Source organism: Artibeus jamaicensis, unplaced genomic scaffold (assembly GCF_021234435.1).
Source record: "Artibeus jamaicensis isolate MK-2021 breed Jamaican fruit bat unplaced genomic scaffold, CSHL_Jam_final contig_468, whole genome shotgun sequence".
NCBI lineage: Eukaryota > Metazoa > Chordata > Mammalia > Chiroptera > Phyllostomidae > Artibeus > Artibeus jamaicensis.
In genome coordinates, this window is record NW_026521846.1 from 227,309 (window position 1) to 709,046 (window position 481,738).

At 41.1% G+C, this 481,738-nt stretch overlaps 3 protein-coding genes, 1 non-coding gene and 1 pseudogene across 8 annotated transcripts; 2 read left to right on the forward strand and 3 right to left on the reverse strand.

Moving 5' to 3' along the window:
* Nucleotides 1-43,692: 43,692 nt before the first annotated feature.
* Nucleotides 43,693-44,365, forward strand: LOC119065797 (ankyrin repeat domain-containing protein 29-like). Its single transcript, XM_053667368.1, is given in 2 exon segments — nt 43,693-44,208; nt 44,210-44,365. Coding segments are annotated over 2 exon segments (672 nt in total).
* Nucleotides 44,366-70,081: 25,716 nt separating this feature from the next.
* On the reverse strand, nt 70,082-71,496 carry LOC119065792 (lupus La protein homolog; annotated as a pseudogene).
* A 27,844-nt stretch (nt 71,497-99,340) lies between these two features.
* WDFY4 (WDFY family member 4) lies at nt 99,341-461,913 on the forward strand. 5 transcript variants are annotated; one of them, XM_053667357.1, is made up of 62 exons: nt 99,341-99,472; nt 121,599-121,849; nt 140,729-140,843; nt 141,918-142,024; nt 144,088-144,222; nt 146,992-147,181; nt 149,721-149,910; nt 151,748-151,905; nt 153,446-153,898; nt 156,203-156,307; nt 158,044-158,234; nt 179,290-179,870; nt 203,133-203,226; nt 221,669-221,883; nt 223,124-223,218; nt 224,127-224,364; nt 224,774-224,850; nt 225,587-225,808; nt 226,458-226,636; nt 231,823-232,057; nt 233,208-233,353; nt 234,382-234,493; nt 235,170-235,360; nt 241,465-241,617; nt 246,873-246,946; nt 248,996-249,157; nt 249,484-249,575; nt 251,330-251,429; nt 253,394-253,599; nt 254,425-254,594; nt 257,536-257,661; nt 264,932-265,096; nt 267,826-268,029; nt 268,702-268,816; nt 270,235-270,398; nt 273,198-273,436; nt 275,256-275,377; nt 276,830-277,015; nt 278,809-278,945; nt 319,724-319,801; nt 325,578-325,784; nt 327,122-327,173; nt 330,175-330,341; nt 343,004-343,152; nt 350,473-350,593; nt 352,792-352,877; nt 354,712-354,774; nt 394,458-394,500; nt 395,608-395,727; nt 397,634-397,751; nt 398,583-398,692; nt 416,015-416,168; nt 418,731-418,822; nt 440,061-440,273; nt 443,037-443,184; nt 444,227-444,411; nt 444,653-444,811; nt 448,431-448,610; nt 450,584-450,766; nt 453,068-453,152; nt 455,643-455,754; nt 456,516-461,913. In XM_053667357.1, the coding sequence occupies exons 2-62, from the start codon at nt 121,616-121,618 to the stop codon at nt 456,580-456,582; spliced, it is 9,570 nt and encodes a 3,189-aa protein (XP_053523332.1). In that variant the 5' UTR covers nt 99,341-99,472; nt 121,599-121,615; the 3' UTR covers nt 456,583-461,913. The 5 variants fall into 5 exon arrangements, with proteins under 5 accessions (XP_053523332.1, XP_053523334.1, XP_037023842.2 ...); XM_053667359.1 differs by having other exon boundaries at nt 444,248-444,411; XM_037167947.2 differs by having other exon boundaries at nt 231,826-232,057.
* LOC119065798 (U6 spliceosomal RNA) lies at nt 317,492-317,598 on the reverse strand. Its single transcript, XR_005085652.2, has one exon. It is a non-coding gene; the product is annotated as a U6 spliceosomal RNA (small nuclear RNA).
* Nucleotides 365,566-366,333, reverse strand: LRRC18 (leucine rich repeat containing 18). The gene has a single exon (XM_037167950.2). It carries the CDS (start codon nt 366,331-366,333, stop codon nt 365,566-365,568), a length of 768 nt encoding a protein of 255 aa, XP_037023845.1.
* Nucleotides 461,914-481,738: the final 19,825 nt, after the last annotated feature.

Sequence of the window (481,738 nt, forward strand, 5' to 3'; positions counted from 1 at the left end):
TGGTGCACGTGAAAGATACCTGCCAAAGGGTATCAGTGCCTTTGATTGCCAGGAGAAAATGGTGACACTAAAAAGTATGAGTTATTGCAAGATTATTTAATAGCTTATTCAAGCTGACAGTTATTAAATATTATAGAAAACAAATAGCTTTAATTGCAGCTGATAATTGGGAATGATACCAAATAAAAGAAAGAAAGTAAGCTCACCAGAATAAAAAGGTGTGAAAGTGAAAAATGGACATTTTAAATTTGTGTAATGTCAACCTTTGGCTGATGAGAAATTTTACATTTTTCAATGTATGCTAATTTGCTTCCAGTTTGGAGTAAGCTAATTTTTTTTATCCTCACCTGAGGACATGCTCATTGATTTTAAGCAGTGGGGTAGGGAGGAAGAGAAACATTGATGTGAGAGAGAAACATCCATCAGTTGCCTCTCACAAATTCCTTGACAGGCGACTGAATCTAGCCACGTGCCCTGACCAGGAATTGAACCTGGTACCTTTTGGTTTATGGGACAATACTCCAACTAACTAAGCTACACTGGCCCTGGTGGGGTATGCTAATTTTTAACAAAACAAACAAAACACTAATTAAAACAAAAAAACACTATGAAATAATTTTGATATGAAACTAACATAGAGAGCTTCTAAGACTCGCTACATTACACTGGCCATTTGGTCTGACATTCACTCAATCAGCAACACATATTGAATGCCTCCTTTCTACCAGCTGATATTTCACACATCAGAAATTTCTCAGATGTTATAATAATCATCATTGTACTTATCCTTACTGAAAGATGGGAAGAAATCCAGAGAATTTCATTTGCACAAGATCAATGAGCTAATAAATAGTGGACTAAGGATTTGAACCTTATCTTTCCAATTCTAAAAACCATTTACTTTTTCTTTTATTGTGCTTTCTGTTATTTATTTTATTTTTTAATACTTTGGGTTTTGTTATATATAACAAAAACCATACCACACATTTTTTTAAAATGTGTGGTATGGTCTTATAGGCATTGTAAAAGAAGACTGTGCAGGCTACAGAGGGTACAGTGAAGGCACAGAGAAGGAAGTAGTTCTACCTGGGACAGGGTTAGTGGAGAGAATCAGATTTGAGAAAGCCTTTATAGAAGAGATAGTGTTTGAGTCAAGTTTTTTTTTTTGAGCCAGGTTTTGTAAATTAATTGGTTCTCCTAGCAGAAGGAGGTAAAAGAAAAGAGCAGGAAGCATGAACACACAGTTAAAGAAAGCATAGGCTTATGCTTTAAGGAGGAGCAGGAGCAGTTAGGAGATTGGAGCAGTAGTCATTAGATTAAAAAAATGGAGGAATGTTTTATGATATGCTAAGAAATTCACACTTTATTCTGTAGGCAATAAAGAACTCTTGAGAAGAGTATTAATATCAGATTTGCTTTTTAGAAATATAACTCTGACAGCACTGTAGGTTAAATTTTTGAAAAAGCAGACTAGAGGCATGAAGCAGGGCATATGAACTAAGATTCATAACAGTAGGAATGAAGAAGAAGGGGTATATATGAAAAATATTAAGTAGGCAAAACTGATAGGATTTGGTTGCTGATTAGAAGTGGGATTGGTGAAAAAGAGTCATCAGTAGCACCCAGTTTTCTGGTTGGGGTAGTGGGGTGAATGGAGAGTCTGTTTACTGTGTCAGAAAATAGAGGAAGTGGCTGAGCTTTGCCAGAGTTGAGAAGATAGATTACTAGTAGTTTGGATTTGGAAGTGGTACAAGTAAAGATGTTGAGTGGACAGTTGGAGAAGCACATCAAGCTGGAGCTTGATAAAAATGTTCTGGCCAAAGAGATTTGAAAGTCAACAGCACATAGGTAACAGTCTAGCCCACTGAAGTAGACAAGCTTTGCTTCAGGAAAGGTTATACTGTATAGTGAGAAGATATTAGAGGACAGATCCGAGAAATGTCAGCTGCTTTGCCATCCATCTGTGATTCCTTCTTCCTCCTTTTCTCTGCTTGCTATTCCACCACTAGTTTTGTGATACCACCTAAGATCATCTGGAGCTACCTTTGTCATTTTTGTGTTTACTTCCTCATAAATTACAGTACCATGAAAGGTAGAATTAATTTAAAAACAGTCACTGTGGTTGTGCCTCTTTCCACTAATATTAAGCTGAAAACCACAAAAGGATTAGAACTTGTTATTTTTTAAATTTATTTTAATTGTTGTTCAAGTACAGTTTTCTGTTAATTGCTTTTCTAATCAGACTGTTAGCTTCTTGTAAGTAGAGATATCTTGTTTATCTTTTTATTGCCTCTATGTCTATCATATTACTTTCCATATAGATACTTTTATCAGACTTAAATTAGTTGAATACAATATTGAGACAATAATTTTAAACTTGATCTATTTAAAGGACATTCAAAAAAGGCTTATGAAGAGAAATATGATATTTGTCAGAATTCTCAATCAGTTTTCTATTACTTCTGCATGGAAAAATCTTGGACTCAGCAGTTTGGTTTGAAAAATGATTGGCCTATACTCGTGGCTGCTGCTTCTATTGGTAATCTTATACTTATAGATTCAGCACTTCCTTCATTCTTAGTTGCAGGGAATGTGGTGTTGATGGTGGTTATCAGCCAAACTGTCTTCATTATTAGAGTGTTGAGTTTCTTGTTCACCCTGATTCTTAGCTTCTTATTGTAGCTCTTCTTAGTTTTTGCAGGAGAGAATTCTCCTACCCCAAGGTAGGGAAATAAGACTGGTTATTCTTTGTTATTTACTAGCAAGTATGACTCATTTTATCTTCCTGAATTCACTATATTATTTTTCTGAGATTTTCTTTGGAAAATAATAAAGCCTTTGATAACTGCATATGTTATTTTGTTTGATTATTTTTCTTTTACACAGAATCTCTATAATACCATAATATTTTCACTCAATAACTGATTCTGTTTAATAGAATTTTGCTTTTGGAATAGAAATAATGATGTATATTTAAATATTCAGTGTACAACACTATATATATTGATTTCTAAGAGACTGGAATAGCTAGATAGATCAATTAACAAAATATTAGAGTTTGAGAACAAACAGGAATGTCAGAGATGTTTTAATCTGCTGGTTTTTAACTAAAGACTACTGCCTCTATCATTTAGGTACCATATCCCAGGAAGGCAAGATGTGTGTGTTTTTAAAAAGTTGGAAGAGTAGGGGAAGATGGCGTCGGAGTAAGAGGGAGCGGATTCTAGCTCCTGCACTCGTGGGTGAAAATCCTGGCAGATCTATAGAAAAGCAGCGCACCAATCCATCAGTTATCCAGCATTTGTGAAATTGAAAGAACAGAGACTCTGTTGGACGCTGAAACACCAGAAAGCGGCAGGTCAGTGGGGCTTTGGGGACCAGTTTAAAGACAAAGCAGCGGCGGGGGCTGGCGCCCCAGGCCAGGTGGCCCCGGTGCTGCATCTACGGCCGGGGTCCAGAACCATCGGTCTGAGACCAACACCAGAGAGGTCTACCACAGGAGCTTGGGCACCCAGCGGCTCCAGTGGCCACCAGCGTGGGCCAGCAGTTCCCCCTGCTTCCTGTATAAGCAAAACTGGACAACACCGGGCAGAGACCTGTCTGCTTGCCGGCTTGCATTTTTGGGGAGAGGTACAAAGACACAGGGCCCGGTTCAACTGCAGACTCTGTGATTGCAAGCCTGGGAGAATCCAGAGACGCATTAGCCTCACGGGTTTGGTTGGGGACTGAGCGGGAATGAGAGACAGGCTGTCCGGAAAGTTTTGTTTTGTTTTTTTTTTATTGAAAGTGGACTGAGGTGTTCTCCTGCCAAGGCAGATTGGCTTGCTTCCTATCCGGCCTTGCAGCGAGCCAGGGGGAAAGTGGAGGTATTTGGGGACTAGCCACACGAATGGGAAGCGCCCTGCCGGTTACTCCGGGTCCCAGAAGGTCTGTTGGAAGCGGAGGCCTCTGAGCCACCACCAGGGGACTGGGAAGCCCGCTGCCGGTTACGCGAGTCCCAGAAGGACGAGCTCGCGGGCGCAGAGAGTTCAGAGAGGCGCCGCAGGACAAAGACGCTCCCTGACGGTTTCCTGCTCGCACGCGTAGCCGGACTCTGGCGCGCACTGGCGCAGAGATCTTTGAGTCGGGGCTACTGGACCTAGAAGCCCCAGACGGTTTTCCACGCGAGCGGGGTTGCAGAGAACTCTAGGCTGACGCCACTAGGACCGGGAAGTGCTTGGGCGGGCGCAGACCGGGAAGCACTGGTGGCACAGTCCCCGACTGCCCCGGGAGTGTGCCCGGCAAGTGCGCAGGCGACCACACCCCAATCCGGTAGACTGGTTGGTGCGTGCGGCGGGTATGCAGGCGCCCACACCCCAAGCTGGTAGCCCGGCTGGTGCGCGCACTTGCGCCGGCATCCCAGCACACAGGGAGATCCTGCTACAACGAGAAAAACCAGTCTGGACAGTTTGAAACCAACAAGGGAAGGGTTTCTCTGTTGTTGTTGTTATTGTTTATTTGGGGTTTTTTTTGCTGTTTACTTGTTTGTGTTTTGGGTTTTTTTAAATTTTTTATGTTTTTTTTCCTTTTTTTAGTAACTTTTTTGTGCATTAGTTTAGTAACCTTATATATTTTTTAAATTTTATCACTGCTTTATCTTTCTATACTTTGTTCCTCTCCTTTCTTTTTCCCTGTTTTAGTCCTTCTCCCTTTCCTCTTAAACTCATTGCTTTCGCCTCCCCTCTCCTGCCTTTTCGTTTGATTGTATGTTGCTTCGTTTCCTTTTACCCGCAAGAGACACCAACAACTAGGAACTGTGAAAGGACCAGAATGGGACCCGAAGAGGGGGCATCTCAACAGTAGAGACAGAGAAACAAACTTCACCTTTCCTATAGCAGAGAAGCCACGAGGAGATGCATTTTTTTTCATTATTTTCACCTCTTTTATATTTTAATAATATCTCTGTATTCCTCCTTTTTCTGTAGAGGCTTCTTAGTCTCGAGTAGGTATATTGTATTATTAGACAGGCTCCCCCTGTCCTTTCCTCCACAGTGCTTTGCTAACCCTCTAAACTACACGCCACTTGTTTTCCTTTAGCACACTACCTAAAGCACTATACCCCCTACTCAGACAGACCACATAGAGATTGTTATACGAGTGTTGCTCTAATATTAGTGTAAATAATAGCTGATCTATTCAACAGTAAATAGTTCACAACACATCTCCCGGATCTTAACCCATTGTACAGGTCCCTGAACTCTATCACTGTAGTGGATACCTCTATTGGCTCACACACCACGCCTATTCACCATTTCTTATACTCACCTTACCTCAAAATCTGACCATCTAAAACCTCACTGCTTTGTGGTTACAACTAACAAGACTTCCCTCCCCAACAAGAGGCTTATCTTTTGTTCATCATCTCCTAAAAGTGTCAAGTTTGGCTGAAGAATACGGTTAATACAATATACAGTCTAAAGATCACCGATCTCCTCTCTACCAGCTGTGACTGTAAATATCATAAAAAACTCTTATGCTGTCATAAACCATTTTGCCTCCTCCTACAACTGATTACACATACACAATAAAAGGAGTAGGTGGAAACGGAGAACATCAAGATACCTGAAGGAGCCTGCACCACTGAAATTCACAGGTATTATACCACAGAAGTTCACAGCATAAACCCAGGGAGTCAGAACAGATCAATTTTAGAAGCTGAGGCCAACAAGAAGAGTCGCACAAACAATGGGAAGACAAAGAAACAATCCCCAAATAAAAGAAAAAGCAGAGGCTTCAGAAAGAATGTTAGATGAAATAGAAGCTAATCAACTAACAGATAGTGAATTCAAAGCACTGGTAGTCACGAAATTCAAAGAGCTCACGATGAGCTACCAAAAACTACAGGGGGAGCTACAATGACCTCACCACAAACTATATCAACATGAAAAAGGAAATAGAAACTATCAGCAAGGGACAGGAGGAAATGAAAAATACAATCTCTGAATTGAAGAACACAGTAGATAGTTTCAAAAGTAGGATAGAAGAGGCGGAGGATAGGATTAGTGAGCTTGAGGACAAAGTAGAAAGCATCTCACAGAAAGAGCAGGAAAATGAAAAGAAACTTAGAAAGAATGAAGAGGGATTAAGAGAAATACAAGACAATATGAAACGTAATAATATCCGAATAATAGGGATACCAGAAGGAGAAGAAGAAGAACAAGGAATAGAAAACATATTTGAAAGAGTAATGAGAGAAAATTTCCCTAATTTGATGACAGAAAAAGTCACACAAATCCAGGAATCACAGAGAGTCCCAATCAAGAGGAACCCAAGGAGGCCCACTCCAAGACACATCATCATCAAAATGGCAAAATTCCAAGACAAACAGAGAATCTTAAAGGCAGCAAGGGAGAAAAAAGAAGTAACATACAAGGGAGCCCCAATAAGGCTAGCTACTGACTTCTCAATGGAAACACTCCAAGCAAGAAGAGAATGGCAACAAATATTCCAAGTAATGAGAACCAGAGGCCTACAACCAAGGCTACTTTACCCAGCAAGGCTATCAATCAAGATAGAAGGCCAAATAAAGAGCTTCCAAGACAAAAGAAGTCTAAAAGAATATGTCTCCACCAAACCAGTCCTACAAGAAATACTAAAAGGACTACTTTAAGGAAAGGAAGGAAAAGTGAGAGACAGAGAAGAACACAGGTACAAAAATGGCAATGAATAAGTACCTATCAATAATAACTTTAAACATAAATGGATTAAATGGTCCAATTAAAAGACACAGAATAGCTGAATGAATAAGAAAGCATGACCCTCACATATGTTGCCTACAAGAGACCCACCTCAGGACAAAGGACCATCACAGACTAAAAGTGAAAGGCTGGAAACAAGTTTTCCAAGCAAACGGACAAGAGAAAAAAGCTGGGGTAGCAATTCTCATATCAGACAAAAGAGACTTCAAAAAGAGGACAATAAAGAGAGACCCAGAAGGTCACTTCATAATACTCAAGGGAAGAATCCACCAAGAAGACATTAACATCATAAATATATATGCACCCAACATAGGAGCACCAAAATATATCAAGAAAATCTTAGAGGACTTCAAGAATGATATTGACAGCAACACAATTATAGTAGGGGATTTTAACACCCCACTATAAAAAATGGACAGATCTTCCAAGCAAAATATCAATAAAGATATTGTGTCATTAAACAACACCCTAGAGGAAATGGACTTAACTGACATATATAGAGCCCTTCATCCCAAAGAAGCTAAATACACATTCTTTTCAAATGCACATGGAACATTCTCAAAAATCGACCACATGATAGGTCACAAAATGAGCCTCAACAAAATCAAGAAAATTGAAATCATACCAAGCATTTTCTCTGACCACAAGGGACTGAAATTGGAAACAAACCCTAGAGGAAAAAACCCAAAGCACCCCAAATCATGGAGTCTGAATGGTATGCTACTAAACAATGAATGGGTCAAGAATGAAATTAGGGAAGAAATCAAAACTTTTCTGGAAACAAATGAAAATGATCTCACAACAACCCAAAACTTATGGGACACAGCGAAGGCAGTCCTGAGAGGGAAGTTTATAGCAATACAGGCCTACCTAAGAAGACAGAAACATTTCAAACAAACAACCTTACTCTACGCCTGCAAGAACTCGAGGAACAACAACAAAGACAGCCCAGAGCAAGTAGAAGGAAGGAAATAACCAAGATCAGAGCAGAACTAAATGACATAGAGACCAAAAGCACAATCCTCAGGATTAATGAATCCAGGAGTTGGTTCTTTGAGAAGATAAACAAAATAGACAAGCCTTTAAGTAGGCTCATCAAGAAAAGAAGGGAACAGACACAAATAAACACAATCAGAAATGAAAGAGGAGAGATTACAACTGATACCACAGAAATAGAAGAGGATAAAATGTAAGAAATTACTATGAAGAACTGTATGCCAAGAAATTTGAGAACCTAGGGGAAATGGACACATTTCTAGAAAAATATAATCTCCCAAAACTCAATGGAAAAGAAGTAGAACACCTGAATAGACCAATAACAGCAAAAGAAATTGAAGCAGTAATCAAAACACTCCCATCACACAAAAGCCCCGGACCAGATGAGTTCACAGGAGAATTCTACAAAGCATTTAAGGAAGAGCTAACCCCCATTCTTCACAGACTATTCCAAAAAATCCAGAAGGATGGAAAATTCCCAAACTCCTTTTATGAAGCCAGCATCATCCTAATCTCAAAACCAGATAGAGATACAACAAAGAAAGAAAACTTCAGGCCAATATCACTGATGAACATAGATGCTAAAATCCTCAACAAAATATTGGCAAATCGCATCCAACAATATATCCAAAAGATTATACACCACGACCAAGTGGGATTCATCCCAGGGATGCAAGGATGGTTCAACATTCGCAAATCAGTAAATGTAATACATCACATAAACAAAAGCAAAGACAAAAATCACATGATCATATCAATAGACGCGGAAAAAGCTTTTGATAAGGTCCAGCACCCATTTATGATAAAAACACTCAGCAAAGTGAGAATAGAGGGAGCATTCCTCAACATAATAAAGGCCATATATGAGAGACCTATAGCCAATATCATACTCAATGGGCAAAAACTAAAAGCTTTTCCACTAAGATCAGGAACAAGACAAGGTTGTCCACTTTCACCACTTCTATTCAATATAGTATTGGAAGTTTTGGCCACAGCAATCAGGCAGGAAAAGGAAATAAAAGGCATCCAAATAGGAAAGGAGGAAACAAAACTGTCACTGTTTGCAGATGACATGATAGTGTACATGGAAAATCCTATAGACTCTACCCAAAAAACTGCTCGAACTCATTAATGAATTTGGCAAAACAGCAGGATACAAAGTCAATATCCAGAAATCAAAGGCATTTTTATATACGAACAATGAATCAGCAGAAGCAGAAATCAAGAAAAAACATCCCCTTTGATATAGCAAAAAGAAAAATAAAATATCTAGGAATAAACCTAACCAAAGAGGTAAAACACCTGCATGCAGAAAACTACACAGCACTGAAGAAAGAAATCAAGGAAGACACAAACAAATGGAAACATATACCTTGTTCATGGATTGGAAGAATTAACATCATCAAAATGTCCATACTACCCAAAGCAATATACAGATTCAATGCAATACCTATTAAAGCACCAATGGCATATTTCACAGACATAGAACAAACACTTCAAAAATTTATATGGAACCATAAATGAGCCCGAATAGCAGCTGCTCTTTTGAGAAATAAGAAAAAAGTAGGGGGGATCACAATACCTGATATCAAACTGTATTACAAGGCCACTGTAATCAAAACAGCCTGGTACTGGCATAAAAACAGGCACATAGACCAATGGAACAGAACAGAGAGGCCAGAAATCAACCCAACTCCCTACGGTCAATTAATATTTGACAAAGGGGGCAGTAACATCAAATGGAGTAAAGATAGTCTCTTCAACAAATGGTGTTGGGAGAACTGGACAGCTACGTGCAAAAAAATGAAACTTGAGCACCAACTTAACACCATACACCAAAATAAATTCAAGGTGGGTAAAAGACTTAAATATAAGCTCTGACACCATTAAAGTCCTAGAGGAGAACATTGGCAAGAAAATCTCAGATATTCCACGCAGCAACATTTTTACCAATATGTCCCCTAGAGCAAGGGATATACAGGAAAGAATAAACAAATGGGACCTCATCAAAATAAAAGCTTCTGCATGGCCAAAGAAAACAGTATTAAATTAGCAAGACAACCAACTGTATGGGAAAACATATTTGCCAATGATACCTCAGACAAAGGTATTATCTCCAAAATATACAAAGAACTTACAAGACTCCACTCTAGGAAGACATCAAACCCAATTAAAAAATGGGAAAAGGACTTGAACAGACACTTCTCCAAAGAGGACATACAGAATATCCAGAGACACATGAAGAGATGCTCAATATCGTTAGCTATCAGAGAGATGCAAATTAAAACCACAATGAGATACCACTTTACACCAGTCAGGATGGCTATCATAAACAAAGCAATAAACAACAAATGTTGGAGAGGTTGTGGGGAAAAGGGGTCCTTAGTTCACTGTTTGTGGGATTGCAGACTGGTACAACCATTATGGAGAACAGTATGGAATTTTCTCAGAAAAATAAAAATCGACCTGCCTTTTGACCCAGCAATTCCACTGCTAGGATTATATCCCAAGAATCCTAAAACATCAATTTCAAAGAACCTATGCACCACAATGTTCATAGCAGCACAATTTACAATAGCCAAGAGCTGGAAGCAACCTAAGTGCCCATCAGTAAATGAATGGATCAAAAAATTGTGGTGCATATACACAATGGAATTCTATGCAGCAGAGAGAAAGAAGGAGCTACTACCCTTTGCAACAACATGGATGGAACTGGAAAGCATTATGCTGAGTGAAATAGGCCAGGCATTGAAGGACAAATACCATGTGATCTCACCTTTGACAGGAAGCTAAACAACAAAATAAACAAGCAAGCAGAATAAAAACAAAGACACTAAAATAGAGAACAAGTGGGCAGCGACCAGAGGGGGAGAGGGAAGGGAATTTAAGGGGAAAAATGAGGAGGGATTTTGAAGAACAAGTATGAAAGACACAGTGATGAGGTCTGTGGGGAGGGGGGGATGGGAGGGAGATGAGGAGACGGGGGGAGGGGCGTTGGGATGGGAGAAATTGACAAAAGAAAACTTTACTTGAAAAATAACTCAATAAATTAAAAAAAAGTTGTAGGTAATTATTAAATCCTCTTCTTTTTTAAATGGGCAATCATTAATCAAATTAAATTAATTTAGTGTATAAACAGGAAAGTAGGCCCAGTTGATGACAGAGTTAGCCAGGCATTAGGACATCCTGACTCCCTATTTGGTGTTTTTTCTGTAACACCACCTAGTGTCTTTCATTAGGTTAAAAGCATTTTAAGGCATGCCATAATCTGTCTTAAAAACAGAAATGCAGTTTTATTCTGGTATATACTCACTGAAATGAATTAATGATCAATTTGTATTAAATATGATTGAGAAGAAGGAACTTTCAATGAAGAATGAAGAATTTTCTCGGGGGACTTCCGCCAACATGAAGGCATAGGTGGAAGCATTGTGCCTCCTCGAACAACCAAGTTTAAAAACAACAAAGTTTTAGTGACAAAAATGCAGCCAAACCACAGAAAATTGAACTATACAGAAGTCCGACAACAACAAACCCTTCAGCCAAACCAGTAAGAGGGGCAGAGCCAGCAGCAGAGCAGGGTTGGGCAGGAAAGATCCACCAGACAGACCCAGGCTGGCGACCCAGGCATGCTGGCAGCCATAGGCGGATCCCAGGTGTGGCGTATTGGACAGACCCACTGAGGACGCAAGGCAGTATACTCACTGAGGGCTGACCACGGTCACACATTCACGTGCAGATAAACCGGTGAAGGAGCGAGTGGTGAGACAGACCGTACAGGGCTCAGTGGTGAGAAGCAGCAGAGGGGACCACCATTGCCCATCTCTGACCCTGCCCCTACATACAATGTCACAAAACAGTGACCTGGGGGGACCCCGCCCTGGTGAACACCTAAGGCTCTGCTCCTCATACATAACAAGCATGAACAGATCAAAACATGGCTCAAGGACAACTCAGAGCCCCAGAGCTGATAAATCTAAGCGACGAAGAAATAGCCAAACTTTCAGATGCACAGTTCGAAACACTGGTGATCAAAATGCTCACAGAACTGGTTGATTTTAGTCACAAACTAGAGGAACATATGAAGGCTAAACTAATTGAAATGAAGGGAAATGCACAGGAAACCAATAGTAATGGAAAGGAAACTGGAATTCAAATCAAAGGAGTGGACCAGAAGGAGGAAAAAGACCAAACAGAAAAGGTTGAAGAAACAAGAATTCAAAAAAAAATGAGGAGAGGCTTAGGAACCTTCAGGACATCCTTAAACGTTCCAACATCCAAATTATAGGGGTACCAGAAGGGGAAGAGGAACAGCCACGAGTGGAAACCTTATTTCAACAAATAATAAAGGAGAACTGCCCCAATCTGGCAAAGGAAATAGACTTCCAGGAAATTCAGGAAGCTCAGAGAGTCCCAAAGAAGTTGGACCCAAGAAGGAACATACCAAGGCACATCATCATTATATTAGCCAAGATTAAAATGAAGGAGAGAATCCTAGAAGCAGCAAGAGATAAGGGGACAGTCACCTACAAAGGAGTTCCCATCAGACTGTCAGTGGATTTCTCAAAAGAGACCTTACAGGCAAGAAGGGGCTGGAAACAAGTATTCCAAGTCATGAAATCCAAAGACCTACATCCAAGATTGATCTATCCAGCAAAGCTTTCATTTAGAATGGAAGGGCAGATAAAGTGCTCCTTAGATAAGTTCAAGTTCGAGTTCATCATCACCAAGCCCTTATTATATAAAATGTTAAAGGGACTTATCTAAGAAAAAGAAGATAAAAAAGATGAACAGCGAAAGGACTGCAAACACAGTTATTAACAACCACACCTAAAACAAAAACAAACTAAGAGGACAGCTAGATCAGGAGCAGAACCATAGAAATGAAGATCACATGGAGGGTTAGCAACAGGGGAGTGAGAGAAGGATAAGGGGGGAGAAGGTACAGAAAATAAGTAGCATAGATGGTAGGTAGAAAATAGATAGGGGGGAGGGCAAGATTAGTATGGGAAATATAGAATCTAAAGAACTTGAGACATGTGGTCAAAAACTAAAGGGGGGAGAGGTGGGGGAGGGGTGTGCATGGGGAGGGAAATGAAGGGGGAATAGAACAACTGTAATGGAATAATCAATAAAATATATTTAAAAATAAAAAAAGAATTTTCTCACAGGTACCCAATAAATACTTTAAGTATATTTTATTGATTATGCTATTATAGTTTTCCCATTTTTCTTTCTTTTATCCCCCCTCCACCCTGCAGAGCCCCCTCTTTCCAGCATTGTCCCCCACTTAGTTCATGTCCATGGTTGTACATATAAGTTCTCCACCTTCTCTATTTCCTATACTATTCTTAACCTCCCCCTGTCAATTATGCTTCTTATTCCCTGTACCTTTTCCCCCATTCTCCTCTCCCCTTCCCCAGTGATAAGCCTTCATGTGATCTCCATTTCTGTGATACTGTTCCTTTTCTAGTTGTTTGCTTAATTTTTGTTTTTGTTTTTCAGGTTCAGTTGTTGATATTGTGAGTTTGTTGTCATTTTACTGTTTGTATTTTTGATCATCTTTTTTTAGATAAGTCATTTTAATATTTCATATAACAAGGGCTTGCTCAGCATGGATGGAACTGAAAAGCATTATGCTGAGTGAAATAAGCCAGGCACTGAAAGACAAATACCATGTGATCTCACCTTTAATACGAACCTAAATAACAAAACAAACAAGCAAGCAAAGTATAACCATAGACACTGAAATAGAGAACAGGCTGACAGGGACCAGAGGGGAGAGGGATGGGAATTTCAGGGGAAAAGGGGGAGGTTTTACAGGAACAAGTATGAAGGACACATGGACAAAAACTAAGGGAGCTGGAAATGGGAGGGAGATGGGGAGCACTGGGTGGGTGGGCTGGGATGGGAGTAAAAGACAGAAAACTGTTTCAGGAATCTTAAAATATAATCCCAGTAGTGGAATTGCCGCATCAAAAGACAATTTCATTTTTAGTTTTCTGAGGAAATACCATACTGTTTTCCATAGTGGCTCCCCCAGTTTGCATTCCCACCAACAATGCACTAGGGTTCCCTTTTCTCCATATCCTCTCCAACATTTGTTTTCTGATTTGTTTCTGATGGCCATTCTGACCATTGTGAAGTGGTATCTCATTGTGAATTTAATTTTCATGTCTCTGATGGCTAGTGATGCTGAACATTCTTTTGTATGTCTCTAGGCTGTCTGTATGTCCTCTTTGGAGAAGTGTCTGTTCAAGTCCTTTGCCCATTTTTTAACTGGGTTGTCTTCCTAGAGTGGAGTCATGTGAGTTCTTTGTATATTTTGGAGATCAAACCCTAGTCTGAGATTTCATTGGCAAATATGTTTTCCCATATACTTAGTTCTCTTTTTGTTTTATTTTTCATTTTATTTTTTTGCATATCATGCATTTTGTTTATTGCTTACCACCATTAGACTGTGAGCAAAAAATGCTGTACATAGTGTTATTGCTATAGCTTTAACATAGAAATGCACGATACATATTTGTTGAATGAATAAATTTCAAAGTTTTCTTTTAATTAATTTTATTTAGTTATTTTTCAAGCACAGTTTTTTGTCTATTTTTCCCATCACAGCCTCCCCTGCCCCTTGCTCCCCACCTCCCTCCCATTTCCACCCCCCTTAGTTCTGGTCCCTGTGTCCTTCCTATTTGTTCCTCCAAATCCCTCCCCCTTTTTCCCCTTAGCTTCCCTTCCTCCTCCCCTCTGGTCACTATCCCCTTGTTCTCTATTTCAGTGTCTTTGTTTTTTTTTTTCCCTGCTTGCTTGTTTGTTTTGTTGTTTAGCTTCCTGTTAAAGGTGAGATCATATGGTATTTGTCTTTCAGCACCTGGCCTATTTCACTCAGCATAATGCTTTCCAGTTCCATCCATGTTGTTGCAAAAGGTAGTAGCTCCTTCTTTCTCTCTGCAGCATAGAATTCCATTGTGTATATGCACCACAATTTTTTGATCCATTCATTTACTGATGGGCACCTAGGTTGCTTCCAACTCTTGGCTATTGTAAATTGTGCTGCTATGAACATTGTGGTGCATAGGTTCTTTGAAATTGATGTTTTAGGATTCTTAGGATATAATCCCAGCAGTGGAATTGCTGGGTCAAAAGGCAGGTCGATTTTTATTTTTCTGAGAAAATTCCATACTGTGTTCCATAATGGTTGTACCAGTCTGCAATCCCACCAGCAGTGAACTAAGGACCCCTTTTCCCCACAACCTCTCCAACATTTGTTGTTTGTTGCTTTGTTTATGATAGCCATCCTGACTGGTGTAAAGTGGTATCTCATTGTGGTTTTAATTTGCATCTCTCTGATAGCTAACAATATTGAGCATCTCTTCATGTGTCTCTGAATGTTCTGTATGTCCTCCTTGGAGAAGTGTTTGTTCAAGTCCTTTTCCCATTTTTTAATTGGGTTGGGTGTCTTCTTAGAGTGAAGTTGTGTAAGTTCTTTGTATATTTTGGAGATTAAACCTTTGTCTGAGGTATCATTGGCAAATATGTTTTCCCATACAGTTGGTTGTCTTGCTAATTTAATACTGTTTTCTTTGGCCATGCAGAAGCTTTTTATTTTGATGAGGTCCCATTTGTTTATTCTTTCCTTTACATTCCTTGATCTAGGGGACATATCAGTAAAGAAGTTGCTGCATGAAATATCTGAGATTTTCTTGCCAATGTTCTCCTCTAGGACTTTAATGGTGTTATGGCTTACATTTAAGTCTTTTATCCACCTTGAATTTATTTTGGTGTATGGTGTAAGTCTGTGCTCAAGTTTCATTTTTTTGCATGTAGCTGTCCAGTTCTCCCAACACCATTTGTTGAAGAGGCTATCTTTACTCCATTTGATGTTACTGCCCCCTTTGTCAAATATTAATTGACCATAGAGACTTGGGTTTATTTCTGGGCTTCTGTTCTGTTCCATTGGTCTATGTGCCTGTTTTTGTGCCAGTACCAGGCTGTTTTGATTACAGTGGCCTTGTAATACAGTTTGATATCAGGTATTGTGATCCCCCCTACTTTTTTCTTATTTCTCAAAACAGCAGCTGCTATTTGGGCTCATTTATGGTTCCATATAAATTTTCGAAGTGTTTGTTCTATGTCTGTGAAATATGCCATTGGTACTTTAATAGGTATTGCATTGAATCTGTATATTGCTTTGGGTAGTATGGACATTTTGACGATGTTAATTCTTCCAATCCATGAGCAAGGTATATGTTTCCATTTGTTTGTGTCTTCCTTGATTTTGTTCTTCAGGGCTGTGTAGTTTTCTGCATACAGGTTTTTTACCTCCTTAGTTAGGTTTATTCCCAGATATTTTATTTTTCTTTTTGCTATATCAAATGGGATTTTTTTGCTTTATTTCTGCTTCTGCTGATTCACTGTTGGGATACAAAAATGCCTTTGATTTCTGGATATTGACTTTGTAACCAGCTGTTTTGCCAAACTCATTAATTAGTTTGAGCAGTTTTTTGGGTAGAGTCTATAGGATTTTCCATGTACACTATCATGTCATCTGCAAACAGTGACAGTTTTGCTTCCTCCTTTCCTATTTGGATGTCTTTTATTTACTTTTCTTGCCTGATCGCTGTGGCTGAAACTTCCAATACTATATTGAATAGAAGTGGTGAAAGTGGACATCCTTGTCTTGTTCCTGATCTTAGTGGAAAAGCGTTTAGTTTTTGCCCATTGAGTATGATATTGGCTGTAGGTCTCTCATATATGGCCTTTATTAGTTTGAGAAATGCTCCCTGTATTCCCACTTTGCTGAGTGTTTTTATCATAAATGGGTGTTGTACCTTATTGAAAGCTTTTTCCGCATCTATTGATATGATCATGTGATTTTTGTCTTTGCTTTTGTTTATGTGATGTATTACATTTACTGATTTGCGAATATTGAACCATCCTTGCATCCCTGGGATGAATCCCAGTTGATCATGATCTATGACCTTTTAGATATATTGTTGGATGCGATTTGCAAATGTTTTGTTGAGGATTTTAGCATCTATGTTCGTCAGCGATATTGGCCTGAAGTTTTCTTTCTTCCTTCTGTCTCTATCTGGTTTTGGAATTAAGATGATGCTGGCTTCATAAAAAGAATTTGGGAGTTTTCCATCCTTCTGGATTATTTGGAATAGTCTGTGGAGAATAGGGGTTAGCTCTTCCTTAAATTCTTTGTAGAATTCTCCTGTGAAACCGTCTGGTCCGGGGCTTTTGTGTGATGGGAGTGTTTTGATTACTGCTTCAATTTCTTTTGTTGTTATTGGTGTATTTAGATTTTCTGCTTCTTTTTCACAGAGTTTTGGAAGATTGTATTTTTCTAGAAATGTGTCCATTTCCCCTAGGTTTTCAAATTTCTTGGCATACAGTTCTTCATAGTAATTTCTTACAATCTCTTCTATTTCTGTGGTATCAGTTGTAATCTCTCCTTTTTCATTTCTGATTGTGTTTATTTGTGTCCTCTCTCTTCTTTTCTTGATGAGCCTACTTAAAGGCTTGTCTATTTTGTTTATCTTCTCAAAGAACCAACTCCTGGATTCATTGATCCTTAAAATTGTGCTTTTAGTTTCTATGTCATTTAATTCTGCTCTGATCTTGGTTATTTCCTTCCTTCTGCTTGCTCTGGGCTGTCTTTGTTGTTGTTCCTCGAGTTCTTGCAGGCGTAGGGTTAGGTTGTTTGTTTGAAATGTTTCTATTTTCTTTAGGTAGGCCTGTATTGCTATAAACTTCCCTCTCAGGACTGCCTTCGCTGTGTCCCATAAGTTTTGGGTTGTTGTGAGATCATTTTCATTTGTTTCCAGAAACGTTTTGATTTCTTCCCTAATTTTATTCTTTTCTCATTCGTTGTTTAATAGCATACCATTCAGTCTCCATGTTTTTGGGTGCTTTGGGTTTTTTTGTTTGGGGTCGGTTTGTAATTTCAGTCCCTTGTGGTCAGAGAAGATGCTTGGTGTGATTTCAATTTTCTTGAATTTTTTGAGGCTCGTTTTGTGTCCTATCATTGAAAATGTTCCATGTGCGTTTGAAAAGAATGTGTATTTAGCTTCTTTGGGATGAAGGGCTCTACATATATCAGTTAAGTCCATTTCATCTAGGGTGTTGTTTAATGCCACAATATCTTTGTTGATAATTTGTTTGGAAGATCTGTCCATTTTTGATAGTGGGGTGTTAAAATCCCCTACTGTAATTGTGTTGCTGTCAATATGAAGTCCTCTAAGATTTTCTTGATATATTTGGGTGCTCCTATGTTTGGTGCATATATATTTACAATGTTAATGTCTTCTTGGTGGATTCTTCCCTTGAGTATAATGAAGTGACCTTCTGAGTCTCTCTTTATAGCCTTTTTCTTGAAGTCTATTTTGTCTGATATGAGAATTGCTACCCCAGCTTTTTTTTCTTGTCCGTATGCTTGGAAAACTTGTTTCCAGCCTTTCCCTTTTAGTCTGTGATGGGCTTTTGTCCTGAGGTGGGTCTCTTGTAGGCAGCATATGTGTGGGTCATGCTTTCTTATCCATTGAGCTATTCTGTGTCTTTTGATTGGAGCATTTAATCCATTTACGTTTAAGGTTATTATTGATAGGTACTTATTCATTGCCATTTTTGTACCTGTGTTCCTCTCTGTCTCCCTCTTATCCTTCCTTTGCTTAAAGCAGTCCTTTTAGTATTTCTTGTAGCGCTGGTTTGGTGGAGGCATATTCTTTTAGACTTCTTTTGTCTTGGAAGTTCTTTATTTGGCCATCTATCTTGATTGAGAGCCTTGGTGGGTGAAGTAGCCTTGGTTGTAGGCCCCTGGTTCTCATTTCTTGAAATATTTCTTGCCATTCTCTTCTTGCTTGGAGCGTTTCCATTGAGAAGTCAGTAGCTAACCTTATTGGGGCTCCCTTGTATGTTACTTCTTTTTTCTCCCTTGCTGCCTTTAAGATTCTCTGTTTGTCTTGGAATTTTGCCATTTTGATGATGATGTGTCTTGAAGTGGGCCTGCTTCGTCTTGATTGGGACTTTGTGTGATTCCTTGATTTGTGTGACTTTTTCTCTCATCAAATTAGGAAAATTTTCTCTCATTACTCTTTCAAATATGTTTTCTATTCCTTGTTCTTCTTCTTCTCCTTCTGGTATCCCTATTATTCGGATATTATTACGTTTCATATTGTCTTGCATTTCTCTTAATCCCTCTTCATTCTTTCTGAGCCTCTTTTCATTTTTTTGCTCTTTCTGTGAGATGCTTTCTACCTTGTCCTTCAACTCACTGATCCTATCCTCCGCTTCATCTATCCTACTTTGGAAACTTTCTACTGTGTACTTCAATTCGGAAATTGTGTTCTTCATTTCCTCTTGTCTCTTGCTGATAGTTTCCATTTCCGTTTTGATGTTGCTGTAGTTTGCAGAGAGATCATTATAGTTCCCCTGTAGTTTCTGGTAGTTCACTGTGAGCTCTTTGAACTTCGTAATAACCAGTGCTTTGAATTCACTGTCTGATATTTGATCAGCCTCTATTTCATCTAACATTCTTTCTGAAGTTTCTGCTTTTTCTTTCATTTGGGGATTGTTTCTTTGTCTTCCCATTGTTTGAGACTCTTCTTGTTAGTCTCTGCTTCTAAAATTGATCTGTTCTGAAACCCTGGTTTTATGGTGTAAACTTCTGTGGTATGATCCTTGTGAAGTTCAGTGGTGCAGACTCCTTGAAGTTTCTTGATGTTCTTCGTCTCCACCTACACTCACGCTGGTCCTCGCACTGGTCCCTGCCTTGGACACCTACCACTGCTGAATGTCCCAGCTCTAGTAGCCGCCTCCTCAAGCACCCAGGCCTGTTACTGCGGCAGCAGCACAGAGGCTGGGAATGTCCTGGCTCCCGTATCTGGCTCTCTCTGCCACCCAGGGCCGTCACAGGGGTTTGGAGTGTCCCATTTTCCGTACCTGACTCCCCGGAGTCTAGTCCTATCTCTATGGCAGTGGCACAGAGGCTTAGAATGTCCCAACCCCCGTACCTGATTCCCCAGTGTCCAGTCCCATCGCTATGGCAGCAGCACAGGGGCTGAGAACGTCCCAGTTCCCGTAGAGGGCTCCTCTGCCACCCAGGGCTGTCTCAGGGGTTTGGAGTGTCCAGGCTTCAGTACCTGACTCCCTGGCGTCCAGTCCCGTGGCTATGGCAGCAGCACAGGATCTGAGAACTTCCCAGCTCCCGCAGCTGGCTCCTCAGGGCCCAGGCCTGTCTATATTGGCAGCGTCACAGGGGCCTTTGGTGTCCCAGCCCCTGCAACTGACCCTTCTGTTGCCCAGGCCGGTAGCTATGGCATCGGCACAAGGGCCGAGATAGTCCCCGCTCCGGTTCCTGACTCCTCTGTCTCCCAGGACCGTCACAGGGGCTTGGAGTGTTCGGCTCCCGTACCTGACTCCCCGGCTCCCAGGCCTGTTGCTCTGGCGGCAGCACAGGGGCCGCGTGAGACCCAGCTCCAGTAGCTGACTCTGCCGCCGTCTGGTGTTTCAGCATCGGTTACAATCTCTGGTCTTTTAATTTCATAAATGCTGGGTAACCGATGGTTTATTGTGCTGTTTCTCTATAGATCTGCCAGGATTTTCACCCATGAGTACAGGAGCTAATATCAGCTTCATCTTACTTCATCGCCATCTTCCCAGCATCCCCTCTTTTTTAAATTATCTTGCGGGAAAACCCACCCACACCAACCCTCCACTATACACCAGCCAGGGCCCCTCTTTTTGTTTTAATACTGTTTTCTTTAGCCATGCAGAAGCTTTTACTTTGATGAGGTTCCATTTGTTTATTCTTTCCTTTATGTCCCTTGCTCTAGAGGACGTCTTGGTGAAAATATTGGTGCCTGGAACATCTGAGATTTTCCTGCCTATGTTTTCCTCAAGGACTTTTATGGTGTCACAGCTCATATTTAAGTTTTTTATCCATTGTGAATTTATTTTTGTTTATGGTGTAAATTGTTGATCGAGTTTTACTTTTGTTTTTTGCATATAGCTGTGTAGATCTCCCAACACCATTTGTTGAAGATGCTATTTTAATCCATTTCATGCTGCCCCCTTTGTCAAATATTAATCAACCACAGAGACTTGGGTTTATTTCTGGACTTTCTATTCTATTCCACAGGTCTAAACTGTGTCTCTTCTTATGCCAGTATCAGGCTGTTTTGATTACAGTGGCCTTTTAATACTGTTTGATACCAGGTATTGTGATCCCTCCTACTTTGTTCTTTCTTAAAATTTCTGTAGCTATTAGGGGTCATTTATATTTTGATATAATTTTTGAAGTGTTTGTTCTATATCTGTAAAATATATCATTGGTATTTTAATAGGAATTGCATTTAATCTATAAACTACTTTGGGTAGTATGGATATTTTGATGATGTTAATTCTTGCAACCCATGAGCATGGTACATGCTTCCATTTGTTTGTGTCTTCCTTGATTTCATTCTTCAGGGCTGTGTAATTTTCTATACAAAAGAAATCTTTTGAGTAGATTTTCTGAGTACAAATCTTTTACATTCTTGGTTAAGTTTGTTCCTAGATACTATATTTTTCCTGTTGCTATGTCAAATGGAATTTTTTCTTTTTTCTGTTTCTGATATTTCATTATTGGTATACAAAAATGCCTTTGATTTCCCAACATTGACTTTATATCCCACTGTTTTGCTGAATTTACTCATTAAATTGAATAGTTTTTTTGGTGGAATCTGTAGAATGTTCTATGTACACTATCATGCCATCTGCAAACAATGACAGTTTTACTTCCTCCTTTCCAATTTGGATGCTTTTTATTTTTTCTTCTTGCTTGAATGCTGTGGCTCGTACTTCCAATACTACATTTAATAGGAGTGGTAAAAACAGACATCCTTATCTTGTTTCTGATCTTATTTCTTCCCTCTATTCTTTACCTAGCAATTTTTACTCATGAAATAAAATAAAGGTACAACATTTCCTAAAGTATATGATTGTCAAACTACTAAGATGTACACCTAAAACTAATGCAAAATATTGACTGTCAAAAATAAATATACTGTATTTTTCAGTCCATAAGACACACCTAGGCTTTAGAGGAGAAAAATAGAAAAAAAATTAAAGCAAAAAAATTGGTAAAATATTTAATAACCTAAAAATAACATAATAGTTCACCAATGTAAGTGTAAACAGAACTCAACAACAGCATTAACAACCATTATTACTCCCAAATTTGGGGAGGAAAAGTTCATCTTATAGTTCAAAAAATATGGTAAGTAGTTACAGAATAGCCATAGGGATGTAAAGCACAGTATAGGAAATAAGGTAGTCAAGAACTTAATATGTATGATTCATGACCCCAAAAAAGTGTGGGGGGATTTCCTGAGAGAGTGAGGGGCCCTAGGTGGATTGGGACAAAAGGGGAAAATTAGAACAACTGTAATAGTATAATCAATAAAGTATAATTAAAAAATAAATGTACCTTCTATTAAAGAAGAAATACAGCATTACAGTGCCTTTCTTTGGATATCATTTCTTGCATCTATTAACATCTGCTTTTATTTAGTATCTCAAAAACTATAGATGTCTATAGAGAATCCCAATACTATAGTCTGAACAAGATACTGGGATTAATGAATCATAATAATCTCTTTTTACTATTTATGCATTACAAATAGTTTAGAGCATCTATCTATTATGCGAAATTAGTTCTTTATTTCTTATCTTTGTTTTTATTTTCTAATATATTCTTCCCATCGATATCTTTTTTCTTTCATTCTTTTTCTATTTTTCTTAGTGTTTCTTTTTCTTCTTTTCTCATCTTTCTTTTCTCTGATTCTTCTTGGCTTCTCTTCCTATTCTATTGTTCAAGGACATGTTTACTTTTCCTATCCTGTTTTCTTATCTCTCTTCTTAATTTCTTTCTTTTTCTTATGTTCTTTATTTATACCATGTTCATTTTAATTTTTATGCCTTTTCATTCATGAAGTGTTTACTTTCATTATTGTAGCTGAGTAAATATTTAATATGCTAAAAAGCTTTTTGAGATATAATTCACATTTCATACAGTCCACTCATTTAAAGTGTTTAATTCAGTGGCTTTTAGTGTACCCACAGAGTTGTGCACCCATCATCACAATTAATTTTAGGACATGTTCATTTCTCCAAAAAGAAACTGTACCATTCAGCCATCACCTCTAAATCCCCACAAGTCTCCCAGCCCCAAGCAACCAGTGATCTACTTTCTGTCTCTATAGATTTGTCTATTGTGAACATTTCATATAAATGAAATTATACAATATGTGGACCTTTTTTAATTAAAAAAAGAAAAAACACAACCCCAGCATTCTTGCCCTGGGCATCAGTCCCAAACTAAATATGTGGTCTTTTTTGATTTGCTTCTTTCACTCAGCAGGCTCATCAATGTTGTAGCATGTTTTAGCATTCTTTTTTTCCTGTCTTTCACTCTCATCTGTTTTAACATTCTTTTATGTTGCAGAATAATATTCCATTATATGAATATACCACATTTTATTTATGCATTCATCAGTGCATGTACATTAGGGTTTTTTTCTACTTTTTGATTATACTATGACTAGTGCTGCTACAAACATTTATGTATGTTTTTGCATGAACGTGTTTTTATTTTTCTTGTACATATGTACTGGGGATTGAAATTGCTTGATTATATGGTAACCTCATGTTTAACCATTTGAGAAAATGCCAGATTGTTTTCCAAAATGGCTTCCCCATTGTACATTTCCACTGACAGGATAAGTGTTCCAATTCCTCCACCTCCTTACCAACACATTATATTACTTTCTGTCTTCTTAATTATACCCATCTTAATGGTTCTGAGGTAGAATCTCATTGTGTTTTTAACTAGCATTTTTATGACTGTCATATTAAGCATTTTTAAATTTCCATCTCAAAAAATCCTAAAAATATTTTCCAAGGGCCATAGTCACTGAAAAATTATAACTTTTTAATGTCTCACCTGGGAAGATTAGGGACTATAAATTAAGGAAATTCTTTGTATTATTATTTTCATATTCTTAGCCTTGTATCTAAATCCTAAAGTGAGAAATAAAGCAGATTTATACTAAGGCATAAGAATAAAATCTGACAATAAAGAATACCTATTTTTCCCTACTTATAGATTATCCCTTTTATATCTTTCTCCCTCATTTCTTATTACTTTTTAGGCAAGTAATAAATACTTATTTGAGGGGGAAAGATTATGTTGTGAGCTCTAGATTCAACATTGGAGTGGAAAATATTAGAAAAAAAATATGCCTACCCTTGTTTCTCAAGAAGAGCCACATGTATTTACTCATCAAAGTTCAGTGTGTTTGTCCAGCTCAGCACTTCACCTACTTTCTATTCCATCACAGAATTTATTCCACCAAATTTAATAGATCTTATTAACCCTTTTGTGGCTGTGTGAATCAAACCTAGAGTTTCATAATTTGTTGACTTAGCTTCCAGGTTTCCTTCATAGTACCTAAAGGAAGGAAGACATAAATCCTTTGGAAAAGGTGACTGCTAGTAGATGCAATTAATATATATTGTTGCTATAATAGTATTTAAATGTAAACCAAGTTTTTGTCCTATTTAACTCAAATCTTTCTAAATCGAGTCCTGTGTGATGGGCTCTTTTGAAAAAAAAAAGCAGTTTAATCAGCCATACTACCTAAAGAGGGCTTATTTCAAGATTATCTCTCAGTAAATTGGATTTTCATGATACAAAGAAAAACTAAGTCATCACATCACTGAATCACAGAAGTATAGAATCAAAGGATCTAGGAGACCAAATAACTAGTCCACTTGTTTTATAGATAAGGGAATTCTGAAAAGGTTGAGTACCTTTTTGAAGGCCACTTGATTCATGACAAATAGAAAGATGGATGGAAAAAAAAGAAAATATAAAGGGAAGAGAGACATTGACATTTTTTGTGTGTCAGGTACTTTTCATACATCATCTTGTTTAATTCTCTTTAAAAGACACAGTCATTAGTGACAGCTACATATTTTTATTCCCAATTTGTGGAACAGGACATTGAGATTTAGAGAAATAAAGAAATTATTGAAGGTCATAAATGTAAACTTTCAAAAAATTAAATCAAAAATCTTAGAAATCACATTTCATACAGTCCACTCATTTTATCAGAGTCCTATATATATATATCAGAGCCAGTATTTAAATCTGACTCAAAGCCCAGATTTCTGTAGCACCATTTTCTCACATTAGTTTGAGCACATATATTAATGTATCTACCAAACATGAGCTGAGTGGACAGAAATAAGTTGTCATTACCAAGAATATTACAATATAGCATTTAAAATTATTTTTCATTTTAATATTTACATTAATATTCCATTTTAAAGGTTAACCTATCATGATATTGTATTTATTTATTAATTAACAGTCATTTACTAGGGAGCGGCACAGTGGTGGTGTAGACCTAGGATTTCGTATTAAACTATCTGGCTTTGTATCTTGCTTCTGTGTTTTACTAGCTATATAATCTTTGCCAAACAATCTAGGCCTTCTGAGAGTCTGTGTCCTCTTCTTTTTGTTTAAAAAAATCTTTGATTTAATTTTTCAGAGAGAGGGGAAAGGAGGGATAAAGACAGGGAGAGAAACATCAATGTGTGGTTGCCTCTCACACCCCTCCCTCTAGTGGGGACCTGGTCCATAATCCAGGCATGTACCCTGACTGGGAATCGACCCTTTGGTTCCCAGGCAGGAACTCAATCCACTGAGCCACACCAACCAGGGTTGTGTCCTCTTCTTTAAAATGGTAATTATTATTTTTTCTCCTGCTAGCCTCCTTGAGAAGTTTAAAAGTGCAAATCCCTGTAAAGTATTTACAAGAACCACTGGCACATAGTAAACATTCAATAAAAGAAGGCTTACACAATACTGGATGTCAAAAGGTGTGGTAGTGACAGATATATCTTTGCTCTCATTAAGTTTCTGCTTCATTAGACTTTAAAAGGATACTGACTTATGAAAACTGATGCATTTTTTTAGAAGCAGGAACATACCTCTTTTATCATTTATTTTAGTTGGAGCACATCCCCCTAGTGCTCCCCACCTCTCTCCCATTTCCATCCCCGTTAGTTTTTGTCCATGTGTCCTTCATACTTGTTCCTGTAAACCCTTCCCCTTTTCCCCTGAAATTCCCATCCCTCTCCCCTCTGGTCCCTGTCAGCCTGTTCTCTATTTCAGTGTCTATGGTTATATTTTGCTTGCTTGTTTGTTGTATTGTTTAGGTTCCTGTTAAAGGTGAGATCATATGGTATTTGCCTTCCAATGCCTGGCTTATTTCACTCAGCATAATGCTTTCCATTTCCATGTTGTTGCAAAGGGTAGGAGCTCCTTTCTTTTTGCTGCATAGAATTCCATTGTGTAAATGTACCAGTAGTTTCTAGATCCATTTATATACTGATGGGCACCTAGGTTGCTTCCAGCACTTGGCTATTGTACATTGTGCTGCTATGAAGATTGGGGTGCATAGGTTTTTTTGGATTGGTGTTTCAGGGTTCTTAAGATATAATCCTAGCAGTGGAATTGCTGGGTCAAAAGGCAGATGAATTTTTAGCTTTCTGAGAAAATTCCACACTGTTTTCCATAGTGGTTGTACCAGTCTGCAATTCCACAAACAGTGAACTAGGGTCCCCTTTTCTCCACAGCCTCTCCAACACTTGTTGTTTGTTGAGGAACACACCTCTTGATTTATGTTGATTAGTAAGAGCACGTAGAGGACTTCCGCCAAGATGGAGACGTAGGTGGAGGAACCACCTTGCCTCTGTGCACAACCAAATCTAAGAACAACTATTTTTAACAACAATCACAACCAAGCCACAAGGAAAATCGACAATACAGAGTCCAAAGACAACTAAATGCTCAGCTAAACCGGTAAGAGAAGCGAAACCAGCAGCGGAGCAGGTTAACAAGAAAAAATTCCCGGGTGGTGCGCGGTGCGAAAGCAGCCAAAAGAGCTGCTCAGGAGCTAGCTACGGGAAGAGGCTCGGCAGGCTGTCTCGATCGGTCGCGCATCTGCGTGTGGAGAAACCAGTGAGAAGGGAAGCCTGCGTGGGGCAGCAGGCTCGCACAATTCCGATCAGATAAATAAGCCTGGGGCCAGTGGTGTGACTGGACGGGCTGGGCTAGCGGAGAGGACCACCATTGCTCCCTCTCTGACCATGCCCCCACACACAGCGTCACAAACCAGCAACCTGGGTCGCCCCGTCCTGGGAACAACTAAGGCTTCACTCCGCTTACTTAACAGCACAAATAGACCAAAAATGGCTCTAGGACAACTCAGAGCCCCAGAACCGATAGATCTAAGCGATGAAGAAATAGCCAGTCTTTCAGATGCACAGTTCAAAACACTGGTTATCAGGATCCTTACAGAACTGGTTGATTTTAGTCACAAATTAGAGAAACATATGGAAGCTAAACTAATTGAAATGAATGGTAATACAAAGGAAACCAATAGTAATGGAAAGAAAATTGGGACTCAAATCAAGGGAGTGGACCACAAGGAAGAAAAAAATGATCAAACAGAAAAGAATGAAGAAATAAGAATTCAGAAAAATGAGGAGAAGCTTAGGAACCTCCAGGACATCTTTAAACGTTCCAACATCCAAATTATAGGGATACCAGAAGGGGGAAAGGCACAGCCACCAGTGGAAAACTTATTTGAACAAATAATAAAGGAAAATTTCCCCAATCTGGCAAAGGAAATAGACTTCCAGGAAATCCAGGAAGCTCAGAGAGTCCCAAAGAAGTTGGACCCAAGAAGAAACACACCAAGGCACATCATCATTACATTAGCCAAGATTAAAATGAAGGAGAGAATCCTAGAAGCAGCAAGAGATAAGGGGACAGTCACCTACAAAGGAGTTCCCATCAGACTGTCAGTGGACTTCTCAAAAGAGACCTTACAGGCAAGAAGGGGCTGGAAAGAGGTATTCCAAGTCATGAAAACCAAAGACCTACAACCAAGATTGCTCTACCCAGCAAAGTTTTCATTTAGAATGGAAGGACAGATAAAGTGCTTCTCAGATAAGACCAAATTCGAGGAGTTCATCATCACCAAGCCCTTATTATATGAAATGTTAAAGGGACTTACCTAAGAAAAAGAAGATAAAAAAGATGAACAGTGAAAGGACAGCAAACTCACAGTTAGTAACAACCACACCTAAAACAAAAGCAAACTAAGAGGACAGCTAGATCAGGGGCAGAACCATAGAAATGAAGATCTCATGGAGGGTTAGCAACAGGGGAGTGGGAGGAGGAGAAGGAGGGAGAAGGTACAGAAAATAAGTAGCATAGACAGTAGACAGAAAATAGATAGGGGGAGGGTAAGAATAGTAGGGGAAATACAGAATCTAAAGAATTTGAGACACGTGTTCACGAACTAAAGGGGGAAATGGTGGGGGAGGGGTATGCAGGGTGGAGGGGAATGGAGGGGGGGAATAGAGCAAATGTAATGGCATAATCAGTTAAAAAAACATTAAAAAAAAGTAAGAGCACATAGAGTAGAAATCCAAGATGGCTGCATAGTAGCTAGAAGCTCTGTCTACATGTTCCCAGAAACCTGGACTGGTCCTGCAGCTAAACCACAGAGAAATCAACTTAAAAATCTAACAGAGTGGGTGAGAGCATGTGGGAGTGAGTGTATACACAGATGAGTGAGCAGGGCATGTGTGTGAGTGGGCAGGAGCCTGCCTGCCTGCCTGCAGGGCACTTGGGAGCAGGAGGCCAGATGTCTCTTAGTGGAACAGCTGCCATTGACACTGCCCAACCTGGCATTTCTGGCTGTTCAAAATTGGGGTGGAAGCCATTTTGAGGAATTTAAAATATCCTTCCTGGGAAGAAGCTGCTGGAGTGCCTGCACAGTGGCCCCAGCAAGGTCATACTGCTGGATACTGCTGCCAGGATTTAGGATACAGTGACTATGGTACATACTGAGGAAGGAGCTGTTGTCTCCTTTCCTCTGTATGTCTCCCTGGTCTTTGGTGCCATGGGAACATGAACAGGAAATAATCTGACAGAGGAAGCTGCCATTTGGCTCAGGAGCTACAGGTTCTGGGGGTGGGGAGAGATGGCTAGGGAGGTGCTGGCTGCAGAAACAGCATGGCAGGAGCAGTCCTGGCCAAGGCTGAGACTTACTGGAGGGAGCGGTAAGAGCACTCCACCACTGCCCCATGTTATAGTATTGCTGCAGGGTTCTTCCCAATGCCATCTGGGAGAGAGCCAGAGAGAAACTTTATGTAAAACAATTGGAGGCTCTGGCAGGCTCCATGGGTATCCCTGACCAAGAGAGACTTTGTGTTCTTTGGGGAGGATGAGCATGAGTAGAACAGGTCCCCAGGGCTTGGTGCTGCTGTGAGAGGGCCACACAGAAACTCTTTTCAAAGAGGAGCTGAGGCATGACTTGAGACTCTGAAAGGACCCTGTTCTTTCATACAGTTTCCAGGAGCTGAACACCTGAGATTTACAGCAGCCAGGCAAGTCCTCTCACAGGCAGGCATGCCCAACAGCCACCCACAGGTTCACAGGCTCTGAAGATCAGTGAGGCCAGACTCAGGAGTATCCCGCTGGGTGCATATCTGCAGGAGAAAGAAAGAAAAGCTCTGAAAGGGCTCTTCATATCAGACACTGTGAGCTACACTTTTCCTCAGACTTTGATTTGCTGAAGCCATCAGAACAGAGAGATTAGAGACAGGCAAAACAAAGGGATGGGGATAGTTTCAGGACCCTGCCCAGCCTCTGTGCCTAGACAGAGCTGCTTTCTGTGCCAGGCTAAAAAGAGCTGTCCCTTTTACACAGATTGGCTCCTCACAGGAAACAGACAACTATTTCACCACAAACCATACAATATTGGAAAGAATCAGACAGAACAAGTCGTGTGGCAAGGGAGTGAGAAAACTCTCCCACCGTCTTCCCAGAAAGCTGAACAGCACCTCCTGGGGGTGACCCAGAGTTCACACCCTCCTGATCACACTAGAGACCCTGTCTGGAGACAGGTGGATAAGGTACTGGCAGTACCCTTGAGTCATTAAAGGAACCACTAGTGAGCCCTTGGAAGATGGAAAGCTGGCAGGTCAGAACAGTGGGGACTCGCCAAATCTGAAGGAGACAGCCAAAGACTATGGATCACTTGTAGTTTGAACAGGCTGCCTAAGGGCTAGACTAGGACACCACCTGACATTACCAGAGTGGGACCCATCCAGAAAGAGAAGACAGTGGTAAACACTGAATTTTACAGAGGTGAATTCCACCATGAACTTCTGCATTATTTGTGTAGTTCTGCATAATCTTTTAACATTTATTTCTTTTCCTTCAAGTTTGTGTGTATTATCTCACTAGTTTTTTAAAATTTTAGTTTATTTCAAATCTCATATTTCTTCCTCACTTCTCTAACTCCATTCTACCTTCTTTCTTCCTCTTGTTATGTTTTAAATTTTATTTTTTCTCTTACTATGACTTGTTTCTATTCCACACTGTTACTATTTCTCCCCCTCTAGCCTCTCAAAATCATTTTTGGTTAAAGTCATCTTACATTATTTTCTTGTTCTTAAAATATCCTTATTCTCTCTCCACCTTTATCAATATTCAATCACTGATTGTTGATACAATGGCTGTTGTTGCATTTCTTCAATTTTATACCTGGATGTTCACTATTTTTGTATTTCAAATCCGAAATTTTATCATTTCTCTCTTCTACTTCATTTTGCCTTTTCTTCTTCTTTCTTTTTCATTTAAAATTTTACTTTTTACCTGGCTTATCCTAGTTTGCATTTCTGACTTTTAGTTTTTCTTCTTCCTCTATCCTCTCAAAATTACTTTTCTTTCCTCTAATCATCTCATAAACTATTTTTTTCTTTCTTGTTTATTTCTCATTTCTAGTCCACCAGTATTAATCTTTGCTCATTTGTTGTTGATATTACTGTGGTGGACATTTTTCTACAATCGGTTCCTAATTTTACACTATTGTTAAAAAATCTATTTAAAACCTTGTACTATTGGTTTCACATTTTTTACTCCATTTTGCCTCCCTTTTTAAAAATTACAATTTAGACTTCTGGCCATAATGGTGGCATAGGTAGACACACTTTGCCTCTTCCCACAACCAAAAGAAGGACAACAACAAATTTGAAAACAAAAAACAACCAGAACTGACATAAAATTTAATTGTATGGAAGTCTGACAACCAAGGAGTTAAAAGAAACATTCATCTAGACCAGTAGGAGGGGCAGAGACGAGTAGCTGAGCAGAGAGTATTTGAGGCAAGGCAGTGACTGGAGGACTGCGGTGAGCAAGGTGGTGGCTGGCAGACCCAGTGAGGCAGAGGACTGTGGACTGGGAAGTCCAACATTCACTTGCAGATAAACCAGGAAAACAACTGGGAAGTGAGACAGATCACACAACTCATAGTTTCAGTACAGGGAAATAAAGCCTCAAAACTCTGCTTGAATATACCTGTGGGGGTTGAGGTAGCAGGAGAAGAAACTCACAGCCTTATGGGAGAGTTTGTTAGAGAGGCCCACAGGGTCCTAGAATTTACACAAACCCACCCACATGGGAATCAGCACCAGAAGGGCCCAATTTGCTTGTGGGAAGTGGGGGAAAGTGATTGAAAGCTGGCAGAAAGCAGAGCAAGTGCCATTGTTCCTTCTCCAACCCCTTCCCCACATACAGTGTCACAATGCAGTGATGTGGGTGACCCGGCCCTGGTGAATAACTAAGGCTCTACCCCTCACTACATAACAGGCGCATCAAGATTAAAAAAATAGCCCAAATGAAAAAACAGATCAAAGCTCCAGAAAAAATTCAACTAAGCAACAAAGAGATAGTCAACCTATCAGGTGTACAGTTGAAAACACTAGTAATCAGGATGCTCACAGAATTGGTTGAATATAGTCACAAATTATATTTTTTAAAAATGAAGGTGATACTAAGTGAAATAAAGAAAAATGTACAGGGAACTAACAGTGATGGGGAAAAAATGGGACTCAAATCAATGGTTTGGACCAGAAGGGAGAGAGAAACATTCAACCAGAAAAGAATGAAAAAACAAAAATTCAAAAATGTGAGGAGAGGCTTAGGAACCTCCAGGACATCTTTAAATGTTCTAATATCTGAATCAAAGGAGTGCCAGAAGGAGAAGAGAAAGAGCAATAAATAAAAAACTTATTTAAAAAAATAATGAAGGAGAACTTTCCCAATGTGGCAAAGAAAATAGACTTCCACGAAGTTCAGGAAGCTCAGAGAGTCCCAAAGAATTTGGACCCAAGGAAGCACACACCAAGGCACATTATAATTACATTACCTACGATTAAAGATAAGGAAAGAATCTTAAAAGCAACAAGAGAAAAGGACATAGTTACCTACAAAGGAGTTCCCATCAGACTGTCAGCTGATTTCTAAAAAGAAACCTTGCAGGCAATAAGGGGCTGGAAAGAAGTATTCTAAGTCATGGAAGGCAAGGACCTACATCCAAGATTGCTCTATCCAGCAAAACTTTCCTTTAGAATGAAGGGCAGATAAAGCGCTTCTCAGATAAGGTTAAATTCAAGGAGTTCATCATCACCAAGCCCTTATTATAGGAAATGTTAAAAGGACTTATCTAATAAAAAGAAGATAAAAAATATGAACGGTAAAATGACAACACTGTTATTAACAACCACACCTAAAACAAAAACAAACTAAATAAACAACTAGAACAGGAACAGAATCACAGAAATGGAGATCATGTGGAGGGTTTTCAGTGGGGAAGTAGGAGTGGGAGAGAGGGGGAAAAGGTACAGAGAATAAGTATCATAAGTAGTGAGTAGAAAATAGACAAGAGGAGGTTAAGAATAGTGTAGGAAATATAGAAGCCAAAGAACTTATATGTATGGCCCATGGACATGAATAAAGGTGGGGAGGGAATTGTGTATGGGAGGGGTGTGCAGGGCAGAAGGGCATAAAGGGTGGAAAATGGTACAAATGTAATAGCATAATCAATAAAATATATTAAAATATTATAATTTAAATTCTCTTTCTTTCTTTCCTTCTTTCTTTCTCTCTTTCTATTCCCTAATCTTATTATTTCTACTCCAACCCTATCAGACTCATTTTTCTTTTGGTTAATCATCTCATATTCATTTTTCTTTCTTACATTAGTTTTAATCTCTTTATACCTTTACTAATATTTTCTGTTGATAGTGAGGTTGTGGATGGGCTTATTACTGAAAGTGGCAGTTTTGTTTCCTGAGTTGTTGTTTTTTTGTTCTGGCCACACCTTTACAACAACATACAAGACATGGTGGGTGCTGTGACTTAGCCAGCCAGAAGGAAGAACCCAGCAAATATGACCCAACAACAACCAAAACCCAATTACAAGAGAGCCCGCACAAAAGGCATAAAGGGAATCACAAGAGCACCCACCTCAGGAGACCAAGGAGACTACACCTCTGAGTCCCACAAGACTCTTACCACAAAGGTCACACAATGAAAAGAAGCCATCAAAGCAGATTAGTCTAATGTGCAGGATAGAATGAGAAAAGTCACCTAAAATGGGGAAACAAAGAACCCCCAAATGAAAGGAAAGGATGATTTCTGGAAAGAGTGGTAAATGAAATTCAGGCAAGCAATCTATCAGACATTGATTTTAAAATAATGTTTATAAGGATGTTCAAGAAGCTCAGTGAATTCTACAAGGAACTTACTGGGAACTACATTAGCATAAAAAAGGACATGCAAACTATGAATAAGAGCCAGGAGAAAATGAAGAATACAATATCTGAAGTGAGGAACACAATAGAAGGAATTAAAAGCAGGCTACATGAAACAGAAAATTGAATCAGAGAGATGGAGGGCAAGGTAGAAAAGAACTCCCCAAAAGAACAAGAAAGTGAAAAAAGACTCAAAAACAAAAAAAGAAGGTTTAAGGGAGCTGCAGGATAACATGAAACATTCATATTCATATCATAATGAGTTATGATATCATTCACTCATTATGATATAAATGAATTTTATATGAATTCACTCATATGAATTCATTTATGAATGAATCATGAAAATTCATTCATAAACACAATATTCATATCATAAGGATAGGAAAAGGAGAAGAAAAATAACAAGGAATAGAAAATCAATTTGAAAAAGTAATAACAGAAAAAACACTAACTTGATGAGGGAAGAAGTCACACAAGACCATGAAGCACAGAGGGTCCCAATCAAGAGGAACCCAAAGAGGTCCACTCCAAGACACATCATAATTCAAAGGGTAAAATTTGAAGACAAAGAGAGAATCTTACATGCAGCAAGGGAGAAAGAGGGAGTAAAATACCAGGGAGCCCCGATAAGACCAGAAGCTGACTTCTCAACAGAAACATTACACACCAGAAGGGAATGGGAAGAAATATTCAAAGTAATGAAAATTAAAGGCTTGCAAACAAGACTACCCTACCCAGCAAGGCTCCCCATTAAAATGGAAGAGGAAATAAGGAGTTTCCCAAATAAAACATGGATCAAAGAACCCACCTCCACCAAACCAGCACTGCAGGATATGCTAAGGGGACTGTTTAAGAAGAGGAAGAAAAAGAGTGAATTGGGGGAGGACAAAGGGACAAAGGGAAAAATGGCACTAGTAAGTACCTATCAATAATAACCTTAAATGTAAATTGATTAAATGCACCAATAAAAAGACATAGAGTAGCAGAATTGATAAGAAAACATGATGTGCACATATGCTGCTTACAAATAGCCCACTTCTGAACAAAAGATCTACACAGACTGAAAGTGATTGATTAGAAAAAAGTATTCCAAGTAAATGGACAGAAAAATGGAGACTACTGTAATTGAACAACAATTTTTAAAAAATAAAATAAGAAAATATTCTAAAGATGAGTTTTACTATATGTATTTTTGCAAATGTTTTTTCCTGCCTGTGGCTTGCCTTTTTATTTTTATTCTTACATATAATTTTTACATCTGCATTCTTTTATTGCCATGGAGGACAACTTTGAAGCAGAAATGGCTACATGTATCATTTACCTAAACTAGAGGGTAATAATTATTCAGTTCAGAGATACAATCTTTCAAATAATATTTTAAGGTTAGTACACACCAACAATCCAGAGATGAAATCCTCTACACAGATTGATTTATTTTTATAACACTGTTTTTCAGAGAGCAAAAGGTTTTAATTTTGATGAAGGGAAATTTAACTTTTTCTTTTATATTTCATGTCTCTGTATCCTACTTAAGAAATCTTTGCCAGAACCAATGTGACAAAGATTTTCTCCTTTGCTTACATTAGATATTTTAAGGTGTTGTCCTTATAATTAGGTCTATGATCTCTTTCTAGTTAGTTATATATATGATGTGAGATAATGGTCAAGGTTCATTTTTCTGCATTTGAATATCCAGTTTGTTGGGCAGAACATCTTTTTGAAATTACACTGTATTGGCATTTGTGTTGAAGGTAAATGAACTATATAAGTGTGGGTCTATTTCTCAATTCTGTATTCTGCTTCATTGAACTATATGTCTGTCTTTAAGACAATACCACAATGTGTTGATTACAGTAGCTTTATAATGTCTTGAAATCAAGTAGTATAAATTCTTCAAATTTCATTTTTGCAAAATTGTTTTGGCTATTCTAGTTTTTCCTTTTTTATTTTAATAACAGATTTATTTATTTATTTATTTATTCACCTATTTATTTATTTATTTATTTATTTATTTATTTAGTTGGTTAGTTATTATTCAAGTATAGTTTTTTTGTATATTTCTCCCATCCCAGCGCCCCCCCCGTGCTCCCCACCTCCCTCCCATTTCCTCCCCTCCTAGTCTTCATCCCTGTGTCTTTCATACTTGTTCCTCCAAATCCCTCCCTTTTCCCCCATTAAATTCCCTTCCCTCTCCCCTCTGTCACTGTCCCCTTGTTCTCTATTTCAGTGTCTTTGTTTTTATTCTGCTTGCTTGTATTGTTGTTTAGCTTCCTGTTAAAGGTGAGATCATATGGTATTTGTCTTTCAACACCTGGCCTATTTCACTCAACATAATGCTTTCCAGTTCCATCCATGCTGTTGCAAAGGGTAGTAGCTCCTTCTTTCTTTCTGCTGCATAGAATTCCATTGTGTTTATGTACCACAGTTTTTTGATCCATTCATTTACTGATGGGCACCTAGGTTGCTTCCAGCTCTTGGCTATTGTAAATTGTGCTGCTATGAAACTTGTGCATAGGTTCTTTGATATTGGTGTTTTAGGATTCTTAGGATATAATCCTAGCAGTGGAATTGCTGGGTCAAAGGGCAGGTCCATTTTTAGTTTTCTGCGAAAATTCCATACTGTGTTCCATAATGGTTGTACCAGTCTGCAATCCCACCAACAGTGAACTAAGGATCCCTTTTCTCCACAACTTCTCCAACATTTGTTGTTTGTTGCTTTGTTTATGATAGCCATCCTGACTGGTGTAAAGTGGTATCTCATTGTGGTTTTAATTTGCATCTCTCTGATAGCTAATGATATTGAGCATCTCTTCATGTGTCTCTGGATATTCTGTATGTCCTCCTTGGAAAAGTGTTTGTTCAAGTCCTTTTCCCATTTTTTAATTGGGTTGGGTGTCTTCTTAGAGTGGAGTCCTGTAAGTTCTTTGTATATTTTGGAGATTAAACCTTTGTCTGAGGTATCATTGGCAAATATGTTTTCCCATACAGTTGGTTGTCTTTTTAATTTAATACTGTTTTCTTTAGCCACGCAGAAGCTTTTTATTTTGATGAGATCCCATTTGTTTATTATTTCCTTTACATTCCTTGCTCTAGGGGACGTATCGGTAAAAATGTTGCTGCGTGGAATATCTGAGATTTTCTTGCCAATGTTCTCCTCTAGGACTTTAATGGTGTCACGGCTTATATTTAAGTCTTTTAGCCACCTTGAATTTATTTTGGTGTATGGTGTAAGTTTGTGCTCAAGTTGCATTTTTTGGCACATAGCTGTCCAGTTCTCCCAACACCATTTGTTGAAGAGGCTATCTTTACTCCATTTTATGTTACTGCCCCCTTTGTCGAATATTAATTGACTGTAGAGAGTTGGGTTGATTTCTGGGCTCTGTTCTATTCCATTGGTCTATGTGCCTGTTTTTATGCCAGTACCAGGCTGTTTTGATTACAGTGGCCTTGTAATACAGTTTGATATCAGGTATTGTGATCCCCCCTACTTTGTTCTTCTTTCTCAGAAGTGTAGCTGCTATTAGGGGTAATTTATGGTTCTATATAAATTTTTGAAGTGTTTGTTCTATGTCTGTGAAATATGCCATTAGGTACTTTAATAGGTATTGCATTAAATCTGTATATTGCTTTGGGTAGTATGGACATTTTGATGATGTTAATTCTTCCAATTCATGAACAAGGTATATGTTTCCATTTGTTTGTGTCTTCCCTGATTTCTTTCTTCAGTGCTGTGTAGTTTTCTGCATACAGGTCTTTTACCTCCTTGGTTAGGTTTATTCCCAGATATTTTATTTTTCTTTTTGTTACATCGAATGGGATTTTTTCCTTGATTTCTACTTCTGCTGATTTATTGTTAGTATACAAAAATGCCTTTGATTTCTGGATATTGACTTTGTATCCTGCTGTTTTGCCAAATTCGTTAATTAGTTTGAGCAGTTTTTTTGGTAGAGTCTATAGGATTTCCATGTACACTATCATGTCATCTGCAAACAGTGACAGTTTTGTTTCCTCCTTTCCTATTTAGATGCCTTTTATTTCCTTTTCCTGCCTGATCGCTGTGGCCAAAACTTCCAATACTATATTGAATAGCAGTGGTGAAAGTGGATATCCTTGTCTTGTTCCTGATCTTAGTGGGAAAGTTTTTAGTTTTTTCCCATTGAGTATGATATTGGCTGTAGGTCTCTCATATATGGCCTTTATTATTTTGAGAAATGCTCCCTGTATTCCCACTTTGCTGAGTGTTTTTATCATAAATGGGTGTTGTACCTTATTGAAAGCTTTTTCCGCATCTATTGATATGATCATGTGATTTTTGTCTTTGCTTTTGTTTATGTGATGGATTACATTTACTGATTTGCAAATGTTGAACCATCCTTGCATCCCTCGGATGAATCCCACTTGCTCATGATGTATAATCTTATGGATATATTGTTGGATGCAATTTGCCAATATTTTGTTGAGGATTTTAGTGTCTATGTTCATCAGTGATATTGGCCTGAAGTTTTCTTTCTTTGTTGTATCTCTATCTGGTTTTGGGATTAGGATGATGCTGGCTTCATAAAAGGAGTTTGGGAGTTTTCCATCCTTTTGGATTTTTTGAAATAGTCTGTAAAGAAAAGGGATTAGCTCTTCCTTAAATGCTTTGTAGAATTCTCCTGTGAAACCATCTGGTCCAGGGCTTTTGTGTGATTGGAGTTTTTTGATTAGTGCTTCAATTTCTTTTGCTGTTATTGGTCTATTCAGGTGTTCTATTTCTTTTTCATTGAGTTTTGGGAGATTATATTTTTATAGAAATGTGTCCATTTCCCCTAGGTTTTCAAATTTCTTGGCATACTGTTTTTCATAGTAATTTCTTACAATCCCTTCTATTTCTGTGGTCTCAGTTGTAATCTCTCCTCTTTCATTTCTGATCATGTTTATTTGAGTCCTCTCTCTTTTTTTCTTGATGAGCCTACTTGAAGGCTTGTCTATTTTGTTTATCTTTTCAAAGAACCAACTCCTGAATTCATTGATCCTTAAGATTGTGCTTTTAGTCTCTGTCATTTAGTTCTACTCTGATCTTGGTTATTTCCTTCCTTCTACTTGCTCTGGGCTGTCTTTGTTGTTGTTTCTCAAGTTCTTGTAGGCATGGGGTTAGGTTGTTTGTTTGAAATGTTTCTATCTTCTTTAGGTAGGCCTGTATTGCTATAAACTTCCCTCTCAGGACTGCCTTCACTATGTCCCATAAGTTTTGGGTTGTTGTGAGTTTGTTTTCATTTGTTTCCAGAAACGTTTTGATTTCTTCCCTAATTTCATTCTTGAGCCATTTGTTGTTTAATAGCATACTATTCAGTCTTCATGATTTTGGGTGCTTTGGGTTTTTTCCTTTGTGGTTGGTTTCCAACTTGAGTCCCTTGTGGTCAGAGAAAATGCTTGGTATGATTTCAATTTTCTTGAATTTTTTGAGGCTCGTTTTATGTCCTATCATGTGGTCTATTTTTGAAAATGTTTCATGTGCATTTGAAAAGAATGTGTATTTAGCTTCTTTGGGATGAAGGGCTCTATATATATCAGTTAGATCCATTTCATCGAGGGTGTTGTTTAATACCACAATGTCTTTGTTGATATTTTGTTTGGAAAATCTGTCCATTTTTGATAGTGGGGTGTTAAAATCCCCTACTATAATTGTGTTGCTGTCAATATCTTTTTTGAAGTCCTCTAAGATTTTCTTGATATATTTGGGTGCTCCTATGTTTGGTGCATATATATTTACAATGTTAATGTCTTCTTGGTGGATTCTTCCCTTGAGTATTATGAAGTGACCTTCTGGGTCACTCTTTATGGCTCTTTTTTTGAAGTCTATTTTGTCTGATATGAGAATTGCTACCCCAGCTTTTTTTTCTTGTCTGTATGCTTGGAAAATTTGTTTCCTGCCTTTCACTTTTAGTCTGTGATGGTCTTTTGTCCTGAGGTGGGCCTCTTGTAGGCAGCATATGTGTGGGTCATGCTTTCTTATCCATGCAGCTATTCTGTATCTTTTCATTGGAACATTTAATCCATTTACATTTAAGGTTATTATTGATAGGTACTTATTCATTGCCATTTTTGTACCTCTGTTCCTCTCTGTCTCCCTCTTATCCTTCCTTTGCTTAAAGCAGTCCTTTTAGTATTTCTTGTAGCACTGGTTTGGTGGAGGCATATTCTTTTAGACTTCTTTTATCTTGGAAGCTCTTTATTTGGCCTTTTATCTTGATTGAGAGCCTTGCTGGGTGAAGTAGCCTTGGTTGTAGGCCTCTGGTTCTCATTACTTGGAATATTTCTTGCCATTCTCTTCTTGCTTGGAGTGTTTCCATTGAGAAGTCAGTAGGTAGCCTTATTGGGGCTCCCTTGTATGTTACTTCTTTTTTCTCCCTTGCTGCCTTTAAGATTCTCTCTTTGTCTAGGAATTTTGCCATTTTGATGATGATGTGTCTTGAAGTGGCCCTCCTTGGGTTCCTCTTGGTTGGGACTCTGTGTGATTCCTGGATTTGTGTGACTTTTTCTGTCATCAAATTAGGGAAATTTTCTCTCATTACTCTTTCAAATATGTTTTCTATCCCTGTTCTTCTTCTTCTCCTTCTGGTATTCCTATTATTTGGATATTATTACGTTTCATATTGTCTTGCATTTCTCTTAATCCCTCTTCATTCTTTCTGAGTCTCTTTTCCCTTTCCTGTTCTTTCTGTGAGATGCTTTCTACTTTGTCCTCCAACTCACTAATCTGATCTTCTGTCTCATCTACCCTATTTTTAATGCTTTCTACTGTGTTTTTCAATTTAGATATTGTATTCTTCATTTTCTCTTGTCCCTTGCTAATAATTTCCATTTCCTTTTTCACGTTGATATAGTTCGTGGTGAGATCATTATAGCTCCCCTGTAGTTTCTGGTAGCTCATTGTGAGGTCTTTGAACTTCCTGATAACCAGTGCTTTGAATTCAGTATCTGATAGTTGACTTGCCTCTATTTCATCTAACATTTTTTTCTGAGGGTTCCTCCTTTCCTTTCATTTGGGGATTGTTTCTTTTTCTTCCCATTGTTTTTGAGACTCTTCTTGTTAGTCTCAGCTTCTTAGATTAATCTATTTTGACACCCTGGGTTTATGGTGTGAACTTTTGTGGTGGAATGCCTGTGAATTTCAGTGGTGCAGTCTCTTTTGGTTATCTTGTCGTTCTCTGCTTCCACCTACTCAAATATGCAGCAACTTTTGTCTTCTCTCCTACAGCAAAGTGCAATTTGTCTCTCTGACTCTAGTATTGGGAGGCCTCTTGTATGGGTCCAGCTCTGGTCTTTTCATATTTTTAAGTTGATTGTGACTCTTCTGGTTCCGCCGTGACCGTCGAGGTTTCTGGTCCCTTATTTTCATGTATGCTTGGCAACTGCTGGCTTGCTGGCTTCTCCTCCTCTGATTGGACAGTTTTCTCTCCCTTTTGCACTAGGAACTGGTATCTGCTTTGTCCTACTCCATCACCATCTTGAAAGCCTCTAGTTTTTCTTTATTTGCATTTCCATATACAATTTCAAATCAACTTCTCAATTTCCACACACATGCACACACACACATACACTCACACACACACACAAACTCCTGGAACTTTTGATTGTGATTGCATTGAAGTTATAGATCAATTTGGAGACAGTTGCCATCTTAATAGTACTGAGTCTTCTGATCTATGAATACCTTATATCTCTGTATTTATTTAGGTCTTCTTTAAGTTTTCTTAGCAATATTTAGTAGTTTTCCATGACTAGGTCACACAGATTGTTTTTTGAATTTATGCCTTGGTGTTCCAATTTTTTGATACTAGAATAAATGATCTTTTTTAAATTTAAATTTTCTTTTTTATTTTATTTTTTATATATTTTTAAATTTTATTTAGTTATTTAAAAAATAACTAAATATTTTAGTTATTTTATTTAAATATTTCAAGTACAGTTTTTTGTCTATTTATCCCATTTAAGCCCCTCCTGCTCCATGCCCCCTATCTCCCTCCCATTTCCTCCCCCCCAGTCCTCATCCCTGTGTCTTTCGTACTTGTTCCTCCAAATCCCTCCCTTTTCCCCCTTAAATTCCCTTCCCTCTCTCCTCTGGTCACTGTCCCCTTGTTCTCTATTTCAGTGTCTTTGTTTTTATTCTGCTTGCTTGTTTGTTTTGTTGTTTAGCTTCTCGTTAAAGGTGAGATCATATGGTATTTGTCTTTCAACACCTGGCCTATTTCACTCAGCATAATGCTTTCCAGTTCCATCCATGTTGTTGCAAAGGGTAGTAGCTCCTTCTTTCTCTCTGCTGCATAGAATTCCATTGTGTATATGTACCACAATTTTTTGATCCATTCATTTACTGATGGGCACCTAGGTTGCTTCCAGCTCATGGGTATTGTAAATTTTCAATTGTTTTTTGCTGCAATATGCCAGTACAATCACTTTCTGGATCTTACAACCTTGATACACTCATTTACTAGTTCTAGTTGCTTTTTAAAATAAATTTCTTAAGATTTGTACCTAGAAAATCATGTCATTTGTGAATAAAGAGTGTTTTAATTCTTTCCAGTTTCAATGTGTCCTTTCTCCCTTTCTTGCTTTACTTTACTCGCTAGGACTTCCAGTGCAATGGTGTAAAGAAATAGTGAAAACAGACATCTTTCCATCATTTTCATCTTAGACAGAAAGCAGTCAGTCTTTCACCATTAAGTTTAATCTTAGCTGTAGGTTTTTTAACAGATGCCCTGTTCAGGTTGAGGAGGTTCTCTTTCTTATTCCTAGTTTGCCAAGAGTTTTTGCTGTGACTTATTGTTGTATTTATGTTAAGTGCTTTTTTGTATCCATTAAAATGATTATACCTAAGTTTCCTTTTAAGTCTTTTAACATGGTGAGTTGAATTAATCTATTTCCAAATACTCAGCCATTTTGTATTCTTGGGATAAACTCCATATGTTATTTATTATCCTGTTTCTATGTTCATGAGAGCTGTTATTTGTTATTTTGTTATACTATCTTTCTATTCCTATAAGCCGTGAGTGATTTTATATCTGGTAATACCTTATAGAAATTGTTGGGACATATACCCTCCTTTTTCTGAAAATTTCTGTGTAGAATTTGTATCATGTCTTTCTTGAATCCTTGCAAGAATTAACTGGCAAATCTATCTGGGTCTTGAGTTTCCTTTGTGGGAATTTTTAAAAACTACAAGTTAAAATTACTTAATCAATATAAGACTATTCTTCTTCTATTTGTTTTTGAGTAAGTTTGGTTAGTGTCTTTCAATGAATTATCTTTCACTTAATTTTTCAAATTTATGGGAATTATTTGTAATATATCTGTATCGTGTTTTTTAAAATGTTGACACTATTACAGTAGTGTCAACAGTACAGGGAGTGGGAGTGATGTCCTCCTTGCCTGCCTCCATTCTTCCCCCACCACCTTCCCTCCTGCTGTCACCACACTGTTGTTCATGTCCATGAGTATATGGTCTTCAGCAAATGCCTTCACATTTTTTGATCTGGTCCTTGCCTCCCCTCTCCCCTCTGACAGCTGTCTGTCCATTCCACACATCCATGCCTCTGTTTTTGTAAGGCCTATAGTGACATCTCTGTTTTCATTTCTGAAGTTTCTGACTTGCAGTATCCTCTATCTTTTAAAAAAATTATTAACAGATTTATTAATTACATTGCTCTTTTCAAAGGAAACAAGTTTGGATTTCATTGATTTTTCTCTGATGGTTTTCTGTTCACAATGTCATTTATTTCTCCTGTTATTTTATTTTTAAATCCTAATTTGAGGATATGTTTATTGATTTTAGAATGACAGAAAAAGAGAGAAGAAAGGAGGAAGAGAGGGAAACAGTAGGGGAGAGAGAGAGAAATATTGATGTGAGAGAGAAACATTGACCAGCTGCCTCCTGGATGAACCTTGACCAGGGATAAAACCTACAACCTAGGTATGTGACCTGACTGGGAGGACACTTCAACAAACTGAGCCACCTGGCTCTGGTTCTTTCTTCTTTTTTAATGGATTTGGTGCTATAAATTTCCCTGTACATACTGCTTTAGCTTCATTCTCCAAATTTGATATGTTGTATTTTTCATTTTTTTAAGTCAAAAATATTTTCAAATTCCCCTTGTGATTTCTTTGACTGATAGATTATGTAGAAGTATGCTATTTGGTCTGAGGCCCCAGCTGGAATTGTGCAGGTCCTGCTTGGGCAGCTGCAGATATGTGCAGGATGTCCTCAAAGAAGGAAACTTCATTTGCCAAGGGCACATTCTGGGTAGTGAGGAGAGCAAACCTGGTTCTGCTCAGGCTGTTGTTGAACAGCAGTTGGGTAGATGGGGACTGCAGGAACAGTTATGGCATCATACTACTCATGGTCACCTCCTATGCCGGTCACATAGGTGGTGTGATAGAACTCATTCTCCAAGGAGTGGATATCAATCTCCAGTCATGTAAAACTGCCTTGTTCTTTGCTGCCCAGCAAGGCTATAATGTTGCCATGAGATTTCTCTTTGAATTTGGAGCATCTACAGAAGTTAGGACCAAAGGTAGGTGTGCTGCCCTATTGATAAGTCAGTATGGGCACATACAGGTAGTTGGTACCTTGCTGAAGCATGGAGCCAGCATCCATGAGCAGATTTATGATGGAGCCACTGCACTGTTCCTGACTGTTCAGGGTGGTAACTTGGGTGTTACTCAATTATTGTTGTTCTCAGGAGTAAAAGTCAACCAGCCAAGGTGGGGAAAAAACAGTGCTGCTCTGGATTTTGCCTCTGATGGGCCACAGCAAGGTGGTAAGGGTGATGCTGTCTGCATGGAGCAACATCATGATGCTGCCCAATACAATGGTAAACAGTATCACCGAAAGCAGCCATCAAAGTGACCCAGGGAGGTGAGTGGAGACCCACATGTAAGAGCTTTAAACATAAGTCTCTTAGAAGAAAACATAGGAGCAAATAGTCATAATCTTGGGTTGTGACACTAAAAGCACAAGCACCACCAATAAAACATACACAAATTTGATTTAATAAAATTTTAAAACTTTTGTATACTATCTTAATAGGTCACAATAACAAATAGAAAAGACAACCTCTAGAATAGGAGAAAATATTTACAAATCATTTATGTAATAAGAATCTAATATCCAGAATTTATAAAGAAATTTTACAACTTACCAACAAAAAGACAAATAATCCAATTCATAAATGAGCAAAGAACTGAAACAGAACTTCTCCAAAGAAGTTATAAAAATGGCTCACAGGTATATTTGCCCAACATGTAAATCAAAATCACAAAGAGACACCATTTCACACCTGCTCAGATGACTATAATTTTAAAAAATGAAAGTAACTTTTGGCAACCATGGGAAAATTGAAGTCCTCATAAATTGCTTATAGGCAATGTTCTGCCTAAAAAATGGTGCAAGCACTATGGAAAAGAATTTGGAGTTTCCTCAAAATGTGTAACATAGAATTACTGGATAATCTGTGTCTTATTTCAGCCTCTATATAACAAAGTACCCTAGGCTGGGTGGCTTACAAACACAGAAACTTCTTTCTTTTTAAAATTTTTTTAAATTTAATTATTGTTCATGTACAGTTTTCTGTCTTTTACTCCCATTCCAGCCCACCCCCCCAGTGCTCCCCACCTCCCTCCCATTTCTGCCCCCTTTAGTTATTGTCCACATGTCCTTTATACTAGTTCCTGTAAATCCTTCCCCCCTTTCTCACAGTTCTGGAGGATAGGGAGTCTAGGAGATCAAAGCTTTGACAGGTTCTGTGTCTGGTGAGAACTTATTTTCTGATTCATAGGAGACTGTCTTCTTGCTGTCTCCATTCATGGCAGAAGGAACAAGGGAACTGTCTGGGGTCTCTTATTTAAGGTACTAATCCCATTCATGAGGACTCTACCCTCAAGACCTAATTATCTCCAAAAGGCCATGCCTCTAAATACCATCACACTGGGGATTAGATGTCAACATATTAATTATTTGGGGAAACAAATATTCAGTCTATGGCACCCAACAATTCCACTTCTAGGTATATACTCAAGTTACATAAAACATATATGTCCACACAAAAACTTTACACAAGTGTTCATAGCAGCACTATTCATAATAGCCAAGAGGTACAAACAATCCAAACATCCATCACTTGATGTATAGATAAACAAATGTTTCCTTATAATGAGATATTATTCAGCCATAACTAGGAATAAAATATTGATACATGGTGCAACATGGATGAATCTCCAAAATATTATGGTATGTGAAAGGAGCCAGACATAAAGGTTATACACAGTGTATTATTCCATTTACATATGCAGAATAGGTAAACTCATACAGACAGAAAGAAAATTAGTGGTTGCTAGGGGCTGGGGAGAGGGCAAAATGGGGAATGACTGCTTAATGGGACAGGATTTCCTTTTGAAGTGAGAAAATGTTCTAGAGAGTAGTGAGGGTTTCACGTTGTGAATGTACTAAATGCCACTGAATTGCATACTTTAAAATGGTGAATATTCTATGAATGTTGCCACAATAAATAAGAAAGGCTTGCTGATGTACAGAATGTGGGATGAGAGTGTGAAAGGGAATCTTCTGAGGTTTTTTTTTTTTGAAGTTATGGACTGCGGGGGCCTTGAGCACTCACTGTTTCAGTCTCCATAGCATCCTTTCTCTCTCTCTCTCTCTTTTTTTTTTTTGTCCAGGCATGCTTATTCTCACTCCAGGGCCTTTTTATCTGCTCTTCCATGTGACTGAAATAAGCTTCCTCCAAATCTTGGCCCAACTGCTGCCCTCTCCATTCATGTCTCAGCCATGCCAACACCTTCTCACTCTTCCATAAGACTGATTGGCTCCCCCTCATCTCCTTGGGGTCACAAACCTATGGGCACTCACTATCATGCCAACCAGTTCAGAGCTTCAGAACACTGATCACATCTCATATTTTATTGATTTGATCACTTGCTTATTGTCTTTATCCCTTTAGCTCAAATGTTTACTTGACTTATTTACACCACATCCCTGATATTGAGCATATGGTGTGCTCTCAGTAAAGACTTGTTGAACAAATAAATGAATGAAACTCACCTGGAAAAGTCAGGAAAAAAAATCCAGTCTTGTTTAAGTGATTCAAGTAAAGCAAAGATAGCAGCAGTTATTATCTGTCTATAGGGGGAAGTGATGTGATTATATATATATATATATAATCTCCTAAATTTTAGACTTGGAAATTTATTATGGTGCGATAATCTCATCCATTAACCTGCTACCCACCAGGGCCATACATCAAAGGGAGCTGTCAGTTTTCCTCTTAAAATTCACTGAAGCCTCCCACCTTCATGCCCCACTCCAGGATGGCATCACAACCTCAGGGCCCACAGATACTACTTGCCATGACCTAAATGTGTCCAGGTGTTGACAACCTGCAAAGTGACATTCACATTAAGCCACCATTTCTATTCCCTTCATCTGCTCACACAGCACTCTATTTTTCTTGTAAAAATCTTCTTGCTCCAATACTTGGATGTCCGCTAAGAAGAAACTCACTCATAAACTTAACCTGTGGCTACAGTCACCACTCACTGTCTGCTGTGTTGACTCTTCTCTGTTCTGGTTCCCCCTGGTGTCCATAAGTCAACTGTGTAAGCTCCATGAGGGCCATAAGTTAGGTGCCTGGCCTGTCATGAGATCTCTGGATGCTTCTCAAATTTTTATTTCTGAATTTTATGTATGCAGAGGTGGCTCACCCCCACTGGTTGTTGAAGAGCAAATGATTAAATATAACAAGTATAATCTCCTTCCCCTTTGGCAGATACTCAGTTGTTCAGTACCGCTTGCAGTAAAAATGACCATGAAACCAGTTCAAGTCAGCAAGACTTGGTTGGAAGAGGTCACTGAGAGAGAGGGTGTGAATGCCTACTGACTATCAAGCTGGACATGAGGTCATGCACATAGGCTGTTACTCAGCCTTCTTTGTTCTAGCCAGGTCATCAACTAATTAGACAAGGCCCACCACATTAAGGAGGACAATCTGCTTTGGTCAGATGTTAATATCATCCAGGAACACCCTCACAGACAGACCCAGAACAATACATCACCAAATATCTGGGCACCTTGTGGCCCATTCAAGTTACCATACAAGATGAACCATCCCAGAAATGAAGGGCACCTACTGCACAAGGCATACAACACAATGCTAACTAGGATTTCTGTGTGTAAGTTGGTTAAGAGCACCTTGGTTTGCATCTAGCCTCTCTTGTGTTCTAGTGAAATATTTTTGGTAAAACTATTTAGCTTCTCTCAGCCTTCACTATAAAATGCAGGTAATGGAAGGAACCTACATCATAGGGCTGTTTGGTGCATTAAATAACATAATACGTGGGAAGTTCATAGCACAGTCCTAGACACGTTTAAGTGTTCAATTATAGTTGTTATTATCATTATTATTATATTATGCATTGTGATGTCATGCATTGTGCCAGTTATCAGTGTATTTTCCCTCAGCTCCAAAGTCAGTCTTCAACACTTGCTCCTCCATAATAAACAGGACTTCATAAACATTTCTCATTCATTCTGAGCACGATGCTGAGCTTTTTCAGTAGAGGGTGCTGAAGGCACTATAGGAGAAGACTTCTCACTCTTCTGCCTGCCTCACCATGGATCAGCGCAGCAGATATGAGGAGCAGCCTGGGTACCATGGGTCAAGTGATGGAATTCTCAGACTCTCGGGGAAGCTTTGGGACCCAGGGAAGTTTTCTCTGCCCTCAGGAAGAGTCAGTTCAACTCTTCCTAAGCTGATTTTAGGTGATGGTGCCCCTAGTGGTGAGTGATCCAACTGCAGTGGAGGGAGCTAAACTGGTTCAGAAACCCAAGCAAGCAAGCCCTGGTCCCATCAATGCCCACATCCCTGTTGCTGTTAAATAAAATACCATTGAGTCCTTTATCTTGGCAGAGAATCTCCAGATTTTCAAAGAAAGGCCAGCACAGGTGAACTTTCCAGACTCAGTCCTTGGCTGGGAAGGAAAAGGTGTGAGTTTTGAAAAATGGCTCCCCAGGGTTAGGCTTAGGCACCCCACTTATTTAAAGTACTCCGGTTACCTTAGGGGGAGAAGCAGGGGATCAGTCTCTTAGGCTCTGAGGTCATTATTCTGGCTGTTTCTCACTTGCTTTGTGAACTTGGGCAAAGCCCTCTCTAGCCTTGGCCTTCGCTGTGATAAAAAAAAAATTCTAGGGTAGTGAGGCAGGCCAATAAGATCAAGCAAGCAAAGCCCAAAGACCTTGGCACAGTGCCTGGCAAATAGTAGGTCCTTGATATATGGTAATAATAAACATTTTTTTGTTTGTTTTCTACGAAGCAACCATTTTGCATTCTCTGGGCTCCTGGGGGATTCACCACACCCTCACTGGAGATAATGGGGTAATGAGGTTGTGATTGAGGCTCCCCTCCCACAGGGGTGTGTCCCAGGCCAGACCAACTGTATGCCTAACCATGTTTTTTACCAGGTGACTATTACTGAGAGTCTCCCTTTCTGGCCTTCCAGAGCTGCCTTGATTTCATACCATGTTCTAGTTTTTCAGGCTCCTGTGGATTCTGAGAATACCTGGTAGATACCCATTAGCTTTCCAGTTTATTCCCTTTTGTCCAAATTAGCCAAAACCGGCTTCTGTGGCTTATGAGAAAAGATACCAGACACCTGACAAATGGGAAAAAGGGGGCTATGGATTCACTAATGCAGGGAGAGGGTACACTCTGAGCTGTTCTCAATCCTTCTGAAAGAAGGACTGAATGCTGGTGGTGTCAGGGATGGCTTTGGGGGCAGGATGGCAAATCTTTAAAGTAGACTTGTTCATGCCATTCCAGCCAAATTGGACTCCTTGCAATTTGGCACACTCAGTGGGCATCTCCCAACCCAGGGCCTTTGCACTTACTGTTCCTTTTGCCTGAAATGCTCTTCCTTCAAAACCCCCCACAGCCTACTCTTATTCCTGTTTGCTCAAATGCCAGCTTTTCAGTGGGGCCTCTCTCAATCACCCTACATCAAAATACAAACCCCACCCATCAGGGCCCATCCTATCTCCCTTGCCTAGTTTATTTTTCTCCAGAATCTTCCAACATATTACATCATTTACTTATATATTTTGTTCTCTACCTCCTAAGCTCCACAGGCCAGGGTTTTTTGTCTGTGTTGTTCACTTCAGTATCCTTAGCATGCACAGTAACCTGGCACATAATAGGTTCTCGATACATATTTGTTGACCTGAATTGCATTCTGGGTGCATTCAGTCAGAAACTTGAAGAAACAAGGTTTGGGCTCCCACAGAGCCCATTGCCCGCACAGCCCTGGAGATCCTGGCTAACAGCTTCACCCCACTGGAGATAGACCCCTGGAAGACTCCACTCTCCCAATGACCTGCATGTGGTGAGGAGAGGTGGGCCAATTAAGGCCTGGCATCTCCTATAAGGACAGTCTTGTAAGACTCTCAGCAATAAATTAATAATAATCCTAATAATGAATGGTAAAAGCTGCAGCTGTAGCAACCTTTCGTGAATGCTGGCCTTTTTAACCCTGGGACTGCGTTTAGACTTTACATTCAATAGCTCACTTCAGTCTCACACCATTCCCATGAGGTAATCATATCATACCTTGAGAAAACCGAGTTTCAGAGAATGTGCCCCACCATCTCCTGGCACTTTTTTGAGCCTGGCACAAAGCAGACATTGAATAAATAATGATGCTGTCCTTCCCTGCCCCACATAAGGGTGGGTGGGGCACTGACGTTGGGCAGAAAGGTGAGGGGTTTTGTTGGGGGGTTCACGTGCTGCAGGTGCAAGAGTGAGGGTGTGCATCTGGCCAGCGGGACTTTCTCGCGGAAAACCTGGCACCGGGGGCAGCGAGTTTCTTAGGGAAGGGGGCCGCATTCGTTATGGGTGCCGACGTCACTCAGCGCCCGCCCCCGCCCCCAGGCCGCTACTCTGGAGTCCCAGCACCAGGAAGCTGCAGTGCGGGACTCCTCCCGTGGCGTGCCCAGCCACGGATTGAGGCTCCGAGGGTTAAGAGTCTGAGGGCAGCCCCAATCCCCGGCCCAGCCCCCCGCATCACTGCCGACTTCCTGTCTTGTGCCAGGAAGGGACAGAGGTGGAGATCTGGCAGAGGCTGCTCAGAACAGCCTAGGATGAGGTGGTGAGGTGAGGAAGGGGGGCTTAGTGAGGGTACAGAGGTTGGGAGGGCGCAACCTCTGTGGGGGACAGTAGTAGCTGCCCCCACCTCAGAAAAGCGCCTCAAAGGTGGGGTCGCCACTGGCAGAAGGGGGCGGCCACCTTGGTTGTCGTGCTTACCTGGATGAGTGACTGCAGTGGGACTGGAGGCTGGTGGTTCAGGGCAGGGGCTTCAGGTGTGGGGGAGGGGCTCTGGATTTTTTTTTCTGCTATGTGCGTGGGCATATGCAGCGTGAGGGCTCTCCAGCAGTGGGGCACTCCTGCATGTGTCTGAGTAGGGCCCCTCTCGTGGAGGAGCTGGTGGGTAGGTCTCACTAAGATGAAACAAGGATGGGTTGGGGGGTTGATGGGCCTGCAGCAGGAAGACCATGCTTCAGGAAAGGAGAAGATAAGCCTTTGGGAAAATAAAGCCTCCCAGTCACATCCCTATGCCCCACTTCCCAATTCTTAGTCCTTGAAGGCATTCTCAGGAGTTAGGAGCCTCCCTCTCTGAGAGTCTGGACATTTGTGGGCATGTGCTCCAGGATGAGAGTCAGACAGGGTTCAGCTGCCCTTCTGTCCTTCTCTCCCTGGGGTGGGCATGGAGCCCAGTCTACCTTTAGAGTTAATAGCCCTTGACTTCCTGCAGAGACAGAATCTATAGCAATGGGTGCCAGGGAAGCATTTAGATGCCTGGATTGTAGGTTTTATGTATGTACATGCCTGTGTGGGTGAGGACATGTGGCTGTGACTGTGTATCTGAGAATGCCTGTGCTTCTGTCTGGAGCCATCTCAGTGTTATCTCCATGTATCATGTGTACATGTATCTGTATGTCTATGTGTTTATCTGTAGTTTTGAGTGTGATGTGTATCTGAGTGATCCAAGAATATGTATGGCCAGCGAGGCTGTGACTGTGTGTGTGTGGTGTGTGTTGCTCTCCTCATGTCACCCACATCTCTCACCTGGGACCCCATTGCTGCTGAGCTGGCATCACTGGTGTACCTTCAGTCCTCAGCCTACAGACCTAGGGGCTGGCCTGATTCCTGTGGCTCTCTGTGTGTCTGTGGTGTCGGCACGGAACACCAAGAAGTCCTTCTCCACTTGCTGGTAGACAGCCATGAAGGATAACCCTTCTCAGAGACTATGGGTGTGTGTCTGTGTGTATGTATGTGTGTGGCATGCCCCATGTTGTTTCAAGAAGCAGTTCCAGAGCTGGTTGCACATTCTGGCCTTTCTGAATAAGGAAATATACAAGATACATGGGATCCCTCAGAAGGGCCCAGAACTTTTCAGTTCAGTCCTAAAAGAGACCCCCATGGAGACCTGAAGAAAACTGTCTAGTGGAGACTCTTTTTCCAACAAAACCTATAGACACACACATTCTGATGACTATTTCAGGGGAGGATATGTTCAGACTCTTCCCTAAAGTGTTCAGGGCAAAAACCTGTAGTCTTTTTGTTCACTGTTTAACCAAATCTAGATGTAATATATGTTCCCCAGTTGTTTTCATCTGGAATGGCTCTACGGTTAAGGAAATGGTTGGCTGGTTCCACTGAAAGTGGGCTGCAGGCAGAAGAGCATGTCAGCAAGGCATCTGGGGAGGGCAGCTCTTCTTGCTTCTGGACGAGCTCCAATTGTGACCCTGGTCCCAGCTTTGCCACCAGCTCCTTTGGTGACTTGGACAAGTTCTTTCCCTCTCAAGGACTTAGTTTGCACATCTGGAGAAGGAAGCATTGTCCAGTGCTCTTGGAAGTCCCATCATATCAGTCTTGTTTGGGTTATTGGCCAGACTAGGGGGAACACTTTGTTCCTGGTAGCCAGTGGTCAGGTCTGTATCTTGTCTCCCTTCAGGAGCTGGGTTTTTCTGCTTGGCTCCAGGCCCAGATCATCTTTTGATCAGAGGGCATCCTTTTGGTTCCTGAGGGTGGCAGGGGCAGAACCTTGTAAGTTTAAACCAAGGGCCTCAAGCTCCCATTGACCCCAGATCTACAATTAGAAGGCAGAACTTAACAGTCACAAGTTTGTGGCCATTTCTAACTTCTGCATTTCTTGGGGCACATTGTTGTAGTAATCAAAGCTCCCATTTATTGGGGGCTACTCTGTGCCCTACCCTGTGTACACAGTAACTTTATGAGGTTGTCCCCATCTTGTAGATAAGGAATTTGGCTCAGAGAGGAAGAGTGAGTTGCTTAAGGGCACACAGCAAGAAGGGGCAAAGTTGGGTACATAACCCTCTGGTCTCTTTGACAAAAGAGGCACAATCTTCCCCCATATATCACAAACATGCCCATTCACATCTGCATAACACCGTAATTTTGACACATGTGGGTGGTATAATTTCCATTGTACAAATTAGCATACTTGCTCAGAGAGAATAAGTGATGTTTCAATGGTACAGATGACTAAAGAGGAACAGGTTCTAATCTTGTGTCTGTGAACCCCCCCTGTTCAGCATGGATACCCATAAGGCCATGGAAGCAATTTTCTCCCAAAGCAGACCTCTTTCTTCTTTTTTTTTGGGGGGGGGGGAGTATGTCCCTGATATCAAAGAGCCAGTCTCTAGTGGAATGCATAAAAATTTGGGAGTCAAGTCAGATGTTCCTTCTCCTCATGTCTGGGTTCAGAGGAGTTTACCCATATTTGTCACTGCCTCGCCCAGAGACACCTTCTATTCTTTTTTCTGCAAGAGGTGGCTTAACAATCCAAACAGGTCTTCAAGCTTTGCCTCAGCCACTAAAGTTGCAAAGGCAAGCGTGGAGGCTCTTTCTAGTGACCCAGCCATTGTGACTCAGCACCATGAAGCAGAGCAAGAATGAGCTCCTGGATCAGCCAGAACTGGGTCTAAATGCTGGTACATTTATTTACTAAGGGGCATCTGTGTGCCAGAGGCTGGGCTGGGCTCTGTGGATGTAGCTGTGAATAAAATAGGCCCTGCCTTCTTGGGACTGACATTCCAGTACATTAGACAGACCCTGTAGCACAGGAATCCCAAACCAAGGAGCTGCTTAAGTTTTTGTAATTAAAAAAAAAAAAAAAACCACCCGGTGGACTAGCCAATGTGGATATGCTGTTTATTACTCACATGCAGGGGAGTGCACTGATAGTGGCAGGTGTGTAAGAGACCTCACCGCCTCCAGTCTGAGGCTTGTTATAAGGGGTCTCAGGCAAAGAAGACACATGTCCCATGCATGACTCTCAACTTTGTTACCTCAGTGTGTAAAAGCTTCAAGAACAGTCACAGGACAAGAAGCCACTCCCAAAAGGAGGTAAGGAGGGAGTTACAATCCATTCCCAAAACAATACACATTCCTTCTGGCCAGTGGCCACCTGACCAGCACTCACTCGTGATAGGGGAAGGGCCATGTCCACTGACCCCAGAACCCAAAAGACAGTCTGAGTATAACTAAAAAGATAATTACAGGCTGTGCAGCAATGTCACTAGAGACACTTTGTGTCACAAGAACACATAACAGAAAAGTAACCACCTGCAGTCACGTATCTTAAACATATCTCATGTCTAAGAAGATATGTAAAGGATGACTATGCCTTTTAGGTAAAATTATGAGGTGGGAAGAGACAGAGGAAAACCATTCCTGGCAGAGGGAACCACATAAGTAAACACTTTATGGCCAGAGGAAACATCATGAACTTGAGGAATGGGAGCACTCGGAAGGAAGTTAAGGGGGTTCCAAGAGGAAGGAGAAAAGTGTTGGATGCAGTTGGGGAAGAGCACCTGGTGCTATTTTTAAAGCAAGGGGGAAGGAGTGGGAAGGACTTAAGGAATATAGAAAGAAGATGGAGGAGCTGGTATTGATTGCTTATAAATTTCACAATCCTATCTGGTTTTCAGTTTATTCATCATGGGGATGAATATTACTCAGTTGTCAGGATAAACAATGTGAAAACATGCACCGTGTTAGCCTGAGCTTCTCCAGAACAGGCATGTTATTTTTCTGTCTCTCCAGTGCCACCAAGAGAAAGCTGGAGGCAGGGTGTCCTCAGCATGATTTCCTCTAGTTAAATCCAGCCAGCTCAATCCTGGTTCGTTCCTGGCTTGCTTCACCCTCCCTTGCTTTTCCTTCTCCACCTCCACCACTTAATTTTGTCTTCTTTTTAATTACATTTATTTGGATGACATTTGTTGATAGGATCATATAAGTTTCAGGTGTACATTTCTATGATCTTTAATATCATAGAAATGATATTATCATAGGCCTGTAATATACATAATCTGTATACTGCATTGTGTGCCCACCACCCAAAGTCAAATTATCTTCCATCACCATGTATTTGGCCCCCTTTTCCTTTTATTACCTCCACTCCCTTCCCTATGGCAACCAGCATACTATTGTCTGTGTCTATGAGTTTCAGTTTTGTATCCTGCATATGAGTGAAATCGTATGGTTCTTAGCTTTTTCTGACTGACTTATTTCACTTAGTGTAATATTCTCAAGGTCTATCCATGTCACAAATGGTGATATTTCTTCTTTTCTTATAGCCGAGTAATATCCCATTGTATATATGTACCACATCTTCTTTATCCAGTTCTCTCTTGAAGGACACTTTTTTAAAATTAAATACTTTTGAATTTTATTATTGTTCAAGTACAGTTTTCTGCCTTTCCCCCCACCCCTCCCAACCACCCCATCTACCCCCACCTGCCTCCCCTGTTTCCACCCTGCCTTGTTTTTGTCTATGTGTCCTTTATGTTTTTGTCCATATGTCCAAAGGTTCCTTGTGAACCCTTCACCCTTTCCCCCCATTATCCCCTCCCCCTCTCCCTTTTCCCCTCTCCCCTGGTGACTGTCAGTTTGTTCTTAATTTCAATGTCTTTGGTTACATATATATATATTTTTTAAATATTTTATTGATTATGCCATTACAGTTCTATTTTCCCCCTTCATTCCCCTCCACCCTGCACACCCCTCCCCCATCCCCCCTTTAGTTTATGACCACATGTCTCAAGTTCTTTAGATTCTATATTTCCCTTACTATTCTTGCCCTCCCCCTATCTATTTTCTACCTACCGTCTATGCTACTTATTTTCTGTACCTTCTCCCCCCTTCTCCTTCTCCCCCTCCCCTGTTGCTAACCCTCCATGTGATCTTCATTTCTATGGTTCTGCTCCTGATCTAGCTGTCCTCTTAATTTGCTTTGGCTTTAGGTGTGGTTCTTAATAACTGTGAGTTCGCTGTCCTTTCACTGTTCGTATTTTTATCTTCTTTTTCTTAGGTAAGTCCCTTTAACATTTCATATAATAAGGGCTTGGTGATGATGAACTCCTTGAATTTGATCTTATCTGAGAAGCACTTTATCTGCCTTTCTATTCTAAATGAAAGCTTTGCTGGATAGATCAATCTTGGTTGTAGGTCTTTGCCTTTCATGACTTGGAATACTTCTTTCCAGCCCCTTCTTGCCTGTAAGGTCTCTTTTGAGAAATCCACTGACAGTCTGATGGGAACTCCTTTGTAGGTGACTGTCCCCTTATCTCTTGCTGCTTCTAGGATTCTCTCCTTCATTTTAATCTTGGCTAATGTAATGATGATGTGCCTTTGTGTGTTCCTTCTTGGGTCCAACTTCTTTGGGACTCTCTGAGCTTCCTGGATTTCCTGGAAGTCTCTTTCCTTTGCCAGATTGGGGAAGTTCTCCTTTGTTATTTGTTCAAATAAGTTTTCCACTGGTGGCTGTTCCTCTTCCCCTTCTGGTACCCCTATAATTTGGATGTTGGAACGTTTAAGGATGTCCCGAAGGTTCCTAAGCCTCTCCTCATTTTTTTGAATTCTTGTTTCTTCATCCTTTTCTGTTTGGTCTTTTTCCTCCTTCTGGTCCACTCCTTTGATTTTAGTCCCAGTTTCCTTTTCATTACTATATGGTTTCCTGCGCATTTCCCTTCATTTCAATTAGTTTAGCCTTCATATGTTCCTCTAATTTGTGACTAAAATCAACCAGTTCTGTGAGCATCCTGATCACCAGTGTTTTGAACTGTGCATCTGAAAATTTGGCTATTTCTTCATTGCTTAGATTTATCGGCTCTGGGGCTCTGAGTTGTTCTTGAGCCATGTTTTGATCTGTTTGTGCCTGTTAGGTATGAGGAGCAGAGCCTTAGTTGTTCACCAGGGTAGGGCCCCCCAGGACGCTGGTTTGTGATGCTGTATGTGGGGGCAGGAACCCTCTGCTGCTTCCTGGTGGTGGGGCCTGCGCAGTCTGTCTCACTGCTCCCTCCTTCACTGGTTTATCGGTTTGGCTGAAGGGTTCATTGTTGTCAGACTTCCGTGTAATTCAATTTTCTGTGGTTTGACTGTGTTTTTGTTGCTAAAACTTTGTTGTTTCTAAACTTGGTTGTGCGAGAAGGCACAGTGCTTCCACCTATGCCTCCATCTTGGCGGAAGTCCCTCTTTGGTTATATTTTGCTTGCTTGTTTTGTTGATTAGGTTCAACTTATAGGTGAGGTCATATAGTAGTTGTATTTCACTGCCTGCCTTACTTAGCATAGTGCTTTCCAGTTCCATCCATTCTGTCACAAAAGGTGGGAGCTCCTGCTTTTTTTCTGCTGCATAGAGTTCCATTGTGTAAATGTACCATTTTTAATTTTAATTGTTGTTCAAGTACAGTATTCTGTCTTTTACTGCCTCCCAGCCCACCCACCTAGGCCTCTCCCCTCACTCCCATTTCCACCTCCTTAAGTTTTTGTCCATGTATCTTTTATACTTGTTCCTGTATACCCTTCCCCTTTTCCACTGAAATTCTCTCCCATCTCCCCTCTGGACACTGTCAGCCTGTTCTGTATTTCAGTGTCTTTGGTTATATTTTGCTTGTTTGATTGTTTTGTTGTTTAGGTTCTTGTTAAAGGTGAGATCATGTGGTATTTGTCTTTTACCACCTAGCTTATTTTGCTTAGCATAATGATTTCCAGTTCCATCCATGCTGTTGCAAAGGGTAGAAGTTCCTTCTTTCTTTCTGCTGCATAGAATTCCATTGTGTAAGTGTACCATTGTTTTTGGATCCATTCATTTGCTGACGGGCACCTAGGTTGCTTCCAGTTCTTGGATATTGTAAATTGTGCTGCTATGAACATTGGGGTGCATAGGTTCTTTGAAATTGATATTTTAGGGTTCCTAGGATATAATCCTAGCAGTGGAATTGCTGGGTCAAAAGGCAGGTCGACTTTTATTTTTCTGAGAAAATTCCATACTGTTTTCCACAATGGTTGTACCAGTCTGCAATCCCACCAACAGTGCACTAGGGTTCACTTTTCTCTACAACCTCCCCAATACTTGTTGTTTGTTGCTTTGTTTCTGATAGCCATTCTGACTGGTGTAAAGTGGTATCTCACTGTGGTTTTAATTTGAATCTCTCTGAAAGTTATCCATACTGAAAATCTTTTCATGTATCTCTGGTTCCTCTATATGTCCTCTTCGGAGAAGTGTCTGTGCAAGTCCTTTGCTCGTTTTTTAACTGGGCTGTTTGTCTTTTTAGAGTGGAGTCTAGTGAATTCTTTATATATTTTGGAGATCAAACTCTTGTGTGAGGTAAAACTGGCAAATATGTTTTCCCATACAGTTTGTTCTCTTTTCATTTTAATGCTGTTTTCTTTAGATGTAAAGTAGCTTTTAATTTTCCCATTTGTTTATTCTTTCCTTTATGTCTCTTGCTCTAGGGGACATATTGGTGAAAATACTGCTGCATGAAATATCTGAGATTTTCTTGCCTATGTTCTCTCTAGGACTTTAATGGTGTCATGAAAAATATTTAAATCTTTTATCCACTTTGAATTTATTTTTGTGTATGGTGTAAGTTGGTGCTCAAGTTTCACTTTTTTGCATGTAGCTGTTCAGCTCTCCCAACACCATTTGTTCAAGAGGCTATTTTTAGTACATTTAATGCTGCTGCCCTCTTTGTGAAAAATTAATTGAATGTAGAGACTTGGGTTTATTTCTAGGCTCTCTGTTATGTTCCATTGGTCTGTCTGTTTTTATGCCAGTACCAGGCTGTTTTAATTACAGTGGCCTTGTAATAAAGTTTGGTATCAGGTATTGTGGTCCCTCCTACTTTGCTTTTCTTTCTCAAATTTTCAGCAGATATAGAGGGTTGTTTATGGGTCCATATAATTTTTTATTGTATTTATTTATCTTTAGAGGGAAAAGGAAGGAGATGGGGAGAGAAATATCAATGTATGATTGCCTCTCGTGTGTCCCCTGCTGGTAACTGGCCTGCAATACCGGCATGTGCCCTGACTGGGAATTGAACCGTGATACTCTGTTTCACATGCCCGTGCTCAATCCACTGAGCTACACCAGCCAGGCTGGTTCCATATAAATTTTTTAAATGTTTGTTCTATATCTGTGAAATGTGACATTGGCACTTTAATAGGTATTGCACTGAATCTGTAAATTGCTTTGGATACTATGGACATTTTGATGATGTTAATTCTTCCAATCCATGAACACAATATATTTTCCATTTGTTTGTGTCTTCCCTGATTTCTTTCTTTGGTATTGTGTAGTTTTCTAAGTGCAGGTCATTAAACTCCTTGGTTAGGTTTATTTCTATGTACTTTATTATTTTTTTTGCTATATCGAATAGGATTTTTTTCTTGATTTCTGCTTCTGCTGATTTATTGTTAGCATACAAAAATGCCTTTGATTTCTGGATATTTACTGTAAGCTGCTGTTTTGCCAAATTCATTTATTAGGTTGAGCAGTTTTTGGGTAGAGTCTGTAGGATTTTCCATGTGCACTGTCATGTCATCTGCAAACAATGACAGTTTTGTTTCCTCTTTTTCAATTTGGATGCCTTTTATTTCCTTTTCTTGTCAAATTGCTGGGCTTTCACTTCCAATACTATGTTGAATAGAAGTGGTGAAAGTGGGGGCAGGACCAAGACAAGGACCACCTTGTCTTGTTCCTGATCTTAGTGGGAAAGTTTTTAGTTTTTGCCCATTGAGTATAATGTTGGCTGTAGGTCTCTCATATATGGCCTTTTTTATGTTGAGGAACGCTCCCTCTACTCTCACTTTGCTGAGTGTTTTTATTATAAATGGGTGTTGTACCTTATCAAATGCTTTTTCCACATCTATTGATATGATCATGTGATTTTTGTCTTTCATTTTATGTGATATGTGTTTATGTTATATGATTTCATTTATGTTTATTGATATGTGAATATTGCACCATCCTTGCATCCCTGGGATGAATCCCACTTGGTCATTGTGTATGATCTTTGTAATGTATTGTTGGATGCAGTTTGCCAATATTTTGTTGAGGATTTTAGTGTCTATGTTCATCAGTGATATTAGCCTTAAGTTTTCTTTCATTGTTGTGTCTTTATCTGGTTTGGGGATTAGGATGATGCTGGATTCATGAAAAGACTTTGAGAGTCTACCATCTCGTTGAATTTTTTGACATAGTCTGGAAGGATAGGAGTTAGCTCTTCCTGAAATGCTTTGTAGAATTCTCCTGTGAAACCGTCTGGTCCGGGCCTTTTGTGTTTTGGGAGTTTTTTGATTACTGCTTCAATTTCATCTGCTGTTATTGGTCTATTCAGGCTTTCTGCTTCTTCTTTGTTGAGTTTTGGAAGATTTTATTTTTCTAAAAACTTGTCCATTTCACCTAGGTTTTCAAATTTCTTGGCATACAGTTCTTCATAGTAATTTCTTACAATCCTTTGTATTTCTGTGGTGTAAATTGTAATCTCTCCTCTTTCATATTTGATAGTGTTTATTTGGGTCCTCTCACTTTTTTTCTTGATGAGCCTGCTTCAAGGCTTCTCGATTTTGTTTTTCTTTCCAAAAAGCCAGCTCCTGGATTCATTGATCCTTAGAATTGTGCTTTTAGTCTCTGTGTCATTTAATTCTACTTTGATTTTGGTTATTTCTTCCTTCTACTTTCTCTGGGCTGTCTTTGTTGTTGTTCCCCCAGTTCTTGTAAGCATATGGTTAGGTTGTTTGTTTGAACTGTTTGTGGAGAAAAGGGAACCCTAGTTCACTCTTGGTGGGAATGCAGATTGGTGCAGCCACTGTTAAAAACAGTATGAAATTTCCTTAGAAAACTGAAAATGGATCTGCCTTGTGACCCAGCAATTCCACTGCTAGGATTATATCCTAAGAACCCTAAAAAGAACAGCAATCCAAAAGAACCTATGCACCCCCATGTTCATAGCAGCACAATTTACAATAGCCAAGAGGTGGAAGCCACCTAGGTGCCCAGCAGTAAATGAATGGATCCAAAAACTATGGTACATTTTCACAATGGAATTTTATGAAGCAGAAAGAAAGAAAGAGCTCCTACCCTTTGCAACAGCATGGATGGAAATGGATATTATTATTCTGAGTGAAATAAGCCAGGCAGTGAAAGCCAAACACGATATCATCTTCTCTCTAAGTGGAACCTAAAGAACAAAACAAACAAGGAAGCAAAATATAACCAAAGACACTGTAATAGAGAACAGGACAGTGACCAGAGAAGGGGAGAGAATTTCAGGTGAAAAAGGGGAAGGATTTACAGTAAGTAGTATAAAGGACACATGGACAACAACTAAGGGGGGTGGAAATGGGAAGGAGGTTTGAAGCACTGGGGGGGGGTGTGCTGGGATGGGAGTAAAAACTACTTGAACAACAATTAAATAAAAAAAGAATTATTTCTTTGTCATTAATTTTTGACAGTTTAATACAATGTTCCTTAGAGAAGAACTCTTCAAACTGATGTAATGAGGTTTCCTGTTTGCTTCTTGGATTTGAGCTTCTAATTATTTCCATAGGTTAGGGAAATTCTCATCCACTGTTTGTTTGAATAAGTTCTGTGTTCCTTTCTGTCCCTCTTCTTCTGGTGTGCCTGTTATTTTTATATTGTTCTTTTTGATGGAGTCGGATAGTTCTCGTAGAGTTTTTTCATTTCTTTTTATACTCAAGCATCTCCTTCCTTCTGGTCATTTCTAGATTTCTAGCTTTAGTATCATTAATCCTTTTCTCATTTTGGTCAGCTCTATTTCCTATGCCTGCTAATTTATTCTTGATCTCTATTTTATTGAATTATTGATATCCAGAATTTCTGTTTGATCCTTTTTTAAAGTTTCAATTTCTGGTAAACTACTCATTTAGTTTGTTGACTTGCTTTCTGATCATGTTAAATTGCCTGCGTATTTTCTCTCATCTTATTGAGTGTTTTCAGAAATATAATCTTGAATTCTCTGTAATTTATATCACATATTTTCCATGTTTTTACGTTTGTTTTCTGGATATTTTTAATTTTCTTTCTTAGCTGCCTCGCTACCTTGGTTACTTATGATATTTGATGGTTTGCTTCTCTGTCTAGGCATCTATGTATGAGTGGCACTTCTCTAGCACATTAATACAAAGAGGTCTTTCCTCTTATCTTCCAGTAGGTGGCACCAAATATCAAGCTTTTTAGCTCTGTGAAATCCTAGCGTTGTCTTTGGTAGCCAAAGTGTCATCAGTGTAGGTGTGATGTGTGGAAGTGGGGTGGGCTAGGGGAAGGAATTGGCAGCTTGTTTATTGTTTTGCCCACCTGGTAATGACAACCTCGGATATCGTTGGGATGCCCCCTGCGCCCTGACCCCAGGACTGATCACAGTGTGCAGAGTTTGCTCAGGGAAAAAAGTGATTCGGTGGTACCTGTTCTTTCATTTGCAAATAATATGCTCTGCAACCCAACACCAAGGGCAAAGGGAGGCAAGCTCTGGGAGACCACAGGGTGGCAGGGCTCCATGGCTTTGTTTCTCTTCCTGGAAAGCTGACTGCTGGACAACTGCAGCTGCACCCTTGTGCTGTGTCCTTCCCAGGTCTCTGGGCTTGTCTCAGCCTTCTTCCCTTCTCCCTCACCCTTTTGCTTTCACTGCCCACCTTTGGAAGTTTCACTGTGCAGATCACTCAGGTGTGTTTGTGTGTTGAACAGGGAATTCTTTGTTGAGTTATAGCTGTTCAAATCATTGAAGCTTAGTGGGGAGGGATGCCACCATTCCTCTGATGTCACTCTCCTCCACTGCTTAATTTTATTTTGGTTCCCATGGAGAGTAGTAGGGACTGGCTTTCTGTTGCCTTGATGGCTGCCATTAAAGAAGCCAGCCATGTGACTCTGTGTGGATAAGGGAAGAAAAGTGACTGCCTTGTTTTCCTGCCTCCAGCTGGGCCTGGTAGACCTCTTAAATGGATGGTAGAAAGCTGGGACTTGCTGGAAGGAGGGCAGGCCCAAGGAAGGAGGCAGGGAGATAAAATGAGTTCTAGAGAGGAAGCTACTTTAACTCTGCCCACCAGGGCTGGTGGAATGGCTGTCATGGGAGCCATCATCACAAAGGCTGAGCTAGGCTTGTTTGGGGAGCTAACTCTTCCATCCCCTGAGTGGAAGGCAGTGGGATGGTGAAGTGGGAAGGACATGGTAAGAAAGTTGGAGGAAGATGAGAGAAACAACCGAGGTTACTACTGGGACCCCAAGGTGGTTCTTCTTTAACCCAGTGGTTTTTAATGAGGGTTCTTAATTTTGCCCCCTCACCCCCAAGGTAGGGTTGCTGAATAACATACAAGTTACACAACTAAATTTGAATCAGATAATTTAGTAAAAATATATATAGCTAAACTTGGCATCCCTTCCCTAGGGGACATTTGGCAATGTCTAGAGACATTTTTGGTTGTCACAACTGTGATTGCGGCTAGAATCTAGTAGGAAGAGGCCAGGGATGCCACCCAGCTTCCTACAATGCACAGGATGGCCCCACCACAAAGAAGTATCCAGCACATAATGGCAATGCTGTTGAGGTTGAGAAGCCTTTTTGCTGGGCATTGTCTCAAGTTCTCCTCAAGCATCTCCTCCTTCACTCTCAGGACAGCTCAAGAGGGAGAATACTTGTCTTCTTCACTTGATCGATGAGGAACCAGAGGCACAGAGACATTTAGCAGCTCACTTTAAGGTCACACAGGCAGTCCATGTGGAAGCCAGGAAGAAATCCTACTTTGTCAGGATCTGAAGGGTAGTTTCATGACCCTGATACATAGAGGGCAGTGGTAGGAAGCTATGAACTTCTGAACACTCCCTAGAAATGGTTTGGGGTCAGTTGTGTGTAAGGGAAGGAGATGAGGCAGGAAAATTCCATTAGTTGTAGCTTATGCAGGGTTGTGAATGACAGGCTGCAGTGCTTGCTTCATTATATAGTGGGAGCTATGGAGGATTTATGAGCAAGGAAGGTCTTAATTGGGGTCATACTTCAGGAAGTTTCTGCTGATAGTAAGGGCCAGGGTAGCCCCTTTCTGTCAGTTCTTAGAAGAAAACTTTCCTCCTTCTTTTCTTCCTTTCTTCTTTCCTTTTCCTCTTCTTTTCTCCCCTCCTCTTATCCTCTCTCTTCCTTCCCCTTTTCCCTCCTTCCCTCCATTTCTTCCTTCTTTTCTTCCACAAATATTTATTGATCATCTAGTATGTACTGGCACTGTTCTAGGAACTTTGGATTGAGAAATGAGCCAAGCAGCATCACTGCTCATCTCCTCTAATGAAGCATACAGTCTGGTTGGGACAGATAGATAAGCAATAAATACAGGGGTGGGGAAAAGTAGGTTTACAATTGTGAGTACACAAAAACACAGAGTTTATTCTTATATTATTATTGTTTTATTTATTTGCTTTGTGATTATAAACCTACTTTTGCCTGACCTAATATATATTAGCAGTGAAAAGTGCTATGAGTAAAAGAAAGCTGGAATGGACTGGAGAGTTGTGGAAAGGGCTCTCCAGAGGACGGTCAGAGATGGTCTCTGTGGTTGGGTGACATTTGAGCAGAGACCTGAAGGAAAGGAGGGAGCCATGCAGATGACTGTAGGAAGGGTGTTACTGACAGAGGGAACAGCATATGCAAAGGCCTTGATTGGGAACAGTCAATAGCAAGCAGGCCAGTGATACTGGAGAGAAGTAAACAAGAATAGAGGAGGAGGAGATACAGTCAGAGAACGAACAGGAGGCTGATCATCCCTTGGAAGCTTTGGCTTTTACTCTGAGTGACATGGGAGCCATGAAGGGGTTTTGAGCAAGAGGGGAACATGCAGTCACCTGTGTTGTAGATTGCTCAGGCTACAAAGCAAGCAATAAATGTAGGTGACAAATGGGGGGTGGTAGACAATCATTATGCAAGAGAAGAAACTTCTATATTGTTCTTTGAGCTTTTAATTCTTGGGCTGGAAATCACAGCTCTCCTGCTTTACTCCCCTGCTGGGACGAGTAGGGTTTCCAGAAATGCTTTCAGAATGAATCCAGACATTCTGGATGGGATACTTTGGGGCTCTCCGATGCTGACTGGGTTGACTCAAACAGTTTCTGTGTATCAAGCTTTCGGGGTTAAGACAGTAGCCTTATCTGTTAGTGCATTGTGATGCTTTTTCAGGTCTGTGACAGTGCAGCTTCCAGGAGCTTCTGATACTGATGGCTTGGACTTTAGCCCCTGGCTCGATGTGATGGGGGTAGCAGCAAGGGCCCTGACTTTCCCGCTTAGTTCTGTTTCTTGTGCAGTCTAGCTGGGTCTTCTCTGCAATAACCTCATAAGGGGCTTTGGGAGAGGGTGGTAGCATTTGTTGCTAGTTGGCAGGTACAAAGGGCACTTTTTTTTTTATTACCATGGGAAGCTAGGACACCTGAGTCCTTGTCCCAGCTCTGCTTCTAACTACCTGTGGCCTCCTAGTAGGTCCCCTCTCCTGGTCTTGTTCTCTTGCTTTCTAAGTGGATGAGACTGGATGAGACTTGTCCACAAGCTCCAGGATTCTGGAACCTTGAATCATCTAATTTGACTGACATCACTTTCTGAGAGGCAAGTCTCCCTGATATTTTATGTCTTCTGAATTTGCCAAGTCTCTATTTAAGACTTACTAAAACTCAATAGCTGATAAGACTTTTTTGGAGTCTTTACATCAGGAAACCAAGGGCTTGACTAAAGCCGTTTTAATAGGATAAACATTTAAAAAAAAAAACCCAGCATTTACTGAGCATTTTGTATGGATAACCTCATTTAATTATTCCAAAGCCCCCTGAGGTGGATAATTGAAGCACAGAGATGGCAAGTAAATTTCCCAAGGCATGGAGATTGTCAGTGGTATGGCTTGGAGGTCTGGCTCCTGCTTTACATTACCTGCAGCCCAAATCAGTGACCCACAGGTGGTTATGAGCTATGCTGAGAGTATGGAGTTTGGGAACAAGCCAACCTTTGGAACTGGACAGTCCTGAGTTCTGGCTGTGGCCCTGCCATTTAGTAGCTGCATGAATCTTTTTGGCTTCAGTTTCCTTGTGTATCTAATAGTGGGGGCATCACCTACCATGCAGCAGTGCTATTATGCCATCCCTGCCAGCCAGGCATTCTACAGTATTTATGGGTGAGCCAGGCACTTGTGCTTGGCTCATTGAATTAGGAGCCAGATAGACTCATTTCCATAAGAACATTTTGCTGCCCTTTCTGGTCTCATCTGAAGTTGCTGGTGCTTAGTGTGGGATCTCATTATCTCTGGGCAAACCCTGGGCTGTGGGTATCCTGGCCACAGGAGCAGTGCTGTAACCTGGGAAGGGGTATATATGGGCTCCAAAGGAGAGCTGAGTCTCGACAGTCTGTATGGCCACCTGACACGGACACTGGCCTGCAGTGTCCATGGCATTATGGATGAGATATGAGACAAATTCACATGGACTACCAAGTCCTGTGGAGGAAAAGGGAGGTACGGCCACTCTCTCAACAGGAGAGTGCCCTGACCCTTGTCTTGACAGGCTTTTATTGGGTTCAATTTGCACAGGAATAAAGCTCATCAATCACTGTCAGGCAGAAATGATTAAACAATAGATAACATTCAAAGAACTCTGTGGGCCTATTTTGAGTTAGGATCAGATAGCTAAAGGGCTATAAAATTTGGGGGAAACAAACTTGCTGCTTGCTTGGACCCTTATCATTGAGGGTATTAGCAAAGTAGGTTTCATAGGATTTTATGCATTCTTTCTTAGGCCTGATTGCCCTAGGGAACCCACCCTTTCCAGCACAGGGTGGCACCCACCTCCAGCCTTGTTTCAGGCTTAAGTCAGGCAGGGGAAGTAAGGCAGCCAAGAGATTAGGAGACTTTTGCAGACAGAATGAGGACTCAGGCTATGTCAAAGACAAGGGGCGAGGGTCCATCACCCCCATTTTCTGTAGCCCCCCAAGTCCTTCCCTGGGGCTCCCCATGATCATGCCTGTCTTAGGTCATACCTCCCTTGAGGAATATTACCCATCATTGGCTAACTGATCAATCATTGGGGGCCAGGCAGGGTGAAGTAAAAAGGAGCAGAGACAGTGTCCCTGACAGGGAGATGAGTTTTGTCTCCTCAGTGGCTTATGGTCGCTCACTCATCCTTAGCCATGTGGGGGTTACAGCTCCTGAAACCAGGAAGGGCAGTTCCTAACAGCCACCCATAGGTGGACAGCTGGATCCTTCCTCTAGAAAGGCCTTTACTCATTGGCCTTTTGGGATACTCCCTCAGCCTAAGACTTCAGAAACCCTGCTGGCCCTGCCACTTCACTTGTAGGAGCCCCTGAATGAAGAAGCTAAGAGTGGCTGAGCTATAGTGGAAAGCAGTGCAGTTTTCTTTGTTTTGGTAGTACAAGAAGATAGGAGATGAATAACTTTTTGTGCCCGTTCTTTGCAAAATCTTAAAAGAACTCACAGTATTGTTTATAAAGGAGAGCAACAGGTCCTTTTGTAGTAAGGCCCCATTTAAAAGTCAGATAACTGAAGTCCTAAGAGTTCAAGAGACTTGGTGATACTTGGGGTACTGAAGGAATTCTTTTAAAATTATTATTATTTAGTAAATTATGGTTAATTAGTAAGTTAGAATTATAGCAACTGCCATTTATGAAACACTGCTCTAAGTGCTTTATTTTATCTTTTTTTATTGTTGTATCATATGGAAATTGTATTTTCAGTTTTTGAGGAACTGTTATACTATTTTCCACAGCAATTGAACACCACCAACAGTGCACAATGGTTCCAATTCCTCCATGTCATCACCAACAATTGTTATTTTCTGTTTTCTTTTTTTAAAATATATTTTACTGATTATGCTATTACAGTTGTCCCAATTCCCCCACTTTACTCCCCTCTGCCCTGTACACACCCTCCCACCCACATTCACCACCACCCCTGTTAGTTCATGTCTATGGGTCGTACGCATAAATTCTTTGGCTTCTATATTTCATATACTACTCAACCTACCCCTGTCTATTTTCCACCTACCATTTATGCTCCTTATTCCCTGTATCCTTTCTCCCATTCTTCCCTCTTCTCTCCCCACTGATAACATTCCATGTGATCTCCATTTCTGTGATTCTGTTCCTGTTCTAGTTGTTTGCTTAATTTTGTTTTGTTTTTAGGTTTGGTTGTTAATAGCTGTGAGTTTATGGTCATTTTACTGTTCATAGTTTTTATCTTCTTTTTCTTAGGTAAGTCCCTTTAACATTTCATATAGTATGGGCTTGGTGATGATTAACTCCTTGAACTTGGCCTTATCTGGGAAGCACTTTATCTGCTCTTACATTCTAAATGATAACTTTGCTGGATAGAGTATTCTTGGATGTAGATCCTTGCCTTTCATGACTTGGAATACTTCTTTCCATTCCCTTCTTGCCTACAAGGATCCTTTTCAGAAATGAGCTGTGAGTCTTATGGGGACTCCTTTGTAGGTACCTGTGTCCTTTCCTCTTGCTGCTTTTAAGATTCTCTCCTTAATTTTTAATCTTGGGTAATGTAATTATGATATGCCTAGGTGTGTGCTTCCTTGGGTCCAATTTCTTTAAGACTCTCTGAGCTTGCTGGACTTCCTAGAAGTCTATTTCCTTTGCCAGATTGGGGAGGTTCTCCATTATTTTTTCAAATAACTTTTCAATTTCTTGTTCTTCTTATCCTTCTGGCACCCTTATAATGCTGATGTTAGAAGGTTTAAAGTTGTCATGGAGGTTCCTAAGCTTCTCTCCGTATTTTTGAATTCTTGTTTCTTAATTCTGTTCTGGTTGAATGTTTTTTTTTTTTTTCCTTTTGGTCCAAACTGTTGATTTGAGTCCTGGTTTCCTTCCCTTCACTGTTGGTTCCCTGTATATTTTTCTTTATTTCACTTTTCATAGCCTTTACTTCTTCCTCTATTTTGCAACCATATGCAGCCATTTCTGTAAGCATCCTGATTACTAGTGTTTTGAACTGTGTACCTGATAGGTTGGCTATCTGTTTGTTGCTTAGTTGTATTTTTTCTGGAGCTTTGATCTGTTCTTTCATTTGGCTATTTTTTTGGGGGGGGGGTCTGGGCATGTCTGTTATGTAATAAGGGGCACAGCTTTAGGTATTCGCTAGGGTGGGGCAACCCACTTCGAGTGTCGTGGTGCTGTACATGCGGGAGGGGTCCCAGAGGGAACAATCCCACTCGTTCAGCTCTCTGCCAGCTTTCAGCCACTTCCCCTACCACCCACAAGCAAAGTGGGCCCTTCTGGTGCTGATTCCCAAAGTGGGTGGTTTTGTGTATGTTCTAGGTCCCTGTGGATCTCTCCAACAAAACTTTTCTTTGAGGCTGGGAGTTTCTCCTGCCACCTCAGCCCCCACAGGTTTTTTTCAATTAGAAGTTTTGAGGCCTTATGTCCCTGTACTGGAACCCAGGGTTGCACTTTCTGTCTCACTCCTTAGTTGTTCCTCCCAGTTTATGTGCAAGCAAAAGTGGGACTGCCTGGTCCACTAGCTGCTGCCTCGCTGTGAGTCCTCTTCACCTGGCTGCCCTCCTCCACCCCTCTTAACAGTCTGGATGAATGTTTCTTCTTTAACTTCTTAGTTGTCAGACTTCCATACAGTTTGATTTTCTGTCAGCTCTGGTTGTTTTTTTGTTTTTAAATTTATTGGTGTCTTTCTTTTGGTTGCGTGAGGAGGCACAGTGTGTCTATGTATGCCTCTACTTAATTTCATTTAATCCACCAAGCAGTCTTCTTATAGTGTAGGTACAAACAGCAACTCCTCTTTACTGATGAAGAAATTGAAGCTCAGAGAAGTGAAGAAACTGGATCAAGGTCACACAACTAAGAAGCAGCAGGACAGGATATTTTAGCAAGCTCCATCCATTTCCTTCTGTTTTTTTTTTTTGCTCTTTTTATATAGTATATTTTATTAGTTTGTACTAATACATTCTGATATTACAAAGGCAATTTAATACAAGAATCTTTCTTTTGATATTGAATTATCTGAAATAGCATAGAACTGTACATCAAAATATCCTCATTTCGATAACAAAAAAAAGAGAAAAGCTAAACAACAAAATTTTTTTCTTTTTACAGGTGGACTTTGAAGTGGACCTAATTCGGTTTTCTTTTTAAAAGACTCCAAAGACAAAACCAACTGAAAACATAATTAAAATGAATTAAAAGTTTTTTTTACTAAACTACTAGTCTCCAGCACCATTTTCCATTTTCTGCTGTTTTAATACAGGTTTTTATTTGTCTGTTTCTCTTGCTCTTTTTCCTGGTCCAGCTGGACTACTTGTATCACATTCCTCATCACTACCAAATTTAGTTTTCTTGCCCTGAAACTGTATTTTTCCTTCAGCAGATCCAGTCTGGGCAGCTTTATTTCCCTTTCCTTTTCCTTTTAATCTGCAACCTTTGGACTTCCATTTGTTAAGGGATTCTTGTTGATCTATGATTTTCTTCAGTGCTTCTTTTCCCACATCTCCATCTAGTACTTCCCATGTCACTACTTTCTTCCTTAGTTGTAGGTTACCATTATTTGCATCTTTGGCCTTATCCAGTGCTTCCTTGGCTTTTTCTTTAAACAAAATTATTCCTACTTTTGCTCCTCTGATAAAGTCTATCCATTTTATTTCACCATGATTTGGGAAGAGGGTGTGCAATTCTTCTTTACAGGTCTGATCATCTAGGTCCCCCGAAAATTTCAGCAAGCAGCCAATCTTTTCTTCCACAGATTTGATTTTAGCATTTTCTGCTAACTTTTGTTTTTCTTTTTGCTTGTTTAGCTCATAATTTTGCTTCCACTTTATTTTGCTATCTTTCTTCATTTTTTTGCAAAGTAATCTTCCTTGAAAAGTATTAGTAGATCTGTGTCTTTGTACTTTTGTCCAGCAGTCTCTGAAAACTTTTTAGCAGAATCAATGCTGTCAAACACAGCAAATATTGATCCCTGAAATGCTTTGTGCAATGTTCTTCTCAACTGAATATTTAGTACTTGACCTTTGTTTTCTAACCATTTTTTAATGTCATCAAGGGTTGAATCAGTAGGGGAGCCTTTAGTGTAAACAAATCTGTTTTTTACATCATTTTTATGCTCATCAGTCACTTCTGGGAGGGGTTTGTTTGGAGATCTTCTGATTTTGGTTTTATTTTCACTTATCTCCATGAGTTCTGCCTTTGGTTTTCTCAATGATTTTACTATTACATTAAAGTCTGTTGTTAGACAGTTTCACCTATTGAATTTTATCATTATTTCCAAGGGTACCCAGCCTTCCTCCAATTTGATTTGTTCCTTTAAAATGTTTTCCCATGGTAGGCCCTGGCTGGTGTAGCTCAGTGGATTGAGTGTGGGCCTGCAAACCATATGATCAAGGTTCAATTCCCAGTCAGGGCACATGCCTGGGTTGCAGGCCAGGTCCCAGCAGGGGACACACAAGAGGCAACCATACATTGATATTTCTCTCCCTCTCTCTTTTCCCTTCCCCTCTAAAAGATAAATAAATAAAATCTTAATTCTTTTTCCCATGGCAAATTGAAGTCACCAAATAACACTCGATGTGATGACAGATTTTGCCACCAGAGCAGCCATTTTTTCATCACCATTTTTGGCCATTGTGGCTATCTTTCAGGTCCCAGTCCAGCACACCCAGACCACGGGATCATTAAGCAAGCTCTATCCATTTCAAGTTGGATAATAACTTGCTCATAAAACCAGCTAGAACAATAAATAAATATATTCACATAAAATGAAAAGGAAAAGACACTAAAAATATATTTTTTGGTTTAAGGGTTTGGGGAGTTTGAAGTGAGTCCAGCTTCAGGTACCGCTATTTCCATGGGTCTCGATGATGTCAGTAGGACTCCAGACTCTCTCCCCCTGCTTGTGCTGCCTTTCTCAATATTAGCTTTATGTTCTGCCTCTCTGTGGGAAGGTAGAATATTGCCCAGCAGCTCTCAGGGCACAATCTACCAGCTTGGCATCACAACAGAAAGAGAGCTTCCCCTTTCCATGGTTCTAATAAAAATCTTGGGATTAGGTCTCATTGGATCAACCTGGGTCATGTGCTACTTTTGTGCCAATCACTATGGGCTGGAGTGCTCCAACTGTTCTAGCCTGAGGGGGCAAAGTGTGGAGTCAGCTCTGAGAGCAAGGGAGGGGACCCAGAAGAGAGTCGGGATGAAAAGACCAGACAGCAAGGTGGAAACCAGCAGACAAAGCACAAATGTCTACCTCAAAAGGAGGGTGCCTGCCTTTGGAGCTCAGCCTCTGCCAGTGGATGTATCCACTCTTGTGCTCTGTGTCTGGCTGTGATCCCAGGTGCTACCTGGGAACTTACTATGTGCCAGGTGTCTGCTGGATCAGAGATTTCTACCCGGGGGTGTACAAAGCCCTGAAATTATGCAAACACTTTATACTTGCTGTGTGGAGAGGGTATCCCCTGCTATCATCTGTACCTCTAAGTGTTTCAGAACCACCTTAAGATGCCAGGATACACAGGTCAGTACAGTTTAGTGCTGTGATCAGAAATGAAATGGTACCTCCTAATTTCTAAGCCAGTGAGCCCTATAATGGTAATAACTACTAATAATAACCATAACCAGCATTTATTTGGCACCTACTATGTTCCATACCTGCACTGGTTCATGCTGTGAGTGGTTTAAGCAACCATAAAGGAATTTCATTTCTTTCCTACAGTTGCCCAGATGCCCAAAGTCTGGGCAACCTTCCAGAGAATCTAGGTATGTTGGAGAGTGTGTGCTCCTTCCTTGTGCATGAGGCATGTGGGTCTGTGGAAGTGGGGCATGATGCCAGGGGAGCTGCCATATACAGTAGACAGCACACCTTGGAGAGAGCTGGCTGGTCTCCAGGATGTGGCCTGGGAATGTGAAACAGAGACTGTTTTATCTGGAAGTTAGGGGCAGTGGGGGGATTGTCTTCATGGCCTCATGATCTGCAGCAGTGACTATGTGTGGGAATGTTTGCCAGAAGGACCAAGGTGCCCCCAGGTGAATGCTCCAGAATTAGGCACTGGAGAACTCCCTTGTCAAGGGGTATCTGAGGCACCTGTGCAGGGCAGTGATGGGAGGCCCATTTATGGGAACCCCATTCTCAGCCCCAGATGGAAGTGTGTGGGTGGGAGGGGTGTGGCAAGTGTGTCTTGGCACTTAGTGAGAGAGTCCCGAGAGCCATTTACCAGTTGTCGGGAGCTGACCAACAGCCGTCCCTTGACACAGTTGGGACGGATGAGATGCATCTGCACAGCAGAGGCAACTGTGGCTGGGTTTCCTGTCTATCTCTCCCTTGCATGTTTGTCTTTGCAATTAATAGGTGGTGGGATTTTTAGACACCTGTATTTCAGGTCCAATGATCCACATAATTCCAATGAAGTTGTACAGAATAATTTCTTGGCCAGAGAATGAAGTCCTCCCTAATGAAGTAGCCCCTGAATATCTGAAAGTTGATGGAGTAACAGCCCCTCCCCTACCTTAGACAGGATTATAGATTAATTAGAAGTAGACAGGCAAAGAAACAGGAGAAGCTGGTTAGCTACTACAAACTAAGCACATAGAAACAATTACCAAGGAGTTAGAGTCCATATTACATAAAGAAACATTTTAGACAGAAAGATAGATAGCTAAGTTAGACATCACAAAGGCCTTATAATGAATATCCTAACCTCTGCTCGGTCTAGCACACCCTTTTGCCCCATGTCGAATTCTAAGAACTTTAATAAACAATAAGACATTCAAACTCTGTATATAGAGGTATTTCAAATTGTCTGATTAATGGTTCTCCTGGTCAAAACAACTTTTGTTTAACATAACTGAAACTATGGAAATTCTTGTACTTTTCCTGGTTACCTCTGCATTGGTTTGTTCTGCTTAACTGATAATGCCATGCACCTGTTCCTTTAATGTTATATAACAATCTCTATGAAAATAAAGCTTAATCAAACTCTTAGAGTTCAGTCAGACCCACAGAGGCTTGCTGTTCTCCAGCATCCAATCGGGTGTCTGACTCTTCATTCGTTGCCTGCGCCATCCATCCTTCGGGGACCCTGAACCCTGCCGAGGCTGGACCCCGGCAACCAGTGATTGCTGGCCACCCACTGTCCTTCAGACTTCTCTCTGCAAAGTACCCAAAGTCTCTGGCCGGCCACGACTGGCTGAGGATATGGAGGTGCCTATCTGGAAGAAGGCCCTTAGCTTGTTTGCTGAAAGGTCTGTATCCCTGCTAACATTCTCCATTAGTGGCCGAGTAAGGAAAGGACATATATATTTTTTTATTTTTAGAGCACTTTCAGGTTCATAGTAAAAATAGAGTGGTAAGTACAGAGATTTCTCATATACTGTATTTCCACATGCACAGCCTCTTCCACCATCAATACCCTGCACCAAAATGGGTCATTTATTAAAATGATAAACCTACACTGACACACCATTATCACTCAAAGTCCACGGTTACATTTGGGTTCACTCTCAGTGGTGTCCATTCTATGGGTTTTGACAAACACGTAATGACATGCCTCTACCACTGTAATATCATACAGAATAGTTTCACTGCCCTAAGAGCCTCCGTGCTCTGCCTGTTCATCTCTGCTGCCAACCCAACTGCTGCCAACCACCTATCTTGCTGTCTCCATAGTTTTGACTTTTCCAGAGTGTCACATACTTGGAAGCACACAGTATGTAGGCTTTTCAGATTGGCTTCTTTCACTTTGTAATAAGAATTTCAGGTTGGATGGTTTCTTTATGATCGTGATTTTTGGAGGGAAACTGATGTGTGACAGAGGGAGCTAGGAGGGGACAGATGTTTGGGAGAGGTGGCAGAAAGATGGTGAAAGATGATGGCAGGGGGCAGAGGTGAAGCTGGAAGTTACTGCTGGATCCTGGCTCTGGGAGCAGAGAATTGGCCATGACTGGGATGCTGGGCTACACTGGGCTAAGAAAGCAGGTCCACTAGCCACCTGACTGCTAAGTGAAAATCTCAAAGGACAGAAGTGCCTATATATTTTTAAAAAATATTTTATTCATTTATTTTTAGAGAGAGGAGAAGGGAGAGAGAAAGAGAGAGAAACATCCGTGTGTGGTGGCCTCTCAAGTGCCCTCTACTGGGGACCTAGCCCACAATCCAGGCATGTGCCCTGACTGGGAATCAAACTGGTGACCCTTTGGTTTGCAGGCCAACACCCAATCCACTGAGCTACACCAACCAGGGTCCCATGTATTTTTTAATAGATATAGTTTTGTATTTTTGTGTTTATTGTGGGCCCCCAAAGCATGGGGCCCCCTTCCTTATGGACATGTAGCATTTTCTGTGAGTGGTCACATGGGTACTTCGGTGCTCATTTCAATGGTAATGTATTATCAGGGTCTTTCCTTCTTCTGCTAAGGGACTGGCTGTCTCAGGACTTGAAGGCTGCCTTGCCTATTTCAGTCTTCCCCCACAAGACATAGCACATAGGTGCTGGGGCTCAGGGGCTTTGGGGAACAAGATGGGTAGGTTTCTCTAACGGTCCACTGGGTGCTGAGCCCTGTGGTCACTTGTGGTAAAGTAAATCACAGCCTTCCTGCTGAGTGACTCTGGGCTTGCTGGTCCTGGCCCAGAGATCTACAGCTGTAGTAATGCTGGGGACTCAGTACCACTCTGGTGGTACCAGAAATAGCAAAACCTCAACTAATGTTTCTCTATACCAGCTGGAACTAGTATTACTTTCTTTAAAAAGTTTTTTATCTCTTCAACATTTGGAGTGCTATGAAGATGGCACTCCAAATTCTTCCCTTCTGCATGTGCCTATGCCCCTCCTCCCACGAGGTGGACATGACGCTGTGACAGCTCTGCACATATCCCCTAAGAAGGCTGGAAGCTTCACTTTATCTCTCTGGAAGTTAGCTGCCATACTGTTAAAGGATTACGCTAGTCTGAGGAGTGATGAGAGGTTAAGTGGGGTAAGAGGCACCAGGATCCCAGGCACCAGTCATGTGAGTAAAGCCCCATGAATCTTCCAGTCCCTGCTGGGCCTGGAGGTAGCAGTGGGAAGCCTCTACCACACATTTTGTGGAGCTGAGAAACTGCCTAGCCTAGCTCTGCCTGCTTATTGTACCATAGAACCATGAGAAACAATAAAAAGTTGTTATTTTAAGCCACTCTATTTTGTTATACAGCAGTAGATATCCATAATGCTCTAAAAAAACATGGAAAAAATATGATGGTCAAATGTTTGATTGAGTACCTACTGTTTGCCAGGTTCCCTGCTTGGGGCTGACACTACAGAAATAAAACAAGAAAAGGCCCTTGACTCAAGAGCTCACAGTTGGAAGGAGGCAACTCTAACAGAGTGATTTGCCTAGTGGATGAGCAGCAAGGAAAGTGGAAGGTAATGTAGGGAGCAGGGGGGAGCGAGACTGTGTTCCAGAAAGGCAGGAACATGGCAAGGTATGTCCCTTGGTTCCACTGCACATAAACCACCAGTTTGTGACATTTCTGTCCAGGAGTTCATGTGGATGGATTTTGCCATAAATGCAATAAAGATGCTGGTTACCGATGATGACAAAGACTTACCATGTGCCAGGTGCTGAGAATCATCTTATTGTTTTGTTTACAACCACCCAAGAAGAAGAATATTGTATGGTCCCATTAAATTGATGAGAAATCTGAGGATTAAGGACCTGAAGAGACTTGCTTAAGGTGAGGCAGTTAATAAGGGAGAGAGGCAGGACTCTGAGGATGTCTGAACCTAGAGCAGGAGCTTGCAGCCATGATGCTGCTCACCTGCTTTTTAAGTTAACATTATAAACCAAGCACTTCCTTATTTTAACATTTTAACAATGTTAAAAATGACTTCTGAAATGGCATAGTAATAACTATGTAATTTTTCATTTTAAAGTTTCCTAAAATTTAACACTTTAACACTTCCCCATTCTGTTATCTAAAAAAAGGATTTGGGGCAGATATATATAGATGTAGATACAGATCTACATATCTATCTATCTATCTATATCTATACCTATACCTATACCTATACCTATACCTATACCTATACCTATACCTATCTATCTATATATCTCCTTTTACGAATATTGAGTTATTTTCTTTTTTCTTTCTTTAAAAATTTTTTTGAGGCTTAAAGACTGAGACTTATAGCCAAGATGGAGATGTAGGTAGATACATTGTGCCTCCTCACACAACCAAAAACAGGACAACAAATTTAAAAACAAAAAACCAGAACTGCCAAAAAATCGAACTGTTTGGAATTCTGACAACCAAGGAGTTAAAGAAGAAACATTCATCCAAACTGGTAGGAGGGTTGGAGATGGGCAGCTGGGGTGGAGAGGACTCATCACAAGGTGGTGGCTGGAGGACTGGGTGAGGTGGCGGCTGGTGGATCAGGCAGTCCCACATTTGAGTGCAGATAAACTGGGAGGAACAAATAGGGAATGAGACAGACCACGCAACCCAGGGTTCCAGTGCTGGGAAATAAAGCCTCAAAACTTCTGACTGAAAAACCTGTGGGGGTTGAGGTGCCAGGAGAAACCCCCAGCCTCACAGGAGAGTGTGTTGGATAGAAACAACCCCCCCCACAGGCTCCTAGAACATACACAAATACACCCACTCAAGAGTCAGCACCAGAAGGGTCCAATTTGCTTGTGAGTAGCAGAGGAAGTGACTGAAAAGTGGCAGAGAGCACAGCAAGCAGCATTGTTACCTCTCAGACCCCTCCCCCACATATAGGGCCACAACCCAGCCATGTGGGGTGCATTGCCATGGTGAATACCTAAGGCCCTGCCCTTTACTACATAACAGGTGTACCCAGACAAAAAAAAATGGCCCAAATGAAAGAACAGATCAAAGCTCCAGAAAAAATACAACTAAGCAATGAAAAGATAGGCAACCTATCAGGTGCACAGTTCAAAACACTGGTAATCAGGATGCTCACAGAAATGGTTGAATATGGCCACAAAATAGAGGAAAGAATGAAGACTATGAAAAGTGAATTAAAGAAAAATGCCCAGGCAACTAATAGTGATGGGAAGGAAACTGGGACTCAAATCAACAGTTTAGATCAGAAAGAAGAAATAAAAATTCAACCAGAACACAATGAAGAAACAAGAATTCAAAATTATGAAGAGAGGCTTTGGAACCTGTGGGGCAACTTTGAATGTCCTAACATCTGAGTATAGGGGTGCCAGAAGGAGAAGAAGAAGAAATTGAAAATTTATTTGAAAAATAATGGAGAACTTCCCCAATCTGGCAAAGGAAATAGACTTCCAGGAAGACCAGAAAGCTCAGAGTCCTAAAGAAGTTGAACCCAAGGAGGAACACACCAAGGTATATCATAATTATATTACCCAAGATTAAAGATTAAGGAGAGAATCTTAAAAGCAGCATGAGAAAAGGACACAGTTACCTACAAAGGAGTCCCCATAAGACTAACAGCTCATTTCTGAAAAGGAACCTTACAGGCAAGAAGGGACTGGAAAGTATTCCAAGTCATGAAAGGCAAGGATCTACATCCAAGAATACTTTATCCAGCAAAGTTATCATTTAGAATGCAAGGGCTGATAAAGTGCTTCCCAGATAAGGCCAAGTTCAAGCAGTTCATCATCACCCAGAGCTTATTATATGAAATGTTAGAGACTTATCTAAGAAAAAGAAGATAAAAACTATGAACAGTGAAATGACAGCAAACTTAGAACTGTAAACAACCGAACCTAAATAAACAAAACCAAGCTACGTAAACAACCAGAACAGGAATAGAATCACAGTAATGGAGATCACATGGAGGGTTATCAGCAGGGGAGGGGATGGGGAGAGGGAGAATGGGGGAAAAGGAACAGAGAACAAGAAGCATAAATAATAGGTAGAAAATAGACTGGGAGAGGTTCAGAATAGTATCAGAAATGTAGAAGTCGAATAATTTATATACAACCCATGGACCTGAACTAAGGTGGTAGCAGAGGGCGGGTGGGAGGGGGTGATGAGCAGAGGGGAATAAAGGGGAAAATGGGACAACTGCAATAGCATAATCAATAAAATATAAAAATGTTTTTTAATTACAGTTGACATTTAGTACTCTTATATTACTTTCAGGTATAGTATAGTGGTTAGACATTTATATAATGTATGAAGTGATCACCCTGATAAACCTAGTACCAACTTGGTACCATATATAGTTATTGCAATGTTATTGACATTTCCTATACTTCACATCCCTGTGACTATTTTGAAGCTACCACTCTGTGCTTTCTATTCCCTTAACACTTTTCACCCATCTTCTGGCTCATTTTCTTAGGATAGATTCAAAGAAGGGTAAATGAGTACTTTAAATTTAGGTTTACTACAAGAAATGTCTGGAGCAAAAAGGCAATCAACTTCTGTGGGTGAAAGTCACATCCACTGACAGTTAGAGCAATTATTCTCACATTTCATAGTTCTCTGGATGCAGAGAGATACTTCTGTAAAGGAGCCAGCCATACTGAGTTATAGTGAAACTGCCAGTACATTTTCCCTCAAAACTTGAAGTGAACCTGTGGCTGAGGTTTTAGGATTCATATGTGCTGGGCTGGTACCTCAGCGGATTGAGCAGAAAGCAGAAGTGGTCTCACCTCCCTGACCCCTCCCCTTACTTTAGAGTCAGGCTGGCCCCTGCATTGGCTCCTGTGCTGACAATTCCCAGGGTAAGCCTGAGAGTGGGTGACCATGTTTTGTTTGAGCAATAGTTCTGTTGGTAATTGGTGGTAGGGATGGGGGCATCTCTCTTAAGGAGCAAGTATTGCTATGGGCATGTAACCGTGATATGGTCTTGAGTCTCACAACTGCCACCATGAGGCTGTGGGGAGGAATCAGCAGCACCCCTTCTAGACTTGTGTGAGAAGGCTCAGAGGAGTGACCTGTGCCATGGGCCATGCTGTTTCCCAGCTTTTGCTTTTGCTTCCTTGATGATGAGTCCTAATTATCCACCTGATGAGTCTAACAGCCCCATTTCTCTCCATTTTCTCCAAATTCATTATGTGATGTGATGATAAATACAACCTGCCTCTGAAACAATGGTGTGCTGGTAAGTGACAACAACTGGCTTTCAAAAGTGCTTCTATCCTTCCCCCTTGCCTTGCTCCCTCCCACCTTCCATCTACCTAAGTTTGTTACAAATTTTTGTTACTGACATAAGTTATGTGTAGCATGTGATTTACAAATAATAACATACAACTCTCTGCTGTAAATTCTAAGTAGCCAGTTGATTCTTACAGAATGTTTTCTCACCTTTAGCCACATTCTTGAATCCGGAGCCAACCTATAGTCTCAATTTAAGTCTGACAAATGGAGTTGCATCTCAACCCACAATACTTTACCCAATAATTTCTAGTCATTACATCTAATATGTAATCTACTGTTAAAGTGTTTCTTATCCTCATACAGATGACATTCTTTTAACTGAAACCATTTTCAGTTTTCACACCATGGATGTCAGAACTACACTCAGTTTTTAGTAGTGTGAGTAACTTTGTTGAACTGGATTATCATTTTCAAATTGGAGAAATATTTCCTCAATTTTTTTGTGCTAGTCAAAATTTATTGGCTGCAAACACAGCACAGCTAAAATATAATCTATATTATAAACAGTTTCTCCAGCACTTCTTAAGTCCTTTTGTAGCTTTTTCCATTTTCTTAGGTGTAATAAATTCTCCCACCAGCTTGCAGTCACCAGATGCAGAGCTGGAAGATGTGCAGTAGCATGTCATTACATAGTGTTTTCACCACACAGACACAGGAGGTCTTTGTAACCTCAAGAACACAAGGGTAAATGCAACAAAATAATGAGTTATTTTTGAGCACTTATTACTTTGTTTTAATATAGTTTACTTAGTAATAAACTAATTTAATTTTAAAGTTTTAATGATGCAGAAGTACTATTCTTTTTCTGGGTCAATCATGTTTCTGGGTTCTACAGTGAATATTATCTTTGAGACCACAGTATTGTCAATGCCATTTATTAGTTTTCTAGTTTTTGTAGTTAACACATTGAAAAGCAAGTAAGAGACTTTTAGTTTGCTAACAAAAATATTTTAAACCACAATGACATGAGAACACTAATATAAAGAACAAAAACAGGGGGAGGAAAGAGGGAGGGAGAATAACTACACTACTATCCTTTTATAGTAGCAAATATTACCTTAATTTAGTACATATTTGAATGAATATACTATTTAAAGCCATAAAGCAGTTACTGAAAGGAAGTATAAAAATATCTTGAACAAAGTAGGAAAGGCAATATTTACAAAAATAAAATATAATTACAAATCAGGGAGTATGGGAGAGACAGAGGAAAATAATGTAAGCAATAACTATGTTTATTTTTCATTCTGAATGTCTAAGGGTACTATTTCAAATTAATCCTAAAATAGAAGTATAAAAGTACAGCTTTAATTGTAACCAGCAGGAGATCTAAAAATAATCACCCTTAGTGATTATTTGGCCAAAAAATAAATGACCATGGCCAAAAGGGAAGCTACTTTTTATGTTCTGATACACTAAAATTTACTTCCATGTGCAGGTATAATTTTATAAGTTAAAAAATAAAAACTGTTAAAAAGCAACTGCTTTCTGCAGCCCAGACCCCATATACTTTGCAGTAATCCCTTTACAGTATGTGCTTTTAACCACATGTGCAAACATTCTAAAAGGCCTAAAGTCACATTTAATTTCCATTTCCAGCTCCCATGGCTCTCCGCCTTCCCTCTCTCAGCCAGGGGAATGTTGCATCCGCCCGTCACGAGAAACAGAGGTTCGGAGACTTTCAGAATTTTCAAGATGTTACTTTATTGGCCAAGTTTTACCTGCTCAGGGGCAAGCTCTCTGAGTGTCCGAGGACACTATGCTCAGGAGAGCTGCAGATGAGAGCCGCGCCCCGGCGCTTACAGCTATGTCCTTATATAGGGGTATGCAAGCGAGCTTTAAACAGAAGCAGATGTGGCTGTTAGCTAGTGACTAGCTCTAAACAGCTGATTGCCATTGGCTTATTAGGGAAATTCAAAAGGCTCTTTGTGTAGTTGGTGGTTAGCCCTTTTAGGAAGTAAAAATTTCCCTGCTCTGGTCAGCCTAACTTTAGTTCCTGGTTAGCCTAACTTTATCCGGGGCTCGTTCGGGATTGTCCCTTTTCAACATCTGTTTTGGACCTCAACAGGGAATTCTTTTTTTTTTCTTTTTTTAAAAATTTACTTAGTTATTTTTCAACTACACTTCTTTGTCTGTTTCTCCCATCCCAGCCCCACCGCCCCGTGCTCCCCATCTCCCTCCCATTTCCACCCCCCCTTAGTTCTTGTCCCTGTGTCCTTCATATTTGTTCCTCCAAATCCCTCCCCTTTTTCCCCTGAAATTCCCTTCCCTCTCCCCTCTGGTCACTGTCCCCTTGTTCTCTATTTCAGTGTCTTTGTTTTTATTCTGCTTGCTTGTTTGTTTTGTTGTTTAGCTTCCTGTTAAAGGTGAGATCATATGGTATTTATCTTTTGACACCTGGCCTATTTCACTCAGCATAATGCTTTCCAGTTCCATCCATGCTGTTGCAAAGGGTAGTAGCTCCTTCTTTTCCTCTGCTGCATAGAATTCCATTGTGTATATGTACCACAGTTTTTTTGATCCATTCATTTACTGTGGGCACCTAGGTTGCTTCCAACTCTTGGCTATTGTAAATTGTGCTGCTATGAACATTGTGGTGCATAGGTTCTTTGAAATTGATGTTTTAGGATTCTTAGGATATAATCCTAGCAGTGGAATTGCTGGGTCAAAATGCAGGTCAATTTTTATTTTTCTGAGAAAATTCCATACTGTTCTCCACAATGGTTGTACCAGTCTGCAATCCCACCAACAGTGAACTAAGAACCCCTTTTCCCCACAACTTCTCCAACATTTGTTGTTTGTTGCTTTGTTTCTGATAGCCATTCTGACTGGTGTAAAGTGGTATCTCATTGTGGTTTTAATTTGCATCTCTCTGATAGCTAATGATACTGAGCATCTGTTCATGTGTCTCTGGATATTCTGTATGTCCTCCTTGGAGAAGTGTCTGTTCAAGTCCTTTTCCCATTTTTTTAAATTGGGTTAGATGTCTTCTTAGAGTGGAGTCATGTAAGTCCTTTGTATATTTTGGAGATTAAACCTTTGTCTGAGGTATCATTGGCAAATATGTTTTCCCATACAGTTGGTTGTCTTTTTAACTTAATACTGTTTTCTTTAGCCATGCAGAAGCTTTTTATTTTGATGAGATCCATTTGTTTATTCTTTCCTTTATACTCCTTGCTCTAGGGGACATATCTGTAAAAAAGTTGCTGCGTGTAATATCTGATATTTTCTTGCCAATGTTCTCCTCTAGGACTTTAATGGTGTCACGGCTTATATTTAAGTCTTTTATCCACCTTGAATTTATTTTGGTGTATGGTGTAAGTTTGTGCTCAAGTATCATTTTTTTGAACATAGCTGTCCAGTTCTCCCAACACCATTTGTCGAAGAGGCTGTTTTTATCCCATTTTATGTTACTGCGCACTTTGTTGAATATTAATTGACTGTAGAGAGTTGGTTCGATTTCTGGGCTCTCTGTTCTGTTCCATTGGTCTATGTGCCTGTTTTTACGCCAGTACCAGGCTGTTTTGATTACAGTGGCCTTGTAATACAGTTTGATATCAGGTATTGTGATCCCTCCTACTTTGTTCTTCTTTCTCAGAAGTATAGCTGCTATTAGGGATCATTTATGGTTCTATATAAATTTTTGAAGTGTTTGTTCTATGTCTGTGAAATATGCCATTAGGTACTTTAATAGGTATTGCATTGAATCTGTATATTGCTTTGGGTAGTGTGGACATTTTGATGATGTTAATTCTTCCAATCCATGAACAAGGTATATGTTTCCATTTGTTTGTGTCTTCCCTGATTTCTTTCTTCAGTACTGTGTAGTTTTCTGCATACAGGTGTTTTACCTCCTTGGTTAGGTTTATTCCCAGATATTTTATTTTTCTTTTTGCTATATCGAATGGGATATTTTCCTTGATTTCTGCTTCTGCTGAGTCATTGTTGGTATACAAAAATGCCTTTCATTTCTGGATATTGACTTTGTATCCTGCTGTTTTGCCAAATTCATTAATTAGTTCGAGCACTTTTTTGGTAGAGTCTATAGGATTTTCTATGTACACTATCATATCATCTGCAAACAGTGACAGTTTTGTTTCTTCCTTTCTTATTTGGCTGCCTTTTATTTTCTTTTCTTGCTTGATCGTTGTAGCCAGAACTTCCAAAAACTATATTGAATAGCAGTGGTGAAAGTGGACATCCTTGTCTTGTTCCTGATCTTAGTGGAAAAGCTTTTAATTTTTGCCCATTGGGTATGATATTGGCTGTAGGTCTCTCATATATGGCCTTTATTATATTGAGGAATGCTCCCTCTATTCCCACTTTGCTGAGTGTTTTTATCATAAATGGGTGTTATACCTTATCAAAAGCTTTTTCCGTGTCTATTGATATGGTCATGTGGTTTTTGTCTTTGCTTTTATTTATGTGATATATTACATTTACCGATTTGCGAATATTGAACCATCCCTGCATCCCTGGTGTAAATCACACTTGGTATGGTGTATGATTATTTGGATATATTGTTGGATGCAATTTGCCAATATTTTCTTGAGAATTTTAGTGTCTATGTTCATCAGTGATATTGGCCTGAAGTTTTCTTTCTTTGTTTTGTCTCTATCTGGTTTTGGAATTAGGATGATGCTGGCTTCATAAAAATTGGGAGTTTTCCATCCTTCTGAATTTTTTTGGAATAGTCTATGAAGAATAGGGGTTAAGTCTTCGTTAAATGCTTTGTAGAATTTACCCATGAAACCATCTGGTCCGGGGCTTTTGTGTGATGGGAGTTTTTTGATTAATGCTTCAATTTCTTTTTCTGTTATTGGTGTGTTCAGATTTTCTGTTTCTTTTTCATTGAGTTTTGGGAGATTATATATTTTTAGAAATGTGTCCATTTCCTCTAGGTTTTCAAATTTCTTGGCATACAGTTCTTCATAGTAATTTCTTACTATTTCTGTGGTATCCCTTCTATTTCTGTGGTATCATTTGTAATCTCTCCTTTTTCATTTCTGATTGCATTTATTTGTGTCCTCTCTCTTCTTTTCTTGATGAGCCTACTTAAAGGCTTGTTTATTTTTGTTTATCTTTTCAAAGAACCAACTCCTGAATTCATTGATCCTTAAAATTGTGCTTTTAGTCTCTATGTTATTTAGTTCTGCTCTGATCTTGGTTATTTCCTTTCTTCTACTTGCTCTGGGCTGTCTTTGTTGTTGTTTCTCAAGTTCTTGCAGGCATAGGGTTAGGTTGTTTGTTTGAAATGTTTCTATCTTTCTTAGGTAGGCCTGTATTGCTATAAACTTCCCTCTCAGGACTGCCTTCACTATGTCCCATAAGTTTTGGGTTGTTGTGAGTTTGTTTTCATTTGTTTCCAGAAACTTTTTGATTTCTTCCCTAATTTCATTCTTGAGCCATTTGTTGTTTAATAGCATACTATTCAGTCTTCATGAATTTGGGTGCTTTGGGTTTTTTCCTTTGTGGTTGGTTTCCAATTTGAGTCCCTTGTGGTCAGAGAAAATGCTTGGTATGATTTCAATTTTCTTGAATTTTTTGAGGCTCATTTTATGTCCTATCATGTGGTCTACTTTTGAAAATGTTCCATGTGCATTTGAAAAGAATGTGTATTTAGCTTCTTTGGGATGAAGGGCTCTATATATATCAGTTAAGTCCATTTCATCTAGGGTGTTGTTTAATGCCACAATATCTTTGTTGATAATTTGTTTGGAAGATCTGTCCATTTTTGATAGTGCGGTGTTCCAATCCCCTACTGTAATTGTGTTGCTGTCAATATCTTTCTTGAATTCCTCTGAGATTTTCTTGATATATTTGGGTGCTCCTATGTGTGGTGCATATATATTTATGACGTTAATGTCTTCTTGGTGGATTCTTCCCTTGAGTATAATGAAGTTGCCTTCTGGGTCTCTCTTTATGGCTCTTTTTTGGAAGTCTATTTTGTCTAATATGAGAATTGCTACTCCAGCTTTTTTTTCTTGTCCGTTTTCTTGGTAAATTTGTTTCCTTCCTTTCACTTTTAGTCTGTGATGGTCTTTTGTCCTGAGGTGGGTCTCTTGTAGGCAGCATATGTGTGGGTCATGCTTTCTTATCCATTCAGCTCTTCTGTGTCTTTTGATTGGAGCATTTAGTCCATTTACATTTAAGGTTATTATTGATAGGTACTTATTCATTGCCATTTTTGTACCTGTGTTCCTCTCTGTCTGTCTCTTTTCCTTCCTTTCCGTAAAGCAGTCCTTTTAGTATTTCTTGTGGGACTGGTTTAGTGGTGGCATGTTCTTTTAAACTTCTTTTGTCTTGGAAGCTCTTTATTTGGCCTTCTATCTTGATTGAGAGCCTTGCTGGGTGAAGTAGCCTTGGTTGTAGTCCTCTGTTTCTCTTTACTTGGAATATTTCTTGCCATTCTCTTCTTGCTTGGAGTGTTTCCATTGAGAAGTCAGTAGCTAACCTTCTTGGGGCTCCCTTGTATGTTACTTCTTTCTTCTCTCTTGCTGCCTTTAAGATTCTCTTTTTGTCTTGGAATTTTGCCATTTTGATGATGATGTGTCTTGAGGTGGGCCTCCTTGGGTTCCTCTTGATTGGGACTTTGTGTGATTCCTGGATTTGTGAGACTTTTTCTCTCATCAAATTAGGGAAATTTTCTCTCATTACTCTTTCAAATGTGTTTTCTATCCCTTGTTCTTCTTCTTCTCCTTCTGGTATTCCTACTATTCGGATATTATTACATTTCATATTGTCTTGTATTGCTCTTAATCCCTCTTCATTTTTTGTGAGTTTCTTTTCATTTTCCTGCTCTTTCTCTGAGATGCTTTCTACTTTGTCCTCCAACTCGCTGGTCCAATATTCCACCTCCTCAATTCTACTTTTGAAACTTTCTACTGTGTTCTTCAATTTGGAAATTGTATTGTTCATTTCCTCTTGTCCCTTGCTGATAGTTTCTATTTCCTTTTTCATGTTGATATAGTTTGCAGTGAGATCATTGTAGCTCCCTTGTAGTTTCTGGTAGCTCATTGTGAGCTCTTTGAACTTTGTGATACCAGTGCTTTGAATTCACTATCTGATAGTTGATTAGCCTCTGTTTCATCTAACATTCTGAAGTTTCTGCTTTTTCTTTCATTTGGGGATTGTTTCTTTGTCTTCCCATTGTTTGTGAGACTCTTCTTTTTAGCCTTAGCTTCTAAAATTGATCTGTTCTGACTCCCTGGGTTTATGTTGTGAACCTCTGTGTTATAATACCTGTGAATTTCAGTGGTGCAATTTCCTTCAGGTATTTTGATGTTCTCCATTTCCACCTCCTCCTTTTATCGTGTATGTTTAATCAGTTGTAGGGGGAGGCAAAATGGTTTATGACAGCAGAAGAGTTTTTTATGATATTTACAGTCACAGCCAGTAGAGAGGAGATAGGCAATCTTTAGGTTATATATAGTGTTAACTGTATTCTTCAGCCCAACTTGCCACTTTTATGAAAGGATGGACAAAAGATAAGCCTCTTGTTGGGGAGGGAAGGCTTGTTAGTTGGAGCTAGAAAGCAGTGAGGTTGCAGAGGGTCAGATTTTTAGGTAAGGCGAGAGTAAGGAATAGTAAATAGGTGTAGTGTGTGAGCAAATAGAGTTAATCACTACAGTAATAGAATTCAGGGACCTGTACAATGGGCTAAGATCCGGGAGATGTGTTGTGAAGTATTTACTGTTGTATAGACCAGCTATTATTTACACTAATATTAGAGCAGCACTCATATAACAGATTCTATGTGGTCTGTCTGAGTAGGGGGTATAGAGCTTTAGGTAGTGTGCTAAAGGAAAACAAGTTGTGTGGAGTATAGAGGATTAGCAAAGCATTGTGGAGGAAGGACAGGGGGAGCCTGTCTAATAATACAATATATCTACTCAAGACTGAGAAGCCTATACAGAAAGAGGAGGAATACAGAGATACTATTAAAATATAAAGGAAGTGAGTATAAAGAAAAAATATGCAACACCTCATGGCTTCTCTGCTATAGGAAAGTGAAATTTGTCTCTCTGTCTCTACTGTTGAGATGCCCCCTCTTTGGGTCCTATTCTGGTCCTTTCACAGTTCCTAGTTGTTTGTGTCTCTTCTGGGTAAAAGAATACGAAGCAACAAACAAACAAAAAGGCAGGAGAAGGAGGGCAAAAGCAATGAGTTTAAGAGGAAAGGAAGAAGGACTAAAACGGAAAAAGAAAGGAGAGGAACAAAGTATAGAAAGATAAAGCAGTAATAAAATTAAAATATATATATATATAAGATTACTAAACGAACAGATAAAAAACTTATTTAAGAAAAGGGGAAAAAACCCAACCAACCAACCAACAAAACAAACAAACAAACAAAAATAACAACAACAACAACAGAGAAACCCTTCCTTTGTTGGTTTCAAACTGTCCAGACTGGTTTTTCTGGTTGCAGCAGGATCTGTCTGTGGGCTGGGATGGTGGTGCAAGTGCGTGCACCAGCCAGGCTACCAGATTGGGGTGTGGGCGCCTGCACACTCGCCAAGCTGCTTGGGTCCCATGGGTTCTGGTAGGGTCCTTCCCAGTCCTGTGGCGGGAGTCAACCACTTCTGCACCTGTGTACACCGGCCAGGTGAATCCGGCAAGGCTCTTCCCAGTCCTGTGTCAGGCTCAGAGGCTTCTGTGTCTGTGTGCACCTGCCAAGCTGTCTGGGATCCAAGAAACCAGCAAGGTGCCTCCCAGCGCTGTGGCAAGGACCCAGAAGACTCCATGCCTGGATGTACCCACCAGGCCATCTGGGACCCAGAAACTGGCAAGGTGCTTCCCAGTCCTGTGGTGGGGCCCCAGATGCCTCTGCTTTCCCCCTGGCTCACTGCAAGGCCAGGTGGGAAGCAAGCCAAGCTGCCCTGGCAGGGGAACACCTCAGTCCACTTTAAAAGAAAAACAAAACTCTCCAGACACCAGACAGCCTGCGTCTCAGTCCAGCCCAGTCCCCAGCCAGACCAGTGAGGCCAATGCGTCTCTCAATTCTCTCAGGCTTGCGACCACAGAGTCTTCAGTTGAACAGGGCCCTGTGTCTTTGTAACCCTCTCTGATAATGCAAGTAGGCAAGCAGACAGGTCTCTGCCCGGTGTTGTCCAGTTTTGCTTATACAGGGAGAAGGGGAGCTGCTGGCCTACACTGGTGGCCAGTGGGGCGGCTGGGTGCCCAGGCTCCTGTGGCAGACATCTCTGGTGTTGGTCTCAGACTGATGGCTCTGGATCCTGGCCATAGAGGCTGCACTGGGGCCACCTGGCCGGGGCGCCGGCCCCTGCTGCCGCTTTGTCTTTACTCCGATCCCCGAGACTCCACTGACCTGCTGCTTTCTGGCATTTCAGTGCCCATCACAATCTCTGTTCTTTTAATTTCACAAATGCTGGATAACCAATGGATTAGTGCACTGCTTCTCTATAGATCTGCCAGGATTTTCACTCACGAGTACAGGAGTTAGAATCTGCTCCATCCTACTCCATCACCATCTTCCCCTCTCTCCAGCCAGGGGAATTCTGCAGTTACAGTGAGAGTGGTCATATTTCATGCTTGTTTACACCACCAACAATGTTCATTGCACTCTGCTATATGGTACTGTTAATTGATGGTTGTTGGCATCAATTCAATGGCAACAGGAATCTCCAGTTTGTAGTGCAGTGAAGAAGAAAACTTTTTAAAATGCAAATAGCTAAGGTGCGATACAGTGTGGCACTGCTGTGGAGCATCTCAGTAATATCACAGCTCAATTATGAAGCAGGACAGCACAGCGGTGAGGTAGCCCTGGGGCCAGGCCTCCCTCTGGCTGGTTGGGTGGCAGACATCTTCTGTGTTTCAGCTCCATTTGGGGAAACAGAGTCTTCAGTCTTTGGTGGAAAGGGAAAGTGTACTCTTTGAGTCACTGGAGAGCTACTTTATATGGAAAGATGTCCCCACCCCAGGTCCCTGATTAGTCTGTGCTCGTGTGAATGAGGACTCCACATTCTCAAAGTTTGATTTGTCCAAAAACTACTGTCCTGATTGGTCATGGAAGATGGAGATATACCTGTGCGGCTCCAATTGGACGGGAAAGCCTCAGTCCTCTTGGTTGAAATATGAAGCTGGAAACCTCTTTTTAAGGTGTGGTTCAGCTGACAGGAACACAATGCAGGCAGGCAATGCAGGAAGCAGGCTTGTTCAGGCTTCTCCCTGAAGTACAGGTTGTGTAACTGGCCTGTTTGGAAACTGCTGCTAGGTTCTGTTGTTTAAATTTGAGACAGTTAGCCACCAGGAGCCCTTTTCTGTAAGTATTTTCTTTCTCAGAGTCCACAGTACATTCTTATTATTTAATCCTCATTATCCTAAATTTATCTATATGGAAAGGAAGGCTCAGGGTGGCTAGATGACATCCTCAGGGTGCTACAGTGTAGTGGCTTAACGTGGCAGGTCCTGTTCTCTGTAGCAAAAGGTTAAGATAGCTAAACCAATACTGGCCAGAGCATTATCCTCCCCAGGAAATGTACAGCTCCCCCAAGTCAGTGCTTAAGGCTCCCATTGTAGAGATCCTCATGTCTCATACCCTTTTCAAAGAAGAAGGAGAGTCTGCAGCCTGCAGATGGGGACTTTCCTTCCTAGTAGCTCAGGGGCAGAACAGGGTGGGAAGGTATCACCTTGTCTGTTCCTGGAGGTCCCTCAAACTTCAGAAAGTCACTGGTGTGCTTCCAAGCAGGGCTGTGATGAGAAAAGGAAGGCACTCTGACCTGCCAGCTTTAATTCTCATTAAAACAAAATTCCTGTGAAATGTGCCCAAGATGACCCTTTTCCTTCTGCTATCCCTGCCCTCCCAGACCTGCTCCCCACCCCTCACCCTCCAGCAAGATGTGGCTGGTCCTCTAGCTGTTCTTCCTTTGTCAGGCCTCGTGGAGGCTGGAAATAGTGCTCTCAGGAGGCAAGATGGCAATATCCCACAGCCTTTTCTCTGATTACATGGGCTCAGTGCTTCTGTGGGAACCAAGGCGGCCCTGTTGCTGTTGCTGTTCAGAGCTAACATTGATCTCTGGCATTATCTCTTTTGGCAGGGCATGTCCAGGAACCATGGCTGAGTGGAGCCCCACAGGGGCCATGGGTCAGATGCCAAGGTAGGTAGCGAAGTGTGGAGCCCCACCTACTTCCCTTGTAACCAAAAACTGACATCTGGAGGGAGTTGTGCAAAAGCAGAGTTGTCCCCAGGATGGCTGAGGAGGAGCCTGAACCTGTGAATGACCTTGAACAAGGAAAAAGGTGTTTTCCTTCCTTTACAGCATCTCAGTACATCTTGGCAGGAGTTGAGAGGGAGGCTCCTCCACTGAGAGGCAGTTAACCTTGGCCAAGCTCATACATGCATGCAAGAGCGAAAGTTAGGCCGCTCTGCTCTTTCTACTCTGTCACCCTACCTGTTTGTGCTGTTCCCATGGGAGGTCTACTAAACCTCTTAGGTCTTTGAACCCACCAACCCCAGGCTCCCTTACAAATTTGTATATGTAATTGAGGTTATTTCTTGATATTCTATATTTTTCCATTGTTTTGTTTATCTATGTGAACATTGTTTTCATGATGAAAAATATGGAATATATTTTAATTTCTAGTAAAAGTAGCTTTCTGTTTTTACTCTTATTTTTAACTGTTTTATCATGGCAGAATTTGAACATGTATAAAGTAAACATAATGACATAATGAACCCATGTACCCATGGTCCAGCCTTCAACCTTAATCAACATCTTGCCGTTTTTGTTTTATTTATACCTCCACCCATCCCCTACTTAATTATTTTTATAGATTTTTAATGTAAAGTATTATATATATCTAAATGTACAAATCTTAACTGCATGATTTAAAAAAATTGTTTCACCTGTGTAACCCATACTTCTGTCAAGACATAAAATACATCACCTCATAAAATTCCTTTGTGCCCCTTTCCACTCACTACACTACCTCCTTCCCAGAGCCAGCCACTGTTTCATTTTTTCCAGTATAGATTGATTTTTTGTGTAAATGGAATCACAGAATGCATTTTTTGTGTGCAGCTTCTCTCAGTAATGTCTATGCAATTTATTCATGTTGAAATATGTATCAATAGTTAGATATTTTTATTGCTGAGTAGAATTCCACTGTGTGTATATATACCATGATTTGTTTATTCATTATCCAGTTAATGAAATTTGGTTTGTTTCTGTTTTTCAGCTGTCATGAATAAAGTTGTTATGAATATTCATGTATAATCTTTATGTGAACATGTGTTTTCATTTATCTCGGGTAAGGTCATGGGAGTGGAATTGCTGGGGCACATGATATGTGTATGCTTAACTTTATCAGAAGCTGCTAAACTGTTTTCAAAAGTAGTTCTATCACTGCACATTCTTAACAGCAATGTAGGAACATTCCAGTGGCTTTACATCCTCACTATTGGGCATCAATAATCTTTAAGATTTTAGCTATTCTAGTGGGTGTGCTGAGGTATCTCAAAGGGTTTTAATTTGTCTTTACCTGATAATTAACAATATCAAGCACATTTTTATGTACTTTTTGGCCATTTGTATATATGTGTATATATGTGTATGTATATATACACACATATATATAAATGGTCAAAAGGTGGTCAATAATGTGTGCGTGTGCATATTTTGTTTTCTGGTATCTAAGTCCCTTTCTTATTGGGTTGCTTATCTTTCAATTAGTGATTTATTGGTGATCTTTACATGTTCTAAATACTTCCTTGTTTATATATACACTTCATACTATTTTTTGACTTGTTTTTTAAATTTTCTAATAGTGTCTTTTAGGAAAATCATAAGAAGCTTTTAAATTTTGATAAAGTTTATTTTATCAATTTTTTAAATGGTTATTGCTTTCTGGGTTCTGTCCAAGAAACCTTTTCTTACTTTCCAGTTGCCTAGATATTCTCCTATGTTTTCTCCCAGGGCCACTATAGCTTTAGCTTTTTCATTTTGATCTGAAAAACATGTGGATTTTTTTGTATATGGTGTGAGGTAGGTAGAAATTGGGATTGATTTATTTTCATCATGGATGTCTGTGTTGTTCCAATGCCATATGTTTCCCATGAATCTTTTTTCAAAACAATTCCTCACCTGCCTTATTGCAAGGCCTGCTACATATTGATATCCTCACTTTGTTTCCATGAGGTCTTCCCCAAAGTTGAGAACCTAATTTCTGCCAATGCCACAGCGGTGGTGTCAGGGCATAAAAGCACTCAGAATTAAAGCTTTCTCTTCAGGTTAAAAAAAAAATTGCTGTGTACACAACCTTCCTTCTTGATCCCAATTGGTATTAAAAATATATTTTAGACTTCTGGCCAACATGGAGGCATAAGTAGACACATTGTACCTCCTTGCACAACCAAAAGAAGAACAACAACAAATTTAAAAACAAACAAACAAAAAAACCAATCAGAACTGACAGAAAATCAAACTGTATGGAAGTCTGACAACCTAAGAGTTAAAGAAGAACTATTCATCCAGACTGGTAGGAGGGGCAGCTGGGTGGAGAGGACTGGGTGGTCCCACATTCGAATGCAGGTAAACTAGAAGGAACAGCTGCGGAGCGAGATAGACTGCATAACCCAGGGTTACAGTACAGGGAAATAAAGCCTCTAATCCTCTGACTGAAAACACTTGTGAGGGTTGAGGAGGCAGCTGGAGAAACTCCCAGCCTCACAGGAGAGTGTGTTGGAGAGAAACAACCCCCCTCCCAGGCTCCTAGAACATACACAAATCCACCCACTGGAGAATCAGCACCAGAATGGCCCAATTTGATTAGGGTAGCAGAGGAAGTGACTGAAAGCCAGCAGAAAGCTGAACAAGCAGGATTGTTCCTTCTCAGACCCCTCCCCATGTACAGTACCACAACACTCAAAGTGGGTTGCCTCACCCTGGCGAATACCTAAGGCTCCGCCCTAGATAACAGGAGTGCCCAGACCAAAATAATTAAAATAAAATAAAATAAAATAAAATAAAATAAAATAAAATAAAATAAAATAAAATAAAATGCCAAATGAAAGAACAGATCAAAGCTCCAGAAAAAATATAACTAAGTGACAAAGAGATAGCCAAACTATCAGATGCAAAGTTCAAAACACTGGTATGCTCAGACAGTTGGTTGAATATAGTCGCAAAATAGAAGAAAAAGTGAAGGCTATGAAAAGGGAAATAAAGGAAAATGTATAGGAAGCCAACAGTGATGAGAAGGAAACCAGGACTCAAATCAATGGTTTGGAGCAGAAGGAAGAAAGAAACATTCAACCAGAACAGAATTAAGAAACAAGAATTCAAAAAAAATGAGGAGAGGTTCAGGAACCTCCAGAACATCTTTAAGCATTTTTACATCTGAATCATAAGGGTGCCAGAAGGAGAAGAGGAAGAGCAAGAAATTGAAAACTTATTTGAAACTATAATGAAAAAGAAATTCCCCAATCTGGCAAAGGAAAGAGACTTCCAGGAAGTCCAGGAAGCTCAGAGAGTCCCAAAGAAGTTGGACCCAAGGAAGCACATGCCGAAGCACATTAAAATTACATTAGCCAAGATTCAAATGAAGGAGAGAATCTTAAAAGCAGCAAGAGATAAGGAGACAGTTACCTACAAAGGAGTTCCCATCAGACTGTCAGCTCATTTCTAAAACAGGAAACTGGCAGGCAAGAAGGAGCTGGAAAGAAGTAGTCGAAGTCTTGAAAGGCAAGGATCTACATCCAAGATTGCTCTATCCAGCAAAGCTATCATTTAGAATGAAAGGGAATATGAAGTGCTTCTTAGATAAGGTCAAGTTAAAGGAGTTCATCATCACCAAGCCCTTATTATATGAAATGTTAAAGTGACTTATCTAAGTAAAAGAAGATAAAAAATATGAACAGTAAAATGACAACAAACTCACAACTATCAGCAACCAAACCTAAGAAAATAAAAACGAACTAAGCAAACAACTAGAACAGGAACAGAATCACAGAAATGGAGAAAATATGGAGGGTTATCAGTGGGGAAGTGGGAGGGGGAGAAAGGGGGAAAAGGTACAGGGAATAAAAAGCATAAATGGTAGGTAGAAAAGAGACATGGGGAGGTTAAGAATAGTATAGGAAAAGTAAAAGCCAAATAAATTATATGTACAACCTGGGGACATGAACTAAAGGGGGGGAATGTGGGTGGGGGGGTATGTGCAGGGTGGAGGGAAATAAAAGGGGAAAAATGGGACAACTGGAATAGCATAATCAATAAAATATATTTAAAATGCATTGTAATAATGAAATGGGAAAGTTTTTATAATGAAGTCAGTGAATAAAAATCCCAACAGATTATGAAGCAAAATTTATGTCATGATTCAAAATTGTTAAAAAGATAAGATCAAAAAATACTTTGGTAAACATAGAAAAAAGAATGAAATTCTATTTTCGCATAGCTATTGTTTAGCTGTTAGGATATTAATAATTTTCATTTTCTTTAAAGATTTTACTTATTTTTTTTTTAGATAGAGGGAAAGGGAGGGAGAAAGAGAGGGAGAGAAACATCAATGTGTAGTTGCCTCTCACATGCCTCCTACCCGGGACTCATCCTGTAACCCAGGCATGTGCCCTGACTGGGAATTGAATCCATGACTCTCTGGTTTGCAGACCAACACTCAATCCACTGAGCCACACCAGCCAGGACTGATTTCCATTTTATTACTTATATTTTTTGAATCATATACAAAATTAAAATGGTTTATTTTAAATGTAAGGAGAGTATTATTAACTTTTTAATATATTGTCTTTTGTATAGATCATAAGCTCTCTAAAAAGAATACGGCAGAGACTGACAGCCTACCCACAATGCATTCTCTCCTAATTACAGATCAAGGTGGCACATGGCTGGACTGTACTTCCCTTCTTTCCTTGACATTAGATATGTCTATGCAGTTACAATGAAATGTGAATCAAAGTGCTGTATGTATGCCACTTACCAGCTGGGCTTTTATGAGTGAAGGTCTATCTTATACACTTTCTTTACCCTTTTGCTGATTGGATGTGGATAACAAATAGACTCTAAGGGACAAAGGACTTTGTGTTCCTAAATGACTATATGAGTGAGAACTACCTACCCACCTTGAACAACTCTTGTAGGAAATAACCCAGACAATTTGCCTTATTCATTTCTGTTTCTCTAGGGTCTACCTGGAATCTGGCACAGAAGAGATGCTCAGTGTGGGTTTGTTCAATAGAACTGAACCATGACTTTTTCTGATACCTTTTTCACACAGCTATAAATAAAACGTGTCCTTAATTTATCACAATTTTATTATTACTCAGAGTTAATAAAATGCTATTTCAAGTAAAATGAGGCAAGCTTGCAACAGTGTGCTTCCATTCATTCCTTCATCTTTGGTGCAATCATTGTCATAGATATTTTATCTACATATGGTATGAACTCCAATTTTTTTAATTTAAATAGTCATAGGCTTCTTAAAGAAATTAAAATAAGGAAAAGTATATAGTTTGTTCATATTTAGTATACATTTGCCATTAATAGTGGTTTTCTTTTCCTTCTGTAGATCCAAGTTTCTATCTGAAGTCTTTTCCCTTCAACCACAAAAACTTTCTTTAGAATATCCTGTAGTACAAGTCTTCTGGAGATTAATGGTTTCAGCTGTCATTATCTGGAAATAACTTTTTTACATCTTTATTCTTTTCAAGGGTATCATTGGTTAAAGTGTTATGGGTTGACAGTTTTTGTTTTTTCTTTTAGCATGTTAGAGATATCTTTCCAGTGTCTTATGACTTTCATTGTTTCTGATAAACCATTTACCTGAGGTTATGTTCCTGTTGACTACTTTTAAGATTATTTTTTTTATTTTTGATGTCCATGAATTTAACTATGATGTACCCAGATGTGATTTTCCTTCCATTTTGTTCTCCTTGGGGTTTACTAAGCTTATTGTATCTGCAATTTGCTGTTTTTCAGCAAACTTTAGGAATTTAACATTATTTCTTCAAACACTTTTTCCTGCTCTTTTCTTTCTCTTTTACCTCTCCGTGACACCTGTTACACACAGAGCATACTATTTGGTATTGTTACAAATGCAGCTGAGTGCATGTTTATTTTCATTCTGTTTTTCAGATTGAATAATTCCTATTTATTGGTCTTCAACCTTCGCTGATGGGATTTTTGTGTTTGTTTTTGTTTTTGAGATCAACAATCTGCTATCAGCCCACCAGGAAAATTTTCATTGCAGATATACTTTTCAGTTCTAGAATTTACATTCTAATCTTTAAAATTTTTTTTTCAATTACATTTTACATCTAATATTTTTTTGTATTGGTTTCAGGTGCATAGCATAGTGCTTAGACAATCATATACTTTACAAAATGTTCCCCTTGACATTTCCAGTACCCACCTGGAACCATACATAGTTATCAATATTACAATATTATTGACTATATTTTCCATGCTGTACTCTACATCCCCATGACTGTTCTCCAACAACCAATTTGTACTTAATAGGGATTATCTCCCCAACCCCTTCCCACACTTAAATCTTCTTATATTTTCCATTTATTTGCTGAAATTTATCACCTTTTAATTATTATAAATATTTTTAAGTATTTGAAAAATTTCTAATAGCTGTTTTAAAATCTTTGGGGGATATGTAAAGTTATAGAATCCCCACAGCAGTTCTTCTACTTGAAAGGTTTCAGATCAATAATTACTGCTCCTCGGGAGTCTTCTGCCCACAGCCTGCAGAAAACGAGCATAGCCTTTAAATAAGTTACTGCCTACCCTCAAGATGTGATATAATGAATGGAAATGGATGTAAATAAAATTTCATGATCTCAAAAAAAAAAAAAAAAATCTTTGTGTGATGATTCCAACATTTGGTTCATCTTGGAATCTGTTCCAGTTGATAGTTATTTTCCTTCTTATAGATTACATTTACTGTTTCTTTGTATTTCTAATTTTGGTTATAAGCTGGACAGTGTGGATGTTACATGGGACGAATGCTGCATTATGCTTTCTTTCTTTAAAGAGTGATGATTTTTGTTCTGATTGGCAGTTAAAATTATGGAATTTTTTTTGGTTCTGTCAGGCTTGCTTTTATTCTTTGTTAGGGCTAGTCTATTTAAATTTGGAACTTGTTCCTAGTTTCTGGCTTTTGATGTAGAGTATTGTTCTACAACTGCCAAGAAAATTAACATTTTTTCCTATAATGGTACACAGTATAGCACAGTGGATCTTGGAACTGGTATAACCATGAGTTTTAATTTGTTGCTTTAAATGTACTGGAGGCCATTCTGGCTTGACAAGGTCATACTTGTGCTGCTGCACACACTTACTGCATGTCTCAGGACGTTCTGCAGTGCCCTATTGTGCTGTGCACACTTCCACCTTCCATTCTCACTTCCTTTTGACCCAAGGACAGTGGAATGAGAAATGAAAACCTGAGCAGAAATATTGGAACCTTTGCCCATGGAGTCAGCATGAGCATATGGCCCAGGTCCTCAATCAGACAGGTCTGATTTTTGGCCACTGTTTACTGGCAAGTTTGCATTGGTAAGAGTTGAAGTTTCATTACAAATGGTGTTTTCATCTTTAAACAAATCTCAACTTTTTTGTACCCCATAACAGGTGATGTTGCCTTTCATTAATAGTTAACCAAAAGTGGTCAGTTGGTTATAGGTAGAAACAGGTGAGGAGCTAGCTTTAAGGGTTAGGCAATCATTCCAACAACTTCTCATGTTCATGTAACACAGGGAGGTGTTGTGTTTGAATAGACATGCTGGCTGGTTTTACCTGAATGATGTTATGAATAGATGATAGAAATGATTCAAACTAATAAACCCAAAGGAAGAAGAATATTGATACTGAGATTCAGAGAACTTCATCCTATTATTTAAACTTTTTTTTTTCATCTTGATCAGTTGTACAAGTTAGGTCTGAGGATGGAGAAAAGGATGTAAGTGTAAAGCTCTCTCTGGCCTGGTAGAAAGGAGGCCCATGCAGTGTCCATGGAGCATCTTTAGACATACCTCTAATTAAATTCACATAAATACCACCATCATTGTCATTTTACTGGAGGTTCAGAGAAGATAGGTGGGGCTGAGGAAGAGGAGAAGTCCAGCCTGATAACACTGAGCTAAAGTCTTTGCCCGCCATTCACAAGCTTTTCCTCTGTCCTTGCCCTCAGCACTGCCTGACCACTGAGCTATACTACCCTCTCTGCAGGGCCTGAGTCACCCACAAGAACTCTGGCAGTTTTGTTGATGGCTGGGGAGTGGGCAGAATCAGTCATTTGCAGAATCCCCACTTCTCCTTTCTTCAGGAAATGAGCAGAGGCCTAGCTTGAGTGACTCATAGTGAAACGCCATTGAAGGCTGACGATGCCGGGCCGGGTCCTCTTCCCTCAAGCCTGGGGGGTTCTGACTGGATGTGGGGGCACCAATGCCATCTGATGTGTTCAGGTCCTGACTGACACACCTCTGGGTAGGTTACCTTGCTCTTGGCGACACCAGGCTAACATAGAGGTGGGCATAGGGTTCCTATCTGTCAGGGTGGGGCCTACTGGCTGCCTCCTGGAAAGCTAAGCATGGGAACACATGTGGCCACCAGTGCCTGATCTGGGTTTGTAAATGTGGGAAAGGAGGTAAGCTGAGGAGCAGGAATTTTTTGCAGGATGGGCAATACTTGAGGTCAGGGCCACTCTGATGCCTGGGTCTGCTGGGGTGTCTGTCACTGCTGGGTGTTGCCGGGACAGGCCAGGCTCTAGCACCAATGCTCACCCTCTGACTCCAGGTCAGGTCTTTCCTCATGATTCTGCTAAGGAAGAAGGCCTGCCATGCTTAGGGAGGTGGTACCAACTATCCAGGGGTGGAGAGGTGGGCTGACTGTGAAACTCCCTTGCCCAGCCCCTAAGTAGGCCTCTGAAGGCTGATGAGCTGTAGGGCTCACTTCTGACTGGTCACCAAGAGAACTGGCTCTGTCCTGGCACTGCGGTAACTCCTGGGAGTCTGGTAAGTAGGTGCTGGTTTGGGCCTCCGTTTCCTCATCTGAATTACCACATTAAACCTTAGAAATGCCAACATTTTCTAAATGAGCAGGACTTGCTCTTTTCCCCTCCCCTGAAATCTTACCTTTGAGAACACTGAACCAATCCTTTGTCCCAACCTCTCTGAAGTGATGAGCAGATAATCTGGTTAATAAGAATTTTCTGTGTTATTACCCTTTCCATGGAGCATTTTAATTTTAATATGATTTTCTATGTAATCATTCATTTCACTGTTCAACAAATATTTATCAAAAACCACCTCCTTCCAGGCACTGTTAAAGACCATAGGGTCAATGATGGGCTGATGGTGCTTGGTGCCATGGGCTATAGTGGGATGGAAAGCAGGAGGTGGGGAGTGGGGGTCAGGAGGTTGAGAATGTATGTGCCTGATGAGTGGAAACTGGAAGTAAGGGAGGGCCTGAGTCCTGTGGGTTTATGAAAAGAGATCTCTGGCAGGGAGATGCAGAAGGCCCCGGTACAGAAGTGGAGGCCTGGTGGAGGTCGGCATAGCAGAGGGGTGTGTGGCATGCAGTGACCAGCTAGAGAGTGGTCAGCTGGGGTCAGGTCAGGAAGGGCCTTCCTCTCCAGTGGGAGAATTTTGGTTGTATTCCCCATGATTTGGGAAGCTTTTGAATGTTGACTAGATGGAAAAGTATATAGGGTATAAGGAATAAACATGTCATGGACCCTGCGTGCTGCCACCTTAGTGTGTTTTTAGGGATTATCAGCACCTTTGACATACTCCCTTGCTTGTCCCTCTCCCTCTCTTGTCACAGAAAACTGTGATCCTAAATGTAGGGCTTATTGTTCCCTTGATTTTCTTTGTAGACTTACCTCATACATTTAAATTGCTAAATATATGTTACTTCGTCTTATATGTTTTTGAACTTTGTTAATTGGAATTACATATTCTTTTAAGACTTAATTTGCTCAAAATTATGTTTCTGAATTTCTTCATATTGTTGCATAAGCCTCTAATTCATGGATGTTTACAGCTGTATAGTATTCTGTTATATAGTAATATATATCTGCATACTTCTCCAAGTTACTGCTGATGGGAACTTGGAATGTTTCTAGGTTTTTATTTTCCTATTATAAGCTGCTAGGCGCTGTAGCACTTGTATGTGCTGCTAGGACTCTCCTTGCACATTTATCCTAGGGCATGTGTGCAAGAATTACCTAGGGTACATGTGCTAGAAGTGCAATTGGTGGGTCATATATATATCTTCAACCTGACTGGATAATACCAGCATATCTTTCCCCCCACCCATCAGCAATGTGTAAAAGTTTTTGATGCTCCACAGCTTCACCAACATTTGACATTAAAGTTTTAATTTTTGCCAATCCAGTGAAAATGAAAAACTATCAAATAATGTTTAAATTTGCATTTCCTCAATTACTAAGGTTGAACATCTTTGATATGTTTATTGGTCATTCGGTGTTCCTTTTTTTTTTTTGGTTCAATTTTTTTCCCATTTCTTTATGAGGTCATCTGTCTTTTATTCTGTTGACTTACTGTAACTCAGTACATATTTGGTACTAATGCTTTATCATTTATGTATGTTGTAAATATTTTTTTCTTGTTTGTGCCCTGTATCCTTACATTCTTTGTGATTTCTATTAATGAGCAAGTATCTTAATTCTAAATGAGTTTATTTATCCACATGTTCCTTTATGATATATACTTAGGCATTGTCTAAGAAATTCTTCACTATAAAGTTACAAAACTATTCTCTTACATTATTTTTAAAATTTAGAATTAATTTTGATTTCCACATTTAAGTCTTTATTCTCACCTGGAAATAATTTTTCTGTGTGGTGTGATAAGGGGGGACATTTTATTTTATTCTGATTTTCCTATGTGGATACTCATGAGCCATTCTTTACCCAGTCATCTACAACAGTTCTGTTGTAAATCAGGTTGTTGTGTATATTTCAGTTTGTTTTTCTAAGCTGTCAATTTGTTTGACAATAACCCTTTGCCAATACTACATAATATTAAGTATAGGCTTATAATAAATTTTGATATCTGGGAAAAGTCTCCTCTTTTTTTTTTCTTTCTTCCATTCTTCTTCACATTCTTGGTATATTCTTCCTTCATATGAATTTTAGGAGCAGCTTTTCAGGTTCAACAAGAAAGCTATGTTCAGATTTGATTGGAAATATAATTTGGAAAGAGGTGATATCTTTGTGAAAATGACTCCTCCAATTTATGAAAAAGGTTTTTCTCCACACTTATTTAGGTCTTCTTCAGCTGTCATTAAAATACATTTTTTACTTTTTGATTTATATTTACATTTTAGAAAAGAATCACTCTAGTTTCTCAATGAGTAGCAAAGAAAGAAGCAAGGCTATCAGTCAAGAGGCTGTTGTAATAATCCAGGCTAGAGGAAATGGTGGCTTGCCCAAAAGTGATAGTAATAGAAATAATGACATGTGGCTAGAGTGGTGAGATTCTAGATACTTTCTGATAATCAGATTTGATCATATTTTAAAGATTTAATTAATTTATTTTTAGAGAGAGGGGAAGGAAAGGAGAAAGGGAGAGAAACATCAATGTGTGGTTGCATCCCAAGTGCACCCTACTGGGGACCTGGCCTGCAAGCCAGGCATGTGCCCTGACTGGAAATCAAACCAGTGACCCTTTGGTTCATAGGCCAGCACTCAATTTGCTGAGCCACACTAGTCAGGGCAGATTTGATGATGTTTTAAATATAGGTGGTGGGAGAGAAAAGTTGAAGATGACTCTAGAGCAACAGAGAGAATTGAGTTGTCATTCACTGAGTTGGGTCAAGGTGAAGAAGCATATATACAAGGTGGTGGTTATTACAGAATATAGGTTTAACACGCAAAGGTGGTGATATGTATTAGACATTAAGAGAGAAGTGAAATCTTGGTTCCTCATGCCCCCAAGGGACCTTCATGGTAGAAAAGAAAGTCAGCTTGGCCACTGGGGAGGGAGACATTTTGTGCAGGAGGGAGAGGAGGAAGATGGACTCTTCAGAGTTCTTTGAGTCACACTACAGAGTTGCTATCCATTTTATTTACAACTAGACCCTTGCATTTATCTCCCTCCAAGTGCTGCAAACCATCAAAATGTTCCTGCATTTTGCCTTTGAAATGATGTCTCCAGACAATGTTCCTAAATCCTTGGCTAATAGTCCCATTTGAAGAATCCACATACCTTGTGAAAGCTTAAGTTTCAAAGTCTCGATGTGGGCTACTCAGATAGTAGCCTGTAGCCCAACCTGAAATGTAAACAGCCTGAACTAAGATGTGCTGTGAGTATAAAACATACATCTGATTTCAAAGATATTACAAACAATGAAAATAAATGTGAAACATCTCATTAATAGTTAAAGAACACTGATTGTATATCAAAAAGATAGTATTTGTGATACTGGGTTAAATGAAATATTTAAAAATGTATATAAATAATCAGGTTCAATTAATGTAGCCTATTTATTATGTGGCTACCAGAAAATTTAAAATTACACATGTGGCTTGAATCTGTGGCTGGCTTTATATTTCTGTTGAGCAGCACCTGTCAAAGAAAGATGTCTTGTATTATGGCCAGAGGCTTTTGTGGGGAACATGGTTCAAGAAGGATGGGAAGGTAGAGAAGTGAAAGGCCTCATGTCTCAAATAATTTCAAGGAGAAAGAAAGCATGGAGGGCAAAAAGAGTGGATTTAGTCCCTACAATAAACCAGGCACTGGGTAGGGTATCGCTATTTACATACTCATTTAATCTACTCAATGAGATCAGTTTCATCACTCCCATTTTACAGGTGATATTGTGGAGTCTCAGAGAGGTAGGGTCCTTAATCCCTCAGACAGTAAGTGTCTGAGCTGAAGTTTCAACCAATTCCACTTGATGTTAAAGCCTATGCCCTTTGCAATTGGCAACACTTCTACTAACAACTTGAGGAACTACTTCTGAATATCAATAGTCAATGTTTGGCACTAATGCAAATACTGCTCTTTTGGTCCAATTATTAATCTTCCTTTTAAGAATTCATCTTCACAGATGATTCACAGGAAACTAAATAATTGAGTGGGTGTCCTTTCCCCAGCATCGCCCATAAGAGCAATGGAGACACCCTCAACATCCAGTTATTAGGGAGTAAGTCAATTATGTCAGACAGACCAAGAGATGCTTTATGATGATTAAATCTGATAATTTAAGGAAAAGGACAACATAGAATATGTTTATCATATGGTGATGGGTGATTCATCCAATAAAATTGTTTATATATCAATTATAAATAAAGTATGCTTGGATGTAAAAGTAGTATGCAAGAAAGGAAGGATACTTTTTTGATTTTTGTGTTTTCAATGTAATAATAAATTTTCCCAAGTAGTGCTCCAACATCAGATTTTCAAATGACATGCACATATAAGATACATACAAAGATGAATAAAGATATGTACATGTGAAAAATTGAGTTATATACTTAGTCAAAGCATACTGGGAGTTACTATAGGGCTTTCCCCTACATTAGGCCCTACATCTGGGCCTCTTGAGTGTGGACCAGATCAAGGAGAACGTGGCCTCGTGCGCAGAAGGCAGTTGGATGGGAGACGCATGTAAAACATTTGTCTCTGTCTTGATAGTGAGGATCCTGCAGGAACGGGAGGAGCACAGCAACGAAGAGGGAGCAGCAGCCCTAAAGGGGGAGGAGTAAGCCACTAGGCGCTCCTCTCTTCCGCAGGAGCCAGTCTCCCACCCAGGTGCAGGGAATCCAGCGCATGCGCAGCAGTTGCATGGGGGGGGTGCAGCTGCTGGCTGAGAAATGCTGGGGTCAGGAAAGAGCCGGGAGCGTCAGGATGAGGAAATGTCTAGGTATTCCGAAGACACACACACACACACACACACACACACACACACACACACACACCCAGGGCACTACTCCTCAACCAGAAAAAAAACACCAAGTTTTAGTTTATCTTAGTTTTTGCTCTCATGCACCGGTCTCAGGAAACATTTCATCTATAAATGACATGTGTCGTGGTGACTGAAATGGGGCCATAGGTTTGTCTTGGGACAAGAGAACAGAGGCGCAGTTACCCTACAGTCATTCTACTACTTCCTTTTTCAAAAAGGGGTCCCCCTTGCATTACCCACATAAAATACCACCTTTAGTGCAAGAAATACTATTTCCTCACACAATTTAATGTGTCAGCATAGGTCATTTTTGACGTGTTTAATGTTATCATACGTCACCCCCCACACCTTATTAAATAGTAATAGCACTTTACAATTGATCAAAAGTTGGAACTGAGGAAATATAGGAATGAGAAAGAAAAAGCATATTCATGAATAATAATGTGAAGAAAGTGATGATTGCTGCAGTTATAGGGCAGTTACTGGAGAAAAATGGTAAATTTAGGAATTACAAAATACGCACTTTTACTCTGCCTGACTCCACAGACCGTGTCCAAGCACAGGTAACTTGAACTCCCAGGCTCCCCTCTTCACCCGCACATGGGGATGATCAGAACCCTGTGCATCCTGGTGTAATTACTAAGATCAAGTGTGCATGCAGCTTCGAAAACTGCAAAGTGCTGTCACATGCTGGTAGTGGCTGCTTTCTAATCACAGATGGGGCCAGCGGTGGTGGGAATTTGGGAGCTGGAGAGATGAGTGTGACCTTCTTGGTTGGGACATCAAGGAAGCTGTGTCCAGGAGGTAGCCTGGAGCTGTATTTTGAAGGCAGCAGTATTTGGACATGTGAAGCCAAAGGAGGGCATCTCAGGAAGAAGAGTCACCTGAGTAAGAGCAAAGGGTCAGAGGATAGATAAGTGAACAGTTCATTTGGCCAGACACCACTGGGGGTGCAGTAGGAGATTAGGAGAGGAAGAGGGGCACATATCATTCAGGGCCAAACATGTAGGAATGTTCCTTGAGAACATGGGTAGCTTTTGAAGACATTTTAGCGAGGGAGTGACAAATATAGTGGGGTGGGAGGCAGTGTAGACTGGAGGCAGAGAGGCCTGCATAGCAAGGCTGGGAGAGAGATGGAGAAGCAGTGGGGGTGGTACCTGTCATATCCCCACAGAAGGCAGGCACCTAGAAAACATGCTTCACTCACTTGTGTAGTGTGCTGAGGCTCCTCGCCTCCTTTTGAGTTTCCTTGGGTGCCATTTCCCATCTCCCAGGCATGTAGAGAAATTAGGTCTGGGTTAAAAATATTCCTGACACATCAAGAGTTTTGCCAGGATTCATTCTGGTTAAACAAATATCTAGGTCTCAGGGGAAAAGCTTGAAGGCTCTGAACTTGAGTCATAATTTGAACAGTAGACCTTCACTTGTGGACAGACCCTTAAGGAGCCTGATGTTACAGGTGGGAACTGAGTCACAGAGAGGCAGAGATTCAGCTCAGGGGCTAATGGACCTGCCTCCCACTGTTTCCTTGCTCTGCACTTTTGTGAAAAACACCATGTGCAAAGTTGCATCTGAAAGTGTCTCTTTTCTCATTAAACCCAAAAGCAGATTTTCTGGATCTAGTTCTGCCTGGCATAGGAGAGGAATGCAAGAAGACTGTTTCTTTTTATGTGTGATGCAGGTGGTTTGTGCTCTCACTTTGGTAGGCTTTCTTTGGTCTGTGAGAATTAAGAGTTAATTCTTTGATTTAGTAATTAATTCCATGGGAATTAGGAGATGCTTGATTCCTTAAAAGCCAGAAATATATTCTTCTAGATACAATATAAAGTTTAGTGATTTTTGTGTATATATTCTGACCAAATTATACTTGAAATTTAATAAGGTAAATAGGACAACTGTGTCAACTAACCAATGCCGTAAATCATTTTTTCATTTCTCATATCCTAACAAGTGGCCTGAGAAGTGTAAAGGATGCTGCAAAGTTCCCAGTGGTTTCAGCTCTCTTGGGATTGGAGGATGAGGAGCCCTGGAGGATGAGTGACTAATGCTGGGTATGCTGCTGGTGTCAGCCCAGGGGTGACTGGTCAGCTGGTGTCTACTTTGTGCCCAGACTAACAAACCCTTGGCTTGGTAGCCCTCAGGTATCAGCTATTCCCCTGAGGCCATAGGGTCTTGTTCTATTACTACTTGTTTGTGTTGTAAATGAGGGCCAGAAAGCAGGCAGGGCTCTTCACCTCCTACTGCCAGGAGTTAGCAATAAGTTTGTAAGACCAACCAGGGCCCCCTGCAGTGCTTCCTGGGGTTTTTTTCTTACCACATGTATCAAACCAAGCAAGAGTTGTGAAGGGGGTATGGAGCTTTGGAGTCAGAATAGTCTGGGTTTGACCTTGTTTCTGAGGCTTATAGCAGTTTGATTTCAGATAACTTTTTTTCTCTGAATCTAAGTTTCATTGAGTCTTGCTTTTTCATCTGTATAATGGGAACAGTGATGCCTGCTGCATAAGTTTTCTAAGATTAGAAAACATTGATGGCTCTGCTAATAGATTCTCATTTAGTTATGGCCATTGTTTTTTCTTAATTTTTTGATTACAGTTTGCATTATTACAATATTATTTTGCACTAATTTCAGGTGTATAGCATAGTAGACAATCACATACTTTACAAAGTGGTTGTGGCCATTCTTACACAAGCAGCATTTCCTTACTGGAGAATGAGCCATGCATTGGCTCCCACACTGGAGAGGTCGCAGTTACTGGAACTGGGTTTCCTGTTACCTGTGTTGTCACAAGCCCATGTCCTAATGTTGATGGTTATAGCACAGTTGCAGCTGAGCTTCAAGGATCTGCCCAGGGGAACTGCTCCCCGAACATTTTTGGCAATGTGGAAGTTGCTACACATTCTGAGATATAAAACTGGCTCTGTTCTGCAGACCATTGTGAGTTCCTACATTCTGTTAGTGTTGCAAAAACCACAGAGGTGTGTGCCAGCCAGGAGTGCATGGATGGGAATCAGAAAATGGAAGTGTTGAGGGTTATGGGAGGTGCCGCTCAATCTACCTGGTTCCTGACAATTGCAGTTCCCATCTTAGTCTTCAGGGGAATTCCTGAACTTCTGGAAAAAAACCTGAGCTGTCTCCTTCTCTCTTGAGTCATTTCAGGCAGGGTGTGAGGCACTGGGCTCTACTGTTGTCTGCCTGCAAGTGCTCAGCCCTTGGCTGATGCAGGAGGTGGGGACACTTCTAACTGGGGTGGGTTTGGGGCAACACCAAGGTAATTTCTGGCCAAGCCATGGTTCTTGTCCTGGAGCCATGCATTGGAGCACCTTTGACACTGATCATGCCTCTGCCTTTCCAGACCCCATCTGCGGGGCTGCTGTCTTCCTGATTGCCCTTACCATACTGTCCCCTGCATATGCTCTTGTTCTTGTCCTGGAGCATAGCTCCTAAGAACAGCACTCCTACTTGGTGCTTGCAGTACTGCTAGATAAAAAGTAGACAAGACATTTCTAATTCCCAATGTCCTCTCCAAGACATCTCTTTGGGTGGTGGTCCTCAAAGCATGGCCCCTGGTAGTTCAGGGGTTGGCAGTCTCTCACATGTGGCCCCTGATAGTTCCCCAAGGTGTGTCCCCAGGCAGTCTTCAAGGTGTGTTCACTGGTTGTTCTCAGGGCATGATTTCTTATCGTTCCCAAGATGTGGTCCTTGGTGGTCATCAAGGTGTGGCCTTTGCACTAGATGCTTTGGAACCACCTAGAAACTTGTTAGATACAAATTCTTGGATCTCAACTTCTGGCCAAGATGGAGGTGTAGGTAGACACACTGTGCCTCCTTGCACAAAATAAAGACAACAACAATTTAGAAACAAAATAACAACCAGAAATGACAGAAAATTAAACTGTATGGAAGTCTGACAACCAAGGAGTTAAAATAGACACATTCATCCAGATCGGTATGAAGGGCAGAGTTGTGTCTCAGTAAAAAATGCAGTGACACTGGGCATGGAAGGCAGCAGCTGACAAACCCTGGGCACACAAGATGGCAGTGGGAAAACCCTGGGCCTGCAGGTGGTGGCTGGAAGACCCTAGGCTTAGGGTGGCAACGGGCAAACCCAGCGAGGTGGCAATTGGGAAGTGGGGCACGGGAGGTGGCTGGCTGGCCAGGCAGTTTCACATTTGTGCACAGATAAACCCAGAGAAACTGGGGAGGAAGACAAGCTGCACAAACTAGGATCCCAGCACGGGGAAGTAAAGCCTCAAAACTCCGATTGAAAACACCTGTGGAGGCTGAGGTGCTGAGAGAGATGCCCAGCCTCACAGAAGAGTTTGTTGGAGAGACCCACAGGGTCCTAGAATGTACACAAGCCCACCCACATGGGAATCAGCACCAGAAAGGCCCAGTTTGCTCAGGGGAAGTGGCTAAAGGGACTGAAATCTGACAGAGAGTGGAGCAAGTGCCATTTTATCTCTTGAACCCCTTCCCCAAATACAGCATCACAACCCATTGACTGGGTTGCCCCACCCTGGTGCATACCTAAGGCTCCACCCCTTAATGTAACAGGTACAACAAGACAAAAATAATGGCTAAAATGGAAGAACAGATCAAATACAACTCAGTGATGAAGAGACAGCCAACCTATCAGATGTGTAGTTCAAAGCATTGGTAATCAGGATATTCACAGAACTGGTTGATTTTGGTCAAAAGTTAGATGAAAAAAATGAAGGCTATGTTAAGTGAAATAAAGAAAAATGCACAGGGAAACAATAGTGATGGGAAGGAAACTGGGACTAAAATCAATGCAGTGGACCAGAAGGAAGAAACAACCAAATAGAAAAGAATGAAGAAACAAGAATTCAAAATAATGAGGAGAGGCTTAGGAACCTCCAGGATATCTTTAAATATTCCAACATCTGAATTACAGGGGTACCAGAAGGGGAAGCGGAAGAGCAACAAGTGAAAAAGTTATTTGAACAAATAATAAAGAAGAACTTCCCCAGTCTGGCAAAGGAAATAGACTTCCAGGAAATCCAGGAAGCTCAGAGAGTCCCAAAGAAGTTGGATCCAAGGAGGAACACACCAAGGCACATCATAATTACATTAGCCAAGATTAAAATGAAGGAGAGAATCCCAGAAGCAGCAAGAGATAAAAAGACAGTTACCTACAAAGGAGTTCCCATCAGACTGTCAGTAGTTTTCTCAAAAGAGACCTTGCAGGCAAAAAGGAGCTGGAAAGAAGTATTCCAAGTCATGAAAGGCAAGGACCTGTATCCAAGATTGCTTTATCCAGCAAAGCTATCATTTAGAATGGAAGGGCAGATAAAGCGCTTCTCGGATAAGGTCAAGTTAAAGGAGTTCATCATCACCAAGCCCTTATTACATGAAATATTAAAGGGATTTATCTAAGAAAAAGAAGATAAAAACTTGTATAGTAAAATAACAACAAACTCACAATTATTAACAACCACACCTAAAACAAAAACAGAAACAAACTAAGCAAATAACTAAAACAGGAACAGAATCACAGAAATGGAGATTACATGGAGGGTTATCAACAGGGGAATGGGAAGAGAAGGGGGGGAAGATACAAAGAATAAGTAGCATTGATGGTAGATAGAAAATAGGCAGAGGGAAGGCAAGAATAATATGGGAAATGTAGAAGCTAAAGAACTTATGACCCACGGACATGAACTAAAGGGGGGAAAGGTGGGTGGGAGGGGGTGTGCAGGGTGGAGGGGAATGAAGGGAGGGAAATGGGACAATTGTAATAGCATAATCAATAAAATATATTAAAAAAAATTTTTGGACCTTACCCTAGACCTACTGAGTCAGAAATTGTGAGGGTGGGTTACAGAAACATGGGTTTTAATAATCTTTTTAGGCAAAGCTGATATACGTCAAAGCGTCAAGACAACTGCCTTAGAAATTTCTTCTCTTAGAGGGCAGGTTGTAGGATGAAGGTCTTGACAGTTGGCCTTCCAGCACCAAATGAAGGGTGGCTGCCATGCCAGGCAAGGCCTGTCAAAGCAAATTCTGACTATTTTGACCTCCTGTCAACTCCTCACAAAGCCCTGAAGCTCAGAGCAGAGTATGAACTCAGTAGATGTTATTATTTTTATTACTTTACTATAGTCATCAAACTGTTGGAATTACATCCTCTTCTTTAAATCTACATTATCTATGTACTTGTTGTGGAAAAATAAACATTACATAAAATTTTTCATTTTAAGTGCACAATTTAGTGGCATTAAATATATTCAAATTGCTGTGCCCCCATCTATTTCCAGAATTCTTTTTATCTTGCAGAACTGCAACTCTGTTCCCATTAAACACTAACTCCTTATTCTTCCATCCCTCAGACTCTTGGCAATCACCAATCAACTTTCTGTCTGGATGAATTTGGCTATTCTAGGTATCTCATAGAAGTGCAATAATACATTATCTGTCCTTGTGTAACTGGCTTATTTTACTTAGCATAACATCCTCAAGTTTCATCCAAGTCGTAGCATGTGTCAGAATTTAATTCCTTTTTAAGGCTAGATAATGTTCCATTGTATGGACAGATCATATTTTGTTTATCCATTTATCTGTTGATGAAAATTTTGCTTCCACCTTCTTGCCATTGTAAATAATCTGTTGGTCTTCTTTTAATTCTTTTGGTTATCATTTTACTGTTTGTAATAGACTCACCTTGTCCATTAGTTCAGCCAATTTGACAACATCATTATTTATAAATATTGTTTTTTTAATTGGCTGGAAAAGTGAACTTGAACTTAGGGAGCAGTCCCCACACTTTACCAACACAAAGGTTGAGAATAGGAAGGCCATTGAGTGAGCCCCTAGAGTGCCTTAAGTTCACAGGAGCTTTGATTCTCTCCCTAACTTGTGACATTCCTAGGAAGATGGAGGTGCAGATAAGGAGGATCATGTGAGTTTTAGAGTCGGACACACATAATTTACATTGTGGTCATTTTGGAAAGATTAAACCTCTCTGAACCTTGCTTTCAGCACCTGTAAAATACTGTTGCTGTTTGCTTCCTTGTGGAGTGTTGTTCTGAAGATGAAGTGAGATGATGCAGACATAAGGATGCAGAGTCACAATAAAGTATATGCTCATCAGGTAGAGTTATTACCGTAGTTCACTGTGTAGTTGTATCACCTTTATACTGACTAAAAACAGGTGTAAGCACTAAAACTTCTGCCTCTAGCTTTTCTATTGACACGCTTTCAACCTCAGAATGCTTGTTTTTTTATGTAGAAAAAGTCCCTTTCATCCTTTTATGGCCACACTGCTATCCCCAATCCCTGGCAACCATTGATCTATTTTTTGTCCCTTCAATTTTGCCTTTTCCAGAACATCAAATAAACAGATTAAGAGAACAGTAGCCATTGAAACTGGCTCCTGTCACTTTCCCTAAGGACTCTGAAATTCATCCAGGTTACTGTGTGGGTCAGTAGACTCCTTTCTGCAAAGAAGTGTTCCATTCACCACGGAGGGACATTTGGGTTATTTCCAGGTTTGGACTGCTACGAATAGACCTAATATGAACAATCATTTATATGTTTTGTAGGAAGCTTTTATTTCTCTAAGTTAAATAACATGTAGGAGCAGAATTGCTGGATATATGTATAATTTTCTCAGAAAGTGCCCAGGTGTCTTCCCAAGTGGCTGTACCACTGGCATTTCCACCAGCCAGGTTAAGAGCTGTAGTTGCTCTGCATCCTTGCCAGCACTTCCTGGGTTTTGTTTGTTTTTAAAGATATTCTAATAGGTATGCCCTGGTATCTTGGTGTGGATTTAACTAGCAATTCCCTAATGAGAATGTTGCTGTCCCCTCGGTATTTCTGATTAACTACAATGAGCTTTGGAGTAAGAGATGTAAACAAAGCTTCCTTGTTACTACAACTTCTGTTTTTTCACCTGATTCCTTTTCAATTTACTTTCAACTTGTAAACTCTCCTGTTAATAGGAAATGGTAGGGAAGAGGGAAGGGAGGCCTAGCCCCACCCTGCACAAATTTTTGGAACGAGAGTGCTGTGTTGTTTTTTTTCTGATAGCTTTTGGTAAAGGCCAGGTCCTTGCTGACACAGGGGCAAGAGTGTTTGGATCTGCTGATGTGAAGTGAGGAACTGGCTTTAGAATGGAAAGGGAAACAGAGGAAGTTGCTGTTCTGTTCTATATCATCTGGTTTAGAGGCTTCCCCAGCCCTGGGGTCTGGGAACCATGGCTGGTGACTTAGATGGCAAACAGGTCTGCCTCTGCACCAGGGCATTCAGTCCAGAAAGGGGAACAGCCACTCAGACTGACAAGAAAGTGGGGGTGGGGGGTGACTTTCATCTTGGCTTTTATCACAGCAATTCCTCAGCAGCTCTAAGCTCCACAAAAAGTCAGGGGTGAAACTTTCAGGGATGAAAAGTCAGGGATGAAAGTCAGGGATTCTGTCAATCAGAATGTTGGCTTAGCAGTACAAACATCAGCAACTCAACCTTTTCTCAGGCTCCAGACATCACCCTCCAGTGTGGCAGCTGCAAGCAGGATGCCCTGGGTGCTTTGAAACATTCTGAAGCAGAGCTATGTAGATGATACAAATCTGTACTGGGGTTGGGTGTGGGTGTGGATGTGGGATGGAGGCCAGAGCAAAGATGGGCTGTGACACCAGAGGGCTGGGGCTCACATGGCCACTCCTAGCTCTGGTGCCACTGAGGTCATAGGAAACCCCCTGTGGGTCAGACATATCTGGTTCTTTGTGCACAATGCCCCTCAGCACACAGAACCCACAGGCTCTCAGCCCACTGAGGCATCTCCAGCCATTCTGCCCTGACTCACTGTCATGCATCTTTCCCAATGTCAATGCATAGAGGCCAGAGGGTAGAGCTGAGCTAACCAGGGCTGTTTTGATGAGGGGAAATCTAATTTCAGAGAGGGGAAGTAACTTGGTTAAGGTATCGAAATGGCCAAGCTGGGCATGGATTCTGTCCTCTGACTACCACCCCAGCCCACGCCTCCCCTCTGCTACAAGGCTATGTGAGTAGGCAGGTTCCTCTGTGGCTGTCTCTTGTTGCCTTATGCAGGCTGCAGGAAAGCAGGGTTGCTAGTTTGCCTTGAGCTAGACCCCAACTCAGAAATAGCTTGCTGGCAGAGAGGAGGGCTTTGTCTTTTTCTGGTAAGCTGGAACCCCTTGCAGCAGCCTTCAGTTCTCAGTCCTGCCAAAACCACCTTCCCCTCTACCTCTCCTCTAGACTTTCACTTCTCCAAGAAAGCTTTCTGGGTGGTAAGCCTTTCCTTGGTCTGTGTTACCTGGTCAAGCAGGTCTCAGGCCCCTCTCTCCACCTTGGCAAGTGAGCCCTTATTGGAGCTCAGCCTCTAGTGTATGATTTAGGTGATGCTCTGAGGCAGCAGAAGCCAAGACAGATTGTGGAGGACTCTCTTTGGCCACTGGTTGGCAATAGGACCCTGTGTAGGTAATTTCTCTGCTCCTAACCTCAGTACCATCTGTGGATGAAGGCCAATAGCTTTGATGTGGCTGGATGGTAGGACAGTTAATTGAAGCTGCACATGTAAATGTCTGGACCAAGGAGGCACTGATAAATGCCCATCCCTCAATCCTAAAAATGGCATGTGCCAGGCATTGACTCCATTGGCTTGGTACCCTCTGAGGGTTCTATTATTGTCCTGTTTACAAATGAGGACACTGAGTCAGGGATGAGTTTCATCTCTTGGTCTTATGATCAGAGCCCATTAGATTTGGCCCAAAACTTCAGCTCATGGCCACTACACTGTGTATTAAAATAGAATCCACAGAAGTCTAGGCTAGGATGTGGCTTTTAAATTTTTGATATTTTGTTCATTATGCATTTTTGGCATTAATTTTGATTTTTGAAAATATTGCATTCCAATGCTATTTAACTTGTCTACTGAGACTTTTAGTGACCCCTGCTTAAATCTTGGGCCTGAGGTGAGTGCCCCACTTGCCTCACCTTAATTCCAGCCATGCTCTAGACTCCCAAGTAACCCTCCCCCAACACATCCCTTTTTAGTGTGGATGAGAAGGCGCTGCAGTCACAGAGGGCACGGTTGACAATGAAGTGAGTTAGAATGATTTCTTCTTGCTGTTCTTCACACAACCATGAGAGGCTACTCCTTGTTGTCTTCCTTTTTACAAATAAAACCCAAGCAGGCCAAGGGTGATAGGGAGAGCACAGGAGGGGGACACAGCTTGACATTGGAATCATACCATTTCTCCATGGGATTTCACAGATTCTCCACTTGTTAGAAATGCTTGTTTCTCAAAAAATTTCTGGCTATTCAATCTTTTCACTCTAGTAAACAAGCCTTCTTAACTTTAGAAGAACTTAGGCTGATTCTGTTATTTCCCCTGGGTACCCAGCAGTGGTCCCCAGGACTGTATTTTCACATTCTGACCTAATGCTGAACTTGTCCTCTGACTTGCTTATCCTAAAAATGTGACATGTTGGTGAGGCCTGGGACATGGTTCATTGAATGAATTGTTCAGGAGCACCTGCAGGTATGGTCACAAAATGATATTTATATGATAAGATACAATACTTAGTGACACTCTAACAGCCATCTGTGAGTGGGGATGCCCAGCCTGACCGGGTTGGCTCTGCGGCGGATAACAGGGGTGGTGGTTTGATTGGGACATAGTGACTTTCAGAGTCCACAGGAAACTCAAGTACAAAACATCGAATGAGAAAAAAGGGCTTATTTGGAAGAGGGGTTTGGGCAGAGAGAGAGATTTGGGTGCCATCAGCATACAGTTTTTTTGTTTACTTATTTAATGACATTTTTAAATATATTTTTTATTTTATTGATTATTCCATTACATTTGTTCTTTTCCCCCCTTCATTCCCCTCCACCCTGCACACCCCCCACCATACTCTCCCTTTAGTTCATGAACACGTGTCTCAAGTTCTTTAGATTCTATATTTCCTATACTATTCTTACCCTCCCCCCTATCTATTTTCTATCTACTGTCTATGCTACTTATTTTCTGTACCTTCTCCCCCCTTCTCCTTCTCCCACTCCCCTGTTGCTAACCCTCCATGTGATCTTCATTTCTATGGTTCTGCTCCTGATCTAGCTGTCCTCTTAGTTTGTTTTTGTTTTAGGTGTGGTTGTTACTAACTGTGAGTTTGCTGTCCTTTCACTGTTCATCTTTTTTATCTTCTTTTTCTTAGATAAGTCCCTTTAACATTTCATATAATAAAGGCTTGGTGATGATGAACTCCTTGAATTTGATCTTATCTGAGAAGCACTTTATCTGTCCTTCCATTCTAAATGAAAACTTTGCTGGATAGAGCAATCTTGGATGTAGGTCTTTGGATTTCATGACTTGGAATACTTCTTTCCAGCCCCTTCTTGCCTGTAAGGTCTCTTTTGAGAAATCCACTGACAGGCTGATGGGAACTCCTTTGTAGGTGACTGTCCCCTTAGCTCTTGCTGCTTCTAGGATTCTCTCCTTCATTTTAATCTTGGCTAATGTAATTATGATGTGCCTTGGTGTGTTCCTCCTTGGGTCCAACTTCTTTGGGACTCTCTGAGCTTCCTGAATTTCCTGGAAGTCTGTTTCCCCTGCCAGAATGGGGAAGTTCTCCTGTATTATTTGTTCAAATAAGGTTTCCCCTCGTGACTATTCCTCTTCCCCTTCTGGTACCCCTATAATTCGGATGTTGGAGCGTTTAAAGATGTCCTGGAGGTTCCTTAGCCTCTCCTCATTGTTTCGAATTCTTCTTTTTTAATATTTTTCTGTTTGGTCATCTTTTCCTTCCTTCTGTTCTGCTCCCTTGATTTGAGTCCAAGTTTCCTTTCCATTACTATTGGTTTCCTGTGCATTTCCAATCATTTCAATTAGTTTCGCCTTCATATGTTTGTCTAATTTGTGGGTATAATCAACCAGTTCTGTGAGCATCCTGATCACCAGTGTTTTGAACTGTGCATCGGAGAGTTTGGCTATTTCTTCACTGCTTAGATTTATTGGCTCTGGGGCTCTGAGTTGTTCTTGAACCATGTTTTGATCTGTTCATGCCTGCTATGTATGAGGCAAGGAGCCTTAGATGTTCACCAGGGCGGGGCCCCCCAGGACGTTGGTTTATGATGCTGTATGTGGGGGCGGGGTCAGAGAGGGAGCAATGGCGGTCCTCTGCACTCGCCTGGTCCACCTCACTGCTTGCCCCCGCCTGTTTATCTGAGTGCAAATGTGGGAGCCCGCTGCCCTGTGCCGGGGCCTGTGCAGTCTGTCTCAATGCACATCTCTTCACTGGTTCATCTGTGAGCAAATGCCTGAACTCAGGCAGCCAGCCCTCAGCCAGCTGCGCCACACCTTCCCATAGCTACCCCACACCTGGGATCCTCGCCCTCGGCTGCTTGCATGCCACCAGGTTTGGGGGATTGTTTTTGCCCGACCACTCCACTGCTGGCTTAGCCCCTCTCACCAGTTTAGCTGAGCATTTCATTGTTTTCGGACTCCGCATTGTTTGATTTTCTATGGTTTGGTTGCGTTTATTGTTGTTAAAACTTTGTTGTTTTTAGATTTGGTTGTGCAAGGAAGCAAAGTGTTTCTACCTATGCCTCCATCTTGGTGGAAGTCTTATTTAATGACATTTCATTGAGCATCTACACTGTGTCAACTGCTGACATAGGCACAATGGTTTTCCTTCACAGAGCTAATATTTAGTGCATATGTGGTTCCCAGAGGCAATTAAAAGCATGGGGAGGAGCTGAGATCTCCTAAAGGTCCCCAGGACTGTATTTTCACATTCTGACCTGATGCTGAACTTGTCCTCTTACCGCTTATCCTAAAAATGTGGCATGTTGGGGAGGCCTTGGACATGGTTCATTGAATAAATTGGTCAGTCAAAGAGGATCTGACTTAGAAAGCCACTGCTGGGCCTCCCGAAGGAGGCAGAGCTGCAGACAGACGGAAGTATGCTCAGCTCCTCACATTGTAACAAAACATGAGTAAGAAACAACAAAGATACATTTATTTTTTTACCTACCAGATCAGCTAGGTTTAAAAAATGGTAACTAAGGATATGTAAACTCTTGTACACTGACCCGGGCACCAGCCTGCAGTGCCCGTGGGGTCATGGATGAGACATGAGACAAATTCACATGGACTACTGAGTCCTGTGGAGGAAAAGGGCCAGCACTGCTACTCCCTCAAGGGGAGAGCTCGTTGACCCTTGCCTAGACAGGTTTTTATTGGGTTCAATTAGCACAGGAATACAGGTAAAATTCATTAATCATTCTTAGGCAGTAAGGATCAAACAATAGATAACATACAAAGAACTACAAGGGCCTATTCTGAGTCAGGTTCTATTAGCTAAAGGGCTACAAAACTTTGGAAAACAAACTCATTTCCTGCTTGGGCCTTTATCATTTAACTAAGAGCATTCTTAACAAAGCAGGCTTCACAGGATTTTACATATTCTTTCTCAGGCCTGATCACCCGGGGAGCCCACCCTTTCCAGTACAGGGTTGCACCACCCTCTGTTATTGTTTCAAGCTTAAGTCAGGCAGAGGAGGCAAGATAGCCAAGGAATTAGGAGAAATGAGGACTCAGGCTTCGTTAAAACCGAGGGGCCTAGGTCCACCATCCTCTTTCTCCATAGCTCCCAAGTCCTTTCCTGGGGCCTCCACATGATCATGCCATGCCTGTCTTAGGTCATTCCCTCCTTCGGGAATCTTACCCATCATTGGCTAACTGATCAAGCACTGGGGGCCAGTTATGAAAAAAGGAGCAAAAGTGGTGCTCCTGCCAGGGAGATAAGCTTTGTCTTTTTAGTGGCTTATGGTCCAAAGGTCATTCACTCAGCCTTAGCCATGGAGGGGATACAGCTCCTGAAACCAGGCAGGGCATTTCCCAACAGTACACTCTTGGTAGGATTGTACACTGATAGGGTGTTTGGAGAAACTGTTTAGAAATGTGTCAAGAGCCTGGAAAATTTACCTGCCTTTAGGTCCAGCTATTTTCCTTCAGAAATTTAGAAATGTTTTATAATCTGTTATTTAATCATGAATATGTGGCCAGCCATAACACAAAGCCTATTGTTATAGTGTTGCCGATAGTCACAAATAATTGGAAACCACTTGAATGTGTAAGTATAGGAGGTTAGTTAAATTAATGGTCAATATGACTCTACAGCCATCACACAGCCATTAAAAATGAAGATCTTTAGCAACATGGAAAATATTCATGATAATGATTTTGTGACAAAAAGAAAATTTTGAACTAATTTATTAAAAATGGATTGAGAGAAGAATTTGCGATTTTAAAAACCAACATAGGAATAGTTTCTAGAATAAACTCCTGCAAAGCAACAAAAGTAAGATAGGCAAGAAAAAATAAGTAGAGGTTATGAACAGTCAGTTTGCAAAAGAGGCAATCTGAAAGGCTAATAGTCATATACAGATGCTCAGACTCATTATTAGCTTAGAGAAATGCAAATTAAAATGACAAGGAATCACTTTACTCCAGTCAGATTGGCAAACATTAGAAATTGGGTGGTGGGAAGCAAGGGTATGGATGAGATGGTAGAGGAGCTGTCATGTGCTCCATGGTTGGAGTATGGTCTGCTGCCAGGTTTCTGGAGGCATCTTAGCTCCTGATACACCATTGAATTGAACAGGTATATACCATTGTTCAGCATTTCTGCTCCTGTGTTCCTACCTAGAACCAGAAACATGCAGCACCTGAGGAGACCTGCATGGGAGTTTCAGGACAGGATCAAGAGCAGTACAGGATGTTGTTGGGAACTAGCCATCATCACTACAGAGTGAACAAGTCAAATAGCACCTGATGCCTGGCCACTTTGTATTAGGAGACAACAGTTAGAAGAAATGAAGTCAACAAAGAGCTGCACAGTTAGGTCTGAAGACATAATTCTGAGTGAAAAACTGAGCTGTAGAAAAGATGCAGAAGGTCAGTCAGGCACCTTCCAATGCAGGCATTCAGAAATCTCATATTTGGGTCATGTTTTATAGAAACCCATGCTATCAAGTAGGTGCAGTGGGCAGGGGGGTGGAGAAGGGAATGGGAGTGACAATGGAGGTCCAAGAATACATGAATAAACTGACAAAGCCAGAAAGGAGACTGGCCTAGGTCAGAGAAGAGACTATGCTGAGACTGAGGAACATGAGGCACCCCACCATCTGCCCCTAAGGGTGAGTCCCCAAAAGGAAACAAATAAGCTCCCACCAATCTCCAGCAAACCAACCAAAAAAAGAAAAAATATAAATAAAAAGTTTGCCTTAATAATATTGTTAGTGTGTTTTTATTAAACTGTGTATTCATAGATGGAAACAGGAATATCAGCAGTCATTTCTCTGGGTACAGGCAAGCTTGATGTTCTTCCTGACACCTTCCCACTTTTCAATACTGTACTTACATGGCTTTTGTAAAAATAAAATGATTTCTGAAAATGGAGTTTGAGAAATCAGTTTGAGTAATAAGTATATATGATAGAAGAAAAGCCAGGGATGCATGGAATTTTGCATATAAAGAGTGAGAAAGTTTCAAGGAGGGGGTGGTTAGTCCAGTCATGTGATCCTTAGTTAATTCCCATTCCAGCCTGCAAGGGGGGTGTGCGTGTGTGTGTGTATGTGTGTGTGTGTGTGTGTTTGTGCTAAAAATAAAGCAGGGTGCACCCCCTCCATTGCTGCAGCCCAGAGCAAAACACTGTTAAACCCACTGCATGTGTCCATCTGCCTGGTTGCTATCTTGTGGTTAGTGATCGTTGTTTGCTGGCCAGATTCCAGGATGGATTGCTACCTCGTGACACTATGGTTGGGGTAGAGGGCTTCTTTCAGAGAACCTGGACAGTCTGGTCCCTACTTGGAGCTTCTCGAACTCTTGACAAATAAACGTTAAAGAAACATTTCTTGTGCTGAGTCAGTCATGACCCACCTAAATATTATGAAAATTAAAAAGTCAAGGGCAAAGATAGAGGTACCTTCTCAGGTTTACCTATCTGGCAAATCAGTCTTTGGCTATTTTAATCACATACGTTTTTGTCCTTATGCCTACTGACCCGAGGCCGCCAGCTTGCACAAACTGCACTGATTGAACTAATAGAGAAGGGTTTCCAAGTTAGCGTGGAGGTTTAGGAAGTCATTTTGAGGACAAAGTCCTCTAAAAAATATTGAGTGTGAATCAAATAATGCTGAGAATGAAAAACCTATATCTTTAGACTTGTGGGGTAGAAGAAAGTTATAATGGAATATACAGAATTACTTGCTTTTACAAATATTGGTAAGATGATTTCCACATGTCTCTCCTATTAAGTCTTTTAAAAGAGGTATAGCACCAGGAAATAAGAAAATGGGCTTTGCTGTTAAAGATTTGCATTTCAGCTGGACATGTAGCCGTTCCTATAGCTTTGGCCCAGTTGGTTTGCTAACCATGTAGAGAAATTCAGAATACATGTCTCTCTCATAAAAGTCTGTGTTAAAAGCCCAGCACATGTTAAATTGTCAATATCTGTGAGCAACTGTAAATCTGAATCTCTTTTTTTACAAAGTCTTCCTATTTTAGTTGGTTTCAGATTCTTACAGGAACCATCTTCAGTAGGAACTGGACTGAGTGCATACAGTACCTTGCCCTACAACCAGATTCATCAGAAAGTTCTGTGAAAGGACTTTTCATTTTTTTTTTGTTCTGAATTTAGAGCTGCTTTGCTAAGGCATGGAGGCAGAAGATGTTTCAAAGTCTGAAGACAGAGCTAAGGATCCAGGTTCCAAAAATGAAGGCCAGCCTGATGTTGTTCAGCCTGACTTCCCACATGGAGAGCAGTTCCAGGGCCTCACAACTCTCTGGGAGAAGGTAGAAAAGAAGTTTCTGGAATATCAGCAGTTGGATCATAGGAGCCCAGATGAGCGTCAGAGGAGCCTGTTGAGTCTTCTCCCGCTGTTCCTAAAGGTTAGTATTCTTATTTTTATAGTTGTATCATACAGTGCTCTGGAGATACTTCTGGAATGATTGGAAGCTGGAGTTGGTTGGTTTTAATATCATTACAAGTGGTCTGTGATTGCTTAGAGAATGTTGTATTATTTAATAAAGATGACATGCAAAACTATTCTTCAGGATGAGGAAGGGCTAGGAATGAATGAACTATTGAGTGTGGGGTAATACTGTCTCTTTAGTTTAAAAAGATATATAGTTTGACCATAGTCTTAGCTTAAAAGACAGGGAAGAGACCAACTTCTTTGGGAGCTAGGAAAGGAGTATGTGTCTTGAGACATGAGGCACTGGGATGACTGGCAATCTCAAACTCTGCTCATGTAAACACCAGGGCCTGGGGGAGCCAGAACATCAAATTGTGCCAGTAGTGCAAACTGAGGTATAATCTGTGGGGAACATTAAAGCAGTGCTCCCTTCCCTGATCACAGGCACCTGGGAGAAGTCTAGCCTGTCTACTGGGCCAACAATCTGGCTACTGGCAGCTGGTGAAAGCATAGGTACAAGTGATTTTCCTTGTTGTCTTGGAACTAAGCTCCTGACAGTAAGGTCTGCTTAAGAGATGAATATATCAAAAGCCAGTTCGAAACATATCTTTTTATGAGGACTTAGTTTTTGTTTGACTATTAATTTTGAGTTATTATTCCAAAAACATACCTACAATCAAAGAACAGATCATAGGAAATACTTTTCACATTGAAAATAGTCTAAGATAGATGGAAGCTTAGGCAGTTTTTTTACTGGGAAACCCCTTTGTTAACGTTTCATCTAACTTACTAACCAGAGATATTTATGGACTTTCAAAGATGACTCAGAACCTTCTTGGGATCATATTTATAAGAGGCATTAAATACTTAGGCATGTTTTTCTGTAAAAAATGCCAAATAACTTATTGCTCATTAAGTCATTATTTTCCTTCATGATTTGGACTTGTATACCCCATTCATTCCATTGCACAGACTGGATAACTGGAACATAGGGAATATACTGGAAAAGAAGAACTAGGCTAGGAGACATGGTTCAGGTTTTTTATTTCTAGCCTCCTCCCCTGACAGTCCCAGTATTTGGGAGCTAGCTCAGTCTCATGCTGTTCTCAGATCAACTTTGTGCTTCCCAAAGGAAAGATGTGAGCTGCCTCCCACCCTGACTGAAATTCACGGGGAATATTTATGGGTCCATCTGCTATTTTGTATCTTTCCCACTAACCTGGGAGGCCTGGCTCTGATGAAAGTATTCTGCATCTGAGAGCCAGGGCTCTATACTTCACCTCTTTCCAGAGTGTTGATCTGAGAATTTATTCACTTGTATAAAAATTTATTAAGCTTTTTACTCTGTTCTAGGGCCTGGGTCTATAAGAGTGAAGAAGACAAAGGTTTTACCCTTATAGCAGTTCAGTCCAAAAGCAAAGAATATTGAATAGCATCCAGAATGCATTTTTTTTGGCTTATAGGGGGTAAAAATGAAGCCAGGGGTTACTGGCCATTTTTTCAAAATGAAAATCTTTCACTTGAAAATCAGATTTCCAGTTTCTTGAAAATTTTGATAGCTATAATGCCAGCAGTTGTATGGATATGTTTAGAGGCACCCCTTTCAGACAGAAAATGGTCTTAGTCTTTTATTTTACCCCAGTCCCCTACCCCCTAATATCTTTTACCCCATGTACCTTACTCATTTATGTTATTTGACCCTATAGGCATCTGAGCTTGCAATCCCATGGGTATCATGTGGTTCATATTACAAGTGGACTTTGATACTGATTCCTGTGTCCCAGGCCTTGTACTAGTGATTGAGGCATTAATGGTCCATGTGTGGGCTTTCAAGTTGATGTCAGCAGGGCTTAAGCCCTGGATCCATTGTTTATTAGCTGGGTGTCCTTGAGCAAATTACTAAGTATTACTGAACTTCAGTTTCTCATCTGTAAAGTATAATCAATAACACTTTGCTGGGAGACTGTGAGGGCGAGATAAGATGATGATTGTGAAATCCAGGGTACATGGAAAGCAGACAGTGTCCCTATAACCTTCCCACTAGCTTCCAGAATACTAACCACAAGCATGCAGTTTAAGATCCTGTCACCATGATTCCCCAAACTACTGATACAACCTATGTTTTGGGTCCCTGAAGTCCACCTCTGATGAACCCTGGGGAAGCAGAATATTACAGGCTTTTAATCATTTGTTAAAATCTACATTTTATTAAGTCCTACATGTCTACAAACATATTATTTCTATGTTTCTGTTCTGACTAATAAAACCCTTCCCTTAGGCTTCTTCATTAAAAGTCGCTGGTGGGAAGAAACATGAAGAAGGTTGAAGGTTTTTTTTTCACATGTAGGGAAGATAAAATCTGAATAATAGATGAAGACTGAAAATATTCATTAAAATATAGGTCTTTGTCTAAGAAATCAAGCTTGTAACCACTCTGTTCTGGATTTTATAACCAGAAAACAGTGTTCTTCAAGGTCAAATATAAAGAACTCCCTTGGAAATATCAAGACTAAAAAGTTATATCATGTCCTGTAGAATATGGCCATTAACACCAAACCCTTATTCATGTATTGGTTGTCATGGAAACCATGGCCCAGTTGGGCTGGGAGACTTCTGAGCACATTTGAGTCCTGGAATGCTTTGTTTGGTAGCTCTCAATTCTCTATACCTGGCTTTTTGCTTTTGGGGCCCAAAGAAAATTAAGATAATCTGAAATATTCTTTATTCTAAGACGAGAGATTTTGAATTGTGGCACCTACTTAGAAAGAGTTATGTCCCTGGGTAGTGGAGTGTTGTATAACTGGGCCAGACTCTATCAGTTAGACCCAGCATGGAAAGGGTGGCCCATGTGTAGTTAGAACTTTAGCAAAGGTTGACGACAGTGTGTACCCCATCACAGTCAGTCTTGAGATTTGATAATTGATGTTGTCTTGCATAGCAGATTCACTCAGAAGGGCTTCTTTGGCATCTTCTCCACAGAAAACTTCCTCTTTGGCTTTCTCTCATATCTGATTCCTGCAAATCACAGCAGAGGGCACATTCTCTCCTCACCCTTGTCATTGTTTATGAATACATCTGCATTAACTGCTGGGCCAGTCCAAAGAAGAGCATGGTTGGTTCCATATGAAATTCTAGCTCCATTGTCTCGCCTCCACAGTTAAAGCACAACTGTAGGGTGTCAAAGAGTGAACCTACTCAGCATTTTGTTTGCTGTCTTGGTAATAAAGAATTGCCTAATGGAGTCTCTGGGCATTGGAGCCACAGTAGGGAGCTGCCCCTAGAGGATGAGTCAGAAACAAAGTTCTCATTCAGAACTGCAGATTCTCTTCCTCCACTAGGCTCCATCACTCCTCTTCTCCCCTTCATAGGTCAAAGAGGAGCAATCTTAGCCAGAACAAGTGGTTACTTTCACTGCTGGTAGAGTGTGATACTCACCAAGCTCTAACTAAAACAGGCATTTTGCTTAGTGTTTACTAATCCTTACAGTTACTCTGTGAAGTGAGGGCTATTTTTATCCCAGTTTTATAAATGAAGAAAGGGAGGTTTAGAGATGAAAACATGGCCAAAGTTACCAAGTTGTTAGTGGAAAGCAGAACTTAACCTGGGCAGTCTGCCTGGGCCTCTGTCATTAACCACTAGGCTCACTCAGACAGTGCTGGAGTCCATAGAACACAGCAAATCTGATTTTGGTTCCTACTCTATGATTCACCGGACAATGGCTTTGACTGACTAGCACCAACATTCCCTTTGTGTATAAATAGATACTACTTCTGGATAGCTGATTCCAAAAGGTTTTAGACATAGAGGAGGTTTCATTGCATCACATAGGAAGCAGCAGAGAGCCAATAACTTCTCCCTGTGCAGAAGAGCAGTGCTTTTAGGAAGGATTCAATTGACGGTTACAGTTCCTGCCAAGCACCTTGGGCTATATTCTTCCTAGAATTTCTAATTCTTTTTTAAAAAAATTATCTTATACTTGTTCAAGTACAGTTGTCTGCATTTTCCCCTAACTCACCGCTGCCACCCCAGCTGTCTCCACCTCCCTCCCCTGATTTCACATCCCGTTTGTTTTGTCCATGTGTCCTTTATACTAGTTCCTCAAAGCCTTTCCCCCCATTATCCCCTCCCATCTTCCCTCTGGTTCTTACTTTTCAGTGTCTCTGGTTATATTTTGCTTGCTTTTTTCTTTGTCGATTATATTCCAGTTAAAGGTGAGATCATATGGTATTTGTCTCTCACTGCCTGGCTTATTTCACTTAGCACAATGCTCTCCAGTTTTACCCATGCTGTCCCAAAGGACAGAAGCTCCTGCTTTCTTTCTGCTGCATAGTATTCCATTGAGTAAATGTACCATAGTTTTTTGATCCATTCATTTACTGATAGGCACCTAGATTGCTTCCAGCATTTGCCTATTGTACATTGTGCTGCTATAAATATTGGAGTGTGTAGGTTCTTTTGGATTGGTGTTTCAGGGTTCTTAGGATATAATCCTAGCAGTGGAATTACGGGGTCAAAAGGCAGTTCCATTTTTAGTTTTCTGAGGAAATTCCATACTGTTTTCTATAGTGGTTGCACCAGTCTGCAATTCCACCAAAAGTACACTAGGGTTCCCTTTTCTCCATGATGCTCCAACAGTTGTTTGTTGCTTTCTTTATGATGGCCATTCTCACTGGTGTGAAGTGGTATCTCATTGTGGTTTTAATTTGCATCTCTCTGATGCAAATCTGATGCATCTTGCATCTGATGCAAGATGTTCAGTATGGCTGTTCAGAGACAGCCATACAGTCTCTGAACACCCATACTGTTCAGCCATACTGAACATCTTTTCATATGTCTCTGGACCCTCTGTATGTCCCCTTTAGAGAAGTGTCTGTTCAAGTCCTTTGCCCATTTTTTAATTGGGTTGCTTGTCTTAGAGTGGAGTCGTGTGAGTTTTTTACATATTTTGGAGATCAAATCCTTATCTGAGGTATCATTGGCAAATGTGTTTTCCCACATGGTTGGTTTTCTTTTTATTTTAATGTTCTTTTCTTTAGCTGTGCAGCTTTTTATTTTAATGAGATCCCATTTGTTTATTTTTTCCTTTATGGCCCTTGCTCTGGGACATATCAGTGAAAATATTGCTGTGTAGAATATGTGAGATTTTCCTGCTTATGTTTTCCTCTAGGACTTCAATGGTGTCACAACTTATTTTTAAATCTTTTATCCACCTTGAATTTATTTTTGTGTATGGTTTAAGTTGGTGATCAGGTTTCATTTTTTGCATGTAGCTGTCCAGCTCTTCCAACACCATTTGTTGAAGAGGCTATTTTTGCTCCATTCAATGCTGCTGCCCCCTTTTTCAAAAATTAATTTACCACAGAGACTTGGGTTTATTTCTGGGCTTTCCATTCTCTTCCATTTGTCCATGTGTCTCTTCTTATGCACTACCAGGTTGTTTTGATGACAGTAACCTTGTGATACAGTTTGATATCAGGTATTGTGATCCCTTCTACTTTGCTCTTCTTCCCCACAATTACTGCAGGTATTAGGGTCGTTTATGGTTCCATATAAATTTCTGAAATGTTTGTTCTATGTCTGTGATATATGCCATTGGTACTTTAATAGGGATTGCATTGAATCTATAAATTAATTTGGGCAGTATGGACATTTTGATGATGTTAATTCTCCTGATCTGTGAACACAGTATATGTTTCCATTTGTTTGTATCTTCCTTAATTTCTCTCTTTGGTGTTGTGTAGTTTTCTCAATACAGGTCTTTTACCTGCTCAGTTAGGTTTATTTCTAAGTATTTTATTTTTTTTGTTGCTACATGAAATGGGATTTTTTTTCCTGATTTCTGTTTCTGAAGTTTCTTTGTTGGCAAAAAAAATGCCTTTGATTTCTGGATATTGACTTTGTATCCCACTGTTTTGCCAAATTTATTTATTAAGTTGAGCAGTTTTTTTGTGGAATCTATAGGATTTTTTATGTACACTGTCATGTCATCTGCAAACAATGCCAGTTTTGTTTCCTCTTTTCCAATTTGGACGGCTTTTATTTCTTTTTGTTTTTGTAGTTGTTGTTTTCAATTGCTGTGGCTAGAACTTCCAATACTATGCTGAATAGAAGTAGTGAAAGTGGACAACATTGTCTTGTTCCTGATCTTAGTGGAAAAGCTTTTAGTTTTTGCCCATTGAGTATGATGTTGGCTGTAGGTCTCTCATATATGGCCTTTATTATGTTGTGGAATGCTCTCTCTATTCCCACTTTGCTGAGTGTTTTGATCATGAATGGGTGCTGTATCAAAGGCTTTTCCACATCTATTGATATGATCATGTGATTTTTGTCTTTGCTTTTGTTTATGTGATGTATTACATTTACTGATTTGCAAATATTAAACCATCCTTGCATCCCTGGGATGAATCCCACTTGGTCATGGTGTATGATCTTTTTCATGTATTGTTGGATGCAGTTTGCCAATATTTTGTTGAGGATATTAGTGTCTATGTTCATCAATGATGTAGACCTAATGTTTTCTTTCTTTGTTGTGCCTTTATCTGTTTTGGAATTAGGATGATGCTGGATTCATAAAAAGAGTTTGGGAGTTTTCCATGTTCTTGAAATTTTTGGAATAGTCTATGAAGGATAGGGGTTAGCTTTCCCTTAAATGCTTTGTGGAATTCTCTTGTGAAACTGTCTGGTCAAGGGCGTTTGTGTGTTGGGAGATTTATTATTACTGCCTCAATAACATCAGCTGTTATTGTTCTATTCAGGCCAATAAGAATTGCTTCTTCTTCACTGAGTTTTGGAAGATTATATTTTTCTAGAAATTTGTCAATTTCTCTTAGGTTTTCATGTTTCTTACCATATAGTTCTTTGTAGTAATCTTGTAATCCTTTGCATTTCTGTGGTATCAGTTGTAATTTCTCATTTCATTTCTGATTGTGTTTATTTGGGTTCTGTCTCTTTTTCTTGATGAGTTTGCTTAACAGCTTGTCAATTTTGTTATCTTTTCAAAGAACCAGCTCCTGGATTCACTGATACTTTGAATTGTGCTTTTAGTCTTTATGTCATTAAATTCTGCTCTGATCTTGGTTATTTCCCTCCTTCTACATGCTCTGGGCTGTCTTTGCTGTTCTTTGAGTTCTTGTAGGTGTATGGATAGGTTGTTCATTTGAAATGTTTCTATGGTTTTAGGTAAGCTTGTATTTTTATGAACTTCCCACTCAGGACTGCCTTTGCAGTGCTCATAAATTTTGGGTTGTTGTGAGCTCATTTTCATTTGTTTCCAGAAACTTTTTGATTCCTTCCTTGATCTCATTCTTGACCCATTCATTGTTTAATAGCATGGTAATCAATTTCCATGAGTTTGAGTGTTTTTGAGTTTTTTCTTTGAGGTTGGTTTCTAGTTTCAGTCTTTTGTGGTCAGAGAAAATGCTTGATATGATTTCAATTTTCTTGAATTTGTTGAGGCATGTTTGGTGACTATCATGTGGTCTATCTTTGAAAATGTTCCATGTGCATTTGAAAAGAATGTGTATTTTCTTTCCTTGGGAGGAAAGGCTCTATATATATATCAGTTAAGTTCATTTGACCCAGGACATTGTTCAATGTCACACTATTTTTGTTGGTCTTTTGTTCAGATCTATCCATTTTTGATGGTAGGGTGCTTAAATCCACTACTATAATTGCATTGCTGTCAATATCTTTTCTGAAGTCCTCCAAGATTTTCTTTATGTGTTTGGGTGCTCCTGTGTTGGATAGATATATATTTACAATGTTTATTTCTTCTTAATGGATTCTTCCTTTGAGTATTATGAAGTGATCTCCGGATCTCTCTTTATGGCCCTACTTTTGAAGTCTATTTTGTCTGATATGAGTATTGCTATGCTGGCTCTTTTTTACCTGTTTGCTTGGAATATTTGTTTCTAGCCCTTAACTTTAAGTCTGTATAGGTCTTTTGTTCTGAGGTGGGTCTCTTGTAGGCAGCACATGTGTGGGTCATGCTTTCTTATCCATTCGGCTACTCCATGTCTCTTCATTGGAGCACTCAATATGTGTATGTTTAAGGTAATTATTGATAGGTACTTATTCATTGCCATTTTTTTCATACCTGTGTTTCTCTCTTTCTCACTACCCCCCCTTTCTTAAAGCAGTCCCAAAGAATGTCTTACAGAGCTGCTTTGGTGGAGGTGCATTGTTTTAGACTCCTTTTGTCTGGTAAACTCCTTATTTGACCTTCCATTTTAACTGAGAGCCTTGCTGGGTAGAGTAATCTTGGTTTCAGGCTTCTGGCTTTCATTACTTGGAATGTTTCCTGCCATTCTCTTCAGGCTTTAAGAGTTTCCATTGAGAAGTCAGCTGCCAATCTTATCAGGGCTCCCTTGTATATTGCTTCCTATTTCTCCCTTGCTGCCTTTAAGATTCTTTCTTTGTCCTGGAATTTTTCCATTGTAATTTTGATATATCTTGAAGTGGGCCTCTTTGGGGTCCTCTTAATTGGGACTGTCTGTGATTCTTGGATTCATGTGACTTTTTCTGTCATCAAATTAAGGATGTTTTTCATCATTACTTTTTCAAACAGGTTTTTTATCTCTCCTTCTTCTTCTTCTTCTTCTTCTTCTTCTTCTTCTTCTTCTTCTTCTTCTTCTTCTTCTTCTTCTTCTTTTCCTATTATACAGATATTATCCCATATCATGTTGTCCTGAAGTTCCCTTAACACCTCTTCCTTCTTTCTGAGTCTTTCTTCCTTTTTCTTGCCATATCTGGGTGTTTTTTTTTAACCTGGTCCTCCAGCTTGCTAATTTGATCCTCTGCTTTATCAAGACTGTTTTTGATTCCTTCCACTGTGTTCTTCAGTTGAGAAATTGTATTCTGTGGGGGCAACTTTGCCAGCAAGTCCTCCTGTCTGCCACGGATGAAAATGAAACTACCAAGACATGATCTGCTTGGGGAGGAGAGGTGCTCAATCTCTCAGAGGAGAAAGACCCAGGACCTCTTCTTCAATGGCTTTTATTAGGTTGTAATACACAGGAATACAGGTAAAGCTCATCAATCAATGTCAGGAGGGAAGGATAAAACAGTAGATAACATTTCAAAGAAATCTGAGGGCTTAGTCTGAGTCAGTGTCTGTCAGGTAAGGGGGTTGCAAAAACTTTGGGAGACATACTCATTTCCTGCTTGGATCCTTATCATATGAATGAAAACACTCTCAGCAAAGCAGGTTCACAGGACTTTGTGAACTCTTTCTTATGCCCAATCACTCCAGAACCTGCTCTAGCCAGCAAAGGGCTGCACTGCCTTCCCAGTCATAGGTTTTTAGGCTCAAGTGGATTAGAGCCAGGAAGCACTTCTCCCAGACAGAAATGGGGACTCAGGCTATGTCAGAATAGCTGGGGGGGTGAGAGTCTATCACACCCTCTTTTCTGCAGCCTCCCGGGTCCTTCCTTAAGGGCCTCCCAAGTAATTGTGTTTGGCTTAGGTTGCCCCACCTCTGAGGGGTCTTACCTGTCTTTGACTAACCAACCAAGTGTTGGGGGCAGGGGATGAAGCAGAAGCAGCGCTGCTGCCAGAGATAAGCTTTGTCTCCTTAGTGGCTCACAGTCCAAAGGTTGCTCACTCAGCCTTAGCCATGGGGGGCAGTTACAACTCCTGAAACCAGGCAGAGCAGTTCTCAACAGTATTCTTCATTTCCTCTTGGCCCTTGTTGATAGTTTCTATTTCCTTTTTCGTGTTGATATAATTTGCAGTGAGTTCATCGTATTTTCCCTGTATTTTTAAAAGATTTTATTTATTTATCTTTAGAGGGGAAGGGAAGGAGAGAGGGAGAGAAATATCAATGTATGGTTGCCTCTCGTGTGTCCCCTGCTGGGAACTGGCCTGCAACCCAGGCATATGCCCTGATTGGGAATCGAACTGAGATCTTCTGGTTTGCAGGCCCATGCTCAATCCACTGAGCTATACCAGCCAGGCTTCCCTGTATTTTTGGTAATTCTCTGTGAGCTCATTGTGCTTCCTGAAAACCATTGCTTTGTTCTCAATATATGATAGTTGAGTTGCCTCTATTTCATTTAGCATTCTTTCTGAGGCTTCCTCCTTTCCTTTCATTTGGAGATTGTTTCTTTGTCTTCTCACTTTTTGTGAGACTCTTCTTGTTAGCCTCTGCTTATTAAATTGATCTGTTCTGACTTCCTTTTTCTGTGGTGTGAACCTCTATAGTAGGATACCTTTGAGATTCAGTGGTGCAGTCATTGTGATCTCCTGAACCTACAGCTCATGGGCTGTTGTTTATGTTGGTTCTCTGGATGTCTTTGTGTTTTGATTGTTGTTTGGTCTTTCTTTGGTGGGCCTTTCCCTCCAGCTGGTTAAATGAGGATCACTCCACCCACTATGTCTTGTATGGTGTTGTGCAGGTGTGGACAGGTTCTGTTGAAGCTGCTTCTTCTCTCTGTCCAAGGTTTTGAGGCTTCTCTCTCTTTTATTTAATTGTTTGATCTAAATAATTTCTACATTTAGTTGCAGTTCCAGATTGGTCCTGAGTGGAGGTTAGTGTGGCTTTCACTGTCTCCTCCACATTCTTCCTTTCCCATCTGCCGGTGGTTCCTTTGTTGGTGGGTTCCTCTTCCAGCATGTGTATTGGTGTTCACAGCTCCTACCTCCTCTTTTATGTGATCAGTTGGAGGCTGAAGGCAAAATGGATTAAGACAACAGGAGTGTATTCTATGGTATTTAAAGTACCAACCCATAGAGAAGAGATAGGAGATCCTTTGGATAAGTATAGTGTTAACTGTGATTTTTCATCCAACTAGCCACTTTTTAGAAAGGGTGGAAAAGAGATAAGACTTTTGTTAGAGGGGAGAAGGACTGTGAATTGAGTCCAGAAAACAGAGAGTTTGTGGGAGGTCAGATTATGAGATGTAGTGGGAGTAAAGGATAAAAAATAGGAGTACTGTATGAGAGAATAGAGTTAACTACAACAATAATAAAGTTCTGGAAGATAGTGAAATGGGCTAATACGTGGCTGTGGGGGTGCTGTGTAGTATTTTCTATCATATGGAACAATTATTATTTACAATAATACTAGAACAACAATCATATGACAGAAACTATGTGATCTGACTAACAAGAATAGTAAGTAATGATCTAGACTACTGTGATATTGGGACACAAGTGAAATTAAAGAAAGAATTAAAATACACAGTGAAAGGGAAAAACCAGAAAAACCAGTCAGACAATGCAATTAAACAAACAAATAAAATGAAGAAACTTAAACAGAAAGAAGAGAAATAAAAATACTAATAAAATAAAAGAAGTAAAAATAATGAAAATGATAATAATAACAATACAAATAAACAATAGCATGAAAGTTCTCTGTAATAGCAAAGTAAAATTTGTCTGAGTTTCTCAGTTCTTGGGATTAGCATTGTGACCTCTCTTTGAATCTGACTCTGGACCTTTCATAGCTCCATTTTTTTATTGTCTCGTTTGGGGAAAAAAAAGAAAAAAAAACAAAACAAAAAAAGCAAAAAGCTTCCTGCTGACTTTAAACCCACCAAGTGAGTTCTGCTCATTTTCCTGTCTGTAGTATGCTGAGGTGTGTTGGGCTTTGCTTTTCTCCCTTCCTTTGGTTTTGGGAGTATGGGCACCCAGTCTGGGCCATAATCTTCACAGTTGCACAGCCTCCATTTCAGTTCCTCCACTCACTGCCAGGCCCCTACTGCACATTTGAGCCAGCCTAGTACCTTGCTTTCTACCAGTCATGCTTTCCTTGAGATGCACTATTTAGGGAAAACTCACTCACCACCTTCTCCCTTTTTGCTGTCCTAGGTGCTAGGCACTCTCAAAGTCTCTTCAGGGTAGTTCAGCTTCCCCACTGAGTTAATTCTTTCTGAGGTCTGCTATCTCCCTGAGCCCTGCTGCTCTCCTCTGCCAGGGGTGAGCCTCCTCCTTCCTCTTAGCAAGCCAGCCAGGGGTGCAGCAGCAGGGGCACAGCCACCAGGGTACCAAGGCCATAGCCTTGTCCATGGGGTTGGGCATGATGCTGAGGCTGTGGTGGCGGGGGGCAGAGGCATCTACTGCCTAGGTGCAGGGGTATGGGCACAGCCATTTGTGGGGTGGCAGGGGTGGTGGTGGGGTCCTGGCTGCTGAGGAGGTGGGGGGCTGGGGTATGGCCACTAGGGGACAGTTCCCTAAACAGCTACCAAGAGCCTTTTTGAACAAAAATCCTCCTGTTCAAGCCTGCCACTCCTAACAAAAGTCCAGCCTCTCACACAGCCCAACCATCCAACCAGACTGGAGACTATCTGGGTCAGGGTCTGACATAGCCCAACTCTTCTTCCTTCTCCCGGCATCACCTGGCTCCCCCATTTCTCTGATAATGACCCAGCCAGTGTCCACAGTCTCAGTGGGTGAACACCACCCCTGTTAATCTTCCACTTCATGTTTATTCCCCCCAGCAACTTCAAGTCTCCAGGCCCATCCTGGTGCCACTCTATCCTCCCTGCTTGGTAAGGGAGGGGACTGTTTATTTAGCTCTGGAGCAAGAATCCTGCAGCAGGTGCAGCCGGTGCCAGGCCTGGGGCTGCAGAAGCCCTGGTTCCTGCTCTGGTCCCCGGGACCTTACTATCCCAAAGCAACCTCCTTATTGTCCATTTTTCAACGTCCTCTACAATTTTTGACTTCCAACCTTCATATAGGCTGGGCTACCATGGGCTGTTCACTTTGTTCCTCAGAAGATTGGCTGGATGTTCCACCTGTCCAAAAGGGGAAGTAGGGTCTGCTCTCATCTACCTTGTCACCATTGGATGACACTATTGTTCATGTCTGTTATTTCTAGAACTTTTCCTATTATAGGATTTCACACCCAGGTTGGAAGGTGTTCCTCTAGCAAGCATGGGCAGATCCTGCTAGCTTTCAGTTGAGTTTGCTTTGAGGCAAAAGGAACCACATGAGGTCCTCATGTTGCATAAATATTGCATGATAGTAGACATGGGGGAAGTTAGAGCCATTGAGGATTATTCTTAGAATATATGCTTTGAGAGAAAACAGGCAGTGAGATAGGGAATCCACAGCAATTAGTGTAAAATTTCTCACTGTCTGGGATGGACAGAGGGTGGGACAACTTGGAATAAAAAAAGGAGACCTATAGATGTGGTAGGTTAGAGAGGCTATAAATGAGTTCACACTGCTGCCTTTGAGAGGTAGCATCTACGTTCCCTTCCTTTGAATCTGAGTGGGTTTGTTATGGTGTGGCTATTGGAATAAGGCAGTAGTGACATTTCCATGCACAGGTCTCCAAAAATGTGAAGCTTCTTCCTGTCTGTTGGAACATTCACTCCCAACACCCTGCTGCCATGTTGTGAGGGAGACCAAGCAGTCCTACGTAAAAGCCTATGTGGAGGGGAACCAAAGCCCCTGATCTTGCAGCTGCCAGTGTTGCTGACAGCTAGCACTGACTTACCAGCCATGTGCGTGCACTATCTTGGAAGTGGATCTCTTAGCCTCCGTTAGCTACCCCAGCTGAGGAAAGCAGAGAAATCTCTGCCTGATGACCTCTGCCCAAATTGCAGATCCATGAAAAAAATGATTGCTGTTATTTTAAAACACTCAGTTTTGGGGTAGTTTGTTTTATAGTAACAGATAACTAGAGCAGTGAATAACATGGGGAGAAATTTATTAATTTCTTAGTGTGGAAGGATTGCAATCAACACTCGGTTGTACTTAGAAGTGAGTGTTTGTGAGTATGCATGTGTGCATGTATAATATGTGCATGTATGTGCACTCACGTGCATGTACACAGGCATGCAATTTAGGCTAAGTGACTGGCCAGTGGTGCAGACTTTATGCCATGAAGTGTAGTTAGTCATTGTTGTAAAAACCATGCAGGGGCCCTGGCTGGTGTGGCTCAGTGTATTGAGCACCAGATTGAGAAGTAAAGGGTCACCAGTTTGATTCCCAGTCAGTGCACATTCCTGAGTTGCAGGCCCAGTCCCCAGTAGAGGATGCTTGAGAGGCAACCACACATTGAAGTTTCTCTCCTTCTCTTTCTCCCTTCTGTCCACTCTCTCTAAAAAATAAATAAATAAAATATTTTAAAAAACGTGCAGAAACCCAACTGACAAGGGATGAGACATAAATAATATTAAGTATATTAACAAAAGTAACCAATGATTATTTCCAAGTGTGGTGTCCAGAGAAGATGGTGAGAGTCAACACCCTTTCTTGTCCATCCTTGACTCTGTCTTGTCAGAGTGGAGCTGCAACATGATTTATTCCCATTTTGGGGAAAAGACATTTTTGTTGTGCTAACAAAAATTTTGATGCATCACTTTTTTATTTACAAAGGAGAGATTCAACAGTGTCACACTAGCAGGGGAAATTCATATAAAGTCTCAAAAGTGTTTTGAGTTCACTTAAAGACCAAACCACCAAACTCTGCAGTAATGAAGAAGTAGTAATATTGCTGTCATACTTGGAAACCAACTAGGTTCTCTGTCATTCAAAAGGGAGGGTTTTCTCCCATCTCCTCAAGAGCTTTTGTCATTGCTTATTTTCCACTGGAGAGCACAGTAGCATTTTCTTTTTCTCTCTTCCATGTGAGGAGAGAGCCACAAGGCATGTTGGTGCAGTTTAGATAATGTGAGTAAATAAAAGTTTTTAAAAATATTGAGCAATATTCCAGCATGCAAGTCCCAGTTTGGAAAAAAATTAGGTCCTTTTGGAAGATGCCTTAACTCTTTGGGGTCTCCATGGTATCATTCCATAAATGATTGCCTCTGTGTATCAAACAGCACCCCAGTGGCCTGAAAGAGTTAACACAGCTTCCAGAAGTGCCCACTGAGGTCCCAGGAAGGAGTGTGAGCCATGGGAGGATCTGGCTGAGTGTACAATTACTGTTCAACTCACAGTGGCCCAATTTGCTTTATTGTAGAGTGCATCCTGGAGTCCCACTGCTCAAAGACGATCTAGATGCTTCTGAGTTGATTGCCTGCAAATTGGTCTTTGAGGGATTTGCCAGTGCAGTGAGGGGGCATAGAATTTGTTAGGAAGACTTCATAGCAGAGTTCTCATTCCTGGGGAGGGAAATAATCTTACCACACAAGTTACCAGCCAAAGGATTGACTTTTTCTTCCCAGAGATTAAAGTTTCCGAGTGATAGCTGGTTTCCAGGTGGTTGCCATAAATTTCCTAGACATGTGCATGCTACTTAGGTATGCATGAGGTAATGCAACTTCCCACTCTGTGGCTTAACTGATGCTCTGGACTTATCCTCTGGCTCAGCTTCAGTTTCTGTAAAGGAGGAATAATAATACCAGTTGTTGTGAGGATTAGGGGGAAAAATGCATGTAAGTGTTTGGCCCAGTGTTTAGCTCAAGACCAGTACAAAATACACTTGGTCATTGTTCTGCATTTTGGGACTTTCATAATCATGTGTTCACCTATGAAATATTTGTTGAAGGTCTACAATGTGCAATAGTGTTTAAAATTTATCTAGCTGTTTTTTGTAGTTTTAGCAAAGTTCTGACGCTCTACTTTCTTACATACAAAGGAAAGGTACAACTTGATTTATAGGACAGAAAATAAAAACAATTTTCAGAAAAAAAAGTTTTTTTCAAAACAAAATAAATACCCAGTTACTCCCCACCCATGTAAAGTAAATCATATATTTCAGGTAAACTAAAGTTACCTATGCATGCATTCTACAGCTCATTCACCCTCTACCCTCCTCCACTGGTAACTCTTGTCTGTTGAATTATCAGGAATATGTATACATGCACAAACATACATAGTTCTACAGGTTTTCATAGGCTCATGTTGTAATATACTTATGCAACTTGCTATTTTCACTCAACATTTTATTTATGGGTTTAACCAAAGCTCTATTTCCTTTTCAGTTCTATTGGTATCCTTATATAAATATGCTGCAAATTATTTACTCATGGTCCTACTGATGAACATTAAGTTTTTCCCATTTTTCACAATCACAGATAATGCTGCAGACTTATTTCTTATGCACATCACCATGTGCATGTATGCCAGCCTTTCCTTAGGGAACCTAGTAGTGGAATTTTTGGGCTGTAGCACATGTCCCCCTTTAGCATTCTTGGATTGGTTAAATGCTCTTCAAAGAAGTTCTTCCAAATGATGCTCCACCAGTAGAGGACATGCATCAGACTGCATGGGGGTTGTGCAGCCCTGCACTGATGCGGACTCTGGCTTGTGGGGTGTGCCACATTGTGGATAAGACAGGAGACATTCACATGGACCACCAAGTCCTGTGGAGGAAAAGGGCGAGCCTGGCTTTTCTCTAAAGGGAGAAAAAGCCTCAGCCTCTGCCATAACAGGCCTTTATTGGGTTTCTGCTCACATCACTTGATGGTCCTCCTTTCCTGTGCACAGGTTCGCTTTAGGAGGTTACCTTCTACAGAAAACAAAGGAGCTGATGCTATTAATCACATCACAGAAGGATATTAGCAAATGAAAAGGGAAAAGTGGTTGAATCGGTTACACTTCATACTGGGGACTTATAGCATGGATTTTAGGAAGTTATAGTAAGCACTTGCTATCTCAACTCTGGGTGAGGAAGTTTTAGCAAAAGCAAATCTCAAGGTGGCCTAAGCACATTGCAGGCCTGATTTCCCATGGGAGAACCTATCCCTGGGTGTGAGTCCTGTGCTTCTCCAAGTGGGAGCTGGGCCCACACCACGCAGAATGGTCTCCTACACCTCTCATTCACTCACATGTTGTCAGGATTTTCATTATTACCAAGTTGAAAGGTATAAAATATTTCATTGTGGTTTTAATTTGCATTTTCCTTATTATCAGTAATTTTATATTTATTTTATCTGTTATTAGTTACTTGTTTCATTTGCCTGTTTTTTAAAAATCAAGTTCTTTGTCTTTATCTTATTAATTTATAGCAGTCTTGATATAATTCCTTTGCCAGTTATATGCATTGCAAATATTTTCTACCAATCTGTGGCCTGCATCTTCATTTTGTATACAGCATCTTTAATATAAAAAAGATTTTTAAAGTTTTTTTTTATTTTTTTAGCAAATATAGTATCTGTAGCAAGGAAATACACTGAAATGATTTCTCTTCACAATTTGATGCCTTTCTTACCTTCTCTAGAAGAAGGATCTCAGTCAGATCTTTCAGATCCCTTTTCAAGGGAAAAGACTCAGATGAAAAGCAAAATTAGGAACAGTATTATTACAGAAACCAGGGAAAATTCTGAGAAGAGGAGAATTGGTAAGATATAGCAATTGATGGGGTAAGGAAAGTGAGGGAGAGGGAGACCTAGCAAATCACTCTTGGAATTTCCCACAAGGGCAACTGGGTGCTTGGCAAGGCTGTCACGGGTGGGCACAGGTAACCAGGTTCTTGGAGATTGGGACAAAGAATTGAACCAAACACCCAGAGTTTATAGCAGAGAACATGGGAGCAGGCCAGCTCCAAGCAGAGATTGACCTCATGGGCTGGAGGGACTCTATTCTTATAGGGCGGATCCTTCCTGGCTAGTTTTGGCAGGATTTTACTATGCATGTACAAGTAGTTGTATTACTTTAGAGCTACTGCATATGTGATCTCCCATCATTTTCCCTGATTGGCTGCCAGAGAAGGAGGTCCCCCTAGTACTAGGTTCACCTTTACCGTTGCCAGAGAATTATAGCTCTTCATGTCAGAGATTGGTGAAAAGGAAAGGAATTATTTATTCAAGTTATACAGACTTAAGAGTAATGATTTGCTGTCTTTGTCAAAATCCCAAAGTCCCTTAAAACATCCACAAACACGCACAGTCCTTCCTTCCCCACTTTGCCTGGTATGGGGTACTGTATCTCAGGAAAAGAAATAGAAAGCTGCATGGTGATTCTTTGCTAAAGTCATGTGGCAGTTCTCTGCTAAAGCTGCATGATTCTTCTTCTCATGGCTGTGGTGGTGGGGGAGGTCCCTCACTCTGGCCAGAGCTGCGTGGTTCTCCCTCACCAAGGCTGTGGAGGTCTCTATTCTGCCAAAAATGTGTGGTTCTCTCTTCAATGGCTGCTGTGTCTGGGTTTATATCCCCCCACCCACCTTCCTCTGCAGCCCTATTTCCAACTCCCCCCACAATTGGCTACACTTGCCAGCACTCTCATATCCTTCCAGCTTTACTGGGCTGCCATAGTGAGTCTGGGCAGGTATGGCCCTGTGGAGTGGAGCCAATCATCTCCAAGCTCTCATGCAGGCGCTGTAACCAGGGGGAGTTGCCTCCCAGTTACATCTTGGGTGGAAGTCACTCCCTTCTCCCTGGCTCAAAGCTTGGCCACAGCTATTTAACATATCTATGAAACTAGTTAAAGGTTATAGATATGTTAAATGACCATTCTAGAGGTTATCTGCAAAGCTGTTGCTATGCAAAAGAACTCAAAGGCCCTGCTTCATGTATCCCACCCCCCAGCTCAGACTTGTGGGGGTAAAGACATCCCATATTTTTAATATTTCCTGGACACCCTGAGTTCTGGACCCCATTATAAATCTTTCTTTTGGGGGTTCCCAGGATGCACCCCCCTACAAGGCCATTTGCTGAGATAAGATGCAACAGGTTTAGAGGAAGGCAATGGATTCAGTGATGTGTGTTTGATGTTTCAAGAGCACGCGTTCAGGGGAGATGTCCAGGGCCCAGCTGGCTATGGGTTTGGAGCTCATTGGAATTCAACAGGCATAAGGTTAGGGATACAGTAGAAGCCCATGGGTAGGTAATGTAGTGGTCTTTGGACACCAGAGAAAGTGAGTTGAACCATTGGTTTGGGTTGACAAGGAAACAGGGAGGTGACTCTCTGGCTTTGCTTTGTAGCTGTGACATGTCTGACCAAATCCTGTTGTTTGCATCAGGCCTGGGAACACTCCGTGGGAATCATCTGCTTTCCCAGTCTCCAAAAGCTGGCTGAAGAGGTTTCCAACCAGCTAGCCCAAGAAATACAGAAGGTGCTTGTTGGAAAGCCTGCAGGTAAGAGAAGAGAGGTCCTGGAGAAAACTTATGGAAGAACAAAACAGCTCTGAAGACTCCTCTGAGGCCTCCTGCTCTGTCCCTCTTTCCTTTCTAGTGGAGTTAGAATAGTGCTTTCCAAACAGACCAGTGAGCCCAGTTCTGCCACTGAGTACCTTAGGAACAAAGGGAAAGGCTAGCAGAGCAGCACAGAAAGGGGACTTAGGGAACTCTGCCGCTCCTGGGAGGGACAGGAAGACAGACAGACAGACAGACACACACACCCACACACACCCACACACACCCACACACACCCAGGGGTTCTGAGGGGAAGTGCTGGGATAAAACATGCAATTGAATATTTAATGAAGAGCTTGATGCAGAAAAGACACAGAAGTCAAAGCATATTTTTAAAAATATTTTATTTATTTATCTTTAGAGGGGAAGGGAAGGAGAGAGGGAGAGAAACATCAATGTATGGTTGCCTTTCGTGCGTCCCCCGCTGGGAACTGGCCTGCAGGGAACTGGTCTGCAACCCAGGCATGTGCCCTGACTGAGAATCGAACCGCAATTGGTTCGCAGGCTCGCGCGCTCAATCCACTGAGCTACACCAGCCAGGGCCTCAAAGTATATTTTTTGTTGTGGGGTCCCTGACTTGCATCCTGCCACTCAGGGAGCTGGACTCTGGTGGCTGGACTATGGAGGAAATTCCAGGGGAAAGGAATAGTGTGAGCATAGTATAAATTGCAGGAGTCCCAGTAATATAAAGGGCTGCCTGATTCAGAAAGTGAGGGGAAGACTATGGATTATGGGAAGTTTATCACTGAGGAACTTGCTCATCATTTGGCAATAAGGAGCCATGGTTGTTGAACAGGGATGATTGCATGCTAACAATTGTCCTTCAAGGAGATTAATCTGGCTGTGTATGCAAGTTTGGTGTAGATTCAGGTGGCCTTTTGGGGAAGGCAGGAGTGCCTTAAAGGTGCTAAGGTGCATCTCCCATTAAAAGGAGCCCAAGTGGACAGGAAACTGGGTGAACAAGTCACTGTATCATTCTAGTGGTGACACTTTTTCCTCTTCTTGTGTTGTCATCAGAGCAAGCACGGGCAGCAGCTGGGCAGTTGCTGAGGTGGAAGGGGGATACGGATCAGGATGGCTACCTGCTGCTCAAGTCAGTGTTTGTGCTCACAGGGACAGACTCGGTAAGTGCCAGAACCCACTGGCCCAGCCCTGGCATTCCTCACCCACATGTACAGGGAAGTCTCAGCACAGGGCAGTGGTATGTCTCAAGAGTCTTTCTTTCCATGAAACTGATTTCTTGCTTCTCCTTTCTTATTTACCCTTTGTTATAGAACATGGACTTCTGCAATTCTGAAATTTGCGTTTGAATACTGTCTTTCAGTTGACAAACTGTGTAACCTCAAGCAAATGGTGTTACCTCTCTGTGACCCTGTTGTGTTGCTAATTTTAGAATTTAGGGTGATAACGCTTCACTTCTAGGGTTGCTGTGAAGATTGAAATGGCTGATGTTCCTGTGTGTCAGGGCAGGGCTGGGTGTGTCCCAGTTACTGTGCTCCTTAATCCTCCCAAACCATAGGAGTCGGATTATGGTGACGTCACATTAGTGGTGAGCAATCAAGTTTACCCATGTTGTGTAACTGCAGTATGTCTGACTCATTTAGGGCCCATGCTCTGAGTTGCTTCTCTTTTTTTGCCTCCTATCAAACTCAGACGGTAGGAGCCACAACTGTAGTCACCTGTTCATGTATGCTAGTCCAGAGACAATGCACAATGGAGGCCTCTCCCTCTTTTCTTCCTTCCTGCACCCCATCTGGCTCTAGTCATATCCTCTCACTGTGAAGAGAGGACCTGGTGCTTTCTTCTGAGTGGTTTGCTAATGTGTGTTGTCCTCTCACACAGAAGCAGTCCTGGCTTCTGTGGCCATCAGCAGAAATGGCCAGAGAGTCCATGCAGGGTGGTCCCAGAGACTCATTCATCCATCATCTATAGGGAGTGCCCACTGTGATAGATCTAGCACAGAGCAGTCTAATGGCAACACAGACATCAGATGAGACTTTGGAAATAGTAAGTGGGGGTGGGTAAAGTAGAGCTGCAGATGTCAGTCAGAGGGAGGGCCACCTGGCTCTTCCTCTGTGTAAACTGCCCAGAGCACTGTCAGGTGGAGCAGCCTGAAGCACAGAGCAGGGCTCTTCTGCTCCTAGGAAAGGACCGTTTACAGTCTGAGTAGTAAAACACTAACCTAAAGACTGGTCTTCCACTGTGAGCAGCTAAACCCAAAGGCAGTGAGAAAGGTAAGCAGCTGGCTTTCAGTGGAGCCAGTGTAGCAGGGGGGACAAGGAGAGCTACCCCAAGCAGGGTCACTGTAGAGCCAGGTGTCAAGGAAAGGGGTGGACAGCACTGGCATTAGGAGCTTTTAGGGGCAAGGTAGACCCAGTGTACCTCGTGATATTCCTGGCCTGGCCTGGACTGTGCATTTTTCCTTTTTGTTTTTTCTAGTTTAACCACCATGTCTGTCAGATTAGTCAATCAGGTGGAGATTGTGTGGACAATATATTTTAGATGAACCCCATATATGTTTGCATATTGCACATACACATATGCATACACACACAAAGAGGGTTGCCATAATAATCCTGGTGGAGCTATAGGCAGAGTCCATGGAAGAGAGGCCCCCCGGGAGCTCTGCACTCAGGTGGGTCACTTCTCCAGCAGCCTGTCTTCTCTCCTCTGTCTCATAGCTTTAGTTAGTGGTCTTCACCTATAGGTCACAGTGGGGTTTTAGATCTGAATGAGGGGATGGGAAGGATGCTGATCAGATTCTTAATTCAGTTGTTTGCACTTGTTATCAACTATCCCTTTCTGACTGAGTTCCCAGTGCCCTAATCAGGAGGTAACCTACCAAGTCAGTGGTGTGGTTTTCTAAGGAAGCCCTTGTTTTTTGCTTTGCATCACTCTCTCCTTCTTTCCCTCTCTCCCTGCTTTCCTCCCTATCATCTATCTATCTTATAAAAGACATAACATTTGTTGAACACGCAGCATACACTTTATCTAAGCTAAAACTGCACAGTCACCCTGGGTAGGTCCTATGACTATCTCCATTCTTACTGGAGACTGTGTTGCCCAGAGACAGCAATGACTTACACATGTTCCAGCTACAATGGCTGCATACACCAACAGCATGGCTCTGAACTAGGGTGGCCAGTTCTGCCCTTTGGGTCACTTTGCCTCTGCTCTTCCTTTGCAGGAGACGCTGGGCAGAGTTGCTGAATCTGGGCTCCCAGCCCTGCTTCTGCAGTGTCTCTACCTATTTTTTGTCTTTCCTATGGAAAAGGATGAGTTTTTTGAGAATGACCTTCAAGTTCAGAGGGTGTTTGTGCAGGTGAGTGAGAGGAGGGGTAAAACTCTGGGCCAAAGCTGCACTCTGCTTCTCAGAGGTACTCTTATCTTTCTTGGCCCTAGTTCTGGAGCTTCTCTGTTTTCCGAAATATCCCAGCTCACCCCTCTGTTCCCGTGTACTGCAAATACCAGGAAGCCTGTGTGTTGGGAAAATTGATTTTCTTCTTCTATCTCACTGTATCTCTCTATCAATACTCTGCTTGTTTTTATTTTCCCAGAAAGATAAGCTCCTTCTTCTCCACTTGGCCCCACCAGTTCCTTCTCTAGTCTGTGTTGCCAGGCCCTGCTGGCCCTGCCCAGCATTGGGAATCTTCCATCTATGTCCACTTTCCCTCTGAGAACAAGCATCTAACTCCACTTGCATAATTGTAGCCCCTATTTTCTAAGTACTTGCTGTATACCTTGCTCCATGACCTCTCCTCTGTCACCTCCAAGAGTCCTGTCTTCCATCTTGGGGCATGTATAGTACTGTGTTCCTGATTCTATGCAAACTAAGGTACAATGAGTAAACATGAGCTCAGGGGCTGGGTGGAGCCCCAGCAATCTGGCTTCAAGCTTGCTCATTCAGGCTTTTAACCATCTGACTACTGAGCACTACATTTGGTTTCCTCTTGTCATTTCCCATCTCTCCTATCCTCTCTGACTGCCATTAGCAATTTTTAACATAACTCCTTACTCCTTCACCTGCCCCTCACTGACATGTTCCACTTTCCCATCTTCTGGGAGGCTGAGGTTTACAGAAAACCCTTCTGCTTCTCTGATCTTTGAGGGTGAGGGAGGGTGAAGAGGGCTGTGTGTCTTACTCATGTCTATATGTCCAGGGCCTGGGCAGTGTCTCACACAAGCAGGTACTTGGGACCATTTGGAAATTTTCAAGTGCAGCTGTCTGTTGGACATCTGCATGTAGATTAACATCCATTTTAGACTAATTCTCAAGCCAGAGGCATCATTACCAGAGAGTATCAAACAAGTTCTGTTGGATTTTCACTTGTGGTGGGTTATCCCCTAAACTGTATTTGTTGGAAATTTAGGCTTCATTTACCTGTATATAATCATATTCCAAATGGTGGCCAGGACACAGTGCTGGGCATGTAAACAAATATTTATCCTGTGTTTGTTACATGTTCTTCAGGGAGTGAGTGCAGCTCTGTCTTTACCATTTTTCTCAAGGATGGACAGAGTGCAAACCACAGTGATTGAACTCATCTGTGTTCACCAGGATTTTCCTTATTTAATTCCACAAAAAACATGAAGCTCCTCCTGGGTATGGCTGTATGCCAGACTGATGGTTCCTTCAGTGATCACAGTCCTCTTTCTCATATACATGACAGAAAGAAGATGTTATTAACAACCACATCTAAAACAAAAGCAAACTAAGTGGACAGCTAGATCAGGAGCAGAAACATAGAAACAGAGATCACCTGGAGGGTTAGCAACAGGGGAGTGAGAGAAGGATAAGGGCGGAGAAGGTACAGAAAATAAGTAGCATAGATGGTAGGTAGAAAATAGACAGGGGGGAGGACAAGAATAGTATGGGAAATATAGAATCTAAAGAACTTGTGACACATAGACATGAACTAAAGGGGGAGAATGGGGGGAGTGGGTGTGCAGGGTGGAAGGAAATGAAGGGGGGAAATGGGACAACTATAATGGCATAATCAATAAAACATATTAAAAAAAGAAAAAAGATGTGGAAGCCAAGTGGGGGAAATAGTCACATAAATAAATCAGCATGTCCAGTTTTCAAGTGCTCTGAAAGAGAAGTAAAATGTGTGCTGGGAAGTGAGGAGAGGGGACCTGCTTTATAGTAGAGCTTAAAAGAGGCTGTTTTGAGGAGATGGCATTGAACCAGAGCTGAAGGTTGGGGTAGAGCTGTGATGGGGAAGAGCAGGGCCAGGAGCAGAAACAGTCATCTGAGCCAAGGGGTGTGGGCCACATCCACATACAGGAACCTGTAGCCAGTCCCAGGGCTGTCCAGTTGGGACTCTTTTGTGGTGCTGGAGGTTCAGGTTCAGGTGGAAGGAGCTTTCCATATTTTCCAAACTGGAAAATATGCAAAGTTAAACCATCAAGAGCCAAAGAGAAAGGAGGCAGGGCAAGTCCCTGAAGAGCTCTGTGTACTGTTATTCACCCCAAGTGGATAGACTGTGTCTGAAGTCCACAGGGAGACTGAATTGGCAGAAATGAGGACCTCAGTTAGGAGGTTACAGGGCAGCATGCATGATCTTATTGAGAAGTAGAGGTTGAATGCTGACCAGGGATTCAGGAATACATCTTGCTTTTTAAATAGCACTGAGTCCTGTTAATTCAATGCTTAACAGTTGATGGAATTATCCTGGCATTTCTATAAAAAAGACACCCAAGTTAAATATTTCTGTTATTCTGACTTGGAAGGGATAACTACTGCTTTTACAGGGGTTATGAGTTCAGACAGCCAAAACCCTTTAGCCTTTTTTAGGTGGAACTTTTGACCATGCTGATCTGGGGCAGAGGTTGGCAACATACAACTCCATCTTTTGTGCTGACACATGCCCATCAGTGTTCTTGAAAGTTAGGGAAAAAGTCTATCGCAGGAAGGAGGCTTCCTAATTAGAGTCTTCTTGGCTTTTCCTTCCTTCCTTCCTTCCTTCCTTCCTTCCTTCCTTCCTTCCTTCCTTCCTTCCTTCCTTCCTTCCTTCCTTCCTCCCTTCCTTCCTTCTTCCCTCCCTCCCTCCCTCCCCCTTCCTCCCTTCTCTCTCTCTCTCTCTTTCAGATGTTGCTCAACATTTGCAGTGAGTCTCAGGGGCTGGAGGGACTTCTCTCAGGGAATGAGCTCCAGTCTTTAGTGATTGCCACAACCTGTCTTCGGGAGCACAGCTGCAGCTTTTGGAAGGAGCCCACCTTCTGTGTGCTGAGGGCAATCTCCAAGGCCCAGAACCTTAGCATCATCCAATACCTGCAGGGTAAGTCCTCAGGGGACCAGAGGTGGGCTCTGGGCCCACTTTCCACAACAAGACCCTGTTATGCTCTTGCAGAGTCAAGATAGATTTCTGGGACAAAAAAAGACATGAACAAACAAGGTTTTTATCAAGGCCTGGTTATGTCCAATAGATAACCATATGTTGCTTGATTCCATTCATGAAAGTGCTTGTATTGTTCATTTTGATGCTCCATTGAAGGAGAAAGGGAAAGGGGAACTCATTTACTGCCTGCATACTGTTAAACAGAAACTGTGCTGGACCCATTTCTATGTCCTTTCATTTGTTTCTTTGAGATAGATATTAAAGATTATTACCATTTTGCAGTGGGAAACAGATTAGTGTTTGCTGAAGAATTTGCCAAGTTTCCCCAGCTTTCCAAGAAGAGAATAAAATTTAAACTTGGAGGTGCCTGATCCCAGTGCCTTAGGTTCTGCTCTGGTCAGGACATATAGGGGTTAAGATCATCAGTTCTGAGGCAGCTCTGCCTTATAGTTGAGTGGCCGTGGACACTTAACTGACTGGGTGTCCCAATTATTTTGTCTATAAAATGGGGACAAGAATCCTGCTGATCTCAATTGGGCTATTGTGAGGCTTTGGTGAATTGACATATTTGAAGTGCTTAGGCAGTGCTTGGCACAGGGTGGATTCCCCACAGCTGTCAACATCGCAGCATCAATACCTGGTGGGGTCAAGGCAAGGTGCTAAGGGCACCAACTCCACTGGCAGGACCAGGGGCTCCTTCAGCCTCTCTTGCCTCTTCCCAAGAACACAGATCACACTGGGTGCCATGGCTCACACAGTCTTGGGAAACTGTTTGGGCCTCCTCTCAGCAACTGGGCTATCATGGGGCCATAAGGGAGACTGCAAAGCTGACTCAAGGGGGGCATTCTGACAGAGGTTCAGTACAGCTGACTGCCTTACCCACTCTGTGGCATTTCCTTAGCCTCATAGCTAAAGTACCTCTTGGGAGCACAGCCGTCCATCCCTTGGGCTGACCTCAAGGTATGGAGTCTTTTTGGAATTAAGTCAGAGGTTCCAGTGTGAGCTGCTGGTCTACAAACAGTGGCCCTGTGATCTGTTTTCTTTCTATAGCAGAGGGAATCAGCTGGTGAGAGCTGGGAACTCTCAATGAGCCCTCCCTCTTTTTTTTTTAAATCCTTACCTGAGAAGATTTTTTCATTGCTTTTGTAGAGAGAAAGGAAGGGAGTGGGGGAAGAGAGGAAGAAAAACATTAATGTGAGAATGATACATGGATTGGTTGCCTCTTGAATGCTCCCAGACTGGAGATCAAACCCACAGCCTAGGCATGTGCCCTGATAAGGAATTGAACCCACAACCTTCCATTTTATGGGACAATACTCCAAGCAATTGAGCCATGCTGCCACGGTGACCAGCCCACCCTGTTGTTGCAGTGGAGCCCAGATGAAGTAGAAGCACCAGTTGAGGGATTTACATTCCTGGAGAAGCCAGGGCCCAGTGTTAGTAGTCTAGGGCTGACTGGGCCCGAGGCATTTTATAGCTCGGATCCCCTCCAACCCCTACCACTGCTTACAGGCTAGAGTTGTAGACCCCTAAGAAAAAACTGCTTGCATTAGTGGTAAAAGGCCCTCATTGCGTCATTATTCTCAACTGGAAATGAAAACTTACATCTCTGAACACTGTGTCCTCTTAGAGAAATGAGTAGTTTTTGTGGGCATATGGGTTGAGGAGAAGGTTAGAAAGTAAGGGGCTGGACTGGAAGTCACCTGCCAAGCCCTGAACTCTAGGGCTGTCCTGTCTGGCATGTAGACTCCACTCATCTCAGCCTCACCATTGAGGGACTGGGCATAGTTATCTCAGGTTCCAAGCAGGCATGTTTCCTGACTTCCTCAGTACTTGGAAGAGACTTCCCAATGAAAGAGCCCTTAAAATGGCCATCAGTCAAAATGCAATTCTAATGACATTTCTCTTCTGACTCAGATTTCCTCTGGCTTCTCACAGCTCTGGGGGACCACCATTGCCAGTTCTCACATGAGTGGGACCTTTCCCCCACCTTCCTGTGTTCCACAGAAGGGCTCCAGACCCCTGATTCTTTAGTAGCTGAGACATTATCTTTTTACTGCCTCACCTTCCCACATCCATATATTCTCTACACTCTTCATCAAGCTAATTTCTGCTCATCTCCAGTGCTGTTTCCTTAAGGCCTTCCACAGTGCTTGGGTCTTAGGTCATGCATCTTGTTACTTGGTGAACTGAGAAGCTCCACATGCTGGGAATTAGGAAGAGAGGTCTGAGGGCTTTCTTCTTCCTGGTTCTTCTGCTCCCCATCTGAACCTGGAGAACAGGGCTTTCAGGATAGCACTTCCCAAGGGGGAGTTGTCTTTTTTTTTTCCCCAGCCAGTGCTCAATTCACTGAGCCACAACAGCCAGGGCAAGGGAGTAGTCTTCTTGATCCAAGTTTAAAGGGGGTGGGGTGGGAGGGAATGATTGTGGTAGAAAAGCTATTGCTTCTGAGCAAACAGTGGTGTCTTTTTCCTCTCAGCAATGGATTGTGTCAAGATCTCCCTCCAAAACCTCTCAAGGCTTACAGACTCTCTCCTTGCTCCAGAGTTGGGAGAGGCTATGAGCCTCATCTTGGGCTTTGTGAAAGACTCCTACTCTGTCTCCTCGGCTCTGCTCATGGAGTTTGAGAATGCGGAGGGCTACCCTCTGCTACTCAAAGTGTTACTCCGGTAAGTGGATATGTTTGGTAGGGAGGAAACCTCCAAACCTCGGTACTCCTCAGAATCATTTGGAGTGCTTTAAAGAAACACACATATGGAGGCTTCTCAGAGTGTCTTCTGAAATACAATCTCTGTATATAGACCATGGACAGAGAGACTTTTATTGAAAAGGTCATTCAACGTGCATTGGGCTTGGGAGCCAGAGCCACTCCCTTAGAAAACAAATGGGTGGTTGTGATACTAATTTTACTAAGTCCCTTTGGTGGTAGGCACCACTTTCATGCCTGGCAGCCTGGCAGACACCTGTCAGAACCTACATTACTGTGCTGGAGGGCTTTCTGGGACTGCTGTAATGGACTCTGCCTGTATGCTTGAGGGCTGGAAGTGCAAAGAAATCAACAAACTAGAGGGGCAGTCCTCAACCAATGATTGGTAGAAGCTGATGGAGAAATACCCAGAAAGTTGCCTCTTGTGGGTGGGGGAAGGGTGAACTCTACCTGCCTCCCAGAGTCCCCAAGGATTAAGCTCCAGTTGCCTGATGAGGCATGTACTTGATAATGCTCTAAACTGGCTCCTTTCCCTTCTCTGTTGCACAGAGCATCTCCCCTACTTGTATTTTCAGATCAACTCAAAAATAAACTACTGTCTCTCCCTCAAATTTTTGACCCATGGGAACCCAAATGTAGACACTCTGTAGCTGGGTCAGGTCTGATTCTTCCAACTTGTTCTATTCTGATTAGCCATGTCATCCTCAGGTTGGGTCCAGGGATTGGATAAGCCAAAAGATGGAAATCAAAGAAATGTCTGTATTTTCCAAACTCTTCCATTGATCTTAGGGAAGCTACTTTAGGGCAAGGCCGTGCATATTTCCTTGGGCTTTGCTCTGAATAGGAGAAGCCCCTTTCCCTGTGGGATTCAGCCTATAATGTGCTTCATGGACTTCACTTCGAGCTAGGGTTCTAGTCTAGAGGGGTGACTTAGGTGAGGGGGTAAAGATGTGATTAAATGACAATCCTGAGGGCCTTCCTCTGAAAAGACATAACAATAAATGTCCCTATGGTGATACTGCATTTTACATTAGTCTGAACTATGACTAACTGGCTATTGCTAATGTGAAGGTCTATGGCATAGCAGTTCTTGAATGTTTTTTTTTTGTTGTTGTTAAATGGGTGGTTGGTTTTCCCCAGACTTCTTGTGGGAGTCAGGAGAGGGAAATGAGCCTGTTCAGGGGAATGTCAGGAAGGATCCACTGCAGCTCATTGGTTTTCCTTTCTGCCTTAACTGAAGTCACACTGCAAACACTTTTACTCTTGACATGACAGAGCTGGAATAAGACTTGAGAGATCCTTTTCCACAAGAAGAGCAGCATAGCCCACCTACACATAAGTAGCTAAAAAATAGAAACAATACTCAACTTTGAAATAAACATAAGGAAGTCTAATAAAGTGGGATTATTTCCCATGATGTTTTATTTTGTTGTTGTTATTGTTACTATTGCTCTTTGGAAATGTTGAATCTCTGATTTTGGAGGTACTCCTTCCCAAAGCACATGCCTTTTGGGAGGTCCAGCCATGGAAAATAGCCTCTTCATGAGCAGATGCTATTGCTCTTCCCAGGTTTCTCTGTATTCTGACTGCACATTTAGATCTAAGGCTGACCTTTGCAAACACAGTGACCTTTACCCAGGGCACTTCCATTGACTTTTACTGCTAACTCAGTGGAGACCTTTGGGGTCTTTCCCAGCACCTCAGTCTTTATTGCCTCTGTACCCCAGTGAGGGGCACCATGAACAAATGTGTCTGCTTTGTCTAAGAATCCAGGGAACTGGCCTCATCTGTCTCTGCAGGTATGATGCACTGACCCAGAGCGAAGTGGATCCCCACCTGGATGAGCTCCTCAGGCTGGTGGTGTGGCTGACGACCTGTGGGAGGTCAGAGCTGAAGGTGTTTGACAGTGTCACTTACCCTCAGTTGGAAGGCTTCAAGTTCCATAACGAGGCTTCTGGTGGGTCATCCTTTGTCTCCTGGGGGCCAGGCAGTAGTTAGTGCTCTGCCCTGACAAGGGTACACAGGTTTTTCCCCAATTATTTGTAAAGAAATAAACGCTTGTCACCCGTTAGTGATACGTTAGGGTCCAATTCTATCATGCCTTTAGGGAGATTGCTTATGGATTTAAAATCTCTCCTTCATACATTTTTCTAGGTGTTTTGGGTGGGAATTAGAGTAAATGTTTGCTTAATAAAGGTGAAGACTCTCAAAGAATGGAGGGAGCCTCTGTTTACCACCATCATCTCTGGTATGATGTACCCTGTGACATTTGCTTATATAATGAGGAGATGACCCTGAAACATTCCCCAAGGCTTTGAGTCAGTGCCTCCTCAGTTCTTTGTGATACTGATTGAATTATTGATGGACTCAATCAACATGCACTGGTGCATTGGGCAACAACCACTCTGCCCCATGCTGGGGTACCAGATGTATGCTCTCTGAATATTCTCTGAAGAGACTATCTCGCATACACTGAACCATAATCTACTCTGTAAAATAATGTGCATAACCTCACTGGTAAAAGCATCAGGCACAGTAGCTATACCAGGCAAGTGGGCCAGCTGTCTGTGTCAGTCAAGAAGCCCTGCACAAAATATGAGGTTTCAAGGCCAAGTGTGGGTTGTCCAGGTAGAAAGGAAGAATACGTTTAAGGACAGAAAGTACAGCCTGAGGAAATAAGTGGTGACTGAAAACATCTGGATGAGTCTGGGGAAATGGGCACAGAGACCTGAGCAGACCAGAATGCAGAGGCTTCAGAGCTTGGGGGTCAGTCTAGGAAGAGCCATTGAATGGTCTCTAGCAGTCTTACAAGGAAGTGCCTGGATCAGAGAGAATTTCCAGAAACATCTCAGGTGTCTGAAACAGAGAGGGTTGGAGGCAAATTTTCACATGAAGTGTCTCCTGGGCAAGAAAGGATGAGATATCCTGGAAGCTGGAGAGAAAGGAAGGAGGGGTATGAACTTGGCTCAGTAATCTTTAAAATAATTTTATTTTAATTGATTGAAACCAATCCTTCAGCCCAATGCTACCCAATGAACATATGATGGGTCATATTACCTAATTTAAATGTTCTAGAAGCCATATTTTTAAAAAGTAGCTTAAATTATTTTTCATAATAATTCTATTTAACCCAATATACTATTGAATACCTAAACTATCATTATCTCAACATGTGATCATTACAAATAATTGTTAATAATTTTTTGGCATTATTTTCTTTGTGCTACATCTTGGAAATCCAGTGTGCATTTTTATACTCCTGAAACATCTCAGTTCAGAGTGACATTTCAAGGGCTCAATTAGCCACCACATCTTGGACAATGCAGTTCTGGTCTTACATTCTGGGCAGCTGGATTTCTGAATTTCTGATAGATGTTTACCTATAGAAGCCAGAAAATGGAGACTTTAAATGATATTTCTGGATGACAATGCAATCATTATTTCTAGACATAAGCAGGAAAAATGACTTGTAGGATTATTTCTTCTTACATTTTCAGGGGCAATCATTAAGAATCTTCAGGCCTTCCAAGTCCTGCAAAATGTTTTCCACAAAGCTAGAGACTCCATCCTCTGCACACAAATCCTGTTGGCCATCAGGACCATGTGGGACTGGAATGCTCGAAACTTCTTTCTGCTGGAGTGGACCCTTCAGCCCATCTCACAGTTTGTAGAGATCATATTCCTGAAGCCAGCCCAAGTACAGGTGCAGTTCTTCCAGCTGGTGGAGGCCCTGGTGTTTGAGTTGCATTATGTGCCCCACGAGATCCTGGGGAAGGTGCAGCGCTTGATCAAGGAGAGCCCTGAGCCACTCTGCACCCTTGTGGCCCTGCAGAGTGTCCTCAGGATAGCTGGTGCAGACCCACTCTTCACAGACATTTTCAGGGACTCAGGACTCCTGGGCCTGCTGCTAGCCCAGCTACGGAAGCAGGCCAAGATCCTAAGGAAGTCAGGTGCGCTTAAGCCTCAGAGGTGGGAGGGGGAACAGGGTGGGACCCTTTTTTAGCTGAACCTGTTCTGCCAGCCTACCCTGCCACTCATCAACATAACAGAGAAAGTGAGCATACCCATGTCACTCTGTCCTCAGGGAAGTTATCCCTAGGGCATATGACTTCACAGAGCAGCAGCCTCCCCATTTTCTATAACTGGCCAGATCTTTCCCATGGAGAGATGAGGGGCATAGATATAATTTTAAAGACTCATGGAGCTAACTCAGGCCAGTGAATTCTTAGGTTTCAGTCAGTTTCTGCCATGAGTATTGTCTGAGTATGTAAATGGGGCAACAGCAGGGGCGAAACAGGTCTTCAGTAATACAAAGGGGAATGGGAGCTCAAAGAAGCTGGGGATCTTGGTGGTGCATCTGTCTGGGTAATCTGGGATATGGCTGTCTTGCTCACTTGATGTTGTCATGTTGTCCAGGGGTCTCTCATTTGGAGCAGGGATCATTGCCATCAGCTTGTTACCTCTGAATTTTGGCTACACTGTTGTGTAGCCTGCTGGGCCATACACATATGGCTCCCTGTTATTATCCCTTTACCCCTGCCTCAGCCCCTGCACTATCAACATCAACAGTCTCTGCACTCCCCCATGGGACTTCAGGGTCCCTTTGTCCAGTGGGAGTACACTCAGGAGTGCTGGCCTGGGTTCTCTCACTGCCTGACCACACCCATAAACATACCCTGCTGGGGCCACTCTTTGTGGTAGTCTGAAACTCCAACTCCACCAACTTTCAAATAGGATCAGAGCATAAAAAATCCTTTCGGTTCCTCTGGCTTTCCATAAATTTGCCTACACCTGACCCTCTGGGACTTCAGTCTGGAGGAACACCAGGACAAGACTCAGTTTGTAACTTTTTGGCCTCTTCTCCTTCTCCTACTATACTGGCTGGGAGGGAGCTTGGGCTCTCTGGCCATTGGCCCCTTTTATATTCTGCTCAGTATCAAGCTAAAGCCGTCAGTCTGTCTGCATCCTGGACCTCTGTATGTGAAGAAGCCAAAAGGGTGAGCATGGGCACTGAGGCCAGATAGCCCTGGGCTGAATCCTGGCTGTGCTGCTCACGAGCTGAGTTATCCCAAGCAATTTGCTTCACTTTCATGAGCCTTTTTTTCTCTGTAAAATGGAGATATATAGATAGTGAAAATTCAATGAGGAAATATCCAAAAAGTATCCATTGTTGTGCTTGGTGCATAATAAGTGCTTGAGAATGTTAATCATCTTATCCCCATATACCCTGAGCTACATGAGATAAACAAATGAGGAGAAGCTCTCACACCCCTGTTGTAGTCCAGGAAGGACCTCTGTCTCCCTGGGAGTGACAGGGTTTAGGATTAGTTGCTCCCATCTTGGCATGGATGGGCCCGAAGCCAGGTCTTAAAGAGTCCCTTTTATGTGCTTCTGTCTATTGTTCTTTGCCTAGTCTTTTTGTTTAATGTTTGTGTGTTATCTTAGCTGTGTATTGCTTTTCAGCAGCCTGACATTGAATTTACTTTTAAACCCAGTCGAAGACCTATTACCATTCCCAAGAGAATTGGAGCTTTTTTTGTGTGTGTGAACTGATGCATCTGATCTTCGTGCCTCTAGTCTTATGTGTTTCTTGCTGTTTCTTGGGTATGTTGTCTTCTGATTAATTAACTCTACCTTTACTCACTCATTCTTTCATTCCCCCCAAATTTACTGAACTTCCCTCTTGTGTCAGGCAGTTTCTGGCACCAGGAATTCAATGGTGAACACATAGACTTGGTCTTCCCTCATGGATCTAATGGTGACACCTATCTACTCCATAATCTCTCAAGCATCTCATGCCTATGGTGTGAGCTGGCAGTCCCTTTCCCAGCATGAATGCCAAACTAGAAAAGTGTCCAAAGGAAAGTCAAGAAGGCAGGGCCTCAGGGATTGTGTACAAGAGTGATTCTCCAAGTGTGGCCCTCAGACCTGACTGTTGGCATCAAATGGGAACTTGTTAGAAATGCAATTATAGGGACTCCACCCAAGACCTCCTAAGACAGAAACACGGGGGAAGGGGACCAGCTTCTGGATTTTAACAATGAGCCCTCTGGGAGGTTTTAATGTGGTTCAGTTGGAGAACCACTGCTCTAAGGGGTAGTAGAGTTACATCTTATAAATTGGGATGCACACTCTTTTATCATGGAAGCATTATATTCACATTTCCTTAAGAGGACAGAAAACTAAGGGAATCAGAGATGTGAGATCATACAATGTGCATTTAAAATGTTTTTATTGCTTCTTAAATGTGGCAGGAAACAAAGAGTCCTCTCTTGGCATTCAGGATCCAGAAAGAGAATTGACCTGTGTGATGCTGAAAACTGTAGTCGCGCTTCTGAAAGGCTCAGTTCGGAACGCGGGTAAAGATGCACCAAATTTGCTTATCATTGCTTGGGAAAACATGAACTGTTTTAAGTGATTTACGTCAATGATCAAAAGTTATATACAAGGAATGACCAGCACAAATGTGTGGTTAATAACTATTTTCTGCTTTATGTTCAATGTTTATGAGTAAATTTGTAGACACCTTGGTTGACACCTCTTACTTTTAAAGCTGATAAATAAGTTTATGAATCAAAAATATATCCTAAATTTGAGATCAAAGAGTATCCCCCACCTCATGCTTTCATGTAAAATCTGTTAATATCTTGCTGCACTGACTGTTTGCTTTAAAAAGAATTCTAATTGTTGATTAGGATTTTTTTAAAGGATACAGTCAGTGCAGCAAGATAACAAACTAGCAAGCAAAATAGAACCAGAGACACTGAAATAAAGAACAAACTGACAGTAACCAGAGGGGAGTGGGTTACAAGGGAAAAAAAGGGAAGGATCATCAAGGAACATATATACAGAACAAATGGACAAAGCCAAAGGGGGATAGGATCGAGGGTGGGAGGTGGAGATGGATGGGGTGGCAGGGAGTGGTAGTGGTAAAATGGAGACAACTATACTTGAACAAAAATTTAAAAAGCCAAATTGTAAAATAGAGGCAAAAAAAGCTTTTACTTTTTAAGAGAGTTAATTTGATGTGCTTCCAGCCTATGATGGACTTAGTAGTTTCATCCATCCAAAAATTTTTTTAGCTTCCTAAGATTATGAACCTTCTATATTGTTTTTTTAAAATATGTGCACAGAATATGCATACAAATATATTATACTATGAAGCAGTGTATTGACAAAGTGACAGAAGTGGGTTTGGTGATTTGGGGTGTCTTTATCTGAAGCCCTCATAGATCACCTATGCCAAATATGAATGACAATTTCCTATGACAGAGGGTCTCTAATGTTAAATTATAAAAAATTCCCTGGTGGTGCTGGTTAAAGTACATATTTCTAGGCTCCCTCCCAGAGATTTAATTAGCAGCAGGCCAACATAGAGCTCAGGAATCTACTTTTAAAAAGGCAATTTCCATGCAGGGAGCACCTGGCCACCCCTGCCTGTGGAGTTGACCAGTCAAATCCATATCATGCCATTTGAATGATCTAGATACTTCCTACTTTTCATTCCACATGATCACTCCAAATATTGATCCTGGGGAGGAAATTCTTAGAATTACTTTTAAACAAAAGCACACTACCCACCAAATTTCTTTAATCTCCCTCCTTTCCAAGAAAATACCAAAGAATTAAATATGTTCTTAACTTCAATTTTAGTTTGCTTTCACTGAGAAATTTGGCAAAAGAGAGAGAGAGAGAGAGAGAGAGAGAGACAGAGAGAGAGACAGAGAGAGAGAAAGAGAGAATTGCCTTTGCCTTGGATTAGGGAATTATGCAGAAATAAACAGCATAGGTATATGTAGTTAAAGTTTGTATTACTTAGGTTTCTAAATTAAAAAAAAAAAAAGTTTTTTTCCCAGAACAGAATTCTCACTGGAGAAAAAGTTTTTCCTTTTAATTCTCTACTGTACAGTTTCTCTTTTTTTCTTCTCATTTTAACAGTGTGTATAGAACTTGAAAAAAATTATAATGGCCAAAAGAGACACATAAAAGTGTAGCAAAACAAATTTGGATATTGTAAGGAAAAGCTTTCTTATAATTGGCACTGATGTGCAGAAGCTTCTATCACTCTAGCCTATACTATCTGTCTGGTCTGCAGTTGTCCTGAAAGACCATGGCATGGTGCCTTTCATCAAGATCTTCCTGGATGACGAATGGTACCGGGGAGCCTCACTCAGCATCTTGGAACAGCTCTCAGTCATCAATGCTGAGGAATACATGAGCATCATTGTGGGTGCTTTGTGTTCATCCACTCAAGGAGAACTGCATCTGAAACTGGATCTCCTAAAGGTGATGTCAAGTCCTCTTTGTGCTGGGTTTGTCCATGGATACATAGCAGGTGATCAACATTGGCTTATGCCAATGTTGATCATTCATTCATTTGGTTGCTGTATTATACAGATAAGGGGTAGTACCAGTTGCAATAACAAATAAACCCCACATCTTCAGTAGCCTGACACAGAAGTTTCTTTCTTGTGTACAGTCCAATCAATGATTGGGGAAGGGTGTCCCCCAGGGATAGCTGTCACCTGGGCATCTAATCCAGCCAAAAGGCAGAGGAATGGAAAACATGGAGAGTTACATAATGCATCTTTGTTCAGACTTACAACTGGCATATGGTAGCTTTTGTGCAATTTTCTTCGGGTACAACTTTGAACAGAACTTATGTTGGACATGAGTGACAGGCCATGTAGTCCTCGGCTGGACAGCTATTTCCCAGTGACCCTGTAAATCATAGAAGAGGAACCTTTAGTCATTTGTGCCCAAGCAGCTGCCTCATTCACTGGGCCAGCATTCAGTGAGCACCTAGCAATTACCAGGTCTGATGCATAGTGCCTGTGACATCCACTGGGTGACACACAGCCCTCACCATCTGGGAGCTGCTGGTCGTGGTGTGCAAAGGTGCACAGAGAACATTTGAGATAGGCAAAGGCGAAAAAGGGTAAAGTGAGCAGTGGGTGTCAACTTTAGGCAGCAAAGATGAGTAAATTTTTTAATTAAATTATCTTAAAACAGTTAAAGGTAGTAAGTGTCACTGTCATCATCTTTTCTGCTTATTAGGATTAATTTTGTTGCTGTTCCTGCTCTTTAATTCCTTTTGTCTTTCTGGGTTCATGCCTTAAAGTATATCTTCTTCCTTTGGTTATATGCTGTTTAAAAGAAGAACAGATGTAAATTCAGATATCCCCCAGGTAACTGAGCTCAGGACCCCTCATGAATATGTGCAACACAGTTCCATGTAAAACACATGCTCTGGTGTCAGTAACATACCACAATGGAGAACTAAAAAAATACAAAGTTGCTCTGACTTCCAAAATTAAACCATCAACCTTAATGATCAATGACCATTTACAAAAGCAGTTAGAGTATAGTGTTTGGTTTATTTTAACTACTTTATCTCTCTATAGTGCCCATATCAGACACTGAAGTAGCTGTGTTACTGTTATCATGTAGTCTAAGCCTGCAGGTGGTAGGCATGGCCAAAGCATCTTGAGAGGTGCATCTGAAAGTGACATTATGCCCATGACTATCATGGATTTCACAGATGACAAGAACCAAAAGAGTAATTTAATTACAGGGCCAAAAAAATCATTGATGGTGATTTATATGGACAAAAAAGAAAAGTTAATAGAATTTGAAAGACAGTGGAGTCTCATGATTATGTGAAGTGAAGGAACTGAAGGGAGCAATAATGGAGAGAGTAAAGGAGAGAAATATCAAGAATTAGTGACAATTTACAGCTGGGAAGGACCTTAGCTTCATTTGGTCCAGTCTTACTATTCCAGTAGAGACATGTCTAAGAGCTTCTGTTACTAAATGGTGAAGTTGAGTTTGAACCTAAGACTAGTGACTTAAAATCTAGTGGTCTTTCCTCTTCACCATGCTGTTTGCTGCATTTTTCTATTATATCCATGTTCTGCTTGATTTGCATGCCCCTTATTGTGATAAGGACCAGGGAAGGCATGGGCCAAAGTGGTCAGGACTTTGGTTCTCTACTGGGTGAATAATTGGAATCTCCATTTGTTTCTGATATGGAAAGTCAAACAGACCTACACAGAAGAATGTTACAGTTTTACTTTGCTTGGAAAGTATGAGTGTTCCTGTGTTCATTGTGGAAAAGAGCTCTTCTTTTTTCATGGAAAAGTTCATCTTATTTACTCTGTAGCTCATAGGCACCTTATTGGAGTGCTGGCCCTTGGGTAATAGTATGAATTTCTAAAATTAGCAATGTAAAGCCATTATGGTGTTTTACAGATTCAATATTATTTCAGAATCACACTATCAAGAGAGCACATCAAGGATAAATACTGTGTAAGCTTATTCAACAAAGTCAAACCCTGGGCTCAATGTGCTGTCTTTTCCCTGTGCAGTCAGGAGGGCACCTAGAGGTGCTATTGCTCTCCCAGGACCAGCGCTGTCAACATATTGCTGTTCCAGTGCGTGATGGGGAGGAATGGGACCCAAAAGTCTTTTCCAGATTTGGCCACCACTGAATCATATGAGCACCTATCCAACATTTGGTGAAATTTGATGTGGGATTTCTATTTCTTCTCAGTCATCTTGGGAACCCCTTGGACCTTTAGAAAAAAATATGTAAACTTAGCTCTTTCTGGCTGGACTTCCTTTTTAGAAGTTGTAAGTAGATGCTGCCTGGGGCACTATGCCTGCAAAATGTGTCAGATTTAGAATGAGGGGGAAATTATGAAGTAGGGGGAACTCAAAGGCAGTTTTCCCTGCCACCTATAAAGGTTTGCCATCTCTGAAGTGCATTCACATCATGGCGTCATCCTCACCTCCCTTGCCTGAGGCAGCAGAATCAGCCAGAAACACCCAATTTAAGGCAGTTGTTTCCAAATCCCAGTGACACCTTCATACCAATACAGAAGCACATGTGACTTCACCACCTAATTCTGGCAAATGATAACTGAGTTGAAGAGGAATGTAAGCAAATGAATTTCCTCTCCATAGCAGGTGGGGACATGATTGGGTTATACACAAATTCAGATTGATTCGCTAATATACATTAGCTATTCAACTCTCAGCTTAATCATATTACCTCACCAGTCTTCCAGCATGACACATGGAAAATTATGAGGAATAACAAATAATAGAATGTGAAATAAATCCCGTTAGTTCTAACATAGTTAGCGCTTTGCAGCAGACATCCATTTTATAGGTTCAGGCTGGAGGAATACTAACTCAGAGACGATGACATGGTAACTGAGTTAAAGAGAAGAAAATGGGCTTAATGCTGACCTTTCTTGAAATGTGTCAACCCTAGCCTGATTACTTTGACTTTAGCTGATTAAATTTACTCCCTTCCACAGACTCACCAGCCTTGGTGATGCATTATCATGCAGAGTTGAATGACAGTAATGGAGACCCTTCTCCTAGGCCCCCAGTTCCTGACAAATTTTCCTGAAGTAGCACAGTATTTATTCTCCCTTATGATAGAAATGTTTCTTTTTAGTTGCTATGAAATTAAGCCCTTGTAATTGGATTTTGAACTCTTTAGTTTATGACTGCAAATATGAAATTAACCCCATCCCCAGAAATAATAGAGCAGTCTAAGTTCTAATGAGATTACCCCCATTTTAGATAATTACTCTGAATTTAATAAATCAAACAAAGCAATAATTAAGGACAGTCATCCCTTTCTCCCCCCCCCCAACAGGAGGAAAAAAGAGCCATCTAGAAATTACAGGGAACAGACATTCTGAGAGACAGAGGTCATAAGGAGAACTGGTATTGGATTGCTTCTCTTTAAAAAATATCTGTTCTAAATACTCTTTGCTTTTTTGTTACTATAGAATATTTGTAACTGCTTTATTGAATTTATTGAGGTTGCAGGTGTACAAGTTTATAATACATTATCTTTATATTGTATTGTGTGTTCACTACACCACCTCATGTCTCTTTCCATCTTGAATGATGGAGTTCTTTTGAGCAATAGCTGGTGTCAAATTAGACAAAAGTGGAAGGTGGTTTCTTGAGGGAAGAGGGAATTTTAGTGGCCATCTGTGTTAAAATGATTGTCAATAGTCTGATTATTTTGTTTTTAAATCATTTCCTCTTTCTGCTATTTGTTTTGTTGTATGATAAACAGAAGAGTTTCATTCATTCCATTTTTTTCACTAACTTTCTAAGGTTTAGGAGCCATTGAAATTTCTCATATAAATTTGGATGACTTAATATCCTAGAGCATATAAAGTGCTTCTCAGATAAGATCAAGTTCAAGGAGTTCATCATCACCAAGCCATTATTATATGAAATGTTAAAGGGACTTACCTAAAAAAGAGAAGATAAAAAATACAAACAGTGAAAGGACAGCAAACTCACAGTTATTAACAACCACACCTAAAACAAAAGCAAACTAAGAGGACAGCTAGATCAGGAGCGAACCATAGAAATGAAGATCACATGAAGGGTTAGCAACAGAGGAGTGGGAGGAGGAGAAGGGGGGAGAAGGTACAGAAAATAAGTAGCATAGACAGTAGATAGAAAATAGGGGGAGGGAAAGAATAGTATGGGAAATATAGAATCTAAAGAACGTGAGTCACGTGGTCAAACTAAAGGGGGGAATAGTGGGGGAGGGGTGTGCAGGGTGGAGGGGAATAAAGAGGTGAGTCTGTAATGGCATAATCAATAAAATATATTTAAAAAATAAAATTTGAAAAAAAAAAGAAAAAATGTCCCAGAGCATAAGATTTCCCAATGTCTTTATGATTGATTTATTTTTCAGGGCAGGAGTCATGTGACCAGGAACAAGAAGGTCAGGTCTAGACCATGCAATGCATGCTGTAACACACACCAGTGTTTAGTGGCTAAACTTTAGTCTTTTCTCTGGGTTTCAGGGGCAGGAAGAAAGCACCACCACACACACTTCAAGGCCGGAGTGTGTTTCCAATTCAGACAAAGAAATCATATTGTCAGGAGTGAGTTTTTCATACAAGGCAGGCACAGACACAGCATATTCCTCTGTGGTGTCTCCTGACCTTAGAGTCCCCAGGGTTAGTGGTAGGGGTAGGCAGCTTTGGCGATGCTTCTACAGAGAGAGAGGATTTGCCCAGTCTAGACAGCTCAGTGTTGCTATGCCAAGCTTTCACATTCACTGAACATCACTAGTCTAGAGAACCTGCTCTAACAATTTATGTGCTTCCCCTTAAGGACATGACTACAAATATCAACCTTTCCTTGTTTTGAGCCAAATTTAGAAGTAGTTAGGTCAAAATGATGGGGGTGGGGGTGGGGTAAATCCTGTGCTTGATTCCTCCAATGACCCTGTCAAAATTACAAATAACTGATAGAACAATCAGCCTGGGCATCCATCTGAAGACTGGCTGTACAGAAGTTCTATAAGTACAGATATACAGAAGAAAACATGTAATGCCTGGTGGGAGGGGGGGAGTCCACAAATGGGCTGGCTCCAGTCATGTGTGACAATTGAGGATCAGGAGGAATATCTCAGCTACAGCTGTCCTCCTGAGGAGTAAGAGATGCCAGATCCATATCAGGCTCACCAGTGCTGGGAAGAGAAGACCCTACAACACCTATAAAAATCAGTGGGGATTCCATTAGTCTGGGTGAAATGAAAGGCTGCTGGAAACCTAGGCATCCTCTTAAAGGGCTCACACACAGACTCACTCTTTTGAAATCACTCACCCTGGGTTGGCTGAAGGGACAGCAGCTCAGAGGTTGCCAGAGATATACAGGGAGAAACTGAGATACATGACTTCAGAGCGAGGGCTGGAGGGACAGTAGCCATTGTTCTTGTATTGAGCTTTTTTCCAACCCATCTGGCAGACGAGCACCATCTTTCCTGTGTTGAGCCCTTCTACTGCATTGCCAAATCTGAATCTGCAGTAGCCTGTGAACACCACTCACCCCACCCCAATGACCCCCTGAGGACCCACCTCAACCAGCTCCCATACTGCCAGATGCTCTTTCAGCAGCAGGAATATGATCTAGGCTTAGCTATGATCTTTCTTAGAAACTCTCAAAGGTCTATAGACAGGCAGTAGCTGGCCTCACTGTACTCTATGCCTTTGCTAAGTGGCCCCAGACTTGTCACTGGAGCCAAGTCTGAACCTTCATTGACCTAATGGACATTTTCCTTACTCTGGTGACTCCATGAGACCCTGACTCACCAAATTTGCATATAGTTTGAGGCTTTTTCAGGGGTTGAGGCTTATGGGCAGCTGGCAGGTGATGGCAGGCCTTGGGATGCTCTGTGCCTTTTGCTGAGTGTTCCCAGGCTAGGTACTGGTGGCAAATAGCCTTAGTTCACAATGTGAAATCTTCCCCAGACATCTAGGCCCACAACAAGCAGTTTCCAAGCATAAATTACTGTTACCAGTAGCCTTGGGCCCGTCACAGGCAGTAGCTGACTTGGGCCTGCATCAGAGCCCCTCCAAAAAGGACCAAGAACCAACATACCCAGTGGTCACTTCAGACCAAAACAAGCACAACAAGATTAGATCTTCAAGTGACTTAGCAAATACCAAAGCCCTCTTGGGCAAATCCCACTTCATAGTGGTTAGCCCAGTACAGCAGCCTATATACTGTGATCGAGGCCAGCACTCACAGCCACTCAGCCTGAAAGTCAATTCCACCCACTGATGTGACAATAGTAATTAAGGCTCAACTACAACAGGAGGGCACACACCACCCATAGAAGGGAAACTACTGGACCACACAGGTTAAATAATCAGTGAAAGTGTAGCACTGGGTCCACAGGTCACCTGCTACATAAGCCACCTGGTGAAGACTGGAAGATGTAGCAGACCTACCTAATGCATAGAGAAGAAAATACATGGAGGCAGCCAAAATGAGCAAAGAAACATCTCAAATGAAAGAACACAAGAAAACTACAGAAAAAAAATGTAGGCAAGCAATCTACCAGGTACAGAGTTCAAAAATAGTAATTACAAGGATGCTCAAGAAACTTGGTGAGAACTTCAACAAAAAGATACTAAAAATAAAAATGGAACATAGAAACAATGAAAAAGAACCAGTCAGAAATGAAGAATACAATAACTGAAATGTAGAATACACTAGAAGGAATCAATAGCAGATGAGATGAAGCAGAGGATCCAATCAACAACTTGACAGACCAGGTAGCAGACAATACTTAATTGGAACAGCAAAAAGAAAAAAAGACTAAAAAGTGAGAGTAGTTTAAAGGACCTCTGAGAAAACATCAACATTGCATCATAGGGGTACCAGAGGGAGAAGAGAGAACAAAGGATTAAAAACCTGTTTGAAGAAATAATGACTGAAAACTTCCCTAACCTGGTGAAGGAAATAGACATACAAGTCCATGAAGGCAGAACCCTAAACAAGATGAACCCAAAGAAGCTCACCCCAAGACACATCATAACTGAAAGGATAGAGGTTAGAGACAAAGAGAACATCTTTTTTAAAGTGTATTTTATTGACTGTTATTATAGTTGCCCCAACTTTTTCTCCCCTTTCTCCTCACTCTACCCTGCACCCCCTCACCCTCCATCATACCCCCCCACCCATGGGTTGTACATATAAGTTCTTTGGATTCTCCATTTCCTATACTATTTTTAACCTACCCATGTCTATTTTATGCCTATTAATTATGCTTCTTATTCCCTGTACATTTCCTCCCCTTTCTCTCCCGCCCCCCCCCCCCATTGATAACCCTTCATGTGATGTTTGTTTCTGTGAATCTGTTCCTATTCTTCTTGTTTGCTTAGTTTGTTTTTGATTTTTAGGGTAAGTTGTTGATAGTTTTGAATTGTCATTTTATTGTTCATAGATTCTGATCTTCTATTTCTTAGATAAGTCCCTTTAACATTTCATGTAATAAGAATTTGGTGATGATGAATTCCTTTAACTTTACTTTATTTTGGAAACGCTTTATCTGCCCTTCCATTCTAAATGATAGCTTTGCTAGATAGAGTAATCTTGGATGTAGGCCCTTGCCTTTCATGACTTTGGATACTTCTTTTTAGCCCCTTCTTGCCTGTAAGGTTTCCTTTGAGAAATGAGCTGTTAGTCTTATGGGAACTCCTTTGTAGGTAACTGTCTCCTTCCCTCTTGCTGCTTTTAAGATTCTCTCTTTATATTTAATCTCGGTTAATGTAGTTATGATGTGCCTAGGTGTGTTCCTCCTTGGGTCCAATTTCTTTGGGGCTCTCTGAGCTTCCTGGAATTCCTGGAAGTCTATTTCCTTTGCCAGATTAGGAAAGTTTTCCTTCATTATTGTTTTAAATAAGTTTTCAATTTCTTGTTCTTCCCCTTCTTTTTCTGGCAAACCATGATTTTGATGCTGGAGTGCTTAAAGTTGTCTCAGAGGTTCCTAAGCCTCTCCTCATTTTTAAAAATTCCTATTTCTTCATTCTGTTCTGGTTGGGTATTTATTTCTTCCTTTTGTTCAAAATTGTTGATTTGAGTCCTGATTTTCTTCCTTTCACTGTTGGTTCCTTGTATAGTTTGCTTTATCTCACTTTGTGTAGCCTTCATTTCTTTCTCCATTTTGCAATTGAGCTCAATGAATTTTGTGAGCATCCTGATTACCAGTGTTTTGAACTCTGTGTCAGATATGTTGTCTATCTCCTCATCACTTAGCTCTTTTTCTGGAGTTTTGATCTCTTCTTTTATTTGGACCATATTTCTTTGTTTCAGAGCATCTATTAAGTTGTGAGAGGGGAGGAGCCTTAGGTATTGGCCAGGGCAGGGCAACCCTCTTTGCTGCATTGTGGTGCTGACTGTGAGGGAGGGGTCAGAGAGGGAACAATGCTTCTGGTGTGCTCTTCTCTAGCCCCACTTTTCAACTATCCTGTGAGACTGGGAGTTTCTCATAACTTCACAACCCACATAGTATTTTACCACTAGAGATTTTGAGTCTTTGGTTTCCTGGTGAGCCAGCCCCTCCTCACTTGCATGGACCACTGCCCTTTCCATTGGTTCTTTCCTCCTGCCTAGCTACCTGTCTCTGCCCCCTCCTACTGGTCTGGATGAATGTGTATTTAACTGCTTGATTATCAGAGTTTTGTGCAGTTTACTATTCTGGCAGTTATGGTTGTTTATTGTTTTTAAATTGGTTGTTATCCTTCATTTGGTTGTGTGAGGAAGTGAAGCATTTCTACCGATGCCTCCATCTTGTTTGGAACTCCAGATGACATTCCAAAGAGAGCATCTTAAAAGCAGCAAGAGAAAATTACCTACACGGGAGCTGTCATAATACTGTCAGCTGATTTCTTAACAGAAACTTTTGAGGCCAGAAGAGATTGCCACAAAATACTCAAAGTTATGAAAACCAAGGACCTACGACCAAGACTACTTGACCTGCACTGCTATAATTTAAAATTGAAGGAGGAATAATGAGCTCCCAAGAGTAGAAAAAGCTAAAGGAGCTTGTCTTTCCTAAACCAGTGTCCCAAGAAATGTTAAATGGGCTTCTTAGCAGAATAAAAAAATAACATAAATATGAATAATAAAATGGTGATAGCTGTATTCCCACTAAGTAAGCACTTTAAATGCAAATGGATGTAAATGTTCTAATTAAAGACATAGAGTAGCCAAATGGTTAAGAAAATGAGATCAATACAACTGCTGTCTAAAAGAAACCCACTTCAGATTGAAAGACACAAACTGAAAATAAAGGGTTGGAAAAATATTTTAGTAAATGGAAACAAAAAAGAAGCTGGGTGACAAAACTTATATCAGGCACAATAGACTTTAGAACAAAGGCCATAATAGGAGACAAAGGACATTTCATAATGATGGAGGGATCAGTCCAACAAGAGAATCTTACCCTTGTAAACAATTATGCACCCAGCATAGAAGCACCTACATATATAAAGCAAATTTTGATGGACATGGGGGAGACAGGCAGTAATAAAGTCATAGCAGAGGATTTTAACACTTCATTAATATCAATTGATAGATTTTCCAGATAGAAAATCAACAAGGAAACAATGGCCTTAAATGACACTCTGGTTAGATAAATTAAATTGATATTTTTAAAGCATTTCATCCCAAAGCAGCAGAATATACATTTTTTTAAGTTACATGTGGAACATTTTCTAGGCTAGATAACATATTAGGACAGAAAACAAGTCTCTATATAAGTAAGAAGATTGAAATAAAATCAAGCATTTTCTCCAGCCACAATGATATTAAACCAGAAATCATTCACAAGAAAAGAAACTGAAAAACACACAAGCACATGGAGTCTTAAGTAACATGCTGCTAAACAATGGAGGAGTTAACAGTAAGATTAAGGAAGAAATGAAAACATATCTCAACATAAATGAAAATGAAAGCACGACTATTCCAAATCAGTGGGCCCCAGCAAAAGCAGTCCTAAGAGGGACATTTATAGTAATACATGTCTACCAAAAAACCCCCCAAAAACCTCAAACAATCTCACAGAATACATTTTCTTGTAGTTTCTTATGTCACCAGCATTTGGAGAGCTAAGCTAGATACATGTTGAGCACATTGCCTGATTTAGTAATACCCAGATTTATCAAAGAAGATGACTCCTTCGCTCTTGCAGTTTCATGAAATTGATCTAATTTAGCACTCTAAGTTGCCATATATTGTGTATTTTAATGGCCATGTGTAACTGCTTTTTTTCTAGGTTTCTTTTTCCATCTAAAACTCATTGTTGCCATTGCATTTGGGGGTATTTTCCTTTCTCTTTCTTTGCAGATAAAAATTTCACATTTCACCTAAAGTTTATATTCAATATTATTTTGTGTATGTTTTATGTGTTCAGCATAGTGATTATACAATGATATACTTTACAAAGCATTCCCCCAATATTTCCAGGATCCACCTGGTACCATACATGTATGTTACAGTAATACTTACTATATTCCCTACTTTACATCTCATGACTATTTTTTAACTACTAATGTGTACTTTTTTGCAGTGAGATCAAGAAATTCTCTTTAATGAAGGTTGGATGTGAAAAGGGGGGTCAGAGAAGGTATTCCTGGAAAGAGGGTGAAGTGGAACAGAAATGAATGTGTACTTCTTAATCCCTTCACATTTTGCCTGTTTCCCAACACCTCTCCACTCTGCCTACCATCAGTCTGTTCTCTGTCTATGAGTGTGTTTCTATTTTGTTTGTTCACTTATTTGGCTCTTTAGATTCCACATATAAGTAAAATAACATGATGTTTGTCTTTGATTGACTTATTTTACTTAGCTTCTACCTTCTATGTTCATCCGTGTTGTCACAAATGTTAAGATTTCATTTTTATATTGTCAATTAATATTCCATGTATATATGTACCACAACACAAGTGTTTTATCCACTTGTCTGTTGATCAGTACTTGTCTTGCTTCCATATGTTGGTTATTATAAATAACACTAATGAACATAGGAGTGCATATATCCTTTCTGATTAGGGTTTTTGATTTCTTTAGATACACACCCAGAATGGAATCACTGGGTCATAAGGCAGTTTTATTTTTAATTTTTGAGGCATCTCCATACTGTTTTTCACAGTGGCTGCACTAATCTGCATTGTCAGCAACAGTGCATGAGGGTTCCCCTTTGTTTAGAACCTTGACAACACTTGTTGTTCATTGATTTATTGATGATAGCCATTCTAATTTTTTTAATCCTCACCTGAGGATGTTCACTAATCTTATTTTTTTTAAAAGTTTAAATTTATTGTATCGACTATGCAATTAAAGTCATTCCTATTTTCCCTCTTTGCCACCCTCTGCCTAGTACTCCCATTACCTCCAGCAACCCCCCTTTAGTTCATGTCCATGGGTCATACATAAGTTCTTTGGCTTCTCCATTTTCTGTAATATTCTTAACACCCCCCCATCTGTTTTTTACCTACCAACTATGGTTCTTATTCCCTGTACATTTTCCCCATCCTCCCCCTTCCCTCTCTCAACTGGTAATCTTCCAGTATGATCTCCATATCTATGATTCTGTTTCTATTCTGGTTGTTTCTGTAGTTTTGTTTTTGTTGGTGTGGCCCAGTGGATTGAGCACCAGCCTGGAAGCCAAAGAGTCATGGGTTCAATTTCTAGTCAAGGCACAAGCCTGAGTTGCGGGCCAGGTCCCTGGTTGCGGATGTGTGAGAGGGAATCATACATTGACATCTCAACCTCTCTTTCTCCTTCCCTTCCCCTCTGTAAAATTAAATAAATAAAATATTTAAAAAAAGAAACCATGAATACTTCTTGCCAGTCCCTTCTTGCCTACAAAGTATCTTTTTAGAAATCAGCTGACAATCTTATGGGAATTCGTTCGTAGGTAACTCTCTGTTTTTCTCTTCCTTCTTTTAAGATTCTCTCTTTGCCTTTAATCTTTGGCATCTTAATTCGGATGTATCTTGGTATGGTCCACTTTGGATTCAACTTGTTTGGGACTCTCTGTGTTTCCTGGACTTGTATGTCTACTTTCTTCACCAAATTAGGGAAGTTTTCTTTCATTATTTTGTTTCCAATAAGTGTTCAATTTCTTGCTCTTACTCTTCTGGCATTCCTATAATTTGGATGTTGGTGTGTTTGGATATGTCCCAGAGGCACTTTATAGTATCCTCATTTTTCTACATTCTTTCTTTCTTCTTGCTGTTCTGGTTGAATGCTTATTTCTTCCTTATGCTCTATATCATGAATTTGAATACTGGCTTCATTCCCTCCATTGTTGGTTCCCTGTAGATTTTTCTTTATTTCACTTAGTGCAGCCTTCATTTCTTCCTGAGTCTTTTTTATTTTGTTGCAATGATTTCTTTAGTCATATTGATCATCAGTGTTTTGATCTCTGCATCTGATGGGTTGATTATTTCTGTTTCATTTAGTTCTTTGCCTGGGGTTTTGTTCTGTTATTTCATTTGGGTCATATTTCTTTGTCTTCTGAATTTGGCAGCCTCCATGTATTTGCTTCTGTGTATTAGGTAAAGCTGCTTTGATTCCCTGTCTTAGGAGCATGGCCTATTGTAGAAAAAGCACCTTTAAACTGTGTGGGGTGGAGCCTTAGGTAATTGCCAGGGCAGGGCAACCAGCCTTACCACTTTTTGGTTCTCTGTGGGGGTAAGGTTCTCAGAGTGGACAGTATCACTGCCTGGCTTCTGGAGGTTTGCCCAGCGCTCACCTTGTGTAACTGGTGCCCTTTCATCTGTTGCCCTGGTGCTGAAGCCTAGAGGTTTTGAGTCTGCATACGTTTTAAGTCCATGTGATCCCCTTAAGCAGCATCTTCTGAAAATCTGGAAGTTTCTTCCACTGTCCCAACCCCCACTGATTTTTACAGCCAGAAGTTATGGGGATTTATCTTCCTGGTGTTGGAATCCTGGGCTGCATAGTTGGGTCTGTGGCTGAGATTACTCACTCCCAAGGTATTCCTCCCAATTTTTATCCACCACACATGGACACGGGACTGCCCATTTTGCTGCTGCTGCCTCTCTGCACCACACCACATCTCTGCACCTCTCCATCCATCTCTTCATCTCTGCCCCTCGTACCCATCTGAATGAATGTGGCTTCTCTAAATCCTTGGTTGTCACACTTCCATACAGCTAACTTTCTGATGGTTCTAGGTGTTATTTGTTTTGAGGTCTAGTTGTAATTCTTTCTGTAGTCATGCAAGGAGGAGAAGCATGTTTACCTATGACTCCATCTTGACTGAGGATGGTAGCCATTATGACATGTGAGAAGTAATATCTCATTGTGGTTTTAATTTGCATTTCTTTGATGATTAGTGGCATTGGATATCTTTTCATATATCCATTGGCCATTTTCATGTCCTCTTTGGAGAACTGTTTGTGAAGGTCCTCTGCCCATTTTTAATTGGATTGCTTGTATTTTTGGTATTGGTTGTATGAGTACTTTATAAATATTGAATATTAACCCCTTATTGAATATATCATTGGTGAATATCTCCTCTCAATGGGTAGATTGTCTTTCCATTTTATCAATAATTTCGTTTGCTGTGCAAAAAATTTTTAGTTTGATGTAGTTCCACTTGTTTACTTATTTCTTTTGTTACCCTTGCCCAAGGTGATATCAGACAAAATATTGCTAAGGGCAATGTCAAAGTTTTTACATCTTAAGTTTTCTTCTAGGAGTTTTATAAGTCTTACAGTAAGTCTTTAATCTATTTTGAGTTTATTCTTATATATAATGTAAATAAGTACTCTAGTTTTCATTATTTGCATGTATGCATCTTTGCAATTTTCCTAATACCATATACTGAATAGACTGTCTTTTCTCATTGTATGTTCTTGCCTCCTTTGTCATATATTACAATAACTGACCATATAACTGTAGGTTATTTCTGGCTCCCTATTCTGTTTCATTGATCTGTGTGTCTGTTTTTATACCAGTATTATACAATTTTTGATTACTATGGACTTGTAGTATAGTTTGATAATAGGTAGTATACCTTCAACTTTGTTCTTTCTCAAGATTGCTGAGTCTCTTTGGTGTCTTTTGTGGTTCCATATAAATTTTGGGATTACAAAAAATGCTATTGGTATTTCAACAGGAATTGCCTTGAATCTATAGATGGCTTTGGTGAGTATGGGCATTTTAGTGAAGTTAGTTCCTATTCATGAGGACAGTAAATGCTTCCATTTTTTGGTATCTTCTTTAATTTCTTTATTCAGTATCATAATTTTCTCAGTATAGGTCTTTACCTTCTTGGATAAATTCATTCCCAGTTTTTTTTTTAAGTAATTGTAACTGGGATAGTTTTATTAGTTTTTTCCTGATAATTCATTATTGATGTATAGAAATAAATAGGAAGGACACAGGGACTAGAACTAAGGGGGGTAGAAATGGAAGGGAGGTGGGGAGCACAGGGCGGGGTGGCTGGGATGGGAGAAATAGACAAAAAACTGTACTTGAAAAATAACTAAATATAATTTAAAAAATGAAATGCAACTGATTTCGGAATATTTGTTTTGTAACCTGCTACTTTAATGAATTCATTTATCAGTTCCATTTTTTGTGTGAAATCTATAGGCTTCTCTGTCTATAGTATCATGTCATCTGCAAGAAAGGACAGTTTTACTTCTTTCTTTTTAATTTGTCTGATTACTGTGGCTAGACTTTTTGTACTATGTTCAATAAAAGTGGTAAAGTTTGACATCCCTGTTTTTTCCTGATCTTAAGGGAAATGCTTTTAGCTTTTTCCCAATGAGTATGATGTTGGTTGTGGGATTGTCATATATGGTGTTAATTATGTTGTGGTATGTTTTCTCTATTCCCACTCTGCTGAGATAATTTATCATAAATAGGTGCTAGATTGTGTCAAATGTTTTTCTCTGTATTTATTGATATCATCATATGATTTTTGTACCTCATTTGTTTATGTGGTATATCACATTAATTGATTTGTGAGTATTGTATCAACCTTGCATCCCAGGAATAAATATCACTTAATCATGGAGTACGATCTTTTTAAAGTATTGCTGAATCCAGATTGCTAATATTTTGCTGAGGATTTTAGCAACTACATTCATCAGGGATATTGGCCTATAATTTTATTTCTTTGGAGTGTCTTTATCTGGTTTCTGAATTAGGATAACACTGGCCTTGTAAAATAAACTTAGGAGTTTTCCCTCCTCTTCAATTTTTTGGAATCGTTTGAGCAGATGGGTGTTAATTCTTCCCTGAATGTTTAGTGAAATGTACCTATGAATCTATCCAGTCCAGGACTTTTGTTTATTGAATGTATTTTGATTACTGCTTCTATTTCATTGATTTTAATCAGTCTGTTTATTTTTCTCTTACTTCTCGATTGAGTCTTGGAGGATTATATGTTTCTAGGAATTTATCCATTTCAGATTGTGCAGAAAAAGTCCAGCCATTGTTATTATAATAAGAACAGTTTGCACGATATTGACTTAACCTGGTGCCAAGTAGAGTGGACTAAAATGTGCATGGATGAACAATGAGAACTTCACTGCACTAGTCAGTGGGGTTGGCTGACTAGTTGAGTTAGCATGTCTACTGTGTAACCATCGCAAAAAGACTGAGCAAGTATAGCAATGAAGCTGCATCAGATATTGCATTAAGCTTGAACATTCTTCTGTGGAAACTATTTGGATGATTCAGAAGGCCAGAGCTATGGTCAACTGGTGATTGGCAGCTTCAGCATGACAATGCGTCTACTCATGCATCATGTCTTGTGCAGAATTTTTTAGCAAAACATGAGATCACCCAGGTGACTCAGCCCCACTATAGCCCAGATTTGGTGACTTCTGGTGAAAGTCTGTGACTTCTGGCTTTCCCCCAAATTAAAATCACCTTTGAAAGGGAGATTTCAGACCATTGATGAGATTCAGGAAAATTTGACAGGGCAGCTGATGGCAATTGGGAGAGCTGTGTGAACTCCCAAGGTACTTATTTGAAGGGGACTGAAGTGTCATTGTCCTATGTACAGTGTTTCTTATATCTCATAACTTCTTCAATAAATGTCTCTATTTTTCATATTGCATGGCTAGATACTTTCTGGACAAACTCGTAGTTGTTCATATCAAATAAATAACTTAACCTTACACCTTAAGGAGCTAAAACAAGAATGACAAATTAAAAGCCCAAAGTGAGTAGGAGGAAGAAAATAATACAAATCAGGTAGAGATAAATGAAATAGAGTCTAAAAAACCAACACAAAAGATAAATGAAACCAAGAGCTGGTTCTTTGAAAAGACAAACAAAATTGACAAGCCAGAGTCATTAAGAAAAATTGATTAACCACAGAATCAAGAAAAAAGAAAGAGGATCTAAATAAATTAAATGAGAAATGAAATAGAAGTTACAACTAACACTACAAAAATACAAAGGATTATAAGAAAATACTATGAACAACTATATGCCAACAAACTGAACAAATCTGGAAGAAATGGATAAATTTTTGGAAACATATAATCAAGAAGAATCAGAAAATCTGAACAGACTGATTACTACTAAAGAAATAGTTAGGCCATATCCTTACCCAGCAGGAGAAAGCGATAGTTATTGCTTAGTCCTTAGTGTTTCTTTTCTGTGTCCTTCTCTCTGAAGTCTATTCCACCATTCTGATTTCATCTCTTATTAGATGATGGCCCTGCTACTGAGTTTCTGTTAAGGAACAAAATGACGATTTAATTTCTCCAAAATTGTCTCCCTGAGTTCTGGTAGACAAGCATTGATTTAACCACCAGAAGTCATGCATTTTTCTCTTTCTATAGCCAGGAAAATAACCAGTTTCTTTATTTCACTTTATAATTTGCTCATTTTTTATATAAAGTGATTTATTATTTTTAAAATATCTGCTTTATTTTTATTTTTTAATTTAAATTAAATTAATTTTTTTCTGTCACCATTTATACCTCCATACCTTTTTTCACCTCCCCTCCTCCATTCCCACTCATAATCACCACACTGCTGTTCCTGAGTTCTTCCTTTTTGCTCAATCCCTCCATCCCTGTATCCCCAGAGCTGTCATCCTATTCTCTGTCTATAAGTCTGTCTTTATTTTGCTTGTTAGTTCAGTTTGTTCATTATCTTCTACATGTGAGTAAAATCATATGGTACTTTTCTTTCTCTGACTGGCTTATTTAACTTAGCATAATGTTCTCCAAGTCCATCATATATCCATTTTGAACATAATGTTGGACTTTACCCTTTCATAGATTCTCCTAGTTACTACAATCTTTGTCTTGTTTTGTTCTCTAATTTCTCAAAATGTCGTTGATGGGGCAGTGGAACTTCTTCATCAGCTCCTTGGTCATCATATCTTGTCATTTTGAAAGTCATCACCTGTGCACATTCACTTATTCCTGGCTCATTCTGTGTTCTCCTAGCCAAGTAGGAAATCTACTTTCCACTAAGCAGTTCAGGTTTTTTGTAGAGAATATAATATTAAACAACAACATTTTTGTGTTAGGGGCATATTGTTTCAGGCAAACACTAGTGTTAGTTTAGGATTACTAGCATTTTAAGGATAAAGCTAAAAAATTGCCTTTATCCCTCTTAAGTGCATGACTCCATAATTCATAGTTACCTAGTTACCTGTCATTTTACTGAGTATCTATTTGACACTTTCTATATGTTTTTATTTAGTTTCTTCACTTCTTTAAAAAATCTGCCATACAATTTCCCTTTGTCTATTAACTTTGAGCATTATATTATTGATTGTTATCCTAAACTATGCATTTAAGAGACAACATCACTCCCTCCCTCCCAAATTGAAAATTTATTTTTTTTCTCTGAACCTTGTTTCACGCATCCTGGAATTGAATCTAAATTGGGCCTGCCCAGATCCTCATTTATTCTGTGTCATTAGAGCAGTAAATATCTGAAAAGACCAAATAATTCAGATCTTCCTCCAGAGCCTACTAATCAAATTTCATTGACTGGCCATTTTCTGGGAAATATGCATAAGATGCCTGGGTCTTTGATGGAGTCCCCTGCAATTTTTATAATGAGTAAATAACTAAATATTATTTGCACATATCTCACTTTTAGGCATAAAGCTTCAGCACATAGTAAGAGCTTCTTCAATTCAGTCCTTCCTTCTAAAACATTTATTAAATATGTACCATTTATTAAATGTACACCATGCACTGGGCTCAATGAATGACACAATGTAAGTGCTGAATAACTGTTTTGTGCTGGTCACGATGAAGGTGTAGGTAGACACACTATGCCTCCTTGCACAACCAAAAGAAGGACAATGACAAATTTAGAAGCAAAAAACAGCCAGAAATGACAAAAAAAATCAAACAGTATGGAAGTCTGAAAACCAAGGAGTTAAAGAAGAAACATTCATCCAGACTGGTAGGAGGGTCAGAGACAGGCAGCCAGGGTGGAGAGGAATCGAGGCCAGGCAGTGGCTGGAGGACTGAGGAGGGCAAGGCGGCAGCTGGCTGACTGGGCAGTTCCACTTTTGCATGTGCACAAACTGGGAGGAACAACTGCGGATCAGGATAGACTGCTCAACCCAGGGTTCCAGCACAGGAAAATAAAGCCTCTAAGCCTCTGACTGACAACACCTGTGAGGGTTGAGGTGACAGATGGAGAAACTTCCAGACTCACAGGAGAGTTTGTGGGAGAGACATACAGGGTGCTAGAACATACACTAACCCACACACCTGGGAATCAGCACCAGAAGGGCCCAATTTGATTGTGGGTAGCAGAGGAAGTGACTGAAAACTGGCAAAGGGTAGAGCAAGTGTCACTGTTTCCTCTTGGACCCCTCTCTCACATATAGCACCACAACCCAGGTATGTGGGTTGCTCCACCCTCGTGAACACCTAAGGCTCTACCCCTTACTACATAACAGGCATGCCAAGATTAAAAAAATGGCCCAAATGAAAGAACAGATCAAAGCTCCAGAAAAAATACAACTAAGTGATGAAGAGATAGCCTATTTATCAAATTAACAGTTCAAAACACTGGCAATCAGGATACTCACTGAATTGGTTGAATGTGGTTGCAAAATATAGGAAAAAGTGAAATAAAGGAAAAGGTACAGGGAACCAACAGTGACAGAAAGGAAACTGAGACTCAAGTCAACAATTTGGACCAGAAGGAAGAAAGAAACATTCAACCAGAACAGAATCAAGAAACAAGAATTCAAAAAAATGAGGAGAGGCTTATGACCTCCAGGATATCTTTAAATGCTCAAACATCCAAATCATAAGGGTGCCAGAAGAAGAGGAAGAACAAGAAATTCAAAACATATTTGAAAAAGTAATGAAAAAGAACTTTTCCAATCTGGCAAAGGAAATAGGCTTCCAGGAAATCCAGGAAGCTCAGAGAGTCCCAAGGAAGTTGGACCCAAGGAGGAACATACCAAGGCACATCATAATTACATTACCCAAGATTAAAATGAAGGAGAGAATTCTAGAAGCAGCAAGAGATAAGGGAACAGTCACTTACAAAGAAGTTCCCATAAGACTATCAGCTAATTTCTCAAAAGAAACCTTACAGGGAAGAAAGGGCTGGAAATAAGTATTTCGAGTCATGAAAGGCAAGGACCTACATCCAAGATTACTATATCCAGAAAAGCTATCATCTAGAATGGAAGGGCAGATAAAGTGCTTCCCAGATAAGGTCAAGTTGAAGGAGTTCATCATCACCAAGCCCTTATCATATGAAATGTTAAAGGGACTTATCTAAGAAAAAGAAGATAAAGTCTGACCAGTAAAATGACAACAAACTCACAATTATTAACAAGTGAACCAAAGAAAACTAAAACAAAAAGAAAAACAAACAACTAGAACAGGAACAGATCACAGAAATGGAGATGACATGGAGGGTTATCAGCAGGGGAGTGGGAAGGGGAGAGAGAGGGAAAAGGTATAGAGAATAAGTAGCATAGATGGTAAGTTGAAATGGACAAGGGAAAATTAGGAATAGTATATGAAATGTAGAAGTCAAAGAACTTACATGTATGACCCATGAACATGATCTAAAGGGAGAGAATGGGGGGGGAGGAGGTGTGCAAGGTGTAGGAGAATAAAGAGGGGAAAATGGGACAAATGTAATAGCATAATCAATGAAATATATTTAAAATAAATAAATAAATGTTTTGCTTTAGAAGGACTTAAAGGTTTGGGTGACCAGTAAAAACCTCAGTAATCTGGAGAGGGTAGATTTTACTGTGTATAGTAGCCTAAACTTCAACATAGTCTCTTCTATATGCTACTCCTATGGGTTACCTTTCATTAAAGGCTTTACTTCTGTACCTTGATTCCCTCATATTCTCACAGCAGATTTTAAGTAGATTTATTTTACCATAATTCCTCATTTAATAGTGGTCCCCATGATATCACAGAAGAGATATTAATAATAAATTGTTTTATGTAGATTTCACTGTGAGCCTCTTTTGCAATAGAAGAAATGGTTCATTTCACTTGTTTAGTGAATACTTCTTAAGTGTGTGCTGTTTCCACAGCAGTGAGAGAGCTTGATTTCATGGCTCTGGTAGAGGGCTGAGACAGTTGTCAGGTAACTGTAATCCAGTTTGATGAGAGCTTTGATCAAGGAGTTAGAGGAGGCTGTGTGAGCACTCAGCCTGGGATAAGTATGAACTAGGGGTCAGGAAAAAGCTTTCTGGAGAAAGATGCATGTAACTAAAGACATAGGGCAGTAAATCAGCACTATAAGTTGTCCCATTCTTTATAAGAGGCCATTTGCAAGAAGGCTCTGAGGGCCAACCTAAAACTAAAATTAAGAGGGGCAGTATTCAGCTCCTGATGTTTCACAATTGTCCTTCAGGTAGCTAGCTGTTCCTATGCTTGAGCAAGGAAGAGCACCTCCGATGCTTTGGCAGGGATGTGCAGGAGCTTGGTGTTAAAATTCTGCCTCCCAGACTTTACTCATTTTTATCTTCTTGATGTTTCAGTCTCTACTCCGGATTTTGGAGACCCCCAAAGGCCGTGCTGCTTTCAGAGTCTCCAGTGGGTTCAATGGACTGCTGTCCCTGCTCGCTGACCTGGAGGGTTCTCTCCAGGAGCCCCCACTGCAGATGTGGGGGCCAGTGTCCCACAGCCAGACGCTGGACCTGGTTCTGCACACCCTCTGTGCTGTGTCTGCAGCACTGCACCGGGACCCTGTCAACAGTGACTTTTTCAGGAGGAATGGACTCTTTGAGAAGCTGACTGAGGACCTCTGCTTGTTGGGCTGTTTTGGGGCCATTGAGGAAGAAGGAGCTTCTCTGAATTCCTGGGACAACACAAAGGCCAGGCCATTTTCTGATTTACTGAGTCTAGCTTTTTCCTCTGCCAGTCCATTCCCACCCAAGATACAGAGCTGCCTCCAGATCCTCAGTTTCCTGGACAGCATGGCCAGTGGAACCCTCCATCTATGCCGAGACCTGAAGGAGCCCCTGGGAGTGGGGCAGGAAGCACCTGTGGATGCCCAGAAGGGAGAAGCTATCAGTGACTCCCAAGGCAACTTTGAGCAGTGGCCAGACATGGAGGACAGGTAGAGCTTTGCTATCTGCTTCTGCAGTGGGGTCATCAATGTGTCTGTCTCTGGTTTCCTCCCCAAACATCTTGCATGTGTAAGTGGGTAGAAAGCCTAGGCTGCAAGCTGGGTGTGCAGAAATGTCACATGGTTTCCTTTTCTTTAAATCAAGTTAACTCTGACGCCAAGCTTCCCTACTATGGGAACTAAGGGGAAACCAATCTGAGTGAATTCAGTGTGGGGGGGATATTGTTGGGTCCCACAAGAACCAGGGAAGCTTTCCAGTCTTAGAAACTGGGTGCAGAATTCTGTAGATAGGCTCACCTTCTCCTTTGGCCTTTTTGCTGCTCCTTGAAGCTTTGGTGCCTGTACCCAGTCTCCTTTATGTGCTGGCAGCCTTTGCCTTGCATTCTCTGCCCCTCAGAGCACTGCCAGGAGATGGTGAGGCCATTTGACTTATAGAACACAAAGTACATTATCTTTCCCAATCATGGACCTCTTCCTGTTCTTATCTGCTGTTTCCAATTCTCCTAGAGAGGGCAATCACTCCTTTTACTTCTGTAGGCCAATCTCTTCAATGAGTTCAGACTTCCCTAAACAACCTTTTACTTTTATTTCTGTAACGCAGAATCGCACTAGAGCTAGGGAGAGTAGAGACCCCCATCTTCACCCCCATGACCCTTGAAGCCAGAGGGGGAAAACAAAAGAACAAAACAGTAATAGTTTGTACCTTTATTCATTCATCCAAAGCAGCAATGACAAAACACAAATTAATATTGTGATAAACTACCCTGCCTACCACTTCTCTGTGTCATCTTGCCTTAACATTATAGGGCACCCTTCTGGAAAACATTACATATTTTTATCCAAAGAAAGTTCTTGTTGGCCAGATTTTAATGTTGGCTGTTGGTTGTGAAGGGGGTGGGTGGATGTCAAATTTCCAACTACAATGATTCCTCCTGTTTGGTTAATCTGGTAAATTAGTTGTTCTCTAATTTTTCATTCCTGCACAATTTGCTCATTATATAATTATTGCTGGATTTGATTTGCTAATTTTTAAAATAATTGTTGTTTGTGAGAAAATTTGGCTTTTTACATCCCTTTCTTGACTATCAAATTTATGCTAGCCTCGTAGCATGAGTAGGGCTGTGTCCCCTCATCCTTCTATCAGGTACCAGATAGGCCTTTGCCAGTAAAACCTCATGACCTGATTTTTTATGTGTGAGATTTATTCTCAAATCATTCTTAGTAAGTTAATCTGCAAGTTTATTTCCCATTTCATCTAACTTTTAATTGATTGGGATAAGACAGTTTACAATATAATTTTTACATTTTATTCTTAACATTTTGATTTGTGTCTTCTGTCTGTCCCCCAGCACTCCAACATTCTTGGCAGAGGTTTATTAATTGGTCTGTTCTGTGAAACAACTTTCAGCATTTTCTGTCATTCATAAATAAATTTCTATGACTTTTTTTAGTCATTATTTCCTTCTACTTTCTTTGAGTTTATTTATTCTAGTATTCTTTTTCTTAATTTATTGATTAGATTACTTTTCAGTCCTGTTTTTAAAGTATAAATTTCTCTGTAATTGCTAATTTAGCTGTATCACACAAATTTTATATTGTGGTTTCAATATAATTCAGTTCTAAATATTTTCTAATTTCCCTTATGACTTATAGTTTATTTTCATTTTCTCTTCTTTAAAAAATTTTTAATTTAATTGTTGTTTAAGTAAAGTTTTCTGCCTTTTACTCCCATCTCAGCCAACCCTCTCAGCCCTCCTGACCTCCCTCCCATTTCCATCCCCACCCCGAGTTTTTGTCCATGTGTCTGTCCTTGATACTTGTTCCTGTAAACCCTTCACCTTTTCTCCTGAAATTCCCTCCCCTCTTGTCACTGTCAGCCTGTTCTCTATTCCAGTGTCTTTGGTTATATTTTGCTTGTTTATTTGTTTTGTTGTTTAGGTTCCTGTTAAAGGTGAGCTTTATTCTTGAACTTTATTTGAATTACAAATTCCCAAAGTAATGGAGTATTTTTGGTCATCTTTTTGTCATCGACTTCTTATTATATCATAATGAGACATGGTGGATTTACGATACTAGTCTTTTGAAATTGAGTTTGACTTAGTGCCTGAATGTGGTAAATTTTCATAGATGTTTTATGTGTGCTTAAAGAAATGAATATTTTCGGCCCTGGCTGGCGTAGCTCAGTGGATTGAGCACGGGCCTGTGAACCAGAGTATCGCGGTTCGATTCCCAGTCAGGGCACATGCCTGGGTTGTGGGCCAGTTCCCAGCAGGGGGCTCATAAGAGGCAACCATACATTGATATTTCTCTCCCAATCTTTCTCCTTCCCTTCCCCTCTCTCAAAAAATAAATAAGTAAATAAAATATTTTAAAAAAAAGAAATGAATATTTTCTAGTTAAGTTCACTGTTCTATTTATGTATTTTATTTTATTTTGTTTTGTTTTATTTTATTTTTATTTATCTTTAGAGGGGAAGGAGAGAAGGACAGAAACATCAATGTATGATTGCCTCTCATGAGTCCCCTGCTGGGGACTGGCCTGCAACCTAGGCATGTGCCCTGACTGGGAATCGAACCTCGATCCTTTGGTTTGCAGGCCCACGCTCGATCCACTGAGCTACACCAGCCACAGCATATTTATGTCTTTTAGATCAATTATTTCAATTGTCTTGTTCAAATTTACAATTTCTTAATATGCTTGATATATCAGTTACTAAGTATATTAAATATCTTCTATTATAATGGTAGATTTATCAATTGCTATTAAGTTTTGGCATATATATCAGAATCTATTAGAATCACACATATTTGTAATTTTTATGTTATCTGGTAGAATCAAAACTTTTACTATATAGTGACCTTTATTTTTTGCCATAACAATTATGTCTAATAATAATAGGTCTATACCAGGTTTCTTTGGGTTAGTGAATGCCTGGAACTGTTTTATTCTTTTGTCTTAGGCTTTCTGTGTCCTTATGTTTTAGGTGTTTCCCTTGTAAACAAACAGTAAAGAGCTATTTTTTTTATTTTTAAAAATTTTATTGTTTTTCAGTACAGTTGTCTGCCTTTTCTCTCCACCTCTTCCCCACCACCCCAGCCATTCCTATCTCCCTTCCCTGATTCAAACCTCCCTTAGTTTTGTCCGTGTGACCTTTATAGTTGCTCCTGAAAACCTGTTTTTGTTGTTTTATGTTTTAAAATAGTGCTTTTGTTATTATACTGAAACATGGGCTTTGTTTACATTGTTCATAAATATTAGTACATTTCGAATGACTTCTACTTTTCCTTTTTGTTTGCTATTTGTTTCTGTCTCTTTTGACCTTTCTCTTCTTTCTTTTCAATTGAGTTTTTAAATTTAACTTTTTCTATGTACTTAGTTTATAGCTTATGCTCTCTGATTAGTCTTTTAGTAGGTACCCTAAAATAATTTAATGGGAATCCTCATAATGTTTAACTATTTACTGTGCACTTTAGTGTTTATGTTTATTCTCCTTCCAGTTAATATGTAAAAACCATAGACATGAATATCATTACTGTTTCTTAACATATATATTACTGTTTTCCAATATTTTCATTCTAATTTTAGTTAAACCATCAAATAAGATATTATTATTATTGTTTTACACAATATGTATTTAAGTTTACCTACATATTTTTCAATATCTGTGCACAGCATTCTCAAATCTATACCTTCTACGTGGGCTCATTTTCCATCTGCAAGCAACACCTGTGTTAGACCTTTTTTTTTACTGAGGGCCTGTCTGTGGTAAACTGTCTTGGTTTTTTTCTAAAAAATGTCTTTATTCCTTCCCTAATTACTGAAAGATAGTTGTTCTGGGTATACATTCTTTTTTTTCTTAATTTATTTTTTTATTGATTATGCTGTTACAGTTGTTCTATTCCCCCCTTCATTCCCCTCCACCCTACCCTCCCATCCCCACCATTACCCCCCTTTAGTTTATGACCATGTGTCTCAAGTTCTTTAGATTCCATATTTCCCATACTATTCTTGCCCCCCTTCTATTTTCTATCTACTGTCTATGCTACTTATTTTCTGTACCTTCCCCCTTCTCCTCCTCCCACTCCCCTGTTGCTAACCCTCCTTGAGATCTTCATTTCTATGTTTCCACTCCTGATCTAGCTGTCCTTTTAGTTTGCTTTTGTTTTAGGTGTGGTTGTTAATAACCGTGAGTTTGTTGTCCTTCCACTGTTCATGTTTCTTTAACTTTGTTTTCTTAGGTAAGTCCCTTTAACATTTCATATAATAAGGGCTTGGTGATGATGAACTTCTTGAATTTGATCTTATCTGAGAAGCACTTTATCTGTCCTTCCATTCTAAATGAAAGTTTTGCTGGATAGAGCAATCTTGGTTGTAGGTCTTTGGATTTCATGACTTGGAATACCTCTTTCCAGCCCCTTCTTGCCTGTAAGGTCTCTTTTGAGAAATCCACTGACAGTCTGATGGGGACTCCTTTGTAGGTGACTGTCCCCTTATCTCTTACTGCTTCTAGGATTCTCTCCTTCATTTTAATTTTGGCTAATGTAATTATGATGTGCCTTGGTGTGTTTCTTCTTGGGTCCAATTTCCTTGGGACTCTCTGAGCTTCCTGGATTTCCTGGAAGTCTATTTCCTTTGCCAGATTGGGGAAATTCTCCTTTATTATTTGTTCAAATAAGTTTTCCACTGGTGGCTGTTCCTTTCCCCCTTCTGGTACCCGTATAATTTGGATGTTGGAGCATTTAAAGATTTCCTGGAGGTTCCTAAGGCTCTCCTCATTTCTTTGAATTCTTGCTTCTTGACTCTTTTCTGTTTGGCCATTATTTGCTTTCTTCTGGTCCACTCCATTGATTTGAGTCCCAGTTTCCTTTTCATCGCTATTGGTTTCCTGTGCAATTCCATTCATTTCAATTAGTTTCACCTTCATATGTTTGTCTAATTTGTGGGTATAATCAATGAGTTCTGTGAGGATCCTGATCACCAGTGTTTTAAACTGTGTGTCTGAGAGTTTTGCTATTTCTTCAATGCTTAGATTTATAGGCTCTGGGGCTTTGAGATCTTCTTGAGCCATTTTTGGTCTGTTTGCTCCTGTTAAGTATGAGGAGCGGAGCCTTGGACTCCCAGGTCGCTGGATTATGATGCTACATGTGGAGGCGGGGTTAGAGCGGGGAAATGGTGCACCCTCTGCCGATGCTTGCCTCTGGGGCTCTAGTCCAATCGCTCACTCCCTCGCTTGTCTATCCACATGCGAATGCGCGACCACAATCAAGCCACAGCCCTGCTCTCTCGATTTTTTCCCGTGGTCACTGGCTGGGTCGTTCACTAGGTTGCTCACTAGGTCCAACCCTGGGCCTGGGTTCCACGCGCCTGTGTCCGTCCGACCGAGTTTTCCTGTGCAACCCCGCTCTGCCAGCTGCTGGTTTCGCCCCTCTTACCGGTCAGGCTGAAGAATTTGTTGTTATCAGACTTCTGAAAAGTTCAATTTTCTGTATTCTGGCTATGTTTTCTGTTGCTGTTATTTAGTTGTCTCTAAACTTGGTTGTGTGAGGAAGCACGGCGTCTCCACCTATGCCTACATCTTGGCGGAAGTCTACATTTTTGATTTACAGTTATTGTCTGACAGCGCAGAATGGGAGTCAAAAGCTTCTACTGTTGCCATCGAGAAATGACCTACATTTTTATTGCCCTTCCTTTGAAGGTAATCTGTAATTCTTCTGTGGCTGCTTTAAAATTTTTCCACATTCTTGTTTTAGACTTTTACTAAAATGTGTTTTTACTTAGATTATTTTTGAAATTTATTCTGCTTGAAATCAGGTGTCTTTCATCAATTCTGGATACTCACCTTAATTTACTACCTCTTTTCCATCTTTGCTCTATTATGGTTTTCTAGAACAGCAATGATATGTACACTTTACTTTTTTATTCTATCTTCCATTTTATCTATTTCTCTTTCACATTTTCCATGTTATTTTCTCTTTGTGCTGTGTTCTGTACAATATCTTTTTGATCTCTTTTCCAACTCACTGGATCTTCTATTAGTTGGGTTTAAGGCTATTTAATCTACCTGTTTAGGTTTTGAATCTTTACTTTTAATCATCATCTTTCATCTTTCTATTCTTTGGTTCTTTTTCAAATGAACTTGATGATTTTCTAGCTTTTTTTCCTCACCCATATTTTTCTCTTCTTTATTTCTTCAAATATATGAATCAGAATCTTAATTCTTTTTTTCTGTGTCTTTTGAGAGTCTAATTCTTATTTCTTTGTGTGATTTATGATTGTTGACTATGATTCTTGCTCCAAAACTTCTCTTTTCCCAGTCTCCATGAAGCCCATCCTTCTTACTCTGACCAGCCTGTCTTTCTGCAGACATGAGAATGAATTTAGTGAGTCTATAGCTACCTGTGTGCGCTAAGCCTTGCCCAGATTTCAGGCCTTTTTTTTCCCTTACTTTGACTTTGGAAAGAATTCCATTTCCCTGATCTGTCTGTTCTGGCCAGGGGTGTATGTGTGGGGTGGGTGCCTGAGGAGAACTGTGTCTGACCACCTGGACATGGAAGGTTAACTTGGGATCTGATTGTCGAACCTTGTTCAACTCATTCCTAGCTCCTAGAGGGCAAAGAAGTATTTGTCAACACCAAAGGGCACCTAGTAAGTGGTACTGGGTGATGAATGTCTCTGGATTCTGAGCACTAAACATTTATTTTCATTTACTTTCCTCTCCAAATCCTAGAATATTACTGATGAAGAAACCAAGTCTGAGAAAGGCAAAATAATATGGCCAAAGGTCACACATTTAGTAAGTGATAGAGCCAGTGTTTGAACTCAGGTTTACCCACCAAAACCTGTGTGTGTATGCATGCACCAGTTTGTGTGTTCTCCCTGCTTTTTCTAGATACTCCTACAGTACTGGCGATGATTTGCCAAACACTTTGCACAGTAGTTTAAGGTTTGGTTTCTAACCTATAGATAGCTTCAGCCTAATTCTTTACTAATAATTTCTGTGTCAAATGTCATCCTGGTTTCACAATGAGGATTTTTTAAATGCATAAGAGTAAAATTTCATAATAGAGAATTTTTCTCATTAAAGGACATATACCACCCTTGACATTTCCTAATGGTTAGAGAGGTGAAACTTGGCCAGTCCTGAGAGAGGCAGGTAAAGGGCAGGGCAGTGGGCTGGAAGTAGATGACATGGGGCTCAGCTCTTCCCTCCAATGACACTTGGGTAAGCCAGCTTGACGCTGGCCTGAGAAGCCAGCATTTGTGCTGACAGGTGGCTTCCTAATGTGCAGATCTGCAGCCTAGTTAGAGACAGCAGGGTCAGAGAAACAATGGATCCTCCCAGAGCTGGAGACTCCCCTTAACTTTAAATGACATTAAGCAATTTACTTAAGCTCTCTGAAGTTGTTTTCTGTACAATGGGATAATCAATATCAATGTTATTTAGGAACTTAATGGCTTGAATATTATAAAGCATCTGGAATAGGACTTAGTAATTACTCAAGAAATATCACAGGTTCATAACCTAGTAAGATTGGACTTTCTGGATGCACATATACTATGTTGTCAATTGGAAGGACCCAGTGAAGGTACTTGGTAAACTGTACAGGTGAAGCACTCAAACCTTTTGCCTTTTGCATGGTAGCTTAGGTGCAAACATTGCCACTTGCCCATGCCTGCAGGGTAGTCTAGGCATTTGCTGGAATTAGAAGCTCCACACACCAGGCTGCATTTGTATTTGGCTTTTTGCAGCTCCCTCTGAGGCCTGTGGGCACTAAGATGGAGGCAGATTGGAGGGTGTCGTTCTGAGGCTGGTCCCCCTCTTGGTCCTCCCTGACATCAGCACCCCATTCTCTAAGAATCTATGCCTGAGCATCCCTGGATCTAGATGTCCTTGGAGGGTGTCCAAGGAAATGTTCTTGGAGGATGTTCTGGCTGCCTCCGGCTGAGTAGGCCACAGTTCCCTGAATAGTCACCTCCCGTGTGAGTCTTGCTCTATCACATTTTGCCTTCAAATTGGGCTGGATTTTCCATGTTCCTCTGGATGGCCATGGATTGAGTATAGGGTATGTGTGTATGTGTGTGTACACATGTGTGGATACTTGTGTGTGCTAGTGTTTTTTAGTACATTGGCAGTTGAACATGCTTATCAGGTATGAAGATCATGCTTAGCAGGAAGCATCTTCCTCAGTTCTGTTCTCCATCTGTAGAACCCTGGCCTCTCAGGGTCCTTTCTCTTAGATGGCAGTTACCCTGTGGTAGCTTTTGTGATTAGTGGAGCTCAGACAATTTCAAATGCCACATAGCCTGATATGGGGCCACTCTCTTCCCTGTTGCAGAGTGACTGCTCCAGCTGATGTGCCTAAGCTTTCTGGTGTGTGCTGGTCCTGCTTCTCCTCAGGTGGCCCCTGCCTACACCATTCTTACAGTTTCCTTCCCAGTACAGCCATCGGAGTCCAGACAGCTTGGATCTGGGATTTTCTTTTTCCTTTTCTTTTTTTAACTGTTTTTCAAGTACAATTGTCTCCATTCCCCACCACCACCACTCTCCCCTGCCCTACCCACCCCCAACCTCAATCTTAGCCCCCTTTGGCTTTGTTTATGGGTCCTTTATATGTGTTCCTTGACAATCCTTTCCATTCTTTCCCCCCTTTCCCCCTCTTCCTCCCCTCTGGTGTTATTCTCAGTTTGTTCTTTATTTCAATGTCTGGTTATATTTTGCTTGCCTGTTTGTTTTGTTGATTAGGTTCACTTATAGGTGAGGTTACATGGTATTTGTCTTTCACTGCCTGGCTTACTTCACTTAGCATAGTGCTCTCCAGTTCCTTCCATGCTGTTACAAAGGATAGAAGCTCCTTCTTTTTTGTTGCTGATAGTATTCTATCATGTAAATGTACCATAGTTTTTTGATCCACTAATTTACTGATGGTCTGGGATTTTCAATAAGCACTCAGGGAAAGCCAGCTCATAGCAAGGCATTGGTTAGCACTTGGGAGAAGAGGAAAAATGATGCCTGCCCAGCCCTGCACCCTTGCATGAGAGAATCAAATGTGTGGTTTAATCATTACACCCATATGGGTTCCATGATAGGGAAGCTGTAGAAAGTAAGGGGAAACAGAGTAGTGTATCCAATACTGTCTCAGGGTGAATTGGTGAGGCTTTCAAGGATATGGGGATCATGAATTCATCTGTGATAAAAGGGAGAGCTACCTGAGTTAAGATGGGCTGGGGAAGGCATTCTAAGGCCTAAAAAAGAAACTAAAAAAACTAAATTATGCTGAGTGAGGAAAGCTCCAGCCTTTGGGAGGAATTGCTGAGACTTAGAGCCTTAGACTGGAGCCCAACACTGGGTCCTGAGCCCAGAAGTGGGTATTCAGGCATGAATGGCATTACCAACTGTTATTTCCTAAAGAGCACATTCAGGGGAGCAGGCATGCATGTTACAGAAATTACTCTAGTGTATGAGTGTATGTTGGGAGGATGGATGGGTAGAAACAAGAATGGAGAGGAGAGGAGTGCAGATGTTAGTCTGTCCTAGAGATGGCAATGGCTTGAATGAGACAGTGGCACTGCTATTAGAAGAATGTTTTAAGACTTGTTTAGGAGGACTTCTGGCCAAGATGGAGGCATAGTTGGAGACACTGTGCCTTCTCGCACAACCAAATTTAAGGGCAACAAAGATTTATAAACAAAAACACAACCGGAACAGACAGAAAATTGAACTGTACTGAAGTCCTACAACAACGAACTATTCATCCAGACCGGTAAGAGGGGTGAGGTCAGTGGCTGGCAGAGAGGGGTCCTGGCAGAAAGAGGTAGTGGTTAGCAGAACTGGGTGTGGGAAGGAATCAAGCAAACTCAATGAGACTTGCAAGGCGATTGGCTGACCACAAACATAGATTCGCACGTAGATGAACCAGATAAAAAGTGGGCAGTGAGACAGACTGTGCAACCCAGGGCCTCAATGAAGGGAATTAAACCTAAAAGCACCTATTGAAAACACTTGTGGGGGTTGATGTGCCAAAAGAGACTCCCAGCCTCATGGGAGAGTTTGTTGGAGAGATCCACAGGGTCCTAGAATGTACACAAGCCCACCCACTTGAGAACCAGCATCAGAAGGGCCCAATTTGCTTGTGGGAAGTGGCAGAGGGGACGGAAATCCAAGAGAGCACAGAACAAGTGCCATTGCACCCTCTCTGACCCTGCTCTCACATACAGCATTACAACCCAGCAATGTGGGTTGCCCCACCCTGGTGAACACCTAAGGCTCTGCCTATCCCTACTTAACAGGCATGACCAGACCAAAAAATGGCTCAATCAGAAGAACAAATCAAAGCCCCAGAGCCAATACTTTTAAGCGACTAAGGGATAGCCAGCTTATCAGATGCACAGATCAAAGCACTAGTGATCAGGATGCTCACAGAACTGGCTGATTTTGGTCACAAATTAGATGAAAAAATCAAGGCTGCAGTAAGTGAAATGAAGGAAAATGCACAGGGAACCAATAGTGATGGGAAGAAAACTGGGACTCAAATCAATGGAATGGACTAGAAGGAAGAAAGAAACAAACAGAAAAAAAAGAATGAAGAAACAATAATTCAAAAAAGTGAGGAGAGGCTTAGGAACCTCCAGGACATCTTTAAACATTACAACATCTGAAATATTGGGGTACCAGAAGGGGAAGAGGAAGAGCAACAAGTGGAAAAGTTATTTGAACAAATAATAAAGGAGAACTTCCCCAATCTGGCAAAGGAAATAGACTTCCAGGAAGTCCAGGAAGCTCAGAGAGTCCCAAAGAATGTGGACCCAAGGAGAAATACACCAAGGCACATCATAATTACATTAACCAAGATTAAAATGAATGAGAGAATTCTAGAAGCAGCAAGAGATGAGGGGACAGTCACCTACAAAGGAGTTCTTATCAGACTGTCAGCTGATTTCTCAAAAGAGACCTTACAGGCAAGAAGGGACTAATAAGAAGTATTCCAAGTAATGAAAGGCAAGGACCTACATCCAAGATTGCTCTATCCAGCAAAGCTATCATTTATAATAGACGGGCAGATAAAGTGCTTCCCAGATCAGGTCAAGTTAAAGGAGTTCATCGATCAGTAAGCTCTTACTATATAAAATGTTAAAGATACTTATCTAAGGAAAGAAAGATAGAAAATATGAACAGTGAATGGACAGCGAACTCACAGTTATTAAGAACCACACCTAAAACAAAAGCAAACTAAATGGACATCTAAAACAGGAGTGGAGCCACAGAAGTGAAGATCACATGGAAGGTTAGCAACAGGGTAGTGGGAAGAGGAGAGAAGGGGAGAAGGTACAGAGAATAAGTAGCATAGACGGTGGGGAGAAAATAGGGGGAGGGCAAGAGTAGTGTGGGAAATGTAGAAGCTAAAGAACTTATGACACATGGACATGAACTAAAGTGGGGTGAGGTGGGTGGGAGAAAGTGTGCAGGGTGGAGGGGAATGAAGGGGGGGAATGGGGCAACTGTAATAGCATAATCAATAAAATATATTAAAAAAAGACATTTAGGACATAGCATTTCCAGGCCTTGGTAACCAATTAGATTAGGGTGGGTGTGGGAGTGCCCGGCCCCAGGCTCTAAGAGAGACAATAGAGGAATGTGTGGTTTGAAAGAAGATAGTGGCTGTCTAGAACAAGTGATGTGAATTGCAGAAATGTATCCATATTACTTTTAATTTTTTAACTAGTCACTTGGTTATCCACAGGTCTTTGTAAGAGGAGACAGAGAATCTTAATCCTGCCACCTTAATTTGCATAGAGTTCAGATAAGGCATAATCTGATCTCCATAGCTAAATAGAAAATATGCCAGGATCTTAGCTACCATCCAGTGATGCTGGGTTAGGGACAACAGGAGGCAGGTCAGGCTGTGACAGCTAAGCACAGGCACTGTGTGAGGCAACAAGGTCTCACTGGTTCAGATGCCCCCACAGGCCTGTAGGTCTCTTCAGGTGAAATAACATCATTCTCACTTTCCAAATTTTGGCCAACCATTCCCCTTTCCCCATTCCCCTCAATGGGCTCCCATAGATACAGATAATTATGTATTTTGTTGACCGGGAATTTCATTTAGTTTTTTCCATAAAATAAAAGAAACATTTTTCATTTTCACCAATAACTTTATTGATTTGGATATCTTGAGTATGCCACCTATCTCCCATGTGGTATAATATTGATTGTTTTCAATGAGTATCACAATTTGATTGCTATCAACTTCAACTGGTCTTCCCAACCACGGAGCATCCAGTGAAATCTCCAGCACAAAACTTCACAAACTACTTTTGACAATTTAAGTTAGTCACAGCACCTTCTCCATACACTACACAAATCTTGTTTTGAGTTTTTACTTTTCTTTTATAAAATAAAGCATTACATGCTGAAAATACTGCTTTTTCTTCTATCTTCTATATTAAAATGGCTACACAAAAATTCACCAATTTTGATAATTTTTTTTAACTTTTAAAAATATATTTTATTGTTTATGCTGTTACAGTTGTCTATTTCCTCTGTTTTATTCCCCTCCACCCTGCACTCCCCGTCACACCTGCCTCCCCCCCTTCTCCTTAGTTCATGTCCATGGGTCATACATATAAGTTCTTTGGCTTCTACATTTCCTATACTATTCTTAACCTCCCCTTATCTTTTTTCTACCTACCATTTATGCTACTTATTCCTTGTACCTTTTCCCCCATTAATCCCTCCTCTTCCCTGCTGATAACCTCCATGTAATCTCCATTGTTGTAAATAGTTGTTCTAGTTGTTTGCTTAGTTTGTTTTTGTTTCTTTTAGGTTCAGTTGTTGATAGTTGTGAGTTTGTTGTCATTGTACTGCTCATATTTTTATCTTATTTTTCTTAGATATGTCCCTTTAACATTTTGTATAATAAGGTCTTAGTAATGATGAACTCCTTTAACTTGACCTTATCTGGGAAGCACTTTATCTGCCCTTACACTCTAAATTATAGCTTTGCTGGATAGAGTAATCTTGGATGTAGGCCCTTGCCTCTCATGACTTTGAATACTTCTTTCCAGCCCCTTCTACCCTGTAAGGTCTCTTTTGAGAAATGAATTGATAGTCGTATAGGGACTCCTTTGTAGGTAACTGTCTCCTTTTCTCTTGCTGCTTTTAAGATTCTCTCTTTATCTTTAATCTTGAGTAATATAATTGTAAGGTCCTTTGGTGTGTGGTTCCTTGGGTCCAACTTCTTTGGGATTCTCTGATCTTCCTGGCAGTCTATTTCCTTTGCCAGATTGGGGAAGTTCTCCTTTTTTCAAATAAGTTTTCAATTTCTTGCTCTTCCTCTTCTCCTTGTGGCATCCCTACGATTCAAATGTTGGAATGTTCATAGAGGTTCCTAAGATTCTCATTTTCTGAATTCTTGTTACTTCATCTATTCTGGTTGAATGTTTCTTTCTTCCTTCTGGTCCAAATTGTTGATATGAATCTCAGTTTCCTTGCAGACACTTTTGATATTTCCCTGTATATTTTCCTCTATTTCACTTTTCATAGCCTTCGCTTTTCCCTCTATTTCTTAACCATACTGAACCAATTCTATGAACATCCTGATTACCAGTGTTTTTAACTGTGCATCTGATAGGTTGGCTATCTTGTCATTGCTTAGTGGTATTTTTTCTGGAGCTAGGACCTGTTCTTTCATTTGGGCCATTTTTCTTTCATCTTGGTGTGCCTGTTACATTGTTAAGTGGTGGAGCCTTAAGTATTCACCAGGGTAGGGCAACCCATGTGGCTAGGTTGTGGCACTGTATATGGGGGAGGGTTTGAGAGGGAACAGGGCCACTTGTTCAGCTCTTTTCCAGCTTTCAGCCACTTTCCCCACTACCCACAAGCAAATTGGGCCCTTCTGGTGCTGATTCCCAGGTGGGTGGTTTTGTAGATGTTCCAGGTGCCTGTGGGTCTCTCCAACAGAACTCTTTTGTGAGACTGGGAGTTTCTCCTGCTACCTCAGCCCCCACATGTTTTTTCAGTCAGAGGTTTTGAGGCTTTATGTCCCTGTGTTATAATCCTGGGTTGTTTGGTCTGTCTCATTTCTTAGTTGTTCCTCCCAGTTTATGCACATGCAAAAGTGGGACCACCTGGTCCACCATCCGCTGCTTCGCTGTGAGTCCTCTTCACCTGACTGCCCTCCTCCGCCTGTTCTACCAGTCTGGATGAATGTTTCTTCTTTAACTTCTTAGTTTTCAGGCTTCCATACAGTTTGATTTTCTGCCAGTTCTGGTTGTTTTTTTGTTCTTAAATTTGTTGTTGTCCTTCTTTTGGTTGTGGGAGGAGGCACAGTGTATCTACCTACACCTACCTATGAGATTTGGAAGTATTGATAAGTTTTTTTTTAAAAAAATGCACACTGATATGATGGCTGTCACAATACAGTCTAACAAAATTGCTTCAAATGAAGTTAAAGACAACTAAATTTTACTAGAACCATCTTACAAAAAAAAACACATGAATTTTCTGGCCATCTCAATGTTCTCAATTTGATGCAATACAACTGTTGAGATATTTTTTTCACTGCTGGAAACAGTTTTTGAACTCGTTGATTTTGATGCTTTTTAGTGCCTCTGCCATTTTTTTTTTGTTTTACCTCTTTCACCTCAGCAAAACATTTTATTTGAGGACTTTTTTCCATGTGGAAACTAAAAAATTTCTCTCAGTGCAAGATTGGGTGAATAGAGAGGGTAGGGCACAAGAGTTATGCCATTTTTGGTCAAAAACATTAAGCACAGTGTGGGTAGGTGGGGTCATAATTCACCCATCATAAAATGGAAAAACATGTTAAAGGAATCTTTACAAAAATCACTGAAGCCAAATGTAGTCTCTTACCACAATGCCAGCTGGTACACTGATACAGATGAGTTCCTAGAACACTCACCTAGTGGAGAAAGCTTGTACTACAAGGGGCCCCACATTCAGAAGATAATACAGATATTTTAGGGGGTACCCACTCATATGTACCCTGACTGAGGATTGAAACTCTAACCTAGGTATGTGCCCTGACTAGAGATCAAACCCACAATCTTTGTTGGATGAGATGACACTGCAACCAACTGAACCACCCAGCCAGAAAAAGCCTGGGATTTTTAATTGGAGACCTTCATTCTGCTGTAATGTAAATATTTGAATCTATAAATTTTCTTCTAAGCACTGTTTTAGCAGCACATCATAATTTTTTCAATGGTATAAGTCATTTTCATTTAAGTTCAAAATATATTAAAATTTTCTTGAAACTTTCTCTTTGACCCATAGACTATTTAGAAATATGTCAATTACAATATGGATATACTTAATACCACTGAACTGTACACTTAAAATGGTTAAGAGAGGAAGTTGTATATTATGTGTATTTTACCACAGTAAAAAAAAAGAAGTATGTTGTCTAATTCCCAAGTACTAGAAGATTTTTCTAGCTTCTTTTTAAAGTTTATTTTATTGATTATGCTGTTACAGTTGTCCCATTTTTTTTTCTCTTCTTACTCCCCTCCAAACAGCAACTCTACTCCCACCAGCATTGCTTGACCTTAGTTCATATCCATGGATCATATATACAAATTTTTTGGCTTCTACATTTTCTATACTATTCTTAACCTCCCCCTGTCTCTTTTATACCTAGTATTTATGCTTCTTATACCTTGTACCTTTGACCCTTATTCTCCTCCCTCCCTGCTGATAACTCTCCATGTGATCTCCATTGCTGTGATTCTATTTCTCTTCTAGTTATTTCCTTAGGTTTTTTTTTTTTAGGTTCAGTTGTTGATAGTTGTGAGTTTATTGCCATTTTACCGTTCATAGTTTTGATCTTATTCTTTTTCTTAGCTAAGTTCCTTTAACATTTTATATAATAAGGGCTTGGTGATGATAAACTCCTTTAACTGGACCCTTTCTGGGAAGAAGTTAATCTGCCACACACTTTATTTGCCCTTCCATTATAAATGATAGCTTTGCTGGGTAGGGTAATCTTGGGCTGAAGTCCTTGCTTTTATGCCTTTTCATGCCTTGAATGTTTCTTTCCAGCCCCTTCTTACCTGCAAATTTTCTTTTCAGAAATTAGCTTAGTCTTATGGGAACTTCTTTGAAGGTAACTGTGTCTCTTTCTCTTGCTGCTTTTAAGATTCTCTCCTTATCTTTAATCTTGGGTAATGTAATTAAGATGTGCCTTGGTGTGTACTTCCTTGGGTCCAACTTTTTTGGAACTCTTTGAGCTTCACAGACTTCCTGGAAATCTATTTCCTTGCCAGATTGGGGAAGTTCTTCATTATTATTTCAAATAAGTTTTCAATTTCTTGTTCTTCCTCTTCTCCTTCTGGCACCCCTATGATTCAGATGTTGGAACAGTTAAAGTTGTCCCAGAGTTTCCTAAGCCTCTCCTCATTTATTTGAATTCTTGTTTCTTCATTATTTTCTGGCTGAATGTTTGTTTCTTTCTTCCTTCTGGTCCAAACCATTGATTTGAGTCCTGGTTTCCTTCCCTTCACTGTTAGTTCCCTGTATATTTTTCTTTAGGTCACTTTCCATAGTCTTCACTTCTTCCTCTATTTTGCAACCATACTCAACCATTTCTGTGAGCATCCTTATTACCAGTGTTTTAAACTCTGCATATGATAGGTTGGCTATGTCTTCACTGCTTAGTTCTATTTCTGGAGTTTTGATCTGATCTTTAACTTAGGCCATATTTCTTTGTTTCTGTGAACCTGCTACATTTTAAGGAGTTGAATCTTAGGTGTTCACTAGGGTGGGTCCACCCACTTTGCTATGTTCTGGTGCTGTACATGGGGGAAGTGTCAGAGAGGGACCAATGCTGCTTGCTTGGCTCTTACCCCACTTTCAGTCATGTCCCTTGCTTTGCAAAAGCAGATTGTGCTATTTCTGGTGCTGATTCTTGGGTGGGGGATTTTGGGTATGTTCTAGGATCTTGTGGGTCTCTCCAATGGACTCTCTTGTGAGACTGGGAGTTTCTCCTGCCACTGCAACCCCCAGAAGTTTTTACAGCCAGAAATTTTTGAGGCTTTAGTTTCCCATGCTGGAACCTGCATTTTAGTCTGTCTTGCTCCCCAGTTGTTCTGCCTGGTTTATTTGCACATGAATGTGGGACTGCCCAGACCTCCAGCAGCCCCATTGTCACATATTCTTACAGCTCTAGCTTCCTATATCTGCCCCTCCCAGCAGTCCAGATGAATGTTTCTTTAACTTCTTGGTTGTTGGACTTCCATATAGTTCAATTTTCTGGTAGTTCTGGTTGTTTTTGTTTTTAAATCGGTTGTTATTATTCTTTTGGTTGTGCAAGGAAGTGAAGCATATCTTCCTATGCCTCCTTCTGGGCCAGAAGCCCTGTTTTCTTTTTATTATGTAACTTTAATTTTATTATGTTTAGGGAATACACCTTGCATGAATTTATCTATTTGAAATATGTTAAGACTTGTTTTATGACCCAGAACACATCTTTTTTCATACTTTTTTATTGTTATTCAAGTACATTTGTCTTTATTTTCCCCTCACCACTACCCTCCACCCAAGCCATCCCCCACCTCCCACCCTCAGTCCTTCCCTCCTTTTTGCTTTGTCCATGTGTTCTTTATACAGGGTCCTTGACAACCCTTTACCCTTCCCCCCATTATCCTCTTCCACCTTCCCTCTGGTGTTACTGTCAGTTTGTTCTTAATTTCAATGTCTCTGGTTGTGTTTTGCTTGCTTGTTTGTTTTGTTGATTAGGTTTCACTTATAGGTGAGATCATATGGTATTTGTCTTTCACCGCCTGGATTATTTCACTTAGTATAATGCTCTCCAGATCCATCCAACCTATGTACCCCAATATTTACAGCAGAATACATCTGATTTTTGACAAATGTTCCATGAAAATTTGAAAATAATGTGTATTCTGCAGTTGTTTGGTGGAGTGTACTATAAATGTCAATTACATCAGTAGGCTTATGGTGTTCAGTTCTATCTTTGATAGAAGATTTTCTTTCTATTTTTTAAATCAATTACTGAGAAAGAGGTGTTGAATTATACATAAATGAAGATTTGTCCATTTCTCCTTTTACTTTTATCAGTTTTTCTTAATGAATTTTGATGCTCTTTCATGAAGTGCCTACACATTTTGGATGTTATGCCTCCTTTAATTATTATGCAATAAAACTTGTTTATTCCTGGCAATATTTCTTGTTCTGAATTTCTCTTTTTCTAAAATTAATAGGGGGAGTTGGGGTGGAATGGAGACAACTGTGCTTGAACAACAATTATAAAAGAAAATAAATAAATAAATGAAATCATAGCCTTGCTGGAAAAAATTAAATTAAATTAATACAGCCACAGCTAGCTTTCTTTGGATTAATGTTAGCATGGTATAAAGTTTTTCTTTTTCTTTTTAGCCTATCTGTATCATTATATTTAAAGTGAGTTTCTTGTAGGTGGCATATAGTTTGGTCTTTTACTTTTTTATTCTGATGATAAATGTCTATTAATTTGTATATGTAAACCATTTTTATTCAATGTAATTTTTGATGTGTTTGACTTTAAGCCTACCATCTTATTTGTTTACTCTTGTTCCCTCTTATTTTGCTCTTTTATATCTCTTTTCCTACTTTTTGTGGGTTATTTGAATATACTGTATTTTATTATTTTATTTGAATTCATCTACTGAATTTTTGAGTATTTTCCTTTGTTAGGCTTTTTTTTTGTGCTTGCTCTAAGAATTACAATATACATCCTTAATTTTTAACAGTCTACTTAGAATTCATGCTTTGCTACTTTGAATGAAATACAGAAAATTTACTTTTATGCAGGTCCCTTTGTCTTCACCTATTTCTGTTATAGTTGTCATATGCATTATATCTACAATTTATTTTTTTATTTTTTTAAATTTTATTGATTATGCTGTTACAGTTGTTCTAGTCCCCCTTTCATTCCCCTCCACCCTACGCCCCCATCCTCACCATTACCCCCCTTTAGTTTATGACCAAGTGTCTCAAGTCCTTTAGATTCTATATTTCCCATGCTATTCTTGCCCCCCCTTCTATTTTCTATCTACTGTCTATGCTACTTATTTTCTGTACCTTCTCCCCCTTTCTCCTCCTCCCACTCCCTTGTTGCTAACCCTCCTTGAGATCTTCATTTCTATGTTTCCACTCCTGATCTAGCTGTCCTTTTAGTTTGCTTTTGTTTTAGGTGTGGTTGTTAATAACTGTGAGTTTGTTGTCCTTCCACTGTTCATGTTTCTTTAACTTCGTTTTCTTAGATAAGTCCCTTTAACATTTCATATAATAAGGGCTTGGTGATGATGAACTCCTTGAATTTGATCTTATCTGAGAAGCACTTTATCTGTCCTTCCATTCTAAATGAAAGTTTTGCTGGATAGAGTAATCTTGGTTGTAGGTCTTTGGATTTCATGACTTGGAATACCTCTTTCCAGCCCCTTCTTGCCTGTAAGGTCTCTTTTGAGAAATCTGCTGACAGTCTGATGGGAACTCCTTTGTAGGTGACTGTCCCCTTATCTCTTGCTGCTTCTAGGATTCTCTCCTTCATTTGAATTTTGGCTAATGTAATTATGATGTGCCTTGGTGTGTTTCTTCTTGGGTCCAAATTCTTTGAGACTCTCTGAGCTTCCTGGATTTCCTGGAAGTCTATTTCCTTTGCCAGATTGGGGAAATTCTCCTTTATTATTTGTTCAAATAAGGTTTCCACTGGTGGCTGTGCCTTTCCCCCTTCTGGTACCCCTATAATTTGGATGTTGGAGCATTTAAAGATGTCCTGGAGGTTCCTAAGACTCTCCTCATTTCTTTGAATTCTTGCTTCTTGACTTTTTTCTGTTTGGCCATTATTTGCTTTCTTCTGGTCCACTCCATTGATTTGAGTCCCAGTTTCCTTTTCATCGCTATTGGTTTCCTGTGCAATTCCATTCATTTCAATTAGTTTCACCTTCATATATTTGTCTAATTTGTGGCTATAATCAACCAGTTCTGTGAGGATCCTGATCACCAGTGTTTTAAACTGTGTGTCTGAGAGTTTTGCTATTTCTTCATTGCTTAGATCTATGGGCTCTGGGGCTTTGAGATCTTCTTGCGACATTTTTGGTCTGTTCTGGCCCTTTAAGTGTGAGAAGGCGCCTTGGACTCCCAGGTCGCTGGGTTGTGACGCTGTATGTGGGGGCGTAGTCAGAGCGGGGAAATGGCGGCCCCGTCTGCTGTTTCTTACAGCTGGGTGTGGAGCAGAGGCTTAGGTGGTTCACCAGGGCGGGGCCACTTAGAGTAGCTGGGTTATGATGCTGTACGTGGAGGTGGGGTCAGAGCAGGGAAATGGCGGCGCCCTCCACTGCCGCTTGCCGCGGGGACCTGCTGGCTTGGTCCAATGGCCCACTCCCTCACCTGTCCACCCGCGCACAAATGCGCGACCACAGTCAACACGCAGCACCACTCCACCGCTGTCGCTCGCCTGATCACTCACTCGGTCCCTCACTAGGTCCAACCCTGCGCCTGGATTCCAGGCATCTGGATTCTGCACTCCTGAGGTGCCTGAGTCGTCTGACGGAGTCCTCCTGTGCAACCCCGCTTCACCAGCCGCTGGTTTCGCCCCTTACCGGTCAGGCTGAAGAATTTGTCGTTAACGGACTTCCAAAAAGTTCAATTTTCCGTGTTCTGGCTGTGTTTTCTGTTGCTAATATTTAGTTGTCTCTAAACTTGGTTGTGTGAGAAGGCACGGCACATTCATTTATGCCTCCATCTTGGTGGAAGTCCCTCCAATTTACCTTCAACCATTATATATGTTTTAAGAACTTAATAGACAAAATAGTTTATTATACTTACCCAAACATTTATCATTTCTGTTGTTCTCTTGCCATTTCTGAATATCCAAATTTCTTCCTGTTATTATTTCTTCTGATCTGAAAAACTTCTTTTAGTATTATTTTTTAAAAGAAAATCTAGGCCCTGGCTGCAAACCTCCCTTCCCTTCCCTCTAATCTTAATAAAAAAAAAAAAAAAAAGAAAATCTGATGACTAGAAATTCCCTTTGCTTCCCTTTCTCTGGAAATATATTCATTTTTGCCATTATTCCTGAAAGATATTTTTGCTGGATATGAACTTCTGTGAGTTTCTCTTTAGTAATTCAAAAGCTTTTTTCCCCTCCCTTTTGACTTCTCATGAGAAAATCCAGTCATTCATATTGTTGTTTCCCTGTATATGTGGGTTTTTTTCTCTGGCTGCTTTCAAGATTTTTTTCATTGTCTTGAAGATTTGACAGCTGATTATAATATGTCTGAGCATGGATTTTTTTGTTGTTGTTATTGTTGATTTTGTTTGGGTACAGCTAAAATTCTTGAACCTTTATGGTTATGTACTTTACCACATTTGAAGAAATACTGGCTAAAATCTTCCTGAACATTTTTGTATTTGTATACCTCATACTTCCTTCTTCTCTTTCTGGAACTTCAATAAGAGATTCTTGGGTATCATGACATGACCTTGAGGCTTTCTTCATTTTTTATTCAGATCGGGCAATTTCTACTGATCTAACTTCAAATTCATGCACTCTTTCTTTACTTATCTCATCTATTGTTCTCATTCAGTGAGATTTTAAAGTTTTAGTTATTGTAAGTTTCAGTTCTTAAATTTTTGAATTGTTTTCTACTGATTCCATTTCTTTACTGAGACTTTTTAGTTTTTCATTCATTTTAATAATCTAACCCTTCTTGGAGCTTGGTTAATACAGCTGCTTGAAAGTTTTTGTTCAATAATTCAACATCTGTGTCATTTCAGACTTAGTATCTGTTGATTACATTTTCCTGGGTGAGATACTGAGATTTACCTATTTAATTCTAGGCTGAGTAATTTCAGATTGAATCCCAGATATTGTGAATGTTATGAATTCTGGCTCTTGTTAACATCTTCTGAAGAATGTTAATTATTTTCTTTTATAGGCAGTTGACTCATTTGGGGTTCAGGCTACAAGTTTTTACCCAGTTTCTGTGTGAGTTTAGTTTTTGAAGAATTCACAGGGTGTTTTGATCTATTCTGCACTTGCCCCATGCAGTACCCAGTCTTGGGTGGTGGTCTGCCACCAAAGTCAGTTTTCAAAGCCTTTAGAATGTGGTTTAGGGTCAGATCTGCACATTTGCAGCTCAGGATTTAGCCCAGAGTTTGATGCAGAACTCAATGGTGTCATTTTCTTAAGCCTTTTCCTCTTTACCATCTCCCCAATACTTTCTGGCTTCCAGGGCCCCTTTGCTTTTCCTCTGTCTAGAAAGTCACAGCTTTTGTTTCTCTGCTCTGCCACACACTTCCCATAACTGCACCTGTCTTTGGGGCCAAGCTGGTAGAGGAAAAAGAAGGACAAAAACAAGGGGGATTTTGGGGACCTCTAGTCAGAGGAAAATGATTCTCCTCCCCATGAGTTTCAGATGAGATTGGGCATGTTCAGGGTGGTATGCCCATAGAGTCTGGCCACTGTTTCTGTTGATAGACTACCTGATGACTAGAGTGAGAAAGAATAGAGAAATACAAAAAATGTTCTGGGGGTTCTCCCCCATTCTCTGGAGGCACTTTATTTCCTGCTCCTCAGAGCAGGAATAGAGCACTGCTTCTAGATCTCTGTGTGCTCAGTCCATACCTGGTGCACAGTGCTGGGTTTCAGGCTCCCTGGGAGTCCATACCAGGGGATGCTGGAGGGGAAAGCCAAGGAACCTCATTGCCAGTTGCATAGTGCTTTGGATTTGGTTTCTTTCTCTGCTATCATTTACTTTTCAGAGTTCTTAGAGAACTGCTCATGCATTCTTTCTGAGTTTTTAGTTGCATTCAGTGGATAGAACACAGTAGGGTGTGCTTACACCATTTTGAAGGAATCTGGAAGTTCATGTGTGTGTGTGTGCATGTGTGTGGGAGTGTTTAACATAAAATGAGAACTTCACCATCTCTCACATATCTGGAGAGAAGGGGAGAGGACCAGGGAACTGACTTCTGCTGAGCATCAACTGTGCACCAGGCATTGTGCCTTAGTGCACAAAACCATTATTCTATACCTCTGTGAGGAAAGTATAGTATTGTTAGCTTCACTGCATAGTTTGGGGAAAGGAGGCTCAGATGAAAGAATTCAAGGTAATACAGATAATAAATGTCAGATTGAAAATGTGTATCATGGTCTCTATTAGAAAGGTCCAGAAAGGTCTGTGAAAAACAGAGGAAACTAGAAGACTGATATCCTGTTTCCCTTCTGTCTGCAGGATGGATGAAGGCGATGCTGTGATCATGCATCCTGGGATCCTGTGCATCATGGTTAGGCTGCTGCCTCGGTTGTACCATGAAGATCACCCTCAGGTATTTGTTGATAGCAATACATATTTGTCTTTTTTTTTCACATGCCTGATCTTTTTTTTAAGGTCTCTTTTTAAAAGGTTTTATTTATTTATTTTTAGAGAAGGGAAGGGAGGGAGAAAGAGAGGGAGAGAAACATCAATGTGCGGTTGCCTCTCATGTGGCCCCCACTGCGACCTGGCCCACAACTCAGCCATGTGCCCTGAGTGGGAATCAAACTGGTGATCCTTTAATTCATAGTCTGTGCTCAATTCACTCAGCTACACCAGCCAGGGCTTCACATGATTGATCTTTTAAGCTCCTTCTGACTGGAGACCAGGTTTTCCCTTTTGCCTTTGCTCTCAGTACCCTGCTTGAGCAGAGCCACTCTTGACAAGTGCCTTCTTCAGGGGAGTGTCAATGTATCTGAGACCTTTGAGTGACTTCTGTCCACCTCCCAAGACTATTGAAAACAGACCACTTCTGTTGGTTTAGTGACCCTGTAAAACACAACAGCCAAACAAAACTCAACTGAAATTATTTCACCTTTGTGAGGCAAGTCCAGGATGCTAAGGACAGCATTGGGAATTGATGGGACCAAAAGTCCTTCACTCTCTGTGTATTCAACTATCTCATAGGTGTGGCCACAATCCTGGCTCTGTGCTCTGTGCTCTGTGCAGGATGAGCTGGGCTAACAAGATGGATGCTGTTCATGGAACCTGTGTCTACAGTGGGGACCAGGAGGTGGTGACAGTACAGACAGACTAAATAAATATGTTCAATAGTGGATATCCAATTACAAATCATGACAAATGATATCAAGGGAAAAATGTAGGGTGCTGTGAGAGAATAATGGGAATGGAAGTGGGAGGAATACATAATTAAATCTAACTTAGACAAAGGAGAAAAGGTCAGGGAAGTCATCTCTTACATGGTGACATTTAAGCAGAACCCTGAAAGATGTATATAAATTAATCAGCTTGGAAGGCACCTGCTGCAGGTAGCTTGGGTGAGGGCAGCCAGGGGGAGAGTGGGAAATGCGTTAGGTTGGGCAGGCAGAGGAAGGTGGGAGCCTTGCCTACAGTGTGGAGTTATTCCCAGGAAACAAGCAACTCTCTCAAGTGAATGTGAGATGACTCTATCAGGTTTTTGTATTAAAAACATGTCTATGGGTGTTTTGTGAAGTATGGCCTGGGGCTGGGGCCATGTGGAAGAAGCAAGTGGAGTGGTTAGGAAGCCACATCTACAGTCCAAGTAACACATGGTATTGCTCGAATATGGTGTTTGTTGGAAAAGGAGAAGAGAAAGGAGTCAAGGGACCCATCAGAGATAGAATCACAGGCCCTGAGATGAACAAGGTACAGGTAGTAGGAAGAGGGTAGAACGAAGATCTCCAGTTCAAGATGAAACACTTGAATGGGTGACAGTGATGAGTTAGAGAATGAGGCAAATCATGAGAAAGCACTCTCAGCTTAGAAAGTCAGTATGTTAGAAGTTCTGAGGGAGAAGCTAGAAGAATTGAAGAAGACCTAGCAAATGCACACTTTAGATTTATCAATAGCAGAGAAAGGAAATCAATTGAAATGCACAGCTGTTGTGTGCTTGGCATGATGCTGGCCCTTCTGCTGTTTATTCATCCTCATAGCAGTTTTGGGGGCCACATTATTATCTACATTTTAACCAGTGGGGGATCCTATAATTTAAATAATTTTTAAGGATTCCCAGTTGGTGGACCTGGTATTGAATGTGGCCCTACCTGCTGGCAAGTCTTGTGGTCTTTCCCCAGCACAGCAGTGGCTTCTAGAGAAATAATGGGGGTTGGAGGCACTCTGGGCATTTAAAATCAGGTGATACATCTTAAGAAGAAAGACAACTAGAGGGATTATTAATCACAGCCTGAAACTAATAATAACTTAGTAAAAATATTGCAAGCCCGCTAAAGTCAGTTAGAGAAGTGCAGTGGAGAAGGAAATGCCTTGTTGTGTAGAGAAGGGAATTGTTTTCACTCATGAAATTCTGTAGTATTTGGTACAGGAGTTAAAAAAAAGGACTGACACAGTGTCATCTCTACCTGTCCCTTTGTAACTGGAATCCTTTTTCTTCTTCTTGTTCCTCTGCTTACAAGTGACAATAGAATGATGTTCAAGCCAATGAATAGGGACATGTCTAATAGTGAAATTAATGGACTTTATAGTTTTCAACATTTCTGGAAAAGCAGTAGACTGGTATAAGATGGCTTAGGGTGCTCATTGAGTTGTCCATTGCTATGTAACAAACTGTTGTTGAGTAACAATGCCCCTTCATCCTTTCTCATGGTTTTGTGGGTCAGGAGTTTAGACAGGCATGGAAGAGACAGCTTATCTCTGCCCCATGTGGTATTGTCTGGGCTGAAGAATCCAAGTTGGCTTCTTTACTCACAAAGCTGTCACCTCATAATGCTGCTTAAATGGCCCAGGGCTCCTGGGCTGGCTGACTGGATCAGATGTCTGGGGGATTGGTTTGAGCTTTTCGTAAGAGCCTGAGTTCTACCTGCGTCCCTCCACGTGGATTCTCCAATAGGCCACATAGCAATTCAGGGCCCTCAAAGGCATAAAAGCAAAAGATGCCAGGCCTTCCGAAGGCTTAGGCCAGGAAAAGCCAGCATTGCTTCCACAGTATTCTGTTGGTCAAAGCAAGTGACGGGTTCAGCTTAGACTCAATGGGAAGGGAAATATGTTTTTCCTCTACTAACATGTGAGGTAGCATTGTGTGTACAAGAGAGAGGGAACTGTTTGGGGCCACCATTAAACACCAGATGCCATACTTGCCGTAAGCATCCATCTGGTGGATAAAAATATTTGACTCCTAAACCAAATGTCTTTTAATTATATAGTTATGTAAAACCTGGGATCCTCATTTCTTTTTTTAAATATATTTTATTGATTATGCTATTACAGTTGTCCCATATCCCCCCTTCATTCCCCTTCACCTTGCACACCTGCTCCAACCCGCATTCCCCCGCATTAGTTCATTTCCATGTGTCATAAGTTCTTTGGTTTCTACATTTCCCATACTATCCTTGCCCTCCCCCTGTCCATTTCCTACCTACTGTCTATGTTACTTATTCTCTGTACCTTTTCCCTCTCTCTCCTCCTCCCACTCCCCTGTTGCTAACCCTCCGTGTGATCTCCATTTCTGTGGTTCTGTTCGAGTTCTGGTTGTTTACTTAGTTTGCTTTTGTTTTAGTGTGGTTGTTAATAACTGTGAGTTTACTGTCATTTTGCTGTTCATATTTTTTTAATCTTCTTTTCTTAGATAAATCCCTTTAACATTTCATATAATAAGAGCTTGGTTATGATGAACTCCTTTTACTTGACCTGATCTGGGAAGCACTTTATCTGCCCTTCTATTATAAATGATAGCTTTGCTGGATAGAGCAATCTTGGATGTAGGTCCTTGCCTTTCATGACTTGGAATACTTCTTATTAGCCCTTTCTTGCCTATAAGGTCTCTTTTGAGAAATCAGCTGACAGTCTGATGGGAACTCCTTTGTAGGTGACTGTCCCCTCATCTCTTGCTGCTTCTAGAATTCTCTCCTTCATTTTAATCTTGGTTAATGTAATTATGATGTTCCTTGGTGTATTTCTCCTTGGGTCCACCTTCTTTGGGACTCTCTGAGCTTCCTGGATTCCCTGGAAGTCTATTTCCTTTGCCAGATTGGGAAAGTTTTCTTTCATTACTTTTTCAAATAAGTTTTGAATTTCTTGTTCTTCCTCTTCTTCTTCTGGCATCCTTATGATTTGAATGTTGGAGCATTTAAAGATATCCTGGAGGTTCCTAAGCCTCTCCACATTTTTTTGAATTCTTGTTTCTTCATTCTTCTTTTCTGTTTGTTTGTTTGTTTGTTTCTTCCTTCTAGTCTACTTCATTGATTTCAGTCCCAGTTTTCTTCCCATCACTATTGGTTCCCTGTGCATTTTCTTTCATTTCACTTACTGCAACCTTGATTTTTTCATCTAATTTGTGACCAAAATCAACCAATTCTGTGAGCATTCTGATCACTAATGCTTTGAACTGTACATCTGATAGGTTGGCTATCTCTTTTTCACTTAGTTGTATTTTTTTTCTGGAACTTTGATCTGTTCTTTTGTTTGGGCCATTTTTTTTTTGTCTTGTCTGGCCTATTACATTGAGGGGTGGAGCCTTAGGTGTTCACAAGGGCAGGGCAACCCAGTTGCTGAGTTGTGACACTGTATGTGGGGGCGGGGTCAGAGAGGGAACAATGATACTTGCTCTGCTCTCTTGTCCCTTCTGCTGCTTCCCACAAGCAAATTGGGCCCTTCTGATGCTGGTTTTCAGGTGGGTGGGCTTGTGTACATTCTAGGACCCTGTGGGTCTCCCCAACAAACTCTCCTGTGAGGCTGGGAGTCTCTTTGGCACCTCACCCCCCATGAGTGTTTTCAATCAGTGCTTTTAGGCTTTATTTCTCAGTGCTGGGGCCCTAGGTTAAGTGGTCTGCCTCACTGCCCATTTTTGTCTGGTTTATCTGTGTGTGAATGTGACTATGTTCAGCCAGCCACATTGTGCGCCTCACTTGGTCTGCGCCTCACTGGGTCTGCTTGTTGCCTCCCCACACCTGGGGTCTGCCAACCACCACCTACATGTCTGGATCCACCAGCTACTGCTTTTTCCTGCCACAAGCCCTCTCCATTGGCCACTGACTCCACCCCTCTTACTGTTCTGGATGAATGGTTGTTGGACTTCCATACAGTTCAATTTTCTGTCAGTTTTGGTTTTTTTTTTTGTTTCTAAACTTTTGTTGTCCTTAATTTTGGTTGTGTGAGGGAGCACAGTGTGTCTACATATGCCTCCATCTTGGCCAGAAGTCTCATTTCTTCACCTTGGTATTCAAGACAGGGCCTATCTGGAACATACTGGAAATTAACACATTCTTTTATACCAGGAAGGTTATTTTATCAACACTCACAACTGCTCACTTGAAAGTAGGTAAGAATCTCACCATTTTGCAGCTGTGTGAGGCCCAGGAACATTGTGCAACTTCCTAAGGTCTTGGAGCTACTGAGGAGAGATATGAAACTTTCCCAGGCCAAAGGTCAAAAGGTATTTGATAAACAGGTCTTTTATCTTTGCAGCTATTGAAGGATGCAAGTCATGCAGTCTAGGCATTGCACAATTTCCAGCTGCAGCCACCTTATTATGAGGATGTCTGGCTTTGTTGACTATATTTTGTATCATGCAATGGACTTGGAGTGAGAATGAAGCCAATGGTTTGGATGTTCTTATCACTCAAATGGCTTTTTGTGGATGTGTTGTGCAAACTCCACCATGACACTTGTTGATGCAGTGACTCAGAGCAGACAGTCACCTGTCCTTCCTGCTCCCGGTGCAGGGAAACTGTGGATGAGCCTGAGATAAACTTCATATGCTGTCACATTAGCATATGGAAGAGAACTGCCTTTCATTCTGTAATGGTAATTAGACAAATTAAGTATGAAAATGGGAATCCCATTTGGGGATACTTTTTCTCTATTCAGGTCACAATAAGTAATTTAGAAAAAGTCTAATTTCTCCCATCTCTCAAATATGCATATGAAAGGTAGTGGTGCAGTTTTTCACTTTTTTCTGCACATGCCAAATCAGCGGCTATTTAAAGTTGGATAGTTGCAGTAATTAACTTCTGAAAGGGGAGGTATAAACCTCAAAACAACAAGTAGAATAGAGAGCTAAGGCCACACAAGAAAGTGCTGAAAGGAAACTGACTGCAGGTCTGTGTATTTTGTTGCAGAAAAAGGAGCAGTGAGTTTCAGTAGAGGGCAGTGTTATTAAAAAAATGGGATGTGAGTTCCCACTCATCTCTCTTTAGATCTGAGAGCTCCCAGCTTCCCTAAGCTCTTACCCACTTTATTCTACCAGATGCTCTTTCTACCTTGTGTGTGAGAAATTGATGGCTTTCCCAGGTACAGATACCATTTCAGAAGGAGCAACCTAAATAACTTAAATAACTGCATTTATGGGTTATCCAATTTATTTCTTATTGTGGCCACATTAAATTTGCTCTGCTGAAAACCAAGAGGTGTTTTTCTTCCCCTTTCCAAAATATTATCCTGCCAGCTGCTCCTGGAAACAAGTAATCCAGCTGGTTTTGTTTTCCTCTTGTGTCATCATCAGCATTAAAGGTGGACTGTGGAAATTTTACTGTGAATGTTGCTGTCCGAAGCACAAGGCAAAAAATGGTGTTTAGCTCAAGTTCTCTTGAAGCTGAGTTGGCCCCAGAAACAAATAACTAATTGGGAATAAAGATATATTCCCTTTCCAGAATACTCTACAGCCATGTGGGTCTTGCTGTAAATGAGTGTTTTTAGGAATAATTGGTAACTCCCTATGAGGTACCATTGGGAATTCAGAAATAAATGGTATAGGAACTCACAGTCTGAGTTTGAGAATGGGTAGGCAGAGGATGTAGAAAACAGTAGGACAATGTTCTAATGGCTGCAACAAATATTTGTCCACATACCCTGGGACAGAATGAAGGGAAAGCCAGAGAGATGGAGACACTTAAGCTAAGCTTTAAAGAAAACATGTGCCCATGCCACCCACATTAGGTATAGGAGGAAGGTGATAAAGTTCAGACACAGAGAGAGGCACAAAGGAGATGCCCACTAGGATAGACCATCTGGGTAGGAAAGCAGTAAGGAGCTGAACAGGTTAGCTGAAGCCACATTATAAAGGGCCTTGAATACTGTGTTATGAGAATGGAACTTCAATGGGTTATCATCCTTTGTCATTGTCATCATCATCATCATCATCTACCACCACCATGATTTTTAATGAGCATCTACTATGTGAAAGCAAAGTTCGGACTCTGAAGACAGCAGATTTTGGTCACATCTCAGCTCTGCCACTCAACAGTCATAGAACCATGGAAAATTTCATAACCTCTTTGATCCTTAGCTTTTTTGTTGTAATATGGGGGTAATATCATCTCCCTTGGGGCATTACCATAAAGAGTAAATGAAGCAATGCATGAGTGCTTCACATGGTGAGCAGACATACACTGCAGCATCAAATGCACTTGCTAAGTGGTATAGTTACTGCTTCAGTTGTTCATACCTCTACAAGTATTATTATTTTGTAATGCAATCTTTATAAGTCTACAAGGTGGATATCAATATTCTCACTTGGCAGGTGAGGAGTTGAAAACTATAGCAATTAAATGACAGAGTTAATATTATAGCCAGGTAGTGGACATCCCTGATGGAATGCTCCCAGACCTGCTGCCTCTGTGCCAAGTTGCCTTTCCTGTAAAGAAGTGTACCCATGAGAGTTTATTGGAAGCAACACATGATCATTCTGACCTCATGTCATCATTCAGTACATTTCAGAGTCTACTGGAACCTCCTGCATGGTCTGATGGGACAGAAAGAAGTAGGGCTCAGAGCTGCATTTGTCCATAAACTCATTTGTTCCTCAATTTGGAAATGGATGCCATTTTTGGTAATTAGCCTGTATCTCAAACATATTGAACTAATGATATGAGTTGCAAATAACCAAAGTATCAGCAGCATTAATAGTCAGCTACTTCCTCCAACAATGAAATTGGTAAAGTAGGAGTCTTGCTTTGTTAAATTATAAAACATTAGAAATTCCAAATATGTTGAGTTTCTAGGTTTCTCATGCTCTTTCACTCCCTGAAATATATGTTTTTTAAGATTTTATTTATTTTTCTTTAGAGGGGAAGGGAAGGAGAGAAGGAGAGAAATATCAATGTATGGTTGCCTCTCATGAGTCCCCTGCTGGGAACTGGCCTGCAACCCAGGCATGTGCCCTGACTGGGAATTGAACCACAATCATGTGATTCGCAAGCCCGTGCTCAATCCACTGAGCTACACCAGCCAGGGCTTTTTTTTTTAATTCCCCGAAATATTTTTTAAATGCTTCCACAAAATATTTTTTAAATGCTTCCACAGCACATTTTATTTCAAATATGAGTTTTTGTCTTTATACCCTTTTTTATTGTTGTTCAAGTACAGTTGTCTCCATTCCGCCCCCCACCACAGCCATCCCCACCTCCCACCCTCAATCCCACCCCACTTTGGCTTTGTCCATGTGTCCTTTGTACCTATCCCCAAAATATTTTTATCGTTTTTAAGTAGAAAATCTTAGATCCCAGTCAGACCCCAGGCGACTTCTTAGGATAGTCTCCTAAATGGAGCAAATAGAAATAACCTTACATAGAGATGAGGAGGATAAAAAGCAAGTTACAATGGGCATAGAATGGTGGAGTGAAAATTAAAATTGGATAGGATGAGCTCTGCTCCAATTATCAGATGAGCTTCCTCCTAGTCTCTTTTACCATCTCAAATTCAGATACTCACATTTGGCCTAGGTTAGAGGAGTTGCAGAATCAATGTTTTGGGGCCAGAGAGGTAAAGGAAAAGTGTAAATTAAGTAAGGTGTCAACAATAGGGAGTGGTAAGGCCTGTGGCTGTAGAAAAGGGTACTTGCCCTGCTTAAAGTATTCATATCTAACTAGAAGAAAATAAAACATAAACGAAGCCAAACTATGCCCACCAAATAAAACACTTATATAGACTATCGGTTTATGACCCTTATGAAATACCAAGTTCCCTTCCTTATGAGTGCACAATGAAGTGTTGAAATTATGGGCTTTGGAGTAAAGCCTGGGTCGGGGTACTGGTTCTGCCACTCCATAGCTGTGTGACCTTAGGAAACAATGTAATATTTTCAAGTCTCAGTGTCTCACATTATTTTCCTATTGAGAAGAGTAGTGGAGAATATAGTTGTAAAATACTTGGTTTATCACCTGACATACAGTGTGTTGCTCATCAGACGCTGGCTCCTTCATACTCCCATCTTCTCTTCCTGCTTTGGCACTCTGTGTTACTAGAGTTCAGCCATGATGCATAAAGTGCTGGAGATTTTAAATGAAAGTTAATACATTTTAGGTGTATTTCCAACAGGCATTTTACTACTGATAAATTAAAAGCAGACAATTGATATTGAACTATGTGTAAATATCTACTTATGAACTAAAAGATAGGTTCTCTCCTCTGCCTTTTCTGCATTTGATCAGTGATCTGAGTGAAGCTCAAGTGAAAGATGGCAGAGGAGGGATGCAAAGGATCTCTATCAGCTTAATCCATGGATCAAAACCTGTTGAGTCAAAATTCAGCAGAGATAATCATGCTGGTGCTCATACTTTAATATGCAGAGACATGTACATACTGGGTAAGGAGGAAGAGATGAGCATGTATGAAAGAGTCCTGGGGGAGTTTAGTGCAAGGTCAATAATAATCCCAAGTGGGTTAAGGACACCACTATCATGAATTTTATTGTCAGCTATATATATAGAAGTGTAGTGTCCAGCCAAAAGGAGGTAATGGTCTCAATGATCTCTGAAACACACCACACCTGTGTTTGTCCAGCGGCAAGAAACTAGGATGATGAGGCACCTAAAAAATCTCCCTGGTCATGGGAGGAATAGTGAACAGAACTCAGGGCGTGTACCTCAAGAGAAAAGACTCTGGGAGAATGAGAGCTGGGAAAATACTTGCTGGTTGTTTGGTGGTAGGACAATAAAAAACAGACAAGGACCAGTTAGTTAAACAGTGAAAGCTTTAGGCTTAATATAAGGAAACACTTGCAGAAATTTGATGTACAGCTGTGGAGGTAGTGAGCAACTCTGTACCGGTCATTCCAAGCAGGTGTTCAGTTTGAGATGGAGAGAATCCAGACCCCAAATGAAGGTTGGCCTTGGTGACCCTATAATCCTGCCTGGTTCTGAGAGTCCATGGACTGAGAATGTAGCTGAGGAGCATACTTTTATTTTAGATAACCACCTGGCCTCTCAAGGTGGTGAAAACAGCCATACCTATTTAGGTGTGCTTTATGCCCAACTTTGTGTGCCCATTACTAAATTCAGGTAACTTTTGTATGGGGAAGAGCTGTGAGCACTTAGTTTTTTCTATAAGGTTTGAGGGGTTGGCCTTAAACAGGATGGAAAGGGTTTCCAGTGCCCAATCTAAAGCATCAACGGTTTCAATTTTTCATGGATTCAGCTCATGCTGATTCAGTTCCCACAACATCCATGACCTACAAAAGGTTGGGGGTACTGCTGCTCACAGAACCTGCAAGGTGAAGGCAGCTCTAAAAACTGGAGTTAATTAGCTGGTGCTCTGTGAGCTTCAGTTTCCAGCAGACTGAGAGGCAGTGATTGCAGCAATGAAGTGGCCTCTGGACTGGGCCTCCTGGTTTGAATTTGCTGTCTCTTCACTCACCAGGTAACGTCAGCAAGTCATAATCTCTTTGGGTCTCAGTACCTGCATCTATAAAATGGGTAATAATAGCACCTAGCATATGGTTTTTACCTGAGGTTTAAATGAGCTAGTATACAAAAGCACTTAGAAGAGTGCTTGCAAATAGTAAGCACGCAGTGATTTTAACTGCCAATACCAGTGGTGGGACCCGAGGACAAAGCAGGCATGCACTTCTCCTGTTGTGAGCTGGCACACCACATAGTGGTTGTGCACACTAGCCACTCAGTTGGGAAGAATTGTATTGACAGTAGGCGAGAAAAAACTGAAATCAGGGTAGGAGGTAATATCCTCCAAACACTTGTATCCTACAAGTTGAAATGCTCTCATACATGCTGCTTCTATTAACTCCCACAAAAAACATACAACATCCTGTGAAATAAGTATTTTTATTATTCACATATTTAAGCTAAGGAAACAGGCTTAGAGAAAGTAACTAGTCCAAGTTAGCCTATTAGTTAGTGTTCAATCATCATGAGAACCTACTTCTAAGTAGGTATTTTTATGTGTGTGCCTGTGCCTAAAGATGAAAGAAGGGGAATGTCTATTTGGAAGCTCAGAAGCAGTATACTAGTCCTTGTGCCGCAATTTGTTTATGAATAGATCCCTCTTTTCTGCAAGAAGTTGTGTTCTCTACAGTCTTGTTCAAGGAATCTCCTCCAGACAGCCATGAATGAAATTCTGTTAACACGACTATGTTTTTATGTTTTTTAAATACCTCTTAACAAAAGAGTGGTGTCAGCAGTTTACTTTGTACCAGAGCAATAGAGAAACTAAAAGTAAGTGAATGCCTCTCTTCCTGCCCTTCAGGAGAATGACCCAGCCACAAGTAGGAGGGGTGTGTCTCTCCTGGGGCTGGAAGCTAGAAAGTGGTTATGGGTCTCTGGGAGCCCTCCACTGGACCTCCACTGGATTACACTGCTCATCTGATCCAGTTGTCTCAGACTGAGGGGTGTGTCCAAGGTGATGGAAACTCTCTACAGATGTTTCAGGTTCCAGGATGCACAGGCATCCTCCTGGCTGGGTGTTTCAAGCTGGTTCCCCTGGTGATATTCCCATGCTCCATCTCAGGGCTGACTCAGGCTCACTGCAGGGTAGGAGTATGGGTGCTGGGGTGAATGAGCCAGGCTGACAACTTCCAATGACCCATAGCCTTTCCCTGAAAGGCCATGCTCACTGTCACCCCCCTGATGCTTTCGTGTGCATGCTGTAGTACCCTCTCCCAGAAAGACCATTTCCCCTGATGCCCTGGTTCTTCCTTCATTCTCTTTTAACACTTCACTGGCACATGGCTTTTTCTGACTGCCCTCTCAGCCCTCTGGGTTAGATGAACCTCCTGCGTCCTAGAACATCTTGTGCCTTGTTCTTGCACTTACTAAGCAGCTATTGCATCTGAGGCACAGAGATAGGTACTAGGGAAACAAGGGGGAAGAGTTCTGATCTCAGGCAGCAACTCACAGTGTGGTGGGGATTGAGTGGGGTGTGAAGAGAGTGAGAGTAAAAGCAAGAGAGAGAGAGTGCAAGTTGGTTGGGAAAGCCAGAAAAGTTTTCTTAGATGAGAAAACATGTGAATTATGTCTTGACTAACAAGTAGATGCTCACCAAAGGATGGGATTGAAAAGTTCTTCCCCAACTTTGGGCATTAATCAAGAATGCATGATGTATTCAGTAAAGGGTGAGAATGTTACTAGGGCTGGAGTACTGGGTGGACCAAGGAGAGGATGAAAAATAAAGTTGGAAAAAGACAAATACTTTATAAATAGACAATCCTCAGCTTCAGTTACCAGGAAACATTGGCCATCATATGTGTGTAATTCATTTTTTTAAAAAGGAGATTTGGAGCAGTCACTCACATGCATCTTGGTCTTAGTTGCAAATCTACACAACTGCATCGAGGAAGCCATGGGGTTTTGACCTTCTTGCACTTAAACCAAGATTACAAACTTCCATGCATACAAGGCAGTATAGGCACAACAAATGAGTGTATCAGACTGCTAGGGACTGTGGCAAAATGAAAAGTTTATACCCTTACAAAGAGAGAACTAAGTAAGCAAAGATAAAAACTAAAATAGCTTGTCAAATAAATAAATCTGTACGCATCCTATTTACAATCTTTGATCTTTGAACTGAGGTCACTTTAATTGTACCATTTCTCTTCTCAAATCATCAGATAAAGAATATGTCAACCAAATTGGAATAAGCAACTATTACAAATTTCAGAAGGTCAATAGAATTTCCAGGTTTTTAAAAAAATTAACATTTTAAATTATTGTTCAAGTATAGTTTTCTGTCTTTCCCCACCACCCCAGCCTTCCCCACCTCCCTTTTCTTTTTTCACCCCACCTCCATTATTGTCCATGTGTCCTTTATAATTGTTCCTGCAAATGTTTCACCCTTTTCCCCCATTATCCCCTCCCCTCTCCCCTCTGGTTATTGTAAGCCTGTTCTCAATTTCAGTGTCTTTGGTTATATTTTGCTTGCTCTTTTATTTTGTTGATTAGGTTCCTGTTAAAGGTGAGATCAAATGATATTTGTCTTTCACTGCCTGGCTTATTTCACTCAGCATAATGCTTTTTAAGTGTTTGGGGCAAACAGGTGCTGGTCATTTGATGGTTTTTGCATCTATGCCAGGACAATGTGGTTCATGTCTAGAAGACAATGTGAACTGATGAGGTACCCAAAGCCCATGCCTTCTTGGACGAACTTACCCCATGGAATATGGGTACTAGGATTATATTAGTCTAGACCAGGAGATAGAGTGGAGAAGAGAGAAATAAAGAAGAATAAACATCCTTGTCCATTTCTGGACAAGGACAGATGCGAAAGTTCAGCTATTAAGTGGAGAAAGCAGAAACTCCTTATAAGGCCACCATATAAATTGCTCTATGACACAGGTGGCAAACATAAGGCCTGCAGGCCGAATCTGGCCCTCCACCTTGTTTTATCTGGCTTGGCACCTTGTTTCTACCAGGTGGCAGCACTGAGCTCTCACTTAACTGTTAAGGAGTAGTTACATTTACACAGTTCGAAAATTATATTCTGTCCTTTGAAGGCAACTGTGAGGCTGATGTAATCCCTGGTAAAAATGAGTTTGACACTCCTGCTCTATAATAATTTGCCTTGAGAGCCCAGCCTATCAGCCAGACTGGTGACTCTATGTGCTTACCACTGAGTCCTAATTGAACCATCATCCCCTTTTCTGCATTGGAAGTAATATGTGTTAGGAAAATCAATCCATTTGTAGGAGGAGGCTGGTTTCCTGCTAGTGCTCATATTTTCACTAAAACCCCATTTTACTGGAACCAACATTGAAAAAAAAACAGCACATTTTATTCAAAACAAGGCAATATTGGTATTGACAGAGCTGCAGTGATAATGAGGACGATCAATTTTCCCTCCTCCATTATGGGGTATTGAGCAATTTTTGAGTAAACGTGTGGCATCATTAGGCAAGATCAGCATTTCTTTTTTTTGAAAACTTTTTCTTTTTTCTTTCTCTTTTTGGTGTATTTAGATTTTAAGTATTCCTGCCAGCAGGGGTCGGGGGTGGGGTGGCGGAGTGGTGGGGCAGGGGTAGGAAGCAAAGCTAATAAACAAACAAAAAAAACCCCAGAAAGTCCCTGAAGTAATCAATGAAGTGCTGGTTGTAAAAACAGGAGATTGTAGACATATCTTTTTAATTCTTAATAATAATACATTGTGATATTATTTTTGCATCTTGCTTCATACAATTTTTCCACTTACCCTAAGACTCCCTGACTCTCTGCAAATTAAATGACAGCAGTCACCAAATACCAAGTTCTTGGTGTTGGAAAGTTCAAGTCCAGAGGGTGGAAACTCCTTTTCTTCTTTTTTTAAGGGTTTATTTATTTATCTTTAGAGGGGAAGGGAAGGAGAGAGAGAGAGAGAAACATCAATGTATGGTTGCCTCTCGTGCATCCCCTGCTGGGAACTGGCCTGCAACCCAAGCATGTGCCCGGACTGAGAATTGAACCGCAAGCCTTTGGTTCACAGGCCCATACTCAATCCACTGAGCTACACCAGCCAGGACGGCAGCTCCTTTTCTATTTTGAGAAGAATGGAGATGAAGGCAGAAGAGTGGGTTCTATTGGATGCAGGAAGGGACACTCTGAGCATCAGAAGAAAGATGTAGGGAAGGGAGTCAAGAATGTTGGAAGGTTTCCACATGGAAGGGCTCCTCAAAGTAAAAGTTATGGAACTGTTTACAGCAGATGAGCTTTGGCATTTCTACCTTCTGTTTCTGGCCTGCACTGTCTTCATTTGTCCCTTTACCAGTTCAGGCTGGCTGTATACAAACTACAGTGACAGGGGAGGGGCTATCTCAGTTCACCCAGGCTGCTATGACAAAATACCACAGACTAGGTGACTTATAAACAACAGAAATGTATTTCTTACAGTTCTAGAGGTTGGGAAGTTGAAGGTCACAATACTGGTAGATCTGGTATCTGGTGAGACATTGATGGCCTCCTTCTTTAATTTTTAAAGATTTTATTTATGTATTTTTAGAGAGGGCAAAGGAGGGAAAAAGAGAGGGAGAGAAACATCAATGTGTGGTTGCCTCTCATGCACTCCCTACTTGGGACCTAGCCTGCAACCTAGGCATGTGCCCTAGACTGGGAATGAAACCAGTGACCCTTTGGTTTGTAGGCTGGCACTCAGTGCACTGAGCCACACCAAGCAGGGTGATGGTCCCCTCTTACACTGTCCTCAAATGGTGTAGGAGAGGAGGGGGCTTTCTGGGGTCTTTTTTATAAGGACACAAATCCCATTCATGAGGGTTCCACTTTCATGATATAATCACCTCCAAATGCCCCACCTCCTAATACTTGGGGGTTAAGTTTCAACATTGGAGGTTAAGTTTCAACATATGTATTTGGGGGAAAACACATTCAGCCCATTGCAAGACCATCATCTTGGAGTCATTAGATTTCTCCTTGACATCAGTGATGTTGGCAAAATGACATTTCAGAATGGCAAAATCTTGCTTGGGAACAGTCCTCCTGAAAAAGCCATTATAATTTAGTTAAATTTTAAACTAAAATTAAATAGTCTAAATTTTTAAATCTGAAATTTTACCTAAAGTATGGTAAAGATGTAATTTCACTGAATGCCATCAGTCTGAGGCAGGAGCTGTGGGTGATATGCTTCTGGAAAGCAGGTGGGAAGACAGGAAGGTGAGCTGGGTGATGTTCATTTAAAAAAATCTAGACAAAACAAACAAGTAGCAAAATATAAACAGAAACATTAAAATTAAGAACAATCTGACAGTAACCAGAGTGGATAATGGGGGCAGGGAAGTATTTTCAGAAATTAAAGGGTACATGGACAAAACCAAGGGAGGGTAGGACTGAAACTGGGAGGTTGGGATGGCTGGGGTTGAGGGTTAGTGGTCAGGGGTAAATGCAGACAACTATAACTGAACAACAATAAAATATTAAATAATAATAATGAAAAAAGACAAAAAATCTAGAAACTGATGATTAACAATGTAAATATGTTTCATCATACAATTTAATCCTTGAAACATATATGCTACAAAACTGTGTTCAAGGCCTGTGGAAGAATGCCATCTTGTTAATTTCTGTTCCTTAGTGGTACATTCTCTTGACTGTCTCTGGGCAGAATGCCCCCAGAGATGGAAGGGTGAGGTAATTCTGAGCTAGGCTTTGGCCATACCATGTGACCTGGACAACTGACTTCTCTGGGCTCAGTGTTCTCATCAGTAAAATGGGTAAGTAATAGTATAATATCTCCCTTACAGGGCTCCTCACAGGGATTGTCTAATGTATACATGACAACATGCTTCATCTAGGGCCTGGCAGATCTTGAATATTATCATCACAGGGTAAAATTTGGCTCCCAAAATAGGTCTAGGTCCAGACTTCCTTACAACTCTAACAACTCCTTTGCACACCCCCTGTGCAAAGGGCTGTGTGATAACCCCTTTCCTCCCAGGCTGCATAAATTCTTTGCTAGAACATGTCTCCCACTGGGTGAGATTATTTTTAACCTGTCTTGCCTTGAGTCCATGATTACCTTGAAAGTAAGGACATATTCATCTTGAAATGCCTAAAACTTTGCCCAGATCTGGCATTGAAGAGGCAGTTAATGCTTGTTTGAGGAAGAAGAGGAAGTAAAGGAAGCAGGGAAAAACTTCAAGAAAGCTTTCCTGGGGGACACATGTGGATGAAAGATGGTCTGGAATTCGATGGGACTGGAAGCTCATCCTTATTAGATAAAGGTTATTCAGGTAAGGGTCACCAAGGACCATGTATAAAGGACTATGGACAAAACCAAAGGAGGGTAGTATTGAGGGTGGGAGGTAGGTGTGGGTGGAGTGGGGGAAACTGGTGGTGGGAGAATGAAGACACCTGTACTGGAACAAAATTTTTAAAGAAGATAATTCAGTAAGAACCTCTATGGTTATCCCTGGCTTTATGTTGGTGGATTAACCTAGAAGTCATTGTCCTAGATATTCTTTTTCTTGAAACCACAATCTAGGGCAAAGGTGAGCCATATGAAAATCATGCTAGTACCTCACTTTGGGTTGGTTCCCTGGAGGTGGAAGGGAACACTTGCACCCTTGCCCAAGACAAGGGTATATGTGATAGGATTCATGGAAGGAGAGATACAGGGGTAGGGGAGGAAGAAAACAGGCTGGTACAGGAGAAAGACCTGAGTGGAGATGTGCTGTCAGCTGAAATATAACTTCAGCTTGAGCCCATGGAGGCTCAGAGTTATACCACAGAGGCTAAAGGGCACAAACTCATTGTCTATAGTCTGAGGTATGTGTGTGTATATGAACAAATGTATGGGGGGGAATACATAGACCATGGGCAAAGCACCATTCACTGAGGGAAGGGCATTCCTGCAGAAAAGGGACAGCTGTGAATGGGATGCTTACCCAGAAAGTGGGTCTGGGTGGGACCCCCATAGTATTCGCTGAAGGAAAAACTAAATAAAATTAATTTAAAAAAGAAAAAAGATGTAACTGGTTTCCCTCTCACTTCAGATAATATTTTACTCAACAGTAAAAGAATGTGGATGTCCTCAGAGGTTTTGTAAAGAAAACTCCCCCACTCTCTACCATCATTTGTATATCTAGGGATATCTGGGGATTCCAGATATTTGTCTTTTTATGAATGAAGATTGTCAAACAAAGTATTCTACTTGGCTCAAATGTTTACTGAGCCAACTCTTGCACTCTGTTCTGTGAGCTTCCAAGAGGTAAAGATAGTAAAGTGATTCGAAATCTAATAAGGGGAAGATAAGAACATGTCTGTATGTATGTCAGGAAGTGCTTAAAATGGAGAGCAGGGCAAAGGACAGTTGGAGGCTGGTGGGGAGGGAGATGACACCTGGGGGATGATGTAGGGGTGTCACCAATAGCTTCCCCTAGAGCCATGACTCCAGCTGGCCTGCAAACACTGTGCATGTTTCCATATGTGATGACAAAGAGGGCTGGTCTGCCATGGCCAGCAGGACATGGGTGATATTTCCTGAGGCCTGCACTCCCAGGCCAATTCCACTTTCAAGGACAGGGGGTGCAAACTCAAATGCAGGACTGTTTAGTGAGGCCAACCAGCGGGGGGTGGGGATGTGGGCCCCACCAGAGGATATAGCCACTGCCCAGCTACACTGCTTCTTGACAGATACAAGACTACCAACCTGCCCCACCAGGTGCTTTCTAACTTTTGCAAGAAACCACATGTGTAGATATTTATGTGAAGTCTCCGGACTTACAAGTTTTAGCAATGAATTCAGAAATTACTTCAACATTATGTGGGTTGACAACCACTCATCTCTGGGGCAGATGTGCAACTTCACCTGCCTGTTTTCAGTCTCTGTTTTAGGCCATCTGCCTCTGTGGTATCTGATCCCGGTGGCTCCTCTTCTCCTATAAACTGGTGTCCAGGGTTCAGGGCTTACTGCTGCATCTGAGGAGGGCACATCTGAGGCTATCTGAGACAAACGGGAGTACAGTGAAAACAGGCTGTGGTGGGTGCAGTCTCTGGGCCCCACAACCAATTCAAGGCCTATTTGGGAGCCTGTCAAAGTTGCTACCAAACATTCTGTCCTCAAGGACTTAACACAGGCTTTGTGGTTCTTAGCTTTCCAAGGAAATCCAATGCTCCATGGCCAGTCACATCCAGTCCCTGGTGAAGTCAGAGAAGAACCGTCAGGTCATGTGTGAAGCGGGGATGCTGAGGACCCTCATGACCTCTTGCCACCAGGCCCTGACTACCAGCAGCAGCTTCCTGCACTCTGGCCTCATCAGGATTTTTGAAAAGCTTGCTTCTCAGGCCATCGAACCAGATGTGCTAAGGTATCCTGTGCTGCTCATAAAATGCTGCTGAGTGCCTGATGGCTGTGCTCACACACAGTTGGCAGGAGGAGTGCACAGGATAGGTGTCCCCATTCCCTTCCACCATCCAGGGAGGAGCCTTGAGACTATGTGGGACTGTTTAGTGAGACCATGTATAAGGGCCTACAAAGCAGACAGAGGCCCTCCCATGAGTTTCTGGTCTCAGGGAGAGGGGACAATGGTCAAAGGGTCCTGTGACCATTATACCCTCTCAGGGTATAATAGAGTAGTGCTGCAGGAACACTTGGTGGACATGCTGGAATTGCTTGGAACTGGGAGAACCATTATTGGGAGATTAGGAGTAAAGAAGTGGAGCTTCAAGGAAGCCCACTGGTGAGTCCTGAGACCAGGAGAGAAGGGAACCCAGCATGGAAAAACATTCTGTGAGTGGGTAGGGCTGAGAGAGGCTAGACTGCAGGGAGTTCAGCTGGTGCGCAAGGCAGAGGCTGGGATTCCAACAAGGAGGATGAGAAAGGCTGTGCCATTGCAGCCTATGGAGGCCTTCCTGCTGGCAGCCCCTCCATGAACCACAGCTTCCCTGGAGAGCCACAGTAGGGAGGGAAGAGGCATGAAGCAGAGCAGACACAGGAGACAAAAAGGCAGAGGAAAGAAAGGCTGCAGGAGGGAAGTCAAGAGTCTTCTGAGTATCTGTGCCTGGGCCACCCCACCCAGGCACCATAGTGGAGGGAGGACAGTGTTCAAGGGTCAAGTGCCTCCCAAGCCTCCACTGGTACACAGGACCAAGTATAGAGGAGATGGAAGATAAGTCTTCTAGTTGGCAAACACGGGACTTGGGCCAGGCTAGCCTCTTTCTGCCTCCAGTATGCCTACTGCCAGACAATACTACCATACTTAATTTGGATGTTTAGTAAATTCAATTAGAAACTTATAAAGAATGCTTGTCAAAGTTATTTTTCAACAAATTTCTTTTCCTCTCAGGGTATAGTCTGAGGATACTAGCTGGTCACTGGTTATGTCAACAGCATCTAAAAATTTAAAACTCATCAACTGTCCAGGCTGGATGCTGGGAGAGGAATGGCTTGCTTCTGTGTGACTTGAGGAAGGGTTTCCAGGAAAAGAGAAGAAAGCTGGGTGGGGGATCAGAAGCACTGGGATGCAGAAAAGTGTTCAGACAAAGCTGGAGAAAACTGCCCATGAAATCTCTTCTTCATTTGTTTCTCTCATATGTTATGATATTCAGACAGTTTCTAGGTCTTGGAATTCCCCCACCTCCATCAGCTGTGATGAAAATACCCAATTCTTCTCGTGTGCATGGAGGGGACTCTGGATGCTCAGGTGAGGACAGAGAAAAGAACAGGGGAAGGTTAATGTAAATTGAAAGAACATATACATTCCTTGTAAGGGCTCATTTACAACAAATGGGGAGCAGACAGATTTTGAAAATGATTTTGCCTGCTGCTCAATGGGGCAAATGAGGAAAAGCAGAGGTCCCCCCAAAGAGACCAAATTTCTAAGGATAAGGACCACCCTCTCACTGCTATATAAGGTAGGTGAGGGTGAGCATGCACTTGAGCCCTTTGGGCCCAGATCACAGAACAGATGGAGTACCCAGTGCAGCTTCTGGGCAAAGGTGAACAGCAATGGATTTCTGCATAACTCACAGCTCAGAGGGTGTGGTGGTCAGGAGGCCAAAGCACTTGGTGTATCCCCTTGAATCAGTCCTGACACCTGGAAGGATACTGGTCCAAGGAAATGACTTGGAGAAAAGAAAGCTCTGCATGCACTAAATGTAAGGTCATATAGAACATTAAGGCAAGGAGTCCCAACTAGAGAGTGAGAATGGAGTGAGGCTTGGGCTGGCAGCCAGAGGTGGGAGACAAGAGCTTTTAAGGAAACAGGATATTGTGAAAAAGAGTGGAAAGTCGGTGAGCCAGGACAAAGCTTCAGTGAGTGACTACCATTGAAGCAAGCCAATCACAGAAACAGGAAGAGGGGGCATATGGAATTAAAGGGAGATGTTTCAAGGAGAAGCTCATCTTCTCCTTAGTTTAACATTATCAGAATCAGCAAAGAGCCCAGCTAGGAGGACCCAGGAGAGCTCCCCTACCTGGGGCTAGGAAATAAATGCATAGTGACTCTCCAGGGCCCTCCTTCCCAGTGGCAGAAATGTCAGGGCTGTTGTCAGAAGAGGGGTGCAAATACTTTGAACAAAGACACATCTCTTCTCTGGCTTTCTACCTTAGGGTCACAGGCAGTGGCACCAGTGACTGCTGAGGGTCCTGCAGGAGCTGCTCGGGATGCCAGCCCATGTCTAGCAGTTGCACAGGCCCACAGGCCCTCGGGGCTGTTTCAGAGCTCCACCACTGCCCTTCAGACAGCACTGAGTCTCATCTCCATGACCTCTCCGCGCAACCTGCAGCCTCACAGGGCTGCTCTGGCTCCATCGTTTGTGGAATTTGACATGTCCATGGAAGGTTATGGGTATGACAGTCTTTGTATACTTAAAACATACTTGATTAATTTCCTAAGGCCTCAGATGAGTTATGTTGATTATAAAATTGTAGTTCCCATCAGTTCTCATACTCAGCAGTGAACTATGTCTGGGCTGTGCACACCCCATCTACTCAGTGGCTTCTCAGGGCCAGTGTCCTCAGCTGTGTAGGGCCTGGACCCTCCTTCCCCAGGCATGTCTGCATTCTGGAATGTTCTCTCTTCCAGCCTCCGGTTTGGATTCCTTTTCTAGGACCATGGTACCGATATCAGCCACTTTCTATTGCTGGAATCTCTTGGTTTAAGAGAAAGTGAGGCCTCTGCAAAAAGACAGAGAGGAGTTGTCACAAAAAAGAGGTTGCCTTGAGCATCAATAATCTGAGACACTTTCTGTTTCCAGGTGTTTATTCATTCCAACCCTGTCTACGGTTATGGGAACCAGCACTGAGTACTCAGTCTCTGGAGGGATTGGGACAGGTGGGTGCTTCCCAGGGGTTTAGCTCAGCTGGGCTTTCCTCAATTCTGCCAGGGGGAATAAGCATGAGTTCTACATTGATAGCCATTCAGAAACAAGCTTGTCCTTGGCTCATGTAAGGATCAGCACAGGCCTTGGTATACTTTGCAATGTTGTCTTCAGCTGACAAACAAGCACCCTCTGTTAGGAGAACCAGGGTTTCTATGGGAACCTGGGTGCTGAGGAGCCATTCTATTCAGGGCACATCACTGTAGGGCACCAAGTCCGATTCTGCTCATTCACTGAGGACAGTGGGCCCTGCCTGTACTGCCAACCCTTTTCTGAGGTGGAAGGGCATGGATTTCCTTAGAGCGGAGCATTCTCCCTGCAGGGTTTAGCTGTCTGCCCAATGTAACACACTGCCTGGCTTTAGATCAGCTGACCAGTGAGCCAAATGGTGGCAGGCCTCAGGGTTGTGTCCCCTCTCCACTCCCTTGGCAAGGCAGCATGAAGTAATGGTTAGGACACAGTTGGGAAGAGTGTTTGAGGATCTAGGCTCATGTCCTGGTGAGAAAAGGACTTTTCCTGAGAGTATAAGTAATAACACAAGAGCATCCTACTGGGTATAGTCAATATAAAGTGGGCATGAGTCGGGGAGGTGCAGTAGGACCACTCTGGGTGAAATCAGAGCCATAGCTTATCTGGATAATCTTCCACAACAGGACAAATCCTAAGCACATGCTCGTGTTCTGACCACAGGTGCTGCCAGATCCTTCCCTCCACCTGGGGGCCTGACCTTTTCCTGCTGGTTCCTCATCAGCAGACATGGCAGGGTCACAGAGGGCCACCCACTGCGCTTCCTAACCTTGGTGCGCCACCTGGCCAGGACAGAACAACCCTTTGTCTGCTTCTCTGTCAGCCTCTGCCCAGAAGATCTCTCCTTGGTTGTGTCCACAGAAGAGAAAGAGTTTCAGCCACTAGGTAAGGCAGTGTGAATCAAAGCTAGTATCGCTTACATTTGGGGACACAAGACTAAGTCCACAGATCTTGGCACAAAGAGCCTGGGAACCTTACTCTCCTTCAGTAGTGTTAAGAGCAAGTCGCAGTATTGCTCTCACAGGCTGGCTCTCTAAGCTGTCTGGCATGTGATGACCTTAAGTGGCCTGAGATGGCCTAGCTCAGTGTATCCCAGCCACACTTCTCCTTCTAGTGGGCCCTGAAAGTGTCACTTTCACAGTGAAACATGAGAAGGCCCAGAGGATAGCTTGGCGTTTTTGACACACAGCACAACTGTCCTTTCCTCACTGCAAGGACTTTGCCAGCAAATGTGCATCACTATGGAGGCAGTCTGGTGTGGTGTAGACCTGAAGTTTGAACCCTGGCTGTGTGACCTTGGGCAAGTTACTTAACCTCTCTATAACTCAGGGTTGTTATGGAAATGAAATGAGCTGATATTTGTAACAAACCTGAAAATAATGTCAGACACAAAGCATGACCTCAGCAATGATAACTATTGTTGTCATCATTTTGTGAGTAGGGACATAGCCATGGCTCCTCTGGCATGAGGCCCCATTCTCCTGCTTGCCACAGCATGAAGTCACATGTGAGTTTGGAGTTTTTTCTTTTTCAGATGTCATGGAACCTGAAGATGTTTCTGAGCCCTCTGCGGGACGCCAGCTTCGGGTCAGGTGTGGCCAGCTCCTGGCTTGTGGTCAGTGGCATCACCTGGCTGTGGTTGTCACCAAGGAAATAAAAAGAAATTGTACCATTTCCACCTATCTGGATGGACAGGTCATTGGCTCAGCCAAGGTGAGATGGTTCCCCAGCTGTGCTTGCTCCTCCACCATGCCTCTGGGCCACACCTTGCTGGGTGGCCTTCCTTCAGCTATGGGTTTTCTTGGCAGTGGGGTTTGTATCTAGTGAAATCCTTTTGTTGTCCAGAACACATGACTAAACTCAGGAACAAAAAGGACATCTTTAAAAAATGTAATAAAGGTCACACAACTGGGGCAGAAGTTAAAATGCAGAAACAAGAATAGTCATAAGATAATATGTTTCCAGAGTAAAACACACACACACACACACACACACACACACACACACACACACACCCCTTTTTACATTTTAAGATATGAATTCCCCAGGGAGGTCTGAGCAGGGCCAAAGGTTGACTTTTCTAAAAGATTTCCTGGTGGGTCTGATGCAGCTGGTCTGAATTTTGCACTACACATAAGAGCAAGGTATAAAGACACCAACACATCTTGCCAGATTTAGAGAAAGAATGATCAGGAAAGGACAAATCCCCTGCTTAGAGAAGGTAATGGAGTGTGAACACATATTTGGAGGAAGCTTCTCATCACTAGCATTTAGACACCTGAAGTCCTGAGGCATAAGGGAGAGGAAGCTAGGAGATGAGGGGCCCGACAGTTGTGTTCCCACAGCCACTGGCAGAGAAACCAGAGAGGTGAGGGTTCAGAAGACCAGAGCGGGCAGGTTCCAGAAAGAGTATTTTAACCTAGGCTGCATTTTTGAGTCACATGGAAAGTCTCACAGGCTACATCCCAGATCAGTTACTGCAGAACCTCTGCGGGTGGAATAATGTTGTAATGTTTTTGAGGTTCCCTGGATGATTCTAATATGCAGCCAGAATGGAGAACCTTAGCTTAATAAGGTATCTCCATATCAATAGTACTGACATATGAGGACAGATAATTTTTTGTTGTGGGGGCCCATTCTATATATATTAGGACATTTAGCAACATCTATGGGTTTCCTTAGATGCCATAGCCTGTCCCTCTTCCCAGTTGTGACTATGAAAAATATCTCCAGATGTTTTCAGATGTCTGCTTTAGGGGCGGGGTAAGGCAAAATCACCCAGCTTGAGACTGATTAGGTTACAACAACCTAAATTCTATAGAACACCTAAAGATAAATTTGATGCTATCTTTTGGTAAAATTATGTTATAAAAACAAATGTCACTGGTAATTGGAATGATTTGGCAAGAGAATAAGAAAAACAGGTTCTCTAAAACAGAGTTAGCTTTTATTTCCAATCACTAACTGTACTAGTCCTTCCTTCCCTCCCTCATTACTTATCTATTGAGCAGTTATGATTATGTATTAAGTATTGGTCTAGGTGCCAGGAACTGTCCATGCCCACCAGTCAAATACCTCCAGGACTGTGCATATAGTACAAAACAAAAGTTAGACTTATTGAGGTTGCTGTAGCAAGAGATTCCTTACCTCACAGATTATAAGGAGTTAAAAGAGCCTTACATAGGATTTTGGCTTCTTTTAGGTGATTTTGGGGAGGATTCTGAATGGGTGCTATCAGAAAGAGAGGCCATTTGGTGTCTGTGTATGTTCAGCACTCTACCTAGGGAATGGGGGAAATGGAGCAGGGCCAGAGCTATCGCTGGAGAGGAAGCTATACTCACTGCTGTTAGCCAGCATGGTGTCTTTTTAAAAATCTGTTTAGGCATGATTACGGAGCGGACTTGTTTTTGTCTTTTTGTCCCCCACAGATAAGTTGCTATTCTGTAAAATAGTTCATGTACCTTGAGTCTAAGAGTGTGTCCTGTTGGTATTTGGACCGGCCTTGCATCTAGCCAGGGCCTGGCACACAGTAAACATGCAATAAACACTTGGGGGATTTCACTGAATTTACAGCCATAAAGTATAACATGGACAGGCTAATACTGTAGTTGACTGAATTGATACACGGATGAACATCATACCTCACAGGACAAGCTGAACCAGTCAGTCAGCAGGGTGGTTGGGAGTGATCTGACACCATGGTATACACCAAATATGCCAAAATATTCTATGGAGAGTGGCCAAGGCCCAAGGCTGAGGGACTTGACTTTCCAAGGTGATCTCAAGAAATTGGTAGTGATATCTGAGATAAATATAAAGGCCTGTGTTTAGATGCAAATATCTGCTGGGCAAGGATAATATGGGAGAGCTTGGGCTGGGATTGATGCAGTTTAACAATTATTCTCAAATATAAGAGCCTTTGATTTAATTTCTAAGGGAAGATAAGCTAAATTTAGAAAGATGACAGCCTGAATTGAACAAAGTAATGTGGGAGCAATTTAAAACACCTTAATTTTACAAGTTATTCTGAATGGTGCAATAAGAATTCACAATAGGAATTTAGGAAGAAAGGGGCAAGCTGGATTGGAGGGATGGGGCAGAGCTTCAGTGTGAGAGACAGAGAAGTCTCTGCCTGGCAGGGTGGGGAAGGAAAGAGGGAGCACCATGGATCCTACTCTAGGGAGGTCTGCTGGCTGGATACTTGGTTTATTTTTATTTGAAAACCTCATTGCATTGGTAGGGAAAATATGTATGAAAAATATATGACCTCTCATTTATAAAAATATGTATTTACACACATGTTAATAGATACAGTGATTTTATGGTTCTCATAAAAATAGTATCAACATATTTAGAAATAACTGAAAAATGAAGAAAAGAAAAAAGATTACCTATATTCCTTCTATCTTACCATAGTTTGTAGTTTCTTTCAGCTTTTTCCCTTTAATAAATAGTTGTAACTTTATTATACAAAAAATTTTATATACTATTTAGTTAACTTATACTATTATTTAAAAATTATCTACATGGACTTTGAGTTATTATTTTTTAAATTTGTGATAATGAGTTAATTATATTTCTTTTATTTTATTGAAATTTTTCTTGAGATAATTGTAAGCTAAAATGTAATAAATAATAGCTAGAAACCTTGGCACCTTTTACCCAGTTTCATCTGATGATAACACCTTGCAAAATTAGAGGACAATATCACAATCAAAATATTGACATTGCTATAATGTACTAATTTATTCATATTTCACCAGTTCTACTTGTATTGTGTCTGTGTATTTAGTACCATAATTTTATCATATGCATAGCTTCCTACATCTGCTACTACTGCTAAAATACAGAGCATTTCTGTTGCCACAAGGGTCCTGATGTTGTCCTTTCATAAAAGTTATAACCACACTTAGGTTCCTTCCAGCACTTGGCTATTGTAAATTGTGCTGCTATGAACATTGGGGTGCAGAGGTTCTTTTGGATTGGTGTTGCAGGGTTATTAGGGTATAATAACTGGATTGTTTGTTTTTTTACTGTTGAGGTTTAAGCATTTTTAAAAAATATATTCTAGCCCTGGCTGGTGTGATTCAGTGGATTGAGTGCCAGCTTGTGAACCAAAGGGTCACTGGTTTGATTCCCCGTCAGGGCACATGCCTAGGTTGCAGGCCAGGTCCCCAGTGGAGGAGGGGTGGGCATATGATAGGCAGCCACACAGTGATGTTTCTCTCCCTCTCTCTAAAAATAAATAAATAAAATCTTTAAAAAATATACCCTAGATATACTAGTCCTTTGTCAACTATGTAATTTGCAAATGATTTTTGCCAGTGTATATAGCTTGGCCTTAATCCTCTTTCACACTGACTTTTTCAAAGCCAAAATTTTATTTTAATCAAATATATTTTTTCAGTTTTTCTCTTACAGTTCCTTTTTTTGGTGTCAAGTCTAAGAACTCTGAGCCTGAAGATTTTCTCCTATGCCTTTTAAAAGCATTTCTCAGTTTTAAATTTTACATTCAAGTTTCTGATCAATTTTGCATTAATTTTTGTGTAAAGCATGAGTTTTAGGTCTATGTTTATTTCTTTACCCATGAATGTCCAGTTTTACCAGCACTGTTTGCTGAAGATGCCACTCCTCCACCATTGAATTACTTTTGAACCTTTGTTAAAAATCAGGCATATATCTTTTCTTTTATTTTTAAAGATTTTTTGTTTGTATATTTATTTTTAGGCAGAGGGGAAAGGAGGAAGAAAGAGAGGGAGATAAACATCAGTGTGTAGTTGCCTCTCAAGTGCCCCTTGCTGGAGACCTGGCCCACAACCCAGGCATGTGCCCACATTGGGATTTGAACTGGCAACTCTGGTTCACAGGCTAGTGCTCAATCCATTGAGCCACACCAGCCAGGGAGTTGGCATATTTCTATAGGTTCATTTCTGGATTCTCTATTTTAGTCCATTGATCTGCATGACTGTCCTCCTACCAATAGCATACTCTCTTAAATATTATAGCTATATAATAAGCCTTAATATTGGATAGACTAGTACTTAGCACTTAGTTTCTCTTTTTCAAAAAAAATCTATTTGTTTAAGCCATTCTAGAGCCTGTATTTTTTCATGTAAAATTTAGAATTAGCTTGTCTGTCTACAAAAAGTCTTCTGAGATTTTGATAGAATTTCATTAAACCTGTAGATCATTTTGGGGGGAAAGGATACCTCTATTATGTTAAGTCTTCTTATCCAGGAATATGGTATGTCTCTTCACTTATATAGGTCTTCTTTGATTTATTTTATCATTCTTTTGGAATTTTCAGGATACAGATATTATTAAACATTTCATTTTATTTTAAGCAATTGTAAATGGTACTGTTTTTAATTGTAGTTTTGCATGTTCATTGTCAGACTTGGAATGCAGTTGATTTTTGTGTGTTGATCATGCATCCTGTGACCTTGCTGAATTGACTTCTTAGCTCTGGGATTTTAGTTTTAGTTTCTGTTTTTTGGTATATTCCTGACACTTCCTACATGGATGTGTCATTTACAAAGAGAGAGAGTTTTATTTCTTTCTTTCCTATCTACATATCTGTAATTATTTTCAGTACATGAAATTAATGTCAGTCCTGGAATGTAGGTTCTTCTTGGATGACTGGAACAAAAAGATGAATGTTTCATGGGCTTTCAGTGTTCTTTTCAAATTTGTTCCCAAAGGGATAGTGTCACCCTTTTACTCCTACCAGCATTTTATAACTGTTTTTGGTACATTTTTCTCAGCTTTGAGAGTCATCTTTTTATTTTAGGTGAAATAAGTTTTTACTTTGAGGGGAATATAAAGTACATCATTTTATATCCATATATATTTATTTAATTAATTCCAAATTTAACCACCTTCCATCCTTTTTATTTTAGCAGATGTTATATATTCAGGCCTTACCAGGACCTTTCCTTTCAATGGATCCATCATCATTTGTGGATGTTTATGGATATATCGCTACCCCTCAAGTATGGAAACAGAAGTCATCATTAATATGGCGACTTGGCCCTACATACCTCTTTGAAGAAGCCATCTCAGTGGAAACTCTGGAAGTTATTAACAAACTTGGCCCAAGATACTGTAGCAACTTCCAAGCTGTGCATGTTCAAGGTTGGAGTGTTTTAATTTATAATTATCTTACTGATTTTATTTTAAAACTAGACACCCATTTATTTATAGCACATTTATAAAGAATAGAATCAACACAGGTCAGTTATTGGGGAAGACCTCTGTAATTGGATCATTATATATTTACAACGCAACAGAAATGTCACAAAAAGGGGAACTGACAATATCCTTCATCTTTCAGCTTCAGAGCACATAATGGAGAAGAGTGGGTGGGTAACACCGTCAGCAAAGAAAGAGAAGAGAATGAGATAAATGAGTTATATTCCTTTTAATGAGGGAGCGTTTTAACTAAAGTATACTGTTGTTTTCAATTATTAAACAGGCAGACAAAACATCCACATTTTCATTATTGATTGTTGGCCGCTCCAGCAGGGAGCATCGCTCTTTGTGCTCCATCAAGTTAAGGGGGTCAGCGCCCATGTGGGAAAAATGATAAGTGCATCTATGTACAGAAGTCTTGTGTATGAAGAGCAATGAAGAGCTGTTGAGTGTTTCCTTCTCTAGGTCCCAGGTCTTTTTCAAACTTATTTCCTCTGGCAAATTGCACTGGTCAGAACAATGTGACAGGTGAAGTCTATAACCAAAGTTTCACTGACTCTCTGGTCTTACCATGCTTCTCAAGTCAAATATGTGGCTCTCCTTGATGCAGGGACCAGAGTGCTAATTCCAAGGGGGATGTTTCCCATGGATATTCAGTTCACTGAAAATCTTAGGACTTTCAGTCCAGCCTGTCCCTCAGTTTTTATAAATAAGCTTTCTTATCATTTGTCATTTTGGTTTGGGGAGCAAGATTACCTCCTTGATAGGCGTTTCAAGTCTACTAATAAGCCTCTATATTAGAGGCTTGGAATGCCTCTATAATTATGGTAGAATTAGCATTGTGAGATTTCTCCATGATTTTTTATAAGTGTTAAGGAAACACAAGTAGGGGCAAAACATGAGACATATGAGCATTCAACACACAAGCATACAAAGTTAAAACCTGTAACCACATAGCAACATACAATAAAACAAGATACCAAAATTCTCTGGATGATTACTTTGCCATATATCAGTAGACATTTACTTTTATGAGGGCTGATTTTCTTCTCCATACAGTGAGAATAGAAATAATTGAAGTTTGTTGATTTAGGTGAGGGCACTGGCACAGAAGGAGCACCCCTGGTTGCAGAGGAAAGAGTTTCCTTTGGCCTTCACGTAGCCAGCTCCTCTACCACCAGTGCTGTGGACATCAGAAACACATACAATGAGGTGGACAGCCGCCTGATTGCCAAAGAGGTATGCCTTCAACATCACTTGCTGCCTTCAGAATCATGATCTTATGGCTTGGTGTTCAGTTTTTCATGACCGAGTAAATGATAATGTTTGCACATGTGGAGGTGAATACATACAGGAGTGCTCCCTACTTCATTTATTAAAGTATTCTATGACTCCTCACCCATTAACTTCCCCCAAGACTAACCCTTTTATTTGTAATTGCTCAGAAAGGAAAATAGATGCTCTTCACTCTTCATGGTAGAGCTAGAACAAACAGAATATTTAAAAACCTTTGTGACATGGAGAGCACTAGGTAGCTTCCCTTTTTGGAGTGCTGCCAACCCCCGCACATTTATACAGCAGACTGTCCTGTGAATTGCTCTGTTTATTTTAAACAATGAACTTATGAAACAGCAAGCAGACATGTCTGTAAGTGAAAATGCCATTAGATGCACTATTCCCTAATTCCTGTGTAAGAACCCTTTGCGTACTGCTGATGAATTTTGGCTGATGTCTTTCCATTCTCTCCACCTTCCCAGACATAGGGCCACCTCCCTTTACTAAAGACAAGGGGTCAGGAATTAAGTTCTATTGAGCTCCAAAGAAGTGCCTCCCTGGGAGAGTTCCTACTGATGGAGGATGCCAGGATTCTCATTTCACTTGCTCTCTGAAACCAGATAGGCTGAGGCTTGCAGAGACTGGACAACCCTAGCCTGGGAATAAGGCAATGCTGGTCTTTGTAGCACTGTCCACCTCCAGGTGTCCTAGGACCCCTCTCGCCCCTGTTAGCTCCTCACTGTGAGTATGTTGGACACTAATGGCACAATTGTAACCAAAGCTGCTCCTTCAATTAAGCCACAGCTTAAGAGACACAACACAAGAATCTGAATTTTGGTTTCAGTCTGCCTGTCATTGGTTCTATTATTATTCATTTACTGAGCACCAGCACTGGGCCAGGACTTGGGGTGCCTATCCTCCAGGAACTTATAAATAAGACCTCTTCCTTTACAGAAAAGAATTTCAGGACTAACTGTTACCAATTTCTCTAGATGAACATTTCATCCCGTGACAATGCCATGCCCGTGTTCTTGCTAAGAAACTGTGCTAGCCATCTCTCGGGTTCTCTTCGAACCATTGGAGCTGTGGCTGTGGGCCAATTGGGTATGTCAGGCCATGAACTTTTTCTGTTATTTGGGAAGAAGCGTTTGCAGATATCTTCACTTGTGCAGCCTGGAATTCTGAGTGGCAGTCAGTTCAGAGCTTGTTGGTCAGTGAGGGAAGAGTTGGTAAGATAAACCTACTGGAGAATTAACTTCCCACACTGAATGATGTCAGCTCACTTCGCTGCCTATGACAGTTGGTGGTGAACTCAGTTACTAGCAAGACTGGCATCTATGAACAATGGAACCCATCTAGTGAGCACAGTATGGTCTTGTATAGAAGCATTGGTTTTTGGAGTGAAAACAGTAGCCAGTTACCATCAAAGCAGTGAGCTGGTGCAAGTACCCAGCCCCACAGGATCTAGAGAGCAAAGGGTGTCAGAAGAGCCAGCACAGACTGAGGGTCAGATGGCATCTAAAGCATCTGGCTCCTCCCATACTTTAGACTGAGATAGAGGGGAGTGGTCTGAAATCCCTTGGGGTATTTCAGCCTTTGGTGACACAGGAAGGACTCAGAGTAGCTCCCTCCTCTTCCTTCTAGCCTGTCCCATGTGCACGGGCTCCTTTGCTAAGAGTGGTGAGTGGCTCTGGCAGCTCATTTACCCAGTATGCTATTGGGAACTTTTCATTGCAATGAAGCTCTGACTACTGATGGAATGCTCTTTTGTCCCACACAGGGGTAAGGGTGTTCCACTCCAGCCCTGCTGCCAGCAGCCTGGACTTCATTGGTGGGCCTTCCATCCTCCTGGGCCTCATTTCCTTAGCGAGAGATGACCACACCATGTATGCAGCTGTGAAAGTCCTGCAATTAGTCTTGACCAGCAATGTCATGTGTGACCGCCTGATGCAGCACATCTGTGGGTACCAGGTAATCCAGCCCTTCCCTCTGAGTCTCTGACTCCCCCAAGGAAAAGGGAGGAGCTTCTCTTGCTCCAGTGGATATTCCCTCCACAGTGACTTCTGGAGAAGGGAAGCCTAAAACCCCTGGGTCCTGAGACTCTGGAGACTCTGGCCCACAGAAGAGAGTCAGGTGACAGCCAGCCAGGAAGACACTTTGATCTAGATGGGGATGCATATCTGTCTGTGTCTACCAGCAACTTTTACTAACAAATTCAAGAATCATTCATTGTCCTCCACTGTGTCTGGCGTGACGGCCAAAGAGACTAGGCCATGAAGCCAAAGTATGAGGTTTGAACCCACCTTACCCTTTAACTTGCTATTTAATTCTGGGTGAGTTACTCAGCTTCTCTCTCTCTGTTTCCCCACCTCTGTGATACAGACTCTTGTGCCTCCTGTATCATGGGGCTGCAGGGAGGACTAAATAATTTAATACAAGTGGAGGACTTAGAATTATGTCTGGTCCAGAATAAGTGCCCTGTAAATGTTCAACCCCTTTAGTCCTTAATCTCTCTGTTTCTCAGGGTTCCCATATGTAAAATGGGGATTATAACAGCACCTACTCTGTAGTGTCGTGATAATTGAGTTAATATGTGCTGAGTGCTTAGAAAAGTGTCTGCTCAGAGTGTCTGCTGTTTGTGTTCACTGTGACTGTTATTGCTATTTATTGTTCACAAAGTCAGATGACACTGGTCATAGCCCTGGGGTACCTTCCTGAATGACTGGGAGGTAACCATGCAGGGAATCACCAGGAGCAGGCCTAGGGTGCAAGTCTAGACAAGGTCAGGGGCACAAAGGCCACAGTGTTTCTTCCTGGTGCAGGGGGGCTGGGAAAGAGCATCCCTACTCTTTGGCACCTAGGCCAGGGTCTGAGCAGAAGAAAGCAGTGTGATGTCACTTCTGGTACATTCTTCTCCCCTGGACTTCTGCATAGCTGAATAGAGGCCCCTTCTTCCTGCTGTTCCTCAAAACCACTGATACCAGGCACAGTCTGCAGTGTAGACCTGGTGATACTTCTCCCCTGTGTGCATTCTTCATAGGCATCAACAGCTAACACAACATTCCAGGCTCAGGATTCGTTTCTAAAGGCCTTCAAAACTGCCTGCCGACCTGTCCATCAACCTACCCCCAACCCAGCCAACATTTCCTGCCTGGAACTCCTACCTGCAAAATTGTGCACAGTTACATTTAGTTAAATGTACCATGTGACTTGGTGTACATGTACCCTGGGTTTAGAGTGCCACTCCTCTTTCCCAGGTACACTTATTTGTATCTTCCCAGCCCCTGAGCTAATTGTGTGGCCATCTCTGGCCTCCTGTGGCTCTGTGTGATACCCAGTGCTAACCATGCTCACACAATGCTGCTCTTCTCCACTAGACTGTGATTGTCTAAAGTCCTGGGCATTTACAGGAACTAGTACGAGGGACACATGGACATAAACTAAGGGGGGGTGGAAATGGGAGGGAGGTGGGGAGCACAGGGGGATGGGCTGGGATGGAAGTAAAAAGCAGAAACTGTACTTGAACAACAATTAAATAAGTAAAATTTTAAAAAGTCCTGGGCATTTCTTATTTGTTGCCAGAGTATTGCTGAGACCAAACAGATACTCTGTAAATATTTTGTTAGTAAGTGAATGGGTATACTTGGGTTTATATTAGAACTGAAAATTTGGGATTTTTTGGTATATGGAAGTTTTTTTAATTACTTAAAGTAATTGGATTTGTCCCAATTTAGCACTTAGATATTGGCTGTGGCTAGAGATTTTAATAATTATTATGAGCATTTTTTGTAACCAAAAAGTTACAAAGCAATTTCTGTTGTCATGAGTATATCAAGAATGATGAAACTGGACAAATACCAAGATAATTTTAGTATAAACTTATTGTGTACCAGAGTCTCTTCTAGACCACCACACTCTGTGACTCAGTGGTAATGCAGCCATCTTCCCAGAAAGTCTGAGTACTGTAGAGAGCTGGGACTCTTTGTGCTCACTGCTGTCTCCTTACTGCCAAGTATAGAACCTGGAATATCATGTGTTCTTCACAAGTGCTTGTCACATGAACACAGTGCCTTGAGAGAAAGAATGTGCCACAGAGCTGCAAAGGTGGCTGATGTCACATAAAGGTGAGATGCCAAAAGATGTTCATTAAAAAGAAAGGCAATTGGAGGAGGACCAGGGCACTGGGTTAGCTGAGTTTATGGAGGAGATAGTAGAGGCAAGGAGCAGCCCACAGATTTACCTACTCAGTTCATGTTGACTGACTATTACCTAAGAGCCTGGCACTGTGCGAGGCTCAGGGAGACAAGTGAACAACATGGGTTTACTTTCTTCTTCTCTGGAACTTATTGTCTTAGTCTATTCAGGCTGTTATAACAAAATCACCATAAACTGTGTGGCTTATAAACAACCGAAATTTGTTTCTCACAGTCCTGTAGGCTGGGAAGTCCAAGATCAAGTTGCCAGCAAATTCAGTGTCTGGTGAGAACCTACTTCCTAGTTCATAGATGGACTCACAAGGTAGAAGAGGCAAGGGAGTTCTTTATAAGGACACTAATCCTACTAAAGGCTCTACTCTCATGACCTAATTACCTCCCAAAGGTCCCATCTCCTAATACCATGACATTGTGGATTAGGTTTCAACATATAAATTTTGTGGGGGCATAAACATGTATTTTACAGCACTGTCTAATGGGACAGACAGAAAAATATTATTATCACGAGACAAAGACTTCCAAATACTTCATGTGAGTAAAGAACCTATCAGATTCAGGGATTTATTGTACCTTTACAATGGTGCAGAAGGAGGAAATTTATAAAATATTCTTATGGCTTAAAAAAGAAACACTTCAAATATTTATGTCTTCATGGAAAAGCAGAAGGAGAGGCTAGGCAGTGGTGGTGGGGGGGAATCCCAGGTTTACATAAAGAAACAAGATTAGCATTATTTTTTTGTCTCCTTTGCCTCTTTATAAAGCAGTGCCCACATCCTACCTCATCCTTTTTTAGACACATTTTCTTACTTTCTTTTTCTTCATAACCTTCATGCCCAGTTGGCACAATCTATATGTGCTTGTGGTCTGCTTTGCCCCATAGACACAGGCTCCCTGAGGGTAGGACTGGTCTGCTTGCTCATTGCTGCACTTGAAGAGCAGATGGTGGGCAGCAGGTTTTAATAAAGATTTGTGGAATTAATCAGAGAATTATAATAAGGGTATTCAATTACACAGTTTGCTCAGGAGTGGATTTAATATTTTTTTTTAGATTTTTACTTTGTAAAAAGTAAAAAAATTACTTTAGATTTATTTGCTGATTTGTTGATTGGATGTGAGAGCACAATGAGAGGATAAATTTTTCTATTTGTTATTTCTATCAAACTTATTTATTATCCTCTTCTCAGACTAGGTGACATCCTGAGTTTTATAAGATAAATTTTCATAGCATGGTAAATAAGAAGACTGGCATTCCAGACTCACATAAAAAGTACACTTGAAGTTCTTCCTCATGGTTGGGTAGAGAGGGAGAGAAGGACCAGAAATCTGACACTCCAGGAAGCAGGGATTTTTAATTTGGAAATGATGAGTAATCATAGGAAGATTTGGGACAAGGAATGAAATGATTAATGCTTTAGAATGACTTTTGACACCAGTGTGAAGGATGAGTCTGAGGGGGAGATTGGAGTAGGAGAGCAAGACAGAACACTATATGCTGTGAAAACTGCATCCTGGAGAGACTGGGACCCTGAAGGAGTCTGGGAAGACAGCAAAGGGGAGCAGCTGGGGCTGTGTGAGACATCAAAAGTAAAATATCAAGTGGGATAGATGGCTCAAGCTCAGAGGGACAAGCTAGGCTGGAGGTATAAATGTGAGTTATTAATATCATCATGATGCTATTTAATTCAAGAAAATTGATGAAATAGTCAAGAGGAGTAGAGAGAATAAAGGAGAGGACTAAAGAAAAAGAAACAAAGAACTAATCATGTAGAGGTTAGAAATGATTAAAACTCAATGAAGGAGATTGAGAAGAACGAAGTAAGAGAAACTAAAGAAAAATTTGCCAAAGAATCTGAAAGAAGAAAGTATTTTGAGAAAGCCAATGTGGTTAACAGAACAAAGCAAAATAAGGAAATAGATGTCTCCATTGGACTTGGCAACTGAAAGTCACTGGTGACCTTTTTAAGGCAGATGGATAGGTGGAGGCAGCAACCAGGTGAAGGGGGTTGAAGAGAGAAAGTAAGGTGAGGATATAGAGTCCGTGTGGTCATAGTGCTTTCTAGAAATTTGTTAATGAAGAAGAGTAGCAAAATGGGGTGAGAGCTAGAGGGATTAAGGTTCAAGGGAGAAATATTTCAAGAAGAGAAATACTAGAGCACATATGTTGGTGGAAGTGATGAAGAGAGAGAGGGAGAGAGAGAGATGGGTAAAGTTAAAAGAAGAAAGTTATGTCAAGAAACAGTGTCCTTGAGAAGGTGAGGAGTGGGATTTAGAGGCCAGATAGGAGACCTTGATTGTGAGAGGAAGGAATGCAATACAGGCCTTTATTGATAAGGTGTTTGGAAAGTGAGAGTGGCCACGTCTGACAGTTTCATCTTCTCAGCAGAGTATGAGGTAAAGGGTTAGAAGGGAAGGAAGGTTGAGGAAGGAAGAAGAAATATCATTGACTTTAGGGCAAGGAAAACCAGATTGCTAGAAAAACAGATTTAGACTGCCAGGACAAATTGAGTACCCATTTCATATTTGACACTAATAATGTAAAATGAAACCAGCCAGCCTGAATGTGATTTTTCTCAAGCAATCTTTAGCCATCCTAATTATATTCTGATGGGGGAGGATGGAGTGGTCAGATTTCAGATATGTCAAAGAGTCGATAAGAACAATATAAGATATTGAGTATTTGATTATCACAATTGTCTTAGCAAGTTTGAACTGCTATAACAGAATACCATAGACTGTGTAACCTATGAACAACAGAAATTAATGTTCTCATAGTTCTAGAGGGTGGAAAGTTCATGATCAGGTGCCTGCATGGTCAGGTTTGGGTGAAGGCCCTCTTCTGGACTCCAGATGGCCAGTTTCTCACTGAGTCCTCACATGGCAGAGAACAGAGAGAGGAAGCAAGGTCTCTTGTAAGGACACTAATCCCATTTGTGAAGGCTCTACCATCTTAACTTCATCTAATCCTAACTACATCACAAAGGACCCACCTCCAAATATCATCATGTTGTGGGGTAAAAGTTTCAACCTACAGGTTTTGGGAGACACAAACATTCAGTCCATGATAACTAACAGGACTTCCCAATGGCACAATGAAAGAGTGTGTCTGAGAGGATATGGAGAAGGGAGGGATGTGTTACACCCATGCACAGGGAACTGAGCTGTGGGAAACCTGAGCTGAGAATTCAGATGGGATGAGTGAGAACCCAGTTACCAGTGGATGGCTATATAGCCTGACTTTTGTGACTGAGGCCAACAGAAACAGGAGGCCTAGAGTGATCCACCTTACTACTCTCTAAGACTGGTCTGGGCCATGGGGATTCCAGAGCCTCCCTCCTGTATGGGTGCCTGCATGGTGCTGGTTTCCCAGGGTCTGCACAGCAGAATGACATATCTGGTGGCTGCAACTGAAGTGATATTGGGTGTAACTGAGTTCATGGGTTGTTGGTGCCTTTCTGGTGATAGCAGCACTTATGGGATGGTTATGAATATAGGATCCATTTAGGTACATAAGAAGGAACACAGAGATGGTGGAGGAGACAGAGAGTGAGAGAGAGAGAGAGAGAGAGAGAGAGAGGGAGGGAGGCATTGAGGCATTCGGGAACACAGAGGAAGAGATTTAGGAAGAATGGCTCCCTACTGAGAAGGCAAGTCACATAGGTACAGAATGGTGGCCACTAATGGGGAAGCAACCACAGGAGTTGGCACATGTTTTTTCTTCTGAGCCCACAGGAACAAGGAGGTAGCCCTGAAGAGCAGAGGGGTTCAGACCAGGCTTACCAAAGATGATGGGACAAGCAGGTGGGGAACAGAGTCCTGACACTACACTCATGTGGAGACTGCTTCCTGTTTTAACCTTTCCAGATACTGGCATTCCTCCTGAGGAAGAATACCTCTCTTCTAAACCATCGAGTTTTTCAGCTGATCCTCTCCATTGCTGGCACCGCAGAACTGGGCTTTGGGTCATCTGCCATCACCAATGTTGGTGTTTTTCAGCACATTCTCTGTGATTTTGAGGTAAATTGGAGATGGAATTTGAATTCCAAAGTAATGTGAGAAGGTTAAAAAAAGTCAGGAGCTTCCTTTAAACCTAGCATGTTGGCTTCCTCAATAGTTATGATGGTTATAAGAGGGAAAACCTCAAAGACTTTGGACTATAGGGGTCCTGGTTTATAATGAAATCCTAACACCAATGGGCTATGTGGCCTTGGAAAAATCTCTTGACTTCTCTGAGTTACAGTTTTCTCAAGCATGAAATAAAGATCATCATCTTTAATAGGCTAGTGTGCATGTCAAACCAGATAGTATCTGAGAAAAAAATTTAAAACTGTAGGATAATTTATATGTTTAAAAAATATATTTTCTGCCCTTGCCAGGTGGCTTAGTTGGTTGGAGTGTCACCCCTTACACCAAAGGGTTGCAGGTTTGATCCCCAGTTGGGTGCGTATAGGAGGCAACCAATCTACGTTTCTCTCTTACATTGATGTTTCTCTCTCTTTCTCTTTCTCTCCCTTCCTTTCTCTAAAATCAATAAAAAAAACAAAACATATCCTTAGGTCAGGATTAAAACATATCTGTGTGTGTGCATGTGTGTGTGTGTGTATAATCTGCCAGTTCTTTTGAATGGCGTCTTGCTGTTCACAAGGGCTCCTTTGAAGGAGTGACTGAGAAATGCTGAGGGCATGCCTCAGGCCCAGAGAGGAGTTTTGCACAAAACTTTGGGTAGATAGATTCATTCAGGAGGCATCGTTTACTGAGTGCACACTGGGATCAGGTATGGAGGTATCCTGGAGTCATGGTGATAACAAGGATGCAGCCTCTCCATACAGCTTCCTGGGCTTGGGACACAACAAAGGTGACATACAATGTGCTGAGTGTGAGGGGGACAGGCACAGGGCTTCTGGAGGGTGGGAGTGAAAGAACACTCAGTCAGCTTTACAGATTGGGGACCCTGGAGCTGAGCCTAGCAGAGTTCATGCAGTGGGGGACATTCAAGGCAGAGTACATGTTATTTGCACACATGTAGGGATAAAAAAGCCAGGGGGGATTGAGAGCAAGTGGCTTGGAGAGTACCTGTCAGGGAGTTGTTGAAAATAGACCTGAGGCTGGAGGGGGAGGGTGAGAAGACAGGTTGAAGATGCTAAGCTGCAGGATATGCATGGTAATCAATATATGAGAGTGTGCTGGAGTCCATGGAAGTATTTTAAAAACTGTTTTCTAAATTAAAGATAATGTAGTCTTACTACAGAATACTTTAAATAAGAGAAAAGTGGGGGAAAAACTCATATTTCTGAGACCCAGACAATTGTTGTCACCCTTGAATGTATCATTTCTTAACTCTCTGTGCATACTATTATATTTTTTATCATAGTCATACTCTTAGTGTAGATATTATTAGTCCCACCTTTTGCCATATAACATAAACATTTAAAAAATTTATTACAAACTTTTATGAGCATTGTTCTGAGGTCAGAATATAATCTGTGTGGTATCTGGTTTTTCATAATTCCCCTGTTGTCAAATTCTCCAATTACTTCTACATATTGTTATGATTGAATGCTGTTATACATAATATTTTTGTACGTATATTCTCCCTATGTAAAAATTCCTTAGAATTACTAAAGTCTTTTATTATAATTTTTTATTGTTGTTCAATTACAGTTGTCTCTATTTTCCCCCATTACTCTCCCCTGTCTTGTCCATGCAGCCCTCCTCATTTAACCCTCCCCCACCCTTGTCTTTGTTCATGGGTCCTTTATACATGTTCCTTGATGACCTTCCCATTCTTTCCCCTATTATCTCTCCACTTCCCTCTGGCCACTGTCATTTGTTCTTAATTTCCATGTCTCTGGTTATATTTTGTTCACTTGCATTGTTGGTTAGGTGCCACTTACAGGTGAGATCATATGGCATTTGTCTTTCAATGCCTGGTTTGTTTCAAAAATATAATAAATTTGAGATTGTTGATAAGGTTTGCTACACTTCAGCTACCTAAGGATGTTATTTAGATAATCAAAATTTTATTTTAGGTCTATTACTCAGGTGGCAAGAACCCTAGGCAGGGAGATGGGTCATGAGACTGCTACAGAAACCCAGGTGGATGATTTTGAAACATGAATTGCCACAAAGGCAGTGAGATAAAAAGGATTAATGAGGATCATAATTCAAATTAGAATTGGTTTCTATAGAACTGAATAACAAGGAAAATAATATATATCAAAACACTGTGGGGGCACTGCTGAAAGCTGGAGGTGGAAGAAAATTTATAGTCATCAATGTCCATATTAGAAAAGAGAATACTTTAAATTAATGAACAGGGGCTTCATATAGAGAAGTTAAAAGAACTGAAAAACAAACAAAAGCAAAAACAAAATAAGAATAAAAATACAAAAACCCCAAACAAAAAAACAAACCAAAACAGATTTCCAAGAAAGAAAGAAGGAATAATAAAGATGAGAACATTATGTATCTAAATAGGAAAGAAACAAACAAAGAAAAGATCATTGAAGCTAGTAACTGGTTCTAATAGAAAGAAGACAGGAAGCCCTGGCTGATATGGCTCAGTGAATTAAGTGCTGGCCTGCGAACCAAAGAGTTGCAGCTTCAATTCCCAATCAAGGCACATGCCTGGGTTACAGGCCAGGTCTCCAGTAGGGGACATGTGAGAGACAGTCACACATTGGTGTTTCTCTCCCTCTCTTTCTCCCTCTCTTCCCTTATCTCTTAAAATAAATAATTAAAATCCAGGCCCAGGACTGCAGAGAGGTTCTACTGGCCCTGGATCTGAAGATGAACTTAGGATTGTGAGGGAAGACAGCAGGGCCTGGTATGTGCACAACAGGAAAAGAGGCGTGCACAAGTGGCTCTGCTACAGGAATGAGTGGACAGCATGCCCGGTCCAAAATGCTGTGTTCATGCTGAGGCACCATGGCACCCCAGCCACCAGCCTGGCTCAAAAATGACTCATACAAAACCCCTCATACAGGCTCCCACTGCCCGCTCCTGAAATGACAATGGGCATTACCCTCTCTGAGTAAACTATTTCTTCGGGTAAGCTCGTGCTTTTAAAGCTGAGGTTAAGAATGAAAAACCCAAGTAAAGCAAAATGAAATAAGGTAAAATAAAAATTTGAGAAAATATTGAAAAGAAAGAGTTTCCCAAATATATTTCTACATCAAGTAAAATAAGGGCAGAGATGTGTACATTGCATTTGGAGGTCAGCGACAAGCCTAATAAAAAGTAAACACTAGGGTCAGAAGTCAGGTGAAGAGTGGGGAGGAGGATGGAATCAGAGACAGTTTTTTGAAGAAGAAAAGAAAATAGAGGGGAGGAGTTTCAGGACATAAGATAGGAGCTGAGTCTGGCTATAGGCTAAGGAGGAGAAAGTAGTGGGAAAGGGGTGGTTAAAATACCAAGAGGGAGAAACTACTATTGATGGCACAAGTCCTTAAAGAAGAGGGAGGATTTGGAGATAAGTAAAGGGGTTACAGGAGGAGGGGTGGGGTCCTCGATGACTGGGACAGACGGCTGAGAGGGAGGAGAGACATGAAGTTGAGGGCATTCAAGTCTTAGGCTTTTGGTTCTTTGAAGAAGAGACAGGCTGGTGCATTCTGGCCTGTGAGGTGATCTCAGGTGGGGAGAAGGTACACTTAGACACATTATTTATTTGATATTTAAATAAATCAGGCATCTCAATAAAGTCCTTACTAAACAGGTTATATGACAGGAAAACAAGCAAAAGATCCAATTACCTTCATGTCCCAAAATTTAGATACTTGGTGTTATGTGAAGTAATTTCTAAAAGAGCTATCAGCATCAAATGTGCTGTGGAAATGTCATAGTGTTCTAATGTTCTGGAAAGCAAATCAGGGCTGTGCTGTGGTGGGAAGGGGAAGGGGCCCAGCAGCATACTAGATTGGTAGGTTCATGTTTTTCTGTCTCTCAGTTCTCAACATGGAGCTTGGTGTGTCATGTGTTCTGTAACTCCCTTTGTGAGTGAATATTCCAAGCGTGAAGGGCTCTTGGCATCCTACTGATGTGTACCTTGAGGTGCCATGACTGTCACCCCTCCCCCACTGGAGCCACATCAGCCACACAAGCTCTCCCATGGCAGCTGTCCTACCTTTCCGTGCTCTGAGCAGTGACTGTGCTTACAGGGGATGGAAATCTGCCAGCTTGTTTCTGGCTTAGAGAAATAAATTTATTTCACCCTGATTTTTCTTGCATTTGCTCTTTAAAAAAATTAACAAGTTCTTATTAAGTGCTCACCATGAGGTAGATGTGATGCTAGGCCCTGGGGATTGCAGGGGGTGGTCTCAGCCCTCATGGGCCTCATGATAAACTTGGGTCCACTGAGACTCTTCTACTTTTCCTCCTAAGAGCATAGCCATGGCCACCTGCTTCATTCAAGTGAGGATGATTATTGACCCTATGGGTTACACTCTACATATAGCTGATTGGGGAACACAGTGAGGGGGCAAGAGGATGGGCTCCATGGGTGGACAGACCAGGCTTATCAAATGTGCCAATTGATAGATGGTTGTCAGGCAAGTTACTTACTGTCTCTGAGCCTCAATCTTCTCATCTACTAAATGCAGGTATCATTTTAGGACTTTGTGTGACACTTTTTACCTCCCATAAATGGTGTAATTTGTAAGTGTGAGCTCTTTTTGGTGTTAGATGAATGCCCTGTATAATCCCACATCTGAATCCTCTACATTTACAGTATTTAGAGATATGAAATAATAGAGCTCTCTAAAAGGGGTGTATAAATAAGACATGAAGGCTCACCATCAACTTGGTCCTAGAGGACAGTTAGCAGCTGCATTTTGTTTACTCTGAATAAAAACAACCTGAGTGATAACCTTCACTCTGGGAATCTTAGTGCATTTCACATCTGTGTCACTCAAAGTTCTGTTGTACAGAAGGGAAAGTGGGCTGTGCTCAGGTTTTATGAAGAAAGTGTTGCATGCACAAACTGGGTGTGTAGTTGCTATACCACAAAACCAGAAAAGTGAGATGCAGCTTCTAATTTCTGATTCAGGCAGAAACAGAGATGAGAAGACAAGAAATGATGTTTGAGCTTTCCCCCAGGGCTGGAGCCCTTTATATTCTGTCTGCAAGAAATTTGATCTGATTCCAGAGGTGAAAAATTGTGTTAGTGATTCCAAGTGAAAGAATACTATGTCTAGCACATTATCTGTTCAAACTTCCTGGAAACCCCCTTTTTTCACACATGCCCTGGTTTCACTGTGTGGTTTGCTGTCTTCTAGCTCTGGATGAACACTGTGGACAACTTGGAGCTCTCCCTGTTTTCCCACCTTGTGGAAATCCTTCAATCACCAAGGTAGGTTGGGCTTTGGCAGCTTAGGCCTTAGAGACAAAGGCTTCATGCTAAGAAAAGGGACTGAGAGAGCAGGATGGCCATTGGCTGAGTAACCATGGTCCCTGCCCACTCCCAGAGCACTCAGTCTCTTGATGGCAGCATGTCTGTCTTAAACAGTCCAGGCTTCTATAACAAAATACCACAGACTGGGTGACTTATGAACAACAGAAATTTATTTCTCACAGTTTTGGAGGCTGATAGATTTGGTGTCTGGTGAGGACCCCACTTCCTGGTTCATAGATGTCTGTCTTTAACAGGTTGACTGTCTGTCAACCTGTTAGAAGGGACATGGGAGCTCTCTACTGCCTCCTTTATGATGGCACTTATCCCATTCATGGGGCATCATCTTCATGACCTAATAACCTCCCAAGGCCCTACCACTGAGGGTAAGGCTCCAACACAAGAACTTAGGGGGGTCACAAACATCCAGTTTGTAGCAACACCCTTCCCAGTGGTTCATGTACGTGGGGCACGTCTGTGTTCCCTGCTGTTTTGGGGCCTTAGAAGGCAGCTTTCTAGCCCTGGCAACTAGCACCTTCTCAGGGCTCAGTAAGTGAGGCCAGTAAAAGAGAACCCATCTGCCTCCCGGCTCACTATCCCTCTAAGTGACCTCTCCAAGTCACTTTTTGAATTAGTCAGGGCTCTTTTGGTTGCAAGTGGCAAGACTACAGTTCAAGCAACTTAGGGAAGAAAGAAAGGGAGAGAGAAAGAGAGTGGAGAAAGAAAGAATTCATTGCTTATACAATTGAATGGGGCAGATCTTCAGCTATGGCTGAAGCATTCATAGCACTTTTTCTGAGATCTGTCACTGATGTTGTCCTGGCTTTCTTTCTTGCCAGTGTCATTCCAGCAGACCTTATGTGGCAGCAAGGTAGCTGCTGGGCTCCTCAGAGCACATCCTCTGCTCAGCACAGTCCCAGAGGGCTTCTTTTTACTCCATAGTCCTAGCAATAGGATGAAGTTTTACAGGGCCACTTGCGGTCACTTGGCCCAGCTGGGAGCATGACTTCACCTCTGGGGTAGGTGGAGGGGAGTTAAAAGTGTTTCCCAAAGAAAACGAAAGGCTGTGATCAGAATAAGGGAGAAGAGAGGCAGGGAAGCCAACATATGAACTTTCCATTTCACATGGCTCCTTGGTGCTACAAGTTCAGAGAAGAACAAGATACAGTCCCAGGGAGAAGAAATACAGACAAAATGGCCTGCTCAGTGCCGTGATGAGAAAGCTCATGAAAGACACTGAGGCTTATAAGCAACAGACACACCACACACAGAACTGGGCTGCTCTGCCTTTTGTGCATCAGGGATGTAAAGGCCTGCAGAATTTAGCATGTTAGAACTAAATGGAAGTTCAAGAAGGAAGAATTCACCAAAATTATCCTTCTTCCACCTCTTTGTCTTTCCCCTTTTCCACTTTCTCTCTGTATCTGTTGTTTTCTAAGAGGTAGGCATTTACTCTGGTAGCTGTTTTCTTGGGCGGGGGGTAGAACTTACTGGAAATTGCATTGTGATTAGCCCAAGGAGGGGAATGTGGATGCTTGAATTCTGTCTGGTTCCCCTTTGACTTTCAGTGGTGTGTTCATCCACTTTGTGGTTTTGGGGTGGCAGGAAGAGCACACACCAGACAGGCTCACCAAGGGCCCTATGCCCCTGGCTGTTGGGAAGTGCTCACAGTCACACTCAAGTCTGCTGTCTTTGTTCTGAGTTTTCTGAGACTGCCATTAGTTTTCCCTGAAGATGGGAATTTAAAAGTCAATAATTGGGGGTTGTCTTTGAAGGCAGTTTCTGGAGGGGGCCAGTGGAAAGGTATGGGAGCCTTGTCCCCAGTGGCCCTGGCACTTGGCAGACACTTATTCAATGGGTGTCTGACAGCAGTTTGATTAGTTGCCAAGTGAGCATTGGAATCAGAGGACCATAGAGTAAGCAAAGCCTGGAAAACCTTTTTAGCAGAAACACAGCAAATTTGGTTCATTCCAGTAAAAGCTTTTACTGCTTCTCTCCTGGGCTCACCAGGGAAGGACCCCGGAATGCTGAAGTTGCTCATCAGGCCCAGCTTATACCCAAGCTCATCTTCCTCTTCAATGAGCCGGGCCTTACCCCCTCCAAGATAACCACCATCACAGCGATCCTGCACTGTCAGCTGAGGGGCCACTTCAATATACAGGACTTGCTCAGGTACAACACCAAACCTCCCAGGGGAAAGGGCAGGGCCTCAGACTGTTTCATGAGGGAATACAGGCCCCAGGTGTCTCCCGAGCACATTCAACCCAGCATCACTACCCTTCAATGCACTGGCAGGTTCTATTCCTTGGAACCTTCAAGGAGATTTCTGATCAGGCCCAAGAGTTGAAGAAAGTGGTAAATGTGTCAGACCCCCCAGCAGGGCTGTGTGTTCACATTTCAAACCTCATTTCAGAGGATTTATATAGAAAACCTTCACATGTGTTCAGCAGACATGACTGAGCCCTATGTTGAATGTATCTTTCTTTCTCTGTATTAAGGGTTGCGGTGTTTGTCGTGTACACTCTCAAGCCTTCATCAGTGGATGAGAGGCAGATCTGCATGGATGAAGATCTGGGGTACTCTGTGCCTGGTGAGAAGACCTTTCTCAGAAGACAGTCTGAGGCAGCAGGGTGACCCTCACAGAGTGCCTGACAGCCACACATTATGGGCCATTTTGCAGAGGGAGGGGCTAAGACAAAGGAAGGGGACCACATCCACAGCGAAGAAGTTGTTCCAAATAGTGATTTCTGAGGTCATAGTTTTATGGTTAGGGTCACAAACCAAATTAAACTGTATATTCTTTCTTTACAACTTCAAATCGCTTCCAGGATAAAATTCAGTTTTCTGTAGACCAGCTGGTGGGATCTTTCAATGCCCAGCCCATGTCTACCTTCCTGGTTGAATCTTCCCACACTTGCTCTCCTGGTGAACCCCAATTTCAGCACTCTGAAGCCCTTGCAGGTCCTAATGTGTAATGATCTGTCCTCTGTTAATACTTTGCACATGCTGTTCCCTGTGTAGGAATATCTGTCCTCCTCTATTCCCATTCCCTACCTCATCCCTTTAGATTAGCCATCTCTAGCCCCACTAAGTCATGTTAAGTCACCTCCTCTAGGCTTCTAAAGCCCTTGGACTTACTCTATTGCACAGATTTGTGATTGGTTTGTTTTTTGAGTGTGTCTCTCTCTAACCAGGTAGAATAGCAGCTATATTGTGTTCCACATTCACTCTGCTAGGGCTGGTGTGAGGGAACAGTTACTGTCCACTTTGTCCTGGGCCTTCCAGACCTGTGCTGTTCAAGATGGGAGCCTCCAAATGCATGCAGCCATTTTATTGTAATTAATTGAAATGCAATTAAAAATTCCATTCTTCAGTCTCATTAGCCACATTGCAAGTGCTTGATAGCTACAGGAGGCTAGTGGTTACTACATAGACAGACAGATATAGAACATTTTTATCATTGCAAAAGAGTCTCCTGGATAGCATTACTAAATCTAAATTAGTTCTCTCTTCTCCTTAGAGCAGGACTAAAAAGTAGGAATCACTATTCCCATTTTGCAGATGAGGAAACTGAGGCTCAGAGATATTAGGACTTTAATAAGAAATTGAGCCAGAATCCAAATAGAGAGGAACCTGGCTTCACTTTCTCAAGCTACTTCATTAGTTCTATTTCTATAGCTTGGTGTCTGTGCCCTGAATTAATTGCAAAACAACTGGCTAATCAAAGGTATAAATGAATGGATAATGGGCTGACAGTGAGCTTACTTAGCTAACCCTCCTTCTTATATGGACTCCATTCTGAAACTTTTGTAAAGACGTCTTCTATTGGCACAGTGTTCACATGTCCTTCAAAGCTATAATAACATTCAGAAGTAAAGTTTCTTTTTCCACCGGATCTATATACCTCTTGCTCTAACTCAAGCTCTATTTTTATTGTAGCATCAACATGCCAAAGGCCTAGGTTAGAGGCTGTGATAGCAGGAACCAATACTGACTACCATAGTCTTCACACTCTACCCCCAGTGCCTGGAATAATACCAAGCAGCTAGTGGATGATCAAGAAATGTTGCAGCCTATAATTTTTAAAAAAATTTTCTATTGGAAGATGTATTTTTCTGAAGATAGGGAGATTAAAAACATCTCTAGTTAAAGAGAAGTTGAAGAATACATCTGGAAAAAATTTAAAGCATTGTATTAAAGTCTAGAATTGAACGGCAAAATTTGGAGTTCCACCCATGCCCTAAGTCCTGAATGAAATGAGCATTTTGTGAACATGATTGCTTATTGCAGAAAATATGTCTCTTTACAGCATTCACTCTCAAATCTAAATTTTCTCTTTTGTAGCTGGAAGCCAAACATCTGGAAAGACAATCTGGCTCAGGAACCAGTTGCTGGAGTTGCTGTTCAGTGTGATATCTTCCTCCCAACTTCATCTATCCTCTGAGTAAGTAGCTTCCGGAAGGGTGATTTGGAATGAGGCTGCCTCGTACAGGGTGTGGTGTTAAAACGTTTTCTTAATGAAAAGGTTAGCATCTCAGAGTTGGCTTTCTGCAATATGTTTCCTGCTCTAGTCAAAAAGAAAATTATATTCTCCCCACCCAATAAAGCAGACATTGCCCTAAGATATTCTAGTGAAAATGTTTAATGGGCAGAGTAGCTAGAAACACATTTGGTATAATTACAATAAGCTCCTTTTGTCACCATTGCTCTAGTATAATTGTTATTGTTTTGGCAGTTGTGACAATTACTGATTTGATGTTCTTTACTTTGCAGACAAATGGTTAGCCTAAATAACATCTATCAAGGCAAAGGCTCACCAAATTCCTCTGCTATTTACTGTTAGTTACTTAGTTATTTTCCTAAGTTTTGGGAAAATAGAAATACTTCCTCTCAATCAACTTTTGACACCATGTGTAATCATAAAGTTCCATTAACTCTCCCACTGTCTGCTTGACATCCAATCCTGGAGTCACTTAATTAACAACTAACTGTTGAACACCTACTATGTGCTAGACACTGTTCTTTGATGCGAGAATGTGGTGCTGAGCAAGTTAATTCAGATCTATGCTCTTGCCAAATTGACATTTTGTGGTTTATGTGTGTTTGGAGAAGGAGTATGTATTACCCATTAGAAAAACAGCTTTGCAAACAGTGCTTAAAAATTTGCCAGCCCTTAAGTCTTCACCTTGCTAAAATCAAAACATGGTAGAACTGGAAAACTTGGAGATATGCTAGTCTCAACCTTTGCTTTGCATTATTTTTTTTTTAAATTAATGTAATGTAGTGCTTAAGCACCTGGGCTCAGTTGTAAGAACTTCTGGGTTCAAATCCCTGCTCTGTTCCAAGGGGAGGTAACTTAAACTCTCTACTCATCTATGTGAGACTAAAATAAGTACTTGCCATAGACGAAAATTAATATGTGATAGTCTGGAGCATGGTGCCTAAGATAATATAAATACTTTATAAGCTAACTGCTGTCCTCACCATCACCATCACTGTCACCACCACCATCATTGAGGAAAATGACCAGAATACATCAAAAGTTCTGACAAAGTCATCGTTTTCCATGCAGAGGCAGGACTAGAAGACACCACCCACCTCCCTGTCTTCCACTTCCCTCTAGCAAGTCTGTGTTCTACAGCCCCATAATTTTAAAATTCATTTTTTAAAGTAACAGTAAATCATGGATTTTTTTTCCTAAAGTGATAAGATGCAGAAACTTTGGACTATTCTGTTTAGATTAGTTTTGACCAGCGTATGGTCAAAAGGGAAGTAAATAACCATTTTGTGTTTTATACAGCTATATTGTTGCAATTAGATGGGTGGTTAGCAGACACTGTGTGAGTGTGAATATCAGTGGAGTAGGGCTATCAAGGAGCCTGCATGTTTTATAGCAACTGATACACAGTTTTCAATTGTTTTGAAAACCTTCCACCAACTTATCCTTCAGCCATTAATAAACAAATTCAGCCCTGGCTGATGTGGCTCAGTGGATTGAGTGCCAGTTTGCTAACCAAAAGGTTGCTGATTTGAATCACAATCAGGGCACATGCTTGGGTTGTGGGCCAGTTGGGGGCATGTGAGAGGCAAGCACAAATTGGTGTTTCTCTCCCTCTTTTTTCCTCCCTTCCCCTCTCCCTAAAAATAAGCAAAATCTTTAAGAAAAATAGATAAATTCACCTATTTCTCAGCAACTTTGCCAGCATTTTGTTTAGCATTCTTTTAAATGCAATATGTATTTTGCTGAGTGATATCCGAATGTTAACCTTAGTTTGCCTTTCCAAGATGACAGGTGAGGCTGGCTATTATTCATATTTTCTGAATATTTCATTTGCACATGGAATGAAATATTCATTGAATTTACTGGCACATGGAATGAAATATTCATTGAATTTACTGGCCACCTAGGGTGAAAGAGGAGGTGTTCCTGAGCCTAGGGCCCGACTGGTTTCTGCTGCTCCTGCAAGGCCACCTAAACTCCAGCACCACTGTGCTGGGATTGAAGTTGCTGCTGCACTTTCTGTCAAGCCCTAACCTCCTCATGCGATTCAAAGATGGCCTGTCTGCAGGATCCTGGGTGGAATGCAGCTCCAAAGGCGTGGATATCATGATGGGTGAGTGTGCGCTTATCTTCATGAGGCTGGGCACCATCTCCTCAAGTGGGGCGTGGGATCTGCCTGTTTCTTCCTCTTTGCTTGGGACCTGCAGGAGTCCTGTGCAGTAGTATCACCTTGACCCCTGGTTCCCAATCAGCCTAGCCCTCTCTGATTTCCCTTTTAGGATTCCCAAGAGCCTCACTGCTCTCCAGATACGGGGGACTTTCTTCTACTTCTCAAAGGCTCCTTAGCTCTTTCCCTGTTCCTAGGATGTTCTCCCAACCCACAACACCAGCAGGCGTCTCCTGGCTGATGTGGATTTACCCTCAAGGTCTCAGTTCAAATGCCACTTTCTCTAGGAAGGGTGGGTCCCACTTGAACTAGGGCACCTCCATTGTATTCTCTTTGCCCCTATTATTGTCCTTTATAGTGTATTTATAAGCATATAAATATGCTTATTTATTTATAAAGATAAGCATATACTTAGTTGATATTTAGTCACTTCATGCCTGGCCCTTCCACTATTGTAGATACTTGGTGAGGGCCTGGGGTTCTGTACATTTTGTGGTAATATTGTGTCCTTGTTGCCTAATATAAAGTTACTTTGTGGACTTCAAGGTTGTAGGCACTAAATATTTGTGTTTGAATGAAAAATGAGTATGTCAGGAATAGAGAAAGGAATTATTGTTGAGAATTTTCTTGTGCTCATGTGTATATTTCTACCTAGAATTTCTATAGTATGAGTAAGGGGCAGGGAATTTCCTCATGTGACCAATCCTCACCTTGGCCAGAATCGATTGCAGTTGTTCTCAGTTGGATTTTGTGCCCATTCCTGATCAATAGATAATCTGAAGAACCACGTTCCCATGCCTGACCAGAGCCCCTGCCTCCTTCCTGGATTCCGTGTTCTGAATGAATTTCTGGCCCACCATGTTCATATTCCGGAGGTCTACCTCATCGTGTCCACCTTCTTTCTACAGACACCACTTACAGAACTGACAGGCGGACCAAAAGTAGGTTCTGGGGCCACCCAGGGATGAAGTGACACACCTGGTTTTCTGATTCCATATGACTGAGGCAGTTCCTTAAGATTCCACCCTTGCCCTGATCCACTTCTTCCAGAGTCCATTGTCCTGACCCATTTCTTTCCCTAGCAATCAATCCACATGCCTTGGCTGGCTCTTCAAATACCCTTGACTTCCTCCATCTCTGCCTCCTGTCACCTTCCCCGGCAGCTCTACATTTTTATCAGTCTGACTTTTAGATTTTCTCCTTTTGGGCATAGCTAGAGAATTCTGTGATGGTGGCAGGTGGTGTGGGGAGGTGCATAGCTGCCACCAAAGGTGCAGAGCCTCAGTTTAGGCCTTCACTTTAGTAATATTCCTGTTATTCCCCTATATTCTGATATAAACCTTGTATGTGTTGAGTCTTGTGCTCCACAATTGCCCAGCTTCTATACTTGTCTGCCCTTCACACTGTGATCTTCCTGAGTCACCTCCACGGGGTGTGCTTGGCCACTCTGTGCCTTTGGCGATCTTCTCTCACAATCACCTGCCTCAGATGCCACCTCTTGCTTAGACCCTCTGGACAGAGGGAGCCTTTCTTCCTTTGTGCCTCAGCATACCTTTTCCTTATGTAGCACAGACACACTTACATATCTGCCTTTCTCTTTAGGTGCTGAGCACCTCAAGAATAGAACCACCTGTTACTCATTTTGTTGGGCTTCTGACAAATAGCAGAATCAAAAATTGTTTTTTTGATCATAATTGAATTGAATTGAATTAAACTGCACCGAATTGAAATGGGGTGGGGTCATAGTTTGCAAATAGAAAGCTAAAAAGTGCACTTCCTTTGCACATCATTATGTATTTAAAAAAAATTATTTATTTATCCTTAGAGAGAGGGGAAGGGAGGGAGAAAGAGAGGGAGAGAAACATCAATGCACAATTGGTCGCTTCTCTCACACTCCTAACTGGGAACCTGGCCTGCAACCCAGGCATGTGCCCTGACCAGGAATTGAATTGGTGACCCTTTAGTTTGCAGTACAACACACAACCCACTCAGTCACACTGGTCAGGGCTGCTCATTACTATATTTGCCAGATTTTTTTTGCATTTAAAAAATTTATTTAGTTATTTTTCAAGTACAGTTTTTTGCCTATTTCTCCCATCCCAGCCCACCCCGCCCTGTGCTCCCCACCTCCCTCCCATTTCCACCCCCCTTAGTTCTCGTCCCTGTGTCCTTCATATTTGTTCCTCCAAATCCCTCCCCTTTTTTCCCCTGAAACTTCCTTCCCTCTCCCCTCTGGTCACTGTTCCCTTGTTCTCTATTTCAGTTTCTTTGTTTTTTTTTTTTTCTGCTTGCTTGTTTGTTTTGTTGTTTAGCTTCCTGTTAAAGGTGAGATCATATGGTATTTGTCTTTCAACACCTGGCCTATTTCACTCAGCATAATGCTTTCCAGTTCCATCCATGTTGTTGCAAAGGGTAGTAGCTCCTTCTTTCTCTCTGCTGCATAGAATTCCATTGTGTATATGTACCACAATTTTTTTGATCCATTCATTTGCTGATGGGCACCTAGGTTGCTTCCAACTCTTGGCTATTGTAAATCATGCTGCTATGAACATTGTGGTGCATAGGTTATTTGAAATTGATGTTTTAGGATTCTTAAGATATAATCCTAGCAGTGGACTTGCTGGGTATATTTGACAGATTTAAATCTTGATATGTAATTGAAATGTTATAAATTCCCCTTCAAAATAAATGTTCTGTATGCTGAGCTAAATTCATCAAAGTCCTGCATTTTTATTTCTCTGAGAATGTATCTAGGAAACACATATCTACTGAGTATCAGGACCCATGATAAATATTTTACATATTTTATTTTACTTGATATTTATGACAGTTCCATGGGGTAGATAACACAATTTTTATTTCACAGAGAGAGAAACTAAACTGCCAAGAGGCCAAACAGCATGCTTTTTTTTTTTCGGGATTTTTTTTCACATTTTAAAATTGTTGTTTAAGTGTAGTTGTCTCCATTTCCCACCCCCCACTCCCTCCTGAACCCCAGCCACCCCTATTTCTCACCCTTGATCCTACCCCTCTTTGGTTTTGTCCATGTGTCCTTTATAGATGTTCCTGAAAACCCTTCCCCCTTTACCCCCATTATCCTCTCCCATGTCCCCTCTGGTTACTGTCAGTTTGTTCTTAATTTCAGTGTTTCTGGTTATATTTTGCTTGCTTGTTTGTTTTGTTGACTAGGTTCCACTCACAGGTAAGATCGTATGGTATTTGTCTAACCTGGTGATTTCACTGCTAGGATTATATCCTAAGAATGCCAAAACACCAATTCAAAAGAACCTATGCACCCCAATATTCATAAAAGCACAATTTACAATAGCAAAGTGCTGGAAGCAACCTAAGTGCCCATCAGTAAATGAATGGATTAAAAAAATGATGGTATGTTTACACAATGGAATACTGTGCAGCAGAAAGAAAGAAGGAGCTTCTACCCTTTGTGACAGCATGGATGGATCTGGTGAACAGCATGCTTAAATTCAACTTTTAAAGAGGCAAAATCAGATCATCCTGGTTGTCAACCAGTGCTCTGTCCACTACAGTATAAACTTTCCCTGAAGTGAATTTGTCATATTTCTATAATGTCATTCACAAAGATTCATTAAGGTTGATAGTATTTTTGATGTCAGACTAAAAGGACTACACTCAACCTAAGTTGTTAGTGGGGTCTCCAGTGCCTTCTTGGAGGCATATATTTCCTTTATGCACCAAGTGGGCTAAAATTTCCCATATGGGCCAGCCAGCCAGGGTGTTACTATGCTGTTCTGCCTTTCCTAATGGGGCCCTTTGGGGAACTCAACATCCTGGCTGAAAAAGGAGCCATCCTGGTGTGTTGCCAGATGCGGGCATCATTGCAGGCCTGGCCTCCTCTTTCAGGAAAGCCTGGATGCTGCACTGCAGTGGATCCTGCAGAAGCACAACACAGAGGAAGTCCTTCGGGCTGGGCTGCGCACTGAGGGTGCCCTGCTGCTCCTGCATATGCTGAAGGCCACAATGAGACAGGTGAGTCCCATTACCCAGTGCCACGATGAGGGTCAGACAAGTCTGGAAGGGTCACCTGCCAGTAGTTTTCCCAGTAGTTTCCAAGCAATGCCAGTAATTAGCAAGTGTTATTTAGAATACTTGGTAAACAAGGCAAGGCAGGTTCCTGGTGATAACTTAGTGCACAAAAGGAAAAACCAGCCTAAATGGTTCCAGTGCTATTTATCCATTCTTGCCAAACAACTTCTGGATCAAAAGGCAGTTCTCTCATTAGTTTTTTTTTTTTGTGTGTGTGTGGAAATTCCATACCGTTTTCCACAGTGGCTGCAGCAGTTTGCATTCCCACCAACAGTGCACTAGGTCTCTTTTCTCTTTCTTTCCTTTCCTCTTCTCTTCTCTTCTCTTCTCTTCTCTTCTCTTCTCTTCTCTTCTCTTCTCTTCTCTTCTCTTCTCTTCTCTTCTCTTCTCTTCTCTTCTCTTCTCTTCTCTCTCTCCTCTCCTCTCCTCTCCTCTCCTCTCCTCTCCTCTCCTCTCCTCTCCTCTCCTCTCCTCTCCTCTCCTCTCCTCTCCTCCCCCCCTCCTCTCCCTCCTCCCTCCCCTCCCCTCCCCCCCCTCCCCTCCCCTCCTCTTCTTCCTTCCTTCCTTCCTTCCTTCCTTCCTTCCTTCCTTCCTTCCTTCCTTCCTTCCTTCCTTCCTTCCTTCCTTGTTGCTGATACTTTGGTTCTATTTTGGTTCTATTTTGTCTTCTATAATTCCATATTTTGAAAGTTTAGCTTACAACTTATGCACATAATATTTAATCCCCCTGCACCGTTGGGGCTGTCCCTTATACAAAAGATTTCCTCTGCCTCTAGAAAGCTATGATTCTAGATAGTGTAAAAGCTGAAACAAAAAAATCACTCCAACACATTAATAAAATTTTATTTTTTGAATGATGAAAAACATTAAATCTGGGGCAAAATATTTGACCCCTAATGTAAGTTTCAATTCTTGTGTCCTTTTTAATATTTTAGATGGTGAAAAATGGAAAAATCAGAAGTAAATACTCTTTGTTTCTTAGATTTCATTTATTTATCTTTAGAGGGGAAGGGAAGGAGAGAGGGAGAGAAATATCAATGTATGGTTGCCTCTCGTGCATCCCCTGCTGGGAACTGGCCTGCAACCCAGGCATATGCCCTGACTGGGAATCGAACCTTGATCCTTTGGTTCACAGGCCTGCGCTAAATCCACTGAGCTACACCAGCCAGGACATAGAAGTAAATACTCTTTAAATTAAAAATAACTTAAAATGGAAAAAGACAGCAGTTGCTACTGATTTTTTAAAAATTGTTGTTCAGATACAGTTGTCCCCATTCTCCCCCCATTGCTCTCCCCTGCCTCATCTGACCTCTGCTCCCTAAGACTATTCTCTCCCAATTGTCCTTGTCCACAAGTCCTTTATATACGTCCCCCTTTTTTTCCTTGTTATCCCTGTCACCCTCCCCTTGGGTCCCTGTCAATTTGTTCTTTATTTCCATGGCTCTGGTTCTTTTTTGCTCATTTGTTTGTTTTGTTGATTAGGTTCCACTTATAGGTGAGCTCAATGGTATTAGTCTTTCACTGCCTGGCTTATTTCACTTAGCATAGTACTCTCCAGTTCCATCTATGCTGTTATGAAGAGTAGGAGTTCCTTCTTTCTTTATGCTGCATAATACTATTGTGTAAATGTACCACAGGTTTTCGATCCACTCATTTACTGATGGACATTTAAGTTCTTTCTAGAATGTGGCTATTGCAAATAATGCTGTTATGAACATTTGGGTATATAGGTTCTTTTGAATTGGTGATTCAGGATTTTTATGGTATAATGCTAGCAGTGGAACGGCTGGATTAAAAGGCAGTACCATCTTTAGTTCTTTGTGGGAATTCCATACTGTTTTCCACAGTGACTGCACCAGTATACATTCCCATCAATAGTGAATTAGGGTTTTCTTTTTTTTTAAAATTTATTGAGTTATTTTTCAAGTACAGTTTTCTTTTGTCAATTTCTCCCATCCCAACCCCCCCTCCGCCCCGTCTCCCCACCGCCCTCCCATCCCCCCCTCCCCACAGACCTCATCCCTGTGTCTTTCATACTTGTTCTTCAAAATCCCTCCTCGTTTTTCTCCTTAAATTCCCTTCCCTCTCCCCTCTGGTCGCTGCCCACTTGTTCTCTATTTTAGTGTCTTTGTTTTTATTCTATTTGCTTGTTTATTTTGTTATTTAGCTTCCTGTTAAAGGTGAGATCATATGGTATTTGTCCTTCAATGCCTGGCCTATTTCACTCAGCATAATGCTTTCCAGTTCCATCCACGTTGTTGCAAAGGGTAGTAGCTCCTTCTTTCTCTCTGCTGCTTTTCTCCACATCCTCACCAGCACTTGTTTGTTGATTTGCTAATGATGGCCATTCTGACCCATATGGAATAGTAACTCATTGTGGTTTTAATTCGCATCTTCTGTTGGCTAGTGATATTGAGCATCCTTTCATAGGTGTCTACGCCCTCTGTATATCCTCCTTGGAAAAGTGTCTGTTCAAGTCTTTTGTCCATTTTTCAATTGTTTTTTTTTTTTTTGTCTTCCTGAAGTGGAGTCATGTGAGTTCCTTATATATATTGGAGATCAAACCCTAGTCTGAGGTATCATTGGCAAATATGTTTTCCCACATAGTTGGTTCTCCTTTCATTTTAATGCTGTTCTCTTTAGCCATGCCGAAGCTTTTTATTTTGGTGAGGTTTCATTTGTTTACTCTTTCCTTTATGTCCCTTGCTTTAGGGAACATATCAGTGAAGATGTTGCTGCATGGGATGTCTGAGAATTTCCTGCTGATGTTTTCCTCTAGGACTTTTATGGTGTCATGACTTATATTTAAGTATTTTACTCACCTTCAATTTATTTTTGTGTATGGTGTAAGTTGGTGATCGAGTTTCATTTTTTTTTTTTGTATGTAGCTGTCCAGTTCTCCCAACATCGTTTGTTGAAGAGGCTATTTTTACTCTATTTTATTCTTCTTCCCCCTTTGTCAAATATTAATTGACCATAGAGACTTGGGTTTATTTCTGGGCTCTCTGTTCTGTTCCATTGGTCCATGTGTCTATTTTTATTCCATTACCAGGCTGTTTTGATTACAGTAGCCTTGTAATACAGTTCAATATTAGGTATTTTGATGCCTCCTACTTTGTTCTTCTTTCTCAAAATTGCTGCAGCTATTCAGTGTTGTTTATGGTTCCATATAAATTTCTGAAATGTTGGTTCTATATCTGTGAAATATGCCACTGGTACTTTAATAGGAATTGCATTGAATCTATAAATCATTTTGGGTAGTATGAATATTTTGATGATGTTAATTCTTCCAATCCATGAACATGTTACATGCTTCCTTAATTTCTTTCTTCAGTGTTATATAGTTTTCTGAGTACTTTTTAAAATTATTTAATTTTTTGTGTGATTATTTTACCTTTATAATTCTTAAGTTATAAGCTTATACTCTCTTTTTGCCCCACCACTCTCATTATTTAAGAAGCTCAGAACCTGCATATTTATTTAAAGAACCACCTTAGGATACATTTATCATTCTCCTGATATTTTTTCTGGCTAGTTCTAAGATTTTGATATTTGGCACCTTTATTTTTTTGTTTTGTCTTCTAGAGTTTCTGTGATTGCAGTTTTAAACACTTTTTGATTTATATTTTACAATATCCATGTGGTTGAACTTTTTGTTTCTTTTATTATTGTTAACCATTTTCAGTTTTGTTTTGTCCTAGTCAGAGCATGTGATTTGTACACTTTACATCTTTGAGGAACTTATTCATAGTTCCACCACAGACCTAATGTTGAAATTAATTTTGGGATACCTGAAAAATTATATATTTTTCTGTTTGCTGAATAAGTCTGTTACCTTTCTAACAAATTAATGTTATTTTTTAAAAGCCAAAAGAAGTAACATGAATGTATTTAAAATAAAGAAACTATATATTATGCTGACAGAAATAAAAAATAAAATAAACACTTACATTATAATGTCAAACATAAAATGGTGAACTGGTGTATTACAGATGAGACTCCCAGATAGGTCCATAAACAAGGCCCAACCTTCTTTTTTTTAAATTTTATTTAGTTATTTTTCGAGTACATTTTTTGGTCTATTTCTCCCATCCCAGCCCCCCCCCCGTGCTCCCTCACATTTCCTCCCCCCCAGTCCTCATCCCTGTGTCTTTCATACTTGTTCCTCAAAACCTCTCCCTTTTTTCTCCCTTAAATTCCCTTCCCTCTCCCCTCTGATCACTGTCCCCTTGTTCTCTATTTCAGTGTCTTTGTTTTGGTTTTTTTTTCTGCTTGCTTGTTTGTTTTGTTGTTTAGCTTCCTGTTAAAGGTGAGATCATATGGTATTTGTCTTTCAACACCTGGCCTATTTCACTCAGCATAATGCTTTCCAGTTCCATCCATGTTGTTGCAAAGGGTAGTAGTTCCTTCTGATATATGTAACAAACAATAAAAACAAAATCACTCAAAGGTTGTATTGGTTCAATGAAGATATCTGTCATAAAAGTATAATCCACTATGTGCAGCAGACCAGTATTAAAATACAAAAATAAAAACTGGAAAGATAAGAGAAAAAGACCAGAAAGTTAATTGTAGCAAATAACTCTAATTTACCTTTCTCAAACCACTTATTTTCTTTTACTGTGTCTTATTTATATTATTGTTTGCTTAGAACTTACTTGGTTTGATGTTATTTCCTTGCCCAGTGGTAACTAACCTACCACAGATTAATTTGCTTGTTTGTGAACTTGATATAAATGGAATAATACAATATGTAATCTACCACATCTGGCTTCTTTCACTCATCCTTATATTTGTGGAGTTCATTTATGATGGTGTATATGTCAGTAATTTATTTTTGTTTTATTGAGTAGTATCTTATTGTGATAACTTATCATAATTTATTTAACTATTCTTGGTTATTTCCATTTGGAAATATTATGAATAAAACTGCTTTGTACATATTTTTGGCTGGGGATACATATTTTTTTCTGTTAGAAAGAAATATGCCCAGGAGTGAAATTGTGGGTCATTAGTTATACACATGACTTGCTTTAGTAGATATAACCAGATGGTTCTCCAAAGTGAAGTGCCAACTTATGCTCTCACAAGCTCTTATTCTAGTTGGAAGGTTCTGATTCCTCTGAGTTCTTTCCAATGTATTACATTGTTGGTCTTGTAGATGTTAGTCATTTCACTGTGTTTAACAACCCTTTTAATCCGATCTCATTATCTCTATTGTGCAAATGCAGAAACTGTAACTCCCTTAGGCAAGTTCATGGAGCAAGAGCATGGTGGATGTACCTGTGTCCAGCCATCAGCATTACATTTTTGATCACCACCATGCTTAAAAGTCTTCAGGGGGTTCTGGTTGCTCAATGTATGAAATTCAAGTTTCTCTTCCAAAAGTTCAAGTCCTGTCTATCTGATCTTATATTCCAGTTTTTTTTCTGTATTTACCCTGTGCTAGTCACTATGAAAATAAGCCTGAAGGACTAAAATGTCTCATTCAGTCCTCACAATAACCAAATGAAATAGGTCATATTACAATCCTTGTTTTACAGAGTTGGGACTGGAGGTGTGGGGGGATTAAGAAATTATTCCAACCTTCTGAGGGATGCACAGTCAACAAAAGGCAGATGCAGGGTTCAAACCAAGCAGAGTAACTCCAAAAAACATTCTCTGAACTCCAACCTCTGGTATTCCCCCTGAAATCTAATCTTGTGCTGTAAGCACCTGGTGGAGAAGCCAGAATCAGTCTCTCTCTTCCTGTCTGCTCAGCCCATACCAAACCCTTGAAGAATACAGTTTAAAATTGACTTCCTAGCTGTTCCATGCACAAGGTCTTTCTTTCAGTAATAGGTTTTAGTATTCTAGTATGAGATTCAGTTCCAGGAACTCAGTATCTGCTTAGTAAACAGGACATCTGGCTCAGGAATATGAAGCTGGGACTTGAAGCAGACTGGTGGGGAAATGAGGAAGCCATGGATATGGGAGAGGCTGGGGCTGAGTGCTGTATTTTGCCATGCATAATGCACACTTTTTTCGCCCAAAAATTTTCAGGAAAAAGGGTGCACATAATACATGGGTAATAACTGAAATACCTTGTATGTGTTCTTGTGTTTTGTAATTATTTGTTATGTAAAATTTCTTATACCATAGTATGTTAAAAAATAAAAGGCATTTATTTTTAACATAAAATTTATTTATAATATAAAACAAGTATCTAAATATGAATAAAAATTAATTAAAATTTTGAACAAAAAATTATTCCCTGAAAGTTTGGGTCAAAAACATGGCTATTCATTATACACAGCAAAACAAAGTAATTGGCCAAAGAAACACCCGACATTCACTTGTAGGAGTAGTCAAAGTGTCACTCTATCTGGTTGTTCGTGTGGCTATCCAAGGTGGTCCAATTTTCAAGTTCCAGGCTGTCTATCAGATAGAGCAGGACCTCAGGCAGTAGCTGGACACATTGGGGCTATAGTCAATCTCCAGAGAGAGTGACTTGGCATAGCTAATTAAGACAGCTGAGCTTCAGGGAGACACTAGTGTGCAGCCAGGATGGAGACTCAACCATGTGACTGAGCCTAGGTTTTGGTATGGGGATGGACATGTGCCCAAGTCTCCTCAGGGTACTGGGTATCAGCTAAGTACAACATGATCCACTCCAGATCCCTGGCTGGAAGGGACGGGGTTCCTCAAGTTCTTAAAGGCTTGGACATATATAAGGCAAGGCAGGGTCTAGAGGTGGGAGCAAAAGCAGTGGGCTGTGAAAGGCTGGGGTTGACCATGATTTGCAAGTTCCTTGAGCACAAAGGCCATGTCAAGTCATATAGAGGCAATATGAGAATATGGGAAAGATAGGCAAACTTTATAGCCATATTGCTTGGACTCAGTCAACTCCTGGATCTGCTCCTTCCCTACTATGTGACCTTTGGCAAGCTATTTAACCTCACTGTGCTTTGTTGTCCCCTCTGTAAAATAAGGGTAAATATAGGACCTACCTCAGAGGGTTGTTTGAGATGGAAAGAGGAGTATGTGTGAAGCCTATAGAATAATGCCTATATGCATGAAACCCTTCTGCAGCCAAAGACAAGCATCCCAAGCCAATCCACAGTCTTAAAGGTCTTGCAATGAAATGCCTGCGGGACAGTCACAGAAAGCAGGTCTTCTTCCTAGGTCTCAAATCCTTTGGCTTCCATGCATGCCTCTCATCATGTGTTTTTAGCCCTTGACAGGGCATGGAGATGGTGCCTGGGAGCAAACCTTCCCAGCCAGTGTGCTACAGTTCCTCAGCCTTGTGCACAGCACCTACCCACAGGATCCAGCCTGGCGGGCACCAGAGTTCCTCCAGACCTTGGCCACCATCACCTTCCCCCTGCAAACCCACAAGGTAGGACATGCCACAATCTTGCCCCAATGAAACAGGGGCAAGTGGTGTCATCCTTCAAGAGCAAAGGGCAGAATTCCTCTCTGCCACACACCCTCACCTCCAATTATGATACATTTTGAGGCAACTTGACTGAAACAGTAAGTAAAAACTTGAGTAATTTTTCTTTCTCAGCTGAGATGCAGCTTGAGGTCATTTTCAACTCAGATTCAGTAATTTTTTTGAGTTGTTAGTAATCTTGGTAATTTGATGGCAGATCAAGTTCAATTGTATATGAAATCTCCTCCCACTGATAATGTGAAACAAATTCCCAACAAATTTCATCCCAGGATGCCTGTGGCTGTGACCCAGACCAAGGTGGGTGGGTGGGTGGAGGGCAGGAAGCTGGAAGAATGACTTGCTCTGCTTTTTATTCTCAGGACCCTAGCCTTGTTTGTAGGCCATGACTCAGGACTCTTTGAAGTCAGTGGGTGGCTGGGAGAGCAGAGGGACCAGCTGGGTCTGGAGGGTAAGGTGTGGGTGTGGAGTAGAGTAGGGGCTACAGGAAGAGATATGAGTGAGTTTGGGACTGAAAGCTAGTCTCAGTAGGTCAAGGGGACTCAGTCAGTGTGAAGGGCAAAACTATCTGGTAAACCTATGCATCACCCCTCATTGGTAGTGTAGGAAACTGAGACCAAGACAGGAAACATGAGCTAGTGACACCTGTCTGCAAATCTGTAATTGCAGTTAAAGGACATGCTAAAAGACAAAGAATGGTAAGGAGAGAGGTCAGAAACCAGGCCAAGCACTGTGCAGGATCCATAATTATCTGCTAAATGACCAAATGAATGAATGATGTACTCTTTCAGCTAATCTTTTCTAGAAGTGTATTCATGGTGACAGCCTCCACCTACTGAATGCCTACAGCAGACTTGAGCCTAGTGCTTCATGTCACCCTAATTGCCACCCTGCACAGGTAGTGTGTGTTAGTTGAGGAAAGGGAGACTCATAGCAGTGAATGGCACTGACCAGTATCCTCTGGATTTAGTGGGAACCTAGGACCTATCTTACAAAATGGTTGAGAGAGTAAAATACACCCAGGTTTATGTGATTAATTAAGTGACAGGGCCAAGATTTAAACCTCACCTATCTCTTCCCATAGGCCCCTCCCTACCCCAACACTCACCCTAAGATCCATATCCTTTCTATCACTGTCAGTTTAAAATAAAATCAAGTGGTCAAGTAAAATTTAAGAGTACCATATTTGTTTTAATGAAAAGACCTAAGTATAAGACTATAAGATTTGTAAAAAGATAAAATGGTCTATTGGGCTAATATTAACTAAAGAAACATGCTGGAAAAGTAAGACTAAGGAAAAGGATACACCAGAGGGGGGTGGGGGATGGCACCCCCCACACAGAGACCAGGCAGGGAAAAAGGACAATCCCACAGGCTGACCTTTACCATCCCTGTAAGCAGGACCTCTGGAGGTGGCCAGAATCCTGAAGTCCTGACATTTTTAGCCTAGATCCCCACCTGAGCCCCTGCACAGTGGGCTAGGCTCACCATTTGCTGAGTTGGGGTTCCAGCTGGCTGCCCAAAGGCAATGGGAGCACACTAATCCAGGTCTCTTCCTCTCCATGCTCAACACTTTCTGCCTGGGGGAGGGCCAGGACCAACATCACCTCCAAGGCAAATTCCTATGAGCCAGGCCTTGCCTTGGGCCCCCTGGATCCAGTTCCACAGCACTTATCACCATATCTCCTTGCCTTGTCCCACTTTTGAGTCAGCTCTAAAAGACCTTCATTGTACAGAAAATGTGACAGCTCATCTTCACGCAGAAAGCTGCAGAAGCCAGAAGGCTTCAGTTTGCTGTGAATTTATATGGCAACTTTCCAGTCAAGGCCACAAAGAGCTAATTAATGCAGTCACCACATCCCTAGGGTTCATTAAATTCATTTTATGGCTTAATTAAGAACAGCTGCATGAATTTTATGAATGAGCAAAGGGAAGTGCCAACCAATGAATGTCCATGGACATTTCACTGGCTGGGAGTTAGGAGTCTCTGGCTGTATATCCTTGGGCATGTCATTCAGCCTCCCAGAATCTCTGTGATTTTATGGATGTCGCTGGGCTAATGATGCTGCCTCATTTATCCTTGTATATTTCTACAAATATGAAAATGAGAATGTAAAGGCTAAAGTGCTTCAGGGACTTGGATGCCAGGACTTGCTGAAGTCATAGCTCCTCTTTTCACTTGAGGATCCTACTTGTCACAATCAGCAAAGAGCATGGGAGGCAGTAAATGTGAGGGTTCCTCCAGAAGGTAGGAACCAACTTTCTTGACCATATGCCAGGGCCAGGCACTGTGGCATGCACTGTTCTTGCATTTGTTCTCATACATCTCTGTGATGTCTCTTTCTGTATCTCCATTTGACTGATGAGAGCTATAGCTCTGAGGAGGAAACAACTTATCCAGGTCATGTTCTGGGCTTCCCTAATGAGTGCTGCAGGCCTCTGTTGCTCCATACTCAGCTTCTTTCCATGACTTCCACCCACCTTGGGTTCAGGGACCATAACATGTATCTTTATGAGCCATGAGACTCTGGGCAAGTCACCTACTTCAGTTGACCCTCATTCCTTTACATGTTAATAGCTTTGATCAGAATCTCACCCATACACATCTCAGCAGTGAATAGGAGTGCACTCTGAAGCAGTTCAGACCACTCATTTAGGGTTCTCTTAACTTTAAGGGGGTCACGACTGAGTCTGCCCAGAATGCCAGCAGTCCTGGGACTGAGGGTGAAAGTGACAGCATTGCGGATGGTCTGCAGATGTCTGCCAAGTCACATCCCACACGGAAACAGCTACGGGTGTTTCTGAAGCTACTGTTGAGGGAGCTCTTGATTGCAGCTCCCAGCACCAAGCAGTGTTTGCCTCTGGAGATGCTGCTGGAGGTAAGTGCACAGGGGCTGCTGGGCCATCTGTTGCCAGAGGGCATGGGCTCTGCAAGGGTGTGGTATATTCCAGGAGACCTCAGGGCTGATCTATTGTGAGAACCAGCTCATAGTCTAGAACATCTGTGACTTTCGTGATACAGTGGGAGAGTGCTCCAGGAACCACAGGCCCTGGCAGAGCAGGGAGCATACCAGCAGTGAGTAAAGAGATGAATGAGGGGTAGGTCTTAGCCAGGTTCCTAGAAGCAGAACCTGATACAGGGACTGTAGAAAAGTGATTTATTAAAGGCTGTGTGCTCAGGGGAGGCAGAGAAGGGATGCAAGGAAGATGAGGGAGAAGCTAGCCAGACAATCTTGGCCCCAAGGGGAGCACAGGTATGCTATCTACATCCCAGAGTTGGCCCCACCTTAAGGCATCTGCCAGGCAGTCATTGTCTGTGGACCACCCCCTGCCACTTGCCTTCTTGCCCCAGGAAGTGGGCATCAATTCCAGATGAAGCAGCTTGGTCAGCAGAAGTCAATGCTTTGGAGAAGGGGCAGGTATGAGCTGTTGGCAGCCCATATTCCCAGCAGCTGTGATATCAGCATAGAGGCCAGGTAAGGGGACTCAGTAGGTACTGAGTGGACATGATAGTCACAGGGCTACTGTTTCAATTCTGGGTATGCTTCCAGGCTTCTCCAGATAATGCCACCAATCAACAGAAGCAAGAATTCCAGTCTGAGATCCTGCTCTCCACCATGGAAATATTTCATGTGACGAGTGGAAGTGACATGTCAATGCTCAGAGGTGAGTGGAGAAGACTTGCTTCTCACCGTTATGACACAGAACTGCTGACAGCTAAACAGTAAAGCCAACATGCCCACCAGCAATAAGACCCAATTTCCTAGAGGAGGCCTGGGTTTTAGTGCTGCAAGATGCTCTGGGGGCCTTGGGAAGATGCTGTCAACAAATCTGCAGTAGGAGGTCACTGCCTGACTAGAGGCCCAAGGGAAGGCATACTTGCTTCTTCCATGACACCCCTGCCATCATTGGGCCACTCGGAGCTGCCTTCTTAGCTAAAACCAGTTCTCCTCTACCTTCAGTAGAATTGTGTCCTCTTCCCATGAGGGAATTCAAGATTTCATCTAGAATTCAACATTCTTCTGCTCAGCATCTTATTCTTTGTACCTATACCCAGGCTCAACAAATGTTTCTTAAACAAGCGAACCTGGATGAAAATGTTTCCATTGCCCCTAAAAAGTTCAGACTAATGCTTCATTCAGAAGACTTAGTTCCAGGGCACCTTCCAAACCAGATTAAACAAAGTCCTTTCTGTGGTTTCTGAGTGATGAAATCCTTAGTGACATGACTCATCTTATTGACTGCTCCTTGCCCCACAATGCAGAAACTCTGGCTATTGAACTATATGAAATGTGGTAGAGCAGAGCAGTTAAAAGTGTGATCTTGAGAGTCCCAGATCTGATCTTGACTCTGTCACTGGGTGGTGGTGTGACTCTAGACTCTGAATCTGGGATTGAAGATAACTATAGTGGCTAACTCAGAAGATTGTTAATTGGATTAGCTGACATCCAAGCATCCTTGCCTGGGACAGATAATCCACATTACAGCTTCATCCTCTGCCTGACATAGCAGCAGGGCCTCGGGTCACCATGACAATCTTTCTATTTATTTTATGCCTAAATTTTCCTCCACCCTTATTTCAAGTGGCCACTGGAAAAATTAGTGCCACACACTGGCTTTCTCTCCACTTGGTTTATATCACTGACTAGACTTTTCAAGGCCAATTTATTTTTATTTTATTTATTTATCTTTAGAGAGGAAGGGAAGGATAGAAGGAGAGAAATATCAATGTATGGTTGCCTCTCATGAGTCCCCTGCTGGGAACTGGCCTACAACCTAGGCATGTGACCTGACTGGGAATTGAACCGCGATCATGTGGTTCGCAGGCTCACGCTCAGTCCACTGAGCTACACCAGCCAGGGCAAGGCCAATTTATTTTGAATACATGGGTCTTCATTGGGCACCTGTGTGTTAAGACCCCATTTTCAGAGTAATGGAGAGTAATACAGTGAGCTACAATGGAATAAAAAGAGGTGGGTGGAAGGTAGTTGGTTACCAAGACGGACTCGAGATTGTTGTGGAAAGAAGGCCATTCAAACTCTGATGATTTCTCAAACTCATTCTGTCTCCCAAATCCACCTTAGGCAATAAAGAGCCTCAGCCAAACACAGAAGCTGCTGCTGCTGCTGCTGCTTCACTCATGAACATATTCCATTTCACCCAGAAGCTGGTAGAGAAGCTGTATAGTGGGATGTTCTCAGCAGACCCAAGACACATCCTTCTCTTCATCACAGAACACATCATGGTGGTAAGAACCCCAGGCTGGCAATGGTGGTATGGGAAATTCTGCTGACTGACCAAATATCTGTATGACACACTGCTGGCTATGCAGTTCATCCAGATTAGCCAGCTGTCCTTCCTGGAAACAGGATCTGAGGTGGGTGGGCAAAAGGAGGAAGACCTATATGGCTTAGGCAATACCTGGTGGCTGTTGAGTACCCTGCAGAGCTCTCAACTCAGACCACCTGAGACCTACTTCAGTAGTTGGGAGCCGAGGTCCCTGTGCCAGCACCTGAGCTTTGTCTCCTTCTAGACTCTGCACACTTCCTTTGGGTTTTTATTGTGATTGTTGTTTTTATCTTAATTGTTGTTATTCTTCATCAACAAAGAAAGGGCCAAAAAGGTCTTTATCCCCAAAAGACCTATTTCATTTTCTTCTTTAGTGTTCACTGCCATTTGTCACATTTGAGCTAGTCCTATTATTCTTGCATGTGCTCTCTCTCTTCAGACAGATCCACAGACGTACCCACAGGTGGCCATGCCTATAGATATATCCTTAGGTATAAGAGTATATACATGTGTACAGACAGGGTCTTTATCGTACATGTATATACACACACAATCATACAATCTCAAAATTGTAGAGTTGAACTATTTTTTTCCTGCTTCTTGTCACTCATTTTGCTCTGGAAATCTTTTCTAGCAAGTGGCCATTTGTTCTTTCCTCAAAACTTCCCTAAGTGAGGAGTTCACTGTGGGACAAGGTCGTCCCAGCCATTGGGACAACTGTGACTGTCAGAGAGTGCTTTCTCTTACTCAGCGGAACTCTGCCTCCAGCAACTCCTGCCAGCTGCTCTTGGCATGTCTTCTTCAGCAGCACCCAGAGAAACCACTGTCCTTCCCCTTTATGTTTCATAGGGAGAGTGACATTGGCACCACAAGCACCCTTCTGTCTATGGAGTTACTGTAGACCCCAGGACAATTCCTAGAATGATAGTCTGCCTGAAACACAGTTCCAGGCAAGCACAAAAATAATTTAATCAGAGGCTTTCAAGAAAAACTTTAAGAGGAGAGAAATATCCCTTGTCATCTCTGAGAAAATTAAACTCAGATTCCTGGGAAGTTGTATTGATAATGAAAGTAGTTGTGGAGCTCCTGATTTCATTCAGGCTGCTGTCACGACATGCCATGGACTGGGGAGCTTAACAACAAGCATTTATTTTTCATTGTGCTGGAGGCTGGGAAGTCCAAGATCAATGTACTGGCAGATCTAGTGTCTGGTGAGGACTCTCTTCCTGGTTTTCAGATGGCCATCTTCTTACTGTATCTTCATATTATGGAGAAAAAGGAAGAAGTCTCTCCCTGGGCTCTTCCTATCCTTTTAGAAATCCCATCATGAGGGCTCTATCCTCATGACCTAATCACTTCCCAAAGATCCCATAACCAAATACCATTGCATTGAGTATTAGAATTTAAACATTTGAAATTTGGGAGAGAACACATACGTTAAGCCATCACAAATTCTAATGGTCAAAGCAAAAGCTCAGAGCTAATACTAAAAAGTGGGTGCCTGCTGGGCCTTATGTGACTTCAGGAGTGCCAGGCCCAAGGACTCTCAGTTCTATCCACATTTGTCATCCTTCTCTCCTGTTTATGACTCATAACTCTCAACCTCAGTTTGAAAGACATAACCAATCTGAGGAGTAGCAGAAGACAGTGTTAAAAAGCAAACCCCAAATTGCAGCAGACTTAGGTAAAATTAACTTCATTAGTATAAATATTTGCAGTACCCATAAGATTCTAAGAGAGCAAGCTATAACTAATAAATTACCTTTCTATTAGATTGAGAAATTTTGCATGTAATTTTCTGTGGATTCTTTTTAAAAAAATATTATTTATTTATTTATTTTTAGAGAAAGGGGACGGGAAGGAGAAAAAGTGGGAGAGAAACATCAATGTGTGGTTGCCTCTCATGTGTCCCCTACTGGGGACCTGGCCTGCAACCTAGGCATGTGCCCTGACTGGGAATCGAACCAGCAACCCTTAGCTTCGCAGGCCCATGCTCAATCCACTTAGCTATACCAGCCAGGGCTGTGGATTCTTTTTGATGAAGCCAAATAAATAGGTGGACTGATTAGTATTAAGGCTACAAATCAGGACCTCTGACTTCCCCCTCTAAGTTTCTCATGTGGTTAAATTCACTGCATTCCTGTCTCCCTTAGATGCTATCTGAGCATGGCTCAGATGTCTGGTATGGGTTCAACCCTTAACCCTTGCTGACCAGTGAACCTCTTTGACCCTCATCCTTCTTCTCTCTAGAGTGGCACAACCTTAGTGTTTATTTCATCATGTTGTTAGGATGCTTAAGTGAGATAATATATGTAATTTCATGCAAAAATGCTTGGTATATACCTGTAATATTATAAAAATTCTGTGCTTGATAACTAATATGTACCATTAGGGACATATTTTTAATTAAACATTATTAACAGCATGTTCTTATACTCTGAAGGTTAATCATTTTACCTATATTTCAGAAATCCCTGGTTCCCCTGTCTACTTTCTATAATATGGCTGTGGTAAATTTAAATTTCTTTCCATTAATTTTTGGTAAATTTGACAATTTGAATTGCTATTATTGATCATTCACTTAAATAGAAGCTCAAAGGTATAGAAAATAGTCCTATTTGAATTTTAGATCATGCCACTTTTTGAAATACAGAAAAGGCTGAGATTGTATCATCTTTACAGTTAACTAGGTCAGTTCCAAAATCATAAAGTGTTCACAAGTATGTTTGTGTATGTGTGTGTTTATTTTATGACACAGGTAATGGAGAACGCATATTCACAAAGGGACACTGTCATCAGTGCTTTATACAGCAGTTTAAATAAAGTCATTCTTTATTGCCTCTCCAAGCCCCAGCAGTCTCTCTCCGAATGTCTCAGCCTTCTCAGCATTCTGGAATTCCTGCAGGAACACTGGGATATTATCTTTGCCACCTATAACTCCAACTCCAGTTTCCTGCTGTGCATCATGCATTGTCTGTTTCTGCTTAGTGCGAGGAGGTAAGAGCTTCCCATTTTTCTGTTTTCTTGCCCACCAGTAGTCAGTGCAGAACAGACCATTCAGAGGGATGCTTGCTGAGGTCAATATAAATGATAGAATCCTTTTTTATCTGGTTTTCTAAATTATGTACAATGTTCGATAATATAGTAGGTCTTCCTCAACCCAACTCTGCTCAGTCTAGATGACTGAGCATCTAGAATCATCATAAAACAATAATTTACCCAATTTCCACAATTCTCAGTTAAGATTCCTCATTGATTTAATTTTGGGGGTAGAAAACTTCAACTTTAAATATGAACATTGATTTTATGATGTAGGTAGGCTTTGGAAATATTAACCTTTGATAAATATAACCATAGAATGGAAAAACATAAAATAAATTATATTATGCAAGTGAAAAATAATTTTGCTTACAGAAACAATATACAGACAATATATGATATGAAATAATACCCATAAGTATACTTGTGGATAGAAATACTAATAACAAAAAATTAACCCACTTTAAATTCTTTTCTTGGAGTTAAAAGTTTGAAAATATTACATTTCTGTGTGTGTGTGTGTGTGTGTGTGCACTTTCCCTCTCTGGGTATGGCAATGTGTATATATCATGTGCCAACAAGGCCTTGGTGTCATACTGCCTGTGAATATTATCTCATTAATAGAGAGCCATGCTGAGTGGAGAAGAAGAGCGGGCTATGGGATGATTTTATTTATCCCAGTGCAAGTTATGTTTCATTCCTGGAAAAAAAGTCCCCCAAATTCTGTTGAGTTGACTATTAAGCATTACAAACACTAGAGTAACTCTCTGGGAAGCACCAGAAAAATACTCCTAGCTGCCTAACCCAGAGGAGGCACTTGCTTTTTATTTGTTTGAAATAAAAGAATTCATTTGCAGTTTGTGAATTAAATTGTATTTTCTGTATTTCAAGAATTAGGTCTTATCCATACTGTAAGTAAAGGTAAACAGAACAAAATGCAGATTGGTTTGTGTGCTTAAAGTTCCACTCTCATCACATTCCTCTGATTAGGAAAATGGACTCCAAAATCCAAAGGCACTCCAATGCTAGAAATTTTAAGAATGGATGTATTCACACGCTGCTATATTTTTCATTTTCTTGTTTGTCATTTTTTGGTTCAATCACAAACAGGTACTGAGTGTATATTCTGCTTTGTTGGCTGAGGGGGCCCAGAGAAGGGGCACATATATATTCACATGACTAGGAGCCCTGGAGCACACAGTTCATGGGGAACCTACTATGTTAGAAACAATCACCTCACTTAGAACTAACTATGGGATGTGTGAGCCTCAGCAAAGTACAAATGAGGGTCTCTTGTTCAAAAATTACTATGAATTTCAAGATGATAACAGAAGAGCCCAAGCTTGGTGCCTTTCTGAATATGGACTCTGTAATATTGCAAAGGTCAGAGGCCCAATGGAGCTGGCCCTAGCCCCATTCCAGGAAGAGTGACATTCAAGCCAAATATAGGCAGAGTTCAGTGCTGTGGAAGTCTGCAAAAAGAAATAACCAATTATAATGGTGGAGAAACAAGGAGAGGGTTGGGTGGTCTGCCAGGAGCATGGATTGAATTTAATTAGATAGGAACAAAAAAAAAGGTGTTTTTTTTAAAATTTCCCAGGATGGTATTATATAATATCTGTCATAGAAGTTGTCGTAAGCTGTTTGCTTGAACTTGATTAGACAGTTTTTCCATATTGATGTGTATTGACTTTGGAGGATAATCATTTGTAGTAAAGAACAATGGCATACTCATAAAGAAATTAGATTTTATAGTGAAAAATCTCTTGTCCACTAGTTATCCAGAAGGATTTGGATTGGAACCCAAGCCTAGAATGACTCCTTATCATCAAGTGTTTCTTTCTCCAAATGAAGAAGTGAGAGAAAAAAGAGTGGATGACTTCCCAAGTTTGAGTGATGGTACATTTTATCCGTTGTTATCTTGGGGGAGTAGATGGATAGTGAATCAATAACTGCTAGGGTTGCATTCTTCAAATATCTTGGGAAAGTTTACCTTTCCCAAGATAAGGAAATAAATACTACTAAGGAGATATTCAAAGGGCAGAAAAAGCCCTAGAAAATCCCAGAATGATATAGCAGTACAGCAAGGTAACCTAAATAAGAATAAAATTGCAGTGATCTTTACATATTAAACATGGAATGGGATGATGGATGGATGGGTGGAAGAAGAGAGAGCTCTGTGGAACTTGGTTAGACTAAAAACTTGGTGTTCTTACCAAAATTTCAGAGGACCTCACTGTAAGTTGATTTTACTTCTCAGTTAGTCTCTTGAATTTTTCCTTTGGACCACTAGATACCATCTCTAGTTGAAACCATTATAAAGCTGTCACTTTACCTTTCTTCCCTAGAAAACAGGAATGGAATTAATAAACTCATTTCTTTTTCAAAGTATTTAGCTTAGTTGAGTTTATTCTTGGATTTGCTAATATCAAGTGAAGTTAAAGGGATTGGCAATTTGTAAAAACAAAAAAGAATTTGGATCTATGTGTCTGAGAGATTGCTCTCTTTGGTCCAGAAAACTTCAGCAGACCACTTCAGTTTGCTGCCAGTTACCATGTAAGAGTTTGTGATACTAGATGGTGGGTGTCAGAGCTTGCTTTCTGGTCAGATAGTACTCAAAACCAGCGCTCAAAAATAAATTGTGAATTTAATTTTTACTCTGAAAATATTGATTACAACAACAACATTAACATTTGGGGACTTGGTGGTAGCGTGGACTGCCTCATGCATACTCCTAGGGTGATAAAACACTATAGAGGCTGGTATCAAAGAGGGACCTAGTGGTCCAAGATTAGAGAGGATTTAGGCACTAGTCATGGGATTATAGTTGTGGGGAACAGCAGGCAGAATGGCTTGGTAGATTTGTCCATATCTGGGCAAATGAAGAATACTGAGCTGGATGGCTGGTGGGAAGCTTGATCCAGTGCCAGGAAAGAGTTCTGGCCTCGGTCCTGCCTTCATGGGGACAATCTTAGTTTTGTTCAATTTTTCTGAAGGGCTAACATAAAAGATAGCTTGGAAGGAGCTTTTAGGGGGAAGCTATTTGGTGACCTAGAACTTTCACAAGCTTCTCCCAGTGTGGCATCTAACAGAATTGGGAGGTGAGAGAAAGAAGTTCCCTAACCCCATCAATCATGATTTCCAGCTCTCAACATGTGAGGCAGGCAGGATTTGGTGGTGGGAAGCTAGAAGCAGGGTAAAAGCCAGCTCCCATTGATGTTGGTAGCATTGCAAATCTAGGATGATGTTCAAAATGGATGTCAATAAAAGCAGCCACAACATGCCATCTCTTTTTCTCTTTGGGTGGAGCTTGGAGGCCCTCCTGATCATATGATGTGCTCTTCCTCTCAGTCCAGCACAGCATCCAGAAGATGGTGCAGACGCTCTGGCAGCAGCTTATGGCACAGAGGCGGCAAGAGCTGGAGGACACCTTCAAGATTGATCTCTCTGTGAAAACTGGGGAAAGAGAAGTGAAGATTGAAGAGGTCACTCCACTCTGGGAGGAGACGATGCTCAAGGCCTGGCAGCATTATCTAGGTCTCTGTCCACTTGGCTCCAGAGAACAGAACTTCTGGGTCTCATAGAGCCAGACTTTCCCAGGTTCCACACAGGGCCCAGAGCCTTTTCCACCCAGAGATTCTCTCTCATTCCTTAGGGGTGGGATTTATATCACTGAAACCTCATAAATCTTTGCTCCAAAGAATAAATGCTGCTTTGCATCTTAGGTAAAAGGAAGGCCAGAGATGTTAACCAAGCAAGCAGATTTTAGAAACTTCTTAGATTGAAGGGCTACCTACCAAGTTAGAACTACATTCTGGGCTCTTGAGCTTGAGGTTCTAGGTCCTGCCCTGATATTCACCTACCAGCCTTGAAGCCTTGCACCAAGTTATGTAGTGACCTGGAGCCTCAGTTTCTTCATGCTCCAAGCAAAAGTCTTCATGCCAAAAATATTAATGTCTCTTGCACTCTGTCAATGACTCAACATTTTACCTGCATAGTAGTCTCTGCAGCTGTGAGAATGATGTATTAATTTTGTTTTTAAAGAGGTCATTGCTTTAAAATTCTGGCTTATATACTTGTAAGTCTCAGCATCATGAAATTCACAGTTATTTGAGAGTCAGTTATTTCTATCTATGTTATCCCAGACTACTTAGTGGTATAGCACTTTTTATTTTCTTGGTTTCCCAAATTAGCCCTCACAAATATATATCTACGTGCATGAACAATTTAAACTCAAGATGTCACATTCCATTTCAGGGAAAAGTTCAATAAAATAAGGCATATATACCCATGTACAAGGGGGGATTCCCCAAATTACAGAACTTTTTATAAAAAGTTGTGTATTTATTCTTACATGTTTAAACTTCAGTCACCTTCAAAGTGCTCTCCATTTGATGCAATATACCTATCAAGAGGTTTTTTTCCAGTGTTCAAAACAGTTTTTGGACTCATCAATTTCGATACCTTTTAGCACTTCTGCCATTTTTTGTTTCACTTCTTCCACATAGGCAACATATTTCCCTTTGAGGAATTTTTTTCTTCTGGGAAAGTTTCTTGCCCCAGAAAAAGTTTCTTGGCGCAAGACCAGGTGAATAGGGAGTATAGGGCATGGGGCTCATGGCATTCTTGGTCAAAAACTGCTAAATACTCAACACTGTGTGGGCAGGTGCCCTTGTAAATCACCCATTATGAAATGAGCAAACATGTTGAGAGTCTTCAAAAAAATTCACTGAGGTCAAACACATCCTCTCACAACAATGCAGCTGATACAGATGGTACACTGATACAGATGGGTTCCTAGAATACTCATCTAGCAGGGGAAGTGTATACTACAAGGGGCCCACCCTCTAGAGGATAATTCCTTTTTGGGGCATCCCCCTTGTGTGTGTGTGTGTGTGTGTGTATGTGTGTGTGTGTGTTGTGTGTGTGTGTGTGTAAATATAAAACATTGAGATGGACTTTAAGATAAAAATGGCTATTTTTTTGCAAACAACCATATTTTGCAAACTTATATTTCATGGCCAATGTTTTAAACACATAATCTTATTTACTCTCCATGATGCCACAGTGAGGTTAGATACTGTTATTCCCATTTTATTGGATGAAAACACTGAGGCTCAGGAACTTTAGCTAACTTGTCCAACAGTCAGTGAGCTATGGAGCTAGGAGTCTAAGCCAGGAGCTGGTAACCTGGGCTGTTTTCCCTATTGGAGGCAAGCACACTGGGCTGAAGCCTCTGGCTAGCCATTTGAAAGCCAAGCCAGCTATAGAAATAGTGTGTGTTTTTCTCTCCATTTATCCTCTGACAGTCTTTGCTTTTTTGTCCCCAGCATCTGAGAAAAAATCTCTGGCCAGTCGCTTGAGTGTTGGACACCATAGCAAAGTCACTTCATGGAGTGGAAGTTTGTCCTCAGCCATGAGGCTGATCCCTGGGCGGCAGGCCAAGGACCCTGAATGTAAGACAGAGGTGAGCCCAGGACACTTTTCCATCAGGCATTTTCTTCAAACCTCATGAGTTGTATCTTTTCTTTCTGTTGTCATTAGACAAATCCAATTCCATGTTATTCTGAACTTTTAAGGGTATGCATGTGGCTTTGCAGTTGAGGCTACATCTAGAGGAGTCAGGTCTTAGGCTAGTTTTAATTTAAAGTGACTATGAGCTCACCTTGAGTGCCAAGAGCAGGTGTTCATTATGGCATTAAAAACCAAGAATTGGATCCTTGACCCATTCTCCTTTTGAGTTAGATGCACTCAATGAGCACTAGATCATACCTCAGTAGGAGCTGGGTATGTGAGCTCAGCAAAGAAGGAAGAAATGCTAGTACTGTTACTGGGAGAAATAGTGTTAGGTCCTCTTGACTAGGTGGGGCTTTGATGTTGGGGTTTTCTAATTTGTTTCTCTAAAGCTGCATAACAAATGATCCTGAAACTCAGTGGCACCAATAATGATTTTCTGTGATCATAGATACTGTGGTAAGGAATTTAAAACATAGCAGGTTTGGGGGTGTGTTTCTACTCCAAGATGTCTGGGCCTTTTCTAGAATCAGTGAAAGTCTCTTTTACTCACACATCTGGTGGTTGCTGCTGACTTTAGTCTGAGACCTTATGAGACATTGGTTGGAACACCTATACACAGCTTCTCCATGTGTGCTGGGTTTCCTTACAACCTGGTGACAGCGATTCATGGACCAGTGTTCCTAGGGAGAGGAAGGATGAGAGAGAGAGAGAACCAGGCAGAAGCCACATTGCCTTGCCTTCCATAAGCTTGCTTCGGAAGCTATGCAGCATCACCTCTGCTGTGTTCTTTGGGTTGAGATAGGCACAAAGTTCTGTTCAGGTTCAAGGACAAGGAAATATACTCCAATTTTTTGAGAGGAAGTGTCAAGATTCTGCAAGAGCATGGAGGCTCTTTTTGGAAAACACAATCTGTTATATGTTTTAATGTCGGAGTCACTGATTTATCTGCAGAGGCAGACTATGAGCATTGAATGGATATAGCCTTAGGGTGAGGAGGCCTTGGGAAGTTTATTTACCTTACCCGATTCTTTATCTTCTTACCTCCACACTGGGACAAATAACTGTAAGAGACTGTGAGAAAGGGCTCCCCAAGGAGGTAAAGTAGGTGGTTAATAGACACACCACACAATTTGAGCTCTTGCCCATTTGACTTTGGAAACTGAGGTTGACTTCAAATTCCACCTGCTCAGAATCTGGGCCTTGCTGTCCCCATGTGTCCACTGTGGTTAGTAACTAATGCAGTGTCATCACATACTGGAGAGAAGAACGGAATGAAGGGCTTCCTGCAACCACTCAGGCTACCAAGGTTAGGAGAGTTTCTTCGTTCTAAGCTTCCAAAACAAGAGGCCTCAGGATATATGGAGAAAGCCTAATCATAGAAGGAAAGACAGGAAGTCAGCTTGCCTGGACTGGCTGGCCTCCTAGTTCAGAACCAGGATAGCCTGTGTCTTCAGCACTTGGGGTTGTGGAAGACAGCGATCAGTAAGTATGTGGACAGACTTATTGGCTCAGTGAGAGAGTGCATAACAGATTTTATATCACCTATATCACACAGCAATTATAAGCTCCATTTTATAGATATGGAAACTGAATCTAAAAAATGGCAAGGGCTTTGCAGCCAGGAGGTAGCAGAGTGAAGGTATCATTTCCTGCCTCTGTACTGCCATGCATGACCTTGCCCTTTCATAACCTCTCAGACCCTTGATCCCTGAACACACAACTGAGAATGTGCTCTGTTTACACTAGAATGTAGGGAAAAACACTTAGGAACTGCAAGTGCTTTAGAAATAGAAGATAGTTTACAAAATTCCATTTTACCATATAGCTTTTTAAAAATCTTTTTTTGTTGTTGTTATTTATTACAGTCGTCACATTTTTCCCCTTTGCTCTTCTCCACCTATCCCAACCCCCACATTCACAGTTCATTCCTTCACTGTGTCCATGTTCATGAGTCATTCATACTTGTTCTTTGTCAGGTCCCCTCCCTTCCCTTTCTTTCTAGCATTATCTGACTCCTGCCTCCGCTCCAATCACTTTCAGTTGGTTCCCTGTTTCCATGCCTATAGTTAATTTTACTTATTAGTTTATTTTGTTCTTTAGATTTATCTTGCACATGAAATCAAATGGTATTTGTCTTTTGTTAACTGGCTTACTTCACTTAGCATGATATTCTCCATTCTTCCATTCAGACTATCACAAAAGATAGGAGTTCCTTCTTTCTTTCTGCTGCATAGTATTCCATTGTGTAAATGTACCACAGGTTTTTGATCTGCTAATCTACTGATGAGCACTTAGATTATTTCTAGCACTTGATATTGTAAATAGTGCTGCTATGAACATTGGGGTGCATAAGTTCTTTTAAATTGGTGATTTACGATTCTTAAGGTACATTCCCAGCAGGAGAATTTCTGGGTCAAAGGCAGTTCCGTTTTTAGTTTTTTAAGGAAATTCCATACAGTTTTCCAAAGTGGCTGCAGCAGTCTGCATTCCCACCAACAGTGCACTAAGGTTCCCTTTTCCCCACATTTTCACCAGCACTTGTTTGTTGATTTATTAGTGATGACCATTCTGCCAGATCTGAGGTAATATCTCATGGTTTTTATTTGTATCTCTCTGATGGCTAGTGATGTTGAGCATCTTTTCATATGTTTATGGGCCATCTGTATGTCCCCCTTGGAGCAGTGTCTGTTCAGACCCTTTGCCCATTTTTTAATTAGATTGTTTGTCTTCCTGGTGTGGAGTTATGTGAGTTCTTTATATATTTTGGAGATCAAACCCTTGTCCAATGTATGATTGGCAATACATCCACCTATACAATCTGTTCCCTTTTCATTTTCATGATGGTTTATTTAGCCATGAAGAAGAATTTTAGTTTGATGTAGTCCTATTTGTGTATTTTTCCCTTTATTTCCCTTAACCTAGGGAGATATATTGGCAAAAATATTGCTATGTGGGATATTTGAAATTTTATTGCCTACATTTTCTTCTAGGACCTTTATGGGTCATGACTTATATTTAAGTCTTTTATTCATTTTGAATTTATTCTGGTGTATGGTATAAGTTGGTGCTCTAGTTTCATTTTTTTGCATGTACCAGTCTATTTCTCCCAACAGCATTTATTGAAGAGGCTATCTTTACTTTATGGTATGCTCATGGCTTCTTTGTCAAATATCAATTGACCACAGAGACATGGCTTTTATTTCTGGGCTCTCTAATCTGTTCCACTGATCTATGTGTCTGTTCTTATGCCAGTACAAGACTGTTTTGATTACCATGGCCTTGTAATATAGTTTGACATCAGATACTGTGACCCTTCCTATCTTGTTCTTCTTACTCAAAATTGCTGTGGCAATTCAGGGTGTTTTTGGTTACATATAAAATTCTGAAATGTTTGTTCTATATCTGTGAAATACATCATTAGTATCCTAATAGGGATTGTGTTGAATATAAATTGCTTTAGACAGTATGGACACTTTGATGATGTTAGTTCTTCCAGTCTAACATCATCCATTATGCTTCCATTTATTTGTGTTTTCCTTAATTTCTCTCTTCAGCGTTGTCTAGTTTTCTGAGCACAGGTCTCTTACCGGCTTGGTTAGGTTTATTCCTAAGTACTTTATCTCGTTGGTATATCAAATGGGATTTTTCTCCTGATTTCTGTTTCTGATATTTCACTGTTGGTGTACAAAAATGCCTTTGATTTCTGAATGACTTTGTATCACTCTATTTTCCCAAATTCACTTATTAAGTCAAGTAGTGTTTTTGGTGAACTCTATAAGATTTTCTGTACACTATTATGTCTTGTGAGAACCATGATGGTTTCGCTTCCTCCTTTCCAATTCGGATGGCTTTATTTCTTTTTCTTGTCTGATAACTGTACTCAGGACTTATACTATGTTGACTAGAAGTGGTGGGTAAAAGTGTGTATCCTTGTCTTATTCCTGATTTCATTGGGAAAGCTTTTAGTTTTTGCCCATTGAGTATGATGTTGGCTGTAGGTCTCTTGCATATGGCCTTTATTTTGTTGAGGAATGCTCCTTCTACTCCCATTTTGCTGAGGTTTTTTTTTATCATAAATGGGTGCTGTACTTTATCAAATACTTTTTCTATAGCTATTGATATGATCATGTGATTTTTGTTTTTCCCTTTGTTTATGTGATGTATTACATTTATTGATTTGTGAATATTGTTCCATCCTTGCATCCCTGGGATGAATTCCACTTGATCATGGTGTATGATCTTTTTAATGTATTGCTGGGTGTGATTTGCCAATATTTTGTTGAGGATTTTAGCATCTATGTTCATCAGTGATATTTGCCTATAGTTTTCTTTCTTCGTTGGGTCTTTATCTGGTTTTGAGAATAGGATGATGCTGGCTTCTTAAAAAGAATTTGGGAGTTTTCCATCCTCTTGGATTTTTTGGAATAGTCTGTGAAGAATGGGGGTTAATTCTTCCAGAAATGTTTTGTAAAATTCTTCTGTAAAACCATCTGGCCCAGGGCTTTTGTGTGCTGGGAGTTTTTTGATTACTGTTTCAATTTCATCAACTGTTATTGTTCTGTTTAGAGTTTCTGCTTCTTCTTCATTGAGTTTTGGAAGATTATATATTTCTAGAAATTTTCCCACTTCATACAGGTTTTCAAATATCATGACATACTGTTCTTTATAGTAATTTCTTACAATCCTTTGTATTTCTGTAGTATAAGTTGTAATTTATCCTCTTCATTTCTCATTTTATTTATGTTACTCCTCTCTCTGTTTTTCTTGATGAATCTGCTTAAAGGCTTGCCAATTTTGTTTATGTTTTTAAAGAACCAGCTTCTGAATTTATTGATCTTTTGAATTGTTCTTTTAGTTTCTATATCATTTATTTCTGCTCTAATCTTGGTTATTTCCTTCCTCTACTTGGTCTGGGCTTTGTTTGTTGTTGTTCTTCCAGTTCTTGAAGGTGCAGCCTTAGGTTGTTTTTGAAATGTTCCTATCTTTTTTGGGTATACCTGTATTGCTATGAACTTTCCTCTCAAGACTGTCTTTGTTGTGTCCCATGAGTTTTTGGACTGTTGTGTGTTCATTTTTCTTTGTTTCCAGGAACTTTTTGATTTCTTCCTTGATCTCATTCTTAAACCATTTGTTGTTTAATAGCATGCTATTCAATCTACACATATTTGAGTGATTTTGAGTTTTATCCTTGAGTTTTATTTCTAGTTTCAGGCCCTTGTTGTTTGAGGAAATGCTTGAGATGATTTCATATTTCTTGAATTTGTTGAGTTTGTTTTGAGTCCTATCATGTGGTCTATCTTTGAAATGTTCCCTATGTATTTGAAAAGAATGTGTATTTTGCTTCTCTGGGATGATAGGTTGTATATATATAATCAGTTAAGTCCATTTGATATAGGGCATTGTTCAATGCCACAATATCCTTGTTGATATTTTGTTGGAAGATCTACTCATTTTTGACAGTGAGGTGTTAAAAGTCCCTAGTATAAATATGTTGTTGTCTATATCTTTCTTCAAGTCCTCCAAGATTTCATTATATATTTAGGTGCTCCTATATTGGATGCATATATGTTTATAATATTTATGTCTTCTTGATGAATTCTTCCCTTGAGAATTATGAACTGTCTTTCTGTGTCTCTTTTATATGGCCTTTGTTTTGAAGTCTATTTTGCCTGATACAAGTATAGCTACCCCAGGTTTTCTTTTTCCATCAATTTGCTTGGAATATTTTTTTCTAATATCTCATTTTCAATCTCTGTAGATCTTTTGTTCTAAGGTGGGACATTTGTAGACAGCATAGTGCACATCATGTTTTGTTATTCATTCTACTACCTTATATCTTTTGATTGGAGCATTTAATCCATTTGCATTTAAGGTTATTATTGGTAGGTACTTATTCATTGCCATCTTTTTCCTTCATACCTGTGTCCTCCCCATGTCTTTCTTTTCCTTCCTCTTCTTAAAAAGTCCCTTTAGCATATCTTGCAGTGCTGGTTTGGTGGAGGTGTGTTCTTTTACCCATGTTTTGTCTGGGAAACTCCTTATTTCACCTTCCATTTTAATGGAAACCCTTGCTGGTTAGAGTAGAGTTGTTTGCAGGCCTTTGCTTTTCATTACTTTGAATACTTCTTGCCATTCCCTTTTGACCTGTGGTGTTTTGCTTGAGAAATTAGCTGATATCTGTATCAGAGATCCCTTGCATGTTACTAGCTATTTCTTCGTTTAATACTAGCTATTTCTGCCTTTAAGATTCTCCCCTTGTCTTGGAATTTTGCAATTTTAATTATGATGTGTCTTGGAGCGGGCCTCTTTGGGTTCATCTTGATTGGAACCCTCTGTGCTTCCTGGACTTGGGTGACTTTTCCCTCATCAAGTTAAGGTAGTTTTCTGTTAGTTCTTTTTCAAATAGGTTTTGTATCCTTTGCTCCTCTTTTTCTCTTTTTGGTATCCCTATAATATGAATATTATTATATTTAATGTTGTCCTATACCTCACTTAAACCCTCTTTATTCTTTTTGAGTCTTTTTTAATTTTGTTGCTCTCTCTGGGAGTTTTTTCTACCTTGCCCTCCAGCTTAGTGATTTGATCCTCTGCTTCATCTAGCCTGATTTTAATTCCTTCCCCTGTGGAAATGGGCTCAGTAGGTGGTTCCTGAGTCAGGCCTCACTGATCTGCAGAGCCTGTAATACCACAGATTGGGGTTGGGTTCACCTGTCTGTGTGGGGACCTGCCTGGCTGCAGAGAATCTCAGTTGTTCTGGCTCTGGCTGGCCAGTCTCTAGCCTGCTGCTCTCTTGTTGGAGGCTCAAGCTCAAACTCTCTACCCTGTTCAGTCCTCTGCTTGCCAGCCATGTTGAGTTGGGTCCTACAGTCCCTCCAGGGTGACTGTATCTCTTTGAGTTCTTTGTTAGCAGAGCTGCTACACGAATGCTCATACACATGAACATTGGGTCCCTATTGAGGCTGTGTCTTGCCTCAGCTCCCCTTTTAAGAGATTCTGTGTGGCCCCCATGCTGCAGCACCAAGCCTTGGGGGGCCTGTTCTCCACGTTCTCCCTTTCCCCATAAATCACAGTGTCTCTCCATCAAGGCTGGGTACCACCTGCCAGAGTCTGACAGTTTTAGATAAGGTTTGTCTTTGTATCTCCCCTAGATGGCTCTGGGAAGAGTCCAGGAGTGATATTGTATCACAGGGCTATGGTGGGGTACTGTTCCCACTCCCTCCAAAAGTTCTCAGCCTTGGCCAGGACTACTCCCTGCTGTGCTGTTTCTGCAGCCAGCACCTCTCCAGCCACCTCTCTCTGTCCCCAGAGCTTGTGGTTTCTGAGTCATTCTGCAGCCACCCCTAGTCTGTGTGGCCAGAAGTGCCAGTTTGGGCAGCAGTTACTTCACTAGGAGAGCCTGGGCTGCCTGATTCTGAATGCCCTGCAGGAAGGCAGACTCTTGTCAAAACATGCACATGCTCCATACTTTTGTCTGTATATGCACTCACTTACATATGCTGTCACTCACTCTCCACTGGATTTTAGAGTTGATTGCTCTGTGGTTTAGCTGCAATAGCAGTTGAAGTCTGGGAGCAATGGGACAGAGTTTCCAGATATTCTCCATCTATCTTGGGTCTCTTTTACTGTATAGCTTTCTTTACCAAGGGAATGACCCTTCCACACACGATGTTGCTGCACTGTGCCCTGGGAGGTGGAGCATCCCTTACTTGCCCGTGCACTTGCCCTTGACAAATGACATTTGTGGCAGGAGGGATCCTTCCCCTCTTCCCTTGGGTTCACCCTTTAGCTTCTACTCCTTGACCAAATGAGTACTGTTCATGGGAAGTCAGGTCTGTCTGTCTCGGAGCTAGGGAAGGGATGACTGGGATGCTGGATATGGACGTGCAGGTTACTGGTGCTAACTCTTGCCAGTGCAACACTTTCTTCCAGGACACTGCCATTGTCTCAGTTCAGCTGTCTTTAAGCCCTAAAGAGATGGGTTGAGAAACTACTTCATCTGAATGAGGCTTGAATAGGCTGCAATTTTTGAGTTATGTCGGTTCACAAATGGCTTGTCATTGTTCACTCTTGACTCATTGGGAGATCTGGAAATAAGGATATTTGAAGTTGGTTCTGTTGTTTTGTGAAGGCAGGCTGTTGAAGATGTTGCTACATCAACTCAGGTGTCATTCATTCATTCATTTACTCCACAAATGTTCATTAAGTGCTGACTCTACCTCCTGCTTTAAGCACTGAGATTACAGAAGAGAGAAAAAGTAATCTATTCTCTGTTTTAATAAAGGTTGCTTTCTGGGGGGTGAAGATTGACAATAAATGTAGGGACTGCTAATTACAATGAGGAAAAATAGAGCAGGATGGCTGAAGAGGATGTCGAGAGAGGTGCCAGACTGTTTAGGTGGAAGTGGTCAGATGCGCCTCTGGCAGGAGGCATTGGAGTAGAGAAACAAGGAAGGACACATGCCTTCTTACTCTCCAGGAAAGCATGGTCAGGCATAGAGGACTACCAGGCCAAGGCATGAGGCAGACGTGTGTGGGAGTGTCCTAGGGCAGGAACAGCCAGTGTGTCTGGACTAAAGTGGAGAGAGGACAGCTGCCAGGACTGTACCCTCACTGTTACTCCAAGAAGATCTGTGCTTTCCTACAGTAACTTGTGACCAGCAGGACTCTCACTGCTGTTTTCCTCTTTGATCTGGGCACTTAGGAGCTTGAAGAGGTAAGCATGTCCCAAGTCTTATAACTGTACATACCTAGTGGGATAAACTTCTGTAAAACATGTACATGTACATACACATTTATGTGCACATACTCCTGCCCCTGGCTTCTTCCTTCCTAACTTTGAAAATTAACTGTGTCTTTGCTTAGAAGCATTCTATTCCAGTACCTCAGTCTGGGCTGGGCACAGTGCCTGTTACATAGAAATTTCTTAAAGAATGTGTAGGGAACTGCATGGAGCTCCTTGTCCTTTGGCTGGGGTGGAACTCACCAGCTCCAGCCCCCTGCATTCATCACATATCCTCACGAGATGCCTTTGTTGCTAACAGAAGGCAGAACTTCTCAGGTACATATGTACACTGTGATGTCATAGCATAAGAGTATCAACTATTTGCCCTGGGGTCTGTTTAATTATTTTTAAAAATTAATTTTGATTATTACAGCTGATTACACCTCAGTGAGCAATGTAATTGATATTTTCTAATGTATCCCAAGGAACATTTTGTATAACACACTTTTTGTTGTTGAAGGTTAAAGACTCTGTTATTGGTTTTCCCCTAAATATGCCCACATCATTAGTCTCTCCAGTGAGAAGGTCGCCATCTGGAAAGAGCAGCATGGAGACATTATTCAGGCACAAGTGCATGAAATTGGTGTTTCTGCATCTTCTGTCTCTCTTCTGGAAAGGAGAAGCTTATAATTAAAGGAGTTGGTTTTGGAGGAAACATTATTCATTTGGTGTTATTCCTTATCATGTCAGCCTCTGACAGCTCTGCAGCACTGATAAATTGTTCCTTGGAGCCAAACACACAGTGTACAAGTCCTAATTCCTTTTACCTACCTTCATCTTTAGTAGAAAATGTTTTCTTGGCAGGTGAGCCTTTGAGGCAAGACTGAAATGATAGATGCTATTTCTTCTTTTTCTTCCTCCGACATCCTTAGAGTCCCTTCTGGGATCTAGTTGTAAACTAATGGTCTCTACCAGGGCAAAGTCCTGTGGTGTCAGCCTATTGGACAGATGCTGGGATCTTGAGCCCCCTTAGGGCCACCAAAGGCCAACTCAGGGAGTCCTGGAAGCCACTTCATCATTCCAGCCCAATATGGTCAGCCATTTCTCTTTACAGCAGTGGTCATGATTTGCTTACCTGTTCAGTGTAAGAATTTTTTTGTTTTTTAAAAAAAGTTGAATAAACATCAATACCCATTTTCAGTTTCTTATTTTATTTTATTTTTAAATTTTAGTTTCTTAGTTTTGACAGGCACAACATGGTGATGGTGTCAGTGAAAATTATGTTAACATGTGAGAAACCAGGTAAGGGCTTAATAAGAACTCTGTATTATCTTTAGAACTTTTCTGTAAATCTAAATTATTCCAAAATATAAAGTTTAACTGTCATCATATGTTCTTTTTTAAAGTATTAGCAAGTAGAAATGGATATACTGGATGTGGAGCTGGGGACTGGGAGGGACAGGGCTGAGCAGATGAGTGTGGCTCCTGGGCCTGGACAGAGCAGGGGGGTGTCTGGGGGTGTGGCAGGTGGCAAGATGAGCATGGGGTCAGGTTGGGGGGTGTCGCGGCCCATAGGTGGGGGCTGAGCAGGGAAGCAGAATGTTTCTGTATGTACAGGTTAGACTGGAGGTTAGGGACCCGGAGGTCAGAGCCAGTCTGGGGACTATAGCATCATCATTCAGGTGGGATGCGATGGGGGCCACAGCAGCAGTGGTCAGAGCTGCAGGAATTGAAGAACACACCAGAGAATTCTGTTTAAACAAGGCTGAGATGAAGAAAAAATGGGCCCACAAAAGACAAAGGAACCAGGCCATGAGAAATGGGGGTATGCAGGCATGATAGGTGGTTCTATTGGCTCTGCAGAGAACAGAGAGGAACAAGCCAAAGGAGAAAGGTTGAGAGTATAGTGGGAGCCCCTCTGGGTGGGTGCAGCTGCCTGACCTGTGTCTTTTTTGGCAAAGTGTCATTTGGATTTTATCCCACTTTCCTCCTGGGATCAATGAAAGATTATCTCATACAGGTGCCAGGTGGGCCCCACTGGTGCAAAAATTAGGGGCTTATAGAGGAGCAAACTTCATGGAGCAGGGCTGGGCTGTGTTTTTCATGTTTCATGGCTTTTGGAGATAGTTGAGTAAGATTTCAGTTGCTGTTTTCAAAGTGTAAATTGCCCGTGTAGGGAAGCAGGGCTGTATGAGAAGTAACAGAAGTGGATGGAAAGGTGCCAAAAGCCAGAGAGTGGCACACTGAAATCTGTCTGCCCTGGCAAGGACACGAAAGCACTGGGCATTTGCTCCAAGGCCCCCTGGGGTCCTCTATAGGCTGCCCGTGGGCAAGCGCCTTCCCACCCAGACACCTGTAAGGCCAGCAGTGCCCACACATGGGGGCCTTGAAGATCTCTGAGACTGGACACCTGTGTTGGGAGGTGACAATGGACCTACTATGGTCTTTTTTCCTGAATGTGTGCACAGGCCCACTGTGTCCCACCCCCAGCTGGTGTGATGCTGTGTCCCTGGCAGAGATGCTGCCTGAGACTAGCTGGGTGATAGCTGTATGAAGAGCAGTTCTGGCTTGGGTCCCTGGCAGGGACAGGGCATTTTGACCATCCATTCTGAGCACTTTACCCATTATCTCTTTTAAAAATCATTGTTTAAAATTCAAACATATACAGAAGTAGAAAAATAATAAAATGAATTTTAATGTATCTATCCATCATTTCCACAATATCATCTCATTACCAGTCTTATCTCATCTCCATCACTACCCACTTTCCCCTCCGCACAAAATAATTTTGAAGCAACATCCCAGATATCATATTATTTCATGCGTCAATGTTTCTGTATCCTTATTTTTTCTTTAAAGAAATCATGGAATCCAAATAAAAATTGCAGAAAAGAAAGCAAGTGGGTAGAATTGGAAGGCTTTAGCAGTCACTGTGGGAGTGATTCAGCAATTTCTGGTCTTACTTTTCAGTGTGTTTGTATTTATCTTTTGCTGCTGAATGATGATGGTCTTGCTGAGGCTGAATGCATGGGGAGCCTCATGGAAACTTACACCCCTGTTTCAGGAAGGAGGGCGAGGTCTGATGGGGGACACATGTGCTTGTGAGTTCAATGTTCAGTGGGTGAACAGCACTGGAGGAGGAAGCCTCAGAGTGCACTTGGCTGGGAAAAAAGCTCACAACTCAGGAGAGTCCAGTTTGAGAAGAGACTGTGAAAATGGAAAGGAAAGGGCTTTGAAATGAATGGGAGGGAAATAAGCCAAAGGGCCCAGGGTAAGAGCCGAGAAGTAAAAATACATTTGTGAAAATGAAAGTTAGAATTCCCAGGGAAGTTCTGTAAAAAGAGGCAAAGTCTAATTTCCTTAAGAGGTTGTAGGAAATTTAAAAAATCTGAAATTCAGAAGGTTGTCATATAGAATGCTTTTACTTAAACTTGTAAGTAAACTTTACTTAAACTTGTAGTAAATTCAGAATGGTGTTTGTGGGCAAAAGAGAGAACTTTTGCAGGAGGTGAATACGCCTGTAAGAGAGACATTTCAAAGCAACGTCTCTCTTGTTTGGGGAAAATTAAAACACAGGAGGATTTCTCAAATTGAAGTGGACTGAGATATCTTGATGATCCATTCTCACTGCCATGGAAAAATGAGGGCAATCTGTGTCAGCAAATCAGATAGGAAGTGGGCTGGAGAGACAACACCATCAAAAACTAGGAAAGAGCCCTGGCTGGTGTAGCTCAATGGATTGAGCACGGGCCTGTGAACCAGACAATGGTGGTTTGATTCCCAGTCAGGGCACATGCCTGGGTTGCAGGCCGGTTCCCTGCAGGCCAGTTCCCAGCAGGGGACGCACGAAAGGCAACCATACATTGATGTTTCTCTCCCTCTCTCCGTCCCTTTCCCTCTAAAGATAAATAAATAAATCTTAAAAAAAAAAAAAAAAACTAGGAAAGAGGAGTGATTCAGAAAACCTGAAATCACAAACTTTATGAAAAATCAAAATTTGTATTTGGTGGTGGAAAAGCCTTGTGAGTGAGTAATTAAACACCAGCAAGTAATTAGCTGTTTGATGACTAAAACCACTCACAAACAAATGAAAGTGTCGTTTTAACAAAAGACTTTGAAAACTGTAAACCACCCTGCTGATGTGATTATGGTTTCCTTAACTGTAGTGGGCAAGACTGCAAATGACTTATTTTCTCTTAATGCTTTTCCTGAGATAACTGACCCTAAAACTTATGCCACTGTGCTCATCCTGGCCTTAGACCTTTTTGGGGTATGTCTGGATTAGAGTCATTTTCAGAAAGAACTTGCATTATGCTTTGGTTGTGGTGGAATTTGGGGGCAAGAAAGAGAAAAATTATTATTAAGTCCAATAGTATCATTTCTTAAAACTCTGAAATTTCCTTTTTCACTTTAACTGCAGCATGTGTCTTAGCCCTTGGTCTTGCAGGCAGCTGTGTTCCCACACTGCACCCAGAATTGACCTTCTCACAGCAGCAAGGTGTCCTGGGGCAGTTGGGGCCATACAGACAGGCAGGAAGCAGAGAGGGGTACATTGGCCCTAAAGGCTTTCTTCTGGTAGTCTGGGCACTAAACTAGGGCACTCTCTTCCCTTGATCACACACACACACCCCACCACCATTCTGCAAACAATTTATGTTAGAACCTCTCCCTCACATCAGTGAGAAGTGAGTGGGAAGGAATTCCTTTGAACAAGGAACTATACACCATAACTGAACACAGTCAATAGGTCCTGACAGCAGAGGATTTGAAAAAGCAGCATCACCAACATAATGTTAGTATTCAGAATAATGGGGAAGCACAATTATGGGCTGATGAACCCAGTGGCTTTTATTTTTTCATTTTAAGGAAGTATAAATATTACTAGTCTATCACAAGTGCCTGCTATGGGAATTTGAAAAATAGAAATAAGTGAACAAAGGAAACACAGATACCTTTACTGATGTTTCTTTACCAAGTGCATCATTTGTGAGACATCTTTATCTATGTAATAGAAGGATAATTAACATCACTAATTATTTAATTAAGTTCATTAAGCATTCACCAACAGTGCACTGTGAAGTTGACATTATGTTCTATTATCAACAAATGCTTTTGATTTCTTAGGAAGTAATTAAAATGTAAATTAGCATGCAATTATATGCACAGGGGAAGTTTCCAATCAGATATTCATTTCAAAACTGCTTAGAGCAATATAGTTTTTGTTTTTTTCTTCAATAAAAGCAGACATTTTGCTATTAGGGGTATATATTAAAGTTGACATTCTGTGGTTCGATGTTTTTGCATCACAGCAAGGTTATGGCATAATGTGACGCAGAGTGTTTAGTTGGTGTATTTGCTACTGTGATTTGTGCTTTTGTTTTTGTTTGGTCATTTTATTTAATATGTTCATTTATGCTTATATCCGTTGTGTTAAAATATTATAACTGATATTTTTCCTGAAAAAAAATCCTGCAACTTAAATTCTCTAGTTGTGTTTACCCTTTAAAAGCACCTTAGGGCAAATCTTTTAATGTGTCCTTTCTGTCAGATTAGGTTTGAAGAATGTTATCAATGACTTGCTGAGAGCAGGTGACATATACAGGAAAGCTGCAAAGATCAAACTTGTGGTCCAATGTCCTCAGTTGCAAGTTCACATTTTTTCACTTTTTTTGTGGGGAGAAGCCCCTTGGTTTCTGATGACATACTATAACTGGCATGAGCATGTTGTATTGCTAAATACAGTAACCTCATCAGATTAGAATCTTTCCTGAAACATCACATTTGCTGGAAAGGAGCTTCCAAGATAGAAGCTGCAGTGCCCAAAGCCCCAGAATTTTTTATTCCTTAAATAATCTGAACTGAATCCTGGAATGCCAGTCTTCCACTGAAGCTTACAGTTTGTTGTGAGAGCTCAGTAGACATGATACTCACCTCTGCCATCTTCTGTCATGAAGATCCCTGGGCTGTTTGAGCATTGCGCTGTTACCTGTCCCAAGAGGAGGAGAGGTTCCACTCATGGTATTGAACCTCCTCAACCTGTTGAATGGTTTTTCAGAGATGGATTTAGGTGGTGCCAGTTCCAGGCCTATCAATTTAATGTGAACAAGATTTCAGGTAAATGCAAGAATACAATAGCCTAACAGAGCCTGTTCCTTATGCCCTCTAAAGATCAATGCCAAGGCTTGGCCCTGCATAGAGCCCACTGAACTACTAACTGCTCATCACTGTGAGTATAGACAAATATCCCCGTAGTCCTAGCAGAGAGAGGCTGGGATCCTGGTTTAAGCAGGGGGCAGGCATCTTTGCATAGTGACTGGTGGTGGTTGTGATCAGTAGCCTGGCTGGGCTGCAGCTGCAGTGGCTGGGCTGCAGTGATCAGTAGCCTCATGCAGAGGAAAGGGAGCTGAACAGGGCTCACACAGAGATGGGAAGTTTATGGTCTGGGCCCTCCTGACTTCTGTCTGAGCTCTGCTAGCAAGCAGTGATCTGTAGTATACCAGACCACTGTATCTACCAGAAGAAGGGTTCCTTGTTCTCATTTGTCCCTTTGGAGAGGCTCCTTCTTCTAATTCATGAGTAAGAAGACTGTGGCTAGGTTAGCAGATAGCCTTAAATGAACAAGGGATCCTGCTGACAAAATCAGAAAAGGGCAACCTTCTTCTGACATACAGCAAGTACTTAGTTAGCTGATTGAATTTTCCTTACCAGAATTTTCCTCTCAACTGTTTATTCTTAAAACTTATCTTCGAACATGCTCTACTGTATTACAACTTACCAGAATGCAAAGTCCACATAAGAAGTGAATAATCTATACTGACAGAACTCATTTCATCCCATGGGTTGCTTGTAGTTTTGCCTCCTGCTAGTCACACACTTCCTCGCCTATGCTTGGCACTAAGGCATGGCTCTACCACCATGCTCCACAAAAGCTCATGATGCCATGGGCTCTGCCACCAGAGAGCAGCTCAAAGCCACCTCCTTGAGCACTCTTTTGAGCATTTGACCTCATAACAAATGAGATTAAAGTTGTTTCTTTTGGTAGCAAGATGATATAGCTTGAAGCACCTCCAAGAGACCAGGCATCCAGTTATGCAAGTTCTATGCATTAATGCAATATTCTCAACATAAGGTCACGGTCACTGTCCTTTGAAAGACATGTTGAATCTAAGTTATGTTTTGAAAACTCCTTAGGGATATAGATGCTTACTTCCTTCTCCAAAGACTTCACTCAATAGAAATGTCTAGTCTGAAAATGTTAGCTACATCTTCTCACTTTCTTCTAATTATTTACTTACTGACTTTCTTTCTTCTATATCGTATAATACTTTATTTTAATTTATTAACAAATAAGGCAAAGTATATTTATATGCCATGTATGATGACTGTCATTAGGGAATTTTTCAAAGTAACCTAAGATTCAAATCTATAGCTCAACCCACAATATTTTAATGTACAGAAATGCTGTATCATACGTAATTAAACAACACATGAATTTTGATGAGACATAACATTACTTGGTAAGAATATAGAAATGAATAACATACAGTCTTTATATGCAAATAGTCCTTATAGTCTGGTTATTTATCTCCCTAGTTTATAGCATCTAAAAAGAATGATTATAAATGGGGTTTTGAAAAATGGTCAATATTTTGTGAACTAAAATATATTAATCTTGGGTTGAATCCTTTTTGAAAACTGAGTATAGTCCCTTACTTAACAGGCTAATTATACCCAGGAAGTTTTTTTTGAGGTTCAGATTTTTGTATATTGGATTTCCTAATGTGAGGTATACCTGCATTCCAAAAACTAACATTATGGTTAGGGGAAGGTATCATCATGTCAGGAAATGCTTTAAAAAATTTAATATGACTTATGGATAGGGGAAACATATCTTTGTTTATTCCTCTAAACTTGAATACTTAACATACTCATCAGTGCAAAAAAATGCTTTAGACTTCACACACAGAAGTGTTCCCAACTACATAAATAATGAAACGGCAGATGGTCATGGCGTGGAGAATCAGGCTGGGGCCCTCCTGAGGCACTGCTGCCATTCACAACCCGCAAGGCCCCCCTTGCACCACTTGGCCACCAGGCGCCTGCTGCAAAAGCTACAGTGCGCTCTCGCCTTGGGACCCATCTATTATGAGAAACAATTCTGGTTAATTAAAAAATTCTTTCAAAGTCTCAGAACAGAAAGTTCTAAAGTTTTCTTCTCTTTGCTATTGTTGATGGGGGTTGGTGAAAACTTGGCTCTTTGTCCTGGCAAAGAAGGGAGACTGACTGTGGAAAGGAGAGAGTAGGGACGCCATGCTGGCTGATCTGAGGGTAAAGCTTGGAGCCCTTGGGTGCTAATTTATGTATGAGTGTAACTGGGAATGATAAAGGGTGTGGCTGAGGTCCTTGGATAACAAAAGTGAAGTTCAATGAGCATATGTTTGAGTGGTTGTTGCAGTAGCTCTGACTCTTGGACTTCTGTGCTAGAAACTATGCATGGACTGGGGTGTAGGCCTTGCTTTCTGAGGAAACAGTGTAAGCAAAAAGAATAGAAAAAAAGAAAATAACAGAGAATGTGACATCATCAGAAGGAAATTGACCATAGGCTGGAGCATTACTTGTGATTGCTGTCAGTTGTCAGGTCACAGAAGACCTCTCTAAGGAAGTGACAATGAAGCTGATAGGGAGAAGTAGCCATCTGGGGGTGACCTAAAAAAGACCCAGCTTGTGTCAAGGCTTGAGGGTGGTCATGAGTTTGTATATTTGAGAACTGAGAGGCTCATGTTGGCGGAGTGCAGAGATTAAATAGAAGTGTGGTCCAGGAGGAATGGAACCAGTTGCCAAGCATATTCCAAGTTCTCTAAGAGTCCAGAAAATACCTCTATGTCCATGACTCCATCTGTATCTATATCTATATATCTCTCTCTTTCATCTATGAAACAACCCTTTCTGCTCTGAACGGTTCCTCCTTCAACATTCCACAGTCATTCATTGATTTCCTATCATATCCAAGACCTCTGGGTGAAGATCAGGTAATACCAGTCTTCAGTATGGTCCATATTTCTTGTAGACAATAAAAGTTAGTTGCTGGCCTGCTGGGACCACCTTCTAGGCTGATGAGACAAAATGTAACATGAAGTGTAAGGCTCAAAAGGTGCCCAAAAGAGGGCAGGCCTAAGTCGGGCTTCTTAGGAGAGTTTCAGCTGAGACTCAGAAGAGGAGGATGTAAGGAAAGACTGGTGATGAGAGAGGAGCCCTTCCAGGTGCAAAGAGATAGCTGTGGCCATGTACCTGCAGGTCAGCTGCTGGTTTGGTATTGCTGAAGTATCATATCCACTTTCTCCTAATGTCATGTATTTATTTATATCTGGCTCATTCCCCAGGGCATTTATGGTAACTGTAGATAAAGATGCATGAAATAAAATAAAGAAATGAGATCAGGAACACTAATAATAAAAGGATAAAGTCAATTCCTTGGGAATTAAGATCATAAATGTGTGGTCTCTGAAGACTTAGTCAAGCATCTACATGGTCCCTGAGCTTTCTCATGTACCTCAGGAACACTGCCCCTCTGAATGCCTGCCAATCCCTCCCCAGCCTGGCTGTGACCCTGAGTGGCCACAGCCACCTGGCCCATTCCATGGGAGTATAATTGTCTTTTTTTATCTACCTGGGTAGATTTTTAAGTTTTTGGAGGGCAAACTGTGTGCCCTGATCATCTTCAAGGCCATAGGGCTAGCAGAGAGCCTATACTAGAAAAGGTGTCAGGAAGCATTGGCTGAGAAAAGACTAAAGAAAGAAATCAGACCTATTTTCACACAGTGGCCACATCTATGAAAGCTTAGCCCAAGGGAGAGGGGAGGGGCTGGTATTGATTAGGTTGCCTGTGAGCCACATGAAGCCCGACTGTAAGAACCTACTGGCAAGTCCCAGTGTACCCCCTGAGAGTATAAAGGTAAGCAGGTGTGTGCAGTGTCCTGGAGGGCAAGATGTGGTCAAGGTGGCCCTCTTTACACTCCTTGTGTGGACCCAGATTGCTGTCTGCACTGTCCTGAGAGCTCGGACCCAGGTTTCTGCTCTGGAGATGGGTGATTACAGGGCTGTTTTAGACAAAATGGCCTTAAATCTCCATACAGCCTATAAGGAGGAATTCTCCCCATAAAGTCTAGTGCCCATTTGCTGTCTCTCTGAGATGTCAGCTGCAGAGCTGCCTCAGTGCAGGTATTATATGGAGTAAAAGGAGCTGTATCAGTTTTCTGGAGCTTCCGTGACAAGTCCCATAGGTAGGGGCTTCACCAACAGACATCAACTTTCACAGTTCCAGAGGCTGGAAGTCTGAGATCAAGGTGTTGGCAGGTTTGGTTTCTCTGGAGGCCTCTCTCCTTGGCTTATAGACAGCAATCTTCTTTCTGCAAGCATTCCTGGTTTCTCTTTCTCTTCTTATGAAGGTACCAACCAGACTGGATTAGGGCCCACTCTGAGAGTCTTATTTAATCTAGTCCCCTCTTTAAAAGCCCTATCTCTAAGTGCCTCAGTCACATTCTGAGGTATTACAAGTTAAGCTTCAACATGTACAGTACAGAAAACGCAATTTAATTTACAAAAGCACCTCAAGTATCAATACATGTTTAGGGGAAGATATTTCCATGGATTTCAAACCCTTGGGATAGATCCTTACATTTATCTCCCATACAGACCCCTTCCATAATTCCTAAACTTCTGTCCCTGCCTGATGAGGTATGTACATCCATGAACTTTACCTGTGAGGATAAGGCTGACAGAAACCCAGTGAGACTGGGCTGAGTTCAGGGAAGGGCAGCATGGCAACACTTCCCATCTGTCAGAGCCTAATGGAGGCCCTTAAGCCCAAGACAGAGGCACAGAGACAGGAACGAGTGAGAGAGGCTCTTGGAGAAGTCCCTACACCTGCAGTTCTGAAGTTTTTGTCCTTGGCTACATCAAAGTTTTTTTTCTTAAGCAATTTTTCTCCATGTACTCATGACAATTGAATTTAATAAAAACATCACAGTTCAAAAAAGACAGATTAGAAAACACTGTTCATCTTAGAAATTAATCTGTGAGTGAATTTAACAAGAGATGAATTGCACTGTGGTGATCTGGTCCCTCTTCACCCACTCCAAGCCCCAGTTGTTTGTCATTATTGCTGGAAATATGATTATTACTCTGATATTGCTTGACATTTATTAAGAATCCAGGGGCTATGTCTCCACAAAAACAAAAGTGCAATTATTGAGCTCTTAGAAAAAAACAATTTCCTGACCTGAGTCGTCCAAATAGATATCCCTAAAGGCCGCTTGACCATGACCTGACCATGACTTGATTCAGAACCCAGGCTGTTGTATCACTTGGCACACACATTGTATCTTCTTCATTTTGAGGGTGCACTTGTAGATACTGTATATATTTTTCCAACAAACAGGGAAAGCATTTTATTGTCTTCTCATTGTTCCTCATGTAACCCAAACTAGGTTGCCACTAAGGACTTAGCTTCAAAGGCAGATATTTCTGCTTTACAGAAGGCATAATAGAAAAACTGTGTAGGTAATCTATTTGTTGACTGTTTTTTGCAACAAGGAAAACACTGAATTTCAGATAGGTTTAAATGTGGCAGTAGTAATGACAGCCAGAACTGCTGCAGCTCCTGACCTTCATCCTTTGCAGACCTGAAGTGTTGTCAACTGACCCTTTGGGGCTCATTAATCCTGACCACATGCATCTTTCACTCTGGGCAGAGAAAGACCAGCTGCAGACACCTTGGCTCAGAGGAATGAGGAGGGTCTGTAACCTTCATTTCAGTATCTCAAACTTTTATAGTTGCCTCTATTTTTCAGGCCCTTGGGGACAGAAATGGGTGGTAGTCTCAAGGAGATTATAGTGGGAGGAGGCTGGTGGGGAACCCAGCTGCTGTAATGGAACATTTATGCTATATGGCAGGAACCCTAAGGAGGGTTGCTAGAAAGAGAAGGGCAGTAATAATAATCACTGGTTACACAATAACCACACTGCTGACAGATATGATACCCTCTCTTACTCACTGCTACCCAGCAACAGGGCACAGTTATTAAACTGCCTCATCCTGTCAGCCCCCTCCAGTGGAGGAGAGGTGACCAACCAGTGACCAGTGTGACCAATGAGAGTGATCAGTGAGAAGTGGGACACATGGGGCACACATCTCCTCCACATCTGAAGTTCCACTCCAGCCTTGATGAATGAGAGGTCACTTGAGATGAACTTGAACATGTCACTCATTTCTTTGGCCAAAGAAAGCCAGATGTTAAAGAAATGTAGATTTGTCACTAAAATCACACAGATAGTTATTGCTTTTTATGGAATTATTAATGAATATTTAGAAATCTTAAATAATTATGAAAATACTGCTCATAGTGAAGTCACATTATATGGTATTCTGTTTTAAAATATATTCATGAAATGGAAATCAAGTTGTCAACAATGCTCTTAAAATTTCCTTAAATTATTCATTAATAATGATTCCATTTGTGGCTTTTGAACTTTGTACCAGTCTTCTGAACAACCACCAGGAAGCTTTTCCATCATTTGGAGGTCAGTTACTATTTCTTTGTTAAGTGTTTGATGAAGTGGTTGGCTTGTGCAATTTGGAACAAGATTTACCAAAAATTATTGGTCTTTAAATATGAGAATTTTACTCTATATAGTGAATTTTATACACCCAAGAGAAATATAGAACTATGTCCAACTGAGACCAGTGACTCATCTTCCATTTCAGTCCCATGATGGAGCTTTGGAGGAGGGTTGTGAGAATTCTGTTGTATTTTTCAATATACTTTTTATTTTGGAATACCTTTTATATACTTTTCATTTTTACAAGGCTTCTCCAGAAAGTACCAAGCCATGTAATATGAAAAATAGAGACATTTATTGAAAAAGATACAAGATACAAGAAACTTTGTCATTGTATGTTGTTTTATGTACAATGACACTTCAGTCCCTTTCAAAGTAGGCACCTTGGGACCTCACACAGTTCTCCCAGTTGCAACCAACTGCCCCACTATATTTTCTTGCATCTCATCAAAAGTTTGAAATCTCTTCCCTTTCAAAGGTGATGTTAGTTTTGGAAAAAGCCAGGAGTCATAGGGCACCAAATCTGGGCTGCAGGGGGACTGAGTCATCTGGGTGATTTGATGTTTTGTCAAAAAACTCTGCATAAGATGTGATACATCACCAGGCACATTATTGTGATGAAGCTGCCGATCACCAGTAGCCCATAGCTGCGGCCTTCTGAGTCATCTGAATAGTTTCCATGAAGGAACATTTGAGCTTAACGCAAAATGTGATGTAGATTCATTGTTCTACTTGATCAGTCATTTTGAATGCAACAGTCACACAGTACACATGCTCACTTAAAGGCATTTACTGCTCCCACTGACTAGTACGGTGAAGTCATCATTGTTCACACATGCACATTCCAGTCCATCCTCCTTGGCTGCCAGGTTACATCATTCTTGTGCAAGCCATTCTTATTATATTAACAATGGCTGGACCAATGAGAATGGACTTCGTATATTCACTACTGCCATATATGCCTCCCAATTTCTCATGTGATTGACATCTTACAATACCATATGCATTTGTCACAGCTGAAAAACTGATATTGGTTGGTATACTACTAGGAACTAAACTCCAGACTTTATTTTCTTCACCAGTTTTCTTACTAACCCAGGATCCAGTCCAAGGCACCATATTACATTTCAGTTATCAGATCTCCTTAGTCTCTTCCACTCTGCGACAATTTCTCAGACTTAACATTAAAAATTCTTTTTAAAATCCTCACCCAAGGATATGTTTATTGATTTTTAGAGAGAGAGGGAGAGAAACATTGATGTGAGAAAGAAACATAAGTCTGTTGCTTCCCATATGTGCCCTGACTGGGAATTGAACTCACAACCTAAGTGTGTGACCTGAACTGGGATAGAACACACAATGTTTTGGTTTATGGGATGATACTTGAACCAACTGAGCTACCCAGCAAGGACAGAATTATCTTTTTTTTTTTTTTACTGGGTGATTTTATTTTATTTTATTTAAATTAATTTTTTTATTGATTATGCCATTAGAGTTGTTCTATTCCCCCCTTCATTCCCCTCCACCCTATTCCCCCCATCCCCACCATTACCCCCCCCCTTTAGTTTATGACCACGTGTCTCAAGTTCTTTAGATTCTACATTTCCCATGCTATTCTTGCCCCCCCTTCTATTTTCTATCTACTGTCTATGCTACTTATTTTCTGTACCTTCTCCCCCCATCTCCTCCTCCCACTCCCCTGTTGCTAACCCTCCTTAAGATCTTCATTTCTATGTTTCCACTCCTGATCTAGCTGTCCTTTTAGTTTGCTTTTGTTTTACGTGTGGTTGTTAATAACTGTGAGTTTGCTGTCCTTTCACTGTTCATGGTTTTTTAACTTCTTTTTCTTAGATAAGTCCCTTTAACATTTCATATAATAAGGGCTTGGTGATGATGAACTCCTTGAATTTGATCTTATCTGAGAAGCACTTTATCTGTCCTTCCATTCTAAATGAAAGTTTTGCTGGATAGAGCAATCTTGGTTGTAGGTCTTTGGATTTCATGACTTGGAATACCTCTTTCCAGCCCCTTCTTGCCTGTAAGGTCTCTTTTGAGAAATCTGCTGACAGTCTGATGGGAACTTCTTTGTAGGTGACTGTCCCCTTATCTCTTGCTGCTTCTAGGATTCTCTCCTTCATTTTAATCTTGGCTAATGTAATGATGATGTGTCTTGGTGTGTTCCTTCTTGGGTCCAACTTCTTTGGGACTCTGTGCTTCCTGGACTTCCTGAGAGTCTATTACCTTTGTCAGATTGGAGAAGTTCTCTTTCATTGTTTTTTCAAATGAGTTTTCCATTTGTTGCTCTTCCTCTTCCCTTTCTGATACCCCTATAATTCGGATGCTGGAGCATTTAAAGATGTCCTGGAGGTTCCTAAGCCTATCCTCATTTTTTTGAATTCTTGCTTCTTCAATCTTTGCTGTTTGGCCATTATTTGCTTTCTTCTGGTCCACTCCATTGATTTGAGTCCCAGTTTCCTTTTCATCGCTATTGGTTTCCTGTGCAATTCCATTCATTTCAATTAGTTTCACCTTCATATATTTGTCTAATTTGTGGCTATAATCAACCAGTTCTGTGAGGATCCTGATCACCAGTGTTTTAAACTGTGCATCTGAGAGTTTTGCTATTTCTTCAATGCTTAGATTTATAGGCTCTGGGGCTTTGAGATCTTCTTGAGCCATTTTTGGTCTGTTCGTGCCCGTTAAGTAGGAGGAGCGGAGCCTTGGACTCCCAGGTTGCTGGTTTGTGATGCTGTATGTGGGGGCATGGTCAGAGCGGGGAAATGGTCCTACTGGGTGACCCCCTCTGCTGTTTTGAGCCACTGGGTGAGGAGTAGAGCCTTAGGTGGTTCACCAGGGCTGGGCCACTCAGAGTCACTGGGTTATGATGCTATGTGTGGAGGTGGAGTCAGAGCAGGGAAATGGTGGTGCCCTCTGCGGCTGTTCCCCGCTGGAGCCTGCTGGGTCCCATCCAATCGCCCACTCCCTCGCTTGTCTATCTGCGCACAAATGCACAACCACAGTCAACCTGCAGCCCTGCTCCCTCATTGTTTCCCCGAGGTCGCTCACTGGGTCTCTCACTAGGTCCAACCCTGCGCCTGGATTCCACGCGCCTGAGTCCATCTGACCGAGTTTTCCTGTGCAACCCTGCTCCACCAGCTGCCGGTTTCGCCCCTCTTACCGGTCAGGCTGAAGAATTTGTTGTTAACAGACTTCTGAAAAGTTCAATTTTCTGTGTTCTGACTATGTTTTCTGTTGCTAATATTTAGTTGTCTCTAAACTTGGTTGTGTGAGAAAGCACGGCATCTTCACCTATGCCTCCATCTTGGCGGAAGTCCTACTGGGTCAGAATTATGTTCTTTTCATGAAACAAGACAGTTTTGTGAAGTAGTGGTCAAATATTTCATAGAATATGCCTCAATTTGGGTTTGTTTAATAATTTTTTCATAATTAGCCTGGAATTGTGGATTTGTGTAACAAGGACCAAGAGCAGAAGTGCCCTTCTTGTCACATCATATCAGTTCAGGGATACACAACGCCCATGTGACATTATCACTAGTGATGTCAGCCTTCATCATATGGTCACATGGTGTCTGGATGATTTTTCCACTGTGTAGTTACTATTTTTCCCTTTCCATACATGATTCTTTGGAAGCAAATCATTAAGTTCAGCCCACCCTTAAGTAAGGTAAGTGATTAAGTTTCTGCCTCTTGGTAGGAAACATATGTATATATATTATTTTAAGTTCTTCTGTAAGGAAAGTTTGTCTCTTTTCTCCCTACCAATTTATTTATTTAATGTTACTTATACCAGTAGGAACAAATCTGTATGTGTAATTTGGACTGTGTTCCATTAAGCCTGTTATTTTTAAATTTTATTTTATTGTTATTCAAGTACAATTGTCTCTATTTCCCCCAAACAATCCCCCCAGGCATCCCTACCTCTCACCCTTCATCCTATTCCCCTTTGGTTTTGTCCAAGTGTCCTTCACAAATGTTCTTGAAAACCCTTCCTCTTTTCCCTATCTTTATCCCCTCCCACCTCACCTCTGTCAGTTTGTTTTTAATTTCAGTGTGTCTGGATATATTTTGCTTTCCTGTTTGTTTTGTTGATTAGGTTCCACTTAAATGTGAAATCATATGGTATTTGTCTTTCAGCACCTGGCTTATTTCACTTAGTATAATGCTATCCAGTTCCATTTATGCTGTCCCAAAGGATAAGAGGTCCTTCTTTCTGCTGTGTAATATTCCATCATGTAAATGTACCATAGCTTTTAGATCCATTCATTTACTGATGGGCACATAGGTTGCTTCCAGCACTTGGCTACTGTAAATTATGCTGCTGTGAACATTGGAATGCACAGGATCTTTTGAATTGGTGTTTCAGTGGTCTTAGGGTATGATCCTAGCAGTGGAATTGCCACATCAAAAGGCAGTTTAATTTTTAGTTTTCTGAGGAAATCCCATACTGTTTTCCACAGTGGCTGCATGAGTCTGTATTCCTTCTAACAGTGCACTAGAGTTCCCTTTTCTCCACATCAACTCCAACACTTGTTGTTTATTGATTTGTTTCTGATGGCCATTCTGATTGGTATAAAGTTGTATCTCATTATGGTTTTAACTTGCATCTCTCTGATGGCTAGTGATGCTGAGCATCTTTTCATATGTCTCTGGACTCTCTGTATTTCCTCCTTGGAGAAGTGTCTGTTCAAGTCCTTTGCCCATTTTTTTAACTGGGTTGTCTTCCTGGAGTCATGTGAGTTCTTTGTATATTTTGGAGATCAAACCCTAGTCTGAGGTTTCATTGGCAAATATGTTTTCCCATATACTTAGCTCTCTTTTTATTTTAATACTGTTTTCTTTAGCTGTGCAGATACTGTTTATTTTGATGAGATCCCATTTGTTTACTCTTTCCTTTATGTCCCTTGTTCTAGAGGACATATCAGTGAAAATATTGCTGCATGAAATTTCTGATATTTTCCTGCTTATGTTCTCTTCTAGGACTCTTATGGTGTCATGACTTATACTTAAGTCTTTCATCCACCTTAAATTTATTTTTGTGTATGGTGTAAGCTGGTGCTTGAGTTTCATTTTTTTGCACATAGCTGTCCAGTTCTCCCAACACCATTTGTTGAAGAGGTTATTTGTACTCCATTTTATGCTTCTGTCCCCTTTGCCAAATATTAATTGATCAGGGAGGCTTGGGTTCATTTCTGAGCTCTCTGATCTGTTCCATTGGTGTATGTATCTGTTCTTATGCCACTACCAGGCTGTTTTGATTACAGTGGCCTTGTAACACAGTTTGGTGTCAGGTATTGTAATCTCTCCTACTTTGTTCTTCTTTCTCAAAATTGCTGCAGCTATTCAGGGTCAGTTATAGTTCCTTTAAATTTTTGAAATGCTTGTTCTATATCTGTGAAATATGCCATTGGTCCCTTAATAGGGATTGCATTAAATCTATAAATTGCTTTGGGTAGTATGGACATTTTGATTATGTTAATTCTTCTAACCCATGAACATGGTACATGCTTCCATTTGTTCGTATCTTCCTTAATGTATTTCTTGAGTGTTGTGTAGTTTTCAAGTACAGGTCTTTTACCTCCTTGGTTAGGTTTATTCCTAGGTACTTTATTTCTCTTGTTGGTATATCAAATTGGATTTTTTTCCTGATTTCTGTTTCTGATATTTCATTGTTAGTGTACAAAAATGCCTTTGATTTCTGAATATTGAGTTTGTATTCCTATGTTTTCCCAAATTCACTTATTAGGTCAAGTAGTTTTTTTGGTGGAGTCTATAGGATTTTCTATTATGTCATCTGCAAACAATGACAGTTTTGCCTCCTCCTTTTCAATTTGAATACCTTTATTTCTTTTTCTCATCTAATTGCTGTGGCTAGGACTTCCAATACTATGTTAAATAGAAATGCTGAAAGCAGACGTTGTTTTGTTCCTGATCTTAGTGGGAAAGCTTTTAGTTTTTGCCCATTGAGTATGATGTTGGCTGTAGGTCTCTCCTATGTGGCCTTTATTATGTTGAGGAATGAGGCCTCTATTCCCACTTTGCTGAGGTTTTTTTAAAAATCGTAAATGGGTGCTGTACCTCATTAAATGCTTTTTCCTCATCTGTTGATATGATCATGTCATTTTTGTCTTTGCATTTGTTTATGTGATGTATTACATTTACTGATTTGCAAATGTTGTACCATCCTTGCATCCCTGGGATGAATCCCACTTGATCATGGTGTATGGTCTTTTTAATGTATTGCTGGATGCTGTTTTCTAATATTTTGCTAAGGATTTTAGCATCTATGTTCATCAGCCATATTTGCCTGTAGTTTTCTTTCTTGGTTGTGTCTTTATCTGGTTTGGGGATTAGGATGGTGCTGGCTTCATAGAAAGAGTTTGGGAGTCTTCCATCTTCTTGGATTTTTTGGAATAGTCTGTGAGGGATGTGGGTTAACTCTTCCTTAAATGCTTTGTAGAATTCTCCTGTGAAACTGTCTGGCCTAGGGTTTTTGTGCGCTGGGTGTTTTTTGATTATGGCTTTGATTTTGTCAGCTGTTATCAGTCTGTTTAAACCTGTTATTTTTTAAAAAGAATTTATTTATTTATTTTTAGACAGAGAGGAAGGGAGGGAGGAAAAAGGGAAAGAAATATCAATGTGCGGTTGCACTCCTATTGTCCCTACTGGGGACCTGGCCCACAACCCAGGCATGTTCCCCAACTGGGAATCCAACTGGTGACCTTTTGGTTCTCAAGTTGGCACTCAATCCACTGAGCCATACCAGCCAGGGCCATTAAGCCTGTTATTTTGTTGTTGTTGTTGCTCGAATTATTTCACCATATTGCTCTAGCATTTCATTGATCACAAACTTGTTTACACAATATTGCTCTTGATCATTTTTGCACTGATTGCAAATAAAATTCCACATGAATGTTATGTGGTTTAATGCAATTGTACTACAATTCTTCTCAACATTTTTTTATGTGTGTATCACTCAGGAAAAGTTAGGTTATGTTGCAGTAACAGATACTCCCAAATCTAATTGGCCTAAAATTAGTGAAGATTTATTTCTCACTGTGCTACAAGTGCATTGTGAGTTGGCAGGGAAACTGCTGGTATCTTTTCCTCCTTCAGCAACACTGGCTCAGGGAGCAGCCTTATCTAGGACATTGAGTATTGTGGGGACAGTTGGAAAAGAGCCTACCTAGCAAGTTTCTCATGTGCCCTTTAAGCTTCTGCGCACTTCTTCCTGGCCTCACCTCACTCAATGGTGGCAGGAAGGTGACCAATGCTATGTTCCTACAGGAGAAGAGAACTAGAAATATTTGGCAAACAACATTAATACCAGCACACTGTATTTTCTTTCAGTTTTTCTATGTAAATCTATACAGATATATTTATTGCTATTGTCAGTATACTGTTTCTAACTTCATTTAAAAAATCTTGATACATCATAAACTTGGTCTCATATCCTTAAATTTTTTTTGGCATCAAGGCTTCAACAGTTGTGTAGGCTTTGTGCAAGGACATCTGGCCAGAATGACAAAAGGAAACTTAAATGTAGCCTTTGCTCTACTATTCAAGAAATTCATTCAGATCCAGGATTGTGTCTGCCCAAATGTATGCACAGGTGTTTTATGGGCTAGTGGTGGCCTTTTGTGATGACTTGTGGTGACTGCCTAATACTTTAAGATAAGTATATGCTCATATTTAAATTGTTTCATTTTGGGCTACTATAAATAGGATGGTGAACAATGTTGCCCAGGAAATTTCTGTGCATATATTTCATGGTTTCCTTGGAATAAATTACTAGCAGTGAAATGGTGAGTTGAAAGATTAAAATGAGATGGAAAGGTATCAGCACATGGTAGATAAAGTGCACACAAAAACTTGTCATTTCTCACTGCTGAGTTTAGTCCCAGACCTGGTGTGTATGGTGTTTGACCAGAGAGGTTTATAACTGTAATCTTGGCACCAAGTGTGAGCAGAATCTGAGGGGCTGCCTTCAGATGTTGGCCTTTCTCATTTCTGCAAGGCCACACAATGGTGAATACAAGACTAATGATGCTTTAAACAAACAAGTGTAATGACTGTCATCAGTAGACAACAGACATTTTCTATGGGACAGCTTGGGCAGGATGGTCCCCAGCAGCTGGTCTGCCCTAGGGGTGCCCCTGGCAAAGTTGGGGTCAGCTCACTTAATGGTGACCCTCTAGGTGCAATTTGTCCCATTCCCCATTCCCAGATCTAATCTGTACCCTCTAGTCAAATCCTTCCTTAATGAGGCACTGGGAGAGAGCAGAGCATAGGTCCTTTAATCCAGATCTGCTTTTCCTCTCAAATCTCCAAATGGCCTTCATAGGCTCTTTGTTCTACTTCAAAGGTTCTCAAACTCTTTAATGCATAGGCAGTTGCTAAACAAAGTCTATTTAGCTCTCATAAGCCATGCAGAGCTCTGCTCTGAATTTGTCCCTGATCAATATGCCACATTCACTGATGCCCAGGCAGACGGGCCTCTGCCCTTGAGCTGACCCAAGTTGCCCTCCTCTTGTCTCCACATCCTAAGTTTCCAGGGCATGAAAGGTCTCAAAGCCTAATAGAAGAGTAGTGTTTGCTTGGCACTGAGATGTACAAGGTGGAAATACACAAAGGAGAGATGCACGTGGTAACAGAGTCTGAGACCTCACTTCCTGGCACTACCACTTCCTGTATTTATTTGTTTGTTTGTTTGTTTGTTTATCTATCTATTTAAACTATATTTTATTATTTTTTTAAATTTTATTTTGTTATTTTTCAAGTACAGTTTTTGTCTATTTCTCCCAACCCAGCATCCCCTGCCCCGTGCTCCCCACCTCCCTCCCATTTCCTCCCCCCTTAGTTCTCGTCCCTGTGTCCTTCCTATTTGTTCCTCCAAATCCCTCCCCTTTTTTACCCTTAAATTTTCTTCCCTCTCCCCTCTGGTCACTGTTCCCTTGTTCTCTATTTCAGTGTCTTTGTTTTTATTCTGCTTGCTTGTTTGTTTTGTTGTTTAGCTTCCTGTTATATATTTAAAATATATTTTATTGATTATGCTATTACAGTTGTCCCATTTCTCCCTTCATTCCCCTCCACCCTGCACACCCTATCCCACCCACATTTCCCCCCTTTAGTTCATGTCTATGTGTCATAAGTTCTTTAGCTTCTACATTTCCCATACTATTCTTGCCCTCCCCCTGTCTATTTTCTACCTACCATTTATGCTACGTATTCTCTGTACCTTCTCTCCTTCTCTCTTCCTCCCATTCCTCTGTTGCTAACCCTCCATGTGATCTTTATTTCTGTGGTTCTGTTCCTGTTCTGGTTGTTTGCTTAGTTAGTTTTTGTTTTTGTTTAGGTTTGGTTGTTATAGCTGTGAGTTTGTTGTTATTTTTACTTTTCATATTTTTTCTTCTTTTTCTTAGATAAGTCCCTTTAACATTTCATGTAATAAGGGCTTGGTGATGATGAACTCCTTTAACTTGACCTTATCTGAGAAGCACTTTATCTGCTCTTCCATTCTAAATGAAAGCTTTGCTGGATAGAGCAATATTGGATGTAGGTCCTTGTCTTTCATGACTTGGAATACTTCTTTCCAGCCCCTTCTTGCCTGCAAGGTCTCTTTTAAGAAATCAGCTGACAGTCTGATGGGAACTCCTTTGTAGGTAACTGCCTCCTTATCTCTTGCGGTTTCTAAGATTCTCTCCTTCAATCTTGGGTAATGTAAATATGATGTGCCTTGGTGTTTTCCTCCTTGGGTTCAACTTCTTTGGGACTCTCTGGGCTTCCTGGAAACCTATTTCCTTTGCCAGATTGGGGAAGTTTTCCTTTATTATTTGTTTAAATAACTTTCCCACTTGTTGCTCTTCCTCTTCCCCTTCTGGTACCCCTATAATTCCGATATTGAAACATTTAAAGATGTCCTGGAAGTTCCTAAGTCTCTCCTCATTTTTTTGAATTCTTGTTTCTTGATTCTGTTCTGTTTGGTTGTTTCTTTCTTCCTTCTGGTCCATTCCATTGATTTGAGGCCCAGTTTTCTTCCTATCACTATTGTTTCCCTGTAAATTTTTCATTTCACTTAGCATAGCCTATATTTTTCATCTAATTTGTGGCCAAATTCAACCAGTTCTGTGAGCATCTTGATCACCGGTGTTTTGAACTATGCGTCTGATAGGTTGGCTATCTCTGTCGCTTAGTTGTATTTTTCCTGGAGCTTTGATCTGTTCTTCTGTTTGGGCCATTTTTTTTATCTTGACATGCTTGTTATGTAGTGAGGGCCAGAGCCTTAGGTGTTCACCTGGGCATGGCAATGCAGTAGCTGGGTTGTGGGCTGAATGTGGGGAAGAGGTCTGAGAGGGAACAATGGTGCTTGCTCCACTCTCTGTTGGCTATCAGTCCCTTCTGTCCTTCTCCCAAGCAAACTGGGCTCTTTCTGGTGTTGACTCCCATGCTGGTGGGCTTGTGTAGGTTTTAGGAACTTGTAGTTCTCTCCAACAAACTCTCCTGTGAGGCTTGGAATCTCTCCTGGCACCTCAACCACCACAGGTGTTTTCAATTGGTGTTTTGAGGCTTTATTTCCCCATGCTGCAACCTTGGGTTGTATGGTCTGACTCACTGCCCAGTTTTGCCTGGTTTATCTGCACACAATTGTGGGACCACTGGCTCAGCCAGCTGCCTTGCATACAATGCCCCACTTCACAATTTCCACCTTGCTGTCTCTGCCTGTTGCTACCCTGCACCGGGGGTCTGCCAGCCACTGCCTGCGTGCCCAGGGTCCATCTGCTGCCATCTTGCAGCAGGGTTTGTCAGCTGCTGCCTTGTGCACCCGGTGCCACCACTTTTTTTTTTTTTGCCATGATCCCTCTCCGCCCCTCCTACTGGTCTGGATGAATGTGTCTATTTTAACTCCTTGGTTGTCTGACTTCTATACAGGTCAATTTTCTGTCAGATCTTGTTGTTATTTTGTTTCTAAATTGTTCTTGTCCTTATTTTGTTTGTGCGCAGTATATCTACCTACACCTCCATCTTGGCCAGATGTCCCACTTTCTGTATTCTTGTAGTCACTTATCCTCCCTTGTCCTTGGTTTCCTTTTCTGTAAAATGGGAATAATAAATAGAGATTTTTCAGGAGGCTAAATATTAAATGTGATTATACACAAGGAAACTCTTTTGTGGGCTCCAAAGTGCTTTGTTCATTATTAGTTAATTGGATGTAATATTGAGGGAACAGACCAAACAGACAACAGATATCTTTTGGTGACAATAGATAACAACTGTTGGATGATCAACACCCTTGGATAATCCATCAGTGTGCCCTCAGTCGGTTTCTTCTCCCATCTTCCTAGTACACTATCAAATCTTCACCATTCTGATCATACCCCTGCTCTGCTCTCAGAGGAAGCAGAACAACCTACCCCTACCAGGTGTGAACCACCTCACTTCCCAGTGTTTCACCTCTGCACCATCCTCAAGTCCCCTCCTTGAGACTCAGAGAATGAGGAGCCTCTACCTTCCCTATGGCTCATAGGCTGCTGATCCCATTCTTGTTTTTCTTACCCCATAGAACTTGCTCCAGCAGTAGTGTTTTTTTAATTTGCTTTCAAACTTCTTACATCTACTATCATGCTGCCCTCAGCCTACCCATACACCTGAGTCATATCCTTCCTCTTACACTATATGGCCTTGTCCCCATTGTTTTTTTCTCTTCTTCAGAGTCACATTTATTGAATAAGTTGTCTATATTCACTGTCTCCATTTCCTTACCTCCAAATTTCCAGTTGACATCATTGCCGTTTAATCATTCCTGTGAAATAAGTCTTGCAGAAATCACCAAGTTGGCAATTTCTTGATCATTTAGATTTATTGGCTCTGGGGCTCTGAGTTCTTCTTGAGCCATGTTTTGATCTGTTTGCGCCTGTTAACATTTGAGGAGAGGCACCTTAGGTGTTAGCCAGGGCGGGGCCACTCAGGTCACTGGTTTGTGAGGCTGTATGTGGGGGCAGGGTGAGAGAGAGAGCAATGGCCATTCTCTCTGCTCACCCGGTCTGCCTCACTGCTTGCCCCCGCCTGTTTATCTGAGTGCAAATGTGCAAGCCCTCCACCCTGCACCAGGGCCTGCTCGGTCTGTCTCAATGCTTGTCTCTTCACTGGTTTATCTGTGCGCAAATGTGTGACTGCAGACAGCCAGCCACGCCGCGCCTTCCCTGAGTCCACCCGTAGCTACCCCGCACCTCGGATCCACTCCCTCAGCTGCCTGTGTACTGCCTGGGTCAGGGGATCTTTTTTGCCTGACCCACTCCACTGCTGGCTTCACCCCTCTCACCGGTTCAGCTGAGCAGTTCATTATTTTTGGACTCTGTATTGGAGTGGTTTGGTTGCGTTTATTGTTAAAACTTTATTATTTTTAGATTTGGTTGTGTGAGGAAGCAAAGTGTTTCCACCTATGCCTCCATCTTGGCGGAAGTCCTGAAATTTTCAGCTTATGAAGTATTTTGCTATCATCCTATCTTCATAGCATCTTTTCAGAGTAAACAAAGGAGTTGCTGTTAACCTCCTATTGTAGATGATAAATCAAATTTCAGAAATATTAGTTATTTGTCTATGAAATGTGGCCATTAAAAGCAAAGAACCAAGGTGTCTGAAGTTCTATTCTTTCTACCTACCACACTGTCATTTAACAACACTCAGAAGAATATGGAAGTCTGAATATCTTTTTCTATATCCTGCTGAGGTCTGCCTGCCTGCCTGAAGCCCCCTACCCTGGTTTTACTTAATCCCCTGGGATCATCTCTCTCTGGCAAGATGACACATTTGCTATTTCATGGGAACTGCTTTGGGTCCCAGTTCTCCCCAAAAGTTCTGTTCCCCTGTTGCATGTCTCCAAAGCATCATATTAGAAAGAAGTCTTGGCTTTTTCCTTGGATGTAAAATTAGCCAGATTTGTCAGCATTTCATGTCACTGCCATGCTCATGATTGCTTTACTTATAAATGCATATAAACATGTGATGGAAATGTTAAAGAAAATTTTGCAAACAACAACAAGGATAGAAAAGAAAAAGAAATCAAAATCACCCTATTCCCACTATTCCAAAAGAGTAGTAGATTAACATTTTTGAACTTTTGCTGATACTTTTTTATTTCGTTGAAGTATAACATGCATAGAAAAGTGTTCAAATAACAAATAAACAGATTTGGGAATTTTAACTGCATAAGCATGTGGCCACTACCCAGATAAAATAATTACAACATTAATGGCACCCCAGAAGCAGCCCCCATTCCCTGCCGCCATTCTGGTTGCTGGCTCCTCCTTCCCCCAGAGTAGCCATGCCCCTGACATTTAATCTCATACATTAATTTTCCACACTTTTACTTTTATATAAATGAAATAGCATAGTATGTACTTTTCTATCTGGCTTATTTCACTCCAAACTAGTATGCAAAATTTATCCATGTAATTGCATAAAATTCATTTATGTCTTAGTGGTAGAGCAACATTTTTCATAGAATTGTTAAACTTTTTTGATCTCCAGACCCCGTTACCCTCTTAAAAATTATTGAGGACTGAAAAGAGCTGTTATCTAGGTAGACTGTATCTGTTAATCTTACCATATTAGAAATTAAAACAGAATTTTTATTTTTACTTTTTCCTAGACCATGCATTTCCTTTTTTCTAATTGTATTTTTTCACTACCATTTAGTCCCCTGTAATTAAAAAATAAAAATAAATAAATTATTAATTTAATGTTGTAAACTGTGATCAGGCTATTCCAATGAGCTATTGTATATTGGGTAAGTTGAGGTAATTTGTGTTTTGTTAACAATTTGTCCATTTTTATCTAAATAAGTTGTCACATTTATGCATGTACAGTTGTTTTTACAGTTCCCTTGTTATCTTTTTTGTTGTCTGCAGGGTCTGTAGTGAGAGCCTCTATTTCATTCTTGAATTTGGGATTTGTGTCTTCTCTCTTTTTCTTTGTCATTGTTCCTACAGGGTTTGTAAATTTTATCAATCTTTTCAAAGAACTAGCTTGTTTCAATGATTTACTTCATGTTCATTAGTTTTAAATTTCATTAATCTCTTCTCTTCATAATTTCCTTTCTTTTCTTACCTTGGGTTTATTTTTCTCTTTTTTTCTAATTTCTTGAGTGGGAGTTTAGATTCTTGATTTGAGAACTTTACTTTTTCTTTTTTATTGAGGCTCTATGACACAAACATTTTAAAGTTACTTCATTTAAATTTTTGTAATTACAAAAAATTTAATTTTTAAAAGGTAAAATTGTCTATAAAATGCACAGCTTATTATCTTTTTGTGCTAGAACCATTTTAATATAATTATATATTTGTGTGTATATATATATATATATATATTTGGCATATGTGTGTGTGTGTGTGTGTGTGTGTGTGTATATATATGCCAAACCAAGGGAAAAAAGATTTATGCATATATAATTTTTTCAGTTAACATCTGCAAGCATAAACAACAGCAATCTCAGTTTATAAATTCATTAGGGTTAGAGAAATTGACTAATGTCTTTTTTACTGCTAGGCTGACCAACAGTAAATTACAGATGAATTAGTGTCCTTTTGTTTCTCTTCTCTCACTCTACTTGTCCAGAAACATTCTGTTGTCAGGTTTCAGTGCAGCTCACCTCCAGCCAAAGTTAATTTTTAGATAAGTACTCAGTTACTTTGAATTTTGCTTATAATTATAACCTATTTAATCACAGAGGAACCTCTGCAGTGGTGGAGTTCAGAGTTGCATGCAATAAGAGGAGATCACAGTTTTGAGGTCCAGCGCAGATTAAAAACCACAGATGTACCAGTTATATAAGACACAGCTCGATATTTTGATGCAGATATACATTGTGAAATAATCACCACAGCCAAAGTAATGAACATATCCATTACCTCACATAGTTACCTTTTATTTTATTTTTTTTGTAGGGGCAGCACTTAAGAACTCCCTTCTTAGCAAATTTCAAATATATGTTATATTTTAATTTCCATTTTGATTTCTTCTTTGACCCATGAGTTACTTAGATTATTATTGCTTAATTTCTAAATATTTGGGGATTCTCTTTTTGATATTTACTTATAGTTTTATGCCACCATGTTCAGAAAAAAATATAGTTTTAGTTACTTGCAATTATCTTAAACTGGCTTCATCTTTCATCCTGTGGTAAGTTTTAGTAGTGATTTAATTGTATATTCTGCAATTTTTGATTTCCTGCATTTTGTTTTAATTGATTAGGTCAAGTCTGCTTATTATGTTCCTCAAATATTGTACATCTCTATCTTTCTTGTTAGATTATTTTATTTGTTATGGAGAAATGAATTACTATCTTCCTATCTTATCATAAATTTGTTATTCCATTTAGTTCTGTTATTTTACATTGTTTATATTCTGAAGCTAAGTTCTTAGATGTTTCACATTTAGAACTGATACTTTCCTGCTTGGTGTACTGACCCTTTTATCATTATGAAATATCCTTCTTCTTGTCTAGTAACAATTCTTGCATTATGACGACTTTATAAGAGATTTGTATATTTTTACCAGATTTCTTTTGGTTGGTGTTTATACGATTCATTTTTTTTCAGCCTTGTACTTTCAACTTTCTGTGTCCTTATTTTCATCAAAAGTTTTTTAGATGCAATATTTACTTAGGTTTTTGCTTTTTTAAAAAGAATGTACTTATAGTTTTAATATGGATTTTTTATTATTTAATTACAGTTGTCCCCATTTTGCCCTCATTACTTTCCTCCACCCTACCCACCTCCACATCCCACATTGAATTCTCCACTCCCATGTCTTTGTCCATGGGTCCTTTATACATGTTCCTTGACAAGGTTTTTGCTTTTGATCCAGTGTGACTATGTTTGTCTTTTCTTTAGAGCATAGTCCATTTACATTTAATGTAATTTATAATATATTTAGTTCAAATCTACCTTAATGTTTATTTTCCATTTGTAATATCTGTTGTTTGTTTCCTTTTTTCTCTTTTAACATATTATCAACTGTTTTAAATTATTTCACTTCACTTCCATTATTATTAGCTGGGTGTTACATATTCTTTTATTATGTTTTCAGTGGTTACTATAGAAATTACAACACACACATTTGCTTTATTAGCATCTAGTGTAAAGTGTAAATTTTAAGTCCCCCCTTTTTAAAAAAAATTTTAAAGAAAGTTAGAATACTTTATTTTATTTACTCCATTCATCTTTTATTTTTTCAAGTATTTTAATTCCTCATTTTTTCAAATTCCATAGACTTTATTGTTGTTAATATTATTTTCCAACAGCCAATATTCACTTACATATGCTAATATATTTATTATTTCCATAGCTTTTTATTCATTCCAAAATTTCATGCTTCAGTTTGGAATAATTTTCATTTTACCTAAAAAGGTATTTAGTGTTGCCATTGGTATAGTACTGTTAATGATTATTCAACTGAAATGTTTTAGTCTTGAAAGTTTTTTTTAAAATTTTATTTCATTATTTTTCAAGTACAGTTTTCTGTCTATTTCTCCCATCCCAGCCCACCCTGCCCCATGCTCCCCACCTCCCTCCCATTTCCACCCCCCCCTTAGTTCTTGTCCCTGTGTCCTTCCTATTTGTTCCTCCAAATCCCTCCCCTTCTTTTCCCCTTAAATTCTCTTCCCTCTTCCCTCTGGTCACTGTCTTCTTGTTCTCTATTTCAGTGTTTTTGTTTTTTATTCTGCTTGCTTGTTTGTTTTGTTGTTTAGCTTCCTGTTAAAGGTGAGGTCATATGGTATTTGTTTTTCAACACCTGGCCTATTTCACTCAGCATAATGCTTTCCAGTTCCATCCATGTTGTTGCAAAGGGTAGTAGCTCCTTCTTTCTCTCTGCTGCATAGAATTCCATTGTGTATATGTACCACAATTTTTTGATCCATTCATTTACTGATGGGTACCCATGTTGCTTCCAACTCTTGGCTATTGTAAATCATGCTGTTATGAACATTGTGGTGCATAGGTTCTTTGAAATTGATGTTTTAGGATTCTTAGGATGTAATCCTAGCAGTGGAATTGCTGGGTCAAAAGGCAGGTTGATTTTAATTTTTCTGAGAAAATTCCATACCATTTTCTGTAATGGTTGTACCAGTCTGCAATCCTAAAAATATGGAACGCTTCACGAATTTGTGTGTCATCCTTGTGCAGGGGCCATGCTAATCTTCTCTGTATCGTTTCAATTTTAGTATATGTGCTGCCGAAGTGAGCACAGAAAGGTTTTTAATGAATAGAGAATTTAAGTTTGACAGATATTTTCTGTCAGGACATGAACACTTTTCACTGTCTTCTGGATTGTATCATTCTCATTGTTCATTTTAAAAAGATAATGAGTTTTTTCCTTTGTGTTTTTCAATATTTTAACCACTTTTATAGTTTTACTATGATGGGCTTATATGTGGTTTTTAATATATTTTTCTTCTTTTAGATTTGTAGGATTTGCCAAATCTGTAGCTATGGCCCTTTACCTATTTCAGAAAATTCTCATTAACTTTTCATATTGTTTTTTATTGTTTTTGATTCTGTCTTTCTCTCCTTCTCTTCTGAGAGTCCATTCCACATAAGCTAGATGCTTTCTCCAAATTACACATGTATCTAACTATCTTTATCTTTTTTATATTTCCCACACTTTTATCTCATCATATTTTAGCAAGTATATTTCTTCAAGTTTATTCATCCCCTGTTCTGTTAAACTCACCTATAGAGTTTCTTATTTCATGTAATCCATTTTACAAATTTCTAATTTTATTTGGTTATTTTTCATAGATTGCATGTTTCTTGAAAGATTCTTCATATCACATTTTGCACCTTATTTCCTGCATTATTTTAAGGTTAAGATCTGATAACTCTAATATCTGTTTACATGTGGGCATAATTTAATTGTTTATTTTTCTATTCGTCATTTTTATGGGCCTATCTAATAATTTCTACTTGACTGCTGAACCTCTTGCATGAAAATTCTCTATTAAAAGCTCAGGTGATGTGATCTTTATCCAAAAAGAACTTCCTCTGTCTTCTGGAATGTATTTGCTGTAGGGGTGATCACCATAATGTACTCAGAGGTTGACGTCGTAGAAATTGGGTTTCATCGTTGTAAGGACTGGTCCTTTTCCGGTCTGCCCTGATCCCTATGGTGCTGCCCTTCAGAGATCCCACCTTAAAGCCCAATCCTGCTGGTGTCTACAAACTGAAACTGCTGGAAGCTTTACTTATTTTCTTAGCCTCTTAGCCCCACACTGCTCATGAATTGGCAACTTCTTAAAGGGAAACATCGGTGTAGAAAGCTGGGCTTATTTTTCTTTATTGTCTTATTTTGGGCTCCTGTTCCATTATGTTCTGGGTGCCTTAGTGAGTTTGAACTCCAATTTTTGTCTCCTTAGCCACCTGAGACTTTCAAAAGCTCTGTTAATCTTCCTAGCCACCACTTGCTGTTTACCTTTTTAGCCTCTTGTGGTATTTTCTTTTTTTTTAAACTTTTTTATTGATTATGCCATTACATTTGTTCTATTCCCCCCATTCCCCTCCACCCTGCATACCCCTCCCCCACCATTTCCTCCTTTAGTTCATGAACACGTGTCTCAATTCCTTTAGATTCTATATTTCCCATGCTAATCTTGCCCCCCCATCTATTTTCTATCTACTGTCTATGCTACTTATTTTCTGTACCTTCTCCCCCCTTCTCCTCCTCCCACTCCCCTGTTGCTAACCCTCCTTGAGATCTTCATTTCTATGGTTCCGCTCCTGATCTAGCTGTCCTCTTAGTTTGCTTTTGTTTTAGGTGTGGTTGTTACTAACTGTGAGTTTGCTGTCCTTTCACTGTTCATCTTTTTTATCTTCTTTTTCTTAGGTAAGTCCCTTAGGTAACATTTCATATAATAAGGGCTTGGTGATGATGAACTCCTTGAATTTGGTCTTATCTGAGAAGCACTTTATCTTGTGGTATTTTTAAACATGTAAATATCTCAAGGGAAAATGAAAAAGCACAGATACTAGGCATTGAGAACATCTCAGAGAGGCTTTATTTCTCTCTCCAATATCTTGGCTCCTTAAATCTTGGCTCTCTTGGTAGCTCTCTACTGTCTTAAAGTAGATAATTCAAATCCAGTTTTCTAGTTTTTGTTGGGAGAAAGATTTATCACTACAGCTGGAAGTGGAAGTAACACACAAACATGTATGTATATTTGTGAGTGTATCAGCATAAGTGAAGTCTTTATTCATAAGGTTGTGATTAGTTTAACTAACAAATTCTGTGTTATTTTCTTTGGTAATTGGTCAGAGTAGAGAAATTCTTATCTAAAACCAACTATTATTAAGCTGTGACTTGCCTCTGTTTCCTAGGATTTTGTGTCATGTATTGAAAACTACAGAAGAAGAGGACAAGAGCTCTATGCATATTTATACAAAGATCATATACAGGTAAAAAAACAAAACAGGTCCTTTCTCTATGTAATAGCATGGAAGCCTCCCTGAATCTGAAATAAAGAATCAGCAGGGCCTTTGGTTTAAGTTCTAGATTGCTTAACTCAACCATCAAGTCAGTCCAACTTGCATGAACTGTGGAAGGGGTTTGAATCCATACCATCAGCAACTGAGGAGACAGGCAGTGAGTCTATCCACTCATCTGCTCAGGGTGTCTAGACTCCTTTGCTAGGAGCTAGAGCCACATTTGTAAACACAGCAGACATGGGCCTCACTCTCAGACAGCTTTACTAAGAAGGAGAAATATACATTAAATAACTGCAGAAATAAATAGATCATTATAACTTATGATGAACAATAGATACAGGAAGTACAGGTACAATCAGAGATCACAACAGGGAAAAGAATTTAATTTGGGCAGGTCAGAAGCTCTCTCAAAGGAGGTAACCTGTACGTTGAGATCTGAAGAAAGAGAAATACGGCCTAAAGTGTTTCTGAATAAATTATTTTGGCTAAGGGGAGGGCATGTATGAAGGTCCTGAGTCAGGAAAAAGCTGGATGTCATCAACTAACTGGAAAGACGAGAAGTGACTGACTGACCTGAGCTGGGCAGGGTGAGGATGAGGCAGGGTGGGGGCAGCCAGTGCTTGTCAGTGCATTAGGAATTCTGCTTTTTTTTTTTTTTTAAGTGCAGTGGGTTTCTGCTGATGAGGGCAGGTTTAGATATTCAAAACACCTCTCTAGGCATGATATTTCTGCGATCTAGGTAAAGAGCACTGGCTGTTAAGCCAGTAAGACTTCTGTTTAAATCTTCTTCAGTCTGTTTCTACTTAAGCCTGCAGTCTGAGCCTCAGGCTCCTGATCTTTAAGATGGGTTGATACTTCCTGTAAAGGTTAAAGAACAACTATAAAGCACCTGGATGGTGGCTGGCAGGAAATGACCCATATGTGGTAATGGAATGGCTAAGAAGTTATTTTTATTTGGTTTTGTTGTTAAACTTTATTTATTTATTTTTTGCAGCAAAATGGCTTTTTAAAAAATATTTTATTTATTTATCTTTAGAGGGGAAGGGAAGGAGAGAAGGAGAGAAATATCAATGTATGGTTGCCTCTCATTCATCCCCTGCTGGGAACTAGCCTGCAACCCAGGCATGTGTCCCACACTGGGAATCAAACCTCAGTCCTTTGGTTCACAGGCCCACACTCAATCCACTGAGCTACACCAGCTAGGGCATTGTTGTTAAACTTTAAAAAAATAATTTCTAATAATAGAACACAGCACATTACTAATTATATTATTTACTTTATAATTTCTCTGTTCCAGAGCTTGTGCTAGGTCTAAGAATTACAAAGATTATAATGGCACTGCTCTATATTAAGGGTTCTTAAAACTTAATAAGCAGACAAAGTAAACAAATAACCACAAACAGGGTGATGAGGCCTATTCTAGGATGTTCTGCTCTTAGGAGAGAAACAATGGGGTGTGAGGAGACATTAGGGGTATTGGAGTGGGGTGAGGGGTCAATGAATGGTAAAACAGTGGTGCCCAAGGGCAGGGGAAACAAAATAGGCTCTGATCAATTTAAGCCAAGTAACATGCTCTGATTTCCTCCACATAAGCTCCTTCGGGAGTCCACCACATGCCCTAAGAATAGGGGTTTGTGAGATAGATGTGCAGCCACACTACAGGAACACAGTCTGGCAGCACAGCCCCAGGCTATCTTATGAGTTTTCAGATTGTCAGACATGTCAGGGGTGGGAGAGCAGTTTGGGAGTGTGAAGTGCATGTGGGAAGGGTAGAACTCAGCAAAGTCTCCAAGACAAGAAAGAAAAGATCCAGCTTTCTAGAAGGTGGCCTTGCTCATTTTTATCAGCAGGCCTGACTGGGGTTTGGAGAGTCAAGAAAGATGCACAGAGTTCTACTGTTGAGTGAGGTATACTCAAGAAAGTCAGCATTCTGATGATAATCCATAAGGATACTTTCCAAGTGTTTAAATATTTTAGACAGATTGTTTCCATGTTTAAAGGAACACAGAAATAATCATTGTCTGTCAGAGATAAACAGGTCTGGAGCACTCACCCAAATTTTTTTAAGGGAAAATATTTTCCTAATGCAGGGCCCACTTCGTTTTCAGCAAAGTCAATTCCAAATTCTAGAAAGAAGTCAGGCTTGTCAAGCTTACCATGTTCTTCAAGTACTGCTTCTTGCAGATGCATTCACTGAGGTCCTCCCAAGAGGATGGTGATAATGAGACTCAGGGGCCTCAGCTCACAGGGCTCTCAGTCATAGACTGGGCAAAACTTCTCTAACATGGCATTTTACCCACAACTAAGAAGTCACTGGAGATGATGGGAGCCCACAGCAAGACAAAATAACATGATCAATAGGCAGTGCTCTGGAAGTTAACCCAAGCATCATTACGCCTCCTCATTCTATCACCAGCAAATTGAGCAATTCTAATATTTAATCTCCCAAATTTCTCATCGCTCTCAAAGTCCTGTCAAAAATAGCTGTCTGTCCTCTGGCCCTGCTCAGAGTTGCCTTTACCTTTTCAAATTCTATTTGTTCCCTTCTCTATGGTCCAGATGCTCTGGTTCTACCCTGTTATGTACACAGACCACCCTTTCTTATATCAAGTCCTCATTGTAATTCATGGAAATGCCTCCTCATGGCTGTGCTGTTTTTATAACACTGTAATCTTTACTGGGTAAAGCTTATTGCTAGATGCTTTCCACCCCAGAAATGGCCTTTCTCTCAGTAGTGGGGTGCACTGTGCTGTTGCACTCTATTCTGAGCTCTCTAGGGGCCAATAGGCTGTTGCTACTTCTTGCTCAATATCTTTATTTCTATTAAGTTTTGTCACAGCTTTATCAGATACAAGTATTAGAAAGTCAACTCAAACTGACCCAGGCAACAAATGAAATGTTTTATGCTATTAAAATGTCCAGGGAAAGCACAGGCCTCAGAATATAGGCATTCAAACCCCACTCTAAGGAATCTGTCTTCTCTCCCTTTCTCTTCTCTCTACTACATGCACACATTTACATACATACACACAAATTCATTAGTTACTAAGGCTTTTGAGGCACCAGGGCACATGAACAAGAGAGAATGTGAGTGTGAGGGGAACTCATGTTCTACTCCCTGGGCTGCACATCCTAGAATGAGGCAGTGTTCATGGGGAATCATTTTCTAAGTTGTATAAAGCCACTGTCTCCTTGCAAAGTTCCAAGGCTGTGTGCCGTATCTGTCTGAGGGGCCACTTTTCCTGATGCACTTAAAGGTGTCCTGGGACTGTGGTGAGTGGCCTGGATATATATCTACACATCTATTTCTCTGCACTGTCTCTTCTGTATGGGCTCTGGAGCACCATTGCCACCCTGGGGAATGATGCACAACAGTCCATCAATAACCATACAGTACCACTTAGATTTCCCAGTCTTGGGTGACATGTTAAATCCCAAAGCCAGGGCTAAAGTCAGCCCTACCGAAGCACTGGAGACTGAAAGCAGGGAAGGTCACCTAGAGGAAAGTCTCAATGATGCTATCCAAGAGTTTCTTTTTGGCCAAAAATCATAGCTGCCTTTAACATGCCAGAACCCCCTGCCTTTGAGTCTCTGGGGCGGCACTGGACCCATCTGAGTTTTGGACTGAAAGAGAACCTTGCGTTGTGCAGAAACACGGACATGACAGAGCATTTTGCAGATTTGGGAACTCAAGGCTTTTGCTATTTAGTCACCTCATGTCCTCTGCCCCAGGACCACATGAAGCTTATTATTGTGATTGAGCAGCCATTCATCTCTGAGGGGTCTCACTGCTGACACACAGATGTGTGGCTGCAGGCACTCAAGACAACTCAGTTTGCCTGTGATGAAGACTCAGGGAGCCATGAATCACAATTACATTGGTGGAGCCTTGGGATGAAGAAGATGCTCCTAAAAGACTAATTTGAAGTCCAGGGTGGACAACCCAGTAGCTCACGATTGTTCATAATCTATGTAGCTCAGTATGTTACTGCAAACACAGCAAAAATTTCTAGGGAGCTAAATAATTTTCCCCAAACAAGTGTTTGTTTCATATAACCAAATCCCTGTAAAAGGCTTTAGATAGTCATTATTTTTCTGGAGTTCCTTATTAAGCAGTTTGAGTATAGTGTAAAATGCTGTAACTGTTTTGGATATTAATGTAAGAACTGTGGAGAAACAAAATAATCTTGTTTCAAAGTAGGATTTAGTCAATGCACATTAATACTAAACTGGGTGAGGCACCACATAAAACTCTTGATTTATTGCTTACATAATCCCATGGTTTTATTATTACGGTGATAATATTAACAACATTTGACTGATGGGAAGATAAAAGTTCTTCAGTTTAAGTAGCTCATGAATGGTAAAAACAGGGTGAAAACCCAGGTTCATCTGATGCCAAAGACCAAGTTCTACCCACTATACTACCTTTGATATTTTCATGCAAATTTTCAAGTTCTGAGAATAATTGACCTGTTTAAAATTGTTTTTGATGTAATACTGGCAGAAACCATGAGTTAATAAAATGAAACTAGGCTTCCAGAAAAAGAATCTATCTCACAGGCTAAAGCAAAGGTTTTGGAATTAGACAGCTGGGTTTAAATTTTAGCTCAGTCACATGGTGGTTCTTGGAGAAATCACTTCTTTTCTCCTAGATTTGGTTTCCTTAAGCCAAGGAAACTTATACTATGAGGATAATAGAAGTCTTACATGTGTAAGTTTCACTCATAGAACCACTAGCTAGAGGAAGTGAGACACAATAGATGAGGGGATCAGCTTAACACATGATAATTTGTTTCTTTTCTTTCTACATTAAGTTTACACCACCTGTGCTTCTTGTTTCACCTTTCAGTTTCTGAAAATTTAAAATTAAAGTTTAGGGTAAATGTCATAAAATATTTGCATAATTGCAAGTTTACCCTGAAAGCAAAGTTGATTCAACTGCCCAAACTGAATTGAAATGTTTCCTTGGTAGGTGATGTATGAAACTCGAATGTGGCATACGAAAGCAGTTTAAGGGTGTTGCTGTAAAGGTTTGAGTTATACTCTAGCAGAAAGTGTGATAGTCAAGTGCCACAGGCACAAACTATAAGAATTTCATTAACACCAAAGGTTTTAGCTTCTGAGAACGTTCTAGAATCCTTGAACATTCTAGAAACATATATTAGGATTTAAAAGACCCTTTGATATCATCCAGGCCAAACCTCTCATTTCATAGTTGGAGATGTCCAGGGACAGAAATAACTTGCTTAACTCAATCTATTGCAGGCTAGTCTGCTAATTCCTGCCACAGTGCCATACCAGAGGACCAAAAGAAGTATTTTCAGCATCATTTTGGAAGGGTAGGGGTATGGTAAAATTTCCTGTCCATTTTGAATTGTATGGACTAGGTGAAATTCTCTATTTTATAACATAGATGCCCAATCCACTCTGATGATCAGCAGCAGGATCTTTGGGACCTGTCACTTTCTGCCCAACACCCAGCAGTCACATGGCTCTGAATTCTAAAGGGCTGATGTTTTTTTCCTCCCTTCTCCAGGATTAACTGGTCTTAAAACTGAGAAACCAATTTCTTCTCTGGGTCAGGTCTTGGATACACTACACATTTTGAGGGTACTTGGGGATGCCTATTAGGGGCCAGTTTTCTCAGACAATTATGAGGGACTTGGTCTGTTTACCCCAAGAAATTTGAAGTCAGGCTTGTGAGTGAAATGTCCAGGGGTTACACTGCCCTTCTGTTTTCCAGAGGCGGAGATGTGGCAACATCAAGGCAGCCAAAGCTTGGGCCCGGATCCAGGAGCAGCTTTTTGGGGAGCTGGGCTTGTGGTGCCACCCAGCAGAAGCCATACCCTGTTCCCAGTGGGAACTGGACTGGAGAGAAGGACCTGCTCGCATGAGGAAGCGCCTTAGATGCTTATCTCCACTGGAGGCCCTGAGTGCAGAAAGCCTCAAGGTAAGAGCTCCACGCAGCAAAGCAATGATGCTTCAGAGCAGGAAGAGTAGGGTACAGTGTCCTGAGCTTTTCCATCTCATTTTGTTTTTTCATCAGGACTCTTCCCAGTGTGCTTTGCAAGAGCTTTGATATGGGCAGGTCAGAGAGAGAATGTATATAGTTAAGGCAGGGTTGCCCTGATTTATTCCTGATGCTATTTAACAGAAAAAAAGAATCACTTACCTTCCCAGGTAACAGAGGAGAGATGCTGTAACCACAGCCTAAATGAGTGAGTGAATTAACAGGTGAATGATTCATATCTATACCACTGATCTAGACCACACTGACATCCACCAAAGTCCAGTAGAATAATCTGATAGCCATTGTTGGGAAAGAGCCACAAGATGATCACTGTCAGCTTGCATCAGTTACTTGTTGCAGAGCAGACATGACCAGCACTGCTCTGGGCATAATTATACAAGCAAATCTCATAGCAGGTTTTACAGTGGGAGCATCTTGAATTCAGCTATTTCTGCAAGCTCAAGTCAGTGACCCACTTAGTTTGAATGACATTGAAGCTGTACTGAATCCCTAAGCAATGGAATCTGGGCAGACCTCAGGGGCTTGCTGTAATAAATCTTGAACTCTGTCATCAGACTTACATTTTTACCTTTTAAAGGACTAGAAGCCAGTAGGATTGGTAGTGGATATAGAAAAGTCTGTTAATAGCTTTTTATTTCTTAATTGAACAATTCCCGATTTAAGAAAGTCTAAAAGCCAGCCTTCCAAACACTGGAACAAAAGACAGTGTTGTGTCCATTTTCTAGTCTGTAACCTCAGAGTCTTTTATCCACATTAAATCCTTTATAAAACCTAATGGGAACATTGTAATTCATTTATTCAGCAGACACTTGAAATTTGAATGTATTGTCAATGAACATCTTGTGGTATATAGTATGTTTCCCTTAATATATTTCTTGGGAAATGGGGGCAAGAGAAATAATTGTGCTGATGACCAAGCAAGAGGCAGGCTGCAAAGCCATGTCTGTCCCTGACCCCCCTCCAGAGTGGTCCACACCACAAATCCAAGATGCTATCTAATCTCATTTCACTATCATTTTTGGTGATTACTGTAATTCTACTTAATGGAAGATTGTGGGTTTTTCCCCTTTGACTCAAGAACATTAATACTTGCATTTTATTGTGGCCCTTTAGGATTTAGCATTTTCTCTTCTGGCGTCTGAGTCCGATGTATGTGATTTATTTGAGGTGATCACATGCATGTATATGTGAATTTGTAGAATGAGGGTCTGCATATAAGTAGTACCCAGGACTTAATTTCTCTGCTTTTATTTCAGGAAAACCAAGACAGAAATGGTGATATTTCTCAAACAAATGCTGAAAACAAAGGTACTCAGTTTATCAATTTACCAATTTTTTTATTTAAAAATTCAACCAATTTTTGGTTTTATTTAATATCTCATTAAAGAGACAAAATTAATATCTTGGAGGAAGAAAACATTGCAGGTCTAGAACACATAGTCCTAAGACTGTTTTCATTACTATGCTCCCCAAAATTAAGAAACCTACTCCAGGCCCCAGAGCTCCTTTAGGGGGAGAATTTTATGTAACACTGAAACAATATTTTTATTCAGGGAAACTATCTTGTCAATTTACTGTATCAGGGAAACCTAAAAAGTACCCCAAATAGTACAAATACATGTTCAATAGTATGTGATCCCAAACACATAGGAGGAAAATAACAGACTGTTTTAGAGTAAAAATGGATAGAATAGATATTTAATAGTTCTTACACTGAACTCTCTGATTGTAAAAGTTACTGATAAAATAGTCATTATTACAGTAGTCCCCCTATCCATGAGGGATACATTGCAAGACCATACTATGTTTTTCCTATACATTCACACCTTTCCACTTACAGGAAGCACTCTGATGCTTTGGGATCATTATTAAGTAAAATAAGCATAAGCACTGTGATCCCTTGACAATCAATCTGAGGACTGAGGCACTACTAAATGACAAACAGATGGGTACCATACACAGCGTGGAGATGCTGGATAAAGGGAGAAGTGCTTTCTGAATGGAGTGGAGCAAGATTGCTGGAGTTTTCATTATGCTACTCAGAACAACACACAATTTAAAACTTATGAAGTATATATTTCTGGGACTTTTCATTTAATATTTTTGGGCTGTGTTTAACTGCAGAGAACTGAAACTGGGTCAAGTGAAACCACAGATAAGTTTAGTACTTCCCAAACATAAAAAATACTTTGAATCGTATCTTATATGTATACTTATGCTTTATTTGTATCATATTATGGAGGAATTTGATTGAGTTGATTTGCTGAAAATTTGGGCTTCATTTTCAGAGGTCAGTTTGTCAGGAACACATTGGTACACATGGACACACAGATGTACACACGATATTTCAGGGTTTGTGTGTTTCTACCAGAAACTGCCTTTTGCTTCGGGCACTTTCTGTTCATTACTTTGACTATGTCCTAGGCTGCAGATAGTGTCATAGTTTTAACCAAATTACAGCTTCTTAGTATTGATCATGTTGTCTCATTTAAGATCTTAGTACTGGATTTTCTTTTGAGCTGGATACCTTGCCAGTCTGTAGTATTTCCCTAAACTGGGGATCCTGGGCTCTGAATCCCAGTTACATTTGGGAGTCCCACTGTGGTATAGGACTTATGATAACATTGTAATATCCATTTGCTTCTCTTCTCTCCACTCCAAGGCCCAAAGCTTAAGATCAAAATGAGAATCTGCCCACTCTCTCTTTCAGAGGGGGTAGGTGGCTACAGAGAGTGCAGTGGTGGAAATTGTGAGCTGAACTACAGTCATGGACTGCTGAGTCCTCTGGTCCCTAGGGAGCTCAATCAGTGGGGAAAAAAGGGCCTGTGGGTCTCCAACATGACTTCCTGGGCACCTATAACTACGTAGAGTTCTCCATGCTTGGGAAAGCCTGCAGGACACTTTTGTTCATTCATTTGTGAGAGACCCAGGTGGGAATGAGGTCACAGAGGTGATCATCTTGGCTTAAAGAAAATGTCTGGTAACCCCTTAACTTCACAGTCATGTGCAATATGACTGCTCCAGGAAGATGGACACTCAGGACAGGATGGAGGAGTAGAATCTAGAAATCCACATAGGTTTGTTCTTAGCTGGTACTCAAACATCCGTGCCCAGGAGCACATCCTTAGGAAATAAATGTAGGTGTGCACATGAATGACTGCAGCATAGTACATTCACAGAAGTACAGATACAGATACACAAACCACCTGTATCTCCGAAAAATAGGAGGTGAGTTGGGTGATTATGAAAAAGCAACACAATAAAATATTGTTTTCAAAGAACTTCTAATGAAATGGGTAAGTGCTCATAATACAATCTTGAGTAAAAAAAATAGAAAAAAACTATAAATGCAGTATAATTCCTATCATATCAAAAATTACATATGTGTGTGCTTATACATATATGTACTGAAAAGGTATCAGAAGTTAATAAACCAAATTGTGGACAGTGAAGAAAAACAGCCTAGAGTTGACAAGTTCATACTCTGGATGCAGAGGGACTAAGAGTCTGCTTCTATTACAACAATCATAATACCTTGAGCAAAGTATTTAGCCACTTTTAATTTTCCCATTTGTAAACTGAGGATAGGTAGAATCCAGAACTGATAGTACTGGATGAAAAATGTTATTAAAAGTACCCAGCACAGAGAACATGCTTACTAGATAGGATCTGCTATTATTTACACTATCTCTGGGTACATGAATATTTGTTTTATTTCTCATAATTTATGTTTTTTCCAAGTTTTTAAAAACTGTACAATAAGAAGACAGTGCTTCCATAATTTGTTTTTTAAAAAACATTGTTTTCAGCCCTGGCTGGTGTAGCTCAGTGGATTGAGCATGAGCCTGTGAAGCAAAGGGTCTCCGGTTCGATTCCCAGTTAAGGCACATGCCTGGGTTGCAGACCAGGTCCCTAGTAGGGGACACATGAGAGGCAACCACACATTGATGTTTCTCTCCCACTCTTTCTCCTTCCCTTCCCCTGTCTCTAAAAATAAATAAATTATTTAAAAAACATTGTTTTCAAAGAGTGAACAAAGTGAAATTCAGATAAAGTGAACCCTGGTGGAACAGCCAGGTCTGGGCACATCATTTGGAGGGAATCAACCCAAGGGCATGTTGAGCACACCACAGGGTTGGAGGGGTGATGTCCACTTGTGGAAACAGTGAAAGACACAATGAGATGCACACCACTCATGTCTTGCCTGAAACCTTGCAGTTCCTCACAACCAGGCAGGCCCAGACTACATACCACCCTTTGTGGTGTCAGGTGACTCATGTCAAAACTGTGTTGCTTTATGCCACTACAGATGAGATGACACCAAAAGAAACTGAGAGCGAGAGAGGTGAGGTGGCAGCAGATTGCACCCAGCTTACCTTCTTCCCTGCCTTACATGAAAGTCACCATTCTGAAGATTTCTTGGAACTGTGTCCGGAAAGACAAGTTATTTTACAAGAACTTCTTGATCATGAAAAGGTAATATAGCCCACCATGACTGTTCTTTCAAGGTAATCAGACATGAAAGAACTAAGTTTTCTTCACTCACATGGAAGGGGATAGCTCCCTGCGCTATAAAAAAATCAATGCACATGCTCCTGAATTTGTGTGCTCAGGGTAGGTGTGCAGATGGAACTGCACACCTGCCTCAAAGTATTTTAAAGGTGAAAATCAAGGTAACAAACAGGTAAATGAAATATGCTCTAGCCTTTATAATACCTGGGAGACCAGTTTTAAATGTAGAATTGACCTTGTAGTTCATCCGTCATCTTGGCTCCTGCCTGCAGACTGACCACTCTGAAGGGTACAACGAGAAGGTAGTGCTTCCATTAAGTGCTCCCATCTTGAGGGGCTTTGGGGGATGTGTTTGGACACCCTGACCCATATGTCCAAGTTGCTCCCACACTCTACACCTCTCGAGCCTTGGCATATAAGTACACTTCTGCCACTGTCAACCCTCAGAAGTGTGAACTTGGAGATAAAATGTTCAGGGACAGGAGGTAGGCTACAGCAATTAGTAGGGAAGTAATCATTTGGGATGCCTGGAGCTGGTTCATGTCCCTTTGGAATGACTGCAGGAGGGCCAGAGGGGTCTCCCTGAAGTGTGGGCCCAGCACGGGGCTCCTCTTACCCAAGTCTGAGAAAGGTATGGAAATTGTACAGCACATGTCTTAGAGCAGAGCAGACCTGAGCTCAAATCCCAGAGTAGCCACATACTACATGGCATGTCACCTAACATTTGGGAGCCCTAATTTTTCTTATTTTCAGTATGGAATTTATACCAACCACATCACAAGATTCTTGTAAGGCTTAAATGTGATAAAGAGACTAGCCCAGAACTAGACACATATGAGGTTGCTCATTGAAAACTATTTCTTCCCTTTCCAAAGGCTGAGTGGTTTTAAGGGCTAGGCGGATTTCAGGGTCTTATCCATCAACTCCTCTGTACCAGATACAGATGAAGGAGATGCTTCAGGGAAACAGAAATTCAGCAAGCCAAGCAGGTGCCAAGCAGAGATAAGTGTGTGAGAGCTGAGGGCCAGTTGGGCCTCGGGGTGCATGGAAGTAGATCTGAACTAAAGGCTACAAAGTAAGCAGCTTGGATTTTCAGGAGCAGGAGATAAGCTTAGAGAGCCTGTGATGAACATGAGCAAGGTGCAGAAACTAAAGCATGTCCTTTCTAGGAGCAGCTTTCTTGCAGAGACTCCCGGAGGGTGTTAAGCTGGGACTTGCTCCTTCAAGGGGTTGGATAGAAGAGCTGGACTAAAGTGAATTGGCCAAATGGATTGCTGCAATATTTTCAGCAAGTTGCTTAGCTACTTTCAGATTTGGATAACAGTTCAAGCAACACAGTCCTATAACAACATGTCCTTCTTATACCTGCTTAACCCAAAGCTTTCAGGCATAGAGTCTTCTTCTATTGGCAGGTCTTCCTCCTGCCTTTCACCATGTCTTTGCTCACACTGATTCATCTAACCGTGGTACCCTTCCCACTGGACTCTCAGCATCTGACTCTCTGAAGCTTATATTTTTTAAATTTTATTTTTCAATTACAGTTTACATTCAGTATTATTTTGTATTGTTTCAGGTGTACAACATAGTGGTCAGACAATTATATACATTACAAGTGTTCCCCTCAATATTTCCAGTACCAATCTGGCACCATACAGAGTTATTACAAAAATATTATTGACTATAATCCCTACATTGTACTTTACATCCTCATGACTATTTTGTAATTACCAATTTGTATTTTTAATCTAGTCATCTTTTTCACCCAAATTCCTTTCCCTATGGTTGCCATCACTATGTTGTCTATATCTATGAGTCTTTTTTAATTTTGTTTATTCATTTACTTCGTTCTTTAGATTCCACATGCAAGTGAAATAATATGTTATTTTTCTTTCTCTGACTGACTTATTTCACTTAGCATAATACCCTCTAGGTCTATCGGTGCTGTTGCAAATGGTAAGATTTCGTTATTTTTTATGGCCCAGTAATATTCCATTGCATGTATGTACCACGGTTTTTTTATCCACTCATCTATTTACTTGGGTTGCTGATCTTGACCGCTGCCTACTCTGAGACCTGGAAAACTGGTTTCTCCTTTGTTGCTGTCTCCACTGCCTTCTGCATCACCTCCTATCCATGATCTTGGCACCCAGGTCAACCATCACCACATCACCTATCTGCCTCTCTCACTGCCTGGAGAAGTCATTCAGTAAATGCTAACAAATGAATATTTATTAAATCCATATTTATTTTATTTTGATTATGGAAGAAATATATGTCTGTTATAAAATTTTAAAAGTAGATTTTAAGACATAGGAAACACATACACATATAAGTATATATGTGTGTATGTATATATAGTATCCATAGCTGTTGAGAGTGAATAGCAGATAACACAGTTTGGATGTATCATATGTTAATATGTTCACATAGATAAATGGATATTTAGTAAATGTTTAGTAAACTGAAAAGAAACAGCTGAGATCAGTGCTTCCTTACTATAATAACTTTTCTTTGTCTTAACCTCAAAGTTTAAATAAAACAGTGGTTCTCAACAGGAGGCAATTTTACCCCTAGAAGATATTTGCCAACATCTAGAAACATTTTTAGTTGTTGTAACTTGGGGTCATGAGTGCTTCTGGCATCTTTTGGTCAGAGGCCAGGGATCTGCCAGGCATCCTACAAAGCTCAGGAGAGCCCCACCCTTTACCAAAAAATAATTATTCAGCCCAAAATGTCTATAGTGCCAAGGTGAGATACCCTGACATGAAGAATACATATTAAACAGATCTCAAGTCCTAACTGATGGGGTAAAGAAATGTTGGGTTACTTGTTCCATATTGGATCTTTTCATCATTTGATAAGAAAACATCAACAGCAGTGCTTTGGTTTTGTTTGGCATGTTAATTTTCTATTGCTGCCTAAACAAATTATCATAAATATAGTGACTTAAAACAACATACATTAATAATCTTAAAAAGTCTGGATACAACTGTCTCAGCTGCTTCTCTGCTTAGAGAGTCTCACAGGGCTGAAGCCAATGCGTTGGCTGGGATGCATTTCTTTCTAGAGGCTCTGGGAATGAATTTGCTTCCTAGCTCATTCAGGTGTTGGCAGAATTCAGGTCCATGTTTCTGTAGGACTAATGTCCCAGTTTCTTTGCCTGCTGCCAAATAAGGCTAATGTTTAGGTTCTAAAGGCCACCCATAACCCTTGCCTTGTGGACCCCTCCCTCCATGTTCAGAGCAGGCTGCAGCAGGTGGAGTCCTTCTTACCCTTCCAATCTCTGTGACACCCTTGTGCCCCACGTCCCCCCACCTCACCCCGCCATTGCATCTCTCTTACCTACACTTCTGCCTTCCTCTTCTGATGCAAAGGGGTCATGATATTACATTGGATCCTCCAGATAATCCAGAATAATCTCCCTATGTTAAGGCCCATTGATTCATAACCTTAATTTCATCTGCCAAGTCCCTTTAAACACTGCCTAGGTGAGAGTTTCATGGGATAATCAGGAAGGAGGCTGTTGCAGGACATCTTTGGAATACTGCCTGCCACCTTTGCTATCATTCAGGGTCCATATCCCAGATCCTCATCTCTGTTCTTTCTCTTTGCTCTTCCAAGGAGAGCTTCTGCAGATGGCCCAGTTCCAATGAGCTTCCCAAAGCCTGACTGCTGGTTCCAGCCTTGACTGGGCTGGGCTGTGGGCAAAGTCTGGAGTTTATAATCACAGCTAAGAACTAGTCTCAGCCCCAGCTGTTTGGCATATGGTACTTGTGTTGGTCTCAGAGGGTCTTGTTTTTGCTGATTGTCTCACCCAGTGACATTTCCCTCCGGGACCTTGTTGGGGAGCAAGAGACTGAAGCCGGAAGGTGACTTACTTTCTCAGCTCCTGAGAAGCAGGACAGAACCAGGAAGAGGCTGTTCTCCCATCCTCCTCTGTATTGTACTTAAACTTCAGTCTTATTCAGTCTCCATGTTGCACAGCAGGAAGCTGTCAGCAGTGCCACACGTGGCTTGTTGTGGTATCAGGAATGCCAGGCTGTGCAGACAGGAGTGAGCAGAAGCCATCAGGGGCAGAGAACCAGAGCTTCCATCTAGTACTGGTATCCCCCTTGCCTGCCAGAAGGGGCCAGCCTGGGTTGGGAGCTCAAATGAGTGTCAGCCCGCTAAACAGGAGATTGAGCAGCTGCCAGGGCAAGATGATTTTTGCTATTGTCTGGACCTGTGTTTTTTTCATGAGTTGTTTTCATTCTTTTTGTCGGGTTGTATGTGTTACTTCTGTTTCCTGGTAAATTGTGGGAGAGATTATTTCCTGATTCAGCTTGAGTTTCTCCACTGTCAGAGGAACTGAACCAACAGACACACCTGCTCCCTGAAGAAGCAAGTATGGAAACAGAAAGGCCAAGGCCATGGGGGACAGGCTCCTGGGGTAGGGTGCGCAGATGCCATAGGCGAATGCTATACAGACCCCACCTGCCTAATCACACCTCCACCATTAATATGTCTAGTGACTGGGTAGGTAGCAGAATCACTTCTGAGTCTCATTTCATTTATTTTTAAAATGGGACTATACTCTTTGACTCATCATTTTGTGTCAAACATCAAAGAGGTGCTGTGTATTCCTGTCCAAAACTCTGTGCCCAGCACTGGGTGAGAAATCAGTGGATTGTGTCTGCTGTTGGTCACTGTGGCTGTTGTTCTTTTTTCAGTAGTCTCATAGGATATGTTCTCTCATTCCAAGAAGGAAGGAGGAGTGGGATACCCTGGTGTCTAGGCCATGGCTCTGAGGAAGTAGGAAAAGTCCTGTCAGTGCAAACAATGAGGCACTCTAGTTCAAACCTGTTCCCAGCCAGCCTCTGGGTTCTCCTGTGAGGCAAGGAACTTCAGGAGTCAGGGAAATGCTGTGGCGAGAGCTTGGGCAGAATGGGGGACTCAGAAGTATAAATGGACCTGTTGTCCTTCTGAGATGGTGGATGATGAAACAGGGGGTCAGAGTAGAGCCCATGAGAGGCCTGACCTGCTGGGATGGGGCCCCGCTAGGAGTTCTGTGCTCCTTACAAAATGCAAAGTTTTATGGAAAAGAGGAAAGTTGCTGAGTTTGGGGTGTGGATCGATATGTAGTTAAATGGAGGAGGCCCCTGAATTTAAAGCATGAGGTAGGGAGAAGTGAAGGGAGGTAGGCCCCAGAGCTCAAGAACATCCTTGGGTCAGAAGAAAGGAGTCATATCTAGAGTAGAGAACTCTTTGTGGATCAACCCCAGCTGACTGGTGGGCTAATGAGGCCTCTGTAATCAGGCCCTATACATCTCACCACTCAGATCATCACAGCCTGATGCCCACCTGCTTACCAACCGCCTGCAGCTGAGGCCTCCTGCCTGAGTGAACCTGTCCTGGTGTCCCCACCCACAATGCACTCAAAGCCCTGGACTTCCCCAGCACCCTGCACCTTCCAAAGCACCCTACTCACTCTGCTGCCAGCATCTCTCTCATTGTATGGCTCTGTAATTATTTCTGTGTCTGACTGTAATTTCTTTAAAGGCAGGGACAGGCTTGGCTTCATCCTTGTCTCTCTCTTTCATGACATACAGCATTTGTGCTCTGGGAAGATCTGGAAAGCATAGCTAGGTCAGGAAGCCATGTGCAGGGAGCCAGCAGGTATGCCGAAGGGCAGGGTGGGGGCTTGAAGATTGGGCGACCTGCTTACAGCTTCAACTTGGGTCTGCCCTTGAGTGCCTGGGGACTCTGGTGAAGGTGCAGCAGGCACTGGGTGGACCTGTCTCACAGGGGAGCCTCTCTGGGAGCAGGTGGGACATAGTTTGGCAAAGGCTAGTCACCATGGCAACTCTACCTCCACTGTTACCAGGGAGGCAGTTGCCAGCAGTTAGTGCCAGGGGGAAACTTGGTCCTGGGAAGGTGTTCAGACTGAAAGAATCATTCTGCTCTGTTTGTTTCTGTCATTGGCAAAAATGTCAGTGCCCAGACACCAGGAGCCTCTGCTCCGTGTGCTCTTCTGAAGGCATGTCCTCTGATCTCACCATGGTCCTGCAATGGAGGCTTTCCATTTCCATTTCAAAGATGGCAAAAAACAGCCCGGGTGGGCTACTAACTGGAGTTGCTGGGATTTCGTCTCAGGCCTGTCTTATTCTAAGTTCACATGATTTTTCACTCTATCTGCTATCTCCCAACCTACTGTACTGGGCAAGTTATGTAAACTCTCCACCACCATGTCCTTCAACAACCTTCCCATGTTGGGCTTGGGAATGTTGGCTCCAGGCCCTATAGTGCTTCCTGTATAACCTTTCCAATTAGCAGGTAGCCAGGTAGGTGGTCCTCCAGGTCCCTCAGCACCCATGGCATCTCTGCCCAGGACATAGCATGCCAAGCACATGTCAACCTGCTTGCCTGCACATGCCTTAGCACCGGTTTGCTATGGCTGTCATCCCTGTCCACTATACTTTTTGTCAGGACAGATCTGGAAGTTGAAGAAGGAAGAATTATTGCAGTGACCTTTGAACCATAAATGCGTTCAAACAAAGGTGCAGAAAGTTTGTATGCAGCAGGGGTGTATGTGTGTGGATGTGTAGGGAGGTGTTTTCTTCATTTCCTGGGCTGATACTTTCTGTTTGTGTTAAGAAATTTTGTAGCAAGTATTGGATACAAATTGGAAATTCCCCTAATTCAGATATCTTCATAAAGCCTGAGGGCCTTTTGCTTTCTCTAAAGAAAAGCACACCAACAAGATGGTGTGGGTGGTGGGTGTGTCCCATGCTCAGAACACCTAGGAGTATTTACCTTCCAGTGGCTATCACTAAGGTGGGCAGGCAGCCCTGGCTCCTTGGTCTCCTGTCATCTCAGAAATATAAGCTTCATGGCTTTTGCCATGCACAGTGCAGGGGACTCCAGAGTGTAACAACTTTCAGGCTTCTGGGTGGCCCACCCACAGAAGGCCTCTGGGGCAGCAGGTGGCCTGGGGCTGCAGGATGGTAGCAGTTTAACTCACTTCTCTGTGTGAACAAGAGAGCTTTGATTGCCTCCAGCGATGTTCCTGGGACAATAATTATTCTGTGTCACCTTGGTGTCATTGATTAATGATTCCCCAAACCACAAACACATTTCTCTCCCAACAGCTCCACTTGACATGGAGAGTGGTTTATTTAATGTGTGTTCACAGTAAGCCTGAGTCAGCCACTGTGGTGTTGGGGACAGTCCCTTGTGCCTTCCATGCAGAGGCTCTGAGAAGTGAGGCTCAGACCTAGTCCAGTCAGAAGTCAAGTAAGTGTTGTTTTGCTACCAGTGTTCTCACTAATGACATTAAAACTAAACAGTAGTTATTTTTTATGCAAACTCAGTGTAAAATATTAGTTAGACCTTGGAATGAAATCAGCTCAAAGGGAAAGAGTTTTGCTCTGGACAGCAAAGTGCAGCGCCAAGCTCTTTCCAGGCATTTTTTTGTGTGTAGAACATGAAGAAGTGTGTTAACCTTTCCAGGTTTTAACTTGCCCTCTGTGTGAATTGTCATGACTGACTTTCTAAAACATAGAGTTGCACATGTTATCCCTACTTAACACCTTTTGAGACTCTCTTTGGCATATTTTGTGCACAAGACCACTTCTGAGCTGGCCCTGCCCTTCTCTGGACTAGCCTCCCTCACCTTTATGCACACACATACATGCACACACACGCACACACTCCAGATTTTATGCTCTAATTATACAGAACTACTTGTAATCTCCAAACATGTCCTTCTGGCTCTAGACAATGCCCTGGATTGCTCCTCCCTTTGTTTATCTTCTTAACTCCTTACCCCTTGGGGTCACCTCTGTGAGAACCACTTATCTGGTGTCACTTCTGCCCCTTCTCTCACCCTTGTCTGGCTATGCTCCCTGCTCTGTCTCCCCAGAGTGCCTGCAGTGTCCCTGCCATGCTGTGCCCGGGACAGTCTATACTCTTTCATCTCTCCTGTTAGACCATGAGCACAATGAAGGCTTTATGTCCCTTCGTGCTTAACAGTGTGTAGGGTACACACCAAACATTCAATAATTATCTGTTAAAGGTATGCATGAACAAATGAATGAGTGATGAGAAATATGCTTTTATAGCCTCACAGGTGTTCATAGGTCAGTTTCTCAAAGTATAGTCTTCAGATAACCTACATCCAAGTCATCTGGGCTGTTTATTAAAATGCAGATTTCAGGGCTTGCTCTGCACCTCCTAAATAGGAACCTCTGGGCATGTGGCCTGAGAATATGAATTTCAACAAGCATCCAGGTGATTCTTATACCTATCAACTCTTTGAATAAGTGCCTGAGATCCACAAGTCCAGGTTTTGCAATATTCAGAAGGGCCCCAGCGAGAAACATGTTTCTATTCCAATTAGTCACCATCAAGCATATACTTAGTAAATGCAGTTTCAGCCAGACACTGCTCTTTGAACAATCTTCAGAATTGTGAAACATTCGCTGTGTGCGGGTGTAGTGTCCATCCTCTCCCACCTAGTCCCCATGAGGCAGGGCTGGAGGCATGCCTGATCACAGGCTTGCTTGTGGCAGTGGCACATGCAGGCAGGCAGGGGGCTTCCCTGCTCTGTATCTGCCTAAAGAGGTGAGCTGATGCAAAGAGATCCTCACAGTCTTCTCAGATGCCAAATTGGTGTATAAAACACAGTATGTCATTATCATTTTAATATACTTTTATTGATTACTAGTGTGACAGAATGCTTCATATAAAAATGTTCAAGGTGGCAAGAATAGATGCCACGCTGCATAGGTAGCCAATGTAAATGTAATTCATATAATTTCTTTCCTTTTTGATACCCAACTTTTCCTCAACAATCTGTGCAATTTTGAAAAATGAGCATGCTCATTCCATATGCCAGTATAGGAGACTGTATCAATAGCAAAGTGTAGGCAAGCAGGAGACGTACAGAAAAGCATGCATGCTACCTGTGAGCACTCTAAAGCATTCTCTGGTAGATTTTGCACAAATATAAGTGGATGGACATATTAGCTCTATTCTGCGTACTTCATATGACAGCTCTGCACCTCTGTTTTCCCACTGGTGATATCAGTGTTACACTCGATTGCAGGTGAATAGCATGGGAAAAAATTTGAGCACCTGTTGCCGATCTTCTCCTTTTGCAGATGTGCACCCTGAGACCTGACTGCTGCAGGACTTACTGTCATGGGCTTCCATGGAATGCTCCTCTAAGTTTAGCTCAAGCATTTTGGATTTCCAGACAAACTGTTCCTCATACATAGGTCCAGGTTTCAGCACATCTTAGTTATTTACCTAATCAGGAGTGATAACATCTCATCTAGCTGATCATAAAGAAATTCTACTTATGAAGCAGAAGTTCCACTCTTTCTACAATGATCAATAGACTCAGGGCATAAGAGATTTCTTAAGCATGAGTAAACTGGGGTTGGGGCCCTCCCAGGGCTGATTTAAATGGAAGAGGGGGTAATAGTTCACTTGGGTTCATTTACTAGTTTTTAAAATGCCATTCTTTTCCAGCAGAATCAATGCTTAAGCTATTAACCCTGCTCTCATTAGACATTTTTCTTGTAGTTTGGTTTGTTCTCATTGTTACTTAGTTCTTCCCAAAGGAAAGCACCAGAACACCATGAGAATGCACTCCAGCCCCTGCTGTTGAGGCCACAGAGTTTGGGTGAAGGTGGGACCCTCTGTGGAGTGAGGGGTTTTGGAGGTACATAGCACAGAAGTGGTGCTGCCATTCCACATCTCACAAGGTGGACTTGAAAAAAAGTTTGAACAGCCTGGCATAGTCCTCCTAACAGTGCTGATGGGAGTGTGAACTGGTGCCACCTGTGAGGGGGGCAATCTAGCAGTAGTTACCAGAGTTTAAAATACTCACACCCCAGACTGGAAATTCTATTTCTAGGAATTTAACCTACAGATTTACTTGTGTATTCAAAGGGGCATATGTCCAGGATGGTCACCGCAGCATCATTTGTCATGTCAAAACATTTGAAAACAACACTAATTAAGAGGAGATTGCTCCAATAACTTGTAGTACAACTGTGCAAGTGCTCAGTCTGAATCTATTAATAAGAGTGGGACAATTCTATGAAAAGTGACTTGGAAGGGTTTCCAAGATGGACTGTTAAAGGAAAAAAAAACTAGTTGCAAAATAGTAAGTATAGGAATATGCTGTTCGTATAAACAAAAAGACTATGTATAAAGCAAGCTTATGCATTATTTATAGAATATCTTCAGAAGGACATATTATAGGAAAAGCAAAGTCTCCCCTCTACCCTCTTATTAGAGTGTCCAGCTAGGCCTGAGAATTGAGTTGACAGACTCCAGATTAACAGGAGAAAAGCAAACAGATTTTATTTTCACATGTACTTGGTAGCCTTCACAGGAAAATGAAGACCTTAAAAGTGGTTAGGTTTAAGTGTTTATATACTAGGCTGAACAAAGAGTAGTAATTGTGAAAAAGCAACTAAAATATATAGGGAGGCTAAAGGAAGATAAGGGTTAGTTTACTAAAGTTTGTTTGTATAGATTTCTCTCAGCTTTGCCTCCTTATCTCTGGTGATAAGAATGTTCTTTTCTTCCTGACATAGGGTGGCCATCTTTTATATGAGAGTTTTATTGCCTGCTTTCAGGAAGAAAAGGAAAAACCCAAGTACCCTATTTTTCAAGTGTCTTTAACTCAAAGTAATTCCCATGCTGAGGTGGCATGTTTGGGGGTACATTTCTGGCACTCCTTGATACAAGCTTATGGTTATGGTGGCTGCCTTTGGGCAAGGCTAGGGGACTTCATGCAATGCCTCAGTCTCAATGATTCCTCAGTTTAATGATTCCTTTATCCTCAGTGTTTCCTTTTTTTCATTTTTATTTTCCACAGCTTGTCTAGTAGTAGTTCCTGTCAATTTTACCTCCTCTTGTTTAGATTCCATTATGTCTCCCTGTCCTCCCACTTCCTTCTGCCACCCCATCCAAAGTCATCACCCCTCAACAGAACCACGAGGTGGCCACATGACTGATCACTCTCCTGCCACTCTTGGCCCTTTCCAACCTACTATCCAGCCAGCAGCCAGTGTCATCTTTGAGAAATGACCCTTCCTTGCTTTCTATTGTAAATAGACTAAAACCTAATAGCCCTACCAAGGCATCTAAGGTCCTATTGTTCTGAGCACTCCTACTTTCTGAATTTGTGTCAGTCATACTGATCTCTTCTCTCTCCTCCATGCCTCTCAACCTTCCTTTTCCCTGAAAACTTTTCTCTCAGCTTTTCAATGATGCTCCATTTCTACCCTTCAATTCTCAGGGTTTTTCTAAAATAATGCCCCCAAGTTTCTCTCTGCCTTGTCACCACCCTGTTTTTCTTTTTTCTCTCAGCATATATTACAATTCATAATAGTTTATCGGTTGACATGTTTGTCTACTATTCTTCTACTTCTACTGGGCATTAAGTGCCATGGGAATAATATTCTTGCTTATCTTGTTCCTCGCTCTATGCTCAGAGCCTGGCTCAGGGCCTGGCATGTAGTCAATGCTGAATTCATAACTGTTGAATTGAGAAATGTCTGACCAAATGAATGAAGTTGTAAATGAGTCCATGTTGAAAGTGGCTCTGAGGGTGGTTTTAGGGCCTACTCCAGTAGATGCAGAAGAGACCAGGAGCCAGCTGCCTGCAGCAGCCTGCGTTACAGGAACTAAGTAAGACCCTTGTCTCATCCTCAGTTAGAAAAAAACAGTTCAGTAATGACTTATCCTGGACTATAGTGGTGAGTACTTATCTTGGAACGAGTCTTTGGTGGCCCTGATTCTCACTTTGAGTAATCCCATTTGAAATGGAAGTTATAGACAACTTACTCAGGGCCTGCTCTCCAGATTTCACTGCTGTGCCCTCATCCTTGCTCCCAATGACGAACAGGAAACTTAGCTTCAATCTTTGGTGAGAGTCTTACCTCTGGAACCTCTTTTTAATGTTTTATTTCTAATTAGAGTAGTAAAACCTCACTTGCCCAATTGTAAAAATTATATTGGTTGGTATGTGTAAGATATTTACAATTATCATATGGTAGGTAGTCAGAAAATGTCAGTTCCTTTCTTGTGTAACAGGAATTAACCCGTTATTATCCTGAAAAATGTTGTCCTTTGAATTAATTATTCCTGGTTCATTTGGGCTATCATCTAGAATTTACATATTCCCACACTTATTTCTTCAGAAATTTATTCCATGTATGGACCCACTAAGTCCTTACTTCATGTCTGGGTCACACCAAGACATTGTCCCAGGTCAGGCTCCCTGGAAAGCCAACTCTGAGCCAGGAAGCTTATTGGGAGTGAGGGTTACAGGACTGAGCCCAGGACTTGGCAGAGGGAGAAGTGATGCTTTGATGAAGTCTCCAATGAGGGTGGGGGTGGCCATGGATAGTAAGTACATCAAGTAACTATACAGGGTGTTGGTATAAAAGAGCCACTTACACTGTGATGAGCAGTACAGCTCTGCAACAATGGCTGCTATTCTTACAGGTGCTACTTTTACCTCCAAGTGCACAGTGGGTGACCAGTCACTGTCCTCTTGCCCTTCATAAAAACGACAGACATGCTTCACTTGCCCATGGCCTGACTGTGGTGCTTTTTCTCTCCAGGTGACACAGAAGTACTCCCTGGTGATTGTACAAGGCCACCTAATCTCTGAAGGGCTACTGCTCTTTGGCCTCCAGCACTTCTACATCTGCGAGAACTTCACACTCTCTCCTGTGGGTGATGTCTATTGCACTCGCCACTGCTTATCCAAGTGAGTCTCCACTTCCTCCAGAGATTCTCCTCTGAGCCCCAATTTTCCTTCTCAGATACTCTCACTACTACCCCTCCCACTTTGCTCTTACTATGGACTTAGGTTTGGGCCTGAAATGAACCATGAGATAAAACCAAAGAAACTTAAAGCACAGGCTTTCTTGACTCTGGTTCCCCAAATCTAAAATTTGGAATGGATAACAGGGTGACAGCTCCTCATGCTTCTCCTGATGTGGAGTTCACCACAGGACAAAGGGGTCATTCCTTAGGTTATTTGGGTAATAGACTCCAGTCCCATGAGTTTACTCATTCAACAACTTGTTGATTACTCATTCTTATGTGAGACATCAGGCACTGCCCTTTCATGCCCAGCAAGTGCAAATAGCAGCATGAGAGGTTCCTTTGGAAAGAGTTTGGAGCACACTAGCATCATAAGGCAAAATACGTGATATGGGAGGATCCATTGGAGTTCACCCTTGGAGAGATGGCAAAAGGAAATGGGCTAAGACCTGAATCTTAGAGGATTTGTGTAGAAATTTGAAGAGTTAATTTATACCAACTAATACCAGAGGTCTCTGGCAGGAAATTCCAAGGTTACTTTTTATGATCAAATGTATTTGGTCTATTTGGGTTCAATCAGGCTCTTACTGATTAATTCTCTCGTGCTTATAGACTATGACCATTTAAAGTCAAGTTGACTATATTTGCACTTTTGCTAGAAGTTCAGCTGTTAAGTTGTATGTTTTCAGTTGATCATTGCTTTTGAAAGGATTTGGAAGAGGATTTCTTCATCCAGAGATAAGCCTGGACTTTTCTAAGGCTCAAATGATGACCTGTTAGTCCAGCATTTCTCAAATTAAGTTACACTGAATCACCTGGAAGCCTTGTTAAAACAGATTTTTGGGGGCTCACTTTTTCCCCAGTTTCTAATTTGGCAGACCTGGGGTAAAGACTGAGATTTTTAACAAGTTCTTTTATGCTGCTGATGCCACTGGGCTGGAGGTCACACTTCAAGAACTATTTTAGACTATTGACAGAGGAGTCAGAGTTTTACCTGCCAATAACTAAGAATTTTTAAAAATTAATTTAATTGGGACTTCTGGCCAAGATGGAGGCTTAGGTGGAAACATTGTGCCTCCTCACACAACCAAGTTTAAAGACAACAAAGTTTTAGTAACAAAAACGCAACCAAAACACAGAAAATTGAACTTTACAGAAGTCCGACAACGACGAATCATTCAGCCAAACTGGAAAGATGGGCAGAGTCAGCAGCTGGTGGAGTGGGGTCATGCTGGAAAAAGTGACCGACCATCCCAGGCACACAGACAGTGGTTGGTAGATCCCAGGTGTGGGGTGGCAATGGGCAGACCCAGTGGGGGTACAAGGTGGCTGGCTCACTGAGGTCACACATCCACATGCAGATAAACCAGGCAAAGGAACAAGCTGTGAGACAGACCGTGCAGGCTAGGGCCCCAGTGATGGGAATTAAAGCCCAAAAGCAGCAATTGGAAAGACTTTTGGAGTCGAGGTGCCAGGAGAAGCTCCTAGACTCACAGAGAGTTTGTTGGAGAGACCCACAGGGTCCTGGAGGGTGCACAAGCCCGCACACCTGGGAACCAGCACCAGAAGGGCCCAATTTGCTTGTGGGAAGCAGCAGAGAGGACTGAAATCTCAGAGAGAGCATAATAAACGCCATTGCCCCTCTCTGACCACACCCCCACATACAGCTTCACAACCCACCCCTAGTGTTTCCCCACCCTGGTGAACATATAAGGCTCTGCCTCTCATACTTAACAGGCATGACCTGACCAAAACATTATGGCTCAAGAAGAACAGCTCAAAGTCCCAGAGCCAATACTTCTAAGTGACAGAGATAGCCAACCTATCAGATGTACAGTTCAAAACACTGGTGATCAGGATGCTCACAGACCTGGATGACTTTAGTCACAAATTAGAGGAACAAATGAAGGCTAAACTAAGTGAAATGAAGGGAAATGCACAGGAAAACAATAGTGATGGAAAGGAAACTGGGACTCAAATCAAAGGAGTGAGCCAGAAGGAAGAAAAAATGACCAAACAGAAAAGGATGAAGAAACAAGAATTCAAACAAATGAGGAGAGGCTTAGGAACCTCCAGGACATCTTTAAACATTCCAACATCTGAATTATGGGGGTACCAGAAAGGGAAGAGGAAGAGCAACAAGTGGGAAACTTATTTGAACAAATAATAAAGGAAAACCTCCCCAATCTGGCAAAAGCAATAGACTTCCAGGAAATCCAGGAAGCTCAGAGAGTCCCAAAGAAGTTGGACCCAAGAAGAAACACACCAAGGCACATCAGAATTACAATAGCCAAGGTTAAAATGAAGGAGAGAATCCTAGAAGCAGCAAGAGGTAAGGGGAAAGTCACCTACAAAGAAGTTCCCATCAGACTATCAGCTGATTTCTCAAAAGAGACCTTACAGGCAAGAAGGGGCTGGAAAGAAGTATTCCAAGTCATGAAATCTAAAGACCTACATTCAAGATTGCTCTATCCAGCGAAGCTCTCATTTAGAATGGAAGGACAGATAAAGTGATTCGCAGCTGAGGTCAAATTCAAGGAGTTCATCATCACCAAGCCCTTATTACATGAAATGTTAAAGGAACTTATCTAAGAAAAAGAAGATAAAAATATGAATAGTGAAAGGATAGCAAACTCACAGTTATTAAGAACCACACCTAAAATAAAAGCAAACTAAGAGAACAGCTAGATAAGGAGCAGAACCATAGAAATGGAGATCATATGGAGGGTTAGCAACAGGGGAGTGGAAGGAGGAGAAGGGAGGAAAAGGTACAGAGAATAAGTAGCATAGATGGTAGGTAGAAAATAGACAGGGGGAGGGCAAGAATAGTATGGGAAATATAGAATCTAAAGAACTTGTGGACATAAACTAAAGGGGGGCAATGGTGGGAGAGGGGGAGTACAGGGTGGAGGGGAATGAAGGCAGGGAAAATGGGACAACTTTAATGGCATAACTAATAAAATATGTTTAAAACAAAAACAAAAAACTGGGAAGGCAGTGCAGCCCTCTGCAGGCTAGAGCGGGTTCTGAGGTGATAAGAAAGAGGGCATAAGAAAGAATTCACAAAGTCCTATGAAGCCTGCTTTGCTAAGAGTGCTTTCATTCATATGATAAGTGTCCAAGCAGGAAATGAGTATGTCTCTCAAAGTTTTTGCAACCCCCTTACATGACAGACACTGACTCAGATTAAGCCCTCAGATCTCTTTGAAATGTTAACTATTGTTTGATTTTTGCCACCTGACACTGATTGATGAGCTTTAAAAAATTTATTTAATCATTGTTCAAGTACAGTTTTCTGTCATTTACTCCCATTCCAGCCCAACCCCCAGTAACTCAGAATTTTTTTCTCAGTTGCCATATTATTTTCTATGTCACAAAACAGGAGTTTAAAGAGTGTGGAAAAGTTGTTGGGAAGCACTGGGGCTGGTGAGCTGGGACGGGAGTAAAAGACAGAAAACTGGACTTGAACAACAATTAAATTTAAAAATTTTTTTAAAGAAATAAAAAAAGAGTGTGGAAAAGTAGATGTCAGCCCACCCTCCTTTGATTTAGTTTTGCTTTAAAATGCTTGGCATTTTTCTTTCTGCTGATTTTCATCTTTTATTCATACCAAATGTTTACCGATTGCTGTGAGTCTTCTGTGAATTTCCAAGGCAGGAGAGCATAATTAATACTTGGCACACACATCTCATCTTATTGTTCATGTTTTATTGATACTGACGAGTATGGACAATGCGTCTGCAGACTTGCCTTTCTGAGAGCTAATGAAAGCTTTCTACTGTACCTATATTCATGGTGGGCACATGTGATAAAAACTGGCACAATCCATTGCTTCCCTCTTCACCTCTGAATTAAATCCCATTAGTGTTACACAAGATCTTATTGATTAGAAAAATTTTGTTTATGAGCTGCATCTAATAATGATCAAATTGACTCAACCTGTGCTTTTAATCGAAGCCCAGTTTTCAGATTGTATGTACTCACTTGACTTGGAATGAAAAGGGAGATTCCCATGTCTGGAAATGTACTTTTCCAGAATGCATGTAGGAGTATAGGGAAAACGAATTATACCTTGGAATGTCATTTGGGGATTTCATAGGTAATTTCATTCACCATACCTCAAAGAAGTATTTGTTAACCCAGACAGTGCTTTCTCTCTGAGGTCTTGTCTACTGCCCTAAGAAACTGCCAGCACTCATGTGGAGGCAGTTTTCAGAGACAGACAGGCTATAGATCATGTCAGATCAATGGGGATCAAGTCTTGTTTTGACCATGGAGACTAAGGAAGATACATAAACAAGCCAGTTAAAAATAAAGCTAAGTCAACCCTGAAATGTTTCTCCAAAAGACTGCCATCAAATTGAGTGCAGTTGAGCATTAGACCTTGAAAGAGGCTCTCTGATGTACCATAAAAATATCAAAATAAACTCAAGAACACTGCACATCCTCCAGCAGAGATTGGAGTTTGCACTTTGGAACTTTTCTTAGAAACTAAGAACATTTCTATCAGGTTTTATTTTGTTTTCATAGTATCTCTTTTTAGCTGAATAAGATGACTCTACTAGGTCACTAGGACTGCTGTAACAAAATAGCAAAAGCTGTGTGACTTTAAAAAACAGATATTTATTGTCTCACAGTCCTGGAGGCAAGAAGTCAAACAGCAGTATGGGCAGAGCCACTCCACTTCTATAGCTGTAGAGGAGGATCTTTTCTTGCCTCTTTTAGCCTCTGGTGTTTCCTGGACATCCTTGGTGTTCATTTCCTTGTAGATACATCACTCCAGTCATTGGCCATCTTCTCTCTGTGCGTCTTCACATGATCTTTCCTCAGTGCATGTCTATCTCTGTGTCCAAGCTTCCCGTAAGGAGACTAGTGATATTGGATGAGAGCCTATCTTAATAACTTCATTTTGATTTTATTACCTCTGGTATTTACCTATTTTAATTTATTTTTTTAGAAAAATTTTTATTGTTATTCAAGTATAGTTTTCTGTCTTTCTCTTCCACCCCTCCCCACCACTCCAGCTCTTTCTGCCTCGGTCCTCCATTTCCACCCCCCTTGTTGTTGTCCATATATCCTTTCTAATTGTTCCTGCAACCCCTTCACCCTTTGCCCCCATTATTCCCTCCCCTACCCCTCTCATCATTGTCAGCCTGTTCTCAATTTCAATGTCTTAAGCTATACTTGGCGTGCTTGTTTGTTTTGTTGAATAAAGTCTCATAGTGAGGTATTTGTGGGGTAGGACTTCAAAATATCTCTTTGGGAGGAAATAATTTAAATCATAATATTGTCATTCAAGTTCACAATTTAATTTGGTAGAAACCCAAACCATCCAAATAGCTCTTTGAAACAGGGTGCTTTTAATCAGATATTTCCTCCCTATCAGTCAACATTTTAAGACATCATTTCTCCATTTAGTTTAACTCATCAAATACTCATTGAAAATCTGTCTTGTACCAGGCACTGTGATAGATTCCGTAGATACAAAAAGGTGAGTCAGATGTGGACTGATTCTGGTAAAGAGTTTGTGATCTAGTGAATGATTCTAGGTATGAATTTTAGGTATAAATTCTCACAATAATTGAATATTAGGTGTTAATAATAATTGGATAATGAAAGTGTCATTGTCATCCTCACCAATGCCTTGACCTGTGATGCTGTTTGACCTAAGCCAAGGATAGGAGCTAGAATTACCTCTATGGCCTCACTGGGAGTCAGACAAGTTTATGCAAAACTGATCTTAGCCCCAGAGGGCGGCATTAATAATGAACTAAGGGCCTCAGACAGCAGTAGGTTTGAATTAAAGCCTTTAGGCAGAAGCATCCAGAATAAGAGCCACACTTGTATTTGATCAGTCCTGTAGCAACATGGCTCAAAGCAGGAGGCCTGAGAAGATTGTACCAAGAAGGGGCAGGAGGAGATGCAGAGGCCTGTAATCCATCCCCTTGAGGTCTGGCTATGCAGGGGGCTAAACAATGGCTCAGGCTGTGCCCCTTGTGAGCAGCCTTCCCTTCTACCCAGCAGTGGCCATTAAGCACAGTAATAAGTCTAAGCTGTTAGTATAACAGGTGCTGGACCACCACCCCTGACCACTGGCTGTAGAAGTCCTACTGGTCTGGCCTGAGGGCCTGCTCTCTTTCTCAGTTTCCCTTGGAAGCATGGTCTGTAGGCTAGCCATTGAGGGCTGTAGTTGGAGCTGGGATGGGGAAGAGGTGAAACACAATCTTCTCACCTATTATGCCACCATGTACTGGTGTGTGGGACTCCTTCAGCTCTTGATTCTTTGGGGCTGCAATTGGTACTCATGCTTCTTGGGGGCTGAGGGGCTTTTGAGGCCCTTCATTTTTCAGGCTCATTCTATCAGAGCGTCTGTGGTCATGTACACAATCTAAAATTACCACATAACTCAGATATTCAGAAATGTAACTGTCCATAACTGAAATCACTTTATTTCTCAAGTCCCCTTTGTATTGGTGGTAAAAGCTTCATGTGGTTACCTAAAGGTATTTCAGTTACTTCCAGTGCAGAAATTGTTCTTTTTAGGTTAAGTACTCATCAAACTTATGATTCTCCCTACTCTTCTTCCTTTCTTGCCAAGGGAAGTTATTTAATTCTGGGAGCTGCCCTGGTCTGGCCTCTACTGCCATGTGTCTGATCTCTGGCTCTGGGCATGTGCTCTGGAGGCCATTGCTGAGGCTGTGGTCATTGTTTCCCAGCCCACTGGCATCTCAGACCTGCTGCACACCCTTGTGGGGGCTCAGTGTTCTCTACGACTTTCTCCCATGCTATACTAGATGTCACCATACCACGCCCCATGCCACCCGAGGTCATGCCTAACTTGAACTTTTTTATCGGGTCTTGTCATATTTCTGCCCTATTTCCAGAGCCTGAATTTTCTCCAAATATGACTAGGGTATCTCCTTCAGTCTTCTCCTACCCCCTCAATCCACTTGGACCACTGAACTGAGAGAGATTTTGTACATGCGTGCTCTTTTGCTCTTCATTCAGTGCCACTGTCAGTCCTGGAATCTGTCCCCTTGCTGCTCACTCACCTGGTGAGGCTGATGCCCCATCCTACACCCCAGGGCAGGGCTAATGAGGACAGGTGCTTAGGGTTTATCAGGTCAGTGGGTACTGACACCCTGGTCGGCAGTGACTGTAGCATCCCAAGTATGTCCTAGAAAATCAGGTATGGCTGTGGGACAGAAGGGGGACAAGCCCACTAGATACCCTCTCACTGCATGTCTTATTTTCTTTTCAGCATCAGTGATCCATTCATTTTCAATCTGTGCAGCAAAGACAGGTCCTCCAACCATTACTCATGCCAGCGCCACAGCTATGGTGACCTCAGGGAGCTCCGGCAAGCACGCTTTCTCCTGCAGGTATGCGTCCAGAGGGGGAAGGGGAAGGTCATCTTGTCATTAGACTGGTGGTCCAGGTGCCATCAATGCCCCATCTGAATGTGAGGTACACATGCCCACGACCCCTTCCTGCCTATGTATAGCCCAGTGACCTATGGGACATACCTGTACATTCCCCTGGCTTATGTTGGGTCTGGTTCCCTGGCTCAGGGTTCTCATTTCTTCACTCTCACTCCAGCCCCTGACACTTGACTATCAGGAGCTTGTTGCTCCATGTCATCTAGAATCCAGCCTGTTTGTTTTATTTTCCCCTTGACATGCCCAGATCTTCCTTAGATATTCAGGAAAACTGGACAGGGCAGCTCCATTGTCCCAGGGCAGAGCTGATGCCTGAGAGTTGAGTGCTGGTCTGCTCTGCCCTGTTCTGATCCTATGGACCTCTCGGCTGGCTGCCACCCTCCGTCCACCCTCCCCACAGTCTCACCTATCTCCAAGTTCTTGGTAATTTACTGGGCCAAGCAGTTTAGAGATGTACTGATTGTTCCTTCCAGCAAGGGTCCCAGAGCCACATTCAGGGAGTCTTTGAAGGGCTCATCCACATACTAAACAGCATATTTCTTTCAGAGGCAAAGCTCTGCCATCAGCTAGTCACAGCCCAATCTTCTGGTCCCACCTAGAGTATAAATGGCTCAGTTTAGAAGTATCAGCTCAGTGGCAAAGGGAGGAAGAACTGTGGGTCTCCCAGTGGCTTCAGACATATCTGACCATTACCAGCTCAACCTCTGCAATAGCAAAGCTGCACTCATGCCCAGGGGCCTCCCGGGCAGCAGGCAGGGGAAGATCAGGATCCACCCCATAGGAAAAGAAGGGCCAGACCCTCACTGCCTACCCTCTCTGTGGGTGTTTGTTCTGCAAAGTCCAACAAGGGGCAATGATATGCCCTAAGGAGAGAATAAGAATGCCTTTCATTCATAAATTTCTTTGGTTGTGTGATTTAGCCTGTGATCCTCTTGAGGTATCCTTATTATTCTCTGAAACTACAACTCAGGGAGGACTCTTTGTTGTGCTCATTTTAAAAAGCATCAGAAATGACAAAGGTCCAGCAAGCTGCTGGCATCTGACCAGCTCTCTCTCTCTCTTCCTGCCACTCCACTGCTTTTGCCCACAAAGTGCTGGTTCTCATTTTGCCTGATCTTCTTGCACTTCTTCACCAAGAGTTGAATGAGAAGCGGATGAGTTGCAAAGGTCCTGCCCTGAAGGTTCAGGGCAATATGGCCAGCATGGACCTAGTCCTGACCACAACCCCACCACCTAGACACAATGGGGCACCTCTCTGGACTCCTGTTTCCCTCTAGTAATCAGGGGACTGCATCTTGTCTTTTCTACCACTACATATATAGGACCTAGCACATTTTAGGGGCATATACTAAGAATAAAAAGTATTTTTTAATGATTATATATTTACCTCACAGATAGTACATAGTAGCAAATAGGTATCAGTAAGTGAGCTTCTTTTCCCCAGCAAACAGGTGACTGTTTCCAGATGGTTGGCTAGCTTGAGAGTGGCGGAAGCCAGATTTGGGAGTGGTGTGTGCACAACCGGGGGGGCAGGGGGCTGTGTGCACAAAGCCATCACAGGTCCAGCCCTGGATTATCCCAGGAGGAGGTCTGAGCATAGGCACTCAAGGTTGCTGGGCAAGCCACAGCTTCTATAGATTCTATATTCATCATCTATTTGCACATTATTTATATTTCTGTTTATAGAAAAAAATCTGAGGCTCTTGTGTGCACCTGTAGAGGACAGTGGTTTGCCTAATCATTACAAATATTTTTCCTCTGCCCAGGAGCCCAGTGAACTGAACTTTGAGAACTCCATTCCAGCTAGGCAGAAGGAGGACCAGACTGTTGTTGGATGCAGCAGTCCATCTTTGAGTCTGACCTTGACCCACCCCATGTGGTGGATGTTCACTGGTCAGGAGATAAGTCTCAATCTTCTGTAAATCAGGCACTTAAAGGAAATCAGTCTCTCAGTTTCTAAGTTCCATTCTTCTGGGGGCACTTGCATGAGAGTCTTCATTTCATATCCTCTGGTTCCATTTTAGATTGAAATTCTTTCACACTTGACACAGATACCCAATGATCTATTGCCAATAGCTCTGTTGACTGAGGTATTGCCTTTGAGGAAACTTCAGGATAAGTACATGGGTTTCTCTTTGTAGGACATTGCCCTGGAGATCTTTATCCAAAATGGATATTCCAAGTTTTTTGTCTTCCACAACAGTGATCGGAGTAAAGTCTTCAAAAGGTAAGCATCTGAAAACCCTCAGAGGAAGCTGACCCAGAGCTGAGAGCAGAGGAACAGAGTCTGCTCAGCTCACTCTGAGGAGAACTGTTCAAACCCACAGTGAAGAGGATGTAGGCTAGACACAAGGAAGAGATTACTGACCCACAGAGCTGATGAATTGTGGAACAAAGTATACAGGAAACTAGAGAATCACCTTTTCTATGTCCTGGGAAACAGGCTCCTTTTCATGGACTGAAGTACCATGTTTTGCTGTGTACAATGCACAATTTTTGCCCAAATTTTTCAGGGAAAAGTAAGGATGTACATTATACACGGGTAGTACTAATTCTGCATTTATATAAATGTTGTTTTTCTTTTATTTATGCTTATGGTTTGAAAGTATAACTCTAGAAAACAATAATGATATCTGTATGCAAAATAATCCTTGGAATATAATAACTGGTTTTGTTTCTAAATATAAATAAATAAAAATTGAATTAAAAATTAAAATAAAAGATTTTTTCCTAGAAGTACAGGCCAAAAACATGGGTGCATGTTACACATGGCAAAATATAGTAATTTAGGACGGTAATTCCTAAAGAGAGGAAAAAAATGTGCAGACACAACAGATTTAAGAAACTGGCTGTTTAATGGGCTTTCCAGAATTTTCTGGCTTTATATTGTAACTTTCCAAGTAATTTTTCTTGGCTTAAACTTTTTTTTACTCCAGTTGCCAATTTTAGGTTGTTCTAATTTTATATCTCATTGGAAAGAATTCCAAACCCTGATTTTCCACTTCTGCATAAACATCCTTTTTCTTAAAGACAGAAGTCTGCTGTTTTAGTTTAGCTTTTTTTCTCCAAATAGATTAATCAATCTAAGAAATGTAAGCCAAAACATTTCATACTGATATGTATTTATTTTTATTATTCTTAAATTTATAAATAATTAGAGATTTATAGAGAGAATCTAGAAGGGACAGAAGAAAAGGTAGTTTCTTAGCTATAAGCAGACCACACAGAAGTTGGGGCAGGGATGTTTGGCTCCACTTTGGGCAGGAAGTTGTGAAGTAAGATTTGACATCCTGACCTGAATGTCCCAGGACATTTTGTGCTCAGAGGTTCTAGCCTTGCCTTCCTGTTGGCCTTGGCTAGTCACTGGCACCAGGGCCAATTGCAATGTGCACGAAAAAAAGTCCTGCAGAGAGTCTGTGTGCACCAGTCTGGGCACATCTCCATTAGCTACGAGCTTCCCTTTGAGGTTCTTTCAAGAACTACTGTTATATTGCCTCTAAAGTTTTTTTCAAGCTCCATTTTAGACTACACTAAAGGAATAGACACACAATGTTGAATATCATGTTCATTTTTCCTTGTGATATCTGGGTGTTAAAGTTTTTTACAGTTAATCTAGAAGTCATGCATCTATAGCCCATTTAATGAACCTTGCCCACCTGTACCCCACCCTACTCAGGGAGATTTAAATTAAGATTGCATTTGCCCCCCGATCATAGCAGTATTTTGTGAAATTGGCAATGGAAATGTAAAGTGCCTGGCCCAGAGGAGGTATCTGAAACATATTTTTTTTTATTGTAACTGTTGTTTTATTGTTATGATTGGTATTATCAAGGCTTGAATGTGTAATGCTTTTTGAATATGTGTGCAAGGTTTGAAGGTGTTGTGTGTGCTTCAGATCTGTACCCAGGCCTGGTTCTCAGTGCTCACAGCCTGGACGTAGGGTGGGGCCGGGGGGGTCAAGAACCAAAGCTCTAGCCTAGCTCTGAAAATGTCTCCCTGGTGGTAGAAGGGTCTCATCTCTGCTGATAAAATAATCCTTTTTAATTTGTTTGCTTGTTTAGCTTCTGCTCTTTTCAACCCAGCTTGAAGGGGAAAAGCATTATGGAGGAACCCATCAATCTAAGGTAATGGTGTGGGGAGAGGTCCAGCCATGCTCTGGGGGCATGGTGTTAGCCTTGCTTTGATTTCATTTGCCTGATCCTACTGTAAAGTTGTCAGGCAAAAAAACACGCCAACCCACCTTCTCATTAGTTTTCTCTCCCTCACCCCAGACTTTCTCATCCTGCTCCTGAAGTTCCTTCTGCCAATTACACCTCTGAACCAGACAGGATGTCCCATATGCTTTGTGGCTTTTTCAGACCACAATAGCAGGGAGCAGACCTCTGCCTGTGGTGGGTGGGAGCAGGTTACCAAAGAAGTGCCATCCCAGGGCAGCCTTGGCGTCAGGCCCTCAGGCAGGGCTGTGAGCAGTTCCAGGACTGCCCTTCCTATATGAGGCTCTCAGAAAGCTCAGAAGCGAAATTCATGTATGATGGTGTGTGAATCATATTTAATTTATGAATTTATGGTATGGAGTATATTTCCCAGGCAATGAAATGCTTACAGCCCCTTCCCAAGGCACCCCTTACAAGTACCCAGTTTTCCAGAAGGAAAGTTGGGAATCAGTTGGGTCATTTAGGAATGAGAACAAAGGAAGATAGATGTTCGTTGCTAGTTTTCTCCAGGAGTGTGTGGGGATAGGGGAGGGAGGGATTTCCCCAGTAGTGGTATTCAAAATAATTATACTGACTATGGAATGGGGGCCACCAAATCATGCAAAATTATTTATTGATAGTTTGTTACATGTGATGTTCACTACTTGACTGAGCAATAAGCAAAATATTGAAATTCTTCTCTGCCCTCATATTCTCTTGAGGAAGATAGAAAACAATTTAAATAAATGAAATACAAAGCATATTAGATAATAAGTATAAAATATACAGTAGATAGAAATAGGTACTGAAATCTTAGACAGGATAGTAAGGGGACACCTCAGCAAATAGTGTCAGTAAGGGGACACTATTTAATTTAAGACCTGAACAAAATGGGGAGACCAGTTATGCAAATAACTAGGGAAAGAGCATTTCAGGCCAAGGGAAGAGCAAAGCAGGGACAGCATGGTGGCATGGCTGGGACCAGAGTGGTTGATAGCTGGGAGTCAGTGGGAAGAGAGGTGAGAGAGATAATAGGGCTAGCTCATGGAAGCCTTGGGGTTCACAGTAACGGTGTTGGCATATTGGAGGAATGGTGTGGCCAACTTATACTTTAAAAGACTCACCTGTCTGCTGTTGTAGAATAGATCACAGGGGGATAAAGGCAGAGCTGGGAGGCCAGTTAGGAGGCTTTGCAGTGATCCAGGTGAGAGATGATGACTTAGAACCAGAGGGTGACCACAAAGATGAGGCAAAGTGCTCATATTATTGAAATGATTTGAAGGTACCTCTAATGGCCTTTGTTGACAAATCAAGTGTGGACCATGTGCCTGTGAGAGAAAGGACTTAAGGATAAGCCCAAAGATTTAAGTTTGAGTTGCAAAATGAAATGGGGAAGAACACAGGAAGAATTATTTTTGGGTGTGGTAACCAGAGGAATCCTGTTTTGGACCATGTTAACTTTGAGATGCCTGCCAGGCATTGAGGTAGATGTGTCATGTTGGTCAAAGGATAAATGAATTTTGAGTTCATGGAGAGGTCCAGGTGAGAGGTAAGTTTGGAATAGTATTTAAAGCATGAGACTGGGTAAGATTACCAAGAGAATGAGTACACATGGACAAGAGGTTTGTCTCTGAGGTACATCAGCCTTTAGTAGTTAAAGACCTGGGGAGGAATAAGCAGAGAGAGGAAGGAGTGGTCAACTGTGCTACTCATCAAGTGTTGTTCATAGGCCAAGTAAGATAGGAACTGAGAAATGACCATTGATTGCAACATGGGGGTCACTAATGACCTTCGAAATATCCATCTGAGTGGCCACCAAAAGAAGCTCCCTGTGGTTTCAGGCAATACCTTTTTACTTGGCAGATTATAAAGAAGTCTAGGACATGCCCGGCAATGGTCTAGGAGACCTGGGTAGCAGGAACCCACCAGAGGTGGAGTAGCTGTTTACCAAGTGTACTGGATGAACAGTTGGTAAAGTTCAATAATAGTAGAAACCTAATTGTATATATAAATTGAATATTAGCCCTGGTGATCTCATATTGTTTATGTTTCATATAAATCTTAATTTCCATACTTGGATTACTCTGCAATATTTCAATGCAAGTGGTGAAAGGACATTTCAAACTAACTGAAGCAGAAAAGAAGATTCATCACCTCACATACCTAAAGGCCAAAATAGGTCTGGCTCCAGGCATGTTTATTTTCTGGTGTCAGGAAGTCCTCAGGACACTGTTGCTCTCTATCTCGCAGTGAGAATGTCCTCTGGACTAGCTCTCTTTTCAGCAGGTTCTCTTAGCAGAAGGGCATCACTGCCCCCCAAAAGCATCAGGCTGGTAATCAATTACATAGGAATTCTGCCACACAAGGAATGCTCTGTCCCAGTAATATCAGCAAAAGTCCCCAAAGGTAATTTTCATCTGCCCAAGTTAGGTTAGTGCTCATTCCAGAACCAATCAAGTTCTTTCATAGGCCAGGTCAGGGTGCCCACCCAGCTTGGGGAGTCAGTCCCACACAATAGTAGAGGCCACACTGAGGATATGGAGGTTTCCCAGGAAGATCCAGGTGCTGTTGCCATAAGATGGGTGAACGCTGAAGTGTCAGCAAAAGCAGATGGCCATCCACTGCTCCAACCAGAAAGCTCCTCCCCCAGGGACTGCAGCAGTCATGGGTTAGACGTCCATTTTCTCATTCCCTGAAACTCCTCTTTTTTTGCATCAACTTTGAAACAGGTCACTTCACTGAACCCCATTTGTCTCTACAGATCACCCTCTTATAAAGTATTAAGTGTGTAATATCTCTCAGTGATCATGTAGCTGTCCCTACAGCTGTGAGCAGTACCCTATCCATTTCTATTTTGTCCTCAGGGTCTTAGAGGTGCTCTGCCCCAACAATGTGTACCTTTATCCACACAGGTAAGGTTCTAAATTTCTGCCCCAGATAGAGAGAGAGTAGATATACATGAGGAACAGAGGAGCTAAACTATGGCTATGGCCACTATATTGGTTGTCTATACAAAAATTACTGCCAAGTGGGACAGATCATTCTTGCCCTGGGGATGAGTCAAATGTGCAGAAATTACTTCTCACTCATCCATAGGGATAATCCTAGACACCAACCTGTGTACCACTTTGCACCTGTGGGACAGTTGGGCAGTCTGTGGATTTTATTTCCACTGTGTTAATTTTTTTTCATTGTGGCCATTTGAGCCTATTGGAGCAGGATGTTCCAGGGCCACTCCATGCTTCCCTGGCAGAACACCAGCATAACTCCAAGCATAGAGATGCTTGGAAAATACAAAATGGGTAAGCTGCTAAGGTCAGTTGGGAACAATGCATAGTGTTCCAAGAAATAGGAGAAGGGGAGCTTTGACAAAATAAGGAAGCCCCAGCCAGATTGTTGGTGCTAGGCTTTGAAACCTGGGCACAGGTGAGGCTGTGCAGCAACAGCCAGCCATGTCCTTTGGGATCAAACCAATTTGGACTCAGAGTAGGTACTCAATAAATTCGAATTTCTTTGCTTAGTTTAAGAATCACCTACTGTCTTTTGGGGGCATGTTTATGGAGTGATTGATTAAAAACAGGCAGCTTCGATATAGTTTGCTCCTTGGCCTCCCTCATTTCCTGCCCTCTCTCAAGAGCCCCTGCATACCTTTAGAACTTCAGGATGGGGAGGCAGTGGTAGCTCCCAGCCTTAGGCTGGCCAATGTTTCTGACATTTTTAAATTTGACTTCCAAGGGTGATGCCTAGTCCCTACTATTAGTCTTTAAAAATGACAAGCTGTGATTTGGACACTCTAGTGATCATGAGCTTCTCTGCATTGAATAAGGTGCATGGTCCATTCTGAGAGTTTTCAACTGGTCCAAGATGCTTGGCTTGTTCTATAGGTTTTCATACTTCCAGCCTCCAGCTCTTGGTGACTGACTTAGCCCCTCTGGAGGCCATCCCCCACACATAGGAAAACAGAGTCTTTGAGTACCAGAGATTTGCCTAGAATTCCAGTGGTCATGGCAGCTTTCCTAATTGAATTCCAAGGAGCTTCGTGAGACTGGGTCCTGAAGAGAAAAATACTTGCAAAGTTTGGATAAGCCTAGGATCTGTAATCCACCTGCGTCTCCCCATGGTACAAGACTAGGCCATTCTGAAAGCAGCATGGCAGCATAATCAAACATCTGTGGGCTGCTGGGCTCTGCAAGCTGACAGGGGTTTCTACTCTAAAACTAGCTAGACCCCTTGGATAGCATGACAGCCAGAGAACTCCTTCATGGTAGACACAGACAGGCTCTGCTGAGAGGTGAGGGGACCAGCCAGAAAACAGCAAGAATAGCTGAAGTTATAGGGAAAGGACAGCTTAGTTTGGAATGTCAGTGAAAATAAACATATATCCTGACAATTAGAGTTATCTGTGGCCTTCCACAAAGGTATGCAAAAAGCTTCAAAATTAAATATAAGGTGCAATGATCTTTTAAACATTATCCCAGAACTCCTTTAAAGGAGCAAAAAAGTAAATGTGATCATAAACCTGAAGTCATCCAGTTATTGTAATTGTCCTGAAACTATAAAAGAACAAAGCTGTTGTGTTGGGTTACATAATTTTCCAGTGACAAATAACAAGAATCAAGGGGATTTTTATATTTCTCCTCACAAAATATATTTTCTTTGGTCACTGAATATCAATTGCGCCCTTGCCTAAAAGGTAGTGGGTACCAAAGAAGTTAATTTTGTTTTTATAAAATTTGAAGAAAGAGCACTGCAGAATATAATTCTCTATATTGTTTCTCTGAAAAAGTAGGGCCCTAACATTTGGACTTATTTGTATACAGACATTTCTTTGAGAAGCTAGCATAATCTAGCTCAGTTGCATTGCTTCCCACTGATCTCAGTTCATATTGAGTGGAGAGTTTAGAAAATTCAATTTAGAAAAACTCAGATACAAGATTAGGATGTCTATCTACCTCTTCCACACTCACACAGCACAAATCTTCAAATGTGCTAAAGGCCTTCTTCTGTAGCTGTGGCCTCTGACCAAATAAAATACTCACTTGATATGTCATCAAGTCAGAAGTGTCCTGGACTTAGAGGAAGTTGTTGGGTGTGAGACAATGCTGATATTTGGGACCCTATTGTACCTGGGTGTCTAATTTCTGAAGTGTTCTCTCAATTGCATAGCTTACTTAATAATGTTTAGAATTAAATGCATTTTTGGCACAAAGTTCTATATTTCAATGTTGTCAGAATTTCCTTTTATATATTATCTTTGAAAATAATGAAAGACAAAGAACTTAATCAAACCCTAAGAAGCTGTAAATACCTGTAAGAAGATGACCTTCCAAGAGAGTCAGTAATAGTCCAGAGGCACCACTGCTGGCAGTGTGGAGGCTAAAATTGATGTACTCTTCCTCCCCAATCTGATCCTCAATCTTGCTCTCTAGAGACTGACATGGCTGACCAACTGAGAGGCTATTTGTCTATGATGCACACAATTACTTGGGTGAAGAGAGCTGCAGCTTTGTTACCAAGTGCAGAAACATGCTCATAGGCTTCTTGGTACAGCACAACCCTGGGAGTGTGATTGTAGAGACTACCTAGCTCAGACCTGGGTCCAGAGTAGGATCAATGGAACCAGAGTGAACTGAACAACCTGGTGGGTTGCTTCCATGGGGTTAGGGACATGGGTACAGAAACCCAGAACTGTGAAGGCAGAAATTCACTGGTTCAAAGCCCACTCACCCATTTGCTTTTGGGCCCAGCCTCTTCCAAAAAGCCTAGGACAAGGGTAGAGAAGGCAGATGTTCTCTTTTATTTCAGCAGCTTTCTCAGAGACCTTCAAGGACATGATGAACAATGGATAATTTAGATTAGTTTGGTGAACTGAGGTAAAGGTGCTCTTTGTCCTGAAATGCCTTAACTCTTTGCGATGCTCTTAGCAGATAATCTTCCCCAGGGTTACTCATAAATGAACACATCACACATGTACAGAGATCTGTTTATTTGCTGCATCTGGGTTGTCAGATTGTTTTTAATTTTTTATTTAAATTAACTACAGATTCACAGGAAGTTGCAAAAATAATACATGAGGTCCCCACACAGCCTTCATTTAATTTCTGCCAGTAGTTGCACTTTATGTAACTATAGTACAATTTCAAAAGTGGTAAATTGACATTGGTACAATATGTGTGCACAATTTTTTTTGTCATTTTATCATATGTGTAGTTTTGTGTAATCACCATCACCACCACCACATGCAATTATTTTTATTTCTGCCAAGCTATGTCTTGTGCTACCACTTCGTGGTCAAGCCCACCCTCTACCACACTTCATCAACCTAAAAGCCTGGCAACCTCTGATTTGTTTTTCATTTCTATCATTTTTGTCATTTAGAAAATGTTCTCCATATGGAATCATAGAGTGTGTGGCTTTTGAAGATGGGCCAATTTTACTCAGAATAATGTCATTGAGATCTATCTGAGTTCCTGAATGTGTCACTACTATGTTCTTTTTTATTGCTGATGAGTATTCTATGGTATGGACGTACTATAGCGTTTAACCATTTGCCTATTCAGGGAAATTTGGTTGTTTATAGTTTGGAACCATTACAAATAAAGATGACTATTTACATTTAATGTAATTATTAAAATGTTAGGACAGAAGTCTGCCATTTTATTTCTAGTTTCTTATTCTTTTCCCTGTTGTTCACATGTGTTTTCTTTTCCCTTCCTACCTGTGCATCACTGAAAGATTTGTTAAAATTCTACTTTGATTTACCTATAGTATTTTAGTGTATTTCTCTGTATGAATTTTTGTATATATTTTAGTTGCTTGGGATATTACATTATATATACATAAATCATGACAGGCAACTGGTGTCAAAATTTTACCAGGTTGAGTGAAGTGTAGAGACCATAAGTCTTTTAAGTCTTAATGTCTTCTTTAAAATTTTAATTGTCTATAATTTATATCTATTATTTTCTTTAATATTCTCTTTATATACATGAAGAATATTTGAAAAATATTTTCCACAGTCATTTTCACACATGGATGATCTAAAGCAAAGAGAGGCATAGTGAATTTAAGAAGCAAGTCTATGGCTTGGCCAGCACTGGGGAGCTTGGCTTCTGGAATGTTCCCTTTCACTCTCTCCTTCTGAGACCTTTTCTTCTTTAGAGTTGATTATTCGTGTTAGCTGATCAGTCTTCAAGTTTTTGCCATAAGCTACTCTAGGGAGATGCTGAGCCTATCCTGGGAACAGAGACACAAGAGGCAGAGGCAATTACTCCAGATCACAGAGGGAAAATACAAGGACAGAGGTCATACATGGGTCACCTAGGTTACAACTGGCTTTCAGAGAGGGTAATGAGTAGGTTAGTGGAATAAGCTTTCATTCTGTTTAAGGAAAGAGAAACCCCAGGGTTTTCCTATCAAGTGTTTTTAGGCTTACTACAGTATTCAGGAGCTAAAGATTAATGTGGTATTTTAGAGCATGAAGAAACATCAACAACAAACATTTTCTTTGACAGAAAAAGAAACAAAATATAGAAAATGATTCCTAAATGATTTTTACCTCCATTCTTTGCTTCATCCTTACAGCCAGGGTTTCCTGGCTAACAAGGTATCTAATGTTACCTAAGGTATCTAAGGGCTAATGGAAAACCAAAGCCCTCTGTCAATTGATCTCAATGCTGGTGAAATTAAATACACTTAAAACCTCTTCCTGCCCTGGCTGGGTGGCTTTGGCCAGGTAGGAGCATCATCTCATACACCAAATGTGGATTTGATTCCTAGTCAGGGCATATACCCAGGTTTGTGAGTTCAATCCCTGGTTGGGGCATGTATGAGAGACAACCAGTTGATGTTTCTTACGTTGATGTTTCTCTCTATCTCTCTCTCTCACCCTTCCTCTCTCTTTAAAAGCTATAAACATATCCTTGGGTGAAGATTTAAAAAAATACTCTTCCTAAGATATGGCTGTGAGAAAGAAAGCATAAAAAGCACCTATATCAAAGCTGGCAAATAAATATCATCTCGCATGCCAACCATTCAGTTGGCAGCAAATCCAGAGTGGTACTTTGGAGAAGGATTTTGAGGACAGGCAAAGAGAAAGAACTGTGCTGCAATAGGGTGGAGAGCAAATAGAGGGGCAAATCTGTGGTGCAGGCCAAGATCCTTCCTAGGGGCAAAGGGAGATCTTTTTTACTTATTTCCCAGTTCTTTGCTGATCCTTTTCAATAAATAAAAAGGGCACACTAATTCTAAGGAGATTCTATACTTCTTGGCTCAGAGATGAAGTGGCTGACATAGTAAGAAGTCTACCATAAGAACATGTTCAAGGCCCAATGTACCAGTAGTGTCTCCTGGCATGACGTCTCACTATGTACATCACAGACACAACTGCTCCATTAATCTTCAAAAGGGCTTTTAATTTTATCCAACATTAAACAAAGGGAAAAGTATAAAGGATGCTATTTAATGCTGGCAAGGACACAGTAAAATATTTTAGATTCTCTAAAATATTACTGGTAGATATATGAATATGCATAAACTTTTTATAAGGTAATTGATAGCATGTATCAAACATTTTAAAAAAATACCCTTCACCCTGGCTGGTGTAGCTCAGTGGATTGAACATGGGCGGGTGAACCAGAGGATCGCAGTTTGATTCCCAGTCAGGGCACATGTCTGGGTTGCAGGCCAGTTCCCAGCAAGGGGACTCATGAAAGGCAACCATACATTGATATTTCTCTCCTTCTCTCCTTCCCTTCCCCTCTAAAGATAAATTAATAAATAAATACTAAAAAATTTAAAAAGCATACCATTCAACACAATATTTGCAGTAATGGAGCTATACCAAGAAAAAAATGCAACATATTTCAAAAATCTTAATCATTCAGGCTTTCATCACAAAACTGTTTCTATTAGTGAAAAACTGGAAACCACTTAAATGCTCAATAATAACTTATAGTTAGGTATATTTATGTTTATCTTGCAGATATTTGAAATTATGGTTATTAAGACCATGCAACAACACAGGTTTCAAAGAAAGATGAAAATGAGGCGAATACTGTAATTTTAACTACATAAAAATACACACAGCAGAATAACTAGTAAGGAACTCTGTCAATATTACATCTGGCTCACACTGTAGAATTGCATCTATTTAAAAGCTGTTATGTTTAAAATTACAGTGTGGTTTTGTCACTTTTATAATGGAAAACATTTAATAGAGGGAACGCTGAGAAGGACATTTTTAATCTATATCTTAGAAAGACAATGGCTAAGCATTATAAAGGAAAATAAGCAATGAGAAGTAAAGAAGTGAAGTATGCAGTCTGCTGTGGTTTATAATGTGAAAAAAGAAATAGTCCCACTGAACCCAGCATTTTTCTCAGTGCTTCCATTTGACAGAACTGGCTGCCAACACAGAAAATTCTTCATTAATTTTTTAAAGCTTTCCTAAATATATTTTTTCTTGATCCTTTTATGCAGTATGGAGGTTTGAGTGAGTGGTACAGTGAAAGTTCTCTGCTATTGTGAGGACTGACTCTATGCCTGTCTTTTCTGTCTAAAGATCTGGTATAAAGAGGGACAGTGTCCAAAGTAGTACCTCAGCCTTGAAATGCACAAAGCTCCAGCTCTTAAAAAGAATTAACTTCTATTGAGTACTTACACTGTGTGGTGTTTGCTTTAGATACATAATGACCCTTGGATTTGAAGATGAATTATTCCTACCTTACAGATGGGGGAACCAAATTTAAGTGAGATGCCCAAGAAAATGGCAAGAAGAACAGCTGCCCTGAACCTACATCTGGCCAACCGCTGAGTCTTTGACTTTCTCTCTGCCAAGCCAGTCCTATGCACTACATGGTCCTGATCTCCTAATTTCCTCAGATAATGGCATTCTGTCTGTCTGCTTTCAATAGGTCTTCCCTAAAGGCTGCACAGGATAAGCCAAGCTTTTCCCCATTGGATACAGTTTCTGCACCAAGCACAGTGCCTAGTAGGGTTATTTATTTATTGACTGTGCCGACTCATACCTGTAGCCTTTCTTTCCCTACTCCTACAACAGTCTGGAGAAGAACTGGACAGAATAAGATAGGAGTGAAACCTCTTTCATTCACAGTTAAGGTCTTGAGGTTTAGTCTACAGAAAGCACCTAGAGCATATTATGCAAACACAGATAAGAGAAAAAGATGGCACTGGTTTGAGCCCAATATGTTACCTGCCAATACTTAATGGTAATACCTGCCCATCTTTGTGTCCTAATTTTGTTCCATCTAAGGCTAAATGCCCATCTGCTCCTAGCACCCATGCTCTGAGATCCCTGGTATTTGAAGCTCTGCTTCCAAACAGATCCACAGGACAAGCTCCATTTTTGAAAGGTGGTGGTTAGTCCTGAAATGTATGATAATGAGACTAAGAGTGTGCTAACAACATTAACTGCTCAGGCCATGGGGCTGCAGGCAGGAGAGTTATGAAACAAAAGTGAGATGGAAAGCCCTTTCTTTACTCATGTGTGGGTGTGCACGTGTGGAGAAGACAATGGCAAAGAACTAAAAGCCTTTCAATCAACAAAATCACAAACCAACATGGCAGGGAAAGGTATTTTATGGGCTTGGCTGGAGTAACTATTGCAGTAATAAGGCAATCTCTCAATTTTCTGTGGATGCAGCCCATTGTCATCTACCCTCCCTCCATTTTTTCTTTCTGCCTCAGGGTCTGGGTCCAAGGTCACCTCCAATCTTCCTGAGACTCCTTGGCCATAGAGTTGGGTGAGACCAAATTACTGAAGATGGCTTTTCTTGGTGTTGTCACAGCCATGCTCTTGATTCTGTTCAGCTTGTCTCGGGCCTGCTGACATTTTCTCAAGCATGGCCCACACAGATCCTTGGCCTCGACCAGATATAAGTTTTCCAGCCTCTTGATGGAGTCTATGAATGCATCAGACTCCTCTGCCATGGGGAAGGGATTTCGCTTTGTGTTGAGCTTTTTTAGCTTGGGCAGCTTGGAGATGCTGTTGGGGATGTTATTGAGCAGGTTGTCGTGGAGTCCTACCTCATGGAGCTCCTTTAGAGCACCCAGCGTGGTGGGCACACTTTCCAGGTGGTTCAAACCTAAATTCACAGTACGGATGTTCTTGAGTTGGTTAAGTTCCACGGGCAGCCCGTTGGTGGTCAGCCTGTTGTTGCTGACATTGAGGTAGAGAAGAGTGGTCATCTGGCCGATGGACTCAGGAAGCTTGTCAATGTAGTTGCTGTGCAGGTCCAGCCACCGTAGGTTCTGGAACTTAGAGATTGAATCAGGGATCTTCCTGATCATATTCCGGCTAAGATCAAGCTCATCTATATCGCTGAGTCTCAGAATACACTTGGGGAAGTTGGTAATTCCCATCTTGCTCAAGTCAAGGCGTTTTCTCCCATCAAATGTAATTTTGATACAATTCTTAGCCACATTGAGGGTGATCTTCTTGCCCTTGGGGCCTTTTCCACCCTTGGCCATGTTCTTTAGTAAAAGAGTATGTATGAAGTATGTTGTTCTGGTTGGTTGGTGATCAGTTTGAGGAAAAGATCACATGAAACTACTAGAAGGTATACTCTAATAAGAGGAAAAAATATCAAGTTAGGAGATTACATGAGGGTACTGGATTCCCCTGAAATCATAATGTTTTTCTCTTTAATAATTTAAAATAAGATCCCCAGCTGGTGTGACTCAGTGGATTGAATGCCAGCCCGTAAACCGAAGGGTCATTGGTTCAATTCTCAGTGAAGGCACATGCCTGGGTTGTGGGCCAGGTCCCCATTGGGGAACATGCAAGAGGCAATCACACATTGATGTTTTTTTTCCTCTTTCTCCCCACCTTTCCCTCTCTCTAATAATAAATAAATAAAATCTTTTAAAAAAGTAAAGAGGAGAGTGGAGAGAATAGGCATCAGCAGAAGTAACCTAGACAAAGACCTTCAGCAAATTGAATCCTCTCTTCTCAGTGTTTCCAGATGTAAAGTGAGAGGTGCAGGTTTGGCCTGAAGGATGCTCAGTGCCCATCTGGCCATGCCATTCCTGACTTATGAATCTTTCCATTGTCCTGAACTTTCAAATATCACCCCTCTCTCTGCCCAGGGTCCATGTTATGTGTGTTTGTGTGTTTTCTCATATATCAGTCATTTAACAGACTCTCACATAAATCTAGTCTTTTCTTAGAGTTATCTCAGTGTTCCTAAGTGTGGGACTGCTGAGTTCTCAGAACTACCATAGTGTGGATATGAAGGAATAGGGTGGGAGTTGAGAGTGACTTAAGTACCCTGCAGTTTCTGTACTTATATCTTTCTTCATCTTCAGGACCCAGAGGAACTAGTCAAGCTGTGGCTACTCTAACTGCCATGCAATGGGAGCAACTCGTAAAAGTCTTTTGCTCAGCCCACAAGTAAGAGGATCTGCCTACACCATGCCTGTTAGCATGGAGGGGCCAGGGCTGAACTTAAAAGTGAATGCTTTTCTTTTTACCTCCTGCTCCCCACACTGCCTCTGTTCCTATTCTTCACAGTGAAATTTAACTGTAGACACCAGTGCACTGAAAGGTATTCTGATGGTTATGACTGTTACCATATGAAGAAGTAGAATGCACAGAGTGAGAATGCACAGAGTGAGGGGTAGATTTTGGCCTCAGATCCTGGCTTAGAGGCCAGCTCTGCCACAGACAACGTTTTTAGGTTTCAGTGCTTCAGTTTACTCAGTTGTGGAAACATCCCTCTTATAGGGCTCCAGGGGGGTGCAGATTATTTAACTATAAAGCCCTCACAAACTAAACTCTCACTCATGAACAAATAGCCCACAAAGACCTATATATTTTAAAGAGACTGAATTTATAGTTGAGAAGCTTCCCCCCAAAACTCTAGGGCCAAATGGATTTATTGGCAAATTTTACCAAACATTTAAAGATGAAAATAACACTTTTACATGATCTTTTCCAGTAAATAGAAGAAGGAACAATTCTTAACTTATTTTCTAAGGCCAGCTTACCCTGATACTAAAATTACACATAGACAATATAAAAAAAGAAAACTACAGGTCAATATTCCCAATGAATATAGACATAACATACTTCAACAAAATGGTAAATTGAATCCAGCAATATATAAAGAAAAATACACAACAACCAAGTGGGAATGCAAATTGATTCATTATTCATTGATCAATGTAATATAGCATATTAGGTTAAAAAAAAGTATATGATCATATCAACTGATGCTGAAAAAATATGACAAAATTTAACATTTATTCATGACAAAAACTTTCAGCAAAACAGTAATATAAAGGCGTTTTCTTAATCTGATAAAGGACTCTCTCTCTCTCCCTGTCCCCTGCCCCTGTCTCTTTCATGCACACACACATGCATGCACACACATACACACACATACACACACCACAACCAAATCATGTTTGGTGACAAAATAAATGTTTTTCTCCCTAAGTTTAGGAACTGAGTAAAAAGGTAAACTCTTATTATTCCTTTTCAATATTATAATGTGAATTGTAGCCAGGGCAACAATGTAAGAAAATTAAAGACATACAGATAGGAAAAATTGAAATAAAAATGTCCCTACTCACAGATGACCTGATTTGTCCACATAAAGAATCCTATAAAATTTAAAGAAATACTCTTGAAACTATGTATCCAGCAAGGTTGCGGGATACAAGGTTAACACACAAAACCCCACTGAATTTTTATATCCTTGTAATAAATAACTGAATGCTAGAATTTGAAAAATAATAATGCTTTAGAAATTAAAACACTTGTGTATTTCATATAAGTAACAAAATATTCAGGATTACTGGGGTAAAAATTATAAAATATTGATGAAGGAAAGTAAAAATCTAATTAAACATAGAAACATACCATGACCATGAGTTGGAAGACTCAGTATGATTAAGATGTCAGCTCTTCCTAAATTGGTCTAAAGATCAATGTAATTCCAATAAAAACTCTGGCAGGATTATGCATGTATATGAATAAACAAATTCTAAAATTTATGTTGAAAGGAAAAGGAACTATAAATCCAAGCATTTTTTAAAAATAAAAATAAAATTGGATTCATGCTTCCCAATTTTAAAATTTATCATGTAATTACAATATGTGATATTGGCAAAGGGACAGATATCTAGATCAGTGAAACAGAAAGTAGAATCCAGAAACAGATTCACATAACTATGGCTAATATAGTCAATTAGTTTTTGAAAAAATCCAGAGAAAATTCAATGGAGAAACAGTGAAGTTTCAACAAATGGTGCTGGAGCAGTTGGTTACCAATATGTAAACAAAATTGTATCTTAACCCAGTGAAATTACCTCAGATTAACTAAAAATTAATAATAGATATGAATATAAAATATGAAACCATAAAGCTTTTTAAAGAAAACATAGGAGAAAATCTTCATGACTTTGAGTTAGATAAAAGTACAATCCTTAAAGAAAATATTTGCAAATTGGACTTAAGCAAAATTAAAATTTTATGCCCTGTAAAAAAAACAATTGTTGAGAATGAAAAACAAAGTATAAGCTAGAAGAAAATATTTGCAAATCATATATCCAACAAAGTACTAGTATCTAGAATCTATAAAGAACTCAAGGTCAATAGTAAGAAAGCAAACAATGCAATTAAGAAGTGCCCAAAAGATTTAATAAAACATTTTACTGTAGAAGTTAGATGGTTGGCAGATGAGCCCACAGAGAGTTGCTCTGTATTATTAATCACCAGGAAAATGCTAATTAAAATCACAATCAAATACTACAGTTATTAGAATTTCTAAAATTAAAAAGAAAACATAAAAACCAGTAATACAAAGATTTGACAAGGATGTGAAACAACTAAGAGTGCTCATATATTGTTGATGAGAACTTGAAACAATGCATTTACTCTGAAAAACTGTGGTAATTTCTTATAAAATTAATCAGTACATATGACCCAACATTTCCCCAACTAGGTATTTACCCTAAAACAACAAAAACTTATGTTCATACAAAAAAACTTGTTCATGTATGCTTATAGTTGCTGTACTCATAATTGTAAAAACAGGAAAAAAAAACCAGAGATCTTTTAGTGGGTAGCTGGATAAAGAAATTGTGGCACATCTCTCCCTGGCTGGTGTGGCTCAGTGGATTGAGTGCTGGCCTGCTAACCAATAGGTCCCTGTTTTGATTCTCAGTCAGAGCACAGGACCTGGGTTGCAGGCCATGCCCACAGCAGCGGGCACATGAGAGGCAACCGCACATTGATGTTTCTCTCCCCATCATTCTCTCTCCATTTCTTTCTCTCTAAAAATAAGTAAATAAAATCTCTAAAAAAATTTTTAAAAGAAATTGTGGCACATCTCGTAATGGCATGTTGTTAAGCATAAAGGGGAAAAATCTATTGATATGTGTAACAACATGGATGAATCTCCAAAGCATTTTGCTGAGGCAAAGAAACCAATCTCAAAAGTACATATAATGGATAACTGTATTTATATGACATACTGGAGAAGCCACAACCATAGGTACAGATCACAGATCAATGGATGTCAGGGATAGGGGTGGGGAAGGTTTGAAGGAAAGGGAGTAGCTGTTTGAGTATCTGGAGTGCTAGAACTACCTATGTCTTTACTATGGTGGTGGTTAGGCAAAGCTGCACATATGTTAGAGCTCAAAAAACTGTCTACATACAAAAAGGCAATTTTATTGTAGGTAAATTTAAGTTTTAAAAAAAAACTTAAAAATATTTGGGACTTCATAGTCTATTTCTGTCTCTTTAAGCTCAGTTGCTTGCTCAGCTCAATGTGGAAGTCTGTGACTTTTTCATACCACCCACCCTTCAGCCCTGTTTTGTCTTGTAAAGGTCATCCAAATGTATACCATGTGGGCACTGCCATGGTGTGTATACATGTTTATCATGTGTGTGCACATGTGCACACTTCAGGAAATAGTTGCACAAGCTGATATGTCAGAAAAACTGTCTTACTGCACTTAAGTTAAAATTTAATTTAAAAAAGGATGGACTGATTGGGGGAGCCTGTGTTTTGATCATATGTTTATCAATGACTTCTCCTCATGGTGGGTTGCCAGATTTAGCAAATAAAATCGCAAAATTCCCAGTTACATTTGAGCTTGGGATAGCAATAGGTAGTTTTTAGTATGCATGTCCCATACAGTGCATGGCTCTGTATTTTATAATAATTGACAATTCTATCCCATGAGCCTGAACAACTAATAAAGTTTCCTTTGTCCATGACCCTAATTAGTCCTTTGGAACTAATTTAAGCCAAGTCAACGCTTATTCCTGCATTCCTTTGTTTGTTCACTCATTCAGTAAATATACTGAGAGCCTACTATGCATCAAGACTCTGTGTTGCACAGATGAGCAATGAACATGGCTGGTCCCCAAGTTCAAAGAGCTAAAATCTAAATTGTTACTGATTCTGGCCACCAGATCCCCCTGAGCACCAAAAGCCTGGGCTGTCCTTTGTGTCTCTTATATTTAACACAAAGTTCAGATCTGGGAAGCCAAACACATCAAGCAAGGCTTAGAGGGGCTGTGATTAGGAAGGCTGCTTCCAGGAGACTAGAGATTTAGTTTATTCCATCTAGCTGAGCCTCCTCTCACAGCTCATCTGCACCATGATTTGAAGCCCTATCAGTTCTGATGAGTGATGGGGAGGAAGTAGCATGGAGCTGTCTGCAGAATACTTCTCCATTAAGGAGCTTCTCTCCAACAGCAGCTTTGTCTCTGCATCTGTTCATTACTCACCTCCACAGCTAAGTAAGGCCTGGCTGGGATAATGCACTTCACCTCCTCCCCAATGTGTTTTGGTCTCCAGAAAGCCCTAGGTCAGATGGAACATGATCAGCCCCCATCCCTCCATGCTTCTCCTAAGGGCCACCCTACCTGATTGGGCCCCTTGCATTTGGTTATGGAGGGCAAGGTGTGTTGTGTTGCTCAGCATCCATCCTGGACCCCCAAGCTATTGAACACTACTAGAAGCAGAGCACTGACAGTACATAGCTTCTCTCATTCAACTCCCAATGGTCAGCATCCTGCCCAGGCCTGCTGGCAAAAGAAGTATGAAAGAGATGATCTTTTGAAACAACTTACACTAGTTAGATGGCCTATTATCAATTCACAGAATCCTTAAGTGTGGAGCCAACCTACATAAGGGAAGCTGATGATTATAGACAGAAGAGATGTAAATAGATTGCTGGATGAGTGGATGGGCAGACCAAAGGACAGCTGAATGGATGGATAAACAAATAATAGATTACATTTCACACGAACAGCTCAGGAAGCCAAATATCAGAAGTTTCTAAACGTACAATGTCTTCTTGTCTTGTACAATCTGTTTATACTTCGGAAAAACTGAGCCAGTTGATTTAACTTTAATTTCTAATTAATTTTTTGATCTAGTCATTGTGAATCAAACAGCATGGTGGGACACCCCATGGATATCTAAATTAAAAATGTAATGGAAATCTATATTTTAATGCCATCAAAATACTTGCAAGCATTCCAGTTGTAAGATCATTATCATCACTACGATAATACAATTTATCTGATGCTTTATGCTCATGTATCATTATGTTTTTAAGTAAAACAGTTTTAGATATATATGATATTTTTAAACATCTTACTAATGTGACCTCACAATAATTTCATTCTTTTGACTGATGCATTGATACACAGGATAGACACACTGTATAAATGAAACCTCAAAATTGCTTTCTCAACATCAATACTTAGGACTAATTTCATACAAGGTTCAAGCCATATCAATGAGAAATACCATTTGCTTATGAGCCATCTCTCAAGGGAAAATGATGCAAACCTCCCTCTATAAAGTCACTCATTCAAAAGTCATTGCATTTATTCTCTCCCACAATTCTCCTGAGACCCATTCACTAGATGTGTAACAGACCAGGTTCACCTCTGCTGTGACTTCCTTCATGGCTCCAAATCATTCATTGTGTCCTCTATCCACCCCCCTAGAATGAGCTGTATGTTCACACAAGAAGCCACATGGCAGGTGGAGATGTGGGGTGGATACCATGGAGCCCTCTGTGGAGTGGGTATGTCTGCAACCTCTGGCCAGGCCTCTACAATAGGCATTAATGTTTGACTCAGGCAAAGTCTTCATGGGGGGAAAGAATAACTACTTGTCTGGTGCCCACTTTGGGTTAGGAGCTGTGTGCTCTGATACTTGCTCTACAGTGTTATCTGGTTTTTCACTGGGAATGTAAACATCAAGTGCTTTTATTTTTTCTACTCCCGCCCCACTGTATTATGACAAGTCCCTTTTCCTGTGGGCAGAAGGAGAGACTGCTAGGACAGGGATGACCTAGAGGCAGAAAGATTTCTGTTGTGCTCCCAGGATATCTGCACCAGACACAGTTGGAAGAATTGATGGAGATGACAAAGATAGGTTGAAAAGAGATGCAGACAGCAGGAGTGGAGTCTTACAAAGGCCCTGCCTGATAAGGGTCTCCCAACATTAATTTGAGATATGTTACATAATATCAAAAGCCACTTGCCATCACTCAGTTAGGTAACATGTATCAAAGTAACCGTTGCAAGCATGCTGCTGGGCTCTTCCTGCATCTCTAATCTGCATAGCATCTATGCCAAATGACAATCTTTTTTTTTAAATAAGAGAATTGAGGCTCAGAGAAGTCAAGTGACTTCCTGAAGATCACACAGACAACACAGCACAGCCACAGATGTGTCTGATACATAAACAATGATCTTGTCAGTACATTTTCTGCCTCTCTCTTCTCTGCCTTCTGTTGCTATTGCCCAAGTCGTAGGAAATGCCTTGGCCTGAGGGACTCAGTGCTGGCCCCAAGGACTCCAAGAAGCAGCAGGTAATCTGGAGCACTAGCACTCCCACGGCAAATGCTACCTCTCTGACAAAAAATTACGGCTGCCTGCCCCACATGTCACTTTCTAGGTGTATGCTATTTTGGGTCACCCATGGGCTCTCTGACATTGTAACCAAGGAGAGTCAGAGTTCTCTGAGTGACCAATTGCTTGCTTGGGTCCATTCTAGTTTGGCATGGGCTAGCCAGGGACCTGAGGAGTTATGCACCACAGGTCACTTAAGGGGACTGGAGTGCTCTCAGCTGAAGTAGCTGGTCAACCTTATGGACAGTGAGGAGAAGGAGATGTGGTCTCTGTCCGAAGTCCCTGCGGGGATAACTAATGCAGATGCCCCATTGACTTTTTGAAGGGACAGCATCCAAATCAGGGTTCCCAAAGAAACCATTTCAGCTGGACCCAATACCTGTTCACTCTACTACCTAAGGGCTAATGTGTGGGGAGCTCACTTTTGTAGAAACACATATGCATGCATATATCTAAATATATCTACATAATGTGAAATTTAAGGATATTTTAATAGCATTAATAGAGTCATTTCACTAAGAGCTTGGAGTTCAGCAGTGAGAGGGAGGAAATGTGGAAGAGAGGTGTAGAAAAAGAGACAAAGGAGAGAGAGAGAGGGAGAGAGAGAGAGAGAGAGGCAGTTTAAAGGGTACGTATCATGCCACCAGTCAGTTCATTTACTAAGTCTGTGCCTCAAGTGAGCAGTGATGGAGACAGGTATCTGTTGTTGCTCAGCCCTTCCAGTCCCCATGGGCCCCGTGGTGAGTGTAAGATACAAGTTTTTCATGCAGCCTGGCCTGAAACATTAGCCCACTCATTCCCAGGTGCTCAGAGCAGCAGGACCCTCCTCTGCCCTGGAAGCAGTGGTCTGTGTGGTGGCCCTGAAAGGCTGCATATAGGCCACCAGAAGTTAAACATTCACCATATAAACTCCCTTTAAAGTCTAACTGCTGTACTATGCACTTCCACTATTCTCAAACGACAGCCTCCCCCATGTGTCTGCCCTTTGATGCTATTCCCTGGCCCCTGCCCCCTGCCTTCTGCCCCTGATCCAACACACATTCTTCACACCACCCCCTGGAGGCATCTCAAGCCTTCTCTTCACAGAGCAACCTCCCACTTACCATTTCGTTCTGTCACCACAGCTCTCCTTTGAGGCAGGAATAGTCCCCCCACCCAGAAATAATGATGCTTGGTGGTGCTGTGGTGGGGAGAGCAACTTATACATTCACACAGCTTGCTTTATCCCAGAATTTCTGGACAGAACATTTTCCATGATATCTCAGCCTCAGCAAGCAGGCTGTTTATATGGAAATTGTTGGGTTCATGTCCTTTGGCAATTATCAGGCTAATTTGAAGGTGCTCAAAAAGCCATGCTGATGACTTTTTGAGCACCTTCCTGGAGAACATGCATGTGTAGCTTTGTCTACCCCTAACAGTATTTGCTTCTCCATCGCTAGTGGAGCTCTGTACATGGGTTTCCAGGGAAGCTGTTATCTGTCAAACTACCCCCTTTACCCCAGTTGAGAATAAAAATTCAACTTTTATTTGGATCAAACATTCCCAGGGAGTCACATGGCCCAATAACAAGAGATGATGATTTCTTATTGGTTTAATAGCATCCATTCTGTAATTCTGAATGTGTCCTGTTTTAATTGCATGTGTTAACAGAATAAAAGGAAATAGGTGCCTTACAATTAAAATAAAATATTAAGATTATTAGTTTAACAGACTAGGAATTCCCTGTTAACCAACTAACACATTCAAAACACACAAATGAATCTCAACACACAGGAAAGTATAGAAACCACAGTAAGTCCTGGTACCTTTAAACTCCATGAGGAGAGCAATAATTCAATTTCAACAATATAGTTTAAGTGCTGTTACTTAAAACCACAGACATCACTGTGCTTTCTTCTCATAGCCATGGCCTCCCTCACAGATATGGAAACTTGAGTTCATAGAAACAAATTGGCAGGGGGGAAACAGAGTTTTGACCCACATGGGCTGCTGTCAGATCCCCATGTACCATCCAGGAAACCCTGGACAGTCTCCTGACTTCACTGAGCTCTAGGTTTCCTTCTGTAGATAGGATACTAGAAGCAGCTGCTTCTGAAGAACAAGGCAAGGGTGAGTGGGGACCTTGAACACTTCCAATGGGACTTTGTGTGAAGGAAGTTGGGGGAGGAGATATGGCATAGCTGATCCATGGTGGAACCAGTCTTAGGGATTCTACCAGGGAGAAACCAGGTTCAGAGTCTATACCCGAGTCCTTCTTTACTGGGGTACTGCTGCCTCCTCTGTGCAGACTTTGGATTACTTTATCCTTGAGGACAAGGGGTCATACCTTCTTTGAGGCACAAGCTTTCCAGAATGGAGTGGGGGCAGTTATTTTTATACACTGTGGCGTGTGTATTCTGTCCACAACTGCATGTGGCCCCAGTGAGAACTTACTGAGAAGAGGCATGGCACAGACCCTGGTGTACACTGGCAGGTACCCAGGTGTGGTATCCCCTCTTCTGATAGGTAACCCCCCCCCCAGCTCTAAGGAAGGCTTTTCTGTAAATTCACCAACCTGTGAAGCTGAGAGATATGTTGAAGGGAAGCCCTGAAGATCAGTTATAAGGGAACAACTTAACTTCCAATAGCTCTTAGGAAAATGAAGGCTCTGCTCACCTTCTAGAGGAAAATGAACAAAAGCAACAGACACATAAGGCCAGGTGGCAATAAGGCTGGAGAAAGAAGGAGGACAAAAGAAATAGTGGCACTGGGGAGATGTGCTTCTTAGGGGAGGCTTACCAGGATGGACAGCTGAGCAGATACTGAGGGAAATGAGGATTCAGGGAGCTGGGAAGGGTGTTCCAGATAGAGAAAACGTCAGATGGAAAGGCAGAGGGGAAGGGAGAAACAAGTGGAGGAGGAGGAAGAGGTAAGAAGATGGAAGGAAGGAGAAAAGGGTGGAGGGAAAGAAAGACAAACAGGAGGAAGAAAGGAAGGTCAGGGCTTCATTTAGAAAAACAAAATGAGGGCAGACATGATCTGGCTTATTTTTCAAATGATCCTCTAACTGTTGTCAGAAGAATCCCCAGGGTATGTCAAACCAAGGATAAAAGCCCAATGTCTGCACTTCTCCCAAGGTGGTCACAGACAGGATTGTGACCTCTCTCTTCTGAGTTCTACCTGATGAGATAGGAGGAAACCCAGCCATGAGGCTAGCATTCAATAGCCATTGAATTGTACCTGGCTGGCCCTTCTCTTCTCTGAGCTGTGTGCTCTCAAATAGGGTCTGGAGTCCACCAGGGAGCTACCATGTGCTGACACCATAATCTAGCCCCTTGAGGGAGTGTACCTTGGGGCAATAGAAGTAGCCCAGACATGGAAGGGAGTAGACCAGGCTGGATTGGAAGCTACCTCTTCTATACACTCCCTGAGGCCATGGCCAACCCACCTGCTCCTCTTCTATCTATACTTGCCTTGCTGATATACACTCGATTCCTTGGTGATATCACCTAGTTACAAACATGCATTCACATACTCACAGTTCTACTTACTTTTTGATTAGATAAATTCTGTGAAGTCTGTTCATTTCCTATGTATATAAAAGTGCTCAGTAGATGGCAGACACATGGACAGCAGGCAACAAATGGGTTCTGAGGACAATGGAACTAGGCTTCAAACCCCAACTTCACTGCCAACCTACTTTTAATCATGAGCTTGATTTACAGATATGCAAAATGGGTTAGAAAATTGCAGGTTGTTATGAAGAGTATTGAAGTGATGACTGTATCTTAAGTGACTAATGTATAGTGGGTGCCCAGGGATCTGGCTTGTGCAGTCATTGCCTTTGGATGGTAAATAATGCTGGTAGGTTCATCAAACAGCACTGTCATGATTACCTCCCCCAAATCAGCAGTCCAGGTCACTACTGTCTGGTCATTAACCCCAGATGTAGGACTTCATGGAACAATCTTTGCTGATTCCCAAGCACAAAACTATTTGCCACCAAAAACCACAGATTATTAATAATAGTATTAATAAGAATAAATGTAAATATAATGATAGTAACTTATAGATATGATCATACCTTTATACACTTTTAACCTCTAAAGCACATACAGCCCAAGCTACTCACTTGCTCATTCATTCATTCATGTATGCATTCATTCAACAATTGGTATTTGTATTATTCTGTTGGTCAGGTCCAGTCAGAAGATATGCAGTGAATGAGACAAATATTGTCATGTTTCTCATAAAACTCCTATTTTAGGAGAAAGCAAATCAAACAATAAAAACAAAACAAAAAGACTCAAGAATTCAGAAAATAAAATCTGGTTATATGGAAAAGAATCCTAAGAGTCAGGTGGGGGTGGGGAGCTAATTTAGGATGAGATGGTTAGGGAAGTCCTCTCTGAAGTGGTCTTTGAGCCACACAGGAGGATCTGTGAAAGAACACCCCAGGAAGGGGGCATAGCAAGTGCAAAGCCCTCACAGTAGGGAGATGCTTGAGGTGTTTAAGAAAAAGGAACTGTGGTGTTGGGGGTTAGGGTGGTCAGAGCAGGAGTTACAAGAAAGAAGATAGAAGATATAGGCAGAGTTGGGGGGAAGCTTAGAAGGGTTATCCTGGCTGCAGAAAGGCAACAGAAATAGGGAGGGTAGAGTAGATGAAGACAGGCTGGTTGCAAGCAGAAAAAGAAGTAGCATGTACTGAGGGGCTAGGGAGGCAGAGGACAACAGTACATAATCAAGATATGTGGCTAAAGCAGAACTGATTGAACAGTCTTTTGGTTGCATATATGGGTCAAAATGCCAGACAAATGCCAGAGCAGGCAATTTCTAGTGGACCTGGTGTTTTTTATATATTTTGTATTGAGCCTACTTTACAGATAGAGCACCAAGCCTCCAGAGTATATCCCTTGTCAAAGTCACACACTATACAAGCAGAGCCAGCATCAGGTTAGTTACCTTGCCTGTGGGTTTAACTGCCATTTGGGCTTTTCTATAAAAGTTTGATGTTATGACATCCTGTGATAAATTTGTCTCTCTGGGATAACAAGGAAGCTGCTGACTCATCATGTTTCCTGAACACTTGCCTAAAGTGAGCTGGATCTTATGAGAACTTTAATCCTGGTCCAGGCTAAGCCCCATTTTTAAGGCTCATCCCTCACAGGAAAGAAAGCATTCATGTGTTATTGGAGCCAGCTCTGGGGGTTGAGATGAGTTCTATTGTGTGACATGAGTAGAGAGCCTGAAAATTAAAAATTGAATTGGTAATGAACTAAAAGCTGATGATGGATTGTACAGGATGGTAGTCCATTATGCCTGTTTGGGGAGGTGTGGTTCAGTTGTACACCTTGTGTTCTGGGGGTGCCAGGGACCAGGACACATTTGTCTTTGGCCTCCCCCATCACCCAGATGATGGGTGGAGATCAGAACATAGTCACTGTCCCCTCTCCTCAGCATTGCTAGCCATGGAGCACTGGGAAGATGAAGCTGGAGCCACTAAGTACCCGGCCCTAAAAATCAATCTCTAGACAACTGTGGGGGTGAGGTACTCTACAGAGAGGACAGTGGCAGTCTTAGCACTTCCCTTCTACCTTTTCAGGCCAAGGCTCAGATCTAGATATTACACATAACTCTCATAACCACTTGATGTATTAATTTTTACCTACCACTGGACAGGTAGGTGCAGAGGCCAAGTAACGTGTCCACAATCACACAGATTTGAAATAAGGGCTCTTGCCTTTTCCCATCATATCTGCTGTGGAAATAGGATCATGTAGTATGTGTTCTACTGTCTCCCATGAAGAATCTATCCTTGCAAGGCCCTGCCCAGCCTCAGACTAACCACTTGTTAACAAGTTCCAGTGTTTGAGAGAGGTTGTGAAAGGGGTTTGCCTCCAGATTTCTCTAAGGATGAGTTGTGCTCCAAAGGTCACCACACGTAGCAGAAATAAAGTGAAGTCTGCTTAAGTTACCTTACCAAGCTCAAGCCTCCTGACTGAACCAATATCCACACTGCAGAGTCCTTAAAGTGGTAATTGGTTGGGAGAAGAAGCACTTCAAACGCTAGTCTCTACCTGCTTGTGTAACCACAAAATGCTCAGGGAGACTCAGACTTTGGAAAGAGAATCAGGCATGACCCCAAAGCCCCATGGACTCCCACCCCATCCTTTTCAAGCTGGCCTAACATCTGGGCACTTGAGAACTCAGTTGGGTTCTCAGCTAGTTGCTTTGCCTGCCCAGGGCCCAGGGCTAGCTTGTCCCTCTCTTAAATAATGAATGTGCTTGAAGCTGGGGTCTGTAAATAAAGCACACTGTGAGAACCAGCGTTTCCAAAGCTACTAACTCAGAGGAAGAGAGAAAAATCAGAGTTTGAAGCAGTTTGTCAAAATAAATCTATGAATGCAGGACCACCACCAGAGAAAACTTACCTCGTTGTCCCAGTTCTTCCTCCTCAGCTGTGCAATTTCATCACCAGGCAACAAGAGACTCCTCTGTAGTTAATTAGCATAGTCTTGACGCCAGTCTGCAAAGTGGAAGAATGCAATGGCTGAAAGAAAGGGTCTCCAGGACAACCAAACTTTCCTTCCTGGGCTGGGGCTGAGAGGACTGCCACAGTGGGGTTACTCCTGCCCCATCCTCGAAGCTCAGTGGGAGGGATACAGCTCCAGGACAGAGCAGCTTTCCACAGGACAACCCAAGTGAGCATGGCTAACAGGGGAAAAGTCACCTTTGTCTCTTTCAAGGGACAAGTAGCTTACTTTAATAGCATCGAGTCCCATGAAATATCATTACACTTCCTTGTAATTTGTCCAGGTAAAATTCTTCTACTCTTTGGTTTTCAAGAAGGCTGTCTTTTATCTGTTTATTTATTTAAATCTAATTATTTCTTGCATTTTTCTCTTTGCATCCTTTTTATATAATTAAATCTACATTATGAATGAATGTGTAATACTGAATCCGGTGGATTTTGCTTCTCCTGTTGCTTCCAATTTGGCACTACTATGAATAAGTCTGCAGTGAATATATTTGTGTGCACTTATAGTCTTTGTTCAGGTTTTTCTTTTTAATTCAATTTCTAGAAATTGAGAAGGTTGTTGAAAAAGAATAAATATTAAAATTATTATGCAAATAATAAAATAACATTGTAGAAAAATTAGAAAATGTATATATACAAATAAAAATACAAATACTCTAAATTGTACTACCTAGATAGAATTAGGAAAATAACTATCAAGTAAATAATTGGGAATGCAAAATTAATCTAAGAAATAAAAATTTTAGAAAGTTCAAAAAGCAAAATGAACTACTTTAAATTACAAAATAAAATATAATAAATTACTAAATTAGAAATAGAGATAATAATAAATTTTAATGCATGAATTTTAAATACATGAAAAATTTATGTATATGTTCCTACCACTGTTTTATTTAATAAAAAACTAAAGTAAAATAGTTCATTTAATTTAGACAATAAATAAATTTTAAATAATTAACAAATTAAGATAAATAGATAATTGTTAATTACCTGAAATACTATAATATAGTGTATTTCTAATTAGAATATTAATGAAAATACATACATTAAATTATAAAGTAAATAATATAAAAATGATAAATCACAGATAATCAAAAATAAGTCAGTATTTTAAGAAAGAAAATACATGAGACAATAAATACATTTTAAAATACAGATATGTAAAACCTAAAAAAGCAACACGGTTTCAATATGTAGAGGTAACTTCATGTTCTATAACCTTTCAGACTTTATTTTTTTTAAATATATTTTATTGATTATGCCATTACAATTGTTCTATTCCCCCCTTTATTCCCCTGCACCCTGCACACCCCCTCCCCCACCATTCCCCCCTTTAGTTTATGACCACGTGTCTCAAGTTCTTTAGATTCTATATTTCCCATACTATTCTTGCCCTCCCCCCTATCTATTTTCTACCTACTGTCTATGCTACTTATTTTCTGTACCTTCTCCCCCCTTCTCCTTCTCCCACTCCCCTGTTGCTAACCCTCCATGTGATCTTCATATCTATGGTTCTGCTCCTGATCTAGCTGTCCTCTTAGTTTGCTTTTATTTTAGGTGTGGTTCTTTTTTTTTTTTTTTAGATTTTATTTATTTATTTTTAGAGGGGAAGGGAAGGAGAGAGGGAGAGAAACATTAATGTATGGTTGCCTTTCGTGCGTCCCCTGCTGGGAACTGGCCTGCAGGGAAACTGCCTGCAACCCTGGCATGTGCCCTGACTGAGAATTGAACCGCGATTGTCTGGTTCGCAGGCCCGTGCTCAATCCACTGAGCTACACCAGCCAGGGCTAGGTGTGGTTCTTAATAACAGTGAGTTTGCTGTCCTTTCACTGTTCATTTTTATATCTTCTTTTTCATAGATAAGTCCCTTTAACATTTCATATAATAAGGGCTTGGTGATGATGAACTCCTTGAATTTGACCTTATCTGAGAAGCACTTTATCTGTCCTTTCATTCTAAATGAAAGCTTTGCTGGATAGAGCAATCTTGGTTGTAGGTCTTTAGATTTCATGACTTGGAATACTTCTTTCCAGCCCCTTCTTGCCTGTAAGGTCTCTTTTGAGAAATCCACTGACAGTCTGATGGGAACTCCTTTGTAGGTGACTGTCCCCTTAGCTCTTGCTGCTTCTAGGATTCTCTCCTTCATTTTAACCTTGGCTAATATAATGATGATGTGCCTTGGTGTGTTCCTTCTTGGGTCCAACTTCTTTGGGACTCTCTGAGCTTCCTGGATTTCCTGGAAGTCTATTTCCTTTGCCAGATTGGGGAAATTCTCCTTTATTATTTGTTCAAATACATTTTCCACTGGTGGCTGTTCCTCTTCCCCTTCTGGTACCCCTATAATTCAGATGCTGGAACGTTTAAAGATGTCCTGAAGGTTCCTAAGCCTCTTCTCTTTTTTCCTAAATTCTTGTTTCTTCATCCTTTTCTGTTTGGTCATTTTTTTCCTCTTTCTGGTCCACTCCTTTGATTTGAGTCCCAGTTTCCTATCCATTACTATTGGTTTCCTGTGCATTTCCATTCATTTCAATTAGTTTAGCCTTCATATGTTCCTCTAATTTGTGACAAAAGTCACCCAGTTCTGTGAGCATACTGATCACCAGTGTTTTGAACTCTGCATCTGAAAGTTTGGCTATTTCTTCATCACTTAGATTTATTGGCTCTGGGGCTCTGAGTTGTTCTTGAGCCATGTTTTGATCTGTTTGTGCCTGTTAAGTATGTGGAGAGGCACCTTAGGTGTTCACCAGGGCGGGGCCACCCAGGTTGCTGGTTTGTGATGCTGTATGTGGGGGTGGGGTCAGAGAGGGACAATAGCGGTCCCCTCTGCCACTTTCCGCCACTGGGGCCTGCATGGTCTGTATCACCGCTCGCTCCTTAACTTGTTTATCTGCATGCAAATGTGTGACCGTGGTCAGCCCTCAGTGAGTCCACCACCTTGTGCCCTCAGTGGGTCCGCCTCCTACTCCACACCTGGGATCCTCCCACGGCTGCTGGTGTGCCTGGGTTGCCTGCCTGGATGGGTCGGGTGGATCGTTCCTGCCGGACCCAGCTCTGCTGCTGGCTCTGCCCCTCTTACCAGTTTGGCTGAAGGGTTTGTTGTTGTCAGACTTCCATATAGTTCAATTTTCTGTGGTTTGGCTGCATTTTTGTTGCTAAAACTTTGTTGTTTTAAAACTTGGTTGTGTGAGAAGGTACAGTACTTCCACCTATGCCTCCGTCTTGGCAGAAGTCCCTTCCAGACTTTAAATACATGCACAATATTATGTTATGGCACAGGTATGCAATAATAATTTGGTTATTTTTAATGGTAATTTAACATCAAATATACATGAACTAGTAGTTTGTCAGGTAACAATAAAACGCAGATTTTTGTGTTGTCACTTTTTATTTGCTTTTATTTTATTTACTTTTCATTTTTTAATTTTAATTGTTCAAATACAGTTTTGTGTCTTTTACTTCCATCCCAGCCCACCCAGCCAGCCCTCCTCACCCCCTCCCATTTCCACCCCACCTTGTTTTTGTCCATGTGTCTTTTATACTCTTTCCTGTAAACCCTTCTCCTTTCCCCCTGAAATTCCTTCCCCTTTCTTCTCTGGACAGTGTCAGCCAGCTCTCTATTTCAGTGTCTTTGGTTATATTTTTCTTGTTTGATTGTTTGTTGTTTAAGTTCCTGTTAAAGGTGAAATCATGCAGTATTCATATTTTACCACCTGGCTTACTTTGCTTAGCATAATGCTTTCTAGTTCCACCTATGCTATTGCAAAGGGTAGGAGCTCCTTCTTTCTTCCTGCTGCATAGAATTCCATTGTGTAAAAGTACCACAGTTTTTGATCCATTCATTCACTGATGGGCACCCAGGTTGCTTCCAGCACTTGACTACTGTATGTAAATTGTGCTGGTATGAACAGTGGGGTGCATAGGTGCTTTTGGATTGGTGTTTCAGGGTTCTTAGAATATAATCCTAGCAGTGGAATAGCTGGGTCAAAAGGCAGATCCATTTTTAGTTTTCTGAGAAAATTCCATACTTTTTTCATAGTGGTTGTACCAGTCTGAAATCCTACCAACAGTACATTAGGGTTCCCTTTTCTCCACAACCTCTCCAACACTTGTTTGTTGCTTTGTTTATGATGGCCATTTTGACTGGTGTGAAGTGGTATCTCATTGTGGTTTTAATTTGCATCTCTGATAGCTAGCAATATTGAGTATCTTTTCATGTGTCTCTGGATCCTCTGTATGTTCTCCTTGGAGAAGTGTCTGTGCAAGTCCTTTGCCCATTTTTTAATTGGGTTATTTGTCTTCTTAGTGTGGAGTCATGTGAGTTCTTTGTATATTTTGGAGATTAAACCTTTGTCTGTGGTATCATTGGCAAATATGTTTTCCCATATGGTTGGTTCTCTTTTTAATTTAATACTGTTTTCTTTAGCCATGCAGAAGCTTTTTATTTTAATGCGATCCCATTTGTTCTTTCCTTTATGTCCCTTGCTCTAGGGAACATATCAGTGAAAATGTTGCTGCGTGAAATATCTGATATTTTCCTGCCTATGTTCTCCTCTAGGACTTTAATGGTGTCATAGCTTATATTTAAATTTCTTATCCACCTTGAATTTATTTTTGTGTATAGTGTAAGTTGGTGCTCAAGTATCATTTTTTTGCATGTCGCTGTCCAATTCTCCCAACACCCTTTGTTGAAGAGGCTATCTTTACTCCACTTTATGTTGCTGTTCCTTCTGTCAAATATTAATTGACCATAGAGGCTTGGGTTTATTTCTGGGTTCTCTGTTTTGTTCCACTGGTCCATGTGCCTGTTTTTATGCCAGTACCAGGCTGTTTTGATTACAGTGGCCTGTAATGCAGTTTGGTATCAGGTATTGTGATTCCTCCTACTTTTCTCTTCTTTCTCAGAATTGAAGGAGCTATTCAGGGTCATTTATGGTTCCATATAAATTTTTGAAGTGTTTGTTGTATGTCTGTGAAATATACCATTGGTACTTTAATAGGTATTGCATTGAATCTGTAAATTACTTAGGGTAGTATGGATATTTTGATGATATTAATTCTTCTGATTCATGAACACAGTATGTGTTTCCATTTGTTTGTGTCTTCCTTGATTTCTTTCTCCAGCATTGTGTAGTTTTCTGCATGCAGGTCTTTTACCTCTTTGGTTAGGTTTATTCCTAGGTATTTTATTTTTGTTTTTGCTTCATCAAATGAGATTTTTTTCTTGATTTCTGCTTCTGCTGTTTCATTGTTGGTATACAAAAATGCCTTTGATTTCTGGATATTGACTCTGTTCCACTGTTTGGCCAAATTCATGTACTAGGTCCAGCAGTTTGGGGGTGGAGTCTATAGAATTTTTTATGTACGGTGTCATGTCATCTGCAAACAATGACAGTTTTGTTTCCTCCTTTCTGATTTGGATTCCTTTTATTTCCTTTTCTTGTCTAATCACTGTGGCTAAAACTTCCGATACTATGTTGAATAGAAGTGGGGAAAGTGGACAACCTGTTCTTGTTCCTGGTCTTAGTGGAAAAGCTTTTAGTATTTGTCCATTGAGTATGATGTTGGCTGTAGGTCTCTCATATATGGCCTTTATTATATTGAGGAATGCCCCCTGTATTCCCACTTTGCTGAGTTTTTTTTAAATCATAAATGAGTTCTGTATTTTATCCAATGCTTTTTCCACATTTATTCATATGATCATGTGATTTTTGTCTTTGCTTTTGTTTATGTAGTGTATTACATTTATTGATTTGTGAATATTGTACCATCCTTGCATCCTTGGGATGAATCCCACTTGGTCATAGTGTATGATCTTTTTAATACATTGTTGGATGTGGTTTGCCAATATTTTGTTGAGGATTTTAGCATCTATGTTCATCAGCAATATTGGCCCGAAGTTTTCCTTCTTTGTTGTGTCTTTATCTGGTTTTGAGATTAGGATGATGCTGGCTTCATAAAAAGTGTTTGAAAGGCTTCCATCATTTTGAATTTTTTCCAATACTCTGTGAGGGATAGGGGCTAACTCTTCCTTAAATGCTGTGTAGAATTCTTCTGTGAAACCATTTGGTCCAGGGCTTTTGTGTGTCCGGAGTTTTTTTTATTACTCCTTCAATTTCTTCTGCTATTACTGGTCTTTTCAGACTTTCTGCTTCTTCTTTATTGAATTTTGGAAGATTATATTTTTTCTAGAAATTTGTCCATTTCACCTGGGTTTTCAAATTTCTTAGCATACAGTTCTTCATAATAATTTCTTACAGTCCTTTGTATTTCTGTGGTGTCAGTTGTAATCCCTCCTCTTTCATATCTGATTGCACTTATTTGGGTCCTCCCTCTTCTTTTATTTATGAGCCTACTTAAAGGCGTGCCAATTTTGTTTATCTTCAAAAAACCAGCTCCTGGATTCATAGATTTTTAGAATTGTGCTTTTAATCTCTATGTCATTTAATTCTGCTCTGATCATGGTTATTTCCTTCCTTCTACTTGTTCTGGGCTGTGTTTGTTGTTGTTCCTCGAGTTCTTGCAGGCATAGAGTAAGGTTGTTTGTTTCAAACGTTTCTATCTTTTTTTACGTAGGCCTGTATCACTATAAACTTCTCTCTCAGGACTGCTTTCACTGTGTCCCATAAATTTTGGGTTGTTGTGAGTTCATTTTCATTTGTTTAGAAAAAATTTTTGACTTTTTCTCTAATTTAATTCTTGACCATTCATTGTTTAATAGCATACTATTCAATCTCCATAATTTTGAGTGTTTGGGTTTTTTCTTTTGGGGTTGGTTTCTAGTTTCAGTCCTTTGTGGTGGGAGAAAATGCTTGGTATGATTGCAGTTTTCTTGAATTTGTTGAGGCTTGTTTTGTGTCCTATCATGTGGTCTGTCTTTGAAAATGTTCCATGTGCATTTGAAAAGAATGTGTATTTAGCTTCTTTGGAATGAAGGGCTCTCTATATATCAGTTAAGTGCATTTCATGTAGGGCATTGTTCAATGCCACAATATCTTTGTTGATATTTTGTTTGGAAGATCTGTCCATTTTTGACAGTGGGTTGTCAAAATCCCCAAGTATAATTGTGTTGCTGTCAATATTTCTCTTGAAGTTTTCCAAGATTTTCTTTATGTATGTGGGTGCTACTATGTTGGGTGCATATATATTTACAATGTTTATGTCTTTTTGGTAGATTCTTCCCTTGAGTTTTATGAAGGACCTTCTGGGTCTCTCTTTATGGCCTTTTTTTCTGAAGTCTATTTTGTGTGCTATGAGTATTGCTACCCCAGCTCATTTTCCCTGTCTGTTTGCTTGGAAAATTTGTTTCCAGCCCTTTACTTTCAATCTGTGTAGGTCTTTTGTCCTGAGGTGGGTCTCTTTTGGGCAGCGTACGTGTGAGTCATGCTTTCTTATCCATTCAGCTATTCTATGTCTTTTAATTGGAGCATTTAATCCATTTACATTTAAAGTCCTTATTGATAGGTACTTATTCATTGCCATATTCGTGCCTGTGTTCCTCTCTGCCTCTCTCTTTTCCTTCCTTTCCTTAAAGCAGTCCCTTTATAATCTCTTGCAGAGGTGGTTTACTGGAGACATATTCTTTAGACTTCTTTTGTCTGGAAAGCTCCTTATTTTGCTTTCTATCTTGATTGAGAACCTTTCTGAGTAAAGTAGCTTTGGTTGCATGCCTCTAGTTTCCATTACTTGGAATATTTCTTGCCAGTCTCTTCTGGCTTGGAGCATTTCCATTGAGAAGTCAGCTGCTAATCTTATTGGGGTTCCCTTGTATGTTACATTCTGTCTCTCCCTTGTTGCCTTTAAGATTCTTTCTTTGTCTTGGAATTTTGTCATTTTAATTAAGATGTGTCTTGAAGTGGGCCTCTTTGTTTTCCTCTTGACTGGGACTCTGTGTTTTCTTGATTTGTGTGACTTTTTCTCTCATCAAATTAGAGACATTTTCCATCATTACTTCTTCATATAGGTTTTCTGTCTTTTGCCCTTCTCCTTCTCCTTCTGGTATCTCTATTATATGGATATTATTACATTTTATATTGTCTTGCATTTCTTTTAATCCTGCTTCATTCTTCTGGAGCCTCTTTTTCTTTTCTTGCTCTTTCTGGATTTTTTTTTTCTACTTTGTCCTCCAACTCACTGATCTCATCTTCTGCTTCATTGATCCTGCTTTTGATTCCTTCTGCTGTGTTCTTCAGTTCAGAAATTGCATTCTTCATTTCTTCTTGGGCTATGTTGATAGTTTTTGTTTCTTTTTTCATATTGCTATTGTGTGCAGTGAGTTCATTGTAGTTTCCCTGTAGTTTCTGGTAATTCTCTGTGAGCTCATTGAGCTTCCTGATAACCATTGCTTTGAACTGGATATCTGGTAGTTTAGTTGCCTCCATTTCATTTAGCATTCTTTCTAAGGTTTCCTGCTTTCCTTTAATTTGGGGATTGTTTCTTTGTCTTCCCATTATTTGTGAGATTCTTTTTGTTAGCCTCAGCTTCTTAAATTATTCTGTTCTGGCTCCCTGAATTTATGGTGTGAACTTCTGTGGTAGAATACCTGTGTAATTCAGTGGTGTAGTCTTTTTCGGGTATCCTGGTGTTTACAGCTTCCACCTACTCTTTTTTTTTTGTGATCAGTTGGTGGGGTAACGCAAAATGGTTTAAGACCACAAGAGAGTATTCTATGCTATTTCTATGCTAGCAGGTAGAGAAGAGATAGGAGATCCTTTGGCTATTTATAGTATTAACTGTGATATTCCACTCAAGTAGCCACTTTTTAAGAAGGATGGAAAGAAGATAAAACTCTCACTAGGGAGGGAAGGATTGTGAGTTGGATTTAGAAAGCAGTAAGGTTGTGAGAGATCAGAATCTGTGGTAAGGTGAGAGTAGAGGATAGTAAATAGGGTAGTTTGTGAGAGAATAGAGTTAACCACTACAGTAATAGATTTCAGGAGACCGTGAAGTGGGCTAAGATCTGGAGGGGTGTTGAGTAGTATTTACACTTGTATGGAACAGCTATTATTTACAATAATATTAGAGCAACAATCATATGACAGAATCTATGAAATATAGATACGAAGAATAGGGAGTATCAGACCCTGAGTAGTGTGCTAATGGGACACAGGTGAAGTGAAGGATAGTAAATTAGCAATACACTATGAGTGACAGAACAGGGGAAACCTGTGTAACTGTACAATATAACCAGCCAAGCAAAGAAGATTAGACAGAAAGAAGAGGAATACAAAAATATTATTCAAATAAAAGATGTAAGAATAATGAAAAAATTGTAATACAAATGTAGATATCTTGCAGGTTCTCTGTAATAGCAAAGTGAAATTTGTCTCTGTCTCAGCTGTTGGGATGCCCCCTTGTTGCGCCCAACTGTAGTCTTTTCACAGTTCAGGGATTTTGTTTCATTTGTGGGTATTAAAAAAAAAAGCAGACTAAGGAAGGTGGAAGAGATAAAATTGGGAAGAAAAGAAGGAATAAAATGAAAAAAAAGAAAGAGAAATAAAAGAAATTGAGAGATAAAAATAATAAAAATAAAAAAATAAAAATTTACTTTAAAAAAATAAAAAAACAAAAACACACACACACACACAAACAAACAAACAAAAAAACCCTCTTGCAGGTTTCAAACTGGCCAAACCAGTTTCTGTTTCTGCTGGCTGCAGCAGGTGGAAGGGCAGGTTTACAGATGTGGGCTCAAGGTCTCCTGAGGCGTGCAAGCTCTGTATGGGTCCATGAGTGTGGTCCCTGGGTGTTCCACAAAGCTCTCTCTTCCTGGTTTGTGGGCACTTGTGCCTGGCCAGGCCACCTCTGGTCACACAGCCTTGGGCACACACTCTTTCCAGGGTTATGCATGGGTGCTCACAGCCCCAATGTGTTTGCCACTCAGTCCTTACTCCTCTCTCTCTGACTTTCTATATATATTTTTTTTTCTTCTTCTTCTCCTCCTCCTCCTCCTCCTCCTCCTCCTCCTCCTCCTCCTCCTCCTCCTCCTCCTCCTCCTCCTCCTCCTCCTCCTTCTTCTTCTTCTTCTTCTTCTTCTTCTTCTTCTTCTTCTTCTTCTTCTTCTTCTTCTTCAGAGGAAAGAGCTTGTCTTTGGACTCAGGTTCTAGAGTCAAGGTTTGGTTCCTGCAGGTACCCTGCACAGCCTGAGATGGAGTGCACGGGTACCTGCCCTGCACCAGGCTTTGGGGTGGCTTCAGCCAGCCATTGCAGACTTCCCTAGTCCACTCTCTCCCTCACCTTGGTTCCATTTCCTCATTTGTAAATGGAGAGAATGCTACTGCATGAGTCTTTGTAAAAATTAAGATGACAGAGACTGCAATTTGTAATGCCTTAGGTGATTATTATTATTATTATTATTATTATTATTATGTCTAGGACCATATGTAAGATTTCTACATGTTAGAAAAATGAAGAAAGTCAGGAAACTATAACAGAAAGGGTAGACATTCTTTGAATACAGGGGAAAATCTCTGGTTTGCAAATATGTCTGTCTTTTCATGGATTTCTATTGACCTATAACCTGGATCTGAAAACTAGGCTAACCCAAATTTGCTTTCAGGAGAAAAAGAGTAGAAGGAGTGTGTCTGTATGACTAGTCTCTGGACTACTCATGGAAAACTTTCTTGCACCACAGACTGTCTCCCCAGAATCATTCAGCAAATATGTTCCCTATTCTGGAGCTTTGCACAGGTGGGAGGATGGACAGGATACTCAAGACACTTGTCCTGTTCTGGGAAAGAAACTGAACTCCTTATCAGGCAAATGTCCAGTTTGCCAACACAAATGGCTTTTCTTCTCATGTGGTTTATGTTTCCTTTTCTTTTTAAAAAAAATATTTATTTATTTATTTATTTTTAGATAGAAGGGAAGGATGGGAGAAAGAGAGAGAGAGAAACATAAATGTGTGGTTTCCTCCCCAGCGCCCCCTGCAGAGGACCTGGCCTGCGACCCAGCAGGCATGTGCCCTGTCTAGGAATCAAACCAGGGACCCTTTGGTTCACAGTCCAGGGTTCAATATGCTGAGCCACACCAGCCAGGGTTGGCTTATGTTTTCTTGACCCCTCTCAGTTCCTCATTAACCCATTTCACCATGTCCTCATAGCTATCTCACAGATGGGAGACACACAGAAGAATTTGGAGAGAAGGCAGGAGTTTTGAATCTGTCCACTTTAGCTCAAGACCCCCAGTTTCCTGGCTCTTGAATATCTGTTTGTTTGTTTTTTTCTTGGTGCCTAAGTATTTGCCCTTGTCCCCTAGTCCCAGAGATAAGGAGGATAGGCAGAGGCCCCAGATCACCTCTTTTTCCGGACTTAGAACGTGCAAACTCCAACAAGATTTGGCCAAAGGGTCTGGGATAACCCATGCTCTGAAGGCCCCTCCAGGGTTCTCTGCCAGCTTTTCTAGGAAGGAAGTGTTCCTGGGCCATAACTCTGTCTCTCTCTGGGGGCCAGGCTCATAGTGGAGTAGAAGGTAGAGTGAAGGTATGAGTTGGGTGGAGCTAATCCAAGGCAGTGGAGTCAGAGCAAGATGATGAGGCAAACCAGGGGCACAGGAGTAGGGAGGGCCCTGAGACCACATAATAGTATTATCTAATTTACAAGTGGCACAATAAGTCTATGATCACACAGAAAGCTGTTGGCAGAACCAGACAGGTCTGACCAGAAGTAAGTCTTCACTCTTACACCACACTTTTCTTCCTCTCAAAGTAAAAGAGATTCAACCCTGCTCTGACGTAGCATCAGCAGCCACTGGAACTCTGCCCAGTTGAGGGAGCCCTGTGCATACATCTGTGACCTGTGATAGTCTTTTCCATTGCTATGATCCTACTTGTTCCCCACAGTCAGCACGCAGGTGTGACAGATGTGATCTGCATGTTCAAAGGATGAGGTAAAAGCAGTTCGGAGCAGCCAAGTAGTGGGAGCAAGACTTGGACTCAGGTTCTGTTGACTCCAAAGCCAGTGCACTTTCACACGCTGCCTGCCCCAGACAGTAGGGGGGCTTTGAAAAGTCAAGAGCCATCTCTGGAACCTTGTTTAATATGAAAGTTATACTATATTGATGAAATAATGAAGTTTATCTATTGTTAAATAAATACTTTAATTACTAGGAATTTGAAAAATTTACATAGACTATACTAGTAATTCTGTGATCGCCTTCAGATTCATATGACTTTAAAAAAAAAAAGAGCTCACCTTCAGTTAGGTGTTCTGGCACAGCTGGCAATAGCGTCCTTTTTTTGATGGTAACAAACTGATGGATCTACCTTGGAGCTCATAGCAGATGAAATGAGAAATGGGATGGTAAAATGCCTTTATCTTTTACACAGAATTCTAGCTGGTGGCAATGTCACAAAAGACCACAAGTAAAATTCTAGAACCCTTTCTGAAAGAGAAAATGACAGAACCTTTCTCCCTAATAGGCACATTTTGCTCTGCTACCCCCTGTAAATTAGATAATACTAAAATAAACTAGCAAGAGGAGCAGTTGGTGTTTGCTATATCAACTCCACATCCTCAGGAAGGCTCAGCACACATCCTTTTCAAGGAGTTGACCCTATTGTCTCCATTCCTGGCTCTGCTCTTATTAATAACCTTCAAAGTGCCCTGCCACTTGGGATGGGGTAAGAGACAAGCTCATAAATGAATCAGGAGAACCAGATATTCACTTGAGCCCTTGCAGACTGAAATAAAAGTGTTTTGCCTCTGTTCTGTACCTGGATAAAATGGACCAAATAAGTGATTTCTCTATAGTGGGGAAGAAGTGAATCCCAGCCTGAGAGTTGCTTTCTGTTTCTAGAAAACCATTAGGAAAGAATTGAATGAGGAGGGCTTGGGAGCCTGGGACAGGTGATATGACAGCCGTGCTGTGAGGGGGCATGAGACGCTGCCTCTGCTGGGGAGCTTGGGGAGCCAGTCTTATCTAGGTAGAGGCCTGGGATCCTGGCCCAGTCCATGTGGGTGGACATAGAATGCATATGGAGGGGGGGGGCATGGGTGCCTGAACAGCACTGAGGCAGAGGACATGTCTGGAAAGAACATGATTTGGCTTGGTTTGGTGGAGCATCTGAGCAAAGACCTGGTCTTGGGAGTAGAGAGAGAGTCTCAAGGACACAGAGGGGAAAGAAGCAAAATGGAAAAGGAGCCAAGGAGCAAAACAGAGGCTAAGGAACTGGACTGTGCAACTCCCTGCTGAGCAGGAGGGACACTTCACATGGAGAAGTTTCCTCCCCACATCCTCCCAACATGGGATCTTGAAACACTTCTAACCCTTCACTGCCAGATTCATCAAAAATGGTATTTCTTTGGTTTAATTTGTATTTCTTAAATACATTTATAGAAACATATGTCAACACAGCCTTTTAAGAGGACAATTTGGTACTATATAGAAAACAAAAATATTGACTTTTTAGGCCAGTGGTAGTCCAGCCAGAAATTTATCTCATGGAGACAGAGTATTCAGAGATTCATGTTTGAAGGTGGTCATGGAAATATGATTTGCTAGGACAAAGCCCACAACAGAGGCAGGCTCGCCCCATTTGAACCTGCTTATATTGTGGTGTTTGCTGCTGGAGGAGTGAATATGCCCCAAGGTGCTGTTAGATGTGAAGCAGGTGGAGGCCTGCACAGATGAGACAACCCCATTCATCATCAGTTAAAAACTATATGAGCATATAGACAGGCATGTGGGAAAAACTCATCTGGAAACTTGTTAACTATGGCTATTTCGAAGTGGGAGAGGTAGTCCAGAAACCCATATTTTATATTTGTGTTTTATATTGTTTGCATTTTAAACCACGTGCATATATTATGTTCACTTAATATATGTGACCTATATTATATTCACAATGGTGAAGAAAGCTGATATGTGTTTGTGGGAAATTGATGTGCCACATGAGGCCCTGAGCTTGCTTCTGCATGACCCTGGGACTCTACATGGGCTACACTTAAGGCAGTGGCATATTCTGGCATAAGTGCCACATAAGTGTGACAGTGACTGCAAGAACCGCACCTTCAACATGGTGGGGTGGGGTCATGAAGAGCTTGGATGCTAATAATGTGGAAGAACTGCTATGTTCTCTAGAAGTCTATCTTCTGCAAGTCCTATCCCCACAAAATCCTGGATGTCGCATGTCTTCTAATGCTTATGCCTTAGGATATTTGGTCGCTGACATTTTTTTCTGTCCCACAGGAAATATCCTGGCTCTGACAGGACCATGCTGCAGAGGTGGCAGGTACAGTGACCCCCTTAGAGGACTCTGGGTTTGAGGAAGCCCACTGGGACTGTAAGTCAGAAAATAGTTCAGGCCCCAGTGATGGAAAGAGAAAGCATGTGAATGAATCAGAAAGGATCTTGTTTTTCTAATTTACCAAAATGTCCCAAATAGTCTCCTGAAAATATCTCAGTGATTGAAGACAATTCTTGAGCCTCAGAGTTGAAGCTATGGAGTGTGTGTGTGTGTGTGTGTGTGTGTGTGTGTGCATATATGCATGCTCTGTCCACGAAGGTGTACACATATGTATCAATGGACGTAGTTTGGGAGCACATGCTATTCACTTCTTGTCCTGGGGGGATGCACCTGACTCCCAACCTTGATGAGTTGGCTTGAGCCTAGGGTTCTCAGTTAAAAGAAGAGACCCCCAAGAAGACCCATCCTAGAGGTTACATGGCAACAAGAAAGTAATTCTTTGTCACTCAGGAGCAGGGTAAAGAAAGAGACCACAGCATACAGGTTCCATGTCAGAGATGATGTGGGATTCCAATGGACTGCTCATTCACCAGTTGCCCTTGATGAAATTTTCCCAAGTGTAGTCCCTTTCTCCATCTGTAACTGTACATTTTAGGGCCCTAAGAGTGTTATCTCAAAGACAATGGAAAAAAGTTCCTAAAGTCTAAGAGGACAGATCAATGAGCCCACTGGTGAGGGCCTCTTCCTCTCTGACTACAAAGTCCCCTCAACTTATTTTTTCAATCATAATGAGGTCAGCAGTAAGTTTACCCACACAACATTGATGCTATTAATTTAACCAACTTTGAGTATCCCACCCAACAGTTAAGACAAAGGAATGCTTTGTCCTTGGCTTCAAGCTGCTGAGCTATACTTCCTTTCAGACAGTCCCTGCTTCCAGACTATATTTGCTTCCATCCACGTTGGAATGAGCCTGGTCTCCCTGCAATGACATGGAAAATGCATAGGTGCATGGTGAACAATGGCAGTGGCTGCTGCCTGCTCTCACCTGCATAGTGAGGGTCTCCTGCAGAAGGCTGGGAGTTAGACCCCATGGTCCTCAGGAAGATGCCAACTGTGTTTTCTTTATCCTTTCTTTGTCTCTTCTGGTAGAAAAGGGACATCAGCAATTTTGAATATCTCATGCACCTCAACACTATGGCTGGAAGGACCTACAATGACTACATGCAATATCCAGTATTTCCCTGGGTCCTGGCTGACTACACCTCACAGGTATGGCATTCACATGGACATTATGCAGGCTTCTTGAGGCATCCTGACTCTGACTTCCAAAGTGTCCTAAATCAGCATACAGCCTCTGCTATAAGGTTCAGTCCACCTGGGCCCAAAGCTGCTCCATGTCAGCTCTTCACCCTGGAGGAGGCTTTCGAGTCTAGCTGCCTGGGTTCCTGTCCAGCCCCACCTGTGGGAAGGTGATCTTACCTGTGAGCTCATCAACATGGCTAGGACAATAGCTAACATGTGCCCCAGAGGGCTTCCTGGCTACTCACTGCACTGAGGGCAAATGATACTCATTGGCTGAGACAGTATTGTGGACCAACATGGTCCTTCACATGAAGTGAGCCATAGAATTTTTCTTAGAACCAATGGTATGTGTGTGTTGGGGTGAGGTGTTGTGGAAAGGAAAGACAAGAGTAAGAGAGAGACACAGGGACAGAGAAAGAATGAGCTACTCCACTGTAGCCCAACTTTAGCCTGAAGTGATGGTCTGTACACTTGGCCCGGTGTCTGGAGTAAGACATGTAGCAATAGAGGAGGATGATGACAAAACTAGATAATTCACTTTCTTGGCTTCTAGTCTTGGGCCTCAGCAGGGGAGGGATAAGGAGGAGAGCTGACACTGTTGAACCAAGGTGGTGTCACACAAGGAAGACCAGGCTATGCAGCAATTTCTCCATCACCTGGCTCTGGCTGTCAGGACGGGGGTGTGTGTGTAAGGGGAAGACGGTGTCTGGGTCCTAGTTTAGACCAGCCCCAGCCAGTCCTGCCTGGGGATGCTTAGATGGCTGATCCTCAGGATTTGGGAAAGGGGGTCTTAGTTTTTTGTAACCTCCCATCCCCACTTAAGGCAATTAACACAGAACAACTTTTCTTACCAACCATATGAGGTATTTCAAAAATAAAACTTGCAAATTGGAATTTTAACTCACATTTTACAAAGTGCTGGCTTACCAGCCTTTTTGGTTTAGCCCCAAATTCTGATCACTTATCAGCATTTAAAAACAGAGATTTCTCCCCCAAATATGGATTTCAATGATCTTTTGAAGAATCAGGAGATCTTATAGCTATGACCCCTGTTCTGCCCTGGCAAAATCAGCCATGGTTGAGTGTGGGTCTCCACATATGGTGGCACCTGGGGGTCATAGAGAGCCTGCTTCTCCCTGGCCCACTTCTGGCTTCTGCAGGTGTGAGATGGTGACAGGCACTGAACCCTGGGGAACTGCTAGTGACAAGGGAGCAGGGTATAAACCCCTCCTTCTACACACACATGCAAAACTGGGGAACATGTGGTCCCTCTGCTAACACACAGAACATCTCAATAGACTAAAATACTGTGGACACCTGGCCCCAAAAACTCTTCAGGGCCCCACTGTTGTGTGTTCCTGAGGGCAGAGGAAGGAGCGACCTTCCATGCCTCCACTTTGCAGAAGGGAGTGGTTCTACCAAGAAATGAGGCTGCCCCTCTCCTTTCCTCCCCAAACAGAGGATTTCTCACTTCTTAGAAAACCAGTTTGGTTTTAAACTGGGACCTTGAACTATTGAAGCAAACTTCTCCAGGAAGGCTGTGTCAAGTACTTCATAGACAACAGGAATTCTTTTGAACACAACTTTTCAGTAACTGGTGGTGATGTTCTGATTTGGGTCAACTTGAAACAGATTCAGTGTGAACTCTATCTTCCCTCCTCTCATTTTTCATCTCCCTCCTATTAAGTCTTTGTGGATCACTGGTTCCAGGGCCATAAAACCTCAACACACCTGCTAATCACCAGAAGGGTCAGACCAAATGATACTAAACCAATAAAGAAAACCATAAAACTAAAGAGCATGGCTCCTGAAGTCTCACTGGGGCATATGAGGGCCTAGGGGAGTTAACTCGAGCTGCACATCTGCCTTTTAGACATTGAACCTGACAAATCCCAAGACTTTTCGGGACCTTTCAAAGCCCATGGGAGCCCAGAACAAGGAAAGAAAGCTGAAATTTATTCAGAGGTTTAAAGAAGTCGAGAAGACTGAAGGTGGGTAGACTCCAGCTTGATTTTTTTCTGCAATGCTTTTCATCTGAATGCATTGAAATGATAATTGATAACTATTTAGACCATTACTTAGCCTACAAATAATCACACTTCAACAGAGATCTCTTTAATCCCATGGTCCACACCCTTGCTGCATGTAAGAATCACTTGGAGAGCTTTTAAAATAAACTAATGATGTGGCCCCATCTCTAGAAATTCTGATTGGAATAAGTCTGTGCTGAAGTGCAGCCAGGACTGAGAACTATTATGCTAACAGTTCATACCTCCATACCTAGGTGCAGGAAAGGCAGAGGAAATGAACATTTGTGCAATGCTTTCTATATTCTAAGCACAGGCTAACCTGCACTCATGCAAACAATGGATCATTTCAAAAAGGACACTAAAACTCGGGGAGTTCAAGCAACTTATTCGAGAGTATAACCTTTAAATCCCAAGACTCAAACTTTGGTCATTTGCACACCACCTTTACAAATTTTGCCTATTCATGTGTCACTGTGCTCTTAACTGCCTTCACAGTTTTTTTTAGGTCCATTCACTTAAAATTTAATACATGTATCTTAATAAGAAATTTTTCTATTATGTGTTTGGCATGAGGGATGTGGCAGCTCAGAGTCTTGAATGCACTTTTTACCAATGGTGACCATTGGCCAAATTATGACATATATGAGCAAAACACTAAGGCTCCGCTTACCTGCAGATTCTCTCTGAAGCAGGACTCATGTTTGCCACTCATCCTTGAGCACCACACAGTCTGTGTGTCTGCAGCCTGCCCCAGCACATGAAAAGCCACCCAAGCAATTCTTTTCATTGCAGGAGATATGACTGTCCAGTGCCACTACTGTACTCACTACTCCTCGGCCATCATCGTTGCTTCCTACCTGGTCCGGATGCCACCCTTTACCCAGGCCTTCTGCTCTCTACAGGTGAGCTCCCTCACTCCCCTCCCCCACCCCAACATACCCAGGCATATCTCACAGACTAACAGCTGGGCTTAGATGGGGCAAGGACCCACCCTGCTAGAAATCCAGTCTCCAGCCAGTGATTCTCACTTGACTGGCTTCAGTCTCCTGGCTGTCTGATAGGCACACTGCTTTTTACCAGTTGCACCTGTCTGTCTGCTCAACAGTCTCACAAAAAGACTCTGAAATATAAGGAATGAGAGATATGCAGGAAATTTTTAACAGGTTTTAGTAGAAATGGAAAAGCAGGATGCTTAAAGACTTCCTTAAAGTTAGGTATTTAAAAATTATAAAAATAAACACAAAGAAGGAAGAATAAAACCTATATCACTCATGATACCAGAATACATAAAGCTACTCTAAATACAAGCCAAGAGGCTTAAAGGGAGAAGCAAAATATTTGAATACTGAAGTGAACAGCTAAACCAGATAAAGAAGATAATCACCTTGCTTACTCATGAACAAACAGACAAACATGCTAGTTTAGGGTTGCCAGATTTTGCAAATAAAACTACAACTTGTTCAGGTAAATTTGAATTTCAGATAGATAATGATTTATGCTAAAAATTGTGTTTATCTGAAATTCAAGGGTAGCTTGGCCTCCTGTGTTTTCCCTGGCTACCTTATATGAGCAGGAAGTGAGCAAGTCTGAATGGACAGTGGTGTCCAATGCATGTGGGATTGCTGGAGTCCCTCAGAAGCAGCAGAGATTTTTTTTCTTTCATCCCCTTCTGACCTCATCATTGGGATCCTGTTTCTCTGGTTGTCCCAGGGGCACAGCTTTTGACTGGGGACAAACACCAAATTGCCAAGCTGCAGCCCGCAGGCTTTTCCAACTCCACAGCAAATACAGCACATGCCCAAATTTAGGATCTGCCCTAATTCAGGCCTTGCCCAGGACCTATGGAGAGCAAGGCATGACTGCAGTGGGTAACAGGCCATGGAACACACACAGCTTGCTCTGATAATAAAGCCTTGCCAAAGGGAAATATGAGTATCCCAAGATTTATGTTTTTTGGTCTGCCTCACCAACAAGGTCACTCTTTATGATCACTCCTCTGAGTAAGTCAAGGTCAGCAATGAAGATACCTCCTGTGTCCTGGGCAGGAATGAGTAGGCAAGGTCAAGTTGCTTTCTCCAATGGGCAAAAACCTTCCTGTGTTTTGTTTCTTGGCACAGTCTTCTCTTTTCTTGACAGAACAGCTTGTCTAGACATCATATAACCCCTCTCCCTGGAAATTCACTCAAAAATAATAAATGTGCTTCCCCTGAGCCTTTCTCAGGCATCCAGCATTTTAAGTACATTTGGTTTGGAACACAGTTCGTCCCAGAGCTATACTCCATGCCAGGAATCCCATCCAGCTTTTGCTCATTAATCCACAAGAAATGATGATCACCGTTGATGATGAGGGTGATGCATTTTGTTAAGACTTTCCATTTAGGGAGTTCTGGAGCCTTAATTTTTCCCCTTGTCCTATGTTCTAATCTATTAAAGCCCATTTATACCTGTTACTCAGAGTCTTTCACATGAATAGAGGGCAGAGTGAAATAGAGTTTCAGCCACGAGATTTGCATTCCAGCTCTGCCGCTCAATAGATGCAAAATCTTTCACACCTTATTTTAATACCTCAGGAAACAGGAGTTAATTATGCACACCTCACCAGGCTATTGAGATTAAATGACACATTTTGGGTAAAGTCCCTAGCTCAGGGCTGTACACTACATACTTAGTTTCCTTCTATGTAGTGTATAGCCCTGAGCTAGAGACTTTATTTTATCATTGTTAGTTTTCTTCTTCCTGCTGCAATCAGGGTAGGCTTAATCTGAGCAAGCCTAAACTTGTTCTAGCTGCCCCTTCCTCCTCATCTCCTTTTAAGCTAATTCAAAACAGTCTGGATGGCATTGAAGTACTGCAATGTGGCCTGAGCCAGAAGAGAGTGTGCTGTGAATCCAGAAGGATACTGGGTTAATGCCACTTTGAAACTATTCACAACTAGTTTGATCTTATTTTAGTCAGTTTGGTCCATTGGTGACCAGTCCAAACTGATTTGAGATGGTATAAAGCACTATGAGAATGTCAGAGCCAAATATTATATACTTTTATAATGGCCTATCTGGAGCCATTAGTTTGAGCCTTTCTCTTCCATGTTGAAGTCTGATATGACTGTTTTTTCCAGGATTTTCCAGGTTTATTGACCCATCTAAGTCACATTGGGCTCTACATGTGTACTTCTAAATTGCTTTCAACAATTTTTAACTGCCTTTTCTAGTGGGTCATAACTGGTTCAAGCCTTTGGAACTAGTAGAAGAACCAATCATCTGCTTTTTTCCTTAAATAAAAGATGAATTTTAGCTCTCAAGGGAGTGGGTACAAAGGATACATCTAGGGGGGGACATGCCCAGCTCTCCTTTGAAGTCCTCGGGACTTCACAGGACTTCTTAGGAATGTTCTGGCATCTTTCTGAGCTCAGGATCTTCCCTTCTAGTGGGCAGGACCATTTCTTTTCAAGAGACCTTTGCCTCACCTTTGTGTGGTAATAAGAAAAAAAGCCTCTATGTTCTCAACAGCCTGAGACTTCCAATGCCAGTGTGGAAAATAGAGCAGGAAAGAATAAAAATGGTAGAGAGGGTGTAGAACCCAGGCATCGAGGTCTTTCTCATTTATCTGGGGAGTGGTAAAGGGAGAATGTTGGGTGGTTCTAGAGCCAGATGTACCTGCAAGCATCAATATAAAAAAGTGCACACTTTTCCATTCTGCACTAAGCAAGCTCTGCCTGTTATTATTGTGAGTGAGCCAGAGTTATTTTTATGCAGGATGGCTTGGCCATGGAGGTACCTTCAATGTGGAGTTGTGTGCCTATATGGTGAATCCAGGGTGGGCTAATGCACTGAGAGGCAGGCACAGAGTTCTTTGGGCACTGTAGCCTGCCCACTGGGCACCATGCGGAGATGTGGCCAGCGTGAGGGCTGTCACACACAGCCTAAGAATTGCAGTGAGGCATTTTATGACTCCTGGGTGTCAGTTGTGCTTTATTCCCTTCACATTTATACCTTGTTAAGTTTGAGTAGGTCCTAGAATTGATGCCGTGTGTGTTTGTTTTTCTGCCTCAAACCATTTATTACAATGATAGACTCTTAAATCTAGAATATATGGCTATGTGCAGTATGACCCGAACAGGTGACACACACAGGCAGGGTGACCCAGACAGGAGTTAGCTATGCTCTGTTGGCCCCATTCCTTTGGAGATGTGATACAGCTGCCTGCTGGACTGAGGGTTGCCTGCAGGATGCTGTAACTCTCGGGAACCTCACCTGCCTGGTCGAGCTGGTGTCTGTGAGCAACTGGGAGGCCACACTGCTACTGGGACCATAGCCAGGTTCCTGTTTCTGCCCCAGTGAGAGCACCAGATACTTCCAGGTCTGAGCTCAGACTCAGCCTGGTCAGGGCAGAGCGAGGCAGCCAGCGCCCCAGTGAGGGCTCAGTGGTGGTGGTGCTGCTACATTTAATAAGAAGCAAAAATAAAGTGCTGTGTTAATTAAGTCACAGCCTGTGTGAAGTCAGCTGTTACCAGCAGTGGGGGTTTTTTGAACCCCCTGAGGTGAGATGGCTGTTTTTTTTGTGTAAGACATATGGTAACTGCAGAGAAAGCTGAGAGCCACAAGTTGCTCTTGACCAGCCCAGGCTATTCACCTGGGAGCCTCTCTTGTGCTAGTCCCAGATCTGGGCAGAGTTATGTCAGAAATAAAGGTATAATTATTATTATACTGACTCAGTGAGACATGTTAAAAATGCACTATAATAGAGTCAGACAGACTGGGGATGAAGTCCTGGCTGTCGAACTTTCTAATTGGTATAGTGTTGAATAACTGATCCTCAGTTTCTTTTGACTCAGCTGGTGGTAAGACTTAAGTGAGATACTGCATGAGAACTGCTTGGCTATTTCTAGGTGCTCCATATATGTTTGCTCTCCACCCCTTAAAAGTAGGAAGCAGTTTTTCAAAATGCCTTTATGGGTTTTCTTTGTTGAGTAAAAGGCCATACCCTATAGGAAGGAAAACTGATGGTTACTCTGGAGTCAGCTGTCCTCAGTCAAGAAGAGCAAGACTGACAATGTAGCTGAACTGGTCCGTGGGCTTTGCAGATCCAATGTTGGACCCCTACCTCTTAGCTTTCTGAGTCAGGTATTGGAGCCTGCATTTTCTGTGGAAGCTGACAGAAAGCCAAGTCCTACTCTCCACTACAAAACTGTCCCAATGATGCATAAACCATTTCCCATTCCCATCCCATACGCATTTAGTTTTCCCTGCCCCCAACCCATCCCAGTATCCTAACCCTCTCCACTTCCCCCTACACTCTACCTTCTACTTTCAATAATTTCTAAGTCCTTTTTCTTTTTTGAGCATCTTGCTACCTTTCCTGTGTACACTGATATTAAGGCCCATACTCAGGATTGCTCCCCAGTTTTAGTCTATGACAGGAAACGGACACAGAAGCTGTGCTCATCCCATACCTCTTCCTGTGGGCTTGGCACTGCCCAAGGTACATCACACACATGGGTATACACACACATTCACACTCAGCCTTACACACTTCACACTCACCTGCACACTGACACACACCCACACTCACCCACATTGATATTTTCACTCACTCACACTCTCACACACCCATACACACATTGTTTTTACACCCATAACAATCATTCAAGCTTGCAGAGGAGACCATGGAAAATTAAAGGGATTGAAGAACTCCCTCAAGTTCACACTGCAGTGGGTGCTGAAATTCCCATCCCAGTTGGCTTGGTTCCAAAGCTGAGGTGCTTTTCACCACATACTGTCTCTTTGATGGACAAAGGACAGCAGCTATCAGCTGATGTACCTACAGGGTGCTGTAAGGAAATCATTCACACAGGATATTTTTAAATGACTAGAAAAAAATATCTATTAAGAGAGCAGGCTGTCAGCCATCTCACACAAGCAATTCCATTATTTAGCTGTGGCAGTGGGTTGTTCTGGGTCAGTACCACTGGGAAGGAGAAATAGACTTTCTAGCATGTATTATAAAAATATCTGTGTGCCTAAATGTCCTTGAGCACATGCAGTTGCTGATGTTCTTGTGGGTATGGATTAAAATTTGAATGTCTTTTTTTCAATATAGTTTTCCTACCCATACTGGATCAGGATTTGAGAATGTCACAATTGAAATACTTAACCAGGGACCCAGGTGTACATAGATTTTATCCACATACAGGAAGAAACTTTAGTATAGAACATTCCTTCAAGAATGTTTCTTGTTTTAATCAATATTCCATAATTATGAAATTTCCTTTGTTTTTTATTTTAATTGTTGTTCAAGTACAGTTTTCTGCCCTTCATCCCCATCCCAGCCCACCCATCCAGCCCTCCCCTCCTCCCTCCTATCTCCATCCCCTCCTTGTTATTCTCCTTGTGTCCTTTATACTAGTTCCTGTAAACACTTCCTCACTTTCCTTGAAATTCCCTCCCCTATTCCCTCTGGTCACTTTCAGCCTGTTCTTAATTTCAGTGTCTTTGGTTATATTTTGCTTGTTTGTTTTGTTGGTTAGGTTCCTGTTAAAGGTGAGATCACGTGGTATTTGTATTTCACCACCTAGCATATTTCACTCAGCATAATGCTTTCCAGTTCCATCCATTCTGTGGCAAAGGGTAGGAGCTCCTTCTTTCTTCCTGCTGCATAGAATCCCATTGTCTAAATGTACCATAGTTTTTTGATCCATTTATTTACTGATGGGCACCTAGGTTGCTTCCAACTCTTGGCTACTGTCAATTGTGCTGCTATAAACATTGGGGTGCATAGGTTCTTTTGCATTGGTGTCTCAGGGTTCTTAGGATATAATCCTAGCAGTGGAATTGCTGGGTCAAAGGCAGATTAATTTTTAGTTTTCTGAGAAAATTCCATACTGTTTTCCATAATGATTGTACCAGTCTGCAATCCCACCAACAGTACATTAGGGTTCCCTTTTCCCCACAACCTCTTCAACATTTGTTGTTTGTTGCTTTGTTTCTGATAGCCATTCTGACTGGTGTAAAGTGGTATCTCATTGTGGTTTTAATTTGCATCTCTCTGATGGCTAGCGATATTGAGCATCTTTTCATGTGTCTCTGAATGTTCTGTATGTCCTCCTTGTAGAAGTGTCTGTTCAATTCTTTTGCCCACTTTTTAATTGCGTTGCTTGTGTTCTTAGAGTGGAGTCAGGTAAGTTCTTTATATATTTTGGAGATTAAAACATTGTCTGAGGTATCATTGGCAAATATGTTTTCCCATATGGTTGGTTCTCTTTTTATTTTAATACTAATTTCTTTAGCCATGCAAAAGCTTTTTATTTGAATGAGATCCCATTTGTTTATTCTTTCCTTTATGTCCTTTGCTCTAGGGTACATATCAGTGAAAATATTGCTGCATGAAATATCTGAGATATTCCTGCCTATGTTTTCCTCTAGGACTTTAGTGGTGTCACAACTTATATTTAAATATTTTATCCACCTTGAATTTATTTTTGTTTATGGTGTAAGTTGGTGCTCAAGTTTCATTTTTTTGCCTGTAGCTGTTCAGCTCTCCCAACACCATTTGTTGAAAAGGCTATTTTTACTCTATTTTATGTTGCTGCCCCCTTTGTCAAATATTAATTGCCCGTAGAGAGTTGGGTTTACTTCTGAGCTCTCTATTCTCTTCCACTGGTCTATGTGCCTGTTTTTATTCCAGTACCAGGCTGTTTTGATTATAGTGGCCTGTAATACAGTTTGGTATCAGGTATTGTGAACCCTTTTACTTTGTTCTTCTTTCTCAAAATTGCAGCAGCTATTCAGGGTTGTTTATGGTTTCATATAATTTTTGAAGTGTTTGTTCTATGTCTGTGAAATATGCCCTTGGTACTTTAATAGGTATTGCACTGAATCTGTGAATTGCTTTGGGTAGTATGGACATTTTGATGATGTTAATTCTTCCAATCCATGAACACTGTGTATGTTTCCATCTGTTTGTGGCTTCCTTGATTTCCTTCTTGACTGCTATATAGTTTTCTGAGTACAGGTCTTTTACTTCTTTGGTTCGGTTTATTCCTAGGTATTTTATTTTTCTTTTTGCTATATTGAGTGGGATTTTTTTTCTTGATTTCTGCTTCTGCTGTTTCATTGTTGGTATACAAAAATGTCTTTGAATTCTGAACCTTGACTTTGTATCCCTCTGTTTTGCCAAAATCATTTATCAGGTTAAGCACTTTTTTGGCTGAAGCTATGGAATTTTCTACACATACTATCATGTCATCTAGAAACAATGATAGTTTTATTTCCACCTTTCTGCTTTAGGTGCCTTTTATTTCCTTTTCTTGTCTGATTGTTGTGGCTAAAACTTTCAATACTATGTTGAATAGAAGTGGTGAAAGTGGACAACCTTGTCTTGTTCTTGATCTTAGTGGAAAAGCTTTCAGTTTTTGCCCATTGAGTATAATGTTAGCTGTAGGTTTGTCATATATGGCCTTTATTATGTTGAGGAATGTTCCCTCTATTCTCACTTTGCTGAGTGTTATTATTATAAATGTGTTATATACCTTACCAAATGTTTTTTTCCATATTTATTGATATGATCATGTGATTTTTGTCTTTGCATTTGTTTATGTGATCTATTACATTTACTGATTTGTGAACGTCGTACCATCCTTGCATCCCTGGGGTAAATCCCACTTGATCATAGTGTATGATCTTTTTAATGTGTTTTTGGATGCAGTTTGCCAATATTTTGTTGAGGATTTTAGTATCTATGTTCATTAGCAATGTTGCCCTGAAGTTTTCCTTCTTTGTTGTGTCTTTATCTGGTTTTGAGATTAGGATGATGCTGGCTTCATAAAAAGAGTTTGAAAGTCTTCCATCATTTTGAATTTTTTCCAATACTCTGTGAAGGATAGGGGCTAGCTCTTCTTTAAATGCTTTGTAGAATTCTCCTGTGAAACCATCTAGTCCAGAGCTTTTGTGTGTTGGGGATTTTTTTTATTACTGCTTCAATTTCATCTGATGTTATTGGTCTCTTCAGGCTTTCTGCTTCTTCTTTGTTGAGTTTTGGAAGATTATATTTTTCTAGAAATTTGTCCATTTCACCCAGGTTTTCATTTTTTTTTGGCATACAGTTCTTCATAAAAATTTCTTACAATTCTTCGTATTTCTGTGGTATTAATTGTAATCTCTCCTCTTTTATTCTGATTGTGTTTATTTGGGTCCTCTCTGTTATTCTTGATGAGCCTGCTTACAGGCTTGTCAATTTTGTTTATCTTTTCAAAGAACCAACTCCTGGATTCATTGATCCTTAGAATTGTGCTTTTAGTCTCTATGTCATTTAATTCTGCTCTGATCATGGTTATTTCCTTCCTTCTACTTTTCTGGGCTCTTTCTTGTTGTTCCTAGAATTCTTGTAGGTGTAAGGTTAGGTTGTTTGTTTGAAATGTTTCTACCTTTTTTTAGGTAGGCCTGGATCACTATGAACTTCCCTGTCAGGACTGTCTTTGCTGTGTCCCATAAGTTTTGGGTTGTCATGAGTTCATTTTCATTTTCATTTTCATTTGCAGAAATTTTTGACTTTTTCTCTAATTTAATTCTTGACCATTCATTGTTTAATAGCATGCTATTCAATCTCCATAATTTTGAATGTTTGGGGTTTTTTTTCCTTGGGGTTGGTTTCTAGTTTCAGTCCCTGGTGGTCAGAGAAAATGCTTGGTATGATTGCAATTTTCTTGAGTTTGTTGAGGCTTGTTTTGTGTCCTATCATGTGATCTATTTTTGAAAATGTTCCATGTACATTTGAAAAGAAGGTGTATTTAGCTTCTTTGGGATAAAGGACTCTCTATATATCAGTTAAGTCCATTTCATGTAGGGCGTTGTTCAATGCCACCATATCTTTGTTGATATTTTGTTTGGAAGATCTGTTCAGTTTTGACAGTGGGGTGTTAAAATCCCCTACTATTATTGTATTGTTATCAATATCTTCCTTGAAGTTTTCCAAGATTTTCTTTATGTATTTGGGTGCTCCTATGTTGGGTGCATATATATTTACAATGTTTATTTTTTCTTGGTGGATGCTTCACTTGAGTATTATAAAGTGACCCTCTGTGTCTCTTTTTATGGCCCCTTTTTTGAAGTCTATTTTGTCTCATTTGAGTATTTCTACCCTGGCTTTTTTTTTCTGTCCATTTGCTTGAAAAATTTGTTTCCAGCCCTTTACTTTCAATCTGTGTAGGTCTTTTGTCCTGAGGTTGGTCTCTTGTAGGCAGCATATGTGTGGGTCATGCTTTCTTATCCATTCAACTATTCTATGTCTTCTAATTGGAGCATTTAATCCATTTACATTTAAGGTTATTATTGTTAGGTACTTATTCATCACCATATTTTCTGTACCAGTGTTCCTCTTTCTCTCTTTTCCCTTCTTTCCTTAAAGCAGTCCTTTTAGTATTTCTTGTAGGGCTGGTTTAGTGGAGGTTTATTCTTTGAGACTTCTTTTGTCTGGAAAGCTCCTTATTTGGCCTTCTATCTTGATTGAGACCCTTGCTGGGTAAAGTAGTTTTGGTTGCATGCCTCTAGTTCTCACTATTTGGAATATTTCTTGCCATTTCCTTCTGGCTTGGAGCATTTCCATTGAGAAGTCAACTGCTAACCTTACAGGGGCTCCCTTATATGGTGTTTCCTTTTTCTCCCTTGTTGCCTTTAAGATTCTTTCATTGTCTTGGAATTTTGTCATTTTAATTATGATGTGTCTTGAAGTGGGCCTCTTTGTTTTCCTCTTGACTGGGACTCTGTGTTTTCTGGATTTGTGTGACTTTTTCTCTCATCAAATTAGAGACATTTTCCATCATTACTTCTTCAAATAGGTTTTCTATCTTTTGCCCTTCTCCTTCTCCTTCTGGTATCTCCACTATATGGATATTATTACATTTTACATTGTCTTGCATATCTTTTAATCCTGCTTCATTCTTCTGGAGCCTCTTTTTCTTTTCTTGCTCTTTCTGGATGTTTTTTTTTTCTACTTTGTCCTCCAACTCACTGATCTCATCTTCTGCTTCATTGATCCTGCTTTTGATTCCTTCTGCTGTGTTCTTCAGTTCAGAAATTGCATTCTTCATTTCTTCTTGGGCTGTGTTGATAGTTTTTGTTTCTTTTTTCATATTGCTATTGTGTGCAGTGAGTTCATTGTAGTTTCCCTGCAGTTTCTGGTAATTCTCTGTGAGCTCATTGAGCTTCCTGATAACCAATGCTTTGAAACTGAACTATCTGATAATTGAGTTTCTTCTATTTCATTTAACATTCTTTCTGAGGCTTCCTCATTTTCTTTCATTTGGGGATTGTTTCTATGTCTTCCTATTGTTTGTGAGACTCTTCTTGTTAGCCTCAGCTTCTTAAATTTATCTGTTCTGACTCCCTGGTTTTATGCTGTGAATGTCTATGGTAGAATACCTGTGAGATTCAGTGATGCCATCTGCTTAATCTTCCAAGCTCACTGGTCTAGGGCTATCATCCATGTTGGCTCTGTGTTTGTCTTTGAGTTTTGATTGTTGTTGGGTCTTTATTTGGTGGGTCCTTCCCACCAGCTGGTTAACTGAGAGTCACTCTGCCTACCACCTCTTGTATTTTGTTGTGCTGGTGAGGGCAGGTTCTGTTGAAGCTGGTTCTTTATGTGTACAAGGTTTTGAGGATTCTCTCCTGCTCTTGTTCAGTTGTTTGTTTGGGGTAATTTAGTTGTATTTCCAGATAGGTCCTGCATTGAGGTTAGTGTGCCTTCCACTCCCTCCTTCACCTTCTTCTGTTGTTACCTGTTGGTGGTTCCTTTGTTGTTGGGTTTCTTCTTCCAGTGGGTATCCTGGAAGTGCTCCTACCCGTGTTCACTGCTCCTACCCACTCTTTTTTGTGATCATTTGGAAGGGTAAGGCAAAATGGTTTAAGACAGCAGGATAGTATTCTATGATATTTACAGTAGCAGCAAGTAGGGAAGAGCGAGGAGATCCTTTGGCTATGCATATTGTTAACCGTGATATTCCACTCAACTAGCCACTCTTCAGAAAGGATGGAGAGAAGATAAGACTCTTGTTGGGGAGGGAAGAATTGTGAGTTGGATCTAGAAAGCAGTGAGGTTGTGGGAGGTCAGATTCTGAGGTAAGGTGAGAGTAAAGGATAGTAAACAGGTGTAGTGTGTGAAAGAATAGAGTTGAAAACTACAGTAATAGCTTTCAGGAAACTGTGAAGTGAGCTAAGGTCTGGGAAGGGTCTTGTATACTATTTACCATTGTATGGAACAGCTATTATTTACAATAATAATGGAGCAACAATCATATTACAGAATCTATGTGATCTGGATAAGAAGAATAAGATATATAGGACCTTGAGTAGTGTGCTAATGAAACACAAGTGACATGAAGGACAGTAAATTAACAATACACTATGAAAGAGACCAAGAAAATCTTCCAAACAATACGATTTAACCAGCCAAGCAAAGAAGACTAAACAGAAAGAAGAGGAATACAAAAATACTAATAAAATAAAAGATGTACGAATAATGAAAAACAATACAAATATGCAATAACTTGCAGGTTCTCTGTAATAGCAAAGTGAAATTTGTCTCATTGTCTCAGCTGTTGGGATGACCCCTGTTTGGGTCCAACTCTGGTCTTTTTACAGTTCCAGGACTTTTTGTCTCAGTTGTGGGAATTAAAGAGGAAGAAGGAGAAGGAGAAAAGGAAGAAGAGATAAAATGGGAAAGAAAGGAAGGAGGAATAAAGCAAGAAAGAAGCAAAGAGAAGAAAAAGGAGTTGAAAGATAAAAAATAATAAAAATAATAAAAATAAAGAATTACTTTAAAAAAGGGAAAAAAAAGCCTATTGCTGGCTTCAATCTGGCCAAACTGGTTTTGCTGGTCCTCCTGGCTAGAGCAGGCTGAGGGGTGACTGGTTTTGCTTTTCTTTCTTCCTAATTCCCTGTCAGTCAGCCTCCAGCTCTGCTCCCCAGCAGCCTCTGGCCCCTCAAGTTCAACAGTTCAGGTGTGCACTCTCCCCAGGGTTAGAGGTGTGGGCTCAGGGCCTCCTACAGAGCGCACTCTCTCTGGGTTGCGGGGCCCATGCTCCGCCAGACCACCTCCAGTCCCTCAGGTTCAGGTGTGCACTATTCCCAGGGCTACAGGGTTGCTCAGGGCCTTCCACGCCATGCCCCCAGTGGGGAAGAGGCTGGAGCAGCTACTGCAGGAGAATTCCTCAAACAATGTCTTTTTTTCACTTTTTCTTTTTGAGAAATTCCTCCTACTCAAGCCTGCCACTCTGTACAGAGGCCTGGTCTCTTACACAGCCCAATTCTCCAACCAGACCAGGAGTATTTGGGTCAGGGCCAGTCAAGGCCCAACTCTCAACTCTCCCCAGCCAGTGTCCACAGGCTCCGTGGTTGTTCACAGGCCCTATGTGTTTGCCACTGAGTCCTTATTTCCCTCTGTGCAACTTCAAGCAATCAGATCTCTCCCAGTGCTGTTCAAATCATGTTTGGCAGGAGAGGTAGCTGTTGACCTGGCTGTCTCCAGCTGGTGCCAGGCTTGGGGCTGCTGCTGCTGCCCTGGTCCCCGCGCTGGTCCCAGGGACCTTACTGTCCTGAAGCACTATCTTTACTGTCTGGTTTTTCAATATCCTCTATAATTTCTGGTCTTCTATCCTCATATATGCTGCGGTACTGTTGGCTGTTTGCTCTGTTTCTCCATAGATCAGTTAAGTTTTTCTCCCATGTGTAGGGGGAAGTGGAATATGCTCCCTCCTACCTCAATGCCATCTTCTCCTTAGTCCTCCTCTGGTTTTTAACTAGAGTCAGTGTTCAACAATAGACTTTATTGGTCACATCTTCTATCATTATTTTGCTTTTAATTTTGTTTCTTCTTAGCAAAGTCAAGCACCTCTTAAAATATTTTAATTGAGGGGGGATACCTAGTATGATGTTATTTCTTTGTCTTAATTTATTGGGGTGACATTTGTTAATAAGATTAAATAGGTTTCAAATGTACAATTATATAGTACATCATACTGTATGTTCATCACTCCAAGTAAAGTCTCCTTCCATAAATTTTTATTCCCCTTTACCCTCTTCTGCCTTCCTCACTTTACCTCTTGTAGCCACTATGCTGTTGTCTGTGTCTATGAGTTTGTTTTGTTTTGCTTAATCCCTTAACCTTTTTCACTCAGCCCCACAATCCTTCTCCCCTGTGATAACTGTCAGTCTGTTTTCTATATATGAGTCTATTTGTATTTTTTTGTTAGTTAATTTTGCTCATTAGATTCCACATACAAGTGAAATCATATGGTATTTGTCTTTCTTTGACTAGATTATATCATTTAGCATAATGCTCTCTAGGTCTATCCATGCTGTCACAAAAGATAAGATTTCATTCTTATTTATGACCAAGTAGCATTCCATTGTGTAAATTCACCACAGCTTTTTTATCCACTCGTCTACTGACGGGCACTTGGGCTGTTTCCAAATCTTGACTATTGTAAATAACACTACAATGAACATAGGCATGCTTATATTCTTTTGAAATAGTGTCTCAGGTTTTTTCAGATATATTCCCAGAAGTAGAATCTCTGGGTAATAAGGCAGTTCTGTTTTTAATTTTCAGGAAACTCAATACTGCTTTCTGCAGTGGCTGCACCAGTCTGCATTCCCACTAACAGTGCATGAGGATTCCCTTTACTCCATAATCTTGCCAATACTTGTTGTTTGTTGATTTATTGATATAATCATTCTGAGAGGTGTGAGGTGATATCACAGTGCACTTCTCTGATGACGTTGCACAGCAGAGGAAACCATCAACAAAATTAAGACCTTCCGCTGAATGAGAGAGAGAACATAGTCACCAATGGCACATCTATGATGTTGAGCCTCTTTTCAAAAGCCTATGGGCCCTCTGCATGTCCTCTTTGGAAAAGTGTCTGTTCAGGTCCTTTGCCCATTTTTTAATTGGATTGCTTTTTTTTTGGTTTTGAGTTTTATACGTTCTTTATAAATTTTGGATGTTAACCCCTTATCAGATATATCATTGGTTAATATGCTCCCCAATTCAGTTGGTTGCATTTTCATTTCGTTGATGGTTTACTCTTCTGTACAAAACTTTTTAGTTTGATGTAGTCCCATTTGTTTATTTTTTCTTTTGTTTCTCTTCCCCTGGAGGTAAATATCAGAAAAAATATCACTATAATAAATGTCTGAGATTTTACTGCCTATGTTTTCTTCTATGATTTTTATTATTTGAGTCTAACATTTAAGTCTTTAATCAATTCTGAGTTTATTCTTGTGTGTGGTATAATAAGGTGGTCTAGATCTGAACTCTTAAATATTCAAAATATGTTTCTGGAGTCTTTACATATGATCAAGGTCTTAGCCAGACAGCCACGCAACCCACACTGTACCCTTTGCCTTGGAACCTGCCACCTTGGCTCTCTTGGCTCCTGGTTTCAGTGTCACTTGGGAAAAGTCTGCTGCTGAGAACAGGCTGTTCCTTTACTGATGATAATAATCTTGCTATTATTATTTGGTCTGTTTGGATACACATAGATTTCAGTGTATCATTTTCTTGATAATCAAGATTATCTGCAGAATAAAGTTAGGGGTAGATCTTGGTTCAGTAATTCTCTCTGATCACTTTGTTTCCATCTAATCTCTAGACTTCATTTGCTGTTTTACTTTCTTTTGTTTTGGCTTTTCTTTATAAAAGCATTTTGTAGACCTCAATTGTACCTCTCTGCCTCACTCTTTCTCTCCCTTTTTTCCTTTCTTCCCATCCTGTCCTGAGAGTCAAGTCCTGGTGGGGCCTCACTGCCAGCAGCCAGCAGCCTTTGTGTTGCCCCACAGGCATTTGGTGCCCATAAATAAGCAGCTCCACTCTTTCGTTCCAGGGAATTGGTGTTTCTTTTGCATTGCAGAAGTGAGAAAACCCATTAATTTTCAAACAGATGTATGCAAATACATTTATTAATATAGGAAATAGGAAAATCAGTTATTGCTTCCTTTATAAATAATACAGGCTTAAGTTTTAAAGATATTACTTTTGCTAAAATGCATTAGACAGCTGTGAAAAAATAACATTTTTCTTTGTGGTAATATCTTTAACCAGGTTTGTAGCACTAACAATATTTCCTATGTATATATCATTTTTATTTAATACAGGTAATCTTTTTATTACCAAATCATATTGTGTCTCAGGAGATTACCATCAGCACTCATAAAAGCTGCAAAAGGAAAATGGGATGACGAGGAGGCATCAATCTCCACCAATGTGAGACTTGAGCTGCAGATTAAATATGCAAAGCTCTTAATATGTTTCAATGAGTGACTTATTAGGTGCAAGTTTATTTAAAAACACTCTACCTCCATCTTGATTACATTATAATTTCAATCAAATGGTGGACACCATCCCTCTGATGTCAACCAAGAGCAGAGTGACCTTAGAGGAAAGCCGCATCTTTAAGCTGCCCATGTACTGTGTTTGGTTGGGACAACAGGGAGAAGTAATTGAGTCTCTTGGTGTCCCTGTCCCTATGCAAAGAATGACCATAGATCTTAATGGATCCTCAAGTCTGACTTGAAAAACTGACCAGACTCCATGATGCTCAGGAGTGGCTCACCTCAGGTGTGTGGCAAGGTCTCCCTTTTTAGAAGCAGCTGAGTCCCCTTGTCCCAGATATAGACTAAGTTTGCCCAGGCTCAAGGGTTCCCCAGTAAGCTGGAACACAACAAAGTATGGCCTTTGAAGTTGCAACCATGGATTCAACCCCAGTTCTGCCACTAATTGCTCTGTCAGTAAACTTTGAGGAGCCTGCTTTCTGGTCTGCCAAATGACAGCATTAATTCTTTCCTAATGCACCTGCTGTGAGGACTGAGAGAAAGCATTTCTATGTGTACAGTGTAACAGCACAGACAAGGCTCCTGCCTTCTTTACCCTTTGTCCATATGCAACTGCACGCATTTTACTTAGGTACACAGGGAAAGGGAAAAGTAGGTTTACAGTTGTTCATATGGAAAATAATATGATAATTAGTCAGTAATAATACAAGAAAAAACTGTTTCATGTTTTTACAACTATAAACCTACTTTTGTCCCACCCTATATACTGAGAAGACAACTCAGACCACTAAAAAGTGAAGGGATATGAGAGGAGTGAAGGAGGAACTGACTTTTTGTGTTTTACCCCTCTGTTCTTAAAGCCACATGTGCACTCTGCAGAAGCTGACAGAAGGAAAGCAAGTCCTGGTTGAACAAAGGCTCAGCTTTCATGGTACATCAAGGTTTTCCTAGGGTGTTCCTAAGCTTAAGTAGACCCAAAGCTCAGTTTCAGAAACTCTTTCCTGGAGCTTCTCTGCCCCCAGCATCTTCATTACTCCCACTGGAACCTTTCTGCCCTCCCTGATCACTAGGACCACTAGATGGATGAGTAGAGCAGGAAATCAAAAATCCCCTTGTTTTACCTATTCCAGTTGAAGTTGCCAAGTTTAGGACTGCATCAAGGTGTATGGAAATGGTCCTTGGGACCAAGGCTGCCCTTGGATAGTGCTATAGACATCTTTATACAGCAGGGTCCCATCCCTGGAGGGTTGGCCTGCCTCAGGCTCTCCATCCTCAGACATGCTCTCTCTTCTCAAGGCTGCTATGTTAAATATCACCATGCTAGGTTAGATGACCCTGAGCTAATCTTCTTTCTTCCACCTCTGATCCTTGCCCTTTGCTTAGAACACTCTAACTTCTCTGTCACCAGGCTTGCAGATTCACCAGGAGTCCACTTCTCCAGGAAACTTCCCTTGACCTTCACGTAGAATGTCTGAATTGCTCTTGGTCCTGCAGTTGGTTCTTTGGACCCTATCTTTGTTTCTGATTCTATAGGTCAAGCATCTCTGGTCCTGCAGAGGTGGCCCTTAGTAAATGTGGGGATTGGTCAGACAAATGACCAAAGTTTTTCTTTCTGATCTGCCTCTTTTATTGCAGTGATTATTTATGCATTCTCTGTGGAAGCTCTTAGTGTAAGTTTCCAGAGAGTGGTTGAGTGAACAAATGTCTGAAGAAACTATCACACGCATGCATGGGCCAATGAATAAATATGTGTGGGGGGATGAATGAGGAGTTCTAATGGCAGGACCCTTTTCTCAGTGACTGAAGGGACAAATGGAGGCCCACATAAGCTTGAACTTGGGTGCCGCACAGCCTGAGTTCTCACCACAAGCAGCTGATCATGTTGGCCCTTTTTCCTCACAGGGTGGAAACTTCGATGTGGCAGATAGAATGTTCCACAGCGTAAAGAATGCATGGGAGTCAGCTTCCAGAGAGAACATGAGTGATGTCAGGGAGCTGATACCGGAGTTCTTCTACCTGCCTGAGTTTCTGACCAACTGCAATGCAGTGGAGTTTGGTGAGTGGAACCCTGGGTGAGGCCAGCATAGGTTCTCTTTCTCACAGTTCAGGGCTAACTTTGTCAGTCAGTATCTTGGCTGAGCAACTAACTACACAGGCACTTCATGAGACCTTTGCAGTTGTAAGAAGCTTCCACTGGGTGGCAGCACCCAATGAAAAGGTGGGAGCTGAGGAAGCATGCTGGGCCTAGGCTACCAGAACTGCTCTGAGCCACAGTCCCACCCATGACCCCTCTAGGCCTTCACCTGCAGTGAAGAGTAGCTGGGGGGCAACACACCTGCTAACAGCCAGGTCTGTCACTGCTCCACTGTGTCACCTGGGGCAAGACCATGACTACCTCTGGTGCTGTTTCCCTTTGTGTCCCACATATGTGTTAACTTGGACTCTGTGAATGAGACACAGAGATGCAGTCAAGATAAACTGCTGGGTGGCATCCAAGGGCAGTTGTACAGGTATGCTGGTGACTCCTCTTTTTTTCATCAGGCCTCACCCCAGGATGAACCATACCTTTTCACTGATTGCTTGAGGCTCATTTCATATCAGAAGGCCCAGTGAGCAAGTCCCCTTGTGGCTGTGTATATACCTCAGGAACCTCTACTGCAAATGTCAGCGTGACTTGTAGAGGGGTTATTTGGGCAGAGCCTAAAGCAGGGCATGAGCAACTCCACCTAAGACAGGGATAGACTCACCCACCCTGTGAAGGAACTTATGAATGTTACCACCACATAGCTGGAGGCCCAGAACTCCCCTTCCTCCATGTCCTTCTTCCTTCAAACAGCACATTCCAACATATACCTCAAATGAAGCCAGATATAGTCCTAGGGGACACAAGTGAAATGATTCAGCCCCTACTCCAGGAACTAACCTCTTGTTTGCAGCCAAAAATACCTGTGAAATGTTTAGAACATGGTTGTTCCCAGTGAGTCTGATCCCATGGAACTTGGTGGGCTTTGCCATGTTCAGGTTCTTACATATTCATGTACACCAGGGATGAGAATGGAAAAGTACAAAGGCAAGTTCCTATGAGGCATTGTGGTGGGGATGGTCCAAGAAAGGATTAAGGGAACCAGGAACAATGGAAGCCAGAAGAGGGGTGACCAGCCGGCCTCATGAGGGGAGTACTGGGCGATAGTACTCATTCTGCCTTGGAAAGGAAGGTGAGGCTCTATGCAGAATTGGACTTAGCTATAAAAATGGTGCACATGCCAAAGACTGGGTGCCCCCAAGAAGGTCAAAGAAACCAGGGGTTATTGAGCACCTAATTTATGAAGGAACTTTTTTAGGCACTAGGGATTTAGTTGGATATCCTGGAATAGTTTGACCTGAAGGTGTTTATATTCTGTATAGAAATGGGGGAAGGGAATGGAAAATAAACACAAATAAATAAATGAAATACTGTTTGATGCTGAGAAAGTAGGAAAATGGTTTGAGAGTGACTCAGAGGGCCCTGTGTTAATTCTGATCCCCAGGAAGGACCTGCCTAAGGACGTGATGGGTGAGCTGAGAATGAATGATGAGAAAAGCCAGTCCAGGCACAACCCCGTAGGCCACAGAGAGGAGGGGAAGGTTTTATTTCAGTTGTACCATGAAGGCTCTGGAGGGTTTAAGCATGACTATAGCTAACGTTTGTTGAGCAACTTTCATATGCCTGGAAGTTATTATAATGTTATATGTATTTTCTCTTTTAATCCTCATACCATCCATGGGAGGTAATAGGTGAGGAAAATGAATCCCAAAGCCATTAAGCAACTTGCTCAAGGTTGTGCAGCTAATGCGCAGGAGAGAAACTCAGGTTTGAATCTACTCTGCGTTTATTAGCAGGGGTGTCCAACCTTTTGGTGTCTCTGGACCATACTGGAAGAAGAAGAGTTATTTTGGGCCATATGTTCAATACATTGTGACACATAATCACAAAAAAAAAATCTCATAATGCTTTAAGTAAATTTGTGATTTTTGTGTTGGCCTGCATTCATAGCCATCCTGGGCCATGTGTGGCCAGTGAGCCACTGGTTGGACACCCCTGTTTCTGGAGAGGCTTCCTCTGAAAACCAAGTTGTCCTCACTTTAAAAATGGAGAGAGAATGCATAAATTGTACAACTGAATGAAGATTCAATAGGACTATGTGTGCCAAGCACCCAGTATAGTGACCTGGCATCAAATTAGATGCTCAAAAAAGAACAGCTTTCATTTTTATTGTCATTATCTCCTTGTTTTAGCACTGTATGGAAAGCACCCCAATGAGAAAGCATGGAATGGTGGGAGAGAAAAGTACAAGTAATAATGACATTACAGTCATTTTATACAACTTGTAGATCAAGCACAGATACTGCCTGAGAAGCAAGGGGGTGCTTTAGGGAGGGGTCATAGGTTTAGAGGGTTAGAGTGTGGGACATTCCAGACAAAGGAAGCAAGAAGCAATGTAGCCCACGTAGGACACAGACTGCAGCTTGATCTGCATGGAATAAGTAGTCCTGGATAGCACATTGTCACATGCCCTAATTCCTAGCCCAATTTTGGCTCCCATTTACACGAAACCCTGCTGTTTCTCACCCCACTCAGGCTGCATGCAGGATGGGACAGCACTGGGGGATGTGCAACTGCCTCCCTGGGCTGATGAGGATCCTCAAAAATTCATCAGCCTGCACAGACAGGTAAGTTGATCAAGGTCATGACAAGGTGCCTGGAATCCTGAGTAAAGACTTCAGCAACCCCCAGGGAGACTTTCTGTGTAATTGGAGGCTACCAACAAGCACTTCTGAGGTTCTTATATCTGGAGAGCCCAGGGAAAAGGCTGGGCCCCATGCTCTCTGTTGGCAAGAAAATGCTTATATTCTGGGCTTTTTAAGAGCTACATTAGGCTTTGACCTTATGCCAGTGTTCTGTGTAAATCACTTAAGGAAGTAAATTCAGATTCTTGTTGGATACCCTCAAGGGCAAGTCAGTACCCTTAGTCAGCTCTAAAGGCAGAACCATACCCTGGGCCACACCCTGGACTCCAGCCCCCAAGAGATCCCCAGTGACCAAAGGATTTACCAGGATTGGAAAAGACTTGGCTTATTACCCAGAAAGGCTCATGTAGATGGAAAGCAGAGTCCATTTTGGGGTACATATGCTGGATAAAGTACCTGTGTTAGCATAAACACATGAAAATACGTTCAATATCATTAGTCATTGGGGAAATATACATTAAAACTACAATGAAATGCTCCTACACACTCAAGAAGATTGGCTAAAATTTAAATTATAAATAAAACCAAGAGTAGGTGAAAAAGAGTGTGGAACAACTAGAATTCATCAGACATGGCTGGTAGGAAAAGCAAATAGCATAACCACTTTGAAAAAAACAAAAAACAAAAAAATGTTGGTAGTTTCTTACAAAGTTGAAGATGCACTTAACATATCATATCACCCAGAAATTCCACTTGTAACTAGTTGCACAAGAAAAATGAAAATGGCTCCATAGAAAGTATGTACATAAAAATTCATCAGTTTTATTCATCTTAGTAAAAAAACTGAAAACAATACAAATGTTTATCAACCAGTAAAAGAACCAAATAATACATCTATACCAATGGAATAGTATTTAACAATAAAAAGAAACAGATTGCTAATACATGGAGCAACATGATGATTCTCAAAAGCACTGTTTTAAGCAAAAAAAAAAAAAAAAGCCCAAACCCAAAGCTATGTACTATAAAATTATATTTATGTAATATTCTGTGAAAAGTATAACTGTAGGGACAGAGCTCAGGTCACTGATTACTAAGGTCTAGAGTAGGAGTGACAGCAGAGGAGTACAGAACTTTTGAGTTTATGTAAATGCACTATATTTTGATTATGGTCATGGGTACATGACTACATACATTTGTCAGAATACATTGAAGTGTATATTTAATATAGGTGAATTTTATTATATGTAAATTATACCTAAAAAAAAAACTATGGAAGGCCCGACTACTAACAACAAAGCTGTGTTTTTTCTCTGTCCTGATTTATTTCCAAAAAGAAAATTCTCCCCTGGTTTAACTCTGTCTTGCCTCTGAAAATTCAGTAACAGCACTCATCCCTCATAGATTCCACTGGTGGTTAGCACTTGGGCCAGAGATGAACTTGACCTTCAGGTGACAGCAGTCCTTTACCCAGATGTTCTCAGACAAGTTCTTGGCCTGGAATGAATGAGAAGGCTCACTCTACAGGCATGACTACAGATGACAATGGTGTAGTGGGAAGCCAGATAACCAAACAATCACAGAGTAGTAGGGAAACTGTATCTGAAAAATGCTAGAAAGGTAACACAGAGAGTGCCATTAAATATAGGTTAGAGATTTGACCCAGGGAAACTGGATAGTAATGATAACAATGGCAGGAACTCTTTTGGAGGAATGAAGATTGAATTGGAGTGAATTAGGATGTTGATGATCAATGTCAGTAAAATCATCAGAATATATACTTCTGAAAAAACTCTCCTCCATAAAATCAATAAAAATAATGGAAAAATTGTCATAACAAAATTTTTGACCCCTGGGAATTTGTCAAAGGCTTGTAACAATCAGTGGAATGTTCCATCAAGGAAAATGGCTGAATCTTGGTAAGAATAGAAAGACTTGTGGTGTTTTAACTCGCACTATTTCCAGTTCTCCTCACCAGCTCCATAGTAGTCTTGAAAACCAACAGCCTACAATTACAATAAAAACCAACAGCCTGGGAGTCAGTGGTGGGGGGAAGAATGGTGTTGGAACTTCTTCAAAGAACCAGACCCAGAGAACTGTCATTATTTGACCTGTCTGGTGTTCCCTGAAAGACCCCACTTGGAGTCTGCCTAGTGCAAATAGCCTTTCTTTAGCAGCATTTGTTAAAAACATTCAGAAAAAAATAACACAGTGGCTGCTAGAGGCAGTAGATAATAATTGGCAAACAATATATTTTTTAATTTTTTTATTGATTATGCTTACAGTTGTTCTATTCCCCCTTTCATTCCCCTCCACCATACCCTCCCATCCCCACCATTACCCCCCCTTTAGTTTATGACCATGTGTCTCAAGTCCTTTAGATTCTATATTTCCCATGCTATTCTTGCCCCCCTTCTATTTTCTATCTACTGTCTATGCTACTTATTTTCTATACCTTCTCCCCCCTTCTCCTCCTCCCACTCCCCTGTTGCTAACCCTCCTTGAGATCTTCATTTCTATGTTTCCACTCCTGATCTAGCTGTCCTTTTAGTTTGCTATTGTTTTAGGTGTGGTTGTTAATAACCGTGAGTTTGTTGTCCTTTCACTGTTCATGTTTTTTTAACTTTTTTTTCTTAGGTAAGTCCCTTTAGCATTTCATATAATAAGGGCTTGGTGATGATGAACTCCTTGAATTTGATCTTATCTGAGAAGCACTTTATCTGTCCTTCCATTCTAAATGAAAGTTTTGCTGGATAGAGCAATCTTGGATGTAGGTCTTTGGATTTCATGACTTGGAATACCTCTTTCCAGCCCCTTCTTGCCTGTAAGGTCTCTTTTGAGAAATCCACTGACAGTCTGATGGGAACTCCTTTGTAGGTGACTGTCCCCTTAGCTCTTGCTGCTTCTAGGATTCTCTCCTTCATTTTAATTTTGGCTAATGTAATTATGATGTGCCTTGGTGTGTTCCTTCTTGGGTCCAACTTCTTTGGTACTCTCTGAGCTTCCTGGATTTCCTGGAAGTCTATTTCCTTTGCCAGATTGGGGAAATTCTCCTTTATTATTTGTTCAAATAAGTTTTCCACTGGTGGCTGTGCCTTTCCCCCTTCTGGTACCCGTATAATTTGAATGTTGGAGCGTTTAAAGATGTCCTGGAGGTTCCTAAGACTCTCCTCATTTCTTTGAATTCTTGCTTCTTGATTCTTTTCTGTTTGGCTATTATTTGCTTTCTTCTGGTCCACTCCATTGATTTGAGTCCCAGTTTCCTTTTCATTGCTATTGGTTTCCTGTGCAATTCCATTCATTTCAACTAGTTTCACCTTCATACCCGCTCTGACCATGCCCCCACATACAGCATCACAACCCAGCGACCTGGGAGTCCAAGGCACCGCTTCTCACACTTAAAGGGTGCGAACAGACCAAAAATGGTGCAAGAAGATCTCAAAGCCCCAGAACCTATAGATCTAAGCGATGAAGAAATAGCAAAACTCTCAGATGCACAGTTTAAAACACTGGTGATCAGGATCCTCACAGAACTGGTTGATTATAGCCACAAATTAGACAAATATATGAAGGCAAACAATAATTTTAAGCTAACTATAAAGCTTTAGGAAAAAGTGGCAAATGAGGTGTTTATAGGAGGCCTTGAAAAACTTAAAAATATCCCCAGAAACCCACAAGGACAAATATCTGAAGGGCTGTTTTATGCAGAAGGTTGTGCTCACATTCCAGAAAGACACAAAGACTTTATGTTCTCACTTCTAGTTGCCATTGAGGCTGAGGGCAAGTAGGATTTGAAGGCAAAGGTAGAGTTTCTAATTGCCTGGCTGAACATAGAAACCATGCCCTATCATGCACAGAAAACCCTTTGGCAAAGACTGAGAAACTTACTGGTTTCAAGCATACAAATAAATTTTTACCCACTTATCAGATGATCATTAAACTAACAGAGTAGAAACTTCAGTGGTCACATACAACAAAAAAAATACAGACATTATAGAGCTAGTTCAGAAAAGTTACTAGACAAACAACCACAACAAGTTCTGGGGGCAGGGGAAAAATTGATTTCCAGAATTGCCACTTCATATTACTTAAAATGCTCAATATTCCATAAAAGTTATAAAGCAGGAAAAGAGAAATAAAGTATGGACCATACAAAGTGGGGTGTGGTGGGGGAGGCAGTCAATAAAACCATACCCAAGGAAGCCTAAACTTACTAGACAAAGACCTTACAGCAGCTACTGTAAATGTTTCAAGAACTAAATAAAACCACGTCTCAAGTATTAAGGGACAGAGTGATAATTACAATTCATCAATAGAAAATATCAATAAAAAGATAAAAATTATAGAAAGTAGCCAAATAGAAATTGTGAAGTTAAAAATTACAGTAACTAAAATGAAAATTTCAGTAGAGGACATTAATAGGTTTGAGCAGGTGGAAGAGAGAATCAACAAACTTGAAAGATAAATCAATTAAGATGATCAAGTCTAAGAGAAAAAAAGAGAAATTAATGAAGAAAAATAAACAGAATCTAGAGACCTGTGTAACACCATCAAGCTACATAAGGAAGCTACATAAGGAAGTACCAAAAACAGAAGAGAAAAAGGGACAGAAAAAATATTTGAGAAAATAATGTCCAAAATATCCCAAATTTGTTGCAAAGCATTAATTTATACATTCATAACACTAAAGAAACTCCAAGAAAGATAAACTCAGAGATCCGCACTCAAGAACAACATAAACTGTCAAAAGATAAAGTCAAGAGATACAAGCTGGTGATGAATTAGGTGGAAGTTATAATCACCTCCTCCCAGAACCAAATCAAAATGACAATTAAATTATAAAACAATCAACCTGAATAACCAATTAGAAACTAGCTGAACAAAAGTCTTATAACCAAAGATATACAAAAGACTGATTGAAAAGGCAGAGATGTAAAAAAGGCTGAACCTGCATCCATGTACAGCAGTTGAGAAACTGTAGGAATATCTCAGCTGCAAAAGTTGCTCCTAAGAAGCGAAGTATCCCAACTCCAAGCAGAGCTCCCCAAACCAGAACACCAGTGCTAGGAAGAGAAGCCTATATAATATCTTGCTGTGAAAATCAGTGAAGATTCTGTCTGCCAGTGTGAGGCAGAAAGCGCTAGACACTCAGGCACTCTTTGAAAAGGTTAACACAAAAAACTGTATTTGCAGACACTCATCCTGGACTCCAGCCCAGGAAAGGCAGCTCCAAGTAGACTGGAGTCATGCAGGAAAAGAATGGATAGTGTAGCTCTGGATATAGAGCTGAAGGGACAGCCACCATTTTCTCTGTGCTGAGACCCTCTCCCACACTGCCCACAGATACCATCAATCCTGAGTTGACCACACCCCTCTATATTAATTCAGCCTGGGAGGAAATGCACTAGTTCTACCATCCTGACTACCAGTTGTCCTGCCTGCTATACTTGTGCCCAGTTGAGGAATCAGCTAGCTGTAGCCAGGCTGGGCTTGTTGCAGTCTTTCTTGGAGTGTTCTCAAGGAGGTTCAAGAAGACTCAGGGGTTGTCAGAGATGCATAGAGAAAAACTAAATGGAGCAACTCTAGGGAAGAGCCGTTCTTCCTTCTTCCCCACTGCCCAGTAGGCACCATACCCCCTCCCCACAGCACTGGCCTGGGCGGATGCACCAGCCCCACCCTTGCTACTACCTGTGGCTCTGCACTGCCAAGCTTGAAACATTCAGAGGAGTCTTCTAAATTCAGCCAGACTGGGACCAGGCAATCTTTCTTGGAAGGCTCTCAAAGAGGTCTGGGCAGACTCGAGAGACACATGGAGAGACTGTGTTGTGTGTCTTTTAGGCAAGGACCATTTTTTTCTGTGTGACTCAGCTGGCACCATCATTCCTACACAGACTGAAAAGTTTCCTAACCTGGTGAAGAAAAAAGGCACACAAGTCCAGGAAGTTCCAACAGCCCCAAACAAGATGAACCCAAAGAGGCCCACATTAATACACATGAAAATTAAAATGACAAAGGTTAAAAACAAAACAAAACAAATGAAAAGAATCTTAAGCAGCAAGAACAAGACACTTAGTTAAAGACAGGAAGATCACATAAGACAGCTTATTTTCAGTAGAAACATTTCAGGCCAGAAGAGACTGGTACAAAATAAAGAAACTGATGAAAAGCAAGGACAAACTAACCAGGAAAGCTATCATTTAAAATTGAAGGAGAAATAAAGAACTTTCTAGATAACAAAAAGCTAAAGTCTGTTATCACCAACCCAATATTATAAGAAATATTAAAGTAAAAAGAAATAAGAAAAAGAGAAACATAAAACATATAGTGGGAATAAATATGTACTCATCAATAGTCACTTTAAATGTAAAAGAATTAGAATTTGGGGGGAGAGGCAAGATGGTGACGGAGTAGGACGGAGCAGATTCCAGTTCCTTGTACACAAGGGAGAGAAACCCCTGGGCGGAGGAGAAGCCAGCAAGCCAGCAGTTGCCCAGCATATATGAAAATAAGGGACCAGAAATCTCTATGGTCACAGAGGAACCAGACAGTAGGGAGACAGCAGCGGTAGAGTAGAGTCTCCGGGAGGGAGCAAAGAGAGGAACAGCAGGGAATCTGGGGGTATACAGTCTGGGGACCAGTGCTCAGCGCACAGCGCCCCTTGAGGAACGCTCAGCATTCTGGACCAGTGACCCGTGCAAACCCCTATTTTGGATTTGTCTGGAGGCTGCAGCCTCCCAAAACAAAATCAGGAGCTGAAGGGATTTCGGCTGGTGCATGGTTGGGGGGCCAGTGCCGGCCAGCAGTGTATCTGGGCAATTGCCAGCAGGCTTGCGCCAGTGCACTGAGCTGCTCCCTCCCTAGGATTTTGCGGCTGGGCCTGCCAGGGGTCCCAAACAAAGACAGGAGCAGAAGGGATTTCAGCCGGCACACAGTTCGGGAGATCAGTACACAACCTACAGCACGCCTTGACCTGCGAGCGTTTTGCTGGCGCCCAGCCCTCAGATGGCTCCCAGCTTTCAGTTCATCTCCTTCGGACTATCTGGAAGCCATGGGCCTGCCTAGGGGTCCCGGGGAAAGAGCTGAGATCCTCAACTCCCTCCCTTTCTGGCCAAGCAAGGTTGGCTCTCCTTGCCAGGAGAGACTTGTTTGCTAGAGTTTACAGAGAGGGTGCTGAGGACTCTGTGCTTGCCAGTGGAGATCTGATAGGTACAGTGTGGGGCTCTGAATCCAATAGACACAACTGCCTGGTTGGCTCCACACCCAGCCAGGCAGCGAACCCGAGGTTAGGCAGAGGGCCTGGAGCTTCCCCACAGAACAGGGGCAGGTCTGTGCTCTGTGTTTGATGCACTGGGAACCAGGCAACTGGGCCAGCACAAGCACCTGCGAGAACCCTGCAACCCAACCCACAGCGGTAACACACACACCCCCACCCCACCCCACCCCCCACCCCCGGGGAAAAGAGCACTAAGAGGAAGTCCTAGTTCCCCATTGTAGGGAGCTCTGGATAGGCGCCAATGGTCTGGCTCCTGAGAGAGGGTTGGCAGAAAAATCACAACAATACACCCTCAGCCAACTGCAGCCAGAAAAACCGGTTTGGCCAGTTTGAAACCAACAAGCAACTTTTCCTTTTTTTGTTTATTTCTCTCTTTTCTTTTTTTTTTAACTTTTATCTTACTTTATTTTATTTTATTTTTTCTTTTTATTCTTTTCTTAACTTTTCTTTCTTTTTCCTTTCCTTTATCTTTTTGCTTTTTTAAAGTAATCTGTTATTTCTTTTAAAGTTTATTACTGTTTTATCTTTTAATACTTTTGTCCTCTTTTTTTGGATTTTCCATTTTATTCCTTCTTCCTTTCTTTCCAAACTTATCGCTCTTTCCTCCATTCCCCTACCTTCCTTTTTTCTTCCTTTTATTTCTTTCCTTGTCTTTTCTTTCTTGTACCCACAAGAGACACAAACAACTTGAAAATACAAAAAGGCCAGAGCTGGACTCATAGAAGAGGCCTCCCAACAGTAGAGTCAGAGAGACAAATTGCAATTCACTGGAGAAAAGAAGCCACAAGTTGCTGTATATTAGAGTAGGTGGAAGCAGAGAACGATAGGATAACCGAAACAGACTGCACCACTGAATTTCACAGGCATTCCACAACAAAAGTTCACACTGTAAACCCAGGGAGTCAAAACAGATCAATCTAAGAAGCTGAGGCTAACGAGAAGAGTCTCACAAACAATGGGAAGACAAAGAAACAATCCCCAAATGAAAGGAAAGGAGGAACCCTCAGAAACAATGTTAGATGAAATAGAGGCAAGTCAACTATCAGATATTGAATTCAAAGCACTGGTTATCAGGAAGTTCAAAGAGCTCACAATGAGCTACCAGAAACTACAGGGGAGCTACAATGATCTCACCTCAATCTATATCAACATGAAAAAGGAAATGGAAACTATTAGCAAGGGCCAACAGGAAATGAAGAATACAATTTCTGAATTGAAGAACACAGTTGAAAGTATTAAAAATAGAGTCAATGAGACAGAAGATTGGATTAGTGAGTTGGAGGACAAAGTAGAAAGCATCTCGCAGAAAGAACAGGAAAGAAAAAAGAGGCTCGGAAGGAATGAAGAGAGATTAAGAGAAATGCAAGACAATATGAAACATAATAATATCCAAATAATAGGAATACCAGAAGGAGAAGAACAACAAGAGATAGAAAACGTATTTGAAAGAGTAATGAGAGAAAACTTCCCTAATTTGATGAGAGAAAAAGTCACACAAATCCAGGAATCACAGAGAGTTCCAATAAAGAGAAAACCAAGGAGGCCCACTTCAAGACACATCATCATCAAAATGGCAAAATTCCAAGCAAAGAGAGAATCTTAAAGGCAGCAAGGGAGAAAAAAGAAATAACATACAAGGGAGCTCCAATAAGGTTAGCTACTGACTTCTCAATGGAAACATTCAAAGCAAGAAGAGAATGACAAGAAATATTCCAAGTAATGAGAACCAGAGGCCTACAACCAAGGCTACTTTACCCAGCAAGGCTCTCAATCAAGATAGAAGGCCAAATAAAGAGCTTCCAAGACAAAAGAAGTCTAAAGAATATGCTTCCACCAAACCAGCCTTACAAGAAATACTAAAAGGTCTGCTTTAAGGAAAGGAAGGAAAAGAGACAGACAGAGAGGAACACAGGTACAAAAATGGCAATGAATAAGTACCTATCAATAATAACCTTAAATGTAAATGAATTAAATGCTCCAGTCAAAAGACACAGAATAGCTGAATGGATAAGAAAGCATGACCCACACATATGCTGCCTACAGGAGACCCACCTCAGGATAAAAGACCATCACAGACTAAAAGTGAAAGGCTGGAAACAAATTTTCCAAGCAAATGGACAAGAAAAAAAAGCTGGGGGAGCAATTCTCATATCTGACAAAATAGACTTCAAAAAAAGAGCCATAAAGAGGGACCCAGAAGGTGACTTCATAATACTCAAGGGAAGAATCCACCAAGAAGACATTAACATCATAAATATATATGCACCCAACATAGGAGCATCAAAATATATAAAGAAAATCTTAGAGGAATTCAAGAAAGATATAGACAGCAACACAATTATACTGGGGGATTTTAACACCCCACTATCAAAAATGGACAGATCTTCCATACAAAATATCAACAAAGATATTGAGGAATTAAACAACACCCTTGATGAAATGGACTTAACTGATGTATACGAAGCCCTTCATCTCACAAAAGCTAAATACACATTCTTTTCAAATGCACATGGAACATTCTCAAAGATAGACCACACGATAGGACACAAAATGAGCCTTAACAAATTCAAGACAATTGAAATCATACCAAGCATTTTCTGACCATGAGAGACTAAAATTGGAAACTAACTCCAAAGGAAAAAAACCAAAAGCATGGAGACTTAATGGTATGCTATTAAACAACAAATGGGTCAAGAATGAAATTAGGAAAGAAATCAAAACATTTCTGGAAACAAATGAAAATGATCTCACAACAACCCAAAACTTATGGGACATAATGAAGGCAGTCCTGAGAGGGAAGTTTATAGCAATACAGGCCTACCTAAAGAACATAGAAACATTTCAAACAAACAACCTTACCCTATGCCTGCAAGAACTTGAGGAACAACAACAAAAACAACCCAGAGCAAGTAGAAGGAAGGAAATAACCAACATCAGAGCAGAACTAAATGACATAGAGACTAAAAGCACAATTCTAAGAATCAATGAATCCAGGAGTTGGTTCTTTGAAAAGATAAACAAAATAGACAAGCCTTTAAGTAGGCCCATCAAGAAAAAAAAGAGAGAGGACTCAAATAAACACAATCAGAAACGAAGGAGGAGAGATTACAACTGAGACCACAGAAATAGGAGGGATTGTAAGAAATTACTATGAAGAACTGTATGCTAAGAAATGTGAAAACCTAGGGGAAATGGACACGTTTCTAGAAAAATATAATCTTCCAAAACTCAATGAAAAAGAAATAGAACACCTGAATAGACCAATAACAGCAAAAGAAATTGAAGCAGTAATCAAAAAACTCCCATCACACAATAGCCCTGGACCAGATGGTTTCACAGGAGAATTCTACAAAGCATTTAAGGAAGAGGTAACCCCTATTCTCCATAGACTATTCCAAAAAATCCAGAAGGATGGAAAACTCCCAAATTCTTTTTATGAAGCCAGCATCATCCTAATTCCAAAACCAGATAGAGACACAACAAAAAATGAGAACTTCAGGCCAACATCGCTGATGAACATAGATGGTAAAATCCTCAACAAAATATTGGCAAATCGCATCCAACAATATATCAAAAAGATCATATACCATGACCAAGTGAGATTCATCCCAGCGATGCAAGGATGGTTCAACATTCGCAAATCAGTAAATGTAATACATCACATAAACAAAAGCAAAGACAAAAAACACATGATCATATCAATAGACTCGAAAAAAAGCTTTTGATAAGGTACAATACCCATTTATGATAAAAACACTCAGCAAAGTGGGAATAGAGGGAACATTCCTCAGTAAAAACCATATATGAAAGACCTACAGCCAACATCATACTCAATGGGAAAAAACTAAAAGGTTTTCCACTAAGATTAGGAACAAGACAAGGATGTCCACTTTCACCACTTGTATTCAATATAGTTTTGGAAGTTTTGGCCACAGCGATTAGGCAAGAAAAGAAAATAAAAGGCATCCAAATAGGAAAGGAGGAAACAAAACTGTCACTGTTTGCAGATGACATGATAGTGTACATGGAAAATCCTATAGACTCTACCCAAAAACTGCTCAAACTAATTAATGAAGTTGGCAAAACAGTAGGATACAAAGTCAATATCCAGAAATCAAAGGCATTTTTGTATACTAACAATGAATCAGCAGAAGCAGAAATCAAGAAAAAAATCCCATTCGATACAGCAAAAAGAAAAATAAAATATCTGGGTATAAACCTAACCAAGGAGGTAAAAAACCTGTATGCAGAAAACTACACACCATTGAAGAAAGAAATCAGGGAAGACACAAACAAATGGAAACATATACTGTGTTCATGGACTGGAAGAATTAACATCATCAAAATGTACATACTGCCCAAAACAATATACAGATTCAATGCAATACCTATTAAAGTACCAACAGCATATTTCACACACATAGAACAAACACTTCAAAATTTTACATGGAACCATAAACAACCCCAAATAGTATCTGCACTTTTGAGAAAGAAGAACAAAGTAGGAGGGATCACAATACCTGATATCAAACTGTATTACAAAGCCACTATAATCAAAACAGCCTGGTACTGGCATAAAAACAGGCACGTAGACCAATGGAACAGAACAGAGAGCCCAGAAATCAACCCAACTCTCTACAGTCAATTAATATTCAACAAAGGGGACAGTAACATAAAATGGAGTAAAGACAGCCTCTTCAACAAATGGTGTTGGGAGAACTGGACAGCTACATGCAAAAAAAATGAAACTTGAGCACCAACTTAAACCATACACCAAAATAAATTCAAGGTGGATAAACGACTTAAATATAAGCCATGACACCAATAAAGTCCTAGAGGAGAACATCAGCAAGAAAATCTCAGATATTTCACGCAGCAACATTTTTACTGATATGTCGTCCCCTAGAGCAAGGAATATAGAGGAAATAATAAACAAATGGGATCTCATCAAAATAAAAAGCTTCTGTGTGGCTAAAGAAAACAGTATTATATTAAAAAGACAACCAACTGTATGGAAAAACTTATTTGCCAATGATACCTCAGACAAAGGTTTAATCTCCAAAATATACAAAGAACTTGCACGACTCCACTCTAAGAAGACATCTAACCCAATTAAGAAATGGGAAAAGGACTTAAACAGACACTTCTCCAAGGAGGACATACAGAACATTCAGAGATACATGAAGAGATGCTTAATATCGTTAGCTATCAGAGAGATGCAAATTAAAACCACAATGAGATACCACTTTACACCAGTCAGAATGGCTATCAGAAACAAAGCAACAAACAACAAATTTTGGAGAGGTTATGGGGAAAAGGGGTCCTCAGTTCACTGTTGGTGGGATTGCAGACTGGTACAACCATTATGGAAAACAATATGGAATTTTCTCAGAAAAATAAAAATCAACCTGCCTTTTGACCCAGCAATTCCACTCCCAGGATTATATCCTAAGAATCCTAAAACATCAATTTCAAAGAACCTATGCACCACAATGTTCATAGCAGCACAATTTCCAATAGCCAAGTGTTGGAAGCAACCTAGGTGCCCATCAGTAAATGAATGGATCCAAAAATTGTGGTACATATACACAATGGAATTCTATGCAGCAGAGAGAAAGAAGGAGCTACTACCATTTGCAACAACATGGATGGAACTAGAAAGCATTATGTTGAGTGAAACAGGCCAGGTGTTGAAAGACAAATACCATATGATCTCACCTTTAACAGGAAGCTAAACAACAAAACAAACAAGCAAGCAGAAAAAAACAAAGACACTGAAATAGAGAACAAGGGGACAGTGACCAGAGGGGAGAGGGAAGGGAATTTAAGGAGGAAAAAGGGGAGGGATTTGGAGGAACAAATATGAAGGACACAGGGACGAGAACTAAGGGGTGTGGAAATGGGAGGGAGGTGGGGAGCACGGGGTGGGGTGGGGCTGGGATGGAAGAAATAGACAAAAAAAACTGTACTTGAAAAATAACTAAATAAAATTATTTTTAAAAAAAGGAAAAAAGAAAAATTGGAAAAAAAGAAAAAAAATTAAATAACCAGAGCATAATAAATAAATAAATAAGTAAATAAATGTAAAAGAATTAAATGCTCTGATCAAAGGACACAGGATAGCTGAATATATAAGAAAACAAGACCCATATCCCATATATGATTTTGTCTACAAAAGATCCAAATCACTCAGATAAAAAAAATATGCAGACCAAAAATAAATGGATGGAAATGAAAAAAATTAAAAATCTCAGGTAGCAATACCTGAGTCAGAGAAAATGAACTTTAAAATAAAGACTATAATAAGAGAAGAAGAAAAACATTACATAATGAAAAACAGATCAGATTGACAAGAGGACATAACCTTCATAAACATTTATGTACCCAAAATAGAACCACCTAAATACACAAAGCAGATATTAATGGACATAAAGTGAGAGATTGACAATAAACCAGTAATAATAAAGGACTTCAATGCTCCATTGAGATTAATGGATAGGTTTTTCATACAGAAAATCAACAAAGAAACAATGGCCTTAATGACACACTAGACCAGATAGATTTAAATAATATTTTAGAGCATATCATTCCAAAGCAGCCAAATATACATTCTTTTCAAGTGCACATGGAATATTTTCCAATATAGGACACATCTCAATGAACTTAAAAAGACTGGAATCATATCAAATATCTTCTCTGACCATAATTATATGGAACAAAAAATTATTTATAAGAAAAAAACTTAAAAATACAAAACACATGAAGTCTAAAAACATGTTACTAGAACCATGAATGAGTTAACAGTGAGATCAAGGAAGAAATCAAGAAATACCTCAGGACAAATGAAAAGAAAATCTATGGGGCACAGTAAAAGCAGTTCTACAAGGGAGATTCATGCAATACAGGCATACCTCAAGAAATGAGAAAACTCTCAAATAAACAGTCTTTCCTTACACCCAAAAGAACTAGAAAAACACCACCAGCAACAACAAAAAGCCCAAAGTGAGTGGAAAGAAGGAAATATAAAGTAAAATTAGAAATAAATAAAATAATGTCTTAAAGGCAATACAAAGTTCAACCAACAGTGTGTTTTTATAAGAGATAAACAAGATTGATAAAACTTTAACCAGACTCATCAAGAAAAAAAAGAGAGTACATAGATAAATAAAATTGGAAATGAAGATGTGAAGTAACAAATGACACTACAGAAATAAACAGGATTATAAGAAAATATTATGAACAAGGATACACCAACAAATTGGAAAAGGTTAAATAAATGGATACATTTATAGAAGCATGAACCCTTCCAAGACTGAATCAACAAGAAACAGAAAATCTTAACAGATTTCGGAAAATCTTAACAGATCAATTATAACCAATGAAATCAATTCAGTAATCAAAAAACTCCTATCAAACAAACATCTGGGATAAGATGGTTTAACATGGGTAATTTTACCAAACATTCAAAGAAGAATGAACACCTACTCTTCTCGAGACTTTCTTAAAAAGTTAAGGGGAAGAAAAACTTCCAACATTATTTCATGACGCCAGTATTATCCTGATACTAAAACCAGATGAAGACACTTCAAGGGAAGAAAATTATAGGCCAGTATCCCCGGTGAGAATAGATGCAAAAATTCTCAACAAAATATTGGAAAACCCAATTCAGCAATACATTAATAAGATTATACACCTGATCAGGTGGACTTTATTGATGAGCTGCAACATTGTTTCAATATCTGCAAATCATTTAACATGATACACCACATAAACAAAATTAAGGCTAAAAATCATATGATGATATCAATCAATTCAGAAAAAGCATTTGACAAAATTCAGCACCTATTTATGATAAAAACTCTCAGCAATGTAGGACTAAAGGGAACAAACCTTAACATAAAAGGTAATATGACAAACCCACAGCCAACATCATACTCAGTGTGAAGAAACTAAAAGTGTTTTGCTAGAGATAAGGAAAAATATAGGGATGTCTTCTTTCACCATTCTTACTTAACATACAACAGAAAGTACTACCCATAGCTATCAAATAAGAAGAAATAAAAAGTATCTAAGTTGGAAGTAAAGTAAAACTGTCATTACTTGCAGATGACATACATAGAGAGCCCACCCTAAAGAGTCCACCAAAAAATTACTAGGACTGGTAAGTGAACTAAAAGTAGAAGGATAAATATTCAGAAGTTGTTTGCTTTTATACACCAAAAATGAGCTATTAGAAAGGGAAACTAAGAAAACTCACTTACAATTGCATCCAAAAAATATCTAGGAATAAGTTTCACCAAGGTAAAAGACCTGTATTCAGAAAATTAAAACACTGAAAAAAATATAGAAGATACAAATAAGTGGAACCTATACTGTGTTCATGAATAGGAAGAATTAATATCATGAAAATGTCCATACTACCCAAAGCAATCTATAGATTCAATAAAATTCTAATTAAAATATTAATGGCCTTATTTACAGAACTGGGACTAATAATCCATAAGTTTATATAAAAATCACAAAAGACCCTAAATAGTCATAGCAATCTTGAGAAAGAAGTACAAATTTGGATGTATATCATGCTACCAGATATCAAACTATACTACAAGGTTATAGTCATCAAAACATCATGGTACTGGCATAAAAACAGACCAAAAGATCAATGGAACAAAATAGCGAGCCCAGAAATAAATCCACACCTACTTGGTCAATTAATATGCAACAAAGGAGGCAAGAACATACAATGAGAAAAAAACAGTCTAGTCAATAAATGGTATTGGGAAAATTAGACAAATACATGCACAAATAAAACTAGATCACCTTCTTGCACCATATACAAAAATAAAGTCAAAATAAATTGAAGACTTAAATATAAAAGACTCAAACTCTAAAACTCCTATAAGAAAACTTAAGTAGTAAAAATCTCTGCCATTTTTCTTAGGAATATTTCTCTGAAATATCCCCATAGAAATGGGAAAAATAGAACTAACAAATGGGACTACATCAAACTAAAAAGAATATTTTACTTTTTAGAGATTTTTTAACTTTTGCTTATTCTTAGAGGGAAAAGGAGGGAGAAAGGGAGAGAAGCATCAATATGAGAAACATCAATTTATTGCCTCTTACACATACCCTGACAGGGGAACCAGGACCACGACCCAGGCCCATGCCCTAACTGGGAATCAAACCAGTGATTTTTCACTTTCTGGGATTATGCCAACCAACTGGACTACATCAAACTAAAAAGTTTTTGCACAACAAAGGAAACCATCAACAAAATGAAATGACAACTCACTGAATGAGAGAACATATTCACCAATGACACATCTGATAAGGGTGTTAATATCCAAATTTTATAAACAGCTCATAAAATTCAACACCAAAAAGCAAACAATCTAATTTAAAAGTGGGCAGAGGTTTGAACAGACCCTTCTCCAAAGAGAACATGCAGATAACCAATAGAGATATGAAAGGAGCTCCAAGTCACTAATCATCATAGGAATACAAATTAAGACCAAAATGAAATATAACCTCACACCTGCCAGAATGGCTATCATCAATAAATCAACCAGCAACAAATGTTGGCAATGCTGTGGAGAAAAGGGAACCTTTGTGCATTGTTAGTGAGAATGCAGTTTGGTGCAGCCACTATGGAAAACAGTATGGACATCCCTCAAACAATTAAAAATAGAACTTTCTTATTAACCAGAAATTCCAGTTCTGGGTATATATTTGAAGAAATCCCAAGCACTAATTTGAAAGAATATATGCACCATTATGTTCATTGCGGTGTTATTTACAATAGCCAAGATATGGAAGCAGTCCAAGTGCCCATCAATAGACAAATGGATAAAAAATAAAAAACCTATAGTACATATATACAATGGAATATTACTCCACCATAAAAAAGTAATTAAATCTTACCATTTGCAACTGTATTTGATGGACCTAGAGTGTTTCAGAATAAATAAAGTAAGCCAGACAGAAAAAGATAAATACTTCATGATTTTGATTACACAGGATCCAGCAGAAGTAACACCTGTGTGAGTGTAGTTGGTAGGGTAACAATATGAGTATAATAATTTATAGTTCTAATGTGAACATTTCACCTAAAATGTCATATGGTATGCTAGATTGTGATACTGTTATGTTACAGAATTACATGCTCATGATTTTGTAATAAAATATTTTATAATATAAAAGGATGTTATTTGTGCAAGACCTTGTATGTATAATCTAATGAGCAAGATAAGCAAAATAGAAATAGACTCATAGATACAGAGAACATTTGGACAATTTCCAGAAGGGAGAGAGGTTGGGAGGGTGGGTGAAATGTGAAGGCATGAAGAACTACAAACTGATACTCACAAAATGTCATGGAGATGTAAAGTAAAGACAGCAGAGGGAATATAGTCAATAGTATTGTAATAACTACATATGATACCACATGGGTACTTGAAATATTGGGGGAATACCTTGCAGAATATATGATAGTCTAACCAATATGCTGTACACATGAACATAATATTAAATGTTGAAAACATTTTAATAAATGTTGAAAAATAAAGTTTAAAAAGAGATAAGTCAAAAGAAAAATTTTGAAAACAACAAGAGTGAAGCCATCACCTAAAATTTATCTTCAATAAGATTAACAGTTAATATCATTTTAGAAACCAGGAGTCCAGAAGGCATGGCACATTCAAAGTGCTAAAAGACTGCCAACCATGAATTCTATGTCCAGCAAATATATTCTTCAAAACTGAAGAAGAAATTTATTAAGACATTTCCAGATAAATAAAACAGAATTTATCACTAGCAGGCCTGCTGTGTGAAAAATATTAAAGGCAGTTATTCATCCTGAAATAAAAGGACACAAGACAACAAGTCAAATACACATAAAAATAATATAAGGGAATGATGATGAGGAAATGGAGAGGGTGAGGATGGGTAACAAAAATTCTGGTTGTGAAGGAGAGAATGAAGAGAGAATAGTACCTGAATGAGATGACAGTTTAAGGAAATGTTAAGGCTATGTATCTAAATGTATTAAAAGCATCTTTAAGAAACAATGGACTAAAATCAACCAATTCTGTGAGCATCCTGATCATCAGTGTTTTGAACTGTGCATCTGAAAGGTCAGCTATCTCTTGCTCCCTTAGATTTATTGGCTCCAGAGCTTTGAGCTGTTCTTGAGCCATAATGTTTTGGTTTGTTCACACCTGTTATATATGAGGGGCAGAGCCTTAGGTGTTCACCAGGGTGGGGCAACCCAGGTCTCTGGTTGATTTTTAGTCACAAACTAGAGGAACAAATGAAGGCTAAACTAATTGAAATGAAGGGAAATGCACAGGAAACCAATAGTGACAGAAAAGAAACTGGGACTCAAATCAAGGGAGTGGACCAGAAGGAAAATGACCAAACAGAACAGAATGAAGAAACAAGAATTCAAAAAAATGAGGAGAGGCTAAGGATCCTCCAGGACATCTTTAAACATTCCAACATCCAAATTATAGGGGTACCAGAAGGGAAAGAGAAACAGCCACAAGTGGAAAACGTATTTGAACAAATAATAAAGGAGAACTTCCCCAATCTGGCAAAGGAAATAGACTTCCAGGAAACCCAGGAAGCTCAGAGAGTCCCAAAGAAGTTGAAGCCAAGAAGGAACACACCAATGCACATCATAATTATATTAGCCAAGATTCAAATGAAGGAGAGAATCCTAGAAGCAGCAAGAGATAAGGGGACAGTCACCTACAAAGGAGTTCCCATCAGACTGTCAGCTGATTTCTCAAAAGAGACTTTACAGGCAAGAAGGAGCTGGAAAGAAGCATTCCAAGCCATGAAATCCAAAGATCTACAACTAAGATTGCTCTATCCAGCAAAGCTTTCATTTAGAATGGGAGGGCGGATCAAGTGCTTCTCAGATAAGGTCAAGTTCAAGGAGTTCATCATCACCAAGCCCTTATTATATGAAATGTTAAATGTACTTATCTATGAAAAAGAAGATAAAAAATATGAACAGTGAAAGGACAGCCAACTCACAGTTATTAACAACCACACCTAAAACAAAAGCAAACTAAGAGGACAGCTAGATCAGGAGCAGAACCATAGAAATGGAGATCACATGGAGGGTTAGCAATAGGGGAGAGGAAGGAGGAGAAGGGAGGAAAAGGTACAGAGAATAAGTAGCATAGACAGTAGGTAGAAAATAGATAGGGGGGAGGGCAAGAATAGTATGGGAAATATAGAATCTAAAGAACTTGTGACACATGGACATAAACAAAATGGGGGAATGGTGGGGGAGGGGCTTTTAGGGTAGAGGGGAATGAAGAGGGGGGAATGGGACAACTGTAATGGCATAATCAATAAAATATATTTAAAAAGAGACAGTGGAAAAGGGATGTTGAATATAAAAGGGAAGGATTAATAACTTCATGAGAAAGCAGGAGGAATTGGAATTCAAATCAAAGGTAGAGGGTTAACTTTGTGGAAGAGGTGAGATAGGTTCTTGATTTAAATAGTAGGGAAGGAAGTAAGCAGGTAGCAGATGAGGGTAGATTTATGTATTTTCAGACAGATGTATGAGTTTCTAATTGGCTTCTATTTTTCTCTGTAAAGTGGAGGGTATGGTTAACTACTGAAAGTGGACAGACTGTGAGGATCAGAGCTGAGGAGATTACAGGAAATGGAAAATAGTCATGTAAAACAATTTAGCATGAGTTGACCAGAGAAACATATCTGGGTTATTTGGCAATGCTCATTGTCCATTTGAAATTAATGATAAAAAATTATAGATTGATCAATGTTCCCACTTGCGTGATGTTCTTCAGCTACTCTGATACAGGCGTGAAGACAGAAAATATTTGAATTTAATCAGAATGTTATGAAAAGATGGAAGTACATATGATTCATAAAATGAGATATTGGCCATAGTGTTATTGAAATATTGGCCCACTAAATTTGAGCTGGATCAAGATGTGGCTAAAGACTCGAGAATGTTGATAGATTAATAACTAAAATAAGTAGAGGGGCAAGGGGCTGTATGTAGTAATAAGGTGAAAAAATAATTTTAGAAAGTAGTTAAACAACCAGCAAGGTGAAGACGTGGCTTTCACCAATGGAATGATTGAATGAGTGATTTTGAAGAAGAGTAGTTATAGATACTGGCATGGGTGAAGGTGTGTCTATGGGAGTGGGTGACTAGGTTGAGTGGAGGTAAAAGTCATTGTAGAAAATGAAAATAAAGGAACACAAAGGTGAGAGATTGAAATCACTAAGAATGTTGCATTTTTCATGCCAGCAAAAGATGGTTTTAATGAACAGAGACAGCACATAAAACCCCAAGCCATACCCGGTACCCAGTGGATGCTCAATGTAATCATTGTAGCTAATACTACATAGAGATAACCATGTACCAGGCATGAACACAAACTAATCTGCCCATAAACCCATAAAGAAGGTACAATCATTATCCCTATTTGGCAGATGAAGAAACTAAGAAACAGAGATGTTAAAGAACATAAGTGGCAGTGCCAGGGTCCAATCCTTTCCAGAGCATGTTCTCCTAGCTGTAACATTTAGTCTCAGCCTCCCAACATTCTCTGGTAAGAATCAGCTCTCATTTCTTCTGTGTCAAATCTCAAGACTTTATTTTCAGTCTGGACTCTTTCCTTTGGCTGTCACTCTCAAGATATTCTGGCCCTCATGGTTATTTTATGGAGTGGATGAGCTAGGGTAGTAGGAATAGTCAGATCTGTTTTGCCACTAGCTGGGAACAGGAACTGGGTAGTCCTTAAGTGTCCTGCACATCTGCCCACTCAGAACTCGTCAAGTCCAGGGAGTCATCATTCATTTCCTGTGCAGAGCCAGGAACCATTTGCCCTTCCTGATATGTGCAGTGAGTCTCTGAGGCCTGCATTTTACATGCTCTTTGGGTTTTGGTTCCAGGCTTTGGAAAGTGACTTCGTCAGTGCCAACCTCCACCACTGGATAGACCTCATTTTTGGATATAAGCAGCAGGGATCAGCAGCAGTGGAGGCTGTTAATACCTTCCACCCCTACTTCTATGGTGACAAAATGGACCTCAGCAGCATTGGTGACCCCCTGATCAGGAACACCATCTTGGGGTTTGTCAGCAACTTTGGACAAGTTCCCAAACAGGTACATGCCATATCCTTTGTCTTCCTTTATCAAATAAATGAGCTTGGGTTTGGGGGGGCAGGGGAGAGAGAGAGAGAGAGAAAGAAAGAGAGAGAGAACTTGCTCCTAGGATGGGATCAAGAGGGAGGTTTGAACAGGCAAAATGGTCTCTGAGCATCCACCTGCACCTTCAATATGAAAGCTAACCTTCAGTTATCAGGTGTTGATGAAAGTGATGACATTATTAATGATAATGATGAAGACTACATCCATCTCTGATGTACTTGATGACACTATGATAAATCCACAGGATGTAATTCTTTATATATATATCCACCTTCTAGAGTTGTTGTGAAGATCCAATGAGTTAAGATATGAAGTACTCAAAAGTACTTGAAATACGATTAGTACTCAACAAATGTTAGCTACTAGTGTGGTTACCTCATTGAATTCTCTCATAAGCTCTGTGTAAAAATAATTAGTCTTTTGTAGATGAGGAAACTGAGGCTCAAAGAGGCTCAATAAATAATTTGCCCATAATTGCATCATTAGCAGGGGAGAGAAGTAGAGCTCCGGCCATATGTGGCTGACTCCCAAATCTATGTCATATTGCCACCATGGGAGAGCACCTCAGTTCTGCCCCCCTGGGTCCCTGGTGCAATCACAGGGATCTCACATGAGCCTATTACTGGCTCCATTCCCTGCCAGGACAGTCATGTATCAATGTGAAGCTGTGCATTCATGTTGACACTCTGATGAATGGTGTGCAAGAGAGTTGAATATTTATTTAATTGATTCTGGCTCTGTTGATCCTCAAACTTTAGTTTAGTGTAGAGGAATTTTATCCATGGCACAGCCATCTGGATTTAGAAGCATAGGCACCCAGCTGAGGTCCTAGCATGGGAAATCAGGAGTCACACTGACAAATGAATGCATAAGGCCAGCCAGTTCCATGACCATCCTAGTCAACAGCCTTCCTTGCATGAGAAGTGGACAGGATCAACTCAGTTAATGCAAAACTGATAACATCTTTTCTGCCTGGTCTTAGGTGACATGCTTATGTTTACTTAGCTCTCATAAGGGGACCATGGAAGGTCCAGGTCCTGAGGGTCACTTGAAGAATAGATGGCACATTTGAATGTGGGTTTTCTCAGGGAAGGCTTGGTAGAAAGGAGAGAATTTTAGGAAAGAAGCTTGGGCAGCCTAATGGTTTTATTTATCTCCTTTTAAAAATAGAAAAATACAGATAAAGCAAATAAATAATTCAAAATAGTAGTCACTACCATCTGTGTACTGTGTTATGTACTCATAATCCTGTTCATAAGAAAAAATATTTTCACACCATGTAATCATGTAGTACACACAATTTTAGATTCTGATTTTACTTAATGATATATCATGTGAGCTGTTAAACATATTTATAAATAATTATCAGAATTAGAATTCTCCAAGTGGTCTCAGACTGAAGACAAAGTTAAAGTGGTTCAGCCCTTGGCTGGTGTGGCTCAGTGGATTGAGGGCCAGCCTGCGAACCAAAGGGTAGCTGGCTCAATTCCAAGTGAGGTCACATGCCTGGGCTGTGGGCCAGGTCCCCAGTTGGGGGCATGCAAGAGGCAACCATAAACTGATGTTTCTCTCCCTCTTTTTCCCCTCCCTTCCCCTTTCTCTAAAAGTAAAATGAATAAAATGTTTTAAAAAAATGGTTCAGGACTGTGAACTGTTCCATCAAGAGGCTGTGCCTGCCAAAGCTGTGACAGTGATTCGGTGCTATATTCATTCTGCTGTGCAAGGGAATGTTCTTTACCTAATGCTCATGTAAAGATCATCACTCTGATTTCTATTTGTATTGCCACCCACCTAGCTTTACTAGGTAGTCTGCATATGATAGAGGGCTGTAACTGAGCCAAGGCTGTTCTGAGGCCCCCTGGTGCCCACAGAGCCCCGCCTCTATCTGTGCCCAGCTGAGGTCAGCTCCCACCTCAGCCCTTCCATTATGGTACCCAGGAATGTGCCCACTGGCTAAGGAAAGCATCCTATCAGGAACTCAGTCATGAAGTGAGGGGATGTGGAGGACTACAGCTGGCCTCTCCCACTCTATCTGGCCCAGCAGCAAGGATTCTGCCAGGCAGCATAGACTTCACTTCCTTCTTTGCTTGGTTATGCAAAAAGTTTGGCATTAGGGACAATTTGACAATAGAGATCTATGAAAAATCAAAATAAGAAAGGCCTGTAATGGGGTTTGTCTGTGCTCTTTGAAATACTTGAATAGAAGCTACTAAGAAATTCTGTGTCCAGATGGACACATCTGCAGAGAGTATGTAGGGAAAGGGAAAATATGAGAAACAGTATCAGTGAATGAAGAGAGACATTGATCTGGGATGGAGAGAGGGCCATTCTGGCCCCATAATAAGGAAGACAACTGTTCTCAGGACCAGAGGCTCCTCAGTGAGGTCATGCTTTTCCCAAGAAGCGTGGTGAAGAAGACAAATTTGGCAGCCAGGAAACTTATGTTTGCCAGTCCTACACTGTGACCCTGAACAAGTAGTTGCTCCTCTGATATCCAGGCTTTTCATCTCTGACATCCAGGGTTTTAACCAGATGGTTCTGCTTATGCTGATTATGTCCACCCAGGTCAGAAACAAACTTCAGCCCAGGCAGCACCCAGAGCAGAGGGGCAGCTTCAACTTGCATGCACACAACTCCTCTGACTCTCTGCCTGTCTGCCTGTCTACCTGTCTACCCCTAAGGATCTATGCATGTATGCCTTTCATCTTGTCTCTCCAGCTCTTTACTAAACCCCACCCAGCCAGGACAGCTATGGGGAAGCCTTCATCTGGCAAGGATGTCTCCACACCTTTGAGCCTGCCTAGCCACCCACAGCCCTTTTTCTACAGCCTGCAGTCACTGCGGCCCTCCCAGGTCACAGTCAAAGGTAAGTATCTGGCCCTGCTTAGTTTGGCTCTCTGCTCCACAGTTGTCCCAACAGTGACTGGCATTCTTCTGGAGCTTCAGGGGCACAGACTTTGGCAGGGTCTTTGGGTCCAACTGTGTATCTAGGCCTAGAACGAATCTGGGAAGGCCTCTGTTCTGACAGTGTCCAGGATGAATTTTGTCAGACCCTGTGTGTCTGTCTATCTGAGACACACACATACACCCTCCTATTTCTCTTTCTCTTATTTTTCTCTTTCTCCCCATTTCATGCACACATACCGCTCCTTACCTTCACAGCTGAATGGTCAAGTCCCAGGTTTCTCAAGGGAGGGCTGCAGCCTCCTGTCCTTGGTACCTGAAGTTTCTGCTTCTCCTAAGTACCCAGGTGGGCCTACAGCCAGTTAACAAGAGCATGTGCCCTTGAGAATATGGCCTGGGTGTGAGTTCCAGCCCTGCCACTTCCTAGAGAAGCTACGGGTGGGTGAATTCTGATATCTGTGCCACCCTGGGGTGTGCATTGATTTTTGGAAATCCTATTGCATGGGACATTCTGGTTCTGAGGAGTATAAAGTCAAGTTTGTTGTTGTTGTTTGCTCTGAAGTCCAAGAATGTGCCAAGTATCCTTGGCACATACAGCCCTGCTAGACATGGTGCCTGGGAAGGGCAGGAAGGACAGAACCCCCCCCCCCACAAGGCTCCTATGGTTTTGTGCCATCCACCTCTACAACCTTGGCCCCTCCTTCTCTACCATTATCCCTTAAGATACACTGAAGACCCACATGGCCACATACTGAAGGTATTTGCTAAGTCAGGGGTGGAGCCTGGGACCAGGGGATAGCCTCAGGGCCATGGAGCTTCTTGGGGGCCAGGATCTAATGTGGCCCCTTGAGTAAGGCCTTGGGGTGAGGTGCTTTGGCCAGTCATTTCTGCCTTGGTTCCTTCTTTGCTGAGTCCAGGTTGCCTGTTCCTGGCACGTTTCTGGGCCCAGCTAAAGGGGGTGTTGTCCTTTGACTATGAGCCCCACCATACTAACTGGGGGGCAGATATGTACCTTTTCTCTCTAGGCTCCGAGTCCCCCAAAGGTGCCATTGGCCACATCGTCCCCACTGAGAAGACAATCCTGGCGGTGGAGAAGAACAAGGTGCTGCTGCCTCCTCTCTGGAACAGGACCTTCAGCTGGGGCTTTGATGACTTCAGCTGCTGCCTGGGGAACTATGGCTCTGACAAGGTGATTAGGCCAGGGAACCAGGGCAACCACAGGTCTCAGCCTCCTTCTAGATGGAGCAGAGGTGGTCAGGAGATGGGTGAGCCTAAAGTAGGCACAGTCACCCATGGCCCATATCTTTCATGTAGCTCTGCCCTGCCCCGCCCCCCTGGGAGTGAGAGGGTTTATGTGACTGTGCCAAGGGCACTTGTGGGCCGAGCCTCCAAACCCATTCCAAGGAGACTATCCTATTTGTCTTCCACAGATTCTGGTTACATTTGAGAACCTGGCTGCCTGGGGCCGCTGTTTGTGTGCAGTGTGCCCATCCCCCACGACAATCATCACCTCAGGGGCCAGCACTGTGGTGTGTGTATGGGAGCTCAGTGTGGCCAAAGGCAGTCCAAGAGGCCTACACCTCAAGCAGGTACAGTGCCTGGGCAGGTGTGGTGGCTTGGGCAGGTATAGTACATAGTACAAGTGTACCTTGGGCAGGTACAGTGTCCTCACAGGCCCCAACTTCCTGACTTCAGAAGCAGAGAATGAAGTGAGGCACAGAGGGCAGCACACAGCTCTGTGTTGTCAGGGCACCATTTCATGCCCATGCAGGTGCACAGGGCAGGTGCCTCCACATCTCAGTGCCAGTGAGACTCGTTTCTTTGCACTAGAGAACATGTTTGATCATTTGCCATGGGCACATTTATGTAGGTAACCTCACTTCACCCCCTCAACAGCTCTGTAAAGTAGGTACTGTTGTCATTTCTATATTACTAATAGGGAGAAGATAGGTATGAGGAAGTTAAATGACTCATCCAAAATCACAGAGCCAGGAAATGAAAGACAAGAGTGGTGGTGTCAGGAGAGAAAAGCAGCTGGGCAGCAGGGTGGTCTCATCTCACAAACAGCACTTCTCCCAGTGATAAGCAGAATGCTATTCACTGTTTATGGAAGGCTCCACACATTAATCTGTTTTGTAAAGCAGGTATTATTGTTCTACTTTCAGAACTGACACTCAGAAAGGTCAAGTTTGCATTTTAATCTAGATCTGTGTAACTTTAAACCCATGCTTTTTCCCCGTGTACTCTTGAACCTGCCCAAGAATGTCACTAGGGGACACTTCCAACTCTAAAATGTAATGGCTTTTTATATCTGTTTTGTAGTAACCATATAGGCCTAAAGTAACAAAAACCAAAATTAATCATACAAAACAGACTACTGACGAGATTTCCTAAACTGAACATATTTCACTGGAACTAATCCTGGGTTTCTGTGCATGTTCCCAGGCCACTCCAGCACATATGTGGTGCACACTGGGCACACAGTTAACCACAAGGGAGTTCACCAGTCTTGCAGAGGTAGCAGCACCTGCTGAGAGACAGCTGTGCAGGTCAAGTACAGGCTGCCTTCCCTTGACTCTCAGAGGAGTCCCCGAAAGCCAACCTCAGAGCTCCTACCCTTTCACATTTTCATGTTTCTCCATTCTATCAACTGCTGTGTCAGAGGTTTGAGTTTTTATTCCAGACCTAAGTGAAGACATTGTGCATTTAACACTCTGTAGATTGTTCTCCTTTCACAGCCATCAGCCTTGGGAGCCAGGGAAGCAACCTTTGCACCGCTGCTCCAAGGTCTTGTTCACTAGTGAAGATGCACTGTACAAGCCCAGCATTGACAGCATAAAATGTAACTTATCCTCTCCTTGTTCTAAAACAAGAGGAAAAAAGTATGAGAGTCCTGCACGTTCCTATTTCCTAGGCAAAATAAAATCCTTTATCATGTGCCTACAGAGGCTGACATGGACTTGGGGATCCCCCAGACTACCAGCTGCTGGGCATTGGGGGCCTGCCCCCAAGTTATAAACAGAGAAGTCTTCATTAAATATTTCATAAACAGTTTTTGAAAGTATTTTATTTTAAAAGATAGTACACCATTAAAGACAAATTTTTAATTTACTTCCAAGTAAAAACTACCACTCCAGATATATACATTTATACCATTCTGTGGATACCATTGTGTACATATGTTTATTCCATTTTCACCCAGCCTGTCAAATCATTTCCACTTTTCTACAGTCTCTATAATTTACATTTCCTCTGTTCCATATTATATTATTTCCATAAAATTACATTTCAATTGTTTTATGTCAATATGCCACAGTTCTATAAGCCATTTCTTCTAAAACTAAACAACTACTAACAAGCTTTAACTATTTTGAATAGTGCCACAGCAAACATCCTATGTAGATTGCTGTTTGCTTCTGATTATTTCCTTAAAATAAATTTTTAAGAAGCAAAACTAGGGAGCAGTGACATAATGCTTTCTATAATAATTTTAGAGATTTATGGTACCTCCAACCCTTAATTAGGAAGGCCCATATTACCTCACCGTATCCAGCATAAAGAATCATTTTAAGAGGTTTTTATTTATTTAATTTTTGCTACTTTAATTCTACCTAAAATGATATAATGAATGCATTTTAACTGACCATGTAGAGTATTCTGAGGAACAACCGGAACTGATTGAGGACACATTTAAAACTGCCGTCCACCTTCTCTGATTTCCCTGGCCTTTCCAGATGGGGTTGTGCTGGCTGCCTCCAGGTGCTTCAGTTTGGCAACAAGCCTTGTGTAGGTGGGCAACAAGCCTTGTGTAGGTGGGTGGTGCCCACATATGCAGGCTGGTTCTTCACTCTGCAGCTTCCCTGCAGAGAGCAGCAGATGTGGCTCTATTAACAAACAACAGGTTCAGAGATCCTCACTCTGAAAACCCAGCCCTATTCCTGGGCCTCCTGGCCTTCACTCTTTGGAGTCACTGTCCTCTATGGTTAGAACTTAGCCACCATACTTAGCTCATTCTGAAAAGACAATGAGAAAGCTCCTGTCAAATCCTATGCTTTTGTTTATTCATCCAGACAGTTTTCATTTTCCCAAGATGACCCAAATGTTCTTTTGTGGATATTGGTCAGAACCTTGCCAGTACCATCTGGTTGGTGCCATGTTAAGTTCTACTGAGGACAAACAGAAATCTGAGGTAGAACTTTTAATTGCTGTGACCAGGCAAAGTGACAGTTTTGACCCAAGTGAATGAGAAGTGGTCTGTGCAAAAGACGGAGTTTACCACATTTCAGGCAGCCACCTCCACACTTCTCTGTCTGACTTCACAGGGCAGAAAGCATGTGTGTGAAAAGCAGTTCACACCAGGTTTACCAGGAGCCTTCAGGACAGTTCTGGTGGCAAACACACCATTGCCAGTAGCAGTCCCTAACTCCCCAGGAACAAGCTCTTAGGGAACAAACCCTCTGGCCTGATATAGACACAAACCATGCATGAGCCAGGCCAGACCCTGCACAGGCCATCCTGAGGAGCTAAGACTGAGGTCCTGGGTCACCCACTGCCATATGGCCAGACTGGCTATCAACCTGGATCCATTGGACTTGAAAAGTCATATCATTTTAACTATGACCTGAACTCCCTGCTTTCTTTCAAGTTTAGATTCTAGGGTTGCATGCATTTCTGAGGTACCTTTTTTCCATGCAAACTTGAATGTGTATGAAAATTCAAGAAGGTTTGTAGAAACCTGAGTTTTGGGGCTCCACCACCAGAATTTTTAATTCAGTAGGTCTGGGTTAGGATCCAAAAATCTGCATTTCTAACAAGTTCCCAAGTGATGTTTGTGCTGCTGGTTGGAATGCACACATCATAAATCAGCACCCTTGTGTATTAATAGTAGCACATGCTGCTTCAGGATGAGAGACAAACATGGGCAATACAGAGCATAAGGGTGCTTTCAGTGTCTGCTTGGGTTATAATAAAAGGATACCAGTCCTCCCAGCTGGACCTCAATGCTAGAGACAGATGGAACTGAGGGGGATGCCATAGATGCATAGACACACACATGTACACACATCCTACAGGCTTTGGAATCACTGAATCATTCCAAATCTGTTTCCTCATCTGGGGCCCAACAGTAAAAGGGAGAGTGGAGTATCTCACCAAGTAGCTGGATTGCTGGTCCCTTTCACAATCTGTGGTTCTACCTTGTGTCTCTAGGCATTGTACGGACACACACAGGCTGTCACATGCCTGGCAGCATCAGTCACCTTCAGCATCCTTGTGAGTGGCTCCCAAGACTGCACCTGCATCCTGTGGGACCTAGACCACCTCACTCATGTGGCTCGCCTGCCTGCCCACCAGGAGGGCATATCTGCCATAGCCATCAGTGACATCTCGGTATGGCTTCTCACTCATAATGTCTATGTCCTTGACATTTCTGTGAGCCTGGGTGCTTGCACGGTAGATGCTTCCCCTACATAAAATCCAGGGGCAGAGAAATGCTGAACACCCCAACATGCTGATAGGGCCCCAAATGTGTAGAACATTCTCTACACAGGCAGAAATGGATTCATTAGCATGTGCAGCATCTGGGTCTAAAGTTTACTTTTTGCTTTCTTATTTTTCTCCCTCAGCACAGTGGGGGCAGTGGGAGGTTTCTGTTCTGGCATGGGCACCAGGAAGTTGGGGCAAGAAGTTGGCTTTGGTGAGGGGTCTACTGGACTTAACTAATTCAGCTCGTTGACTGCAAATCAGTGTTGACTCAGCTTGTGCCTCTGGGCTCCACGGCAGGAAGTGCTTATGCCTATCTCTCTATGCTGGCCATCAAAGACAAACCTGTCCAGAGGTGTGTGTGTGTGTGTGTGTGTGTGTGTGTGTGTGTAAGAGATAGAGTTAGATAAATACATATATAAATCTCAGTGGGGAGTTTCTCCCAAGCTAGAATCCACATCATAGGGCAGGGGTGTCAAATTCCTTCTCACCAGGGGCCACATCAGCCTTGCAGTTGCCTTCAAAACATTGAAATAATTTTAGGATTCTATAAACATAACTACTCCTTAAGTGTTAAGGAGTTGAAATTACATTCGACCCTTTGAAAGCAACTGTGAGGCTGATATAGGTCCTGGTGAAAGTGAGCTTGACACCCCTGTCATAGGGTATAGAGTTCCCTGGAAATACAGAGGCTCTACATCTGCTATAGAAAACCCCAGGGCCCTAGGACATGGATGCAGTAGGAGAGGGGAAAATAGGGGAGGAAAGATGAAGGAGGAGATTTCTGGTCCAACTTTGGCTAAAAAATGATGCCCCAGGTAGGCCTGAATCCAAAATGAATGTTACATGGACAGATGGAGGGTAGATAAATGAATGGATAGATGTATGGATAGACGGGATGGATGGATAGAAGGATGGAAGGACACTGGGTGAATAGCTGAATAGCTGAATGGGTAGATTTACTGGTTGAATAGCTGAATGGGTAGATGTATTGGGGAGGAGCCAGCCTTGATCTGTGATGAGTGACAATACCCATAATGAGTGATGTGCCAGACATCAGAAAAGACTTATCAGGACAAATTATTGAACTCAACTTGACCAGAAGCCAACTTAGTTTACTAATTACCTGCTGGTCCTAGTGCTCAGTGCTGGGCAGACATGATCCCTGGCCTTAAGAAGAGCATAGCAAACCATTAAGACAGGGACATGATAGAGCCCAGCTCAGGGAGGCTATGGAGGGCACAGAGCTGCCTGTATCCCTTCTGTGAGTAATAATGCAAGGCTCAAAGGCATGATTCTTTGAGTCCCTGTGACTGCTCTACTAGACACAAAAGTAGACAAGAACCTGAAGAGCAAACACTCAGGATAAAAACATTTTAGAAGCTGAAGTGAGAAAATTGCTCCTCAGAAATTCTCTCCAGGTAGCTATTGTTAAATTTTATGAGCCTTTAGTCATTTAATCAAATGACATGCAGTCATTTGAACATTTGTATTCTGCTCTACCTCAGGTAATGTCCCAAACCTTTTGGGGATAGGGTTGGCCAACCAGGTGTAAGCCCTGTGTCCAGAGCCAGAGGTGGACACTGTGAGGGAGAGAGTTGTGAGAGGAGTCCAAAGGGTGAGCCAGTCAGTGGTGCGGGGAAAGCACTACCCAAACATATGGTTACAAGATGTGAAAAGCTTGGAATTTACAGTCATGGGAAAGCAGAGCAGGCCTGCAAGTCAGCTGGGAAGAAGTAAATGTCTTAGCAGGTCTGGGAGTTCCTTAATTAGTCTTCAAAGGATGGCAGGGTGAGGGTGTTTGGGTCCATAAACTGAGAAGCTGGACAAGTGCATGATGGGCAGGCAGCATGGAATGATGCCAAATCTCACTGCTACAGGGCACCATTGTCTCCTGTGCTGGAGCCCATTTGTCCCTGTGGAATGTCAATGGACAGCCCCTGGCCAACATCACCACAGCCTGGGGCCCAGAAGGAGCTATAACCTGCTGCTGCATGGTGGAGGGGCCAGCATGGGACTCAAGCCATGTCATCATCACTGGAAGTCTAGATGGCATAGTCCGGGTAGGTGTGGCCTGGGCAGAATGAGGGCATCATAAAAGAAATGTGTTCATCTTTATTTTGCTAGCTTCCTCCAAAGGTCTTAATCTGCAGCTGCATTTGAGACCATTCTGGACCAGGTTCTTATAGCAAGTGAGGGCAAGGACAAGGCTCTTTTCAGGCCAACAGTTAAATAAATTTAAAAATTATATATAATATATATAAAGGGAGATCATCAAGAAACTATATATAGTATATATATAGAGAGAGGGGGAGACCATCAAAAAACTGAGAAGGAAAGAGAAATACTGAGGTGAAAGGAACAGAATGGGAAAAACAAATTATACATGATTTTTCTGAGACTGACAGGAAAGATGAAGGAATGAGTAAATATATATATATATATATATATATATATATATATATATGTATATGTATATACATATATATATACACACACACACATATAATTTTATACATACATACACTCATATAATGAAGTAAACATTTATACAAGGTATGAAAGTTGAATGCTCAGATGCAAAGTCCAGTGCCAAAAAGAGATATTTGGACTATCTATTAACCCTTTTACTCAGTTTCCCATCCATTCACTAATTCATCTACCCATCCAACTGTTTATCTCTCTCCTTACTCATCTATCCATCTAGCCATCCATTTGTCCATAGAATAAAAGATCGACCCACCTGCCCAACTTTTATCTCTGCTTCCTTCCATTCTTCCTTCTTTCCTTCCTGCCTTCCTATCTTTTTCTTTCATACATCTATCTGTCCTTTCATCTACCCTTCCACCCATACATCCATGAATCTATCCACCCACTCGACTATTTGTCCAACTACTCATTCATCCATCCATTCATTCGTCCATTCATCTACATAACAGTCATTGAACTCTGGCTCTGTGCCAATCACTTTATTCAAGCCACAGAAAACACAGAAAGTAATGATAAACATGTCATTGTCTTCAAGATACTCATATTCTAGAAGAGTAAACAAACAGAAAATACATGTATATGGCTTATCCTGTGATTAAGATAATCAAAATGTGCCATGAATCCTCTGAGGAGGGCCATGAAGAGGGAGACCATGATGGAACTGAGAAAGAAAGAGAAACACTGAGGTGGAAAGAACTGGATAAGAAAAAACAAAATATAGGTGATTTTTCTGAGACCGACAGAAAAGATGAAGGAATGAGTAAAGATAAACAACTAAGAGGCTTACTCAAAAAACTTTCAATTGAATTTAACAGTTTGTGAAAGGAAATATTAATCAAATACTACAAGATATTCAAGAAAATTCCCAATTGAATTCTACAAGCATTTTTGAGAGCTTGCTGTGTGCCAACCTGGTCTTGCCCTCTAAGGCCCTCCTCAGTCTCAGAGTAATCATGGAGATGATGCTTCAAGAAACAGAATGGATAACATGATAGACATACCAACAGGAGAATGGACTTATCTCCAGTAGAGACATAAGAGAAGGGGGCATTTCAACCAATTTCTGAGGATAAGGAAAATTCAGAGAATATGGAGAAGGCCATGCTGGCTGAGGGGCCAGTGTGTATGAACAGGAGACAAGGCTGAGGAGTGTCCCCTGAGAAGTCCCTCTACAGGACCCCATCTGTGGGCTGTGAGGGGCACAGAATCTCTGCAGAGAGCAGGGTATTGTGAGGGGGCTGGAATGTGAAGTGGGGTATGGTCCACACCATGGGTCAATCAGAGAAGCCTGGCTGGCTGAGCATGAAGTGCATTTCTTCCATGGGCCCACCACTCATTCAGCTTGGTAACTGAGCTCTTTGTATGGCCCAGCAGCATTTAAATGGAAGCTGGTCCTTGTTCTTCAGCAGCAAAAAGTCCAGACTCAGCAAAATGAGAAGCCATATATGGTCAGCCTGAGGGACTAAAGGCCAGGCAGCACACTTTGGGACTAAGGGCTAGTACAGAGGACAGGGAGGCCTGGTGGCTGAGTGGTGAAGGAGGCCTCCAGAGATGGTGGCAGAGGGACAAGATGGCATTAGCCATGTAAAATACTAATAAACTGGCTGCTGAGTCTAAGCAGGTAAAGGGTTGGGGAGAGATATACTATGCACATGGGGTGGAGAGTAAACTTGTTCAAGCTGCAACTGTATTTGGCTAACCCTTTGCACATGGAAGCTGGAGCCCAAGTAACCTTTTTGCCAAGAATACGGTGAAAAGGATTCATGCCCTCGCCCCTTCCCTGAAGGACGCCAGGTATGAAAAGATGGGAAGGGCCCTGGGCCTGCAGACAGGACCATTTCCCTAGCCCATGGTGTTATCTGTTTTCTGGGCAGATTTGGAAGACTGAGGACGTGAAGATGTCTGTTCCTGGGCTGGTAGCCCCACAGGAACCCTCAGCTCAGCCTGCCAGCCTGAGAGGTAACTGCCCTGCTAGGGGTGCATGCAAGGCACCTTTGCCTTGCTCAGGCCTCCATCTCTTCCCTCCTCAGCCTGAGGGCTGTGGCTCCACCCAGGCTTTCAGAGCCAAGGGAAGCCATTGCCAAAGACTGGGGAGACAGAAACACAGTTTACTGTGATATGCTGGTGGAAAGTGAAGCTGCATGGAGAAACTCTGTTGAGTTACTACCTCATCTTGCAGGGACCCCTGAGCTCTGGGGTGCTGCTTGGATATGTGAACAGTTGTCAGGGCCTCCTGAGCATCAGGAGAAGGAGACAACTTGCAGAGCTTCATAGATTTATGAATTCTTTCTTCACACAAGCTCACAGATACTACTCAGCTCCTATTAGGTTCTAGGCTGTACATGGGAGTAATTTGCTTCAAAGCAATACCATCTGGGAGCCCTCATCAACAATCTTGGCTGGCCCAGAGTAGTGACCCCAAAAGGATTTACAATCAGATTCAGTTCACTAGTCCTAGTATCTCTAAGGCCCTTCAGGCCCACAAGGAATCATCCTATCTCACAAAAGACAGGTGAGGCTTAGGCAAGGAACTCGCAGCTCTTCTTTGGAGAGCAGCCAGAAAACATCCTCCCCTATTCCCACCTGTTTGGAATGGATAAAGCACAGTTTTTTTTTCCTCTAGACTGTTTAAGGAGCAGTTCTGTGGTATACCTGGATGAGAGCATGCCACTCTAGTTCAGAGCTCTACTGTCCTCTTCTGAAGCTATCAAGTTCCAGTAACTAAGCTCAGCGATATGGTTGATAAATGGATGTCTGGGCAAGAATGCTGGCTGGATGAGTTGGTGGATACATAGAAGGGCGGATGAACAAAGGGCACCTCAAAGACACTACATTGGTTCTCGAAGTGCCAGTGGATTCATAGGTTTCTATTCAGGATCAAGAGTTGGGGTGAGGCTGTGTTTATCAGTAATGAGGACTACTGAGATGAGAAGCAGGAAAGTAGCTTCTAGACCTAGCTTTCTCTGTCCCTCAATTTCCCTCTCTGTCAAGTGGAGGTATTTTCTGTATATCCTAACTTGTATAGAGATGAAGACACAAACAATTATAGACATAAACAAGAATCTACTCAACAAAATGTAGGTAATTACTGTCATTTTCTCAGACCTCTGAGAAACTGTTTCCATAATATACCAGCTTATGACATTAGGGAGCTTACAAGCTGGCTTCATGCCAGTGGGTTCATGTCTTTTCCTTTTTGTTTATCCTGATGTGTGTGTGTTCACCACTTCCCCATAGATTTAAGTGCCAGGGTGTGGTTACAGTTCATAGAAGGATTAGGATAAAATGACAGGAGGGCACAGAGATAGTCATAAAAATCAGGATGAGCCATAATTTAGAGTTAGCAAACCCATGTGCAAACCTACAAACCTAAGCCAGTGGAGGTCTTGTTCTTATAACATTGTTCAAAACTGTTTTGTTGGAAAGGACCACTACTGGGTGTGACATATGACTATTTGCATGTGTTCTCCTGTTGTGTATATTACTATATTCCTCAAATGTCAAAAGGGGCAAAAAATGAAAGGAGATCCTTGAAGATATTAAGGCACTGTGTGTGTGTGTGCACCTGTAATCTAACTTCTGTCTGGAATTCATTTATTTGTCATTGGCAGCAGGACCAACCCAGTTCAGCACAATTTATTTAGGGAACACCTCATAGATTTTGATTCAATCCAGTATATAAAAAACACTCAGGGAAAGTTGGTTGTTTGGACTTTTCCACAAACACAAACAGGGCACATGCATTTCCTGGTGCATAAGCCTATCTGCATACACAAGGAGCCACCTCCCACCCCTGACTGGGGACAGCTGGGGCCGCTGCATCATTCCCTCCCTGACTCCTGCCAAGTGACTTTGCAGGGACAGACCCAGCTCATGTCTTGCCATCTCACCCTCCACATTGAAGGAATTACTGTCTGCCCCCAAATGCGGCCATTAAAATGAGTAAAGTAACAATCATTGAGTTATATTTTTGAAAAAACATTCTCAGCATTTAATTATTGGCAGTGGTGTGAGAGGATTTAGATAAGTTGATAAAGCCAACTTTATGTAATTTATTTTCACTAGGCAATTATAGGCTGCATTACCTCCCGACAGCAAGGTATTGTGGGGCATGTTATTAAGCATAAAGCCAGTAAACACTGATGAACAATTTTGCTGAACTAGTCATGCAATTTAGAAAGCAATAATACACAAATCCAATTTGGTACACAATGGATACCACAGCACGTCAGCACATGTAACTATCACAGCCTGCAAATTAAATTGGGGCGGCCCTTTTCACAACAGCACAGGCCAAGATTAAGTATATTTCCCTCCTCAATTTAACAAGTTGCTGACCACAAATATAAATATGTGTGTATGTGTTTGTGGCACTCTGTGTGGATGTACACATGCATGTGTGTGAAGCCACTTGAGTTTTCTAACTACATTCTCATGTGATCCCTACAGGCCACAGGTGGGAGAAGAATCTTGCCTTGTGCAGAGAGCTGGACATTAGTGTTGCTTTGACAGGAAAGCCCAGCAAGACCAGCACTGCTGTGACAGCTCTGGCCATGTCCAGGTAACCACAGCTTAGCTCCTTGAGTCCTCCAGCAGAGTGTACTGTGGCCACCTTAGGAAAGTCTATGTCTCTGCTCAGGAGCCTGGTCCTGAGAAGTAGCCTCAGGACAGTGGCGCAGGTGGGCTGGCCATGCACAAGATTCAGGCCAGGTGACCATGTATGGCCACAGGAATTGTTTCTTAACACACACATGTTTCTGCCCTCTCTCACTGAATATCCATAAAATCATAAAGAAATCCAAAGATTAAAATATATTACTTTCCTAAAGAGGAAATTTTTCTTGAGGGCCACTGCCAATTGTAATATTTGAGGTGATAGTTATCCTATATTACAGAAAATGCCTTTTGAGGGCTCTAAACAAATGTGGAACAGCCAATATCAGATGTACCACAGGGTCCTGGCCACACCTCTCACAGGACAGGACAGGACAGGACAGGACAGGACAGGAGGCAGCTAGAGGTATTGGAAAGAAAAAGCCAGGGTCTGCTCCCTGGGGCCCAAGCTTCCTGGATAATCTCCCAGTGCTTTGGAAGCCACAGCCATCTTAGTTCAAAAGTACCTCACATTGCCCCCTGTTACCCCACAGGGTCAAAACATTCTCCAGTCTTCCTGCTCCCTCCACTGCCTCAGGTGGAGTCCAGGGGCAGGCTCCAGGTGTCCCTGACTGAAACTTCCATGTTGGCAATTTCCTGATTGCCCACTGGGATGAGCGGACCACAGGCTTGACTCTAACACTCCTGCCTATTCTTTTTCTTCCTCAGAAACCAGACCAAACTCTTCGTAGGTGACGAGAAGGGGAGAATATTCTGCTGGTCTGCAGAAGGGTAGAAAGAAGGAGATGGTGGTGGCCCTGGCCTGGCAGCCATGGCAGCTGCTAGGATGACACAGTGCCTGGGTGCAAGGAAAACCTCAGGGTTTCCACTCCATAGGACCACTGAGGAAGGGCCGGTGGGACTACAGTCTTGGATGGAACAAGGATGCATTTTTACAAACAAATGAGAGATTGTTTTGGGGTTCCTGGGAGCAGTACACTGGAAGCCCAGATTCTTGGACCTGCACACCAAATCACATAGGTCTCACCTTTCCAAAGAGCTTACTGCACTGAAAAAAAATGTATTGCTTACTGGAAACTATGGGGAAATATTGTACTGTCTTTGTGTTATTAAAACAACTATTTTCCAATATAAAGAGCTCTTGAGTTTAAAGTTGCCACCCTTTTCCAGTCGGGTATTTGCATCTTTATTCTGAGATAGGTAGGAAGGTCTCAGGGAAGCACCACCCTTCTTCAGCATTCCTCAACGCTTGGAATTAGGCTCCTCTAAATCCCAAATTCCTTGGAATTTGGCTTCTCCAGAGTGGTCTTACCCACCATGCAGAGCCCCATGGAGAGTGAGGGGCCACTCTCAACATGCTTCTGTGGCTAAGGCACAGGACACAGACATGACACTGCCCACTGCAAGCATAGGGAAGTCAGTTTGGAGAGACACAACACCTAGGCCTGCCTGCCTTGTCTCTGCACCCCATAGCAGGTGGTGAGTCCTGGCCATGCCCTTACTTGGTAGGCTCTTCCCAGAACACATACTTACATGGAGGTCAAGGGCCACAGCCCACATGTTGATTTTGAGCTGGAACTCATCCTGGGAATATTTGACAGCTATGTAACTTTTGTTCTACATGTGAAAATACATGGCAAGTAGGTAGTTAGTCCCTCTGAAGAATTTAGTACCCTCCAGTGCTTGGGTCACCCTTGACTCAGTTGCTGGGCATTGAAGGACTCACCCTTACTCTGATGTCTTCTTCCAACCCCAGGACTCAGAACTTCTTGAAGGAAATTCACCTGCCTCTCAATATCAAGCCCAGGTGGGTGCAGAGCGACTTGGGTAGCTAAGCTCCTTAGCATCATCTACCCTCCCTGAGATTTTCCTTCCGGGGAATCCTAATCATTCCTATATTCTTCTAGCCATGCAGAGGGCCCACAGGCTGACACCACCCAATCTAGCATATGCCTGGGGATGGCAATAAAATGGACTTGGTGTCTTATAGCCGGGGTTAATTTAAAGAAAAATGAGAAAGAAGCTAAGTCTAAAATAGAGAGTAAGAGATTGTTAGAAAATAGGGACCTATCTATAAACTTTGAAGTATTTGAAAAGGGGAAGGTGAAGGAGGAGACACATCTCAAGTTCAAGGCATTGACTCTGGGTGAGAAGGGCTGACCCCAGGCCAAGGACAGCCACCCCTTGCACTGTCTGCCCGTGCTATTAGCAGACAAGCCATTTGCAATCTCCTTGTCCATCTGGAGCTACACCAGAAGACCATGAATTGAAGAGTGGAGAGCACAACTCCCCAGGAAGGCCAGGAAGGGCCATAAACATCAAGGATGGGCCTGCTGTCATATTTCACACCTGTTTCAAAACACAATTCACAGCATTTGTCCAAGGCTGAATGGTCTGCTGGTCCATTGCTTCTCTTGGGCACATTCATTCAACAAGCATTTCCTGAGTACTGCCTTTTGCTTCCCAATACCATGGGGAAGATGGAGGGACACTCTGGGGTCTTGTTGCTGGAGTCTGTGCAAACAAGACTTAACTTGAGGTGAAGAAGCTACAGGGAGAGATATCTCATGCCCTAGGGGAGACACAGGTGGCATTCTGGCTGTCTTCCTTCACTTGTCTGTCATGGCAAAGGACCACAGGCAGGGCACTTTAAACAACAAAGTTGTCTCTATTCTGGAGGCTAGACGCCTAAGATCAAGGTGACAGCAGGGTTATTTTCTTTTCTCTATCTTTGTCTTTTCCCTGTGCCCTCACAAAGGGTCTTCCCTTTGTAACTGTGTCCAAATTTCTTCTTTTTATAAAGACATCAGTCAGAATGGATTGGGTCTCACCCTAATTATGTCATTTGAATTTAATTACCTCCTTAAAGATGCTATCTCTAAATACAGTCACACTATGAGATACTGGGGATTAGGACATCAGCATACAAATTCTAGAGGGACACAATTCACTTTATAACACTGAAGGAGGTGGCCCTAGAGCAAGACCTGGGAGAGCAGGTATAACTTGGCCTTATTAGGATGAAGAGTAGGGTATTGCAGGAATAAGAGACAGCATTGACAAACACACAGGGTACAAGGGGCTAGAAGTAGAATGAACAAATGAGCAAAGATGGAGGGCCAGTTGGAGGCTGGCATCAGGAGAGGCTATTGCTCCGAGGCTTCAGGGGCTGGAGGCAGGTGATGGGGCAAGGTGAGAGTGGGAGTGATGGGAAAAGATAGATCATCCACCCCATAGAACTATATTCCCAGTGCCCAGCTCATAGAAGATGCTCCACAAGTATTGATTTAGTATATGAATGTGCAGATGAATGAATGAGCCACAGTCACAGACATTTCAAAGCTGGTGATTCTCGGAGTAAAAAAGTATCTCTGAGTGATGGCAGGTCCAGGAAGCAAGCCTTTCATAGTGGGGTAAAGCAGAATGGAGTGAAGAAAGTGGGGAGAGACTCAAGGAAACTGGTGGGATGTCATAGTCTGGGACCAGGATGTTGTAGGGGATGAGGCCAGCAGCCTGAGAGTAAACAAGTGCCATCCATGGAGCTCAGAGCATAAGAGGCAACCATGGGAAGAGGAGAGGGCATTGGGCAGAATGTGCTCAGAGAAGGAGGCAAAGGAGGACTGCAGAAGGCAGGCTCACTGTCAGGGCCCTCCTGAGTCTGTCATGTAAGATTCATATGACTGGATGGGAGCAGCCTCTTTCTTTGTGGCACTAAAGCGAGATTCTGGCATTTCACTAGGGTCTATGGTGCATACCTCCAGGGCCAGTTTTCTGATACCTGAAGGAGGAAGCTGCTCCACACACAAATCCAGAGGGAATGGGGACACCCAGGGCCTTCACTGCAGACCTGGTCATACTGTAGACTCCAGCGGGGTTAGAAACAGAGTCTGCTTGGGAGACAAACAGAGCAGGCCTGGGATGGGGGCATGGAGACAAGGCCCAGGGTCTAGGTCTTGTAGTGCTGAGACTAAAGTTTCTTGGCAACTAAGGGAATAGTTGGTTTATGCTGGTCTCAGTATTTCAGAAGCTGGCCAGCCAGGACAGGAGTCTTTAATGGTTGTCAGTGATGGGGATAAGTCCAGGGCAGAGGCCTAAGGGTTAGGGAGGGGAGGGAGAGAGCAGGCTTTACACCAAGGCCCCCAGCAGAAGAACAGACTGGATCAGAGGCCAGGTGTTCTGGCTTCCTGGGCCAAGCTGCAAGGGCCATGTGGATCCAGGCATGCAGGAATCCCAAATCCAGCGGGGATCGGAAGACCCCAGAGCTGGATCAGTGCAAAGCTGTTCAACCACAGCTTGGTATCCAGAGAATGAATGTCAGGACTGGTATCTGCAATGAGGGTCAAGGATAAGAGCAAGGCCAGACAGCCAGGCAGCCTGAGCCCTATTCCCTATGTTCTCACTTCCTGCCAATATTAGCCTCACTCTCTACATGTATAAAATTGGATCCCAGAGTCTACCTGATGGCTTGTCATGATATTAAAATCATATCTGTTTATTTCATGGAGGGATGAAACCAATGACACACTGACTATCCCTGACACTATGTAGTCTTCAAAAAATCACTTACTCATTCACTCGCCAGTGTTTTATCTTGCAGATCCAGGCCCTGTGGCAGGCCCCAGTGACAGAGAGACAGGTGCTGTGCTTGGAGAAGTTCTCTACCTGGGCTGGGGAGAGGTGCAGAGAAAACATGAGAGAAGGCATGTTTTTGTGCTCAGAACTATATCAGACTAGAGTGATGGCAGGTCCAGGAAGCAAAGAATGCTCACATAGGGATGGCACTGCTCTTGGAACACCTGGAATACAAGTCCAGTCTTAGAATTCCAATGCCCTGGACTCTGGACCCACTGGCCAGAGGAGAAGCCACAGCCTGTATGTGAAACCGTTTTCTAGACAGTGCTGATACAGGCTCCAGGATCCCTACTTGGAGATACTTTGGAGTGGACAGTGACAGGACAGCATGAGGATGGAATTATTTTCCCATTGCTGCCCACCCTACAGTCTCAGGACAGGTGACTCATGAGGGGCTTTCCTGGCTTCAGAGATCAGGGACCCCAATTCCACTCACTTCCATGAGCTCAGCCTGAGACAGCAGCCAGGCCCAGCTCTCTCCCAGCTGAGCTTCTTCCCATCATATCTTCTTAATAACTGTGAGGCCAGTCTCTACTCTGACATCACCACTGGGATGGCTGAGGGCCCCCTGTCTTGCCTCCACCAACAATGCCGTAGACCTTGCTCTCACCCTGGGAAAGTCTCAGCTTTCTTCATCTAAACTAGTACTTCTTTCCCACCCATTCATCATGGCAATGCTTACCCTGGCCTCTCTCTGTGCTCTGATCTCCAGGGAAAGAAATCCAGGCTCCTGAAAGCCACTCAGGACAACTGGCTCCCCCAAAGAGGCAGATAACTTGAGATTGGATTTGAGTACATTAACGTGTAGCCAAGCAGAATACATTTGAGGGGAAATAAAGCTCTTCATATGAAAATCTTGATGAAATTTGTTTGGCATAAAATCAAATCTCTCTCAGCCCAAATCAGTTTTGCTTTAGTAAGTTCTAGATACACATGACAGGCCCAGATCTGGTGTGTGTGTGCTCACATAAGAGTACGTGGTTTCTATTCCACTCTTACAGCTGTTGCTTCAGCACCTTCATAGCTGTTTTAGTAAACAGGGTTCTCCAAATTGTCTCCTTCCCCCATATCTCTGAAAGCTCTAAGAACACTCTGTTGCCCTGCACTGAGATCTCTTTCTTCCCCCAAACTAGTTGATACAGGGATGATGTGGGAAGCTTTGAAAAACCTTTGCTCACCCAAAACCCCAGGCGCCCTGGGAGAGTGATAAGGCCGTCTGGGAAAAGCAAACAGCAGGATAGTCACAAGGACTGGGGCTAGCATTCCTGCTGATAGAACTAATTTTCACATTTAGCCTTTGTACTCTACTTCTGCCCCATAGATAGAACTAATTACCGCATTCCGCTTCTGTATCCCACTTTGCTACGTAGACAGGAAGACCCCGTAGGCTATATAAACCCCAAGAATCCTTTGTTCGGGGCTCAGAATTTGGATACTGACTCCTCTGCACCCATGCACATTAATAAACCTCGTACTCCAGAATCCCTCGGTGTCTGGTTGCTTCATTTTTCTATAACAGGGACACCCTTTGTCCAAGCCCCTTCACTACCATTTGCCAAAAATGCTTTGTCATAGATAAATCACTCAAACATTCAGAGTACTCAATGCCCCAGTGCTGTGGGGAGCACACATGGTAGCCCTGCAGTTGCCACACAGGCGTCAGGCACTGACATCAGTGTGGTGGCTTAACTGTCAATTCATGCAACTGTTCATTCATTCATAAATCCATTCATTCAGTCACTAGCATTTCCCAAGGATTCACTTTCTGTTCTAAGCCAGGCTAGGCCTGATGGAGAGAGGCTAAGTCTGGACACAGATGCCTGAAACTTAATTTCTAAGAGCTCATGGCCACAGACCCTCTAACTCTGCCATATCACATATAAGGGCCCAGAAAAGGGATTGGTCTAAGGTCAGCAACAGAACCTGATCAAGGGTCTAGGCCAGAGCACAGCTTCTGCAGCACAATGCAGTCTCATGTTTCTTGGGCTCCACAGACAGATTGGAGTCTAAACAGCCTGCCTCCAGGCCCTAGAGCCTTGGGGGCCCTTTCCTGCTAGCCAATGCCTGGGTTTCAAAGAGCAGCTACACCCCAGGCCCTACCATAAAACACAAAAGATGCTTTTGGAGGAATAAAAACAGGAAAAGGGTTAGCATCTTTGTGATGGAGGAGACCAGTTTAATCACCTCCTGGGACAAGAAGCTCACTGACACAGATGGCAACTTGCTAGACCATCCTCCCTCCTTGGAGCACAGTTCACAGAAGGCCCCTGAGCTCCTTGGAGTAGAGGCTGTGAGACACACAATTCAGGACTCTCTTCTGCATTCTTGTGTTGTTTGTCCCACAGCCTCAGTTGTTCTCGTCTTCTTGCTGCTGTTTGGTAAAATTGGAGTAATAATTACTGACCTCACAGGTTGTTGTGAAGAGTAAATGAGATAATGTGTGCATGGTTCCTGGCACAGAGCAGGGACTCAGCAACTGTTAATTATGATGATGATGATGATGATGATGATTAATGTGGTTTCTCATAACAAGCCTGATAAGGGAATAATGAATTCATTCCCTTTTTCTCTGCTCTCCTCTCTGAGGAATTATCCTTTCATTCACATATTTTTCTGAGTTTTCTCAATCCCTTACTGCCTTCATAATTTTTCTACCCAACTTGTATCAATTATAAATATCTTCATATTATTTTTAATTTCACTCATTTGTTGTAATGTCTTTGAAATTACAGTTTTTATGTACAGTCAATGTTTTCTAGGCACATAAAAATATATGGAAAAACAACTCTTGTCCTTGAACCCCTTATAATCACCTTATGGTCTTGAGGTCCCTGAGCCACATTTTAGAAAATACTGTTCTTACCCAGGGTCCTGGGATATGTACTATGTTTTGCTCAGGGAGCAGCCAGCCCAGAGAAGCCCTGGGTATGTTTACCCACCCTGGATTAGTAAAGTGGGAAGGGCCCAACTCTAATTCCCACCCCCAAGAAGTGCCTTTTACTGTGCCCTGAGAGAAGGAGGCACAGGGCTGTGGTTCCCATCTGTAGGCAGACCTCTGAGTTCAAGACCTAGCTTCCTCTCACATTCTGGATAACTTTGGAGAAGTTGGTTAGTGCTCTTGTATCATGGTGTTTTCTTCTATAAAACAAGACTCTTATTATAGAACCTACCATATAGGGTGCTTGTAAGAATTTTAAAAAACTATTTATGCGAGGTAAGAAATTCAGTATCAGGAACATGGAACGTTCTCAGCAATATAATAGTGATTAAAAAAAGCTGTATTATTATTAACATCCAGTCTCTTCTTGGCCAGCATCATGGATGAGATGCTATCCTACTAGTAGCTTGGGCCAAAACCCTCTGGCACATCTTTGAGTATACTCCTCCTTCACACTCCATACCTAAGTCTTTTAGGAAATTGTCTCAGCTCTAACAGACAATCAGAAATTAAAACTAAAATGTCAGTACCACTTGGAGTCTCATTAAAAACATGAAATACTTAGAGTAATATAATAAAAGATGTGGAATATCTGAAAACTACAAAAATGTTACTGAGGAAAATTAAAGGCCTAAATACATGGAGAGATAACCCTGTAGCCATGGATCAAAAGACTCAACCCTGATAAGATGTTATTCTCCCCAAACTGATATACAGATTCAACACAATCCCAATCAAAGTCATAGAAAGAACTTTTTTTTGGTAGAAACTGACAAGCTGACTCTAAAATTCCATTGTATGGAAATGCAAAGGACCTAGAATAACCCAAACATGTTGAACAAAAAAAAAATCAAAGGGCTTACACTACTTGATATCAAAACTTATTAGAAAGCTACAGTAAGTAAGACAGTGTTCTATGAACATCAAAATAGACAAATTAGTCGAACAGAAAAGAGTCCAGAAACCTGAATAAGGCTTTCAACAAAAGTGTGAAGGCAATTTAGTGGGTAAATAATAGTTTCTTCATAAAATAGAGCTCAAACACTGGATATCCATATGCCAAAAAAAGCCCGTCATCTGCATTTGACACCATAAAGTAAAAATAATTTAAAATGACTCATAGACCTGAACATGAAGCCTAGAATCACAAAACTTCTAGAAAAAAGGTAGGAAAAATTCTTTGTAACCTTGGATTATTCAATGATATGATACCAAAGTAATCCATTGAGGAAAATGTGGATAAATTGGACTTTGTTAAATTGAACATCTTCTGTTCTTTGAAATATGTTAACAAAATAAAAGACAAATCACAGATTGAGAAAAATATTTGCAAATCACATATATGACCAAGAACTTGTACCCAGATTATATGTTAAACCCTCTAATATTCAATAATCAGAAAACCCAGTAAAAATGTGCAAAATGTTTGACAGATACTTCACCAAAGAAGATATCTGGACAGTAAATTAGGCACATGAAAATATTCTCATTATCATTAGGCAAACACAAATTAAAACGAAATGATAGGTCACTGTACCATAAAAATGGCTAAAAGACTATTCATACCAAGCATTGACAAGGATGTGGAGAAACAGAAACTTATATAGTGGATGGAATATAAAGTGACACACCACTTTGGAAAACAGTTTGGCAGTTGCTAGAAAGATAAACTCTCCCTTGCAAGGTGAAACCAGACATATACAATATAAAAATACAAAAATGAGTGAGCATGACTTTGTGCCAATACAACTTTATTTATGGACATTGAAATGTAAGTTTCATATAGTTTTCACATCACAGAATATTATTCTTCTTTTGATTCGTTTCAGTTTTAAATATTCAAATCATTCTTAACTTGCTGACTGCATCAAAACAAGTCTGCAGTTTTCTGCCCTGCTCTTGGATAAGTACCTGGGGCAGTTAGTTTTGTGAGGAGCAGGATAGACCTCAGGTGTAAGGCCCCTGATGTGAGACCAAGGCAGCAAAGCAGACCCCAAATTGGGAGGACATCCTCTCCCCATTGAAGATGAAATCCAGTGTGATTGAGGTTCAACAAAACTGAGGGGCATAGCACAGGGGGTTCAGGAAGCAAGGTTGACAGGGAAACAAGCAGCCCTCAAGGTGTTGGAGGTGACCCATGGGAAAGGTGGAGCAGAAGCACCCTGGGAGATCCAATCCTGTGGGCACAGTGTACCCTCAGGTGACTTCCTAAAACAACTGAAGGTTCCCATATAAAGGACCTACCATTGTGCAGTTGGGAACACAGCCCACAAAGGTGGGGCATTCCCACTTCTCACATGAACCACGGGCTGGAGAAACCTGGGGACATTTGGGTCTCAAGATGCAGTGAGCAAGGCCTGCCTCACCAGTGTTAGGGGCCTCGGCTCTTCAGGAGCATGTGATAGGGGACTCGAGAGTTGGAAAATTTTAGTTTAAGGTAAATAGTTATAAACCTAGAAAGTAATGCTATGTTAAAGCTTTTGTTTCAGAAACTACAGATATGGCCCATCCTGGCTCTTGGGAGAAACAGCTAACTTCCTGGGGCACTGCTAAAGATCACCACCTGGGGACAAGTGGAGGCATCTGGGCCATTGTGTTCCAGGGAGAGCCAGACGACCACCCACCCCTGGGAACAGCTAACTGCTCAGGGCAAGAATATTATAGTTTCCTGAAGCAGAGGCATGCTGCCCTGAGAAACAGCTGAGAGGTGACAGAGTGGGGCAGAGGGATGGAGAAGAGCAGGGGAAGGATCAGAGTACAAATGGGAGGAGAATCATAGGAAGTCCTGGAGTCCGTGAACTGCAGACATGGAGAAGGGAGGGCAACTTCTAAAAAATAGCAACAGGCATTGCTTGGTATGGCTCAGTTGGTTGGAGCATCGTCCTGTGAACCAAAAAGTCACAGTTTCAATTCCTGGTCAGGACACATGGGCAAATTATGGGTTTGGTCACCAGTCGAGGCACATGCTGGAGGTAACTAATTAATGTTTCTCCCTCTCTCTCTCTCTCTCCCTTCCCTTCTCTCTAAAATCAATAAGCATGCCCTTGGTTGAAGGTAGAATTTTTTTAAATAAAAATAAAAAATAGCAACAGAATGTACCAGTCTGGCCAAGCCAGGTGATCCTGGCCTCACACCACCCATATTCTGGCTTTGTCCTACGAGACAGAGTGCTGCCCCTGCCACAGATCACACTGACCCAATTCTTGGCCATTTCTTCCAGTCAGTGGCCCTGGCATATCACACATGCAGAAGTTGTCCTCAAGGTCCAGACACAGTGCTATGGACATGAACCAAACTGGGAAGTCCATATCAAATCCCCTTTTCCCATTTGGCTGAAGCCAGGTCCTGACAGGGACCCACTCTTTCTTCTCCCAGGACAGTGCATCCTCAGCTGGGGAGAAATTCCAGCTGCCAGACTCCAAGCCAAGCTTTAGGCCACGGGTGGGGCTCACTGAAAAATCACACAAATGGCAAGCCTTGCCATTTCCTGTACAACACATAATTAGGTTAGATAAGAAACTAGCTGTGTCTAAGTGCTATAAATGTTTATATTAAGCTATTTTGAAAGTGCTGAGCACTTTGACATTTGAGAGTTCAGAGTAATCGAGGTATTGAAATAAAATTGCTTCTGTTATTTAAAAGGTCATTATCCTCTTCAGCTAGATATATGAAGACTATTTTCCACTCTAGTGAGCCGTTCTCCCTGTCACAATTAGTATCGCTTGAGCAGAGGCCTGCTGGGGACTCCCACCCTCAGCCCCTGCCAGAGGCCCAAGGTAGCCATTAAGACACATGGAGTGTGAGGAAACCAAAGAAAAGCCTGTGTCACCCAGAACCACTGCCAGTCCCCAGAGAGCCATCACCATAAACTCAGCACCTACTGTTCACCTTTCCTGGCACAACAGTTTCTGTGCAATTTTGTCTCATTTTCACAAAAGGTCTTCCAGGACACCAGCGATGGCAGAACCTTGAAAATGCAGACCTGAGGGCATGTGGAGTGAGGAAGCAGAGGTGTGGCTGGTGGGCCTGGAAGGCTGGACAACACTGTGCCTGTTTATTCAGAAACGAGCACCTTGAGGAATCTGTTGTTCTGTTACTGTACTGGCTTCTTTAAGGTTGCAACCATCCGAAGGAGAAATATCTCCATTTTATAGATGAGAAGCTGAGTATTGAAGAGGTTCAGAAGCTGAAAACAGCAAGAAAGAGGCTGGGTAATGCTTTGAGACAAAACAAAAATGAAGAGCTGTCACCCAGTGCCCAGCTCTGCCCCAGTGACTCAGACAGTGCTGGCCTCTCTCTGCCATGCCCTAAGTTCCCCAGCCTGCTTGTCCTCACGCCCTTAGGGTTTCTCTTAAAGAACAGAAATAAAAGTGCTTCAGCTAAGCTGTGTGAGTAGATCAATTTAGACCAATGGTTCCTGAATGGAGATGCTGCCAGGTGAGAGTGCTGGTCACCCTCACACCTGTGAGCCTACCCATTCTCATCAATCACTGGGATCCCGTGAGGATACAAATTAATACAGATCTCAGGTGATGCTTGGCAAATGTGACTTCTAGAATGTTCCATGATAAAAACCAAAGACTCCAGTGTTGCCCCAGTTCTCATTCAAGATACTCCACCACTCCCAAAATTGTTGAGTTAAATGAGAATACTCTTAAGTACAAATTAGATACCTAATTTAGTACTAAATTATATCTTTGGTTATTATTAATTGAATACATCACAATTTCTAAATGTCCCTCAAAGATAACCTCGACATCTTCATGTCAACAGTGTGGGACTCCTGCTCCAGGATGGTGGTAAGTGGCAATAAGGCAACTAATGCTCATCTATTGGACATTCCATTTGTGTGAGGCCTTATGCTGGGCAATGATTTAAAAAAAAACCCTTAAAATGCATCCTTTGAAAGCAAGGTCTTTTTTTATTGTATTTTCCATTACCATTTGTCCCCTTTATACACTACTGCCTGCAATCACCACACTGTTGTCCATGTCCATGAGTCTTATTCCTTTTTTTGCTCAATTTCTCTACTTCTTAACTGCCCCCTCCCCTGCCAGAGGTGTCAGCCTGCTCTCGATCTATGAGTCTTTCTCTATTTTGCTTGTTAGTTCAGTTTGCTCATTAGATTCCACATATGAGTGAAATCATATGGTATTTGTCTTTCTCTGAATGGCTTAGTTCACCTAGCATGGTGTTTTCCAGGTCCATCCATGCTGAAAAATTTACACAAAGGGTAAATTTTCCTTTTTAATGGCCAAGTAGTATTCCATTCTGTAAATGTTCCATAGTTGTTTTATCCACTCATCTACTGATGGACACTTGGGCTGCTTCCATATCTTGGTGATTGTAAATAATGCTGTAATGAACATAGGGTAGCTTATGTTTTTTGAATTAGTGTTTTGGGTTTCTTCAGATAAATTCCCAAAAGTGGAATCACTGGGTCATAAGGCAGTTCCATTTTTAATTTTTTGAGGTATCTCCATACTGCATTCCACAGTGGCTGAATCGATTTGCACTTCCACCAACAGTGCACTAGGGTTACCTCTCTCCACATCTTCACCAGCACTTCTTGTTTGTTAATTTATTGATGATAGCCATTCTGACAGGTGTGAGATTGTATCTCATTGTGGTTTTAATTTGTATTTCTCTGATGATTAGTGACATTGAACATCTTTTCATATGTCTATTGGCCATCTGTATATCCTCTATGGAGAAGTATCTATTCAGGTCTTTTGTCCATTTTTTAATTGGGTTGTTTGTTTTTTATGGTGTTGAGTTTTGTAAGTTCTTTATAAATTTTGAATATTAACCCCATAGCAGATATATTGGTGAATATGTTCTCTCATTCTGTGGGATGTCTTTTCATTTTGTTGATGGTTTCCTTTACTGTGCAAAAAAGTTTTCAGTTTGATGTAGTCCCATTTTTCTTTTGTTTCCCTTGCCTGAGGAGATATCAGAAAAAATATTGCTATGAGCAATGCCCAAGATTTTACTGCCTATGTTTTCTTCTAGGATTTTTATGGTTTGGGGTCTAACATTTAAGTCTTTAATCCATTTTTAAATTATTCTTAAGTGTGGCATAAGAAAATGGTCTAGTTTCATTTTTCTGCATATATGTGACAAATTTTTTCAACACGACTTATTGAGTAAACTATATCTCATTGTATGTGCTTGTTTCCCCTGTGAAATATTGACAATAAAGGTATGGGTTTATTTCTGGATTCTTTATTCTGTTTCATTGATCTATGTGTTTGTTTTTATCCCAGTACCATGCTGTTTTGATTACTGTGGCCTTATAAATATAGTTTAATATCAGGTAGCATGATTCCTCCCCCTTTTTCTTCATTCTCAGGATTGCTGTTGCTATTTTGGGTCTTTTGTGGTTCCATATAAATTTTTGAAATATCTCTTCTAGTTCTGTGGAACATGTCACTGGTATCTTGATAGGAATTGCATTGAATATATAGATTGCTTTGGGTGGTATAGATATTGTAATGATGTCAGTTCTTCCAACCCATGAACATGGTATGTGGTTTCACTTATTTGTATATTGTTCAATTTCTTTCTTCAGTTTTTTATAATTTTCCAAGTACAGGTTTTTTATATCCTTGGTCGGGTTTATTCCAAGGTATTTAATTCTTTTTGAAGCAATTGTGAATGGGATTGTTTTCTTAATCTCCCTTTCTGATAGCTCATTACTGCTATATAAAAATGCAACTGATTTCTGATATTAATTTTGTATTCTGCTACTTCACTGAATTCATTTATCAGTTGCAGTTTTTCTCGGTGGAACCTTTTAGGGTTTTCTATGTACAGTATCATGTCATCTGCAAATAAAAACAGTTTTACTCCTTCCTTTCCAATTTGGATGCCTTTTGTTTATTCTTTTATTTGATTGCTATGGTTAGGACTCCCAGTACTATGTTGAAGAAGAGAGGTGAAAGCAGACATCCCTGTCTTTATTCCTAATCTTAAGGGGAATACTTGCAGTTTTTGCCCACTGAGTAAGGTGCTGGCACTGGGTTTGTCACATATGGCCTTTATTATGTTTAGACATGTTCCCTGTATTCTCAGTTTGCTGAGTTTTTACCATGAATGGGTGCTTGATTTTATCAAATGCTTTTTCAACAGGTATTTGCACACCACATTTATAGCAGCACTATTTACAATAGTACAAAGGTAGAAACAACCTAGTGTGCATTGACATATACATGGATAAGCAAAATTGGGTATCTACATACAATGGATTATTATTCAGCCTCAAAAAGGAAGAAAATTTTGATACATGATACAACATGAATGAAACTTAAAGACATTATGCTAAGTGTAGTAAGCCACTCAGAAAAAGTCAAATACTGTATAATTCTACTGATGTGATATACTTAGAGTGGTCAAATTTAGAGACACAAAAAGTAAAATGGTGGTTTCTAGGGGGCTGGAGGATGGGGTATTGGGGAGTTAGTGTTTAGCAAGTACAGAGTTTCAGTGTGGAAAGGTGAAAACGTCCTGCAGATGGTGGCGATGGTTGCACAACACTGTGAATCCACTTAATACTACTGAACTGTACACTTGAAAATGGTTAAGATGGTAAGTATTACATTATGCATATTTTATCACAATTTTAAAAAGGAAAGAAACATGCCTTCTAGTGGGGACAATCAATACTGCAGATGATACATGACAGCTCAAATGACAGACGCAAACTAATTCATTTTATGTTTGTCTATTTGGGCTCATCTGTGGCTAAATATTCTGTTTTTCTCTGTTGCAAGATGTCATTTTGTGAGCTGTAGAGTCATGCTGAGCTACTCAGAGGAGAACTGAGCCTGGCTGAACATAAGAGGCAGCAGAGTAGGTGGGGAAATGGCATCACTGGGGTATGAAAGTTAATTTGACACAGACAAGGAACATGAGAGGGATGAGGAGGATGACGTTGCAGGGAGGCAATGGGAGACACCCTGATTTTCTTAAGTAGCATGGAAGTGCTGGAGTGGTAAGAAATTAAAACAATCCCTTGCCATTCCTTAGAGAGGGTACTGAAAAAATGTGTTGAATTTGGGGAAGAAAAGTAACACACCAGGAACACCCTTTGCAAAGTGTAGGCAACTTACAAATATAAGCCACTCTCATTACATGTTCCAGAGTTGGAAACTAAAATATTGTCTCAGTTTCTACAGATTGGTCTGGCACTGCCTCGATACTGTGCCCAGGTACTTTCCTTGGAGGTCGACAACTTGTCCTGCAGACCTCATACCTCAGCTATGGTCTTCTTCTGAATGTGGTGGCCTCAGATGCAGTTGTGAGTTCGAGCCTGTGGGGCCAGCCCTGAGCCGGGATCCAGGTGTGCCACCATACAGTGCTGCTCAGAACAACACACGAGCTCCTTCTTGTCCCCAGAGAGGAACCTCTGCAGGAGCATGAAGTGCTAGACATCCCAGGATTCTCCTCAAGCCTCCCTGCCAGGCCTTACCACAGCCAGAGGGTGTTGCCAGCCACCGTGGCCTTGTTACCACAGACAGGCATGTTATTTCAGGCTGGTCTTTGACAGAACAGGATAAATATAGCAGTGTCTTTTTGCTGACTGTGGAAGCTCTGGATAATGTGGTTTGAAGCAGAAGATTTTGAGGTGTTCAGAGAGGAACAAAATCTGTAGAAAAAAATCTCTTCTATGTGGATTGTGGGCTTTTTAAGTTTTCAAAGCACCTTCCCAGTCCTTCACTTTTGCCCTAAGTATTGAGAAGCAGGTGGGTACTCAGCTGTGTGACACTCTGTAGGAACAGCATGGTGACAAAGCAGAAAGGGGCCTATCCTCAATGGCACTCACTGTCCCTATGAAAAAAAATGTCTTGCCTTGTTTCCCAAGAAAGCTGCCTGAGAGAGATGACATGTGTTGGAGAAGAAGAATCAGATCTGGAGACTAGTTGCAAGGCTCATGGAAGGTCCTAGAGAATTATCTTTATACCAGGCCCAGCACTCTATGTGTTCACACAGGCCATATAAATACTAGCAGATGTTTTATCCCCAGGTAGGCTGAGAACAAGCTGACAGTAGAGCCAGCCCTGAGGGCTAGACCTTGTACTTAGCAGAAATATTTCAGTCCTAGGCTTGTGGGGTGGCTCTTGGGGAGGTGGTGGGGACAGGGCAGCCACCACCTGCTCCCCCAACACACTGGAAGCCCTATTCATGTCTGTTCATCTCCTGATGTCTTCTGAGGCTCATGCCCAGGGTTGGGAATTAGGAACACATCATTATCCTCAATGCCACAAGTGGACGTGGCTCCACATGGGAAAGTAACTCTAAATCCTGTTGGCACTGACCATTTTTTGCATGAGGACACTGCAGGTCAGAGAGTTTAATGAGCTTCTCAAAGTTACATTAATAATTAAAAGGCAGACCCAGGATTTGGATCAGATATTCTGACTCTCCCCTAAGTCCTTTTACTCATGTTACTGATTGAGAAAAAACAGAACAGCAAAAGAAAACAAACTGTATGTAAAGAGAAATAATGCCAGACTCTGATCCTGACTCTGGCCCGAGAATAGCCTGGAAGTATTGGGTTGGCCAAAAAGTTCACGTGTATTTTTTCAGTAAAATAAGAGACATGTTTTTTATTTTCACCAATAACTTTATTGATTTGGATATTTTGAGTATGTCAGCTATCTTCTGTATTGTCTAATGTTGATTATTCTCAATTAATGTCTCGATTTGATCACTACCAACTTCAACTGATTTACCTAACTGTGGGGCATCATTTAGCAAGAAATCTCCAGCACAGAACTTCCCAAACCACTTCTGACACATTCAGTCAGTCGCAGCACCTTCTCCATACACTGCACAAATCATTTTTTTGTGTTTCAGCTGCATTTTTAAATTTCTGAAAATAATAAAGCATAATACACACAAAAATATTGCTTATTTTCTTCCACCTTAAATATTAAAATGGCTACATGGAAATTCACCACTTTGGGTGTTTTCTTAAAGGTTTTATTTTATTTATTTTTGGAGAGATGGGAAGGGAGGGTGAAAGAGAGGGAGAGAAACATCAATATGTGGTTGCCTTTTGTGCACTCCCTACTGGGGGCCTGGTCTGCAACCATGCATGTACCCTGACTGGGAATTGAATCCATGACCTTTTGATTTGCAGTCTGGTGCTCAATCCACTGAGCCACACCAGCCAGGGCTTGTTTTTGTTTTTTAGTATATTTTATTGATTATTCTGTTACAGTTGTCCCATTTTTTTTCTGCCCTTCATTCCCCTCCACCCTGAACCCTCCTCTCACCAGCATCTCCCCCACCAACCTTAGTTCATATCTGTGGGTTATACATGTAAGTTCTTTGGCCTCTCCATTTTCTATACTATTCTTAACCTCCCCCAGTCTATTTTTTACCTTCCATTTATGCTTCTTACTCCCTGGGCCTTTTCCCCTATTCTCCCTTATCCCCCTCCCCACTGATAACCCTCCATGTGATCTCCATTCCTGTGATTCTCTTTCTGTTCTAGTTGTTTGCTTAGTTTGTGCATGTGTTTTTTAAAGTTCAGTTGTTGATACTTGTCAGTTTATTTTCATTTTACTGTTCATAGTTTTTCATTGTTTTTCTTAGATAAGTTCCTTTAACAATTCATATAATAAGGGCTTGGTGATGATGAACTCCTTTAAATTGGCCTTATCTGGGAAGCACTTTATCTGCCCTCCCTTTCTAAATGATAGCTTTTCTGGATAGAGTAATCTTGGATATAGGTCTTTACTTTTCATTACTTTGAATACTTCCCTCTAGCCCTTCTTACCTATAAGGTTTCTTTTGAGAAATGATCTGATAGTCTTATGGGAACTCCTTTGTAGGCAATTGTCTCCTTTTCTCTTGCTGCCTCTAAGATTTTCTCCTTATCTCTAATTTTGGGTAATGTAATTAAGATGTGCCTTGGTGTGTGCTTCCTTGAGTACAATTTCTTTGGTACTCTCTGAGCTTCCTGGACTTCCTGGAAGTCTATTTCCTTTGTCAGATTGGGGAAGTTCTCCATTATTTTTTCAAATAAGTTTTCAATTTCTTGTTCTTCCTCTTCTCTTTTTGGCACCCCTATGATTCAGATGTTGGAACATTTAAAGTTGTCCCAGAGTTACCTAAGCCTCTCCTCATTTATTTGAATTCTTGTTTCTTCATTCTTTTCTGGCTGAATGTTTATTTCTTTCTTCCTTCTGGTCCAAACCATTGATTTGAGTCCTGGTTTCCTTCCCTTCACTGTTGGTTCCCTGTATATTTTTCTTTATTTCACTTTCCATAGCCTTCACTTCTCCCTCTCTTTTGCAACCATACTCAACCATTTCTGTGAGCATCCTTATTACCAGTGTTTTGAACTCTACATCTGATAGTTTGGCTATGTATTCATTGCTTAGTTCTATTTTTTTGAGTTTTGACCTGTTCTTTCATTTGGGCTATATTTCTTTGTCTGGGCACAACTATTACATTATACAGGGTGGAGCCTTAGATATTCGCCAGGACAGGGCAACCCACAGTGCTGAGTTTTGGTGCTATATGTGGAGGAGTGGTCAGAAAGGGAAAAATGTCACTTGCTTGGCCTTTGGCCCACTTTCAGTCACTCCCCCTGCTACCCACAGCAAATTGGAACCTTCTAGTGTTGATTCCTGGTTGGGTGGGTTTGTATTCATTCTAGGACCCTGTGGATCTCTCCAGTGAACTCTCCTATGAGGCTGGGAGTTTCTTCCATTCATGCATCTCCCACAGGTTTTTCCAGCCAGTGGTGTTGAGGCTTTCTTTTTCTTATGCTGGAACCCTGGGTTGCGTGGTGTGTCCACTGCCCCATTGTTCCTCCTAGTTTATCCACACCCAAAATGACTGTGCATTCCTCCAGCTGCCACCTTGCCGTGTGTCCTCTTTGCCCTGGCTGCCCATCTGCACCACTCCTACCAGTCTGAATGAATATGTCTTTTTTAACTTCTTGGTTGTCGACCTTCCATACAGTTCGATTATCTGGCAGTTCTGGTTATTTTTGTTTTTAAACTTGTTGTTGTGCTTCTTTTGATTGTGTCAGGGGGCAAGGTGTATCTACTCGTGCCTGCATCTTGGCTGGAAGTCTGATAAGTTTTTTTAATTGCACACTGATATTATAGCTGTCACAATACAATCTAACCACATTGTTTCAAATTAAGTTAAAGACAACTAAGATCTACTAGACCCATCTTATGGAATAAACTAAATGACTTTTTTGGCCAACCTAATACTTTCTTGGTTCATAATCTGCTTTTGGCACATGGTATAAAGAACCGCTTTACTAACAAATAGAATAAAGGGACAGGGAGAGAGGGAAGGAGATATAATATAAGAAGAGAAACAATAAGATGTGGACCAAGGTTGAATTGGAAAGAGAATGTGTGGGGATATAGAGAAGAGGCAGAAGGAACTAGCTGTGAAGGGAAGGGAAGGGAAGGGAAGGGGAGGGGAGGGGAGGGGAGGGGAGGGGAGGGGAGGGGAGGGGAGGGGAGGGGAGGGGAGGGGAGGGGAGGGGTCCTGTGAAGAAGCATGTGTAGAAGCAAGAGAGGTTTTAAAGTTCTAGATGACGGCCACCAAGGGATGTTTTCAACTGCAAGTAGTTGCTGCTGTCCAGGGTTGGTTGCCAAAGAGGGACAGAGGTGGGAGTAGCCTGGGGAGGTTCAAGGAAACAGTGTGTGGCCACTCTAACTATATCTGTTAACTTAGGAAGTCCCAAACCCTGGATGAATTCTCTACTGACAATCAGTCTTGCTAGTCAAATGCTCAAGATGCTAGTCAGTGGTCAAGCCAGCCCTTAACAGGAGTGTGTAAATTAGCAGAGGTCTCCTGTTTATTAACATATCTGTAATAAATCATGTGTATAGTTACTTGCATAAATTCCCAATCTGTCAAAATCAAGAGGAAAAATCAAAGACAACATAACCAAGCCACCAAGCTCCCTTCCTTGGGGCTGGGAGTGAGAAGAATTCCAGAATTTTAGAAATAGTTTAAGGTAAAAAACTTTGTCTTTGCAATTTACCTTGTTGCTCTTTCTGCCATCCATTGGGCATACCTAATGATCCTTTTACTACAGCTTTTCACCTAACTTTGAATAACCTCAGTTTCCTCATGATAAAAATAAAGCAATCCCAACTGCTGGTTGTAAGGAAAAGCATGGGAAACCAGCATCCCTCTCTGGTTGTTTGATGTTGAAATTGCACTTAACCAGGCAGCCTCTAGTCCTTTGCCCTGAAGTTCTCCAGGTAAGGCTGACAAGGGGCCTAATGCCCTGCTCTCTGGATGTGCTCTCCCACTAGGATGACTGCATCTAGGATGATAATTACAGCCCAGGGAGGCCCCACACTCTGCACTCCAGCACATTCTTGACTCTCCACCAGGGCTGTACTCAGAGAGACACTTTCTGCCAAATGTCTACCCTGCCCTTTTCCTCCTTCTGGTTACCAGGGCAATTGGGGATTTCTTCCTTTTTGGTTCTTGTACCAGACTGACCACAGTAGAAAGTAAGATGGGCCATAAGGTAGGCTGGGTGAGATCATAAGGCATTCAGAACTGCAAAGTCTTCAAAGGGAAGACTGGGCAGCCCTAAGCCTTACCTGAGTCACAGGCCAGGCCTGCAAGAGGCCAGCATTCACACAGCCAAGAGAAGAGAGGGGATGTAATTTGGGATGCATGGAGAGCCGCCAGGCTGGGAGTTGGAACATGTTCCAGCTGGGCTCTGCTCTATATGATCACCACCCAAGGGAAGGAGATCCCCTCCTATCACCTTAGTTTCCCTGGCAGTAAAATCACAATCTTCATTATGATGCTCCTAAAGGACCTTGCAATTAGGACCTGGCAAAGGTCTCTAAAATTTCCATCTTTAGGAAACTGAGGTGAACATAAGAGTCTTACACTACACACACAATACAAACTTTTGCATAACAATTCCTGTGTGTTTGTGATTCTGACGTTCTAATCATACTCAAATAGGAAACAATCACTCCCACCCATCCCACCAGCTAGAAAACTGTAATAAAGGAAACTAGAATGCAGGTTCTTTCAGCAGCAGCCACCGCCCCCATGCAGACCAGCTGCTAATGAGTTTTTCTCCCATTTGCTGATGGAGGACACTTGCAATAAAGTTTAATGTGGAAGAACAAGGTGCATTTAACCAAAGCTGTAAACATCTCTAATTCTATTTAAAACTATAGGGTGCAGTATATTAACATTTAACAATCATGCACTAAATTGTTGTGAAGCTAATCGAGTTGTGTTTATTAAAAAGCAGGCATCGAGTCATCTTTTATCAATGACAATAGAAGGAGCAGGAAACTACCTTGGCCACCATCACACCCTTCCCTATGCATTAATTAAGAGTCCTCTCCAAATCACCCTATGGAAAGAGACTGATGTTTTGAAGAAAATATGCTGAGCAGAGCAGCCACAGTTCAGCACCAAAGCATTAGGCTTGAGCACTTTGGGAATTGTTTTCTCCAGCAAAACAAACTGTTTTTTAAAATGTGAAATGTATAATTAATTCAGAATAAGCAGAGGCTCATCCTCTGTTGTACTCAACCTGGCATAGTTCACACTGCTGAGCTCTTCCTCCTTAGAGAAGCTCCCAGACCCACCTTTCTCTGGGCCCCTCCACCCTCCCTCCTGTCCTTGCTCTTTCCGTCCTCAGGCTCTCTGCCTGCTTCTGAATCTGCCAGCAGGGAGCTCCCTACCACGCAGGCCTGGGCACCTTCCCTCCTATCTTTGTGCACCTCTCCCTGTGGATTTTGCTCAGTCAGGGCTTCAGCTGTGACCTATATTCTGAAGACACCATTTCCCCAGGGGTTCCAGGTCCACATTTCCCAACAGTTTACACCTGTGCCACTCAAAAGTGTGGTCCAGGGGCCAGCATCATTGGTAATCCCTGGGAGCTTGTTAGAAACACAGGCTGCCAGGCTCCAGACTCCTTAACCAAAATTCATTTTAATAAGATCCCAGTGATTCATGCACATCCTAAAGTTTAGGGAGCACTGGTCTCTCCTACCCATCTGGGCACCCCATTATAGCTCAAATTTAACATGTCCACACTGAAAGCAGACCCTTTCTTTAAACCATGGATTTCTTCTCTGTTGTCCATCCCCGTGAATAGTTTCTGCCTATTGTACAGGGTGGTTGTGAGCTGGGGGAGGTCAATATCCCCACCATGTGGCTGCCCCACCTTATAATAGGCTCCAAATGTCCCAGAGCTGGCTCCACCTCACCCTGGTCTCCTGGGTCAGGATACCGGGAAGATATCATGTTCTGTGTGGAAGCCGACATAAATGTTAGGGCCAGGATAAAAAGGCTCCCACCAACATTCCTGTGACAGGGCTGATTTGTTTCTACCTGGTGCCTTCCCCTGCTGCAGCCAGAGCTGCTCAGTACTGCCCCAGGCTTGCTGCTATCCCTACTCCAAACCTGAGGGCCCTTTGTTGGGACAGCATGAGTCCCAAATCCTGATGGTCTCTGCTCATCAAGAAGGTACCTCCAGAGCCCCAAGAGGTCCACTCAGAAAGTGCAGATGTAGCCGGGTTCATGGCTGCAAGTTCCGCTCTTGGATATGATGTAATTGGGCTCCTGGGGTGGTGACACAGTGCAATTCTTTTGCTTCCCCATGCCGAAAAGCTACTTTGATGCAAACTGTGTTAGGCAAATCTCTCTGCTGCAACCTGTTTAGCTTGAATAAAGCCAGGAATTAGGTAATAGGAAAATGGGGTAGATTATTGACTCAAAAGAGCTGGAGAGAGAAGAGTCTGGGGGATTTCAGGAGCTGAGAGCTGGAAATGTCCTTCCAGAACATTCTCCTCCCTGCTTTCAGAATCTCCTTCACTCTCCCAGGTTTCCCACTTGGCAAGGGACATTGCTGTAGCCAGATATGACATGTGGCATCCCAGCTTAGCTGCACACAGTGGAAGATAGTATCTTTCTTTCAGGGATTCTGGTTAGCCAGACTGGGCCTCATGCATGCTCTAGATCATTTTTGTGGCATGAGCCCAACCCTTCACCCAGCTTAGGATGTAGTTATGCATAGCATGGTTGAGTGATGAGCAAGCCCATTAGTGTTCTTGTTACAAATGTATCTGGGGGCTTATTGATGTGTGTGATGACTATGCACTAAAAATATGAAGTGTTCCACGTTATTGTCATTACAACAAGTATTAAGAGAACATAGCTCTGTTTGTTACTCACCCTGTAGCTAACAGCATCACAATGCTTTAATGAAGAGATGATGCGAAAAACTCCCCACCCCTTTTCTCCCACAACAGATACTTAGTTCAGGGCTTGGGGAAACCTCTTTTTACCTCCTTGCTTTCTATGATGACTCCATACCACACATGACCTAGGCCAAAATTCACCACCCAATCTGAAAGTATCTGCACTCTGCCGGCAAGAACCACTGCATTCTGAGCAATATGCTTTTGTTTATTTTAACTTCACTTAAATGCACAAGTAATTGTGCATGTTAAAAACTTCTTTGACATCATTGTTCTGATAGATGCCTTATAGTCAAAACAAATTGAAGAACTTTTCCTAATTTATATTTGCATTATGTTTCTTCTTATGTATCCTTAGAAATGCCATTACATGTTTAGTGGTATATTTGATAGAGAATGGATGAGTAGACCTATTTTTTAAGTTTATTATGACAATAACATCTAGATTTTTTCACCCCAAAGGAACACTAGGTACAAATCATCCATTGCTTCCAGTTCTGAGAAGAAGCTAAATGTTTTGTTTCTGGCAATAATAGCAGGACAAGTTCTGCTTAGATGTTGCCAATAGCTTCTATGGTTCCCATGGGAAGCATTTTCAGTAGGAGATGGTCTTACAGCTTTCTGTTATACTGTAACAGGGTAGCAGGTTCCCCATTGCACACCTCAGTGTGCATTTGTCCAGCTATGACCAGAGTTTGGAGAAGGCACTTGAATTGAATTTATCACAGTGGTTTGTTTGACCAACTTGCATTTACCAGCTTGTAAAAAGCTGTGTTCTTCCTAGTAGGGTATATTAATTTCCATGTGTGATAGTTCTAAGCTCCCACTAAATTTGAGGGGTTTGGGGTGATTTAAGTTCCATTCAGTTCTGCAGAAGCCTAGGGGCTTCCCACTCCCTTGCTTTCTCCTACCATCTCCTCTTCACATGTCCCACTTGCCACTCCCAGCTGGCACCCCTAGGGCCCCACTAGTCCATATATAGGTCTTTGTGCAAATCAGGAAATCACCTTACTTCCTCAAAACATCATATAATCATGTTCTGCTGAAACACTGCCATGAGAAAAATATATGATGCTTATGATAATTATGTTGTGAATGATGTGCTAATCATATATCTTCCTACCTAATGAGATGCTCCGGGAAGTTCCAGTGAGTTCTTCCAAATGGTCTTTCTTAATCAAAAGCTGCATGGTTTAATCACTACCTTTGAAACCTGGCAAAGAGGGAGGGCATGAGATGTAGTTGTAGCCAGAGAGAATTATTCTCTTTGTAAAGTGAGGCTACTCTTGCTTCTGAAAAATCATTACCTGCTCTCAGTTTGGACTCTTTCCAATAAACCACAAAAGAGACTCACAAGCCAACATGGGTCTTTGGGGGTGTCACTGTAGAACTAAGTTCATTGGAAAATATTTATGTTAAAGTCACTGCAATGAGAGTCTTAAATAGTACAGAAAATTTGATTTTGAAAATGCAAACTGGCTTCAGGATGAATGCTAACATTGTGTCTCTGTGTAGCAATTTAATGTCCAGAATCTTACAATATTTATTAACCCATTGTGAAAATTCTATTAGAGGTTAAGCCCCCTTTATATGTGTGAGTCTGAGTCAATTATAGGATAAGAAACTTGACCAAGTTCAAATCACATGATTTTACAGAGGGTCACAACTCATACTCAAGGCTGTGTTTAAATACATACTTTACCACATATACATGGTCCATTACAAAAACCAAAAAAATCTATAGTGCACTCACTCAGAAAGAAGTGTCCTTAACAACACAGTTGACAGGATGGCCTACTCCAAAAATGGATCTGTCTTCAGTGTGGTCCTGGATATCTCAGGAGTCCACAGAGCAACTCCCCCACATGTGCATCTGCCACACATTCCTGCCTGACCCCCACCCACGCCCATTAAAAGTTACATGTAAAGTTGAATTGGGCAAGGCACTTTCCAACAGTAGGGTCCTTAGTATATACTTTTATAGTGTGGCTTGGACTTACTTTCCTAGCTGGGGGGAACCAGTTGAAAGACTTTGCTTCCATATGAGTAGACATTCGATCAGAGTTGGCAACTGTGGAAGAAATGACATACTTCCAAGAGGACCACTTCCTCCAGTCTGTCACTGA

Bases quoted from the DNA above. Each gene is read 5' to 3' on its own strand.
- WDFY4 (XM_053667357.1), top strand. From the start codon at position 121,616: ATGGAGGCAGAAGATGTTTCAAAGTCTGAAGACAGAGCTAAGGATCCA. The intron at 254,595-257,535 runs GTAGGTTCTGGG...CTCCTCTTTCAG, and splicing joins AACTGACAGGCGGACCAAAA to GAAAGCCTGGATGCTGCACT. The intron at 273,437-275,255 runs GTAAGAGCTTCC...CTTGTCCACTAG, and splicing joins TTTCTGCTTAGTGCGAGGAG to TTATCCAGAAGGATTTGGAT.
- LRRC18 (XM_037167950.2), bottom strand. From the start codon at position 366,333: ATGGCCAAGGGTGGAAAAGGCCCCAAGGGCAAGAAGATCACCCTCAAT.